General features: G+C 48.5%; 5 protein-coding genes and 1 long non-coding RNA gene across 17 annotated transcripts; 3 read left to right on the top strand and 3 right to left on the bottom strand.

Moving 5' to 3' along the window:
* Positions 1-176,300: 176,300 nt before the first annotated feature.
* EMILIN1 (elastin microfibril interfacer 1) lies at positions 176,301-315,699 on the top strand. 2 transcript variants are annotated; one of them, XM_077292009.1, is made up of 8 exons: positions 176,301-176,442; positions 251,973-252,098; positions 267,340-267,548; positions 276,379-278,544; positions 300,602-300,727; positions 301,629-301,646; positions 310,059-310,193; positions 313,331-315,699. In XM_077292009.1, exons 1-8 carry the CDS (start codon positions 176,408-176,410, stop codon positions 313,663-313,665), a joined length of 3,150 nt encoding a protein of 1,049 aa, XP_077148124.1. In that variant the 5' UTR covers positions 176,301-176,407; the 3' UTR covers positions 313,666-315,699. The 2 variants fall into 2 exon arrangements, with proteins under 2 accessions (XP_077148124.1, XP_077148122.1); XM_077292007.1 differs by lacking the exon at positions 176,301-176,442 and adding an exon at positions 206,007-207,080.
* On the bottom strand, positions 314,710-332,077 carry LOC143808870 (uncharacterized). The gene is made up of 2 exons (XR_013222016.1): positions 330,509-332,077; positions 314,710-316,315 (listed from the first exon to the last, which is right to left on the bottom strand). It is a non-coding gene; the product is annotated as an uncharacterized LOC143808870 (long non-coding RNA).
* Positions 332,078-342,222: 10,145 nt separating this feature from the next.
* KHK (ketohexokinase) lies at positions 342,223-415,852 on the top strand. 4 transcript variants are annotated; one of them, XM_077292003.1, is made up of 10 exons: positions 342,223-342,285; positions 372,228-372,397; positions 379,043-379,159; positions 405,336-405,470; positions 407,483-407,617; positions 411,880-411,952; positions 413,032-413,178; positions 414,637-414,725; positions 415,143-415,300; positions 415,623-415,852. In XM_077292003.1, exons 2-10 carry the CDS (start codon positions 372,306-372,308, stop codon positions 415,709-415,711), a joined length of 1,035 nt encoding a protein of 344 aa, XP_077148118.1. In that variant the 5' UTR covers positions 342,223-342,285; positions 372,228-372,305; the 3' UTR covers positions 415,712-415,852. The 4 variants fall into 4 exon arrangements, with proteins under 4 accessions (XP_077148118.1, XP_077148120.1, XP_077148119.1 ...); XM_077292005.1 differs by lacking the exon at positions 405,336-405,470; XM_077292004.1 differs by lacking the exon at positions 407,483-407,617.
* A 55,971-nt stretch (positions 415,853-471,823) lies between these two features.
* CGREF1 (cell growth regulator with EF-hand domain 1) lies at positions 471,824-496,372 on the bottom strand. Of its 4 annotated transcripts, none has more exons than XM_077291999.1 (6): positions 496,258-496,372; positions 489,848-489,934; positions 480,861-480,923; positions 479,141-479,211; positions 478,141-478,265; positions 471,824-472,689 (listed from the first exon to the last, which is right to left on the bottom strand). In XM_077291999.1, the coding sequence occupies exons 2-6, from the start codon at positions 489,922-489,924 to the stop codon at positions 472,267-472,269; spliced, it is 759 nt and encodes a 252-aa protein (XP_077148114.1). In that variant the 5' UTR covers positions 489,925-489,934; positions 496,258-496,372; the 3' UTR covers positions 471,824-472,266. The 4 variants fall into 4 exon arrangements, with proteins under 4 accessions (XP_077148114.1, XP_077148115.1, XP_077148116.1 ...); XM_077292000.1 differs by lacking the exon at positions 496,258-496,372 and adding an exon at positions 495,581-495,721; XM_077292001.1 differs by lacking the exon at positions 480,861-480,923.
* A 20,351-nt stretch (positions 496,373-516,723) lies between these two features.
* ABHD1 (abhydrolase domain containing 1) lies at positions 516,724-530,052 on the top strand. 3 transcript variants are annotated; one of them, XM_077291996.1, is made up of 10 exons: positions 516,724-516,847; positions 518,025-518,133; positions 519,892-520,052; positions 520,146-520,328; positions 520,412-520,457; positions 520,527-520,639; positions 521,667-521,840; positions 522,928-522,976; positions 523,868-524,051; positions 528,831-530,052. In XM_077291996.1, the coding sequence occupies exons 1-10, from the start codon at positions 516,762-516,764 to the stop codon at positions 529,028-529,030; spliced, it is 1,305 nt and encodes a 434-aa protein (XP_077148111.1). In that variant the 5' UTR covers positions 516,724-516,761; the 3' UTR covers positions 529,031-530,052. The 3 variants fall into 3 exon arrangements, with proteins under 3 accessions (XP_077148111.1, XP_077148112.1, XP_077148113.1); XM_077291997.1 differs by having other exon boundaries at positions 523,886-524,051; positions 528,831-530,048; XM_077291998.1 differs by lacking the exons at positions 518,025-518,133; positions 519,892-520,052 and having other exon boundaries at positions 516,750-516,847; positions 528,831-529,172.
* A 1,187-nt stretch (positions 530,053-531,239) lies between these two features.
* Positions 531,240-542,457, bottom strand: PREB (prolactin regulatory element binding). Of its 3 annotated transcripts, none has more exons than XM_077291995.1 (10): positions 542,321-542,457; positions 540,326-540,478; positions 540,050-540,236; positions 538,417-538,637; positions 536,183-536,263; positions 535,968-536,092; positions 534,264-534,437; positions 532,842-532,914; positions 532,210-532,369; positions 531,240-531,862 (listed from the first exon to the last, which is right to left on the bottom strand). In XM_077291995.1, exons 2-10 carry the CDS (start codon positions 540,458-540,460, stop codon positions 531,768-531,770), a joined length of 1,251 nt encoding a protein of 416 aa, XP_077148110.1. In that variant the 5' UTR covers positions 540,461-540,478; positions 542,321-542,457; the 3' UTR covers positions 531,240-531,767. The 3 variants fall into 3 exon arrangements, with proteins under 3 accessions (XP_077148110.1, XP_077148108.1, XP_077148107.1); XM_077291993.1 differs by lacking the exon at positions 542,321-542,457 and adding an exon at positions 542,122-542,237; XM_077291992.1 differs by lacking the exon at positions 542,321-542,457 and adding an exon at positions 542,110-542,230.
* Between the last annotated feature and the right edge of the window lie 34,259 nt (positions 542,458-576,716).

Below are 576,716 nucleotides of genomic sequence, written 5' to 3'. Positions count from 1 at the left end.
CTCTGCACACCAGCCATCTCCGTCCTCTGCACACCAGCCATCTCCGTCCTCTGCACACCGGCCATCTCCATCCTCTGCACACCGGCCATCTCCGTCCTCTGCACACCGGCCATCTCCATCCTCTGCACACCGGCCATCTCCGTCCTCTGCACACCGGCCATCTCCGTCCTCTGCACACCAGCCATCTCCATCCTCTGCACACCGGCCATCTCCGTCCTCTGCACACCAGCCATCTCCATCCTCTGCACACCGGCCATCTCCGTCCTCTGCACACCAGCATCTCCGTCCTCTGCACACCGGCCATCTCCGTCCTCTGCACACCAGCCATCTCCGTCCTCTGCACACCAGCCATCTCCATCCTCTGCACACCGGCCATCTCCGTCCTCTGCACACCAGCCATCTCCATCCTCTGCACACCGGCCATCTCCGTCCTCTGCACACCAGCATCTCCGTCCTCTGCACACCGGCCATCTCCGTCCTCTGCACACCAGCCATCTCCGTCCTCTGCACACCAGCCATCTCCGTCCTCTGCACACCAGCTATCTCCATCCTCTGCACACCAGCCATCTCCATCCTCTGCACACCAGCCATCTCCATCCTCTGCACACCGGCCATCTCCATCCTCTGCACACCGGCCATCTCCGTCCTCTGCACACCAGCCATCTCCGTCCTCTGCACACCAGCCATCTCCATCCTCTGCACACCGGCCATCTCCATCCTCTGCACACCGGCCATCTCCATCCTCTGCACACCAGCATCTCCGTCCTCTGCACACCAGCCATCTCCATCCTCTGCACACCAGCCATCTCCGTCCTCTGCACACCAGCCATCTCCGTCCTCTGCACACCAGCCATCTCCGTCCTCTGCACACCAGCATCTCCATCCTCTGCACACCAGCCATCTCCATCCTCTGCACACCGGCCATCTCCGTCCTCTGCACACCAGCATCTCCGTCCTCTGCACACCAGCCATCTCCGTCCTCTGCACACCAGCCATCTCCATCCTCTGCACACCAGCATCTCCGTCCTCTGCACACCGGCCATCTCCGTCCTCTGCACACCAGCCATCTCCGTCCTCTGCACACCAGCCATCTCCATCCTCTGCACACCGGCCATCTCCGTCCTCTGCACACCAGCCATCTCCATCCTCTGCACACCAGCCATCTCCATCCTCTGCACACCAGCCATCTCCATCCTCTGCACACCGGCATCTCCGTCCTCTGCACACCGGCCATCTCCGTCCTCTGCACACCAGCCATCTCCGTCCTCTGCACACCAGCATCTCCGTCCTCTGAACACCAGCCATCTCCATCCTCTGCACACCGGCCATCTCCGTCCTCTGCACATCGGCCATCTCCATCCTCTACACACCGGCCATCTCCGTCCTCTGCACACCAGCCATCTCCATCCTCTGCACACCGGCCATCTCCGTCCTCTGCACACCAGCATCTCTGTCCTCTGCACACCGGCCATCTCCGTCCTCTGCACATCGGCCATCTCCATCCTCTGCACACTGGCCATCTCCATCCTCTGCACACCGGCCATCTCCGTCCTCTGCACACCGGCCATCTCCATCCTCTGCACACCGGCCATCTCCGTCCTCTGCACACCAGCATCTCTGTCCTCTGCACACCGGCCATCTCCGTCCTCTGCACACCAGCATCTCCGTCCTCTGCACACCGGCCATCTCCGTCCTCTGCACACCAGCATCTCCATCCTCTGCACACCGGCCATCTCTGTCCTCTGCACACAGTCCATCTCCGTCCTCTGCACACCGGCCATCTCCGTCCTCTGCACACCAGCATCTCCGTCCTCTGCACACCGGCCATCTCCGTCCTCTGCACACCAGCCATCTCCATCCTCTGCACACCGGCCATCTCTGTCCTCTGCACACAGTCCATCTCCGTCCTCTGCACACCGGCCATCTCCATCCTCTGCACACCAGCCATCTCCGTCCTCTGCACACCGGCCATCTCCATCCTCTGCACACCGGCCATCTCCATCCTCTGCACACCGGCCATCTCCATCCTCTGCACACCAGCATCTCCGTCCTCTGCACACCAGCCATCTCCATCCTCTGCACACCGGCCATCTCCATCCTCTGCACACCGGCCATCTCCGTCCTCTGCACACCGGCCATCTCCATCCTCTGCACACCAGCCATCTCCGTCCTCTGCACACCAGCCATCTCCATCCTCTGCACACCGGCCATCTCCATGCTCTGCACACCGGCCATCTCCGTCCTCTGCACACCAGCCATCTCCATCCTCTGCACACCGGCCATCTCCATCCTCTGCACACCAGCCATCTCCGTCCTCTGCACACCGGCCATCTCCGTCCTCTGCACACCAGCCATCTCCATCCTCTGCACACCAGCCATCTCCGTCCTCTGCACACCGGCCATCTCCGTCCTCTGCACACCGGCCATCTCCGTCCTCTGCACACCAGCATCTCCGTCCTCTGCACACCAGCCATCTCCATCCTCTGCACACCGGCCATCTCCATCCTCTGCACACCGGCCATCTCCGTCCTCTGCACACCGGCCATCTCCATCCTCTGCACACCAGCCATCTCCGTCCTCTGCACACCAGCCATCTCCATCCTCTGCACACCGGCCATCTCCATGCTCTGCACACCGGCCATCTCCGTCCTCTGCACACCAGCCATCTCCATCCTCTGCACACCGGCCATCTCCATCCTCTGCACACCAGCATCTCCGTCCTCTGCACACCAGCATCTCCATCCTCTGCACACCAGCCATCTCCGTCCTCTGCACACCGGCCATCTCCGTCCTCTGCACACCAGCCATCTCCATCCTCTGCACACCGGCCATCTCCGTCCTCTGCACACCGGCCATCTCCGTCCTCTGCACACCAGCATCTCCGTCCTCTGCACACCAGCCATCTCCATCCTCTGCACACCGGCCATCTCCGTCCTCTGCACACCAGCCATCTCCATCCTCTGCACACCGGCCATCTCCATCCTCTGCACACCAGCCATCTCCGTCCTCTGCACACCAGCCATCTCCATCCTCTGCACACCAACCATCTCCGTCCTCTGCACACCAGCCATCTCCATCCTCTGCACACCGGCCATCTCCGTCCTCTGCACACCAGCCATCTCCGTCCTCTGCTTACCGGCATCTCCGTCCTCTGCACACCGGCCATCTCCGTCCTCTGCACACCAACCATCTCCGTTCTCTGCACACCGGCCATCTCCGTCCTCTGCACACCGGCCATCTCCATCCTCTGCACACCGGCCATCTCCATCCTCTGCACACCAGCCATCTCCGTCCTCTGCACACCAGCCATCTCCATCCTCTGCACACCAACCATCTCCGTCCTCTGCACACCAGCCATCTCCATCCTCTGCACACCGGCCATCTCCGTCCTCTGCACACCAGCCATCTCCGTCCTCTGCTTACCGGCATCTCCGTCCTCTGCACACCGGCCATCTCCGTTCTCTGCACACCGGCCATCTCCGTCCTCTGCACACCAACCATCTCCGTTCTCTGCACACCGGCCATCTCCATCCTCTGCACAACAGCATCTCCGTCCTCTGCACACCAACCATCTCCGTTCTCTGCACACCGGCCATCTCCATCCTCTGCACAACAGCATCTCCGTCCTCTGCACACCGGCCATCTCCGTCCTCTGCACACCGGCCTTCTCCATCCTCTGCACAACAGCATCTCCGTCCTCTGCACACCGGCCATCTCCATCCTCTGCACACCAGCCATCTCCATCCTCTGCACACCGGCCATCTCCGTCCTCTGCACACCGGCATCTCTGTCCACTGCACACCAGCCATCTCCGTCCTCTGTACACCAGTATGTCCGTCCTCTGCACACCAGCCATCTCCATCCTCTGCACACCGGCCATCTCCGTCCTCTGCACACCAGCCATCTCCATCCTCTGCACACCGGCCATCTCCATCCTCTGCACACCGGCCATCTCCATCCTCTGCACACCAGCCATCTCCGTCCTCTGTACACCGGCCATCTCCATCCTCTGCACACCTGCATCTCCGTCCTCTGCACACCGGCATCTCTGTCCGCTGCACACCAGCCATCTCCATCCTCTGCACACCGGCCATCTCCATCCTCTGCACACCGGCCATCTCCGTCCTCTGTACACCGGCCATCTCCGTCCTCTACACACCAGCATCTCCATCCTCTACACACCAGCCATCTCCGTCCTCTGTACACCGGCCATCTCCATCCTCTGCACACCAGCCATCTCCGTCCTCTGCACACCGGCCATCTCCATCCTCTGCACACCAGCCATCTCCATCCTCTGCACACCAGCCATCTCCATCCTCTGCACACCGGCCATCTCCGTCCTCTGCACACCAGCCATCTCCATCCTCTGCACACCGGCCATCTCCGTCCTCTGCACACCGGCCATCTCCATCCTCTGCACACCAGCCATCTGCATCCTCTGCACACCGGCCATCTCCATCCTCTGCACACCGGCCATCTCCATCCTCTGCACACCGGCCATCTCCGTCCTCTGCACACTAGCCATCTCCGTCCTCTGCACACCGGCCATCTCCGTCCTCTGCACACCGGCCATCTCCATCCTCTGCACACCAGCCATCTCCATCCTCTGCACACCGGCCATCTCCGTCCTCTGCACACCAGCCATCTCCATCCTCTGCACACCAGCCATCTCCGTCCTCTGCACACCGGCCATCTCCGTCCTCTGCACACCAGCCATCTCCATCCTCTGCACACCAGCCATCTCCATCCTCTGCACACCGGCCATCTCCATCCTCTGCACACCAGCCATCTCCGTCCTCTGCACACCGGCCATCTCCATCCTCTGCACACCAGCCATCTCCATCCTCTGCACACCGGCCATCTCCATCCTCTGCACACCGGCCATCTCCATCCTCTGCACACCGGCCATCTCCATCCTCTGCACACCAGCCATCTCCGTCATCTGCACGCCAGCATCTCCGTCCTCTGCACACCAGCCATCTCCGTCCTCTGCACACCAGCCATCTCCGTCCTCTGCACACCGGCCATCTCCGTCCTCTGCACACCAGCCATCTCCGTCCTCTGCACACCAGCCATCTCCGTCCTCTGCACACCAGCCATCTCCGTCCTCTGCACACCAGCCATCTCCGTCCTCTGCACACCGGCCATCTCCGTCCTCTGCACACCGGCCATCTCCATCCTCTGCACACCAGCCATCTCCATCCTCTGCACACCGGCCATCTCCGTCCTCTGTACACCGGCCATCTCCATCCTCTGCACACCAGCCATCTCCGTCCTCTGCTTACCGGCATCTCCGTCCTCTGCACACCAACCATCTCCGTTCTCTGCACACCGGCCATCTCCGTCCTCTGTACACCAGTATGTCCGTCCTCTGCACACCAGCCATCTCCGTCCTCTGCACACCAGCATCTCCGTCCTCTGCACACCGGCCATCTCCATCCTCTGCACACAAGCCATCTCCGTCCTCTGTACACCAGTATGTCCGTCCTCTGCACACCAGCCATCTCCGTCCTCTGCACACCAGCATCTCCGTCCTCTGCACACCAGCATCTCCATCCTCTGCACACCGGCCATCTCCATCCTCTGCACACCGGCCATCTCCGTCCTCTGTACACCAGCCATCTCCGTCCTCTGCACACCAGCCATCTCCGTCCTCTGCACACAAGCATCTCCGTCCTCTGCACACCAGCCATCTCCATCCTCTGTACACCGGCCATCTCCTTCATCTGCACACCGGCCATCTCCAACCTCTGCACACCAGCCATCTCATCCTCTGCACACCGGCCATCTCTGTCCTCTGCACACCAGCCATCTCCATCCTCTGCACACCAGCCATCTCCATCCTCTGCACACCAGCCATCTCCGTCCTCTGCACACCAGTCATCTCCGTCCTCTGCACACCGGCCATCTCCATCCTCTGCACACCAGCATGTCCGTCCTCTGCACACCAGCCATCTCCATCCTCTGCACACCAGCCATCTCCGTCCTCTGCACACCAGTCATCTCCGTCCTCTGCACACCGGCCATCTCCATCCTCTGCACACCAGCATGTCCGTCCTCTGCACACCAGCATCTCCGTCCTCTGCACACCGGCCATCTCCATCCTCTGCACACCAGCATGTCCGTCCTCTGCACACCAGCATCTCCGTCCTCTGCACACCTGCCATCTCCATCCTCTGCACACCGGCCATCTCCATCCTCTGCACACCAGCATCTCCGTTCTCTGCACACCGGCCATCTCCATCCTCTGCACACCAGCCATCTCCGTCCTCTGCACACCAGCATCTCCGTCCTCTGCACACCAGCCATCTCCATCCTCTGCACACCAGCATGTCCATCCTCTGCACACCAGCCATCTCCATCCTCTGCACACCGGCCATCTCCGTCCTCTGCACACCAGCATCTCCGTCCTCTGCACACCAGCCATCTCCGTCCTCTGCACACCAGCCATCTCCGTCCTCTGCACACCAGCCATCTCCGTCCTCTGCACACCAGCCATCTCCATCCTCTGCACACCGGCCATCTCCGTCCTCTGCACACCAGCCATCTCCGTCCTCTGCACACCAGCCATCTCCATCCTCTGCACACCGGCCATCTCCGTCCTCTGCACACCAGCCATCTCCGTCCTCTGCACACCAGCCATCTCCATCCTCTGCACACCAGCCATCTCCATCCTCTGCACACCAGCCATCTCCATCCTCTGCACACCGGCCATCTCCGTCCTCTGCACACCAGCCATCTCCGTCCTCTGCACACCAGCCATCTCCATCCTCTGCACACCAGCCATCTCCGTCCTCTGCACACCAGCCATCTCCATCCTCTGCACACCAGCCATCTCCGTCCTCTGCACACCAGCATCTCCGTCCTCTGCACACCAGCCATCTCCATCCTCTGCACACCAGCCATCTCCATCCTCTACACACCAGCCATCTCCGTCCTCTGCACACCAGCCATCTCCATCCTCTGCACACCAGCCATCTCCATCCTCTGCACACCAGCCATCTCCGTCCTCTACACACCAGCCATCTCCGTCCTCTGCACACCAGCCATCTCCGTCCTCTGCACACCAGCCATCTCCGTCCTCTGCACACCGGCCATCTCCATCCTCTGCACACCGGCCATCTCCGTCCTCTGCACACCGGCCATCTCCATCCTCTGCACACCGGCCATCTCCGTCCTCTGTACACCAGTATGTCCGTCCTCTGCACACCAGCCATCTCCATCCTCTGCACACCGGCCATCTCCGTCCTCTGCACACCAGCCATCTCCATCCTCTGCACACCGGCCATCTCCGTCCTCTGCACACCAGCATCTCCGTCCTCTGCACACCGGCCATCTCCGTCCTCTGCACACCAGCCATCTCCGTCCTCTGCACACCAGCCATCTCCATCCTCTGCACACCGGCCATCTCCGTCCTCTGCACACCAGCCATCTCCATCCTCTGCACACCGGCCATCTCCGTCCTCTGCACACCAGCATCTCCGTCCTCTGCACACCGGCCATCTCCGTCCTCTGCACACCAGCCATCTCCGTCCTCTGCACACCAGCCATCTCCGTCCTCTGCACACCAGCTATCTCCATCCTCTGCACACCAGCCATCTCCATCCTCTGCACACCAGCCATCTCCATCCTCTGCACACCGGCCATCTCCATCCTCTGCACACCGGCCATCTCCGTCCTCTGCACACCAGCCATCTCCGTCCTCTGCACACCAGCCATCTCCATCCTCTGCACACCGGCCATCTCCATCCTCTGCACACCGGCCATCTCCATCCTCTGCACACCAGCATCTCCGTCCTCTGCACACCAGCCATCTCCATCCTCTGCACACCAGCCATCTCCGTCCTCTGCACACCAGCCATCTCCGTCCTCTGCACACCAGCCATCTCCGTCCTCTGCACACCAGCATCTCCATCCTCTGCACACCAGCCATCTCCATCCTCTGCACACCGGCCATCTCCGTCCTCTGCACACCAGCATCTCCGTCCTCTGCACACCAGCCATCTCCGTCCTCTGCACACCAGCCATCTCCATCCTCTGCACACCAGCATCTCCATCCTCTGCACACCAGCATCTCCGTCCTCTGCACACCGGCCATCTCCGTCCTCTGCACACCAGCCATCTCCGTCCTCTGCACACCAGCCATCTCCATCCTCTGCACACCGGCCATCTCCGTCCTCTGCACACCAGCCATCTCCATCCTCTGCACACCAGCCATCTCCATCCTCTGCACACCAGCCATCTCCATCCTCTGCACACCAGCCATCTCCATCCTCTGCACACCGGCCATCTCCGTCCTCTGCACACCAGCCATCTCCGTCCTCTGCACACCAGCCATCTCCGTCCTCTGCACACCAGCATCTCCGTCCTCTGCACACCGGCCATCTCCGTCCTCTGCACACCAGCCATCTCCGTCCTCTGCACACCAGCATCTCCGTCCTCTGAACACCAGCCATCTCCATCCTCTGCACACCGGCCATCTCCGTCCTCTGCACATCGGCCATCTCCATCCTCTACACACCGGCCATCTCCGTCCTCTGCACACCAGCCATCTCCATCCTCTGCACACCGGCCATCTCCGTCCTCTGCACACCAGCATCTCTGTCCTCTGCACACCGGCCATCTCCGTCCTCTGCACATCGGCCATCTCCATCCTCTGCACACTGGCCATCTCCATCCTCTGCACACCGGCCATCTCCGTCCTCTGCACACCGGCCATCTCCATCCTCTGCACACCGGCCATCTCCATCCTCTGCACACCGGCCATCTCCATCCTCTGCACACCGGCCATCTCCATCCTCTGCACAACAGCATCTCCATCCTCTGCACACCGGCCATCTCCATCCTCTGCACACCGGCCATCTCCATCCTCTGCACACCGGCCATCTCCGTCCTCTGCACACCAGCCATCTCCATCCTCTGCACACCGGCCATCTCCGTCCTCTGCACACCAGCATCTCTGTCCTCTGCACACCGGCCATCTCCGTCCTCTGCACACCAGCATCTCCGTCCTCTGCACACCGGCCATCTCCGTCCTCTGCACACCAGCATCTCCATCCTCTGCACACCGGCCATCTCTGTCCTCTGCACACAGTCCATCTCCGTCCTCTGCACACCGGCCATCTCCGTCCTCTGCACACCAGCATCTCCGTCCTCTGCACACCGGCCATCTCCGTCCTCTGCACACCAGCCATCTCCATCCTCTGCACACCGGCCATCTCTGTCCTCTGCACACAGTCCATCTCCGTCCTCTGCACACCGGCCATCTCCGTCCTCTGCACACCAGCATCTCCGTCCTCTGCACACCAGCCATCTCCGTCCTCTGCACACCAGCCATCTCCATCCTCTGCACACCAGCATCTCCGTCCTCTGCACACCAGCCATCTCCGTCCTCTGCACACCAGCCATCTCCGTCCTCTGCACACCGGCCATCTCCGTCCTCTGCACACCAGCATCTCCGTCCTCTGCACACCAGCCATCTCCGTCCTCTGCACACAGTCCATCTCCGTCCTCTGCACACCAGCCATCTCCGTCCTCTGCACACCAGCATCTCCGTCCTCTGCACACCAGCCATCTCCGTCCTCTGCACACCAGCCATCTCCGTCCTCTGCACACCAGCATCTCCGTCCTCTGCACACCGGCCATCTCCATCCTCTGCACACCGGCCATCTCCGTCCTCTGCACACCAGCCATCTCCATCCTCTGCACACCGGCCATCGCCGTCCTCTGCACACCAGCATCTCCGTCCTCTGCACACCAGCATCTCCGTCCTCTGCACACCAGCATCTCCGTCCTCTGCACACCAGCCATCTCCATCCTCTGCACACCGGCCATCTCCGTCCTCTGCACACCGGCCATCTCCGTCCTCTGCACACCAGCCATCTCCATCCTCTGCACACCGGCCATCTCCGTCCTCTGCACACCAGCATCTCCGTCCTCTGCACACCGGCCATCTCCGTCCTCTGCACACCAGCATCTCCGTCCTCTGCACACCGGCCATCTCCGTCCTCTGCACACCAGCCATCTCCGTCCTCTGCACACCAGCCATCTCCATCCTCTGCACACCGGCCATCTCCGTCCTCTGCACACCAGCCATCTCCGTCCTCTGCACACCAGCCATCTCCATCCTCTGCACACCGGCCATCTCCATCCTCTGCACACCGGCCATCTCCATCCTCTGCACACCAGCCATCTCCGTCATCTGCACGCCAGCATCTCCGTCCTCTGCACACCAGCTATCTCCATCCTCTGCACACCAGCCATCTCCATCCTCTGCACACCGGCCATCTCCATCCTCTGCACACCGGCCATCTCCGTCCTCTGCACACCAGCATCTCCGTCCTCTGCACACCAGCCATCTCCGTCCTCTGCACACCAACCATCTCCGTCCTCTGCACACCAGCCATCTCCATCCTCTGCACACCGGCCATCTCCGTCCTCTGCACACCAGCATCTCCGTCCTCTGCACACCAACCATCTCCGTCCTCTGCACACCAGCCATCTCCATCCTCTGCACACCAGCATCTCCGTCCTCTGCACACCGGCCATCTCCGTCCTCTGCACACCAGCCATCTCCATCCTCTACACACCAGCATCTCCGTCCTCTGCACACCAGCCATCTCCATCCTCTGCACACCGGCCATCTCCGTCCTCTGCACACCAGCCATCTCCGTCCTCTGCACACCAGCATCTCCGTCCTCTGCACACCGGCCATCTCCATCCTCTGCACACCGGCCATCTCCGTCCTCTGCACATCGGCCATCTCCATCCTCTGCACACCGGCCATCTCCGTCCTCTGCACACCAGCCATCTCCATCCTCTGCACACCGGCCATCTCCGTCCTCTGCACACCAGCATCTCTGTCCTCTGCACACTGGCCATCTCCATCCTCTGCACACCAGCATCTCCGTCCTCTGCACACCGGCCATCTCCATCCTCTGCACACTGGCCATCTCCATCCTCTGCACACCGGCCATCGCCGTCCTCTGTACACCAGCATCTCCGTCCTCTGCACACTGGCCATCTCCATCCTCTGCACACCGGCCATCTCCATCCTCTGCACACCAGCATCTCCGTCCTCTGCACACCAGCCATCTCCATCCTCTGCACACCGGCCATCTCCGTCCTCTGCACACCAGCCATCTCCGTCCTCTGCACACCAGCATCTCCGTCCTCTGCACACCGGCCATCTCCATCCTCTGCACACCGGCCATCTCCGTCCTCTGCACATCGGCCATCTCCATCCTCTGCACACCGGCCATCTCCGTCCTCTGCACACCAGCCATCTCCATCCTCTGCACACCGGCCATCTCCGTCCTCTGCACACCAGCATCTCTGTCCTCTGCACACTGGCCATCTCCATCCTCTGCACACCAGCATCTCCGTCCTCTGCACACCGGCCATCTCCATCCTCTGCACACTGGCCATCTCCATCCTCTGCACACCGGCCATCGCCGTCCTCTGTACACCAGCATCTCCGTCCTCTGCACACTGGCCATCTCCATCCTCTGCACACCGGCCATCTCCATCCTCTGCACACCAGCATCTCCGTCCTCTGCACACCAGCCATCTCCATCCTCTGCACACCGGCCATCGCCGTCCTCTGCACACCGGCCATCTCCATCCTCTGCACACCAGCCATCTCCATCCTCTGCACACCGGCCATCGCCGTCCTCTGCACACCAGCATCTCCGTCCTCTGCACACCAGCCATCTCCGTCCTCTGCACACCGGCCATCTCCGTCCTCTGCACACCAGCCATCTCCATCCTCTGCACACCAGCCATCTCCGTCCTCTGCACACCGGCCATCTCCGTCCTCTGCACACCAGCCATCTCCGTCCTCTGCACACCGGCCATCGCCGTCCTCTGCACACCAGCATCTCCGTCCTCTGCACACCAGCCATCTCCGTCCTCTGCACACCAGCCATCTCCATCCTCTGCACACCGGCCATCTCCGTCCTCTGCACACCAGCCATCTCCGTCCTCTGCACACCAGCCATCTCCATCCTCTGCACACCGGCCATCGCCGTCCTCTGCACACCAGCATCTCCGTCCTCTGCACACCAGCCATCTCCATCCTCTGCACACCGGCCATCGCCGTCCTCTGCACACCGGCCATCTCCATCCTCTGCACACTGGCCATCTCCATCCTCTGCACACCGGCCATCGCCGTCCTCTGTACACCAGCATCTCCGTCCTCTGCACACTGGCCATCTCCATCCTCTGCACACCAGCATCTCCGTCCTCTGCACACCAGCCATCTCCGTCCTCTGCACACCGGCCATCGCCGTCCTCTGCACACCAGCATCTCCGTCCTCTGCACACCAGCCATCTCCGTCCTCTGCACACCAGCCATCTCCGTCCTCTGCACACCAGCATCTCCGTCCTCTGCACACCAGCCATCTCCGTCCTCTGCACACCAGCCATCTCCATCCTCTGCACACCGGCCATCTCCGTCCTCTGCACACCAGCATCTCCGTCCTCTGCACACCAGCATCTCCGTCCTCTGCACACCAGCCATCTCCGTCCTCTGCACACCAGCCATCTCCGTCCTCTGCACACCAGCATCTCCGTCCTCTGCACACCAGTATCTCTTCCCCCTGTATGTCCAGCATCTCTGTGGTAAGTCCGTTTAGCTTTCCACCTTTTTGAGAATCTCACTTCAGGGCTGGTGCCAGAGAACGAGTATGGCTAATCTAATTCCTCCCTAATTCCTCCTTATTCATCTCTGTTTTTCCCACCAGGTTCATCAGTTAACGGCCGCATTGCAGCAGAGTCGGCTGTAGTTAAATCTAGGTGTTTTTGCAGAGCGATTTTTCAGAGGCGCTTTATTGGCTAAATCAGACATAGACGCGGCTTTTCGATTGTTGCCGATTCACCATGAACATGTCCGTTTGTTGGGATCTTATCTTGAGGGCGAGTATTTTGTGTTTGCCGATGGGATCCTCCATCTTGTGCTATTATTTCACACTTTATTGTTTCTTTTTTGGAATGGATTCATAGATTCGAGACCGACATCCCCTCAACAATACGTTAGCTGCTGATAGGTCCAGGGGACACAGCAGCTTGTCACCATTTGTTGCTTACTTTTGGTAGGTTCATGTATGAATTTGGCGTTCTACTGTCAGAAGACACAACATAGGGCCCCGTAACACGCTTGGCCTGTTTGGAGCATAAACATTCACTTGGAACATATGGTTTTTAGGTTGACAGAGGACTAAGTTGAAAAACTGCAGAATGGGGTCATGCAAGTATCGCCAAGGAAGTGACGTTGCACCAACTGCAGGTTTTGCTAGGTCTCTTGATATTTACCCATTTATTAATATTATTATTTATATAGCACCATTGATTCCATGGTGCTGTACATAAGAAGGGGTTACATACAAGTTACAGTAAGCAAACTAACAATGACAGACTGGTACAGAGGGGCGAGGACCCTGCCCTTGTGCGCTTACACTCTACAGGATGGTGGGGAAGGAGACAGTAGGTTGAGGGTTGCAGGAGCTCCGGTGTTGGTGAGGCGGTAGCTCCGGTAGTGATGAGGAGGCAGCGGGGTCAGTGCAGGCTGTAATCTTTCCTGAAGAGATGGGTTTTCAGGTTCCGTCTGAAGGATCCGAATGTGGTTGACAGTTGGACATGTTGGGGCAAAGGAATTCCAGATGATGGGGGATATTCGGGAGAAGTCTTGGAGGCGGTTGGGTGAGGAGCGAATAAGTGTGGAGGAGAGAAGGTCTTGGGAGGACCGGAGATTACGTGAGGGAAGATATCAGGAGATTAGTTCAGAGATATATGGAGGAGACAGGTTATGGATGGCTTTGTAGGTCAGTGTTAGTAATGTGAACTGGATACGTTGAGGGAATAGGAGCCAGTGAAGAGATTTGCAGAGAGGGGAAGCTGAGGAGTAGTGAGGAGAGAGATGAATTAGTCGGGCAGCAGAGATAAGGATGGACTGGAGAGGAGCGAGAGTGTTAGCAGGGAGGCCACAGAGGAGGATGTTGTAGTAGTTGAGGCGGGAGATGATGAGGGCATGCACAAGTATTTCAGTAGATTGAGAGTTGAGGAAAGGACGGATTCTGCAGATATTTTTGAGCTGGAGGCGAAAGGAGTGGAAAGAGCTTGGATGTCTGGTTTGAAGGATAGGACAGAGTCAAGGGCCCATGGGTATTTTTTTTCATGGAGACTGTCTCAGGCAACTGGAAATATTGTCAACCACAACATTTCATGACATGTAAAAAAGGTGAAAAGAGGTTTGAAAGAGGTTTGGTTTGTATGGAATTAATTTCTTCAGTCTTTTATTGGGAGAACATTGTTTCAGGATGAAGCAGTATCACGTGGGGACCTCAGCCTGTTTACAGATGCAGGAGGTTGCAACAGTTGCAGCAATTTTTAGGAGGCATTGGTACAGGGAGCGGTGGCCATCTCTCCAGACCAACATGGCCTGCATTTTTCCCAGCACTTGATGGTTGATTTAATCAGCTATCAAGTGCCTTTAACAGCCGCGGGTTATTGTGAGTCTCATGTGAACGTCGGCTCGTGGCCGGCAGTCATAGGATGTGGTGATTTCTGCTACACATGTCAGTGCTGAAGCCCTGCTGTATATAGCACAGTCATTCGGACGATCATAGCCTCAAATCTATTAAGGGAAATATTAAACAGTAAAAAGTAAAAAAGATTAAAAAAAGAAAAAAGAAAAAAAAACACAAAAGTTCAAATCTCCCCCCCCCCACATATTTGGTATTGCCGCGTTCATAAGCACCCGATGTATCAAAATATAAAAACAATCTGATCAGTAAACGGCGCAACAAAAAGAAAAACTCCAGAATTACCGTATGTTTTTTTTGGCCGAGATAACATTTAAGTAAAATGCAATAATGGAGATTAAAACATCATGTCTACCCCCAAATGGTATCAATAAAAATATCAGCTCAGGGTGCCAAAAATAAGCCCTCACTCGACCACAGATCACGAAAAATGAAAACGCTAAGGATCCTTGAAAATGGCGACATAACCAAAAAAAAAGAAAACATTACAAATTTTGGAATTTTTCTTTTACCACTTTGTCACAATAATGAAAAATACCATAGCTGAGGTATTTTTGCACAGGTGACCATGGTCCTGAAAAACACTGCAGCTTTGGCCCCCCTCTCTCTCTCTCCCCCCTGAATACAACAAACAAGCCGTATGGCCGAGACACTGGGTAACTTGAAACTAGTGTGTGAGCAGGGTGTGGCTTTAAACTGCAGGTGACCAATCCTGCAAAGCTACTAGTGGTCCCTTCCCTCTCACTCAGGAATTCCTTTGTCTCCAGAGTCTAAAAACGTAAATATCTCTGAGATCAGTGCATGTCATTAACCAGCCCTTTAGTGATGTCACAAGCTGAGAAGTATAAGACACGATACTCTTAGCCCAGCCTGCAATCTTGGCCCGGGAAGCAGCTAACAACAGCTCTTTAAGCTGTTTCCATGCATCTGGATGTATTTATCCTCTTAAGCCACAGGCCAGCCAAGATGATACCATGACATAACCTGTAAGTGTATTTCTCTTCCATTAATCCTATTTTATTTTGTAATCTGCAATGTATATACGATTCGTCTCCTTTCTAATATCTTTTTATACTTTGTAAACACTGCCTACTTTTAATGGAGTAAAATATTTAATTACTAGCTCGTCTCCTCTGCTCTATATGAACTGTGTCTTCTGAAGTGAATTGCGCTACTGATTTGGGTTGGCTTCGGACCTGTTTAATCGGAGCTGGTGGCAGCATACTTGTTCTGTGCAATTGGGAATCTTTGCAGCGACGGCGGCGCTGATAATTATTGTTCCTGCCTGAGCAGGAGTTGTTATATTGCTCTCGCTGCAGTGTGTCCAATAGCCAGTACATAGCAGGCAGCCTTTCTGGCGACTAGATATCCTAGGTGCAGTACCTAATCTAACCTGAGGGTAAGGGGGGCGCCAGAGAGCTGCAAGTTCCAAACCGGAACTGGGAAGTGGGATATAGATAAATCCCCTTCAGAAGGAACCAGGGGCAACCAAGCAACCCTGGTCATGACAAATTGATGTGAGTAGTGGGGACGATAAAGATATCCTCCCCAGGATCCCTGACACATTGGTGGGATCCGTGACCTAGTGTTGGCACGACGGTGTGAATCGTGACACACTTAAATAAAAAAAAAAATCTTAAACATGTTTGGTATCTGCAAACTCGTAATGACCTGGAGAATCATAGTGGCCGGTCAGTTTTTGATCTTAGTGAACATGGTAAATAAATATAACAAAAAACGTTTGTGGAATTTAACTTTTTTTGCAATTTCACTGCACTTGGAATTTTTTTTCCTGTGTACCAGTACACTATATGGTAAAATCAACGGTGTCCCGCAAAAAAAGAGCCCTCACACGGCCATACTGACCGAAAAACAAAAAAAGGTATAACTCTTGGAAATATGGGGGGGATGGGACAAAAGTGAAAAATCGCCCAGGGCGGAAGGGGTTAAGGATGTTGTAGTTCAGAGAATATGTTCAGGATTCGCATCAGGAGATCAGAGACAGAGTTTGGGCGGTGGGTACATGGCTGTCAGCTAAGGCCTTACAGTCCGGAAAAGGAACATATGAGCTGAAGAGGTTCTAGTGAAGTTTTTCTCTTGCACATGAAGAATTTACCAATAACTCATTATCAGTTGTCTAAGGTCTGCTACGCAGGGATTAGAGGTTGTGCCTAGTTCCTTCTGAATTTTGAGATGAAACACAGCACGAATTAGAGAATTGTGCCTAGTTCTTTCTGAATTTGGGATTATGAAAAACACGAGTTAGGCTACTTTCATACTGGCGTTAACTGCATTACGTCGCAATGCGTCGTTTTGCAGAAAAACGCATCCTGCAAAAGTGCTTGCAGGATGCGTTTTTTCTGCATTGACTAACATTAGCGACGCATTTGCGACGCAATGACACACGTCGCAACCGTCGTGCGACGGTTGCGCCGTGCTGTGGCGGACCGTCGGGAGCAAAAAACGTTACATGTAACGTTTTTTGCTCCCGACGGTCCGCTTTTTCCGACCGTGCATGCGCGGCCGGAACTCCGCCCCCACCTCCCCGCACTTCCCGGCACCTCACAATGGGGCAGCGGATGCGCTGGAAAAATGCATCCGCTGCCCCCGTTGTGCGGCGGAAACAACGCTAGCGTCGGGAACCTCGGCCCGACGCTAGTGTGAAAGTAGCCTAAGAGACTTGTGCCTAGTTCCTTCTAAATTTGGATTCTTCAAATCAGGGATCAGAGAGTTGTGCCTAGTTCCTTCTGAATTTAGGATTCTTCAAAGCAGGGATCAGAGTTGTGCCTAGTTCCTTCTGAATTTAGGATTCTTCAAAGCAGGGATCAGATTTGTGCCTAGTTCCTTTTGAATTTAGGATTCTTCAAAGCAGGGATTAGAGAGTTGTGCCTAGTTCCTTCTGAATTTAGGATTCTTCAAAGCAGAGATTAGAGAGTTGTGCCTAGTTCCTTCTGAATTTGGGATTCTTCAAAGCAGAGATTAGAGAGTTGTGCCTAGTTCCTTCTGAATTTGGGATTCTTCAAAGCAGAGATTAGAGAGTTGTGCCTAGTTCCTTCTGAATTTGGGATTCTTCAAAGCAGGGATCAGATTTGTGCCTAGTTCCTTTTGAATTTAGGATTCTTCAAAGCAGGGATCAGATTTGTGCCTAGTTCCTTTTGAATTTAGGATTCTTCAAAGCAGAGATTAGAGAGTTGTGCCTAGTTCCTTCTGAATTTGGGATTCTTCAAACCATGGATTAGAGGTTTGTGCCTAGTTCCTTCTGAATTTGAAATGGACTATTTCAGAATAGGTTCAGCCACTGCCAATGATGCTTACGGTTTTTTATCAAGGGAGGTTATAGCATTGGGTAGATGTGAACCAGAATGTTTTAGGGGTATATGGGTCCAGATCTGGTTGTAAGAGGCTGCACGCCTCTGGTCTTTAACGTTTTTTGGTTGTTATGTTTTAATTATTGCTGCCTTTCATGTTACAGAACACTCATGGTTTTTCTTTCAGGCTGAGACAGACAAGAGTGGTTTTTGTGATAGGACACACATACACTTTCTTGGCAGGGAGAAGAGCCAGTATTCATCCTGGGAAAGCCTCAGTATTGGGTTGTTTGGAAAAGCATAAGGGGTCTACGTTGATCATCACACGTTCTCCCATCCATGGTGCAATGCAGCAAACAATACATAGGCAATAGAGTACTGATGCAGTAAGCAATGACCTGTGCAGAATAAAGGTTGGAAGTTTGTTGACTTTAATGAAGCAGGAAATTTGATGAATTTTTTGCCAAGGTCACTATAGTTCGGTCAGAAATAGTTCCCAGAAGAAATTGGCGGGGCATCAGGAGTCCTTTAGGAGTAGAGAGAGACAGAAGATTGTACGGAGATTGTACGCTGAGTGTACGAGTTTCCAAACATGGTCAAGCCATTTTATTTGATTTGACTATATGAGAGGCTTAAGACTTGGATCTAAGGAGCAACATTTCTCCTTGTGGAGAGTGACAGCAAACTCAGATATCATACATTGCACTGATGAGGGACAACACCCCAAAACACAGTGTCTACAAACTGAGATTCTGGTTTGACTTCTATCCTAAGTCATGTGATAAAAAGACATCAGATGTGACTCGGGAAGCTTAGTGACTTTGTCCATGGGTTCCTTGTTGCCGGGGACAACCCCAAAGGATGGAAAGTGGAGGTGATGGGTATACATCGGAAACTCCGGGAGTACCCGACTGTGGAGGTTACTTTTTACACACTGTGTGGAGACATTAAACATGTGTTGGGAGTGGTGAAGACCCTTCCATATGGGACTGTGTTGGGAAGAGACTTGCCCCTGTTCTGGTCTCTGTGGGAGACCAGGGTTAACCCTCTCAATGTAAATGTTCCGGGGGCAGAACCCGAAGATCCCGAGTCAGGGATAAATGCCATAGGAGTCGCCAACCTAGGGACAGAGTGTAATCCCTATAGGTTCCCCCTCGAGGAAATGGCAGGAGTGGTCAAGGAGACCCCACTGATCCCCGAGCTGGAAATGCCCCCTGGTAAGTTTGGGACAGCTTAGCTCCAGAAAGAAAGTCTGGAGGAACCGTAAATGTGTGGTCACGGAGGCGTCTCTGGACATACCCATGTGGAACCCTCTGACACCGGCCAAGGACATAGGCGGGGGTAGGTTAAAATGAATAGAGCTCTTGCTAATGATCAGCGATGGGAGGCTTGGGTTTGGGTGTGACAGAATACATAGGTATTCGCGGAGCTGCCGGGGCAGACTTTGGGGATTCAGCATGACATAGTCACTGAGCCCCGGGTGATGGTATGGAGTCAAAATAGTGGGCGTATCTTCTGCAATGGAGAACAGGGAGGTGGTTTGTCATGTAACAAAGTGGGGATGAGAAATGCAAAGGGGAGGAGTGCCCGAGTTACCCAATGGTTGTGGTCCTTACAAAACTTTGATTTCTCAGTGGAGCATCGAGCGGAGAAGTCACAGGGACATGCAGATACCCAGTCACGGACCCCTGTATGGTGGCAAGTGTTCAACCCCGCAAGTTTGAACAGAGGAGGGGGTTATGTGAGGCAGTGACTGGTGTCACATGCGAGGGTCACTATGTATCCCACCCCAGGATGCGCAGTGAGGCGTACTAAGTCCACAGGAGAGCATTGCAGTCACAGGCATAGCTGTGATTGCAATGCAAAATAAAAGTAAGTGTTGGTCTTGGGCAAGCTATTTGTCCAAGTCAGATTTAAGAAAACCTGCTCTGGGCTTTTATTTTTGAATCGGACTACAGGATGGTAGTAGGGCGGTCTGTTTCCTTCCCGGCCGGGTTTTCCATGTGGCCTAAGGCCACATGTTCCTTGTAAAAACCCCTGAAGCAGAGGGTTGGGTGTGTCAGTCTTGTTTTGCAAACCTGCAGAGCAGAAGGCTCTGCCATAGCTTCAGCCTGTGTGAAACAATACAGAGCCAGGCAGCCCTCAGTGTACACGGCTGTGCAGTCGCCCATAGTAACCGGTCTCAGTTACAGACTATCTTGTTTCCCTGCTGTGATCCGGAGGATCTTATTTACTTTCTGTTTTGTGAGTACGCTGACTATTAAAAGAGAATTTGCTTTGAACTTTCCTGGGTCACTGCCTGTATGTCACACTGCACCAACCCCGCTGCACTACAACATGTATGAGCCAGTCATCAGCCAGTATCTATGTACAGTGGGTACAGAAAGCATTCAGACCCCTTTAAATTTTTCACTCTTTGTTTCATTGCAGCCAATTGGTAAATTCAAAAAAGTTCATTTTTTCTCATTACTGTACACTCTGCATCCCATCTTCACTGAAAAAATAACAGAAGTGTAGTAATTTTTGCAAATTTATTAAAAAACTAAAACTGAAATATCACATGGTCATAAGTATTCAGACCCTTTGCTCAGTATTGAGGAGAAGCCCCTTTTGAGCTAGTACAGCCATGAGTCTTCTTGGGAATGATGCAACAAGTTTTTCACACCTGGATTTGGGGATCCTCGGCCATTCTTCCTTGCAGATCCTCTTCAGTTCCGTCAGGTTGGATGGTGAACGTTGGTGGACGCCATTTTCAGGTCTCTCCAGAGATGCTCCATTGGGTTTAGGTCAGGGCTCTGGCTGGGCCGGTCAAGAATGGTCACAGAGTTGTTCTGAAGTCACTCCTTTGTTATTTTAGCTGTGTGCTTAGGGTCATTGTCTTGTTGGAAGGTGAACCTTCGGCCACGTCTGAGGTCCAGAGCACTCTGGAAGAGGTTTTCATCCAGGATATCTCTGTACTTGGCCGCATTCATGTTTCCTTCAATGGCAGCCAGTCGTCCTGTCCCTGCAGCTGAAAAACACCCCTATAGCATGATGTTGTCACCACCATGTTTCACTGTTGGGATTGTATTGGGCAGGTGATGAGCAGTGACTGGTTTTCTCCACACAAACTGCTTAGAATTACCACGAAAAAGGTCGTTCTTCGTTTCATCAGACCAGAGAATCTTATTTCTCATAGTCTGTGAGCCCTTCATGTGTTTTTTTTAGCAACCTCTATGCCGGCTTTCATATGTCTTGCACTGAGGAAAGGCTTCCATCGGGTCACTCTGCCATAAAGGCCTGACTGGTGGTTGGCTGCAGTGATAGTTGATTTTGTGGAACTTTCTCCTACCTCCCTACTGCATCTCTGGAGCTCAGCCTCAGTGATCTTGGATCTTTGGGTTCTTCTATACCTCTCTCACCAAGGCTCACTGTGGTGAAATATGTGTATATATATCTATATGTGGTAGTGACATATGTCTAGGGTAATATGTGTGACTAGTGATAATGTAACATTTGTCCTGAAGGCAAGTCGCACCTAGGTGTTAATAGGTACTTCCCTGGGACTAGTAGAAATTGTGTCTCCATATCCCACCAGGAGGTCTAGCTAGGGCCAAGAAGAAAGGTAACATTTGGCACCCCCTAGGTCTTGGAGGGGAGATGTTAATTGCGGCCTGAGGGTATCTATTCCTGAGAACCTTTTCACAAGTGTCTCAAGAGAAAAATAATATATTGATTAGTAGCACGGCCGTGGCCAATCAAAAAGCCAGCAATTATGATATTAACCTGAGGGGCTGGTCTAGAAACCTGACCTCCAGACCAAAGTTATAAATTTAGGCTGCAGACAGAGAATTGTGTTCACATGATGGGGGCAGCCTGAGAAGCTGGTGTGATCCAATCTACATTCATCCTACCCTCAGGGAGCAGAAAGCAACTACCAGTTAGATAATTTCTGTAAGTTTCTCCTCTTTATTTTATACTGTTTTGCATAAGTTGTATGTCTTTTTATTATCATATTTTTATACCTTTTTCTTATTGTAAGCATTGAACCTTTGTTATTAAAGTATAAAACTTTAACAAGTTGAACCTTGAATGTTCTAAAGGAATCCATAGCCTAAGTTGTGTGAAGCTTATGAGTGGTAGACATTATTAGTATTATTAGTTCCGGGACTCATCGTCCGTGTATTCGATGAGTGGTGGCAGCGTGTATGAGCGGGTGTGTGTTTGAGACCCTGTTGAAAAAGCTAAGAACGCAAAACGCGCGTCCGGGAGTGCTGAGACAGGTTAAATCTCTTAGACAGCTTTTTGTATCCTTCCCCTGAACAACTATGTTGAATAATCTTTGTTTTCAGATCATTTGACAGTTGTTTTGAGGAGCCCATGATGCCACTCTTCAGAGGAGATTCAAACAGGAGAACAACTTGCAAGTGGCCACTTTAAGTAGCTTTTCTCATGATTGCATACACCTGGCTATGAAGTTCAAAGCTCAATGAGGTTACAAAACCAAACAAAGTGCTTTAGTAAGTCAGTAAAAAGTAGGTAGGAGTATTTAATACAAGAAAATGATAAGGGTGCCCATACTTATGCACCTGTCACATTTTGTTTGAATGCAGATTGCACATTTTCTGTTAGTACAATAAACCTCATTTCAAGGCAGAAACATTACTGTGTCCAACAGTTATTAGATATATGAAACTGAAATAGCTGTTGCAAAAAAAACATTTTTTATAAAACATTAAGGTTAAGATTAATAGGGGTGCCCAAACTTTTTCATATAACTGTATCTAACCCCAGGGTTGAGAGGCAAAGCCCAGGAAGTTTTTGCTGGCCTCCCACCAGAACTAGATGCGAACTATGAGGCCATAAAAGAGGCCCTGATCAGGAAATACAACCTGACACCAGAAGTGTATCGGAGAAAGTTAAGGAACCTACAACGTGGATCAACTGACAGCTATGCGGATGTTGTGAGCACCTTGAGGACCACGTTCTACCAATTGATTAGGGGACTTTCTGTTAACAGTTTTGAGAACTTAACGGATCTCATGGTCAAGGATCAATTTCTTCACATGTGCCCCACGGATGTACGACAATTTGTGTGTGATCGGGAGCCACAAACTGCGGATCAGGCTGCAAGGGTAGCGGACTGCTATGTGGCTAACAGGATGCCTGAGGTGCGGAAGCCATCGGGATTCAGCTGGAGGGGAGGTAAGCCAAACGGGGACCCTTCTCCCTCTGCCGGCCGATCACCAGTGCTGTCCAAGCCCACCTCCTATGGGGCCCCGGGGAATAGACATTCTCTAGGCGATGCACGCCGGTGCTTCTCCTGCAACAAAGTGGGACATGTTAGCACTGTTTGCCCTGATAGGGAGAAATGCCCAACTACCACCACAAAGCCGTCTGTGTCCTCACTGTCCTCTTTGTAGCCGGCTCTGATGCGAGGGCTAATGAGAACTGTCAATCTGTCACTGTTGGCAATAAAGTCACCATTGATCTCAGAGACACTGGGGCAGAGGTGACCCTGGTGCGTCCAGCCATGATAACCCCTGCCGATATCATACCAGGAAAGATTATGTCTATAACCCGGATTGGAGGGGTCAGCCCTGCCGGGCCCATGGCCCGTGTGTACCTGGACTCGGGAGCAGGGAAGGGACTGAGGGAAGTGGGAGTATCAGAGGCTATTCCCACCAATGTGTTGCTAGGCACGGACCTGGGGAGGATGGTGTCCCACTATGTTCCTCCCTTGCCAGTAAATGATGCAGAGAAGGTGGAAGAAAGAGACCCACCTGAGATCCCGTGCGAGGAGGGAAAATGTCCCAATGCACAGGACTGTAAATATGTGGCAGCTGTGACCCGGAGTAAGGCTGTGGCTCAGACTCAGGCCCAGAGATTAGAGGATGAGTCTCAGCCAGGACAGGAGGCCCATACTGTGGTCCCGGAGCCTCCATACATGGCAGACCCACCAAGGTCCCTGATAACTGGAGCGCCCCCACACCGCCGCAGGGCCGGGGGGTACCCGGAGCCGGGCCTCTGAGTCTCAGTTCTGGGGTTGTCACGGTGGCTAGACCCGGTCCGTGGCCCTGTCTGTCAGTGGGGGACGTCCGGTGCAATAAGGGGTGTTGTAACGGTGCAGTTGTGGGGTGCAGGTCGCGGTAAATAATGAGGACACCAGGTTGCAGTCTCTTTACCTCTTTACTGAAGATCTCTGGGTCCTCAATCCAGAATACGGCTCACCAGGCTGCGCAAGTCCGGCCGGTCCAATGACACTTCCAGAGTTCTCTTCACAGGAGGAAATTTGTGCCTTCCCCCTAGCGCTATGTGTTGTAGTCCTTCCCTGCTGTTCTTACGGAAAGTACCCCACAACTGTTGTGTCTGTTTCTGATGTTCCCTCACAACTCGACTAGATGATGTTCTGCTAATCTCCGTCCCTCCCTGAGGTTCGGGTAGGAACGGCACCCGTTTGACGGGTAGGCCTGGAGTTCTTCCGGGACCCTAGAGACGCCCCTCTCCCACAATTGCCTCCCAAGACTTCATAGGTGATTTGAGTTAGACAGCCCGCCTGAGACTGACTGCCCTGCCGCTGTTTGGAGTATTGCTTGAAGCTGAATGTTATTCTACTCCCTTGGCGTTCCGGCCACCGGTAGTGCGCCTCAGTAGGATGTTGCTTCGGTCTTACAGCACGACTCCTACTGGTATTTCTCCTTTGCGTGATCCCGTTTCTCACTCAGCACAATCTATCTCGCTTCTAATCCTTCCTTGGGCACCGCCGCTATGCTGAGCAGGCACGGTCCCATTACGTTCGTTCTCGTTGCCAAGCCTCTGTCAGGATCCCACCCCTGACAGAGACCCTACTGTATCTTCCCCTACAACACCCTCTGCCACAAGGTGTTGCCTGGTTCCAACCCAGTCAGCTTTCTGATCTAACTTCCTGCCTGACCCCCAGTTTACCCACTATGGTGGGGAGTGGCCTAATGAATAGCACCCTTAGCTCCCCCCGGAGGCCCGGCTGTGAAATGTATTGGTGTCTGTGATACCTGATCAGATGAACTCCTTCAGTGCCATCGGACGCACCATAGCTCCCCATAGTGGCGGAGCCACAGTACTGCAACGACCAGGACTCTGGGGCGCTGCACTCCCCCCTGGTTAAACACAGTACTCCGGGACTGAGAAGAAAACAACAATACAAGTTTAGCAAAAAGACATACAATTTTTGTTGAGTGCAAATAACAATACGTATACTTGAACAAGCTTCCCTTTATGGGAGGTGAGAATACTTGAACGTTACAAAACATGGTTAAACATTAAACATTATAGATTACAGGCTATAAATAACTCCTGTTACCCAACCGGGTATTCTACTAAGTGCAAAAATTGCTGAACAATACTTTAACATTGCCTTTAAGGACATACACTCTGTATCCACCAAAGACCTTCCTATAATCACATTATAAGGTAAATTAACTTTTTTCATTCTCCTTCTTTGAATCTGCAGGACCGCCTGTCCTATCGGCACCAGACCTACTGCCTCTCCTTTCTGTTACAGGACCGCCCCGTTCAGCCAGGGCCTACTGCCTTTTCAACTTCTATACACAGTATAGATCATAACATTACTTTCTGTTTTAGAAGCACTGAGCCATCTACGTATGGCTCCTAGGAGGACTCACTACCCAACCCCTACGGGTTCACTTTCTGTCTTCTGTAACACATTATTAACTCTTTCTTTACAATAACTAACTTACTATGGAGGACTCAGGGTTTACCTTCTATCCCTAGTTTCTTATCAACATTCTCAACTATCCCCTTATAACATCAATCTTCATTACTATTTTCTTTCTGGAAACATCATCTGCATTTCTCTACATTTAACCAATCAAATACATATAACTTTTACATGTAAGAATTATCATCACTTTCGCTCATCAAGACATTATTGCTATCCATCAATCTTAAAGCAATACGATTCTTCAAATATACACGTGGATGTCCCCTTTAAGAAGGGACCAAATCTTCAGGAGGTAGCATTTGTTCTCTAGCTACCAGTCCATACTCAGCAAAGGCTCCGGTGCGGTATCTTCGCAAAGAGTCTCTTTCTAAGTAAAACCAGTAGGAAACACCCTTAAGAAGGTGTGAACTATGTACAAGAAGTTTGTATCATGCACTGTTCATGATTGCGGCAGTTTTTTAAGACTTGTGCAAAAACTTAGAAAAAATAAACAAAACAACAAGGATCCCAGGTCAACAAAGGGATCCATAAGGAATTAACCCTGAACGGGTTTAGCAGCAACAGTAAACAAACAGTTAAAAGAAGAACTATTTACACTTTCTTAAAGCATTCATGCTTACTCTTTTTCAGAATCCCCCACGAGGCGCCACCTGGCGGGTGAACCCCTGCAGCCCAGGTTCCAGGTCCACTCCCGCTGCCAGGTACACCCCATGGGTTCGGGTCTGTTGCACAACCAGGTCGTGTGCGGTAATAAAGGTCTGTGTCCCCACTTCTCTCTGTGCTGGCACAGCAGGAACACCGGTCACTCGAGGAGGCGCCTCCTTGGCCACCACAGTGGTGGTGGTGGTGGCCAGACTGCAGGTCACAGTTTCCGTTAATGTACAGGTGGGGGTGACCAAGGTGGCCACCGACCGGTCACACGGGGACACTTTGGCTACAGGGGCCGGTTTTTCCGGCACCTTGGGCGGGGGTTCCATTAACCTCTTCTTGCGCACATTCAGAGCGAACCACCCCTTCTCCCCAAAATGTCTGGTGTAGATGACACTGTCTCCTGGGTAGAGGTCTCGATCGGGGTGGCCCTCCCTGAGATGCGACTCAACGTCCCGGCGGTTAACAAAGACCTCCGCGTATAACCCCGGTTCCTTAATAAAGCCCCAGCCTCCTCGGAGCTTAAAGGTGGTGATGATGCCCTGCCTGCGCGGGGCCTGGTGAGTGGTGGGGTCCTTGCGGGCCCGATCCTTTACTGCCAGGTCCTTCTGATGATAAGCCTCCATCCCAGCCCGGTACGCCTCGTCCTCTTCCTTCCATTGCTGTTCCAGCTGGGCCTGGTATGTGTCCCAGCTCAGGGCCTGCACCATCTCCCCTTCCCGCGTCTCCACCCCGGGGAATCCCATGAGGTTGGGTCCGGGGTTCACCCAGCGGTATACCGTGCGCTCCACACGGGTCTCGCAGGACAGGGTGATTGGTGTGATCGGGGCCTTCATACGATGTTCCATGCCCGTAGCTTCCTCCCAGGGCAACAGACGTTGGAGCTTATGAGTCCCAGGGGAAGGGGGCGCTGCAACGGGGCCCACTAACACACCCTCTGCTAGCGGGGCAGGATCGGCGGACTCACCAACCGGTGCGAGTTCATTTTCCGCGACAGGTCCCGCTGGTTCCTCCAGTGAGGTCTCCGATGTCCGGGAACTCTCTGCCGGCACCACTAAGCGCGGAGCCTGGACCCCCACATTCAGTTGGAGAAGTTGGTTGAATAAGTCCTCCATCTCGGCCCTCAGGAATCTGGTGTTGTCCACGGAAGAGAGGCTGCGGTGCTCATCCGGGTAGTCGGGGGAGGTTTCCACTTCAACCCCACTGTCGGGTTCAGAGCTGCTGGCCATGGCGTCCTCCACGTGGGTCGCTTCCGGGTCTCTTTCCCGCTCTCTCCTTCGTGGGCGGTGTCGTTTTCTCGGTCTTCGCCCTCCATTGAGGATTAGGAGGCGGATCTCTGCCGCTGACGGACACGTCCTCACCGTGCAGAAATATTTAGACTGGGCGGCCATTGTTTTTCGCGCTCTCCAGCTTGCCTACGCCCACTCCACGCCCCTCTTCTCTTCCGGCGCTCTCCTCAGCGCTGCAATGGCGGCGGATTTTGGCGGCAAGTGGCGCAGCACACAGTCTTTGCAATAAAGTACAGTCCAAGCACAGTAAATCACAGTTCCAAGGCACACATGACCTGATTCTTCAGGCTTAAGTAGATCCTGTTCGTGACGCCAAGTTGGAGCGCCCCCACACCGCCGCAGGGCCGGGGGGTACCCGGAGCCGGGCCTCTGAGTCTCAGTTCTGGGGTTGTCACGGTGGCTAGACCCGGTCCGTGGCCCTGTCTGTCAGTGGGGGACGTCCGGTGCAATAAGGGGTGTTGTAACGGTGCAGTTGTGGGGTGCAGGTCGCGGTAAATAATGAGGACACCAGGTTGCAGTCTCTTTACCTCTTTACTGAAGATCTCTGGGTCCTCAATCCAGAATACGGCTCACCAGGCTGCGCAAGTCCGGCCGGTCCAATGACACTTCCAGAGTTCTCTTCACAGGAGGAAATCTGTGCCTTCCCCCTAGCGCTATGTGTTGTAGTCCTTCCCTGCTGTGCTTACGGAAAGTACCCCACAACTGTTGTGTCTGTTTCTGATGTTCCCTCACAACTCGACTAGATGATGTTCTGCTAATCCTCCGTCCCTCCCTGAGGTTCGGGTAGGAACGGCACCCGTTTGACGGGTAGGCCTGGAGTTCTTCCGGGACCCTAGAGACGCCCCTCTCCCACAATTGCCTCCCAAGACTTCATAGGTGATTTGAGTTAGACAGCCCGCCTGAGACTGACTGCCCTGCCGCTGTTTGGAGTATTGCTTGAAGCTGAATGTTATTCTACTCCCTCGGCGTTCCGGCCACCGGTAGTGCGCCTCAGTAGGATGTTGCTTCGGTCTTACAGCACGACTCCTACTGGTATTTCTCCTTTGCGTGATCCCGTTTCTCACTCAGCACAATCTATCTCTCTTCTAATCCTTTCTTGGGCACCGCCGCTACCCGGAGCAGGCACGGTCCCGTTACGTTCGTTCTCGTTGCCAAGCCTCTGTCAGGATCCCACCCCTGACAGAGACCCTACTGTATCTTCCCCTACAACACCCTCTGCCACAAGGTGTTGCCTGGTTCCAACCCAGTCAGCTTTCTGATCTAACTTCCTGCCTGACCCCCAGTTTACCCACTATGGTGGGGAGTGGCCTAATGAATAGCACCCTTAGCTCCCCCCGGAGGCCCGGCTGTGAAATGTATTGGTGTCTGTGATACCTGATCAGATGAACTCCTTCAGTGCCATCGGACGCACCATAGCTCCCCATAGTGGCGGAGCCACAGTACTGCAACGACCAGGACTCTGGGGCGCTGCACTCCCCCCTGGTTAAACACAGTACTCCGGGACTGAGAAGAAAACAACAATACAAGTTTAGCAAAAAGACATACAATTTTTGTTGAGTGCAAATAACAATACGTATACTTGAACAAGCTTCCCTTTATGGGAGGTGAGAATACTTGAACGTTACAAAACATGGTTAAACATTAAACATTATAGATTACAGGCTATAAATAACTCCTGTTACCCAACCGGGTATTCTACTAAGTGCAAAAATTGCTGAACAATACTTTAACATTGCCTTTAAGGACATACACTCTGTATCCACCAAAGACCTTCCTATAATCACATTATAAGGTAAATTAACTTTTTTCATTCTCCTTCTTTGAATCTGCAGGACCGCCTGTCCTATCGGCACCAGACCTACTGCCTCTCCTTTCTGTTACAGGACCGCCCCGTTCAGCCAGGGCCTACTGCCTTTTCAACTTCTATACACAGTATAGATCATAACATTACTTTCAGTTTTAGAAGCACTGAGCCATCTACGTATGGCTCCTAGGAGGACTCACTACCCAACCCCTACGGGTTCACTTTCTGTCTTCTGTAACACATTATTAACTCTTTCTTTACAATAACTAACTTACTATGGAGGACTCAGGGTTTACCTTCTATCCCTAGTTTCTTATCAACATTCTCAACTATCCCCTTATAACATCAATCTTCATTACTATTTTCTTTCTGGAAACATCATCTGCATTTCTCTACATTTAACCAATCAAATACATATAACTTTTACATGTAAGAATTATCATCACTTTCGCTCATCAAGACATTATTGCTATCCATCAATCTTAAAGCAATACGATTCTTCAAATATACACGTGGATGTCCCCTTTAAGAAGGGACCAAATCTTCAGGAGGTAGCATTTGTTCTCTAGCTACCAGTCCATACTCAGCAAAGGCTCCGGTGCGGTATCTTCGCAAAGAGTCTCTTTCTAAGTAAAACCAGTAGGAAACACCCTTAAGAAGGTGTGAACTATGTACAAGAAGTTTGTATCATGCACTGTTCATGATTGCGGCAGTTTTTTAAGACTTGTGCAAAAACTTAGAAAAAATAAACAAAACAACAAGGATCCCGGGTCAACAAAGGGATCCATAAGGAATTAACCCTGAACGGGTTTAGCAGCAACAGTAAACAAACAGTTAAAAGAAGAACTATTTACACTTTCTTAAAGCATTCATGCTTACTCTTTTTCAGAATCCCCCACGAGGCGCCACCTGGCGGGTGAACCCCTGCAGCCCAGGTTCCAGGTCCACTCCCGCTGCCAGGTACACCCCATGGGTTCGGGTCTGTTGCACAACCAGGTCGTGTGCGGTAATAAAGGTCTGTGTCCCCACTTCTCTCTGTGCTGGCACAGCAGGAACACCGGTCACTCGAGGAGGCGCCTCCTTGGCCACCACAGTGGTGGTGGTGGTGGCCAGACTGCAGGTCACAGTTTCCGTTAATGTACAGGTGGGGGTGACCAAGGTGGCCACCGACCGGTCACACGGGGACACTTTGGCTACAGGGGCCGGTTTTTCCGGCACCTTGGGCGGGGGTTCCATTAACCTCTTCTTGCGCACATTCAGAGCGAACCACCCCTTCTCCCCAAAATGTCTGGTGTAGATGACACTGTCTCCTGGGTAGAGGTCTCGATCGGGGTGGCCCTCCCTGAGATGCGACTCAACGTCCCGGCGGTTAACAAAGACCTCCGCGTATAACCCCGGTTCCTTAATAAAGCCCCAGCCTCCTCGGAGCTTAAAGGTGGTGATGATGCCCTGCCTGCGCGGGGCCTGGTGAGCGGTGGGGTCCTTGCGGGCCCGATCCTTTACTGCCAGGTCCTTCTGATGATAAGCCTCCATCCCAGCCCGGTACGCCTCGTCCTCTTCCTTCCATTGCTGTTCCAGCTGGGCCTGGTATGTGTCCCAGCTCAGGGCCTGCACCATCTCCCCTTCCCGCGTCTCCACCCCGGGGAATCCCATGAGGTTGGGTCCGGGGTTCACCCAGCGGTATACCGTGCGCTCCACACGGGTCTCGCAGGACAGGGTGATTGGTGTGATCGGGGCCTTCATACGATGTTCCATGCCCGTAGCTTCCTCCCAGGGCAACAGACGTTGGAGCTTATGAGTCCCAGGGGAAGGGGGCGCTGCAACGGGGCCCACTAACACACCCTCTGCTAGCGGGGCAGGATCGGCGGACTCACCAACCGGTGCGAGTTCACTTTCCGCGACAGGTCCCGCTGGTTCCTCCGGTGAGGTCTCCGATGTCCGGGAACTCTCTGCCGGCACCACTAAGCGCGGAGCCTGGACCCCCACATTCAGTTGGAGAAGTTGGTTGAATAAGTCCTCCATCTCGGCCCTCAGGAATCTGGTGTTGTCCACGGAAGACGGGCTGCGGTGCTCATCCGGGTAGTCGGGGGAGGTTTCCACTTCAACCCCACTGTCGGGTTCAGAGCTGCTGGCCATGGCGTCCTCCACGTGGGTCGCTTCCGGGTCTCTTTCCCGCTCTCTCCTTCGTGGGCGGTGTCGTTTTCTCTGTCTTCGCCCTCCATTGAGCATTAGGAGGCGGATCTCTGCCGCTGACGGACACGTCCTCACCGTGCAGAAATATTTAGACTGGGCGGCCATTGTTTTTCGCGCTCTCCAGCTTGCCTACGCCCACTCCACGCCCCTCTTCTCTTCCGGCGCTCTCCTCAGCGCTGCAATGGCGGCGGATTTTGGCGGCAAGTGGCGCAGCACACAGTCTTTGCAATAAAGTACAGTCCAAGCACAGTAAATCACAGTTCCAAGGCACACATGACCTGATTCTTCAGGCTTAAGTAGATCCTGTTCGTGACGCCAAGTTGGAGCGCCCCCACACCGCCGCAGGGCCGGGGGGTACCCGGAGCCGGGCCTCTGAGTCTCAGTTCTGGGGTTGTCACGGTGGCTAGACCCGGTCCGTGGCCCTGTCTGTCAGTGGGGGACGTCCGGTGCAATAAGGGGTGTTGTAACGGTGCAGTTGTGGGGTGCAGGTCGCGGTAAATAATGAGGACACCAGGTTGCAGTCTCTTTACCTCTTTACTGAAGATCTCTGGGTCCTCAATCCAGAATACGGCTCACCAGGCTGCGCAAGTCCGGCCGGTCCAATGACACTTCCAGAGTTCTCTTCACAGGAGGAAATCTGTGCCTTCCCCCTAGCGCTATGTGTTGTAGTCCTTCCCTGCTGTGCTTACGGAAAGTACCCCACAACTGTTGTGTCTGTTTCTGATGTTCCCTCACAACTCGACTAGATGATGTTCTGCTAATCCTCCGTCCCTCCCTGAGGTTCGGGTAGGAACGGCACCCGTTTGACGGGTAGGCCTGGAGTTCTTCCGGGACCCTAGAGACGCCCCTCTCCCACAATTGCCTCCCAAGACTTCATAGGTGATTTGAGTTAGACAGCCCGCCTGAGACTGACTGCCCTGCCGCTGTTTGGAGTATTGCTTGAAGCTGAATGTTATTCTACTCCCTCGGCGTTCCGGCCACCGGTAGTGCGCCTCAGTAGGATGTTGCTTCGGTCTTACAGCACGACTCCTACTGGTATTTCTCCTTTGCGTGATCCCGTTTCTCACTCAGCACAATCTATCTCTCTTCTAATCCTTTCTTGGGCACCGCCGCTACCCGGAGCAGGCACGGTCCCGTTACGTTCGTTCTCGTTGCCAAGCCTCTGTCAGGATCCCACCCCTGACAGAGACCCTACTGTATCTTCCCCTACAACACCCTCTGCCACAAGGTGTTGCCTGGTTCCAACCCAGTCAGCTTTCTGATCTAACTTCCTGCCTGACCCCCAGTTTACCCACTATGGTGGGGAGTGGCCTAATGAATAGCACCCTTAGCTCCCCCCGGAGGCCCGGCTGTGAAATGTATTGGTGTCTGTGATACCTGATCAGATGAACTCCTTCAGTGCCATCGGACGCACCATAGCTCCCCATAGTGGCGGAGCCACAGTACTGCAACGACCAGGACTCTGGGGCGCTGCATAACCGACACTGAAGACTCAGTTTCAGACCAGGGCCTGGCAGTCACACTAGGCCAGGGCCTGCAGGCTGACAGAGCTTCCAGGAGGCCCTGCGGACAGATGTCAGTCTGGAGGAGCTCAGATGTCTTGCAGACCGACCCCCTGCTGCTTCTGACAAAGAGAGATTATACTGGGACCAGGGCAGACTGTATACAGAGACTGTCCCCACGGATACTACAGAATCTTGGGACTATGAACGGCGGCTGATCATCCCTTATCCATTTAGGGAACAATTATTGAGGATTGCCCATTAAATTCCTTTGGCCGGACATCTTGGAATACAAGTGCAGCATGTTGTGGCCAGCGCCGATCATCCCCACACCAACGGACTCTGCAAGCGTTTTAATGGAACATTAAAGCAAATCCTGAAAATGTTGGTGAGACGGAAGGGAGAGACTGGGAGCGGTACGTCCCCCATCTGTTGTTTGCCTACAGAGAGGTACCCCAGGCGTCTACTGGATTCTCCCCCTTTGAACTGGTTTATGGGAGGAGGGTCAGGGGGACACTTGATTTGATTAAGGACTGTTGGGAGGACGACCCCAGAACTACTGGAGTCTCAGTGGTCGAATATGTACTGCGGCTCAGAGAGAGAATGCCAAAACTGAGCAACCAGGCCCATGAGAACGTGTCCCAGGCCCAAATCAGTCAGAAGGTCTGGTACGACCGTAATGCCAGACTGAGGGCCTACGAGGAAGGGTAGAAGGTTTGGGTGTTGGTCCCTATGTTACAGAATAACTTGCAGGCCACATGGGAGGGACCATATACTGTACATAAGCGGCTGAATGATGTTAATTATGTGGTGACACTAGATGAGCATGCAAAGCGACAGAAAGTATTTCATGTGAATGTGCTGAAGGCTCATCATGACAGGGAGACCTGTGTCTTACCTGTCTGTAGCCTGCCTGAAGAGGGGGAGGCTGATCTGTTACTGGATGTGGGAGCCGGGACTCAGTACATGGAGTCCCTGGAGTCAGTAGAGTTTAACCCTGAGCTATCCCACAGTCAGAGGTCTGAGCTGATGGGGGCGCTCAGCGAGTTCACCGAAGTCTTCACAGGGGAGCCTGGGAGGACACACTTAGCAGTTCACCATGTGGACAATGGTACTAATCCCCCAGTACGGCAGTCTGCATACCGTGTGTCAGCAGAGGTAAAGGCACACATGAGGAAACAGGTAGAGGAGATGCTGAAACTCAAGGTGATACAAAAATCCAAGAGTCCCTGGGCCTCGCCTGTGGTTCTTGTTCCAAAAAAGGACCGTACGAAATTAAATGTACTTTCTCGCCAAGATGGGGCAGAACCAGATACGTGCTCGGGAGTTGACCTGTAAGTCAACCCCCATGCACGTTCATAAGGAGGGAGGTGTGGTGAAATATGTGTATATATATCTATATGTGTGTAGTGACATATGTCTAGGGTTATATGTGTGACTAGTGATAATGTAACATCGGTCCTGAAAGCAAGTCGCACCTAGGTGTTAATAGGTACTTCCCTGGGACTAGTAGAAATTGTGTCTCCATATCCCACCAGGAGGTCTAGCTAGGGCCAAGAAGAAAGGTAACATTTGGAATCTCCTAGGTCTTGGAGGGGAGATGTTAATTGCGGCCTGAGGGTATCTATTCCTGAGAACCTTTTCACAAGTGTCTCAAGAGAAAAATAATATATTCATTAGTAGCACAACCGTGGCCAATCAAAAAGCCAGCAATTATGATATTAACCTGAGGGGCCGGTCTAGAAACCTGACCTCCAGACCAAAGTTATAAATTTAGGCTGCAGACAGAAAACTGTGTTCACATGATGGGGGCAGCCTGAGAAGCTGGTGTGATCCAATCTACATTCGTCCTACCCTCAGGGAGCAGAAAGCAACTACCAGTTAGATAATTTCTGTAAGTTTCTCCCCTTTATTTTATACTGTTTTGCATAAGTTGTATGTCTTTTTATTATCATATTTTTATACCTTTTTCTTATTCTAAGCATTGAACCTTTGTTATTAAAGTATAAAACTTAAACAAGTTGAACCTTGAATGTTCTAAAAGAATCCATAGCCTAAGGTGTGTGAGCCTTATGAGTGATAGACATTATTAGTATTATTAGTTCCGGGACTCATCGCCCGTGTATTCGATGAGTGGTGGCAGCGTGTATGAGCGGGTGTGTGGCCTGGGTCGGTGTGTGTTTTATGCTCCCATTACAGCATAGGACAGAGGTTGAATGCTGGACTGAGAGTGGGGAGATAGATTAACCCTTGCAGGCACAACCCCAAGCCACGTGTGAGAGCAGGCACGTGACGAATAAGTGACACCACGGAGAAGGGATCCTTGACACTCACCAAGGCTCTTCTTCCACGATTGATCAGTTTGGCTGGACTGCCAGGTCTAGGAAGACTTCTGGTGATCCCAAGCTTCTTCCATTTAAGGATTATGGAGGTCACTGTGCTCTTAGGAACCTTGAGTACTGTAGAAATTCTGTTGTAGCCTTGGCCAGATCTGTGCCTTGCCACATTTCTGTCTCTGAGCTCCTTGGCCAGTTCCTTTGACCTCATGATTCTCATTTGGTCTGACATGCACTGTGAGCTGTGAGGTCTTATATAGACAGGTGTGCACCTTTCCAAATCAAGTCCTATCAGTGTAATTACACACAGCTGGACTCCAATGAAGGAGTAGAACCATCTCAAGGAGGATCACAAAGAAATGGACGGCATGTGACTTAAATATGAGTGTCTGAGCAAAGGGTCAGAATACTTATGACCATGTGATATTTCAGTTTTTATTTTTTAATAAATAAGCAAAAATTTCTACATTTATGTTTTTTTAGTCAACATGGGGTGCAGAGTGTACAATAATGAGAAAAAAATGAACTTTTTTTAATTTACCAAATGGCGGCAATGAAACAAAGAGTGAAAAATGTAAAGGGGTCTGAATACTTTCCGTACCCACTGCATGTACATGTATGACAAAGTCATTAGCCAGTATGTGTACATGTATGAACCGGTCATCAGTCGTTTTGCCCTCTTTTGAAAAAAACAAGGCGAAATGGCATTTGTCATGAATCCCAATGGCTAGGGATAGCACAGGACAAGCAAAGTACAAATATATTACGGACGAGCTCTAGGGTGATGGAACCTGGGCTGACCGCTGCCCTACGCCTGACAAACGCAACTAGAGATAGCCAGGGAGCGTGCCTACGTTGGTTCTAGACGCCACGCACCAGCCTAAGAGCTAACTAGCACTGCAGAGAAAATAAAGACCTCACTTGCCTCCAGCGGAATGAACCCCAAAAGATATAGTTGCCCCCCACATGTATTGACGGTGAAATGAGAGGAAGGCACACACATAGAGATGATATATATAGTTTTAGCAAATTGAGGCCCGCTGTAAACTAGAAAGCAGAACGATACAAAAGGGGACTGAGCGGTCAGCAAAAAACCCTAATCAAAAAAACCATCCTGAGATTACAAGAACCCATGTGCCAACTCATGGCACATGGGGAGAACCTCAGTCCACTAGAGCTACCAGCTAGCATAGAGACATAATAAGCAAGCTGGACAAAAAACCAAACAACTGAAAATCAGCACTTAGCTTATCCTGAAAGATCTGGGAGCAGGTAGGCAGGAACCAAACAGAGCACATCTGAATACATTGATAGCCGGCAAGGGAAATGACAGAAAGGCCAGGTAAAATAGGAAACACCCAGCCACTGATGGACAGGTGGAAACCAAAGGCCGCAACCCACCAAAGTCACCCAGTACCAGCAGTAACCACCAGAGGGAGCCCACAAACAGAATCCACAACAGTACCCCCCCCTTGAGGAGGGGTCACCGAACCCTCACGAGAACCCCCAGGGCGATCAGGGTGAGCTCTATGGAAGGCGCGGACCAAATCAGTCGCATGAACATCGGAGGCGACCACCCAGGAATTATCCTCCTGACCATAACCCTTCCACTTAACCAAATACTGGAGTTTGCGTCTGGAAACACGAGAATCCAAGATCTTCTCAACAACATACTCCAATTCTCCCTCCACCAGCACCGGAGCAGGAGGCTCAACCGAAGGAACAACGGGCACCTCATACCTCCGCAACAACGACCGATGGAACACATTATGAATAGCAAACGATGCTGGGAGATCCAAACGAAAAGATACAGGGTTAAGAATCTCCGAGATCCTATAAGGACCGATGAACCGAGGCTTGAACTTAGGAGAAGAGACCTTCATAGGGACAAAACGAGAAGACAACCACACCAAATCCCCAACAAGAAGTCGGGGACCCACGCGGCGACGGCGATTAGCAAACTGCTGAGTCTTCTCCTGAGATAACTTCAAATTGTCCACCACCTGATTCCAAATCTGATGTAGCCTGTCCACCACCACGTCCACTCCAGGACAATCCGAAGGCTCCACCTGACCAGAGGAAAAACGAGGATGAAACCCCGAATTACAAAAAAAAGGAGAGACCAACGTGGCCGAACTAGCCCGATTATTAAGAGCAAATTCGGCCAGTGGCAAAAAAGCAACCCAGTCATCTTGATCAGCAGAAACAAAACACCTCAAATAAGTTTCCAAGGTCTGATTAGTTCGCTCCGTCTGGCCATTCGTCTGAGGATGGAATGCAGACGAGAAAGACAAATCAATGCCCATCTTGGCACAAAACGTCCGCCAAAATCTAGACACAAACTGGGATCCCCTGTCAGAAACGATATTCTCCGGAATCCCATGCAAACGAACCACGTTCTGAAAAAATAAAGGGACCAGCTCAGAGGAGGAAGGCAACTTAGGCAAGGGCACCAAATGAACCATCTTAGAAAAGCGGTCACACACAACCCAGATAACGGACATTTTCTGTGAAACCGGGAGATCAGAAATAAAATCCATGGAAATGTGCGTCCAAGGCCTCTTCGGGATGGGCAAGGATAACAACAACCCACTGGCCCGAGAACAGCAAGGCTTAGCTCGAGCACACACTTCACAAGACTGCACAAAGGTACGCACATCCCTAGACAAGGAAGGCCACCAAAAAGACCTGGCCACCAAGTCTCTAGTACCAAATATTCCAGGATGACCAGCCAACACAGAAGAATGGACCTCGGAGATGACTCTACTGGTCCAATCATCCGGAACAAACAGTCTTTCTGGTGGACAACGATCCGGTTTATCCACCTGAAACTCCTGCAATGCACGTCGCAAGTCTGGGGATACGGCGGACAATATTACCCCATCCCTAAGGATACCAGTAGGCCCAGAGTCTCCAGGAGAGTCAGGCACAAAACTCCTGGAAAGAGCATCTGCCTTCACATTCTTTGAACCTGGCAGGTATGAAACCACGAAATTGAAACGGGAAAAAAACAACGACCAACGAGCCTGTCTAGGATTCAAACGCCTGGCAGACTCAAGGTAAATGAGATTCTTGTGATCAGTCAAGACCACCACACGATGTTTAGCACCCTCAAGCCAATGACGCCACTCCTCAAATGCCCACTTCATGGCCAAAAGCTCCCGATTACCCACATCATAATTGCGCTCGGCGGGCGAGAATTTTCTAGAGAAGAATGCACATGGCTTCATCACCGAGCCATTAGAACTTCTCTGTGACAAAACCGCCCCCGCTCCAATCTCGGAAGCATCAACCTCAACCTGAAAAGGAAGTGAAACATCTGGTTGACACAACACAGGAGCAGAAGAAAACCGGCGCTTAAGTTCCTGAAAGGCCTCCACGGCCGCAGGAGACCAATCAGCAACATCAGCACCCTTTTTAGTCAAATCAGTCAAAGGTTTAACAATACTGGAAAAATTAGCAATGAACCGACGATAAAAATTAGCAAACCCCAAGAACTTCTGAAGGCTCTTAACAGATGTAGGTTGTGTCCAGTCACAAATCGCCTGAACCTTGACGGGATCCATCTCAATAGTAGAAGGAGAAAAAATGTACCCCAAAAAAAAAATCTTCTGGACTCCGAAGAGACACTTTGAGCCCTTCACAAACAGAGAATTGGCCCGCAGAACCTGAAACACCTTCCTGACCTGTAGAACATGAGACTCCCAGTCATCAGAAAACACCAAAATATCATCCAAATACACAATCATAAACTTATCCAGATATTCACGGAAAATATTGTGCATAAAGGACTGAAAGACTGACGGAGCATTGGAGAGTCCAAAAGGCATTACCAAATACTCAAAATGGCCCTCAGGCGTATTAAATGCGGTTTTCCACTCATCACCCTGTTTTATCCGCACCAGATTATACGCACCGCGAAGATCTATCTTAGTGAACCACCTAGCCCCCTTAATGCGAGCAAACAAATCAGTCAATAATGGCAATGGATACTGATACTTGACTGTAATCTTATTCAGAAGGCGATAATCTATACAAGGCCTCAGGGAACCATCTTTTTTGTGCGTTTAGAGCATGCTGATATAACATGAGCTGAATCACCACAATAGAAACACAATCCATTTTTCCGCCTATAATTTTGCCGTTCACTTCTGGACTGAATTCTATCACATTGCATAGACTCAGGTGCCTGTTCAGAAGACACCGCCAACTGGTGCACGGGTTTGCGCTCCCGTAAACGCCGATCAATCTGAATGGCCATAGCCATAGACTCATTCAGACCTGTAGGCGTAGGGAACCCCACCATAATATCCTTAATGGCCTCAGAAAGACCATTTCTGAAGTTTGCAGCCAGGGCGCACTCATTCCACTGAGTAAGCACCGACCATTTCCGAAACTTCTGACAATATATCTCCGCTTCATCATGCCCCTGAGAGAGGGCTAATAAAGCCTTTTCAGCCTGAATCTCCAGGTTAGGTTCCTCATAGAGCAATCCCAATGCCAGAAAAAACGCATCCACACTGAGCAATGCAGGATCCCCTGGTGCCAATGCAAATGCCCAATTCTGAGGGTCGCCCCGCAGGAAAGATATTACAATCTTGACCTGTTGAGCAGGGTCTCCAGAGGAGCGAGATTTTAAAGAAAGAAACAATTTACAATTGTTCCTGAAATTCAGGAAGGTAGATCTATCTCCAGAAAAGAACTCTGGAATAGGAATTCTAGGTTCAGACATGGGGGTGTGAACAACAAAATCCTGTATGTTTTGAACTTTTGCCGCGAGATTACTCAGGCTGGAAGCCAAAGTCTGGACATCCATGTTAAACAGCTAAGATCAGAGCCATTCAAGGGTTAAGAGGAGGTAAGAAGCAGCTAGACAGCAATTAAGGGCTAGGCAGCAAAACTCTGAAGGGAAAAAAAAAAAAAAAAATTTCCCTTAAACACTTCTCTTTCTCCTGCTTCAGCCCAAACAATTAACACTTTGTGGGCCGGCTATACTGTCATGAATCCCAATGGCTAGGGATAGCACAGGACAAGCAAAGTACAAATATATTACGGACGAGCTCTAGGGTGATGGAACCTGGGCTGACCGCTGCCCTACGCCTGACAAACGCAACTAGAGATAGCCAGGGAGCGTGCCTACGTTGGTTCTAGACGCCACGCACCAGCCTAAGAGCTAACTAGTACTGCAGAGAAAATAAGACCTCACTTGCCTCCAGCGGAATGAACCCCAAAAAATATAGTTGCCCCCCACATGTATTGACGGTGAAATGAGAGGAAGGCACACACATAGAGATGATATATATAGTTTTAGCAAATTGAGGCCCGCTGTAAACTAGAAAGCAGAACGATACAAAAGGGGACTGAGCGGTCAGCAAAAAACCCTAATCAAAAAAACCATCCTGAGATTACAAGAACCCATGTGCCAACTCATGGCACATGGGGAGAACCTCAGTCCACTAGAGCTACCAGCTAGCATAGAGACATAATAAGCAAGCTGGACAAAAAAACAAACAACTGAAAATCAGCACTTAGCTTATCCTGAAAGATCTGGGAGCAGGTAGGCAGGAACCAAACAGAGCACATCTGAATACATTGATAGCCGGCAAGGGAAATGACAGAAAGGCCAGGTAAAATAGGAAACACCCAGCCACTGATGGACAGGTGGAAACCAAAGGCCGCAACCCACCAAAGTCACCCAGTACCAGCAGTAACCACCAGAGGGAGCCCACAAACAGAATCCCCAACAGGCGTTGCCGGGTGGCAGCCCGAGTGTATCTGGTTCTTCTATTCAGCATTACAGTAAGTCATACTGGGTATCATCTTGATTACATGATTATTCCTTGTCCTTCATCACTTATTGTTGAACAGGAGTAACAACAGTATGAGAGTTAAATTTTGTTTAGCGCTCTGGCTAAAAAAGGCACTCATACCTATTACAGTGAAACATAGGACCCTACTATTAGCTCCACTTAGTGATTTGCATACAGCACTTTTCACTCTTACATATAACAATACTAATCCCTGTCCAGACTTCACCTCTAGCACTTTGTCATTCCATAGAGCACAAGCTCATTTCACCGTCATATAAGTAATAGGACTTTTACCATAGTACAAGATGTACCTTTTCACCACTAGCACTTTATCATTCCATAGAGCACAAGCTCATTTCACAATAGTATAAGGAACAGGACCTTTACCATGGTACAAGGTGTCTATCTTCACCACTAGTACTTTATCATTCCAATAGAGCACAAGCTCATTTCACCATCATATAAGCAATAGTACCTTTACCATGGTACAAGATGTCCATCTTCAACACTAACCCTTTATCGTTCCATAGAGCACAGGCTCATTTCACCATCATATAAGTAATAGTACCTTTTCCATGGTACAAGATGTCCCTCTTCACCACTAGCACTTTATCATTCCATAGAGCACAGGCTCATTTCACTATCGTATAAGTAATAGGACTTTTACCATGTTACAAGGTGTCCATCGTCACCACTAGCACTTTATCATTCCATAGAGCACAAGCTCATTTCACTATTGTATAAGTAATAGTACCTTTACCATGGTAGAAGATGTCCATCTTCAGCACTAGCAGTTTATCATTCCAATAGAGCACAAGCTCACTTCACCATCATATAAGCAATAGTACCTTTACCATGGTACAAGATGTCCCTCTTCACCACTAGCACTTTATCATTCCATAGAGCACCCACCATTTTATGTGTCTATTAATGACATTTTTTTATATTTATTCTAATAACGGTTATTTATTTTATCTTTTGTGTCAGAACTCATCCTAGCATTTTTCTCTTCTATGGTGTATATGTAAATTGCAATGTTGTATGGGACAATATACAGTATACACAGTACTTACCAGAGGTAAAATTACAGTTCCTTGATGATGTGATACTTTCCTGACTCTGTACATGTCTTGGATGCTTATGGTGATATCTTAGACTTGATTTTTAAACTTCCCCTTTTAAATGTATTCAAATAATTACTTGGTTGGTTGCTTATTTTCTTCAAATGTTAATCGTGTAATATTCAAACTGTATATATTGAACACTAAATGTATTCAAATGATAAACGTTGGATTGCTTTTAATACTTTGACTATCGTACCTTCATGTACAGAGATTGAATATCTCTGGAAGTGTTATTATATTTAGTATTTTGGAGGTGTCTCTCACCTGTATATGACATAGTGCATTCATTTCTTTACAGATAAGTCTCACTTTTGTGTTGGATGCAATGGTAGCTGGAGATTGGTCTGTAGACCATGTGTGGGGGAAGGCATAATATGCAGTAGCTGGACCCATTTAGTCTCCAGGTCACTAACATCTATGAGTTACATTGATTTGTTGGTGGAACCAGTGGTGCAGTAATTTCTCCAATATCCCAGGAGCCGTTTCTCCACAGGACAACACCACATCGCATGTGTACCGCAAGCAGGTGGGTGGCCTAATCCTACCCCCGTGGCTGCAACGTCTCCGGACTTGTATCCATAGAGCATATCGGGGACGTCATTGCTCGGTGATTACACAGAAGCTGCCGGCAGCATCTCCGGACCTGTCTCCATCAAACATATCGGGGATGTCATTGGTCGGTGATTGCACAGGAGCTGCCGACAGCACCTCCAGACTTGTCTCCATCGAACATATCGGGGATGTCATTGATCTGTGATTGCACAGGAGCTGCCGACAGCATCTCCAGACTTGTCTCCATCGAACATATCGGGGATGTCATTGGTCTGTGATTGCACAGGTGCTGCCGACAGCATCTCCAGACTTGTCTCCATCGAACTTATTGGGGATGTCATTGGTCTGTGATTGCACAGGAGCTGCCGAAAGAATGTCCAGACTTATCTCCATCGAACATATCGGGGATGTCATTGGTCTGTGATTGCACAGGTGCTGCCAACAGCATCTCCAGACTTGTCTCCATCGAACATATTGGGTATGTCATTGGTCTGTGATTGCACAGGAGCTGCCGACAGCATCTCCAGACTTGTCTCCATCGAACATATCGGGGATGTCATTGGTCTGTGATTGCACCGGAGCTGCCGACAGCATCTCCAGACTTGTCTCCATCGAACATATTGGGGTTGTCATTGGTCTGTGATTGCACAGGAGCTGCCGACAGCATCTCCAGACTTGTCTCCATCGAACATATTGGGGATGTCATTGATCTGTGATTGCACAGGAGCTGCCGACAGCATCTCCAGACTTGTCTCGATCGAACATATCGGGGATGTCATTGGTCTGTGATTGCACAGGTGCTGCCGACAGCATCTCCAGACTTGTCTCCATCGAACATATCGGGGATGTCATTGGTCTGTGATTGCACAGGAGCTGCCGACAGCATCTCCAGACTTGTCTCCATCGAACATATCGGGGATGTCATTGGTCTGTGATTGCACCGGAGCTGCCGACAGCATCTCCAGACTTGTCTCCATCGAACATATTGGAGGTGTCATTGGTCTGTGATTGCACAGGAGCTGCCGACAGCATCTCCAGACTTGTCTCCATCGAACATATCGGGGATGTCATTGGTCTGTGATTGCACAGGAGCTGCCGACAGCATCTCCAGACTTGTCTCCATCGAACATATTGGGGATGTCATTGCTCTGTGATTGCACAGGAGCTGCCGACAGCATCTCCAGACTTGTCTCCATCAAACATATCGGGGATGTCATTGGTCTGTGATTGCACAGGAGCTGCCGACAGCATCTCCAGACTTGTCTCCATCGAACATATTGGGGATGTCATTGCTCTGTGATTGCACAGGAGCTGCCGACAGCATCTCCAGACTTGTCTCCATCGAACATATTGGGGATGTCATTGCTCTGTGATTGCACAGGAGCTGCCGACAGCATCTCCAGACTTGTCTCCATTGAGCACATCAGGAATGTCATTGCTCTGTGATTGCACAGGAGCTGCCGACAGCATCTCCAGACTTGTCTCCATTGAGCACATCGGGAATGTCATTGGTCAGTGATTACACAGAAGCTAAAAATAACATAAAAACTGACCTGCACATCAAGAACTAGTCTGAACAGGTGCATACCAAAAAGATCAACTTATATATCAAAATACAAAAATGGTTGCACTCAATTGTGTTAAAGCATGGCAATGTGAAATACATGAAGTGTGAATAGCAAAATGGCTTTTGAAATTTAGGAAAAATACACATGAGACGTTTATCACAAAATTTGGCCAAATATTGTGAGCCCATCCACCATCGTCAAGGTAATCTCATGAATATGATGGGTCCCTGACCTAACTGCCCAGTGTGAACACTTACCTATGGCTAATATCTGAATGCATGGGTGAATATAAACACCTCTCTTGGTAAAGCCTACATTTATGGGTTGGTCGGAACCTGATGTGATTAGATGTAATTAAAATCACCACATGGTGAAGGGTAGAGTGCTCAGTCAGAAAGCTTAACAAATAATTAACAGAAAAACTGACTGAAACATCAAGAACTAGTCTGAACAGGTGTATACCAAAAAAAAGCAACTCATATATCAAAATACGAAAATGGTTGCAGTCAGCAGCGTCTCTCGTCTTGTCTCCATCGAGCACATTGGAAAGTCATTGGTCGGTGATTACACAGGAGCTGCCGGCTGCATCTCTGGACTTGTCTCCATTGAGCACATCGGGGAAGTCATTGGTCTGTGATTACACAGGAGCTGCCGGCAGCCTCTCTGGACTTGTCTCCATTAAGGACATTGGGGACGTCATTGTTTGGTGATTACACAGGAGCTGCCGGCAGCATCTCCGGACTTGTCTCCATTGAGCATATCGATGACGGCATTGGTCAGTGATCACAGGAGCTGCCAGCAGCATCTCCGGACTTGTCTCCATTGGGTATATCGATGACGTCATTGGTCAGTGATCACACAGGAGCTGACAGCAGTGGATCCTGATGATTTGTACATTCAGCAGAGTCGACCATTGATAGCAGCCGAAGTTTGATGTGCCGGGAATTCTGCATGAGGCTCCAGACTTGTGAGAATGTTGCATCCATGTTTCCACCATTTGTAGGTCAGTATCACCTCCATCTGGTGATCTCCATCATTTACTCCTTCTTCTTGGTGTAATTTCAAAGTTGAAAAGGGTTTGTGTACTTCCAGCTTTTGAGTCAGGTTCATGTTTGGGCAGTGTTAGGGACGGCCGCAGGACAAGGGGTCCAGCAACAATCAGCAGACACTCACAAGGATTAGATAATATAATATGAATATTTACTAACCAGTCTATAAAACAAAGGAAAGGATGCAAGGTAAACAATGTATAAGTAACAAGTACGATGGCAACAGTTACTCTCCATAGTACCGACTAAGGGTATATGCAGGTACACTTCATCAGAATTAACAGTTAGACCAGTCCAATACAGGGCTCCCATAAGTCCTTAGAGATAGAAATGCCATCTTGAAGCTCTTGGGAATGCTGATCTCTCCAATACAGGGCTCCCATAAGTCCTTAGAGATAGAAACTCTGTCTTGACGCTCTTAGGGAATGACGAGCTCTCCAACTTAGGGCTTCCCTAAGTACTTAGAGATAAGGCCTCACATGCACTAACTGCATGTACTTGGTTGTCCTCATTGAGTCGGCTCATGTCAAGCAAAACAACTAGTGACGAGCAAGTGTACTCGTTACTCGAGATTTCCAAGCATGCTCGGGTGTTTCCTGAGTATCTTGGGCTTGCTCGTAGATTATGTTTGTGTCCCTGCAGCTGCATGAATTGTGGCTGTTAGACAACCTGAACACATGTAGGGATTACCTGTTTGTTAGGGAATCCCCACGTGTATTCAGACTGTCTAGCAGCCACACATCATGCAGCTGCGGGGACACAAACATAATCTACGAGCAAGCCCAAGATACTCGGAGAACACCCGAGCATACTCGGAAATCTCGAGTAAGGAGCACACGCGCTCATCACTAAAAACAACGAGTCCCTGTGTCACCAGGAACAGATCCAGAGCCTCTTCGCCCTATCTAGACTTTTTCCAGGTATCCGCAGCTTCACCTCCACCCAGATTCTCCTTCGACTCCTCCCAACCGCTAAACCCCCCCCATGCTCCAACTCCAACTCTCGCCGCTGCTCTCTACTGGCCAGATCATATATTACATCACAAATCTCCAAACTGTGATTGACCCTTAAAGCAGAACAATTTTTAGGTCACTATTCAGGGTCACTCTCTTAAGAGCAGAGCTATTTTTAGGGATTAATATTTTATAGTCATGTTTATTATTTTAGGGACTTTTTTAAGATAAAAGTAAATCTTTAAGTTTGGGTTTACTCTTTTAGGGTCAGTTTCATTCTTTTACGTTTGGGGCCACCCTGTTAGGGTCAGGGTCACTCTTCTTCTATGGTTAGAATTATTATTTTAGGGCCAAGATCAATCTTTTAAGGTCTGGGTTATTCTTTTAGCGCTAGTTTCACTATTTTAGGTTCAGGTTCTCTCATTGAAATACCGGGGTTACTCTGTCAGTCAGTGTGGCGTCTCTCCTGCTCCTCATCGTCTTCTCGATGGATAAACAGGCCCTTTTCCTCCTCCTTCTCTTGGTAGCAAAGTAAAGCCGCCACATTTCCTGTTTTCCTTCGTCTCCTGGCTGCTACTGGTCCTGCATCGCTCCCCAATTTTCAGAATTAATCTTTTCTTCTCTGTTTCCAGCAATAAGTTAAACAAAACCAAATGTTTCCCCTCCTAGAGGAGTGAAGACAAGTGACGGGAAAATAAACCTCATGTAAAAAGTGTGAGATCTGCTTCGGCCCACGGGTTGCCGAGAAGTTCTGAGAGCTGGAATATTAGGATGTGTGTGGAGGGGGTTACATAGCATGTGCCCCCAGGAGACTTTGAGAAGACCTTGGTGACCAGACTCCTCCATACATGAGAAGTTCTGTTCATGCTCCATAATCAGCTGCCCCTTAGTGTAACAGGGGAGCAGTGAGGAGATCGAGTTGTGCGGAACAGTCTGACTATTGTAAGGTTTCCTGAACAGGGTCTCCAGTAAAACATTTTTCTCTGTTTTACAGGTCACTTCAGGATTTCTTATTTCACAAAATTGTAGCTAATTAAAAGTGCAACTACACACCACAAACCAAACATCCGGCATCTGCCATCTCTTCCTCTATAGGCATTATGGACTCGCTGCTTCTAAGCACCTGAAAGCCAAAACCTGTTCTACAACCAACGTGGAGACAGTGGTCCCTGACCGAAGTCACTGGCAAGTCACTTCCACTGTCATCTCCTGTACCACAACCTGGTGTATAGCATAGCATCTCCTGTACCACAGCCTGGTGTATAGCGTAGCATCTTCTGTAACTACAAAGCACTGAGCTTCCTAGTAATGTAGCCACCAAGTTTTGAACCTTCTAGTAACCACAAAGCTCTGAGCCTCCTGGTTGTGTAACCATAAAGTTGTGAGTCTTCTAGTAGTTTAACCATAAAGTTGTGAGCCTTCTAGCAGTGTAACCATAAAGCTGTGAGCCTTGTTGTAGTATAACCGCCAAGTTCTGACACTTCTAGTAGTGTATCCACAAGCTCTCAGCCTTCTAGTAGTGTTACCGTCAAGCTCTGAGCCTTCCAGTAGTGTAACCACCAAGCTCTCAGTCTTCTAATAGTAGCCACAAAGCTCTAAGCTTCCTATTACTGCAACTGCCAAACTCTGAGCTTCCTAGTAGTGTAATCACCAAGTTCTAAGCCCTCTAGTAGTGTACCCACCAAGCGCTCAGTCTTCTAATAGTAGCCACAAAGCTCTGAGCTTCCTATTACTGCAACTGCCAAACTCTGAGCCTTCTACTAGTAACGAGAAAGCTCTGAGCTTCCTAGTAGTGTAATCACCAAGTTCTAAGACTTCTAATAGTGAAACCGCCAAGCTCTGAGCTTCGTAATATTGTAACCACCAAATTCTAGATAGATGAAGGGATTAATGTGGATATGGTCCGCGCTGCAGATATATAGAAAATCCAAAGACTAACTATATTTCTTTGGGTTTCTTCATCAGGAAATACCTGTGTGAGGTTTTTTGTGTGGTATTTCCTGATGAAGAAGTCATTAAGACTTTGAAAAGCGTTCAATAAACCACCATTCTTTATATGAAACATCTTTGGATTTACTATATATCTGCAGCACGGACCGTATCCACAATAACCCCTTAATCTATCTATAGTACAGTCAATATCTGACCCGTGGATCCGCTGCAGCGGATATTTGTACACGCTACAACAATAGCTTCATCTGGTGAGTATAATCCATTTGTTATCTGACTGTACATCGGATAAGACCCTATTTGTGCTGATCTCTCCAAACAGTTTCTTCGGTGAATCACGAAATTCTGAGATGTCTAGTAGTGTAATCGACAAACTCTGAGCCTCCTAATAGTGTAACTGCCAAATTCTGAGCCCTCTAGTAGTGTAATCACAAAGCTCTGAGCCCCCTAGTAGTGTAATCACAAAGCTCTGAGCCCCCTAGTAGTGTATTCAGAAAATCCTGTGTACTGCCGGCGTCTCTGCCTTCTGCCCCTCTCCTCCAGCAGAGATGCCAGCATACTCACCACTGGAGCCCCCATCCTTCTCTGTCTCCTCCTTCCGGGTCTGCAGACATCCGGGATGTGGACACTGCGATCAGGTCCCGGAGCCCTGAGCTTAGGACACGCACGCACACATACGCACCAGCCAGTGCTTTTCTGTTCTTCAGCTGGTCCAGTCCGCACCTGCTAGTGCTCTTCTGTTCTTCAGCTGGTCCTATCTGCACCTGCCAGTGCACATCTTTACAACAGCCGGTCCAGTCTGAATCCGTGGTTCCCGTGTTCCTACAGTGCCTACATCTATTATCCCTTTCTTCTAGCCATCCTGGCTACCCATATATACAGTAGAGGTTAGCTGCCATCTTCCCGAGGTCAGTCTTGGAGCAGCATCTGGTCCCCCCTCCTTAGTCCCTCATGGGATCACGGTATTGTCAGCCGCTGTGTATCCGAGGTCAGATTTCGTGAGGCACTTTGTGGTGAAATATGTGTATATATATCTATATGTGTAGTGGCATATGTCTAGGGTTATATGTGTGTCTAGTGATAATGTAACATCTGTCCTGAAGGCAAGTCGCACCTAGGTGTTAACAGGTACTTCCTTGGGATTAGTAGACATTGTGTCTCCCTATCTCACCAGGAGGTCTAGCTAGAGCCAAGAAGAAAAGTAACATTGTGCACCTCCTAGGACTTGGAGGGGAGATGCTAAATGCGGCCTGAGGTGATCTATTCTTGAGAACCTTTTCACAAGTGTCTCAAAAGAGAAAATAATATATTCATTAGTAGAGCGGCCGTGGCCAATCAAGCAGCCCGCAATTATGATATTAACCTGAGGGGCCGATCTAGAAACCTGACCTCAGACCAAAGTTATAAATTTAGGCTGCAGACAGAGAATTGTGTTCACATGTGAGGGCAGCCTGAGAAGCTGATGTGTTCCACCAACTCCATTCACCCCCCCTCAGAGAGCAGAAAGCAACTACCAGTTAGATGATTTCTGTAAGTTTTTCTCCTGTTTATTTTGATACTGTTTTGCATAAGTTGTATGTCTTTTTATTATCATATTTTTATACCTTTTTCTTTTTGTAAGCATTGAACCTTTTGTTATTAAAGTATAAAACTTTAACAAGTTGAACCTTGAATGTTCTAAAAGACTCCATAGCCTAAGGTGTGTGAGCCTTATGAGTGATAGACATATTTTTATTAATATTATTATTATTTCTGGGACTCATCGCCCGTGTGTTCGATGAGTGGTGGCAGTGTGTATGAGCGGGTGTGTGGCCTGGGTCAGTGTGTGATTTATGCTCCCATTACAGCATAGGACAGAGGCTGAATGCTGGACTGAGAGTGGGGAGATAGATTAACCCTTGCAGGCACAACCCCAAGTCACGTGTGAGAGCAGGCACGTGACGAATAAGTGACACCACGGAGTAGGGATCTGTGACACACCTTGTTACACCCCTCCGGGCTTTCTTTGGTTCATGGCACAGTAGTTCCACCACCCTGCCTGTTACATATGGTACAGGCCATAGAATCTACTGGCTCCCAGGCCTCCCCTTTCTCAGACCTGTACTGTCATGCACAGTGTAGGAGAGACTAAGTGCAACATAAAGGAATAAGGGGTAAGGGGGCCTAACATTAGGGAAGCGGGGAGTGGAGACCACTAGGCAGATCTAATGTCACCCTGTCTGCCCTAAGAGACCCTAAATAGGTTCAGCACCTATCACCAAGCAGGATACCTAATCCCAGTCAGACCCTAGCGGTAAGCCCTGCTTAGGGAAGAAAGACGTGATGAAAGGTTGAACCCCACTAACACTAAAGACAACAAGGATACACAAAACAAGGGAACACCTAGCTTGAGTAAACTCAGAGAGAAACACCAACATCTTCCAAACTCCAAAGAAGACGCTAGCCATCTGCTGCAGCTCCAAGCCCCAACAGGGAAGTGCAAATAGAAAATATCACCCGCAATTCCCAATAGCAAGTTGGGAGTTATAAATAACCGGATCCAGGTGTGACCATTAGAGCTGAGGAAGGTGGCCACTGGGTCCTAGCATCAAAAGGACAAGGCAGAAGTCGGCAAAGCAAACTGCTGAGACCTTCTGCAGCTTGATGCAGTGCAATGGTCTGCAGCCTCTGACACATCCGTGACATCTACCTAGAGATCTCCCACCAGAAAGATCAGCAGGATAAAATGCTCTCCTGCCTACGGACTGTAACCACTCTTCTGGATGCACTGACAACTCCGGCGACACTCCCACCTATTAAAGCTATTGGAGCGCCCCCAGACGCAGGGCCGCGGGGTACTCGGTACCGGGCTTCTCTGTCTGGGGTTGTCACGGTGGCTAGACCCGGTCCGTGACCCTGCTAAGGGGCGTCCAATGAAAGGTGTAGGTGCGTGGGGCGATGAAATAACGAGGACACAGGGTTGCAGTCTCTTTACCTCTTTACTGAAGGCTTCGAGGTCCCCAATCCAGAGCACTGTTAACAGGGCTGGTTGAGACCGGCCGGTCCGAAGGCACATCCGGAGTTCCCTTTTGCAGGTGGGAATCAGTATCTACCTTCTAGCGCCTGTGTGTTGTAGTCCCTCCCTGCTGAGCACCACGGGATAGTCCTCACAACTGCTGTGTCTGTTTCTGATGTTCTTCTCTCCGTCCCCCAGGTGATATGGCTAGGACGCACCCATATGACGGGGTAGGCCTGGAGTTCTTCCGGGACCCTAGAGTCGCCCCTCTCCCACAACTGCCTCCGTTGTCTGCTTAGGTGTTTTAGGTGAGACAGCCAACCTATAATTAGCTGTCCTGCCGTTGGTTTGAAGTAATGCTTAAAGTCTCTTACTTTCTCGGCGTTCCAGCCGCCGGCTTCGCGCCTCAGAAGGATGTTGCTGATCTGTTGGCACTACTCCTTCTGGTTCTATCGCCTCTTTGCTGTATTCCCGTTTCTCACTCTTCACAATAAACTCTGCTTCTTGTCCTTTCTTAGGAGTCTGCCGCTGTAAGGCTCAGGCACGGCTCCTGTTCTAGGGCTGTTCTAGGGCTCTGCCAGGATCCCACCCCTGGCAGATCCTCTCTCGAGCTCTTCCCAGCTACTTTCTCCCTAACTTCCTGTCCAACCCCCAGTTTTACCAAAGCATGAGGCGTGGCCTAGTAGATAGAACCACCCCCCCTGGTGGCCGTAGTGTGAAGTGTAGTGTGTGTGTGATACCTGGTCAGGTGAACTCCTTTAGTGCCATCAGACGTACCATCACTCCCCTTAGTGGCAGAGCAACAGTACTGCAACGACCAGGATTCTGGGGCGCTGCACTATGATCACCTCTAACATGACCCAACAGCCTGCCACCTATGTGCCCGGTTCCAGACCCCATTTGTCTAAGCCTCCACGCCATGAGGGAGACCTTGCCCTATGTTGGGGTTTATTAATCAGTGCACCTCGAACTCATGGCTCATCAGTTCATATCTGACTGGGTCAAAGTAGCTTTCACCATGTTCCATTTCTCTGGTGAGGTTTTGGCTTGGCTCAATCCCCTATTGGAGAGAGGGCATCTCCTTGTATCGAATCTCCAATCCTTCCTAGAAGCCTTCAGGAAGGTTATCTTTGAGCCCGGACATGCGGCCTCAGCGACCTCTACTCCATCTGTGTCAGGGAAACCACACAGTGGGCCAGTGCACTGTACATTTACGCACACTTGTCTGAACTCGCCTGGAATAGCAAAGCTCTGGTGCCCTCCTTCTGGGAGGGTCTGTCTTGGCCGATTACAACATACTTCCTCACTGGATTACTCTGGCTACACGCATTGACATCAGGTTCCAGGAGCACTCCAGGGAGGTGACCTGTGAGGTAAGACTCTTAGGCCTGGCACCTACCTTCCACGGGCCGGTCTTATAGCAAGCCTCAGTCTAGGCATCCTCTCCAGAGCCTACGCAAGTGGACCTGGTGACGATGGCCAAGCTTCACCAGGAGGCCCGTTGTACCGAGTGTAAGTGCTTCTATTGTGGAAGTTACTCCTCTCCATCACTGTCTCTGATGGCGACATTTGTTTTGTTGAATAACCCTATGTGGACTCGGGTTCCTCAGATAATTTCATCCAACAGGCCCTCGAGGAGCGACATATGATCACGGTCCAATGCCTACCGAATCAGTTAGTGGTTTCATCGGTGGATGGAAGACCCCACTTCAAGGCCATCATTTCCAGTACCGAATCAGTGGAACTTCAGGTAGGAATGCTGCACTTATAAAATATTCCTCTTTATGTGCTGTTCGGTCTATCTCACCCTCTGCTTCTAAGACTGCCATGGCTGCAAAACCATGAGTCAGTCTTGGACTGGAAGTTGGGAGAAGTACTCTGCTGGGGTCACGAGAGTTGCCTTGCTCCCATTCGTCCTACCCAATCTCTGACTTCCCCCGCTAATTTGCCTGCAGCATATTGGACGCATCTTGACATCTTTGACAAAAAAGGGGCTGAGACTTTGCAACCTCATAGGCCGTATGACTGTCCGATTGAACTTCTGTCTGGCGCCTTCCCTCCACGAGGCCAAATCTAACCCCTATCACAGGCTGAGTCTTGTGCCATGACCGAATATTTAGAAGAGAACCTTGCCAGAAGATTTATCCAGTGGGAGCAGGGCTCTTCTTTGTGAAGGACTGTTCTCTGCAACCCTGCATTGACAATAGGGGTCTCAACCAAATCACGGTTAAGAATACGTATCCTTTGCCTTTCATCTCCAAGGTTCCAGAGTCTTCGCGAAACTCTACCTATGAGGGGAATTATTCGAATTCGCCAGGGAGACAAATGGAAGATGGCCTTTAACGCCCATGATGGCTATTGCGAGTTTCACATTATGCCATTTGGGCTCTGTAATGCTGCAGCCCTCTTCCAAGAACTGGTTAACGACATCTTCCGGTACCTCTTCTACACGTGTGGGAGTGTACCTAGATTACATCTTGGTTTTCTCTGTTGGTGATCTGCCAACACTGAGCAGAACTGTTTGCCAGGTTCTGCTGAAGTTAAGAACGAATCCTCTGTACACCAAGTATTAAAAATGCATTGAGCAGACCTTCCTTCCTTTCTTGGGTACATAATTTCCAAGGCTGGCCTGAAGATGGATCCCAACAAGGTATCCGCCGTCCTGAAGTAGCCCTGTCCTGACGGTCTTAAGACCATTCAGTGGTTTCTCGGGTTTGCGAATCAGCATCGCCAATTCATTCTACATTTCTTCACTTGGACTTCTCTTATTTCTGTCTAGACCCGCAAGGGGGCCAATCCTAGGAAATGGGCTCCAGAAGCAGAAAATGTCTTGCCTATCTGCAATCCGTACAGCGACTTAACTCTCAACAAGCCAGGTGGTCTTTGTTCTTCACTCTAGGGGAGTCAGCTGCCATCTTCCCGAGGTCAGTCCTCGAGTAGCACCTGGTGCCTACTTGATGCTGTGCAGCCATGTAACCTTTGTCCTGACTTCAGGACTGTAACTGGTACACTTTGCTTGTCAGCCTTACCTTGTGTAAGAACACTGCCTTTCTCTCCTTGGTAGGTATATTTGAGGTCAATGGCTGCACACAAGTCCTGACCAGCTCATACGTTTATACATCCATTTCCTGGTGACCATATTGAATGACTTAACTTTCTGGTATTGGTCTCCTGCTGTTAGACCACACCATAAATTTCTTCATGAGTGATAAGTAGCATGCAGCACATTCTACTGGAATACCAGCTATGTTCAAAAGTAACTACACCCTCACACTTATTGACTGAATTCAATCTGTGCTCCTCTGACACCCCCAGATCATTGCCCTTTATAATTCCCCATGAGGATTGAGGAATGAACGGTGGCTTATAACCCGGTGACTTCTCCACATTACTGTACTGTATATGGGGGACACGATGAACATAGAGCAGGAAGCCGTCACTCACATGAGACCATAGTGATTGTTATAGCCGCTCCTCAGACCGCAAACATTCCCAGAGGGATCACACACGCTTCACAGAAGTCGGCCTGGGACTCCCATGATGAACTCCAGATGATTCAAGTCTGATGATCAGAGACATGCCTGCAAAAAAACCACAGAGCTCCACCATAAAATAATCCTAACACCACTCACCCTCATAATGAAGCCTCACCATAAAGTAAGCCTACATTAATAACCATTATACTCATCTTCAGGACCAAATCATAAGTTCACTAACACCATAGCCATAATATAAGAACTGACTATGACACTGATAACAATCATGGCAGCAGGAGGACTCCATATACATTAGGTGGTTTTGGTCCCTTTTAAATCAGGTTTTCTAATGTACGAGGGGCGATCCAAAAGTAATGATAATCGGTTATTTCTATTGCACACAGAAATTAAAATAAAATGTTTTCTTCTCTCTTAGGTACCCACTAGTCCAGGAAAAAAAATCACTTAAATAGACCACGATTCCCGGGAGCTACATTCATTTGAATATGAACTGCCGAGGAGTGAACATCAAAATGGAAAAAAACGAGCTCAGAGCTGTCATCAAATACCTCTGCTTGAAAAAAATGACTACCAAAGACATACACAGCAACTTGGTGGAAACATTGGGGGACTCTTCCCCTCCATATTCCACAGTTGCACGCTGGGCCAAGGAATTTAAGCTGGGAAGAACATCGACGGAAGATGAACATTGTGAAGGACGCCCATCCACGTCCCTCAATGAAGAAAACGTGAAAAAAGTTGAAGAAGTTGTATTGGCAGATCGAAGAGTGACTATCAGGCATGTAGCAGAGGTCACAGGGATCTCATATGGCAGTATTCAAAGAATCCTTGCAAAAGAATTGCATATGAGAAAGGTCTCCACGCGTTGGGTGCCAAAAATGTTAACCGACGAGCAAAAGAAGAAACGAGTTGACATTTCAATAGCAAATCTCGAAAAGTTCCAAGCAGACAAGGAAAATTTTTTGTCACGTTTTTTGACCATGGACAAGACCTGGATCCACTACTTTGATCCCGAAACTAAACAACAATCGATGACATGGAAACGAGCCGACGAACCAACGCCGAAGAAATTCAAAGTGTCAAGCTCAGCAGGGAAGGTTATGGCGTCTATTTTTTGGGACGCTGAAGGAATTATTATGGTGCACTATTTGGAGAAGGGAGCCACTATTACGGGCTCCTACTATGCAGAACAAATAAGAAGATTGCGGGAGGCTATCAAGGAGAAAAGGCGCGGCAAACTGTGGGCTGGAGTGCTGTTTCACCAAGATAACGCGCCGGCTGACAAAGCTGCAGTTGCCATGGCTACCATTCAAGAAGCGGGCTTTGAACTGGTGGAAATCCACCCCTATTTATTAATAATACTTATCTTTATTAAATCTCAATAAAAACCTTAATATATAAATAGATTAACATAACACCTTTTTTTTTTCTTTTTTTTTTTTTCTTTCTGTGGTGCTGGTGTTATGTTAATCTATTTATATATTAAGGTTTTTATTGAGATTTAATAAAGATAAGTATTTTTAATAAATAGGGGTGGATTTCTGTGAGAAAAATACGAATAATCCCTCTGATTCAATTACGTGTAAGCTACACTCAAGTGCTTTGAACTGGTGGAACACCCCCCTATTCACCAGATCTAGCCCCCAGTGACTTCTTTCTCTTTCCTCGGCTCAAGGAACACCTCCGGGGCAAGAAATTTGACGACAATAGCGACGTGATAACCGCTGTTGGGGATTTTTTTGAGGGTCAAGATCAAGAATTTTTTTTCGAAGGGAATTCTAAGTTTAGAAAAGAGATGGACTAAATGTATAGACTTGTTAGGAGACTATGTAGAAAAATAATTTATTTTTTTTTACTATATTCATTGTGTTTAGTATTGATCATCATTACTTTTGGATCACCCCTCGTATATTGGGGCTTTATCATCAATGTTGAGGCCTAAACATAATAAATACAGTCCTCAGCGCTTCGGCCTAACAATAGTGGCAACTCCACAAACCTTCATCATAACACTAGGACATGCTTACCAACTCTCCATGCTTGTCCAGGAGACTCCCTCATATAAGGTAGACCCTCTCAAATTGCCATGGTTAGAAAGCAGGTTGAAAAAACTATTCTGGAGTAGGGAGCAATCATCTCTCTGCTCCACCACTTACGATGGTCCAAAGGTTTTACATGTCCCTTAAGGAAGTTCTTAAAAGGTGGCAAGTATGCACTAAGTCTGCTAATCCAAACTCAACTATGATCTCACTCTTAATGCTGAAGTAAAACCGTGACCCTCCCAACTGTGATCCACCCAACCGTGATCCACCTAACCGTGACCCTCCCAACCGTGATCTACCCAACCATGGCCCTCCCAACCGTGATCCACCTAACCGTGACCCTCCCAACCATGATCCACCCAACCATGGCCTTCCCAACCGTAATCCACCCAACCATGATCCACCTAACCGTGTCCCTCACAACCGTGATCCACCCAACTGTGGACTTCCCACCATAGTCCACCCAACCGTGACCCTCACAACCGTAGAAGTTGTACTTGTAACCATGGTTGTCCTAACTGTGGCACTCTTAATGGTGGTGCCCATAACCATGACCCTATCAGACGTGACTTTTATCTCTATTGCTTTACTAAACATGAATTCACATTCAGAGCTTTCTTTTCTCTTTGCTCCTCACTACTTTATGGCTTGCTTTCACATACTTTTCGGTAGCTTGTATCTCCTCATTTTGTGGTATCGGCATTTCTGCATCCAATGTATTTTTATAATTTTTTACCCTGTTTATTTTAATATGGTTGCGTCCTGATTTTATTGCAATGGATTTTACATTTCTTCCTTTTTGTTGGTGTCAGAGTTGAATTGGGTGCTAGCATGGTTCGTTTGGGGTCGCTCGCATCTATTTTCTTACATATTGTACGGCAGCAGCGTTTCCGCCAGTGAATTAGTGAGACAGTGACCCAGGCTAGTTAAATAAAACGTCCTTTACTGTCCAAATACTGCACACAGGACATCGCTCACCTCCAGATCAAAGCCAGGAATACAGAAATAAAGTCCAATGTCGCTGACGTAAGGCTCTCGGGTGCAATCATGGTTGCCCACATCACTGGCTCTTTTCTGTGTTATCCTCACACAGCCAGGTATACGTCCACAGCGTCTTCAGCTCTGCTACAGGTGAAAGCCAAATACAACACTGACACAACCAAACCATTACTGCAGGTTTAAATGAAAAAAATGAAGACTCGGACTGGCGGGAGAGATCCATCCCACTACCATCCTACAGATCTCTCCAAAAATAAAAGCCCAAGACAGGTTTTCCAAAAATGACTTGGTCAAATAACTTGTCCCAGTCCACACTTACTTTTATTTTGCATAGTAACCATAGACATGGCTTTAATAACAATGTGCTCCAGCAGTTCAGTATGCTTCTTATTTATTTATTATGCTTTGCTTATATGGCGCCATCATATTCCGCAGCGCTTTACATACAGCATCATCACTGTCCCTATTGGGGATCATAATCTAAATTCCCTATCAGTATGTCTTTGGAGAGTGGGAGGAAACCCACGCAAACAAATGGAGAACACACAAACGCCTTGCAGATGTTGTCCTTGGTGGGATTTGAACCCAGGACCCCAGCGCTGCAGTGCTAACCACTGAGCCACTGTACTGCCTAAAGCTCCTGAGAACATGCTAGCAGATACATAACGGCCCTCGCGTATGGTTTTCCTCACTCTCACATAAACTGCTCTGCGTAATTTGAAATCCATTGTGCATAGAAGGCGAAAGGAATCCTCATCATGACGACGTTACAGCACCTGGATCTCCCATGCCCATGGCCATCATTACCAACTGATCATTACCTGTGGTCTCCAGAGTTGAGGGTGACAGGAGCCATGAGGACTTCACATGGACTGTGAACAGAAGGCATCAGCTGGGAATGGGTGTGGGCTGCTGGTACAAGCCTATTGTACCAAGATGACTGACATGACGCCTTGGCCATGTGGACCATGAGCTCTTCACCATTATCTTAGGAGTCATAATGAGCATAAAAGCATTGTACAAGGTCAGTATTCTCTGAATTTGTGCCTCAGCTGCTGCCAATAATGGAATAGGATGTACTAACTCCTTACAAGGCGGCAAAGCCTTGATAAAACAGAAGGCTTGTAGTCCCCGTGGACGTCACGTTTCCTGTACTAACACATGGGACATCAGGTCTATTTTATGCACTGTAGAGAGTCACCCCATATTACATCCCTGTCAGGTCCTCACAATGAACCCTCAGCCCCGATGCACCTTACTGGAATCTGAGGTTGATTTCTGGGGTCTTCTCTACATAGAGTACATCGATCTTGGGAACAGGTGATTGTGGGTAATATCTAGGTGTGGAGACCACTCAGATCAGGAGGGGTCATGTGAGGCTTTGACTGGGCTGTGGCCTTGTTTTCGACCACGATCTATAATCTACATGAGGTTCGAATTATCCAGTAGATTAGATCCATAATGTGGATGGCGCTGAGCCAAGACAGCAGATGAGGCCACACATGTCCTGAATCAAATTCTTAATTCTACTGTTTGTAGCTGTTCCAAAAAATGTGCCGACTCAGAAGAGCAAAAAGTGTCTGATAGCAAGAACCAGGAGACAAGAGGACGGGGCGACTGGTGCCCTAGGATCATCCAGTAATTAGCTGCAGAACTGGAAAACGAATTCGCAAAACATTCTCTGAACGTTCTCTAAAAGGCTGCTGAATGACCACTGTGGCAGAGCGTGACAAGGCTGGCTTTCACAGAAGATGACGAGATTGGCTGTGGCACAGGGTGATAATGCTACCTGTTGCAGGATGGAGAGGCTGGTTGTGGCACAGAGGGGTGATGCTGGCTGTGACAAAGGATCAGGGGCTGCCTGTGGCAATGGATGATGAAGCTGGCTGTGGCAGAAGATGAAGAGGCTGGCTGTGGCAGAAGATGAAGAGGCCGGCTGTGGCAGAGGATAAGGCTGGCGGTGACAGAGGATGATGAGACTGGCTATGGCAGAAGGTGATGAGGCTAGCTGTGGCAGTGGATGTCGTGGCTAGCTGTGACAGAGGGTGATGAGGCTGGCGGTGGCAATGGATGTCGTGGCTGGCTGTGGCAGAAGGTGATGAGGCTGGCTGTGGCAGAGGATAAGGCTGGCGGTGACAGAGGATGATGAGACTGGCTATGGCAGAAGGTGATGAGGCTAGCTGTGGCAGTGGATGTCGTGGCTAGCTGTGACAGAGGGTGATGAGGCTGGCGGTGGCAATGGATGTCGTGGCTGGCTGTGGCAGAAGGCGATGAGGCTGGCTGTGGCAGTGGATGTCAAGGCTGGCTGTGATGGGATGATGAGGCTGGCTGTGGCAAAGGGTGATGAGGCTGACGGTGCAGAAGATGACGAGACTGGCTGTGGCAGAGAATGATGAGGCTGACTGACAGAAGATGAAGAGGCTGGCTGTGGCAAAAGGTGACGAGGCTGGTTGTGGCTGAAGACAAAGAGACTGGCTGTGGCAGAGGATGATGAGACTGGCTGTAGCAGAATAATCAGATCTGTTCTCTCCCCTTGGAGTCTCAGGTGATTGTATGTGGCTCATGTCAGGATTGGACTGACTGCTCTCCATACATGAGAAGGTCCAGTGACGACCTAACAGGCCTCGCTCTGGACTTGTCTTCAGCCTAGGGAACAGACTGGACCTCGAGCTCTTCCAGGTCATCTCCATTGTGTGGACAGAAGTTTCATGCTATATGAATGGTGTAAATGGCGCAGATTGTGTGAAATGAAGGTAACTTTCTGCTGTCCAATGGCCACCAGGTCCCTTTGTGCGGATTTCCCAGCACATACGGCTTCTATCGGAGGACTGTGACACCTCCATACATGACCCTGGTGGGTCCTCTGCTGTGAAGGATACGGAGCTGAGGAGAAGGAATGTGTCTGATTATTTATGATCTGCAGCTCCTGGCTCTGGAGACTCCTCAGTAAATAGCCCGGGGCCTGCACTGACCTGAGCCATTCCAGCCTGAGCGCCATAACTCCGGCCTTTCATCTGTTGGAACAGATGTTACTGTGATTTATCCCTGACCCCTGTAATGGTGCTGGGTGCAGAGTCTGGGGGATGGGAACCAAGCTGAGATATTCCCCCATTATACACAAGCTGCGTCTGCTCCATGTCCAGAGCAGGGAGTCCATCAGGCCTCAGTGTCCATGTGGGGGAAACACGACCTGTACTGTAGTGGGATCTGGTGGGATCACACCGCTAATAATGATCATTTTATGTCTACAACACCAATATATACCTGGCAATTTACAAATAAGCAGGGACAAGTACAAAGAATGAAGACATAACCGAGTAACACATAGTTCACCAGTTACAGGAGACGTGAGGGTCCTGCTCGTAGGTACACTTCACCTGGGAGAGACAGAATCTAAAGATAAACAGAAAATCACATTGTAGGATTGTTACATAATTAGCATTTTATTGCATGAAATAAGTATTTGATCACCGACCAACTAGTAAGAATTCTGACTCCCACAAACCTGCAAGTTTTTTTTATGTAAGAAGCCTCCTACTCTGCACTCATTACCTGTATTAACTGTACCTGTTTGGCCTTGTTACCTGTATAAAAGACACCTGTGCACACACTCAATCACACTCCAACCTCTCCACCATGGCCAAGACCAAAGAGCTGTCTAAGGACTCCAGGGACAAAATTGTAGACCTGCACAAGGCTGGGATGAGCTACAGGACAATAGGCAAGCAGCTGGGTGAGAAAGCAACAACTATTGGCACAATTACTAAAAATGGAGGAAACTTAAGATAACTGTCAAGCTTCCTCGGTCTGAGGATATATGCGAGATCTCGCCTCGCGGGGGAAAGATGATTCTGAGAAAGGTCAGGAATCAGTCCAGAACTACATGGGAGGACCTGGTCAATGACCTGAAGAGATCTGGGACACAGTCTCAAACATTACCGTTAGTAAGACACTACGCCGTCATGGATTACAATCCTGCAGGGAACACAAGGTGCTCACCCAGCACATGTCCAGGTCCGTTTGAAGATCTGTGTATTGGGAGCTGGGGAGAGCGCCTCCCTTAATATTGGTCACGTTCAGGTACGGACTGGGGCTGAAATTCGGCCCTGGCATTTGAAATCACACAGGCCCATGTTGTCCTTGTCCCTGAGCCCCAGATGGGATATATTGCTACTAATATTACCCCCTGGATGGAGGAAAACAAGATTTATTACAAGACCAATATTTCTAATGATACCCGTGGCCTGCTGGGGTAAGTTACGGAGTCAGCGACTTAGTGCTTCGCCACAAATCTTAACAGTATCGGGGTCTTGAGAGCACTGATTCTGCTAACAGCGTAGCAGACAAGGTAGCCCATGACCAGACCGGCCCTTCTGGCATTTGCCAGAATCGCTAGATGGCCAGTCCGGCCCTGGTCACGTTACTTCTGTGTATTGGGATCTGGTGAGAGCGTGTAAGGCAGCCAGGGTGGTAGTCTTGGCAAGGAGCTGTAGTGTTCCCACACCCTGGTGCCTCACAGATGAAACACAATGTCCCTTCTGTGATGTGTGCAACGTATGCAGCAGAACACTCACATTAATTGCCCGAGTCCCTTCTGCTCCTGTCATCCCATCTTCAGCTCCATGGGCCTCACAAACAGCTCTGAAGACAATGCCCATTCTTAACAAGTTAACTTTACTTAGCAGTAGGGTTTTCAGTACAAATGCGGCACAGTGTATACAAGAGTGACATTTCTAAGGCTTTCCCTGCCTTCCCTGTAACCTCTGTTCTTCCTGGCAATCTCTGCCTAGCTTCTGGCAATCCTTGCCTCTTTCCAGCAATCGCTGCTCTTTCCAGACAATCTCTGTCCAGTCCGTGCCTGTCATGCTCGTGCCCAGACTGGTTGGCGCGGGCGTGCGGGGGTGTGGCCCCACTGGACCACAGACCAGACTACCCTGGAAGGGGCATAGCTAAGTAGCTTCCTTGGTGTTCACTGGAACCCCTGATGGTGAGGTCAGACTTGTGCAATAGGAAGCTTCCAGGTACCACTCCAGGGTGGTGTCTGGCTGTGGCTGCTGATCCCACCGGGGAACGGAACATAGACAGGCAAGCGGGCACGGCTGGCACTCTGGCAGACAGGTGGGCACAGCTGGGACACAGGCAGGCAGACGGTACAACAGAGACACAGGCAGGCGGGCACGGCTGGCTCTCTGGCAGGCAGGTACGGGTGGCTCTCTGGCAGGACAGGCGGACAAGGCTGGTACACTGGAAGAACCGGTAGGGACCGGTCTGCAGGCAGGTATGTAAAACAGGTAAGAACCTGTCCAGACAGGAGGACTTAAGAATAGGTAGAGAAAGACCACAAGAGCGGATGCAGAGCGAAATCACAGGAGCTAAAGCCAAGAACAGAGATGCAGGAGGCGGAGCCAGGAGGAGGAGGCGGAGCCAAACACAGAAATGCAGGAGGCGGAGCCAATATCAGGAGGCAGGTCCAAGTGCGGAAACGCAGGAGACGGAGCCAAGAGCAGGAGGTGGAGCCAAGTGCGGAAACGCAGGAGGTGGAGCCAAGAGCAGGAGGCGGAGCCAAGTGCGGACATGCAGGAGGCGGAGCCAAGATACGGAGGCAGAGCCAAGTGCAGAGATGCAGGAGGCGGAGCAGGGAAGAACCGCAAGAAGTGGAGCAAGGTAGAACCACAAGGAGCGGAGCCACAGAGCAAAGCCACAGAGTGCAGAGCTGAGAGCAGAGTAAAGTCAGAGTGTAGAGCTGAGTGCAAAACCACAGAGTGCAGAGCAAGGTCACAGAAAGCAGAGCAAGGAGCAAAGCAAGGTCACAGAGAGTAGAGCCGAAAGCAGAGCAAAGCAAGACACAGAGTGCAGAGCAGAGCAAAGCAAGACACAGAGTACGCACAGCAGAGAAAACAAACCAAGACAGGGATATAAACGAACACAGGATCAGGACAAGACCAAGACAGAGGCAGGAACGAGACAAGGCACAGAGACACGGATACAAGCCAGGGTACGATGCCCCACTGGGTGGCGGACATAGGACAGGGTACGAGGCCCCGCTGGGTGGCTACACAAGGACACAGGCCAGGGTACTACGCCCTACTGGGTGGCTACACAAGGACACAGGCCAGGGTACTATGCCCCATTGGGTGGCTACACAAGGACACAGGCCAGGGTACTATGCTCCCCTGGGTGGCGGACACAAGAGTCACAGAGACAGGGCCTGGCACCTCAGCAGCAAGAACTGACTGAGGGAGTAAGTTGCACAGGCCCCCACCAATGGGTGGGGATCTCTTAAATACAGGAAGCCTCATGGCGATTGGCCGGGGACATCTTAGCAAGGTGCACACAGTCTCAATAAGACACAGGAGTTGCCGGCGCCGTCCCCCTATGCACACAGATAGAGCATGCACAGAGCAAGAAGCAGACATGAGGCCCACAGCATGGAGCTGGCAGCAGAGAGAAGTCACAACATGGCCCAGAGAAGTAAGAGAGTTTGAATGTAATGCAGGTGGGGGATGGGAGGCCATGCAATAATGCCAGCAGGGTTGTTACAGTGCCATTAGGCCCACCACCGGCTTCGAATTAAAGGGTAACAGGCTATCTGTCTCAGCTTCACCTAATCCCTGCTGTAAGCTTCAGATGCTCCTTGGAACAGCTTCCGTTTAAGCTTTTGACTGCCTGCACGACACCCAGCCTGGGGCCCCTTCTTGCCGAAGCAACCTTATCCCCACGACTGTCAGACTGTCCCATTTCACTGCTGCATCACAACTTGCCCTGGGCATGGCTGCTCGGGCTCTGCTCTCTAACCAGGAAGTATCTTCTCTATATCCCCACTGTTCTGCACTACACTACAGGGTGGGCCTTTTAATGGATACACCTAAATAAAATGGAAATGGTGGGTGATATCAACTTCCTGTTTGTGGCATATTAGTATATGGGAGGGGGAAAACTTTTCAAGATGAGTGGTGACCATTGCGGCCATTTTGAAGTCGGCCATTTTGGATACAACTTTATTTTTTCCAATGGGAAGAGGGTCATGTGACACAAACTTATTGAGAATTTCACAAGAAAAGCAATGGTGTGCTTGGTTTTAACGTAACTTTATTCTTTCATAAATTATTTACAAGTTTATGACCACTTATAAAATGTGTTCAAAGTGCTGCCCATTGTGTTGGATTGTCAATGCAACCGCTTCTCCTACTCTTGGCACACTGATAGCAACACCGCAGAAGAAATGCTAGCACAGGCTTCCAGTATCTGTTGTTTCAGATGCTGCACATCTCGTATCTTCACAGCATAGACAATTGCCTACAGATGACCCCAAAGATAAAAGTCTAAGGGGGTCAGATCGGGAGACCTTGGTGGCCATTCAAAGGTGCCATTTGTGAGTAGCTAATATCTGCCGAGGGGATGTTCGACCGATGCCACTCTCCAGTGACATGCGGCCAGTGCTACCCTGTGGGATCTTGCTGGATGAAGCCAGGACAGCCACTGATGTCTCTTCATTAGTGACAGTTTTATTGCATCCACATTTTGGCAAATCCAACACTGAACCTGTTTCACAAAATTCGGCAAGCAGATTGCTAACTGTAACATGGGAGATGGGTGGTCTCGTAGGGTCACCAGACATCAACACAATTTCTATCCGCTCCTCACGTGTTAACCTCTGTGACATGTCAGTGGCTGTAAACAAAGAGAAACTTGTAAATAACTGATGAAAGAATAAAGTTACGTTAAAACCAAGCACACCATTGTTTTTCTTGTGAAATTCTCAATAAGTTTGTGTCACATGACCCTCTTCCCATTGGAAAAAATAAAGTTGGATCCAAAATGTCCGACTTCAAAATGGTTGTCATGGTCACCACCCATCTTGAATAGTTTCCCCCTCCCATATACTAATGTGCCACAAACAGGAAGTTGATATCACCAACCATTTCCATTTTATTTAGGTGTATCCATATAAATGGCCCACCCTGTACACTGAAATTCCTCCCCGTCTGGAAAACCCCTTCGCTGCCTATACCCAAGCTACTACTCTTATTCCCTATCTCTAGTATGCCCCCTCTATGCTAATCCCACTATTGTCCTATACTATCTTCTATCCCTAATTCTGTACACGACACATATCAATTACCTTCACATTACAGTATATAGACACATTAACCCTTATAAACGCTCTGGAACTGAAGGCATCACATGTGAACAATGTCCAAAGGGAGGGAAGCATATGACGGCCTCCGTCACCTCCTTATAAAATTCTGTGTATTGGGATCTGGTGAGAGCGCTCCACTTACTATTGGTTACGTTACTTCTGTGTATTGGGATCTGGTGAGAGCGCTCCACTTAATATTGGGTATGTTACTTCTGTGTATTGGGATCTGGTGAGAGCGCTCCACTTAATATTGGGTATGTTACTTCTGTGTATTGGGATCTGGTGAGAGCGCTCCACTTACTATTGGGTACGTTACTTCTTTGTATTGGGATCTGGTGAGAACGCTCCACTTACTATTGGTTACATTACTTCTGTGTATTGGGATCTGATGAGAGCGCTCCACTTAATATTGGGTATGTTACTTCTGTGTATTGGGATCTGGTGAGAGCGCTCCACTTACTATTGGGTACGTTACTTCTTTGTATTGGGATCTGGTGAGAGCGCTCCACTTACTATTGGTTACATTACTTCTGTGTATTGGGATCTGGTGAGAGCGCTCCACTTACTATTGGTTACGTTACTTCTGTGTATTGGGATCTGGTGAGAGCGCTCCACTTACTATTGGTTACGTTACTTCTGTGTATTGGGATCTGGTGAGAGCGCTCCACTTAATATTGGGTACGTTACTTCTGTGTATTGGGATCTGGTGAGAGCACTCCACTTAATATTGGGTACGTTACTTCTGTGTATTGGGATCTGGTGAGAGCGCTCCACTTACTATTGGTTACGTTACTTCTGTGTATTGGGATCTGGTGAGAGCGCTCCACTTACTATTGGTTACGTTACTTCTGTGTATTGGGATCTGGTGAGAGCACTCCACTTACTATTGGGTACGTTACTTCTTTGTAATGGGATCTGGTGAGAGCGCTCCACTTAATATTGGTTACGTTACTTCTGTGTATTGGGATCTGGTGAGAGCGCTCCACTTAATATTGGGTACGTTACTTCTGTGTATTGGGATCTGGTGAGAGCGCTCCACTTACTATTGGTTACGTTACTTCTGTGTATTGGGATCTGGTGAGAGCGCTCCACTTACTATTGGGTACGTTACTTCTGTGTATTGGGATCTGGTGAGAGCGCTCCACTTAATATTGGTTACGTTACTTCTGTGTATTGGGATCTGGTGAGAGCGCTCCACTTAATATTGGTTACGTTACTTCTGTGTATTGGGATCTGGTGAGAGCGCTCCACTTAATATTGGGTACGTTACTTCTGTGTATTGGGATCTGGTGAGAGCGCTCCACTTAATATTGGGTACGTTACTTCTTTGTATTGGGATCTGGTGAGAGCGCTCCACTTAATTTTGGATACGTTACTTTCGTGTATTGGGATCTGGTGAGAGCACTCCACTTAATATTGGTTACGTTACTTCTGTGTATTCTGATCTGGTGAGAGCGCCCCAGTTAATATTGGTTATGCTACTTCTGTGTAATGGGATCTGTTGAGAGCGTTCCACTTAATATTGGGTACGTTACTTCTTTGTATTGGGATCTGGTGAGAGTGTTCCATTTAATATTGTTTACGTTACCTCTGTGTATTGGGATCTGATGAGAGCGTTCCACTTAATATTGGGTACGTTACTTCTGTGTATTGGGATCTGGTGAGAGCGCTCCACTTAATATTGGTTACGTTACTTCTGTGTATTGGGATCTGGTGAGAGTGCCCCAGTTAATATTGGTTACATTACTCCTGTGTACTGGGATCCGGTGAGGGCACGCCACTTAATATTGGGTACGTTACTTTTGTGTATTGGGATCAGTTGAGAGCGCTCCACTTAATATTATTTACTAGTGATGAGCGAGCATGCTCGCCACTACTCAGTACTCGCCCAAGCATCTCACTGCTCGAAATGCTCGGAGCTCACTGAGTATTTCTGGGGTTGCTCGGCAGGAGCTCAGGTCGCCGCCTTGCATGTTTGGCGCTCTTTAGAGAGCCAATGAACATACAGGAAAGAAGTCTGAGGGCACCACAAAATACTAGGGATCACTAGCCCCACACTTAAAACATGACTATCTTAATACTTAATAAGAAAAAAAGAAGTGTGTACAAAATATGTCCAGGATCACCATGAATGAATTTCAAATATTAGAAACAATACATTTTATTAAAGCATGATTACACAGGAACACACAAACAAGGCACAAACCACATGTTAAAAACAATTAAAAACCATTGAAGTTATAAACCATAACACTTGAAGGACTAGTTAGGTACCTTACAGCTATCTGCCAGGCATGGTCATGTGTGACAATGGCCAGAGCCTGGTGGTGGCTCTAAGGCGATGTAAGCTCACACACGTACCATGCCTGGCCCATGTGGTTGACCTCGTGGTTCAGCTGTTTCTCAAGACCTACCTGGAGCTGCTGGATCTGCCCGTCAAAGTACTCCGCCTGTGTGCGCATTTTAGAAAGTCAGCTACAGCTTCTGCCGCCCTTACTGTGCTTTAGCAGCGTTTGCAGCTTCCGGCTCACCGACTGATGTGTGGTGTCCCCACGAATTGGAACTCTACACTACAGATGTTGGGAAGGATTTCTGAGCAGAAGAGGGCTTTTGTTGACTACCAGCATCAACAAGGCCGTTGGTATTCAGTTCAGACTCTACACATAAGACCTCAGGAGTGGGCATAGATGTCAGACATATATACCATCCTCCAAAATTTTGAGGACTCCACCAAGATGGTGAGCGGCGATGACGCCATAATTGGTGTCACCATCCCACTTCTCTGTGTTCTGAAACACTCTCTGCTCACAATCAAAGAGGATGCATTGCAGGTGGAGCACGAGGACATGGAGCAAGGAACCATACAGGGTGATTACACACAGTCCAGCCTCATTTTATCCTAATGTGGATTGGGTGACAATGAGAAAGAGGAGGAGGAAGAAGAACAGGAGCTAGTTTCATGCGCTATAGACAGTACTACCTGCACAACTGTCATACCGTCTGTTCAGCGTGGATGGCCTGAGGACAGGGAGGAGGAGAGCATGGTCAGTTGTCCTCTTCCTGAGGACACAGAAGTCTTGCCTGTTAGCAGTCTTGCACACATGGCTGAGTCTATGTTACTCTGCCTTTCCCATGACCCTCGAGGTCTCAAAATTTTGGGTGACAGTCATTACTGGTTGGTGACACTTATAGACCCACACTACAAGGAGAACTTTCTATCTCTTATTCCCGAGGTGGACAGGTTTGCTAAAATGGTGCAGTACTAGAAGGCCCTTGTTGCGGAATTATTAAAAAATTCCCATCTGAAAACGCTGGCGGCAGAGGTCACAGTTTGTTGGACAACCAAGGAGTACAATCGAGAGAGACACAACTTCAATCCAGCAGAGGCAGGGGAACACTGGCAAAATTCTGGGAGAGTTTTCTCAGACCCTCCCATCGCACAGGCTCTGAGGTGCGGGGTACTCTCACAAGGAGTGCAATGTTTGAGAAGATGCTGAGGGAGTACCTTACTGACTGTACCAACGTCCTCCATGATTCCTCTGTGCCTTATAATTATTGGGTATCCAAGTGTCACGGTTCACACCGTGCTACCAACAATATGTCACTTATCCCAACAATTTATCAGGGATCCCAGGGAGGTACCTGTATCGTCCCCACTACTCACACCAATTTGTCACGAACTGGGGTTGTTTGATTGCCCCTGGTTCCTTCTGAAGGGGATTTATCTATATCCCACTTCCCAGATCCGGTTTGGAACTTGCAGCTCTCTGGCTCCCCCTTTACCCTCAGGTCAGACTAGGTACTGCACTTAGGGTAATTAGTCACCAGAAAGGCTGCCTGCTATGTACTGGCTATTGGGCACGCTGCAGCAAGGGCGTTATAACTACTCCCACACAGGCGAGAACAATAATTATCAACGCCGCAGTCGCTACAAAGATTCCCAATCGCACAGAACAAAGTATGTTGCCACCAGCTCCAATTCCACAAGGGTTAATGGGTGCGGAGCCAACCCAAATCAGTAGCGTAATTCACTTCAGAGGAAGCGACAGTTCGTTTATAGAGCAGAGAGACAAGCTAGTAAATGATATATTTTACTCCATAAAAAAGTAGGCAGTGTTTACTGAGGGGAAGGGTGAGCATATATCCAGATGCATAACACCCCTCTCTATAGCAGCTAGACCCCAGGACAAAAGACACCACAAACTGCTGTCCCACTAAGTTATCTCACAGCCCAATACCCAGGCTCTCCCACTGTGGTGACATCACTTAGGGGCTCATGCCTACTCCTTTACTTAGAATATGAAAACTATTTTTATGCATATCTCTCTGTATGAAACTCTTATAATAAATACACCAGGATCACGAGGTGCACCACGTCGGGGCGATTCTTTTAAGTGTAAATACGGATTAATTACATGACTTGCTTATGAAGAAATCCACTCTTTGCACTCGCTTATTTTCTAGCGGTTTCAGTGAGTGATAGATCTATCATCGATCCGGGACATCCGGAATATGTAATTCATATATTTCTAGTCCGGGTTGTGGCCCATATATATCACGCTAATAGAACAAAGGAAGTCAGGGCTTCTACACCAGTTTTGGCTGGTCTTCGATGGGAGGGGGAATGAGTAGTTTTAGGGAGATGTCTGCTATTTGCAGCTAAAAACAATAAAAATTCATGTGGGAGGGGGAAATGAGGGGTTTTGGATTCACACACACAAGCAGGCAGAGTGAGAAAGGGGGGGTCGGGATGGCCTGCAGCGTGTGTCGGCTCAGCTTTAAGGGACTTAGCAGAGCTCAGTGTGCGTGACAATGCACAATCAAATACCTCATGTTCCTGACACCAAGCTGGACACGTGGCATGAACTGGCTCTCTACGCCTTGGAGGTCCTGGCCTGCCCTGCAGCTAGCGTTTTGTCACAGCAGGTTTTTAGTGCCGCTGGTGGAGTTATAACAGATAAGCACATCTGCCTGTCAACTGAAAATGCTTACAGGCTGACTCTTATAAAAATGAACAAGGGCTGGATGGAGCCAGACTTCTCAACACCACCAAATGATAGCAGCGTAACATAAACTCAAATCCAGTGTGTTTTTTTGGGACGTCTCTTCTCATGCACCTCTTCAGAACCACACACGGGTATACGCTTCCTGATTTTGGCTATTTGCTGTTGGCCTCCTCCTTCTCCTCATCCTCCACCACCTTATCATCAGGGTGACCATGGTTTGTGATGCAACACCCACATAATTTGTAAAAAAATTGTTATACAGTATGTTCAAGTATACCCCCAGGGGTAAATGTCAGCCCATACACTTAGTGCATGGACATTACACATATAGGAGACCCGCTCCTTTCTAATGGGAACATTTTTTATGAGGCCTTCCTCCACTTCTCTTCCAAAGGGGCATTGGAGTGCCTCCGAATTTTTGGCAGGCCTTGCATTTACTGCATAGGAAAACACTATGGGAGAACCACTTCCTAATAATGGGAACATTATTTTCAGGTGGCCCTCCTCTACGTCTCCTCCAAGGGGTATTGGGGTGTATCCAAATTTTGGGCGGCCCTGTCACTCACTGCATACTCAATAACAGTATAGGAGACCCACTGTTTAATAATGAGAACAACACAGTATAGCCGGCTGATGGATCTCTAAGAATAGTGAGGGCCGAGTACTGGCCCTATTAAAATAGGCTTTGTGACTTTCAGGGTTCCTCCTTCATAAATGACACAAGATGGGTCTGCGTATGTGTCACACACCACATGGCCAGCTAGGGGGGTTACATGTTACACTGACATTTCCCAGTGAATGCATTTGTAGTGGTTGAAAGCAATGTTACAGTTGAACAACGAATCAAAAACACTACGTGTGAACAGAGCCCAAGTGGTGGAGGAACATATTTGTTTTTGGTTATTTATTTTGCCTTATATACAAGTCATTACCCTGGAAAGGATGTTCCTTAACATATTTCCCAGCAAAATCCATTTTGGTTTCTTTTTTTATGTCTTATTGTGAGTCTGGAAAAGTGGCGGATGACTCTGACAACATTGTTCACAGCAGTGACCTGGGAGTCAGAAATGCTTCCAGGGGTCTCCCCCATGCTGCTCCCATGTTATTTGAGTACTGTTCCCATTGATTTCTGCAATTTCTAGCCCCTCTGCAGGGGGGATGTCGGAAAAATACTCGGGTCTCCCATAGACTTACATTGGGCTCGTTGCTCGGGTCGAGTTCCCGAGTATTCCAATCTGCTCAACCCGAGTAATGAGCACCCGAGCATTTTAGTGCTCGCACATCACTAGTCTCCACCCTGAGTTCCTGTTGGTCTCCACCCTGAGTTCCTGTTGGTCTCCACCCTGAGTTCCTGATTGGCTTATCCTGATTTCACACCCTATTTACACCTGGCATTTCTCCCTTCCTTGCGTGATTGGTGGGAGCGCACCACTCCATACTGGTTATATTACTTCTATGTAGTGAGATCTGGTGGGAGCGCACCACTCCATACTGGTTATATTACTTCTGTACAGTGAGATCTGGTGGGAGCGCACCACTCCATACTGGTTATATTACTTCTGTACAGTGAGATCTGGTGGGAGCGCACCACTCCATACTGGTTATATTACTTCTGTATAGTGGGATCTGCTGGGAGCACACCACTCCATACTGGTTATATTACTTCTATGTAGTGAGATCTGCTGGGAGCACACCACTCCATACTGGTTACATTACTTCTGTATAGTGGGATCTGGTGGGAGCACTCCACTCCATACTGGTTATATTACTTCTATGTAGTGGGATCTGGTGGGAGCGCACCACTCCATACTGGTTATATTACTTCTATGTAGTGAGATCTGGTGGGAGCACACCACTCCATACTGGTTACATTACTTCTGTATAGTGGGATCTGGTGGGAGCACTCCACTCCATACTGGTTATATTACTTCTATGTAGTGGGATCTGGTGGGAGCGCACCACTCCATACTGGTTATATTACTTCTATGTAGTGAGATCTGGTGGGAGCACACCACTCCATACTGGTTATATTACTTCTGTATAGTGGGATCTGGTGGGAGCACTCCACTTCATACTGGTTATATTACTTCTGTATAGTGGGATCTGGTGGGAGCACTCCACTCCATACTGGTTATATTACTTCTGTATAGTGGGATCTGGTGGGAGCGCACCACTCCATACTGGTTATATTACTTCTATGTAGTGAGATCTGGTGGGAGCGTACCAGTCCATACTAGTTATATTACTTCTGTACAGTGGGATGTGGTGGGAGCGCACCATTCCATACTGGTTATATTACTTCTATGTAGTGAGATCTGGTGGGAGCGCACCATTCCATACTGGTTATATTACTTCTATGTAGTGAGATCTGGTGGGAGCGCACCACTCCATACTAGTTATATTACTTCTGTATAGTGGGATCTGGTGGGAGCGCACCATTCCATACTGGTTATATTACTTCTGTATAGTGGGATCTGGTGGCAGCGCACCACTACATACTGGTTATATTACTTCTGTACAGTGGGATCTGGTGGGAGCGCACCACTACATACTGGTTATATTACGTCTGTATAGTGGGATCTGGTGGGAGCGCACCACTACATACTGATTATATTACTTCTGTAAAGTGGGATCTGGTGGGAGCGCACCACTACATACTGGTTATATTACTTCTGTACAGTGGGATGTGGTGGGAGCGCACCACTTCATACTGATTATATTACTTCTGTATAGTGGGATTTGGTGGCAGCGCACCACTACATACTGGTTATATTACGTCTGTATAGTGGGATCTGGTGGGAGCGCACCACTCCATACTGGTTATATTACTTCTGTAAAGTGGGATCTGCTTGGAGCGCACCACTCCATACTGGTTATATCACTTCCATGCAGTGAGATCTGCTGGGAGAGCACCACTCCATACTGGTTATATTACATCTGTATAGTGGGATCTGGTGGGAGCGCACCACTCCATACTGGTTGCATTACTTCTATGTAGTGAGATCTGCTGGGAGCGCACCACTCCATACTGGTTATATTACATCTGTATAGTGGGATCTGGTGGGATGCACCACTCCATACTGGTTGCATTACTTCTATGTAGTGAGATCTGTTGTGAGCGAATCACTCCATACTGGTTATATTACTTCTGTATAGTGGGATCTGGTGGGAGCACACCACTACATACTGGTTATATTACGTCTGTATAGTGGGATCTGGTGGGAGCGCACCACTCCATACTGGTTATATTTCTTCGGTGTAGTGGGATCTGGTGGGAGCACACCTCTACATACTGGTTATATTATGTCTGTATAGTGGGATCTGGTGGTAGCGCACCACTCCATATTAGTTATATTACTTCTATATAGTTGGATCTGGTGGGAGCGCACCACTCCATACTGGTTATATTACTTCTGTATAGTGGGATCTGGTGGGAGCGCACCACTCCATACTGGTTATATTACTTCGGTATAGTGGGATCTGGTGGGAGCGCACCACTCCATACTGGTTATATTACTTCTGTACAGTGGGATGTGGTGGGAGCGCACCATTCCATACTGGTTATATTACTTCTATGTAGTGAGATCTGCTGGGAGCACACCACTCCATACTGGTTATATTACTTCTGTATTGTGGGATCTGGTGGGAGCGCACCACTCCATACTGGTTATATTACTTCTATGTAGTGAGATCTGCTGGGAGCGTACCACTCCATACTGGTTATATTACTTCTGTATAGTGAGATCTGGTGGAAGCACACCACTCCATACTGGTTATATTACTTCTGTATAGTGAGATCTGGTGGAAGCACACCACTACATACTGGTTATATTACTTCTGTACAGTGGGATCTGGTGGGAGCGCACCACTCCATACTGGTTATATTACTTCTGTATAGTGAGATCTGGTGGAAGCGCACCACTCCATACTGGTTATATTACTTCTGTATAGTGGGATCTGGTGGGAGCACTCCACTCCATTCTGGTTATATTACTTCTGTATAGTGGGATGTGGTGGGAGCGCACCACTCCATACTGGTTATATTACTTCTGTATAGTGGGATCTGGTGGGAGCGCACCATTCCATACTGGTTATGTTACTTCTATGTAGTGAGATCTGGTGGGAGCGCACCACTCCATACTAGTTATATTACTTCTGTATAGTGGGATCTGGTGGGAGCGCACCATTCCATACTGGTTATATTACTTCTGTATAGTGGGATCTGGTGGGAGCGCACCACTCCATACTGGTTATGTTACTTCTATGTAGTGAGATCTGGTGGAAGCGTACCACTTCATACTGGTTATATTACTTCTGTATAGTGGGATCTGGTGGCAGCGCACCACTACATACTGGTTATATTACTTCTGTATAGTGGGATCTGGTGGGAGCGCACCACTACATACTGGTTATATTACTTCTGTACAGTGGGATCTGGTGGGAGCGCACCACTCCATACTGGTTATATTACTTCTATGTAGTAAGATCTGGTGGGAGCGCACCACTACATACTGGTTATATTACTTCTATATAGTGGGATCTGCTGGGAGCGCACCACTCCATACTGGTTATATTACTTCTATGTAGTGAGATCTGGTGGGAGCGCACCACTCCATACTGGTTATATTACTTCTGTATAGTGGGATTTAGTGGCAGCGCACCACTACATACTGTGTTATGGACCTGGTGGTTAGGAGCACCTGGAATGACCTGATGGTTAAACTAGATGACAGGACAAGCTCTGGGAAGTGGGATCTCTGCTGACCGCAAACCCTAATCCTATCTCACAAACTAGAAATAGCCGTGGAGCGTACCTAACTCTCCCTAGACGCCTCTTCACAGCCTAAGAGCTAACTACACCTAAAGATAGAAATAGAATCCTTACCTTGCCTCAGAGAAATTCCCCAAAGGTAAAGGCAGCCCCCCACATATATTGACTGTGAGTTAAGAGGAAAGTCACAAACACAGGAATTAAACAGGTTTCAGCAAAGGAGGCCAGACTTCACTAAATAGACAGAGGATAGGAAAGGGATCTATGCGGTCAGCACAAAAAACTACAAAAAGCCACGCAGAGTGTGCAAAAAGACCCCCACACCGACTCACGGTACGGAGGTGCAACACTGCACCCCCAGAGCTTCCAGCTAGCAAGGCAATATCATGATAGCAAGCTGGATTAGAACTTAGCAAGTACTAAGAAATAAATTCAGTACACAATGAACAACAAATGAACTAGCAGGGACTTAGCTTCTGCTGGAGTAGACAGGTCATCAGAAAGATCCGAGAGAGATCTGAACCAGTACTGATACATTGACAGCTGGCATCAAGTAACGATCTGAGTGGAGTTAAATAGAGAAGCCAACCTAGCCGCAAACGAGGGCAGCTGAGGAAGCAACCTCAAGAACCAGCAGTTCCACTCACAGCCACCAGAGGGAGTCCACAGACAGAACTCTCCGAAGTACCATTCATGACCACAGGAGGGAGTTCGAGAACGGAATTCACAACAATACTGGTTATAATACGTCTGTATAGTGGGATCTGCTGGGAGCGCACCACTCCATACTGGTTATATCACTTCCATGCAGTGAGATCTGCTGGGAGAGCACCACTCCATACTGGTTATATTACATCTGTATAGTGGGATCTGGTGGGACGCACCACTCCATACTGGTTGCATTACTTCTATGTAGTGAGATCTGTTGGGAGCGAATCACTCCATACTGGTTATATTACTTCTGTATAGTGGGATCTGGTGGGAGCACACCACTACATACTGGTTATATTACGTCTGTATAGTGGGATCTGGTGGGAGCACACCACTCCATACTGGTTATATTTCTTCGGTGTAGTGGGATCTGGTGGGAGCACACCTCTACATACTGGTTATATTATGTCTGTATAGTGGGATCTGGTGGCAGCGCACCAGTCCATACTAGTTATATTACATCTATATAGTTGGATCTGGTGGGAGCGCACCACTCCATACTGGTTATATTACTTCTGTATAGTGGGATCTGGTGGGAGCGCACCATTCCATACTGGTTATATTACTTCGGTGTGGTGGGATCTGGTGGGAGCACACCACTCTATACTAGTTATATTACTTCTGTATAGTGGGATCTGGTGGGAGTGCACCACTCCATACTAGTTATATTACTTCTGTATAGTGGGATCTGGTGGCAGCGCACCACTCCATACTGGTTATAATACTTCTGTATACTGGGATCTGGTGGGAGCACACCACTCCATACTGGGTATATTAATTCGGTGTGGTGGGATCTGGTTGGAGTGCACCACTCCATACTAGTTATATTACTTCTGTATAGTGGGATCTGGTGGCAGCGCACCACTCCATACTGGTTATATTACTTCTGTATAGTGGGATCTGGTGGGAGCGTACCACTCCATACTAGTTATATTACTTTTGTATAGTGGGATCTGGTGGGAACGCACCATTCCATACTGGTTATATTACTTCTGTATAGTGGGATCTGGTGGGAGCGCACCACTCCATACTGGTTATATTACTTCTGTATAGTGGGATCGCACCACTCCATACTGGGTATAACATTTTCTTTATTGGGATCTGGTGGGAGCGCACCACTCCATACTGGTTATATTACTTCTGTATAGTGGGATCTGGTGGCAGCGCACCACTCCATACTGGTTATATTACTTCTGTATAGTGGGATCTGGTGGGAGCGCACCACTCCATACTAGTTATATTACTTTTGTATAGTGGGATCTGGTGGGAACGCACCATTCCATACTGGTTATATTACTTCTGTATAGTGGGATCTGGTGGGAGCGCACCACTCCATACTGGTTATATTACTTCGGTGTGGTGGGATCTGGTGGAAGCGCACCATTCCATACTGGGTATATTACTTCTGTGTGGTGGGATCTGGTTGAAGTGCACCACTCCATACTAGTTATATTACTTCTGTATAGTGGGATCTTGTGTCAGCGCACCACTCCATACTGGTTATATTACATCTGTATAGTGGGATCTGGTGGCAGCGCACCACTCCATACTGGTTATATTACATCTGTATAGTGGGATCTGGTGGGAGCACTCCACTCCATACTGGTTATATTAATTCTATGTAGTGAGATCTGGTGGCAGCGCACCACTCCATACTGGTTATAATACTTCTGTATAGTGGGATCTGGTGGGAGCGCACCATTCCATACTGGTTATATTACTTCTGTGTGGTGGGATCTGGTGGGAGCGCACCACTACATACTGGTTATATTACTTTTGTATAGTGGGATCTGGTGGGAGCGCACCACTCCATACTGGTTATATTACTTCTGTATAGTGGGATCTGGTGGCAGCGCACCACTCCGTACTGGTTATATTACTTCTGTATAGTGGGATCTGGTGGCAGCGCACCACTACATACTGGTTATATTACTTCTGTATAGTGGGATCTGGTGGGAGCGTACCACTCCATACTAGTTATATTACTTCTGTATAGTGGGATGTGGTGGGAGCACACCACTCCATACTAGTTATATTACTTCTGTATAGTGGGATCTGGTGGCAGCGCACCGCTCCATACTGGTTATATTACTTTGGTGTGGTGGGATCTGGTGGGAGCGCACCACTCCATACTGGTTATATTACTTCGGTGTGGTGGGATCTGGTTGGAGTGCACCACTCCATACTAGTTATATTACTTCTGTATAGTGGGATCTTGTGTCAGCGCACCACTCCATACTGGTTATATTACATCTGTATAGTGGGATCTGGTGGCAGCGCACCACTCCATACTGGTTATATTACATCTGTATAGTGGGATCTGGTGGGAGCACTCCACTCCATACTGGTTATATTAATTCTATGTAGTGAGATCTGGTGGCAGCGCACCACTCCATACTGGTTATAATACTTCTGTATAGTGGGATCTGGTGGGAGCGCACCATTCCATACTGGTTATATTACTTCTGTGTGGTGGGATCTGGTGGGAGCACACCACTCCATACTGGTTATATTACTTCTGTATAGTGGGATCTGGTGGCAGCGCACCACTCCGTACTGGTTATATTACTTCTGTATAGTGGGATCTGGTGGGAGCATACCACTCCATACTAGTTATATTACTTCTGTATAGTGGGATGTGGTGGGAGCGCACCACTCCATACTAGTTATATTACTTCTGTGTGGTGGGATCTGGTGGGAGCACACCACTCCATACTGGTTATATTACTTCTGTATAGTGGGATGTGGTGGGAGCACACCACTCCATACTAGTTATATTACTTCTGTATAGTGGGATCTGGTGGCAGCGCACCGCTCCATACTGGTTATATTACTTTGGTGTGGTGGGATCTGGTGGGAGCGCACCACTCCATACTGGTTATATTACTTCGGTGTGGTGGGATCTGGTTGGAGTGCACCACTCCATACTAGTTATATTACTTCTGTATAGTGGGATCTTGTGTCAGCGCACCACTCCATACTGGTTATATTACTTCTGTATAGTGGGATCTGGTGGCAGCGCACCACTCCATACTAGTTATATTACTTCTGTATAGTGGGATCTGGTGGCAGCGCACCGCTCCATACTGGTTATATTACTTTGGTGTGGTGGGATCTGGTGGGAGCGCACCACTCCATACTGGTTATATTACTTCGGTGTGGTGGGATCTGGTTGGAGCGCACCATTCCATACTGGTTATATTACTTCTGTGTGGTGGGATCTGGTGGGAGCACACCACTCCATACTGGTTATATTACTTCTGTATAGTGGGATCTGGTGGCAGCGCACCACTCCGTACTGGTTATATTACTTCTGTATAGTGGGATCTGGTGGCAGCGCACCACTCCGTACTGGTTATATTACTTCTGTATAGTGGGATCTGGTGGCAGCGCACCACTACATACTGGTTATATTACTTCTGTATAGTGGGATCTGGTGGGAGCGTACCACTCCATACTAGTTATATTACTTCTGTATAGTGGGATGTGGTGGGAGCACACCACTCCATACTAGTTATATTACTTCTGTATAGTGGGATCTGGTGGCAGCGCACCGCTCCATACTGGTTATATTACTTTGGTGTGGTGGGATCTGGTGGGAGCGCACCACTCCATACTGGTTATATTACTTCGGTGTGGTGGGATCTGGTTGGAGTGCACCACTCCATACTAGTTATATTACTTCTGTATAGTGGGATCTTGTGTCAGCGCACCACTCCATACTGGTTATATTACATCTGTATAGTGGGATCTGGTGGCAGCGCACCACTCCATACTGGTTATATTACATCTGTATAGTGGGATCTGGTGGGAGCACTCCACTCCATACTGGTTATATTAATTCTATGTAGTGAGATCTGGTGGCAGCGCACCACTCCATACTGGTTATAATACTTCTGTATAGTGGGATCTGGTGGGAGCGCACCATTCCATACTGGTTATATTACTTCTGTGTGGTGGGATCTGGTGGGAGCACACCACTCCATACTGGTTATATTACTTCTGTATAGTGGGATCTGGTGGCAGCGCACCACTCCGTACTGGTTATATTACTTCTGTATAGTGGGATCTGGTGGGAGCGTACCACTCCATACTAGTTATATTACTTCTGTATAGTGGGATGTGGTGGGAGCGCACCACTCCATACTAGTTATATTACTTCTGTGTGGTGGGATCTGGTGGGAGCACACCACTCCATACTGGTTATATTACTTCTGTATAGTGGGATCTGGTGGCAGCGCACCACTCCGTACTGGTTATATTACTTCTGTATAGTGGGATCTGGTGGGAGCGCACCATTCCATACTAGTTATATTACTTCTGTATAGTGGGATGTGGTGGGAGCACACCACTCCATACTAGTTATATTACTTCTGTATAGTGGGATCTGGTGGGAGCACACCACTCCATACTGGTTATATTACTTCTGTATAGTGGGATCTGGTTGGAGCGCACCACTCCACACTGGGTATAACATTTTCTTTGTTGGGATCTGGTGGGAGCGCACCACTCCATACTGGTTATATTACTTCTGTATAGTGGGATCTGGTGGGAGCACACCACGCCATACTGGTTATATTACTTCTGTATAGTGGGATCTGGTGGGAGCGCACCACTCCATACTGGTTATATTACTTCTGTATAGTGGGATCGCACCACTCCATACTGGGTATAACATTTTCTTTATTGGTATCTGGTGAGAGCGCACCACTCCATACTGGTTATATTACTTCTGTATAGTGGGATCTGGTGGGAACGCACCATTCCATACTGGTTATATTACTTCTGTATAGTGGGATCTGGTGGGAGCGCACCACTCCATACTGGTTATATTACTTCTGTATAGTGGGATCTGGTGGGAGCGCACCACTCCATACTCAGTATATATGCAGTCTAGGCTTTGGTTTGTGTCGCACAGTCCTCATTTTCTGGTCAGGTTATGTAGGTTTTCTCCCCAGGGTTCCTGGATACTGTATAGGTTCTTCTTCTCTTGTGTCCACCTGGCTGATTCACACTCCCTACATCATGCCTAGGATCTGTTTGGGCATCCCTAGCTCTCCTCTGTGAGCCCTGATCTTCTGTCTAACCCTTGTATTTGAGGTCTCACTCTTAGCAGTGATATGTATCTGCTTATATACAAGGTACTGTATTATATAAGGTCTATTTTGGGGCCGGGTAGGGGGCTGCTGCCTCTGGGCTAGGAAGAATCTCTCCCAAAGAACCATTTTTTTTCTTCGATATCCTAAAAAACTTTTCTCCACCCGGAGAGAAAAAGTAATCCTTCCTTGTATATGATGTCTTCTGGTCGTTTCTCAGACCTCATGTCTTGGGTGTAGCAGACTGTAAGCTCTGTGGTCAGGCATGGTTATACGGCTGCAGTCCCCGGCTCTGTACATGGCGGAGGCCTTCAGTAACAGTCCTTTCATAACTGGAGCTCGGGGAAAGGCCTGTGGCCTCAGCCGGGAGGATGATGTACTGAAGATTCACCACCCTTGTGTCCATAGATGGGAAGAGGAATCGTAAATGTTCTGCTCGTTCACATCCCCTAATAATAATATTTAGTCTGTGACCGATCACTCATTGTAAGACAGGAATCAGAAGCCGGGCGACTCCGGCGGAGCTCCAGGACGTCACTGCTCTTCCTGGCAGGAATCTTCACACCATTAATGTTGACAGCTCCCACTGTCATCGCTGCCAGAAGCTACTCCAATGCCTGCAGGAGACGACACTGATGGGACCTCCGTTACTTGTACAGGCCGGATCAGCTGCCAGTGCTAGCATGGCCCCCAACATGGGACCAACGAGTCTACACAATCTAGAGACATCGAATGCTATCGACACAGCAGAGAGCAGCTCACTCTCAGAAGAATAATCATTAGTGTTGAGCATTCCGATACCGCAAGTATCGGGTATCGGCCGATACTTGCGGTATCGGAATTCCGATACCGGGATTCCGATACTTGCCGCGTATCGGATACCGGAATCGGAAGTTCTAAGATTCAAAAAGCAGAAATTCAGCCAATGAGATTGATTCCAAGTGTGGGCACATCCTGTTTAGCATGGAGGGCATGAAACTACTGGCAAGGCTGTGATTGGCTGCTGAAATGATGTCATGCTGCAGTTTAAAAGTCGCTGGCGCCATTTTGCGATCACTCTGCTGTGAATTCAGTTAGTGACAGGACGCTGTTTGCTGACTGAGGGACAGTTTAGAGATAGCGATTTGCTTCTTTGTGCTTTCCAAAGGCTAATTTAGCAACCGCTGTGTTCTCCTACTATTCACCTTGCTTTTGCCTTGTAGCGCTGTTTTCACAGCGATCTGCAGGGTCTGTGTGTGTGTGTGTGTGAGTGCAGCCCAGTCTCCAGTCTGAGTGCAGCCACATAGGCCATCCATAGTTGGTTGTATTCAGTTCAGGGAGGGTGGTTCATTGCCTCATACTGTTCCTTTTTTTTTTTTTTTTCCCAAGTAGTGTAGTCTGCTGCTAATTTATTCAAAAAAATCCTATTAGTGTCTTTCCACCCGTCTCCAGCTAATTTGTGGAAAAACACTACATAGGATAAAGTAGAGGAGGGTTTTTGGGCCTTGCAGCGCCGTTTACGGCTGTCTGCACGGTCTCCGTGTGACTGCAGCTCGCCCTGTAATCTGTGAGCAGCTGTAGCCTGGTTGTCTCCAGCTCAGGGTTTTTCACTGCGTCATACCGCCAAATCAATTTTCTTTTTTTTCAAAGTAGTGTAGTCTGCTGCTAATTAATTTAAAAAAATCCTATTAGTGTCTTTCCACCCGTCTCCAGCTAATTTGTGGAAAAACACTACATAGGATAAAGTAGAGGAGGGTTTTTGGGCCTTGCAGCGCCGTTTACGGCTGTCTGCACGGTCTCCGTGTGACTGCAGCTCGCCCTGTAATCTGTGAGCAGCTATAGCCTGGTTGTCTCCAGCTCAGGGTTTTTCACTGCGTCATACCGCCAAATCAATTTTCTTTTTTTTCCAAATAGTGTAGTCTGCTGCTAATTTATTCAAAAAAATCCTATTAGTGTCTTTCCACCCGTCTCCAGCTAATTTGTGGAAAAACACTACATAGGATAAAGTAGAGGAGGGTTTTTGGGCCTTGTAGCGCCGTTTACGTCTGTCTGCACGGTCTCCGTGTGACTGCAGCTCTATCTGTTGTCAGTTCAGCCCCCAAAAAATAAATAAATAATAAAGTTCACCAAACACACCAGTTACACCACTTTACATTTCTGTAGGCCACATTAGCTCATATTAAAGTCTAGTCCACACTTTAGAAAATTAGTACTTCTTATACCTGTTAGGAGGAGTTGCTCAGGAATAAGCACACAAATCCGTTAGTACTTTTCTGCTTATCTTTATCAGTCAACCAAGATGAAGAAGGCAGTGAGTAAGGCACGTGGGCGTGGGAGCCGTCGCGGAGCAGGGAGGGGACGTGGGGATTCTGTGCCTGCTGCGGGCACCGGTGACTCATCAGCACCCACTTTCACCAGGCAACAGTCGTTCATGCGAAGCTTTGTGTCCGAGCGCCGTACACCGCTGCTGCGTGAAGAACAAATTGAAGCTGTTGTCGGATGGATGGCAGCTAATGCATCAACTTCCATTAGTGCCACATCCTCTCAGACACAGAGCACTGGAGAGCAGCCATCTGTCTCTTCACCACCTGCCAAATTGCCCAGGCAGACAGAGAGCCCAGGACAGGAGCCGTCTCTACTTCTGTTCTCTGAATCTCTTGGCTTGGAAACAGGGGGCCAGCCAAGCAGCATTGGAGAAATGGAAGAAGAGGCAGGGTGCAGTGATGCCCAACAGCTTTTTCTGTCTTCCTCTGAAGAGGCGGGTGGGCCAGTGGCTCCGGTCACCACATCGCAGGCCGCATCAGCTGATGATGACACTCAGGTGCCACTTACTGGTGCGTGCTCTGCTGCTGAGACTACCCAGGAGGAGCAGTTGGGGGCAGAGGGTAGTGTAGATGATGAGGTCCTCGACCCATCTTGGCGTGAGGGACAGGAAGGTGGTGGGAGCAGCTCTGAGGAAGAGATTCCCCGTACGGCCCAAAGAGGGAGAGGGAGGGGGAAGACTGCGGATCCTGCAGCCTCCGCTTTGGCACCCGTTAGGAGCATGTCTCTTCCAAAAGCCAAAAAGGGCGCTCCCAAGACTTGCAGTGCCTGGTCCTTTTTTGACACAGTTGCAGATGACATTTGCTATGTCAGATGCAACGTGTGTCATCAAAAAGTCAAAAGAGGGAAAAATGTCAGCAACCTCAATACCTCCAACATGTGGAAACATGTGCGCAACAGGCACCCGGCGGAGTTAGAAAAACACACTGAAGAGGTAGGCCAACCAACAGCGGCAGCTACCACCTCTTCAGCTCGTGTTGCCTCTTCCTCTACCTCACACGCAGCTGGTTCGGCTTCCTCCCAGGATCGCCGTGGAAGAACCTCTGCCCCTGTTGTCCAGAGACCCGCTGTAATTCCACCCGCAGCGCCACTTTCCCAGTCATCCACACACTCCCAGCCCAGTCTACAGCCATCGGTAGTACAGGCATGGGAGAAAAGGCGGCCTTTCTCGTCAAACCACCCACGAGCACAGGCTCTGACTGCAGGCATTGCCAAACTTCTGTCACTGGAAATGCTGTCATTCAGGCTGGTGGAGACTGACAGCTTCCGTGACTTGATGTCATTGGCAGTCCCACAGTACAATGTGCCCAGCCGCTTTTACTTCAGCAGGCAAGCCGTCCCTGCCCTGCAGAAGCATGTGGAGGGACACATAAAACACGCGCTACTGAACGCCGTCAGTAGCAAGGTCCACCTCACCACCGATGCGTGGACCAGTCAACATGGACAGGGGCGATACCTTTCCCTCACTGCCCATTGGGTTAATGTCGTTGAGCCGGGTACAGACCGTGCGAGTGGCGCAGGACGTGTCCTGCCCACTCCAAGGATTGCAGGAATCCATTCTGTACGCATTGACTCCTCCTCTTACACCAGTTCCTCAGAATCATCGCTGCAGGAGCCGTCACAGTCCACCTCCACATGGACCCGTGATGAACGTGTACCTGTTACGACCGACATGAGCACAGCCGTGGCCAAACGTCAACAGGCCGTCTTGAAATTAATTTTCTTGGGGAATCGTAGCCACACAGCGCAGGAGCTCTGGAATGCCATCAAGCAGGAGAGCGATGTGTGGTTTGTGCCAGCGAATCTCCAGCCAGGCATGGTAGTGTGTGATAATGGCCGAAATCTGGTGGCAGCTCTGGGCCTCGGCAACCTCACTCACATCCCATGTCTGGCACATGTGCTCAATTTGGTCGTGCAGAGCTTTTTGAGGGACTATCCGGATCTTGATGCACTGCTGCACAAGGTCCGCCTAGAGTGTGCTCACTTGCGGCGTTCCAGCATGGCAAAAGCGCGCATTGCGGCTCTGCAGCGCCGACACCGCCTGCCGGAACATCGCATCATATGTGACCTACCTACCAGGTGGAATTCCACGTTACATATGTTGGAGCGGTTGTGTGAGCAGCAGCAAGCTGTAATGGAGTACCAGCTGCTTCAGGCGCAAAAAAGTCGCAGTCAGCGCCGTACAGACTTCACAACCACAGAGTGGGCCACTATGAAGGATGTCTGCCAGGTTTTGCGTCCCTTTGATTATTCCACGCGGATGGCGAGTGCAGATGATGCACTAGTCAGCATGACTGTCCCCCTTATCTGCCTGCTTGAAAAATCACTGCAAGCGCTAAGGGATGATGTTGTGGAAGAGGTGGAGGATGAGGATTCACCATTTCCATCATCTTCTGGACAGTCAGCGCCACGTGGTTCCTCACAAACGCGTAGGCAGGGGACCGTTTGTGAGGAGGATGAGGAGGAGTCAATGGAGGAGGAAGACATCCGTCCAGAGGAGGGAGTTACACAATTGTCCAGTACTCAGTGTGTACAGCGAGGGTGGGGTGATGACGAGCGGGCAGAGATCACGCCTCCAGCAGGGGACAGCGTTTCTTGGGCAGTTGGCAGTCTGCAGCACATGGTGGATTACATGCTGCAGTGCCTGAGAAACGACCGCCGCATCGCCCACATTCTCAACATGTCTGATTATTGGGTGTTCACCCTCCTCGATCCTCGCTACCGGGACAACGTAGAAAGCCTCATCACACCGTTGAACCGGGAGCGAAAAATGCGGGAGTACCAAGACACACTGGTCAATTCCATCATCTTCTCCATTCCAACTGAGAGAAGTGCTGCTAGTGCATTCCAAAGCAGCTCAGTGCGTCCAGGCCGTGGTGGAGGCTCTGCACAAAGAGGGAGCAGAAGCAGTGCCTCTGCCCAAGGCAAGACCAGTATGGCCGAACTGTGGCACAGTTTTCTGTGCCCGCCACAAAAGTCTACACCATCACAGACGGCTCCAGTCAGCAGGAGGCAACGGTTCCGTCAGATGGTGACAGACTACATGTCTTGCCCTCTTGCTGTACTCCCAGACGGCTCTTCCCCTTTCAAGTTTTGGGTCTCAAAGCTGGATACATGGCCAGAGCTAAGCCAGTATGCATTGGAGGTGCTGTCTTGCCCTGCGGCCAGTGTATTATCGGAACGTGTCTTTAGTGCTGCAGGTGGTGTACTAACTGACCGTCGCATGCGACTATCCTCCGATAACGTTGACCGGCTTACTTTCCTGAAAATGAACAAGGCCTGGATCTCGCCGGAATTTGCCACTCCTCCTCCTGATTGAATAATTAGGTCACTGTATACGTTATCCAGGTCTCCTGTTGTGTTCATCTTTCTACCACCTGAACTTAAATTCCTGGGCTCCAACACCGCCAGTTGAGGCTCAGACGTGCCGTCTGCACAGTCAAAACATACGACCCAGTGTTATTGGGTTTCAGTAACGTCAGCTGATCCCCAGCTGTGTAGCCGGCAATGTGTCATGCGACCGCCACGCTGACACAACAACTGAAATGTAAGGGAATCTGTCCCCCCCCCCCCAAGGCGTTTGTTACTGAAAGAGCCACCTTGTGCAGCAGTAATGCTGCCCAAGGAAAAGGTAGCTATTTTTGTTTAGCTCCTTGCACACGCAGAACTTAACACTTATAAAATGTGTCCACTGATACCGTAAAACCGTCCCGGAGGTGGGACTTTCCTTCGTAATGTGACGCAGCCCAGCCGTCATTCCTACCCCCCCGGCGCCGCGCACCGGCTCCTCAGCGTTGTTTTATTCCGTCCAGGAGCCTGCGCTGTTATGTTATCCCGTGGCCAGGCACACTTAGCGCTGCCCGTCTTCTGGCATCATTTGGTGTCTGGATGGCTGCGCCTGTGCGGCCGCGCTGGCAGAGAGCCCGCCTCGCAGTGTCTTCTGATTTAATCCCACTGGGGGCCTGGGATCCATGGACATGCGCAGTGCATATCTGAACCTCCACCTCTCACTCATTTCCCTATGGCTTCTTCAGACTGTTCGGTGTCAGCTGGTCCCTAACAGCATGCCACGGCCGTGACACCGCACAGTCTGAAGAAGCCATAGGGAGATGAGTGAGAGGTGGAGGTTCAGATATGCACTGCGCATGTCCATGGATCCCAGGCCCCCAGTGGGATTAAATCAGAAGACACTGCGAGGCGGGCTCTCTGCCAGCGCGGCCGCACAGGCGCAGCCATCCAGACACCAAATGATGCCAGAAGACGGGCAGCGCTAAGTGTGCCTGGCCACAGGATAACATAACAGCGCAGGCTCCTGGACGGAATAAAACAACGCTGAGGAGCCGGTGCGCGGCGCCGGGGGGGTAGGAATGACGGCTGGGCTGCGTCACATTACGAAGGAAAGTCCCACCTCCGGGACGGTTTTACGGTTGCAGGGGACACATTTTATAAGTGTTTAGTTCTGTGTTTGCAAGGAGCATGATGAAAAGAGCCACCTTTTCCTTTCGCATCTTTTGTGCTGCACAAGCTGGCTCTTTCAGCTACAAACGCCTTGGGGGGGCGTTAAAGGTTCCCTTTCGACTTTCTCAGGCTTCGGCCTACATTGTGTTCCTCTGCTTTTCCACCTGTCCCTGGGCTCCAACACCGCTAGTTGTTGCCTGGTAGTGCTGTACGCACAGTCAACAGTCGCTCCTCTGTTATTGGGGTTCAGTAACGTCAGCTGTTCCCCTGCTGTGTGTGTGGCAATCCCTCCTACCTCCTCCAACCTCCTCCTCCTCCACCTGTCCCTGGGCTCCAACACCGCCAGTTGCCATCCAGAAGTGCTGTACGCACAGTCAACAGTCGCTCCTCTGTTATTGGGGTTCAGTAACGTCAGCTGTTCCCCTGCTGTGTGTGTGGCAATCCCTCCTACCTCCTCCAACCTCCTCCTCCTCCACCTGTCCCTGGGCTCCAACACCGCCAGTTGCCGTCCAGAAGTGCTGTACGCACAGTCAACAGTCGCTCCTCTGTTATTGGGGTTCAGTAACGTCAGCTGTTCCCCTGCTGTGTGTGTGGCAATCCCTCCTACCTCCTCCAACCTCCTCCTCCTCCACCTGTCCCTGGGCTCCAACACCGCCAGTTGCCGTCCAGAAGTGCTGTACGCACAGTCAACAGTCCCTCCTCTGTTATTGGGGTTCAGTAACGTCAGCTGTTCCCCTGCTGTGTGTGTGGCAATCCCTCCTACCTCCTCCTACCTCCTCCTCCTCCACCTGTCCCTGGGCTCCAACACCGCCAGTTGCCGTCCAGAAGTGCTGTACGCACAGTCAACAGTCCCTCCTCTGTTATTGGGGTTCAGTAACGTCAGCTGTTCCCCTGCTGTGTGTGTGGCAATCCCTCCTACCTCCTCCTACCTCCTCCAACCTCCTCCTCCTCCACCTGTCCCTGGGCTCCAACACCGCCAGTTGCCGTCCAGAAGTGCTGTACGCACAGTCAACAGTCGCTCCTCTGTTATTGGGGTTCAGTAACGTCAGCTGTTCCCCTGCTGTGTGTGTGGCAATCCCTCCTACCTCCTCCAACCTCCTCCTCCTCCACCTGTCCCTGGGCTCCAACACCGCCAGTTGCCGTCCAGAAGTGCTGTACGCACAGTCAACAGTCCCTCCTCTGTTATTGGGGTTCAGTAACGTCAGCTGTTCCCCTGCTGTGTGTGTGGCAATCCCTCCTACCTCCTCCTACCTCCTCCTCCTCCACCTGTCCCTGGGCTCCAACACCGCCAGTTGCCGTCCAGAAGTGCTGTACGCACAGTCAACAGTCCCTCCTCTGTTATTGGGGTTCAGTAACGTCAGCTGTTCCCCTGCTGTGTGTGTGGCAATCCCTCCTACCTCCTCCAACCTCCTCCTCCTCCACCTGTCCCTGGGCTCCAACACCGCCAGTTGCCGTCCAGAAGTGCTGTACGCACAGTCAACAGTCCCTCCTCTGTTATTGGGGTTCAGTAACGTCAGCTGTTCCCCTGCTGTGTGTGTGGCAATCCCTCCTACCTCCTCCAACCTCCTCCTCCTCCACCTGTCCCTGGGCTCCAACACCGCCAGTTGCCGTCCAGAAGTGCTGTACGCACAGTCAACAGTCGCTCCTCTGTTATTGGGGTTCAGTAACGTCAGCTGTTCCCCTGCTGTGTGTGTGGCAATCCCTCCTACCTCCTCCAACCTCCTCCTCCTCCACCTGTCCCTGGGCTCCAACACCGCCAGTTGCCGTCCAGAAGTGCTGTACGCACAGTCAACAGTCCCTCCTCTGTTATTGGGGTTCAGTAACGTCAGCTGTTCCCCTGCTGTGTGTGTGGCAATCCCTCCTACCTCCTCCTACCTCCTCCAACCTCCTCCTCCTCCACCTGTCCCTGGGCTCCAACACCGCCAGTTGCCGTCCAGAAGTGCTGTACGCACAGTCAACAGTCCCTCCTCTGTTATTGGGGTTCAGTAACGTCAGCTGTTCCCCTGCTGTGTGTGTGGCAATCCCTCCTACCTCCTCCAACCTCCTCCTCCTCCACCTGTCCCTGGGCTCCAACACCGCCAGTTGCCGTCCAGAAGTGCTGTACGCACAGTCAACAGTCGCTCCTCTGTTATTGGGGTTCAGTAACGTCAGCTGTTCCCCTGCTGTGTGTGTGGCAATCCCTCCTACCTCCTCCAACCTCCTCCTCCTCCACCTGTCCCTGGGCTCCAACACCGCCAGTTGCCGTCCAGAAGTGCTGTACGCACAGTCAACAGTCCCTCCTCTGTTATTGGGGTTCAGTAACGTCAGCTGTTCCCCTGCTGTGTGTGTGGCAATCCCTCCTACCTCCTCCTACCTCCTCCAACCTCCTCCTCCTCCACCTGTCCCTGGGCTCCAACACCGCCAGTTGCCGTCCAGAAGTGCTGTACGCACAGTCAACAGTCCCTCCTCTGTTATTGGGGTTCAGTAACGTCAGCTGTTCCCCTGCTGTGTGTGTGGCAATCCCTCCTACCTCCTCCAACCTCCTCCTCCTCCACCTGTCCCTGGGCTCCAACACCGCCAGTTGCCGTCCAGAAGTGCTGTACGCACAGTCAACAGTCGCTCCTCTGTTATTGGGGTTCAGTAACGTCAGCTGTTCCCCTGCTGTGTGTGTGGCAATCCCTCCTACCTCCTCCAACCTCCTCCTCCTCCACCTGTCCCTGGGCTCCAACACCGCCAGTTGCCGTCCAGAAGTGCTGTACGCACAGTCAACAGTCGCTCCTCTGTTATTGGGGTTCAGTAACGTCAGCTGTTCCCCTGCTGTGTGTGTGGCAATCCCTCCTACCTCCTCCAACCTCCTCCAACCTCCTCCTCCTCCACCTGTCCCTGGGCTCCAACACCGCTAGTTGCCGTCCAGAAGTGCTGTACGCACAGAGCCAAACACCTCGCCAATGTGTTAGTGGGGTTCAGCACCGCCAGCTGTTCCCCTGCTGTGTATACGGCAACGTGTACTGCGACCGCCACGCAGACACAACAAGTTAAATGTAAGGGAACCTGACCCCCCCCCCCCCCAGGCGTTTGTTACTGAAGGAGCCACCTTGTGCAGCAGTAATAATGCAAAGGGAAAAAGTGCCTCTTTTCGTGATGCTCCTTGCACATGCTGAACCTAACACTTATGAAATGTGTCCCCACACAGCGTTAAACCGTCCGGTAGGTGGAACTTTCCTTTGTCGTGTGACGCAGCACAGCCATCATTTTTACCCCCTTGGCGCCGTGCGCCCCCTCCTCAGCGTTGTTTGAATCTGTCCCGGAGCCTGCGCTGTTAGGTTAGCCCTTGGCCATGCACACATGTTGCGCTGCCCGTCTTCTGACCTCATTTGGTGTCAGGCTGGCTGCGCCTGTGCGGGTGCGCTGGCCGAGATTCCGCCTCGCAGTGTCGTCTAATGTAATCCCACCGCGGGCCTGTGATCCGTGCCCGTGCGCAGTGCATATCCTCTCCTCTCACTCCCCTCCCTACGGCTTCTTCAGACTGTGCGATGTCAGCTGGTCCCTAATAGCATGCCACGGCCGTGACACCGCACAGTCTGAAAAAGCCGTAGGGAGGGGAGTGAGAGGAGAGGATATGCACTGCGCACGGGCACGGATCACAGGCCCGCGGTGGGATTACATTAGACGACACTGCGAGGCGGGATCTCGGCCAGCGCACCCGCACAGGCGCAGCCAGCCTGACACCAAATGATGTCAGAAGACGGGCAGCGCAAAATGTGTGCATGGCCAAGGGCTAACCTAACAGCGCAGGCTCCGGGACAGATTCAAACAACGCTGAGGAGGGGGCGAACGGCGACAAGGGGGTAAAAATGATGGCTGTGCTGCGTCACACGACAAAGGAAAGTTCCACCTACCGGACGGTTTAACGCTGTGAGGAGACACATTTCATAAATGTTTGGTTCCGCATGTACAAGGACCATAATTAAAAGAGCTAAGTTTACCTTTTCCAGCATTAGTGCTGTACACAATGGCTCTTTCAGCTACAAACGCCTGGGGGGGGGGGGTTAAAGGTTTCCTTTCAACTTGCTCGAGTGCAGGCTTCGGCCTACACTCCGCTCCCCCTGCTCCTCCTGCTGACCCTGGGCTCTAACACCGCCAGTTTTTGCCCAGATGTGCTAGCTGCACAGAGAAAAACACCAGCCAATGTGTCAGTGGGGTTCAGCACCGCCAGCTGTTCCCCTGCTGTGTAGCCGGCAACGTGTCCTGCGACCGCCACGCAGACACAAGAACTGAAATTGAAGGGAACCTGTCCCCCCTCCCCCAGGTGTTTCTATTTTTTACAGCCACCTTGTACAGCGGTAATGCTGCATGTGTGCAAGGTGGCTCAGAAACTTATTCTCCTTGCCCATGTTGAAGTGAACACGTCTAAAATGTGTCCTCTGTGACCATTAAAACGTCCCTCAGGTGTGATTTGACTTTGTATTGACACACGCAACAAGCTCCTTGGTAACGCTGCCCGTCTTCTGGCATCATTGTTTGGCTGGCTGCGCCTCTGCGGCCGCCCTGACCCACACAACGCCCCTCGGTGTCTTATTTATTGGGACTGCGAGGGTGTGATTGATGGGCAGGATCAGTGCATCAGTTCGCCTGTCCCTCCTCTCCTTCCGCCTTCTTCGGACTGTGCGGCTTCATGGCCGTGGCATGCGATAAGGGATCAGATGACGCCGCACAGTCTGAAGCGGGTGTAAGGACCCGAGTGTGAGAGGCGAACATATGTGCTGCGCCAGGCCCTGAATCCCAGCCCCGCAGTGTTTTAACAATGTTAAGACACTGCGGGGCTGGGATTCATGGTCATCGCGAACCGCACCGGCCGACATTACATGATGCCAGAAGATGGGCAGCGCTAACGGCGCTAGGCCAGGGGATAACACGACAGCGCAGACTCCTGTACAGCAAATAACAACGCTCGGGAGGCTGCACCCAGCACCAAGGTGGGATTCTTGACACCTGTGCTGCGTCTCATTACAAAGGGAACTCTCGCCTCCATTACACAGTTTGACTGTATAAAGGGCTAAATGTTATACGTGTTCCATTCAGCGTGTGCAAGGAGAAAAATTACAAGAGCAACCTTTGACTTGCGCAGCACTGCTGCTGCATAAGCTGTGGCTCTTCTACTTTGTAACCCCTGAGGGGGGGTTAAAGGTGACTTTTGAAATCGGTTCAATTAGGCTTCGGCCTACACTCTGCTCCACCTGCAGAGCCCGGGCTCCAACAACGCTAGTTGCTGTCCGGAAGTGCTGGCTGCACAGAGCCAAACACCTCGCCAATGTGTCAGTGGGGTCCAGCACCGCCAGCTGTTCCCCTGCTGTGTAGCCGGCAACGTGTCCTGCAAAAGCCACGCAGACACAACACACCCAAAGCTGCCGCCTGTGCAGGCTTCGGCCTACACTCCCCTCCCCCTGCTCCTCCTCCTCCTGCTCCTCCTCCTGCTGTCCCTGGGCTCTAACACACCGCCAGTTTTTGCCCAGATGTGCTAGCTGCACAGAGAAAAACACCAGCCAATGTGTCAGTGGGGTCCAGCACCGCCAGCTGTTCCCCTGCTGTGCAGCCGGCAACGTGTCCTGCAAAAGCCACGCAGACACAAGAACTGAAATTGAAGGGAACCTGTCCCCCCTCCCCCAGGCGTTTTTACGTTATCCAGCCACCTTGTACAGCGGTAATGCTGCATGTGTGCAAGGTGGCTCAGAAACGTATTCTCCTCGCACATGTGGAACTGAAAACACGTCTGCAATGTGTCCTCTGTGTGACCATTTAACCGTCCCGGTGGTGTGACTTTCCTTTGTAATGACACGCTGCAACCCCCTTGGTAGCGCTGCCCGTCTTCTGGCATCATTGTTTGGCTGCCTGCGCCTCTGCGGCCGCCCTGACCCACACAACGCCCCTCGGTGTCTTATTTATTGGGACTGCGAGGGTGTGATTGATGGGCAGGATCAGTGCATCAGTTCGCCTGTCCCTCCTCTCCTTCCGCCTTCTTCGGACTGTGCGGCTTCATGGCCGTGGCATGCGATAAGGGATCAGATGACGCCGCACAGTCTGAAGCGGGTGTAAGGACCCGAGTGTGAGAGGCGAACATATGTGCTGCGCCAGGCCCTGAATCCCAGCCCCGCAGTGTTTAAACTATGTCAATACACTGCGGGGCTGTGATTCATGGGCATCGCGAACCGCACCGGCCGACATTACATGATGCCAGAAGATGGGCAGCGCTAACAGCGCTAGGCCAGGGGATAACACGACAGCGCAGACTCCTGTACAGCAAATAACAACGCTCAGGAGGCTGCACCCAGCACCAAGGTGGGATTCTTGACATCTGTGCTGCGTCTCATTACAAAGGGAACTCGCGCCTCCAACACAGTTTGACTGTATAAAGGGCTAAATGTTATACGTGTTTCATTCAGCGTGTGCAAGGAGCGAAATTAAAAGAGCAACCTTTGACTTGTGCAGCACTACTGCTGCATAAGCTGTGGCTCTTCTACTTTCTAACCCCTGAGGGGGGGTTAAAGGTTACCTTTGAAATTGGTTCAAGTAGGCTTCGGCCTACACTCTGCTCCCCCTGCAGAGCCCGGGCTACAACACCGCTCGTTGCTGTCCGGAAGTGCTGGCTGCACAGAGCCAAACACCTCGCCAATGTGTCAGTGGGGTCCAGCACCGCCAGCTGTTCCCCTGCTGTGTATACGGCAACGTGTACTGCGACCGCCACGCAGACACAACAAGTTAAATGTAAGGGAACCTGACCCCCCCCCCCCCAGGCGTTTGTTACTGAAGGAGCCACCTTGTGCAGCAGTAATGATGATGCAAAGGGAAAAAGTGCCTCTTTTCGTGATGCTCCTTGCACATGCTGAACCTAACACTTATGAAATGTGTCCCCACACAGCGTTAAACCGTCCGGTAGGTGGAACTTTCCTTTGTCGTGTGACGCAGCACAGCCATCATTTTTACCCCCTTGGCGCCGTGCGCCCCCTCCTCAGCGTTGTTTGAATCTGTCCCGGAGCCTGCGCTGTTAGGTTAGCCCTTGGCCATGCACACATGTTGCGCTGCCCGTCTTCTGACCTCATTTGGTGTCAGGCTGGCTGCGCCTGTGCGGGTGCGCTGGCCGAGATTCCGCCTCGCAGTGTCGTCTAATGTAATCCCACCGCGGGCCTGTGATCCGTGCCCGTGCGCAGTGCATATCCTCTCCTCTCACTCCCCTCCCTACGGCTTCTTCAGACTGTGCGATGTCAGCTGGTCCCTAATAGCATGCCACGGCCGTGACACCGCACAGTCTGAAAAAGCCGTAGGGAGGGGAGTGAGAGGAGAGGATATGCACTGCGCACGGGCACGGATCACAGGCCCGCGGTGGGATTACATTAGACGACACTGCGAGGCGGGATCTCGGCCAGCGCACCCGCACAGGCGCAGCCAGCCTGACACCAAATGAGGTCAGAAGACGGGCAGCGCAACATGTGTGCATGGCCAAGGGCTAACCTAACAGCGCAGGCTCCGGGACAGATTCAAACAACGCTGAGGAGGGGGCGCACGGCGCCAAGGGGGTAAAAATGATGGCTGTGCTGCGTCACACGACAAAGGAAAGTTCCACCTACCGGACGGTTTAACGCTGTGAGGAGACACATTTCATAAATGTTTGGTTCCGCATGTACAAGGACCATAATTAAAAGAGCTAAGTTTACCTTTTCCAGCATTAGTGCTGTACACAATGGCTCTTTCAGCTACAAACGCCTGGGGGGGGGGGGGGTTAAAGGTTTCCTTTCAACTTGCTCGAGTGCAGGCTTCGGCCTACACTCCGCTCCCCCTGCTCCTCCTGCTGACCCTGGGCTCTAACACCGCCAGTTTTTGCCCAGATGTGCTAGCTGCACAGAGAAAAACACCAGCCAATGTGTCAGTGGGGTTCAGCACCGCCAGCTGTTCCCCTGCTGTGTAGCCGGCAACGTGTCCTGCGACCGCCACGCAGACACAAGAACTGAAATTGAAGGGAACCTGTCCCCCCTCCCCCAGGTGTTTCTATGTTTTACAGCCACCTTGTACAGCGGTAATGCTGCATGTGTGCAAGGTGGCTCAGAAACTTATTCTCCTTGCCCATGTTGAAGTGAACACGTCTAAAATGTGTCCTCTGTGACCATTAAAACGTCCCTCAGGTGTGATTTGACTTTGTATTGACACACGCAACAAGCTCCTTGGTAACGCTGCCCGTCTTCTGGCATCATTGTTTGGCTGGCTGCGCCTCTGCGGCCGCCCTGACCCACACAACGCCCCTCGGTGTCTTATTTATTGGGACTGCGAGGGTGTGATTGATGGGCAGGATCAGTGCATCAGTTCGCCTGTCCCTCCTCTCCTTCCGCCTTCTTCGGACTGTGCGGCTTCATGGCCGTGGCATGCGATAAGGGATCAGATGACGCCGCACAGTCTGAAGCGGGTGTAAGGACCCGAGTGTGAGAGGCGAACATATGTGCTGCGCCAGGCCCTGAATCCCAGCCCCGCAGTGTTTTAACAATGTTAAGACACTGCGGGGCTGGGATTCATGGTCATCGCGAACCGCACCGGCCGACATTACATGATGCCAGAAGATGGGCAGCGCTAACGGCGCTAGGCCAGGGGATAACACGACAGCGCAGACTCCTGTACAGCAAATAACAACGCTCGGGAGGCTGCACCCAGCACCAAGGTGGGATTCTTGACACCTGTGCTGCGTCTCATTACAAAGGGAACTCTCGCCTCCATTACACAGTTTGACTGTATAAAGGGCTAAATGTTATACGTGTTCCATTCAGCGTGTGCAAGGAGAAAAATTACAAGAGCAACCTTTGACTTGCGCAGCACTGCTGCTGCATAAGCTGTGGCTCTTCTACTTTGTAACCCCTGAGGGGGGGTTAAAGGTGACTTTTGAAATCGGTTCAATTAGGCTTCGGCCTACACTCTGCTCCACCTGCAGAGCCCGGGCTCCAACAACGCTAGTTGCTGTCCGGAAGTGCTGGCTGCACAGAGCCAAACACCTCGCCAATGTGTCAGTGGGGTCCAGCACCGCCAGCTGTTCCCCTGCTGTGTAGCCGGCAACGTGTCCTGCAAAAGCCACGCAGACACAACACACCCAAAGCTGCCGCCTGTGCAGGCTTCGGCCTACACTCCCCTCCCCCTGCTCCTCCTCCTCCTGCTCCTCCTCCTGCTGTCCCTGGGCTCTAACACACCGCCAGTTTTTGCCCAGATGTGCTAGCTGCACAGAGAAAAACACCAGCCAATGTGTCAGTGGGGTCCAGCACCGCCAGCTGTTCCCCTGCTGTGCAGCCGGCAACGTGTCCTGCAAAAGCCACGCAGACACAAGAACTGAAATTGAAGGGAACCTGTCCCCCCTCCCCCAGGCGTTTTTACGTTATCCAGCCACCTTGTACAGCGGTAATGCTGCATGTGTGCAAGGTGGCTCAGAAACGTATTCTCCTCGCACATGTGGAACTGAAAACACGTCTGCAATGTGTCCTCTGTGTGACCATTTAACCGTCCCGGTGGTGTGACTTTCCTTTGTAATGACACGCTGCAACCCCCTTGGTAGCGCTGCCCGTCTTCTGGCATCATTGTTTGGCTGCCTGCGCCTCTGCGGCCGCCCTGACCCACACAACGCCCCTCGGTGTCTTATTTATTGGGACTGCGAGGGTGTGATTGATGGGCAGGATCAGTGCATCAGTTCGCCTGTCCCTCCTCTCCTTCCGCCTTCTTCGGACTGTGCGGCTTCATGGCCGTGGCATGCGATAAGGGATCAGATGACGCCGCACAGTCTGAAGCGGGTGTAAGGACCCGAGTGTGAGAGGCGAACATATGTGCTGCGCCAGGCCCTGAATCCCAGCCCCGCAGTGTTTAAACTATGTCAATACACTGCGGGGCTGTGATTCATGGGCATCGCGAACCGCACCGGCCGACATTACATGATGCCAGAAGATGGGCAGCGCTAACAGCGCTAGGCCAGGGGATAACACGACAGCGCAGACTCCTGTACAGCAAATAACAACGCTCAGGAGGCTGCACCCAGCACCAAGGTGGGATTCTTGACATCTGTGCTGCGTCTCATTACAAAGGGAACTCGCGCCTCCAACACAGTTTGACTGTATAAAGGGCTAAATGTTATACGTGTTTCATTCAGCGTGTGCAAGGAGCGAAATTAAAAGAGCAACCTTTGACTTGTGCAGCACTACTGCTGCATAAGCTGTGGCTCTTCTACTTTCTAACCCCTGAGGGGGGGTTAAAGGTTACCTTTGAAATTGGTTCAAGTAGGCTTCGGCCTACACTCTGCTCCCCCTGCAGAGCCCGGGCTACAACACCGCTCGTTGCTGTCCGGAAGTGCTGGCTGCACAGAGCCAAACACCTCGCCAATGTGTCAGTGGGGTCCAGCACCGCCAGCTGTTCCCCTGCTGTGTAGCCGGCAACGTGTCCTGCAAAAGCCACGCAGACACAACACACCCAAAGCTGCCGCCTGTGCAGGCTTCGGCCTACACTCCCCTCCCCCTGCTCCTCCTCCTCCTGCTCCTCCTCCTGCTGTCCCTGGGCTCTAACACACCGCCAGTTTTTGCCCAGATGTGCTAGCTGCACAGAGAAAAACACCAGCCAATGTGTCAGTGGGGTCCAGCACCGCCAGCTGTTCCCCTGCTGTGCAGCCGGCAACGTGTCCTGCAAAAGCCACGCAGACACAAGAACTGAAATTGAAGGGAACCTGTCCCCCCTCCCCCAGGCGTTTTTACGTTATCCAGCCACCTTGTACAGCGGTAATGCTGCATGTGTGCAAGGTGGCTCAGAAACGTATTCTCCTCGCACATGTGGAACTGAAAACACGTCTGCAATGTGTCCTCTGTGTGACCATTTAACCGTCCCGGTGGTGTGACTTTCCTTTGTAATGACACGCTGCAACCCCCTTGGTAGCGCTGCCCGTCTTCTGGCATCATTGTTTGGCTGCCTGCGCCTCTGCGGCCGCCCTGACCCACACAACGCCCCTCGGTGTCTTATTTATTGGGACTGCGAGGGTGTGATTGATGGGCAGGATCAGTGCATCAGTTCGCCTGTCCCTCCTCTCCTTCCGCCTTCTTCGGACTGTGCGGCTTCATGGCCGTGGCATGCGATAAGGGATCAGATGACGCCGCACAGTCTGAAGCGGGTGTAAGGACCCGAGTGTGAGAGGCGAACATATGTGCTGCGCCAGGCCCTGAATCCCAGCCCCGCAGTGTTTAAACTATGTCAATACACTGCGGGGCTGTGATTCATGGGCATCGCGAACCGCACCGGCCAACATTAAATAAGGTCAGAAGATGGGCAGCGCTAACAGCGCTAGGCCAGGGGATAACACGACAGCGCAGACTCCTGTACAGCAAATAACAACGCTCAGGAGGCTGCACCCAGCACCAAGGTGGGATTCTTGACATCTGTGCTGCGTCTCATTACAAAGGGAACTCGCGCCTCCAACACAGTTTGACTGTATAAAGGGCTAAATGTTATACGTGTTTCATTCAGCGTGTGCAAGGAGCGAAATTAAAAGAGCAACCTTTGACTTGTGCAGCACTACTGCTGCATAAGCTGTGGCTCTTCTACTTTCTAACCCCTGAGGGGGGGTTAAAGGTTACCTTTGAAATTGGTTCAAGTAGGCTTCGGCCTACACTCTGCTCCCCCTGCAGAGCCCGGGCTACAACACCGCTCGTTGCTGTCCGGAAGTGCTGGCTGCACAGAGCCAAACACCTCGCCAATGTGTCAGTGGGGTCCAGCACCGCCAGCTGTTCCCCTGCTGTGCAGCCGGCAACGTGTCCTGCAAAAGCCACGCAGACACTTGCTCTTGTACCTTCTGCTCCACATCCTGGTTCCAGTACCGTCAGCTGGTTCCGGGCAGAGCCTTTGGCTTAGGTGCCTCCCTCTGGGTATCCGAGTTCCACCAACGTCAGGTGGTCCTTGGTAGTGCTTTCAGGCACGGGTACCTCCTGCTTAGTAACCGGGTTCCAGTAACGTCAGCTGGTCCTCGGTAGTTCCATTGGCTCTTGGACCTTCGGCTACCCATCCGGGTTCCAGCACCGTCAGCTGGTTCTCGGCAGTGTCTTTTGCTCTTGTACCTTCTGCTCCCCATCCTGGTTCCAGTACCGTCAGCTGGTTCCGGGCAGAGCCTTTGGCTTAGGTGCCTCCCTCTGGGTATCCGAGTTCCACCAACGTCAGGTGGTCCTTGGTAGTGCTTTCAGGCACGGGTACCTCCTGCTTAGTAACCGGGTTCCAGTAACGTCAGCTGGTCCTCGGTAGTTCCATTGGCTCTTGGACCTTCGGGTAGCCATCCGAGTTCCAGTTCCATCAGCTGGTTCTCGGCATTTTCTCAGCCTTCTTGTACCTTCTGCTACATTTCCAAGTTCAAGAGACTAAACACGATGACCCGGAAGAACACCCCTAAGATGACGACGACACCAGAGACGACAACCACCGTGATGACGACGACCCTGGAGACGATGACCCTGAAGACCACCCCGATGACGACGACCCCGGAGACCACCCCGATGACGACGACCCCGGAGACGACGACCCTGGAGACGACGACGACCTGGAAGACCGAGAAGCAGAAGAACAAGAGGCTGCAGAACAAAGAGCAGAAGGACATTAAGCATAACACAAAATATCAGAGCAAAAAAATATTATGTAAATTATAAGCAGAAGAAGACTAAGCAGTGTATGGGGGTGAGTCCGTTCCTCCTCGTGGTGCCCCTGGATAAAGCCTGATGCTGCAGGCCAAACTGAACGCGGACAAATGTAACTGGTTTGTGACAGGCAGAACGGAAGGTGTAATCTTCAAACTTTTATAGATAACAACTACGGGAATGCCTGTCACAAATAAGAATATGATGAAGAAGTTGAATATGATGAAGATAATAGTAAAATAAAAAGAATATGAACAATGTAACCCAAAAAATAATAGGTAGAAGATGAAGAAGAAGATGAATAAGGTGAAGAAGTTGATGTCAAAGAAGCTGATGATGAGGATAATTAAGAAGAAAGCGTGGGAGAAGTAAAAAAGAAGGTGAAGGGCGTGGAAGTAGTGAAACATCAATATCTGACATAAAAAAAAAAAAAAATAACATAGTCAAATTCTTTCTAACGCCGAACTTCATAAAAAAAAATTAAAAATCCTGCTATTCTATTACATTGGGCTAAACCTCTGTCCCTTTAATATCTCCGCCACGTCCCCCAATACATCCTACATTATTCTTAGTTGTTTTCCTTCATGTAGAATGAACCTACAAGTTTATAAAGGGTTTATTTTAATTCCGATATTTTCGTCCCATTGACTTGCATTGGGATCGGGTATCGGTATCGGATTGGATCCGATATTTTGACGGTATCGGCCGATACTTTCCGATACCGATACTTTCCGATATCGGAAAGTATCGCTCAACACTAATAATCATTTCTATAGCGCCATTATGTTCGGCAGCACTTTACACTAGAGGGGTCTTATACAGGCAATAAACACATTACAGAATAACACATAATTCATCTTATACCAAGAGGAGTGATGGTCCTGTGCTCACAAGCTACAGTCTATGAGGAAATAGGGGGACACAAAGGTGGGTGGCACAGAGAGCTTGTATTGTACGGACATCCATCAGTGTAAGGCTACAGTCACACTATCAGTATGTGGTCAGTATTTCACATCAGTATTTGTAGCCAAAACCAGGAATGGAACAAACAGAGGGGAAAGCTATAATAGAAACACGTCACCAAGTCTGTATCTTTGACCCACGCCTGGTTTTGGCTACAAATACTGATGTGAAATACTGACCACATACTGATAGTGTGACCGTAGCCTAATAATGGGGTCTGCACATAACATGTGTGATCCAGTCACCCCCAGTGTGTGCCCAGTACAGACACACAGGGCTACTGAGGCATGGGAGAAAGAACGGGATAATTAGTTAAATTAGTGTGGTTAGGTGACAGGCCAGACTACAGAAATATGTTTTTAGAGCATGCTTGAGACCCTGGGTACTGCATTCTAGAAAACTTGTGCAGCACGAGAGAAGTCCTGTAGATGGGAGAGGGAGGTTCTAATCAAATAGAATGTTAGTCTTAGGTCATTAGCGGAACAGAGAGGTCAGGTAGGCTGGTAGACAGAGATGAGGAGGAGATATAGGACGGTGCAGCACTGTGGAGAGGACGGGTAGGGTGGTAGACAGATGATGGAGGAGTGAACAGACAACCCCTGGTATTTTGTAGTAATTTTAAAGAGAAGGAATATAAACCAGCTCACCCGTGATGCATAAGCTGAGTTTTAGGAGCACGAACCCGCTGTGTCCAGACGTGTAGAATCCAAAAGAAAAAAATGTCCAGCTTCACCGAATCCGTGAAAAAAAAGTTTTCTTTATTCACATACTTAAACATGGAGGATACAAACGAATCTCAACGCGTTTCTGGAGACTAAGCTCCCTTAATCATGTCATGGAGCTCATGGAGCTTAGTCTCCAGAAATGCGTTGAGATTCATACCCATATGGTTTGTGCTGAAGCTTGTATCCTCCATTTTTTAAGATTGTGAATAAAGAAAACTTTTTTTCACGGATTCGGTGAAGCTGGACATTCTCTTCTTTTTTTTTGTAGTAATGCAGAGGTGCTGTCAGAGAAGTGTATATCATAGAATCCTAGAATGTCTGAGTTGGGACCTCCTGGGTCATCGTGTCCAACCCCCTGCTCAATGCAGGATTCACTAACCCATCTCAGACAGTTGTCTGTTCAGCCTCTGCTTGAAGACTTCCATTGAAGCAGAACTCACTGCCTCTCATGGCTGCCTGTTCCACTCATTGCTCACCCTCACTGTCAAAATGTTTTTTCCATTATCTAATCTGTTTCTCCCCCCTTTTTTATTATCATACATTTTTTTATAGCGAAATTTATTTCATGGGGCTTTACATGTGACAAGGGGGCAAGTGTACACAAATACAGTCAACATGAGCAAAAACAAGGCACACGGGTACATAAGGAGGGAAGACCCTGCCCGCGAGGGCTCACAGTCTACAGGGGATGGGTGAGGATACACTACGAGAGGGTAGAGCTGGTCATGCGGCGGTTCAGTAGGTTGAGGATCACTGCAGGTTGTAGGCTTGTCGGAAGAGGTGGGTCTTCATGTTCTTTTTGAAGGTTTCTGTGGTAGGTGAGAGTCTTATGTGTTGGGGTAGAGAGTTCCAGAGTATGAGGGAAGCACAGGAGAAGTCCTGGATGCGGTTGTGGGAAGAGGGGAATAGAGAAGGAGATCTTGTGAGGATCGGAGGTTGCGTGTAGGTAAGTACCAGGAGACCATGTTACAGATGTATGGAGGAGATAGGGTGTGGATGGCTTTGTATGTAATAGTAAGGGTTTTGAACTGGAGTCTCTGGAGGAACCCAAACATCCAGTGTTTGCCATGCTGTAATGTGCATGACAGTGCGGCAAACACTGCCTCTGATCGGCGGTAAAATCATTACCGCGGGTCAGAGAGCTTGGGTTCCCACACTGTCAAATAACAGCTTGAACCACAGCTATGGTCAGTTGTAAAAAGTTTACCTCCAGTCACTGGCATTGGCAGATGGGACCACTACTCCCTTCAGCCTATGCCTGCTGCCGCTAATAACAGCGAGAGCAGGCGGTGGCTGATGGGAGTATTCATCAGCCTGTGCATGCACTCTAAATAAATAGTTAAAACAAAAAAAATGGCATGAGTTCATCTGTATTTTTGATAACCAGCCAGGCAAAACTTAGAGTTGGGGGCTGCAACCCTCAGCTGTCAGCGTTAGCAAGGCTGGCTATCAAGAATAGAGGGGTTCCCATGCCGTTTATTTTAAATTAGTTAAATAAACAATGTAAAAAAAATGTTGTAGTTTTCCCCACATTTTTGACACCAGACAAGCTAAAGAAGACAGCTGGGGGCAGGTATTTTCAGGTTTGTAGGGGCCATGAAAATAGCCCCTCTAGCCTAAAAATAGCAGCCTGCAGCCACCCCAGAAAACTGCATCTATTTCATGTGCCAATTCTGGCAGAGGCAAGTGGGGTTCATATCTGAGGGGTTGATGTCACCTTTGTATTGTCCGGTGACATCAAGCCTACTGTTACTAATGAAGAGGAGTCTATAAGACATCTATTATTATTATTCATTATTATAGGGCCATTTATTCCATGGCGCTTTACATGTGAGGAGGGGTATACATAATAAAAATAGGTACAATAATCTTGAACACTACAAGTCGCAACTGGTACAGGAGGAGAGAGGACCCTGCCCGCGAGGGCTCACAATCTACAAGGGATGGGTGAGGATACAGTAGGTGAGGATAGAGCTGGTCGTGCAGTGGTTTGGTCGATCGGTGGTTACTGCAGGTTGTAGGCTTGTCGGAAGAGGTGGGTCTTCAGGTTCTTTTTAAAGGTTTCGATGGTAGGTGAGAGTCTGAAATGTTGTGGTAGAGCATTCCAGAGTAGGGGTGATGTGCGAGAGAAATCTTGTAGGCCATTGTGGGAAGAGGAGATAAGATGGGAGTAGAGAAGGAGATCTTGTGAGGATCGGAGGTTGCGTGTAGGTAAGTACCGGGAGACGAGGTCACAGATGTATGGAGGAGACAGGTTGTGGATTGCTTTGTATGTCATGATTAGGCTTTTTTACTGGAGTCTATGGGTAATGGGGAGCCAGTGAAAGGATTGACAGAGGGGAGAGGCCGGGGAATAGCGGGGGGACAGGTGGATTAGTCGGGCAGCTGAGTTTAGAATTGATTGGAGGGGTGCGAGAGTGTTAGAGGGGAGGCCACAGAGCAGGAGGTTACAGTAGTCGAGGCGGGAGATGATGAGGGCATGGACAAGGGTTTTTGCAAATTCTTGGTTTAGGAATGTACGGATCCGTGAAATATTTTTGAGTTGAAGGCGGCAGGAAGGGGAAAGGACAGACAGCGAGCTTGTGGGACTGGGGAGAGTGGGCAGCCATTTACTGTAATGGATAGGTTTGTTGGGGGGGTGAGATGGGCGAAAGACAATGAATTCTGTTTTGTCCATGTTAAGTTTTAGAAATCTAGCGGAGAAGGATGAAATAGCGGCTAGACATTGAGGGATTCTGGTTAGTAGGGTGGTGATATCTGTTCCAGAGATGTAGATCTGTGTGTCATCAGCATAGATATGATACTGAAAAACGTGAGATTCTATGAGCTGTCCCAGGCCAAAAGTGTAAATGGAGAAGAGCGGAGGCCCTAGAACTGAACCTTGCGGGACTCCGACAGATAGGGGGCGAGGTGAGGAGGTGGTGTGTGAATGGGAGACGCTGAATGTTCGGTCAGTTAGGTATGACGAGATCCAGGATAGGGCCAAGTCTGTGATGCCAAGGGATGAGAGGGTCTGTAGTAATAGGGAATGGTCCACTGTGTCAAAGGCAGAGGACAGGTCCAGGAGGAGGAGGATAGAGTAGTGTTGCTTGCTCTTGGCGGTTAATAGGTCATTGGTGACCTTAGTTCGGGCAGTTTCAGTGGAGTGGTGTGACTGAAAGCCTGATTGTAAGCGGTCGAAAAGGGAGCAGGAAGATAGATGGGAGGACAGTTCAAGATGGACGTGTTGTTCCAGTAGTTTTGAGGCATAGGGGAGAAGTGATATAGGGCAATAGCTAGATACAGAGGATGGGTCAAGAGAGGGCTTTTTGAGGATAGGTGTGATTGAGGCATGTTTAAACCTTGAGGGGAAAACACCAGTTGTTAGTGATAGGTTGAAGAAAGAGATGGGTTAGAGTTGGAATGAAGACTGTGGAGAGGTTTGGGATGAAGTGGGAAGGGATCGGGTCAAGTGCACAGGTGGTGAGATGCGATCTTGAGAGTAGAGTGGAGAGTCGATCTTCTGTAATGGTGGGTAGTTGGGAGGAAGGGCTCTGGGGGTTGTCGACTAAAACTGTCTCTGATGTTCTCAATCTTCTGCTTGAAAAATGAGGCAAAGTCTTCAGCTGAGATGAGTAGGGAGGGAGGAGGTGCTGGGGGATGGAGGAGAGAGTTGAAGGTGTTGAATAACTGTTTAGGGTTGTGAGACGGGGAAGATATGAGAGACAAGAAGTAGGTTTGTTTAGCTGTGGCGAGTGTGGTCTTGAAAGTATTGAGGTACTGTTTGAATGCGATGAAGTGCTCTCTGGAGTTGGATCTTTTCCATCTCCGCTCAACAGCCCTGGAAGCTCGCCTCAGTTCCTTGGTCAGGCTGGTGTGCCAGGGCTGTCTGTTAATTTTGCGAGCTTTGGTATGTGTGACGGGGCAAGAGATTCCAAAGCCGCAGCTATTGTGGTGTTATATAGAGTGGCAGCGTCATCCGCATTGTGTAGGGAACTTATGTCTGTGAGAGGGAGGAGAGATTCAGAGAGTGAATGCAGATAAAGGTGTTTAAGATTTCTGCGAGGGTGTGCAAGTTTTTGGGGTGGGGATTGTAGACAAGGAGTGGAGAGGGAAGAGAATGTGAGTAGATTGTGGTCAGAAAGAGGAAGAGGTGAGTTAGAGAGGTTAGATAGGGAGCAGAGGCGGGTGAAGATGAGGTCCAATGTGTGACCATCTTTGTGAGTGGCTGCAGAAGACCATTGAGTGAGGCCAAAAGAGGAAGTGAGAGATTTATTCATTATGCACAGTGCGGGGCTGGGGTTCCTGGGCATGCGCACTGCGCTGTTCAGACGCTCCCCCAGCTCAGACGCTCCCCCAGCTCCCCCGCCTTCCAGCGTTGTTATTTGCGGCTGCTTCATTCCAAACGCTGGCAAGGAAACCTGTATATTACAGCAACGCTGGAAGGCGGGGGACCGGGGGAGCGTCTGAACAGCGCAGTGCGCATGCCCAGGAACCCCAGCCCCGCACTGTGCATAATGAATAACACAGTGCGGGGCAGGGATTCAGCAACAGGGTGGCCGCACTGCCCGCACAGGCGCAGTCAGGCACCCTGCATCTGACCTATGACGGACAATGAAGACTGCGCCTGTCCCAGGCAGGCACGCACAGCGCAGGCGCGGGATTTAAGAAGAAACAGCGCGAAGGGGGCGGCGACCACATCCCCAGAAGAGAAGAGTGACGGCTGTTGGGAGATTCACAGAGGAGGCTTCGGACCGCCTCCAGGTCTACAGACAGGTAGTTAGGGCAAATTTTAAAACGCTTTATTGAGGGAATAACGGAATCAAAAACTAAAAGAGCCACCTTGTTAGACTGCAGCATTACTGCTGCACAAGGTGGCTCTTTTAGTTTATAATGGCTGGAGGGGGTGACAGTGGCCCTTTAAGTCTGTCTAGGAAGATGTGGGGCAAGGGGTATGAGACTTTAACGGTACATGCATTCAATCACCACAAGTCCTTGCAAAAATGAATGGTTCTGTCCTTCTTGACAAGCACCACTGGGGCTGCCCATGAACCTTAACTACTGTACTTTGCACCACTCCCGAATCCAACATCTGTTTCAGCAAGGTCTTCCTCCTGATACAGCTTGGGAGGTATCTGTCAATCTTTCTCGGATTGGAGAAGTGTTCCCCATCAGTATCTCATGGGTGATGGTGTCTGTGCAAGTGAAGTCATTAGCGTGGCGGGCAAATGCGGCCTGATTCTCCCATAGCATTGCTTCAACTGCTTGTATACAATCTGGATTAAGTGCCTTCATTCACTCCTATTTGGGTCGAGATGAGTTCCCCATTCCATCCCAGGGTCGGGTCCTCTTCCATTTTGGCCATGACTACCAGAGTCTAGACAGCATCATTTACCGGGGCCAGGGTCACTTATTTCTAACTCGGCACTTCACTTCAATGTAGCCACACATGAGCCAGCTCCACTCCTGGAGTTAAGCAGACTTCTCTCTGTCCCACATTCATGGCTCTGATGGGCACTCCTTCATTATGGATCATTTCTAATGTACAGGCCTCTAGGGCATTCTGGCCTACCTCTCCTAGGCCCACCAGTTCGATGACCACCTCCATAACTTCAAGGTTGCAGAAGGTTCCCACAGGCAGTGACAGTATGGTCTCCTGACAACGAGGGAGGGTGAGGTTTCACAGAAGCGGATCAGCTGTTGGAATGATTTCTGGGTTGGTTTGTGCGGAATGTCCTGTTTACAGTAGCCACCAGGGTTCTGTTTAGTGCACATGATCTAGTCCAACTCTCGCAGTATATTCATGCCTATTATCAGCAGTGCATCTTCTTTAAATGGATTGGGAACCAGTACGATGCCTTTTCTTCCCACATAGTCGCACATCCACATGACCCGCATGACAGGGATTGATTGCTGATTAGCTGTGGTTAGCCGGATCTGTGTCTCCCGATCCTGCTTGGCTATCCCTTGAAAGTAACGTTTGAAGTAAGACTCTGGCATGGTCGTTACCTGCGACACAGTATCCACTAAGCAGTCCACTGGGATGCCTGAAAGCTCAACACGCAGGATGGGACACCCTGCCACCAGATGTTCGGAGTTGTGCTTGGTGGTTTGTCTCTCTTCCTTCCCCGCAATATGTCCCACTACTGCGGGGGCCGGACGTTTAATGGCGGTCTGGGTGTCCTTGTAAATCACTCTGACACCCTCTAGCAAAGTGTCCTCTACTTCCACACCGCCAACACTGTGCGCCCTGATGATCCTCCTTTTGTCTGCATGCGGAAGTCACCCTTAGAACCTGACTAGCTGGCCTTGCTGGAGGATGCTGGGATCCCGGATTGATCGGCCCAGGTCGTGGTCCCGCTGGTGGATGATATTGAGGAACTTGGTGGAACGGTACACATACAAGCGTAGTAGGTGGAGTATCATAGGGGTTCAGCAGCCTTGTGTAGGGAGCTTCAGGTTTGGAAGCCTAAGGAAAGGCCCAATAGGGATATTGCAGTGCTGGGTAGGTGGCGCCAGAGGTGGAGCCGTTCCACATCCACTTTCCCATTTGAATTAACTTCTCTTGCATAATCTTCAGGGAACTCTGCAGATGTTGTACTACTCTGATCAGAGCCTCTTCATTTTTTCGCCCCTGAGGGTTGTGACGGTCTGAGTCCATACCACTCCAGAAGCATAGCTTTCTTCTCTGCTTCGGGCCACCGTCTCTGCCAATATTTGTGCAGCGCCCCCACTGTCACAGGGCCGAGGGGTACCCGGTACCGGGCCTCTGAGTCTCTGTTCTGGGGTTGTCACGGTGGCTAGACCCGGTCCGTGACCCTGCTGAGGGGCGTACAATGAAGGTGGAGGTATGGGATGTCGTTATGGTGCGGTGAAGTGCCGGTCGCGGTAAATAACGAGGACACCAGGTTGCAGTCTCTTTACTGAAGGCTTCAGGATCCTCAATCCGGAATACGGTTAACCGGGCCGCGCAAGCCTGGCCGGTCCGATGGCACATCCAGAGCTCCCTTTGCAGGTGGAAATCTGTGCCTACCTTTTAGCGCTTGTGTGTTGTGGTCCTCCCCTGCTGTGCTTACGGGATAGTCCCCACAACTGTTGTGTCTGTTTCTCGTGTTCCCTCACAACTCGATTCTGATGTTCTTCCACGTCCCCCAGATCTTATGGTTAGGACGCACCCGTATGACGGGGAGGCTCGGAGTTCTTCCGGGACTCTAGCGTCGCCCCACTCCTGTTGTTACCCCCCTGTGTCTTCCTAGGTCAATTGGGTGAGACAGCCCGCCTATAACTGCCTGTCCTGCCGTAGGTTTGAAGTTTGGCCTGGAGCTCTATACTTCCTCGGCGTTCCGGCCACCGGTTACGCGCCTCAGTAGGATGTTGCCTCGATCTTACAGCACGACTCCTACTGGTATTCTCCTTGTTGCGTTGATCTCGTTTCTCACTCAGCACAATAAACCTCGCTTCTTGTCCTTTCTTGGGGTACCGCCGCTATATCGTGCAGGCGCGGTCCCGTAGCATTCTCTCTGGTTGCTAGGCCTCTGTCAGGATCCCACCCCTGACAGGGACCCCTCTGAATCTTCCCCTACAACACCCTCTGCCACAAGGTGTTGCCTGGTTCCAACCCAGTCAGCTTTGTGATCTAACTTCCTATCCAACCCCCAGTTTTACCAGACTGTGAGGAGTGGCCTAATGCATAGTGCCCTTAGCTCCCCCTGGAGGCCAGACTGTGAAATGTATTGGTGTCTGTGATACCTGGTCAGATGAACTCCTTCAGTGCCATCAGACGTACCATAGCCCCCTTAGTGGCGGAGCCACAGTACTGCAACGACCAGGACTCTGGGGCGCTGCATTTGTTGAAAGCTTAAGGCAGGGTCCACTCTAATTCGCTCACGCAGGACCTGCCTCAGGGGAGTACTGTAGAGTCCCAGTTCTTGTACTATCCGGTAAACAGATCCCATGCTGCTCACTCCGTCTGCCTCTTTCTTTTGCACTTCTGTTAGTATTTCCTATAATGCAGTGGCATATTGGGAGACCTGTCTCCTTCTCGCTTCACCCGGGAGAAGAACTTTGCCCAGAAATGTCCGGCAGTAGCTGTATCATTGTGTTGAGGAGAGCCATAAGATCAAATACTTTATTAACCTCAAGATGTAAGAGATTGAGAGAAGTGACCCATAACGTGTATTGTTTAACCTTACATAAGTTTTCTCAGATCAAAGTGAGACACTAAAGATGGCTGCCATTTCCTGTATCAGCATGCCATGTGCTGGTATCCAAGATGACGCCCACCCTGATGACCTCATGGATCCACCCACAGTGACGCCCACCCTGATGACCTCATGGATCCGCCCATGGACTTGCTCATTGCCCAACCCACTAACCAATGGAATACATCCGATCACTCCCATTTTAGAGCTAACCGAGCCCCCCTTACAGGAAATATATAAACTTGTGTTCTGACTGAATAAAGCCCTTTGGAGCTGAGCCATAGATTGATCAAGGAGAGTTTACATCTGACTGTGTGTTGTCATATGTTTATTTCTTTTGTGCGCACCTGATCAATATCCATTAGGCCAGGAGTAGGCAACTCGAGTGAACATTTTATTAATTGTTCAACCTAACAATTGTATATCTCCCCCAGAAATGTCACCATCTCTATCAAGGTTTAATGCATACTTTACGGTTGCAGGGGGACATTTCTGTGAGCCTCACCCCCCAGAGTGATCTTTACTTGTAGATCTAGGCTGACCATATAAATCTTGGCAGCGCTCTGCAATCTCGTTACCCACTTGGAGAGTGGCATATTCTGGCCATCAAATTTGAGCAGCACGCTAAACTCTAAACGACGTGCTCATAGGGAGGGCCCTTACAGGGGTTCCATCATTGCTTGCGGAACTCACCTTAAGAACACCATTGCTGTCAGCCGAATCCATCGCTGTGACTGTACCCTGCTTGCAGCGTCGCTGTGACTGAATATGGCTGGACTCAAATATGGTACAGAAAACGAGGAGGCAGAAACAAAACACCGGCTTTACTGAAAGACAGAGAATTATGTGACGTGAAAAAAGACTAGTGGCTCTTGTAATGATGATCGCGATAACAGATACAAGGAGACATAACTGTAGCATGTCACATAAGCTGCACTACAGCTATAGCAATGCGAGTTCAATAAAAACATTTTCTGCAAACTACTCTCTTCTAACTTCCTAACTGACTTCTGATCATCGGGCTGCCCTGCTACAGTGTCCTAGCTAAAGAAGCCTGCTCTACACCCTAAGGCAGGTTTCAGACTTGCGATCCGCAGCATACTTCCTCCTTGCTTCCTCCGCGAAGCTTCGCCCAGGCTCCGCCCACTGCCAGCTGCGTCCAGCGTTTCCCTACGTACCTATCTTTAACATTGGGTATGCAGGGACATGCGTTATATTCGGCTTTGCTGTGATTGTAATTGTCAGGCAGTGACCGATGTCACAGGTAGGGGTTGCTGTGTGTGTTCTCCCCAGGATGTGCACGGAGGCTTATGGAGGCCATAAGAGTGCATTGCAGTCACAGGCATAGCTGTGATTGCAATGCAGACTAAAAATAAGTGTTAGTCTTGGGCATGTTAGTATCCAAGGCAGAGTTGGGAAAACCTACTCTGGGGTTTTTGTATTTTGAAATAGACTGCAGGGTGGTAGTCGTGCAGTCCGTTTCATTCCAGGCCCAGGTTTTCCATGTGGCTGAAGGCCACAGATCCCATATAAAATCCCTGCAGTAAAGGGGTTTGGGTGTGTCAGGGTCAGTCACTGGTGTGTGCTACAGGGCAAAGCAGTCAGGTCTGCAGAGCTCCTGTGTGAGGCAACACAAACAAGCAGAGCCAAGCAGCCAGGGGAGCTGAGACGCCTGGCGCCCACAGTGTGCACTGCGGTGCATTCGCCCACGGTAACTGTCAGATGAGGACTGGCATGTTTAGTGACTGTAAACTGAAGGATATCGTGTACTGTGTAAAGCTATGAGTATAGAGACATTAACACACTGGTGCAGTCACCCACGGTAACATGTCAGAGGAGGACTGGCATGTTTAGTGACTGTAAACTGAAGGATATCGTGTACTGTATAAAGCTATGAGTATAGAGACATTAACACACTGGTGCAGTCACCCACGGCAACAGGTCAGAGGTGGACTGGCGTGTTTAGTGACTGTAATCCAGAGAATATGATTCCCAGCAGCGACCCGGAGAATACCAGGTACTTAGTGCTGGGAATTGGACTTTAATGGTACATACTTGTATAGATTGGATATTAATGCTGTGAAATAACCGCATTAAAGAGACTTTGTGTTTAAACTTTGCTTGGTCACTGCCTCATCTTTGCATAAGTGTGTGTCATGGTTCCCAATGGCAAGGGAACGTCAGAGAACTTAAACAACAGACTAGCTCTTGGGTGATGGAATCTCGAGCTGACCGTGAGCTAAACCTACCACACAACTAACAGTGGCCGGGTGGCGTACCTACGTTTTATCCCTAGACGCCTAGCGCCAGCCGGAGGACTAACTAACCCTAATAGAGGAAAAGACAGACCTGGCTTACCTCTAGGGAAATTCCCCCAAAAAGGAGACAGAAGCCCCCCACATATATTGACGGTGAGTTCAGAGGAAAAGACATACGCAGTATGAAGGTAGGTTCAGCAAAGCGAGGTCCGCTTACTAGATAGCAAGAAGATACAATAGGGAACTTCACGGTCAGCTGAAAACCCTATTAAAATACCATCCCGAAATTACTTTAAGACTCATGTGTCAACTCATGACACCGGAGTGGCAATTTCGGCCCACAAGAGCTTCCAGCTACAGAAAAATAACATACCTGTGAACTGGAACAAAAATGCAAAACAAACTTAGGACTAAGAGTCCAACTTAGCTGATAGTAGTCTAGAAGCAGGAACATGCAACAGAAAGGCTCTGGTTACATTGATGGCCGGCACTAGAATAACAGAGCAGCAAGGCTAAATAGGATACTCCCATATCCTGATGGAAACAGGTGAACAGAGAAAGTAAAGCACACAAGTCCAGTACCACCAGTGACCACCGGGGGAGCCCAAAAACCAAATTCACAACAGTACCCCCCCCTCAAGGAGGGGGCACTGAACCCTCACAAGAACCACCAGGGCGATCAGGATGAGCCCCATGAAAGGCACGGACCAAATCAGAGGCATGAACATCAGAGGCTGTCACCCAAGAATTATCCTCTTGACCGTAGCCCTTCCACTTGACCAAATACTGAAGTTTCCGTCTGGAAACACGGGAGTCCAAGATCTTCTCCACAACATACTCCAATTCACCCTCAACCAACACCGGAGCGGGAGGCTCAACGGAAGGCACAACCGGTACCTCATACCTGCGCAATAATGACCGATGGAAGACATTATGGATAGAAAAAGATGCTGGGAGGTCCAATCGAAAGGACACGGGGTTAAGAATCTCCAAAATCTTATACGGGCCGATGAACCGAGGCTTAAACTTAGGAGAAGAAACCCTCATAGGGACAAAACGAGAAGACAACCATACCAAGTCCCCAACACGAAGACGAGGACCAACACGACGACGGCGGTTAGCAAAATGCCGAGTCTTCTCCTGGGACAACTCCAAATTGTCCACCACCTGTCCCCAAATCCGATGCAACCTATCCACCACAGTATCCACTCCAGGACAATCCGAAGACTCCACCTGACCGGAAGAAAAACGAGGATGAAACCCCGAATTGCAAAAGAAAGGAGAAACCAAAGTGGCAGAACTAGCCCGATTATTGAGGGCAAACTCCGCCAACGGCAAAAAGGCAACCCAGTCATCCTGATCCGCAGACACAAAACACCTCAAATAAGTCTCCAAGGTCTGATTAGTTCGCTCAGTCTGGCCATTAGTCTGAGGATGGAACGCAGACGAAAAAGACAAATCAATGCCCATCCTAGCACAGAACGCCCGCCAAAATCTAGACACGAACTGGGTCCCCCTGTCAGAAACGATATTCTCCGGAATACCATGCAAGCGAACCACATTTTGAAAAAACAGAGGAACCAACTCGGATGAGGAAGGCAACTTAGGCAAGGGCACCAAATGGACCATCTTTGAAAAACGGTCACACACCACCCAGATGACAGACATTTTCTGAGAAACAGGGAGATCAGAAATAAAATCCATAGAGATGTGAGTCCAAGGCCTCTTCGGAATAGGCAAAGATAACAACAATCCGCTGGCCCGAGAACAACAAGGTTTGGCCCGAGCACAAACATCACAAGACTGCACAAAAACTCGTACATCTCGAGACAGGGAAGGCCACCAGAAGGACCTAGCCACCAAATCCCTGGTACCAAAGATCCCGGGATGACCTGCCAACACAGAAGAATGAACCTCCGAGATGACTCTACTGGTCCAATCATCAGGAACAAACAGTCTACCAGGCGGGCAACGATCAGGTCTATCCGCCTGAAACTCCTGCAAAGCCCGTCGCAGGTCTGGGGAAACAGCAGATAATATCACCCCATCCTTAAGGATACCTGTAGGTTCAGAATCACCAGGGGAATCAGGCTCAAAACTCCTAGAAAGGGCATCCGCCTTCACATTTTTAGAACCTGGTAAGTATGAGACCACAAAATTAAACCGAGAGAAAAACAACGACCAGCGCGCCTGTCTAGGATTCAGGCGCCTGGCAGACTCAAGATAAATCAAATTTTTGTGATCGGTCAATACCACCACCTGATGTCTAGCCCCCTCAAGCCAATGACGCCACTCCTCAAAAGCCCACTTCATAGCCAAAAGCTCCCGATTACCAATATCATAATTTCGCTCGGCGGGCGAAAATTTTCGAGAAAAGAACGCACAAGGTCTCATCACGGAGCAGTCGGAACTTTTCTGCGACAAGACCGCCCCAGCTCCGATCTCGGAAGCATCGACCTCAACCTGAAAAGGAAGAGTAACATCAGGCTGACGCAACACAGGGGCGGAAGAAAAGCGGCGCTTAAGCTCCCGAAAGGCCTCCACAGCAGCAGGGGACCAATCAGCAACATCAGCACCCTTTTTGGTCAAATCAGTCAAAGGTTTAGCAACATCAGAAAAACCAGTTATAAATCGACGATAAAAATTAGCAAAGCCCAAAAATTTCTGAAGGCTCTTAAGAGAAGAAGGTTGCGTCCAATCACAAATAGCCCGAACCTTGACAGGATCCATCTCAATGGAAGAGGGGGAAAAAATGTACCCCAAAAAATAAATCTTTTGAACCCCAAAAATACACTTAGAACCCTTCACACACAAGGAATTAGCCCGCAAAACCTGAAAAACCCTCCTGACCTGTTGGACATGAGAATCCCAGTCATCCGAAAAAATCAAAATATCATCCAGATACACGATCATAAATTTATCCAAATATTCACGGAAAATGTCATGCATAAAGGACTGAAAGACTGAAGGGGCATTTGAAAGACCAAAAGGCATTACTAAATACTCAAAATGGCCCTCGGGCGTATTAAATGCGGTTTTCCACTCATCCCCCTGCTTAATTCGCACCAAATTATACGCCCCACGGAGATCAATCTTAGAGAACCACTTAGCCCCCTTTATTCGAGCAAACAAATCAGTCAGCAGTGGCAGAGGATACTGATATTTGACTGTAATTTTATTCAAGAGTCGATAATCAATACACGGCCTCAAAGAGCCATCTTTTTTAGATACAAAGAAAAAACCGGCTCCTAAGGGAGATGAAGAAGGACGAATATGTCCCTTTTCCAGGGACTCCTTAATATATTCTCGCATAGCAGCATGTTCAGGTACAGATAGATTAAATAAACGACCCTTTGGAAATTTACTGCCCGGAATCAGATCTATGGTACAATCGCAATCTCTGTGAGGAGGTAGTGAACCAAGCTTAGGCTCCTCAAAAACATCACGATAATCAGACAAAAATTCCGGAATCTCAGAGGGAATAGATGACGAAATGGAAACCAAAGGTACGTCCCCATGAGCCCCCTGACATCCCCAGCTTAACACAGACATTGCTTTCCAGTCAAGGACTGGGTTATGAGATTGTAACCATGGTAATCCGAGCACCAAAACGTCATGTAGATTATACAACACAAGGAAGCGAATCATCTCCTGATGGTCTGGATTCATACGCATAGTCACTTGTGTCCAGTATTGTGGTTTATTACTAGCCAATGGTGTAGAGTCAATACCCTTCAGAGGTATAGGAACTTCCAGAGGCTCTAGATCAAACCCACAGCGCCTGGCAAAGGACCAATCCATTAGACTCAAAGCGGCGCCAGAGTCGACATAGGCATCCGCGGTAATTGACGATAATGAACAAATCAAGGTCACAGACAGAATAAACTTAGACTGTAAAGTGCCAATTGAAATAGACTTATCAACCTTTTTTGTACGTTTAGAGCATGCTGATATAACATGAGTTGAATCACCACAATAGAAGCACAACCCATTTTTTCGCCTAAAATTCTGCCGTTCGCTTCTGGACAGAATTCTATCACATTGCATATTTTCTGGAGCCTTCTCAGAAGACACCGCCAAATGGTGCACAGGTTTGCGCTCCCGCAAACGCCGATCAATCTGAATAGCCATTGTCATGGACTCATTCAGACCTGTAGGTGCAGGGAACCCCACCATAACATCTTTAATGGCATCAGAGAGACCCTCTCTGAAATTCGCCGCCAGGGCACACTCATTCCACTGAGTAAGCACAGACCATTTACGAAATTTTTGGCAGTATATTTCAGCTTCATCTTGCCCTTGAGATAGGGCCATCAAGGCTTTTTCAGCCTGAATCTCTAAGTTAGGTTCCTCATAAAGCAACCCCAAAGCCAGAAAAAACGCATCCACATTGAGCAACGCAGGATCCCCGGGCGCCAATGCAAATGCCCAGTTTTGAGGGTCACCCCGCAGCAAGGAAATTACTATCCTAACCTGCTGTGCGGGATCTCCAGCGGAGCGAGATCTCAGGGAAAGAAATAATTTACAATTATTTTTGAAATTCAGGAAACGAGATCTATCCCCGGAGAAAAATTCTGGTATAGGAATTCTAGGTTCAGATATAGGAGCATGAATAACAAAATCCTGTAAATTTTGAACCTTCGTAGCAAGATTATTCAAACCTGTAACCAAACTCTGAGGATCCATTTTAATCAGGTGAGATCAGAGCCATTCAAGGATTAGAAGGAGAGAGAGAGACAAAGGCTGCAATTAGAGCAGAAATGCAACTGAGTCAACTAAAAAGCAAACTCAGAAGGGAAAAAAAAAAAAAAAAAATCTGCAGACTTCTTTTTCTCTCCTTTCTTCTGCCAACGGTTTTAACCCTTGGCCGGCCATACTGTCATGGTTCCCAATGGCAAGGGAACGTCAGAGAACTTAAATAACAGACTAGCTCTTGGGTGATGGAATCTCGAGCTGACCGTGAGCTAAACCTACCACACAACAAACAGTGGCCGGGTGGCGTACCTACGTTTTATCCCTAGACGCCTAGCGCCAGCCGGAGGACTAACTAACCCTAATAGAGGAAAATACAGACCTGGCTTACCTCTAGGGAAATTCCCCCAAAAAGGAGACAGAAGCCCCCCACATATATTGACGGTGAGTTCAGAGGAAAAGACATACGCAGTATGAAGGTAGGTTCAGCAAAGCGAGGTCCGCTTACTAGATAGCAAGAAGATACAATAGGGAACTTCACGGTCAGCTGAAAACCCTATTAAAATACCATCCCGAAATTACTTTAAGACTCATGTGTCAACTCATGACACCGGAGTGGTAATTTCGGCCCACAAGAGCTTCCAGCTACAGAAAAATAACATAACTGTGAACTGGAACAAAAATGCAAAACAAACTTAGGACTAAGAGTCCAACTTAGCTGATAGTAGTCTAGAAGCAGGAACATGCAACAGAAAGGCTCTGGTTACATTGATGGCCGGCACTAGAATAACAGAGCAGCAAGGCTAAATAGGATACACCCATATCCTGATGGAAACAGGTGAACAGAGAAAGTAAAGCACACAAGTCCAGTACCACCAGTGACCACCGGGGGAGCCCAAAAACCAAATTCACAACAAGTGTGCTACTGCTGCACTACAATATATATATATATATATATAGATAGATAGATAGATAGATAGATAGATAGATAGATAGATAGATACATATATTCCCATCTCCCCCTGTATATACCCTAAATATATTTCCCATCTTCCCCTGTATATACCCTATATATATGTCCCATCTTCCCCTGTATATACCCTATATATTTGTCCCATCTCCCCCTGTATACACCCTATATTTATATGTCCCATCTGCCCCCATCTGCCTCCTGTCCGTGCCCCTTCCTGTGGATGTTGGACACATGTTTTGTGCATTCTCTGCTGGTGTCTCACAATGACACGAGTCTCCAGCTCTATAAGGCCTCCTTTGTTCTGATTGCTGCTCGTCATCTCAGACGTAGAGGAACGTTCACTTTTTCCATCTGCATATCCTTTACTAATCGGCAGTTATCCTGAGAATTGGGGAAGGAAATCATATGGGACCTGGGAAAAGAATGTGCAACTTACGCAGAGAAAGTGCAAGCTCTTTGGTCCTTGTTCTGCAGGTGGCCATGAATAGTATCGAAGAGGTAAAGGTGAAGGGACTGACTCTAAAACTGATCAGCGGAGAATAATCAGCAGCATCTTGTGGTCCTGAATGTCCTTAATGTCCTGGGTGATTCCATCGTTTGTTTCTAGTGCAGATCTCAAACAATCCAATAATGTCTGCAGACAAGGAGCAATCAGACCATGCAATACCAGCACCTTCCATGATTCAGTACAGTGTGGTGAGGCATAGTGTGGTGCGCTGCAGGACAGTGTGGTGAGGCATAGTGTGGTGCGCTGCAGGACAGTGTGGTGAGGCATAGTGCGGTGTGGTGCAGTGAGGCATAGTGAGGTGCGATGCAGTACAGTGTGGTGAGGCATAGTGCGGTGTGGTACAGGACAGTGTGGTGAGGCATAGTGCGGTGTGGTGCAGTGAGGCATAGTGAGGTGCGATGCAGTACAGTGTGGTGAGGCATAGTGCGGTGTGGTGCAGGACAGTGTGGTGAGGCATAGTGCAGTGTGGTGCAGTGAGGCATAGTGAGGTGCGATGCAGTACAGTGTGGTGAGGCATAGTGCGGTGTGGTACAGGACAGTGTGGTGAGGCATAGTGCGGTGTGGTGCAGTGAGGCATAGTGAGGTGCGATGCAGTACAGTGTGGTGAGGCATAGTGCGGTGTGGTGCAGGACAGTGTGGTGAGGCATAGTGCAGTGTGGTGCAGTGAGGCATAGTGAGGTGTGATGCAGGACAGTGTGGTGAGGCATAGTGCGGGGTGGTGCAGGACAGTGGTGAGGCATAGTGCGGTGTGGTGCAGGACAGTGTGGTGAGGCATAGTGCGGTGTGGTGCAGGACAGTGTGGTGAGGCATAGTGCAGTGTGGTGCAGTGAGGCATAGTGAGGTGTGATGCAGGACAGTGTGGTGAGGCATAGTGCGGGGTGGTGCAGGACAGTGGTGAGGCATAGTGCGGTGTGGTGCAGGACAGTGTGGTGAGGCATAGTGCGGTGTGGTACAGGACAGTGTGGTGAGGCATAGTGCGGTGTGGTGCAGAGAGGCATAGTGAGGTGCGATGCAGTACAGTGAGGTGGGGCATAGTGAGGTGCAGTACAGTGTGGTGAGGCATAGTGGGGTGCAGTACAGTGCGGTGAGGCATAGTGGAGTACAGTGCAGTACAGTGCGGTGAGGCACAGTGGGGTGCAGTACAGTGTGGTGAGGCATAGTGGGGTGCGGTGCGAAAATTAAATTAGTTTGGCATGGCCTGATACAGCACGGTGCAGTACGGTTTGGTGAGATATACAGTTGTGCATAAAAGTTTACATACACCAGCAGAATTTTTGCTTTCTTGGCCTTTTTTCAGAGAATATAAATGATAACACCAAAAAATTTCCTCCACTCATGGTTAGTGGTTGGGTGAAGCCATTTATTGTTAAACTTCTGTTTTCTCTTTATAAATCATAATGACAACCCAAAACATCCAAATGACCCTGATCAGAAGTTCACATCCCCTGGTGATTTTTGCCTGATAACATGCACAGATGTTGACACAAATGGGTTTGACTGGCTACTATTGGTAACATCCTCACCTGTGACCTGTTTGCTTGTAATCAGTGTGTGCATAAAAGCCGAGTGAGTTTCTGGGATCCAGACAGACTCTTGCATCTTTCATCCAGCCACTGACGTTTCTGGATTGTGAGTCATGGGGAAAGCAAAAGAATTGTCAACGGATCTACGGGAAAAGGTAGTTGAACTGTATAAAACAGGAAAGGGATAAAAAAAAAAGATATCCAAGGAATTGATAATGCCAGTCAGCAGCTTTCACACTGTGATTAACGCATGGAAAATCAGGGGCTCTGTATAAACAAAACCACGGTCAGGTAGACCAACAAAATTGTCATCCACAACTGCCTGGAAAATTGTTCGGGATGCAAAGAAAAACCCACAAATAACATCAGCTGAAATACAGGACTCTCTGAAAACTAGCGATGTGGCTGTTTCAAGATGCACAATAAGGAGGCACTTGAAGAAAAATGGGCTGCATGGTCGAGTCGCCAGAAAAAAGCCATTACTGCGCAAATGCCACAAAGTATCTCACCTACAATACGCAAAACAGCACAGAGACAAGCCTCAAAACTTCTGGAACAAGGTGATTTGGATTGATAAGACCAAAATTGAACTTTTTGTCCACAACCATAAACGTTACATTTGGAGAGAGGTCAACAAGGCCTATGATGAAAGGAACACCATTCCTACTGAAAGCATGGAGGTGGATCGCTGACGTTTTGGGGATGTGTGAGCTAGTGAGCTACAAAGACACAGGAAACTTAGTCAAAGTTGAAGGAAAGATGAATGCAGCACGTTATCAGCAAATACTGGAGGCAACTTTGCAATTATCAGCCCGGAAGCTACGCATGGGACGTACTTAGACGTTCTAACATAACAACGATCCAAAACACAAGGACAAGTCAACCTGTCATTGGCTACAGCAGAACAAAGTGAAGGTTCTGGAGTGGCCATCTCAGTCTCCTGACCTCAATATCATTGAGCCACTCTGGGGAGATCTCAAGCGCGCAGTTCATGCTAGACAGCGCAGGAATTTACAGGAACTGGAAGCTTTATGCCAAGAAGAGTGGGCAGCTTTACCACCATCTGAGAAAATAAAGAACCTCATCCACAACTACCACAAAAGACTTCAAGCTGTCACTGATGTTAGAGGGGGCAATACACGGTATTAAGTAATGGGGTGTGTGAACTTTTCATCAGGGTCATTTGGATGTTTTGGGTTGTCATTATGATTTATAAAGAGAAAACACAGAAGTTTGACAATAAATGGCTTCACCCAACCACTGACCATGAGTGGAGGAAAAGTTTTGGTGTCATCATTCATATTCTCTGAAAAAAAGCCAAGAAAACAAAAATTCTGCTGGGGTGTGTAAACTTTTGAGCACAACTGTATAGTGGGGTGTGGTGCAGGACAGTATGGTATCGAGTGGTGCAGTAAAGTGAGGTGTAGTCCAGTACGTTCAGGGGCAACACGGTGTGTTCCAATGCAGCATGATTGAGAGTGGTCTGATGCAGTATGGTGCAGTACAGTGTGGTGAGGTATAGTGGGGTGTTGGGCAGGATAGTATGGTATCGAGTGGTGCAGTATAGTGAGGTGTAGTACGGTGAGGGGCAGTACATTATGGTCTGATGCTGTATGGTGCAGTACAGTGTGGTGAGGTATAGTGGGGTGTGGGGCAGGACAGTATGGTATCGAGTGGTGCAGTATAGTGAGGTGTAGTACAGTGAGGGGCAGTACATTATGGTCTGATGCAGTATGGTGCAGTAACTATAGAGTCGCACAGTATAATATGTGGGGGCAGTAGAGTACGGTATGGTGCAATCGTCTGGTGACGGGTAAAATGAGCCTGGTCGCAGAGGGTGCAACAACGACTGGGCAAATGTGAGAGGGCGGCCCGGCAACGCCGGCACCTATTTCTGCTATACGTGTTTCATCCGGAACTCGGCAGTTACCTGCACTACAATGCATACTGCAGTCCAATCAGGGGCCAGTAGCAGTTGTTTGGTGTCCCCATCACATGCGATGCGTGGCAATGATGTCATGCACCACCCATGGCGGGCACACCGAAGTTAGTGGTCGGCACTGAGGATGCCGCACGTCATGGGAGCGGAAGAATCATTTATTTTAGGACAGAGGACATTATGTCAGGATGGGACCGAGGATGGGGGACATTGTTGCAGGCTTGGGCCCAGGATGGGGGACATTTTTATAGGAAGGGACCCAGAATGGGGGACATTATACCAGGTACCAGGAAGGGGTCAGGAGGGAGGAAAATATTACAGGCTTCGGCCCAGGATGGGGGACATTATTAGAGGAAAGGGCACAGGACGGTGACATTATTACAGAATGGGGGAAAGAGGGAGGACATTAGAGGAAGGGTCCATGATGATGGACATTGTTGCAGGAAGAGGCCAATATAGGGTACATTATTGAAGTGAAGGGCCAGGATGTAGGAATTATTACAGGAAGGGGCCATGTTGTGTGAATTTATTGCAGGAAGGGTCTGTACAGTGAACATTATTACTGGAAGGGAAATATAATATAATGGAAATATAAAAGGGAAATATAAAATATAATGAAGGAAATTATACTAGGAAGGGGTCCAGGATGGGGAACATTGTTACAGAAAGGGGCAATGATAGGGGTTATTATTTCAGGAAAGAATCCAGGATGGGGGACATTGCACAAGGAATTTGCCTTGGATGGGAGACATTATTTCTGGAACAAATCTAGGATTTATTACTGGAAGTGGCCCATGATGGGGGACATCACTACTGGAAAGGCCCCAAAATGGGGGAATACTAGAAGGGGCTCAGGATGGGAGAAAATATAGCAGGAACTTGCCCGGGATGAGGGACCTAACTATTGGAAGGGGTATAGGACGGGGGACATTATCTCAGAACGTGGGACGTTATTATAGGAATGGGCCCAGAATAGAGGACATTATTACTGGAAGGGCCAAGGATGACCCTGGACATAAACGAACCACATGAGCGCTGTCAGCCCTGTGACTAGTATTTTATCAATGAGTCTCTTCTCAGTATGGCGTCAGAGCAGACGTCTGCGGTGAGGGTCATTCAGCAGAGTCTCGGCCTATGTCCTGGGCCTCCGAAGCTGCCCTGCCTACACCATCCCATGCTGGTACTACAGGAGTGGATGCAGCAGCCTCTCCAGCACTGGAACAGTCAATCCCGCCTCGTGGAAAATATGATGCGTTCATGGAGTGTCAAGCCTTTTCCCTCATTTCTGTTTACCCAGTATCCTAATATTAGCCTGGTCCCTGGGGAGCCGGGGTGTAAAAGACTCCTTATTGGGGCTGACGGGTGAGGTCATGTCTGTGGACTGCAGCCCATTAACCACATCCCTACCAGGAGTCACCACTGCCTGACACAATACACACAAGAGCTTATATCAGACAGGACCTCATATGGTCTAGACATGGAAGCAGGACTGGGGGAAGGGCACAAAATAAAGGAGCATGGGTACAATGTGTGTAACACGCTATATTATACAACAGGACGTCAAATGCAGGAGATCAGGTGCCATTGAGGCTAGACAGTATTTCTGATCAGGGAGGACAAAATCAATCCAGGACTGAAGATTTGAAGACCATGCAGCCTCTGTGGACCTTCACCGCTGGAGTAAACCGGCAGCTGGAGACAAAACTGTGAAGAACTGAATGGTCAGAAGATATGGGAGCCACAAGAGTGGGGATGTAATGAATGATGTGGTGAGAATGGTGAACTCCAAAAACCTCAGCACCAGGACAGGGCCGGAGACATAGCTGTGGCCGATCTCCATAACGTGACAGCCAAGTGACCTGATACGTATCATCACATACACCAAACTGCAGAGCCAGGCTCTGGCAACCATACCGGGCAGCAGCATGTGTCCATCAGAACTTTACCTGTCCATATATACAGAGTCAGCCAGACATGATGTTGTCCCCTCTCGTTGGTGGTTTCTCAGTTGGGTCACTGTTGCTGGACACATAGCTGGCTACACCCATGACACTGGTACACCAGAGATCCCTTCGTTATTGATTAGACTAATCTCTATAGTCCCACTCCCGTACTTCTCTCATGTTGCTCCAGTTCTCTAGAATGTAGTACTCCAGGCAATCCAACAAAGTCCCAATACCCACAGTTTTAGACATCTGTTTAGACAAGCATCACAGCACGTTTTGGGGTTGTGTTGCTGCCTCTGGCACTGGTGCCTTGATCGTGTGCAAGGCATCATGAAATCTGAGGATCACCAAGGATTGAGGTGGCAATGTAGTGCCCAGTGTCAGAGAGCTAGGTTTGCGTCCTAGGTCATGGGTCTTCCAGCTTGACAATGACCCCAAACATACTTCAAGAAGTCCCCAGAAATGGATGAAAGCAAAGCACTGGATAGTTCTGACGTGGCAGCAATGAGTCCAGATCTAAATCCCATTGATCACCTGTGGGGAGATCTTGCAATCGCTTTTGGGAGAAGGTGAAATATGAGCCTGGGAGCAGATTGTAAGAAGAGTCGTCCAAGATCCCGGCTGAGAGGAGGAAGAAGCTTGTGGATGGTTATAAGAAGCGACTGATTGCAGTTATTTATTCCAAAGGGGGCGACCGAATATTAAGAATAGGGTGCCAACAATTTTGTCCTGGCCATTTTTGGAGTTTTTAGTGAAATTATGTCCAATTTGCCTTTTTTTGTCTTTTTTTGTGTTGTTCCAATACGCATGGAAGAGATAAACCTGAGTATAACAAAACATGCGGAATTGCAGTAATTTTCTGGGAGAAATACTTCATTTTCTGTTACAATATCAAGGGTGCCAACACTTTCAGCCACGACTGTAAATAAGGATAAGATGCATTAGTCATATGACCACTTCGAGTCCTGGAAGAGATAGAGGAGGAAACCCCCAGAAACACAATGTGACGATCAACGAGCTGACCATGTGTTGGTCATGAGATGGGAATGGCGTCATGTCTGAGTACTCAGGAGCCTCCATAGCCACGCAGGTCACAACACAAGATTCACATTCCCCGCAGCCACACAGATAAGGAATAGGTTACAGCAGTGTTCACCAAATCCATGTAATATAAGGTTGGGGGTTTAAAAAGTGGAGATTTAGGATCAGATATCAACCAAGATGACAGGCATCTTCACAGAGAATAGTCCCCTATGGTGAATCCAACTTTATGTATTAGGCGCCTATCACTCTGCCATATCTTTCAGTAATCAAAGAAACAGGCAGCTTCTAGACTCCTTGGTCTTCACCAAGACTTCTCTTTTTTTCTCCAGATCATTTACTAACTTTTGACCCCTTTGTCTGCTGTCTCCTTACACTTTTATCCGTTCTTGACTGCTCTCTCCTCTACAGAGTCATGTATCTTCTCTAGACTCATCAGCCCCTCCATACTCCGGTTCTCTGCAGACTTTTCTCTCTTCTAGAGTTTTCAGTCCCCTCCAGACTCCTCTGTTCTTCCATACTCCTGTCCTGTCCTAAGAAGACTTCTTTATCTTCTACAGTGTCCTCCATACTCTCTAGACTCATCTTCCCTTCCATTGATTGGTTTTCTGCAGACTTCTCTCTCCTCGAGAGTCCTCAGTCCCCTCTAGATTCCTCTGCCCTGCCATACTCATGTCTCCAGCAGAGTCCTCTCTCCTCTACAGAGTCCTCCATCCTCTCTAGATTCCTACACCCTTCCATACTCCTGTTCTCTGCAGACTCCTTTCTCCTCTACGGTCTTCCATCCTCCCTAGACTCCTCTGCCTTTACATACTTCAGTTCTCTGCAGACTGCTCTCACTTCTAACATTTTCAGTCCCTTCTAGACTCCTCTGTCCTTCCATACTCCTGTCCCAAGAACTCCTCTATCTTCTACAGTGTCCTCCATCTTCTCTAGACTCATCCTCCCTTCCATTGGTTGGTTTTCTGCAGACTTCTCTCTCCTCTAGAGTCCTCAGTCCCCTATAGATTCCTCTGTCTTGCCATACTCCTGTCTCCAGCAGAGTCCTCTCTTCTTTATAGAGTCCTCCATCCTATCTAGACTCCTACGCCCTTCCACACTCCTGTTCTCTGCAGACTTTTTTCTCCTCTACGGTCTTCCATCCTCCATAGACTCCTACGCCCTTCCATACGCCTGTTCTCTGCAGACTCCTTCCTCCTTTACAGTCTTCCATCCTCTCTAGACTACTCTGCCCTTCCATACTTCTGTACTTTGCAGATTCCTCTTTCCTAAGCTCCCCTTCCAGATCTCTCGTTGACATTTATGTGTCTTTCTCCAGACTCCTCTGTCATCCCAATACATATTTGATCCCATTAGACTTCTCTCCCCCTCCAGAAACCTCTGTCCTCAATTAATGTCTGAAATAAATGTTTTTCTTGATTGAAATATAATCATACTTGCAAAACCTCTGATCGAATGTGTGTTGTAAACTGGCAGTGGCCGTGACCATTTCTTTCTAATCTCATTGCATGGAATGCCCCTTTGTTTTATTTGGCGTCACTTCCAGGAGCACATTGGACAAAGCTCGCCAGGCCCCATGCACTGCTCCAGCATTAGTCATTTGTTACATACTTTTCATCTGATATGATGGTTGTCTGTAGAGCAGAGTCTCCTGAGAGCTATGACTGCAGAGAGACTGGTGGAAAGGATCCAACTTGGCTTGTGTGATCTGAGTCTCAAGGGTCTATGGTGAGGGAGACAACGGCCATGAGCACAGCATAAGTTGTGTGTGAGACTTGGCGTGGGTGGTACTGGGACCAGTTACGAGCATTTGGAGCGCCCCCACACCGCCGCAGGGCCGAGGGGTACCCGGAGCCGGGCCTCTAGGTCTCAGTCCTGGGGTTGTCACGGTGGCTAGACCCGGTCCGTGGCCCTGTCTGTCAGTGGGGGACGTCCGGTGCAATAAGTGATGTTGTAGCGGTGCAGTTGTGGGGTGCAGGTCGCGGTAAATAACGAGGACACCAGGTTGCAGTCTCTTTACCTCTTTACTGAAGCTCTCTGGGTCCTCAGTCCGGAATACGGCTCACCAGGCTGCGCAAGTCCGGCCGGTCCAATGGCACTTCCAGAGCTCTCCTTGCAGGTGGAAATCGGTGCCTTCCTTCTAGCGCTATGTGTTGCAGTCCTTCCCTGCTGTGCTTACGGAAAGTCCCCACAACTGTTGTGTCTGTTTCTCGTGTTCCCTCACAACAACTTAATTCGCAATGATCTTTCTCGTCCCTCCAGATACTATGGTAGGAACGCACCCGTATGACGGGGAGGCTCGGAGATCTTCCGGGACTCTATCTGCGCCCCTCTCCTGTTGGTACCCCCCTTTGCCTTCCTGGGTGATGCGTGAGACAGTCCGCCTCAAGCTAACTGCCCTGCCGTAGGTCTGAGGTATGGCTTGAAACTCTTTACCTCCTCGGCGTTCCGGCCACCGGTAGTGCGCCTCAGTAAGGTGCTGCCTCTTTCAGCACAACCCTCACTGGTATCTCCTTTCGCTTGATTTCGTTTCTCACTCAGCACAATCTATCTCGCTTCTTAGTCCTTCCTTGGGCACCGCCGCTATGCTGAGCAGGCACGGTCCCTTTACGTTCTTTCCATGCCAAGCCTCTGCCAGGATCCCACCCCTGGCAGAGACCCTACAGTCTCTCCCTTCACAACACCCTCTGCCACCAGGTGTTGCTCCGTTCAATCCCGTCAGCGTTCTCTCTAACTTCCTGCCTGACCCCCAGTTTACCCACTATGGTGGGGAGTGGCCTAATGAATAGCACCCTTAGCTCCCCCCGGAGGCCCAGCTGTGAAATGTCTTGGTGACTGTGATACCTGCTCAGAGAACTCCTTCCGTGCCATCGAACGCAGCATGGCCCCCCTTAGTGGCTGAACCATGCTACTGCAACGACCAGGACTCTGGGGCGCTGCACATTCATTTTATGAGCGCCATTTTCACATGTAGAGTTTGGTGACACCTGGAAGGTATGTGCTGCTACCTTAGATGAGAAGAAGGCTGGAAGTCTGATTTTTATTTTTCCTCTTATTGATCTAGTGCTGGTGTAGTGATTATATGAATACTATTATGATTATCAGGCAGAGAAGATCCTTCTATGGACGACAGGGCAGCCTGTGGCTCACTCTTAGCCTTTCTCCCTACATAGCACGTCCAGGGTTTGAGTCCTGCAGAGATGAGGTAGACACAGATGTTGAACATGTATGACATACATCCAGATATTAAGGCATGGACCCTTGTTCTATACCCTGTGTCGAGGTGGGGTAACAGTGGTTCGTTGTTGGACATGGACTCTGGTTTTCTCTAGAAATATTCCATCTCAATCATCTCTTTGAGGTTTCTCTATTCTCAACCTTCAGGATGGGAGGGCGGATTGTGCTGCTCTCTGTAGGCTGTCACCAGTGCAGATGGAGCTGTTCACGCCTGTGGGGGGCGTTATTGTGGATTTTGTTTTCTCTCTGTCTCTGACTCATTAGATTTATAATCTTGGCCATCGTCCACCACATCACTGCTACCCAGCAATGTCACTGACATTCTCATGTTCTGGATCAGATACTGCGGGGTTCCCACCTCACCTGTCTGTGATACCCTGAGATACCATCAATACCATGTCCATCATATGAATGTCGCTGATACTCCGTCACGAACAACAGTTCTGCTGGTGAGAATTCTTACAAAAGATCACTATGGTGGGGGATGAGGACATCTCTGGGGGAGGGTAAAAGCCTTGAGGGCCCCAAATCCAGCTGTTTCTGTCAAAATCTAAAATTCTGAGTATGCAAAATATGTGGTTCTGTCGCCTCAAGTCTCCACCTTACTGATACGCTAAAAACTGAAAAGATGAAAGTTTCCACACTGAAGAGATGTCATCAAACTTTTACCGTGGCAATCTCCGGTCATGTATGTCACCTTGGTCTGGGTATGGGTCCTGATGATGGCGGAGAGTAGGTTGCAGGGGAAAAGCTAAGAGTAGTTATTCAAACATGGCTCCAGAGGCGGCAGAGTTGGGCGCTGAGAACGGTGGCTCATGTCAGAGCTGAGATTTTTGAGCAGATGTTATTATGATGTTTTGATTTCCATGCAGGTCCAGAGATGCCACCAGTCATTCATCCAGGTGATCCAAGAGGACGGCTGTCTCCTCACCTGTCATCTCCTCCCATCTATCCATCACTTTGTTGTGGTCATGGTTGCTATTTCTGATGTGTTGAATAAGTCAGTCCCGGAGGTACCATAAAGATCGCAGGACGTTGATGTAGTGAGAAGAGTAAGGAAGGAAGTTCACAACATGCAAAGGGGGGAAACATCCGCCTTGTTGGCCTCGCTGATCCCTCATGTCATTATCATAGGGTCTTTTCCATTCAGTGCTGCTGACTAAACCTCTTCACGTCCCTCATCAGTGAGAACGTCCTGGATCTGACATCTCATCATACTCATGTCACCAGGCATTTTAAACTTCTTGACCCCTTGCCTGGTAATCCTCCCTAATTGTTTGAGAAACTCATGCAAACGTCCAGATGAGATGCAGTGGCCTCAGCTTCAGAGAGTCCTGGATGAGATCCATTACATGCCGCTTACAACCCACTCTTTACTCTGCTAAATATAGAAACAGAAGTATGCTCTCCACCGTGCCAAGGCCTCGTCATAACAGCCGGCAGACGTTCGTAGCCCAGAGTCTGCTGCACCATACACCAGAGCTAAAGACTGTAGCTCCACTACATGTATTGTGTCCAGGAAGAAGGCCAGCAGGCCAGGACAAAAGGTGCTGCCATCAGGGTCCTGCCACTGATATCAAAAGGGTCCTGCCACTGATACTAAGAGTCCTGTCACTTACACTAAGAGTCCTGCCAATAATGCTAAAGGGGTCCGGCCACGAATACTAAAAGGGTCCGGCCACGGATACTAAGAGTCCTGTCACTTACACTAAGAGTCCTGCCAATAATGCTAAAGGGGTCCGGCCACGAATACTAAGAGGGTCCGGCCACGGATACTAAGAGTCCTGTCACTTACACTAAGAGTCCTGCCAATAATGCTAAAAGGGTCCAGCCACTGATACTAAGAGTCCTGTCACTTACACTAAGAGTCCTGCCAATAATGCTAAAAGGGTCCTGCCACTGATACTAAGAGTCCTGTCACTTACACTAAGAGTCCTGCCAATAATGCTAAAAGGGTCCTGCCACTGATACTAAGAGTCCTGTCACTTACACTAAGAGTCCTGCCAATAATGCTAAAAGGGTCCTGCCACTGATACTAAGAGTCCTGTCACTTACACTAAGAGTCCTGCCAATAATGCTAAAAGGGTCCTGCCACTGATACTAAGAGTCCTGTCACTTACACTAAGAGTCCTGCCAATAATGCTAAAGGGGTCCGGCCACGAATACTAAAAGGGTCCGGCCACGGATACTAAGAGTTCTGTCACTTACACTAAGAGTCCTGCCAATAATGCTAAAAGGGTCCAGCCACTGATACTAAGAGTCCTGTCACTTACACTAAGAGTCCTGCCAATAATGCTAAAGGGGTCCGGCCACAAATACTAAAAGGGTCCTGCCACGGATACTAAGAGTCCTGTCACTTACACTAAGAGTCCTGCCAATAATGCTAAAGGGGTCCGGCCACGAATACTAAAAGGGTCCGGCCACTGATACTAAGAGTCCTGTCACTTACACTAAGAGTCCTGCCAATAATGCTAAAAGGGTCCGGCCACGGATACTAACAGGGTCCAGCCACAGATACTAAGAGTCCTGCCAATAATAATAAAAGGTTCCAGCCACTATGCTAAAACAGTATGGCAACTAATACTAAGAGTCTTGCTACAAATACTATAAAAAAATAAAGCCAATAATACTAAACGAGTCACTTAAAATAACACTAAATGAGTCCTGCAACTAATACTAAAAGAGTCTATCAAGGAGAATACCGGATAGATCATGCACATGCCATGGCTGCCACCAATTTGTCAGTGGACAATAGGGGAGAGATCATGCAGATCCCACCACTGCCACCAAATTGTCAAAGTACCAACAGGATGTATCATGCAGAACCCCCGGCAGCTAACAACACTGTGCCACCACTAATCATCCTCCGGACAATTACGCAATTGACTGACAAGTGACAGACGAGGCCGCACCTATTTTCACTACTAGGCAGTTTATAGGTGAACTACCAGGCAGTGTGTGGTATATACACCTCCAATTCCAACGCATGGAATATATATACATACCCCGGTACAGACACTGCCAGCTCCTCAATAACAAAAGCGATTACTAGCTGCCACCACCAGTCATTTATACAGGATGATTGGACACCCGTTACAGGTAGCGTATGGCTGCAGAGGTGCAGTTTACAGAGCAAGTGGAACAGAGCTATTACATTTTATATATTTAATCCAGACAGTAAGCCCCTGACACTATTAATAAAATAATTATCTGTCTCTCCAACCTAATCTCTCCTGTGCCAATAGATCTTACACCTGCCTCTTTGCAACTCTTGCCACTACTGGGTCTTTCACCTGATTCCCTGTCTCCTCTTCTGCTCCGAGGTCTTACACCTGATACTCTGTCTCCTAAGCCTCTCCTCTTCCACTCCTGGGTCTTACATCTGATTCTCTGTCTCCTCTGCCCTCCTTTTCCACTCCTGGGTCTTTCTCCTGATTCCATGTCTCCTCTTCTGCTCCGAGGTCTTACACCTGATACTCTGTCTCCTAAGCCTCTCCTCTTCCACTCCTGGGTCTTACATCTGATTCTCTGTCTCCTCTGCCCTCCTTTTCCACTCCTGGGTCTTTCTCCTGATTCCATGTCTCCTCTTCTGCTCCGAGGTCTTACACCTGATACTCTGTCTCCTAAGCCTCTCCTCTTCCACTCCTGGGTCTTACATCTGATTCTCTGTCTCCTCTGCCCTCCTTTTCCACTCCTGGGTCTTTCTCCTGATTCCCTGTCTCCTCTTCTGCTCCGAGGTCTTACACCTTATACTCTGTCTCCTAAGCCTCTCCTCTTCCACTCCTGGGTCTTACATCTGATTCTCTGTCTCCTCTGCCCTCCTTTTCCACTCCTGGGTCTTTCTCCTGATTCCCTGTCTCCTCTTCTGCTCCGAGGTCTTACACCTTATACTCTGTCTCCTAAGCCTCTCCTCTTCCACTCCTGGGTCTTACATCTGATTCTCTGTCTCCTCTGCCCTCCTTTTCCACTCCTGGGTCTTTCTCCTGATTCCCTGTCTCCTCTTCTGCTCCGAGGTCTTACACCTTATACTCTGTCTCCTAAGCCTCTCCTCTTCCACTCCTGGGTCTTACATCTGATTCTCTGTCTCCTCTGCCCTCCTTTTCCACTCCTGGGTCTTTCTCCTGATTCCCTGTCTCCTCTTCTGCTCCGAGGTCTTACACCTGATACTCTGTCTCCTAAGCCTCTCCTCTTCCACTCCTGGGTCTTACATCTGATTCTCTGTCTCCTCTGCCCTCCTTTTCCACTCCTGGGTCTTTCTCCTGATTCCCTGTCTCCTCTTCTGCTCCGAGGTCTTACACCTGATACTCTGTCTCCTAAGCCTCTCCTCTTCCACTCCTGGGTCTTACATCTGATTCTCTGTCTTCTCTTCCATTCCTGGTTCTTGTGAGTCGCCCGCTAGGGCCTAGGGGTACTCGGTACCGGGTCCGGTACTTAAAGGGGATGTCACGGTGGCAGCGACCCGGTCTGTGGCCCTGGGCGCCCAAGTAAAAGGGAATATCCTTAAAGGGGTTTTGAATAAAGTTTGTGTTCGTGAGGTGACCAACGCTGCTTAAAGGGGTCCACTGGAGTGATGTTATGGCAGCTAAGATGGTATGGCTTCCCACAGGTGAAGCAGGGTCCCCAGGGCTCTCGGTGTATAGATGAAGATGGTGGGTAGTGTAGCAAGAAACAGAGGACACAGGTTTGCAGTCTCTTTACCTGGTTTACTGATGAATTCAGGCAGCCACAGTCCAGGGCACCAGATCACAGGTACAGGCAGGGTCCGGCCGGCTTAGAAGCGAGTTGGGAGTCCTCTTTACCATGTGGAGTTAGAAGCCTTCCCTCTAGCACTGTGGTGTAGTTCCTTGCTGCCCTAGGTCTCTCACAAGGTCCTCACGTGTTCTCTCTGTCCTCCTTGTAGGTAGGACACTAACACATATGACAGGTGGCTCAAGCCTTTTTACAGGGTCTCTATCACGACCCGGGCTCTATGCGCCACTGTGTATCCAGGTGTCAGAGCGGACAGGTGACTTGGAATCCAGCTGTCCTGCCGGTTTCTGTTGTGAGTCCCTCACAACCTCGGTCTTCCGGCTACCGGTGTCTGCGCTCTGTCGGGAGGTAGCCCAGTCACAGCTATTCTCCCCTGTTGTCACTCTCCTGAGCTTCACTTCTCCTACACACTCTCTACAATCCGTTCGGCTTTCTCTTTCTCTCTTTCTAGGAGCTGCAGCACTTCTCGCGGCTGCACGGCCCCTTTGCTCCATTCTCCTCTGTTTCTCTGACAGGAACTCTCTCTACTTTCCCTCCAGACCAGAATATATATAGGGGAGCCACCCACAAGCTGGATCAGAGCTCCCACTTCTGGCCTGGAGTGGGAACATGTATGCTTGTGTTTATCTGATAAAGAAGATCCGTCCTCTCTTCCAAGTGTGAAATCACTCTCACGGTGAGGAAAGCAATATCACTGTGACAACCAGGAACCTGGGGTGTCACACTTACACCTGATGCTCTGTCTCCTCGACCTATCCTCTTCCACTCCTGGGTCTTACATCTGATTCTCTGTCTTCTCGGCCTCTCCTCTCCTGCTCCTGGGTCTTACACCTGATACTCTGTCTCCTCGACCTATCCTCTTCCACTCCTGGGTCTTACATCTGATTCTCTGTCTTCTCGGCCTCTCCCCTCCTGCTCCTGGGTCTTACACCTGATACTCTGTCTCCTCGACCTATCCTCTTCCCCTCCTGGGTCTTACATCTGATTCTCTGTCTTCTCTTCCATTCCTGGTTCTTACACCTGATGCTCTATCTCCTCGACCTATCCTCTTCCACTCCTGGGTCTTGCATCTGATTCTCTGTCTTCTCGGCCTCTCCTCTCCTGCTCCTGGGTCTTACTGGGTCTTACACCTGATACTCTGTCTCCTCGACCTATCCTCTTCCCCTCCTGGGTCTTACATCTGATTCTCTGTCTACTCAGACTCCTCTTCTGCTTCTGGTTCTTACACCTGATGCTCTATCTCCTCGACCTATCCTCTTCCACTCCTGGGTCTTACATCTGATTCTCTGTCTTCTCGGCCTCTCCTCTCCTGCTCCTGGGTCTTACTGGGTCTTACACCTGATACTCTGTCTCCTCGACCTATCCTCTTCCCCTCCTGGGTCTTACATCTGATTCTCTGTCTACTCAGACTCCTCTTCTGCTTCTGGTTCTTACACCTGATGCTCTATCTCCTCGACCTATCCTCTTCCCCTCCTGGGTCTTACATCTGATTCTCTGTCTTCTCTTCCATTCCTGGTTCTTACACCTGATGCTCTATCTCCTCGACCTATCCTCTTCCACTTCTGGGTCTTATATCTGATTCTCTGTCTACTCAGACTCCTCTTCTGCTTCTGGGTCTTACACCTGATACTCTCTCTTTTCGGGTCCCCCCTTTTTAACCCCTGGGTCTTACATCTGATTCTCTGTCTCCTCAACATCTCCTCTTCCATCCCTTTCTGTTACATCTGATTCTCTGTCTTCTCGACCTTTCACCTTCCAATTCTGGATCTTACACCTAATTCTCTGTCTCTTCTTCCACTACTGAGTCTTACACATGATTTTCTGTCTCCTTGACCTCTCCTCTTCCACCCCTGAATCTTCCACCTGATTCTCTGTCTCTTCTTCCACTCCGTTTTAGGTCAATTAGGATTACCATAATTATTAATATTTGCCAAATGCCAGAATAATAAGAGACAGAGAATGTGTTAAGTCATTTTTATTATTTACTGCAAAGTCAAACGTTTACATACACTAATATTGCTATGCCGTTAAACAATTCTGGACTGTCCATATGGTGAAGTAATGTGTTTGGAGGCTTCTGATAGTTTTTTTTGCAACATCTGAGTTAATTAGAGACACACCTGTGGTTGTATTTTAATGCACACCTGAAACACACTGCTTCTTTGTGTAGCATCAGGGGAAAGTCTCAAGAAATCAGCCAACATATCAGGAAGAGAATTGTGGACTTGTACAAGTCTGGCTCATCCTTGGGTACAATTTAAATATACCTGAAGGTACCTTGTTCACCTGTACAAACAAATATACGCAAGTACAAACAAGATGGAAATGTCCAGCCATCATACCGCTCAGGAAGGAGACGGGTTCTGTGTCCCAGACATGAACATGCTTTGGTCCGACATGTGCATATCAACCCAAGGACAAAAAGCAAAAGACCTTGTGAATGTGATAGCGGAAGCTGGTAAGATTGTGTCACTATCCACAGTGAAATGAGTACTGTATCAACATGGGCTGAAAGGCCGCTGTGTCGGGAAGAAGCCATTACTCCAAAAGAAACATAAAAAGCCAGATTAATGTTTGCAAATGCACACAGAAATAAAGACCTTCATTTTTTAAGACTTGTCCTGTGGTCTGAGGAAACTAAAATTTAACTTTTCGGGCATAATGACCATCATTACGTTTGGAGGAAAAAGAGAGAAGCTTGGAAACCTAGGAACACCATCCCAACTGTGAAATACGGGGGTGGCAGCATCATGTTGTGGGGTTGTTTTTCTGCAGGAGGGACTGGTGCACTTCACAAAATAGATGACATCATGAGAATAAAAGATTATTTGGCAATACTGAATCAACATCTCAAGTCATCAGCCAGGAAGTGAAAGCTTGGGCAGAGATGGGTCTTCTAAATGGACAATGACCTGAACCATACTGCCAAAATGGTAACAGAGTGGCTTAAGGAAAACAAAGTCAATGTTTGGAGCGGCCATCACAAAGCACTAATCTCAATCCTATTGAAAATTTATGGGCAAAGATGAAAAGGCCGATGCGGGCAAGGCGACCTATAAACCTGGATCAGTTACACCAGTGTTGTCGGGAGGAAGGAGATCCCAAACGTCTGACCCAAGTCATTCAGTGTAAGGGCAATGGGACCAAATACTAATGACATGGATGGAAACTTCTGACTTTGCAGTAAGTAATAAAAATGCCTTAAAACATTCTCTGTCTCTTATTATTCTGGCATGTTGCAAATATTAATAATTATGGTAATCCTAATTGTCCTAAAACGGGAAGAGTTTATTATATTTTCATGTCAGATATTGAGAAAAAGATGCAGATTAATGTCTTTATATAAAGTGGATGGAAACTTCTGGTTTCAACTGTACCTGCCATCCAGAACTTTACCTCCTAGTTCCCTACAACTGTTACAGTAAAGAATATCTTATCCACACTGACTTTATACCTTTTGTGGTAGAGCGGCTCACTCGGCTGGACACAGAGGTACAACTGGAACACTGTCTCTTTAAGAAAAGGCTTGGTTTATTGTAGCAGCATAAACCAAGCTGGGAAAATAAAGACAGCCCTCTGGGCAAAACAGCAAAACGAAGAAACAAAAAAACACAGTCCTTTCCTAGCAGGATCAGCCCGCTCACCGGCAGTAATGTCCACGGTTCAGATTGAGCACACACCTTCCTGGAGTCCTATCTCTCCAGGAACCACTGAAGGCTTTGGCGGTCAGCCATTTAGCCCAGACCTTGTGACTCCTCCATCATGTGACTGCTCACATGATCCTGACATCACACAGGTCCTGTAAGGATGCTGCAGGGGAGATACAGTACATGGACCTCCTCCCACCCGCTCTATGGAGGTCCACTAAAACCAGCCCATCATATAACTTTATATGAACCATCCCAACACGCAGTGTGCTGGAGGAATCTATTCTGGTTTTACATCTCTGAGGCCATCATGTGCAGTGACACATATCTCCCCTCCATCACTTCACAAGTGACTCTAAACACTTTACAGTAAACAATCTCTAACTCACACTGCCTGTATACCCTTACAGTAAAGAATCTCTCATTCACACTGCCCGTATACCCTTACAGTAAAGAATCTCTCATTCACACTGCCCGTATACCCTTACAGTAAAGAATCTCTCATTCACACTGCCCGTATACCCTTACAGTAAAGAATCTCTCATTCACACTGCCCGTACACTCTTACAGTAAAGAATCTCTCATTCACACTGCCTGTATACCCTTACAGTAAAGAATCTCTCATTCACACTGCCCGTATACCCTTACAGTAAAGAATCTCTCATTCACACTACCTGTATACCCTTACAGTAAAGAATCTCTCATTCACACTGCCCGTATACCCTTACAGTAAAGAATCTCTCATTCACACTGCCCGTATACCCTTACAGTAAAGAATCTCTCATTCACACTGCCCGTATACCCTTACAGTAAAGAATCTCTCATTCACACTGCCCGTATACCCTTACAGTAAAGAATCTCTCATTCACACTGCCTGTATACCCTTACAGTAAAGAATCTCTCATTCACACTGCCCGTATACCCTTACAGTAAAGAATCTCTCATTCACACTGCCCGTATACCCTTACAGTAAAGAATCTCTCATTCACACTACCCGTATACCCTTACAGTAAAGAATCTCTCATTCACACTGCCCGTACACTCTTACAGTAAAGAATCTCTCATTCACACTGCCTGTATACCCTTACAGTAAAGAATCTCTCATTCACACTACCTGTATACCCTTACAGTAAAGAATCTCTCATTCACACTGCCTGTATACGCTTACAGTAAAGAATCTCTCATTCACACTACCCGTATACCCTTACAGTAAAGAATCTCTCATTCACACTGCCCGTATACCCTTACAGTAAAGAATCTCTCATTCACACTGCCCGTATACCCTTACAGTAAAGAATCTCTCATTCACACTGCCCGTATACCCTTACAGTAAAGAATCTCTCATTCACACTGCCCGTATACCCTTACAGTAAAGAATCTCTCATTCACACTGCCCGTACACTCTTACAGTAAAGAATCTCTCATTCACACTGCCTGTATACCCTTACAGTAAAGAATCTCTCATTCACACTACCTGTATACCCTTACAGTAAAGAATCTCTCATTCACACTACCTGTATACTCTTACAGTAAAGAATCTCTCATTCACACTGCCTGTATACCCTTACAGTAAAGAATCTCTCATTCACACTACCTGTATACCCTTACAGTAAAGAATCTCTCATTCACACTGCCCGTATACCCTTACAGTAAAGAATCTCTCATTCACACTGCCCGTATACCCTTACAGTAAAGAATCTCTCATTCACACTGCCCGTATACCCTTACAGTAAAGAATCTCATTCACACTGCCCGTACACTCTTACAGTAAAGAATCTCTCATTCACACTGCCTGTATACCCTTACAGTAAAGAATCTCTCATTCACACTACCTGTATACCCTTACAGTAAAGAATCTCTCATTCACACTGCCCGTATACCCTTACAGTAAAGAATCTCTCATTCACACTGCCCGTATACTCTTACAGTAAAGAATCTCTCATTCACACTGCCTGTATACCCTTACAGTAAAGAATCTCTCATTCACACTGCCCGTATACCCTTACAGTAAAGAATCTCTCATTCACACTGCCCGTATACCCTTACAGTAAAGAATCTCTCATTCACACTGCCTGTATACTCTTACAGTAAAGAATCTCTCATTCACACTGCCTGTATATGCAGCGCCCCAGAGTCCTGGTCGTTGCAGTACTGTGGCTCCGCCACTAAGGGGAGCCATGGTGCGTCTGATGGCACTGAAGGAGTTAATCTGATCAGGTATCACAGACACCAATACATTTCACAGCCGGGCCTCCGGGGGGAGCTAAGGGTTCTATTCACTAGGCCACTCCCCACCATAGTGGGTAAACTGGGGGTCAGGCAGGAAGTTAGGGCAGAAAGCTGACTGGGTTGGAACCAGGAAACACCTTGTGGCAGAGGGTGTTGTAGGGGAAGATACAGTAGGGTCTCTGTCAGGGGTGGGATCCTGACAGAGGCTTGGCAACTTGAACGAATGTATCGGGACCGTGCCTGCTCAGCATAGCGGCGGTGCCCAAGGAAGGATTAGAAGCGAGATAGATTGTGCTGAGTGAGAAACGAGATCACGCAAAAGGAGAAATACCAGTAGGAGTCGTGCTGTAAGACCGAAGCAACATCCTACTGAGGCGCACTACCGGTGGCCGGAACGCCGAGGGAGTATCATAACATTCAGCTTCAAGCAATACTCCAAACAGCGGCAGGACAGTCAGTTTAAGGCGGGCTGTCTAACTTAAATCACCTATGCAGTCTTGGGGGGCAACTTGTGGAGAGGGGCGTGTCAGGATCACACTCAGTCGGAGCAGCCTTTGAAAGTGGGGAATCACCAGAAATAATACACAAGACACGTCTTGTATAGTGTATCACTGGGAAGTCTCTGAAGCACGCCTGCCTTCAAGGTGCTATCCCTTCTTTATATAGTTGTATCGGTAGGTTCAGTGGTTATACAAGTTTTGCATGTTTAAACAAAGAGACAAAACAGGAAAGAAAGAAAAAACAGTTTCGTGGGCGGCAGTTTCACAACAAACAGTACAAAGGCAATTCCACAGACAAGAAAAACAGGATTTCATACTATAGCTAAAATGTCCTTGAATGGACAGGTCAATATTTATCACAAATTCTTTTTTTGTGGTTCATTGAGATAACCATTTTTGTTCTGCTCTTCACAATCCCCCCTTTGACATATTCCATTCAAAACCTTGTCATATAGACGATCATTTTAGTCATTCTTTTTGTGATATTACAACAAAAACAAAAAAAAAACAAAAACTTTATATTCTCGCATCCATTACACAAAATTTATTTGTGCATACCGAGATACCCTTGAGTACAACCTTGAATAATACATATATAATTACAATAACCATAACTGTATGTATTAGGCTTTGCATAATCCCGGTAACCCACCCACCGATCCCCCTGAACCAATTGGCCGGGTTAAGAAAAGAAAAGGTATCTGACCACCAGCTATCCTTATTTTGGTCATTGTCTCTGTCATACTGATCCCTGAGTCGTTGTACATCTTCTAATTTAAATCTCATACTCATAGTACTATTTGGGTCTATATAATGACAGCAGGTGGGTCCGATGATTTGACACATACCCCCTTGTGAGGCAGTTAGGTAATCCAATACCAGGGTATGTTGGTTAGTGACTATTATAAGCTGATTCTGTACAGCTATACTAGTGTTTAATATGTCCAATATATCCCAAATCTGGTCATCTAGATAATCCGTGGCTCTAACTAATTTATCCCACATCTGTGTTAACATAGGATAAATAAAAATGGTGCTAGCAATTTTGTTGGGAATTCCCATTTGTACTATATGTGGCCTCCCCGAGGGACGTGGTGAGTTATCTGCAGCTCTTTTATACAGTGTGTGCTTGGGCACGGCTTGCATATTCACTTGTTTATTCGAAATTATGAAAGTCGCCAGGGTTAGGCGTCCTAATGTACAAGTACCCTTTATATCTACGGGAAGCCATTTATATGCTCCTTCTCCGCATATCCAAAATGTACCTTCAGGCAGATCCCACAAAGCTGAGTGCTGCAATACCAATCTGTGAGCCAAATCCACAAAACTAGATACATTCTGAAGCATACACCAAGAGGGTTTTTGTCCCAAGGGGCTACAGTACCCGGCTGCGGGATTCCCACATACATGCATTCCGTTGACATACTCATCGGATTCATTACAAACCAGGTTCCCCGGCTTACTTGTACAACTGTTTGCATCACCTTGGGGGAACAACTCGGAATGTTCCCATTTTCTATTATGTATGTACCTTTCCAATACTGTAGGTTTGAAAGCATCAGAGGAAGGGGTTGTTGTACTGAAACTGAGCTGTAGATTTTCAGTGGGGACCTGTCCTAAATCAGTTAATCCAGTCTTATTCCTAGGTACCCATTTTCCTCCCTTAAATGCTAAATATTGTAAGTTGCCTATTTTTCCTGTAAGATTGCCCTGCCACCAAGGAAATTCTACCCATCCTACAACTGGTATGGCGATTGTAGTATTCCATAGTCTAGTATTGCCAGGTTGGTTGTTGGCCAGGTTGTCTGAACAATTAGGCCAAGCGAATATTTCTTCAGCTGACACGGGAACTGCTAGAAAAGGTATACTTGTGGCTGATACTGGTGAATGGGTACAGATCCAACAATCTGCCAGGGGTTGCGTATTATTTAACAAATCATGCACTAATTTTCTATGATGTTGTACGAATCTATTGTTCAAAGGGGCTAGAGAATTCAATCTTTCCCATGCCTCCGTTGAGGTTAACATTATTAACATCAATATCATGAGTCTTATACTGCTTTTTTGCAATGGCTTGCATGTATCCATGATGCCTTTCCTTCAAGCTTGACTGCTGTCGGAGTTGTTAACAGGACTTGGAAAGGTCCGTCAAATCTCGGTTCCAGAGTCTTTCTGGTGTGTCTTTTCACGTAGATTTGATCACCAGGTTCCAACTTGTGGCCTCCTTCGAGATTTTCTGGATCTGGAAGGGAAGCAAAAACTTGCGAATGCACTTTAGTTAAACGTTTTTGTAATTCTTGTACATAAGCAGTTAAAGTCTCAGTATTCAACATCAGTTGTTGTGGAAAATAACAACCCAAATTTGCTGCTCTACCAAAAAGAATCTCATGTGGTGACAGCTTAGCCTTCCCCCTTGGGGCGTTTCGGGTGGAATACAGGGCAAGTGGTAGACACTCGGTCCAAGGCTTTCCTGTTTCTGCCATGGCCTTCTGGATTTTTAATTTTATTGTTCCATTTAATCTTTCCACTTTACCTGAACTCTGTGGGTGATACGGAGTGTGAAACTGGTTTTCTACTCCCAACATTTTCATAACATTCTGGAATATTTCCCCAGTAAAATGGGTACCCCTATCTGACTCGATCACCTCAGGCATGCCGTAACGGGGTATCAGTTCATGTGCTATTTTAATGGCAGTAGTTTTTGCTGAGGCTTTACGAACTGGATAAGCCTCTGGCCACCCTGAGAACATGTCCACACACACAAGCACATATTCGTATCCATTGTACCTAGGAAGCTGGATGTAGTCGATCTGGAGTCTTTGAAAGGGATACAGTGGTCTTAAGGTACCTTCACACGAAACGACATTATAACGATATCGCTAGCAATCCGTGACGTTGCAGCGTCCTCGCTAGCGATATCGTTTCGTTTGACACGCAGCAGCGATCAGGATCCTGCTGTGATGTCGCTGGTCGCTGAATAAAGTCCAGAACTTTATTTGGTCGTCCGATCGCTGTGTATCGTTGTGTTTGAAAGCAAAAGCAACGATACCAGCGATATTTTACACTGGTAACCAGGGTAAACATCGGGTTACTAAGCGCAGGGCCGCGCTTAGTTACCCGATGTTTACCCTGGTTACTAGCGTAAAATGTAAAAAAAACAAACAGCACATACTCACATTGCGTCCCCTGCAGTCTGCTTCCTCCTCTGACTCAGCGCCGCAAAGTGAAAGTGAAAGCAGCACAGCGGTGACGTCACCGCTCTGCTCTCACTGTACGGCGCTCAGTCAGTCAGGAAGTGGACGCAGGGGGACGTGAATGTAAGTATGTGCTGTTTGTTTTTTTTAGATTTTACGCTGGTAACCAGGGTAAACATCGGGTTACTAAGCGCGGCCCTGCGCTTAGTTACCCGATGTTTACCCTGGTTACCAGGGGACCTCGGCATAGTTGATCGCTGGAGAGCGGTCTGTGTGACAGCTCTCCAGCGACCAAACAGCGACGCTGCAGCGATCGACATCGTTGTCGCTATCGCTGCAGCGTCGCTTCGTGTGAAGGTACCTTTACATGATGCTTGGTTGGGGTTTTAATGGTCTGACCTGGATTGTGTGCCAGGCATATAGCGCATGCAGCACACATGTTCCGAGCGAAATTACCAAAGCCTGGAGCCAACCACCTTTCTTTTACCTTGAGCGTCATACCGTTTGCCGACACATGCGTGGGTAGGTGGAGGTCACTTGCCACTGCGGGGTACCAGGCTCTGGGTAAACACAACAAAGTTCCTTTTTTCCATAATCCTTGCTGATCTTCTGCCCCTTTTTTCTGCCACTGCCCTCGTTCTTCGTCGTCTACCTGTTTCTGAGCTTCCTTCAATCTCTCCTCATCATCTTCAGAGCTATCTAGTGTGTGGGCATGATGTAAGGGTTTACGTGCTGCCTGTTGTGCTGCCTGTTTTGCTGCCTTGTCGGCTTTATCGTTACCCCTGGCTTCCTCGGTGTCGAGTCTCACATGTGCAGCTACCTTTATCACCGCTATTTCTTTAGTTTCTTGTGCTGCCTCCAGAATTTGTCTAATGAGGGAGGCATGTTTAACAGGTTGGCCTGAAGCAGTCATATAACCTCTGGCTCTCCATATTACGCCAAAATCGAAAATAATGCCATGTGCATATCTAGAATCAGTGTATATGTTTGCTGTCTGATCTTTGGCTATTTTTAGAGCTTCAACTAATGCCGTAAGTTCTGCTTCTTGTGCAGACTGATTAGCAGGGAGAGGTTCTGCTTTCAGCACTTCATGCTGAGTTACTACCGCATAACCTGTATGAAATTGTCCATTCATATCTGCATATCTACTGCCATCTATGAAAAGTTCAAATGTAGCATTACAGAGTGGCTTGTCACGTACATTACATAAGCCCTGAGTCTCTTGTTCCATTAATTGTACACAATCATGCATTGACTTTGATGGGTCAAAGGAGTTGGAGAGTGCAGTTTCCTCAGGTATGGTACCCCCCTCAGACTCTAAAGGGAGCAAAGACGCGAGATTAAGAGTCTGAACCCTGGCAAAGGAAATGTTGGGCGGCAGTAGTAGGGAACATTGGAGACGGAGGTGTCTGGCCATTGAAATATGTTTAGGTTGGACCTGGTTAAGAATGCCATGTACATCATGAGTGGTCTGAACTAGAAGTGGGTGATCAAGAACAATCTCAGAAGCTTTATCTAATAACAGTGAAATTGCGGCTACTGATTGTCCAGATTTCTGAGCCACCACTCCCGTTGTTCCTCTCTGCCTCTGTCTCTCCCTCATGAAAACCATTAAGTGATCTACAAATTGCGTACCTGATTCTATCGTTTGTAAGGCACCATCTCCTGCCTGGGGCCTATGTACCTGTAGATTTGCTAATAGCTCCTGGAAGAGTCCAGGAGTCATTTTCATTCTACATAATTCTTCTCCATCTGCCCAAACTCCTGCGTGAGTCTGCATAATTTGCTGTATATATTGTGCAAATCTAACTGGACACTGGGTGGGATCTGGTGCGTTATGCAAGAGAGACATGCCTTCAGCGGGGGACCAAGGGAAATATTGTCGAGTTTGGTGGTATCTAGTTCCCATTACTCCGTCAGCACCAGGTTCCCTAAAGGGTCTTGGTACTACCCTAACAGGGGCAAGTACAGCGCCATGTCTAGGTGTACCACAGGCTAGGCAATCATTTCTCCAGTCTGGATTTTGTTGTCCACAGTGCGGACATACCCATCCTCCTGGTCCGGCTAAACTTTGAGGTGGTGTTTGGAGAAAAGATGGGGCATGTGGGTTAAGGTATGGGGGTGGGGTGTTCTTATATTCCACATTTTGTTTTTCTCCATAGCCTGCGGGTCTAATACACCACTTTTTATTCTGTTGATTATATGTCCATCCCTCTTTTTCTGCTACCCTAGAGACATCAATCAACGCTTGGATCTGATCTATCCATTTCTTGTCTCTGATTATGCCTTTTTTTCTTTCCTGAATTCCTTCCCATAGTTTTCTACTAAAAGCTTCTGCCTTAGTAACTCCAAACTTACTAAAAATCTTTCTCAGCCCCTTAGTGGCATCTTCACCACTTCTCTCCTTTATGATAGTATAGATATCTAATTCTTCTGGTTCCGACTTTGTTTGCTTATTCCCCATTTTCTTATCCTGAGCTTTCTTGCCCTAGGTGGCGTTTGGGTATGAGAATACCTCGTTACCTTCTTCCTAAGGAGCTGGGATGTTTAAACTGTGTTGATGTAAGAAAATCCTGATTCCTACACCTATAGCAAACAACACAAATGCAACCAGACAGAAAAAGAAAAAGAACATACAACGTATCTTGTCCCAGGCTAATTTATCTGTCCTGGGCTCATACTATCATACACAACGTATTCTTGTCCCAGGCTAATTTATCTGTCCTGGGCTCATACTATCATACACTTATCCGTCACCAGGTTTTTGTCAAAGACAGGGTCAGAGATTGAACCATAGGCGCGGAGGTCTCCCCGAAAGGACGCAACCACGTTGCCCAGTGGGACAGTCACTTTTTCTGTTTCAACACCCTGGGCGGCTTATAGGGCTATTCCCAACTTCCACACACCTTTTATTCACATTCACTCTCATTCAATGCCGTACTCCGTGAGGTGGTCAATTCCTAAATAGTTCAAGAACCCGAGCTATAGGTATCCTCCTCTACTAGAACTACCCGCTAAAGAACACGACACAGAAAATCTTACGGACAGTGCAGGGCAGATATAAGAGATCTAACAGTGTCTCTTACCTGGCCAGGTTTTTGTTCATCTGCCGTCCATTATCCCAGATTCTCTTTTTGTTCGTATTCTGCCGGTGTTCTTGAAGGAATACACAGACCTCGGGTCCCTGTTCAGGCGCCAGGAAATGTCAGGATCACACTCAGTCGGAGCAGCCTTTGGAAGTGGGGAATCACCAGAAATAATACACAAGACACGTCTTGTATAGTGTATCACTGGGAAGTCTCTGAAGCACGCCTGCCTTCAAGGTGCTATCCCTTCTTTATATAGTTGTATCGGTAGGTTCAGTGGTTATACAAGTTTTGCATGTTTAAACAAAGAGACAAAACAGGAAAGAAAGAAAAAACAGTTTAGTGGGCGGCAGTTTCACAACAAACAGTACAAAGGCAATTCCACAGACAAGAAAAACAGGATTTCATACTATAGCTAAAATGTCCTTGAATGGACAGGTCAATATTTATCACAAATTCTTTTTAAAATGGTTCATTGAGGTAACCATTTTTGTTCTGCTCTTCACAGGCGACTCTAGGGTCCCGGAAGAGCTCCGAGCCTACCCGTCAAACGGGTGCCGTTCCAACCAGAACATCAGGGAGGGACGGAGGATTAGCAGAACATCATCTAATCGAGTTGTGAGGGAACTTAAGAAACAGACACAACAGTTGTGGGGACTTTCTGTAAGCACAGCAGGGAAGGACCACAACACATAGCGCTAGAAGGAAGGCACCGATTTCCACCTGTGAAGAGAACTCTGGAGGTGCCATTGGACCGGCCGGACTTGCGCAGCCTGGTGAACCGTGTTCTGGACTGAGGACCCAGAGACCTTCAGTAAAGAGGTAAAGAGACTGCAACCTGGTGTCCTCGTTATTTACTGCACCGCACTACTACAGCATCACCGCCGTCACCCGTCACATCTTTCACTGTGCGCCCCTCGGCAGGGTCACGGACTGGGCCTAGCCACCGTGACAACCTCAGAGCAGAGACTCAGAGGCCCGGTACCGGGTACCCCTCGGCCCTGCGGCAGTGTGGGGGCGCTTCAACTTGGCGTCACGAACAGGATCTACTTAAGCCTGAAGAATCGGGTCATGTGTGCCTTGGAACTGTGATTTATTGTGCTTGGACTGTGACTTATTGCAAAGACTGTGTATTGCCACTTGCCACCAGAAGTTCGCGCCAAAACCGCCGCCATTACAGTGCTAAGGAGAGCGCAGGAGAAGAAGAAGGGCGTGGAAGTGGGCGTGAACAAGCTGAAGAGCGCGAAAGACAATGGCCGCCCAGTCTAAATATCTCGGCCCCTTGAGGACGTGTCCGTCAGCAGCCGAGATCCGCCTACTGATCCTCAATGGGGGGCGGAGACAACAAAAGCGAAACCGCCCACGAAGGAGAGCGCGGGAAAAGGACCTGGAAGAAGAAGTCAGCGACATGGAGGACGCCATGGCCAGCCGCCCGGAGCCGGAGCGTGGGGTCGGAGCCGAGGACTCCCCCAGCTACCCAGAGAGGCACCGTAGCCAGACCTCCACAGTTGGCGCTGACCTCCTGCAGACCGGAGCGGACGAGCTGATCCACCAACTCCTGCGGACGCCGCTGAGCACTGAGGCCGGGTGGAAGAAGACCATCATCGGGAGCCTCACCAGACATCTGTCGGCAGCCTCGTCTGGTCCGGAGCAGGAAAGAAGTTCCAGCGCTCCGAAGCCAGCAAGCAAGGCTCTACCGGAAAGCGAGATGCTGCAAACGGAGATGACAACGCCGCAGCGCAAGGCCCCGCAACCAGCGTTCCAGACCCCAGCGGAGGCAGAGCAGACCGGCACCGGAGGAACCGCATCTGAAGCAGGTATGAAAGACGACCCTGCCCTGACAACTGACACCCCTCCAGTGACTGCTAGTGCCACAGCTGCTGACCTCTTTCCAGTGACTGATCTTGCAGCAGCCGCTACCTCTGCTGCAGCAAATGCCCATACTCAAGCTGCACGGACCTCCATCGTTGCGCATGATTTAACCGTACATGCAAGACGGATTAACGGCGTTTGTCCGGCACTGGGTGCAACCATGGACCTCACTTTTCCCAGGCCAGGAAGGGTTAAGTGCCAGGTGCAGCCCTGGAAGCCGTCCAACTAAACCTCGGAAACCTGAAACTGTACATAGTTAACTGTTTGTTTCCCTGCTTTTTGCTACTTTAAACCCGACCTGGGTTATTCTTAAAGGGATCCCTTTGTTTACCCGGGATCCCTTCTTCTGCTTTTTGTTTTGCTTCCTGTTTATTCATCACTGAAAGAACTGCTGGAATTATGAACAGTGCATGATACAAACTGCTTGTGAATAGTTTGCACCTTCTTAAAGGTGCTTCTTACTGGTTTTACTTAAAGAAGGACTCTTTGCGAAGATACCGCACCGGAGCCTTTGCTGAGTACGGACTGGTAGCTTGAGAATATGTGCTACCTCATAAGGACTTGGTCCTCTCTTAAAGGGGATGTTCACTTGTTGCATTTAAAGAATGGTATTGCTTTAAGACAGATAGATAGCAATAATGTCTTGACAGAAGAAAGTGATGATGATGCTTACATGTAAAAGTTATATGTAGAAAATTAGTTTATTGTAAAGAGATGTTGATAATGTTGCTAGAAGACTGAGGACGGAATAGTGAACCCGTGCGGGGTTAGTCAGCGAGTCCTCTTAGGAGCCATGAAGGGATGGCTCAGTGATTTCAAACTGAAAGTAAATGTTATGTTCTATACTGTGTATAGTAGTTGAAAAGGCAGTAGGCCCGGGCTGAACGGGGCGGTCCTGCATAGAAAGGAGAGGCAGTAGGTCTGGTGCCGTTAGGACAGGCGGTCCTGCAGATTTAAAGAGGGAGAATGTAAAAGTTCAATTGCCTTATAATGTGATTATAAGAAGGTCTTTAGCGGATTCAGAGTGTATGTCCTTAAAGGCAATGTTAATTTATTGTTCCACAATTTTGCACTTAGTAGAATACCCGGTTGGGTAAGAAAAGTTAATTGTAGCATGTTACTATGATATCTAACCATGTTTGTAACGTTCAAGTGTCCTCACCTCCCATAAAGGGAAGCTCTGTTTAAATATGCTTATTGTTATTGCACTCAACAAAACTGTATGTCTTTTTGCTAACTTGTATTGTTGTTTTCTTCCCAGTCCCGGAGTACTGTGTTTAACCAGGGGGAGTGCAGCGCCCCAGAGTCCTGGTCGTTGCAGTACTGTGGCTCCGCCACTAAGGGGAGCTATGGTACGTCTGATGGCACTGAAGGAGCTCATCTGATCAGGTATCACAGACACCAATACATTTCACAGCAGGGCCTCCGGGGGGAGCTAAGGGTTCTATTCACTAGGCCACTCCCCACCATAGTGGGTAAACTGGGGGTCAGGCAGGAAGTTAGATCAGAAAGCTGACTGGGTTGGAACCAGGCAATACCTTGTGGCAGAGGGTGTTGCAGGAGAAGATTTGGTAGGGTCTCTGTCAGGGGTGGGATCCTGACAGAGGCTTGGCAACTTGAACGAACGTAACGGGACCGTGCCTGCTCAGCATAGCGGCGGTGCCCAAGGAAGGATTAGAAGCGAGATAGATTGTGCTGAGTGAGAAACGAGATCACGCAAAAGGAGAAATACCAGTAGGGGTCGTGCTGTAAGACCGAAGCAACATCCTACTGAGGCGCACTACCGGTGGCCGGAACGCCGAGGGAGTAGAATAACATTCAGCTTCAAGCAATACTCCAAACAGCGGCAGGACAGTCAGTTTAAGGCGGGCTGTCTAACTTATATCACCTATGCAGTCTTGGGGGGCAACTTGTGGAGAGGGGCGACTCTAGGGTCCCGGAAGAGCTCCGAGCCTACCCGTCAAACGGGTGCCGTTCCAACCAGAACATCAGGGAGGGACGGAGGATTAGAAGAACATCATTTAATCGAGTTGTGAGGGAACTTAAGAAACAGACACAACAGTTGTGGGGGACTTTCCGTAAGCACAGCAGGGAAGGACCGCAACACATAGCGCTAGTAGGAAGGCACCGATTTCCACCTGTGAAGAGAACTCTGGAGGTGCCATTGGACCGGCCGGACTTGCGCAGCCTGGTGAACCGTGTTCTGGACTGAGGACCCAGAGACCTTCAGTAAAGAGGTAAAGAGACTGCAACCTGGTGTCCTCGTTATTAACTGCACCGCACTACTACAGCATCACCGCCGTCACCCGTCACATCTTTCACTGTGCGCCCCTCGGCAGGGTCACGGACTGGGCCTAGCCACCGTGACAACCTCAGAGCAGAGACTCACAGGCCCGGTACCGGGTACCCCTCGGCCCTGCGGCAGTGTGGGGGCGCTTCATATACTCTTACAGTAAAGAATCTCTCATTCACACTACCCGTATACCCTTACAGTAAAGAATCTCTCATTCACACTGACCTTATACCCTTACAGTAAAGAATCTCTCATTCACACCACCCGTATACTCTTACAGTAAAGAATCTCTCATTCACACTACCCGTATACCCTTACAGTAAAGAATCTCTCATTCACACTACCCGTATACTCTTACAGTAAAGAATCTCTCATTCACACTGCCCGTATACCCTTACAGTAAAGAATCTCTCATTCACACTGACCTTATACCCTTACAGTAAAGAATCTCTCATTCACACTACCTGTATACTCTTACAGTAAAGAATCTCTCATTCACACTACCCGTATACCCTTACAGTAAAGAATCTCTCATTTGCACTACCCGTATACTCTTACAGTAAAGAATCTCTCATTCACACTGCCTGTATACCCTTACAATAAAGAATCTCTCATTCACACTACCCGTATACTCTTACAGTAAAGAATCTCTCATTCACACTACCCGTATACCCTTACAGTAAAGAATCTCTCATTCACACTACCTGTATACCCTTACAGTAAAGAATCTCTCATTCACACTACCAATATACCCTTACAGTAAAGAATCTCTCATTCACACTACCCGTATACCCTTACAGTAAAGAATCTCTCATTCACACTACCCGTATACCCTTACAGTAAAGAATCTCTCATTCACACTGCCCGTATACCCTTACAGTAAAGAATCTCTCATTCACACTGCCCGTATACCCTTACAGTAAAGAATCTCTCATTCACACTGCCCGTATACCCTTACAGTAAAGAATCTCTCATTCACACTACCTGTATACTCTTACAGTAAAGAATCTCTCATTCACACTACCCGTATACCCTTACAGTAAAGAATCTCTCATTTGCACTACACGTATACTCTTACAGTAAAGAATATCTCATTCACACTGCCTGTATACCCTTACAATAAAGAATCTCTCATTCACACTACCCGTATACTCTTACAGTAAAGAATCTCTCATTCACACTACCCGTATACCCTTACAGTAAAGAATCTCTCATTCACACTACCTGTATACCCTTACAGTAAAGAATCTCTCATTCACACTACCAATATACCCTTACAGTAAAGAATCTCTCATTCACACTACCCGTATACCCTTACAGTAAAGAATCTCTCATTCACACTACCCGTATACCCTTACAGTAAAGAATCTCTCATTCACACTGCCCGTATACCCTTACAGTAAAGAATCTCTCATTCACACTGCCCGTATACCCTTACAGTAAAGAATCTCTCATTCACACTACCTGTATACTCTTACAGTAAAGAATCTCTCATTCACACTACCCGTATACCCTTACAGTAAAGAATCTCTCATTTGCACTACCCGTATACTCTTACAGTAAAGAATCTCTCATTCACACTGCCTGTATACCCTTACAATAAAGAATCTCTCATTCACACTACCCGTATACTCTTACAGTAAAGAATCTCTCATTCACACTACCCGTATACCCTTACAGTAAAGAATCTCTCATTCACACTACCTGTATACCCTTACAGTAAAGAATCTCTCATTCACACTACCAATATACCCTTACAGTAAAGAATCTCTCATTCACACTACCCGTATACCCTTACAGTAAAGAATCTCTCATTCACACTACCCGTATACCCTTACAGTAAAGAATCTCTCATTCACACTGCCCGTATACCCTTACAGTAAAGAATCTCTCATTCACACTGCCCGTATACCCTTACAGTAAAGAATCTCTCATTCACACTGCCCGTATACCCTTACAGTAAAGAATCTCTCATTCACACTACCAATATACCCTCACAATACTGGGGAATGAATGGAAGCTGTATTCCATTCATTCCCCAGTTTTTACAGCTAGGAGTGGCTGCATCAGCAGAGCTCCTGGTTGTAAATGTATTTAACCCCTTCAGATGGATTTACATCGTGGGACATGACTACGGCGGACAAGTATGGGATATTGTTGCTTTTTTATTTTCCTTTTTTTCAGAAGACCGAGGGTCATCAGTTGTATTGAGCGTACAATAAAGATATTAAAACCCCATGTGTTTATTTATTTCATTAAAATACTTTATTCATAATGTGTGTGTGTTTATTTAACCCAAACATACAATTGGATTAATAATGGATAGGTGACATAATTGACGCCTCTCCATTATTAATCTGGTTTAATGTCACCTTACAATAGCAAGGTGGCATTAACCCTTCATTACCCCATATCCCACCGCTACACGGGAGTGGGAAGAGAGTGGCCAAGTGCCAGAATAGGCGCATCTTCCAGATGTGCCTTTTCTGGGGTGGCTGGGGGCAGATGTTTTTAGTCACGGGGGGCCAATAACCATGGACCCTCTCCTGGCTATTAATATCTGCCCTCAGTCACTGGCTTTACCACTCTGGCGGAGAAAATTGTGCGGGAGCCCACGCCATTTTTTCCGTGATTTAACCCTTTATTTTAACACCCAGAGCTCCCAAATTTTGCACACAGACACTTCTAACATTAGTAGTGTGGAATATGCAAAAAAAAGAGGGGGATATGAGATGGTTTACTGTATGTAATCATGTCTCATATCCTGTCGGGTTTGTGAAGGAGAAATGAGAAGCCGGCAATTGAATTACCGGCTTTTCTGCTATCTAGCGCTGTATGAAATATAAATATATACAGGGGTTGGGCAAAATAATGGAAACACCTGGAAACATCAACAAAAGTTAGTGTAATATGGTGTAGGTCCACCTTCTGCGGCGATTACAGCCTCAATTCCGAGGTTTGGATTCATACAAGGTGTGAATTGTTTCCAAAGGAATTTTAGCCCATTCTGCAGTTAAAACACCCTCCAGTTCTTTGAGTGACGATGGCAGCGGAAATCAACGTCTAAATTGAATCTCTAAAATCGACCATAAATGCTCAATAATGTTGAGGTCTGGGGATCGTGGGGGCCAGAGGAGATGCTCAACTTCATTAGAATGTTCCTCGTGGCATGCTTTATTGATTCTAGCTGTATAAATTGGTGCATTATCATCCTGAAAGATGGTGTTCCCCCCCGGGAACAGTGCATGAACCATTGGATGCACTTGGTCGCCCAAAATGCCTAAATAATCTCGGCTGTTAATTCTTCCATGAAGGGATATCATTGGCCCGGCGGACCTCCACGAAATAGCACCCCAGATCATCACAGAACCTCCACCATGTTTTGTGGTTGGGAGAAGGCAGTCTGGATGGAGTGCTTCTATCGGCTGTCTCCAAACGTTCACTCGGCCGGAGGTCGGAAATAGGGTAAACGATGATTCGTCTGAGAATATCACATGTTTCCACTGCTCGTGGGACCAATACTGGAGGTTTCTACACCACTCTAAACGCTTGGAAACATTGTCATATCGAGCAGCGGTTTTCTAATTGCAGCTCTTCCGTGGAATCCAGATTTGTGCTGCTCCCGACGAACAGTTTTTGTGGAAACTAGGCTCGGTAGGTGTTCATTGAGCTCAGCAGTGATTTTCGGAGCCGTGGTCTTGTGATCCTCTCTCACAATTCGCTGTAGAGTCCGACGATCTCTCTCAGTCAACTATGACTTTCGGCTGGACCTGTGCTTTGCTGCGGACGTTTTTCCTTCTCTTTCAAGCGCAGTTATTACTTTGGAGGCAGTACCTCTTGACACGCCAAGCATTCGGGCATTTTCTGTTACACTAGCGCCTGCCATTCGAGCACCAACAATTTGGCCTCTTTGAAAATCCGAGAGGTCTGCCATTGGTATCGGGTTCTCATCAATGTTCTTACAATTATGCAAAACAAACAGCTAATTTACATACACATATCACAAATAATCAACTACAAAACATTACCATATGTCACGGTTTGCATGTCTATCACATGTTCGAAGATTATTATGCCAAAATGTTAGGTGTTTCCATTATTTGGTCCAACCCCTGTATATATATATGAGTCTCACTGACATTATATATATATATATATATATATATATATATATATATATATATATAGACTGTATATATGTTTTTACGAATATTTGAGCCCATGGATCCCTTCTATGTCCATTTTGCAAGCCTGCGAGAAAATCTCGCCCTCTCGGATGTCATACGGATAATTTTTGGATAAAAAATCGCATCCTCGCATTGAATACGGATCACTGTTCAGGAACTTTTCTGCGTATCTCCGCCGTATTTTTATATGTTAGGTCTGACCCCGGCCTTACAGTAAGGAATCTCTCATTCACACTGCCTGTATACTATGTAGTGCAGCGGTATCCACGCTGTGTATCATAATGCCACCGAACAAAATCTGCAATAAAGCACGATCAAAAAGACAAATGTAAATATAGATGGTACCGTCGAAAACTTCTTTTTGTCCCACAAAAAACAAGTCCCCAAACAGCTCCATCCAATGAAAAATAAATAAAGTGATAGCTCTCAGAATAAAGCGATGTAAAAATATATTTTTTTTCTACAAAATAATTTTTATTGTGTAAAAGCATCAAAACATAAAAAACGATATAAATGAGGTATCGCTGTAATCGTCCTCACCCGAAGAGTAAAGCTGCCTTACCAATTTTACTATACACAAAGCAGTATAAAAAACAATTCCTGAATTGCTGGTTTTGGTTCATTCTAACTCCCAAAAATCATTAATAGAAAGCGATCAAAAACTATCATGTCCCCAAATATTGTACCAATGAAAACGTCAACTCGTCCCTCAAAAAACAAGCCCTCATATGACTCTGTCGGCCGAAATATGGAAAAGTTATAGCTCCCAAAATATGGTGATGCAAATTTTACAATAAAAAGTGTCTTTTAGGCCGGTTTCACACGTCAGTGGCTCCGGTACGTGAGGTGACAGTTTCCTCACGTACCGGAGACACTGACACACGTAGACCCATAAAAATCAATGCATCTGTTCAGATGTCATTGATTTTTTGCAGACCGTGTCTCCGTGTTCCAAACACGGAGACATGTCAGTGTTCGTGGGAGCGCACGTATTACACGGACCCAATAGAGTCAATGGGTCCGTGTAAAACACGGACCTCACACGGACGTTCTCCGTCTGGGGTCCGTGTGCGTGCAGGAGACAGCGCTACAGTAAGCGCTGTCCCCCCCACATGGTGCTGAAGCCGCAATTCATATGTTCCCTGCAGCAGCGTTTGCTGCAGAGAAAATATGAATAATAGTGTTTAAAATAAAGATCTATGTGTCCGCCGCCCTCCCACCCCCTGTGCGCCCCTCCGCTGTTCTGAAAATACTCACCCACTCCCACGTTGGCTGTCACTCCTTCCTCTCTGCCCCGCGCCTTCTACTGTATGCGGTCACGTGGGGCCACTCATTTACAATCATGAATAGTCGGCTCCGCCCCTATGGGAGGTGGAGCCACATATTCATGACTGTAAATGATCGGCCCCACGTGACCGCATACAGGAGAAGATGGGGCCAGACCAGGAAGGAGCGACAGCCAACGTGGGAGCGGGTGAGTATTTTCTGAACAGCGGGGGGGGCGCACAGGGGGTGGGGGGGCGGCGGACAGATAGATCTTTATTTTAAACACTATTATTCATATTTTCTCTGCAGCAAACGCTGCTGCAGGGAACATATGAATCGCGGCTTCAGCACGATGCAGGGTACCACACGCGTGGGTACCACACGCTCCGTGTAGTACCCACTCGCCATACGGGCGGCACACGTGTGCCGCACGTATGGCCTACGTGAGTTCACAGGCACTCGGACACGGATAACTCCGGTACCAATTTATTCCGGTACCGGAATTATCTGGACGTGTGGGACAGCCCTTAGTGTGTGACAGCAGGAAAACATGAAAACCCAATATAAATCTGGTATCGCTGTAATTGGTATCGCTGTAATTGCACCGGCCCGAAGCATAAAGTCACCTAATCGCATATACTGCATGAGGGAAGGCATAAAAATAAATAAAACCAATTATTCACATGCTGTTGATTTGTTCATTCACCTCCCAAAGATCGCAGTAAGGCTCGGCGCACATTTATCCTGTGCTCTGCGCTGAGCGCTTACACCAGAGTTTGTGTAAATCTCTGAAATATGTGATTCAGACAGAACCCCCGGCAGAAGATTCTCTATAATGAGGCATATGGAGGCACTGTGGCCATCATAGGACCTGTGATTCGGCTGTGTCCGTCTTTTTAGGATTGCAAAAAGGCAGTCTGCCACAGTTTTGTGCACTTCTGAAAAGGACAACGCTGAACAGAGGCCAGATGGAGTCCAGAGAAACTCTGCTGCCTCATTATAGTGAGTGGCTCTCTCAGGGGTTTCTGTTGTGAACTCTATTTCTGGGCTCCCTCTAGTGGTCACAAGCGGTACTGTGTAGTGTTGTCTTTCTGCAGGTTGGCTTCATCAGCTGGTTCGTTATCCTTGGCTGGTTTCCTATTTAGCTCACCTGGATACTCAGTTCCTTGCCTGCTATCAATGTATTCAGTGCTCTTCAGATTCCGTGTGTCTACCTTGCTCCCAGTCTCTCCAAGACAAGCTAAGTTTTTGTTTGATCATTTTTTGATTATCAGTGTTCATTATGTTTTTAGTCCAGCTCGCTAAAATGTGATTTCTTCGCTTGCTGGTTGCTCTAGGGGACTGAGTTTCTCCCCCCACACCGTTAGTTGGTGCGGGGGTTCTTGAAATCTCAGAGTGGATATTTTGTAAGGGTTTTTTACTGACCGCATAGACCCCTTTGCTATTTTCTGCTATCTAGAATTAGTGGGCCTCATTTGCTGAATCTGCTTTCACCCCTGTGTATGTGCCTTCCTCTTACCTCACCGTTATTATTTGTTGGGGGCTTCTATATCTTTGGGGATTATTTCTCTGGAGGCAAGACAGGTCTTTCTTTCTCTCTAGGGGTAGTTAGTTCCTTAGGCTGGCTCGAGACGTCTAGGAATTCAGGCACGTTCACCGGCTACTTCTAGTGTGTTTGGATAGGTTCAGATTTGCGGTCAGTCCAGCTTGCCACCTCCCTAGAGCTTGTCCTATGTTTGTTACTTAGCTGGAGTAATTTGTGATCCTCAATCACTAAGGATCATAACAGTATAGCAGGCCAAAAAGTGTTTAATGCATCGCAGAAGTGGGATAAAAAGAAGACCTGAGTACATTTTTTTTTTTCCTTCCTCCCGCTTTTCCTTTGCTGCAGTCTGTTTAGCTTTTTTCATCCCCTTGAACTCTGGGTGGTTTTGAGCTCAGCTGCAGACATGGATGTTCAGACTCTGACTTCTAGTGTGGATCATCTTGCTGCACGGGTGCAAAGTATTCAGGATTTTGTTATTCATAGCCCTATGTCAGAACCAAAGATACCCATTCCTGAGTTGTTTTCTGGAGATAGATCTAGGTTTCAGAATTTTAAGAATAATTGTAAGTTATTTCTATCTCTGAGACCTCGTTCCTCTGGTGATTCCGCTCGGCAAGTAAAGATTGTTATCTCCTTGTTACGTGGCGACCCTCAGGATTGGGCCTTCTCTCTGGTGCCAGGAGACCCTGCATTGCTTAATGTGGATGCGTTTTTTCTGGCTCTTGGACTGCTTTATGAGGAGCCTAATCTTGAGAATCAGGCAGAAAAAGCGTTGCTGGCCCTTTCTCAAGAGGTGTATTGTCAAAAATTTCAGAGAAGGTCTTTCTGAAGCCATTAAGAATGTTATGGTGGGGTTTCCCACCCCTACAAGTTTGAGTGATTCTATGGCTTTAGCCATTCAGGTTGATCGGCGTTTGCGGGAGCGCAGATCTGCTCATCCTTTGGCGGTATTTTCTGAACAGACACCTGAGTCTATGCAATGTGATCGAACTCTGACCAGAATTGAGCGACAAAGTCATAGACGTCAAAATGGGTTGTGCTTTTACTGTGGTGATTCTGCTCATGTTATCTCAGCATGCTCTAAACGCTTAAAAAAGGTCGCTAAACCTGTCACCATTGGTACTATACAGCCTAAATTTATTTTGTCTGTTACTTTGATTTGTTCTTTGTCGTCCTACCCGGTTATGGCTTTTGTGGATTCGGGTGCTGCCCTGAATCTGATGGATTTGTCTTTTGCCAGGCGCTGTGGTTTTGTCCTGGAGCCTTTGGAATTTCCTATTCCTCTGAGGGGAATTGATGCTACGCCATTGGCTGAGAATAAACCTCAGTATTGGACGCAAATGACCATGTGCATGACTCCCGTTCATCAGGAGGTGATTCGTTTTCTTGTTCTGCATAATTTACATGATGTTGTCGTTTTGGGTCTGCCATGGTTGCAGGCTCATAATCCAGTTTTAGATTGGAAAGCTATGTCTGTGTCTTGTTGGGGTTGTCAGGGAATTCATGGCGATACTCCATTGGTGTCTATTGCCTCTTCCACTCCTTCTGAGGTCCCTGAGTTTTTGTCTGACTACCAGGATGTATTTGATGAGCCCAGGTCCAGTGCCCTGCCCCCTCATAGGGATTGTGACTGTGCTATAAATTTAATTCCTGGTAGTAAATTCCCTAAGGGACGACTTTTTAATTTGTCTATACCAGAGCATGCCGCGATGCGGAGTTATATAAAGGAGTCTTTGGAGAAGGGACATATTCGCCCATCCTCTTCCTCTCTTGGTGCAGGATTCTTTTTTGTGGCCAAGAAGGACGGTTCTTTGAGACCGTGTATAGATTATCGCCTTCTGAATAAAATCACAGTCAAATTTCAGTATCCTTTGCCACTATTATCTGATTTGTTTGCTCGGATTAAGGGTGCCAGTTGGTTCACCAAGATAGATCTCCGTGGTGCGTATAACCTTGTGCGCATTAAGCAGGGAGATGAATGGAAAACAGCATTTAATACGCCCGAAGGCCATTTTGAGTACTTGGTGATGCCTTTTGGACTCTCTAATGCTCCTTCTGTGTTTCAGTCCTTCATGCATGACATTTTCCGTGAATATCTGGATAAATTTATGATTGTTTATCTGGATGACATTTTGGTCTTTTCTGATGATTGGGAGTCCCATGTGAAGCAGGTCAGGATGGTGTTTGCGTGCCAATGCTTTATTTGTGAAGGGTTCAAAATGCCTCTTCGGAGTACAGAAGGTCTCCTTTTTGGGTTTTATTTTTTCTCCTTCTGCTGTGGAGATGGACCCAGTCAAGGTCCAGGCTATTCATGACTGGACTCAGCCCACGTCTGTTAAGAGTCTTCAGAAGTTCTTGGGTTTTGCTAATTTTTACCTTCGTTTCATCGCTAATTTTTCTAGCGTGGTTAAACCTTTGACGGATTTGACCAGGAAGGGCTCTGATGTGACTAATTGGTCTCCTGCGGCCGTGGAGGCCTTTCGGGAACTGAAGCACCGGTTTTCTTCAGCTCCAGTCTTATGTCAGCCAGATGTCTCTCTTTCCTTTCAGGTCAAGGTTGATGCTTCCGAGATTGGAGCAGGGGCTGTTTTTGTCACAGAGAAGTTCTGAGGGCTCTGTGATGAAGCCGTGTGCTTTCTTTTCAAGAAAGTTTTCGCCTGCCGAGCGAAATTATGATGTTGGTAATCGGGAGTTGTTGGCTATGAAGTGGGCATTTGAGGAGTGGCGTCATTGGCTCGAGGGAGCTAGACATCGTGTGGTGGTCCTGACTGATCACAAAAATCTGATTTACCTCAAGTCGGCCAAGCGTCTTAATCCTAGACAGGCTCGTTGGTCGTTGTTTTTCTCCCGTTTCAACTTCGTGGTCTCATACCTGCCTGGTTCGAAGAACGTGAAAGCTGATGCACTTTCTAGGAGCTTTGTGCCTGACTCTCCGGGAGTTTCTGAGCCGGCTGGTATTCTTAGAGAGGGAGTGATTTTGTCTGCCATTTCTCCAGATTTGCGACGAGTGCTGCAGAAATTTCAGGCGGATAGACCTGACCTTTTGTCCACCAGAGAGACTGTTTGTCCCGGATAGATGGACCAGCAGAGTTATTTCCGAGGTTCATTCTTCGGTGTTGGCGGGTCATCCTGGGATTTTTGGTACCAGAGATTTGGTGGCTAGGTCCTTCTGGTGGCCTTCCTTGTCGCGGGATGTGCGTTCCTTTGTGCAGTCTTGTGGGATTTGTGCTTGGGCTAAGCCTTGCTGTTCTCGTGCCAGCGGGTTGCTTTTGCCTTTGCCTGTCCCGAAAAGGCCTTGGACGCACATCTCCATGGATTTTATTTCGGATCTGCCAGTATCTCAGAGAATGTCTGTCATCTGGGTGGTGTGTGATCGTTTTTCCAAGATGGTCCATTTGGTGCCCTTGCCTAAGCTGTCTTCCTCCTCCGATTTGGTTTCTCTATTTTTTCAGAATGTGGTTCGCTTGCACGGCATTCCTGAAAATATTGTGTCTGATAGAGGATCCCAGTTTGTGTCCAGGTTTTGGCGAACTTTTTGTGCTAAGATGGGCATTGATTTGTCTTTTTCGTCGGCCTTCCATCCTCAGACTAATGGCCAAACCGAGCGAACTAATCAGACGTTGGAGACTTATTTGAGATGTTTTGTTTCTGCTGATCAGGATGATTGGGTGACTTTTTTGCCATTGGCCGAGTTTGCCCTTAATAATCGGGCTAGTTCTGCTACCTTGGTTTCGCCTTTTTTCTGCAATTCTGGTTTCCATCCTCGTTTTTCCTCGGGTCAGGTTGAGTCTTCTGACTGTCCTGGGGTGGATTCTGTGGTGGATAGGTTGCAGCAGATTTGGAGCCATGTGGTGGACAATCTGAAATTGTCACAGGAGAGGGCTCAGCGCTTTGCCAACCGCCGCCGCGGTGTGGGTCCCCGACTTCGTGTTGGGGATTTGGTGTGGCTGTCTTCTCGGTATGTTCCTATGAAGGTCTCGTCTCCTAAGTTTAAGCCTCGCTTCATCGGTCCTTATAAGATCTTGGAAATCCTTAACCCGGTGTCTTTTCGTTTGGATCTCCCGGCATCGTTTGTCATCCATAATGTGTTCCATAGGTCTTTGTTGCGGAGGTATGTGGTACCTGTGGTTCCTTCTGTTGAGCCTCCTGCTCCGGTGCTGGTTGAGGGCGAATTGGAGTACGTGGTGGAGAAGATTTTGGATTCTCGTATCTCTAGACGGAGACTTCAGTATCTGGTTAAGTGGAAGGGCTATGGTCAGGAGGATAATTCCTGGGTTGTCGCCTCTGATGTTCATGCGGCCGATTTGGTTCGCGCCTTCCACACAGCTCGTCCTGATCGCCCTGGGGGTCTTGATGAGGGTTCGGTGACCCCTCCTCAAGGGGGGGTACTGTTGTGAACTCTATTTCTGGGCTCCCTCTAGTGGTCACAAGCGGTACTGTGTAGTGTTGTCTTTCTGCAGGTTGGCTTCATCAGCTGGTTCGTTATCCTTGGTTCGTTTTCTATTTAGCCCACCTGGATACTCAGTTCCTTGCCTGCTATCAATGTATTCAGTGCTCTTCAGATTCCGTGTGTCTACCTTGCTCCCAGTCTCTCCAAGACAAGCTAAGTTTTTGTTTGATCATTTTTTGATTATCAGTGTTCATTATGTTTTTAGTCCAGCTTGCTGGTTGCTCTAGGGGTCTGAGTTTCTCCCCCCCACACCGTTAGTTGGTGTGGGGGTTCTTGAAATCTCAGAGTGGATATTTTGTAAGGGTTTTTTACTGACCGCATAGATTCCCTTTTCTATTTTCTGCTATCTAGTATTAGTGGGCCTCATTTGCTGAATCTGCTTTCACCCCTGTGTATGTGCCTTCCTCTTACCTCACCGTTATTATTTGTTGGGGGCTTCTATATCTTTGGGGATTATTTCTCTGGAGGCAAGAGAGGTCTTTCTTTCTCTTTAGGGGTAGTTAGTTCCTTAGGCTGGCTCGAGACGTCTAGGAATTCAGGCACGTTCACCGGCTACTTCTAGTGTGTTTGGTTAGGTTCAGATTTGCGGTCAGTCCAGCTTGCCACCTCCCTAGAGCTTGTCCTATATTTGTTACTTAGCTGGAGTAATTTGTGATCCTCAACCACTAAGGATCATAACAGGTTTCATTTGAATCACGTCACTCAGAGGTTTAGATTGAAACCCCAAAGTAAGTGCTCAGTGGATATGATCATAAATGTTATGTAAAATGTTCCCAATAAAAGCTCCAACTCAATCCCCCAAAAAAGCAAGCCCCCACTCAGGTCCATCATCTGTTAATGGAAATATAGGGGGCTTCCACCTTACTGGCAGTACAAAGGCTCTGAAAAAGCTAAATGGCTTCATGCTCCCCAAAAGAAATTCAGCAAATTCTGCACTCCCAAATCCAAATGCCCCCTCCCGTCCACATGTTTGGCATTTCTGTAGTGATGAGAGCCCGCCTAACTGACGGGAGCATTCCTCCATAAGCATGGGCTGGGCATAATGTACTGGTCACTACAACGTACTGGTCACTACAACGGCAGTTTGCAATTTTCACTCAGCAACATCCACCGTTGCTTGATTCTGGAAAACACCCATGGAGTCAAAATTGTCACATCTGTAGATAAACTCTCAAATGGTTATAATTTTCCAAAAGGGGTCACTTGAGGGGGGATTTTGTGCTTCTAGCAATTAGGGGCTCTGTATATGGAGTCCGCAAACTATTCTAGGAAAATGTGCATTCCAGGAGGAATGGTGATCCGACCCTCCCGAGTCTTGCCATATGACTAAGTAGCACTGTACAGCCACATATGGGGTATTTCTACATTCAGCAGAAATTGTGGGACACATTTTGGTGCCATTTTTAAATTTGGAGCTAACACACATTCTTGAAGGTAAAAATGTAAATTATTTTTTCTTCACTGCCCAATGGTATAACATTTTGTGACACACCTGTGCTGTTAGTATGATCACTGCACCCCTAGATGAATTTATTGAGAGGTGTACTTTGTCAAATGAGTTCACATATGGGGGTTCTGCTGTTCTGGAACCTCAGGGGCTCTGCCAGTATAACATGGCCCCCTCAAACCAGTCCAGCAAAATCTGAGCCTAAATATGGCGTTTCTTCCCTTCTGAGGAAGTAGTATTCCCCCACATATGGGGTATCAGCGTACTCAGGAGAAATTGTGCAACAAATTGAAAAAAAAATGGGGCAAAATAACTTTTTTGTTGGCAAAATATGATATTTTTTTTATTTTCACAGCTCTACGTTATAAACGTCTGTGAAGCACCTGGGATTTCAAGGTGCTCACTACACATGTAGAAAAGTTCCCTGAGGGGTCTAGTTTCCAAAATGGGGTCACTTGTCGGGTGTTTCTACTGTTTTGGCACATCGGGGCCTCTCCAAACATGCCATAGTGTCAACTAATTATTCCAGCAAATTTTGCAGTAAAAAGAAAAGTCAAATTGCCCTCTTTCCCTTTCAAGCCCTGCTGTGCACCCAAACAGAACAGTAGTTTTCCTCCACATATTGGTAATAGGCGTACTCAGGAGAAAATGCACAACGAATTGTGTGATGCAATTTCTCCTGTAAAACCGTAGTCACACTAGCGGGGCCGCTACACATGCTCATTGACCACCGCTGACGTCTCTGAGCATGTGCAGATTCACAGCCTGACCTGAGGTGAGCTTGACAGCGTGGGAAAATGTTCAGAAACTTTTCCACGCTAATGAGTTCATGTCCGGTCACCCGGGGAGGCTGCGCAGGCAGCTTTTCATTCATTCCTCTGTGGTTTACAGCCAGGCCGTTAGCATTAGCACCGCTCCCAGTTGTAAACTATTTAACCCCTTGAGATGGATTGCAGCGTGGGACATGATTGTACAGCGGACAGGTATGGGATATTGTTGCTTTTTTGGGGGATTTTTTTAAAAAAAGAACGAGGGCTTGGATTGAGAGTGCAATAAAGATGGTAAACCTGTGTGTTTAATTATTTCATTAAAATACTTTATTCTTAATGTGTGTGTGTGTGTGTGTGTATTTTTAACCCTTTTATACTATTGGATTAATAATGGAGAGGCGTCTTATTGACACCTCTCCATTATTAACCAGGCTTAATGTCACCTTACAATAGCAAGGTGACATTAACCCCTTATTACCCCATATCCCACCTCTACAGGGGAGTGGGAAGAGAGAGGCTAAGTGCCAGAATAGGCGCATCTTACAGATCGCACTGTAGACAGTATATTTCGACTTCAGCAAAGTATTTGATAAAGTATCTCATATTGTCCTTATTAAAAAAAATGACCAAGTATGGGACTGACAAGGCTACAGTTAGGTGGAGTCATAACTGGCTCAGTAATCATACTCAAAGAGTGGTAATAAATGGCTCCACATCCAAATAGCCATCCCTTCTCTCACTGGGTTACGCCCCCGGAAGAAGCTTACGGGCGAAACGCGTCGGGGCGCACGTGGAAGGATCGGTGGGCTCATTATCTTCATTCGCTGACTCCTGAGGGTATCTCTATCTTGTAAGTAATCTGTGGTAGTATAACCGCATATTGCCTAGCAGTATCTGATAATGTCATTAGATATTTGACTCTGTATTAACAAGGTGGATATACTGGTAATTTGATATGCGGTATTCTAGTACACTACAAGATATATATAGTCCTCTATTATATGTGATTCAATACAATTGGAGATTTTCTAAAGGACAATTTCTTATTATACCACAGTGGTCAGTGATGTTTATGTGAGTCAATTTATGACAAAATATCAGTAACATACATAATTTTGAGTCTATCCTATCTATTCCATGGACACTGAGTTTGTTTATGTCGGGTCTTGTTAACTATGTTTTATTTTGATGTTAAATAAAGAATTTACTTTTAACAAATACATGTATATGGGTCTCTTCATGCGGCAAAGAGAATACAGGTCCTTCTCAAAAAATTAGCATATAGTGTTACATTTCATTATTTACCATAATGTAATGATTACAATTAAACTTTCATATATTATAGATTCATTATCCACCAACTGAAATTTGTCAGGTCTTTTATTGTTTTAATACTGATGATTTTGGCCTACAACTCCTGATAACCCAAAAAACCTGTCTCAATAAATTAGCATATCAAGAAAAGGTTCTCTAAACGACCTATTACCCTAATCTTCTGAATCAACTAATTAACTCTAAACACATGCAAAAGATACCTGAGGCTTTTAAAAACTCCCTGCCTGGTTCATTACTCAAAACCCCCATCATGGGTAAGACTAGCGACCTGACAGATGTCAAGAAGGCCATCATTGACACCCTCAAGCAAGAGGGTAAGACCCAGAAAGAAATTTCTCAACAAATAGGCTGTTCCCAGAGTGCTGTATCAAGGCACCTCAATGGTAAGTCTGTTGGAAGGAAACAATGTGGCAGAAAACGCTGTACAACGAGAAGAGGTGACCGGACCCTGAGGAAGATTGTGGAGAAGGACCGATTCCAGACCTTGGGGAACCTGAGGAAGCAGTGGACTGAGTCTGGTGTGGAAACATCCAGAGCCACCGTGCACAGGCGTGTGCAGGAAATGGGCTACAGGTGCCGCATTCCCCAGGTAAACAGCGGCAGAAGCGCCTGACCTGGGCTACAGAGAAGCAGCACTGGACTGTTGCTAAGTGGTCCCAAGTCCTTTTTTCTGATGAAAGCAAATTTTGCATGTCATTCGGAAATCAAGGTGCCAGAGTCTGGAGGAAGACTGGGGAGAAGGAAATGCCAAAATGCCTGAAGTCCAGTGTCAAGTACCCACAGTCAGTGATGGTGTGGGGTGCCATGTCAGCTGCTGGTGTTGGTCCACTGTGTTTCATCAAGGGCAGGGTCAATGCAGCTAGCTATCAGGAGATTTTGGAGCACTTCATGCTTCCTGGCACCTGCTCACAGTGCCAAAACCACTGGTAAATGGTTTACTGACCATGGTATTACTGTGCTCAATTGGCCTGCCAACTCTCCTGACCTGAACCCCATAGAGAATCTGTGGGATATTGTGAAGAGAAAGTTGAGAGACGCAAGACCCAACACTCTGGATGAGCTTAAGGCCGCTATTGAAGCATCCTGGGCCTCCATAACATCTCAGCAGTGTCACAGGCTGATTGCCTCCATGCCACGCCGCATTGAAGCAGTCATTTCTGCCAAAGGATTCCCGACCAAGTATTGAGTGCATAACTGAACATTATTATTTGATGGTTTTTTTGTTTGTTATTAAAAAACACTTTTATTTGATTGGACGGGTGAAATATGCTAATTTATTGAGACAGGTTTTTTGGGTTATCAGGAGTTGTAGGCCAAAATCATCAGTATTAAAACAATAAAAGACCTGACAAATTTCAGTTGGTGGATAATGAATCTATAATATATGAAAGTTTAATTGTAATCATTACATTATGGTAAATAATGAAATTTTACACTATATGCTAATTTTTTGAGAAGGACCTGTATAAGTCCGCAATAAGTAGGATATCGATTGGAAGTGCCATTATTGGTAATTTGAGAGGACTATTTAATAATGAGTATATTTCGACTTCAGCAAAGTATTTGATAAAGTATCTCATATTGTCCTTATTAAAAAAAAATGACCAAGTATGGGACTGACAAGGCAACAGTTAGGTGGAGTCATAACTGGCTCAGTAATCATACTCAAAGAGTGGTAATAAACGGCTGCACATCCAAATGGAAGAATGTTTCAAGTGGGGTATCACAAGGCTCTGCCCTGGCCCCAGTGTTGTTTAACATTTTTATAAATGATCTAGATAAGGGAACTGAAGGTAAAATAATCAATTTTGCACACGATGCAAAACTAGGAGGGATAGCTAACACTAGAGAAGACAGCGAAAGAATTCAGAAAGATCTAGATCAGCTAGAACAATGGGCAGCGACTAAAAGAATGGTATTTAACTGGGAGAAATACAAAATTCTATAAGAAAATGAAAATGATATCTATAGAATGGGAGGAATAGAACTAAGCAACAGCATGTGTGAAAAAGACTTGGGTATACTAATAGATCACAGACTGCACATGAGTCAACAGCGTCATACTGCAGCAAAAAAGGTAAACACAGTTCTAGGATATATTAAGAGAAGCATAGAGTCTAGATCACGTGAAGTAATTCTCCCCCTCTACTCCTTCTTGGTCAGACCTCATCTGGAATACTGGGTCCAGTTCTGGGCACCACATTTTAAAAAAAGACATTGCAAAACTGGAACAAGTTTCGAGAAGAGCGACCAGGATGGTGAGCGGACTGCAAAGTATGTCCTACGAGGAACAGGTAAAGGATCTGGGAATGTTTAGATTACAAAAAAGAAGGCTGAGAGGAGACTTAATAGCTGTCTACAAATATCTGAAGGGCTGTCACAGTGTAGAGGGATCATCTTTATTCTCATTTGCACATGGAAACACCAGATGCAATGGAATGAAACTGAAATGGAGAAGATACAGGTTAGATATTAGAAAAAACTTTTTGACAGTGAGAATGAGCAATGAGTGGAACAGGCTGTCACGAGAGGTGGTGAGTTCTCCTTCAATGGAAGTCTTCACACAGAGATGGCTTAGTGAATCCTGCATTGAGCAGGGGGTTGGACACAAGGTCCCCGGAGGTCACTTCCAACTCTGACATTCTAGGATTCTATGATTCTATGTTGAAAGGTTTTCTTTATTCTGCAGTGATGATCAATGAGCAGCAAAAGTCAAAATCTTAGAGAAATCAAGGTGAGAGGTGAAACTTCTGAGTCACTGGAGATGAAGAGGATGTCATTAGGTCCCCAGGACTAGATGACCGGCTAACAGACTCTACTCCCCAGGGTAACCTGGACTGGAGAATATACCCTGCAGTTTCCTTATTTCTGTGGTGGAGACATGCAGGAAGGGAACCATAGGGGAGTCACCGAAATCCCCCACATGGAAAGGGTTTGTGAAGAACAGCAAATAGGGAAATACTTTTGATGGAAATTAAGAAAGGGAAGGAATTGACCACATACCATGGTCACAGGGTGGGGGAGATAAGAGCGTCCTCCTGAAGATGTACATGTTAAACTGAAGAGCTGTAGGTGAGGCCGGATCTCAATATGCCTCATCTGATGGTTAATGAGCCACCCCTCAATGAACAATATCACCAAGGAACAATTAAGCAAATCCCACCATGGACTGAGGGCTCTGGTAGGAGAGGTGCCGCCGGTGGCTTCTAGGCGCCATCCTCGTACATCAAGGACAAACACCGGAGTCAAAAGAGACTGATAAGGGCTTTGATCATTGAGTGGATGCCTACAAGTCAGTCCTATGTGAAAGGAACAATGTGAGCATTATGGCTTCATGGAGATGAAAGGGGATAAGCTTCTGCTGCACCTCACACCCATCACGTGGCCTAATGGTGGAAAGAACGTAAAGACTAAGATCAATACAAAGCAGAATGTCTGTACTGATGGACTAAAAGTGAAGGAAACTCCCTACAATGATGAAGTCTAGACCCTCAAGATTGTACAGATCCACAAAGTATGAGATACAGCCCCCATACTGTTTCTTTCTCCCCTGGGAGGAGGAGTTATCAGAGGAGAGGTGGTGAGAACAATTTAGTAGACGGTCAAGACTGTTGGGGGTAGACCAAAATGCGGAACTGTCTGCTGTATGGGGGACAGTTGGGAATAGAGATGAGCGGATGGATTCCTGGGTCTCTGGTCCAGTGTCCAGATCAGTGGTACTTAGCGGCTTAACGAGAGGCAGCAAATCTCTAACCTTCCAGCGTCCCTGGCGGCTTTTGGTCATCCAGGGCCGGGGCAACGATCTGTGTGTCTTCTTCATCTCTCGTTGGGACCTGTGGGTTATTTTTTGTTCCTTCATTCACAGTCAGAGTCGCCAGAATTTTCGCATCTTTATGCAGCTTCACTGTACAACATCTGGCTTTTTTTGTGTCTCTAAGGCCATGTGCACACGCTGGGGATTCCATTGCGGAAATTTCCGCAGCGGATTTGAGAAATCCGCAGTGAAAAACCGCTGACGTTTTTACTGCGGATTTATCGCGGTTTCTTTTGCGGTTTCCTCTGCGGGTTTTCACCTGCAGATTTCTATTGGAGCATGTGGAAACCCGCAGCAGAATCCGCACAAAGAATTGACAACCGCTGCGTTTCCGCGCGTTTTTTTCCGCAGCATGTGCACAGCGCATTTCGTTTCCCATAGGTTTACATTATACTGTAAACTCATGGGAAACTGCTGCGGATCCGCAGCTGCGGAAACGCTGCGGATCCGCAGCAAATTCCGCAGCGTGTGCACATAGCCTAAGGCCGTTTTTACACCGTGCAGAAATACTGTGTTTTTTATAGAACAGAAAAACTTTGATTCTGCACTTAATAAAGTATCTAGTTTTTTACATTTGTTTTTTTTATGTTCCACATAGCCCCTTACATACAATATGAGCCCCCATATAGCCCCTATATATTTTGATAATGATCATAATTCTGATCTCAGCACATTAACCCCTTCACCCCGAAGCCTGTTTTCACCTTCCTGACCAGGCCATTTTTCAATTCTGACCACTGTCAATTTATGTGGTTATTACTCTGGAATACTTTACTGGATCCCGATGATTCTGACATTGTTTTCTCGTGACATATTGTACTTCATGTTAGTGGTAAAATTTCTACAATATTACTTGTGTTTATTTGTGGAAAAAATCTGAAATTAGGTGAAAATTTTGAAAATGTGATGGCACACAAATCACAGTTCCTACATGTCTAATTTACATAATTTTTTCTTGTTAGGAAGTTATAAGGGTTAAAAGTTGGCTAGACTCATTTTTACAACACTATTTTTTTAGGGACCACATCATTTGAAGACACTTTGAGAGGTCTATATGATAGAAAATACCAAAAAGTGACACCATTCTAAAAACTGCACCCCTCAAGGTGCGCAAACCGACATTCAAGAAGTTTATTAACCCTTCAGGTGCTTCACAGGAATTAATGGAATGTGGAAAACAAAATGAACATTTAACTTTTTTCACTAAAAATTTATTTCAGACTTATTTTTTTTAACTTTCTCTAGGGTAAGGCAGGCATCACACATAACGTATAAAAAATCAGTCCATTTTCCACACCCGAGATTCGCAGAAATGTTCCTCAACAGTCATCCGTGTACAGTGCGATCAAGCAAGTAAAAGGTAGTAAAGGTACCGCATTTCCTTGATCCACCCAGTCAGTGATTCCATCATAGAAGGAAATTATATTAGCCAGGCATGACTTGTTTGCTAGAAACCCATGCTGTCTCTGGTTAATTACTGTATTCTTATCTAAGTACTTACTTACATGTAGTTTAAGAATTTTTACACAGAGCTTTCCTAGTGTACAAATAAGGCTCTCTGGCCTGTAATTTCCTGTCTCTGTCTTCATTCCTTTTTTGAAGATAGGGACAACATTTGCCCTTCTACAATCTTCTGGGAGTTCTCCTGTTCACCAGGATTTTTCAAAGATTCTGGCTAGTGGTTCTGCAATTTCCTCTGCTAACTCTTCCAGTCCTCTAGGATCCAAGAAGTATTGTTTCTCCTTGTGGAGATCGACATGCTAAGCATGCCGAGATGAGGAGACTTAAAGCCACAATGCTCCTCTGGGTAATATGCTAATTATGCAAATTGTCTCTTCAGAGAGGAAGAGAGCTAGAACTCTAGTGCCACCTATTGGAAGGTAGCAATCCTACAAGTCAATGTTGACCCTTTAACGAGCCTTGTCACATTACTTAGGATAATTGCCAAACCAGAATCTCAATTTGCAGACACTGTGTTTCAGGGTACTGCCCCTCGTCAGTGCAGAGCGGACAGTACCCCGAAACACAGTGTCTGCAAATTGAGATTCTGGTTTGGCTATGTGACTAAGCTCGTTAAAGGGTCAACATAGACTTGTAAGATTGCTACCTTCCAATAGGTGGCACTAGAGTTCTAGCTCTCTTCCTCTCTGAAGAGACAATTTGCATAATTAGCATAGTCCCCTAGGATGTAATTCATCTGGACCTGGAGATGTAAATTCATGTAAATTAGCTGTGTTCCCTCACCATCTCTCTGTTTATGAATAGAGTGGATTATTTTATTTGTTCGATGGCACCGTGAAGATCAGTTGATGTTACGTTTGCTTATTTGCTTTCTTAGAGAATACAGATGCAAAATAGGAATCTAAAATTTTGGCCTTCTCAACATCATTTTTGACCACTTCACCCTTTTCATGCAGTAAAAATCCTATAGCGTCTTAGACTTTTCTATTGCTTTTGACATACCCCCCAAATCCTTTTTTTCTGCTTTTTGTCTCCCTTGCAAGCTTCACTTCCTTACTGGCTTTAGATCTTCAAACTTCTTGCCCTGCAGTCCCTGCAGACAGCAAGTAAAAGGTAAGTAAAGGTGTCCTTAAATATTAGATTTTATTTGACAAGAATGAAAGCTTTGAACTAAAATGATCGTCCTCATGAAGATAGAGACCTTGTTTCTGGGCTGTGTGGTAGAAGTAATAGGCAGCTGATCATATCTATTGGTAAAAGATTGGTAAAAGATCTGATCTGGTGGCACATGCATGGACATGCTCTTATTGGGAGATCTTCAGATGTTGAAATGGAAGATACTCAAGTCCAGCTTCTCGAGTGACAGCAGATGTCTTTGGTTTGCTGGTGTATATTCTGATATTGCAATTACAATTACCGTATATACTCGAGTATAAGCCGACCCGAGTATAAGCCGACCCCCTAATTTTGCAACAAAAAAACTGGGAAAAATTATTGACTCGAGTATAAGCCTAGGGTGGAAAATGCAGCAGCTACCGATAAATGTCAAAAATAAAAATAGATAGCAATAAAAGTAAAATTAATTGAGACATCAGTAGGTTAAGTGTTTTTGAATATCCATATTGAATCAGGAGCCCCATATAATGCTCCATACAGTTCATTATGGCCCCATAGATGCTCCATATAATGCTCCATGCAGTTCATTATGGCCCCATAGATGCTCCATATAATGCTCCATGCAGTTATGGCCCCATAGATGCCCCATATAATGCTCCATGCAGTTCATTATGGCCCCATATAATGCCCCATATAATGCTCCATGCAGTTGTGGCTCCATAGATGCCCCATATAATGCTCCATGCAGTTATGCCCCCATAGATGCCCCATATAATGCTCCATGCAGTTATGACCCCATAGATGCCCCATATAATGCTCCATGCAGTTATGGCCCCATAGATGCCCCATATAATGCTCCATGCAGTTCATTATGGCCCCATAGATGCTCCATATAATGCTCCATGCAGTTATGACCCCATAGATGCCCCATATAATGCTCCATGCAGGTATGGCCCCATAGATGCCCCATATAATGCTCCATGCAGTTCATTATGGCCCCATATAATGCCCCATATAATGCTCCATGCAGTTGTGGCTCCATAGATGCCCCATATAATGCTCCATGCAGTTATGCCCCCATAGATGCCCCATATAATGCTCCATGCAGTTATGACCCCATAGATGCCCCATATAATGCTCCATGCAGTTATGGCCCCATAGATGCCCCATATAATGCCCCATATAATGCTCCATGCAGTTATGCCTCCATAGATGCTCCATATAATGCTCCATGCAGTTATGGCCCCATAGATGCCCCATATAATGCTCCATGCAGTTCATTATGGCCCCATAGACGCTCCATATAACATTGTGCCACATTATGCTGCTGCTGCTGCACTAAAAAAAAAAATCACATACTCACCTCTCGTTGCTGCTCCTCAGCGTCCCGTCTCTCCGCACTCACTGTTCAGGCAGAGGGCGGCGCGCACACTAGTACGTCATCGCGCCCTCTGACCTGAACAGTCACAGCAAGAGGACGGGAACACGGGGTATCAGTGGAACGAGGGAAGGTAAATATGAAATACTCACCTGCTCCCGGCGATACTGACGCGGTCCCTGCATGTCCCACGGTGTTCGGCGCGGCAGCTTCTTCCTGTAGTGAGCGGTCACATGGTACCGCTCATTACAGTAATGAATATGTGGCTTCACCCCTGTGGGAGTGGATTCCATATTCATTACTTTAATGAGTGGTACCACGTGACCGCTGAAGAGGGGAAGAAGCTGCCGCGCCGAACACCGTGGGACATGCAGGGACCGCGTCAGGAGCGCCAGAGCAGGTGAGTATTCACTCCCCTTCACCCGCCGATCCCCCCGCCTTCCATGACTCGAGTATAAGCCGAGAGGGGCACTTTTAGCCCATTTTTTTGGGCTGAAAATCTCGGCTTATACTCGAGTGTATATGGTACTTACAAACAGCCACATGTGTAAAAGAAAATAAAGGTTGCAAGTAGGGTCAGGATCTACAGTGCAATATAGTCTCACTGTGCCAAAAAGCCTCTGGGAGTACTGTGCCAAAAAGCCCCTGGGAGTACTGTGCAGAAAAGCTTCTGGGAGTACTGTGCCAAAAAGCCTCTGGGAGTACTGTACCAAAAAGCCTCTGGGAGTCCTTGGCCAAAAATCCTATGGGAACACAGGGCAAAAAGCCTTTGAAAGTGCTGTACCAACAACCCTATGTGTGTACTGAGCCAAAAATTCTCCGTGTGTACTCTGCCAAAAAGCCTCTGGGAGTACTGTACCAAAAATCCTCTGGACGTACTGTGTTAAAAAGCCTCTGAGAGTACTGTGCTAAGAAACCTCTGGCAGTGTTGTGCCAAAAAGCTTCTGGAAGTAATGACATCAACAAACTGGAGCAAGTTCAGAGAAGAGGGACCAGAACGGTGACTGGTCTGCAAACCATGTCCTATGAGGAACGTTAACAGGATTTGGGAATGTTTAGCTTGCAAAAAAGAAGGCTGAGAGGAGACTTAATAGCTGTCTACATATATCTCAAGGGCTGTCACATTGTATAAGGATCATCTTTATTCTCATTTGCACAAGGAAAGACTAGAAGCAATGGGATGAAACTTAAAGGGAGGAAACAGATTAGATATTAGAAAAAACTTTTTGACAATTAGGGTGATCAATGAGTGGAACAGGCTGCCACAAGAGGTGGTGAGTTCTCCTTCAATGGAAGTCTTCAAACAGAGGCTGGACAGACACCTGTCTGGGATGATTTAGTGAATCCTGCTTTGAGCAGGGGGTTGGACCAGATGACCCAGGAGGTCCCTTCCAACTCTAACATTCTATGATTCTATAATGTGCCAAAAAACCTCTGGTAGTACTGTGCCGAAAGGCCTATGTGTGTACTGTGCTGAAAAGTCTCTGAATGTACTATACTAATAAGCTTCTTTGAGTATTGTGCCAGAAAGCCTCTAGAAGTACTGTACCAAAAAACTCTGGTATTACTGTGCCAAAAAGCCTCTGGACGTACTGTGCCGAAAAGCCTCTGAGAGTACTGTGCCAAAAAGTCTCTGTATGTACTATGCTAATAAGCTTCTTGGAGTATTATGCCAGAAAGCCTATGAGAGTACTGTGCCAAAAAAACTCTGGTAGTACTGTGCCAAAAAGCTTCTGGAAGTAATGTGCCAAAAAAGCCTCTGGACGTACTGTGCCGAAAAGCCTCTGAGAGTACTGTGCCAAAAAGCCTCTGTATGTACTATGCTAATAAGCTTCTTGGAGTATTATGCCAGAAAGCCTATGAGAGTACTGTGCCAAAAAAACTCTGGTAGTACTGTGCCAAAAAGCCTCTGATAGCACTGTGCTGAAAAGTCTATGTGTCTACGTTTGTACTGTGCCAAAAAGCCTCTATATGTTCTATGCTAATAAGCTTCTTGGAGTATTTTGCCAGAAAGCCTCTCGGAGTACTGTGCCAAAAAAACTCTGGGAGTACTGTGCCAAAAATCCTCTGGACATATTGTGTTAAAGAGCCTCTGAGAGTACTGTGCCAAGAAACCTCTGGCAGTACTGTGCCAAAAAGCTTCTGGAAGTAATGACATCAACAAACTGGAGCAAGTTCAGAGAAGAGGGACCAGAATGGTGACTGGTCTGCAAACCATCTATTGTATCTTGATCAATCAACCATGTATCTTGATCAATCTTTAGATGGTTCGTGCGGCGCACATTCGTAGGGATATGTTTTTAATTGGTGATTGGGTATGTCTACTGTTGTCCCCTGTTATGACTTATGGTAATTGTGAATTGGTATACAATTGATTGATTCATATTGTATGATTTGCCCTCTCTTTTCCTTTTCCTATTAATTGAAGAGCACTCCCACTAGTGTTAGTGGCTCTATAGCCATGGATATGACAGTACAAGAATTGGAATTGGTTTTATATATAGGGGCTCACCCTAATGTGTGGGATTGAGGGATCATTATTCATATATTTATTTGATCTTTTTATATATAATATCTTGTACATACCATGCCATAAGCTTTTGTCATATGATATGCATATTTTGAATGTGAGAGGTATATTGGTGTTAAATATGGGCTATGGTAGCCTATTTGCGGGGAGGATCTGCTGGCCGGTGGGCGTGCCCTTCGGCTGCCGTGATAGCGCTATATGATGCGTTTGTGCGCTGCTGGGGAGCTGGAGAGCATGCGCACTGGGCTGGTGATTCTCTCTCTGATGTCACAGAGGGCCGATCATGTGATCAATATGAGGGGCGTCTCCAATGGATGTAGAGATGGAGCCTGGATTGGCTCTCTTACATGGGGCGAGTAGCGGTGTAGGTGGGCGTGTCCTTCGGCTGTTTGCAGCGGCGCTGCATGTCTCACATGTAGTGCGTCGCTGTGGAGCCGACGGGCATGCGCAATAGGCTTGGGATCTTGCCTCCGATGCGATGGATGTTCAGCTTGGGAGGCGGTTCGTTGGAAACAGGTATGGAGCCTCGATTGGTTTCATTGCAAGTTGGTGGCCATGCATCGTTGTTCCGGATTGGATTACCGCTACAGGTACTGATTGGTAGATGTGGTACGAGCCCAGGCATAGGTAGCTCGTGTGTATAATGACCCCCCAGAATGTTTTGATAGGCTGAGATGTGACGGATAGTGTTGTTTGTTTATGTTTCAACCTTTTACATGTGCTTGCTACTATGATCGTGTGCAGTATTGTCCATAACCGGGACTTCTAGGGACATTATGATGAAGTTTTATATGTATATGTTTCACTGTTTATATATTATTTATTGTTATTATGATCACCAGATATCGTGTATGTAAATTATATGGGCGGACCTAATAGGTGGTGATTACCCACTTCCTATTTAAGGCCGTCATGTGGATTGTTATGTATGCTTGATAAAGACCCTGTGAGGTTGAAACGTCGCACTTATGGCACAATAAAGTGTTTTTTGTCTTCACCTGGATTGGATGCTGTCCTTCACTTCGAATCTTTGGTATGTACTTCTCCACTTGGGTCCTGTGGAACTAGGACGAGCACCACTTTATGCAGCAGTGCTGTCAGCCGCCTTTGTATTACTTGGTCTGCAAACCATGTCCTATGAGGAACGTTTACAGGATTTGGGAATGTTTAGCTGCAAAAAAGAAGACTGAGAGGAGACTTAATAGCTGTCTACAAATATCTCAAGGGCTGTCACAGTGTAGAGGGATCATCATTATTCTCATTTGCACAAGGAAAGACCAGAAGCAATGGGATGAAACTGAATGGGAGGAGACACAGATTAGATATTAGAAAAAACTTTTTGACAATTAGGGTGATCAATGAGTGGAACAGGCGGCCATGAGAGGTGGTGAGTTCTCCTTCAATGGAAGTCTTCAGACAGAGGCTGGACAGACACCTGTCTGGGATGATTTAGTGAATCCTGCTTTAAGCAGGGGGTTGGACCAGATCACCCAGGAGGTCCCTTCCATCTCTAACATTCTATGATTCTATAATGTGCCAAAAAGCCGCTGGTAGTACTGTGCCAAAAAGCCTATGTGTGTACTGTGCCAAAAAGTCTCTGTATATACTATGCTAATAAGCTTCTTGGAGTATTATGCCAGAAAGCCTATGAGAGTACTGTGCCAAAAAACCTCTGCTAGTATTGTGCCAAAAAGCTTCTGGAAGTAATGTGCCAAAAAGCCTCTGGTAGTACTGTGCCGAAAAGCCTATGTGTGTACTGTGCCAAAAAGTATCTGTATATACTATGCTAATAAGCTTCTTGGAGTATTATGCCAGAAAGCCTATGAGAGTACTGTGCCAAAAAACCTCTGCTAGTATTGTGCCAAAAAGCTTCTGGAAGTAATGTGCCAAAAAGCCTCTGGTAGTACTGTGCCGAAAAGCCTATGTGTGTACTGTGCCAAAAAGTATCTGTATGTACTATGCTAATAAGCTTCTTGGAGTATTGTGCCAGAAAGCCTCTGGAAGTACTGTGCCAAAAATCTCTGGTAGTACTGTGCCAAAAAGCCTCTGCACGTACTGTGCCGAAAAGCCTCTGAGAGTACTGTGTTAAAAAGTCTCTGTATGTACTATGCTCATAAGCTTCTTGGAGTATTGTGCCAGAAAGCCTCTGAGAGTACTGTGCCAAGAAACCTCTGCTAGTACTGTGCCAAAAAGCTTTTGGAAGTAATGTGCGAAAAAGCCTCTGGTAGTACTGTGCCAAAAAGTCTATGTGTGTACTGTGCCAAAAAAGTCTCTATGTACTATGCTAATAAGCTTCTTGGAGTATTGTGCCAGAAAGCCTCTGGGAGTATTGTGCCAAGATGCCTCTGGGAGTACTGTGCCAAAAAGCCTATGTGTGTGTATTGTGTCAAAAAGCCTCACTGTATACTCTGCAGCTGTGTGTGTGTGAGTAGTGTGTCTAAAAAATACTTATACTCTACCGCTATGCCTGTACGAGTTGTGGGCCTAAAAAATAGTTGTACTCTGCACCCATGTGCAGGAAAAGTAGTGGCAGCTGGGAAACACGTACTGTGGTTCCCTTGATCCCAATGTATTATTACTAGCTCTTAAAAATCACTGGTCAGGCCACATTTAGAATATGTAATCCAGTGTCTGGGGCATGTACAGGTGAACATTTCAGTGGAATGGGGTGGAGATCCTTGGTGACATTGCTTGTGGTGGTGCTGTCACATCATTTCTTTGTGGGGAGCCAGGAGGGGAGAAAGAGTCTGAGATCGCAGCAGAAGAGGGAGCAGGAGGAGGCTTACGGTAGATCTTTCCTGGTTATTTAGGTGTGTACTTCACTGCAGCCCGTGCTTTGTATTCAGATGCCTCATCATGTAGGTGGTGCACAGGTTAAGAACATTTATGGCTCACTTCAGTCTCTAATGGCACAGCGTGGATGCCACCTCAATATTGTCAGGGAGCTTCTTTAAGCTGGCTTTGGTGTGCTCAATTTATTGGTACGGTGGCCAGTTACAGCCGAAGTACTGGCTAGGGACCAGATGTGATGTTTTTACACCCTGCTCCCTCCTTTGCTGTGCAGCTGGGGATGTGTGACCACCACGTCGTCATCCGAACTGCCCACATCACTCAGATGGCCTTGACTTCAAGTGGGGTCTAGGAACTCATAATCCTCTATCGCATAATCACAAGTCTCCGTAACTCTTCTGCCCGACTAATCCACTTCTGTCCTCGCTACTCCTCCACTTCTCCCCTCTGCAAATCTCTTCATTGACTTCCAATTCCATAACATATCCACTTCAAGCTACTAACGCTGACCTACGTAGCGCTCCATAATCTGTCTCCCCCATATACAGTATCTCTGAACTAACCTCCCTATATCTGCCACCACGTAATCTCTGGTCTTCCCAAAACCGACTTCTCTCCCCCACAGTCGTACATTCCTAATCCAATCATCTGCAAGACTTCTCCTGAGTGTCCCCCATCCTGTAGAATTCCTTGGACAAATACATCCAATTATCCCCTACATTCTGAACTTTCAAGTAGAACTTGGAAACCCATGTCTTCTGAACAGTTTACAGCCCCCTGAACCTACTTTCCCCTTTCCCATTATCCTGTAAAATGTTAGCCCCAACTGCAGAGTCCTCTCCCCTCTGTACCTGTCTGTCACTATTAGTCTGGTCATTGAAATTTCTACAGTGGGGAAAAAAAGTATTTAGTCAGCCACCAATTGTGCAAGTTCTCCCACTTATAAAGATGAGAGCGGCCTGTAATTGACATCATAGGTAGACCACAACTATGAGAGTCACAATGAGAAAACAAATCCAGAAAATCACCTTGTCTGATTTGGCAAGATTTATTGGGCAAAATATGGCGGAAAATAAGTATTTGGTCATTAACAAAAGTTCATCTCAATATTTTATTATATATCCTTTGTTGGCAATGACAGAGGTCAAATGTTTTCTGTTAGTCTTCACAAGGTTGGCACACCCTGTTGGTGGTATGTTAGCCCATTCCTCCATGCATATCTCATCTAGAACAGTGATGTTTGGGGCCTGTCTCTGGGAAACACGGATTTTCAACTCCCTCCAAAGGTTTTCTTTGGGGTTGAGATCTGGAGACTGGCTAGGCCACTCCAGGACTTTCATATGCTTCTTACAAAGCCACTCCTTCGTTGCCCTGGCGGTGTGCTTGGGATCATTATCATGCTGAAAGACCCATCCATGTTTCATCTTCAATGCCCTTGCTAACAGAAGAAGGCTTGTGCAGCACCCCAGGTTACCGGTTGCTGCAGTGATGTTGCTTTTCCTTTGGAGAAGGTGATGTCATGCTCAGAGGCAATGGAGTTCTCTTCTCCAGATAAGGCACACACATGCAACACATTTGGAATCCAAGCCAGGAGGGGCGCTCAGTACCCAGATTCAGGGGAGCTTCCCTAGGCTTTATGTATCCTGACCTGGAGGAGGAGCTAGGGAGTTTGTCCTGGGAGACCAAGCAGAGCAGATGTCTAGGAGAGACGCAGTGCAGACAGAGAGGCCTGGCAGCCACGAGGGAGCTGCAGCCTCTGGAAGGACAGATAACCTGGAAGGGTTGTTGTATGTGGAGTAGCCGGAAGGGAAGGAGCTGGCCAAGGAACCTCAGCTAGGCAGAGCTGGTAAGAGAGAGGTGCAGTTGAGCGGATGTGGAAGTCTGCAGCTCCTGGCAGAAAGTGGAAGAAAAGCAGTGAGAACAGACAGTGGGCCGTGCTGCAGAAGTGTGAGCTGCAGCTTCAGGATGGAAGATAACCTGAAGGGTTGAATGTAGTGAGCATCAGCAGGGACCTCACAAAACAGCAAGGAGGAAAGGCTCACGGACTTCTACTGGGACAAGGGAACTCTCCATTGCCTCTGAGCCGGCCGGACCACCATCACCCGTGCCTGGTATCCTGGACTGTGGCCAGCAAACCTGCAGTAAACCAGGTAAAGACTTACAACTTGTCTCCTCCACTTATTTACCGGCTATACCATCCACGCCACACACCACAGGACCCCTGGGACCCCGCTTCACCTGTGGGAAGTGTAACATCTGTGCTGCCACAACATCCCCCAGGGGACCCCTTTAATGCAGCATCAGTACAACTACTGACCGAACTCCACAGGTGGCATCACGACAAACTTTGAACATTTTTCCCTTTAACGTTAAGGCCCAGGGCCAAGGACCGAGTCGCAGCCACTGTGACTTCCCCCTTGCGACCGGACCCGGTACCGAGTACCCCACTGCCCTGTGGGCGTGTCAACTTTGGAGTCACGAACAGGATTTCGTGCCCTGGCGTCGCCAGGTACTGTGCATCATGGATTACAATGGACTGTGTTATATTGTGTGAGATTGAAATATGGCCGCCACTGCTGTACCATGAGGCAGAGAGAGAACAGGAAAAGATGTGTTGCAATGGATGGAGTTGAAGCACCGGCGCGAAAGCTGGATCCACCCCCCACAGGGACTGTAATGCTAAGCAAAGATGTCCGTCACCAGGACGTGTCTGCCCCCAGAGGGAGCTGGCGGGAAAGTGCGTGAGGCACAGAAAGAGGAAACAGGTGGAACAGCACGGCAGCAGGATGGATGCATGTAACCTGGTCAAGACCCTGGTGGACAGCGAAGAAGCACTGCCAGAACAAGAAGATACCATGAAAGATGTCCCTGGTCTGCAGCGGCAAGAAACCTCAGACCTGCAATCTATCCTGGACCCGGAGCTCCTTGCTGCAGAGATGGAGGAGCTGACCTAGCAACTGATGAAGACCCAGATGACTGCGGTGGCTGCATGGAAAGATTCCCTGGTCCGGAGAATGAAGACCGCCCAGCCGCCACTCCAACACTTACCAGCCGCGTCCCCAGCCCCGGCAGAACCTGCACCGTCAACCTCGGTGGAGCCGGAGAGCAACGTGCTGCTGGAGAAGGAGACGCCGCCGACAGAAGATCCGGAGCCAGCTCCTACAGCACCGACAGAGCCAGAAAGTAACACCCTGCCGGAACATGAGGCAACATCACCGACGGAAAACGTGGACCTCGCAACTGCCGCCCTGACGGAGCCAGAAAGTGAGGCCCAGCCGATAAGCGAGACGCCAAACACGGAGATGACGACACCGCAGCACCAGGCATCCAGACCCCAGCAGAGGAGACAAAACAAGACACTGGCATCAGTGAGACAGTTATGTTCACTGCCCCGGTAGCTGAAGACACCTTAGTGGGACCACTAGCACCCCCACCAACTTTAGCGCTTAGACAAATAACTACAGCCATAACCTGGGGCCGCATAACTGATGCATGTGACACATTGACTGGGCCAATGACCCCAGTAGCATCGCCCCTAAAGGCATGTAAGCCCAAAAAGACAGTACACTGGAAACACCCTCAGACAGATCTTATGGGGTTTCCTATAGAAGCCCAATCTGCAGCTAATAGCGTGACAGTTACCGAAACAGAGGACTACTGCAAACAGCAGATTCTAAAACTGGCAACAGAAGGACAACAACGTAGAGCTAAATGGGAGGCTATGGAGCAACAGAACTTGTTAGACAAAGCTCAATCCCACACCATTAAACCTGCCAGTAGAGGGCCCATTAGAACTGGAACTGTAGTTTCCTATAACGGACAGAGGTTGGGGATTTATAAGAAAGCAAATTGGCCAAAGAGAACTGTTTGTAAACCACAGAGATGTGGAGTCACACCTGTTAAGAGGACACCCTGACCGTGATTTGTACCCTGATGACAAAGTCACTTATACACGGCACCACGGGGAAAGGGGATACTACGCCCTTCATGTAAAAGGGTGCCATGGACATCCTGATAATACCCTTGTAGCCACGCCACACACCATAGGACCCCTGGGACTCCGCTTCACCAGTTGGAAGTGTAACATCTGTGCTGCCACAACATCCCCCAGGGGACCCCTTTAATGCAGCGTCGGTCCAACTACTGACCGAACTCCACAGGTGGCATCACAAAGACTCGGATGAGTCTCGCATGGCAATACCCCGGCACTGCACCTGGTACAGACGAGCAGAGTGTGTGGCTGCATGTATTGCTATGCGGCCGCATGCTCCGATCTGAGTGCCAGGTGCAAAGCCGGGTTTTAAACATGCGAGACTCATCCGAGTTGCTCACAAGTGAGAAGGAGCCCTTAAAGAAGAAGTTACAGGTCTGTGAGAGACAGAAATCTTGCATTTTTTAGATGACCAAATACTTACTGTATTTTCCACCATAATTTGCAAAATAAATCTTGCCAAATCAGACTAGGTGATTTTCTGGATTTGTTTTCTCATTTTGACTTGTAGTTGCGGTCTACCTATGATGTCAATTACAGACCTCTCTCATCTCTCTAAGTGGGAGAACTTGGACAATTGGTGGCTGACGAAGTATTTTTTTTCCCCACTGTATGTAACCTCCTCATATACAGCACTATGGACCTCCTCATGTACAGCATCATGTACCTCCTCATGTACAGCACCATGGACCTCCTCATGTACAGCACCATGGACCTCCTCATGTACAAAACCATGGACCTCCTCATGTACAGCATCATGTACCTCCTCATGTACAAAACCATGGACCTCTTCATGTACAGCATCATGTACCTCCTCATGTATAAAACCATGTACCTCCTCATGTACAGCACCATGGACCTCCTCATGTACAGCACCATGGACCTCCTCATGTACAGCATCATGTACCTCCTCATGTATAGCACCATGGACCTCCTCATGAACAGCACCATGGACCACCTCATGTACAGCATCATGTACCTCCTCATGTACAGCATCATGGACCTCCTCATGTACAAAACCATGTACCTCCTCATGTACAGCACCATGGACCTCCTCATGTACAGCACCATGGACCACCTCATGTACAGCATCATGTACCTCCTCATGTATAGCACCATGGACCTCCTCATGTACAGCACCATGCACCTCCTCATGTACAGCATCATGTACCTCCTCATGTACAGCACCATGGACCTCCTCATGTACAGCACCATGGACCTCCTCATGTACAGCACCATGGACCACCTCATGTACAGCATCATGTACCTCCTCATGTACAGCACCATGGACCTCCTCATGTATAGCATCATGTACCTCCTCATGTACAGCACCATGGACCTCCTCATGTACAGCACCATGCACCTCCTCATGTACAGCACCATGGACCTCCTCATGTACAGCATCATGTACCTCCTCATGTATAGCATCATGTACCTCCTCATGTACAGCACCATGCACCTCCTCATGTACAAAACCATGTACCTCCTCATGTACAGCACCATGGACCTCCTCATGTACAGCACCATGTACCTCCTCATGTACAGCATCATGTACCTCCTCATGTACAGCACCATGGACCTCCTCATGTACAAAACCATGTACCTCCTCATGTACAGCACCATGGACCTCCTCATGTACAGCACCATGGACCTCCTCATGTACAAAACCATGTACCTCCTCATGTACAGCACCATGGACCTCCTCATGTACAGCACCATGGACCTCCTCATGTACAGCACCATGGACCTCCTCATGTACAGCACCATGGACCTCCTCATGTACAGCATCATGTACCTCCTCATGTACAGCACCATGCACCTCCTCATGTACAGCATCATGTACCTCCTCATGTACAGCACCATGGACCACCTCATGTACAGCATCATGTACCTCCTCATGTATAGCATCATGTACCTCCTCATGTACAGCACCATGCACCTCCTCATGTACAGCATCATGTACCTCCTCATGTACAGCACCATGGACCTCCTCGTGTACAAAACCATGTACCTCCTCATGTACAGCACCATGGACCTCCTCATGTACAGCACCATGGACCTCCTCATGTACAAAACCATGTACCTCCTCATGTACAGCACCATGGACCTCCTCATGTACAGCATCATGGACCTCCTCATGAACAGCATCATGGACCTCCTCATGAACAGCACCATGGACCACCTCATGTACAGCACCATGGACCACCTCATGTACAGCACCATGGACCTCCTTATGTACAGCACCATGGACCTCCTCATGCACAGCATCATGGACCTCCTCATGTACAGCACCATGGACCTCCTCATGTACAGCACCATGAACCTCCTTATGTACAGCACCATGGACCTCCTCATGCACAGCATCATGGACCTCCTCATGTACAGCACCATGGACCTCCTCATGTACAGCACCAGGAATCAATGGTGCTCTAATAATAATCCTCCATATGACTTTCCACCCAGTCCTCACCAATCACACAGCGGTACTCGGGCCTACAAATTACACAGAACGTTCTGTCCTAACACCTGAGTGCACCAGAGGAAGGTGTTTCATTTGGGTGCGTATCAGGCACAGAGTGACTACGTTCTCTCTCTAACTGCAGCAGCTACAAATCCATCAGTAGCAACATGGACATGTCCCTATTTGATGCTCTCCTCATTGTTCTCAACCCAAAATATTATTACATGGTCTATACAGAGAGACAGTGGCCAGCAGGTTAGTATATGGCCTGTTTCCTGAGTAACCCCCCCCCCCCAAAAAAAAACAACAAAAAACACAAAAACAGTGTTGGCTACCTCCTCCTTCTAAGCCTCTTACACTTACGCCTCAGCCTCCACCTCCTGGTTCTATTTTTTTTAATTCTATGTTCTTTTAAGTCAGTTCACTAACAAAAAAAACACAAAAACAGCGTTGTATACTTCCTCCCCTGCCTCTTCCACCTATGGCGCCAATTTTTGGACTGGAACCAAACTTTTTACTGTGTGTTCATAGAACCGGAACATCCACTGGTCCACTCATGCCTAATTATAATTGATCACTGTACTAAGCTTGGTGATGTATTAAGTTTCTGACTCTGTATTCATGTACTGAGAGTTGTTCTGGTTTTGTATTTCTGCACTCAATGTTTTTCCAGCTTTGATGATGGTTCTGGTTATGTATTCACATACTTTTAGTGATGTATTCCCATACTAATGGTAATTCTGGTGATGTATTGTTATACTTATATTGTGTCTAGTTATGTAGTCTTGTACTGACAGTGGTTCTAGTTATGTTACATAGTTACATAGTTACATAGTTATTAAGGTTGAAGGAAGACTTTAAGTCCATCTAGTTCAACCCATAGCCTAGCATGCCCTAACATGTTCATCCAGAGGAAGGCAAAAAAAACCCATGTGGTAAGAGTAAGCTCCATCATGGGGAAAAAAATTCCTTCCCGACTCCACATACGGCAATCAGACTAGTTCCCTGGATCAACGCCCTATCAAGGAATCTAATATATATACCCTGTAACATTATACTTTTCCAGAAAGGCATCCAGTCCCCTCTTACATTTAAGTAATGAATCCCTCATTACAACATCATACGGCAGAGAGTTCCATAGTCTCACTGCTCTTACAGTAAAGAATCCGCATCTGTTATTATGCTTAAACCTTCTTTCCTCCAGGCGTAGAGGATGCCCCCTTGTCCCTGTCACCGGTCTATGATTAAAAAGATCATCAGAAAGGTCTTTGTACTGTCCCCTCATGTATTTATACATTAACATAAGATCACCCCTTAGTCTTCGTTTTTCCAAACTAAATAGCCCCAAGTGTAATAACCTATCTTGTTATTGCAGACCCCCCGTCCTCTAATAACCTTGGTCGCTCTTCTCTGCACCCGCTCCAGTTCAGCTATGTCTATAATAATAATAATAATATATATGTATTCCTGTACTGATGGTGGTTCTGGTGCTGTCTTAAAGCACTGATGGTTACAGTGCTGTATTAATGTTATGACTGTGGTTATGATGATGCATTAATGTACTGATGGTAGTTCTGTTTCTGCATTAATGTAGTGATATTGCTTCTGGTGATATAGTCATGTGGTATTGGTGGTTCTTAGGATGTATTTATGTACTGTTTGTAGTTCTGGTGATGTATTAATCTACTTATGATGGTTCTCGTGTGTCATTCAGGTGTTGATGGTAGCTTTGGTGCATGATTAATATGTTGATTGTCATGGCTCGGTTTTGGAACTCAATCCGGTGACCTTTTGTTGTGTGATCTGTTTCCCTTTCTGTTGAGCCACACTCCAATTTGTCTCTGTCCAAATGATTATGGTTTTCTTGTTCTTACTCTCATTTTCTTAGTTTGCTTCACTTCAGGTGTTTTCCCTTTTCTCTTTTGGTTCTGTCCTATCACATTTTGGGATGGGCTTTATATAATCACCTCTCACTGACTTTCTTTGGTGGCGAATGTAGATGGTGTTAGGGTACCGTTACACAAAACGATTTACCAACGATCACGACCAGCGATACGACCTACATAAATTTGACTTGCAAATATTTAGCATATTAGTTATGCAGATTCTTGTCATGTCACTGAATTCTGTTACTGATTTGCTGCTTAAAAATTAAAATTTTAATTGTTATTATTTTGTTATTATTTTGTAAATCCAGCTTTGGCTATGAGCAGTCTGAATCCTTCTGGTCAGGCTCTCGATCAGATTCAAACATGTCTCGACCAAAATCTAATCTCAGGTCTTTTCTACACATTCACCATATTGGTGCACACTGGTCGCCTCACTTGGGTAGGTATTCAGCTGTTTCTTCACCTCTCCCCACAAGCGTTGGATTGGGTTGAGATCTGGGAACTGTAGGGGACAATCCAGCACCTCTAATTCATTGTTATTGAACCATTTCTTCGCCAATCTCGCTGTATGCTTCGGGTCGTTTTCCTGTTGGAACACTGTGTCGTCCTTTTCATACCCATAGTACTCAAGTGTATGAAGTAACTCATCTTGTAGGACACTCACAGATAGCTCAGCATTGAGACCACCATCCATCCTGGTCAAGTATCCAACGCCTTTGCCTGTGAAACATGTCCATATCATTAGGCTTCCTCCACCGAACTTGACAGTTCTTTCAATTTCTTGATCCATCAGCCCCTTTTTCCTTGTTTCTTCCATATCAGAGCCTGGTCTATTGAATTTTGTCTCATTGCATTGTCCACTTTTCGTTCCTTTTTGCAAACTCCAGCTGATGCTTCTTATGACAATATTGAAGTCAAGGCTTCTTCACTTATTTCGATACACAATTCCAGACTTGTGTAATGTGCGTCGCACGGTGCTTGCATGGACGTCTGTGATCTCACTATTACGAAGAATACGAGCCACCTCCACCACCGCGTTTGTTGTGCCAGAACTGATAGACCTTGGGATGAGCCAACGTGCTGACTCCGATATTTTGCCTGGATGTTCACCTCTTGGTTTTTGAATGGATGGACTTAATTTCGTATTCTTCCAGCTGTCATGGCACTCACAAGATGCAGTTTGGCAATTTTCTTGGCTGAGAGACCGCTATCGATGAGCTGAATGATGTTTCTCTTTTCATTGGAAATCTTATTCATGGCTGCTCCTCGATTCGAACCAGTGAATTTCTCTGGGGAATCAAATTAATAACACACTGAGCTATTAGGAAAAGTGAGAACAGGTTGTAATTTGTAGTATACAGGAAGAGAAAGATTATTCACCACCCTCGGATCCTTCAGACGGAACCTGAAAACCCATCTCTTCAGGAAAGCCTACAGCCTGCAATAACCATTCTGCCGCCTCACAAACCACACGAGCTGCCACCACGTCACCAACCACACGAGCTGCCCCCACGTCACCAACCACCCGAGCTGCCGCCACATCACCAACCACCCGAGCTGCCGCCACGCCACCAATTACCCGAGCTGCTGCCCCATCACCAACCACCCGAGCTGCCGCCTCACCAACCACCCGAGCTACCGCCACGTCACCAACCACCCGAGCTGCCGCCTCACCAACCACCCGAGCTGCCGCCACATCACCAACCACCCGAGCTGCCACCACGCCACCAATTACCCGAGCTGCCGCCACATCACCAACCACCCGAGCTGCCGCCACATCACCAACCACCTGAGCTGCCGCCACGCCACCAACCACCTGAGCTGCCGCATCGCCACCAACCACCCAAGCTGCTGCATCGCCACCGCCAGAGCTGCCGCCCCACCAACCACCCGAGCTGCTGCCTCACCAAGCACCCGAGCTGCCGCCTCACCACCACCAGTGCTGCAGCACACTGACCTCATGTCTCTTCCCCATTATTCCGAAGAATGTAAGTCCGCAAGGACAGGGTCCTCTCCCCTCTGTACCAGTCTGTCGCTGTAAATTTGTTTACTGTTAACGATATCTATAACCCTGTGTGTAAACCCTTCTCATGTACAGCACCATGGAATTAATGGCGCTATATAAATAAATAATAATAATAATTATTATTATTCCACCACCAGGAGCAAAACAGTAACAATGCAGAGACAAGACGAGAATCTGCATAACTAATTACGTGCTAATTATATAAACTGGAAGTTGTAAAGGACTTCAACCTACTCGGATCAATGATCACTCAAGATGCAGAGAAACCAATGCAAGCAAATCAATTTTGGAATAAATCACCAAGCTAAGACTTGCCTACTTACTGGACACATCATATGAAGAGAGCAATCACTGGAGAATGACATCATGGTTGGAAGAATAGAAGGAACATTGCGAAGAAGGACAGCAACCCAATGGCTTGATACAATCAAGATTACAGGGGAAAAGACCCTGGTGGTCCTATTGTAAGAAGGTGTTGAGGACCCTCATTTGCCTCCCCTCTCTCCTTTACCTCGTGTGGTACCCGGGTGGTTTGCCTGTAATGTTTTATGCCATCGGTCAGTATTGAATTCATGTGCTGTGTTTGTATTGTCATAACATGTTCTCCTAATGTGTAGGTGTAAGGAGGTGGCAGATACCCTTGGTGCTCCCTCGCTCCTTCATGCTGGTTCCGTGCACTTTATGCGGTAACCGGATGGTGTACCTGGATGTTAACATGTTAATGTTTCGCTGTTGTTCAATAATGTGTAATGCTATGTACCACTTATGCCTTAATGTTATACTCTGTCAAATGTGCTGTGTCTGCTATGTATGATTGTTGTGCTGTGTTTGCTATGCACATGCTAGAGGCAGGGACAGAAGGGGTTACTTTAGGGGGCTGGACTTGCAGCCTCAAGGGAGCGGGAAGCTTCTGCTTCCTGGTCAGAGCGCAGGCGGGACTGCCTGAGGCAGGGTGTGTGTCACCGCTTGGGAAAGAAGAGTCCTCCATCTGAGGCATAAGTGCCTTCCTGTCTGGAACAGTGAGGACCCCCGTTTGGGGTATATGTGGATCCCCATCTGGGACAGAAGGAATCCACGGCTGGGGACTTCAAGCTACCAAGGACTGCCAGGCAGTGGAACAGTGCTCAAGGACTTTGTGGGTGCCCCACCAGAGACTTTGGCTCCGGAGAGCTTGCTGAGAGTCATGGACTTTGCTGCTGCAGCCGTTGCTGTGTCTAGGGACAGAATAGGAATCATTCATTTCTTGTTCATTTTTACACATTTATTATTAAAATACAAGTTGCCACTGTTGGGCCCTATATAGTGTGAAGCGTGGTTCTTCTGTAGGATGTCATCTCATTGTGGAGAAAAGCTGCAGGACTGAGGTAACTGACTGTGACCCGGGGCAGGGACTTGAACTGTCATTTCATTTGAAAGAACACGGGGTCTTAGTGGACTCGACTATGACAACCACCCCGTGCCACCTTGTTACATAACCTGTATTGTACACTCACTGGCCACTTTATTAGGTACACCTGTCCAACTTCTTGTTAACACTTAATTTCTAATCAGCCAATCACATGGCGGCAACTCAGTGCATTTAGGCATGTAGACATGGTCAAGACAATCTCCTGCAGTTCAAACCGAGCATCAGTATGGGGAAGAAAGGTGATTTGAGTGCCTTTGAACGTGGCATGGTTGTTGGTTCCAGAAGGGCTGGTCTGAGTATTTCAGAAACTGCTGATCTACTGGGATTTTCACGCACAACCATCTCTAGGGTTTACAGAGAATGGTCCGAAAAAGAAACAAAATTCAGTGAGCGGCAGTTCTGTGGGCGGAAATGCCTTGTTGATGCCAGATGTCAGAGGAGAATGGGCAGACTGGTTCGAGCTGATAGAAAGGCAACAGTGACTCAAATCGCCACCCGTTACAACCAAGGTAGGCCTAAGAGCATCTCTGAACGCACAGTGCGTCGAACTTTGAGGCAGATGGGCTACAGCAGCAGAAGACCACACCGGGTACCACTCCTTTCAGCTAAGAACAGGAAACTGAGGCTACAATTTGTACAAGCTCATCGAAATTGGACAGTAGAAGATTGGAAAAACGTTGCTTGGTCTGATGAGTCTCGATTTCTGCTGCGACATTCGGATGGTAGGGTCAGAATTTGGCGTAAACAACATGAAAGCATGGATCCATCCTGCCTTGTATGGAGCATCTTTGGGATGTGCAGCCGACAAATCTGCGGCAACTGTGTGATGCCATCATGTCAATATGGACCAAAATCTCTGAGGAATGCTTCCAGCACCTTGTTGAATCTATGCCACGAAGAATTGAGGCAGTTCTGAAGGCAAAAGGGGGTCCAACCCGTTACTAGCATGGTGTACCTAATAAAGTGGCCGGTGAGTGTATATTCCCTCTGTATTGTTAGGGTAAGGATAGAAAGAGTTAATAAAAGGGGCCAGTGTGTAAAGAGCAGGAAGTTCCTGCTTCTGAGCAGAGCTCGGGCAGGTCTGCCAGAGGCAGGATGTGTGTCCCCATCTGGGACAGAAAGGACCCCTTGCTGGGGAAAGGATTGCCACAGGACTGTCAGGCACTAAGAACGGGCACTAGGATGTTATGACCCCAATGGCGAGGGTCTCAGAGGAACGTGGAAGTCTGCAGAATACAAAAATCCAGCTCATAGGGCAGTGGTAACTGGGTTGACCATATATCTACTCCTAACGCCAACACTAGAAGTAGCCGGGGATCATTCCTACGTTGATTCTAGATGACACGCGCCAGCCGGAGAATCTAGCTACCCCTAGTAGAGGAAAACAAAGACCTTTCTTGCCTCCAGAGAAGGGGACCCCAAAGCTGGATAGAAGCCCCCCACAAATAATGACGGTGAGGTAAGAGGAAATGACAAACACAGAAATGAACCAGGTTTAGCACAGAGAGGCCCGCTTACTGATAGCAGAATAAAGAAAGGTAACTTATATGGTCAACAAAAACCCTATCAAAATCCACACTGGAAATTCAAGAACCCCTGAACCGTCTAACGGTCCGGGGGGAGAACACCAGCCCCCTAGAGCTTCCAGCAAAGGTCAGGATATAGATTTGGAACAAGCTGGACAAAAATACAAAACCAAAACAAATAGCAAAAAGCAAAAGGCAGACTTAGCTGATATAACTGGAACCAGGATCAGTAGACAAGAGCACAGCAGACTAGCTCTGATAACTACGTTGCCAGGCATTGAACTGAAGGTCCAGGGAGCTTATATAGCAACACCCCTAACTAACGACCCAGGTGCGGATAAAAGGAATGACAGAAAAACCAGAGTCAAAAAACTAGTAACCACTAGAGGGAGCAAAAAGCAAATTCACAACAGTACCCCCCCCTTAGTGAGGGGTCACCGAACCCTCACCACGACCACCAGGGCGATCAGGATGAGCGGCATGAAAGGCACGAACTAAATCGGCCGCATGAACATCAGAGGCGACCACCCAGGAATTATCCTCCTGACCATAGCCCTTCCACTTGACCAGGTACTGAAGCCTCCGCCTGGAGAGGCGAGAATCCAAGATCTTCTCCACCACGTACTCCAACTCGCCCTCAACCAACACCGGAGCAGGAGGCTCAGCAGAAGGAACTACAGGCACAATGTACCGCCGCAACAAGGACCTATGAAATACATTGTGAATAGCAAACGACACAGGAAGATCCAGACGAAAAGATACAGGATTAAGGATTTCCAATATCTTGTAAGGCCCAATAAAACGAGGTTTAAATTTGGGAGAGGAGACCTTCATAGGAACAAAGCGGGAAGAAAGCCACACCAAATCCCCAACGCGTAGTCGGGGACCCACACCGCGGCGGCGGTTGGCAAAGCGCTGAGCCTTCTCCTGTGACAACTTCAAGTTGTCCACCACACGATGCTTAGCACCCTCGAGCCAATGACGCCACTCCTCAAATGCCCATTTCATGGCCAACAACTCCCGATTGCCCACATCATAATTTCGCTCGGCAGGCGAAAACTTCCTAGAGAAAAAGGCACAAGGTTTCATAACAGAGCAACCAGGGCCTCTCTGCGACAAAACAGCCCCTGCCCCAATCTCCGAAGCATCCACCTCAACCTGAAAGGGAAGTGAGACGTCAGGCTGGCACAAAACAGGCGCCGAAGTAAACCGGCGTTTCAACTCCTGGAAAGCCTCCACGGCAGCAGGAGCCCAGTTAGCTACATCGGAGCCCTTCTTGGTCATATCCGTCAAAGGTTTCACAATGCTAGAAAAATTAGCGATAAAACGACGGTAGAAGTTAGCGAAGCCCAAGAACTTCTGAAGACTCTTAACTGACGAGGGCTGAGTCCAATCAAGAATAGCTCGGACCTTGACTGGGTCCATCTCCACAGCAGAAGGGGAAAAAATGAACCCCAAAAAGGGAACCTTCTGTACACCAAAGAGACACTTTGAGCCCTTGACAAACAAAGAATTTTCACGCAAAATTTTAAAGACCAACCTGACCTGCTCCACATGCGAATCCCAATTATCAGAAAAAACCAAAATATCATCCAGATAAACAATCAAAAATTTATCCAGATACTTCCGGAAAATGTCATGCATAAAGGACTGAAAAACTGAAGGCGCATTGGAGAGCCCAAAAGGCATCACCAAGTACTCAAAATGACCTTCGGGCGTATTGAATGCGGTTTTCCATTCATCACCTTGCTTAATGCGCACAAGGTTGTACGCACCACGAAGGTCTATCTTGGTGAACCACTTGGCACCCTTAATCCGGGCAAACAAGTCAGACAACAGCGGCAAAGGATACTGAAATTTGACAGTGATCTTATTTAAAAGCCGATAATCAATACAAGGTCTCAAAGATCCGTCCTTTTTTGCCACAAAAAAGAATCCCGCACCAAGAGGGGAAGAAGACGGACGAATATGTCCTTTTTCCAGAGACTCCTTGATATATGAACGCATAGCGGTATGTTCTGGTACCGACAGATTAAACAGTCTTCCCTTAGGAAATTTACTGCCTGGGATCAAATCTATAGCACAGTCACAGTCCCTATGAGGAGGCAGTGCACTGGACTCAGACTCACTGAAGACATCCTGATAATCAGACAAATACTCCGGAACTTCCGAAGGCGTAGAAGAAGCAATAGACACAGGCAGGGAATCCCCATGAATACCACGACAGCCCCAACTTGAGACTGACATAGCCTTCCAGTCCAGGACTGGATTATGGGTCTGTAACCATGGCAGCCCTAAAACAACCAAATCATGCATTTTATGTAAAACCAGGAAACGTATCACCTCGCGGTGTTCAGGAGTCATGCACATGGTAACCTGTGTCCAATACTGCGGTTTATTTGCTGCCAATGGCGTAGCATCAATACCCCTAAGAGGGATAGGATTTTCTAATGGTTCAAGAGTAAATCCACAGCGCTTAGCAAATGAGAGATCCATGAGACTCAGGGCAGCACCTGAATCTACAAACGCCATGACAGGATAAGATGACAGTGAGCAAATCAAAGTTACAGACAGAATAAATTTAGGTTGCAAATTACCAACGGTGACAGGACTAACAACCTTAGCTATACGTTTAGAGCATGCTGAGATAACATGTGTAGAATCACCACAGTAGTAGCACAAGCCATTCCGGCGTCTATGAATTTTCCGCTCATTTCTAGTCAGGATTCTATCACATTGCATTAAATCAGGTGTCTGTTCAGACAACACCATGAGGGAATTTGCGGTTTTTCTATCACATTGCACCGAATTAGGTGTCTGTTCAGACAACACCATGAGGGAATTTGCGGTTTTGCGCTCCCGCAACCGCCGGTCAATTTGAATAGCCAGTGCCATAGTATCATTCAGACCTGTGGGAATGGGAAAACCCACCATAACATTCTTAATGGCTTCAGAAAGGCCATTTCTAAAATTAGCGGCCAGTGCACACTCGTTCCAATGTGTCAGCACGGACCATTTCCGAAATTTTTGGCAATACACTTCAGCCTCGTCCTGCCCCTGAGACATAGACAGCAAGGCCTTTTCTGCCTGAATCTCAAGATTGGGTTCCTCATAAAGTAAACCGAGCGCCAGAAAAAACGCATCAAGATCAGCCAATGCCGGATCTCCTGGCGCCAGCGAAAAAGCCCAATCCTGAGGGTCGCCCCGTAAGAACGAAATAACAATTTTTACTTGCTGAGCAGAATCTCCTGATGAACAGGGTCTCAGGGACAAAAACAATTTACAATTATTCACGAAATTCCTAAACTTAAACCTGTCTCCGGAAAACAGTTCAGGAATCGGTATTTTAGGTTCTGACCTAGGATTTCTGATAACATAGTCTTGTATGCCCTGCACACGAGTAGCCAGCTGGTCCACACTTGTAATCAAGGTCTGGACATTCATGTCTGCAGCAAGCATAGCCACTCTGAGGTAAAGGGGAAGGAGAAAAAAAAACCTCAGAATCTTCTTTCTTATAATCCCTCTTCTGCAATGCATTAAACATTTAATACTGGCCTGGCAAACTGTTATGACCCCAATGGCGAGGGTCTCAGAGGAACGTGGAAGTCTGCAGAATACAAAAATCCAGCTCATAGGGCAGTGGTAACTGGGTTGACCATATATCTACTCCTAACGCCAACACTAGAAGTAGCCGGGGATCATTCCTACGTTGATTCTAGATGACACGCGCCAGCCGGAGAATCTAGCTACCCCTAGTAGAGGAAAACAAAGACCTTTCTTGCCTCCAGAGAAGGGGACCCCAAAGCTGGATAGAAGCCCCCCACAAATAATGACGGTGAGGTAAGAGGAAATGACAAACACAGAAATGAACCAGGTTTAGCACAGAGAGGCCCGCTTACTGATAGCAGAATAAAGAAAGGTAACTTATATGGTCAACAAAAACCCTATCAAAATCCACACTGGAAATTCAAGAACCCCCGAACCGTCTAACGGTCCGGGGGGAGAACACCAGCCCCCTAGAGCTTCCAGCAAAGGTCAGGATATAGATTTGGAACAAGCTGGACAAAAATACAAAACCAAAACAAATAGCAAAAAGCAAAAGGCAGACTTAGCTGATATAACTGGAACCAGGATCAGTAGACAAGAGCACAGCAGACTAGCTCTGATAACTACGTTGCCAGGCATTGAACTGAAGGTCCAGGGAGCTTATATAGCAACACCCCTAACTAACGACCCAGGTGCGGATAAAAGGAATGACAGAAAAACCAGAGTCAAAAAACTAGTAACCACTAGAGGGAGCAAAAAGCAAATTCACAACACTAGGATTAAGGAGGTGCCCTCCAAGAGACTCCTAGCTCACAGGAGCCGACTGGGAGCTGATGCTTTTGCAGCTGCTGTTGCCGATGGAGCAGCATCTTTGAATAGGGACAGCACAGGAATTGTTATCTTCTTCACCACTTCATCTTCATTAAACAAGCTGCCACTATTGGGCTCTAAAAGTGTGACGTGTGATGCATCCAGAGGACGCCGTTCCAACATGGAGAGCAGCCGTGTGGCAGAAGTAACCAACTGTGCCATAGAGCTGGGACTTTTACTGTCTTTTCATGTGCAAGGGGCCGGGGTGCTTACTAACTGTGATCTAGTGGACTCACCCATGACTACCACCCCATGCCACCTTGTTACACTATCTAGGCTTGCAAAAGATCCAATCTTTCTACAGAGCACTCATCCATCCTTCTAACAGTGTGCAAAATACTTGCTGTCAGATTTCGGCGCTATGTGTCAGTTCCAGAGATCATTATATGACCACTCAAATGCAAATTCCATACTTAAATTCATGTGCGGCAACCTTCTTTTCCTTCCTGCATCCTAGTATAGGGGAATTTTCCAATAACGTTTCGTGAGGTCAAGGTTGTTAATGTATCGAGCTGGCCCTAGCCTTTCCATACATTCATCCACAAGAGACATTGGGTGTATGTCAAGCACTCTAAAGTGTATCTCTAAAGACCTCATTCAGCTTCTGGTATTCATTACAAAACTGAAACTCCCCATCTGGTTTTGATATCAGCGCTATGGGACTGGACCAGCCACTCTTGGACTCTTCTATAACCCCCAGATTTAGCATCTGCTTCACAATCTTTCGAGATCACCTCTCTGTGTGCTTCAGGAATCCAATAGGGTTTCAAGTTGACGCGAGCATAAGGCTCTGTGAGTACCTCATGCTCTATTACCTGAGTTAGAACTTGGTAACTCTAAGAAACTTCTGTTTCTGGCAGCGCAATAAGGTTTAACCACCTTAATGTCTTCCATGCTGACTTCAGACTTAGCCACCAGGCAAGGAGCTTCCAGGCATTCCCTGTTCTGCCAAGGTTTGACCAGGTTGACATGGTATACCTGGTAGGGCTTCCTTTTCCCTAGTTGGTGAATTTTAAAATCGACCTCACCAACTTTTTCCACCAAGTCATAGTGACCTTGCCCCTTAGTTAGGAATTTGCTCTCTACTGTGGGCACCAACATAAGTACCCAATCCCCAGGGTTGAAGTGTCTCGTTCTGGCTGACCGATTATACACCCCTGACTGTGCCTCTTGAGCCTCAAAGAGGTGTTCCTTTACAATGGGCGTCAATTTGGCAATCCTCTCTTGCCTCTGGGCCACATGTTCTATCAAATTTTTGTAGAGTGTGGTCTCAGCTTCCCAGGACTTTTATGCAATATCTAGGAATCCACGATGGTGTCGACCATATAGCAGTGCAAATGGAGAGAAGCCTGTGGAGGCCCGGGGAACGCCCCTGATTGAGAACAGAATTAGCACAGTAGACTGTCCCAGTCCCCATCGTCCTTTTATATTGCCTTCTTCAGGATACCCTTTAAGGTTTTATTGAACCTTTCCACTAGACCAACAGTATCTGGATGGTATATTGAGGTCCTTAGCTGTGAGGTCTGTAGTACTTTGCATATGTTATGTCACAAAAGTGAGAACACCCCTCACATTTTTGTAAATATTCTATTCTATCTTTTCATGGGACAACCCTGAAGATCCGACACTTTGATACAGTGTATGGCTTGCATAACTGTAAATTTGGAGTTCCCTCTAAATAACTCAACACACAGCCATTAATGTCTAAATTGCTGACAACAAAAGTAAGTACACCCCAAATTGTGCCAAATTAGCCATCTTCCCTCCCTGGTGTCATGTGACTCATTAGTGTTACAAGTTCTCAGCTGTGAATAGGGAGCAGGCGTGATAAATTTGTTATCGCTCTCACTCTCTCACACTGGTCACTGGACGTTCTTTATGGCACCTCATGGCAAAGAACTCTCTGGGGATCTGAAAAATAGAAATGTTGCTCTACAAGAAGATGGCTGAGGCTTTATGAATATTGCCAACAACCTGACACTTAGCTGCAGCCCGGGGAACAAGACCATACAGTGGTGTAACAAGACAGCGTGCACTCAGAACGGGCCTCGCGTCATATCGACGTGCACAGCGTCATATCCAGAGACTGTTCATAATAGATGTATGAGTGCTGCCAGCATTGCTGTAGAGGTTACAGGGGTGGTCAACCTGTCAGTGCCCATACTCCGCACACTGCATCAAATTGGTCTGCATGGCTGTCATGCCAGAAGGAAGCCTCTTCTAAAAATGATGCAAAGAAAGCCTGCAAACAGTTTGCTGAAGACAAGCTAAGAACATAAAATACTGGAACCAAGTCCTGTGGTCTGATGAGCCCAAGATAAACTTATTTGGCTCAGATGGTGTCGAGTGTGATGACAACCAGGTGAGGAGCTCAAAGACAAGTGTGCCCTGCAGGGGCGCCGCTATCATGGGGCAAGTTGAGCCCTTTGCTTCAGGTGGCAGGCGTCACTGAAAGACAGGGGGCGGCAGAGCGGCGGTCAGAACACCTGGTGCCGACTCTCCATAATCCCTGACATTTGCTGTCACTAGCGCACCCCTGCGGTGTGCAATATCAGCCGGTCATCCCTGCACCTTGGCTGCTCTGTGCAAACAGGACCCGTGATGAGGTCACAGGAGGGGAGGAGTCAGGGACCTCCATGGATTGCAGGACTCTGCTGTGCTGGTTGCCATGGTAAGTGTGTGTATGAGGTGTATGGAGTGGAGCCGTGTGTGTATAATAATCTAATAATCTTTATATAGCGCTAACATATTCCGCAGCGCTTTACAGTTTGCACACATTATCATCACTGTCCCCGTTGGGGCTCACAATCTAAATTCCCTATCAGTATGTCTTTGGAATGTGGGAGGAAACCAGAGTACCCGGAGGAAACCCACGCAAACTCTTTGCAGATGTTGTCCAAGGTGGGATTAGAACCCAGGACTCCAGTGCTGCAAGGCTGCTGTGCTAACCACTGCGCCACCATGTGTATGAGGTGTATGGAGCGGAGTCCTGTGTGTATGAGGTGTATGGAGCGGAGTCGTGTGTGTATGAGGTGCATGGAGCGGAGTCCTGTGTGTATGAGGTGTATGGAGCGGAGCCGTGTGTGTATGAGGTGTATGGAGCGGAGTCCTGTGTGTATGAGGTGTATGGAGCGGAGCCGTGTGTGTACGAGGTGCATGGAGTGGAGCTGAATGTGTACGAGGTGTACGGAGCGGAGCCATGTGTGTATGAGGTGTATGGAGCGGAGTCCTGTGTGTATGAGGTGTACGGAGCGGAGTCGAGTGTGTATGAGGTGTATGGAGCGGAGCCGTGTGTGTACGAGGTGTATGGAGCGGAGCCGTGTGTGTATGAGGTGTATGGAGCGGAGTCGTGTGTGTATGAGGTGTATGGAGCAGAGCCGGATGTGTATGAGGTGTATGGAGCGGAGCCAGGTGTGTATGAGGTGTATGGAGCAGAGCCGGGTGTGTGCGAGGTGTATGGAGCAGAGCCACGTGAGTACGGAGTGGAGCCGTGAGTGCAAGGTGTACGGAGCGCAGCCGCGTGTGTAGGAGTAACTATGTGTGGCCATTATACAGTATGGAGCATCATGTGGGACCATTATACAGTATGGAGCATCATGTGTGACCATTATACAGCATGGAGCATTATGAGTGCCCATTATGCAGTATGGAGCATCATGTGTGACCATTATACAGTATGGAGCATCATGTGTGGCCATTATACAGTATGGAGCATTATGTGTGGCCATTATACAGTATGGAGCACCGTGTGGCCATTATATAGTATGGAACACTGTGTATCCATTATACAGTATTGAGCATCATGTGTGGCTATTATACAGTATGGAGCATCATGTGTGACCATTATACAGTATGGAGCATCATGTGTGACCATTATACAGTATGGAGCATTATGTGTGACTATTATACAATATTGAGCATCATGTGTGGCTATTATACAGTATGGAGCATCATGTGTGACCATTATACAGTATGGAGCATTATGTGTGCCCATTATACAGTATGGAGCACTGTGTGGCCATTATACAGTATTGAGCATAATGTGTGGCTATTATACAGTATGGAGCATCATGTGTGACCATTATACAGTATGGAGCACTGTGTGGCCATTATACAGTATGGAGCATCATGTGTGACCATTATACAGCATGGAGCATCATGTGTGGCCATTATACAGTATGGAGCACTGTGTGGCCATTATACAGTATGGAGCACTGTGTGGCCATTATACAGTATGGAGCATCATGTGTGACAATTATACAGTATGGAGCATTATGTGTGTCCATTATGCAGTATGGAGCATAATGTGTGGCTATTATACAGTATGGAACATCATATGTGGCCATTATACAGTATGGAACATCATATGTGGCCATTATACAGTATGGAGCATCATGTGTGGCCATTATACAGTATGGAGCACTGTGTGGCCATTATACAGTATGGAGCATTATGTGTGACCATTATACGATATTGAGCATCATGTGTGGCTATTATACAGTATGGAGCATCATGTGTGACCATTATACAGTATGGAGCATTATGTGTGCCCATTATACAGTATGGAGCACTGTGTGGCCATTATACAGTATTGAGCATAATGTGTGGCTATTATACAGTATGGAACATCATATGTGGCCATTATACAGTATGGAACATCATATGTGGCCATTATACAGTATGGAGCATCATGTGTGGCCATTATACAGTATGGAGCACTGTGTGGCCATTATACAGTATGGAGCATTATGTGTGACCATTATACGATATTGAGCATCATGTGTGGCTATTATACAGTATGGAGCATCATGTGTGACCATTATACAGTATGGAGCATTATGTGTGCCCGTTATACAGTATGGAGCACTGTGTGGCCATTATACAGTATTGAGCATAATGTGTGGCTATTATACAGTATGGAGCATCATGTGTAACCATTATACAGTATGGAGCACTGTGTGGCCATTATACAGTATGGAGCATTATGTGTGACCATTATACGATATTGAGCATCATGTGTGGCTATTATACAGTATGGAGCATCATGTGTGACCATTATACAGTATGGAGCATTATGTGTGCCCGTTATACAGTATGGAGCACTGTGTGGCCATTATACAGTATTGAGCATAATGTGTGGCTATTATACAGTATGGAGCATCATGTGTAACCATTATACAGTATGGAGCACTGTGTGGCCATTATACAGTATGGGGCATCATGTGTGACCATTATACAGCATGGAGCATCATGTGTGGCAATTATACAGTATGGAGCACTGTGTGGCCATTATACAGTATGGAGCACTGTGTGGCCATTATACAGTATGGAGCATCATGTGTGACAATTATACAGTATGGAGCATTATGTGTGTCCATTATGCAGTATGGAGCATCATGTGTGGCCATTATACAGTATGGAGCATCATGTGTGGCCATTATACAGTATGGAGCACTGTGTGGCCATTATACAGTATGGAGCACTGTGTGGCCATTATACAGTATGGAGCATTATGTGTGCCCATTATACAGTATTGAGCATCATGTGTGGCTATTATACAGTATGAAGCATCATGTGTGACCATTATACAGTGTGGAGCATTATGTGTGCCCATTATACAGTATGGAGCACTGTGTGGCCATTATACAGTATTGAGCATAATGTGTGGCTATTATACAGTATGGAGCATCATGTGTGACCATTATACAGTATGGAGCACTGTGTGGCCATTATACAGTATAGAGCATCATATGTGTCCATTATACAGTATGGAGCATCATGTGTGACCATTATACAGTATGGAGCATCATGTGTGGCCATTATACAGTATGGAGCACTGTGTGGCCATTATACAGTATGGAGCATCATGTGTGACCATTATACAATATGGAGCATTATGTGTGCCAATTATGCAGTATGGAGCATTATGTGTGGCCATTATACAGTATGGAGCATCATGTGTGGCCATTATACAGTATGGAGCATCATGTGTGGCCATTATACAGTATGGAGCATCATGTGTGGCCATTATACAGTATGGAGCATCATGTGTGGCCATTATACAGTATGGAGCATCATGTGTGGCCATTATACAGTATGGAGCATCATGTGTGGCCATTATACAGTATGGAGCACTGTGTGGCTGTTATACAGTATGGAGCACTGTGTGGCCATTATACAGTATTGAGCATCATGTGTGGCTATTATACAGTATGGAGCATCATGTGTGACCATTATAAAGTATGGAGCATTATGTGTGACCATTATAAAGTATGGAGCACTGTGTGGCCATTATACAGTATGGAGCATCATGTGTGGCCATTATACAGTATGGAGCATCATGTGTGACCTTTATACAGTATGGAGCATCATGTGTGGCCATTATACAGTATGGAGTACTGTGTGGCCATTATACAGTATGGAGCATCATGTGTGACCATTATACAGTATGGAGCATCATGTGTGGCCATTATACAGTATGGAGTACTGTGTGGCCATTATACAGTATGGAGCATGTGTGGCCATTATACAGTATGGAGCACTTTGTGGTCATTATACAGTATGGAGCATCATGTGTGGCCATTATACAGTATGGAGCACTGTGTGGCCATTATACAGGATGGAGCATCATGTGTGGCCATTATACAGTATGGAGCACTGTGTGGCCATTATACAGTATGGAGCACTGTGTGGCCATTATACAGTATTGAGCATAATGTGTGGCTATTATACAGTATGGAGCATCATGTGTGACCATTATACAGTATGGAGCACTGTGTGGCCATTATACAGTATAGAGCATCATATGTGTCCATTATACAGTATGGAGCATCATGTGTGACCATTATACAGTATGGAGCATCATGTGTGGCCATTATACAGTATGGAGCACTGTGTGGCCATTATACAGTATGGAGCATCATGTGTGACCATTATACAATATGGAGCATTATGTGTGCCAATTATGCAGTATGGAGCATTATGTGTGGCCATTATACAGTATGGAGCATCATGTGTGGCCATTATACAGTATGGAGCATCATGTGTGGCCATTATACAGTATGGAGCATCATGTGTGGCCATTATACAGTATGGAGCATCATGTGTGGCCATTATACAGTATGGAGCATCATGTGTGGCCATTATACAGTATGGAGCATCATGTGTGGCCATTATACAGTATGGAGCACTGTGTGGCCATTATACAGTATGGAGCATCATGTGTGACCATTATACAATATGGAGCATTATGTGTGCCAATTATGCAGTATGGAGCATTATGTGTGGCCATTATACAGTATGGAGCATCATGTGTGGCCATTATACAGCATGGAGCATCATGTGTGGCTATTATACAGTATGAAGCATCATGTGTGACCATTATACAGTGTGGAGCATTATGTGTGCCCATTATACAGTATGGAGCACTGTGTGGCCATTATACAGTATTGAGCATAATGTGTGGCTATTATACAGTATGGAGCATCATGTGTGACCATTATACAGTATGGAGCACTGTGTGGCCATTATACAGTATAGAGCATCATATGTGTCCATTATACAGTATGGAGCATCATGTGTGACCATTATACAGTATGGAGCATCATGTGTGGCCATTATACAGTATGGAGCACTGTGTGGCCATTATACAGTATGGAGCATCATGTGTGACCATTATACAATATGGAGCATTATGTGTGCCAATTATGCAGTATGGAGCATTATGTGTGGCCATTATACAGTATGGAGCATCATGTGTGGCCATTATACAGTATGGAGCATCATGTGTGGCCATTATACAGTATGGAGCATCATGTGTGGCCATTATACAGTATGGAGCATCATGTGTGGCCATTATACAGTATGGAGCATCATGTGTGGCCATTATACAGTATGGAGCATCATGTGTGGCCATTATACAGTATGGAGCACTGTGTGGCTGTTATACAGTATGGAGCACTGTGTGGCCATTATACAGTATTGAGCATCATGTGTGGCTATTATACAGTATGGAGCATCATGTGTGACCATTATAAAGTATGGAGCATTATGTGTGACCATTATAAAGTATGGAGCACTGTGTGGCCATTATACAGTATGGAGCATCATGTGTGGCCATTATACAGTATGGAGCATCATGTGTGACCTTTATACAGTATGGAGCATCATGTGTGGCCATTATACAGTATGGAGTACTGTGTGGCCATTATACAGTATGGAGCATCATGTGTGACCATTATACAGTATGGAGCATCATGTGTGGCCATTATACAGTATGGAGTACTGTGTGGCCATTATACAGTATGGAGCATGTGTGGCCATTATACAGTATGGAGCACTTTGTGGTCATTATACAGTATGGAGCATCATGTGTGGCCATTATACAGTATGGAGCACTGTGTGGCCATTATACAGGATGGAGCATCATGTGTGGCCATTATACAGTATGGAGCACTGTGTGGCCATTATACAGTATGGAGCATCATGTGGGGCTCATTATACTGTATGGAGCAATATATGGGGCTCATTATTCTGTAAGGTGCACTGTGGTGCCCAGAATACTGTATGGAGGACTATACTGTCTGATTTATGACCTATTGTAGCCTATTGTAGAATGTACAATAGTTATCACTCATGTAATGTATGGGGGGACTGTATATGAGATGGGAGCCCTATAGGGGGGCTGTACTGTATATGTGTTTGGGGGGGGGCGCCGTTTTGAAGTTCGCCTCAGGCAGCAGTGTGGCTAGGTTCACCCCTGGTGCCCTGCCTACAGTAAACCATGGTGTAGAGAGTGTCATGGCTTGAGACTGCAGAAGTGCTGTCATCACAGGGCAATGTTCCAACATAACGACCCCAAACACACCTCCAAGACCACCACTGCCTTGCTAAAGAAACTAAGGGTAAAGGTGGTGGACTGGCCAAGCATGTCTCCAGACCTAAACCCTAATGAGCATCTGTGGAGCATCCTCAAACGGAAGGTGGAGGAGCACAAGGTCTCTAACATCTACCATCTTTGAGATATTGGTCATGGAGGAGGGAAGAGAATTCCAGTGTAACCTGTGAAGCTCTAGTGACCTCCATGCCCAAGAGAGTTAAGGCAGAAAATAATGGTGGCCACACAAAATATTCACACGTTGGGCTCAGTTGGCCATTATCATTTATGGGTGTACTCACTTTTGTTGCCAGCGGTTTAGATATTAATGGCTGTATGTTGAGTTACTTAGAGGCAGCACATTTACCGATATAAAAACTGTACACCGACTACTGTACATTGTATCGCAGTCAGATCTTCAGTGTTGTCCCATGAAAAGATAGAATAAAATATTTTAAAAAATGTGAGGGGGTGTACTCAGTTTTGTGATATACTATGTATATGAGAGACACCATTACTTAGAGCTGCATATATAGCGGAGCTGCAAGGCTTCTCTGCATGTGTAAGACCTTTCTGGGAACATCTGTAGCTGAGGATAAGCTGTAATCATCATTCCTTCCCCACTAGAATTATCCTGCACCCCCAGAGCCTGCACTCTTTACTGCCTGGAAGAAAGGTGATCTGCAGGGTTAACCAGAGTAAGGGGGGCAGGAAGTTTTGGGAGGGGGTTGGGAGTGAAGGTTTTCTTTCAGTTATGTCTCTCCTCCCCCCTTGGTCTCCTGCTCCAGGCTTTCTTCTCCCTCTCTTGGAGGATGCTGGCAGTGCTTCCCTGTCAAAGAAGATTTCAGGAGGTTTGTGACTTTGCGGGGGCAGTGTCCCAGAAGAGGCAGTGACCACCACACCAGCCTTGTTCCAGAAAAGCAGAATTGATCTTTATCCAGAAGACTAAGGTTGATCTAAAGCTAGGATCTAAGTGTGATCTATATCCAGAAGACCAAGGGTGATCTGGACCAAAGAGACGAAAGGTGATCTGGACCCAGGAGACCAAAGGTGATCTGGACCCAGGAGACCAAAGGTGATCTGGACCTAGGAGACCAATTGTTATCTGGTCCCAGGAGACCAAGTTTCATCTGGACCCAGGAAAGTATTTCCGCAGCTGTGGGAGAGGTTTGTTGGAAGAGATGTGGAGTATTTTGTGGTGATGTGGTTAGATCACTTGAAGCGTCATCTTCGATGTACAGGACTTATGATGTACACACTTAGTAACGTAAGGGAACATGTTCTTGGTAATGTTGAGGAACACCACAACTTGCTTAACTTCTGAAGGTACTACCACCACTTTCTTTATGTATCGCCAAACATCTGCCTGACACATGATAACAGCCCCATCAGGCAGATAAACATCCCTGTGGATTTTAGCTTTGTTTTTTCAGACACTTTGGATACTTCAGAGTCTCATGAAAATCTTGGTTTTTAGCCCTGGACTGACAAAACTGGTGGTTTCTGTGTTGATGTGGTGGTCTCATCCCATTCAGTGTGAGACAGTCGATACCGGTGTTGGTTTCTTCCACCGATGACTTATGGGCTGTGATGTCCTTGGATGTTTTCGGTCTTGCTTACTGGATTTAATATCTCTACAATTGCTCACATTCACAATGATGAGTATGAAAAGGCAGAAAGTGTTGTGCTTTCTCACCTATCTACTGTACATTAGTGGAGCCTATGCCACTAACTATCCTCCTCGATATAACCTGTACTCAGGGGGCAATGCCCCTCAGGGACAAGTGATGACTGCTCAGGGGGTGACACAGGCCCAGAATGGACTTCGAGCTGCTAGTCGACACAGGTAGGTGAAATTATTTGCCATTGTGGAATACGGGTTACTGCCTTAATGAATGCCCTCTCTACAGTCCAGAGAGAATATGGACCTGCATGCAGCTGCAAACATGGCGTAACTTATCTCCCCACATTGGCCAGAAGTGCAGCACGCATTGGGGTAACTGATCTGCAGATATTGGCTGGTAGATGATAAGGGCCCACATTCTGGACAGAGAAGGGCAGCACACGATGGTGTAATATCTCCAGATAATGGTCAATAATTGATGAGAACCCACATTGTGGACAGGGAGTGGCTGTACACATTGGAGTAACTGATCTCCAGATATTGGCTTGTAGATGAGGAACGCCCATATTGTGGACAGAGAAGAACTGCACACATTCTAGTAACTGATCTCCAGTTATTGGTCGGTAGAGGATAAGGGCCTACATTGTGGACATAGAAGGGCTACACCCAGTGGGGTAACTGAGAAGGAATACACACACGGGGGTAACTGATCTCCAGGTATTAGTCGTAGGGCATGAGGGCCTACATTGTGGACAGAGAAGGGCTGCACACATTGGGGTAACGGATTTCCAGATATTGGTCGGTAGGGGATGAGGACCCACACTGTAGACAGAGGAGGGCTACACACACCGGGGTAACTGATCTACAGGTATTAGTCAGTAGGACATGAGGGCCCACATTGTGGACAGAGAAGGGCTGCACACATTGGGGTAACGGATTTCCAGATATTGGTCGGTAGGGGATGAGGACCCACACTGTAGACAGAGGAGGGCTACACACACCGGGGTAACTGATCCACAGGTATTAGTCAGTAGGACATGAGGGCCCACATTGTGGACAGAGAAGGGCTGCACACATTGGAGTAACTGATCATCAGATATTGGCTAGTAAGTGATAATTGCCCACATGGTATACAGAATTATTATTATTATTATTAGGTGATGAGGGCCCACATTGTGATCATTCATTGTTGCACATTGAGGTAACTGATCTACAGATTGGTTGATCAGGTTGGTAGGTAATGAGGGCCCACATTGTGGACATTAAGGGCTGTACACATTGGGTAACTGATCTTCAGATATTGGTTGGTAGGGGATGAGGGTTCACATTGTGGACAGAGAAGGGCTGCACACATTGGGGTAACTGATCTCATAATGTTGACCAGTAAGTGATGAAGACCCACATTCTGAAAATTAAGGTTTGCACACATTGAGGTAACTGATCTCCAGATATTGATTGGTAGGGGATGAGGGCTCATATTGTGGACAGAGAAGGGCTGCACACATTGGGGTAACTCATCTACAGATATTGGCCAGTAAGTGATGAGGGTCCACAATGTGGACAGAGGAGGGCTGAATACATTGGGGTAACTGACCTATAGATATTGGATGGTAAGTGATAGGCACCCACATTGTGGACAGACAAGGGCTGTACACATTGGTGTAACTGATGTCCAGATGTTGACAGGTAGATGAGGAGAACCCACATTGTGGACATTAAGGGCTGCACACATTGAGGTAACTAATCTCCAGATATTGGTCTGTAGGTTATAAGGGCCTACATTGTGTGCAGAGAAGGTCTGAACACATTGGAGTAACTGATCAGCAGATGTTGGACGGTAGGTGATGAGGGCCCACATTGTGATCATTCAATGTTGCACATTGAGGTAACTGATCTACAGATATTGGTTGGTAGGTAATGAGGGCCCACATTGTGGACATTAAGAGCTGTACACATTGGGTAACTGATCTTCAGATATTGGTTGGTAGGGGATGAGGGTTCACATTGTGGACAGAGAAGGGCTGCACACATTGGGGTAACTGATCTCATAATGTTGACCAGTAAGTGATGAAGACCCACATTCTGAAAATTAAGGTTTGCACACATTGAGGTAACTGATCTCCAGATATTGATTGGTAGGGGATGAGGGCTCATATTGTGAACAGAGAAGGGCTGCACACATTGGGGTAACTGATCTCCAGATATTGGTCAGTAGGTGATGAGGGCCAACATTGTGCACAGAGAAGGTCTGCACACATTGGGGTGACTGATCTCCATACATTTGCCGGTAAGTGATGAAGGCCAACATTAAGGATATTGAGGGCTAGACATTCTGGTAATTGATCTCCAGATATTGGCAGTCAGGTGGTGAGGGCCCATGTTTCTGTACAGTCTTCATCAGAATGACACTTAGATATCATGGTCACCTTTAATCCCTGACTGATGTACCTCTGCGCCATGTCACCTGTGTCGCTATGAGTTGCTGACCTTCGTACAGGTCATACATACTTCACGTCCCCTACCCTGCATGCTTTGGAGTAAAGGTGTCCTTAAATATTGAATGTTATTTGACAAAAATGAAATATTTGAACTAAAATGATTGTCCGTTGGATACAAACTAAGAATAAAGGATGGTTTTAGCTGACCGATCACTGACGATTGGAAATTCAGTCAGCCATGTTTATTTATTTTTAATCCCATAGTTGGACGAAAGCTTTCTGAAGAAGAATATTGTCAGAACGATTGTTCTTCCTTAATGAGGAGGCCTACATTACATATCATACTTCTGCCAATAATGGGGGTAGACTATGCTTGCTAGTACTGTGTATAAAGTGTCTGCAGATGTTCGTTCGTCAAATGAGTGTTGCCTTTTCTGTCAGATGTGGCCCAGAAACAAGGTAGGAAGACAACTAGTATGAAGATCACTAGAAATAAGGTCTCTGACACTGCCTCTTGAAGATAGAGACTTTGTTTCTGGGCTTATATCTATTGGTAAAAGACCACCCATGTGCTTCTACTGATCTGGTGGCACATGCATGGAGATGTTCTTATGACTCTCTTATCGGGAGATCTTCAGATGTTGCATTGGAAGATACCCAAGTCCAGCTTCTCGAGTGATTTCCTGATATCACCTCTCATACACTGATATAATCTCCTGATATCACCTCTCATACACTGATATAATCTCCTGATATCACCACTCATACACTGATATAATCTCCTGATATCACTTCTCATACACTGATATAATCTCCTGATATCACCACTCATACACTGATATAATCTCCTGATATCACTTCTCATACACTGATATAATCTCCTGATATCACTTCTCATACATTGATATAATCTCCTGATATCACCTCTCATACACTGATATAATCTCCTGATATCACCTCTCATACATCTGATATAATTTCCTGATATCACCTCTCATACACTGATATAATCTCCTGATATCACATCTCATACACTGATATAATCTCCTGATATCACTTCTCATACACTGATATAATTTCCTGATATCACTTCTCATACACTGATATAATCTCCTGATATCACTTCTCATACACTGATATAATCTCCTGATATCACCTCTCATACACTGATATAATCTCCTGATATCACCTCTCATACATCTGATATAATTTCCTGATATCACCTCTCATACACTGATATAATCTCCTGATATCACATCTCATACACTGATATAATCTCCTGATATCACTTCTCATACACTGATATAATTTCCTGATATCACTTCTCATACACTGATATAATCTCCTGATATCACCTCTCATACACTGATATAATCTCCTGATATCACTTCTCATACACTGATATAATCTCCTGATATCACCTCTCATACACTGATATAATCTCCTGATATCACTTCTCATACACTGATATAATCTCCTGATATCACTTCTCATACACTGATATAATCTCCTGATATCACCTCTCATACACTGATATAATCTCCTGATATCATCTCTCATACACTGATATAATCTCCTGATATCACTTCTCATACACTGATATAATCTCCTGATATCACCTCTCATACACTGATATAATCTCCTGATATCACTTCTCATAACCTGATATAATCTCCTGATATCACTTCTCATACACTGATATAATCTCCTGATATCACCTCTCATACACTGATATATTCTCCTGATATCACCTCTCATACACAGATATAATCTCCTGATATCACATATCATACACTGATATAATCTCCTGATATCACTTCTCATACACTGATATAATTTCCTGATATCACTTCTCATACACTGATATAATTTCCTGATATCACTTCTCATACACTGATATAATCTCCTGATATCACCTCTCATACACTGATATAATCTCCTGATATCACCTCTCATACACTGATATAATCTCCTGATATCACCTCTTATACACTGATATATTCTCCTGATATCACCTCTCATACACTGATATAATCTCCTGATGTCACATATCATACACAGATATAATCTCATGATATCACCCCCCAAAGACTGATATAATCTCCTGATATCACCTCTCATACACTGATATAATCTCCTGTTATCACCTATCATACACTGATATAATCTCCTGATATCACCTCTCATGCACTGATATAATCTCCTGATATCACATATCATACACTGATATAATCTCCTGATATCACATATCATACACTGATATAATCTCCTGATATCAACTCTCATACACTGATATAATCTTCTGATATCACCCCTCATACACTGATATAGTCTCCTGATATCACATATCATATATGTGATATAATCTCCTGATATCACCTCTCATACACAGATATAATCTCCTGATATCACCTCTCATACACTGATATAATCTCCTGATATCACCTCTACTACACTGATATAATTTCCTGATATCACCTCTCATACACTGATATAATTTCCTGATATCACCTCTCATGCACTGATATAATCTCCTTATATCACCTCTCATAGACTGATATAATCTCCTGATGTCACCTCTCATGCACTGATATAATCTCCTGATATCACATATCATACATGTGATATAATCTCCTGATGTCACATATCATACACTGATATAATCTCCTGATATCACCTCCCATACACTGATATAATCTCCTGATATCACTTCTCATACACTGATATAATCTCCTGATATCACTTCTCATACACTGATATAATCTCCTGATATCACCTCTCATACACTGATATAATCTCCTGATATCACTTCTCATACACTGATATAATCTCCTGATATCACTTCTCATACACCGATATAAACTCCTGATATCACCTCTCATACACTGATATAATCTCCTGATATCACATATCATACACGGATATAATCTCCTGATATCACCTCTCATACACTGATATAATCTCCTGATATCACATATCATACACGGATATAATCTCCTGATATCACCTCTCATACACTGATATAATCTCCTGATATCACATATCATACACGGATATAATCTCCTGATATCACCTCTCATACACTGATATAATCTCCTGATATCACATATCATACACGGATATAATCTCCTGATATCACCTCTCATACACTGATATAATCTCCTGATATCACATATCATACACGGATATAATCTCCTGATATCACCTCTCATACACTGATATAATCTCCTGATATCACATCTCATACACTGATATAATCTTCTAATATCACCTCTCATACACGGATATAATCTCCTGATATCACCTCTCATACACTGATATAATCTCCTGATATCACCTCTCATACACGGATATAATCTCCTGATATCACCTCTCATACACTGATATAATCTCCTGATATCACATATCATACACGGATATAATCTCCTGATATCACCTCTCATACACTGATATAATCTCCTGATATCACATCTCATACACTGATATAATCTTCTAATATCACCTCTCATACACTGATATAATCTCCTGATATCACATATCATACACGGATATAATCTCCTGATATCACCTCTCATACACGGCTATAATCTCCTGATATCACCTCTCATACACTGATATAATCTCCTGATATCACCTCTCATACACGGATATAATCTCCTGATATCACCTCTCATACACTGATATAATCTCCTGATATCACCTCTCATACACGGATATAATCTCCTGATATCACCTCTCATACACTGATATAATCTCCTGATATCACATCTCATACACTGATATAATCTCCTGATATCACCTCTCATACACTGATATAATCTCCTGATATCACCTCTCATACACTGATATAATTTCCTGATATCACCTCTCATACACTGATATAATTTCCTGATATCACCTCTTATACACGGATATAATCTCCTGATATCACATATCATACACGGATATAATCTCCTGATATCACCTCTCATACACTGATATAATCTCCTGATATCACATATCATACACTCACATAATCTCCTGATATCACATATCATACACTGATATAATCTCCTGATATCACCTCTCATACATTGATATAATCTCCTGATATCACCTCTCATACACTGATATAATCTCCTGATATCACATATCATACACGGATATAATCTCCTGATATCACCTCTCATACACTGATATAATCTCCTGATATCACATATCATACACTCATATAATCTCCTGATATCACATATCATACACTGATATAATCTCCTGATATCACCTCTCATACACTGATATAATCTCCTGATATCACTTCTCATACACTGATATAATCTCCTGATATCACCTCTCATACACTGATATAATCTTCTAATATCACCTCTCATACACTGATATAATCTCCTGATATCACCTCTCATACACTGATATAATCTCCTGATATCACCTCTCATACGCTGACATAATCTCCTGATATCACTTCTCATACACTGATATAATCTCCTGATATCACCTCTCATACACTGATATAATCTCATGATATCACCTCTCATACACTGATATAATCTTCTAATATCACCTCTCATACACGGATATAATCTCCTGATATCTCCTCTTATACACTGATATAATCTCCTGATATCACATATCATACACTGATATAATCTCCTGAAATCACCTCTCATACACTGATATAATCTCCTGATATCACCTCTTATACACGATATAATCTTCTAATATCACCTCTCATACACGGATATAATCTCCTGATATCACCTCTCATACACTGATATAATCTCCTGATATCACATCTCATACACTGATATAATCTCCTGATATCACCTCTCATACACTGATATAATCTCCTGATATCACTTCTCATACACTGATATAATCTCCTGATATCACATATCATACACTGATATAATCTCCTGATATCACCTCTCATACACTGATATAATCTCCTGATATCACCTCTCATACACTGATATAATCTCCTGATATCACCTCTCATACACTGATATAATCTCCTGATATCACCTCTCATACACTGATATATTCTCCTGATATCACCTCTCATACACAGATATAATCTCCTGATATTATTATTATTATTATTATTATTGTTTATTTATATAGCACCATTAATTCCATGGTGCTGTACATGAGAAGGGGTTACATCAAAATACAAATATCACTTACAGTAAACAAAACTAACAATGACAGACTGGTACAGCGGGAAGAGGACCCTGCCCTTGCGGGCTTACAATCTACAGGATTATGTGGAAGGAGACAGTAGGTCGAGGGTTGCAGTAGCTCCATTGGTGTTGAGGTGGCCGTGTAGTCTTTACAGGCTGTAAGCTTCTTTGAAGAGATGGGTTTTCAGGTTTCTTTTGAAGGATCCAAAAGTGGTGGATAACCGGATGTGTTGGGGCACTGAATTCCAGAGGATGGGTGATATTCGGGAGAAGTCTTGGATGCGATTGGGTGAGGAGCGAATAAGCGTGGAGGAGAGGAGGAGGTCTTGGGAGGACCGGAGATTACGTGAGGGAAGATATTGAGAGATTAGTGTGGAAATATACGGAGGAGAAAGATTATGGATGGCTTTGTAGGTCAGTGTTAGTAATTTAAACTGGATACGCTGAGAAATTGGGAGCCAGTGAAGGGATTTGCAAAGAGGGGAAGCAGGAATGTAGCGAGGAGAGAGATTAATTAGTCGGGCAGCAGAGTTAAGGATGGACTGGAGGGGTGCGAGAGTGTTAGAAGGTAGGCCACAGAGGAGTATGTTGCAGTAGTCGAGGCGGGAGATGATTAGGGCATGCACGAGCATTTTGGTAGAGTGTGGGTTGAGGAAAGGACGGATTCTGGAAATATATGATCTCACATATCATACACTGATATAATCTCCTGATATCACCTCTCATACACGATATAATCTTCTAATATCACCTCTCATACGCTGATATAATCTCCTGATATCACTTCTCATACACTGATATAATCTCCTGATATCACCTCTCATACACTGATATAATCTCCTGATATCACCTCTCATACACTGATATAATCTCCTGATATCACCTCTCATACACTGATATAATCTCCTGATATCACCTCTCATACACGATATAATCTTCTAATATCACATATCATACACGGATATAATCTCCTGATATCACCTCTCATACACTGATATAATCTCCTGATATCACATCTCATACACTGATATAATCTCCTGATATCACCTCTCATACACTGATATAATCTCCTGATATCACTTCTCATACACTGATATAATCTCCTGATATCACATATCATACACTGATATAATCTCCTGATATCACCTCTCATACACTGATATAATCTCCTGATATCACCTCTCATACACTGATATAATCTCCTGATATCACCTCTCATACACTGATATAATCTCCTGATATCACTTCTCATACACTGATATAATCTCCTGATATCACATATCATACACTGATATAATCTCCTGATATCACCTCTCATACACTGATATAATCTCCTGATATCACCTCTCATACACTGATATAATCTCCTGATATCACCTCTCATACACGATATAATCTTCTAATATCACCTCTCATACACTGATATAATCTCCTGATATCACCTCTCATACACTGATATAATCTCCTGATATCACCTCTCATACACTGATCTAATCTCCTGATATCACCTCTCATACACTGATATAATCTCCTGATATCTCCTCTCATACACTGATATAATCTCCTGATATCACTTCTCATACGCTGATATAATTTCCTGATATCACCTCTCATACACTGATATATTCTCCTGATATCACCTCTCATACACAGATATATTCTCCTGATATCACCTCTCATACGCTGATATAATCTCCTGATATCACCTCTCATACACTGATATAATCTCCTGATATCACTTCTCATACACTGATATAATCTCCTGATATCTCCTCTCATACACTGATATAATCTCCTGATATCACCTCTCATACACTGATATATTCTCCTGATATCACCTCTCATACACAGATATAATCTCCTGATATCACCTCTCATACGCTGATATAATCTCCTGATATCACCTCTCATACACTGATATAATCTCCTGATATCACTTCTCATACACTGATATAATCTCCTGATATCACCTCTCATACACTGATATAATCTCCTGATATCACCTCTCTTACACTGATATAATCTCCTGATATCACCTCTCATACACTGATATAATCTCCTGATATCACTTCTCATACACTGATATAATCTCCTGATATCACCTCTCATACACTGATATAATCTCCTGATATCACTTCTCATACACGGATATAATCTCCTGATATCACCTCTCATACACGGATATAATCTCCTGATATCACCTCTCATACACTGATATAATCTCCTGATATCATCTCTCATACACTGATATAATCTCCTGATATCACCTCTCATACACTGATATAATCTCCTGATGTCACCTCTCATACACTGATATAATCTCCTGATATCACCTCTCATACTCTGATATAATCTCTTTCTGTCCTCCTCCAGGGCATCTCTATTCTGGAAATTCTATCCTTCTCATGGATATTTCATCTTTTTATCTAACCTTTCATCCTCCTCCAGGATGTGTTATCCCTATATCGGACCTTCTGTCCTCCTCTAGGATGTTATCTGTACACTGAACCTTCTATCCTCTTCCAGGACATCTTATCTCTATACTGGACATGGCATTTCTATGCGGACCTTCTATGTGTTTTGCAATGATTTTCTGTGTGTCAGCAAGCACCCTGAATGGTAATTTCATGTCATTGAACCCCTTTGGTAGAATTCATCATCATTACATGGTTCTCAGCACTCACTGTTGTAGCTCCAGGGGGGGGGTCTCTGTAGATGCTTATCACAGAAGAGGTGTTAGTATAGAGATGTAATCCGGATGGCATCTTTGATCATCTATCCACACCAGGATGTGTTGAGCAGTTTTCCCTAATTTATAACTAACCAGCTCCAATAATCCTGCTGTCCTCTCCCTGCACTGGGGACCTATACATTTAGATTCATTCTTAGGGGTGCACGCATGTGTGGGGTCGCACGCATTCAGCAAAGCATCGCATTAGACAAGCATCAAGCTAAAGGGCAGTTATTCCGGGCAGGAGTCAGGTAACCCACACTCTGCTCTCCCTTCTCACCATGTGCTTCATTACTATCCTCCTATGTTCCCTTGCCATCCACATTTACCGCCCAATCCCCCCTCCATCACGACTCATATACATCAGCTCCTCTCTCCTTCCCTCTCCCATGTACAGCTCGCGCAAACACACTGCGCAAAAAAACTTCATACAATTCAAAAAACTACTTGCTTTTTATCTTCATACTCCTACTGATTTCGGGAGGCATCTCCCCCAACCCTGATCCCCCATCCCCCAACCTCAACCGCTACCCTACCTCACATCAAAACCATTCTAACCTTATTAATATTGCTTGCACTCCCTCATCTCCTTCTTTTAATTGTGCCCTTTGGAATCCACGGTCTGTATGTAACAAGCTTCCCTTCCTGCACAACTACTTTCTGAACAACTCTCTAAATCTATTGGCCCTCACTGAAACCTGGATCCAGGATTCTGACACTGTCTCCCCTGCTGCCATTTCCCATGGTGAATAATTCCTAGAAACGAGGGGGAGGCTATAAATATATAAGGGCAAAACTTCAAAATAATCAAAAAGACCTACAGGACAAAACAGAAGTGGTGAGCCCAAAGTAAAAATTAATAATGTTTATTGATAATGAACAAAGATAAAAACACTAAGTAGACATGGTAGAGATGAAAAACATGAGTATTCCCCCCATTGAAGAAGCTATACGCGAAACGCGCGTCGGGGTTTTGGACTGCCGTGTGTGCTTATCCATCCAGGTGTGTGTGTGCACTTGCACCTTATATTATTTATTATGCCTATCTTTTTGTGTTAGGTCTTACAGTTTGACCCCTTAAACACCGCACTTGCACCTTATTTATCCATCAGTGTATTTGTATGTTGGTTTAACATCTAATGGCTAATTGGCGTAACACTAGTATCCTGTACTAATTTCAATCAATTCATTTGTTTTTTTCTATAAGACTAATATTATTTACTAGATGGTGGCCCGATTCTAACGCATCGGGTATTCTAGAATATGCTATTGCCCAGCCACGTAGTATATTGCCCAGCCACGTAGTATATTGCCCAGCCACGTAGTATATTGCCCAGCCACATAGTATACTGCCCAGCCACATAGTATACTGCCCAGCCACATAGTATACTGCCCAGCCACATAGTATACTGCCCAGCCACGTAGTATACTGCCCAGTCACGTAGTATATTGGCCAGCCACGTAGTATACTGCCCAGTCACGTAGTTTATTGGCCAGCCACATAGTATATTGCCCAGCCACGTAGTATATTGCCCAGTCACATAGTATATTGCCCAGTCACGTAGTATACTGCCCAATCACGTAGTATACTGCCCAGGCACATAGTATATTGGCCAGCCACGTAGTATACTGCCCAGTCACGTAGTTTATTGGCCAGCCACATAGTATATTGCCCAGCCACGTAGTATATTGCCCAGTCACATAGTATATTGCCCAGTCACGTAGTATACTGCCCAATCACGTAGTATACTGCCCAGTCACGTAGTATATTGGCCAGCCACATAGTATACTGCCCAGTCACGTAGTTTATTGGCCAGCCACATAGTATATTGCCCAGCCACGTAGTATATTGCCCAGTCACATAGTATATTGGCCAGCCACGTAGTATATTGCCCAGTCACGTAGTATACTGCCCAATCACGTAGTATACTTAGTATACTGCCCAGGCACATAGTATATTGGCCAGCCACGTAGTATATTGCCCAGTCACGTAGTTTATTGGCCAGCCACATAGTATATTGCCCAGCCACGTAGTATATTGCCCAGTCACGTAGTTTATTGGCCAGCCACATAGTATATTGCCCAGCCACGTAGTATATTGCCCAGCCACGTAGTATATTGCCCAGTCACATAGTATATTGCCCAGTCACGTAGTATATTGCCAGTATAGTGCCCAGCCACATAGTATACTGCCCAGTCACGTTGTTCTGTCCTCACTAAATGAGGCAGGCTCATTGTAGCTATCCAGTCAGCTAAACCGCTATACCGGGTCCAATAAGGAGACTGTGGTTGAGTCTGTGCTTTATTAAACGTAGTGGTATATTGATGCGGTGAAACTGTGAACAATGATATACATGGAATCAGTACATGGTATAGAACAAATACATACTACACATGATAAACGTTATGCATTACATTTAGAAGGCTAGTAACTGAACTAGGAGAGCAACTGGTTAAGCTAGGCTAATATAGAGCAGAAATATCTACAGAGAGCATAAAGACATACCGGCAATGCAATCGCAAGGGGGATGAAGTGCAAGCGTCTTTCCTGGAGAGCAAACTGGAAGTGAAAGGATAATGGAGGGAAATGTAGGCTGAGCTACCATAATGCATTGCAAGGGAGAATCAGACATAAAAAATACATAACAGAAAAATAGAACAGTCAACATATCTCTGACCGCTAGAGGGAGCCAAAGCACTACAAATAAAGGTATGAATATATCAAGTCCTGTATACTGGCTGAGAAACTGCAAATTATGCAAACAGATAATCGGAGGTAACAAATTAGATGGCGGAGACAGAACACTCCCCGTCTGACATCAACGGATGTCACTACTCCTTTCTTCCGAAGGCAACAATAGGACCAGTTCAGATACCGGTCTGGAAAATGTCTTAGGTTCATTCCCTTTGGTCATCCTTAGTTCAACTTTGCGGACGTTGCCGTCCTTGCTCGGGAACGTTGCGGTAACTAGACCAAGTGGCCACTGGTTCCGGTGAATTTGACAGTCTTTAACAAGAACAAGGTCACCTACGTTCAGATTAGGTTTAGTAGATTGCCACTTCGTACGTGGCTGCAGGGTAGACAAATATTGTTTGCGCCACCTGTCCCAGAAAGTATTTGCAAGACTTTGTACCTGTCTCCATTGGCGCTTGTAGAGGTCCTTAGCGTCAAATCCTCCTGGAGGGGCACTGGACAGTCCCGTTTTCTGGGTAAGTAGAGTAGCTGGAGTCAATAACAAGGGCTCCTCAGGGTCGTTAGGAACTGGAACCAAGGGTCTTGCGTTGATTATAGCTGCAGCTTCTGCCATGAAGGTGATTAGGCTTTCGTGGGTAAGCCTCGCTGCTCCTTTTTGAAGAAGAGTGGAGTCAAGAATTCTCCGTACTAGACCAATCATTCGCTCCCAAGATCCTCCCATATGTGAAGAATGAGGTGGGTTGAATGACCATGTGCAACTTTGGTCACTGAGGAACCGCTCAAGAGTCTTATAGTCTAGATTTGAAGGTATTCCCATTTCCTTTGCTGCACCGACGAAGTTGGTACCTCTGTCTGAGCGTATGTGCTTGATAGGACCACGGATGGCAATAAAGCGTCTTAAGGCATTGATGAAGCTTGACGTGTCGAGGGACTCGATGACCTCTATGTGGACGGCTCTGATTGACATGCAAGTGAACATGACTGCCCAACGTTTACTATTGGCTTGGCCGCCTCTCCTACGACGTGTAACAACTGACCAAGGCCCAAACACATCGAGACCAACGCTGGTAAAGGGAGGGTCTGAGCTGAGTCTATCTGCTGGTAGGTCGGCCATCTTTTGGGTTTGAGTCGAACCACAAAGCTTACGGCAGGTAATACATTTGTAGATGACACTACTGATGAGTCTTTTTGCACCAATGATCCACACGCCAGCAGATCTGATGGCTCCTTCTGTAAATAGTCTTCCTTGGTGCTTGACCAGATTGTGGTAATGTTGTACGATTAGGTAGGCAACATGACATTTTCCAGGAAGTATAAGAGGGAATTTCTCCACAAACTCCATCTCAGCTTCTTTGAGTCGGCCTCCTACTCTCAGTAGGCCACTGTTGTCGATGAATGGGTTGAGTTTTCTCAATACGCTTCTCACTGGTATTGGAGCTTTGTTAATGAAACATTGGATTTCTGCAAAGTAGGTTTCTCTTTGAACAGTGAGGATGATGTGATTTCTAGAGAACTCTAAGTCAGAGGTAACATATGTATCTTTACAAAGATGCCAACCTTTACATTTTTCTGTGCCACAAGTTCTGGTGGTCCTGAATGAGCGAGCTATATGAGTCAGGCAGGTAATGGCTCGAGTAAGTGACTTCCAACTTGAGAATCTGTCGAACCTGCAAGATCCAAGCTGGATAACAGAGGTCATTGTATGAAGTGTAGACACCTGAGGGCGGATTTCAGCATCTGAGTCCTCTCCTACTAGTTCAAAGGTGTCTGGAAAACATTCCTCAACGTACAATAGTTTTGGTCCTGAGAGCCACGTTGTGCTTCCTAGTCGACTTGCGTCAACTGCTCTAGTTGCATGATCTGCGGGATTCTGGTCCGTGGGTATGTAATGCCACTGCTTTGGATGAACTGCTCTCCTGATTCGTAGCACTCTGTTATTGACATAAACGTAGAATCGCCTGGTTTCGTTGTGGATATATCCCAAGACTACTTTGCTGTCTGAGTAGAACTTGGCCTGTGTCAGGTCGATATCCATTTCGGATGTGATGAACTCTGCTAAGTCAACGGCTAGGACTGCGGCACAAAGCTCTAACCTGGGTATAGTGTGCTCTGGTTGTGGTGCGAGTTTGGCCTTTCCCATAATGAAACCAATGTGGCACTGACATTTGGAGTCTACAGTTTTGAGGTAGGCAACAGCGGCAATTGCTTTGACGGAAGCATCTGCAAATACGTACAGTCTTTGGCTCTGTATCTCCGTAGATTGCACAGGGGTGTATGGTCTTGGCACATTCAGGTTGGAGAGTGCCGCTAACGAGTTCTTCCACTCTTCCCACTGGATCCTCTTTTCAGGTGGCAGAGGTGCATCCCAGTCAGATGTTTCCCTAGTTAAGTCTCTTAGTAGGGCCTTGCCTTGTATAGCAACAGGAGCTGCGAAACCCAAGGGATCGTACAGACTGTTGATGGTAGACAGGACGCCTCTACGTGTGAAAGGCCTTTCTTCCTGGTTGACCTGAAAGGTGAAAGTGTCTGACTGTAGATTCCAGAGAAGCCCAAGGCTGCGTTGCATTGGTGCGGGGTCTGACCCCAGGTCCAGGTCTCTGAGACCATTACATAGGTCCTGAGAAGGGAATGCTTCCATGAGTTCTTGGCTGTTTGAGGCTATTTTATGAAGCCTAAGGTTCGAGCAGGCAAGCATGTCCTGGGCTCTCCTGAGAAGACTGATGGCAGTCTCATTTGAAGGCATGGCTTTTAGACAGTCGTCGACATAAAAGTCCTTTTCTATGAATTGTCTGACATCTGCTCCGTATTCTGCTCCTCCTTCCTGAGCTGACCTTTTGAGTCCATAAATGGCGACTGCAAGGGAAGGACTGTTGCCAAAGATGTGCACTCTCATGCGATACTCTGTGACTTCTTTATAGGGATCATTGTCTCTGTACCAGAAGAATCTTAGGAAGTTCCTGTCTCTCTCTCTCACAAGGAAACAATGGAACATTTGCTGGATGTCAGCGATGAAGGCAATGGAATCCTTACGGAAGCGCATAAGTACTCCCAGCAGTTTGTTATTGAGGTCTGGTCCTGTCAGTAGAATGTCATTCAGGGAGACATCATTGAATTTGGCACTGGAATCGAACACGACTCTGATCTGGCCTGGTTTTTTAGGGTGGTATACTCCGAACATGGGTAGAAACCAGCATTCTTCAGAGTCTTTGAGAGTGGGAGCTAGTTCTGCATGACAGTTTTTTGAAAATCTTTGACATGAAGGAGAAAAAGTGATCTTTCATCTCTGGTTTCTTTTGTAGATTACGTCTGAGAGAGGAGAAACGTTGTAATGCCTGATTTCTGTTGTTCGGTAGACGTGGTCTGTGGGTTTTGAAGGGAAGAGGTGCGACCCAGCTGTTGGTCTCATCTTTAACGAGTCCCTTGTCCATTACCTCTAAGAACAACTTGTCCTCTACTGACATTGCCACTTGGTTGTCCTGCTTAGTTCTCTGGAAGACTGTGCATCCTAACTGATCCTCATAGCTTCCCGACACTATGCTGCTGTCGTGAGTAAAGTCTATTAAATGATTGGGCAGTTGGATGCTGTGTGGCAGTTCCCTGACATGGAACTCATTGTTACAAGGTTGAAACAGAGATGGTCGTCCTTTCTCCAATGTATTTGTCAGCATGCTTGTCACAGAAGATGGGGCGTGCATGCGTCCCAAGCATACGTTGCCAATTATGACCCATCCTAGGTCTAGCTTTTGGGCATAGGGAGCATTGTGGAGTCCATTGATATGACGTCTCACTTTATGAACCTGCAGGATATCTCTCCCCAACAGCAGAATTATCTGGGCCTGATGGTCGAGTTCTGGTATAAGGTGTGCTATTTGCTTTAAGTGAGCGTGATGGATTGCTACATCTGGCGTAGGGATTTCAGATCTGTTGTCTGGGATCTGGTTACATTCGATGATCGTAGGTAGCGGTAGGCAGAATTGTCCGTCTAATGACTCGATTTGGTAGTCAGTAGCTTTCCTGCCTGCTGTTGTCACAGTACCTGCACACGTCTTTAATGAGTAGGGAGTGCTTGGCCCTTTGATGTTGAATAGGTCAAAGAATGTTGATCTTGCCAAGGATCGATTACTTTGATCATCCAAGATAGCATACAGTCTTACAGCCTGGTCTCTATGGCCTTTTGGGTATACTCTGACAAGGCATATTTTTGAACAGGACCTACTGTCTATTGTCCCTTTGCAGACCTCGGTACATTGTGAAGTGATCTCTGGCGTAGCTGTATCAGTGTTCCTTTCCTCCCCGCCATGCTCACTGTCAGCTGGCGTGTTTTGTGCACTCCATGGAGCTGGGCCTGGGTGTAGAGCAGTGTTATGGTCTGTGGTGCCACATTCTGTGCATTTTACACTGACCTTGCAGTCCTTGGCGAGATGAGTTGTGGACGAGCAGCACTTGTAGCAGATACCGTTCTCTTTCAGGAAGCTTCTGCGGTCTGGCATAGATTTTCCTCTGAAGGCTCTGCAATTCAGGAGAGGATGAGGCTTCTGATGAAGTGGGCACTGCTTGTCAGGGTCCTGCACCTTTGTCTCTGATTGGGAGCAGCCAGCAGACCTGTAATTAGAACCTGGAGAAGAAACATAAGTCTTGTGTACTGCCACAGATGTTCTGCGTGGATTTGCAGGTGGTGACGGTGTGGCATATGGCATCGCAAAGTCAAAGCTGGGATCGTTTCTAATTCTCGCTTGTTGGTGTATAAAGTCTACAAAAACGGAGAAGGGAGGAAATGGAACACTGTGTTTGTATTTGTACGTGGAACCATGTGTGAGCCACCTCTCCTGTAGATTGTAGGGCAACTTCTGGACTATAGGGTTAACACCTCTGGCTGTGTCGAGAAATGCAAGTCCCTGTAGGTCGTCCTCGTGTTTGGCAACTTGGACTTCCTTTAGTAGGTCGCTTAGCTCTCTAAGTTTCTGGAGACCTTTGTTAGAAATTTTAGGGAAGTCATCGATTCTTTTGAACAAGGCCTTTTCTATTACTTCTGCTGAGCCGTAACACTCATCCAGCCTCTTGCAGATCTCTTTGAGGCCAGTCTCAGGGCGGCTTATATTAATGTCTCTGATCCTTACTGCGTGTTTGACTGACTCTTCTCCCAGGTATTTCACTAACAGGCCTATCTCTTCCCTGTGTTGTAGCCCCAAGTCTCTAATGACATTTTGGAAGGAAGCTTTCCAAGCTCTGTAACCTTCAGCTTGGTCAGTGAATTTCATGAGTCCCTTGGCAACCAGTTCACGTCGTGTGAAGAACTTGGCAAATTCTGTTGTGAACCGGTTGTCAGTGGAGTACACTGGTGAAGGATCGTCCTGATAGTGATGTGAGGTGCGTTCATACCTGTTAGTGTCCTCAGGGTGGCGCCAGCCGGTGTCGTATTGCTTCGGTCTGACGTATGGTGTGTCAGCAGGGTGATCCACATTGGTTACCTGGTGAGGGGCAAGGTAGTCATTAGCAGAGTCGTTTTGTCTCACGTTTTCGAGTTTGTTTCTGTCCTGGAGCTGAGCCTCGTGATGACTCTCGCTCACTTCGCTGGAGACGTCGTATTCTTGTTTTGGTACTGATTCAGGGTTATAGTTTGGATCAGGAAGTTCATTAACATACTGAGATGTGCGTTGTGGTGAGTCTTGTAGTGGAAACTCCAGACTCGACGTACTGCTTTGGCTATGCAGCTTGGGACTTTGCGCGGCTTCTAGCGATTCCGCATCAGCGAGGGCTGCGGCAGCTTCCCTTTTTGCTGCTAGGCTTCCTAAGGCGGCATCCACGCGTGCCTTTTCTAACTGCATCCTTCTCTCTTGGTCGGCTCTCTCATGATCTATGCGTGCCTTTTCTAACTGCATCCTTCTCTTTTGGTCGGCTCTCTCATGATCTATGCATGCCTTTTCTAACTGCATCCTTCTCTCTTGGTCGGCTCTCTCTAAGCGTGACCTTCTCTCTTCGTCATCTAGGCGTGCCTTTTCTAATTTAAGTTGCATCTCTTGGTCAGCAAAGCTCGCTCGTATTTTGGCGGCTTCAGCATTTGCGCGGGCAATGGCGACCGCGCTGCTGATGGATGTTGTCTTTGAGGAGATGGAAGTAACAGATCTTGTTCTATGCGATTTGTGAGACATGGTGTCTTGGGAAAGTGCTTGGCTGTGCAGAGATTGCTGTAGCTGTATTTAGTCTCTCTGTAGCCGGTGACTTGAATCCCACTAGATGGATGGCTGCTGTTTCACTGTTCTGTCCTCACTAAATGAGGCAGGCTCATTGTAGCTATCCAGTCAGCTAAACCGCTATACCGGGTCCAATAAGGAGACTGTGGTTGAGTCTGTGCTTTATTAAACGTAGTGGTATATTGATGCGGTGAAACTGTGAACAATGATATACATGGAATCAGTACATGGTATAGAACAAATACATACTACACATGATAAACGTTATGCATTACATTTAGAAGGCTAGTAACTGAACTAGGAGAGCAACTGGTTAAGCTAGGCTAATATAGAGCAGAAATATCTACAGAGAGCATAAAGACATACCGGCAATGCAATCGCAAGGGGGATGAAGTGCAAGCGTCTTTCCTGGAGAGCAAACTGGAAGTGAAAGGATAATGGAGGGAAATGTAGGCTGAGCTACCATAATGCATTGCAAGGGAGAATCAGACATAAAAAATACATAACAGAAAAATAGAACAGTCAACATATCTCTGACCGCTAGAGGGAGCCAAAGCACTACAAATAAAGGTATGAATATATCAAGTCCTATATACTGGCTGAGAAACTGCAAATTATGCAAACAGATAATCGGAGGTAACAAATTAGATGGCGGAGACAGAACACACGTAGTATATTGCCGAGCCACGTAGTATATTGCCAGTATAGTGCCCAGCCACATAGTATACTGCCCAGTCACGTAGTATATTGCCCAGTCACGTAGTATAGTGCCAGTATAGTGCCCAGCCACATAGTATACTGCCCAGTCACGTAGTATATTGCCCAGTCACGTAGTATAGTGCCAGTATAGTGCCCAGCCACATAGTATACTGCCCAGTCACTTAGTATATTGCCAGTATAGTGCCCAGCCACATAGTATACTGCCCAGTCACGTAGTATATTGCCCAGTCACGTAGTATAGTGCCAGTATAGTGCCCAGCCACATAGTATACTGCCCAGTCACTTAGTATATTGCCAGTATAGTGCCCAGCCACATAGTATACTGCCCAGTCACGTAGTATATTGCCGAGCCACGTAGTATGCATCATATCCCTGTTAAAAAAAAGAAATAAAATAAAAAATCGTTATATACTCACCTTCCGGAGCCTCAGGATCGAAGCAGCCGGTTACCGCTCCTCGCGCGCTCCGGTCTGAAGATTGCATTGCAGTCTCGCGAGATGATGACGTAGCGGTCTCGCGAGACCGCTACGTCATCATCTCGCGAGATCGCAGCATGGACCAGTTACCGGAGCGTCGTGAGCAGGGAAGGCCTGTTGCGGATCCGAGGGGACGACGGACGGTGAGTATATAACGATTTTTTTTATTATTATTATTTTTAACATTAGATATGTTTACTATTGACGCCGCATAGGCAGCATCAATAGTAAAACGTTGGTCACACAGGGTTAATAGCAGCGTTAAGTGACCGCAGCATAGCGCGGTCGGTTAACGCTGCCATTAACCCTGTGTGAGCGCTGACTGGAGGGGAGTACGGAGCGGGCACTGACTGTGGGGAGGAAGGAGCGGCCATTTTCTTCCGGACTGTGCCCGTCGCTGATTGGTCGTGGCAGCCATGACAGGCAGCTGGCGCGACCAATCAGCGAACGAATAACCGCGAGAGACAGAAGGACAGACAGACGGAAGTGACCCTTGGACAATTATATAGTAGATGGTGGATAAATGTATAAAAATATATATATTTAAATTCTTTGGCATAGTTTTCTGGACCATTTTTTTTATATGTGTATATATTTTTTGATATAAAATATTTTTTTTCCACAGCACTTTATCATTTAGTCATGCTTATGTCCATATTATAATAATAATAATTTTTATCACTTGATTATACTTATCTATTTATATATTTGGACACTACATGTTGTTTTTTGATTAATTGTTGTTGCATAGTCTGTATTTATCCACCTGTTTGGTTTCACACCGGCGGCTACTCATGTCTTTCATCTCTACCATGTCTACTTAGTGTTTTAATCTTTGTTCATTATCAATAAACATTATTAATTTTTACTTTGGGCTCAGCACTTCTGTTTTGTTCTGTAGGTCTTTTTTTTTTTTTTTTTTTTTTTTCATTTCCCATGGTGGCCTACAATTCTCCCATTCCCCAAGACCCACAAACAGACCTGGTGGTGGAGTCGGCATACTCCTCTCCCCACAATGCACCTTCCAGGTCATCCCCCCAGCTCCATCACTCTCATTCCCTTCTTTTGAGGGCCACACCATCAGGCTCTTCCGTCCCCTCTCCCTCAGAGTAGCGGTCATATACCGGCCCCCGGGCTCACCCACCCACTTCCTGGACCATTTCTCTGCCTGGCTGCCGCACTTCATGTCCTCAGAACTACCAACCCTTATCCTGGGAGACTTCAACATTCCCATTAACAGCCCCACTTCCACATCTGCATCCCAGCTTCTATCACTAACCACTTCTCTCGGCCTCTCACAGCTCTCAACCTCTGAGACACACAAGGACGGTAACACCCTGGACCTGGTCTTTGTCCGGCTCTGTTCAATCTCCTACCTAAATAACTCACCGCTTCCCCTCTCTAACCACAACATTCTCTCCTTCACGCTCACAAATCCTCACCCACCCCAACTCCTACCTACAATTCAGTCAGAAATCTACTTGCCATTAACCCTCATACACTTTCAGACTCCTTACACTCATCACTGTCCCCAATCTCCTCTTTTTCCTGCCCTGATCTGGCTGTACATCACTACAATGACACTCTTAGAAGCACCCTAGACCAAGTAGCTCCCCTCACCATCAGAACCTCCAAACACAGAGTGAAACAGCCCTGGCTCACATCGCAAACTCGGCTTCTCCAGCGATGCTCTAGGTGTGCTGAACGCTTATGGAGGAAAACTCGCACACCAGGAGACTTCATACACTTCAAATTTATGTTAAGGACCTATAACTGTTCCCTTCACCTCGCCAAACAGACCTACTTCCCCACCCTGATCTCATCACTATCCAACAACCCCAAGAAACTTTTTGACACCTTTCACTCCCTCCTCAGGCCAAAAGCACCACCCCCCATCACAGACATTTGTGCTGATGACCTGGCCTCCCACTTTATAGCGAAAATAGACAATATCCATCAGAAAATCCGCTCCCAATCGCCAAGTTCAGTGACTCCCATCTGTCCCTGCATTTTACCTGGCTCACTCTCCACATTTGATCCCATCACAGAAGAAGTCTCCAGGCTCCTCTCTTCTTCTCGTCCGACTACATGCACCATTCCCTCTCATCTCCTCCAGTCTCTCTCTCCAGTCATCACTACTCACTTATCTACAATCTTTAATCTCTCACTCTCCTCTGGCATTTTGCTCTCCTCCTTCAAACACTCTATCATTACTATGTTACTAAAGAAACCCGCCCTCGGCCCATCATGCACAAACAACTACAGACCGGTCTCCAACCTCCCGTCCCACCCTCTCCTACTCTCTAGGCTCCAGTCACTAGGCATTAAGGACACTGCTCTCTCCTGGTCCTCCTCCTATCTTTCTGACCGCTCCTTCAGTGTTCTGTTCTCCGGCTCCACTTCATCTCCTCTTCCTCTCACTGTCGGGGTACCTCAGGGCTCAGTCCTTGGCCCCTTCTCTTCTCCCTCTACACGGCCCCAATTGGACAGACCATCAGCAGATTTGGCTTTCAGTACCATCTTTACGCTGATGACACACAACTATACACGTCATCCCCCGACCTTACCCCCACTGTACTACAGAACACCACTGACTGTCTGTCCGCAGTCTCCAACATCATGTCCGCTCTCTATCTGAAACTCAACCTCTCCAAAACTGAACTTCTTCTGCTCCCACCATCTACTAACCTCCCTAAACCTGACGTTTCCCTCTCCGTGGGTGGCACCATAATAACACTCCGGCAGCAGGCGCGCTGTCTGGGTGTTTTGTTTGACTCCTTCACATCCCATATACAATCTCTTGCCCGCTCGTGCCGCTTACACCTAAAGAACATCTCCAGAATCCGCCCTTTTCTCACCATGGAAACAACAAAAACTCTCACTGTCGCCCTGATCCACTCCAGCCTGGACTACTGCAAGGCTCTATTAATTGGCCTCCCCCTCACTCGACTTTCCCCTCTCCCGTCTATCCTTAATGCAGCAGCCAGGGTTGTCCATCTGGCTAATCGTTACTCGGACATGTCCGCTCTTCGCCAGTCATTGCACTGGCTGCCCATTCATTACAGGATACAATTCAAAGTTCTTGTTCTCACCCACAAAGCTCTCCGCAGTGCGGCACCCCCTTACATCTCCTCCCTCATTTCTGTCTATCGGCCTAGCCGACCGCTGCGCTCTGCAAATAACTTTCGACTAACCTCTGCACTAGTCCGTACCTCCCACTCCCGACTCCAAGACTTCTCCCGTGCTGCATCAATCCTCTGGAATGCTCTACCCCAAGATATTAGGACCATCCACAATTTGCATAGTTTTAGGCGCTCCCTCAAAACACCTTTGTTCAGTCATTTTATGTTTGTGTGTGTGTAGCCCATTCACTATCTCCATCTACCCCCCACCCCCTGAAGATGGCTGGACCATCATTGTAAATACATCACTGTAAATACACACCTGTGCTTTGTATCTCCCCACCTCATTGTAGACTGTAAGCTCTCACGAGCAGGGGCGGCTTATTGTGCTTTAATTATTGTATTGTTAACGTTGTTACTTATGACTGTTGTGTTTGAAACTGTTAAGCTGTAAAACGCTGTGGAATATGTTGGCTCCATATAAATAAAGATTATTATTATTATTGTCCTCCTGAAGGGTGTGTTATCTCTATACCGTACCTTCTATGCTCCTCCAGGACATATTATCTCTATACCGGACCTTCTGTCCTCCACCAGGACATGTTATCTATATCCCGGACCTCCTACGTTCCATGTTATCCCTATATCGGATCTTCTATCCTCCTCCAGGGAAATCTCTATAATTGACATTCTATCTTCCTTCACGACATGATATTTATGTAGCGCCCCCACTGCCGCAGGGCCGAGGGGTACTCGGTACCGGGCCTCTGAGTCTCTGCTCTGGGGTTGTCACGGTGGCTAGGCCCGGTCCGTGACCCTGCTGTGGGGCGTACAGTAAATAATAGATGTAGATGGTGGTAGTGGTGCGGTGTAGTGCCGGTCGCAGTAAATAACGAGGACACCAAGTTGCAGTCTCTTTACCTCTTTACTGAAGGTCTCTGGGTCCTCAGTCCGGAATACGGTTCACCAGGCTGCGCAAGTCCGGCCGGTCCGATGGCACCTCCAGAGTTCTCTTTGCAGGTGGAAATCAGTGCCTTCCTGCTAGCGCTATGTGTTGTGGTCCTCCCCTGCTGTGCTTACGGGATAGTACCCCACAACTGTTGTGTCTGTTTCTGATGTTCCCTCACAACTCGTTCGGATGTTCTTCTCCTCCGTCCCTCCCTGATGTTCTGGTTAGGACGGCACCCGTATGACGAGTAGGCTCGGAGCTCTTCCGGGACCCTAGAGTCGCCCCTCTCCTAGTGCGCCCCCCATGTCTTCATAGGTGATTTGTTATGGTTCTCAATGGCAAGAGAACATAGCCCAGCAAACATAGGTACTAGCTCTTGGAAGGATGGAAACTAAACTGACCATGAACTAAACCTGCCGCACAACTAACAGTAGCCGGGTAGCGTTGCCTACGTTTTTATCCCTAGACGCCCAGCGCCGGCCGGAGGACTAACTAATCCTGGCAGAGGAAAATATAGTCCTGGCTCACCTCTAGAGAAATTTCCCCGATAGGCAGACAGAGGCCCCCACATATATTGGCGGTGATTTTAGATGAAATGACAAACGTAGTATGAAAATAGGTTTAGCAAAATTGAGGTCCGCTTACTAGATAGCAGGAAGACAGAAAGGGCACTTTCATGGTCAGCTGAAAACCCTATCAAAATACCATCCTGAAATTACTTTAAGACTCTAGTATTAACTCATAACATCAGAGTGGCAATTTCAGATCACAAGAGCTTTCCAGACACAGAAACGAAACTACAGCTGTGAACTGGAACAAAATGCAAAAACAAACGAGGACTAAAGTCCAACTTAGCTGGGAGTTGTCTAGCAGCAGGAACATGCACAGAAAGGCTTCTGATTACAATGTTGACCGGCATGGAAGTGACAGAGGAGCAAGGTTAAATAGCGACTCCCACATCCTGATGGAAACAGGTGAACAGAGGGGATGATGCACACCAGTTCAATTCCACCAGTGGCCACCGGGGGAGCCCAAAATCCAATTTCACAACAGTACCCCCCCCTCAAGGAGGGGGCACCGAACCCTCACCAGAACCACCAGGGCGATCAGGATGAGCCCTATGAAAGGCACGGACCAGATCGGAGGCATAAACATCAGAGGCAGTAACCCAAGAATTATCCTCCTGACCGTATCCCTTCCATTTGACCAGATACTGGAGTTTCCGTCTGGAAACACGGGAGTCCAAGATTTTTTCCACAACGTACTCCAACTCGCCCTCAACCAACACCGGAGCAGGAGGCTCAACGGAAGGCACAACCGGTACCTCATACCTGCGCAACAATGACCGATGAAAAACATTATGAATAGAAAAAGATGCAGGGAGGTCCAAACGGAAGGACACAGGGTTAAGAATCTCCAATATCTTGTACGGGCCGATGAACCGAGGCTTAAACTTAGGAGAAGAAACCCTCATAGGGACAAAACGAGAAGACAACCACACCAAGTCCCCAACACAAAGCCGAGGACCAACCCGACGCCGGCAGTTGGCAAAAAGCTGAGTCTTCTCCTGGGACAACTTCAAATTGTCCACTACCTGCCCCCAAATCTGATGCAACCTCTCCACCACAGCATCCACTCCAGGACAATCCGAAGATTCCACCTGACCAGAAGAAAATCGAGGATGAAACCCCGAATTACAGAAAAAAGGAGACACCAAGGTGGCAGAGCTGGCCCGATTATTGAGGGCAAACTCCGCTAAAGGCAAAAAAGCAACCCAATCATCCTGATCTGCAGACACAAAACACCTCAAATATGTCTCCAAGGTCTGATTCGTCCGCTCGGTCTGGCCATTTGTCTGAGGATGGAAAGCAGACGAGAAAGACAAATCTATGCCCATCCTAGCACAGAATGCTCGCCAAAATCTAGACACGAATTGGGTTCCTCTGTCAGAAACGATATTCTCCGGAATACCATGCAAACGGACCACATTTTGAAAAAACAGAGGAACCAACTCGGAAGAAGAAGGCAACTTAGGCAGGGGAACCAAATGGACCATCTTAGAGAAACGGTCACACACCACCCAGATGACAGACATCTTCTGAGAAACAGGAAGATCCGAAATAAAATCCATCGAGATGTGCGTCCAGGGCCTCTTCGGGATAGGCAAGGGCAACAACAATCCACTAGCCCGAGAACAACAAGGCTTGGCCCGAGCACAAACGTCACAAGACTGCACGAAGCCTCGCACATCTCGAGACAGGGAAGGCCACCAGAAGGACCTTGCCACCAAATCCCTGGTACCAAAGATTCCAGGATGACCTGTCAACGCAGAAGAATGAACCTCAGAAATGACTTTACTGGTCCAATCATCAGGAACAAACAGTCTACCAGGTGGGCAACGATCAGGTCTATCCGCCTGAAACTCCTGCAAGGCCCGCCGCAGGTCTGGAGAAACGGCAGACAATATCACTCCATCCTTAAGGATACCTGTAGGTTCAGAGTTACCAGGGGAGTCAGGCTCAAAACTCCTAGAAAGGGCATCCGCCTTAACATTCTTAGAACCCGGCAGGTAGGACACCACAAAATTAAACTGAGAGAAAAACAACGACCAGCGCGCCTGTCTAGGATTCAGGCGTCTGGCGGACTCAAGATAAATTAGATTTTTGTGGTCAGTCAATACCACCACCTGATGTCTAGCCCCCTCAAGCCAATGACGCCACTCCTCAAAAGCCCACTTCATGGCCAAAAGCTCCCGATTCCCAACATCATAATTCCGCTCGGCGGGCGAAAATTTACGCGAGAAAAAGGCACAAGGTCTCATCACGGAACAATCGGAACTTCTCTGCGACAAAACTGCCCCAGCTCCGATTTCAGAAGCGTCGACCTCAACCTGAAAAGGAAGAGCAACATCAGGCTGACGCAACACAGGGGCGGAAGAAAAGCGGCGCTTAAGCTCCCGAAAGGCCTCCACAGCAGCAGGGGACCAATCAGCAACATCAGCACCCTTCTTAGTCAAATCAGTCAATGGTTTAACAACATCAGAAAAACCAGCAATAAATCGACGATAAAAGTTAGCAAAGCCCAAAAATTTCTGAAGACTCTTAAGAGAAGAGGGTTGCGTCCAATCACAAATAGCCTGAACCTTGACAGGATCCATCTCGATGGAAGAGGGGGAAAAAATATATCCCAAAAAGGAAATCTTTTGAACCCCAAAAACGCACTTAGAACCCTTCACACACAAGGAATTAGACCGCAAAACCTGAAAAACTCTCCTGACCTGCTGGACATGAGAGTCCCAGTCATCCGAAAAAATCAAAATATCATCCAGATACACAATCATAAATTTATCCAAATAATCACGGAAAATGTCATGCATAAAGGACTGAAAGACTGAAGGGGCATTTGAAAGACCAAAAGGCATCACCAAATACTCAAAGTGGCCCTCGGGCGTATTAAATGCGGTTTTCCACTCATCCCCCTGCTTAATTCGCACCAAATTATACGCCCCACGGAGATCTATCTTAGAGAACCACTTGGCCCCCTTTATGCGAGCAAACAAATCAGTCAGCAGTGGCAACGGATATTGATATTTAACCGTGATTTTATTCAAAAGCCGATAATCAATACACGGTCTCAAAGAGCCATCTTTCTTAGCCACAAAGAAAAAACCGGCTCCTAAGGGAGATGACGAAGGACGAATATGTCCCTTTTCCAAGGACTCCTTTATATATTCTCGCATAGCAGCATGTTCAGGCACAGACAGATTAAATAAACGACCCTTAGGGTATTTACTACCCGGAATTAAATCTATGGCACAATCGCACTCCCGGTGCGGAGGTAATGAACCAAGCTTAGGTTCTTCAAAAACGTCACGATATTCAGTCAAGAATTCAGGAATCTCAGAGGGAATAGATGATGAAATGGAAACCACAGGTACGTCCCCATGCGTCCCCTTACATCCCCAGCTTAACACAGACATAGCTTTCCAGTCAAGGACTGGGTTATGAGATTGCAGCCATGGCAATCCAAGCACCAACACATCATGTAGGTTATACAGCACAAGAAAGCGAATAATCTCCTGATGATCCGGATTAATCCGCATAGTTACTTGTGTCCAGTATTGTGGTTTATTACTAGCCAATGGGGTGGAGTCAATCCCCTTCAGGGGTATAGGAGTTTCAAGAGGCTCCAAATCATACCCACAGCGTTTGGCAAAGGACCAATCCATAAGACTCAAAGCGGCGCCAGAGTCGACATAGGCATCCGCGGTAATAGATGATAAAGAACAAATCAGGGTCACAGATAGAATAAACTTAGACTGTAAAGTGCCAATTGAAACAGACTTATCAAGCTTCTTAGTACGCTTAGAGCATGCTGATATAACATGAGTTGAATCACCGCAATAGAAGCACAACCCATTTTTTCGTCTTAAATTCTGCCGTTCACTTCTGGACAGAATTCTATCACATTGCATATTCTCTGGCGTCTTCTCAGTAGACACCGCCAAATGGTGCACAGGTTTGCGCTCCCGCAGACGCCTATCGATCTGGATAGCCATTGTCATGGACTCATTCAGACCCGCAGGCACAGGGAACCCCACCATAACATCCTTAATGGCATCAGAGAGACCCTCTCTGAAATTCGCCGCCAGGGCGCACTCATTCCACTGAGTAAGCACAGCCCATTTACGGAATTTCTGGCAGTATATTTCAGCTTCGTCTTGCCCCTGAGATAGGGACATCAAGGCCTTTTCCGCCTGAAGCTCTAACTGAGGTTCCTCATAAAGCAACCCCAAGGCCAGAAAAAACGCATCCACATTGAGCAACGCAGGATCCCCTGGAGCCAATGCAAAAGCCCAATCCTGAGGGTCGCCCCGGAGCAAGGAAATCACAATCCTGACCTGCTGAGCAGGATCTCCAGCAGAGCGAGATTTCAGGGACAAAAACAACTTGCAATTATTTTTGAAATTTTGAAAGCAAGATCTATTCCCCGAGAAAAATTCAGGCAAAGGAATTCTAGGTTCAGATATAGGAACATGAACAACAAAATCTTGTAAATTTTGAACTTTCGTGGTGAGATTATTCAAACCTGCAGCTAAACTCTGAATATCCATTTTAAACAGGTGAACACAGAGCCATTCCAGGATTAGAAGGAGAGAGAGAGAGAGAAAGGCTGCAATATAGGCAGACTTGCAAGAGATTCAATTACAAGCACACTCAGAACTGAAGGGCAAGGGGAAAAAAAAAAAAAAATCTTCAGCAGACTTCTCTTTTCTCTCCTTTCTCTGTCAATTAATTTAACCCTTTGAGGCCGGTCAAACTGTTATGGTTCTCAATGGCAAGAGAACATAGCCCAGCAAACATAGGTACTAGCTCTTGGAAGGATGGAAACTAAACTGACCATGAACTAAACCTGCCGCACAACTAACAGTAGCCGGGTAGCGTTGCCTACGTTTTTATCCCTAGACGCCCAGCGCCGGCCGGAGGACTAACTAATCCTGGCAGAGGAAAATATAGTCCTGGCTCACCTCTAGAGAAATTTCCCCGATAGGCAGACAGAGGCCCCCACATATATTGGCAGTGATTTTAGATGAAATGACAAACGTAGTATGAAAATAGGTTTAGCAAAATTGAGGTCCGCTTACTAGATAGCAGGAAGACAGAAAGGGCACTTTCATGGTCAGCTGAAAACCCTATCAAAATACCATCCTGAAATTACTTTAAGACTCTAGTATTAACTCATAACATCAGAGTGGCAATTTCAGATCACAAGAGCTTTCCAGACACAGAAACGAAACTACAGCTGTGAACTGGAACAAAATGCAAAAACAAACGAGGACTAAAGTCCAACTTAGCTGGGAGTTGTCTAGCAGCAGGAACATGCACAGAAAGGCTTCTGATTACAATGTTGACCGGCATGGAACTGACAGAGGAGCAAGGTTAAATAGCGACTCCCACATCCTGATGGAAACAGGTGAACAGAGGGGATGATGCACACCAGTTCAATTCCACCAGTGGCCACCGGGGGAGCCCAAAATCCAATTTCACAACAGTGATTTAGGTGAGACAGCCCGCCTGAGACTGACTGTCCTGCCGTTGGTTTGAAGTATTGCTTGGAGCTAGATATATGAATACTTCCTCGGCGTTCCGGCCGCCGGTTGTGCGCCTCAGTAGGATGTTGCCTCGGTCTTACAGCACGACTCCTACTGGTATTCTCCTCTTGCTTTGATCTCGTTTCTCACTCAGCACAATATATCTCGTTTCTGATCCTTTCTTAGGGCACCGCCGCTATGCTGAGCAGGCACGGTCCCGTGACGTTCTTCCTTGTTGCCAGGCCTCTGTCAGGGTCCCAAACCTGACAGGGACCCTACCGAATCTTCCCCCACAACACCCCCTGCCACAAGGTGTTGCCTGGTTCCAACCCAGTCAGCTTTCTGACTAACTTCCTGCCTGACCCCCAGTTTACCCACTATGGTGGGGAGTGGCCTAATAAATAGCACCCTTAGCTCCCCCTGGAGGCCCGACGGTGAAATGTATTGGTGTATGTGATACCTGGTCAGATGAACTCCTTCAGTGCCATCGGACGTACCATAGCTCCCCTTAGCGGCGGAGCCACAGTACTGCAACGACCAGAACTCTGGGGCGCTGCACTTATATACCAGACCTTATATCATTCCCCGGAGATGATATCTCTATACTGGACCTTATATCCTCCTCCAGGATGTGTCGTCTCTATACCAAACTTTCTATTCTCCTCCAGGATATCCTATCTCTATACTGGACCTTTTATTCTCCTCCAGGACGTGTTACCTTTATACTGGAATCTCTCCTCTCCTCCTGGATATCCTATCTCTATAGCAGACCTTCCATGCTACTCCAGGATGTGTTACCTTTATGCTGGAATCTCTATTCTCCTCTAGGACATGTAATACCTATATTGGACCTTCTATCCTTCTCCAAGATGGGATATCTCTATATCGGACCTTCTATTCTCCTCCAGGATGTGTTATCTCTATATTGGACATTCTGTTCTCCTCTAGTATGTGATATCTCTATATTGGACCTTCTGTCCTCCTCCAGGACATATTATCTCTATACCGGACCGTCTATGCTTCTCCAGGACATGTTATCCCTATATCAGAACTTCTGTCCTCCTCTAGTATGTGATATCTCTATATTGGACCTTCTGTTCTCCTCCAGGACATGTTATCTCTATACCGGACCTTCAATTCTCCTCCAGGATGTGTTATCCCTAAATGGGACCTTTCATCCTTGCTCTGAACATGGATATCTTATCTCTATATCGGACCTTTGATCATCCTCCTGGATATGTTTACCTCTATACTATACTTTTTATCCTCCTACAAGACTTGTTATTCCTATACCGGACCTTCTATTCTCCCCCCAGTATGTGTTACCTCTATACCATACCTTTTAGCCTCAAGAACATCTTATCCATATATTGGACCTTCTATTCTCCCCCAGGGCATGTCTCCTCTATACCAGACCTTCGATCTTCCTGATGGACTTCTTATCCCTATGCTGGACATTCGATCCTCCTCCATAACTTGTTATCTCTATACCGGACCTTCTAACCTCCTCCAAGACTTGTCCCTATACCGGAAAAACCTTTATTCCAATTTTTTTTAAAAAAGACCAAAGGATAGCGTAAAATACAAAATCAATGGCAAATGAAGATGGATTGGCAGGTGCAGAAATAACTAAGAAGAAACCGGACACGTTTCGACCACTGTGAAGTGTTCTTAAACTCGGTACCGACTCCCGAGTGTATGAAACGCGACCGGTTTCTTCTTAGTTTTTTCTGCACCCGCCAATCCATCTTCATTTGCCATTGATTTTATATTCTATGTGTTCCCTTGTTTTTTAAAATTTTTTTGGGAATACAGGTTTTTCAATTTTAACAACAAAGCTGGATTATCTTTCCTTCCTCATGGTCTATGGAGTCTGGCAGGGACTCAATCCTTTGCTTCAGTGAAGGAATTCATCCAGGTCCCTACACCAAGGTGAGTTGAAATTATCTTTTCTTTTTTATTCATAATCCCTATACCAGACCGTCTATCCTCCTCCAGGATATGTTTTCTCTATACCGGACCTTCTATCCTCCTCCAGGACATGTTATCTCTATACCAGACCGTCTATCCTCCTCCAGGATATGTTTTCTCTATACCGGACCTTCTATCCTCCTCCAGGACATGTTATCTCTATACCTGACCTTCTATCCTCCTCCAGGACGTGTTATCTCTATACCTGACCTTCTATCCTCCTCCAGGACGTGTTATCGCTATACTGGACCTATTATCCTCCCTCAGGACATGTCTCCTCTATACCGGACCTTCTATCCTCCTCCAGGACGTGTTATTACTATACTGGACCTTCTATCCTCCTCCAGGACGTGTTATCTCTATACCAGACCGTCTATCCTCCTCCAGGACGTGTTATTACTATACTGGACCTTCTATCCTCCTCCAGGACATGTTATCTCTATACCAGACCGTCTATCCTCCTCCAGGACGTGTTATTACTATACTGGACCTTTTATCCTCCTCCAGGACGTGTTATTACTATACCGGACCTTCTATCCTCCTCCAGGACATGTTATCCCTATACCGGACCTTCTATCCTCCTCCAGGACGTGTTATCTCTATACCAGACCTTCTATCCTCCTCCAGGACATGTTATCTCTATACCGGACCTTCTATCCTCCTCCAGGACATGTTATCTCTATACCGGACCTTCTATCCTCCTCCAGGACGTGTTATCTCTATACCAGACCGTCTATCCTCCTCCAGGACGTGTTATTACTATACCGGACCTTCTATCCTCCTCCAGGACATGTTATCCCTATACCGGACCTTCTATCCTCCTCCAGGACGTGTTATCTCTATACCAGACCTTCTATCCTCCTCCAGGACATGTTATCTCTATACCGGACCTTCTATCCTCCTCCAGGACATGTTATCTCTATACCGGACCTTCTATCCTCCTCCAGGACGTGTTATCTCTATACCAGACCGTCTATCCTCCTCCAGGACGTGTTATTACTATACCGGACCTTCTATCCTCCTCCAGGACATGTTATCTCTATACCGGACCTTCTATCCTCCTCCAGGACGTGTTATCTCTATACCAGACCTTCTATCCTCCTCCAGGACATGTTATCTCTATACCGGACCTTCTATCCTCCTCCAGGACATGTTATCTCTATACCGGACCTTCTATCCTCCTCCAGGACATGTTATCTCTATACCAGACCTTCTATCCTCCTCCAGGACATGTTATCTCTATACCGGACCTTCTATCCTCCTCCAGGACATGTTATCTCTATACCGGACCTTCTATCCTCCTCCAGGACGTGTTATCTCTATACCAGACCGTCTATCCTCCTCCAGGACGTGTTATTACTATACTGGACCTTCTATCCTCCTCCAGGACGTGTTATCTCTATACCAGACCGTCTATCCTCCTCCAGGACGTGTTATTACTATACTGGACCGTCTATCCTCCTCCAGGACATGTTATCTCTATACCGGACCTTCTATCCTCCTCCAGGACATGTTATCTCTATACCGGACCTTCTATCCTCCTCCAGGACATGTTATCTCTATACCGGACCTTCTATCCTCCTCCAGGACATGTTATCTCTATACCAGACCGTCTATCCTCCTCCAGGACGTGTTATTACTATACTGGACCTTCTATCCTCCTCCAGGACGTGTTATCTCTATACCAGACCGTCTATCCTCCTCCAGGACGTGTTATTACTATACTGGACCTTCTATCCTCCTCCAGGACGTGTTATCTCTATACCAGACCTTCTATCCTCCTCCGGGATGTGTTATCTCTATACCAGACCGTCTATCCTCCTCCAGGACGTGTTATCTCTATACCAGACCTTCTATCCTCCTCCAGGACATGTTATCTCTATACCGGACCTTCTATCCTCCTCCAGGACATGTTATCTCTATACCGGACCTTCTATCCTCCTCCAGGACGTGTTATCTCTATACCAGACCGTCTATCCTCCTCCAGGACATGTTATCTCTATACCAGACCTTTTATCCTCCTCCAGGACATGTTATTACTATACCGGACCTTTTATCCTCCTCCAGGACATGTTATCTCTATACCGGACCTTCTATTCTCCTCCAGGACGTGTTATCTCTATACCAGACCGTCTATCCTCCTCCAGGACATGTTATTACTATACCGGACCTTTTATCCTCCTCCAGGACATGTTATCTCTATACCGGACCTTCTATCCTCCTCCAGGACATGTTATCTCTATACCGGACCTTCTATCCTCCTCCAGGACGTGTTATCTCTATACCAGACCATCTATCCTCCTCCAGGACGTGTTATCTCTATACCAGACCTTCTATCCTCCTCCAGGACATGTTATCTCTATACCGGACCTTCTATCCTCCTCCAGGACGTGTTATCTCTATACCAGACCATCTATCCTCCTCCAGGACGTGTTATTACTATACTGAACCTTCTATCCTCCTCCAGGACGTGTTATCTCTATACCGGACCTTCTATCCTCCTCCAGGACGTGTTATCTCTATACCGGACCTTCTATCCTCCTCCAGGACATGTTATCCCTATACCGGACCTTCTATCCTCCTCCAGGACGTGTTATCTCTATACCGGACCTTCTATCCTCCTCCAGGACGTGTTATCTCTATACCTGACCTTCTATCCTCCTCCAGGACATGTTATCTCTATACCGGACCTTCTATCCTCCTCCAGGACGTGTTATCTCTATTGTTGTGAATTTGCTTTTTGCTCCCTCTAGTGGTTACTAGTTTTTTGACTCTGGTTTTTCTGTCATTCCTTTTATCCGCACCTGGGTCGTTAGTTAGGGGTGTTGCTATATAAGCTCCCTGGACCTTCAGTTCAATGCCTGGCAACGTAGTTATCAGAGCTAGTCTGCTGTGCTCTTGTCTACTGATCCTGGTTCCAGTTATATCAGCTAAGTCTGCCTTTTGCTTTTTGCTATTTGTTTTGGTTTTTGTATTTTTGTCTAGCTTGTTCCAGATCTATATCCTGACCTTTGCTGAAAGCTCTAGGGGGCTGGTGTTCTCCCCCCGGACCGTTAGACGGTTCGGGGGTTCTTGAATTTCCAGTGTGGATTTTGATAGGGTTTTTGTTGACCATATAAGTTACCTTTCTTTATTCTGCTATCAGTAAGCGGGCCTCTCTGTGCTAAACCTGGTTCATTTCTGTGTTTGTCATTTCCTCTTACCTCACCGTCATTATTTGTGGGGGGCTTCTATCCAGCTTTGGGGTCCCCTTCTCTGGAGGCAAGAAAGGTCTTTGTTTTCCTCTACTAGGGGTAGCTAGATTCTCCGGCTGGCGCGTGTCATCTAGAATCAACGTAGGAATGATCCCCGGCTACTTCTAGTGTTGGCGTTAGGAGTAGATATATGGTCAACCCAGTTACCACTGCCCTAGGAGCTGGATTTTTGTATTCTGCAGATTTCCACGTTCCTCTGAGACCCTCGCCATTGGGGTCATAACAGTTTGCCAGGCCAGTATTAAATGTTTAATGCATTGCAGAAGAGGGATTATAAGAAAGAAGATTCTGAGTTTTTTTTTTTTTCTCCTTCCCCTTTACCTCAGAGTGGCTATGCTTGCTGCAGACATGAATGTCCAGACCTTGATTACAAGTGTGGACCAGCTGGCTACTCGTGTGCAGGGCATACAAGACTATATTATCAGAAATCCTAGGTCAGAACCTAAAATACCGATTCCTGAACTGTTTTCCGGAGACAGGTTTAAGTTTAGGAATTTCGTGAATAATTGTAAATTGTTTTTGTCCCTGAGACCCTGTTCATCTGGAGATTCTGCTCAGCAAGTAAAAATTGTTATTTCGTTCTTACGGGGCGACCCTCAGGATTGGGCTTTTTCGCTGGCGCCAGGAGATCCGGCATTGGCTGATCTTGATGCGTTTTTTCTGGCGCTCGGTTTACTTTATGAGGAACCCAATCTTGAGATTCAGGCAGAAAAGGCCTTGCTGGCTATGTCTCAGGGGCAGGACGAGGCTGAAGTGTATTGCCAAAAATTTCGGAAATGGTCCGTGCTGACACATTGGAACGAGTGTGCACTGGCCGCTAATTTTAGAAATGGCCTTTCTGAAGCCATTAAGAATGTTATGGTGGGTTTTCCCATTCCCACAGGTCTGAATGATACTATGGCACTGGCTATTCAAATTGACCGGCGGTTGCGGGAGCGCAAAACCGCAAATTCCCTCATGGTGTTGTCTGAACAGACACCTAATTCGGTGCAATGTGATAGAAAAACCGCAAATTCCCTCATGGTGTTGTCTGAACAGACACCTGATTTAATGCAATGTGATAGAATCCTGACTAGAAATGAGCGGAAAATTCATAGACGCCGGAATGGCTTGTGCTACTACTGTGGTGATTCTACACATGTTATCTCAGCATGCTCTAAACGTATAGCTAAGGTTGTTAGTCCTGTCACCGTTGGTAATTTGCATCCTAAGTTTATTCTGTCTGTAACTTTGATTTGCTCACTGTCATCTTATCCTGTCATGGCGTTTGTAGATTCAGGTGCTGCCCTGAGTCTTATGGATCTCTCATTTGCTAAGCGCTGTGGTTTTACTCTTGAACCATTAGAAAATCCTATTCCTCTTAGGGGTATTGATGCTACACCATTGGCAGCAAATAAACCGCAGTATTGGACTCAGGTTACCATGTGCATGACTCCTGAACACCGCGAGGTGATACGTTTCCTGGTTTTACATAAAATGCATGATTTGGTCGTTTTAGGGCTGCCATGGTTACAGACCCATAATCCAGTCCTGGACTGGAAGGCTATGTCAGTCTCAAGTTGGGGCTGTCGTGGTATTCATGGGGATTCCCTGCCTGTGTCTATTGCTTCTTCTACGCCTTCGGAAGTTCCGGAGTATTTGTCTGATTATCAGGATGTCTTCAGTGAGTCTGAGTCCAGTGCACTGCCTCCTCATAGGGACTGTGACTGTGCTATAGATTTGATCCCAGGCAGTAAATTTCCTAAGGGAAGACTGTTTAATCTGTCGGTACCTGAACATACCGCTATGCGTTCATATATCAAAGAGTCTCTGGAAAAAGGACATATTCGTCCGTCTTCTTCCCCTCTTGGTGCGGGATTCTTTTTTGTGGCTAAAAAGGACGGATCTTTGAGACCTTGTATTGATTATCGGCTTTTAAATAAGATCACTGTCAAATTTCAGTATCCTTTACCGCTGTTGTCTGACTTGTTTGCCCGGATTAAGGGTGCCAAGTGGTTCACCAAGATAGACCTTCGTGGTGCGTACAACCTTGTGCGCATTAAGCAAGGTGATGAATGGAAAACCGCATTCAATACGCCCGAAGGTCATTTTGAGTACTTGGTGATGCCTTTTGGGCTCTCCAATGCGCCTTCAGTTTTTCAGTCCTTTATGCATGACATTTTCCGGAAGTATCTGGATAAATTTTTGATCGTTTATCTGGATGATATTTTGTTTTTTTCTGATAATTGGGACTCGCATGTGGAGCAGGTCAGGTTGGTGTTTAAAATTTTGCGTGAAAATTCTTTGTTTGTCAAGGGCTCAAAGTGTCTCTTTGGTGTACAGAAGGTTCCCTTTTTGGGGTTCATTTTTTCCCCTTCTGCTGTGGAGATGGACCCAGTCAAGGTCCGAGCTATTCTTGATTGGACTCAGCCCTCGTCAGTTAAGAGTCTTCAGAAGTTCTTGGGCTTCGCTAACTTCTACCGTCGTTTTATCGCTAATTTTTCTAGCATTGTGAAACCTTTGACGGATATGACCAAGAAGGGCTCCGATGTAGCTAACTGGGCTCCTGCTGCCGTGGAGGCTTTCCAGGAGTTGAAACGCCGTTTTACTTCGGCGCCTGTTTTGTGCCAGCCTGACGTCTCACTTCCCTTTCAGGTTGAGGTGGATGCTTCGGAAATTGGGGCAGGGGCCGTTTTGTCGCAGAGAGGCCCTGGTTGCTCTGTTATGAAACCTTGTGCCTTTTTCTCTAGGAAGTTTTCGCCTGCCGAGCGAAATTATGATGTGGGCAATCGGGAGTTGTTGGCCATGAAATGGGCATTTGAGGAGTGGCGTCATTGGCTCGAGGGTGCTAAGCATCGTGTGGTGGTCTTGACTGATCACAAAAATCTGATGTATCTCGAGTCTGCTAAACGCCTTAATCCGAGACAGGCCCGCTGGTCATTGTTTTTCTCCCGCTTTGATTTTGTTGTCTCGTATTTACCAGGTTCAAAGAATGTGAAGGCCGATGCTCTTTCTAGGAGCTTTGTGCCTGATGCTCCTGGAGTCGCTGATCCTGTTGGTATTCTTAAAGATGGAGTTATCTTGTCAGCTATTTCTCCGGATCTGCGACGTGTGTTGCAGAGATTTCAGGCTGATAGGCCTGAGTCTTGTCCACCTGACAGACTGTTTGTCCCGGATAAGTGGACCAGCAGAGTCATTTCCGAGGTTCATTCCTCGGTGTTGGCAGGTCACCCGGGAATTTTTGGCACCAGAGATCTGGTGGCCAGGTCCTTTTGGTGGCCTTCCTTGTCTAGGGATGTGCGGTCATTTGTGCAGTCCTGTGGGACTTGTGCTCGAGCTAAGCCTTGCTGTTCTCGTGCCAGCGGTTTGCTCTTGCCCTTGCCTGTCCCGAAGAGACCTTGGACACATATCTCCATGGATTTCATTTCTGATCTTCCGCTATCTCAGGGCATGTCCGTTATCTGGGTGATATGTGATCGCTTCTCCAAGATGGTCCATTTGGTTCCTTTGCCTAAGCTGCCTTCCTCTTCCGATCTGGTTCCTGTGTTTTTCCAGAACGTGGTTCGTTTGCACGGCATCCCTGAGAATATTGTGTCAGACAGAGGATCCCAGTTCGTTTCCAGGTTCTGGCGATCCTTTTGTAGTAGGATGGGCATTGATTTGTCGTTTTCGTCTGCTTTCCATCCTCAGACTAATGGACAGACGGAGCGAACCAATCAGACTTTGGAGGCTTATTTGAGGTGTTTTGTCTCTGCTGATCAGGACGATTGGGTGACATTCTTGCCGTTGGCTGAGTTTGCCCTTAATAATCGGGCTAGTTCCGCCACCTTGGTTTCGCCTTTTTTCTGCAACTCTGGTTTCCATCCTCGCTTTTCTTCGGGTCATGTGGAGCCTTCTGACTGTCCTGGGGTGGATTCTGTGGTGGATAGGTTGCAGCAGATCTGGAATCATGTGGTGGACAACTTGAAGTTGTCACAGGAGAAGGCTCAGCGCTTTGCCAACCGCCGCCGCGGTGTGGGTCCCCGACTACGCGTTGGGGATTTGGTGTGGCTTTCTTCCCGCTTTGTTCCTATGAAGGTCTCCTCTCCCAAATTTAAACCTCGTTTTATTGGGCCTTACAAGATATTGGAAATCCTTAATCCTGTATCTTTTCGTCTGGATCTTCCTGTGTCGTTTGCTATTCACAATGTATTTCATAGGTCCTTGTTGCGGCGGTACATTGTGCCTGTAGTTCCTTCTGCTGAGCCTCCTGCTCCGGTGTTGGTTGAGGGCGAGTTGGAGTACGTGGTGGAGAAGATCTTGGATTCTCGCCTCTCCAGGCGGAGGCTTCAGTACCTGGTCAAGTGGAAGGGCTATGGTCAGGAGGATAATTCCTGGGTGGTCGCCTCTGATGTTCATGCGGCCGATTTAGTTCGTGCCTTTCATGCCGCTCATCCTGATCGCCCTGGTGGTCGTGGTGAGGGTTCGGTGACCCCTCACTATGGGGGGGGTACTGTTGTGAATTTGCTTTTTGCTCCCTCTAGTGGTTACTAGTTTTTTGACTCTGGTTTTTCTGTCATTCCTTTTATCCGCACCTGGGTCGTTAGTTAGGGGTGTTGCTATATAAGCTCCCTGGACCTTCAGTTCAATGCCTGGCAACGTAGTTATCAGAGCTAGTCTGCTGTGCTCTTGTCTACTGATCCTGGTTCCAGTTATATCAGCTAAGTCTGCCTTTTGCTTTTTGCTATTTGTTTTGGTTTTTGTATTTTTGTCTAGCTTGTTCCAGATCTATATCCTGACCTTTGCTGAAAGCTCTAGGGGGCTGGTGTTCTCCCCCCGGACCGTTAGACGGTTCGGGGGTTCTTGAATTTCCAGTGTGGATTTTGATAGGGTTTTTGTTGACCATATAAGTTACCTTTCTTTATTCTGCTATCAGTAAGCGGGCCTCTCTGTGCTAAACCTGGTTCATTTCTGTGTTTGTCATTTCCTCTTACCTCACCGTCATTATTTGTGGGGGGCTTCTATCCAGCTTTGGGGTCCCCTTCTCTGGAGGCAAGAAAGGTCTTTGTTTTCCTCTACTAGGGGTAGCTAGATTCTCCGGCTGGCGCGTGTCATCTAGAATCAACGTAGGAATGATCCCCGGCTACTTCTAGTGTTGGCGTTAGGAGTAGATATATGGTCAACCCAGTTACCACTGCCCTATGAGCTGGATTTTTGTATTCTGCAGACTTCCACGTTCCTCTGAGACCCTCGCCATTGGGGTCATAACACTCTATACCTGACCTTCTATCCTCCTCCAGGACATGTTATCTCTATACCGGACCTTCTATCCTCCTCCAGGACGTGTTATCTCTATACCAGACCTTCTATCCTCCTCCAGGACGTGTTATCTCTATACCTGACCTTCTATCCTCCTCCAGGACATGTTATCCCTTTACTGGACCTTCTTTCCTCCTCCAGGACATGTTATCTCTATACCGGACCTTCTATCCTCCTCCAGGACGTGTTATCTCTATACCGGACCTTCTATCCTCCTCCAGGACATGTTATCTCTATACCGGACCTTCTATCCTCCTCCAGGACATGTTATCCCTATACCGGACCTTCTATCCTCCTCCAGGACATGTTATTCCTATACCGGACCTTTTATCCTCCTCCAGGACGTGTTATCTCTATATCGGACCTGCTATCCTCCTCCAGGACATGTTATCCCTATACCGGACCTTCTATCCTCCTCCAGGACGTGTTATCTCTATACCTGACCTTCTATCCTCCTCCAGGACATGTTATCTCTATACCAGACCTTCTATCCTCCTCCAGGACGTGTTATCTCTATACCGGACCTTCTATCCTCCTCCAGGACATGTTATCTCTATACCGGACCTTCTATCCTCCTCCAGGACATGTTATCCCTATACCGGACCTTCTATCCTCCTCCAGGACGTGTTATCTCTATACCTGACCTTCTATCCTCCTCCAGGACATGTTATCCCTTTACTGGACCTTCTTTCCTCCTCCAGGACGTGTTATCTCTATACCGGACCTTCTATCCTCCTCCAGGACGTGTTATCTCTATACCGGACCTTCTATCCTCCTCCAGGACGTGTTATCTCTATACCGGACCTTCTATCCTCCTCCAGGACATGTTATCTCTATACCGGACCTTCTATCCTCCTCCAGGACATGTTATCCCTATACCGGACCTTCTATCCTCCTCCAGGACGTGTTATCTCTATACCGGACCTTCTATCCTCCTCCAGGACGTGTTATCTCTATACCGGACCTTCTATCCTCCTCCAGGACGTGTTATCTCTATACCGGACCTTCTATCCTCCTCCAGGACATGTTATCTCTATACCGGACCTTCTATCCTCCTCCAGGACATGTTATCCCTATACCGGACCTTCTATCCTCCTCCAGGACGTGTTATCTCTATATCAGACCTTCTATCCTCTTCCAGGACATGTTATTCCTATACCGGACCTTCTATCCTCCTCCAGGACATGTTATTCCTATACCGGACCTTCTATCCTCCTCCAGGACGTGTTATCTCTATACCGGACCTTCTATCCTCCTCCAGGACGTGTTATCTCTATACCGGACCTTCTATCCTCCTCCAGGACATGTTATCTCTATACCGGACCTTCTATCCTCCTCCAGGACATGTTATCCCTATACCGGACCTTCTATCCTCCTCCAGGACGTGTTATCTCTATATCAGACCTTCTATCCTCTTCCAGGACATGTTATTCCTATACCGGACCTTCTATCCTCCTCCAGGACATGTTATTCCTATACCGGACCTTCTATCCTCCTCCAGGACGTGTTATCTCTATATCGGACCTGCTATCCTCCTCCAGGACATGTTATCCCTATACCGGACCTTCTATCCTCTTCCAGGACATGTTATTCCTATACCGGACCTTCTATCCTCCTCCAGGACGTGTTATCTCTATATCGGACCTGCTATCCTCCTCCAGGACATGTTATCCCTATACCGGACCTTCTATCCTCCTCCAGGACGTGTTATCTCTATACCAGACCGTCTATCCTCCTCCAGGACGTGTTATCTCTATACCGGACCTTCTATCCTCCTCCAGGATGTGTTATCTCTATACCGGACCTTCTATCCTCCTCCAGGACATGTTATCCCTTTACTGGACCTTCTTTCCTCCTCCAGGACGTGTTATCGCTATACTGGACCTTCTATCCTCCCTCAGGACATGTCTCCTCTATACCGGACCTTCTATCCTCCCTCAGGACATGTTATCTCTATACCGGACCTTCTATCCTCTTCCTCTTCTACTGCAACATCCTTTTCTGTGGCCTCCCTGCTAACACCCTTGCACCCCTCCAGTCCAACTCTAAACTCTGCTGCCCGACTAATCCATCTCTCTCCTCGCTACTCCTCCACTTCCCCTCTGGAAATCTTTTCACTGGCTCCCATTCCCTCAGCATATCCAGTTCAAATTACTAATCCTGACCTACAAAGCCATCCATAACCTGTCTCCTCCATATGTATCTGAACTAATCTCCCGATATCTTCCCTCACGTAATCTCCGGTCCTCCCAAGACCTCCTTCTCTCCACACTTATTCGCTCCTCACCGAACCGCCTCCAAGACTTCTCCCGAATATCCCCCATCCTCTGGAACTCTCTGCCCCAACACGTCCGACTATCAACCACATTCGGATCCTTCAGACGGAACCTGAAAACCCATCTCTTCAGGAAAGCCTACAGCCTGCACTGACCCTGCTGCCTCCTCACCACTACTGAAGCTACCGCCTCACCAACACCGGAGCTCCTGCAACCCCCAACCTACTGTCTCCTTCCCCACCATCCTGTAGAATGTAAGCCCCAAGGGCAGGGTCCTCGCCCCTCTGTATCAGTCTGTCATTGTTAGTTTACTGTAAGTGATATCTATAACCCTGTATGTAGCCTTTCTCATGTACAGCACCATGGAATCAATGCTGCTATATTAATAAATAATAATAATAATAATAATAATTATGCATTATCTCTATAGAGGATCTTCATTCCTCCTCCAGAACGTGTTCTCTCTATACTGGAGCTACTGTCCTCCCTCAGGAGATGTTACCTTCTATCCTCCTCGCATATATAAATCAGTGCTCAGAATAAATGAGTACATCCCAACAAATTTGTCAGAAAACCTTTACTTTCCTTTAAAAATCAACATTTCCTATGGGATACCATACTACAAAATGCTACAAATGTCTGCCATTGATTGCAAGCAAGATTTATAATTTTACAAACCCAAAATAGTAATATTCTTAACAAATTTATTCAAGACCATGTTGCAAAAATGAGTACACCCCAATGAAAGTCTTAGGAGGAAAAGATAAAGTTCAGACTACAAAATTACATTGAACAAGAACTCCACCAGAGGTCAGGTTCAGAATTCAGTTGTCCAGTACATGGGGAACTTTAAAAAGGCGATACCTTACAGAGTAACTGGCTGCAATGGCACCATAGGGAAGAGAAATGTCACAAGACCCGAGAAAGAAAATAATTTCTGTATACAAGAAAGATGACGGCTACAAGAAGACAAGCAAATGTTTACTAATTAGGCCGGCATCACACTTACCGTATGAACAATCGGTCCGATTCTCTCGGCCGAGAGCCGCACAAGTGTTCTCCGTATAGCCATCCATGTGTAATCCGTTTGCAATGCGGTGATGCTATTCGTTACGCTTCCCCATAGATTACCAGTGGTCCGAGTGCTGCGATGTTTTCTCACATAGCACTCGTCCATATTCTACGGTAGTGTGACCCCGGCCTAACACATTCTCTCATTATTCTGGCATTTGGCAAATAATCATGATGGTAATCCTAATTGTCCTAAAACGGGAAAGGTTTATTCTGATTTCATGTCAGAGATTGAGAAGAACCTGCAGATGTCTCTTTATATATATAGTGGACGGAAACTTCTGGTTCAGCTGTACACGCAGGCGCTCTTGGATTTTGCGATTTTATTTTTCGCCGGCGTCTTCATGTCCAGGAATCTGCAGTTTATGGGATATCTGTGCAGGCGGCTTCATATCGCCACCTGCGGGATGGATAGCGAACTGCATACTCATCTGGTGGAAGCTGATGGTGTAGGAACAGACTGTGATCCAGCAGACAAATGCTGAATAATGTATAATACCTAGAGCTGCCCTCACAGAGGAACTTTCCTCCATAGTCACACATATCGGCGTCCCCACATCTCCCCTGGTGTCGCTCACCCCTGCATTTATTACACTTTCTGGTCACGCTTCCAATATTATTATGTGGGGTTCACTATAGGTCATGGTGTGATTTCATCCCACCTTTCTTTTCCAGGAACTGGTGCGCTTATGTGGTGACCCGGACCGTCACCTGTATGGTGGAAGACGGGGTGGAAGCCTATGTGAAGCCTGAGTACCAGCCATGTGTTTGGGGCCAGATCCAATGTCCTCGCACCGTCTTGTGAGTACAACGACGACTGGTGGTGGCCATTTATGAAGCCGGGAATGCTGGTTTAGTTTGGGCTCCTGTTCTTCAGGTCTTCCCTGTAAACTCAGAAAGCAGGGTGATCTGCCACTGAGAAATTAACCTCTTCTTTGCTGCAAATGTTTTGCTCCTCTACTATCTTTCTGCTCTGTTCCTGTTGTCCTCCTAATCTTCTAGTTCCAGTTCCCCTCCTCTTCCTCCAATTTCTGTTCTTCTGTTCTGGTCGCTGTCCTTATCCTCCATTGTTTTCCTCTTTGTGTTCTGTTCGCTATCCTTATCCTCCATTGTTTTCTGTTCTTGTCATGCTCTGGGCCCAGGTCTTCTTTCTCCATTCTAGGTCATGTTCTTCTCCCTCTGCTCTGGGTCATGTTCTTCTCTCCATGCTCTATATCCTGTTTTTCTTCTCCTGATTTGGTTCATGTTCTTTTCCCCCTATTTTGGGACATGTTCTTCTCCTTCTACTTTGAGTTCTATTCTTCTCCTTTTGCTCTGATTTCTGTTCTTGTCGTGCTCTGGGCCCAGGTCTTCTTTCTCCATTCTAGGTCATGTTCTTCTTCTCCTGCTCTGGTTATTGTTATTTGTCTCTTATTCTGGGTCCTGTTCTTCTCCTTCTATTTTGGGTCCTGTTCTTCTCTTTCTGTTTTGGTCCATTTTCTTCTCGCTCTGCTGTGGTTGTGTTTTTCTCTTCCTGCTTTGGGTCCTGTTTTTCTTTCCTACTCCAGTTCCTGTTCTTCTCCTCCTGCTCCTGTTCATATTCTTCTTCTTCTCCTGCTCTGGTTCCTATCCTTCCAACCTACTTCTTTCCCTGCTGTGATTGCTGTTCTTTCCCCCCTACTCTGGGACGTATACTTCTCCACTGATTTGGTTCCTCTTCTCCTCCTGCTTTGGTTCCCCTACTTCTCCTTCTTCTCTGCATCTTGTTTTTCTCTTCCTGCTCTTATTCCTGTACTTTTCTCCCTGCTCTGGGTCCAGTTCTTCTCCCGCTGCTTTGCTGCTGCTATTTTCCCCCTATTTCTGGCTCTGTTGGTCTCCCTCTGCTCTGGACCCTGTTCTTCTCCTCTTGTCCTGAGCCCTTTTCTTCTCCTTTTGCTCTTGGCCATGCTTTTCAACCCTGCTCGGGTTCTTGTTCTTTCCTTCCTGTTCTGCTCCCCGTTCTTCTCTTCCTGCTCTGGGTCCTGTCATTCTCCCTCTGCTCTGGGTCCTGTATTTCTCTTTGTACTTTGGGTCCTGTTCTTCTCCTGGTCTGTGTACTGTTCCCATCCTTTTTCTGCTCTGGGTCCTGTTCTTCTCTTCCTACTCTGGATTCTGTTTTTCTCTTCCTGGTTTGGGCCCTGTTTTTCTCCTGTTCTTTTCCTTCTTCTCTGGTTCATCTTCTTCTCCTGTTATGCACCCTATTCAAGTCTCTTTTCTCCTGCTCCGGTTCCTGTTCTTTTTCCCCTGCTCCAGTTCATATTCATCTCCACCTGCTTTGGCTCCTGTTCTTGTCTTCTGGGTCCTGTTCTTTTCTACCTACTCTTAACCCTTTTCCTCTCCTTCTGCTGTGTCTCCTGTTCTCCTTACTCTGCTCGTGGTCCTGTTCTTCTCTTCCTGCTTTGGGTGTTATTTTTCTCCACCTGCTCCAGTTCCTGTTCTTCTCTCCATAATCCAGTTCGTGTTCTTCTTCCCCTACTCCGGTTCCTTTTTTCTCCTGTCCTGGTTCCCGTCCTTCTCCCCTGCTCTGGTTCCTGTTCTTCTCTCCCTGAACTGGTTCCTATTCTCCTACTTCTCTGATTCCTGTTCTTCTCCTCCTGTTCTTGGTGCTCTTTTTCTCCTTTTGCTCTAGGTTCTGTTCTTCTCCTCCTGCTCAGCTCTCTATTCTTCTCCCCTACTCTGTGTCCTGTTCTTTCCTTCCTCCTTATGTTCCAGTTCTTCTACCCCTTCTCTTGCTCCAGTTCTACTCCTTTTGCTCCAATTCCTGTTCTTCTCCTCCTAATCCATTTCTTTATCACCTCCTCCTGCTCTGTGTCCTGTTCTTCTCTTCCAGCTCTGTATCATGTTTTTCTCTTCCTGAATTGGGTCCCTTTTTCTATCCCTGTTCGAGCCCATGTTCTTCTCCCCCTGTTCTGTTACCTGTTCTTCTACCCCTGCTCTGGCTCCTGTTGTTCTTCTCCTGCTCTGTTTCTTGTTTCTCTCTCCCGATCCTTGGTCCTGTTCTTTTCCTTCTGATTTGGCTGCTTTTCTTCTTCTGTTCAGGGTTTTATTCTTCTACCCTGTTCTGCTTACTGTTCCTTATCTCCTCTCCTGTTCCCTGTTCTTCTCTCCATTTTCAAGTTCTTTTTCTCCTGCTTCGTTCCTGCTCTTCTTCCCTTGCTCCAGTTCCTGTTTATCTCTTGCTTTGGGTCCTGTTCTTATCCTCTGGATCCTATTCGTTCCTACCTGCTCTGAATCTTGTTTTTCTCCCCTGCTCTGGTTCCTGTTCTTCTCCTCCTTTTATAGTCCCTTTCCTTCCCCTTCTGGTCTTGGTCCATTGCTTCTATACTGTTCTGGTTCCTGTTCTTTTCTGCTTCCTGTTCTTCTCCCCCTGCTCCAGTTCCTGTACTTCTCCTACTCTTGGTCCTTTTCTTCTCCCTCTGCTCTGATTACTGTTCTTTATCTCTGGGTCTGGTTCCTGTTATTTGCCCCTCTTGTAGATTGTGTTCTTCTCCTCCTATTCTGGTCCCTTTTCTTCTTCTTTTGCTCTGGGTTCTGTTATTTTACACTGCTTCATCTCCTTTTCTTTTCCTCCTATTCTGCTCCACCTTCTGTTAGTCTTGTTATTCTTCTTCTGCCCTTCGTCCTGAGTTTCCTCTCCTGCTCTGGGTCCAATTTTTTCCTCTCCTGCTCTGGGTCCTCTTTTTCGTCTGCTGATCTGGGTCCCTTTCCTTCTCCTTCTGGTCTGGGTCCAGTTCTTCTATACTGTTCTGGATCCTGTTTTCTTTCTGTTCCTCTCTCCGTTCTTATCCCCCAGCTACAGTTTCTGTACTTCTCCTGCTCTGCGTCCTTTTCTTCTCCCTCTGCTCTGGTTAATGTTTTTCATCTCCTGCTATGGTTCATGTTATTTCCCCTATTCTGGGTTGTGTTCGCCTCCTATTCTAGTTACTTTTCTTCAATTTTTACTCTGGGTCCTGTTCTACACTGCACTGGCTTCTTTTTTCCCTCCTGTTCAGTTCCCTGTTCTTCTCTACCTGCTCTTGGTCTTGTTATTCTCCCCCTTCTCTGGGTCTTGTTATTTTCTTACTCTCTGATCTGATATTCATCTCCTGCTCTGGGCCCCATTTTTCTTCTCCTGCTCTGGTTCCTATGTTTCCTCTCATGCTCTGAGTCCTGATTTTCCTCTCCTGCTCTGGGTCGTGTTTTCCCTCTGCTGCTCTACGTTCTGTGTTTTCTCTCCTGCTCAGGGTCCTGCTTTTCTCCTCCTGTTCTGAGGCCCATTATTCCTTTCCTGCTCTGGTTCCTGTTTTTCCACTGCTGATCTGGGTCCTGTATATTCTTTCCTCCTCTGGGTACTAATTTTCCTCCTGCTCTGGGTCCTGTTTTTTGTCTCTTGCTGTGGGTCTTGTCTTTTCTCTACTGCTCAGGGTCCTGTTTGTGGGTCCTGTTTTTTCCTCTCCTGCTCTGGGTCTTGTCTTTTCTCTCCTGCTATGGGTCCTGTTTGCCCCTCCTGCTCTGCGTCCTGTTTTTTGCCTCCTGCTCTAGGTCCCGTTTCCCCCTCTTGCTCTGGGCCCTGTTTTCGCCTCTGGCTGTCGGTCCTGCTTTTTCCCTTCTGCTCTGCGTCCTGTTTTTCCTATCCTGCTTTTGTTCATGTCTTTTCTCTCTTGCTCTGGGTTCTGGTTTCCTGTCCTGCTCTGTGTCTTGTTTTTTTCTCTTCTGCTCTGGGTCCTGTTTTTTGCCTCCTGCTCTAGGTCCCGTTTTCCCCTCCTGTTCTGGGCCCTGTTTTCGCCTCCTGCTGTGGGTCCTGTTTTGTTCTCCAGCTGTGGGTCCTGTTATGACCCCAATGGCGAGGGTCTCAGAGGAACGTGGAAGTCTGCAGAATACAAAAATCCAGCTCATAGGGCAGTGGTAACTGGGTTGACCATATATCTACTCCTAACGCCAACACTAGAAGTAGCCGGGGATCATTCCTACGTTGATTCTAGATGACACGCGCCAGCCGGAAAATCTAGCTACCCCTAGTAGAGGAAAACAAAGACCTTTCTTGCCTCCAGAGAAGGGGACCCCAAAGCTGGATAGAAGCCCCCCACAAATAATGACGGTGAGGTAAGAGGAAATGACAAACACAGAAATGAACCAGGTTTAGCACAGAGAGGCCCGCTTACTGATAGCAGAATAAAGAAAGGTAACTTATATGGTCAACAAAAACCCTATCAAAATCCACACTGGAAATTCAAGAACCCCCGAACCGTCTAACGGTCCGGGGGGAGAACACCAGCCCCCTAGAGCTTCCAGAAAAGGTCAGGATACAGATTAGGAACAAGCTGGACAAAAATACAAAACCCAAACAAAAAGCAAAAAGCAAAAGGCAGACTTAGCTGATATAACTGGAACCAGGATCAGTAGACAAGAGCACAGCAGACTAGCTCTGATAACTACGTTGCCAGGCATTGAACTGAAGGTCCAGGGAGCTTATATAGCAACACCCCTAACTAACGACCCAGGTGCGGATAAAAGGAATGACAGAAAAACCAGAGTCAAAAAACTAGTAACCACTAGAGGGAGCAAAAAGCAAATTCACAACAGTACCCCCCCCTTAGTGAGGGGTCACCGAACCCTCACCACGACCACCAGGGCGATCAGGATGAGCGGCATGAAAGGCACGAACCAAATCGGCCGCATGAACATCAGAGGCGACCACCCAGGAGTTATCCTCCTGACCATAGCCCTTCCACTTGACCAGGTACTGAAGCCTCCGCCTGGAGATGCGAGAATCCAAGATCTTCTCCACCACGTACTCCAACTCGCCCTCAACCAACACCGGAGCAGGAGGCTCAGCAGAAGGAACTACAGGCACAATGTACCGCCGCAACAAGGACCTATGAAATACATTGTGAATAGCAAACGACACAGGAAGATCCAGACGGAAAGATACAGGATTAAGGATTTCCAATATCTTGTAAGGCCCAATAAAACGAGGTTTAAATTTGGGAGAGGAGACCTTCATAGGAACAAAGCGGGAAGAAAGCCATACCAAATCCCCAACGCGTAGTCGGGGACCCACACCGCGGCGGCGGTTGGCAAAGCGCTGAGCCTTCTCCTGTGACAACTTCAAGTTGTCCACCACATGATTCCAGATCTGCTGCAACCTATCCACCACAGAATCCACCCCAGGACAGTCAGAAGGCTCCACATGACCCGAAGAAAAGCGAGGATGGAAACCAGAGTTGCAGAAAAAAGGCGAAACCAAGGTGGCGGAACTAGCCCGATTATTAAGGGCAAACTCAGCCAACGGCAAGAATGTCACCCAATCGTCCTGATCAGCAGAGACAAAACACCTCAAATAAGCCTCCAAAGTCTGATTGGTTCGCTCCGTCTGTCCATTAGTCTGAGGATGGAAAGCAGACGAAAACGACAAATCAATGCCCATCCTACTACAAAAGGATCGCCAGAACCTGGAAACGAACTGGGATCCTCTGTCTGACACAATATTCTCAGGGATGCCGTGCAAGCGAACCACGTTCTGGAAAAACACAGGAACCAGATCGGAAGAGGAAGGCAGCTTAGGCAAAGGAACCAAATGGACCATCTTGGAGAAGCGATCACATATCACCCAGATAACGGACATGCCCCGAGATAGCGGAAGATCAGAAATGAAATCCATGGAGATATGTGTCCAAGGTCTCTTCGGGACAGGCAAGGGCAAGAGCAAACCGCTGGCACGAGAACAGCAAGGCTTAGCTCGAGCACAAGTCCCACAGGACTGCACAAATGACCGCACATCCCTAGACAAGGAAGGCCACCAAAAGGACCTGGCCACCAGATCTCTGGTGCCAAAAATTCCCGGGTGACCTGCCAACACCGAGGAATGAACCTCGGAAATGACTCTGCTGGTCCACTTATCCGGGACAAACAGTCTGTCAGGTGGACAAGACTCAGGCCTATCAGCCTGAAATCTCTGCAACACACGTCGCAGATCCGGAGAAATAGCTGACAAGATAACTCCATCTTTAAGAATACCAACAGGATCAGCGACTCCAGGAGCATCAGGCACAAAGCTCCTAGAAAGAGCATCGGCCTTCACATTCTTTGAACCTGGTAAATACGAGACAACAAAATCAAAGCGGGAGAAAAACAATGACCAGCGGGCCTGTCTCGGATTAAGGCGTTTAGCAGACTCGAGATACATCAGATTTTTGTGATCAGTCAAGACCACCACACGATGCTTAGCACCCTCGAGCCAATGACGCCACTCCTCAAATGCCCATTTCATGGCCAACAACTCCCGATTGCCCACATCATAATTTCGCTCGGCAGGCGAAAACTTCCTAGAGAAAAAGGCACAAGGTTTCATAACAGAGCAACCAGGGCCTCTCTGCGACAAAACGGCCCCTGCCCCAATCTCCGAAGCATCCACCTCAACCTGAAAGGGAAGTGAGATGTCAGGCTGGCACAAAACAGGCGCCGAAGTAAACCGGCGTTTCAACTCCTGGAAAGCCTCCACGGCAGCAGGAGCCCAGTTAGCTACATCGGAGCCCTTCTTGGTCATATCCGTCAAAGGTTTCACAATGCTAGAAAAATTAGCGATAAAACGACGGTAGAAGTTAGCGAAGCCCAAGAACTTCTGAAGACTCTTAACTGACGAGGGCTGAGTCCAATCAAGAATAGCTCGGACCTTGACTGGGTCCATCTCCACAGCAGAAGGGGAAAAAATGAACCCCAGAAAGGGAACCTTCTGTACACCAAAGAGACACTTTGAGCCCTTGACAAACAAAGAATTTTCACGCAAAATTTTAAAGACCAACCTGACCTGCTCCACATGCGAATCCCAATTATCAGAAAAAAACAAAATATCATCCAGATAAACAATCAAAAATTTATCCAGATACTTCCGGAAAATGTCATGCATAAAGGACTGAAAAACTGAAGGCGCATTGGAGAGCCCAAAAGGCATCACCAAGTACTCAAAATGACCTTCGGGCGTATTGAATGCGGTTTTCCATTCATCACCTTGCTTAATGCGCACAAGGTTGTACGCACCACGAAGGTCTATCTTGGTGAACCACTTGGCACCCTTAATCCGGGCAAACAAGTCAGACAACAGCGGTAAAGGATACTGAAATTTGACAGTGATCTTATTTAAAAGCCGATAATCAATACAAGGTCTCAAAGATCCGTCCTTTTTTGCCACAAAAAAGAATCCCGCACCAAGAGGGGAAGAAGACGGACGAATATGTCCTTTCTCCAGAGACTCCTTGATATATGAACGCATAGCGGTATGTTCAGGTACCGACAGATTAAACAGTCTTCCCTTAGGAAATTTACTGCCCGGGATCAAATCTATAGCACAGTCACAGTCCCTATGAGGAGGCAGTGCACTGGACTCAGACTCACTGAAGACATCCTGATAATCAGACAAATACTCCGGAACTTCCGAAGGCGTAGAAGAAGCAATAGACACAGGCAGGGAATCCTCATGAATACCACGACAGCCCCAACTTGAGACTGACATAGCCTTCCAGTCCAGGACTGGATTATGGGTCTGTAACCATGGCAGCCCTAAAACAACCAAATCATGCATTTTATGTAAAACCAGGAAACGTATCACCTCGCGGTGTTCAGGAGTCATGCACATGGTAACCTGTGTCCAATACTGCGGTTTATTTGCTGCCAATGGTGTAGCATCAATACCCCTAAGAGGAATAGGATTTTCTAATGGTTCAAGAGTAAATCCACAGCGCTTAGCAAATGAGAGATCCATGAGACTCAGGGCAGCACCTGAATCTACAAACGCCATGACAGGATAAGATGACAGTGAGCAAATCAAAGTTACAGACAGAATAAATTTAGGTTGCAAATTACCAACGGTGACAGGACTAACAACCTTAGCTATACGTTTAGAGCATGCTGAGATAACATGTGTAGAATCACCACAGTAGTAGCACAAGCCATTCCGGCGTCTATGAATTTTCCGCTCATTTCTAGTCAGGATTCTATCACATTGCATTAAATCAGGTGTCTGTTCAGACAACACCATGAGGGAATTTGCGGTTTTTCTATCACATTGCACCGAATTAGGTGTCTGTTCAGACAACACCATGAGGGAATTTGCGGTTTTGCGCTCCCGCAACCGCCGGTCAATTTGAATAGCCAGTGCCATAGTATCATTCAGACCTGTGGGAATGGGAAAACCCACCATAACATTCTTAATGGCTTCAGAAAGGCCATTTCTAAAATTAGCGGCCAGTGCACACTCGTTCCAATGTGTCAGCACGGACCATTTCCGAAATTTTTGGCAATACACTTCAGCCTCGTCCTGCCCCTGAGACATAGCCAGCAAGGCCTTTTCTGCCTGAAACTCAAGATTGGGTTCCTCATAAAGTAAACCGAGCGCCAGAAAAAACGCATCAAGATCAGCCAATGCCGGATCTCCTGGCGCCAGCGAAAAAGCCCAATCCTGAGGGTCGCCCCGTAAGAACGAAATAACAATTTTTACTTGCTGAGCAGAATCTCCTGATGAACAGGGTCTCAGGGACAAAAACAATTTACAATTATTCACGAAATTCCTAAACTTAAACCTGTCTCCGGAAAACAGTTCAGGAATCGGTATTTTAGGTTCTGACCTAGGATTTCTGATAACATAGTCTTGTATGCCCTGCACACGAGTAGCCAGCTGGTCCACACTTGTAATCAAGGTCTGGACATTCATGTCTGCAGCAAGCATAGCCACTCTGAGGTAAAGGGGAAGAAGAAGAAAAAAAAAAACTCAGAATCTTCTTTCTTATAATCCCTCTTCTGCAATGCATTAAACATTTAATATCGGCCTGGCAAACTGTTATGACCCCAATGGCGAGGATCTCAGAGGAACGTGGAAGTCTGCAGAATACAAAAATCCAGCTCATAGGGCAGTGGTAACTGGGTTGACCATATATCTACTCCTAACGCCAACACTAGAAGTAGCCGGGGATCATTCCTACGTTGATTCTAGATGACACGCGCCAGCCGGAGAATCTAGCTACCCCTAGTAGAGGAAAACAAAGACCTTTCTTGCCTCCAGAGAAGGGGACCCCAAAGCTGGATAGAAGCCCCCCACAAATAATGACGGTGAGGTAAGAGGAAATGACAAACACAGAAATGAACCAGGTTTAGCACAGAGAGGCCCGCTTACTGATAGCAGAATAAAGAAAGGTAACTTATATGGTCAACAAAAACCCTATCAAAATCCACACTGGAAATTCAAGAACCCCCGAACCGTCTAACGGTCCGGGGGGAGAACACCAGCCCCTAGAGCTTCCAGCAAAGGTCAGGATATAGATTAGGAACAAGCTGGACAAAAATACAAAACCAAAACAAATAGCAAAAAGCAAAAGGCAGACTTAGCTGATATAACTGGAACCAGGATCAGTAGACAAGAGCACAGCAGACTAGCTCTGATAACTACGTTGCCAGGCATTGAACTGAAGGTCCAGGGAGCTTATATAGCAACACCCCTAACTAACGACCCAGGTGCGGATAAAAGGAATGACAGAAAAACCAGAGTCAAAAAACTAGTAACCACTAGAGGGAGCAAAAAGCAAATTCACAACAGGGTCCTGTTTTCCCCTCCTGCTCTTTGTCCTGTTTTTCTCTTCTGCTCTGGGTCCTGTTTTCCTTTCCTGCTGTGGGTCCTGTTTTCTCTCTCCTGCTCTGGCTCCTGTTTTCCTCTCTTGCTCTGGGTCCTGTTTTCTTCTCCTTCTCTGTGTCCTGTTTTCTATCTCCTGCTCTGGCTCCTGTTTTCCTCTCCTGCTCTGTATTCTGTTTTTCCTCTCCTGCTCTGAGTCCTATTTTTCCTCCTATTTTCATATCCTGCTGTGGGGCCTGTTTTCCTCCCCTGCTGTGGGTCCTATATTCCTCTCCTGCTGTGGTCCTGTTTTTCCTCTCCTGCTGTTTCCTATTTTCCTCTCCTGCTCTTGAGTCCTGTTTTCCTCTCCTGCTCTGGGTCCTGTTTTCCTCTCCTGTATTGGGTCTTGTTTGTCTCTCCTGCTGTGGGTCCTGTTTTCCTCTCCATCTGTGGGCTCTGCTTTTGCTCTCCTGCTGTGGGTCCTGTTTTTCTTCTCATGCTCTGGTTCCTGTTTTCCTCTCCTGCTGTGGGTCCTGTTTTCCTCTCCTGCTGTAGGTGCTGTTTTTCTCTCCTGCTCTTGGTCCTGTTTTTCTCCTCCACTGCTGTGGGGCCTGTTTTTCCTCTCCTGCTCTGGGTCTTATTTCCTCTCCTGCTCTGTGTTATGTTTTTTCTCTCTTGCTCTGTGTCCTGTCTCTTCTCTCCTGCTCTGGGTCCTGTTTTCCTCTCCTGCTCTGGGTCCTGTTTTCCTCTCCTGCTCTGGGTCCTGTTTTCCTCTCCTGCTCTGGGTCCTGTTTTCCTCTCCTGCTCTGGGTCCTGTTTTCCTCTCCTGCTCTGGATCCTGTTTTCCTCTCCTACTCTGGGTCCTGTCTTTTCTCTCCTGCTCTGGATCCTGTTTTCCTCTCCTGCTCTGGGTCCTGTTTTCCTCTCCTGCTGTGGGTCCTGTTTTCCTCTCCTGCTCTGGATCCTGTTTTCCTCTCCTGCTCTGGATCCTGTTTTCCTCTCCTGCTCTGGGTCCTGTTTTCCTCTCCTGCTGTGGGTCCTGTCTTTTCTCTCCTGCTCTGGGTCCTGTTTTCCTCTCCTGCTGTGGGTCCTGTTTTCCTCTCCTGCTGTAGGTGCTGTTTTTCTCTCCAGCTCTTGGTCCTGTTTTTCTCCTCCACTGCTGTGGGGCCTGTTTTTCCTCTCCTGCTCTGGGTCTTATTTCCTCTCCTGCTCTGTGTTATGTTTTTTCTCTCTTGCTCTGTGTCCTGTCTCTTCTCTCCTGCTCTGGGTCCTGTTTTCCTCTCCTGCTCTGGGTCCTGTTTTCCTCTCCTGCTCTGGGTCCTGTTTTCCTCTCCTGCTCTGGGTCCTGTTTTCCTCTCCTGCTCTGGGTCCTGTTTTCCTCTCCTGCTCTGGATCCTGTTTTCCTCTCCTACTCTGGGTCCTGTCTTTTCTCTCCTGCTCTGGATCCTGTTTTCCTCTCCTGCTCTGGGTCCTGTTTTCCTCTCCTGCTGTGGGTCCTGTTTTCCTCTCCTGCTCTGGATCCTGTTTTCCTCTCCTGCTCTGGGTCCTGTTTTCCTCTCCTGCTGTGGGTCCTGTCTTTTCTCTCCTGCTCTGGGTCCTGTTTTCCTCTCCTGCTGTGGGTCCTGTTTTCCTCTCCTGCTGTAGGTGCTGTTTTTCTCTCCTGCTCTTGGTCCTGTTTTTCTCCTCCACTGCTGTGGGGCCTGTTTTTCCTCTCCTGCTCTGGGTCTTATTTCCTCTCCTGCTCTGCGTTATGTTTTTTCTCTCTTGCTCTGTGTCCTGTCTCTTCTCTCCTGCTCTGGGTCCTGTTTTCCTCTCCTGCTCTGGGTCCTGTTTTCCTCTCCTGCTCTGGGTCCTGTTTTCCTCTCCTGCTGTGGGTCCTGTTTTCCTCTCCTGCTCTGGATCCTGTTTTCCTCTCCTGCTCTCGGTCCCGTCTTTTCTCTCCTGCTCTGGATCCTGTTTTCCTCTCCTGCTGTGGGTCCTGTTTTCCTCTCCTGCTGTGGGTCCTGTTTTCCTCTCCTGCTCTGGATCCTGTTTTCCTCTCCTGCTCTGGATCCTGTTTTCCTCTCCTGCTCTGGGTCCTGTTTTCGTCTCCTGCTGTGGGTCCTGTCTTTTCTCTCCTGCTCTGGATCCTGGTTTCCTCTCCTGCTCTGGGTCCTGTCTTTTCTCTCCTGCTCTGGATCCTGTTTTCCTCTCCTGCTCTGGGTCCTGTTTTCCTCTCCTGCTGTGGGTCCTGTTTTCCTCTCCTGCTCCGGATCCTGTTTTCCTCTCCTGCTCTGGATCCTGTTTTCCTCTCCTGCTCTGGGTCCTGGTTTCCTCTCCTGCTCTGGATCCTGTTTTTCTCTTCTGCTCTGGACCCTGTTTTCCTCTTCTGCTGTGGGTCCTGTCTTTTCTCTCCTGCTCTGGGCCCTGTTTTCCTCTCCTGCTCTGGGTCCTGTTTTCGTCTTCTGTGGGCCCTGTTTTCATCTCCGTCTCTGGGTCCTATTTTCCTCTCCTGCTGTGGGTCCTGTCTTTTCTCTCCTGCTCTGGGTCCTGTTTTCCTCTCCTGCTGTGGGTCCTGTTTTCCTCTCCTGCTGTAGGTGCTGTTTTTCTCTCCTGCTCTTGGTCCTGTTTTTCTCCTCCACTGCTGTGGGGCCTGTTTTTCCTCTCCTGCTCTGGGTCTTATTTCCTCTCCTGCTCTGCGTTATGTTTTTTCTCTCTTGCTCTGTGTCCTGTCTCTTCTCTCCTGCTCTGGGTCCTGTTTTCCTCTCCTGCTCTGGGTCCTGTTTTCCTCTCCTGCTCTGGGTCCTGTTTTCCTCTCCTGCTGTGGGTCCTGTTTTCCTCTCCTGCTCTGGATCCTGTTTTCCTCTCCTGCTCTCGGTCCCGTCTTTTCTCTCCTGCTCTGGATCCTGTTTTCCTCTCCTGCTGTGGGTCCTGTTTTCCTCTCCTGCTGTGGGTCCTGTTTTCCTCTCCTGCTCTGGATCCTGTTTTCCTCTCCTGCTCTGGATCCTGTTTTCCTCTCCTGCTCTGGGTCCTGTTTTCGTCTCCTGCTGTGGGTCCTGTCTTTTCTCTCCTGCTCTGGATCCTGGTTTCCTCTCCTGCTCTGGGTCCTGTCTTTTCTCTCCTGCTCTGGATCCTGTTTTCCTCTCCTGCTCTGGGTCCTGTTTTCCTCTCCTGCTGTGGGTCCTGTTTTCCTCTCCTGCTCCGGATCCTGTTTTCCTCTCCTGCTCTGGATCCTGTTTTCCTCTCCTGCTCTGGGTCCTGGTTTCCTCTCCTGCTCTGGATCCTGTTTTTCTCTTCTGCTCTGGACCCTGTTTTCCTCTTCTGCTGTGGGTCCTGTCTTTTCTCTCCTGCTCTGGGCCCTGTTTTCCTCTCCTGCTCTGGGTCCTGTTTTCGTCTTCTGTGGGCCCTGTTTTCATCTCCGTCTCTGGGTCCTATTTTCCTCTCCTGCTGTGGGTCCTGTTTTCCTCCCCTGCTCTGGATCCTGTTTTCCTCTTCTGCGCTGGGTCCTGTTTTCCTCTCCTGCTCTGGGTCCTGTCTTTTCTCTCCTGCTCTAGATCCTGTTTTCCTCTCCTGCTCTAGATCCTGTTTTCCTCTCCTGCCCTGGGTCCTGTTTTCCTCTCCTGCTGTGGGTCCTGTTTTCCTCTCCTGCTGTGGGTCCTGTCTTTTCTCTCCTGCTCTGGGTCCTGTTTTCCTCTCCTGCTCTTGGTCCTGTTTTCCTCTCCTGCTGTAGATCCTGTTTTCCTCTCCTGCTCTGGATCCTGTTTTCCTCTCCTGCTCTGGATCCTGTTTTTCTCTTCTGCTCTGGATCCTGTTTTTCTCTCCTGCTCTGGGTCCTGTTTTCGTCTCCTGCTCTGGGTCCTGTTTTCGTCTCCTGCTGTGGGTCCTGTCTTTTCTCTCCTGCTCTGGGTCCTGTTTTCCTCTCCTGCTCTGGGTCCTGGTTTCCTCTTCTGCTCTGGATCCTGTTTTCCTCTTCTGCTGTGGGTCCCGTCTTTTCTCTCCTGCTCTGGATCCTGTTTTTCTCTCCTGCTGTGGGTCCTGTCTTTTCTCTCCTGCTCTGGGTCCTGTTTTCCTCTCTTGCTCTGGGTCCTGTTTTCCTCTTCTGCTGTGGTCCCTGTTTTCATCTCCGTCTCTGGGTCCTATTTTCCTCTCCTGCTGTGGGTCCTGTTTTCCTCTCCTGCTCTGGATCCTGTTTTCCTCTCCTGCTCTGGGTCCTGTCTTTTCTCTCCTGCTCTGGGTCCTGTTTTCCTCTCCTGCTCTGGGTCCTGTTTTCCTCTCTTGTTCTGGGTCCTGTTTTCCTCTCCTGCTCTGGGTCCTGTTTTCCTCTCCTGCTCTGGGTCCTGTTTTCCTCTCTTGTTCTGGGTCCTGTTTTCCTCTCCTGCTCTGGGTCCTGTTTTCCTCTCTTGTTCTGGGTCCTGTTTTTCTCTTCTGCTCTGGGTCCTGTTTTCCTCTCCTGTTCTGGGTCCTGTTTTTCTCTACTGCTCTGGGTCCTGTTTCCTCTCCTGCTCTGGGTCCTGTTTTCCTCTCTTGTTCTGGGTCCTGTTTTTCTCTTCTGCTCTGGGTCCTGTTTTCCTCTCCTGCTCTGGGTCCTGTCTTTTCTCTCCTGCTCTGGGTCCTGTTTTCCTCTCCTGCTCTGGGTCCTGTTTTCCTCTCCTGCTCTGGATCCTGTTTTCCTCTCTTGTTCTGGGTCCTGTTTTTCTCTTCTGCTCTGGGTCCTGTTTTCCTCTCCTGCTCTGGGTCCTGTTTTCCTCTCTTGTTCTGGGTCCTGTTTTCCTCTCCTGCTCTGGGTCCTGTTTTCCTCTCTTGTTCTGGGTCCTGTTTTTCTCTTCTGCTCTGGGTCCTGTTTTCCTCTCCTGTTCTGGGTCCTGTTTTTCTCTACTGCTCTGGGTCCTGTTTCCTCTCCTGCTCTGGGTCCTGTTTTCCTCTCTTGTTCTGGGTCCTGTTTTCCTCTCCTGCTCTGGGTCCTGTTTTCCTCTCTTGTTCTGGGTCCTGTTTTCCTCTCCTGCTCTGGGTCCTGTTTTCCTCTCTTGTTCTGGGTCCTGTTTTTCTCTTCTGCTCTGGGTCCTGTTTTCCTCTCCTGCTCTGGGTCCTGTTTTCCTCTCTTGTTCTGGGTCCTGTTTTTCTCTCCTGCTCTGGGTCCTGTTTTCCTCTCTTGTTCTGGGTCCTGTTTTTCTCTTCTGCTCTGGGTCCTGTTTTCATCTCCGTCTCTGGGTCCTATTTTCTTCACCTGCTGTGGGTCCTGTTCTCCTCTCTTTCTCTGGGTCCTGTTTTTTTCCCTCCTTTGCGGGTTTTTGTTTCCTACTTCTGTTTTGTTTCTTTTCTTTTTCTCCTTGGTGATTGCGGCTGTACTAAGGTGACGCAGTCTCTGCATAAGACATGTTAGGTTGCACCCTAGTCGAATGGATGATTGAACGCTGCTAATTTCCACATTGCAGTTCGCCATCATTTATGTAATCTTTTTTCCTATCTCAGATATCGCAGCTACATGAGACCCCGTTACAAAATTGCCTACAAGACTGTGTCGGACATGGAATGGAAATGCTGTCATGGATACTCAGGAGACGACTGTAATGAGGGACCAGCAAATGGAGCTCAGGTCACAACCACTAGACCCAGGCCAAGGCCTGTAAGACCCAACATTTCTGGATCCAATGGAGGCGGTCATCTTAGTGGTTCTGGAGGTGAGGGTGAATCTATTGTGCCAACCCAAATGTCGTTGTACTACTAATTACAAGTGTGACAAAGACCAAGTTATGATCAGGAAATAAAAACAGATGGCGCCCACTAACGACCAAAGTAAGAAAACATAATGACACCAAAGCGGTCTGACCTCCAACAATGGAGAAAATGGTCTCCTTCAATGAAAATGTTACATCTTATTCCTATGTATATAATATTCCCATTTTTCATATATGTACACATATAATACTGCTATGTACTGTACACACATAATACTTCTATATACTGTACACACATATAATACTGCTATATACAGTACACACATTTAATACTGCTATACACTGCACACATATAAAACTGTTATATACTGTACACAAATAATACTGCTATACGCTGTACACACATATAATACTGCTATATACTGTACACACATATAATACTGCTATACACTGTGCACACATAATAGTGCTATACACTATACAGACATATAATACAACTATATACTGTACACACATATAATACTGCTATACACTATAAGGACATATAATACATCTATATACTGTACACACATACTGTATAATACTGCTATATACTGTACACATATGTAATACTGCTATATACTGTACACACATGTAATACTGCTATATACTGTACACACATATAATACTGCTATACACTGTGCACACATCTAATACACTGTACACACATATAATACTGCTATACACTATACAGACATATAATACATCTATATACTGTACACACATAAAACTGCTATATACTGTACACACATATAATACTGCTATATACTGTACACACATATAATACTGCTATATACTGTACACACATATAATACTGCTATACACTGTGCACACATATAATACTGCTATATACTGTACACACATATAATACTGCTATATACTGTACACACATATAACACAGCTATACACTATACAGACATATAATACAGCTATATACTGTACACACATATAATACTGCTATATACTGTACACACATATAACACAGCTATACACTATACAGACATATAATACAGCTATATGTTGTACACACATATAATACTGCTATATACTGTACACATGTAACACAGCTATACACTATACAGACATATAATACAGCTATATACTGTACACACATAATACTGCTATATACTGTACACACATATAACACAGCTATACACTATACAGACATATAATACAGCTATATACTGTACACACATAATACTGCTATATACTGTACACACATATAATACTGCTATACACTGTGCACACATATAATACTGCTATACAATGTGCAGACATATAATACACTGTACACACATATAATACTGCTATACACTATACAGACATATAATATATCTATATACTGTACACACATATAATACTGCTATATACTGTACACACATATAATACTGCTAAACACTGTGCACACATAAAACTGCTATATACTGTACACAAATAATACTGCTATACGCTGTACACACATAATACTGCTATATACTGTACACACATATAACACTTCTATATACTGTACACACATATAATACTGCTATATACTGTACACACATGTAATAACGCTAAACACTGTGCACACATAAAACTGCTATATACTGTACACAAATAATACTGCTATACGCTGTACACACATAATACTGCTATATACTGTACACACATATAACACAGCTATATACTGTACACACATATAACACAGCTATACACTGTGCACAAATATAATATTGCTCTACACTGTACACACATATAATATATCTATACTGTACACACATATAATATATCTATATACTGTACGCACATATAATACTGCTATACCCGGTACACACATATAATACTGCTATATACTGTACACACATATAATATATCTATATACTGTACGCACATATAATACTGCTATACCCTGTGCACACATATAAAACTGTTATATACTGTACGCACATATAATACAGCTATACCCTGTACACACATATAATACTGCTATATACTGTACACACATATATCTATATACTGTGCGCACATATAATACTACTATACCCTGTGCACACATATAAAACTGTTATATACTGTACACACATATAATACTGCTATATGCTGTATACAGTTTACACACATTTAATACTTCTATATACTGTACACACATATAATACTGCTATACGCTGTGCACACATATAATACTGCTATATACTGTACATACATACATTATTGATGAACTAATGGCATGCAATTATATGCATCGTTCACAGTCTTCCTGCAGTACTTGCTAGATGTGGATTAAAAGCGAGGTGTGAACGCAGCCTTCCTACAGCTGTGAATAAACCCTCATAATAACACACAGACACGAGAACTACGCATATATGCGCAATATATACATTATATGCACACTAATACACACAGGTGCTTCTCAGAAAATTAGAATATCATCAAAAAAGTGAATTTTATTTCAGTTCAATACAAAAAGTGAACCTTATATATTCTATAGTCATTACACACAGAGTGATCTGTTTCACGTGTTTATTTCTCTTAATGTTGATGATTATGGCTTACAGCCAATGAAAACCCAGAAGCCATTATCTTAGTAAATTAGAATAATTAACAATGAAGACCTGTAAAGGCTCCTAAGCGTTTATAAAGGTCCCTTAGTCTGTTTCAGGAGATCCACAATCATGGGGAAGACTGCTGACCTGACAGATGTCCAGAAGGCGTCACTGACACACTCCACAAGGAAAATACATTTAGCATTTCATTTGGAAATCAAGGTCCCAGAGTCTGGAGGAAGAGTGGAGAGGCCACAATCCAAGCTGCTGGAGGTCTAGTGTGAAGTCTCCACAGTCAGTGATGGTTTGGGGAGCCATGTCATCTGCTGGTGTAGGTCCACTGGGTTTTATCAAGACCAAAGTCAGCGCAACCGTCTACCAGGACATTTTAGAGCCCTTCATGCTTCTGCAGCGCCCCCACTGTCGCAGGGCCGAGGGGTACCCGGTACCGGGCCTCTGAGTCTCTGTTCTGGGGTTGTCACGGTGGCTAGACCCGGCCCGTGACCCTGCTGAGGGGCGCCCAAATAATAGGTTTAGATGGTGGTGGTGGTGCGGTGCAGTAAATAACGAGGACACCAGGTTGCAGTCTCTTTACCTCTTTACTGAAGGCTTCAGGGTCCTCAATCCGGAATACGGTTAACTGGGCTGCGCAAGCCCGGTCGGTCCGATGGCACCTCCAGAGTTCCCTTTGCAGGTGGAAATCTGTGCCTACCTGCTAGCGCTTGTGTGTTGTAGTCCTTCCCTGCTGAGCACCACGGGATAGTCCTCACAACTGTTGTGTCTGTTTCTCGTGTTCCCTCACAACTCGATTCTGATGTTCTTCCACGTCCCCCAGATCTTATGGTTAGGACGCACCCGTATGACGGGGAGGCTCGGAGCTATTCCGGGACTCTAGCGTCGCCCCACTCCTGTTGTTACCCCCCTGTGTCTTCCTAGGTCAATTGGGTGAGACAGCCCGCCTCTAACTGACTGTCCTGCCGTAGGTTTGAAGTTTGGCTTGGAGCTCTATACTTCCTCGGCGTTCCGGCCACCGGTATTGCGCCTCAATAGGATGTTGCCTCGTCTTACAGCACGACTCCTACTGGTATTCTCCGATTTGCGTTGATCTCGTTTCTCACTCAGCACAATATACCTCGCTTCTTATCCTTTCTTGGGGTACCGCCGCTATATCGTGCAGGCGCGGTCCCGTAACGTTCTCTCTGTTCGCTAGGCCTCTGTCAGGATCCCACCCCTGACAGGGACCCCTCTGAATCTTCCCCCTACAACACCCTCTGCCACAAGGTGTTGCCTGGTTCCAACCCAGTCAGCTTTCTCTCCTAACTTCCTGCCTAACCCCCAGTTTTACCAGATTGTGAGGAGTGGCCTAATGAATAGAACCCTTAGCTCCCCCTGGAGGCCAGACTGTGAAATGTATTGGTATCTGTGATACCTGGTCAGGTGAACTCCTTCAGTGCCATCAGACGTACCATAGCCCCCCTTAGCGGCGGAGCCACAGTACTGCAACGACCAGGACTCTGGGGTGCTGCACTTCCCTCTGCCGACAAGCTTTTTGGAGATGGAAATGTCATTCTCCAGCAGCACTTGGCCCCTGTCCACACTGCCAAAAGTACCAATACCTGGTGTAAAAACAACAGTATCACTGGGTTTGATTGGCAGCAAACTCGCCTGACGTTAATCCCATAGAGAATCTATAGAGTATTGTCAAGAGGAAGATGAGACACCAGACCCAACAATGCAGACGAGCTGAAGGCTGCTATCAAAGCAACCTGGGCCTCCATAACCCCTCAGCAGCACCACAGGCTGATCGCCTCCATGCCACGCCGCATTGATGCAGTAACTGATGGAAAAGGAGCCACGACCAGGTATTGAGCGCATTTACTGAACATACATTTCAGTAGGACAACATTTCGGATTTTACAATCATTTTACAAGCTGGTGTTATAAAGTATTCTAATTTACTGAGATAATGACTTTTGGGTTTTCATTGGCTGTAAGCTATAATCATCAACATTAACAGAAATAAACACGTGAAATAGATCACTCTGTGTGTAATGACTATAGAATATAGGAGATTCACTTTTTGTATTGAAAAACTGAAATAACTTCACTTTTTTATGATATTCTAATTTTGCGAGAAGCCCCTGTACATTATCAATCTCTCATACATACAGTATGCTGAAGCAGCTGGGCCATCACATCTCTCTCCCATCCTCAGGTCTAGAAGTCATAAAGAACATGCAGACCATAGCACAGGAGAGGACTGTAACCTGACCCTTGTCTTGTCCTGACTTCTGCAGAACCTGTGATCCGCCCCTCATTTTCTGTATGGTCTGCCTCTGGTGATTAGAGGAGGAGATGACTGTAACCTGACCTTTGTCTTGTCCTGACCTCTGCCGAACCTGTGATCCCCCTTTCATTTCCTATATGGGCTGCCTCTAGTGATTAGAGGAGGACACTTGTCTTGTCCTGACTTTGGCAGAAGCTGTGATCCCCCCCTCTAATTTCCTGTATGGCCTGCCTCTGGTGATTAGAGGAGGAGAGGACTGTAATCTGACCCTTGCCTTGTCCTGACCTCTGCCGAAGCTGTGATCCCCCCCTCTAATTTCCTGTATGGCCTGCCTCTGGTGATTAGAGGAGGAGAGGACTGTAATCTGACCCTTGCCTTGTCCTGACCTCTGCCGAAGCTGTGATCCCCCCCTCTAATTTCCTGTATGGCCTGCCTCTGGTGATTAGAGGAAGAGAGGACTGTAATCTGACCCTTGCCTTGTCCTGACCTCTGCAGAACCTGTGAGCCACCCCTTTCATTTCCTGTATGGTCTGCCTCTGGTGATTAGAGGAGGAGAGGACTGTAATCTGACCCTTGTTTTGTCCTGACTTCTGCAGAACCTGTGATCCGCCCCTCATTTTCTGTATGGTCTGGCTCTGGTGATTAGAGGAGGAGATGACTGTAACCTGACCTTTGTCTTGTCCTGACCTCTGCCGAACCTGTGATCCCCCTTTCATTTCCTATATGGGCTGCCTCTAGTGATTAGAGGAGGACACTTGTCTTGTCCTGACTTTGGCAGAAGCTGTGATCCCCCCCTCTAATTTCCTGTATGGCCTGCCTCTGGTGATTAGAGGAGGAGAGGACTGTAATCTGACCCTTGCCTTGTCCTGACCTCTGCCGAAGCTGTGATCCCCCCCTCTAATTTCCTGTATGGCCTGCCTCTGGTGATTAGAGGAGGAGAGGACTGTAATCTGACCCTTGCCTTGTCCTGACCTCTGCCGAAGCTGTGATCCCCCCCTCTAATTTCCTGTATGGCCTGCCTCTGGTGATTAGAGGAGGAGAGGACTGTAATCTGACCCTTGCCTTGTCCTGACCTCTGCCGAAGCTGTGATCCCCCCCTCTAATTTCCTGTATGGCCTGCCTCTGGTGATTAGAGGAGGAGAGGACTGTAATCTGACCCTTGCCTTGTCCTGACCTCTGCCGAAGCTGTGATCCCCCCCTCTAATTTCCTGTATGGCCTGCCTCTGGTGATTAGAGGAAGAGAGGACTGTAATCTGACCCTTGCCTTGTCCTGACCTCTGCAGAACCTGTGAGCCACCCCTTTCATTTCCTGTATGGTCTGCCTCTGGTGATTAGAGGAAGAGAGGACTGTAATCTGACCCTTGTCTTGTCCTGACCTCTGCAGAAGCTGTGATCCCCCCTCTAATTTCCTGTATGGCCTGCCTCTGGTGATTAGAGGAGGAGAGGACTGATCCCTTTTCCTCCTCCTCGTCCTGACCTCTGCTTGTGCTCTGAACTTGTGTCCTCCGCTCTTCTCCCAGTTGGCTCTAATTATTATTTCTGTAGCGCCCCCTACAGTCGGCAATACTTTACATCAGAGGGGATTTGTATGGACAATACGGACATTACAGAATAATACACAGGTTGCCAGATACAGGAGTGAGGGTCCCGATCACAAGAGCTTACAATCTATGAGGAAATAGGGGAGACACAAATGTGCGTGGTACAGAGGGCTTGTATTGTACGGACGGCCATCAGTGTAATAAATGGGATCTGCACATAACACTGCGTGATCCAGTCACCACCAGTGTGTGCCCAGTACAGACACAGAGGGCTACTGAGTGCATGGAGGGTGAATTCAGATGATTCGGGGGTTCTGGTTTGGAAAAAAATGTTTGAAGGGCAAAACTGGAATAGTTACATAAGTGGTGAGGAGGAGGGTCAGTCTAAAGAAATGCATTTTAGGGCACGCTTAAAACTGAGGGTTTTGGTGTGAAATTGAATTGTCTCAAGTAATGTTTTCCAGAGAATTGGCGCAGCACAAGAGAAGTTTTGGAGGCGAGAGTGGGAGGTTATGGAAGATGTTAGTCTTAGGTCATTAGCAGAACGGAGAGCACGATAAGGGTGGTAGACTGAGACAAGGGCAGAGATGTAGGGCAGTACAGAACAGTGGACAGGAAGGGTAGGGTGGTAGAGTGAGACAAGGGCAGAGATGTAGGGCAGTACAGAACAGTGGACAGGAAGGGTAGGGTGGTAGACTGAGACGAGGGCGGAGATGTAGGGCGGTGCAGAATCGTGGAGAGGACGGGTGGGGTGGTAGACTGAGACAAGGGCGGAGATGTAGGGCGGAATCCATCGATGTCTTCGATAAAAGACCAAAAAATAATAAACCACCATATTCTTCATCTGTCCAACGATAAGATAATCCATTTGCTCCTTGACAAGTCTAACTCTGCTACATCTAGATGCCATGCTGATGGGAGCTTTCGGCCTGCCATCCAGCAGAGACAGTGAGCTGCGCATCAGTGTCTCACAGTGACTTTCATCTCACTGACCTCACCGCTAGTGGAGTGAGAAATCTTTTCTTTACAATGTAACTATGGGGTTAGTAATGGGGCATCTTCTAGATGCTTCTCCATTACTAACCCCTTAGCTTGATGTTAACTGCCAATACAAAGCTGAGATCAACCTCAATACTATTACCCCACTTGTCACCAGAGCAAATGGATGCGCCATTTCTGGGAGGGCTAAAGTTGGTAGCCTGGAAGGGGGGCAATATCCCTGGCCCCTTCTCAGGCTATTAATATCAACCCACAGCTGTCGGTTTAGCCTTTGCTGGTTTGAATTTTTAGGAGGACACTACATCATTTTTTTCTGGGGTCCCCCTCTGAATCAAGTGAATTATGGCAAGTACTGCCCATACAGTGGGGTTGGGGGCCCAGATCTGCACAGAGGCCCCCCGGGATATTCCCCTATTCCCCTATGGGCCAGTCCGAGCCTGTACACAGCTGTTTCTGAATACAACTCCCATCACATCAGATCACCGAGGCCACCTTCTGCTTAATAACAGAAGCAGCTGTGGATCCAGGTGGGCCCCTCCATATGACGGGCGATGACCCCCTCTACCTACCCAGTTGCTACACCACTGAGTTGACTGTTACCTGATCATCTTCCCTCATTTTCTGTACAGACTGGCTCTAGTGATTAGAGGAGGAGAAGACTGTGACCTGTGTCCTCTTGTCCTCATCTCTGCACACTGCCTCTTGTAATGAGGAGACATTGAAACCTGAGCCCTCTTGTCCTGAGCTTTGCAGACTCTGAAGCTGTGAACTTCCCCGGATCCCTTGTCTCCTGGGTCTTCATCTCCTCCATGAATTAGATGTTGGGGTCCTCATGTCAGACCTGAGTCCTCTCTTGTCCTGACCTCTGCAGATTCAGAAGCTGTGATCTTCCCCAGATCCCTTGTCTCCTGGGTCTTCATGTCCTCCATGTATTAGATGTTGGGGTCCTCATGTCATGTCTGAGGCCTTCAGATCTCATTTCCAGTGTAAGTCAGTAATTAGTTGCTGTCTCTGAGACTATTGTGACACTAGATGCCATGGTTGTTTTTGTATTGCGACTTCAGTCCCTCTGGCCATTTGGTGAATGAACACACTACCCCATGACGGTAGAGAGATGGGATCTCTGAGCTGCTCCTTAGCTGTCTCCTGTTGAGCTGTTTCTTCCTCCGCTGTCTCCCTCTGTGTAGACTTTCTCCTCAGGGTTCTCATCATTGCATGTGTTCTTATCTTTGTTTTCCTCTAGGATCTGCAGTTCCTTACAGTTCACTCTTTCTCACTCTTTGTAGTTTCTCTCTGGGTTCTGTCTTCTCTTCAAGCTACCAGTCCTCCTAATATGCATTCATCAGAAATCTCTACCAATATGAGGTAATACCAGAAATAAAAGTGCTTAAGCTGCTGTGCATTTTTGAATACTCACTGATTGTCTGTCCTGTTGTTTCTGTCAGGTCAAGGAGACTCTGAAAAAGTGAAGCAACTGGAAGACAAGGTGCAACGTCTGACCAAGGATCTGCAGAGCTTGCAGTCTACATTGCAGGGGATGAATGAGAAATTCCTGTCTGAGATTCGTTTGACTGTGGAAAATGTGTTGAATGGGAAGCAACCAGCAGATTCTGCCTCCAGCCAGCCTGACATGTCGGAAAAGCTAAATGACATTCAGACCCTCCTGACCAATCTGGACAAGAAAGTGAAAGACCACGATCAAGAGCTCGGAAACTTGAACCCCCACCAGCCTCCTGACAGTTCTGGCATCACTACCGGCCTGAGAGGAGACATCCTAAAAGAGGTGGAACAAATGATGCAGCAGTCATGTTCCAACTGCCTCTCAGGGTTGGAGAGCTTCCGTAATAAACACACTGAGGACCAGGACCGTATACGAGGGCTAGAGAAACTTATTAACTCTGTGGACCTGAGAAACAGAGAAGCCGTGCAGAACATCCAGTCACATGTGGTGGAGATGACAAAACGGCTCCCAAAGGATTGCTGTATGGAAGTTGTTGATCTGCGCAGAAGAGTAGGTGATGCAGAAAGGAGAGCAGACACCTTGTCTGGATCTGTGGTTGCCCTGACCATCCGTCTAGACAACGAACTAGGGGACGGTAATAATGAGATCAGCCAGGGGGGCACTAACCTGAATAGTCGCCTATCCGACATTGAGGGGCGAATGAACATCACGAGAAGGACCTTGGAGGAACATTATTACAACTACAGAGACGAGCTGAAAAATTATTTCCAGGATGAAATCGATAAGTTCAGAGATGATTTCAAGAACCGCATTCAAGGCAATGACTACAAAATCAACATTCTGCTCACTGAGCTGGGCAACAGTTCTGGATTCCGAGATCAGATGGAGCAGAAGATGCTGGATTTCTCCCACGATTTTAACTTCTTGAAAGATCGTGTAGGAAAGAATGAAGATCGCATTAGAGAAGTTGGTGAAGATGTGAAGATTCTGAGCAGCAAGGTGACCAGCTCTGTCCACCAGTGCAGGGACCAGTGCAGCAAGCAGAGTTCAGATGTGACTGAAGCCGTCTCAGACTTGGAGAATCGGGTGAAGCAGAACACAGACCAGATTGAGATTATCCATTCCGATATCATCGATCTGAGAGAATCGGGCATAAAGATGCAAGGGACTCTCAATGACTTGGAAGATGAACTCAGTAATGTTAAGACATTTGTGAATGCTAACGGAGACTCCTCTACAAAGTTATTCAATGACCTCAAAGATGCCCAAGATAGATTCACGACCACCATCCTGGATGATCTGGACAGATTTGATGTAAACATTGCTCAATATCAGAACGACACTAATGGAAAGATGCTTGACATGGAGAATGATATTGCCTCTCTTAAAAAAATGATACAGTTTGACTACAGGAGCTGTGGGCAGGTGTGCTCCAATCTGCAGGAGGAAGTGGGCAAGTTAAAGGAGCAGGTGGCAGAGTGCACCGCCACGTGTCAGGCAATGCACAAGAAAGCCGAGGAGGGCCTCAGCGGCTCCAGTAAACCTCTTGATGGCTTTACTGTCTTTGGAGGAAGCTCTAGTGGAGAACTGAAGCATTTACAGGGAGAACTTTCTAACATCATTGTGACCTTCACATCCTTAAATGACAGTGTTAAAGATCTGCAAGAAAGCGTGGAGAAACATGAGACAGACATCCATGACCTGGGGACAACCAAGCACAAGCTCATTTCAGAGATTAATAAACTTCAGGAGGAGGTGACCGAGCACATCAAAGACAACAATGAAAAGTTCCACCTCTTCCAAAAAGAAATCAATAGTTTTACCAGCATGGTGTTAGAGGAGAGCCAAGAGTGCCGTCGTTCCTCTGGAGGACTGGAGGAGCGTGTCAGTAAGCTGGAGAATGTCTGTCTTAAACTTGATACAGTCTCAAGTAGCTTAAGTAAGATAAAGGAAACCCTAAATATGCACGTGTCCGGCCTGTGGAACTGTGTACATGAGATGAACAGCACCCTGAGGACTCACAGCGCCTGGTTTGATAAACTTCACAATAAGCAGCTCAATGGCATCAATGGCAGATTGAACACTCTGAACAGCTCCATGCTGATCCTCTCCTCTGAGTTCCAGAACTTCACCGTCCAGGACTTTATAGGTAAGACACCGGAGTTACATAGTTAATACGGTTGGAAAAAAACACAAAAAGCAAATGTCCATAACTTAACCGAGGGATGGAAAATGACAAAGAGAAACGATATATATACAACCACAATGCATGATTCGCTCTGCCCCAGAAGTGGTCAGCTTTCCATCCTGATCCCAGTTGTCAGCCCCCTGGACTAAACCTTTAGAAAAAAATAATTATACATTTACTGAATTCTTAAAAAGAATCTTAGCCTTTTTAAAACCATCACTGGTTCTCGCTGTGTCCCTGCTCCTTAGGTCGGCTGTACCACAGATTAATGCTCCTGTTGGTGAAGAAGCCTCGCGTCCTCTAGAGATTTGAACCTTTCTTTCTCCAGATGGAGGGCGTGCCCCCTTGTCTCCTCTGGAGATTGAACTTTTCTTTTTCCAGGCACAGGGAGTGCCTCCTTGTCTTCTCTGGGGATTGAACTGCTTTTTTTTTTCTCTAGGCGGAAGTAGTGCCCCCCTCGTCTGCTCTGGAGACTGAACCTTTCTTTCTCCACGTGGATGGAGTGCCCCTCTGTCTCCTCGAGAGATTGAACCTTTAATTCTCTAGGTGCAGGGTGTGCCCCCTTGTCTTTTCTGCAGATTGAACCTTTTTTTCTGTAGGCGGAGGGAGAAAGTGCCCCATTGTCTCCTCTGGAGACTGAACCTTTCTTTCTCCAGGTGGAGGTAGTGCCCCATTGTCTCCTCTGGAGACTGAACCTTTCTTTCTCCAGGTGGAGGTAGAGCCCCATTGTCTCCTCTGGAGACTGAACCTTTCTTTCTCCAGGTGGAGGTAGTGCCCCATTGTCTCCTCTGGAGACTGAACCTTTCTTTCTCCAGGTGGAGGTAGTGCCCCATTGTCTCCTCTGGAGAATGAACCTTTCTTTCTCCAGGTTGAGGTAGTGCTCCATTGTCTCTAGAGAATGTACCTTTCTTTCTCTAAGTGGAGGTAGTGCCCCATTGTCTCCTCTGGAGACTGGACCTTTCTTTCTCCAGGTGGAGGTAGTGCCCCATTGTCTCCTCTGGAGACTGAACCTTTCTTTGTCCAGGTGGAGGTAGAGCCCCATTGTCTCCTCTGGAGAATGAACCTTTCTTTCTCCAGGTTGAGGTAGTGCTCCATTGTCTCTAGAGAATGTACCTTTCTTTCTCTAAGTGGAGGTAGTGCCCCATTGTCTCCTCTGGAGACTGAACCTTTCTTTCTCCAGGTGGAGGTAGAGCCCCATTGTCTCCTCTGGAGAATGAACCTTTCTTTCTCCAGGTTGAGGTAGTGCCCCATTGTCTCCTCTGGAGACTGAACCTTTCTTTCTCCAGGTGGAGGTAGTGCCCCATTGTCTCCTCTGGAGAATGAACCTTTCTTTCTCCAGGTTGAGGTAGTGCTCCATTGTCTCTAGAGAATGTACCTTTCTTTCTCTAAGTGGAGGTAGTGCCCCATTGTCTCCTCTGGAGACTGAACCTTTCTTTCTCCAGGTGGAGGTAGAGCCCCATTGTCTCCTCTGGAGAATGAACCTTTCTTTCTCCAGGTTGAGGTAGTGCCCCATTGTCTCCTCTGGAGAATGAACCTTTCTTTCTCCAGGTTGAGGTAGTGCCCCATTGTCTCCTCTGGAGAATGAACCTTTCTTTCTCCAGGTGGAGGTAGTGCCCCATTGTCTCCTCTGGAGAATGAACCTTTCTTTCTCCAGGTTGAGGTAGTGCTCCATTGTCTCTAGAGAATGTACCTTTCTTTCTCTAAGTGGAGGTAGTGCCCCATTGTCTCCTCTGGAGACTGGACCTTCCTTTTTTACAGATGCAGGGAGTGCCCCTTTGTCTTCTCTAGTGACTGAACCTTTTTTACCCCAGATAGAGAGACGGCCCTTTGTCTTTTGAGGGGGTTTAGATGAAGCATCTTTAGACCATGTGCTTTGTATGGGCAATTTATGTATATTTATAGTTCAGGCTGTTAAACGAGTGAGATTGGCAATGTTGAAGTCTTTCAGCGCTTGTTTACCGGCCTCTTTACACAGGATGTCAAGGAATCATGGAACCAAATCAATCACTAGTAGGTCACTCTGTCCCCATACATGTCAGGTTATCAGCACTACATCTACAGTTTGCACAGAGCGATATGCTGCTAAGAACAATTATTTTTGTTCTGCAGTAAAGTAATCACCAGATGAAGGAGCAGAATTTTGCTTGTTCGTTGGGCGATTGCAGATGTTTACACCTATGAATTTTCATCTGCTTAGGGGATTTATAAATGGATGCTACATACTTACCGTATATGACACAAACACTGTATGTGATACACATATACACACAATGCACGTCACACACATGTATATATACATATAGCACACACACATGTATACACAGAGCACATTCACACATACAGATACATGCATACACAGAGCACCTACATACAGATACATGCATACATTGGGCACATACAGTACAGACCAAAAGTTTGGACACACCTTCTCATTTAAAGATTTTTCTGTATTTTCATGACTATGAATATTGTACATTCACACTGAAGACATCAAAACTATGAATTAACACATGTGGAATTATATACTTAACAAAAAAGTGTGAAACAGCTGAAATTATGTCTTATATTCTAGGTTCTCCAAAGTAGCCACCTTTTGCTTTGATGACTGCTTTGCACACTTTTGGCATTCTCTTGATGAGCTTCAGGAGGTAGTCACCGGGAATGGTTTTCCCTTCACAGGTGTGCCCTGTCAGGTTTAATAAGTGGGATTTCTTGCCTTATAAATGGGGTTGGGCCATCGGTTGTGTTGTGCAGAAGTCCGGTGGATACACAGCTGATAGTCCTACTGAATAGACTGTTAGAATTTGTATTATGGCAAGAAAAAAGCAGTTAAGTAAAGAAAAACGAGTGGCCATCATTACTTTTAAGAAATGAAGATCAGTCAGTCCGAAAAATTGGGCAAACTTTGAAAGTGTCCCCAAGTGCAGTGGCAAAAACCATCAAGCTCCACAAAGAAACTGGCTCACATGAGGATCGCCCCAGGAAAGGAAGACCAAGAGTCACCTCTGCTTCTGAGGATAAGTTTATCCGAGTCACCAGCCTCAGAAATCGCAGGTTAACAGCAGCTCAGATTAGCGACCAGGTCAATGCCACACAGAGTTCTAGCAGCAGACACATCTCTACAACAACTGTTAAGAGGAGACTTTGTGCAGCAGGCCTTCATGGTAAAATAGCTGCTAGGAAACCACTGCTAAGGACAGGCAACAAGCAGAAGAGACTAAAGAACAGAAGGACTGGACATTAGACCAGTGGAAATCTGTGCTTTGGTCTGATGAGTCCAAATTTGAGATCTTTGGTTCCAACCACCGTGTCTTTGTGCGACGCAGAAAAGGTGAACGGATGGACTCTACATGCCTGGTTCCCACCGTGAAGCATGGAGGAGGAGGTGTGATGGTGTGGGGGTGTTTTGCTGGTGACACTGTTAGGGATTTATTCAAAATTGAAGGCATACTGAACCAGCATGGCTACCACAGCATCTTGCAGCGGCATGCTATCCCATCCGGTGTGCGTTTAGTTGGACCATCATTTATTTTTCAACAGGACAATGACCCCAAACACACCCCCAGGCTGTGTAAGGGCTATTTGACCAAGAAGGAGAGTTATGGGGTGCTACGCCAGATGACCTGGCCTCCACTATGACCTGAACCCAATCGAGATGGTTTGGGGTGAGCTGGACGGCAGAGTGAAGGCAAAAGGGCCAACAAGTGCTAAGCATCTCTGGGAACTCCTTCAAGATTGTTGGAAGACCATTCCCGGTGACTACCTCTAGAAGCTCATCAAGAGAATGCCAAGAGTGTGCAAAGCAGTCATCAAAGCAAAAGGTGCCTACTTTGAAGAACCTAGAATATAAGACATAATTTCAGCTGTTTCACACTTTTTTGTTAAGTATATAATTCCACATGTGCTAATTCATAGTTTTGATGCCTTCAGTGTTAATGTACAATTTTCATAGTCTTTTGGTCTGTACTGTATATACCAACCCACGCATACACAGAGCACATACATACAGATACATGCATTCACAGAGCATCTACATACAGATACATGCATACACAGCAGAGCACATACATACATATACATGCATACACAGAGCACATACATACATATACATGCATACACAGAGCACATACATACATATACACAACTGTCCAACTAGTCAAAGTAGGGGAGTATACCAAGAAACAACTCTCAAAAGAACAAACCTACCCCTAAAAACATTAATCTTTATTAATATTCAATTTTGATACAAAAACAAATCCCTATAAAAACATCCCAGTTTAGGGAACCACAGGTTTCTAGGGTTAGGGACTCCGCTGATCTATCTCCAATATAAGTATCAGAAAAATAACTTAATAGAAAAAATCAGCAAAAATGTGAAAAAAATTCCAAAAAAATCAAAAAACATGAAAAAAACATAAAAAATCAAAATACAGTATGCCTATATTGGCCCTCATGTGCCCTAAGGTCTAATGCCCTTCCTTGCAGCGGAGGTTGGCACCCTAAATAGTCGACATGGCGCCCCCGCTCACCGACGGCTGTCCCTTCTTTCCCTGAATGGCCCCTAATAATCTACAAAACCACAGACAAATAACACATAAATATGGATCAATACAGATCCATATACACACACTAATAGTGATGCACCTGATATCCTGCACCCTCTCAGATAAATCTGTAGTGAGCTTAACAATAAACCACAAAATTTGCTATATAACAGATGTGTGTTTTATATAGACATAGAGCTGTACCTAGATTGTTACAGATGGCTTATGTTCAGTCAAAACCTAGTAATGTGGTGGATATGTAATGTAATCCATATAGACAAAATGCCCGTGATTTGTATGAATACTCAATATGCCTCTATCTTATCAGCACCCCTATACCATACATATTTATTCAAGGTGCAGGCTTAAATTATTCAAAAGCTCATACATTATTTAGAAAAAATGTTTTAGATGAAAAAAATGTCCATCATATATCACATAGGGAATAATCACCCACTATACCAAATATATATTAGTTATTTTGGGCACTTCACCTCCACATACCCCCTCTTTATGTCTCTCATGGGTCATCCATATGTTATATGCATCACTCTCATTTGTCAGATAAAGTGCTCCATATGCCAATAGTTCTATCATCAGACAATACCAATAATATTTATCAACTTAGCTCCTTATTCATCAGATATTCCCTCATGGCTACGGAACTCAGTACCTTGATGCCTCCGTGTTGCTCGATAACCTATTGCGGTGCAGTGATTTAAAGTCCCCTGATGAACCCCTGGATGAACTAAACGGGGGAGAAACGCGTCGGGACAGCGTGTACAGGAGCCGACATATTACAGTGGCGGCCATGAGGGAATATCTGATGAATAAGGAGCTAAGTTGATAAATATTATTGGTATTGTCTGATGATAGAACTATTGGCATATGGAGCACTTTATCTGACAAATGAGAGTGATGCATATAACATATGGATGACCCATGAGAGACATAAAGAGGGGGTATGTGGAGGTGAAGTGCCCAAAATAACTAATATATATTTGGTATAGTGGGTGATTATTCCCTATGTGATATATGATGGACATTTTTTTCATCTAAAACATTTTTTCTAAATAATGTATGAGCTTTTGAATAATTTAAGCCTGCACCTTGAATAAATCTGTATGGTATAGGGGTGCTGATAGGATAGAGGCATATTGAGTATTCATACAAATCACGGGCATTTTGTCTATATGGATTACATTACATATCCACCACATTACTAGGTTTTGACTGAACATAAGCCATCTGTAACAATCTAGGTACAGCTCTATGTCTATATAAAACACACATCTGTTATATAGCAAATTTTGTGGTTTATTGTTAAGCTCACTACAGATTTATCTGAGAGGGTGCAGGATATCAGGTGCATCACTATTAGTGTGTGTATATGGATCTGTATTGATCCATATTTATGTGTTATTTGTCTGTGGTTTTGTAGATTATTAGGGGCCATTCAGGGAAAGAAGGGACAGCCGTCGGTGAGCGGGGGCGCCATGTCGACTATTTAGGGTGCCAACCTCCACTGCAAGGAAGGGCATTAGACCTTAGGGCACATGAGGGCCAATATAGGCATACTGTATTTTGATTTTTTATGTTTTTTTCATGTTTTTTGATTTTTTTGGAATTTTTTTCACATTTTTGCTGATTTTTTCTATTAAGTTATTTTTCTGATACTTATATTGGAGATAGATCAGCGGAGTCCCTAACCCTAGAAACCTGTGGTTCCCTAAACTGGGATGTTTTTATAGGGATTTGTTTTTGTATCAAAATTGAATATTAATAAAGATTAATGTTTTTAGGGGTAGGTTTGTTCTTTTGAGAGTTGTTTCACATACATACATATACATGCATACACAGAGCACATACATACAGATACATGCATACACAGAGCACATACATACATATACATGCATACACAGAGCACATACATACATATACATGCATACACAGAGCACATACATACATATACATGCATACACAGCAGAGCACATACATACATATACATGCATACACAGCAGAGCACATACATACATATACATGCATACACAGAGCACATACATACAGATACATGCATACACAGAGCACATACATACAGATACATGCATACACAGAGCACATACATACATATACATGCATACACAGAGCACATACATACATATACATGCATACACAGAGCACATACATACAGATACATGCATACACAGAGCACATACATACATATACATGCATACACAGAGCACATACATACATATACATGCATACACAGAGCACATACATACATATACATGCATACACAGCAGAGCACATACATACATATACATGCATACACAGCAGAGCACATACATACATATACATGCATACACAGAGCACATACATACAGATACATGCATACACAGAGCACATACATACAGATACATTCATACATGGAGCACATACATACCAACCCACGCATACACAGTACCTACTGTGGCAATACGCTACCTGAGTGTGTTGGGGGACACTCGCTTGGCATGGGATTTAAGCACTCAGGCACGATTTCTCCACTTAAACAGTCTATTCCGGTTTATTAAATGTCATAAACCATAACAAAAACAGTTCATTATACCGCCATATCAGCATATCACATACGGTTTTACATTGCCTTCAGTGGTCACACTGGTATCTCTCTCCATTACAGTTCATTACATGCATCAATGGAACATATTAAACCCCGACAGTCTGTTCCAATGGCAGATACGTCTCTGCCGTATATCACAGGTTTTTCCCATACCAGGGATTACCTCACAGGAACTTCGGCTCCACACACTGACTCCTGCCAGTGTTGGTTCACAGGGAAACTGCCTCACTGGGATCACCATCCTTGTGACCAGGGCACCTCGGATAGTCCAGACCCACAGTAGGAACTGTAGCTTCCCCAACACAGAAACCATCTCAGGCTCTGTACATGCAGCCTTTCCATGCACTTCCAGGAAGACCAATCACAGACTCTTCCAACACACAGGCCATCAGTCCATGATCTACCCAAGTGCTTACAGGACTCCAGTCCATCCGTGGACAATCCAACACTCTGACCATCCCAGGACTCACACTCTTACCAGGTGCTTGCAGGACTCCAGCCCATACCAGGACAATCCAACACCTCAAGCATTCAGTCCATAGCCTCAGCAGTGCTTCCAGGACTCCAGCCCACTTCAGGACAATCCAACACCCAGGCTATTGCAGGACTCACGGTCTCAGTGCATCCAGGACTCCAGCCCATACCAGGACAATCCAACACTGACCGTACATCAGGTCCACGGTCTCAGGTGCTTGCAGGACTTCTCCAATACCAGGAGTCTCCAACACCGACCGTCCAGGACCTTGCACATGGACCAAACGGATCCATACACAGGAACCACACAGGCACATGTGACCCACACCCTGGTCACATTACATACCTGTAACCACTCCCCTGGGTGGGAGTGTGGGTGTGTGTGGCTAGTCTGACCCTCCCATCTCTCATAACTAGCCCTGCCAATCTCCCATTAGCATTACACAACTTCTTGTGGGACTACAGGTCCCAGCACACCAACCAAACTTCAGATTGACAGCACAGAGTGTCTTCCTCTGCAACACACACACCGGCCATTAACACTCCTGCCGGACTTAGTCTCATCACATTTATGCCTCCAAGCGCATCTTGAAGCACACACACAGCGCCCCCTGGCTGTAACGTGGGTCACCGCACCACATACCTCCCCCCTTTGTTCAACCCTATTGGGGTGATCACATGACATAACCCGGGGTTCCGATACCGGGAACCCATGTCATCTTTTATAGGCCCTCCCCGCCCCCAGCGGTCAGTTTGTCGGCCTTGGGCTTCAACCCTTGAGTTACCATCCATCTGTGTCACCAGACCCTTTTTGGTCAACCCACTTTCCACATGTACCCTTTCACGTGAGCTTTCTTTCCATAGTCGACTTCCCCATTTGACACAGTCATAAGTCTCACTTGTAGTCGCGCTGACTGTCTGGTCTGCGTCTGACCCTTCGCTACTACATCTGGTACCGGGTCTCCTACCTCAGTCACTCAGCCTCGAGCTTACAGAGGAGTCACTACTTTGAACTCTTCTATTCTTAAGGGTACCTTTTCTTATCTCCATACCCTGGGTTGGAAGTGGTCGCCATCTTATATTCTGCAGCTGTTTATTAATCTTCAGACGTTCCAGTCTTAGCTGCTCTATCTCCTTTAGATACGTCACCCGGTATTCAAGAAGCATTCGAAAGTTCCTGAGGCTATTTACTGAGCCAATTACTACAAATGGAACCATCCCATCTTCACCACTTACCTGGACTTCGCCAACATCTGGAATCCTCACTCTTGCCACACCGGATCTATTCACCAGGTCCTGCATCACTTTTCCAAATCTTCCAATGATTTTCCCCACCAGACTTCTGGGTACTTGAACAATGTCTTCTACAAAGCCCAGCCGACTTTGAACTTTCCTGGTATGCTTCAAACATCGAGCGGCTTCCTTATTTTTCAACAAGATCATCTGTTTCGTACAGAAACATTGTAGGTGCATATCCTTCATGATAGCCACCCGCTTCACTGTGACTTCCATAGTAGACAGTATCACCAACTGTCTAGTCTTTGGTGCCCAGAGCACACTACATGCTTCCACTGCTTTTCTAAAGGCCTCATGCACACCTTCACCGGTACAGGCTTCTTGCGCCTCTTCAGGTACATCTATCACGCACTTGAAGAGCAGAGTCTCACTCTCTTCATAGACGGACGGCTCCCTTTTTGCCATGGGCCTTTCCATTAAGACATCTGCCACGACCGGGTGACTGTCTTGTTCTGTTTTTACCACCAATTCTTCCTCTGCTTTACACTCTTCCAGATCCCTGGCCAGGATGGGCACTGGCATCTTTACCTCGTTACCATTCTGGTACCGCCGCTGTGAGTCTGTGACCAGCATCTCCTTCTCTTGCAGAAGACCACTTAATGCTTCTCTGAGCACTTCCACATCTTCCCTTAAACCTTTATTCACACTTTGCCACGTTGACAGGTGACCTCGGAGCTCAGAGACTTCCTTCTCCAGGTTATCCACCCTGTGCTCAGCTGCTTGTCTCAGATGCCTTAACTCGGCCTGTAAATCTGTTACCTTTTGCTTCTCACGAGACAACTCATTAGCGAGATCCTGGACCTCCTCTTTATCAACCTTCTCACCGGGTGCAATTTGTTCAGCCCCTTTTCCTCTTTTACATCTCCGGTGACAGGAGGAAGACTTGCCACTTGTACTTGAGTCAGCTATACTGCACTCTTTTCTGCTGGCGTCATCATCTGAATGGGAGTCACCACCACCCAATCGGTCATCCTGTAACCTGCAGTCGCCCCTTACACAGGTCATAATTTCTGTTATGGCTGCCCCTGCCATCCTGACTTTATCTTGTGGAGCACTGTCATTCCCCTGTGTCAGTGTTTCTGTCCGCACAACCTTGTACTCAGCTCTAGTGGTTGCTACTGGTAATGAAACGTCACAGTCACCCCCAGAGTCTGTGTCACGCCCCACAACATGGTGAACGCTCAAGTTGCTTTCTAATCGGGTGTCAGCTACACACGTGCTATTTAACACACCACTGTCAGTCATTTTGGGGTATACGACAGGTGACATCATGTCGGTAAGTTGGGCAGACGAACCCTTCACACTGGTCACCCCGATGTCTGACCCGTCAGTTCTGGGATGTATTACTGACTTAATGTATGCCCCTGAAACAACAGAGAGACTTCCATTCTCCTGCTGCAGAGGAACGCCCTCCTCCCACAAGTCTGAGAATAACTTACAGTCCCAGCCTACTACCGGACAAGGTAGGTTAGGAACTATGGCGGCCTCCAGACTTGTATGGCTCCTGGCCGTCTCGAGTTGCACCAAGGCCACTGAATAAACCTTAGTGTCCCCATGGATGCATGTGACCTCAATCTTTCTTTCAGACATTATTATTATTATTATTTATTATTTATTGTTATAGCGCCATTTATTCCATGGCGCTTTACAAGTGAGGAGGGGTATACATAATAAAAACAAGTACAATAATCTTAAACAATACAAGTCATAACTGGTACAGGAGGAGTGAGGACCCTGCCCGCGAGGGCTCACAATCTACAAGGGATGGGTGAGAATACAGTAGGTGAGGATAGAGCTGATCGTGCAGCGGTTGGTTGATCAGTGGTTACTGCAGGTTGTAGGCTTGTCGGAAGAGGTGGGTCTTCAGACTCTTTTTGAAGGTTTCGATGGTGGGCGAGAGTCTGATGTGTTGTGGTAGAGGGTTCCAGAGTAGGGGTGATACGCGAGAGAAATCTTGTATACGATTGTGGGAAGAGGAGATAAGAGGGGAGTAGAGAAGGAGATCTTGTGAGGATCGGAGGTTGCGTGTAGGAAAGTACCGGGAGATGAGGTCACAGATGTAAGGAGGAGACAGGTTGTGGATGGCTTTGTACGTCATGGTTAGGGTTTTGTACTGGAGTCTCTGGGCAATGGGGAGCCAGTGAAGGGATTGACAGAGGGGAGAGGCCGGAGAATAGCGGGGGGACAGGTGGATTAGTCGGGCAGCAGAGTTTAGAATAGATTGGAGGGGTGCGAGAGTGTTTGAGGGGAGGCCACAGAGCAGGAGGTTGCAGTAGTCAAGACGAGAGATGATGAGGGCATGGACTAGGGTTTTTGCAGATTCTTGGTTGAGGAATGAACGGATTCGTGCAATATTTTTGAGTTGAAGTCGGCAGGAAGTGGAAAGGGCTTGGATATGTGGTTTGAAGGAGAGATCAGCGTCAAGGATAACCCCGAGGCAGCGAGCTTGTGGGACTGGGGAGAGTGGGCAGCCATTTACTGTAATGGATAGGTTCGTTGGGGGGGTCACGTGAGATGGGGGAAAGATGATGAATTCTGTTTTGTCCATGTTAAGTTTCAGAAATTTAGCGGAGAAGAAGGATGAAATAGTGGACAGACATTGAGGGATTCTGGTTAGTAGGGAGGTGATATCTGGTCCAGAGATGTAGATCTGTGTGTCATCAGCATAGAGGTGATACTGAAAGCCATGAGATTCTATGAGCTGTCCCAGGCCAAAGGTGTAAATGGAGAAGAGCAGGGGCCCAAGGACTGAACCTTGTGGGACTCCGACAGAGAGGGGGCGAGGTGAGGAGGTGGTGTGTGAGTGGGAGACGCTGAATGTCCGGTCTGTTAGGTATGATGAGATCCAGGATAGGGCCAAGTCTGTGATGCCAAGGGATGAGAGGGTCTGTAATAATAGGGAATGGTCCACTGTGTCAAAGGCAGCCGACAGGTCGAGGAGGAGGAGAACAGAGTAGTGTCGCTTGCTCTTGGCGGTTAAAAGGTCAGTGGTGACCTTAGTTAGGGCAGTTTCAGTGGAATGGTGTGACCGGAAGCCAGATTGTAAGCGGTCAAAGAGGGAGCAAGAAGAGAGATGGGAGGACAGTTCAAGGTAGACGTGTTGTTCCAGTAGTTTTGAGGCATAGGGGAGAAGTGATATAGGGCGATAGCTAGATACAGAGGATGGGTCAAGAGAGGGCTTTTTGAGGATAGGTGTGATGGAGGCATGTTTAAAGCTTGAGGGGAAAACACCATTTGTTAGTGATAGGTTGAAGAGATGGGTTAGGGTTGGGATGAAGATTGTGGTGAGGTTTGGGATGAAGTGGGTTGGGAGCGGGTCAAGTGCACAGGTGGTGAGATGCGATCTTGAGAGTAGAGTGGCGAGTTGATCTTCTGTAATGGTGGAGTAGTTGGTTTTGGAGGTGGAGGGTAGGGAAGTTGGGAGGAAGGGCTCTGGGGCTTGTTGACCAAAACTGTCTCTGATGTTATCAATCTTCTGCTTGAAGAATGAGGCAAAGTCTCATTTATCTTCTACAGCCCTCACCAGGGTCACCGGGCTCCCCGAATCAACCAGACCAAAAACATCCTCTACATCTGCGTTCAACTCTAGAACACACCCACGCAGCTTCTTACCAGGAGGGTAGTTTACATGGCAAATTGGACACACATAGTACCATTGTGTCTGGCAACAGTCCGTTTGTGCCACCTTTTTAGTTTCAGGAGGCTCCACCCCTTTTTGGACACCAACTCCCTTTTTGGATGCCGCCCCTTTTTGGGACTCCGCCCCCTTTTGGGCAACCATCCCTGGTTGGGTCACCGCTCCTTCCCTGGGGTACATCCCGTGGACTCCCCACAGTACTTTCAGGCCCCAGTTCGCACAGTACACCAACGTGACTCTGGCCTTGCACTGGCCCTTTAAGAATCTGCAAACAAAAAAAAATGTTTTTGTTTTTTTGTTTTTTTTTCTTCAACTCTTCACCAGCTCCTGCCGGCAATCACAAGCCGCTGCTGCTGAACCTCTTGCTGCAACTGCAGCTACACTCCACAAGGCTCTACACAGCTCCACCGCAAACTTCGTGGACCCGCCGATCCACAGCAAGCCGCTTGTCACCTTCGTGGACCCGCCGATCCACAGCAAGATGCTTGTCACCTTCGTGGACTCACTGATCCACAGCAAGATGCTTGTCACCTTCGTAACCGAACCGAGTTACAGGCATTAACTCCGCACGTGCGTCCTGGATCATTGCCCGCATTCTCCACCAAATGTGGCGATACGCTACCTGAGTGTGTTGGGGGACACTCGCTTGGCATGGGATTTAAGCACTCAGGCACGATTTCCCCACTTAAACAGTCTATTCCGGTTTAATAAACATCATAAACCATAACACAAACAGTTCATTATACCGCGATATCAGCATATCACATACGGTTTTACATTGCCTTCAGTGGTCACACTCAGCCTCGAGCTAACAGAGGAGTCACTACTTTGAACTCTTCTATTCTTTAGGGTACTTTTTCTTATCTCCATACTCTGGGTTGGAGGAAGTCTCATCACATTTATGCCTCCAAGCGCATCTTGAAGCACACACACAGCGCCCCCTGGCTGTAACGTGGGTCACCGCACCACACTACATACAGATACATGCACACACAGAGCTCATACATACAGATACATGCATACATGGGGCACATATATACCAACCCACGCATATACAGAGCACCTGCATACAGATGCATGCATACACAGAGCACAAACATACAGACACACGCATACACAGAGCACCTACATACAGATACATGCATACATGGAGCACCTACATACAGATACATGCATACACAGAACACATACATACAGATGCATGCATACACGGAGCACCTTCATACAGATACATGCATACATGGAGAGCATATATACCAACCCACGCATATACAGAGCACCTGCATACAGATGCATGCATACACAGAGCACAAACATACAGACACACGCATACACAGAGCACCTACACACAGATACATGCATACATGGAGCACCTACATACAGATACATGCATACACAGAACACATACATACAGATGCATGCATACACGGAGCACCTTCATACAGATACATGCATACATGGAGAGCATATATACCAACCAATGCATACACAAAGCACCTACATACAGATTCATGCATACACAGAGCACATACATACTGATACATGCATACACAGAGCACATACATACAGACGCATGCATATAGAGAGCACCTACATACACATACATGCATACATGGAGCACATGCATACAGACGCATGCACCCACAGAGCACATACATACAGACGCAGGCATACACGGAGCACCTACATACAGATACATGCATACGTACATTACAAATATACAGGTACATGAATACACATACTTACAGAAACATGTATGCATATGCATATACATACAGATACATGCATGCACATACAAACCATGACATGAATGTACATTTACAAACATGCAGGCACATACATACAAAGACATGCATGCAAAGGCACATACATGCAGAGACATGCATGCACATACCTAAAGATCCATGCACATGCATGCACAGGCACATACATACATATTAAAAAATGCACAGACATACAGAGGCAAGCATGCGCAGGCACATACATACAGAGTCATACATGCACATACCTACAGATCCATGCACATACATAGGCATGCATTCACAGGCACATACATACATATACAAAAATGCACTATCATGCAGAGGCAAGCATGCGCAGGCACATACTTACAGAGACATACATACACATACATACAGATGCATACTGTCACGATAGGACTGGCGAGTAAACTGGGACTAGAGGCACCTTTCCTGGCCCTAGCTCTAGGGGGCGCCCTAGCTTGCCCTGTTCCCCAGGATACCTCAGATGGTGAGGATGCCGAGGCCTCTGCCCTTGCTCTATCTCCTAGCTACAGCCCTGCATCTGTCCCCTTCCCCACCCGGGGAAGAGAGTCGCTACCGTGTACCACAGTACACCAACCCGACAGACAGGGGATCCAAGACAAGGGTAAAAGAAAACTCCACTCACACAAGATATACACTCACAAATAACAGTGCTATTCACCAGGGTGTGAAGGATGGGAGGAAGAAAATAAGGCAGGTAAGGATGAGGAATTGCCAATATACAATCCAAGCAACAGTCGCACAATAAACTCCTCCAGCTCTCCAGACACCAGCTCCTCTCACACCAGGTCTATGTAGCAAGTGCTAACTCAGACAAGGATCTGGCCAGAAGCCCTAGCTTTTATAGGAGAGAGGAGTGGCTAACCGAGCACAGCTGAAAGCAGGGATTACCACATGGCTGATTAACCCCTGTCCTGCTGAAAGAAAACAAACACATTTAATACACCAGAGAACTGCTTTTTCTCAGCGGCGAAGCAGGAGCCATCAGACGCTGCGGTCTTCTGGCACTGCTCTGTCGCGGTAACTCCGTGACACATATATTCACATACTTACACAGATTCATCCATACACACACAGACATGCAGGCACAGGCACATACATAGAGACATGCATGCGCATACATGCAGAGACATGCATGCACATACATACAGAGACATGCATGCGCATACATACAGAGACATGCATGCGCATACATACAGAGACATGCATGCGCATACATACAGAGACATGCATGCGCATACATACAGAGACATGCATGTGGTAACAGCAAGATGTCATGACTCTGAGTTTATCCAAGTCATCTTATAACTTATGAGCATCCTCCATAGATTGCAGTGCACGACATTGCTTGTGTCATCTGCAAAAAGAAAACCAGTAATCTCAGGGTCACAACTTACAACCAGAGACCTTTCAGAGAAGCCGAATTCACCACAACTTTCTGTGTTCGGTCGCTAATTGAGCCAATTCCAAAACTTTCTAATGCTATAGACCTTAATTTAACCCTCAGCCATTTGTGAGGAACACTCACACACCTCTTCAAAGTCCAAAACCAATATGTCCATACCTCACCTCTGTAGTCACTCGCTCTGTACAGTATATACTATATACCCACAGATCCTCTGTAGTCACATACTCCATATATACTATATATCCACAGCTCCTCTATAGTCACACGCTCTGTATATACTATATATCCACAGCTCCTCTATAGTCACACGCTCTGTATATACTATATATCCACAGCTCCTCTCTGTAGTCACAAGCTCTGTATATACTATATATCCACCACTCCTGTGTAGTCACACGCTCTGTATAATATATCCACAGCTCCTCTCTGTAGTCACACGCTCTGTATATACTATATATCCACAGCTCCCCTCTGTAGTCACATGCTCTGTATATACTATATATCCACCACTCCTGTGTAGTCACACGCTCTGTATATACTATATATCCACAGCTCGTCTCTGTAGTCACACACTCTTTATATACTATATATCCACAGCTCCTCTCTGTAATCACACACTCTGTATATACTATATATCTACAGGTCCTCTCTAGTCACACTCTCTGTATATACTATATATCCACAGCTCCCCTCTGTAGTCACACGCTCTGTATATACTATATATCCACAGCTCTCTGTAGTCACATGCTCTGTATATACTATATATCCACAGCTCCTGTGTAGTCACACGCTCTGTATATACTATATATCCACAGCTCCTCTCTGTAGTCACACGCTCTGTATATAATATATATCTACAGGTCCTCTCTGTAGTCACACACTCTGTATATACTATATATCCACAGCTCCTCTCTGTAGTCACACGCTCTGTATACACTATATATCCACAGCTCCTCTCTGTAGTCACACGCTCTGTATATACTATATATTCACAGCTCCTCTCTGTAACCACACGCTCTGTATATACTATATATCCACAACTCCTCTCTGTAGTCACACGCTCTGTATATACTATATATCCACAGCTCCTCTCTGTAGTCACACGCTCTGTATACACTATATATTCACAGCTCCTCTCTGCAGTCACACGCTCTGTATATACTATATATCCACAGCTCCTCTCTGTAGTCACACGCTCTGTATATACTATATATCCACAGCTCCTCTCTGTAGTCACACGCTCTGTATATACTATATATTCACAGCTCCTCTCTGTAGTCACACGCTCTGTATATACTATATATCCACAGCTCTTCTCTGTAGTCACACGCTCTGTATATACTATATATCCACACCTCCTCTCTGTAATGACACGCTCTGTGTATACTATATATCCACAGCTCCTCTCTGTAGTCACACACTCTGTATACACTATATATTCACAGCTCCTCTCTGTAACCACACGCTCTGTATATACTATATATCCACAACTCCTCTCTGTAGTCACACGCTCTGTATATACTATATATCCACAGCTCCTCTCTGTAGTCACACGCTCTGTATACACTATATATTCACAGCTCCTCTCTGCAGTCACACGCTCTATATATACTATATATCCACAGCTCCTCTCTGTAGTCACACGCTCTGTATATACTATATATCCACAGCTCCTCTCTGTAGTCACACGCTCTGTATATACTATATATCCACAGCTCCTCTCTGTAGTCACACGCTCTGTATATACTATATATCCACAGCTCCTCTCTGTAGTCACACGCTCTGTATACACTATATATTCACAGCTCCTCTCTGTAACCACACGCTCTGTATATACTATATATCCACAACTCCTCTCTGTAGTCACACGCTCTGTATATACTATATATCCACAGCTCCTCTCTGCAGTCACACGCTCTGTATATACTATATATCCACAGCTCCTCTCTGTAGTCACACGCTCTGTATATACTGTATATCCACAGCTCCTCTCTGTAGTCACACGCTCTGTATATACTATATATCCACAGCTCCTCTCTGTAGTCACACGCTCTGTATATACTATATATTCACAGCTCCTCTCTGTAGTCACACGCTCTGTATATACTATATATCCACAGCTCCTCTCTGTAGTCACACGCTCTGTATATACTATATATCCACACCTCCTCTCTGTAATCACACGCTCTGTGTATACTATATATCCACAGCTCCTCTCTGTAGTCACACGCTCTGTATACACTATATATTCACAGCTCCTCTCTGCAGTCACACGCTCTGTATATAATATATATCCACAGCTCCTCTCTGTAGTCACACGCTCTGTATATACTATATATCCACAGCTCCTCTCTGTAGTCACACGCTCTGTATATACTATATATCCACAGCTCCTCTCTGTAACCACACGCTCTGTATATACTATATATCCACAGCTCCTCTGTAGTCATACGCTCTGTATATACTATATATCCACAGCTCTTCTCTGTAGTCACACGCTCTGTATATACTATATATCCACAGCTCCTCTCTGTAGTCACACGCTCTGTATACACTATATATTCACAGCTCCTCTCTGTAGTCACACGCTCTGTATAATATATCCACAGCTCCTCTCTGTAGTCACACGCTCTGTATATACTATATATCCACAGCTCCCCTCTGTAGTCACATGCTCTGTATATACTATATATCCACCACTCCTGTGTAGTCACACGCTCTGTATATACTATATATCCACAGCTCGTCTCTGTAGTCACACACTCTTTATATACTATATATCCACAGCTCCTCTCTGTAATCACACACTCTGTATATACTATATATCTACAGGTCCTCTCTAGTCACACTCTCTGTATATACTATATATCCACAGCTCCCCTCTGTAGTCACATGCTCTGTATATACTATATATCCACAGCTCCTGTGTAGTCACACGCTCTGTATATACTATATATCCACAGCTCATCTCTGTAGTCACACACTCTTTATATACTATATATCCACAGCTCCTCTCTGTAGTCACACGCTCTGTATATAATATATATCTACAGGTCCTCTCTGTAGTCACACACTCTGTATATACTATATATCCACAGCTCCTCTCTGTAGTCACACGCTCTGTATACACTATATATCCACAGCTCCTCTCTGTAGTCACACGCTCTGTATATACTATATATTCACAGCTCCTCTCTGTAACCACACGCTCTGTATATACTATATATCCACAACTCCTCTCTGTAGTCACACGCTCTGTATATACTATATATCCACAGCTCCTCTCTGTAGTCACACGCTCTGTATACACTATATATTCACAGCTCCTCTCTGCAGTCACACGCTCTGTATATAATATATATCCACAGCTCCTCTCTGTAGTCACACGCTCTGTATATACTATATATCCACAGCTCCTCTCTGTAGTCACACGCTCTGTATATACTATATATTCACAGCTCCTCTCTGTAGTCACACGCTCTGTATATACTATATATCCACAGCTCTTCTCTGTAGTCACACGCTCTGTATATACTATATATCCACACCTCCTCTCTGTAATGACACGCTCTGTGTATACTATATATCCACAGCTCCTCTCTGTAGTCACACACTCTGTATACACTATATATTCACAGCTCCTCTCTGTAACCACACGCTCTGTATATACTATATATCCACAACTCCTCTCTGTAGTCACACGCTCTGTATATACTATATATCCACAGCTCCTCTCTGTAGTCACACGCTCTGTATACACTATATATTCACAGCTCCTCTCTGCAGTCACACGCTCTATATATAATATATATCCACAGCTCCTCTCTGTAGTCACACGCTCTGTATATACTATATATCCACAGCTCCTCTCTGTAGTCACACGCTCTGTATATACTATATATCCACAGCTCCTCTCTGTAGTCACACGCTCTGTATATACTATATATGCACACCTCCTCTCTGTAATCACACGCTCTGTGTATACTATATATCCACAGCTCCTCTCTGTAGTCACACACTCTGTATACACTATATATTCACAGCTCCTCTCTGTAACCACACGCTCTGTATATACTATATATCCACAACTCCTCTCTGTAGTCACACGCTCTGTATATACTATATATCCACAGCTCCTCTCTGTAGTCACACGCTCTGTATACACTATATATTCACAACTCCTCTCTGCAGTCACACGCTCTGTATATACTATATATCCACAGCTCCTCTCTGCAGTCACACGCTCTGTATATACTATATATCCACAGCTCCTCTCTGTAGTCACACGCTCTGTATATACTGTATATCCACAGCTCCTCTCTGTAGTCACACGCTCTGTATATACTATATATCCACAGCTCCTCTCTGTAGTCACACGCTCTGTATATACTATATATTCACAGCTCCTCTCTGTAGTCACACGCTCTGTATATACTATATATCCACAGCTCCTCTCTGTAGTCACACGCTCTGTATATTCTATATATCCACACCTCCTCTCTGTAATCACACGCTCTGTGTATACTATATATCCACAGCTCCTCTCTGTAGTCACACGCTCTGTATACACTATATATTCACAGCTCCTCTCTGCAGTCACACGCTCTGTATATAATATATATCCACAGCTCCTCTCTGTAGTCACACGCTCTGTATATACTATATATCCACAGCTCCTCTCTGTAGTCACACACTCTGTATATACTATATATTCACAGCTCCTCTCTGTAGTCACACGCTCTGTATATACTATATATCCACAGCTCCTCTCTGTAGTCACACGCTCTGTATATACTATATATCCACACCTCCTCTCTGTAATCACACGCTCTGTGTATACTATATATCCACAGCTCCTCTCTATAGTCACAGGCTCTGTATATACTATATATCCACAGCTCCTCTCTGTCGTCACACGCTCTGTATATACTATATATCCACAGCTCCTCTCTGTAACCACACGCTCTGTATATACTATATATCCACAGCTCCTCTGTAGTCACACACTCTGTATATACTATATATCCACAGCTCTTCTCTGTAGTCACACGCTCTGTATATACTATATATCCACAGCTCCTCTCTGTAACCACACGCTCTGTATATACTATATATCCACAGCTCTTCCCTGTAGTCATTCTCAGTCATACACCCTCCCTTGTGTTACATTACTCAATTTTATACATTTAATCCAGAAATATAGGCACATTATAAAGATATGCAAATATGATACAAAATGAACAAAACAATATGATATATACAATTATAAAAATTAAAAAAATAAAAAATTATTAGACCTGAAGTCTCAGAAATGGCTCAGAGCTTAGCGGAGGGAATCACTTTGATTGAGAAAACAGACAGAAGCCACAGCAAACTATGGCTTCCAAAGACAAAGGATGGAAACCCAGATACTGCTTTTTATTAGCTCTAAAGTTTGTCTTGATGACCTCATGTGGGAATGGTTGTGTGATGTGCTGGGTCTGTTAGAATTTTATGAGATCCCCAGCTTACAGGATACCTTCGCCCCTGGAGATTTCAGGCGAGACATATCGTCATCATATTTTTTATCGTGATTCTACCTTTACATAGAGACCAAATATGACAGTTATAGCATCTTCTGTTGTCCCGTTATTAAGTTGAAGGAGCCCTACAGTGATGTGAGTGAATGTGTCATGTTCGTCATTTTTCTACGATGTCGAAAATCTATATCGCGTAAAAATTGGATTGATACAAACCCCAATATTCATATCTCTACAATGGAGACACAATGTCTGGAACACTCCCTTTGAACCAGGATGTTCCATCCTTGTGCATAAGCAAATGTCTGTCTTGCTGTCCTTTTCCAGCAAAATGTCCTGTTTAATTACCTGGACACTGCAGGGGACTGCTGTTTCAAAGGTTGGTTTAAGTAGTTTTTCTCCCCCTAGCTATAACTAGTTTCCTCTCTTCCCCATATGTTCAATGTGAGGTCCTATTTGCAAAAGGAGTTTGAATTGTCAGCTCTTTTCCCTTCTCTGGAGATGTGTTATGGATTTTAATTTTCGTATGACAGCTTTGTTATAAAATATTGTAGTTGAGGAACAGACCAAATTGTAGTAGATTGAAGAATCAACCTTGATCTGATGTAAGAGCTGAAAGAAAAGTTTAGCATGAATTCCACCTCCACTTGGGGGGATTAAAGTAATCAGGTCACTATTGTAATAGCATTCACTTTCAGGGTTCCAAATGGTCATTAACTAGACTCCTCTATATCAGGACCCCCAGGTCTACCAGGTCCTCCAGGGCCAATAGGAAAAACAGGGCCTCAAGGACCACCAGGGCCACAGGGACCAACTGGGAAAGATGGAGTTCCTGGAAAGCAAGGACCTGTTGGACCACCAGGTGAGAGTTACATTTCAGGGTAAATATTCAAGTAAAATGTATTTGTCGGGTTCTCCATTTGGTTGATGTTTTTTGTACTAGGGACATGAGTTAAGTTCATGATACATGGTCACGTTAGAGCCATGGGCTAAGGTCATAGTCATTAAAGGGGTTATCCAGGACTTTAAAAAAAAAAAAATAATAATAATAATAAAAAAAAGTGCCCAAGCACTAACAGGCATGGAGTTGCTACCTACTTGCCTGTTGTGCCCGAAGCAGAGCGGTCACAGACTTGCACTGACGTCAGGTCAGCAGAGCAGCAGTTTTTTTTTCCTGTCGACAGGACTACTAGTGTCATGCTGATTGACAGCCGGCTCTCCCCCACCTAATTGGTGGAAGCTGGCTGTCAATCAGCATGACGTCAGTAGTCCCGCCCTGTCAACAGGATGAGAAAATGCTGCTCTTTTGACAGGGATCAGCTGAATCTCTGGCAGGAGCGGTCAATGACCGGCGCCGGGTTAAAAATGCAGGCAGTTGCCTCTGTTAGCAACTACAAGCCTGTTAGTGCTTAGCCACATTTTTTTTTAAGTCGCGAATAAACCCTTTAATTAGGAGTCTTAGATTAGGGTCAAGGGCTAGGGTCATGGCTTAAAGTTCTGACCTATGCTCATAGATTTTGTTCATGGGCGAGGGTCATGTTTAAAGTAATTGCTTATGGTCATGGACTTGACCCGTGGGTGACGTTACTAAATATGAATAAATATGCGTCCATCACTCAGATCCTCACTATTACACAGAATAGTCAGTGAATCCTAATATTAGCTGGAAGTTGTCTTCTGTTTATATCACACATATTTCTATGGTCTTATCTGTTCTTGAGAGATATCTTCTGCAGTTAATTCATCTTCTTTTTTTTTTATAGGGCTTCAGGGTGAACAAGGTGAGAATGACATCCTACTTCTCTAGTATAGAGGTTGAAAATGAAGGCGACGACTTATAGATTCTATTACCATTATATTATTACATCCATGGGCAGGAGATCTGCAGATATCAACACTAGATCACTACATCCATGGACAGGAGATCATCTGATGTCACCATTAGATTATTACATCTATGGACAGGAGATCATCAGATGTCACCACTAGATCATTACATCCATGGACAGGAGATCATCAGATGTCACCATTAGATTATTACATCTATGGACAGGAGATCATCAGATGTCACCACTAGGTCATTACTTCCATGGACAGGAGAACATCTGATGTCACCACTAGGTCATTACATCCATGGACAGAGGTCAGCAGATGTCACCACTAGGTCATTACATCCATGGACAGGAGAACATCTGATGTCCCCACTAGGTCATTTGTTATGATCCTTAGTGGTTGAGAATCACAAATTACTCCAGCAAGGTGACTAAACATAGGACAAGCTCTAGGGAGGTGGAAAACTGGACTGACCGCAAAACTGAACCTATCCAACCACACTAGAGGCAGCCGGTGAACGTGTCTAAAATCCTAGACGTCTCGAGCCAGCCTGAGGAACTAACTACCCCTAGAGAGAAAGAAAGACCTCTCTTGCCTCCAGAGAAATAATCCCCAAAAGATATAGAAGCCCCCAACAGATAATAACGGTGAGGTAAGAGGAAGGCACATACACAGGGGTGAAAGCAGATTCAGCAAAAGAGGCCCACTAATTCTAGATAGCAGAAAATAGAAAAGGGGTCTATGCGGTCAGTAAAAAACCCTTACAAAATATCCACACTGAGATTTCAAGAACCCCCACACCAACTAACGGTGTGAGGGGAGAAACTAAGTCCCCTAGAGCAACCAGCAAGTAAGAAATCACATTTTAACAAGCTGGACAAAAAACATGATGAACGCTGATAATCAGAAACTGAACAAACAAAAACTTAGCTTGTCTTGGAGAGACTGGGAGCAAGGTTGTCACCAGGAATCTGAAGAGCACTGAATACATTGATAGCAGGCAAGGAACTGAGTATCCAGGTGAGCTAAATAGGAAACCAACCAAGGATAACGAACCAGGTGATGAAGCCAACCTGCAGAAAGACAACACTACACAGTACCGCTTGTGACCACTAGAGGGAGCCCAAAAATAGAGTTCACAACAGTACCCCCCCTTGAGGAGGGGTCACCGAACCCTCATCAAGACCCCCAGGGCGATCAGGACGAGCTGCGTGGAAGGCACGAACCAAATCGGCCGCATGAACATCAGAGGCGACAACCCAGGAATTATCCTCCTGACCATAGCCCTTCCACTTAACCAGATACTGAAGTCTCCGTCTAGAGATACGAGAATCCAAAATCTTCTCCACCACGTACTCCAATTTGCCCTCGACCAGCACCGGAGCAGGAGGCTCAACAGAAGGAACCACAGGTACCACATACCTCCGCAACAAAGACCTATGGAACACATTATGGATGGCAAACGATGCCGGGAGATCCAAACGAAAAGACACCGGGTTAAGGATTTCCAAGATCTTATAAGGACTGATGAAGCGAGGCTTAAACTTAGGAGATGAAACCTTCATAGGAACATACCGAGAAGACAGCCACACCAAATCCCCAACACGAAGTCGGGGACCCACACCGCGGCGGCGGTTGGCAAAGCGCTGAGCCCTCTCCTGTGACAATTTCAGATTGTCCACCACATGGCTCCAAATCTGCTGCAACCTGTCCACCACAGAATCCACCCCAGGACAGTCAGAAGACTCAACCTGACCCGAGGAAAAACGAGGATGGAAACCAGAATTGCAGAAAAAAGGCGAAACCAAGGTAGCAGAACTAGCCCGATTATTAAGGGCAAACTCGGCCAATGGCAAAAAAGTCACCCAATCATCCTGATCAGCAGAAACAAAACATCTCAAATAAGTCTCCAACGTCTGATTAGTTCGCTCGGTTTGGCCATTAGTCTGAGGATGGAAGGTCGACGAAAAAGACAAATCAATGCCCATCCTAGCACAAAAAGTCCGCCAAAACCTGGACACAAACTGGGATCCTCTATCAGACACAATATTTTCAGGAATGCCGTGCAAGCGAACCACATTCTGAAAAAATAGAGGAACCAAATCGGAGGAGGAAGGCAGCTTAGGCAAGGGCACCAAATGGACCATCTTGGAAAAACGATCACACACCACCCAGATGACAGACATTTTCTGAGATACTGGCAGATCCGAAATAAAATCCATGGAAATGTGCGTCCAAGGCCTTTTCGGGACAGGCAAAGGCAAAAGCAAACCGCTGGCACGAGAACAGCAAGGCTTAGCCCGAGCACAAATCCCACAAGACTGCACAAAGGAACGCACATCCCGCGACAAGGAAGGCCACCAGAAGGACCTAGCCACCAAATCTCTGGTACCAAAAATCCCAGGATGACCCGCCAACACCGAAGAATGAACCTCGGAAATAACTCTGCTGGTCCATCTATCCGGGACAAACAGTCTCTCTGGTGGACAACGGTCAGGTCTATCCGCCTGAAATTTCTGCAGCACTCGTCGCAAATCTGGAGAAATGGCAGACAAAATCACTCCCTCTCTGAGAATACCAGCCGACTCAGAAACTCCCAGAGAGTCAGGCACAAAACTCCTAGAAAGTGCATCAGCTTTCATGTTCTTCGAACCAGGCAGGTATGAGACCACGAAGTTGAAACGGGAGAAAAACAACTAGCCTGTCTAGGATTCAGGCGCTTGGCAGACTCGAGGTAAATCAGATTTTTGTGATCAGTCAGGACCACCACACGATGTTTAGCTCCTTCGAGCCAATGTCGCCACTCCTCAAATGCCCACTTCATAGCCAACAACTCCCGATTACCAACATCATAATTTCGCTCGGCAGGCGAAAACTTTCTTGAAAAGAAAGCACACGGCTTCATCACAGAGCCCTCAGAGCTTCTCTGTGACAAAACAGCCCCTGCTCCAATCTCGGAAGCATCAACCTCGACCTGGAAGGGGAGAGAGACATCTGGCTGACATAAGACTGGAGCTGAAGAAAACCGGTGCTTAAGCTCCCGAAAGGCCTCCACGGCCGCAGGAGACCAATTAGTCACATCAGAGCCCTTCTTGGTCAAATCCGTCAAAGGTTTAATCACACCAGAAAAATTAGCGATGAAACGACGGTAGAAATTAGCAAAACCCAAGAACTTCTGAAGACTCTTAACAGACGTGGGCTGAGTCCAGTCATGAATAGCCTGGACCTTGACTGGGTCCATCTCCACAGTAGAAGGGGAAAAAATAAAACCCAAAAAGGAGACCTTCTGTACTCCGAAGAGGCATTTTGAGCCCTTCACAAATAAAGCATTAGCACGCAGGACCTGAAACACCATCCTGACCTGCTTCACATGGGACTCCCAATCATCAGAAAAGACCAAAATGTCATCCAGATAAACAATCATAAATTTATCCAGATATTCTCGGAAAATGTCATGCATGAAGGACTGAAACACAGAAGGAGCATTAGAGAGTCCAAAAGGCATCACCAAGTACTCAAAATGGCCTTCGGGCGTATTAAATGCTGTTTTCCATTCATCTCCCTGCTTAATGCGCACAAGATTATACGCACCACGGAGATCTATCTTGGTGAACCAACTGGCACCCTTAATCCGAGCAAACAAATCAGACAATAATGGTAAAGGATACTGAAATTTGACTGTGATTTTATTCAGAAGGCGATAATCTATACACGGTCTCAAAGAACCGTCCTTCTTGGCCACAAAAAAGAATCCTGCACCAAGAGGGGAAGAGGATGGGCGAATATGTCCCTTCTCCAAAGACTCCTTTATATAACTCCGCATCGCGGCATGCTCTGGTATAGACAAATTAAAAAGTCGTCCCTTAGAGAATTTACTACCAGGAATTAAATTTATAGCACAGTCACAATCCCTATGAGGAGGCAGGGCACAGGACCTGGGCTCATCAAATACATCCTGGTAGTCAGACAAAAACTCAGGGACCTCAGAAGGAGTGGAAGAAGCAATAGACACCAACGGAGCATCGCCATGAATTCCCTGACAACCCCAACTAGACACAGACATAGCTTTCCAATCTAAAACTGGATTATGGGCCTGCAGCCATGGCAGACCCAAAACGACAACATCATGTAAATTATGCAGAACAAGAAAGCGAATCACCTCCTGATGAACGGGAGTCATGCACATGGTCATTTGCGTCCAATACTGAGGTTTATTCTCAGCCAATGGCGTAGCATCAATTCCCTCAGAGGAATAGGAAATTCCAAAGGCTCCAGGACAAAACCACAGCGCCTGGCAGACGACAAATCCATCAGATTCAGGGCAGCACCCGAATCCACAAAGGCCATAACCGAGTAGGACGACAAAGAACAAATCAAAGTAACAGACAAAATAAATTTAGGCTGTATAGTACCAATGGTGACAGGTTTAGCAACCTTTTTTAAGCGTTTAGAGCATGCTGAGATAACATGAGCAGAATCACCACAGTAAAAGCACAACCCATTTTGACGTCTATGACTTTGTCGCTCAATTCTGGTCAGGGTTCGATCACATTGCATAGACTCAGGTCTCTGTTCAGAAAATACCGCCAAAGGATGAGCAGATTTGCGCTCCCGCAAACGCCGATCAACCTGAATGGCTAAAGCCATAGAATCACTCAGACTTGTAGGGGTGGGGAACCCCACCATAACATCCTTAATGGCTTCAGAAAGACCTTCTCTGAAATTTGCAGCCAGGGCACACTCATTCCACTGAGTAAGCACTGACCATTTCCGAAATTTTTGACAATACACCTCTGCTTCATCCTGCCCTTGAGAGAGGGCCAGCAACGCTTTTTCTGCCTGATTCTCAAGATTAGGCTCCTCATAAAGCAATCCAAGAGCCAGAAAAAACTCATCCACATTAAGCAATGCAGGATCTCCTGGCGCCAGAGAGAAAGCCCAATCCTGCGGGTCGCCACGCAACAAGGAGATAACAATTTTTACTTGCTGAGTGGAATCACCAGAGGAACGAGGTCTCAGAGATAGAAATAACTTACAATTATTCTTAAAATTCTGAAACCTAGATCTATCTCCAGAAAACAACTCAGGAATGGGTATCTTTGGTTCTGACATAGGGCTATGAATAACAAAATCCTGAATACTTTGCACCCGTGCAGCAAGATGATCCACACTAGAAGTCAGAGTCTGAACATCCATGTCTGCAGCTGAGCTCAAAACCACTCAGAGTTCAAGGGGATGAAAGAAGCTAGACAGACTGCAGCAAAGGAAAAGCGGGAGGAAAAAAAAAAATGTACTCAGGTCTTCTTTTAATCCCACTTCTGCGATGCAAAAAACACTTTTTGGCCTGCTATACTGTTATGATCCTTAGTGGTTGAGGATCACAAATTACTCCAGCAAGGTGACTAAACATAGGACAAGCTCTAGGGAGGTGGAAAACTGGACTGACCGCAAAACTGAACCTATCCAACCACACTAGAGGCAGCCGGTGAACGTGTCTAAAATCCTAGACGTCTCGAGCCAGCCTGAGGAACTAACTACCCCTAGAGAGAAAGAAAGACCTCTCTTGCCTCCAGAGAAATAATCCCCAAAAGATATAGAAGCCCCCAACAGATAATAACGGTGAGGTAAGAGGAAGGCACATACACAGGGGTGAAAGCAGATTCAGCAAAAGAGGCCCACTAATTCTAGATAGCAGAAAATAGAAAAGGGGTCTGTGCGGTCAGTAAAAAACCCTTACAAAATATCCACACTGAGATTTCAAGAACCCCCGCACCAACTAACGGTGTGGGGGGAGAAACTCAGTCCCCTAGAGCAACCAGCAAGTAAGAAATCACATTTTAACAAGCTGGACAAAAAACATGATGAACGCTGATAATCAGAAACTGAACAAACAAAAACTTAGCTTGTCTTGGAGAGACTGGGAGCAAGGTAGTCACCAGGAATCTGAAGAGCACTGAATACATTGATAGCAGGCAAGGAACTGAGTATCCAGGTGAGCTAAATAGGAAACCAACCAAGGATAACGAACCAGCTGATGCTGCCAACCTGCAGAAAGACAACACTACACAGTACCGCTTGTGACCACTAGAGGGAGCCCAAAAATAGAGTTCACAACAGTCATTACATCCATGGAGAGGAGAACATCTGATGTCCCCACTAGGTCATTACATCCATGGACTGGAGATCCGTCTGATGTCATCACTAGATCATTACATCCATGGGCAGGAGATCTGCAGATATCAATACTAGATCATTACACCCATGGACAGGAGATTAGCAGATATCACCATTAGATCCTTACATCCATGGACAGGAGATCATCTGATGTCACCACTAAGTCATTATATCCATGGACAGGAGATTAGCAGATATCACCATTAGATTATACAATCTATGGACAGGAGATCATCAGATGTCACCACTAGATAATTACATCCATGGACAGGAGATCAGCAGATGTCACCACTAGGTCATTACATCCATGGACAGAGGTCAGCAGATGTCACCACTAGGTCATTACATCCATGGACAGAGATCATCAGATGTCACCACTAGGTCATTACATCCATGGACAGGAGAACATCTGATGTCACCACTAGGTCATTACATCCATGGACAGGAGAACATCTGATGTCACCACTAGGTCATTACATCAATGGACTGGAGATCCGTCTGATGTCATCACTAGATCATTATATCCATGGACAGGAGATCAGCAGATGTCACCACTAGATCATTACATCCATGGACAGGAGATCAGCAGATGTCATTACTAGATCATTACATACATGGACAGGAGGACATCTGATGTCACCACTAGGTCATTACATCCATGGACAGGAGATCAGCAGATGTCACCACTAGATCATTACATACATGGACAGGAGGACATCTGATGTCACCACTAGGTCATTACATCCATGGACAGGAGATCAGCAGATGTCACCACTAGATCATTACATACATGGACAGGAAAACATCTGATGTCACCACTAGGTCATTACATCCATGGACTGGAGAACATTTGATGTCACCACTAGGTCATTACATACATGGACTGGAGATCCGTCTGATGTCATCACTAGATCATTACATCCATGGACAGGAGATCACCAGATGTCACCACTAGATCATTACATCCATGGACAGGAGATCAGCAGATGTCACCATTAGATCATTACATCCATGGACAGGAGATCAGCAGATGTCGCCACTAGATCATTACATCCATGGACTGGAGATCCGTCTCGTCTGATGTCATCACTAGATTATTACACCCATGGACAGGAGGACAGCATATGTCACCACTAGATCTTTACATACATGGAATGGAGATCAGCAGATGTCACCACTAGATCATTACATCCATGGACAGGAGATCAGCAGATGTTACCACTAGATCATTACATCCATGCACAGATCAGCAGATGTCACCACTAGATCATTACACCCATGGACAGGAGAACAGCATATGTCACCACTAGATCTTTACATACATGGAATGGAGATCAGCAGATGTCACCACTAGATCATTACATCCATGGACAGGAGATCAGCAGATGTTACCACTAGATCATTACATCCATGCACAGATCAGCAGATGTCACCACTAGATCATTACACCCATGGACAGGAGAACAGCATATGTCACCACTAGATCTATGGACAGGAGGTCAGCAGATATCACCACTAGATAATTACATCTATGGACAGGAGATCAGCAAATATCACCACTAGATCATTACATCCATGGACAGAAGATCAGCAGATGCCTCCGCTAGATCATTACATCCATGGACAGGAGATCAGCAGATGTCACCACTAGATCTTTACACCCATGAACAGGAGATCAGCAGATGTCACCACTAGTTCATTACATCCATGGACTGTAGATCAGCAGATGTCGCCACTTAATCATTACATCCATGGACAGAGGTCAGCAGATATCACCATTAGATCCTTACATCCATGAACAGGAGAACATCTGATGTCACCACTAGGTCATTATATCCATGGACTGGAGGACAGCATATGTCACCACTAGATCATTACATCCATGGACTAGAGATCAGCAGATATCTGCATTAGATCCTTACATCCATGGACAGGAGAACATCTGATGTCACCACTAGGTCATTATATCCATGGACTAGAGATCCGTCTGATGTCATCACTAGATCATTACATCCAAGGACAGGAGGACAGATTACTACTTACTTAATATTTTCTGGCAGATATCAGAGCTTATCGACTCATCTATGCTATGATCATCTATATGTTGCGCGTTTTACAATCATGGACGATAGTGACATGATCGTGTTTTTGTGCGTGATCTGTAGAACATCTGTTTGTGATTTTAGGTCCCATCGGCTTACTTCCAGATGTTCCATACATCTCCTTCTCATCTGCTCTCACTTACCCATTATTAGAGCCTGGAACTATAGCTTTTGACAAACTCTTGGTAAATGATGGGAACGCCTATGATGCATCCACAGGTGAGCAATGGCTTCCTCGTGTAAGATCTTAGTGTCCAGACATAACATCAGCATCCAAATACAGTCATGGCCGAAAGTGTTGGCACCCTTGAAATTGTTCCAGAACATGAAGTATTTCTCACAGAAAATTATTACAATTGCACAGATTTTGTTATCTTCTGGTTTATTTCCTTTGTGTGTATTGGAGCAATTTCAATGGTCCCGTGACTGCATTTATCATCCCAGGACAGCATTCACACTACCTGTTCCATCTCCTGCTTCTCGAGACCTTGGGCCACCAGAAATGTCATGTGTAACCTGCAGTTTGTTGGGGTTCTTCAATTCACGTTTTTATGCTCTCCATGTTCCTGAGTAAATTTCTATTTTTGGTGGGATGTCAAAGTTGCTTTGTGCCATCTTAGCCAAATAACTACCCTTACTTATAGTTCCTCTATGAAGTCCCATAGGCAGAGACGAGCTGCAGCTGCATCCCCCTCTCACCCTTCTACTTTTTATTATATTACCCATACCCAGATCTTTAGTCAGTAAAGTGGCTTCAAAGTATATGTAGAGATGTCACTTCAGGCATGGAGAGGGCTACTGGCTTCAGGCAGGGAGGAGGATATGGCTACAGGCATGGAGGGAGCTTCTGGCTTCAGGCAGGGAGGAGGATATGGCTCCAGGCATAGAGGGGGCTGCTGGCTCCAGGCACAGAGGGGCTGCTGGCTTCAGGCCGGGAGGGGGATATGGCTACAGGCAGGAGGAAGATATCGCAACTGGCATGGAGGGCGCTTCTGGCTTCAGGCAGGGAGGAGGATGTGACTACAGGCATGGAGGGGGCTTCTGGCTTCAGGTCGGGAGGAGGATATGGTTACAGGCATGGAGGGGGCTTCTGGCTTCAGGTCGGGAGGAGGATATGGTTACAGGCATCGAGGGGGCTTCTGGCTTCAGGCAGGGAGGATATGGTTACAGGCATGGAGAGGGCTTCTGGCTTCAGGCAGGGAGGAGGATATGGTTACAGGCATGGAGGGGGCTTCTGTCTTCAGGCAGGGAGTAGGATATGGTTACAGGCATGGAGGGGGCTTCTGTCTTCAGGCAGGGAGGAGGATATGACTACAGGCATGGAGGGGGCTTCTGTCTTCAGGTCGGGAGGAGGATATGGTTACAGGCATGGAGGGGGCTTCTGGCTTCAGGTCGGGAGGAGATGGCTACAGGCATGGAGGGAGCTTCTGGCTTCAGGTCGGGAGGAGGATATGGTTACAGGCATGGAGGGGGCTTCTGGCTTCAGGTCGGGAGGAGATGGCTACAGGCATGGAGGGAGCTTCTGGCTTCAGGTCGGGAGGAGGATATGGTTACAGGCATGGAGGAAGCTTCTGGCTTCAGGTCGGGAGGAGGATATGGTTACAGGCATCGAGGGGGCTTCTGGCTTCAGGCAGGGAGGATATGGTTACAGGCATGGAGAGGGCTTCTGGCTTCAGGCAGGGAGGAGGATATGGTTACAGGCATGGAGGGGGCTTCTGTCTTCAGGCAGGGAGTAGGATATGGTTACAGGCATGGAGGGGGCTTCTGTCTTCAGGCAGGGAGGAGGATATGACTACAGGCATGGAGGGGGCTTCTGTCTTCAGGTCGGGAGGAGGATATGGTTACAGGCATGGAGGGGGCTTCTGGCTTCAGGTCGGGAGGAGATGGCTACAGGCATGGAGGGAGCTTCTGGCTTCAGGTCGGGAGGAGGATATGGTTACAGGCATGGAGGAAGCTTCTGGCTTCAGGTCGGGAGGAGGATATGGTTACAGGCATCGAGGGGGCTTCTGGCTTCAGGCAGGGAGGATATGGTTACAGGCATGGAGAGGGCTTCTGGCTTCAGGCAGGGAGGAGGATATGGTTACAGGCATGGAGGGGGCTTCTGTCTTCAGGCAGGGAGTAGGATATGGTTACAGGCATGGAGGGGGCTTCTGTCTTCAGGCAGGGAGGAGGATATGACTACAGGCATGGAGGGGGCTTCTGGCTCCAGGCACAGAGGAGCTGCTGGCTTCAGGCCGGGAGGAGGATATGGCTACAGGCATGGAGGGAGCTTCTGGCTTCAGGTCGGGAGGAGGATATGGTTACAGGCATGGAGGGAGCTTCTGGCTTCAGGTCGGGAGGAGGATATGGTTACAGGCATGGAGGGGGCTTCTGGCTTCAGGCAGGGAGGATATGGTTACAGGCATGGAGGGGGCTTCTGGCTTCAGGCAGGGAGGATATGGTTACAGGCATGGAGAGGGCTTCTGGCTTCAGGCAGGGAGGAGGATATGGTTACAGGCATGGAGGGGGCTTCTGTCTTCAGGCAGGGAGGAGGATATGGTTACAGGCATGGAGGGGGCTTCTGTCTTCAGGTCGGGAGGAGGATATGGTTACAGGCATGGAGGGGGCTTCTGGCTTCAGGTCGGGAGGAGGATATGGTTACAGGCATGGAGGGGGCTTCTGGCTTCAGGCAGGGAGGATATGGTTACAGGCATGGAGGCAGCTTCTGGCTTCAGGTCGGGAGGAGGATATGGTTACAGGCATGGAGGGAGCTTCTGGCTTCAGGTCGGGAGGAGGATATGGTTACAGGCATGGAGGGGGCTTCTGGCTTCAGGCAGGGAGGAGGATATGGTTACAGGCATGGAGGGGGCTTCTGTCTTCAGGCAGGGAGGAGGATATGGTTACAGGCATGGAGGGAGCATCTGGCTGCAGGCACAGAGGGGCTGCTGGCTTCAGGCCGGGAGGAGGATATGGCTTCAGGCTTGGAGGAGGCTACAGATTGCAGTGAGAGAATATTTCAGACTGCAGAGAGGAAAGGCAGCGACTAGCAGGAAATAGGGCTACAAACAGGGCAGAGGGGGCTGTGGGCAGAGAAAATGGGGCAACATCTCTGACTAATTGATAATAGAGTGAAACATTGATCTGTTTTCATAATTTTTCATTCCTTTATTCATTAAGTCAATAGAATGGATTGTGATGGATCCTGTACCGAAACCCCTGATGTTGTCAGGTCCTGGCGGAGACTGGAAATGTTTTGTCATCAGTGACCACCATCACATAGAACTGATTATCTCCGTCATCATCTATTGGCGCTCCTGACTCCTTTCTATTGACCACGTAGAGTCCTTTCGGTGATAACGCCCTCTTTCTCTCGGCAGGTATATTCACAGCACCGGTTGCGGGACGATATTACTTCAGTGCAATTTTGACTGGCTACAAAGATGAGAAAATTGAAGCTGTCCTCTCCAAGTCAAACACAGGCATTGCACGTGTGGACTCGGCCGGCTACCAGCCTGAGGGCCTTGAGAATAAGCCTCTAGTGGAGAACAAGACGCCTCCTGGCTCACTGGCCGTCTTCAACATCATTCTGCAGCTGACTGCTGGGGATACCATCTGTATTGACCTGGTGACCGGGCGTCTGGCCTTTTCTGATGAGCCCCTGACTATATTTAATGGATTTCTCCTGTATGAGGGAGACGTAGAGCTGGACTAGACCACATTGGTTCCTTCTGAGGAGCTTGTTCTCTATGTAAGAGGAAGGACACTGAGATTTCATCTTCAGTTTGAAAACTGTACAGTTGTGACAGCTGTAAGGCTGAAGAAAACCATGGGAGGACCCCGTAAGTTCCGATACTGGGCCCTGGAGAGGACTGCAGCAAGGAGCTGCACCGAGTCTGTGATATCAGTATTAGCACCACATTGTACCTCACTCATCCAGTAACCACCATGATAAAACCACTTACTGATCCCATCACCACCACTCCCACAACTCAAACATCCAGTGACTGGCCGTCTATATAGCCATGTGAACCTCTAGGCATAACTCATATGCAGTGGAGTCAGTCATCACTAGTTTCCTGCCATGGTGACATCTGCTGTCATAACATGATGAAGATCAAAAAGTGTGATGCTGGAGGGGGTCAATGCTCTTGTGTGTGACGATCTGCATGGAACACGCCTCATATTAAAGAGGTTTTCTTATGACTTCTATGTCCCTTCCATCATGAAGGGTCGACAGCTAGCAACCTGCAGAGATAGCCATGTCGGTGAATAAACTGGAAAGTCATCATGCATGTGTGACCACCTGTCTGGTAAAGCGAGAGAGGCCTTCTCAGGTTTGACATCAGTAGGGTACCTAGATATGAGACACATCGCTTGACATCCAAATAGTAGTGAAGAGCAGAGAATACTCACAGTGACCCCATTGTGTCAGTCTGCCCCTCGGTCTGCGGCCCCTACTTGACCTCCGTTGACTTAATGAGCAGGATGTATTGCGAGTTGTATCTCACACAGCCGCCACTGAAGCTTTTCACTATTAGAAGATTCCCTGTACAGCACCCTAAACACAGATCTGAGCACCCGACATCTACACCCTGCAGAATACCCTATTTATGTATTTATACAGAAGCATGAGCCCTCGTTCTCCTCGTCTGTCCCTGAATAAATGGTTACCACCTGCTTACATCTCATTCATTGTTGCCTTCAGTCATCACCCCATTAAAGACCCCATAAAAAAAGGAATGGCGAGACAAGAACACATTTCCTCAAAATGCTACAGATACAACATTGTATGTAAACGGCTGAATAATTATCAGAAGCCACCATACGTGGTGTGTAGGGTGGAGGGGAAGTCGTAGGTGCATCCTGTTCTCAGCTAGAATCTAGGCACCATAACTATGACCCTTGCTGTCACGGTAGAAATTAAAAGTACACTCCCACGGAAAAGACTAAATAGTCACTTAGTTCTGGACATGTGCCGTAAGAGGTAGGGAAATGTTCAGCCCACCATCTCTCATGGGCTGAAGTCTCAGCAACAGTGAGGTTCCTGCTCTCCACATGTACACCGGTGGTAATCTTCTCCAGGACAGAAACAACAAACGGTGAGAACATGCTAATTGCCCCGCATTATATACCCCTACAATATCATCATCGGAACAGTTGTCAGTGATTCTGACAGAATTAGTGGTAGAAACATCTTGCCCAGGAAGTGGAGACCTCCTCCATCATGGTGGGATCTACTTACTGCTGTTACAGGAAGCAGTAGGGCATTCGGACAATTTTTTGTGGTGCTCTACAAGTGAAGGGGGAATGGTTTTCAAGGGAAGAATGTTGCTCAATAAAACAAAGGGAACCCATGTTCTACGAGGGAAGGAGAGCGTGGGCCACAAAGGGAGATGGGGAGTGACACACTTTTTCTATGTTTTGGTACTAGGCTTTGTTTCTCCCTGTATCGTACAATGTAATGTCACCACAGTCCATGACACATAAGGTTCACAGTTCTGCTGACAATAAAACGTCATCTTCTCACATTCACAAGGAAGGGCTGGCCACCATGTAACTGCGTCACTCTGCTGCTCTTGTGTGCTGTCATTTTATGTTAACCCCCAGGATCTGCTGAGCTAGGATCTACTGTGACCTGAGCACAACTTTCTTGAACGCCGGATGTCAAGCCATTCTCTTATTATTGTTATCCTTTATTGTATAGATTTGGATTTTCAATAAAGTTTATTGTAAAAAAAACACAAAATGAATCAACTTGTCTGATGGAAATTGCAGAGACACGTCAGTGGATGCTTGGATGCTCTAATCCACTGGCCTGAGATCGCATGGACCAGGGTTCATCCCACCGAATGTCTGCTCTCCTTTTACCGTGGGCATAATACTACTCAGACAACACAGGGTGAGGGTAACACAGTGTGGCAATACTTTATTGAACCACAAAACAGGCAATAACATATAGAACAGTCCCAACACAGTACCCAAGATGGTGCGAAATTACAGAGTCTCACCCTTCCGCTGACTTGCCTGGATTATAGCAGTAGCGGCTTCAGAGCTTCCAGGGCCGACTACCCCACCTGTGGCAAGCAGAGAGAGGAGATAACGACAAGCTAAGGAAGCTGACAGAGAGCATGGAGATGTGGCAATGGTGACATGATTGTCCGAACCAGGATTTTTCAAGAAATCTCTGAGGGTTCAGCGATGGCCAATAGAGCAGATCTGTAGTCTTTCAGCTGGGGCCTTAGTCCCATAAGCTTGAATCCTGTAGAATGCTCCTGGTTGTCGTTTGGTAAAGTCTCTGGACTCTCCTTCATATAGTTCACAACTGTTGTCCTTCAAACCATCATCCAGAGGTCAATAAGAAGCTGTGATGATATTAACTCGCATTATTTGAGTATTTAATCAATATGTATAGTTCGTTCTTCTCTATTTTACAGGTCAACAAATTACAGGCTCCCACACAATGGTCAATCTACATATTAAGCAAACATCCATTGTGCAATTACCCTGTGTCCCTGCCTTGCAAAGATAGCAGACAATAAGTTACAATAAACATCAACTGAAAAGTCAACATAAAGATAATAGTCTATGTCTCTGTGCTTACTGAATTTACATCGGGTCCCTCTCGCCCTCTCCCTTAGGGTGATAAGGACCCACTAAGAAGTTCGCTGTGACGTGGCAGCGGCTTCATACAGTTTGATCAGAATGTTACACTAAGAACCTCATGGTTAGTTATATATATTTTTGCCTAGCGGCATTAGATCAATGTATGATTTTTGGAGGTGCGGTCTGTAAGGAAAACCATACACACGAGAGGACTGGGGGGATACAGATATCACCCCTACGTCACCAATGAAAAAGCTTACACAGTCGCAGCTCTCTGGCGCCCCCTTACCCTCATGTCAGTCGGGGAACGGCACCTAGGATAAGTAGTCACCGGAGAGGCTGGCCTGTCATGTACTGGTTATCAGGGCACTCTGCAGTGAGGGCAGTATATATATATATATATATATATATATATATATATATATATATATATATCTATCTATCTATCACCAGGCCGAGAATATATATATATATATATATATATATATATATATTTATATATATATATAAACCTCCGATCCGCTACTGCCATGATCCCCCAATAACACCAGAACAGTATGCTGCCACCAGTACTTCGTTAGATATAAGGCCGGTCAGTTAACAAACTTATATCGGGTCAGAAACCAACCCAGGTAGCGTGTAAGTACTAGCTGAACTCACAGACGTGGTAAATCGGATTTCAAGATAAAAGAGCAGCCCAAAATTAGTTGATATTTTAAAGACGCACTAGAAACTACAAATATATACAGATATTACAGCCAGAAGTACAGATAAAAAGTAGGGTACAGGTTGGGAACAGCAGTTAGCTGTAGGTGTTGAGTTATGGTGTGTTATAGCATGTGGGCCCCAGGGAAGCGCAGAGTTCACAGATACTTCCTTAGTTCCTGGTCAGTCTTGACACATAACATGCTTCCAAGGCAGAACGAAGACGGGGCTGGAAGTGTGTAGCCAGCTTTTAACCCTTAGATCGCCCCCTCCCATATTTGCCACTGCCCCTCTGGGTTCTCCCTTGACCTCCTAGTCAAAATTATTCCCAAAATCTAGGATGGGTCATAACTTCCCAGGGGGAGGTCTGTTATGATCCTAGTGGCAAGGATCGCAGGTCGGACTAGCTAAGTAACTGAACAGACTACTAGCTCTGGGGAAGTGGTAACTAGATTGACTGCAACCTGATCCTATCCGCAAACAACTATAGGCAGCCGTGGAACGTTACCTAAAAAATCCTAGATGTCTTGTCACGGCCTGAGAAACTGACTATTCCTGGAGGGAAAGTAAGTCCTCACTTGCCTCAGTGGAAGACCCCAAAGATATAGAATAGCCCCCCACAAATATTAACGGTGAGTTAAGGGGAAAGCACAAATGCAGAGATGAAATCAGATTTAGCAAATGAGGCCCGCTAATACTAGATAGCAGAAAATAGGAAGGAAACTGTGCGGTCAATAAAAAACCCTATTCAAAATATCCACGCAGAGATTGCTCGAGCCCCCGCACCAACTAACGGTGCGGGGGAAGCAACTCCGTACCCCAGAGCTTACCAGCAAAAAGAAATCACATGTTAGCAAGCTGGACTAGACTCATCATACACAGAAATCATATTGCAGGCAGATGAGCAAAAAAAATATTCAAACAGAACTTAGCTTATCCTGAAGAGGCAGAAAACGAGATAATCAGGAGTAATCAGAATAGCACTGAATACATTGACAGCCGGCAACAAGTGGAAGTGAAGCAGAGCTAAATAGGAGCCTCCCTGGTGAATAACGAGGCAGCTGATCCAGCAGACCCACAGGATAATAAACCAAACCACCAGGGGGAGCCAAAAAACCAAAGTCACACAATACCATCTGTGACCACAAGAGGGAGCCTGAAAACGGAGTTCACAACAGTACCCCCCCCCTTGAGGAGGGGTCACCGAACCCTCATCAAAACCCCCAGGGTGATCAGGGTGAGCCACATGGAAGGCAAGAACCAAATCGGCCGCATGAACATCAGAGGCGACAACCCAGGAATTATCCTCCTGACCATAGCCTTTCCACTTAACCAAATACTGAAGCCTCCGTCTAGAAATACGAGAATCCAAGATCTTCTCCACCACGTATTCCAATTCTCCCTCAACCAGCACAGGGGCAGGAGGCTCAACCGAAGGAACCACAGGCACCACATACCTCCGCAACAACGACCGATGGAACACTGTTGTGATTTTGCTTTTTGCTCCCTCTAGTGGTCATTAGTGATTTGACTCTGGAGCGTCTGTCTTTTCCTATATCCTCACCTGGGCCGTTAGTTCAGGGGCGTTGCTATATAAGCTCCCTGGACCTTCAGTTCAATGCCTGGCATCGTTGAAATCAGAGCTAATCTGTTGTGCTCTTGTCCTCTGATCCTGGTTCCTGTTTTTCAAGCTAAGTCTGCTTCTTTGCTTTTTGCTTTTGTTTTGTTTGGTATTTTTGTCCAGCTTGTTCCTATCTGTATCCTGACCTTTGCTGGAAGCTCTAGGGGGCTGGTGTTCTCCCCCCGGACCGTTAGACGGTTCGGGGGTTCTTGAATCTCCAGCGTGGATTTTTATAGGGTTTTTGTTGACCAGATAAGTTATCTTGCTATATTCTGCTATTAGTAAGCTGGCCTCTCTTTGCTGAACCTGGTTCATTTCTGTGTTTGTCATTTCCTCTTACCTCACCGTTATTATTTGTGGGGGGCTTGTATCTTGCTTTGGGGTCCCTTTCTCTGGAGGCAAGAGAGGTCTTTGTTTTCTTCTCCTAGGGTAGTTAGATTCTCTGGCTGGCGCGAGTCATCTAGCGATCACCGTAGGCATGATCCCCGGCTACTTCTAGTGTTGGCGTTAGGAGTAGCTATTTGGTCAACCCAGTTACCACAGCCCTATGAGCTGGATTTTTGTATCTTGCAGACTTACACGTTCCTCTGAGACCCTGTCCACTGGGGTCATAACAGTATGCCAGGCCAGTATTAAATGTTTAATGCATTGCAGAAGTGGGATTATAAGAAAGAAAATTTTGAGTTTTTTTTTTCCCTCTCTCATTTTTTTTTTTTTTTCTTTTCCCCTTTACCTCAGAGTGGCTTAAGCTTGCTGCAGACATGAATGTCCAGACCTTGATTACAAGTGTGGACCAGCTTGCTGCTCGTGTGCAGGGTATACAAGATTATGTTATCAGAAATCCTAGGTCTGAACCCAAGATTCCGATTCCTGAACTGTTTTCAGGAGACCGATTTAAGTTTAGGAATTTCAGGAATAATTGTAAATTATTTTTGTCCCTGAAACCTTGTTCGTCTGGAGACTCTGCTCAACAAGTAAAAATTGTTATTTCATTCTTACGGGGTGACCCTCAGGATTGGGCTTTTTTGTTGGCGCCAGGAGATCCGGCATTGGCTGATATTGATGCGTTTTTTCTGGGGCTCGGTTTACTTTATGAGGAACCCAATCTTGAGAATCAGGCAGAGAAAGCCTTGCTGGCTATGTCTCAGGGCCAGGACGAGGCTGAGGTGTATTGCCAAAAATTTCGGAAATGGTCCGTGCTGACACATTGGAACGAGTGTGCACTGGCCGCTAATTTTAGAAATGGCCTTTCTGAGGCCATTAAGAATGTTATGGTGGGTTTTCCCATTCCCACAGGTCTGAATGATACCATGTCCCTGGCTATTCAAATTGACCGGCGGTTGCGGGAACGCAAAACCGCAAATTCCCTCATGTTGTTGTCTGAACAGACACCTGATGTGATGCAATGTGATAGAAAAACCGCAAATTCCCTCATGGTGTTGTCTGAACGGACACCTGATTTGATGCAATGTGATAGAATCCTGACTAGAAATGAGAGGAAAATTCATAAACGCCGGAATGGCTTGTGCTACTACTGTGGTGATTCTACACATGTTATCTCAGCATGCTCCAAACGTATATCTAAGGTTGTTAGTCCTGTCACCGTTGGTAATTTGCAACCTAAATTTATTCTGTCTGTAACTTTGATTTGCTCACTGTCATCTTATCCTGTCATGGCGTTTGTAGATTCAGGTGCTGCCCTGAGTCTTATGGATCTCTCATTTGCTAAGCGCTGTGGTTTTATTCTTGAACCATTAGAAAATCCTATCCCTCTTAGGGGGATTGATGCTACGCCATTGGCAGAAAATAAGCCGCAGTATTGGACACAGGTTACCATGTGCATGACTCCTGAACACCGCGAGGTGATACGTTTTCTCGTTCTACATAAAATGCATGATTTGGTTGTTTTGGGGCTGCCATGGTTACAGACCCATAATCCAGTCCTTGACTGGAAGGCTATGTCAGTGTCTAGTTGGGGCTGTCGTGGTATTCATGAGGATTCCCTGCCTGTGTCTATTGCTTCTTCTACGCCTTCGGAAGTTCCGGAGTATTTGTCTGATTATCAGGATGTCTTCAGTGAGTCTGAGTCCAGTGCACTGCCTCCTCATAGGGAATGTGACTGTGCAATAGATTTGATTCCAGGCAGTAGATTTCCTAAGGGAAGACTGTTTAATCTGTCGATACCTGAACATACCGCTATGCGTTCATATATCAAGGAGTCTCTGGAGAAAGGACACATCCGTCCGTCTTCTTCCCCTCTTGGTGCGGGATTCTTTTTTGTGGCTAAAAAGGACGGATCTTTGAGGCCTTGTATTGACTATCGGCTTTTAAATAAGATCACTGTCAAATTTCAGTATCCTTTGCCGCTGTTGTCTGACTTGTTTGCCCGGATTAAAGGTGCCAAGTGGTTTACCAAGATAGACCTTCGTGGTGCGTACAACCTTGTGCGCATTAAGCAAGGGAATGAATGGAAAACCGCATTCAATACGCCCGAAGGTCATTTTGAGTACTTGGTGATGCCTTTTGGGCTCTCTAATGCCCCTTCAGTTTTTCAGTCCTTTATGCATGACATTTTCCGGAACTATCTGGATAAATTTCTGATCGTTTATCTGGATGATATTCTGTTTTTTTCTGATAATTGGGACTCGCATGTGGAGCAGGTCAGGATGGTCTTTAAAATTTTGCGTGAAAATTCTTTGTTTGTCAAGGGCTCAAAGTGTCTTTTTGGTGTACAGAAGGTTCCCTTTTTGGGGTTAATTTTTTCCCCTTCTGCTGTGGAGATGGACCCAGTCAAGGTCCGAGCTATTCTTGATTGGACTCAGCCCTCGTCAGTTAAGAGTCTTCAGAAGTTCTTGGGTTTCGCTAACTTCTACCGTCGTTTTATCGCTAACTTTTCTAGCATTGTGAAACCTTTGACGGATATGACCAAGAAGGGCTCCGATGTGGTTAATTGGGCTCCTGCTGCCGTGGAGGCTTTCCAGGAGTTGAAACGTCGGTTTACTTCGGCGCCTGTTTTGTGCCAGCCTGATGTCTCGCTTCCCTTTCAAGTTGAGGTGGATGCTTCAGAGATTGGAGCAGGGGCCGTTTTGTCGCAGAGAGGCCCTGGTTGCTCTGTTATGAGACCTTGCGCCTTTTTCTCTAGGAAGTTTTCGCCTGCGGAGCGAAATTATGATGTGGGCAATCGGGAGTTGTTGGCCATGAAATGGGCATTTGAGGAGTGGCGTCATTGGCTCGAGGGTGCTAAGCATCGTGTGGTGGTCTTGACTGATCACAAAAATCTGATGTATCTCGAGTCTGCTAAACGCCTGAATCCTAGACAGGCCCGCTGGTCATTGTTTTTCTCCCGTTTTGACTTTGTTGTCTCGTATTTACCAGGTTCAAAGAATGTGAAGGCCGATGCTCTTTCCAGGAGCTTTGTGCCTGATGCTCCTGGAGTCGCTGAACCTGTTGGTATTCTTAAGGATGGTATTATCTTGTCAGCTATTTCTCCTGATCTGCGACGTGTGTTGCAAAGATTTCAGGCTGATAGGCCTGATTCTTGTCCACCTGACAGACTGTTTGTGCCTGATAAGTGGACCAGCAGAGTCATTTCCGAGGTTCATTCCTCGGTGTTGGCAGGTCACCCAGGAATTTTTGGCACCAGAGATCTGGTGGCCAGATCCTTTTGGTGGCCTTCCTTGTCTAGGGATGTGCGGTCATTTGTACAGTCCTGTGGGACTTGTGCTCGAGCTAAGCCTTGCTGTTCTCGTGCCAGCGGGTTGCTCTTGCCCTTGCCTGTCCCTAAGAGACCTTGGACACATATCTCCATGGATTTCATTTCTGATCTTCCGGTGTCTCAGGGCATGTCTGTTATCTGGGTGATATGTGATCGCTTCTCCAAGATGGTCCATTTGGTTCCTTTGCCTAAACTGCCTTCCTCTTCCGATCTGGTTCCTGTGTTTTTCCAGAACGTGGTTCGTTTGCACGGCATCCCTGAGAATATTGTGTCAGACAGAGGATCCCAGTTCGTTTCCAGATTCTGGCGATCCTTTTGTAGTAGGATGGGCATTGACTTGTCATTTTCGTCTGCTTTCCATCCTCAGACTAATGGACAGACGGAGCGAACTAATCAGACTTTGGAGGCTTATTTGAGGTGTTTTGTCTCTGCTGATCAGGACGATTGGGTGACCTTCTTGCCGTTAGCTGAGTTTGCCCTTAATAATCGGGCTAGTTCCGCCACCTTGGTTTCGCCGTTTTTCTGCAACTCTGGTTTCCACCCTCGTTTTTCTTCGGGTCATGTGGAACCTTCTGACTGCCCTGGGGTGGATTCTGTGGTGGATAGGTTGCAGCGGATCTGGAATCTTGTGGTGGACAACTTGAAGTTGTCACAGGAGAGGGCTCAGCGCTTTGCCAACCGCCGCCGCGGTGTGGGTCCCCGACTACGTGTTGGGGATTTGGTGTGGCTTTCTTCCCGCTTTGTTCCTATGAAGGTTTCCTCTCCCAAATTTAAACCTCGTTTTATTGGTCCTTACAAGATATTGGAAATTCTTAATCCTGTATCCTTTCGCCTGGATCTTCCTGTGTCGTTTGCTATCCACAACGTGTTTCATAGGTCCTTGTTGCGGCGGTACGTTGTGCCTGTGGTTCCTTCTGCTGAGCCTCCTGCTCCGGTGTTGGTTGAGGGCGAGTTGGAGTACGTGGTGGAGAAGATCTTGGATTCTCGTCTCTCCAGGCGGAGGCTTCAGTACCTGGTCAAGTGGAAGGGCTATGGTCAGGAAGATAATTCCTGGGTGGTCGCCTCTGATGTTCATGCGGCCGATTTAGTTCGTGCCTTTCACGCCGCTCATCCTGATCGCCCTGGTGGTCGTGGTGAGGGTTCGGTGACCCCTCACTAAGGGGGGGGGGTACTGTTGTGATTTTGCTTTTTGCTCCCTCTAGTGGTCATTAGTGATTTGACTCTGGAGCGTCTGTCTTTTCCTATATCCTCACCTGGGCCGTTAGTTCAGGGGCGTTGCTATATAAGCTCCCTGGACCTTCAGTTCAATGCCTGGCATCGTTGAAATCAGAGCTAATCTGTTGTGCTCTTGTCCTCTGATCCTGGTTCCTGTTTTTCAAGCTAAGTCTGCTTCTTTGCTTTTTGCTTTTGTTTTGTTTGGTATTTTTGTCCAGCTTGTTCCTATCTGTATCCTGACCTTTGCTGGAAGCTCTAGGGGGCTGGTGTTCTCCCCCCGGACCGTTAGATGGTTCGGGGGTTCTTGAATCTCCAGCGTGGATTTTTATAGGGTTTTTGTTGACCAGATAAGTTATCTTGCTATATTCTGCTATTAGTAAGCTGGCCTCTCTTTGCTGAACCTGGTTCATTTCTGTGTTTGTCATTTCCTCTTACCTCACCGTTATTATTTGTGGGGGGCTTGTATCTTGCTTTGGGGTCCCTTTCTCTGGAGGCAAGAGAGGTCTTTGTTTTCTTCTCCTAGGGGTAGTTAGATTCTCCGGCTGGCGCGAGTCATCTAGCGATCACCGTAGGCATGATCCCCGGCTACTTCTAGTGTTGGCGTTAGGAGTAGCTATTTGGTCAACCCAGTTACCACAGCCCTATGAGCTGGATTTTTGTATCTTGCAGACTTACACGTTCCTCTGAGACCCTGTCCACTGGGGTCATAACAGAACACATTATGAATAGCAAACGATGCCGGGAGGTCCAAACGAAATGACACAGGGTTAAGGACTTCCAAAATCTTATAAGGACCGATAAACCGAGGCTTAAACTTAGGAGAGGAGACCTTCATAGGAACAAAGCGAGAAGACAACCACACCAAATCCCAAACGCGAAGTCGGGGACCCACACAGCGACGGCGGTTGGCAAAGCGCTGAGCCTTCTCCTGTGACAGCTTCAAATTGTCCACCACATGATTCCAAATCCGATGCAACCTATCCACCACAACATCCACTCCAGGACAGTCAGAAGACTCCACCTGACCCGAGGAAAAACGAGGATGAAACCCTGAATTACAAAAAAAAGGCGAAACCAAAGTAGCAGAACTAGCCCGATTATTAAGGGCAAACTCGGCCAATGGCAAAAAAGTCACCCAGTCGTCCTGATCAGCAGAAACAAAACATCTTAAATAGGTTTCCAAAGTCTGATTAGTGCGCTCGGTTTGGCCATTCGTCTGAGGATGGAAGGCCGACGAAAAAGACAAATTAATGCCCATCTTAGCACAAAAGGTCCGCCAAAATCTAGACACAAACTGGGATCCTCTGTCGGAAACAATATTTTCAGGGATCCCGTGCAAACGAACCACATTTTGAAAAAACAGAGGAACCAACTCGGAGGAGGAAGGCAACTTAGGCAAGGGCACCAAATGGACCATTTTAGAAAAACGATCACACACCACCCAAATGACCGACATTCTCTGAGAGACAGGGAGATCTGAAATAAAATCCATGGAAATGTGCGTCCAAGGCCTCTTCGGGACAGGCAAAGGCAACAAGCCACTGGCACGAGAACAGCAAGGCTTAGCCCGAGCACAAATTCCACAAGACTGCACAAAGGAACGCACATCCCGCGACAAGGAAGGCCACCAGAAGGACCTAGCCACCAAATCTCTGGTACCAAAAATCCCAGGATGGCCTGCCAACACCGAAGAATGAACCTCGGAAATAACTCTGCTGGTCCATCTATCCGGGACAAACAGTCTCTCCGGTGGACAACGGTCAGGTCTATCCGCCTGAAACTCCTGCAGCACTCGTCGCAAATCTGGGGAGATGGCAGACAAAATCACCCCTTCTCTGAGGATACCAGCTGGCTCTGAATCACCAGGAGAGTCAGGCACAAAACTCCTAGAAAGAGCATCAGCCTTCACATTCTTCGAACCAGGCAGGTATGAGACCACGAAATCAAAACGAGAGAAAAACAACGACCAACGAGCCTGTCTAGGATTCAGCCGCTTGGCCGACTCGAGATAAATCAAATTCTTGTAATCAGTCAAGACCACCACACGATGCTTAGCTCCCTCGAGCCAATGTCACCACTCCTCAAATGCCCACTTCATAGCCAACAACTCCCGATTACCAACATCATAATTCCGCTCGGCAGGCGAAAACTTTCTTGAAAAGAAAGCACATGGCTTCATCACAGAGCCATCAGAGCTTCTCTGCGACAAAACAGCCCCCGCTCCAATCTCAGAAGCATCAACCTCAACCTGGAAAGGAAGGGAGACGTCTGGCTGACATAAGACCGGAGCCGAAGAAAACCGGCGCTTCAGCTCCCGAAAGGCCTCCACAGCCGCAGGAGACCAATTAGTAACATCAGAACCCTTCTTGGTCAAATCCGTCAATGGCTTAACAACACCAGAAAAATTAGCGATGAAGCGACGGTAAAAATTAGCAAAACCCAAGAACTTCTGAAGACTCTTAACAGATGTAGGCTGAGTCCAGTCATGAATAGCCTGAACCTTGACTGGGTCCATCTCAATAGCAGAAGGAGAAAAAATGAAACCCAAAAAAGAGACCTTCTGGACTCCAAAAAGACATTTTGAGCCCTTCACAAATAAAGCATTGGCACGCAGGACCTGAAACACCATCCTGACCTGCTTAACATGGGACTCCCAATCATCCGAAAAAAACAGAATATCATCCAGATACACAATCATAAATTTATCCAGATATTCGCGGAAGATGTCGTGCATAAAGGACTGAAAGACAGAAGGAGCGTTAGAAAGTCCAAAAGGCATCACCAAGTACTCAAAATGGCCTTCGGGCATATTAAATGCAGTTTTCCATTCATCACCCTGCTTAATACGCACAAGGTTATACGCACCACGAAGATCTATCTTGGTGAACCAACTAGACCCCTTAATGCGAGCAAACAGATCAGATAACAATGGCAAAGGATACTGAAATTTGACCGTGATTTTGTTTAGAAGGCGATAATCAATACAAGGTCTCAAGGAACCATCCTTCTTAGCCACAAAAAAGAACCCCGCACCAAGAGGGGAGGAGGAGGGGCGAATAAGTCCTTTCTCCAAAGACTCCTTTATATAACTCCGCATAGCAGCATGCTCCGGCACTGACAAATTGAAAAGTCGTCCCTTAGGAAACTTACTACCAGGAATCAAATTTATAGCACAATCACAATCCCTATGAGGAGGTAGAGAACTGAGTTTGGGCTCATCAAATACATCCTGGTAGTCTGACAAAAACGCAGGGACTTCAGAAGGAGTGGATGAAGCAATTGACACCACAGGAGCGTCGCCATGAATTCCCTGACAACCCCAACTTGACACAGACATTGCTTTCCAATCCAGGGCTGGATTATGAGTCTGCAACCATGGCAGGCCCAACACGACAACATCATGCAAATTATGCAATACAAGAAAGCGAATCACCTCCTGATGAACAGGAGTCATGCACATGGTCACTTGTGTCCAGTACTGAGGTTTATTCGTAGCCAATGGTGTAGCATCAATTCCCCTTAGTGGAATAGGGAATTTTAAAGGCTCCAAAACAAAACCACAGCGCCTGGCAAATGACAAATCCATCAGACTCAGGGCAGCACCTGAATCCACAAAAGCCATAACCGGGTAAGATGACAGGGAACAAATCAGGGTAACAGACAAAATAAACTTAGGCTGTAAAGTACCGATGGTGACAGATTTATCAATCTTTTTTGTGCGCTTAGAGCATGCTGAGATAACATGAGCTGAGTCACCATAGTAAAAGCACAACCCATTTTGCCGTCTATAATTTTGCCGTTCACTTCTGGTCAGAATTCTATCACATTGCATAGACTCAGGTGTCTGTTCAGAAGACACCGCCAAATGGTGCGCAGGTTTGCGCTCCCGCAAACGCCGATCAATCTGAATGGCCAGAGTCATTGACTCATTCAGACCTGCAGGCGTAGGGAACCCCACCATGACATTCTTAATGGCTTCAGAAAGACCTTTTCTGAAATTTGCAGCCAGGGCACACTCATTCCATTGAGTAAGCACCGACCATTTCCGAAATTTCTGGCAGTACACCTCTGCATCATCTTGCCCCTGAGAGAGGGCCAACAACGCTTTTTCAGCCTGGTTCTCAAGATTAGGTTCCTCATAGAGCAATCCAAGGGCCAGAAAAAACGCATCCACACTGAGCAACGCAGGATCCCCTGGAGCCAATGCGAAAGCCCAATCTTGAGGCTCGCCACGCAAGAAAGAAATAATAATCTTAACTTGCTGAACAGAATCCCCAGAAGAACGAGGTTTCAAAGAAAGAAACAACTTGCAATTGTTCTTAAAATTCAGGAACCTAGATCTATCTCCAGAAAACAACTCCGGAATAGGTATTCTAGGCTCTGACATAGGACTGTGAACAACAAAATCCTGAATACTTTGTACCCTTGCAGCAAGATGATCTACACTGGAGGCTAAACTCTGGATATCCATATCAGCAGCTGAACTCAGAGCCACACCAAGATTAAGAGGAGGAGAGAAGCCAGACACACAGCAGCTAGACACACGGCAGCAAAAAAAAAAAAAAAAATATCTCCAAGCTTCTTTTCTCCTGCTTCTGCCATGCAATTAACACTTTATAGGCCGGCTGTACTGTTATGATCCTAGTGGCAAGGATCGCAGGTCGGACTAGCTAAGTAACTGAACAGACGACTAGCTCTGGGGAAGTGGTAACTAGATTGACCGCAACCTGATCCTATCCGCAAACAACTATAGGCAGCCGTGGAACGTTACCTAAAAATCCTAGACGTCTCGTCACGGCCTGAGAAACTGACTATTCCTGGAGGGAAAGTAAGTCCTCACTTGCCTCAGTGGAAGACCCCAAAGATATAGAATAGCCCCCCACAAATATTAACGGTGAGTTAAGGGGAAAGCACAAACGCAGAGATGAAATCAGATTTAGCAAATGAGGCCCGCTACTACTAGATAGCAGAAAATAGGAAGGAAACTGTGTGGTCAATAAAAAACCCTATTCAAAATATCCACGCAGAGATTGCTCGAGCCCCCGCACCAACTAACGGTGCGGGGGAAGCAACTCCGTACCCCAGAGCTTACCAGCAAAAAGAAATCACATGTTAGCAAGCTGGACTAGACTCATCATACACAGAAATCATATTGCAGGCAGATGAGCAAAAAATATTCAAACAGAACTTAGCTTATCCTGAAGAGGCAGAAAACGAGATAATCAGGAGTAATCAGAATAGCACTGAATACATTGACAGCCGGCAACAAGTGGAAGTGAAGCAGAGCTAAATAGGAGCCTCCCTGGTGAATAACGAGGCAGCTGATCCAGCAGACCCGCAGGATAATAAACCAAACCACCAGGGGGAGCCAAAAAACCAAAGTCACACAATACCATCTGTGACCACAAGAGGGAGCCTGAAAACGGAGTTCACAACAGAGGTCCAAACGGGACGACTGACGTCTCAACGCGTTCGCTGGGGCTGGACTGACACAGAGAGTCCAAACTTGGGTCAGCTAAGTGGTTCTGGAGAGCCAGTCTTGATAGCTCAATCTGGGATCGCTAGAGTCATCTCTAGATGTCGGTGACTCTGGGTTTAGCTCTCATGGTACTCTCATGATTAATCTCTAGGTGCTGTCGACGTTCGGTCTAGAGTTTACTTTGATGTGGGCTGCCTTGCACAAAAGACAGCAGGGGATCCTAGCTCTGGTCCTCTGTGCCTTCATTAACACATGGCCTCTAATTCACTGGCCATATGGTAAATACTTTGCTCTTTTGGAAAATGTGTACTTTTCCCAAGGGTGGGGCCACATTTCAGGAGTGGAGGGAGATCTTCTGAATCTAGGGGGCCTGAATTTATAAATCCAAAATGAAGTCTCCCTCTTCCCACCACGGTCCATTCTCTTTTTCAGCATATTGCATGACCTGTCCTTTTTCTTTTCGGACGTGCACTCTTCCCATTTGGTATAGGTGATTTTAAATTAACAGGAGACTGCAATGAAAAGGGTCTAGCCTATTTTTGCTCTCACTTGAGGAAGGTGAGTTTCAAGGCTCCTTTCAATTGGTGCAGGTGCTATGTGGCGGCCATTAATGGTGTGGTTTTGTGCTGGTGGGGCGGCGTGATCTGGAGTCATGGGACTTTGTCTTGCAGCACAGGCGCTGTGAGGCACCAGGCCGTCCGCTCTCGCTGCATTGTTGCTGCGGCGGTGGTTGGCACACGGTTCCACTCCGTTAGGGGGATAGGGACCCACTAAGAGGTTTGCCGTAAAGTGGGAGTGGGCTTCATACAGTCTGATCACATTGTTAAACTAAGAACCACATGGTCAGTTATATATATTTTTGCCTAGAGACATTAGATCAATGTATGATTTTTGGAGGTGCGGTCCATTCTCTTTTTCAGAATCATTAAGAAGAAATGTTGTGTCATCACAGAAACCGTAAAATAAGCATATATGAAATTATAAAACGACAGAAATGTGTGTAAGGCCATAGAGGATTGGGAGGCCCCTGTGCTATGTGTGGGGTCTCATCCTGGAACATCTCCAGAGCTTGTCCTTCTACCATGGCTCGTCCTCATCTCTGCTCACCACCACTCTGCTCAGCCTTTGTCACCTCACTTAGTTCTAGTCCTGGGGAAAAATCACAAAAGGGTTCATTCTTCTTGGGGTCTGGACTGAATTTATGAGGAGGAACTCACTGTTGTTAGCTGCTAGTGAAGGCAGCTGCCATTGATCTCCGTTGTCCTCAGCCCACTCCGCTCATCTGACCGTCCAGACTGTGAGATTTCTACTTCGACCACAGCTCACTTTCTGCAGTGTAGCACAGGACAGTACGTCGTATCTGGAAACTATATCTTCATTTAGAAAGTATGGATAGAACTTTACTGAGCTTCTATATGATTTTCTGCAGGATCTCATCCTTCAATCAGCAAGGAAGAGTTCTTCAACCTCAGCTATGTAGACACATCAAAAATCCATCAGCAGCGAAAGTCATCACATCCCCTCTGGTCCACATACAAACATCCATGGTAATGATTACTAATCCATTGTCTCCATCACATCCTACACATATACAGAACCAGGAGGATGACAAGTCCCAGATAATGGAACAGCACCACCATCACATGCTCCTCATATTCAGAACCTGGACAATGCTAGCTCTGTGGGATGGAACATCTTCTCTATCACATCCCCTCTGATCCACATACAAACATCCATGGTAATGATTACTAATCCATTGTCTCCATCACATCCTACACATATACAGAACCAGGAGGATGACAAGTCCCAGATAATGGAACAGCACCACCATCACATGCTCCTCATATTCAGAACCTGGACAATGCTAGCTCTGTGGGATGGAACATCTTCTCTATCACATCCTTGTGATGCTGAGTCACTACTCATGAATATGCCATGAGACAGGGTAGTCAAGATGTTGGGGGTCTGTTACCAAGAGAGCTCATCATAAACAGAAAGGTAAAACAAAGGCATAGTCAGGTCACAGTCCGAGGTCAGAATTCCAGGAAGTCAGCGATCAAGTCAAAGTAGTTAGACAAATGGATAGTTAAAGGCATGGTCCAAGGTCGGGCACTAAAAGATCAGAAACAGAGCACTGTAAAACAAGGCACACAGACAACGAGCTAAAGTTACAACTGGAATACTCACACACTGACAGCCAGCTAAATAGCCAGGTAATCACCCAGAACAGGAGACATCTGGAGAAACCCAGCATGCTGCTGCCCTGATTGGTGGTTGAACTGTCACTCACAATACTGACAGCTCAGCACGACCCTGATATAGCGCGGCTAGGCTGTCATTCACAGTGTCCAGGATATAGTGAGTGTTGGAATCGTCACAGTCCCCCTATTCTAGAGGGTCCATCAGAACCCCAGGTTCCCCAGGAAACCTCAGACGGAATGCCCTGACCCAACGATCGGCAATCACAGCACGAGCCGGAACCCAGGACCTCTCTTCAGGTCTGTATCCCCTCTGATCCTCGCTCTTCATACTCCTGTGAAGAATATTGGAGATATAATTTCATGCCAATCACTTGTATCATATCTGGCCGGGGATTATAAAACCTCCTCTCCTCTGTCCAGCAGGGCTCAGCAGGAAGTCCAAAGTCTTAAGGAGAAAGCTGGCACCTCGCTCAGCAGTGAGTTCAGGCCGCAAAAAGCTTCGAGTGACAGATCTCACACTTTGAGCAGGACAGAGGCTTGTATGCAAAAAAGAGTCACTGATCGGTTAGCGGCTCCTCACTGATCGCTCCCGGCTCCTCACTGATCGGTCCCGGCTCCTCACTGATCGGTCCCGGCTCCTCACTGATCGGTCCCGGCTCCTCACTGATCGCTCCCGGCTCCTCACTGATCGCTCCCGGCTCCTCACTGATCGGTCCCGGCTCCGCACTGATCGCTCCCGGCTCCGCACTGATCGCTCCCGGCTCCTCACTGATCTCTCCCGGCTCCCCACTGATCGCTCCCGGATCCGCACTGATCGGTCCCGGCTCCTCACTGATCGCTCCCGGCTCCTCACTAATCGGTCCCGGCTCCTCACTGATCGGTCCCGGCTCCTCACTGATCGCTCCCGGCTCCCCACTGATCGCTCCCGGCTCCGCACTGATCGGTCCCGGCTCCTCACTGATCGCTCCCGGCTCCCCACTGATCGCTCACGGCTCACCACTGATCGCTCCCGGCTCCGCACTGATCGCTCCCGGCTCCCCACTGATCTCTCCCGGCTCCCCACTGATCTCTCCCGGCTCCCCACTGATCTCTCCCGGCTCCCCACTGATCTCTCCCGGCTCCTCACTGATCGGTCCCGACTCCTCACTGATCGCTCCCGGCTCCTCACTGATCGCTCCCGGCTCCTCACTGATCGCTCCCAGCTCCTCACTGATCGCTCCCGACTCCTCACTGATCGCTCCCGACTCCTCACTGATCGGTCCCGGCTCCTCACTGATCGGTCCCGGCTCCTCACTGATCGGTCCCGGCTCCTCACTGATCGGTCCCGGCTCCTCACTGATCGCTCCCGGCTCCCCACTGATCGCTCCCGGCTCCCCACTGATCGCTCACGGCTCACCACTGATCGCTCACGGCTCCGCACTGATCGCTCCCGACTCCTCACTGATCGCTCCCGACTCCTCACTGATCGGTCTCGGCTCCTCACTGATCGCTCCCGGCTCCTCACTGATCGCTCCCGGCTCCTCACTGATCGCTCCCGGCTCCTCACTGATCTGTCCCGGCTCCTCGCTGATCGCTCCCGTCTCCCCGCTGATCGGTCCCGACTCCTCACTGATCGGTCCCGGCTCCCCACTGATCTGTCCCGGCTCCCCACTGATCGGTCCCGGCTCCTCACTGACCGGTCCCGGCTCCTCACTGATCGGTCCCGGCTCCTTACTGATCGGTCCCGGCTCCTCACTGATCGCTCCCGGCTCCTCACTGATCGCTCCCGGCTCCCCACTGATCGCTCCCGGCTCCGCACTGATCGCTCACGGCTCCGCACTGATCGCTCCCGGCTCCCCACTGATCTCTCCCGGCTCCCCACTGATCTCTCCCGGCTCCCCACTGATCTCTCCCGGCTCCCCACTGATCGCTCCCGGCTCCCCACTGATCGCTCCCGGCTCCCCACTGATCGCTCCCGGCTCCCCACTGATCGCTCCCGGCTCCTCACTGATCGCTCCCGGCTCCTCACTGATCTGACCCGGCTCCTCACTGATCTGACCCGGCTCCCCGCTGATCGCTCCCGTCTCCCCGCTGATCGCTCCCGGCTCCTCGCTGATCGGTTCCGGCTCCCCGCTGATCTGTCCCGACTCCCCGCTGATCTGTCCCGCCTCCTCACTGACCGGTCCCAGGCTCCTCACTGATCGCTCCTGGCTCCGCACTGATCGCTCCCGGCTCCTCACTGATCGCTCCCGGCTCCGCACTGATCGCTCCCGGATCCTCACTGATCCCTCCCGGCTCCCCACTGATCTCTCCCGGCTCCCCACTGATCTCTCCCGGCTCCTCACTGATCGCTCCCGGGTCCTCACTGATCGCTCCCAGCTCCCCAATGATCGGTCCCGACTCTGCACTGATCGCTCCCGGCTCCTCACTGATCGCTCCCGGCTCCTCACTGATCGCTCCCGGCTCCGCACTGATCGCTCCCGGCTCTGCACTGATCGCTCCCGGATCCTCACTGATCCCTCCCGGCTCCTCACTGATCGGTCCCGGCTCCCCACTGATCTCTCCCGGCTCCCCAATGATCGGTCCCGGCTCCGCACTGATCGCTCCCGGCTCCTCACTGATCGCTCCCGGCTCCGCACTGATCCCTCCCGGCTCCTCACTAATCGGTCCCGGCTCCTCACTGATCGCTCCCGGCTCCCCAATGATCGGTCCCGGCTCCTCACTGATCGCTCCCGGCTCCCCACTGATCGCTCCCGGCTCCTCACTGATCGCTCCCGGCTCCTCACTGATCGCTCCCGGCTCCTCACTGATCGCTCCCGGCTCCTCACTGATCGCTCCCGGATCCTCACTGATCGGTCCCGGCTCCTCACTGATCGCTCCCGGCTCCCCACTGATCGCTCCCGGCTCCTCACTGATCGCTCCCGGCTCCTCACTGATCGCTCCCGGCTCCTCACTGATAGGTCCCTGTTGTGAATTCGGTTTGTGGGCTCCCCCGGTGGTCTGTTATGGTAGTGTCTCTTATGTGCCTTCCTCCATCTCTGATTACCTGTCGCCACCCTCTAGGGGAGTTTCCTATTTAAGGCTGCTTGGCTGTTAGTCACATGCCGGCCAACAATGTGCTAGTAGCATTCTGTTGCATTCACCTGCCTCAAGTTCCAGTTCAGCTAAGTTGAATTTAGTTTCTTGTTTTGCTATTTTTGTCCAGCTATCTGCAATGTGACTCTTCAGTGCTGGAAGCTCTTGTGGACAGAAAATTACTACTCCAGTGGCATGAGTTGTCACTGGAGTTTAAAGTAATTTCTGGATGGTGTTTTTGAATAGTGATTTTTAGGTCGACCGTGAAGTAACTCTTTCCTGTCCTTCTGCTATCTAGTAAGCGGACCTCACTGTGCTAAATCTGCTGTTCATCCTACGTATGTCATTTCCTCTGAACTCACCGTCAATATCTGTGGGGGCCTACTATCATCTTTTGGGGTTCCTCACTGGAGGTAAGGCAGGCCTGTATATTCCTCTTATAGGGGTAGTTAGATCTCCGGCTGGCGCGTGGTGTCTAGGGCATCGTAGGTACATTCCCCGGCTACTGTAAGTGTTGGGTCAGGTTCAGGTCACGGTCGACCTTAGTTTCCATCACCCGAGAGCTAGTCCGTTTTGTATTTTTGTTTCCCATGGTCATTGGGGTAACCATAACAGTTTGGCCGGCCCGTAAAAAATCTATGTGTTAAAATATGCACTAAAGTAGGAAGGAGAAGAAAAGGTTTTTTTTTTCTGTGTTTGAAAGTGCACCTTAGTTTGATCATTTGTATTTCTTGCTTAAACTGCAGTCTTCAGCCTTTTTTTTTTTTTTCTCCTCTCCTCTTAACATCTGAATGCTTGGGTTACACCCATTTGAAACATGGATCCACAGAGTTTAGTTGCAGGTTTGAATAACCTTGCGACAAAAGTACAGAACCTACAAGATTTTGTTATACGTGCTCCAATGTCTGAACCTAAGATTCCTCTGCCTGAATACTTTACCGGAGACAGATCCCGGTTTTTGAGTTTCAGAGAAAATTGCAAATTGTTTTTGTCTCTGAGATCTCACTCTGCTGGTGATCAGACTCAACAAGTTAAAATTGTTATCTCTCTACTGCGCGGCGACCCACAAAGTTGGGCATTTGCATTATCGCCAGGAGATCCTGTGTTGTTAAATGTAGATGCGTTTTTTCAGGCTTTGGGGTTGCTTTATGAAGAACCTAATTTGGAGATTTTGGCTGAGAAAGCCTTGATAGCTCTTTCCCAAGGGCAAGATGAAGCTGAGATATACTGCCAGAAATTCCGTAAATGGTCGGTGCTTACTAAATGGAATGAGTGCGCTTTAGCAGCTAATTTCAGAGAAGGTCTCTCTGATGCCGTGAAGGATGTCATGGTGGGGTTCCCTGTGCCTACAGGTCTGAATTATGCCATGAAATTGGCTATCCAGATTGATCGGCGTTTGCGGGAGCGCAAATCTGTGCACCATATGGCGGGGTCTTCTGAGGAAAAATCTGTGCACCATATGGCGGTATCTTCTGAGCAAAAACCTGTGCACCATATGGCGGTGTCTTCTGAGCAAAGACCTGTGCACCATTTGGCGGTGACCTCTGAAAAGGCATTAGAGCATATGCAATGCGATCGTGTTTTGTCTAGAGGCGAACGTCAAAATTACAGGCGCAAAAATGGATTGTGCTTCTACTGTGGAGATCCAGCTCATGTTATATCAGCATGCTCTAAACGTATAAATAAGGTTGATAAAAAGGTTGATAAATCTTTTTCTACAGGTACCTTGCAGTCAAAATTTCTTTTGTCCGTGACATTGATTTGTACCTTATCATCTGTGACTGTGAATGCTTATGTGGATTCTGGCGCCGCTCTGAGTCTCATGGATTGGTCCTTTGCCAAGCGTTGTGGGTTTGATTTGGAGCCGTTGGAAGTTTCTATTCCCCTGAAGGGTATTGATTCTACACCTTTGGCTAGCAATAAACCACAATATTGGACACAAGTGACTATGCGTCTTACCCCAGACCATCAGGAGATTATTCGTTTCCTTGTATTATATAACCTACATGATGTCTTAGTGCTTGGATTACCATGGTTACAGATTCATAATCCCGTCTTGGACTGGAAATCTATGTCTGTGTTGAGCTGGGGATGTCGGGGTATTCATGGGGATGCACCTTTGGTTCCTATTTCTTCATCTACTCCCTCTGAGATCCCAGCATTTCTGTCAGATTTTTATGATGTCTTTCAAGAGCCTAAAGTTGATTCTCTCCCTCCCCACAGAGAGTGTGACTGCGCTATTGAATTGATCCCCAGTAGTAAGTTTCCTAAGGGTCGCTTGTTTAATTTGTCTGTACCTGAACATACTGCTATGCGGGAGTATATCAGAGAATCCTTGGAAAAGGGTCATATTCGCCCCTCGTTGTCTCCACTAGGGGCAGGATTTTTCTTTGTAGGTAAAAAGGATGGTTCATTGAGACCTTGTATCGACTATCGACTTTTGAATAAGATTACAGTTAAATACCAGTACCCGTTACCTTTACTGACTGATCTGTTTGCTCGTATAAAGGGGGCTAAGTGGTTCACTAAGATCGATCTACGTGGTGCGTATAATTTGGTGCGGATTAAGCAGGGGGATGAGTGGAAGACCGCATTTAATACGCCTGAAGGCCATTTTGAGTATTTGGTAATGCCTTTCGGTCTTGCAAATGCCCCTTCCGTTTTTCAATCCTTTATGCACGATATTTTCCGTGAATATCTGGATAAGTTTATGATTGTGTATTTGGATGATATTCTTGTTTTTTCGGAGGACTGGGAATCTCACGTTCAACAGGTCAGGAGAGTTTTTCAGGTTTTGCGAGCTAATTCTCTTTTTGTAAAGGGCTCAAAGTGTAGTTTTGGAGTTCAGAGAATTTCCTTTTTGGGATATATTTTTTCCCCTTCATCTATGGAGATGGACCCTGTCAAGGTCCAGGCTATTTGTGATTGGATGCAACCTACTTCTTTGAAGAGTCTGCAAAAGTTCTTGGGTTTTGCTAATTTCTATCGCCGATTTATAGCGGGTTTTTCTGCCATTGCTAAACCTTTGACTGATTTGACCAAAAAGGGTGCTGATGTTGCTAATTGGTCCTCTGCGGCTGTGGAGGCCTTTCAAGAGCTTAAGCGCCGCTTTTCTTCCGCTCCTGTGTTGCGCCAACCTGATGTGTTACTTCCGTTCCAGGTTGAGGTGGATGCTTCGGAGATCGGAGCAGGTGCAGTTTTGTCGCAGAAAGATCCTGACTGCTCAGTAATGAGACCATGTGCGTTTTTCTCCCGAAAGTTTTCGCCCGCTGAGCGAAATTATGATGTGGGAAATCGGGAACTTCTGGCCATGAAGTGGGCGTTTGAGGAGTGGCGTCATTGGCTTGAGGGTGCTAGACACCAGGTGGTGGTCCTCACTGACCACAAGAATCTAATTTATCTTGAGTCGGCCAGGCGTCTGAATCCTAGACAGGCGCGCTGGTCGTTGTTTTTCTCCCGATTTAACTTTGTGGTGTCATATCTGCCTGGGTCCAAGAATGTGAAGGCGGATGCCCTCTCTAGGAGTTTTGAGCCTGACTCGCCTGGTGATTCCGAACCTACCGGCATCCTGAAGGATGGGGTGATATTGTCAGCTGTCTCCCCAGACCTGCGGCGTTCTTTGCAGGAGTTTCAGGTGGATAGGCCTGATCGCTGTCCGCCTGGTAGACTGTTTGTCCCTGATGATTGGACCAGTAGAGTTATCTCGGAGGTTCATTCTTCCGCGTTGACAGGTCATCCTGGAATTTTTGGCACCAGGGATTTGGTGTCTAGGTCCTTCTGGTGGCCTTCTTTGTCTCGAGATGTGCGCATGTTTGTGCAGTCTTGTGATGTTTGTGCTCGGGCCAAGCCCTGCTGTTCTAGGGCCAGTGGGTTGTTGTTGCCCTTGCCTATTCCTAAGAGGCCTTGGACGCACATCTCTATGGACTTTATTTCTGACCTTCCGGTTTCTCGTAGGATGTCTGTCATCTGGGTGATTTGTGACCGTTTTTCCAAGATGGTTCATTTGGTACCTTTACCCAAATTGCCCTCCTCCTCTGAGTTGGTTCCTCTATTTTTTCAGAATGTGGTGCGTTTGCATGGTATTCCTGAGAATATAGTGTCTGACAGGGGTACTCAGTTTGTGTCTAGATTTTGGCGGACGTTCTGTGCCAGGATGGGTATCGATTTGTCTTTTTCGTCTGCATTCCATCCTCAGACTAATGGCCAGACTGAGCGTACTAATCAGACCTTGGAGACTTACTTGAGGTGTTTTGTGTCCGCTGATCAGGATGATTGGCTTGACTTTTTGCCATTGGCAGAGTTTGCCCTTAACAATCGGGCTAGTTCTGCCACTTTGGTTTCTCCATTTTTTTGTAATTCAGGGTTTCACCCTCGGTTTTCGTCCGGTCAATTGGAGTCTTCGGATTGTCCTGGAGTGGATGCTGTGGTTGATAGGATGCATCAGATTTGGGGACAGGTTGTGGACAATCTGAAGTTGTCCCAGGAGAAGACTCAACAGTTCACTAATCGTCATCGGCGTATTGGTCCTCGTCTTTGTGTTGGGGACCTGGTGTGGCTGTCTTCTCGATTTGTTCCTATGAAGGTCTCGTCTCCTAAGTTTAAGCCTCGGTTTATCGGCCCTTATAGGATTCTGGAGGTTCTTAATCCTGTGTCCTTTCGTTTGGACCTCCCAGCATCTTTTAATATCCATAATGTTTTCCATCGGTCATTATTGCGGAGGTATGAGGTACCGGTTGTTCCTTCTGCTGATCCACCTGCTCCTGTGTTGGTTGAGGGTGAATTGGAGTATGTGGTGGAAAAGATCTTGGACTCCCGTGTTTCCAGACGGAAACTTCAGTATCTGGTTAAGTGGAAAGGTTATGGCCAGGAGGATAATTCTTGGGTGACAGCATCCGATGTTCATGCTCCCGATTTGGTTCGTGCATTTCATAGTGCTCATCCAGGTCGCCCTGGTGGTTCTGGTGAGGGTTCGGTGCCCCCTCCTTAAGGGGGGGGTACTGTTGTGAATTCGGTTTGTGGGCTCCCCCGGTGGTCTGTTATGGTAGTGTCTCTTATGTGCCTTCCTCCATCTCTGATTACCTGTCGCCACCCTCTAGGGGAGTTTCCTATTTAAGGCTGCTTGGCTGTTAGTCACATGCCGGCCAACAATGTGCTAGTAGCATTCTGTTGCATTCACCTGCCTCAAGTTCCAGTTCAGCTAAGTTGAATTTAGTTTCTTGTTTTGCTATTTTTGTCCAGCTATCTGCAATGTGACTCTTCAGTGCTGGAAGCTCTTGTGGACAGAAAATTACTACTCCAGTGGCATGAGTTGTCACTGGAGTTTAAAGTAATTTCTGGATGGTGTTTTTGAATAGTGATTTTTAGGTCGACCGTGAAGTAACTCTTTCCTGTCCTTCTGCTATCTAGTAAGCGGACCTCACTGTGCTAAATCTGCTGTTCATCCTACGTATGTCATTTCCTCTGAACTCACCGTCAATATCTGTGGGGGCCTACTATCATCTTTTGGGGTTCCTCACTGGAGGTAAGGCAGGCCTGTATATTCCTCTTATAGGGGTAGTTAGATCTCCGGCTGGCGCGTGGTGTCTAGGGCATCGTAGGTACATCCCCCGGCTACTGTAAGTGTTGGGTCAGGTTCAGGTCACGGTCGACCTTAGTTTCCATCACCCGAGAGCTAGTCCGTTTTGTATTTTTGTTTCCCATGGTCATTGGGGTAACCATAACAGGTCCCGGCTCCTTACTGATCGGTCCCGGCTCCCCGCTGATCTCTCCCGGCTCCTCGCTGATCGCTCCCGGCTCCCCACTGATCGCTCCCGGCTCCTCACTGATCGCTCCCGGCTCCTCACTGATCGCTCCCGGCTCCTCACTGATCGCTCCCGGCTCCCCACTGATCGCTCCCGGATCCTCACTGATCTCCCCCGGATCCTCACTGATCTCCCCCGGATCCTCACTGATCGCTCTCGGCTCCTCACTGATCGCTCCCGGATCCTCACTGATCTCCCCCGGATCCTCACTGATCTCCCCCGGCTCCTCACTGATCGCTCCCGGCTCCTCACTGATAGGTCCCGGCTCCTTACTGATCGGTCCCGGCTCCCCGCTGATCGCTCCCGGCTCCTCGCTGATCTCTCCCGGCTCCTCGCTGATCGCTCCCGGCTCCCCACTGATCGCTCCCGGCTCCTCACTGATAGCTCCCGGCTCCGCACTGATCGCTCCCGGCTCCTCACTGATCGCTCCCGGCTCCTCACTGATCGCTCCCGGCTCCTCACTGATCGCTCCCGGCTCCCCACTGATCGCTCCCGGATCCTCACTGATCTCCCCCGGATCCTCACTGATCGCTCTCGGCTCCTCACTGATCGCTCCCGGATCCTCACTGATCTCCCCCGGATCCTCACTGATCTCCCCCGGCTCCTCACTGATCGCTCCCGGCTCCTCACTGATCGCTCCCGGCTCCTCACTGATCGCTCCCGGCTCCTCACTGATCTCTCCCGGCTCCTCACTGATCTCCCCCGGCTCCGCACTGATCGGTCCCGGCTCCTCACTGATCGCTCCCGGCTCCCCACTGATCGGTCCCGGCTCCTCACTGATCGGTCCCGGCTCCTCACTGATCGCTCCCGGCTCCCCACTGATCGCTCCCGGCTCCTCACTGATCGCTCCCGGCTCCTCACTGATCGCTCCCGGCTCCTCACTGATCGCTCCCGGCTCCTCACTGATCGCTCCCGGCTCCTCACTGATCGCTCCCGACTCCTCACTGATCGCTCCCGACTCCTCACTGATCTCCCCCGGCTCCTCACTGATCGCTCCCGGCTCCCCACTGATCGCTCCCGGCTCCTCACTGATCGCTCCCGGCTCCTCACTGATCGCTCCCGGCTCCTCACTGATCGCTCCCGGATCCTCACTGATCTCCCCCGGCTCCTCACTGATCGCTCCCGACTCCTCACTGATCGCTCCCGACTCCTCACTGATCGCTCCCGGCTCCTCACTGATCGCTCCCGACTCCTCACTGATCGCTCCCGGCTCCTCACTGATCGCTCCCGACTCCCCACTGATCGCTCCCGACTCCTCACTGATCGCTCCCGGCTCCTCACTGATCTCTCCCGGCTCCTCACTGATCGCTCCCGACTCCTCACTGATCGCTCCCGGCTCCTCACTGATCTGTCCCGGCTCCTCACTGATCGCTCCCGGCTCCTCACTGATCGGTCCCGGCTCCTCACTGATCGCTCCCGGCTCCGCACTGATCGCTCCCGGCTCCTCACTGATCGCTCCCGGCTCCTCACTGATCGCTCCCGGCTCCTCACTGATCGCTCCCGGCTCCCCAATGATCGGTCCCGGCTCCTCACTGATCGCTCCCGGCTCCTCACTGATCGCTCCCGGCTCCGCACTGATCGCTCCCGGCTCCTCACTGATCGCTCCCGGCTCCTCACTGATCGCTCCCGGCTCCTCACTGATCGCTCCCGGCTCCTCACTGATCGCTCCCGGCTCCTCACTGATCGCTCCCGGCTCCTCACTGATCGCTCCCGGCTCCGCACTGATCGCTCCCGGCTCCTCACTAATCGCTCCCGACTCCTCACTGATCGCTCCCGGCTCCTCACTGATCGCTCCCGGCTCCTCACTGATCGCTCCCGGCTCCTCACTGATCGGTCCCGGAGACTCTACAGGAGGACAGGTCAGAGGGAGGGGGCGGGGCGGTTGTCATAGTGATAATCACGTGACAGAAGCAGGAAGTGAAGAGACAAAAGCTAAAGGTGAGAGACAGAAAGCGGGAGACAGAGGCCGAGAGTGCAGGAGAGAGAGAGACAGAGGCCGAGAGTGCAGGAGAGAGGGAGACAGAGGCCGAGAGTGCAGGAGAGAGAGACAGAGGCCGAGAGTGCAGGAGAGAGAGAGACAGAGGCCGAGAGTGCGGGAGAGAGGGAGACAGAGGCCGAGAGTGCGGGAGAGAGAGAGACAGAGGCCGAGAGTGCGGGAGAGAGGGAGACAGAGGCCGAGAGTGCGGGAGAGAGGGAGACAGAGGCCGAGAGTGCGGGAGAGAGAGAGACAGAGGCCGAGAGTGCAGGAGAGAGAGGCCGAGAGTGCAGGAGAGAGGGAGACAGAGGCCGAGAGTGCAGGAGAGAGAGAGAGGCCGAGAGTGCAGGAGAGAGGGAGACAGAGGCCGAGAGTGCGGGAGAGAGAGACAGAGGCCGAGAGTGCAGGAGAGAGAGAGAGAGAGGCCGAGAGTGCAGGAGAGAGAGAGACAGAGGCCGAGAGTGCAGGAGAGAGGGAGACAGAGGCCGAGAGTGCAGGAGAGAGGGAGACAGAGGCCGAGAGTGCAGGAGAGAGGGAGACAGAGGCCGAGAGTGCGGGAGAGAGAGAGAGGCCGAGAGTGCAGGAGAGAGGGAGACAGAGGCCGAGAGTGCGGGAGAGAGAGACAGAGGCCGAGAGTGCAGGAGAGAGAGACAGAGGCCGAGAGTGCAGGAGAGAGAGGGAGACAGAGGCCGAGAGTGCAGGAGAGAGGGAGACAGAGGCCGAGAGTGCAGGAGAGAGAGACAGAGGCCGAGAGTGCAGGAGAGAGGGAGACAGAGGCCGAGAGTGCAGGAGAGAGAGGGAGACAGAGGCCGAGAGTGCAGGAGAGAGAGAGACAGAGGCCGAGAGTGCAGGAGAGAGGGAGACAGAGGCCGAGAGTGCAGGAGAGAGGGAGACAGAGGCCGAGAGTGCAGGAGAGAGAGAGACAGAGGCCGAGAGTGCGGGAGAGAGGGAGACAGAGGCCGAGAGTGCGGGAGAGAGGGAGACAGAGGCCGAGAGTGCGGGAGAGAGGGAGACAGAGGCCGAGAGTGCGGGAGAGAGAGAGACAGAGGCCGAGAGTGCAGGAGAGAGAGGCCGAGAGTGCAGGAGAGAGGGAGACAGAGGCCGAGAGTGCAGGAGAGAGAGAGAGGCCGAGAGTGCAGGAGAGAGAGAGAGGCCGAGAGTGCAGGAGAGAGGGAGACAGAGGCCGAGAGTGCGGGAGAGAGAGACAGAGGCCGAGAGTGCAGGAGAGAGAGACAGAGGCCGAGAGTGCAGGAGAGAGAGGGAGACAGAGGCCGAGAGTGCAGGAGAGAGGGAGACAGAGGCCGAGAGTGCAGGAGAGAGAGACAGAGGCCGAGAGTGCAGGAGAGAGGGAGACAGAGGCCGAGAGTGCAGGAGAGAGAGGGAGACAGAGGCCGAGAGTGCAGGAGAGAGAGAGACAGAGGCCGAGAGTGCAGGAGAGAGGGAGACAGAGGCCGAGAGTGCAGGAGAGAGGGAGACAGAGGCCGAGAGTGCAGGAGAGAGAGAGACAGAGGCCGAGAGTGCGGGAGAGAGGGAGACAGAGGCCGAGAGTGCAGGAGAGAGGGAGACAGAGGCCGAGAGTGCAGGAGAGAGAGACAGAGGCCGAGAGTGCAGGAGAGAGAGAGGCCGAGAGTGCAGGAGAGAGAGAGACAGAGGCCGAGAGTGCAGGAGAGAGAGAGACAGAGGCCGAGAGTGCAGTAGAGAGGGAGACAGAGGCCGAGAGTGCAGGAGAGAGAGAGACAGGCCGAGAGTGCAGGAGAGAGAGAGACAGAGGCCGAGAGTGCAGGAGAGAGGGAGACAGAGGCCGAGAGTGCAGGAGAGAGAGGGAGACAGAGGCCGAGAGTGCAGGAGAGAGAGAGACAGAGGCCGAGAGTGCAGGAGAGAGGGAGACAGAGGCCGAGAGTGCAGGAGAGAGAGGGAGACAGAGGCCGAGAGTGCAGGAGAGAGAGAGAGACAGAGACCGAGAGTGCAGGAGAGAGGGAGACAGAGGCCGAGAGTGCGGGAGAGAGAGACAGAGGCCGAGAGTGCAGGAGAGGGAGACAGAGGCCGAGAGTGCAGGAGAGAGAGACAGAGGCCGAGAGTGCAGGAGAGAGAGGGAGACAGAGGCCGAGAGTGCAGGAGAGAGGGAGACAGAGGCCGAGAGTGCAGGAGAGAGAGACAGAGGCCGAGAGTGCAGGAGAGAGGGAGACAGAGGCCGAGAGTGCAGGAGAGAGAGGGAGACAGAGGCCGAGAGTGCAGGAGAGAGAGAGACAGAGGCCGAGAGTGCAGGAGAGAGGGAGACAGAGGCCGAGAGTGCAGGAGAGAGGGAGACAGAGGCCGAGAGTGCAGGAGAGAGAGAGACAGAGGCCGAGAGTGCGGGAGAGAGGGAGACAGAGGCCGAGAGTGCAGGAGAGAGGGAGACAGAGGCCGAGAGTGCAGGAGAGAGAGACAGAGGCCGAGAGTGCAGGAGAGAGAGAGGCCGAGAGTGCAGGAGAGAGAGAGACAGAGGCCGAGAGTGCAGGAGAGAGAGAGACAGAGGCCGAGAGTGCAGTAGAGAGGGAGACAGAGGCCGAGAGTGCAGGAGAGAGAGAGACAGGCCGAGAGTGCAGGAGAGAGAGAGACAGAGGCCGAGAGTGCAGGAGAGAGGGAGACAGAGGCCGAGAGTGCAGGAGAGAGAGGGAGACAGAGGCCGAGAGTGCAGGAGAGAGAGAGACAGAGGCCGAGAGTGCAGGAGAGAGGGAGACAGAGGCCGAGAGTGCAGGAGAGAGAGGGAGACAGAGGCCGAGAGTGCAGGAGAGAGAGAGACAGAGACCGAGAGTGCAGGAGAGAGGGAGACAGAGGCCGAGAGTGCAGGAGAGAGAGAGACAGAGGCCGAGAGTGCAGGAGAGAGAGACAGAGGCCGAGAGTGCAGGAGAGAGAGACAGAGGCCGAGCGTGCAGGAGAGAGAGACAGAGGCCGAGAGTGCAGGAGAGAGGGAGACAGAGGCCGAGAGTGCAGGAGAGAGAGGGAGACAGAGGCCGAGAGTGCAGGAGAGAGAGAGACAGAGGCCGAGAGTGCAGGAGAGAGGGAGACAGAGGCCGAGAGTGCAGGAGAGAGAGGGAGACAGAGGCCGAGAGTGCAGGAGAGAGGGAGACAGAGGCCGAGAGTGCAGGAGAGAGAGGGAGACAGAGGCCGAGAGTGCAGGAGAGAGAGAGACAGAGGCCGAGAGTGCAGGAGAGAGAGAGACAGAGGCCGAGAGTGCAGGAGAGAGAGAGACAGAGGCCGAGAGTGCAGGAGAGAGAGACAGAGGCCGAGAGTGCAGGAGAGAGAGAGACAGAGGCCGAGAGTGCAGGAGAGAGGGAGACAGAGGCCGAGAGTGCAGGAGAGAGAGGGAGACAGAGGCCGAGAGTGCAGGAGAGAGGGAGACAGAGGCCGAGAGTGCAGGAGAGAGGGAGACAGAGGCCGAGAGTGCGGGAGAGAGGGAGACAGAGGCCGAGAGTGCGGGAGAGAGGGAGACAGAGGCCGAGAGTGCAGGAGAGAGGGAGACAGAGGCCGAGAGTGCAGGAGAGAGAGGGAGACAGGCCGAGAGTGCAGGAGAGAGGGAGACAGAGGCCGAGAGTGCAGGAGAGAGGGAGACAGAGGCCGAGAGTGCGGGAGAGAGGGAGACAGAGGCCGAGAGTGCGGGAGAGAGGGAGACAGAGGCCGAGAGTGCAGGAGAGAGAGAGACAGAGGCCGAGAGTGCAGGAGAGAGGGAGACAGAGGCTGAGAGTGCAGGAGAGAGGGAGACAGGCCGAGAGTGCAGGAGAGAGGGAGACAGGCCGAGAGTGCAGGAGAGAGAGAGACAGAGGCCGAGAGTGCAGGAGAGAGGGAGACAGAGGCCGAGAGTGCAGGAGAGAGAGAGACAGAGGCCGAGAGTGCGGCAGAGAGGGAGACAGAGGCCGAGAGTGCGGCAGAGAGGGAGACAGAGGCCGAGAGTGCAGGAGAGAGGGAGACAGAGGCCGAGAGTGCAGGAGAGAGGGAGACAGAGGCCGAGAGTGCAGGAGAGAGGGAGACAGAGGCCGAGAGTGCAGGAGAGAGAGAGACAGAGGCCGAGAGTGCAGGAGAGAGACAGAGGCCGAGAGTGCAGGAGAGAGAGAGACAGAGGCCGAGAGTGCGGGAGAGAGACAGAGGCCGAGAGTGCAGGAGAGAGGGAGACAGAGGCCGAGAGTGCAGGAGAGAGACAGAGGCCGAGAGTGCAGTAGAGAGGGAGACAGAGGCCGAGAGTGCAGGAGAGAGACAGAGGCCGAGAGTGCAGTAGAGAGGGAGACAGAGGCCGAGAGTGCAGGAGAGAGAGAGAGGCCGAGAGTGCAGGAGAGAGAGAGGCCGAGAGTGCAGGAGAGAGAGAGACAGAGGCCGAGAGTGCAGGAGAGAGGGAGACAGAGGCCGAGAGTGCAGGAGAGAGAGACAGAGGCCGAGAGTGCAGGAGAGAGAGAGACAGAGGCCGAGAGTGCAGGAGAGAGGGAGACAGAGGCCGAGAGTGCAGGAGAGAGAGGGAGACAGAGGCCGAGAGTGCAGGAGAGAGGGAGACAGAGGCCGAGAGTGCAGGAGAGAGGGAGACAGAGGCCGAGAGTGCAGGAGAGAGAGGGAGACAGAGGCCGAGAGTGCAGGAGAGAGAGAGACAGAGGCCGAGAGTGCAGGAGAGAGAGAGACAGAGGCCGAGAGTGCAGGAGAGAGAGAGACAGAGGCCGAGAGTGCAGGAGAGAGAGACAGAGGCCGAGAGTGCGGGAGAGAGAGAGACAGAGGCCGAGAGTGCAGGAGAGAGACAGAGGCCGAGAGTGCAGGAGAGAGGGAGACAGAGGCCGAGAGTGCAGGAGAGAGGGAGACAGAGGCCGAGAGTGCAGGAGAAAGGGAGACAGAGGCCGAGAGTGCAGGAGAGAGAGAGACAGGCCGAGAGTGCAGGAGAGAGAGACAGAGGCCGAGAGTGCAGGAGAGAGAGAGACCCAGGCTGAGAGTGCAGGAGAGCGGGAAACCGAGGCCGAGAGTGCAGGAGAGAGACTGAGACCGAGAGTGCAGGAGAGAGAGAGACCCAGGCTGAGAGTGCAGGAGAGAGGGAGACAGAGGCCGAGAGTGCAGGAGAGAGAGACAGAGGCCGAGAGTGCAGGAGAGAGAGAGACAGAGGCCGAGAGTGCAGGAGAGAGAGAGACAGAGGCCGAGAGTGCAGGAGAGAGAGAGACAGAGGCCGAGAGTGCAGGAGAGAGAGAGACAGAGGCCGAGAGTGCAGGAGAGAGGGAGACAGAGACCGAGAGTGCAGGAGAGAGAGACAGAGGCCGAGAGTGCAGGAGAGAGAGAGACAGAGGCCGAGAGTGCAGGAGAGGGAGACAGCGGCCGAGAGTGCGGGAGAGAGACAGAGGCCGAGAGTGCAGGAGAGAGACAGAGGCCGAGAGTGCAGGAGAGCGACAGAGGCCGAGAGTGCGGGAGAGAGAGAGACAGAGGCCGAGAGTGCAGGAGAGAGACAGAGGCCGAGAGTGCAGGAGAGAGACAGAGGCCGAGAGTGCAGGAGAGAGGGAGACAGAGGCCGAGAGTGCAGGAGAGAGGGAGACAGAGGGCGAGAGTGCAGGAGAGAGGGAGACAGAGGGCGAGAGTGCAGGAGGGAGGGAGACAGAGGCCGAGAGTGCAGGAGAGAGACAGAGGCCGAGAGTGCTGGAGAGAGAGAGACAGAGGCCGAGAGTGCAGGAGAGAGAGAGACCCAGGCTGAGAGTGCAGGAGAGCGGGAAACCGAGGCCGAGAGTGCAGTCGAGAGGCCGAGAGTGCAGGAGAGAGGGAGAAAGAGACCGAGAGTGCAGGAGAGAGAGAGACAGAGGCCGAGAGTGCGGGAGAGAGAGACAGAGGCCGAGAGTGCGGGAGAGAGGGAGACAGAGGCCGAGAGTGCAGGAGAGAGGGAGACAGAGGCCGAGAGTGCAGGAGAGAGGGAGACAGAGGCCGAGAGTGCAGGAGAGAGAGAGACCCAGGCTGAGAGTGCAGGAGAGCGGGAAACCGAGGCCGAGAGTACAGGAGAGAGGCCGAGCGTGCAGGAGAGAGAGAGACCCAGGCTGAGAGTGCAGGAGAGCGGGAAACCGAGGCCGAGAGTGCAGGAGAGAGGCCGAGATTGCAGGAGAGAGACCGAGGCCGAGAGTGCAGGAGAGAGGGAGACAGAGCCCGAGAGTGCAGGAGAGAGGGAGACAGAGCCCGAGAGTGCAGGAGAGAGGGAGACAGAGGCCGAGAGTGCAGGAGAGAGAGGGAGACAGAGGACGAGAGTGCAGGAGAGAGACAGGCCGAGAGTGCAGGAGAGAGACAGAGGCCGAGAGTGCGGGAGAGAGAGACAGAGGCTGAGTGCGGGAGAGAGAGACAGAGGCCGAGAGTGCAGGAGAGAGAGACAGAGGCCGAGAGTGCAGGAGAGAGGGAGACAGCCTGAGAGTGCAGGAGAGAGGGAGACAGGCCGAGAGTGCAGGAGCGAGGGAGACAGAGGCCGAGAGTGCAGGAGAGAGAGAGACAGAGGCCGAGAGTGCAGGAGAGAGAGAGAGAGACAGAGGCCGAGAGTGCAGGAGAGAGAGAGACAGAGGCCGAGAGTGCAGGAGAGAGAGAGACAGAGGCCGAGAGTGCAGGAGAGAGAGAGACAGAGGCCGAGAGTGCAGGAGAGAGAGAGACAGAGGCCGAGAGTGCAGGAGAGGGAGACAGAGGCCAAGAGTGCAGGAGAGGGAGACAGAGGCCGAGAGTGCAGGAGAGGGGGAGACAGAGGCAGAGAGTGCAGGAGAGGGGGAGACAGAGGCAGAGAGTGCAGGAGAGGGGGAGACAGAGTCCGAGAGTGCAGGAGAGAGGGAGACAGAGTCCGAGAGTGCAGGAGAGAGGGAGACAGAGTCCGAGAGTGCAGGAGAGAGGGAGACAGAGTCCGAGAGTGCAGGAGAGAGGGAGACAGAGTCCGAGAGTGCAGGAGAGAGGGAGACAGAGTCCGAGAGTGCAGGAGAGAGGGAGACAGAGTCCGAGAGTGCAGGAGAGAGGGAGACAGAGGCCGAGAGTGCAGGAGAGAGGGAGACAGAGGCCAAGAGTGCAGGAGAGAGGGAGACAGGCCGAGAGTGCAGGAGAGAGAGACAGAGGTCGAGAGTGCAGGAGAGAGGGAGACAGAGCCCGAGTGTGCAGGAGAGAGAGAGAGACAGCCCGAGAGTGCAGGAGAGAGGGAGATACAGAGGCCAAGAGTGCTGGAGGAAGGGAGACAGAGCCCGAGAGTGCAGAATAATAATCTTTATTTATATAGCGCCAACATATTCCGCAGCGCTTTACAGCTTAACAGTTTCAAACACAACAGTCATAAGTAACAACTTTATCAATATAATAATTAAAGCACAATAAGGCTATGTGCACAGGTAGCAGATTTTTCTCGTTTTTTTGCTATAAAAACGCTATAAAACCGCGAAAAAAACGCTCACATTAAGCATCCTATTTAATAGAATGCATTCCGCATTTTTTGTGCACATGTGTTGTTTTCCTGAGCGGAATCGCATTCCAGAAAAAATGCAGCATGTTCATTAAATTTGCGGAATTGCGGGGATTCCGCACACCTAGGAATGCATTGATCTGCTTACTTCCCGCATGGGGCTATGCCCATCATGCGGGAAGTAAGCAGATCATGTGCGGTTGGTACCCAGGGTGGAGGAGAGGAGACTAATATATAATATAATTATAATATAATTGTTAAAAAAAAAAAAAGAAAAAAAAAAATCGTGATATACTCACCTTCTGATGGCCCCGGAGCTTTCCCGCCTCTCAGCGGTGCACGTGGCCGCTTCCGTTCCTATAGATGGTGGGTGTGAAGGACTTGCGATGACGTCGCGGTCACGTGACCGCGACATCATCGAAGGTCCTGCACACACACCATCTATAGGAATGGAAGTCGCTGAGGAGATCGGCTGTTTGTGGAAGGTGAGTATAACCATTTTTTAAATTATTTTTAACATTCTATCTTTTACTATTGATGATGCATAGGCAGCATCAATAGTAAAAACTTGGTCACACTTGTCAAACATAGTGTTTGACAAGTGTGACCAACCTGTCAATCAGTTTTCTAAGCGATGCTACAGATCGCTTGGAAAACGCTAGCATTCTGCAAGCTAATTATGCTTGCAAAACGCTAGTTTTCTGCGGGAATATGCATGCCAATTCCGCATGCGATATATCCGCTGCAGGAGCTGCAGAATTGCCGCGGAAATTTCCGCGGCAATTCTGCAACGTGTGCACTTAGCCTCCCCTGCTCATGAGAGCTTCCAATCTACAATGAGGTGGGGGAGACACAAAGTTCAGGTGTGTATTCGCAATGATGTATTTACAATGATGGTCCAGCCATCTTCAGGGGGTGGGGGATTGATACTAGAGGCTGCATGAGGTCGTCACCAGCCAGTATTTGTGGTGTTGAGTGCAGTGGAGTTTGATGGCAGGTGATAGAAATGAGGGAGGAGATGTAGGGGGTGTGCACTGTGGATAGGACGGGTAAGTGATAGAAATGAGGGAGGAGATGTAGGGGGTGTGCACTGTGGATAGGACGGGTAAGTGATAGAAATGAGGGAGGAGATGTAAGGGGGGCGCACTGTGGAGAGGACAGGTAGGTGATAGAAATGAGGGAGGAGATGTAAGAGGGGCGCACTGTGGAGAGGACAGGTAGGTGATAGAAATGAGGGAGGAGATGTAAGGGGGGCGCACTGTGGAGAGGACAGGTAGGTGATAGAAATGAGGGAGGAGATGTAGGGGGGCCGCACTGTGGAAAGGACGGGTAGGTGATAGAAATGATGGAGGAGATATAGGGGGGCCGCACTGTGGAGAGCTTTGTGGGTGAGAACAGGCAGTATAAATTGCATCCTGTAATGTATAGGCAGCCAGTGTAACGAGTGGCACAGAGCGAAGACGTCCGAGTAACGATTAGCTAGATGGACAACCCTGGATGCTGCATTAAGGATAGACTGGAGAGTGGAAAGTCGAGTAAGGGGGAGGCCAATTAATAGAGCATTGCAGTAGTCCAGGCGGGAGTGGATCAGGGTTACAGTGAGGGCTTATGTTGTTTCCATGGTGAGAAAAGGGCGGATTCTAGAGATGTTCTTTAGGTGTAAGCGGCAGGAGAGAGCAAGAGATTGTATATGGGATGTGAAGGAGATATCGGAGTCAAACATAACACCCAGACAGCGCGCCTGCTGCCGCGGTGTTATTATGGTGCCACCCACGGAGAGGGAAACATCAGGTTTAAGGAGGTTAGTAGACGGCAGGAACAGAAGAAATTCAGTTTTGGAGAGGTTGAGTTTCAGATAGAGAGCGGACATGATGTTGGAGACTGCAGACAGACAGTGGCGCTCTGTAGTACACCGGGGGTAAGGTCAGGGGATGACGTGTATAGTTGTGTCTCATCAGCATAAAGATGGTACTGAAAGCCAAATCTGCTGATGGTCTGTCCAATTGTGGCCGTGTAGAGGGAGAAGAGAAGGGGTCCAAGGACTGAGGTACCCCAAGTGAGAGGAAGAGATGAAGTGTAGCCAGAGAACAGAACACTGAAGGAGCGTTCAGAAAGATAGGAGGAGAACCAGGAGAGGGCATTGTCCTTAATGCCTAGTGACTGAAGCCTTGAGAGTAGGAGATGGTGGTCAACAGTGTCGAAAGCTGCAGAAAGGTCGAGAAGAATGAGCAGAGAATGGTCACCGCTACATTTTGCTGTCAGAAGGTCATTGGTCACTTTGGTGAGTGACGTTTCTGTCGAATGTTGGGGGCGGAAGCTGGACTGTGAAGGGTCTAGGAGGGAGTGAGTGAAGAGGTTATGGGTAAGGCGGGAGTAGACTAGGCGCAGACAAGTCTGTAATCTCCCCTTCATCTCTAAACTCTTGGAGACTGGTCTGTAGCTATTTGTGCAGGATGGGTCGAGGGTGGTTTCTTTAGTAACGTAATGATAGAGTGTTTGAAGGAGGAGGGGAAAATGCCTGAGGAGAGTGAAGCCCCCGTCTCACTAAGCGAGATCGCTAGCGAGATCGCTGCTGAGTCACAAGTTTTGTGACGCAACAGCGACCTCAGTAGCGATCTCGCTATGTGTGACACGTAGCAGCGACCCGGCCCCTGCTGTGAGATCGCTGGTCGTGTCGGAATGGCCTGGACCTTTTTTTGATCGTTGAGGTCCCGCTGGGTAGCACACATCGCTGTGTTTGACACCTTACCAACGACCTCGTTGACGACTCACACTGAATCGTCATAATAGCTCCCATGTGACATCGTTGTACAGGTCGCTACAGGTCGCTGGTGAGATGTCAAACAGTGAGATCGCAGCAGCGATCGTTGGGAAGATCTCACTGTTTGACATCTCACCAGCGACCACATAGCGACGCAGCAACGATCCCTGACAGGTCGTATCGTTGTCGGGATCGCTTTAGCGTCGCTAAGTGAGACGGGGCCTTGAGAGATTAAAGATTGTACAGCACCATGGAATCAGTGGTGCTATATAAATAAATATGGCGGCTGGAGAGAGAGACTGGAGGAGATGAGAGGGAATGGGTTCAGTAGTGCATGTAGTCAGACGAGAAGAAGAGAGGAGCCTGGAGACTTCTTCTGTGATGGGATCGAATGTGAAGAGTGAGCCAGGAGAAATGCAGGGAGGGATGGGAGTCACAGCACTTGGTGGCTGGGAGCGGATTTCCTGACAGATATTATCTGTTTTCTCTATAAAGGGGGAGGCCAGTTCATCAGCTCAAATGTTGGTCATAGGGGCTTGTGCTTTCGGCCTGAGGAGGGCGTGAAAGGTGTCAAAATAGAATTAGTTCTTACCGGTAATTCGGTTTCTAGGAACCTTCCACGACAGCCACTTCGGAGGTTGTCTTCCCCGCCCTAATAGGGGACAGGAACACAAAGAGGTTAAATACCCCTCCCCTTCCTGCACCGCCAGTGTTTTCCTGGACACAGTAGCATGTATAATTACTAGTGTTGAGCGATACCGTCCGATACTTGGAAGTATCGGTATCGGAAAGTATCGGCCGATACCGGCAAAGTATCGGATCCAATCCGATACCGATACCCGATACCAATACAAGTCAATGGGACTCAAGTATCGGACGGTATTCCTGATGGTTCCCAGGGTCTGAAGGAGAGGAAACTCTCCTTCAGGCCCTGGGATCCATATAAATGTGTAAAAGAAAGAATTAAAATAAAAAATATCGCTATACTCACCTGTCCGACGCAGCCTGGACCTCAGCGAGGGAACCGGCAGCGTTGTTTGTTTAAAATTTGCGCTTTTACTTGGTTACGTGAAGTCCCGGCTTGTGATTGGTCAGGGCGGCCATGTTGCCGGGACGCGGACCAATCACAGCAAGCCGTGACGAAATTACGTCACGGCTTGCTGTGATTGGTCCGCGTCCCGGCAACATGGCCGCCATTAACCAATCACAAGCCGTGACGTCACGGGAGGCTGGACACGCGCGCTTTTTAAAATGGGCGCGTGTCCAGCCTCCCGTGACGTCCCGGCTTGTGATTGGTTGCGCCGCGGTCAACCAATCACAAGCCGGGAGGCTGGACACGCGCGCATTTTAAAATTTTAAAATGCGCGCGTGTCCAGCCTCCCGGCTTGTGATTGGTTGATCGCGGCGCAACCAATCACAAGCCGGGACGTCACGGGAGGCTGGACCTCACCGAGGGAACCGGCAGCGTTGTTTGCTTAAAATGCGCGCGTTTCCTGCTTCCCGCGACGTCACGGCTTCTGATTGGTTGCGTGCAGCCCATGTGGCCGCGACGCGACCGATCACAGCAAGCCGTGACGTAATTTTAAGGTCCTGAATGCCTATTTCTGCATTCAGGACCTGAAATTACGTCACGGCTTGCTGTGATTGGTCGCGTCGCGGCCACATGGGCGGCACGCAACCAATCACAAGCCGTGACGTAATTTTAAAAATGCGCGCGTGTCCAGCCTCCCGTGACGTCACGGCTTGTGATTGGTTGCGTCTCCCATGTGACTGCGACGCAACCAATCACAAAGCCGGGACGTAATTTTAAAATCCTTAAGGACCTGAAATTACGTCACGGCTTGCTGTGATTGGTTGCGTCGCCCATGTGACTGCGACGCAACCAATCACAACGCCGGAACGTAATTTTAAAATCCTGAAGGACCTGAAATTACGTCACGGCTTGCTGTGATTGGTTGCGTCCCGGTCACATGGGCGGCACGCAACCAATCACAAGCCGGGACTCACGTAAAGGAAAGAAAAGCGCGAATTTTAAACAAAGAACGCTGCCGCTTCCCTCGGTAAGGTGCAGGCTGCGTCGGAGAGGTGAGTATAGCAATATTTTTTATTTTAATTCTCTCTTTTACACATTTTTACATTAATGTTGTTTCGATACCGATACCCGATATCACAAAAATATCGGATCTCGGTATCGGAATTCCGATACAGCAAGTATCGGCCGATACCCGATACTTGCAGTATCGGAATGCTCAACACTAATAATTACCACAAAAGTGCAGGAATCATCCAATAAGAATATCAGATAGGGAGGGAAATTAGTGCTGTCGTGGAAGGTTCCTAGAAACCAAATTACCGGTAAGAACTAATTCTATTTTCTCTTGTCACCTTCCACGACAGCCACTTCGGAGTAGTACCAACAGCTAATTTCTCTAGAGAGGGACCACGGCCTGCAGAACACATCTGCCAAATGTTAAATCCCTATTGAAATTTAGCCGGTAATGTCTGGTGAACGTATGGATGGACGACCAGGTGGCGGCTCTGCATATCTGCTCTGATGAGGCATTCCCCCTCTCTGCCCATGATGTTGCCATCGCTCGGGTAGAGTGTGCATTCAGAGAGGCAGGTGGATCCAGTCCTTGTGATAAATATGCCAGACAAATAGACTGTTTGATCCAGTTTGCAATAGTGTTTTTTGCCGCCTTCTTTCCCTTGTTTCGTCCCGAGAACTGGATGAATAAATTTTGATCAATTCGCCAGGCTTCAGTCTGTTGTAAGTAAGATAGGACCACCCTGCGAACATCCAAGGTGTGGAAGGTCTGTTCTTTAGGGTTGGAGGGGTTCGGGCAAAATGAAGGTAGTAGAATGTCCTGATCTCTGTGGAAATTCGAGACCACTTTAGGTAAAAAGGACCGGTCTAGTTTTAGTATAATGCTATCCGTAGTGAACGTTAGATAAGGTTCCTGTATTGACAGGGCCTGTAACTCACCAATACGTCTAGCCGTAGTGATTGCGACTAAAAAGACTGTTTTCAAAGTTAAGTTCTTTATGGTTATAGCATCCAGGGGTTCAAATGGATCCTGGGTTAGTGCATTAAGTACTGTATTGAGGTCCCAGGAAGGCACCTTACTACGGAGCGTAGGACGAATTCTGGATGCTGCTGTCATAAATCGCTTGATCTAGCAGTGATTGGCTAAGCTTAAATCAAAAAAGCTACTACGGGCCGATACTTGCACTTTGAGTGTGCTAGGGGTAAGGCCTATTTCCAAGCCCTTCTGTAAAAATTGTAAGATTTTCGCTATATCAGGATTGAAGGGGTCTGGAACTTCTGGGAAGCACCAGGACGTAATTTTTTTCCAGACCTTAGTATAGATGCCATTGGTGACCGCTTTTCTGCTTTTTTGAAGGGTCTGAATTACGTCATCCGAGAGTCCCTTAGCTTTTAAGATTGTGGCTTCAGTAGCCATGCTGCCAAGTTCAACCTGTTTAGGTCCAGATGTAGTAGGGGACCCTGGTGTAGGAGATTGAGCTTTTGAGGTAGAAGGCAGGGACCTTCCAGGGCCATATCTAACAGGGCGCCGTACCAGCTCCTCCCGGGCCACAATGGGGCAGTCAAGATTGTGGTCACTGCGCACGCTCTGATCTTTTGCAGAGTTTTCGCCAGCATGGGAATGGGAGGAAAGGCATATGCAAGGTTGAACTTCCACTGCTGTGAGAAGGCATCTATTCCCTGTGCCTTGTCTTTGTGATGAAGGGAGAAAAATGTTTCTACCTTCGCATTTTGCCTGTTGGCGAATAGATCCACCTCTGGAGTACCCCATTTTGAGGTTAGGGATTGAAACACTGTTTGGTCTAGGGACCACTCTCCTGGATGAACGTCTTTCCTGCTGAGGAAATCCGCCTGAGTGTTGTCCAACCCCCTCAGATGTACCGCTGTGACCGATAGAAGGTTTTTCTCTGCCCAGAAAAATATTCTTGCAGCTACTTCCTTTAGAGAGGCATACTTTGTTCCCCCCTGGTGTCGTAGATAGGCTACCGTGGTCATATTGTCCGAGTAAATACGAACGTGATGATTTTTGATCAGCGTAGATAACGCCTTTAGGGCTTCCTCTACAGGTTTCAGTTCTCTTAGATTCGAGGAGCTGCTGCTGATATTCGATGCCCATTGTCCCTGAAAGTGGAAACCCTCTACCACTGCACCCCAGCCTCTTTTGCTGGCATCTGAGCGGAGTGTTTTTAGGGGAAGGTGATCCCAGCTGACTCCTCTCTGGAGATTTTGGTAATCTAGCCACCATTTTAGAGCTGATTTCACATGGCCAGGGAGAAGAATCTTTTGACTCAATGGAGTCTGTCGTCTCCTGGAATGTAGGAGCACCTACGTCTGGAGAGCTCGTGTGTGAGCCTGGGCCCAGGAAACTGATTGTATACATGCGGTCAGGGACCCTAGTACAGACATCGATTGTCTGAGGGTCGGTGCACGCTGGCCCCTGAATTTGGCTACTTTGCGGACAAGGTTGATTTGATGATCTTTGGGCAGAAAAGATGTTCTTACTTTCGAGTCCAGTAGCACCCCCAGAAATTTCCTTCTTGTGGAGGGATGGATCTCTGACTTCTCCAGATTTGGGATCCAACCCAGGGTTTGTAATATCTCTAGGGTCTTTGATACGTCTGTTTCCAGACGGGGGGCAGATGGAGCCATAATAAGGAAGTCGTCTAAATACGGCACAATGCATATTCCTTGTTGACGGATGAAGATTATTGCTTCCGCCATAATTTTCGTGAAAACCCGTGGGGCCGATGAGATGCCGAAGGGGAGGACATTGAACTGGAAATGTTCGATCTGGTGACCCTTGGAGACTGCGAATCTGAGGAATTTCCTGTGCTCTGGGTGGATTGGCACATGGTAATACGCATCCCTCAGATCCACAGTCGCCATCATCCAATTTTGACCGATGAGGGGGATTACTGATTTGACTGTCTCCATTTTGAATCTCCTGTGCCAGACTGATTCGTTCAAGGGTTTCAAATTTATGATAATTCTGTTCTTCCCCGATGGCTTGGTTATCAGAAAAAGGCGTGAATAATGACCACGTCCTTCCTCCAATTTCGGTACCTGCGAGATCACATTTGATTGCAGTAGTTTTTGTAGATCTTGTAACAAGGAGTTTTGGAGGTCTGGGTTTTGAAGGGAGGTTATCCTTAAGCATTGTGGGGGTGGTCTCACGAATTCTATTTTTAGTCCCTCTTGAACGGTACGAAGGACCCACTGATTTGTGGAGATGGTCTGCCACTTGGTGAAAAAGCGTGAGAGTCGACCCCCGACCGGAGCACAGTCATTGCTTATCTGGGGTCTGCTGGGCCTGAGGGGCCAGGATATTTTTTCCCCTGCCTCCCTTGGGATAGCTCCACCTTCCTGTTTTGCCTTTTCCTCTCTGCGAAGATTGGTCACGGGAGGGACGAAAAAAGCGTTTTTTTAGGAATCTTCTGCTCAGGGAGAGATTTCTTTTTATCTGCCGCCTTATCCAAAATATCATCCAGAACGGGTCCAAATACATTATGACCCTGAAAGGGTATGCTACATAATTTGGACTTGGAGACAAAATCGCCTCCCCAGGATTTTATCCAAAGTGCTCTCCTGGATGAGTTAGGGAGGACGGCAGCTTTCGCGGCTACTCGGACCGATTCAGCAGAAGCATCGGCTAGGAACCCCGTTGCCTTCTGTAGCAAGGGTAGGGAGTCTAAAATCTCCTCTCTTGGGGTGCCCTGTGTCAAGTGATCCTCAAGCTTGCGTAACCAGACAAATAGAGATCTGGCCACGCAAGTGGAGGCTATATTACTTTAGTAAATTTGTGGAGGTGTCCCAGGACTTTAATAAACTCTATTTTACGATCCATCAGATCCTTGAGTTGAGAAGAGTCCTCAAAGGGAAGGGCTGTTTTCTTAGTTACCCTGGACACCTGTACATCCACTTTCGGGGTCTCCCACAGGGAGTTATCCCCGTCCAATGGACACCGGTTTTTTAGCTCTGATGGCACAGTCAGACCCTTTTCAGGGAGGTCCCATTCATGCAGAATTAGATCTCGTAAATTCTTATGTACTGGAAACCCTTTTTGATCTTTGGGTTTCAGACCCTCAAACATCTCATCCTGTACTGTGAGTGTAACTTCTTCATCCTCTACCCCCATGGTGCCTCTTAGGCTAGGTTCACATTGCGTTAGGGCAATCCGTTTAGCGCTAGCGGATTGCGCTAACGCAATGTTTATTTAGGGGCCGTGTTAGGGGTCGCGTTAACGATCTGCGAGAGCGGGGAACAGACCTCGGGTGCGCCGCGGACGCTGCAAGCAGCGTCCGAGGCGTGCCACAGAAGAACGGCACATCGCTAGCGCGAGCCGAAAAAGGCACGCGCTTGCGATGCGCTAGAGGGAAACTTCACATTGCTGTCAATGGGTGCGCTAACGGACCTGTTGCACGGCGTTAATTGCGACATTTTCGCCGTGCAACGCTGTCCGTTAGCGTGCACACATTAACGCAATGTGAACCTAGCCTTACTAAACTGATTAGGTCACTCATGTCCTCAGAATTAAAATAGTATTTTTTGTTTTCTGATTTAAGGGTGGGGGTAGAAGTGGAGCCTTCATTTTCTCTGCAGATGCAGAGCAAGGGGGTCTGTCACCGTCCATGTCCATCACGTAGTGTAACAGTCAGACAGCTTACCTTGCTACCCGGATCTCTTTATGTAGGATCGAAGGCCCAGCGTCATGATGCTCCTCCCCCCCCCCTATTGCCTGATTGGGGTAGGGTCCTGGAACGCCCCCGAAAACGCTGTCTGTATGGCGTGTCTGCTGCTCGGATGCCATTGCCGGCCGGCGTGTGCTCCATCCTGGAACGCACCTGAGTGAACCGGAAGTGACGCGCGCTAACCCGGAAGTGACCCAGCCATCGGCCGGCCACAGACTCCGGGACGCGCGCCACCTCCAGCGCTGCAGCTAGGGAGGAGGGAACCGGGGGGCTGCAAGAGGCCCCCGGTACGCACGTCACCGCCCCGCATTACCCCCGAAGGGAGCGCCGGAGGGGTGGGAAGGTCCCGAGTCCCTCCGAAGAGAGGAGATGGGAGCAGCATTTTTGAGGAGGGAACGCCCGACCTTCATGCTGCCCGGCTTATCTGGTAAGTGGAGCTCCGGTCGCCGGCCTAGGCAGCCCCTTCAGAATCTCCTCATGCCCCATAGGGGACAGGAAAACACTGGCGGTGCAGGAAGGGGTATTTAACCTCTTTGTGTTCCTGTCCCCTATTAGGGCGGGGAAGACAACCTCCGAAGTGGCTGTCGTGGAAGGTGACTAGAGAAAAAGTCACTTAGGGTGGTTGGATAGTGAGGAGATCAGGGTGGTGTAGTTAGTAGGTCTGGTTGTCGAGGTGAAGGGCAGAGTTGTACAGTGGGTATGGAAAGTATTCAGACCTCTTTAATTTTTTCACTCTTTGTTTCATTGCAGCCGTTTGGTAAATTCATAAAAGTTCATTTTTTTTCTCTTTAATGTACACTCTGCACCCCATCTTGAATGAAAAAAACAGAAATGCAGTAATTTTTGCAAATTTATTAAAAAAAGAAAAACTGAAATATCACATGGTCATAAGTCTTCAGCCCCTTTGCTCAGTATTGAGGAGAAGCCCCTTTTGAGCTAGTACAGCCATGAGTCTTCTTGGGAATGATGCAATAAGTTTTTCATACCTGGATTTGGGGATCCTCTGTCATTCTTCTTTGCAGATCCTCTCCAGTTCCGTCAGGTTGGATGGTGAACGTTGGTGGACGCCATTTTCAGGTCTCTCCAGAGATGCTCCATTGGGTTTAGGTCAGGGCTCTGGCTGGGCTGGTCAGGAATGGTCACAGAGTTGTTCTGAAGCCGCTCCTTTGTTATTTTAGCTGTGTGCTTAGTGTCATTGTCTTGTTGGAAGATGAACCATCTAACAGATGGCTGCATTAAAGCAAACCGTGAAAAATGTAAAGGGGCCTGAATACTTTCTGTACCCACTGTAGGTCCTTAAGATAAATTTGTAGTGGATGAAGTCTTCTGGTGTGCAAGTTTTCCTCCATCCTCCTCCACTCCTAGAGCATCGCTGGAGAAGCCGAGTTTGCGATGTTAGCCAGGGCTGTTTTACTCTGTGCTTGGAGGTTCTGAGGGTGAGGGTCGCTACTTGGTCCATGGCGCTTCTGAGAGTGTCATTGAAGTGGTGTACAGCCAGATCAGGACAGGAAAAAGAGGAGATTGGGGACAATGATGAGTGTAGGACGTCTGTGAATGCATGAAGGTTAATGGTCTGTAGATTTCTGAATGTGTGGTAGGTAGGAGTGTGCTGGAGTGGGCGAGGAATTGTGAGTGTGAAGGAGAGAATGTTGTGGTCAGAGAGGGGAAGCGGTGAGTTATTTAGGTAGGAGATTGAGCAGAGCCGGACAAAGACCAGGTCCAGGGTGTTACTGTCTTTGTGTGTCTCAGAGGTTGAGAGCTGATGAAGCCTGGATGCAGATGGGGAAATGGGATTCTTAATGGGGATGTTATTATTATTATTATTTATTTCTTTAGCACCATTAATTCCATGGTGCTGTACATGAGAAGGGGTTACATACAAATTACAGATATCATTTACAGCAAACTAACAATGACAGACTGATACAGAGGGGCGAGGAGCCTGCCCTTGCGGGCTTACATTCTACAGGTTGGTTGCCATGGAGGCAGTAGGTTGGGGGGTTGCGGCAGCTCCAGTGTTCGTGAGGCGGTAGCTCTGATGGTGGTGAGGAGGGAGCGGGGTCAGTGCCGGCTGTAGGCTTTCCTGAAGAGGTGGGTTTTCAGGTTCCGTCTGAAGGATCCGAATGTGGTTGATAGTCGGATATGTTGGGGCAAAGAATTTCAGAGGATCGGGGATATTCGGGAGAAGTCTTGGAGGCGATTATGTGAGGAGTGAATAAGCGTGGAGGAGAGGAGGAGGTCAGGAAAGGGATCAGAGTGAAAGGGGTCAGGAAATCTGGGTGATGATTGTGCAGCCAGGAAACCTACCTGGGGATGAAGCTTATGGGTTGTCAGATTGATAGTAATAATTAAGCATCTATAGCAGGGGGTTATGCTTCTGGCATATTTCTGCATACTTATGAAGCCAGACCACCAGGATGTTGAAGTCTCCCAGGATTAGGGTTGGTAGTTCTGAGGACTTGGAGTGCAGCAGCCAGGCAGAGAAATGGTCCAGGAAGCTGGTGGGTGAGCCTGGGGGCCGATATATGACCCCTACTCTGAGGGAAAGGCGACTGAAGAGCCTGTTAGTGTGGACCTCAAAAGAAGGGAATGAGAGTGATGGAGCTGGGCGGATTACCTGGAAGGTGCATTGTGGGGACAGGAGTATGCCGACTCCACCACCATGTCTGTTTGTGGGTCTGTTTGCGGGAAGAGAGCGAGACAGCTCCAGAGACTGCAGGAGAGAGCGTGACAGCTCCATCAGAGACTGCAGGAGAGCGTGACAGCTCCATCGGAGACTGCAGGAGAGAGCGTGACAGCTCCATCAGAGTGCAGGAGAGAGCGTGACAGCTCCAGCGGAGACTGCAGGAGAGAGCGACATAGACCTGGAGACTGCAGGAGAGAGCGTGACAGCTCCATCGGAGACTGCAGGAGAGAGCGTGACAGCTCCATCGGAGACTGCAGGAGAGAGTGTGATGGCTCCATCGGAGACTGCAGGAGAGAGCGTGACAGCTCCATCGGAGACTGCAGGAGAGAGCATGACAGCTCCGTCTGAGTCTGCAGGAGAGAGCGTGACAGCTCCGTCGGAGTCTGCAGGAGAGAGCGTGACAGCTCCGTCGGAGTCTGCAGGAGAGAGCGTGACAGCTCCAGCGGAGACTGCAGGAAAGAGCGACACAGACCTGGAGACTGCAGGAGAGAGCGTGACAGCTCCATCAGAGACTGCAGGAGAGAGCGTGACAGCTCCATCGGAGACTGCAGGAGAGAGCGTGACAGCTCCAGCGGAAACTGCAGGAGAGAGCGTGACAGATCCAGTGGAGACTGCAGGAGAGAGCGACACAGACCTGGAGACTGCAGGAGAGAGCGTGACAGCTCCATCAGAGACTGCAGGAGAGAGCGTGACAGCTCCATCAGAGACTGCAGGAGAGCGTGACAGCTCCATCGGAGACTGCAGGAGAGAGCATGACAGCTCCATCGGAGTCTGCAGGAGAGAGGGTGACAGCTCCATCGGAGACTGCAGGAGAGAGCGTGACAGCTCCATCGGAGACTGCAGGAGAGAGCGTGACAGCTCCATCGGAGACTGCAGGAGAGAGCGTGACAGCTCCATCGGAGACTGCAAGAGAGAGCATGACAGCTCCATCGGAGTCTGCAGGAGAGAGGGTGACAGCTGCATCGGAGACTGCAGGAGAGAGCGTGACAGCTGCATCGGAGACTGCAGGAGAGAGCGTGACAGCTCCATCGGAGACTGCAGGAGAGAGCGTGACAGCTCCATCGGAGACTGCAGGAGAGAGTGTGATGGCTCCATCGGAGACTGCAGGAGAGAGCGTGACAGCTCCATCGGAGACTGCAGGAGAGAGCATGACAGCTCCGTCTGAGTCTGCAGGAGAGAGCGTGACAGCTCCGTCGGAGTCTGCAGGAGAGAGCGTGACAGCTCCGTCGGAGTCTGCAGGAGAGAGCGTGACAGCTCCAGCGGAGACTGCAGGAAAGAGCGACACAGACCTGGAGACTGCAGGAGAGAGCGTGACAGCTCCATCAGAGACTGCAGGAGAGAGCGTGACAGCTCCATCGGAGACTGCAGGAGAGAGCGTGACAGCTCCAGCGGAAACTGCAGGAGAGAGCGTGACAGATCCAGTGGAGACTGCAGGAGAGAGCGACACAGACCTGGAGACTGCAGGAGAGAGCGTGACAGCTCCATCAGAGACTGCAGGAGAGAGCGTGACAGCTCCATCAGAGACTGCAGGAGAGCGTGACAGCTCCATCGGAGACTGCAGGAGAGAGCATGACAGCTCCATCGGAGTCTGCAGGAGAGAGGGTGACAGCTCCATCGGAGACTGCAGGAGAGAGCGTGACAGCTCCATCGGAGACTGCAGGAGAGAGCGTGACAGCTCCATCGGAGACTGCAGGAGAGAGCGTGACAGCTCCATCGGAGACTGCAAGAGAGAGCGTGACAGCTCCATCGGAGACTGCAGGAGAGAGCGTGACAGCTCCATCGGAGACTGCAAGAGAGAGCGTGACAGCTCCATCGGAGTCTGCAGGAGAGAGGGTGACAGCTGCATCGGAGACTGCAGGAGAGAGCGTGACAGCTGCATCGGAGACTGCAGGAGAGAGCGTGACAGCTCCATCGGAGACTGCAGGAGAGAGCATGACAGCTCTATCGGAGACTGCAGGAGAGAGCGTGACAGCTCCATCGGAGACTGCAGGAGAGAGCGTAACAGCTACATCGGAATCTGCAGGAGAGAGCGTGACAGCTTCAGCGGAGACTGCAGGAGAGAGCGACACAGACCTGGAGACTGCAGGAGAGAGCGTGACAGCTCCATCAGAGACTGCAGGAGAGAGCGTGACAGCTCCATCAGAGACTGCAGGAGAGCGTGACAGCTCCATCGGAGACTGCAGGAGAGAGCATGACAGCTCCATCGGAGACTGCAGGAGAGAGCATGACAGCTCCATCGGAGTCTGCAGGAGAGAGGGTGACAGCTGCATCGGAGACTGCAGGAGAGAGCGTGACAGCTCCATCGGAGACTGCAGGAGAGAGCATGACAGCTCCATCGGAGTCTGCAGGAGAGAGGGTGACAGCTGCATCGGAGACTGCAGGAGAGAGCGTGACAGCTCCATCGGAGACTGCAGGAGAGAGCGTGACAGCTCCATCGGAGACTGCAGGAGAGAGCATGACAGCTCTATCGGAGACTGCAGGAGAGAGCGTGACAGCTCCATCGGAGACTGCAGGAGAGAGCATGACAGCTCCATCGGAGACTGCAGGAGAGAGCATGACAGCTCCATCGGAGTCTGCAGGAGAGAGGGTGACAGCTGCATCGGAGACTGCAGGAGAGAGCGTGACAGCTCCATCGGAGACTGCAGGAGAGAGCGTGACAGCTCCATCGGAGACTGCAGGAGAGAGCATGACAACTCTATCGGAGACTGCAGGAGAGAGCGTGACAGCTCCATCGGAGACTGCAGGAGAGAGCGTAACAGCTACATCGGAATCTGCAGGAGAGAGCGTGACAGCTTCAGCGGAGACTGCAGGAGAGAGCGACACAGACCTGGAGACTGCAGGAGAGAGCATGACAGCTCCATCGGAGACTGCAGTAGAGAGCGTGACAGCTCCATCAGAGACTGCAGGAGAGAGCGTGACAGCTCCATTGGAGACTGCAGGAGAGAGCGTGACAGCTCCATTGGAGACTGCAGGAGAGAGCATGACAGCTCCATCGGAGACTGCAGGAGAGAGCGTGACAGATCCAGGGGAAACTGCAGGAGAGAGCGTGACAGATCCAGCGGAGACTGCAGGAGAGAGCGTGACAGATCCAGCAGAGACTGCAGGAGAGAGCGTGACAGATCCAGCAGAGACTGCAGGAGAGAGCGTGACAGATCCAGCGGAGACTGCAGGAGAGAGCGTGACAGATCCAGCGGAGACTGCAGGAGAGAGTGACACAGACCCCAAGATTGCAGGAGAGAGCGTGACAGCTCCAGTGGAGATTGCAGGAGAGAGCGACACAGACCCCGAGATTGCAGGAGAGAGCGTGACAGCTCCACAGACTGCAGGAGAGAGTAACAGCTCCAGAGACTGCAGGAGAGAGCGACACACCCCGAAACTGCAGGAGAAAGCGTGACAGACAAGACGGAGAAGCAAGAAATTCCATCTTGCTACGAACCCTTAGAGAACGGGACACCTTTGACAAAGTATTACAGATTCTTGATGAGATGCATGGGTACCCCACGGACGTGGGAGAATTGCGCACGTGTCTTTTACGCCGTGTCCAAAGGGAGGGGGAGACTGAGACCCAGTACATGAACGTGTTACAGGAGATTCATGCTGCCATTATTAGAAAAGATGGCGTAGGCGTAGGACCCCCCGACATAGTGCTGCGAGACCAGTTAGTGATTGGCCTTAGGGATGCGCTGCTCGGACAGGCTTTGCGCGAGCGCCTGCAAGCTAACCCGCGCATGACTTTTGCAGACATTGGGACAGAGGTGTGCGTAGGCGAGCAGGGGATCCCAGCCTTGACAGGGATGGTCCAGAGCCGTGAGGTACCTACTCCGAACGAGGAAAAGCCGGAGTGGTCCCGTGACTTACGGCAGGGAATGGGAGGAATATGGGAAGAAGTCGAAAAGCCTGAAAGAAACCCTTGCTGCTCTCTTTGAGTCCAGCGTCCTACCCCGAGGTAACTCATGTCAACGGGTGAAAGAGGTTAGAGGAGAGGTGCGGCGCATGAAGACAACTTCAGCAGCAGCTTCAGAATTCAACCTCATATAGTGGGGAGAAGAGCGAAGGCGGAGGGGGTATGCTTCCCGTAGAGGACGATGATCCCGACCAAAGCATCCACCAGACAGGCGCAGAAGTGGGTGTTAGACGTGTGGAAAACTGGGACACCTGTCCAGAAGTTGCCCTACCCAAGACAGCCGACCGCAAAGATCCGCTCACCCCTCCGAAGGTCCAGCTAATTGGAGAGAACGCCGCCCCTGGGAGAAATGGTATGGCGAGAAGAGAGGAGCTGCACCCAGGAGAGAAGAGAGGAGCTGCACCCAGGACCAGACAGAGCCACGATGTCAGATGCCAAGGAGTGAGTGAGAAGACGTCGACTGTCTACAGTGAGATGTCTGTGCTGGTCAGGAGCATGGAGGCGAGTCTGGTGAAACTCCAAATTGGATCGAAGGCCCCGTCTACGAGGTACAACCCAAAGGTGAAGAAGGGACGCTTACCCGAGTAGTCCATCAAAATATAGCTCTATCTTGCCTGCTACAAGATCCCGAAGAAGGGGAGAAAGTAACATAGTAACATAGTTATTAAGGTTGAAGGAAGACTTTAAGTCCATCTAGTCCAACCCATAGCCTAACCTAACATGCCCTAACATGTTGATCTAGAGGAAGACGAAAAAAAAAAACCCATGTGGCAAAGAGTAAGCTCCACATTGGGGAAAAAAATTCCTTCCCGACTCCACATACGGCAATCAGACTAATTCCCTGGATCAACGCCCTATCAAGGAATCTAGTATATATAACCTGTAACATTATACTTTTCCAGAAAGGCATCCAGTCCCCTCTTAAATTTAAGTAATGAATCACTCATGACAACATCATACGGCAGAGAGTTCCATAGTCTCACTGCTCTTACAGTAAAGAATCCGCGTATGTTATGCTTAGACCTTCTTTCCTCCAGACGTAGAGGATGCCCCCTTGTCCCTGTCTCAGGTCTATGATTAAAGAGATCATCAGAAAGGTCTTTGTACTGTCCCCTCATATATTTATACATTAAAATAAGATCACCCCTTAGTCTTCGTTTTTCCAAACTAAATAGCCCCAAGTGTAATAACCTATCAGGTGTCTCTGAAATGCTCACTCCCACAGTTCCCGATGGTGATGATGAAGAACCACTTGCCTCATTCCCAGAGATGGAGAGTTCGCTGCCCACTAGCCCAAGGGATCCTGACCAAATAGAAGCCTTACAAAGTGTACCTAAGATATCTCCTCCTGCAGCTTTGGATTATAAAGAGGAAGAATTTCTCGACCCACCTCTGAAGAACAAAAAGGAGCATGAAGAGGTCTCGCCCGTGGAATGGTGAGCTAAAGGAGAGGGGGAGTGTAAGGAGGAGGAGAACCAGGCGGCAAGTACCTGTATTAGGCCGGGTCTGGAACTGTTGAGGCTGCATCCTCTATTCCCGGGGGGAAGCTTTAGTGAGGTGGACCTTCCTCTGTCGCCTGGGAGAAGCTGGAGTGAGGCAGAACTTCCTCCTGACCAAAGGGGCTGGAGATATAAAAGGGGAAAGTGCGGAGCAGAACTTGGCGCCAACCCAGGGCAGTGCGCACACAGGTGAGCGGCGTGCTCCGCTTCCCCACCACAGAGTACTGGTGCTGCGTCAGGGTCCTACCATCTGAAGAGGACCGCCGCGCTGAGGAGAGCAGTGTGCCCAGCATCAATCAAGAGAGCGATCACTGCAGAGAGTGCAGAGCCAGGTGTGCCCAGCAGCAGCCAGGGAGAGACGTGCTCCGCCCTGGGAGCAACAGCATTGTGCAGGCCAGCATCTCCCGCCGCCAACAGCAGGGACCAGGGAGTACTGCGGTCCCAGAGTATTCGTACAACGCAGGCCCGCGCCCAAGCACCGCCACCGCTTATAGACAATAAGAAGAGATGTGCAGGGTGCCTGTTGATCACCACGGCGCGAGGTGTGGAGCATTCCAGGCTAGTGAGTACTGTGTGTGTGCTACCAGAGAGAGATCGGGTGCGGTACCCCTCCGTGGAAGCAGTGCGCCAGTGGTTATCGGCGCTTCAGTCTTGGCGGGAGCAGGCAGTGCGCAACATAGGAGAATACACCACAGAAAAAACAGGCAAAGATGCTTACCTGTCCAGGCCTCAAATCAAATGCACTATCATGGTGCAGCGGGCCCAAGTAAAGATGGCGACTGCACAGGTGTGGTAATACCAAATGAGACAGCCAGCCTACAATCAGGGATTGGCCGCTTGGCACCCCAGTGCAAATAAATAATCTGCAGCAGTGTTCACACCGAGTATGCACAGCAACTGCATCATAGCCGATTAGTAATGCCCTGTGGCGGGCTGACCAGTGCTCACTGTAATGCGTCCCGTGTGAACAGAGGCCACAACATACAAAGCCATCTGGGCCCAACTGCACCTCAAAAAGTAAAAGTAAAAAAAGTGCAGAAGAACATATCAAAATATGTAAGGTATTAGTTAATATTATGGCCACAATACGTAAGCTGGCAGCCCACGTCACGGGTCCTCACACTTGCCAGTCCTACTCTAACAGCAAAAACCACAACAGGAGGAAAAAAGGAGGAAAAAAACTCCACTATACAGGACAAAACACCACAGAAAAACAGGCAAAGGTGTTTACCTGTCCAGGCCTCAAATCAAATGCCTCAAATCAAATGCACTAACATGGTGCAGTGGGTCCAAGTAAAGATGGCGACTACACAGGTGTTGTAATACCAAATGAGACAGCCAGCCTACAATCAGGGATTGGCCGCTTGGCACACTAGTGCAAATAAATAATCTGCAGCACAGAGTATGTACAGCATCTGGATCATAGCCTATTAGTAACGCCCTGTGGCGGGCTGCCCAGTGCTCACTGTAATGCGTCCGTGTGAACAGAGGCCACAACATACAAAGCCTTCTGGGCCCAACTGCACCTCAAAAAGTAAAAGTAAAAAAAGTGCACAAGAACATATCAAAATATGTAAGGTATTAGTTAATATTATGGCCACAATACGTAAGCTGGCAACCCACATCACGGGTCCTCGCACTTGCCAGTCCTACTCTAACAGCAAAAACCACAACAGGAGGAAAAAAGGAGGAAAAAACCTCCACTATAAAAGAAAAAACACCACAGAAAAACAGGCAAAGGTGTTTATCTGTCCAGGCCTCAAATCAAATGCACTAACATGGTGCAGAGGGCCCAAGTAAAGATGTTCTTGTGCACTTTTTTATTTTTACTCTTTGAGGTGCAGTTGGGCCCAGATGGCTTTGTATGTTGTGGCCTCTGTTCACACGGGACGCATTACAGTTAGCACTGGGCAGCCCGCCACATGGCGTTACTAATAGGCTATGATCCAGATGCTGTACATACTCTGTGCTGCAGATTATTTATTTGCACTGGTGTGCCAAGCGGCCAATCCCTGATTGTAGGCTGGCTGTCTCATTGTTATTACCGCACCTGTGCAGTCGCCATCTTTACTTGGGCCCGCTGCACCATGAGAGTGCATTTGATTTGAGACCTAAACCGGTAAGCACTTTTGCCTGTTTTTTCTGTGGTGTTTTCTCTAGAATAGTGAAGTTTTTTTTCCTCCTTTTTTTCCTCCTGTTGTGGTTTTTGCTGATAGAGAGGTGAATGCAGCATGCCTGGTAGCTGACAGAGATCGAGGTGCCGTGTGCTTCATGACCGTTAGTACAGCACGCGTGCCGCAAAGAGAGGACCGAGTACTGGATAGGCTCGTAACCCACCTTACCAGCATATACTTTCCCGCTCACGGGAGACCCTGATTTTGCCAGTTTATATTTTCTGAGCCACGTTGGGCTCGTACAGTACTGTGGCTTGCACCCTTATCAGCCACTAGTGTTGAGCATTCCGATACCGCAAGTATCGGGTATCGGCCGATACTTGCGGGTATCGGAATTCCGATACCGAGATCCGATACTTTTGTGGTATCGGTATCGAAACAACATTAATGTGTAAAATACAACATTAATGTGTAAAATAAAGAATTAAAATAAAAAATATTGCTATACTCACCTCTCCGATGCAGCCTGGACCTCACCGAGGGAACCGGCAGCGTTGTTTGCTTAAAATGCGCGCGTTTCCTGCTTCCCGCGACGTCACGGCTTCTGATTGGTCGCGTGCCGCCCATGTGGCCGCGACGCGACCAATCACAGCAAGCCGTGACGTAATTTTAAGGTCCTGGATGCCTAATTCTAGGCATACAGGATTTTAAAATTGCGTTCCGGCTTGTGATTGGTCGCGTCGCGGTCACATGGGCGACGCGACCAATCACAAGCCGTGACGTCACGGGAGGCAGGACACGCGCGCATTTTTAAAATTACGTCACGGCTTGTGATTGGTTGCGTGCCGCCCATGTGGCCACGACGCGACCAATCACAGCAAGCCGTGACGTAATTTCAGGTCCTGAATGCAGAAATAGGCATTCAGGACCTTAAAATTACGTCACGGCTTGCTGTGATCGGTCGCGTCGCGGCCACATGGGCTGCACGCAACCAATCAGAAGCCGTGACGTCGCGGGAAGCAGGAAACGCGCGCATTTTAAGCAAACAACGCTGCCGGTTCCCTCGGTGAGGTCCAGGCTGCGTCGGAGAGGTGAGTATAGCAATATTTTTTATTTTAATTCTTTATTTTACACATTAATATGGATCCCAGGGCCTGAAGGAGAGTTTCCTCTCCTTCAGACCCTGGGAACCATCAGGAATACCGTCCGATACTTGAGTCCCATTGACTTGTATTGGTATCGGGTATCGGTATCGGATTAGATCCGATACTTTGCCGGTATCGGCCGATACTTTCCGATCCCGATACTTTCAAGTATCGGACGGTATCGCTCAACACTATCAGCCACTGTAGTATATGGACTAGGCTCAGCGGAAGGTACCGCTGCCCCCAGAAGACGAGGGACTGTTGCCCATAGGACCTAATAAGAAAAGATACTGTGTCAGCCGTTACCGGCGCAATTGACTTCCCAGCAGGAGTCACAGTTTGAGAAACTTCTCACAAGAACTGCCGTTAATTGATCCTTTATTACTAAACTCTGCATATCCTTTGCAAACTGAACCGTTTATTCCCCTGTTAACCCATTGCCTCCCTGGGTGGAGTATTCCCCTGTTATTAAACTTGTTAACCCTTGCTCTGCCTCCAGTCCGTTACTGCATCCCGCAACCTGCTTACATTATGATCATCAGAGGATTCAGAGTAAGACCAAGGGATCTAGAAGTATTACAGGATGTAAAGCGATGGACACCAGAAGAGACAGAGACCACAGGGACATTAGAGATAGTGGGACCCCAGAAAACCGAGAACGAGAGAGACACTACAGCATCCAGAAGCAGAGATCACAAGACCTAGAGAGAAAAGAGACAGCCACAAGATTTATAGAGAGATTAGTGGATCCAGTTGCAGAGGCCACATGATGTAGAAATATTCCACCAGAGATTGAAAGACCTATAAAGTAGGGAGACCTCAGGATTTAGAAAGCGAGAGAAATCAGAGAATCCTACAAAAAAAAGGGCACTACAAAATCCAGGTCGAGATAGAGAGAAATCACAGATTGTAGAAAGAGACATTACAGAATCGAGAGGGAGAGACCTCAAAATCTAGAGAGAGAGAGATGCCTGAGGATCCAGAGGCAGAGACAAGGACAAACGCACATTATCGGATCTAGGGGGAGAAGTCGCCGGATCTAGAGAGAGAGAGAGAGAGTCATACCACAGGATTGTAGAGAGAATAGGATCATCAGACATAGAGAGACTCCAGACTTACAGAGGGAGACCTCACCGGATCTAGGGGGAGACTTCGCCGGATTCTAGAGAGAGAGAGTCATACCACAGGATCCAGAAACAGAGAGCACAGGATTGAGGAGAGAATAGGATCATCAGATCTAGAGAGACTACAGACTTATAGAGGGAGACCTCACCGGATCTAGGGGGAGACCTCGCCAGATCTAGAGAGAGAGAGTCATACCACAGGATTGTAGAGAGAATAGGATCATCAGATCTAGAGAGACTACAGTACTTAGAGGGAGAGACACCAACGTATGAAGAAAGAAGAGGAGATGGAAACTGTTCTAGAGAGGGTGGTCGTAGGATTTAGAGAGAGACACCACAGGTGCTAGAGTGAGAGACCTCCGGATTCAGAGAGTTAAAAAGACCTGAAGACCCTGAGAGAAGGACCGAGAGACATCCTGCCCGATCCTGAGATCTACAGAATCACCACGGTCATGACTCTGCTGCAAAACATTCTGCTGACAAAGCGACCGACTGCACGGATCAAAGGTCACATTTTTGTTTTTTTTTCTTGCAGAGGCAGTGTAGATTGTTACACATAATAGTGTCGCCTACGTCCAGGTGTCTCCTACGTCCAGGTGTCCTGTGGAGCAGAATGGGGGAGAAGAGGATCCTGTGTGTTGGACTCGTCTGCCTGGATATAATCAATGTAGTGGATCAATATCCAGAAGAGGATACAGACACCAGGTAAGGGACCCCCCACCCCAGTGACAGGGATGAGATGTACGTAGAGGTGAGGTACAGGGGATGACATGTATGTACAGAGGCATGTAAAAGTTTGTGCACCCCCGGTCATAATTACTGTTATTGTGAGCAGTTCAGCAAGTTGAAGATTAAATGATCTAAAAGGCCTAAAGTTACAGATGACACATTTCCTTTGTATTTTAGGCAAAAAAACAAACAATATATATATTTTCTTCTTTTACATTTTAAAAATTACAAAACGGAAAATGTGTTTATGCAAACGTTTGTGCACCCTGCATGGTTAGTACCTAGTAGCACCCTCTTTTGTAAGTATCACCGCTTGTAAACACTTTTTGTAGCCAGACAAAAGTCTTTCACTTCTTGTTTGAGGGATTTCCCTCCATTACTCCTTGGAGAATTCCTCCAGTTCGTTTTGCTTCTTCTGCTGTTTTGAGGTCTCTCCACAGATTTTCAATAATGCTCAGATCAGGGGACTGTGAGGGCCATTGTAAAACCTTCATCTTGCGCCTTTTGAGGTCGTCTATTGTGGATTGTGACGTGTGTTTAGGATCATTATCCATTTGTAGCAGCCATCCTCATCATCGTCCGCTTTTCACCTTCAGCTTTTTTACAGATGTTTTATGTTTGTATCAAGAATTTGCTGAAATTTCATTGAATCCATTCTTCCCTCTACCCGTGAAACGTTCCCTGTGCCATTGGCTGCAACCCAACCTCAAAGCATCATTGATCCTCCCCCATGCTTAATGGTTGGCGACATGTTCTTTTCCTGAATTCTCTGCCCTTTTTTCTCCACACATACCTTTGATCATTGTGACCAAGAGTTCTATTTTATCCTCATCGGTTCACAGGATTTGTTTCCAAAATGAATCTGGCTTATTTACATGTTGTTTTGCATACTGCTGAAACTGAATTTATGGAGAGGACACAGGAGAGGTTTTTTTCTCATGACTCTTCCATGAAGGCCATATTTGTGCAGGTATCTCTGAACAGTAGAACAATGTACCACAACTCCAGCCTTCTAAATCTTTCTAAAAGTCTTTTGCAGTTAAGCGGGGGGTTCTGATTTGCCTCTCTAGCAATCCTATGAAGCTCTCACTGAGATGTTGCTTGGTCTTCCAGACCTTCTCTTTACCTCCACTGTTCCTGGTCACTAACTTTTAATTACATTTTGAACTGAGGATAGGGTAACTTTGAAAATGCTTTGCTATCTTTTTATAGCCTTCTCCTGCTTTGTGAGACTCCACCATTTTCAGAATGCTCAGCAGCTGCTTAGAAGAACCCATAGCTGCTGTTTTTTTGGCACAAGGTTAGAGGAGGCTGGGTTTTTATAAAGCTGTGAATTTGCATCACCCGACCTTTCCTTACGATGAAAGTGAACAAGTCATAACCCTAACAGGATACTTAAGGTCTGAAAACGTTTACAAAGTTATGTGAGCACACAAACCTCAAAGAGCGCCAAAACTTTTTCATTGGCCCATATTCCCTTTTGTAATTTTTAAAATATAAAAGATAAAAATATTTTTTCTCTTGCCTAAAATTCAAAGGAAATGTGTCATCTGTAACTTTAGGCCTTTTAGAGATCATTTCATCTTCAACTTGCTTAACTGTTCATAATAACCGTCATTTTGACCAGGGGTGCCCAGACTTTTGCATACCACTGTACAGGTGAGATATGGGGATGAACTGTATGTACAGGTGAGATACGGGGGATGAGATGTACAGTGAGTCACGAAAGTATTCACCCCTTTTGCTTTCTACCTATTTTGTTACATTACAGCCTGTGTAAATATTTTAGTAATCTGATTTGTGTGTGCTGCATCAGCACTGAACAATCTAAGTTGGTGAAGCGAAGTGTGAAAAATATCGAAATTTAGTAAATTTATGCAATCCATTAACTAAAAATTGGCACGTGCATATATATTCACCCCTTTTACTATGAAGACCGTAAAAATATCTGGAGCATATCTTCATAATTCCCATGCTTAGTGACAGAACGTCACTCTGTGTGCAATCTAAGTGTCACATGTCTGTCAGTATATACACGTTACCTTCTCTGAAAGGTCACAGAGGCTGCAACACCATTAACAAGAGGCACGAATAACCAAACACCACCATGAAGACCAAGGAGGTCTCCAAACACCAACATGAAGACCAAGGAGGTCTCCAAACACCAGCATGAAGACCAAGGAGGTCTCCAAACGCCAGCATGAAGACCAAGGAGGTCTCCAAACGCCAGCATGAAGACCAAGGAGGTCTCCAAACGCCAGCATGAAGACCAAGGAGGTCTCCAAACGCCAGCATGAAGACCAAGGAGGTCTCCAAACGCCAGCATGAAGACCAAGGAGGTCTCCAAACGCCAGCATGAAGACCAAGGAGGTCTCCAAACGCCAGCATGAAGATCAAGGAGGTCTCCAAACGCCAGCATGAAGACCAGTGAGGTTTCCAAACAAGTCCGGAACAAAGTTGTTGAGAAGTACAAGTCAAGGTTGGGTTTAAATAATCTCCCAATATCTGATGCTCCCCCGAAGCAACATCAAATCCATCATCATCAAATGAAAAGACCATGGTACCACAATAAACCTGCCAAGAGAGGGCACCCACCAAAACTCTCAGCCCGAGCAAAGAGGGCATTAATCAGAGAGGCAGCACAGAGACCCAGGTTAACCCTGAAGGAGTGGCAGAGACAGGAGTATCTGTCCATACAACTGTGATATGCCGTACACTACATATACGTGACCTTTATTGCAGAGTGGGCAGACAAAAGCCTTTACTTACAATTTTTGTGTGTAAGGCTCTTTTTGAGTTTGTTAAAAGACATGAGGGAGACTCCCCAAATATATGGAGGAAAGTCCTGTGGCCCGATGAGACCAAAATTGAACTTTTTGGCCACCAAGGTAAATGCTACGTCTGGTGCCAACCAACACAACTCATAACCCCAAGAGCACCATCCCCACAGTAAAACACGGTGGTGGCAGCACCATGCGGGAGGGATGTTTATTGGCAGCAGGCACAGGGAAAATGGTCCGAGTTGAAGGGAAGATGGATGATGCGAAATGCAGGGATATTCTTGAGCAAAACCTGTTTCATTCTGACAGTGAGACTGGGACCAAGGTTCACCTTCCAAATAGACAATAACCCAAAGCATGCTGCTAAAGCAGCACTCAACTGGTGTAAAGGGAAACGGGTAAATGTTCTGGAGTGTCCTAGTCGCAGCCCAGAACTTCATCCAATGGAGAATCTGTAGTCAGATGTGAAGATCGCTGTTCACAAGAGGAAACATCTAACCTGAAGGAGCTGGAGCAGATTTGCCTTGAGGAATGGGCAAAAATCCCAGTGGCCAGATGTGGAAAGCTCAGAGACTTGCAGTTGTAATTGCTGCAAAAGGATGCTCCACAAAATACTGACTTTAGGGGGGGAATAGTTATACAGACTGAGGTTTTCAGTTATTTTGTCCTCAAAAAATAAATACAAATGAAATTCCAGGTTGTGAGGTAGCAAAACATGAAAAATGGGGTGAATACTGTTTCAAGTCTCTGTGTGTACAGGTGAACTATGGGGTATGAGATGTACAGTTGTGCTCAAGTTTACATACCTCGGCAGAATTTTTGCTTTCTTGGCCTTTTGTCAGAGAATATGAATGATGACACCAAAACTTTTCCTCCACTCATGGTTAGTGGTTGGGTGAAGCCATTTATTGCCAAACTACTGTGTTTTCTCTCTTCAAATCATAGTGACAACCCAAAACATCCAAATGACCCTGATGAAAAGTTCACATACCCTGGTGATTTTGGCCTGATAACATGCACAGAAGTTAACACAAGTGGGTTTGAATGGCTACTATAGGTAACATCCTCACCTGTGACCTGTTTGCTTGTAATCAGTGCGTGTGCATAAAAGCTGAGTGAGTTTCTGGGATCCAGACAGACTTTTGCATCTTTCATCCAGCCACTGACATTTGTGAGTTATGGGGAAAGCAAAAGCATTGTCAACGGATCTACAGGAAAAGGTAGTTGAACTGTATGAAACAGGAAAGGGATACAAAAAGATATCCAAGGAATTGATAATGCCAGTCAGCAGCATTCAAACTGTGATTAACAAATAGAAAATCAGGGGCTCTGTAAAAACAAAACCACCGTCAGGTAAACCAACAGAAATGTCGTCCAAAACTATCAGGAAATTTGTTCGGGATGCAAAGAGAAACCCACAATACCATCAGAAATACATGACTCTCTGAAAACTAGCGGTGTGGCTGTTTCAAGATGCACAATAAGGAGGCACGTGAAGAAAAATGGGCTGCATGGTGGAGTCGCCAGAAGAAAGCCATTACTGCACAAATGCCACAAAGTATCTCACCTACAATACGTAAAACAGTACAGCGACAAGCCTCAAAACTTCTGGAACAAGGTGATTTGGAGCGATGAGACCAAAATTTAACTTTTTAGCCACAACCATAAACGTTCCATTTGGAGAGAGGTCAACAAGGCCTATGATGAAAGGAACACCATTCCTACTGTAAAGCACGGAGGTGGATCGCTGATGTTTTGGGGATGTGTGAGCTACAAAGACACAGGAAAATTGGTCACAGTTGAAGGAAAGATGAATGCAGCACGTTATCAGCAAATACTGGAGGCAAATTTGCACTCATCAGCCCGGAAGCTGCGCATGGGACGTACTTTGACATTCTAACATAACAATGATCCAAAACACAAGGCCAAGTCGACCTGTCATTGGCTACAGCAGAACAAAGTGAAGGTTCTGGAGTGGCCATCTCAGTCTCCTGACCTCAGTATCATTGAGCCACTCTGGGGAGATCTCAAGAGCCCAGTTCATGCTAGACAGCCCGGGAATTTACAGGAACTGGAGGCTTTTTGCCAAGAAGAGTGGGCAGCTTTACCACCATCTGAGAAAATAAAGAACCTCATCCACAACTACCACAAAAGACTTCAAGCTGTCATTGATGTTAGAGGGGGCAATACACGGTATTAAGAAATGGGGTATGTGAACTTTTGATCAGGATCATTCGGATGTTTTGGGTTGTCATTATGATTTAAAAAGAGAAAACATAGTAGATGACAATAAATGGCTTCACCCAACCACTAACCATGAGTGGAGGAAAAGTTTTGGTGTTATCATGCATAATCTCTGAAAAAAGGCCAAGAAAGCAAAAATTCTGCCGGGGTGTGTAAACTTTTGAGCACAACTGTATGTACAGGTGAGATACGGGGAAGAGATGTATGTACAGGTGAGATACGGGGATGAGATGTATGTACAGGTGAGATACGGGGAAGAGATGTATGTACAGGTGAGATACGGGGATGAGATGTATGTACAGGTGAGATACGGGGACGAGATGTATGTACAGGTGAGATACGGGGACGAGATGTATGTACAGGTGAGATACGGGGATGAGATGTATGTACAGGTGAGATACGGGGATGAGATGTATGTACAGGTGAGATATGGGGAAGAGATGCATGTACAGGTGAGATACGGGGATGAGATGTATGTACAGGTGAGATACGGGGACGAGATGTATGTACAGGTGAGATACGGGGATGAGATGCATGTACAGGTGAAATACGGGGATGAGATGCATGTACAGGTGAGATACGGGGAAGAGATGTATGTACAGGTGAGATACGTGGACGAGATGTATGTACAGGTGAGATACGGGGATGAGATGCATGTACAGGTGAAATACGGGGATGAGATGCATGTACAGGTGAGATACGGGGAAGAGATGTATGTACAGGTGAGATATGGGGAAGAGATGCATGTACAGGTGAGATACGGGGACGAGATGTATGTACAGGTGAGATACGGGGATGAGATGCATGTACAGGTGAAATACGGGGAAGAGATGTATGTACAGGTGAGATACGGGGAAGAGATGTATGTACAGGTGAGATACGTGGACGAGATGTATGTACAGGTGAGATATGGGGAAGAGATGCATGTACAGGTGAGATACGGGGATGAGATGTATGTACAGGTGAGATACGGGGACGAGATGTATGTACAGGTGAGATACGGGGACGAGATGTATGTACAGGTGAAATACGGGGATGAGATGTATGTACAGGTGAGATATGGGGAAGAGATGTATGTACAGGTGAGATACGTGGATGAGATGTATGTACAGGTGAGATATGGGGATGAGATGTATGTACAGGTGAAATACGGGGAAGAGATGTATGTACAGGTGAGATACGGGGATGAGATGTATGTACAGGTGAGATACGGGGATGAGATGTATGTACAGGTGAGATACGGGGAAGAGATGCATGTACAGGTGAGATACGGGGATGAGATGCATGTACAGGTGAGATACGGGGAAGAGATGTATGTACAGGTGAGATATGGGGAAGAGATGCATGTACAGGTGAGATACGGGGAAGAGATGCATGTACAGGTGAGATACGGGGAAGAGATGCATGTACAGGTGAGATACGGGGAAGAGATGTATGTACAGGTGAGATACGGGGATGAGATGTATGTACAGGTGAGATATGGGAATGAGATGTATGTACCGGTGAGGGACTCGGCCTTTCTCGTGCCTCCCGTGTTGGTGGGGATTTGCTCTTTGTGCCCCGTGTCCCCTCCGCTCATCCCGTCTCTCTCTGGCAGGTGCCTGTCTCAGCGCTGGCAGCGAGGCGGTAATGCCTCCAACTCATGCACCGTGTTGTCCCTGTTGGGGGCCCCCTGCGCCTTCATGGGTTCTCTGGCCCCCGGCTACATCGCAGAGTAAGTACCAGACATCTGCGGGGCGGTGGGTGCAGATGAGAGTTGGCAGGGCCTCCGTAGCCAGCCGTATCCCAGAGGTGAATGAGGCACAGATCTGGTGGGGGGTAGGGGCTTGTGCCACCATGCTGGGTTAGGAACAGGAGGGAGTATTCTGCAGATATGGACACGGCCGCTCAGTCTGCCCCCAGGTGCCCCCAGCTCCCCCCAGCTCAGTCGTCACAGCAAGACACAGGACTGCAGACACCGAAAACACCTTTCTTCAATTTTCTGTGCATCAGGAAATTTGTATTCAGAGGTGGACTTGCACCTAAGTCACTCCGTGTCCTCCTGGGCATCGGTCTCTATCTCCCAGTCTCCTGGTCAACGGCCTCTTTCTCCCCAGTCTCCTGGGAATTGCCCTCTATCCTCCTGAGCACCGACCTCTGTCCCTCCGTCTTCCTTGGCACCGGCCTCTGTCCCTCCGTCTTCCTTGGCACCGGGTTCTGTTCCCCCGTCGTCCTGGGCATCGGCCTCTGTTCCTGGGCATCGTTTTCTATCCCCTGTTGTCCTGATCATCGTCATCTATCCTCCCATCCTCCTGGGCATCGTCCTCTATCCACTCAGATTCTTGGGCATCAGCCTCTATCTCCCCAATTTCCTGGGCATCAGCCTCTATCCCCCCAGCCTCTTGGGCATCGGCCTCTATCCCCCCAGCCTCTTGTGCATTGGCCTCTATCCCCCCAGCCTCTTGGGCATTGGCCTCTATCCCCCCAGCCTAATGGGCATCGGCCTCTATCCCCCCAGCCTCCTGGGCTTTGGCCTCTATCCCCCCCAGCCTCCTGGGCATCGGCTTCTATCCCCCCAGCCTCCTCGGCATCGGCATCTATCCCCCCAGCCTCCTGGGCATCGGCCTCTATCCCCCCAGCCTCTTGGGCATCGGCCTCTATCCCTCAGCCTCCTGGGCATCAGTCTGCCCTCTTGTCTCCGCTGCCTTGGAGCAGAAATACACATGGAAATGAGTCTGATTATTTTGGAAGTTGAAAGAGAATCCTCTATTTTTGTCTTTAATGTTGAGAGCACAAAATAGAGTTGCCCAATAGACCCCTGAATCTGGAGGCTTAGAAGCCGAATCAATGGAGGAGCCTCACCTTTATTCCTCCATACATTCCCCCACTCCATCTCCACTGCCCCTGAGCCTTACACTTGTCATCTTCGGATTCCTGTTGACGCTCTCCCATGTGATGACAGTGCTGGGCATTGTGGGACATTTAGTCCTCGGCTTCCTGTGCTCTCCCCACGGCTCATGGCTCTCCCCACGGCTCGCAGCTCTCTCCTCGGCTCTCCCCATGGCGCGCGGCTCTCCCTACAGCTCGCGAGTCTCCCCTCGGCTCGCTGCTCTCCCCTTGGCCCTCCCCTCGGCTCACGACTCTCTCCCCACGGCTCACGGCTCTCCCCTCGACTCGCGACTCTCCTCGGCTCTCCCCATGGCTCTCACCTCGGCTCGCGACTCTCTCCCTTCGGCTCGTGACTCTCTCCTCGGCTCTCCCCATGGCTCTCCCCTCGGCTCGCGACTCTCTTCCCACAGCTCGCGGCTCTCCCCTCGGCTCGCGACTCTCTTCTCGGCTCTCCCCATGGCTCTCCCCTCAGCTCGCGGCTCTCCCCACGGCTCGCGGCTCTCCCCTCGGCTCGCGGCTCGCTCATCGGCTCTCCCCTCGGCTCGCGACTCTCCTCGGCTCTCCCCACGGCGTGTGGCTTTCCCCTCGGCTCGTTACTCTCTCCTCGGCTCTCCCCATGGCTCTCCCCTTGGCTCGCGGCTCTCCCCTCGGCTCGTGACTCTCTCCCCTCGGCGCGCGGCTCTCCCTATGGCTCGCGAGTCTCCCCTCGGCTCGCTGCCCTCCCCTCGGCTCACGACTCTCTCCCCATGGCTCGCGGCTCTCCCCTCGGCTCACGACTCTCCTCGGCTCTCCCCATGGCTCTCCCCTCGGCTCGCGACTCCCCACGGCTCGTGACTCTCTCCTCGGCTCTCCCCATGGCTCTCTCCTCGGCTCGCGACTCTCTCCCCACGGCTCGCGGCTCTACCCTCGGCTCGCGACTCTCTTCTCGGCTCTCCCCATGGCTCTCCCCTCGGCTCGCGGCTCTCCCCACGGTTCGCGGCTCTCCCCACGGCGTGTGGCTTTCCCCTCGGCTCGTTACTTTCTCCTCGGCTCTCCCCATGGCTCTCTGTTGTGAATTCTGCTTTTGGGTTCCCTCCGGTGGTAGTAGGTGGTAATGCAGTTGTCCCTGGGTTGCAGTCCTGGTCAGGTGTGTCTGCTGATTGCAGTTCTGACCGGGGTATTTAGGTGTGCAGGATTCATTAGTCCTTGCCAGTTGTCAATTGTTGTTGGGAGGTGTGGACCTCTGCCTGGTTCCTCCTGTCTTTCTGCCAAATCAGCAAAGATAAGTGTCTGGTTTTTTTTCCTGTGGCACACATGCTGTGTGCTTCACAATTCAGTGCTATTCTTTGTGTTTTCTTGTCCAGCTTAGATTGTGTCAGTATTTTCTCAGTCTTGCTGGATTCTCTGGAATGGCAGATATACATTCCATGTCTTTAGTTAGATTGTGGAACTTTTTGTATTATCTGTTGTGGATATTTTTGGAAGGGTTTTAATACTAACCGCCTAGTAATCTGTCCTATCCTTTCCTATTTAGCTAGAGTGGCCTCTTTTGCTAAATCCTGTTTTCTACCTGCGTGTGTCTATTCTTCTCCTACTCACAGTCATTATTGGTGGGGGGCTGCCTATCCTTTGGGGGTCTGCTCTGAGGCAAGATAGCATTCCTATTTCCATCTATAGGGGTATTTAGTCCTCCGGCTGTGTCGAGGTGTCTAGGGTTTGTTAGGCACACCCCACGGCTACTTCTAGTTGCGGTGTTAGTTCAGGATTTGCGGTCAGTACAGGTTCCACCGACTCCAGAGAAGGTTTTCAGGCGGCTCCAAGGTCACCGGATCAAAACAGTACAACTGGCCAATAATGAGTTAAATGCATCTCAGAAGAAGGGAAGAAAGGTGTTGAGCCATTTTTTTTTCTGCAGTTTGTTTTGTCTTCTCTTCCCTCTTTATTTATGGGTGGCTGAGGAGTCTTGTGCCAGCATGGATGTTCAGGAATTAGCTTCTCGTGTAGACCAGCTTGCTGCTAGGGTACAGGATATTTCTGATTATATTGTTCAGACTCTTGCTTTAGAGCCGAAGATTCCTACTCCTGATTTGTTTTTTGGTGATAGGTCCAAATTTTGGGGTTTTAAAAACAATTGTAAACTGTTTTTTGCTCTGAGACCGCGATCCTCCGGTGATTCCATTCAGCAGATTAAAATTGTCATCTCCCTGCTGCGTGGCGATCCACAGGATTGGGCATTTTCCCTGGAATCTGGGAATCCGGCCTTGCTTAATGTAGATTCCTTTTTTCAGGCTTTAGGATTATTATATGATGAACCGAATTCTGTGGATCAAGCGGAGAAAACCTTGTTGGCCCTGTCTCAGGGTCAAGAGGCGGCAGAATTGTATTGTCAGAAATTTAGAAAATGGTCTGTGTTGACTAAATGGAATGATGATGCTTTGGCGGCAATTTTCAGAAAGGGTCTTTCTGAATCCATTAAATATGTAATCTGGGTTGTTTGTGACCGGTTTTCTAAGATGGTTCATTTGGTGCCTTTGCCTAAATTGCCTTCCTCTTCAGAGTTGGTTCCGTTGTTTTTTCAGCATGTGGTTCATTTGCATGGTATTCCGGAGAATATTGTGTCCGACAGAGGTTCCCAGTTTGTTTCTAGGTTTTGGCAGGCCTTTTGTGCTAGGCTGGGCATTGATTTGTCTTTTTCTTCTGCATTTCATCCTCAGACAAATGGCCAGACCGAGCAAACTAATCAGACTTTGGAGACTTATTTGAGATGCTTTGTGTCTGCCGATCAGGATGATTGGGTGGCCTTTTTGCCATTGGCCGAGTTTGCCCTTAATAATCGGGCTTGTTCGGCTACTTTGGTTTCGCCTTTTTTTTTGTAATTTTGGTTTTCATCCTCGTTTTTCTTCTGGGCAGGTTGAGCCTTCTGACTGTCCTGGTGTGGATTCTGTGGTTGACAGGTTGCAGCAGATTTGGGCTCATGTGGTGGACAATTTGGTGTTGTCTCAGGAGGAGGTTCAACGTTTTGCTAACCGTCGTCGGTGTGTTGGTTCCCGGCTTCGGGTTGGGGATTTGGTTTGGTTGTCTTCCCGTCATGTTCCTATGAAGGTCTCTTCCCCTAAGTTTAAGCCTCGGTTTATTGGTCCTTATAGGATTTCTGAGATTATTAATCCGGTGTCTTTTCGATTGGCGCTTCCGGCCTCTTTTGCTATCCATAATGTCTTCCATAGATCTTTATTGCGGAAATATGTGGTGCCCGTTGTTCCCTCTGTTGATCCTCCGGCCCCTGTTTTGGTTGATGGGGAGTTGGAGTATGTGGTTGAGAAGATTTAGGATTCTCGTTTTTCGAGGGGGAGGCTTCAGTACCTTGTCAAATGGAAGGGTTATGGCCAGGAGGATAATTCTTGGGTTTTTGCTTCTGATGTCCATGCTGCTGATCTGGTCTCTGCCTTTCATCTGGCTCGTCCTGATCGGCCTGGGGGCGCTGGTGAGGGTTCGGTGACCCCTCCTCAAGGGGAGGGTACTGTTGTGAATTCTGCTTTTGGGTTCCCTCCGGTGGTAGTAGGTGGTGTTATGAACTGGTGGTTTAGGAGCGACATGGGAAGTGCTCTGGAGGAGGTGGTATCTGTACTGACCGCAGTTCCTGAGCTTAACACAACACTAGAAGTAGCCGTGGGATGTTCCTGTCACTCCCTAGACACCTCGTCACAGCCGGAGGACTAACTACCCCTAAAGATAGAAACAGGAAAGCTATCTTGCCTCAGAGAAAATCCCCAAAGGATAGAACAGCCCCCCACAAATATTGACTGTGAGTGGAGAGGGAAATGATATACGCAGAATGAAACCAAGATGTAGCAAAGGAGGCCAGTCTAGCTAGATAGATAGAACAGAATACTGTGCGGTCAGTATTAAAAACTAGAAAAATCCACCACAGAGTTTACAAAAATCTCCAAACCTGACTAAAGGTTTGGAGGGTAAATCTGCTTGCCAGAGCTTCCAGCTTAACTGAATAAATCCATACTGACAAGCTGGACTAGAAAAAACATAGAAAATGCAGAACGATTAAGTCTACAACAAGTGGACTGCAAAAGAACAAAGCAAGGACTTATCTTTGCTGAACGGGTCAGAATATCAGGGAAATCCAAGCAGAGATGTGAATCCAAGCAGGAACCATTGACAACTGGCACTGGCTGAAGGATAAAACCAGGCTAAATAGCCGAGCCAGAAAGACAATCAGTGGAAGCAGCTGCTGACTACTAGATCCAAGGAGCAGCCGTACCACTTAAAACCACCGGAGGGAGCCCAAGAGCAGAACTCACAAAAGTGCCACTTACAACCACCGGAGGGAGCCCAAGAGCGGAATTCACAACAGTACCCCCCCTTGAGGAGGGGTCACCGAACCCTCACCAGAGCCCCCAGGCTGATCAGGACGAGCCAAGTGAAAAGCACGAACCAAATCGGCGGCATGGACATCGGAGGCAACAACCCAAGAATTATCCTCCTGGCCATAACCCTTCCACTTGACAAGATACTGAAGCCTCCGCCTCGAAAAACGAGAATCCAAAATTTTCTCCACCACATATTCCAACTCCCCATCAACCAACACCGGGGCAGGAGGATCAACGGAGGGAACAACGGGCACCACATATCTCCGCAACACAGATCTATGGAAAACATTATGGATGGCAAAAGAGGCCGGAAGGGCCAAACGAAAAGATACCGGATTGATAATCTCAGAAATCTTATAAGGACCAATAAACCGAGGCTTGAACTTAGGGGAAGAAACCTTCATAGGAACATGACGAGAAGATAACCAGACTAAATCCCCCACCCAAAGCCGGGGACCAACACACCGACGGCTGTTAGCAAAATGTTGAGCCTTTTCCTGAGACAACGTCAAATTGTCTACCACATGAGTCCAAATCTGCTGTAACCTGTCCATCACAGAATCCACACCAGGACAATCAGAAGGCTCAACCTGCCCCGAAGAAAAACGAGGATGAAAACCAAAATTACAAAAGAAAGGCGAAACCAAAGTAGCCGAACTAGCCCGATTATTAAGGGCAAACTCGGCCAAAGGCAAGAAAGCCACCCAATCATCCTGGTCAGCAGACACAAAGCATCTCAAATAGGTTTCCAAGGTCTGATTAGTTCGCTCAGTTTGGCCATTTGTCTGAGGATGAAACGCCGAAGAAAAAGACAAATCAATGCCCATCCTAGCACAAAAGGACCACCAAAACCTAGAAACAAACTGGGAACCTCTGTCAGACACAATATTCTCGGGAATGCCATGCAAACGAACCACATGCTGAAAAAACAATGGAACCAAATCAGAGGAGGAAGGCAATTTAGGCAAAGGTACCAAATGGACCATTTTAGAGAACCGGTCACAAACCACCCCGATAACAGACATCTTCTGGGAAACAGGAAGATCCAAAATAAAATCAATGGAAATATGCGTCCAGGGCCTCTCCGGGACCGGCAAAAGCAACCCACTAGCGCGGGAACAGCAAGGCTTGGCCCCGGGCACAAGTCCCACAGGACTGCACAAAAGAACGCACATCCCGCGACAAGGAAGGCCACCAAAAGGATCTAGCAACCAAATCTCTGGTACCAAAAATCCCAGGATGACCAGCCAACACCGAACAATGAACCTCAGAAATTACCTTGCTTGTCCATCTATCAGGAACAAACAGCTTCCCCACTGGACAGCGGTCAGGTTTATCAGCCTGAAATTCCTGAAGCACCCGCCGTAAATCAGGGGAGATGGCAGAAAGAATCACCCCTTCCTTAAGAATGCCAACCGGCTCAAGGACTCCTGGAGAATCAGGCAAAAAAACTCCTAGAGAGGGCATCAGCCTTAACATTCTTAGATCCCGGAAGATACGAGACCACAAAATCAAAACGGGAGAAAAACAGGGACCATCGAGCCTGTCTAGGGTTCAGCCGCTTGGCCGACTCGAGGTAAATCAGATTCTTATGATCGGTCAAGACCACAACGCGGTGCTTGGCTCCCTCAAGCCAATGTCGCCACTCCTCAAATGCCCACTTCATAGCCAACAACTCCCGATTGCCGACATCATAATTACGCTCCGCAGGCGAAAACTTTCTGGAAAAAAAGGCACACGGTTTCATCAAAGAACCATCAGAACTCCTCTGAGACAAAACGGCCCCTGCCCCAATCTCAGAAGCGTCAACCTCAACCTGAAAAGGAAGAGAAACATCCGGCTGACGCAACACAGGGGCAGAAGTAAATCGGCGTTTAAGCTCCTGAAAGGCCTCAACAGCCGCAGAGGACCAATTCGCCACATCAGCGCCTTTCTTCGTCAAATCGGTCAGAGGCTTAACCACACTGGAAAAGTTGGCAATGAAACGGCGATAAAAATTAGCAAAGCCCAAAAATTTCTGTAGGCTCTTCACAGATGTGGGTTGAATCCAGTCATGAATGGCTTGGACCTTAACAGGATCCATTTCTATAGACGAGGGAGAAAAAATAAAACCCAAAAAAGAGACCTTCTGAACTCCAAATAGGCACTTAGACCCCTTCACAAATAAAGCATTATCACGAAGGATCTGGAATACCATCCTGACCTGCTTCACATGAGACTCCCAATCATCAGAAAAAATCAAAATATCATCCAAATACACACTCATGAATTTATCAAGATAATTGCGGAAAATATCATGCATGAAGGACTGAAATACAGAAGGAGCATTAGAGAGCCCGAAAGGCATCACAAGGTATTCAAAATGGCCTTCGGGCGTATTAAATGCAGTTTTCCATTCGTCACCCTGTTTAATACGAACAAGATTATATGCCCCTCGAAGGTCAATCTTAGTAAACCAACTAGCCCCCTTAATCCGAGCAAACAAATCAGAAAGCAAAGGTAAAGGGTATTGGAATTTGACCGTGATCTTATTAAGAAGGCGATAATCAATACAGGGTCTCAAGGAGCCATCCTTCTTGGCAACAAAAAAGAATCCCGCTCCCAATGGTGACGAAGACGGCCGAATATGCCCCTTCTCCAAAGACTCCTTAACATAACTCCGCATGGCGGCATGCTCTGGCACAGACAGATTGAAAAGTCGGCCCTTAGGGAACTTACAGCCAGGAATCAAGTTAATAGCACAATCACAGTCCCTATGTGGAGGAAGGGAACTGGACTTGGGCTCATCAAATACATCCTGGAAATCCGACAAAAACTCAGGAACTTCAGAAGAGGGGGAAGAGGAAATTGACATCAAAGGAACGTCACTATGTACCCCTTGACAACCCCAACTAGTCACAGACATAGATTTCCAATCCAGCACCGGATTATGTACCTGTAACCATGGAAAACTCAGTACAACAACATCATGCAAATTATGCAACACCAGAAAACGGCAATCTTCCTGATGTGCTGGAGCCATGTATATGGTCAGCTGAGTCCAATACTGAGGTTTATCCTTGGCCAACGGCGTAGCATCAATGCCCCTCAAAGGAATAGGGCTCTGCAAAGGCTGCAAGGAAAAACCACAGCACCTGGCGATTTCCAAGTCCATTAAGTTCAGGGCCGTGCCTGAATCCACAAATGCCATGACAGAAAAGGACGATAATGAGCAAATCAAGGTCACAGATAAGAGAAATTTAGGCTGTACAGTACTGATGGTAACAGACCTAGCGACCCTCTTAGTACGCTTAGGGCAATCAGAAATAACATGAGCAGAATCACCACAGTAAAAACACAGCCTATTCTGGCGTCTGAATCCCTGCCGTTCTGCTCTAGTCAAAATCCTATCACATTGCATAGGCTCAGGACTCTGCTCAGAGGATACTGCCATATGGTGCACAACTTTGCGCTACAACTTTGCGCTCGCGCAGGCGCCGATCAATCTGAATGGCTAGAGACATAGATTCGCTCAAACCCTGCTGGTTTGAGCGAATCTATGTCTCTAGCCATTCAGATTGATCGGCGCCTGCGCGAGCGCAAAGTTGTGCACCATATGGCAGTATCTTCTGAGCAGAGTCCTGAGCCTATGCAATGTGATAGGATTTTGACTAGAGCAGAGCGTGGGGAACCCCACCATAACATCTTTAAGGGCTTCAGAAAGACCCTTTCTGAAAATTGCTGCCAGAGCCTCCTCATTCCATTTAGTGAGCACAGACCATTTTCTAAATTTCTGGCAGTATAATTCTGCCGCTTCCTGACCCTGACACAGGGCCAACAAGGTCTTTTCTGCATGATCCACAGAATTAGGTTCGTCATACAATAATCCGAGCGCTTGAAAAAATGCGTCTACATTAAGCAAGGCCGGATCCCCTGATTCAAGGGAGAATGCCCAGTCCTGAGGGTCACCACGCAGCAGAGAGATGACAATTTTAACCTGCTGAATGGAATCACCAGAGGAACGGGGTTTCAAGGCAAAAAAACAATTTGCAGTTATTTTTAAAGTTCAAAAACTTGGATCTGTCCCCAAAAAACAAATCAGGAGTTGGAATTCTAGGCTCTAAAGCCGGAGTCTGGACAACATAATCTTGAATACTCTGTACTCTTGCAGCAAGTTGATCCACACGAGAAAACAAACCCTGAACATCCATGCCAGTGCCAAAATCCTGAACCACCCAGAGATTAAGAGGAAAATAAAGATAAAACAGACTGCAGAAAAAAAAATGGCTCGAACTTTTTTTTCCTTCTTTTGAGATGTATCTAATTCATTTGTGGCCAGTTGTACTGTTATGAACTGGTGGTTTAGGAGCGACATGGGAAGTGCTCTGGAAGAGGTGGTATCTGTACTGACCGCAGTTCCTGAGCTTAACACAACACTAGAAGTAGCCGTGGGATGTTCCTGTCACTCCCTAGACACCTCGTCACAGCCGGAGGACTAACTACCCCTAGAGATAGAAACAGGAAAGCTATCTTGCCTCAGAGAAAATCCCCAAAGGATAGAACAGCCCCCCACAAATATTGACTGTGAGTGGAGAGGGAAATGACATACGCAGAATGAAACCAAGATGTAGCAAAGGAGGCCAGTCTAGCTAGATAGATAGAACAGAACAGAATACTGTGCGGTCAGTATTAAAAACTAGAAAAATCCACCACAGAGTTTACAAAAATCTCCACACCTGACTAAAGGTGTGGAGGGTAAATCTGCTTCCCAGTGCTTCCAGCTTAACTGAATAAATCCATACTGACAAGCTGGACTAGAAAAAACATAGAAAGTGCAGAACGATTAAGTCCACAACAAGTGGACTGCAAAAGAACAAAGCAAGGACTTATCTTTGCTGAACGGGTCAGAATATCAGGGAAATCCAAGCAGAGATGTGAATCCAAGCAGGAACCATTGACAACTGGCACTGGCTGAAGGATAAAACCAGGCTAAATAGCCGAGCCAGAAAGACAATCAGTGGAAGCAGCTGCTGACTACTAGATCCAAGGAGCAGCCGTACCACTTAAAACCACCGGAGGGAGCCCAAGAGCAGAACTCACAAAAGTGCCACTTACAACCACCGGAGGGAGCCCAAGAGCGGAATTCACAACAAGGTGGTAATGCAGTTGTCCCTGGGTTGCAGTCCTGGTCAGGTGTGTCTGCTGATTGCAGTTCTGACCGGGGTATTTAGGTGTGCAGGATTCATTAGTCCTTGCCAGTTGTCAATTGTTGTTGGGAGGTGTGGACCTCTGCCTGGTTCCTCCTGTCTTTCTGCCAAATCAGCAAAGATAAGTGTCTGTTTTTTTTTCCTGTGGCACACATGCTGTGTGCTTCACAATTCAGTGCTATTCTTTGTGTTTTCTTGTCCAGCTTAGATTGTGTCAGTATTTTCTCAGTCTTGCTGGATTCTCTGGAGTGGCAGATAAACATTCCATGTCTTTAGTTAGATTGTGGAACTTTTTGTATTATCTGTTGTGGATATTTTTGGAAGGGTTTTAATACTGACCGCCTAGTAATCTGTCCTATCCTTTCCTATTTAGCTAGAGTGGCCTCTTTTGCTAAATCCTGTTTTCTACCTGCGTGTGTCTATTCTTCTCCTACTCACAGTCATTATTGGTGGGGGGCTGCCTATCCTTTGGGGGTCTGCTCTGAGGCAAGATAGCATTCCTATTTCCATCTATTTAGTCCTCCGGCTGTGTCGAGGTGTTTAGGGTTTGTTAGGCACACCCCACGGCTACTTCTAGTTGCGGTGTTAGTTCAGGATTTGCGGTCAGTACAGGTTCCACCGACTCCAGAGAAAGTTTTCATGCGGCTCCAAGGTCACCGGATCATAACAGCTCTCCCCTCGGCTTGCGACTCTCTCCTCGGCTCTCCCCATGGCTCTCCCCACTTCTCGCGGCTCTCCCCTCGTCTCAGGGCTCTCCCTACAGTGCACGGCTCTCCGCTCGGCTTGCGACTTCCTCCTTGGCTCTCCTCATGGCTCTCCCCTTGGCTCGCGGCTCTCACCTCGGCTCTCCCCTCGTCTCGTGGCTCTCCTCGCGGCTCTCCCCATGGCTCTCCCCTCGGCTCGTGGCTCTCCCCTCAGTTCTCGACTCTCCCCATGGCTCTCCCCTCGGCTCGCGGCTCTCCCCTCGGTTCGCGACTCTCTCCTCGGCTCTCCCCATGGCTCTCTCCTCGGCTCGCGACTCTCTCCTCGGCTCCCCCCATGGCTCTCACCACGGCTCGCGCCTCTTCCAACGTCTCATGGCTCTCCCCACGGCTCGCGGCTCTCCCCTCGGCTCGGGGCTCTCCCCACGGCGCACGGCTCTCCACTCGGCTCTCAACTCTCTCCTCGGCTCTCCCCTTGGCTCGCGACTCTCTCCTCGGCTCTCCCCACGTCTCGCGGCTCTCCCCACGTCTCGTGGCTCTCCCCTCGGCTCGCGGCTCTCCCCATGGCTCTCCCCTCGGCTCGCGGCTCTCCCCTCGGCTCGTGACTCTCTCCTTGGCTCTCCCCATGGCTCCTCGGCTCTCCCCATGGCTCTCCCCATGGCTCGCGGCTCTTCCCACGGCTCGCGGCTCTCCCCACGGCGCACGGCTCTCCGCTCGGCTCTCCTTTTGGCTCGCGACTCTCTCCTCGGCTCTCCCCACGTCTCGCGGCTCTCCCCACATCTCGTGGCTCTCCCCTCAGCTCGCGGCTCTCCCCTCGGCTCGCGGCTCTCTCCTCGGCTCTCCCCATGGCTCTCCCCTCGGCTTGCGACTCTCTCCTCGGCTCTCCCCATGGCTCTCCCCACGGCTCGCGGCTCTCCCCACGTCTCGCAGCTCTCCCCTCGGCTCTTCCCATCGCTCTCCCCTTGGCTCACAACTCTCTCCTCGTCTCTCCCCATGGCTCACCCCACGGCGTGCGGCTCTCCCCTCGGCTCACGACTCTCTCCTCGGCTCTCCCCATGGCTCGCGGCTCTCCCCTCGGCTTGCGGCTCTCCCCTGGCTCTCCCCACGGCTCGCGACTCTCTCCTCGGCTCTCCCCATGGCTCTCCCCTCGGCTCGCGGCTCTACCCACGTCTCGTGGCTCTCCCCTCGGCTCACCTGCAGACAGCAGCAGGATTTCTTCAGTTTTCCGCTTGTTTTTACAAGTCTTCAGGGCCTATAACGGCCTCCACCAGACTTTATCAAAGCAGTAGCTTTTTTCTGACTGCACTAAAGCCTTTCTTCCCTGTTTTTCTTGAACGCTCCATTTTGCCTCCTGGTGTTATTTCCAATGGAAGCATAATACTACATTTTCATTTTCATGCTGACTGTTTCCCTTGGGTACCTGTTATGGACTGGTAATTTAGGAGCGACATGCGACTAGCTCTGAGCAGGTGGTAACTATACAGACCGCAGTTCCTAATCTTAACACAACACTAGAAGTAGCCGTGGGATGTTCCTGTCACTCCCTGGACACCTCGTCACAGCCAGAGAACTAGCTACCCCTAAAGGTAGAAACAGGAAAGCTATCTTGCCTCAGAGAAAATCCCCAAAGGATAGGATAGCCCCCCACAAATATTGACTGTGAGAGGAGAAGGAAATGTCATACGTAGTATGAAACAAGATTTAGCAAAGGAGGCCACTTCTAGCTATATACATAGTAAGGAAAGAACACTGTGCGGTCAGTAATAAAAGCTAGAAAAAGTCCACCGCAGAGATATGCAAAAATCTCCACACCTGACTAAAGGTGTGGAGGGCAAAATCTGCAGCCCAGAGCTTCCAGCTTAGCTAAATAGATCCATACTGATAAGCTGGACAAATGAGGAAAACATAGAATGTGCTGAACAATAAAGTCCACAACAAATGGACTGCAAAAGGACAAGCAAGGACTTATCTTTGCTGAACTGGACAGAGTGTCAGGGAAATCCAAAAGAGCAGTGGCTCCAAGCAGGAACAATTGACAACTGGCATTGATTGAGGGCTAAGGCCAGACTAAAATAGCCGAGCCAGAAAGACGATCAGTGGAAGCAGCTGCTAATGCTAAATCCAAGAAGCAGCTATACCACTCAAAACCACAGGAGGGAGCCCAAGAGCAGAACTCACAAAAGTGCTACTCACAACCACCGGAGGGAGCCCAAGAGCGGAATTCACAACAGGTACCTATTCTTTATTTTCTGGGGGTACTTCCTCACTGCTGCCCACCATGTCCCATGTCTGCAGCCGCAGTCTACGGTCCATGTCTTGTGTCTGGCCCCTACTGCTGCAGCACATCTTCCTGTGGCCTCCTGAGTGTGGCGGACGTGCACCTGGCCAATCTGAGCCATTCTGGCAGAATCCTCACCACTGGATTTTCGTGTGGACTCCATCTGCTCCTTGTGATGTGGGTGACCGGCTGTGTCCTCCTGGGCAGGAACATCAGCGTGGAGGATGGGCAGGAGGAAAGGATGAATCTGGAGGTGGAGCCAAAGTTTATGGTGGGTGGAGTCAGTATACAGGCGGGGCTAATATAAGAGCTGTGGTCAGAGACCGGGTGCTGGAGGGCTTCCTAAACTTTGACCCTTTACTGTCCTGTAAGATCCGCAATGAGCTTGTCATTCCCCCACCTAAAAGGAAGTCCGCTCACCAGTCACACACAGAATCCCTGTCATGGGCGCCATCACAGCTGCCTGGATATGTTGACTTTTTGGCCACAGAAACCATATATGTTAATTATGATTCATATTTAGATTTTTTTGTTTATGGGATAAAGGGGGAATTTTTGTTATGCAAGAAAATGAGAGAGGTGAAGCTCCCTGTGTCTCACCAACTAGAGGCCGCTGTTACGAGCCGTGGCATCTAAGGGGTAACACGACAGTGACAGGCGGTGTCAGGTGTACAGCACAGCCAGCACCATACGGTAAGGAGAAGGATCGTCCTGAGCAGCTCCCTATACCAGCATTCGAAAGTAGGTCAGATCCCCTGAGCTCCCTAGTGTCAGGCTCCACACAGGACGGTATCCGGGTATCCACTATACCAGATCATGCTCCCCTAGTGTCAGGCTCCGCACAGGATGCCATCCGGATATCCGCTATACCATATCATGCTCCCTAGTGTCAGGCTCCGCACAGGACGGCATCCAGGTGTCCGCTATACCAGATCATTCTCCCTAGTGTCAGGCTCCGCACAGGACGGCATCCGGGTATCCACTATACCAGATCATGTCCCCTAGTGTCAGGCTCCACACAAGACGGCACCGGGTATTCACTATACCAGATCATGCTCCCTAGTGTCAGGCTCCGTACAGGATGGCATCCGGGTATCCGCTATACCAGATCATGCTCCCTAGTGTCAGGCTCCGCACAGGACGGCATCCGGGTATCCGCTATACCAGATCATGCTCCCCTAGTGTCAGGCTCCGCACAGGACGCCATCCGGATATACGCTATACCAGATCATGCCCCCTAGTGTCAGGCTCCGCACAGGACGCCATCCGGATATCCGCTATACCAGATCATTCTCCCTAGTGTCAGGCTCCGCACAGGATGGCATCAGGATAGCCGCTATACCAGATCATGCTCCCTAGTGTCAGGCTCCACACAGGACGGCATCCAGGTATCCACTATACCAGATCATGCCCCCTAGTGTCAGGCTCCGCACAAGACGGCACCGGGTATTCACTATACCAGATCATGCTCCCTAGTGTCAGGCTCCGTACAGGATGGCATCCGGGTGTCCGCTATACCAGATCATGCTCCCTAGTGTCAGGCTCCACACAGGACGGCATCCGGGTATCCACTATACCAGTTCATGCTCCCTAGCGTCAGGCTCCGCACAGGACGGCATTCAGGTATCCGCTATACCAGATCATACTCCCTAGTGTCAGGCTCCACACAGGACGGCATCCAGGTGTCCGCTATACCAGATCGTGCTCTGTAGTGTCAGGCTCCTCACAGGACGACATCGGGTATCCGCTATACCAGATCATGCTCCCTAGTTTCAGGCTCCACACAGGACAGTACCGGGTATCCGCTATACCAGATCATGCTCCCTAGTGTCAGGCTCCGCATAGCACGGCATCTGGTATCTGCTAGGCCAGCTGGTCAGTGGTGGGGTACAGGGTGTAATACAGTACAGCTACACAGCCGGCAGTCTCCTCTGTCCTCCTCCCGTTCAGTGATGGGGTACAGGGTGTAGTACACTATAGTTAGTGTGGTGGGTCGGTTCACTCAGTGGCATAAACCAACATGTAAGGAAAAGTAAAGCACAGCCCTTCAGGCAAAACGGGAAAACAACAAAAAAACAAAATGCTGTAACACAGTCCATACATTTCCTGGAAGCTGCCTGTTCTGGAGCAAGACAGGTTAAGTCTTTCCTCCTCAGGGCACAAACCACTGGAGATCCTCTCTCCAGCACTGCTGAAAACAAGACTGCCCCAGGAGTCCAGCTATTTAAGCCCCAGACCACTCCCTGGGGTGGAGATAAGGTGGACATCCTCCCTCCTGCTCTATGGATATTCACATAGAAGCCAGCCATTATAATAAATTAGCTTAACCCCTCCAGCACTTTGTGTGCTGGAGGAAAAACTCTGGGTTTTATATCACTGACACCTATATCGTTTTCGCACCTTCACTCGCTAAGCAGGGGAGTCTGGACAGGGCATCTGCTTTCCGGTGCAACTTCCTTGGCCTATGCTCGACGTGAAAATTAAAATCTTGAAGGCCTAAGAATCACCTAGTTGCCTGAGCATTCTTGCCCTTATTTTTTCTCAACCATCTCCGTCAGATACCAGCTTAAACCTATGGACTAGCAGGTAATACCTCAGGATATCTGGCCCATTTTATGGCTAAGCACTCCTTCTCAAGGATGGCATAGCTTCTCTCACATGAAGAGAGCTTCCGGCTCAGATACAGGATGGGATGCTCCTCCCCATTTACCTCCTAAAAAACAGCGTGGCTCCCAAGCTGACTTCTGACGCATCTGTCTGGAGCACAAATTATTTGCTGCAGTCTGGTGTGACCAGAACCAGGTGTTTACACAAAGCCCGCTTCAGCTCCTGGAAAGCCATCTCATTCTCAGCAGACTATTTAATCATCGATCTTGTGCCTTGAAGGAGGTCCATCAACGGCGCGGTAATCATGGCGAACCTTGGGATAAACTGCCTGGAGTAACCCACAATTTCAAGAAACACCCTCACTTGCGTCTTGGAAAGGGTTGTGACCACTTCTATTTTGCCTCAATCTTGTTTACTTGTGGCTTGATTTCACCCCTCAACGCAGCCTAAGTACTTGGCCTCTTCCTTCCCTTTGGCACTTTTTGGGGGGTTTACAGTGAACCCCGCATTTTTCAACGCATCCAGGATTGCCTGTACCTTTGGTAGATGACTACCCTAGTCAGGGCTGAAAATCACAATGCCATCTAGGTAGGCTGCGGTATGCTTCTTATGGGGAGCCAGGATCCAATCCATAGCCCTCTGGAAGGTTGCCGGGGCCCCCTGCAGTCCGAAGGGCATTCTGGTGTATTGGAAACACTCATCAAGCGTCGAGAAGGCCATCTTCTCCTTTGCACTCTGGGACATGGGGATCTGCCAGTAGCCCTTCGTCAGGTCTAGGGTTGTAATGTACCTTTCAGTTCCGAGTCTTTCAGTGAGTTCGTCCACGTGGGGCCTCAGATGCGCATCACATTTGGAGACCTCATTCAGCCTGCGGTAGTCATTACAAAACCTCCACTCACCATCTGGCTTTGGCACAAGGATGATGGTGCTCAAACATCCACTTTTGAACCCCTCTATCACCCCGAGGGCTAACATTTTCTTCTCATTTGATATCCTCTCCCGGTGGGCTTTGGGAAATCTATAGGGCTTGAGGTTCACCCTTACATGGGGTTCTGTCAACACATCATCCTACACAACCTGTGCATGCCCTGGCAACTCCGAGAACAGGTCACGGTTCCACTGCAACATCTCCCGACACTGTTGCCTCTGGGCTGGCATTAGAGTCTCTGCAATGGTGACATCGTCCACCGTGACTTTGGGACTGGCTCCCAGGCAATGGGTTTTCAGCTATTCCCGATCTCGCCATGGCTTGAGCAATTTCACATGGTATATTTGGTGTGGCTTTCTTTGAACTGGCTGGTGTACTTTGTAATTAACTTCATCCAGTTTTTCCACCATCTCGTATGGGCCTTGCCACTTGGCTAGGAACTTGCTCTCCACCGTGGGGATAAGCACTAGCACATGGTCCTGGGTTGGAACAGCCTCAGCCTCGCTGATTGGTTATACACCCTTGCCTGTACCTTTAGAAGATGCTCCTTCACGATATGCATTACTTTCGCCATCCTCTCCTGTAACTGGGTGACATGCTGTATGACACTCTGTGTGGCATGACCTCAGCTGCCCAGCTTTCCTTGGCATTGTCCAAGAACCCTCGTGGATGTCGATCATACAGCAGCTCGAACGGCGATAAGTCAGTTGAGGATTGAGGAACTTCTCTGACTGTGAAGAGCAGAAACAGAAGCAGATAGTCCCAGTCTCGACAGTCCTTCTCAATTACTTTCTTTATCATCTCTTTCGAGGTCTTATTAAAGCTCTCTACTAGGCTGACGATCTGCGGATGGTATACTGTGGTTTGCAGCTGGGCAATCTGAAGGACCTTGCACATCTCCCTCATTACTTTGCTCATGAAAGGGGTTCCCTGGTGTGTCAAAATTTCCCTCGGCAGGCCTGTCCTAGCAAAAATATGGACAGGTTACCTGGAGATACTCTTGGTCGAAGAGTTTCTTAGTGTTACCACTTCAGGGTATCGGGTCGTATAGTCCATAACCACTAGGATATATTGATGCCCTCGTGGAGACTTAACTAGAGAACCCACTAGGTCCATGGCAATTCTCTCAATTGGGACCTCTATTATAGGTAACGGGACTAGGGGACTTCGGAAGTGAGTAGAAGGAGCGGTTACCTGGCAAGTGGGGCAGGACCTACAATAACTTAAGATCTTCCGGTAACATCCCGGCCAATAGAACTTTCGCATTACTCTCTCCAGCGTTTTCTCTACCCCAAGATGTGCCCCCAAAACATGTGAACGGGCCATGTCTAAAATTCTCCACCGATAGGGTCCTGGAACCAACAGCTGCTCCACTATCTCCCCTCAGGGTGGTGACACGATACAGTAACTCTCTACTGACTGCAATGTGTGGGAACATGGTGTCAGCCCCCAGCTTTTGAGCAACCCCATGTATCACAGACACATTTTCGAATGCCCCTTTTAGGGTAAGATCCCGCATTTGAGCAGTCCTATAATTTTTCCCAGAAACCCTCAGTTAAGGAACCTTGGAGGCTTCCAGTGAGGCACTGGCCACAGTCTCTTCTTATTGCCTTCCGGACGTATTTGTCATCATCTGGACTTGTGAAATGGTCTTCGGGTCTCCCACAAACTGCTTCGGCAAGCAGCTCAATCTGCTGTTATTTCATCCGCAGGACAAGCAGCTTACACGTCTCCTGATGTGCCAACTGCTGCTGCTGCTGTGTGTTCACCAGATGCTTTAGCAGGTCCTCCATTTTGCCTGATGTTGTACGCTGGCTTATGGTTGTCGTGTGTTAGCTGGGAACGCTGCCCGCACTTCTAACACCACCTGTGGTAGATCGGTTCACTCAGCGGTACAAGGAGGTAGAAAACAGGAACAAGATCTCTTTAAACCTTCTGTTGGTTTATTATATAGTGGCATAAGCCAACATGAAGGGAAAAGTAAAGTACATCCCTTCAGGCAAAACAGGAAAAAAAATTCTGTAACACAGTCCATACAGTTGCGGAGAGCTGCCTGCTCATTAGCAACACAGGTTCAGTCTATACTCCCCAGGACACAAACCACTGGAGATCCTCTCTCCAGCCCTGCTGAACCAAGACTACCTCTGGAGTCCAGCTATTTAAGCCCCAGACCACACCCTGGAGTGGAGATAAGATGGACAACCTCCTACATAAAAGCAAGTCTATTAAAACAAATTAGCTTAACCCCTCTGGGTTTTATATCACTGATGCCATCAAGCTTAGTGAAACATATCTCCCCTTCAGCACTTTCCCAGTGATTTTGTCACACTAGACATGTAGCAGTCTCTGCTGTCCTCCTCTTGGTCAGTGATTATTTCTCCAGGAAATGTTCAATTTCTGAGATACAGCACATCTAGCTGTGTGGGTCTGATGACTGGACTCCTATTATTCTCCATCTTGATCAAGAACTTTAGTATTTATCGACCTCCTCCCGTCCTGTCTTCAGCTGTTTCTCCAACCCCTCTTTTGCTTTACACCTATGACATTCACTCCAATTCTTTGTCATGTTCAATTTTGCATTTAGTCAGAAATTATTCTAGAATCCTACAATACTCCGCTGTCTAGTTCACAACCTCTGTCCCAGAACCTTTTCTTCTTGTATCCAGTTCATAACTTCTCCTGTCTAGTTCTTCCCAGTACTTTTGAGTTTTTCATTCCTGTCCATTCCACCTCTCCACTCTTGTCCAATTCAATTCCTCTTCATGTTTATTGATTCCAGATTCTCTCCAATCCTGTCCACTCCAAGATCTCTTAAATATGGTTCAGCCCAGAACTTCTCCACTCTTGTACATTCCAGGACCACTAGATTCCTGTTTAGTGCACATCCTCTCTACTAATTTACACTCGATAACTATTCCATTTCCATTCAGTTCAGAACTTCTCTGTTCCTGTCCAAATCATTTACCCTTCTGTGCAGCTAGATCTTACCTACTCCAGTCAAGTCTAGATTCTCTCCAATCCTGACCACTCCACTTTGCTACTCTTCAGTTCAGAACCTACCCACTTTCTAGAATATTAATTAATTCTTCATTCCTGTCTAGTACAGAACATCTCAGTTCCGTACAAATCTTCTCCACTTCTGTCTGGTCAAGGACCTCTTTGCTCTTATCCAGTGCCCGAATTCTGTATTCCATTCCATTCTATTTCAGAACCTGTCCATTCCTAACTAATCAAGACATTCTCCATTCCTTTTTTAATCCAGAAATTCCCCATTCCTGTCCCATCCAGAAATTCCCCATTCCTGTACCATCCAGAAATTCCCCATTCTGGTCCCATCCAGAAATTCCCCATTCTGGTCCCATCCAGAAATTCCCCATTCCTGTCCCATCCAGAAATTCACCATTCCAGTCCCATCCAGAAATTCACCATTCCTGTCCCATCCAGAAATTCACCATTCCTGTCCCATCCAGAAATTCACCATTCCTGTCCCATCCAGAAATTCACCATTCCTGTCCCATCCAGAAATTCCCCATTCCTGTCCCATCCAGAAAGTCACCATTCCTGTCCCATCCAGAAATTCCCCACTCATGTCCAATCCAGAAATTCCCCACTCGTGTCCAATCCAGAAAGTCACCATTCCTGTCCCATCCAGAAATGCCCCACTCCTGTCCAGTTCAGTATGTCTCCGTTCTTGTTCTGTTCTAAACCCCACTACAGTACGTCATAACCTCTCCACTGACATTCAGTCCAGAATCTCTGCATTCCAGAACCTCTCCAGTCTTCTCCTGTTCTCAACTTCACTACTGATCGTCCCAGATACTCTACACATCTATTCAGCCCAGAAGGTCTCCATTCCTGTACAGACCAAAAATTCTAAATTCCAGCTATGTCCATAATCTCTCCACTTCCTTCCAGTGCAGATAGTCTCCATTCCTGTCTAGTTCACAACCTCGCCACTCCAATCTAGTGCAGAACTTCTTCATTCCTGATGTTTTCTGATCCTCTCCTGTCCAGTCTTGAACTTGTATCCTCTCTTTTCATGATCCGGTAATCGCACTTTCCACTCTTTGATTGTGACCTTGTTAACACTCTGGCTATATATTCATTTTCAATTGCTTTTTTTCCACTAAGAACTTCTGTTTGTCATTTCACCATGAAATCTAGAACATCGACTATACTCCCAGTGTGGTCATACAATCTGTAACAAGCACTTTTATTCTACCCGTATAGTATTATATAATCCAGAACATCTACGCTTTTATTCTGCTTGTATAGTATTATATAATCCAAAATGTCTACACTTTTATTCTACCCGTATAGTATAAAAGGTTGAAAAGTTCCAGGGGGCGAATACTTTCGCAAGACACTGTATATAATCCAGAACCTCTACCCTTTTATTACTCCCGTATATTTTATAATCCAGAACGTCTACCCTTTTATTACGCCCGTATGTTATATAATCCAGAACATCTACGCTTTTATTACACCCGTATGTTATAGAATCCAGAACATCTACACTTTTATTACACCCGTATATTATATAATCCAGAACGTCTACACTTTTATTACACCCGTATATTATATAATCCAGAACGTCTGCACTTTTATTACACCCGTATGTTATATAATCCAGAACGTCTACACTTTTATTACACCCGTATGTTATATAATCCAGAACGTCTACACTTTTATTCTACTTGTATAGTATTATATAATCCAAAATGTCTACACTTTTATTCTACCCGTATAGTATAAAAGGTTGAAAAGTTCCAGGGGGCGAATACTTTCGCAAGACACTGTATATAATCCAGAACCTCTACCCTTTTATTACTCCCGTATATTTTATAATCCAGAACGTCTACCCTTTTATTACACCCGTATGTTATAGAATCCAGAACGTCTACACTTTTATTACACCCGTATATTATATAATCCAGAACGTCTACACTTTTATTACACCCGTATATTATATAATCCAGAACGTCTGCACTTTTATTACACCCGTATGTTATATAATCCAGAACGTCTACACTTTTATTACACCCGTATATTATATAATCCAGAACGTCTACACTTTTATTACACCCGTATGTTATATAATCCAGAACGTCTACACTTTTATTACACCCGTATATTATATAATCCAGAACGTCTGCACTTTTATTACACCCGTATATTATATAATCCAGAACGTCTACACTTTTATTACACCCGTATGTTATATAATCCAGAACGTCTACACTTTTATTACACCCGTATATTATATAATCCAGAACGTCTACACTTTTATTACACCCGTATGTTATATAATCCAGAACGTCTACACTTTTATTACACCCGTATATTATATAATCCAGAACGTCTACACTTTTATTACACCCGTATATTATATAATCCAGAACGTCTACACTTTTATTACACCCGTATATTATATAATCCAGAACGTCTACACTTTTATTACACCCGTATATAATATAATCCAGAACGTCTACACTTTTATTACACCCGTATATTATATAATCCAGAACGTCTACACTTTTATTACACCCGTATGTTATATAATCCAGAACGTCTACACTTTTATTACACCCGTATATTATATAATCCAGAACGTCTACACTTTTATTACACCCGTATATTATATAATCCAGAACGTCTGCACTTTTATTACACCCGTATATTATATAATCCAGAACGTCTGCACTTTTATTACACCCGTATGTTATATAATCCAGAACGTCTACACTTTTATTACACCCGTATATTATATAATCCAGAACGTCTACACTTTTATTACACCCGTATATTATATAATCCAGAACGTCTACACTTTTATTACACCCGTATATTAGATAATCCAGAATGTCTACCCTTTTATTACACCCGTATGTTATAGAATCCAGAACTTTTACACTTTTATTACACCCGTATATTATATAATCCAGAACGTCTGCACTTTTATTACACCCGTATGTTATATAATCCAGAACGTCTGCACTTTTATTACACCCGTATGTTATATAATCCAGAACGTCTACACTTTTATTCTACCCATATAGTATATTATCCAGAATGTCTACGCTTTTATTACACCCGTATAGTATTATATAATCCAGAACATCTACGCTTTTATTACACCCGTATATTATATAATCCAGAACATCTACGCTTTTATTACACCCGTATAGTATTATATAATCCAGAACGTCTACACTTTTATTCTACCCATATAGTATATTATCCAGAATGTCTACGCTTTTATTACACCCGTATAGTATTATATAATCCAGAACATCTACGCTTTTATTACACCCGTATATTATATAATCCAGAACATCTACGCTTTTATTCTATCCATATAGTATTATATAATCCAGAACGTCTACACTTTTATTACACCCGTATATTAGATAATACAGAACGTCTACACTTTTATTCTACCCATATAGTATATTATCCAGAATGTCTACGCTTTTATTACACCCGTATAGTATTATATAATCCAGAACATCTACGCTTTTATTACACCCGTATAGTATTATATAATCCAGAACATCTACGCTTTTATTACACACCCATATAGTATTACAGTTGTGTGAAAGTGTTAGCCCCCTCCCTGATTTCCTATTCTTTTGCATGTTTGTCACACTTAAATGTTTCAGATTGCCAAATATTAGGCAAAGATAACACAAGAAATCACAAATTGCAGTTTGTGAATGAAGGTCTTTATTATTAAGGGAAAAAGAATTCCAAACCTGCAGAGCCCTGTGTGAAAAAGTGACTACCCCCCCTCTTAAAACCTAAATTAACTGTGGTTTATCACATCTTTGGGAAGCTGAGTTCACATTCCCTAGCCATACCCAGGCCTTATTACTGGCACACCTGTTCTCAGTCAAGAAATCACTTAAAGGGAACCTGTCACTTGAATTTGGCGGGCTCTGTTTACGGTCCGATGGGCGGTGTTTTCTGTGCTTTCATTCACCCCTTCCTTTCCCGCTGGCCGCAATATTGTCTTGAATTGGATTAGGTTGCCTTCGTAGTACACGCATGCGCAATGCAATCTTGCCTTGCGCACGTGCAGTATGCTTTGCCCAACTGCGGGCAAAGCCTAAAAGCATTAGTGCGCATGCGCCGGTGCACTATGTCCCGAAACACAGCAAAATACTTCCGGGACGTAGTGCGGCGGCGCATGCACACTAATGCTTTTCTGCTTTGCCCGCAGTTGGGCAAAGCATACTGCACGTGCGCAAGGCAAGATTGCATTGCGCATGTGTGTACTACGGAGGCAACCTAATCCAATTCAAGACAATATTGTGGCCAGCGGGAAAGGAAGGGGTGAATGAAAGCACAGAAAACACCGCCCATCGGACCATAAACAGAGCCCGCCAAATTCAGGTGACAGAGTCCCTTTAAATAGAACTGTCCTGACAAAGTGAAGTAGACCAAAAGATCTTCAATAGCTAGACATCAGGCTGCAATTCAAACAGATTCTGGAACAAATGAGAAACAAATTAATTGAGATGTATCAGTCTGGAAAAGGTTATAAAACCATTTCTAAAGCTTTGGGGCTCCAGCAAACCACAGTGAGAGCCAATATCCACAAATGGCAAAAACATGGAACAGTGGTGAACCTTCCCAGGAGTGGCCGGCTTACTAAAATACCCCAAGAGCGCAGCAATTGCTCATAAAAGAGGTCGCAAAAGACACCACAGCAACATCCATAGAACTGCAGGCCTCACTTGCCTCAGGTGAGGTCAGTGTTCATGACTTCACCATAAGAAAGAGACTGGGCAAAAATGTCCGGCATGGTAGAGTAACAAGATGAAGACCACTGCTGAGCAATAAGAACATAAAGGGTTTTCTCAGTTTTGCCAGAAAACATCTTGATAAACATCTTTAGGAGAATACTCTGTGGACTGACGAGACAAAAGTTGAACTTTTTGGAAGGTGTAAGTCTCATTACATCTGGCATAGAAGTAACACAGCATTTCAGAAAAGGAACATCATACCAACAATAAAATATAGTGGTGGTAATGTGATGGTCTTGGGCTGTTTGGCTGCTTCAGGACCTGGAAGACTTGCTGTGGTAAATGGAACCATGAATTCTGCTGTCTACCAAAAAGTCCTGAAGGAGAATGTCGGGCCGTCTGTTTGTGACCTCAAACTGAAGCGCACTTGGGTTATGCAGCAGGACAATGATGCAAAACATACCAGCAAGTCCACGTCTGAATGGCTGAAGAAAAACAAAATTAAGACTTTGGAGTGGCCTAGTCAAAGTCCTGACATTAATCCGATTGAGATGCTGTGGAATGACCTTAAAAAGGCAGTTCATGCTCGGAAGCCTCCAATGTGGCTGAATTACAACAATTCTGCAAAGATGAGTGTCCAAAATTTCTCCAGAGCGTTGGAAAAGACTTGCTGCCAGTTATCGCAAAAGCTTGATTGCAGTTGTTGCTGCTAGTGGCGGCCCAACCAGTTATTAAGTTTAGGGGGCAATCACTTTCTCACACAGGACCCTGTAGGTTTGGATTTCTTTTTCCCTTATTAATAAAGACCTTCGTTTATAAACTGCATCTTGTGATTAATTGTTATCTTTCTCTAACATTTACATTTGTTTGGTGATCTGAAACATATAAGTGTGAGAAATATGCAAAAGAATATGAAATCGGGGAGAGGGTGAACACTTTTTCACACCACTGTATATAATCCAGAAAGTCTACACTGTTCCTCCACCCGCACAGTATTATATAACCTCTACCACACACGGCACATTTTCTTTTGCTTTCCATATGGGACAGTGAAGAGTTTTTGGCGCATTCTGGTGATAAATAATAAATCCACCAGACTAATCCCCGAGACACATGATGGCAATGATACATCTGCCCCATGTTCTGTGTGATCCTGATGTCTCTTCTCTGTCAATAATTGCCCCCGCTCTGTGCCTCTGCCCCTCCCGCACAGTTTTACAGTGGACAGTCTGACAAGTTACGGCATAGATGTCGGACATGTCGTCTCTCATCCTGGTTCATCCTTCCCGGCTTCCATAGTCATCAGCAACATTACCAATGGGAGTCGCACCATCCTTCACATGAACAGGTTTGTGTCGCAATGGTTGGTTTGAGCATGTGAGTGTGGGGCGCAGAGCAGTGAGGGGCGCAGAGCAGCATGGGGTGCTATGTGTGTTAATGATCAGCTTGGGATGGGGCTCTAATCTGGTGTGTGGTGGCCCAATGAATACAGAACTGTGATTGTCCGGGGGCCGGTCAGTGTCCTCTGCACATCAAAAATGGTGTGTTATAGAACTGCAGAACATGTCAGACACACCTCTATTCCTGCATCTCAGGAAACCAGTGCTCTCTGCACAGCACCACATCTCTGTCCTTGGCACAGCTCCACATCTCTGTCCTCGGCAAAGCACCATCTCTGTCCTCAGAACAGCACCACATCTCTGTCCTTGGCACAGCACCACATCTCTGTCCTCGGCAAAGCACCATCTCTGTCCTCAGAACAGCACCACGTCTCTGTCCTCGGCACAGCACCATCTCTGTCCTCAGAACAGCACCACATCTCTGTCCTCGGCACAGCAGCACATGTCTGTCCTTGGCACAGCAGCACATCTCTGTCCGCGTCACAGCAACAATTCTTTGTCTTCGGCAGAGCACCACATCTCTGTCCTCGGCACAGCAGCACATCTCTGTCCTCGTCACAGCAACAATTCTTTGTCCTCGGCACAGCACCACATCTGTCCTCGGCACAGCACCACATCTGTCCTCGGCACAGCAGCACATCTCTGTCCTCGGCACAGCACCACATCTCTGTCCTCGGCACAGCACCACATCTCTCTTCTCGGCACAGTACCTGATCTCTGTCCTCGGCACAGCAGCACATCTCTTTCCTCAACACAGTAGCACATCTCTGTCCTCATCAAAGCAACACATCTTTGTCCTCGGCAGAGACCACATCTCTGTTCTCGGCACAGCACCACATCTCTGTCCTCGGCACAGCACCACATCTCTGTCCTTGGCACAGCACCACATCTCTGTCCTCGGCAAAGCACCATCTCTGTCCTCAGAACAGCACCACATCTCTGTCCTCAGAACAGCACCACGTCTCTGTCCTCGGCACAGCACCATCTCTGTCCTCGGCACAGCACCACATCTCTGTCCTCAGAACAGCACCACATCTCTGTCCTCGGCACAGCAGCACATGTCTGTCCTTGGCACAGCAGCACATCTCTGTCCGCGTCACAGCAACAATTCTTTGTCTTCGGCAGAGCACCACATCTCTGTCCTCGGCACAGCAGCACATCTCTGTCCTCGTCACAGCAACAATTCTTTGTCCTCGGCACAGCACCACATCTGTCCTCGGCACAGCACCACATCTATGTCCTCGGAACAGCACCACATCTCTGTCCTCGGCACAGCACCACATCTGTCTTCGGCACAGCAGCACATGTCTGTCCTCGTCACAGCAGCAATTCTTTGTCCTCGGCACAGCTCCACATCTCTGTCCTCGGCACAGCAGCACATGTCTGTCCTTGGCACAGCAGCACATCTCTGTCCGCGTCACAGCAACAATTCTTTGTCTTCGGCAGAGCACCACATCTCTGTCCTCGGCACAGTACCTGATCTCTGTCCTTGGCACAGCAGCACATCTCTGTCCTTGGCACAGCACCACATCTCTGTCCTCGGCACAGCACCACATCTCTGTCCTCGGCACAGCACCACATCTATGTCCTCGGCACAGCACCACATCTGTCCTCGGCACAGCAGCACATCTCTGTCCTCGGCACAGCACCACATCTCTGGTCTCGGCACAGTACCTGATCTCTGTCCTCGGCACAGCAGCACATCTCTTTCCTCAACACAGTAGCACATCTCTGTCCTCATCAAAGCAACACATCTTTGTCCTCGGCAGAGACCACATCTCTGTTCTTGGCACAGCACCACATCTCTGTTCTCGGCACAGCACCACATCTGTCCTTGGCACAGCACCACATCTCTGTCCTCGGCACAGCAGCACATCTCTGTCCTTGGCACAGCAGCACATCTCTGTCCTCGGCACAGCAGCACTCCTCTGTCTAATCTTCTTCCCCTGCTGCTCCGTAGCTTCATCATGTCAGATTTCTCCAGGAGGAGCATTGAGGCCTCGCGTGTGAGCTGGCAGACCCGTGGCGACACTCCTTGCGCTTGTTGCCTGGTAAACATCAACAATGGCACTCGGACCGTCACACTGTATGACACGTAAGGAACAGAGGTGCTATACTGATCCCTGAAATCTCTGCTGCACAATCCCTGTGTGTTATTGGTTAATCTACGAGAGTAATTGTCACTGACAATAGTCGGAGCTGGGGGAGATTTATAGTCCGCAATGAGCAGATCGTTCCTGAACTTAATAAGTTAGCTGGATTGACAAAGGGCAAATTGTGATCTTATGGGGTGTGCCCAGTATACGGCGGGTCTTGTGGGTTGGTATCCAGTATATGGCAGGTCTTGTGGGGTATTCCCAGTATATTTCGGGTCCTGTGGGGTGTTCCTGGTATACTAAAGGTCTTGTGGAGTGTTCCTGGTATACTAAAGGTCTTGTGGAGTGTTCCTGGTATACTAAAGGTCTTGTGGAGTGTTCCTGGTATACTAAAGGTCTTGTGGGGTGTTCTCTATTATATGGTGGGTCTTGTGGGATGTTCCCTCTATACAGCAGATCTTGTTGGGTGTTCTCTGTATACTTCGGGTCTTGTACTCCACAGTACACAGGGTCTTGTTCCCGGTATACGGCGGGTCCTGTGGGGTGTTCCCTTTATATTAAAGGACCTGTGGGATGTTCCCGGTATGCTAAAGGTATTCTGCGGTGTTCTCTATAATACGGCAGGTCTTGTGGCGTGTTCCCTGTGTACAGCGGGTCATGTGGGGTGTTCCCACTATACAGCCAGTCTTGTGGAGTGTTCCCAATATATTTCAGGTCTTGTGGGGTGTTCCTGGTATATGGTGGGTCCTGTGGGGTGTTCCCGGTATACTAAAGGACCTGTGGGTTGTTCCCAGTATGCTAAAGGTCTTGTGGGCTGTTCCCGGTATATTAAAGGACTTGTGGGGTGTTCTCTATTATACGGCTGGTCTTGTGTTGTGTTCCCTGTATACAGCGGGTCATGTGGGGTGTTCCCGGTATATTTTGGGTCATGTGGGGTGTTCCCAGTATACTAAAGGACCTGTGGGGTGTTCCCAGTATGCTAAAGGTTTTGTGGGGTGTTCCCAGTATACAGAGGGTCTTGTGGGGTGTTCCCGGTATATTTCGGGTCATGTGGGGTGTTCCCAGTATCCTAAAGGACCTGTGGGGTGTTCCCGGTATGCTAAAGGTTTTGTGGGATGTTCCCTGTATACGGTGGGTCTTGTGGGGTGTTCCCTGTATACAGTGGGTCTTGTGTGATGTCCCCAGTATACAGCAGGTCTTGAGGGGTGTTTCCTGTATGCGGCGGGTCTTGTGGGGGTGTTTCCAGTTATATGGCAGGTCTTTTGGGGTGTTCCCGGTATGTTAAATGTCTTTTGGGGTGTTCCCTGTATACAGTGGGTCTTGTGTGATGTACCCAGTATACACCAGGTCTTGTGGGGTGTTCCCAGTATACAGCAGGTCTTGTAGGGTGTTCCCAGTATACGGCGGGTCTTGTGGGGTGTTCCAGGTATACGGCGGGTCTTGTGGGGTGTTCCCGGTATACGGCAGGTCTTCTGGGATGTCCCCGGTATATGGCGGGTTTAGTAATGTGTTCCAGGTATACGGTGGGTCTTGTGTGGTGTTCCCGGTATTCGGCAGGTCTTGTGGGATGTCCCCGTTATACGGCAGGTCTTGTGGGGTGTTCCATGTATATAGTGGATCTTGTGTGGAGCTCCCGGTATGAATTGGGTCAAGTGTGGAGCTCCCAGTATATAATGGGTCATGTGTGGAGCTCCCAGTATATAATGGGTCATGTGTGGTGCTCCCAGTATATAATGGGTCATGTGTGGTGCTCCAGGTATTTGACAGGTCTAGTTGGGTATTTCCGGATTACAGGAGGACTTATGTTGGGTTCCCAGTATATGGTGGGTTTTGCTGTGTGTTTCCATTATATGCCAGGTCTAGTAGGGTGGTCCTGGTATTCGGGAGTCTTGTGAGGGCTTCCTGGTATACGATGGTACGATGGATCTCTTTGAGGCTGTTTCCTGTATGCAGAATTTAGTAACTATGAAAAATGGTTCAAGAAAGTAAAATCGGTGACCTGTCGAGGGTCATGTGTGAGGGGAGATGACGGCTGAACTGAACCATGGAGCAATGGAAGAAGATGGCCTGGTCTGATCACTGACATTTTCCATCATGTGGACATTCATGAGAAGACATGGCACCAGGATGCTCTATGGAAAGGCGCAATATTGCAGAAGCCACACGAGTTTACAGATAGGTACCAAGTACAAATAGCGATGCTCTGGGGAGCCACATAGATTGTGAGACGTAGGATACATGGAGGACAGAGAGTGACTCTGGATACATGAAGGACAGATAGCGACTCTGGATACATGGAGGACAGATAGCGACTCTGGATACATGAAGGACAGATAGCGACTCTGGATACATGAAGGACAGATAGCGACTCTGGATACACAGGACATAGCGACTGGATACATGGAGGACAGATAGCGACTCTGGATACATGAAGGACAGATAGCGACTCTGGATACATGAAGGACAGATAGCGACTCTGGATACACAGGACATAGCGACTGGATACATGGAGGACAGATAGCGACTCTGGATACATGAAGGACAGATAGCGACTCTGGATACATGAAGAACAGATAGCGACTCTGGATACACGGAGGACAGATAGCTACTCTGGATACATGAAGGACAGCGACTCTGGATACACAGAGGACAGATAGCGACTCTGGATACACAGGACAGATAGAGACTTCGGATACACGGAGGACAGATAGCGATGCTCTGGATACATGGAGGACAGATAGCGATGCTCTGGATACATGGAGGACATATAGCGATGCTCTGGATTCACGAAGGACAGATAGCGACTCTGGATACACGGAGGACAGATAGCGATGCTCTGGATTCACGGAGGACAGATAGTGCTCTGGATTCACGAAGGACAGATAGCGACTCTGGATACACGGAGGACAGATAGCGATGCTCTGGATACACGGAGGACAGATAGTGCTCTGGATTCACGAAGGACAGATAGCGACTCTGGATACACGGAGGACAGATAGCGATGCTCTGGATTCACGGAGGACAGATAGCGATGCTCTGGATACACAGAGGACAGATAGCGATGCTCTGGATACACGAAGGACAGATAGTGCTCTGGATTCACGAAGGACAGATAGCGACTCTGGATACACGGAGGACAGATAGCGATGCTCTGGATACACGGAGGACAGATGACGATGCTCTGGATTCACGAAGGACAAATAGTGACTCTGGATACACGGAGGACAGATAGCAATGCTCTGGATTCACGGAGGACAGATAGCGATGCTCTGGATACACAGAGGACAGATAGCGATGCTCTGGATACACGAAGGACAGATAGCAATGCTCTGGATTCACGAAGGACATAGCGACTCTGGATACACGGAGGACAGATAGCGACTGTGGATACACGGAGGACAGATAGTGACTCTGGATACACAGAGGACAGATGGCGATGCTCTGGATTCACGAAGGACAGATAGCCACTCTGGATACACGGAGGACAGATAGCGATGCTCTGGATTCACGAAGAACAGATAGCGACTCTGGATACACGGAGGACAGATAGCGATGCTCTGGATTCACGAAGGACAGATAGCGATGCTCTGGATACACAGAGGACAGATAGCGATGCTCTGGAAGCACAGAGGACAGATAGCGACTCTGGATACACGGAGGACAGGTGGCAACGCTCTGGATTCACGAAGGACAGGTGGTTACACTCCGGATAACCGGATTACAGGTAGCAACTCTCCAGATACACGGCGGACAGGTGGCGACACTCTGGATACACGGAGGACAGGTGGTGATGCTCCAGATACATGGAGGACAGGTGGTGACGCTCTGGATACACGGAGAACAGGTGGCGACGCTACAGCTACACGGAGGACAGGTAGCAACTCTGGATGCACGGAGCACAGGTGACGATGCTCTGGACGCACGAAGGACAGGTGGTGACACTCCGGATACACGGAGTATAGGTAGCAACTCTGGATACACGGAGTACAGGTGGCGATGCTCTGGATGCATGGAGACTTCCTGCCACCTGAGCCAGCCTATCAGGCAGATGGGCAGCCTGATATCCTAGGAGCAGCGAGTGTTGTCAGCTGGAAGATGCTGCCGTGGTTCGGGGTTTACGAGCGGTAATAAGGACATGCCCTTCTGTCATCAAATGCCCTTGTGTAATGACACGCCATCGTATTACTGCATGCGCTTCTATGATTACCTCTCCTTGTATTAGTAGACTGTGGACTTACAGTCTGTGCTATCTCCAATGCAGGAATCTTCCTGACGTGACCGCTGAGGACTTCCAGAAAGTAGAGCTGACTCAATTTAAGTGGATTCACTGGGAGGTAAGAGATGAGATTAAGAAAAATGTCACCTTCATACATAAAAGATCCAGAGAATGAAGGCTGAAGGGGCCTGGTCATCATGGAGGACAGGCTGGAGGATGCTGATCATCATGGAGGACAGGCAGGAGGGGGCAGATCATCGTGGAGGACAGGCAGGAGTGAGCTGATCACCATGGAGGACAGGCAGGAGTGGGCTGATCATCATGGAGGAGGCTGGTCATCATGGAGGACAGGTTGGATGGGGCTGGTCATCATGGAGGAAAGGATGGAGGGGTTGTTCATCAAGGAGGGAAAGGCTGGAGGTGTTGGTCATCATGGAGGGAAAGGCTTGTGGGGCTTGGTCATCATGGAGTAAGGGTTGGTCATCATGGAGAACAGGCTAGATGGGGTTGGTCATGGAGGAAAGGATGGAGGGCTTGGGCATCGTGGAGGAAAGGCTGGAGGGGTTGGCCATCATTGAGGGAAAGGCTGGTGGGAGCTGGTCATCATAGAGAACAGGCTGGAGGGGGCTGATCATCATGGAGGGAAAGGCTAGAGGTGTTGGTCATCATGGAGGACAGGCTGGAGGGAGCTGGTCTTCGGGGACGGAAAGGCTGGAGGGGTTGGTCTTCATGGAGGTAAAGGATGGAGGGGACTGGTCACGGAGGACAGGCTGGAAGGGGCTGATCATCAGGAAGGAATAGCTGGAGGGGACTGGTCATCGGGGAGGAAAGGTTGGTGGGGATGGTCATCATGGAGGGAAAGTCTGGGGTGTCTGTTCGTGGATGACAGGCTGGAGGGGTTTGGTCATCATAGAGGACAGGCTGGAGTGGGCTGGTCATCAGGGAGGAAAGGCTGCGGTGGGCTGGTCATCAGGGAGGAGGGGCTGGTCATCATGGAGATAACGCTAGAGTGGCTGGTCATGATGGAGGACATGCTGGATAGGGCTGGTCATCAAGGAGGACAGGCTAGAGGGGGCTGGTCATGAGGGAGGAAAGGCTGGAGGGTGTTCGTCATCATGGAGGGGGCTGGTCATCAGGAAGTGATGTGAAGTGACTCTGGCAGCCAAACTTTGTGACCTTTGATCCATCATTTACCAGGGGCGAAATGCCGATGAGCAGATAAAGATGATCCATAGAGTAACCGCCTACAACCAGAACCGCCCTGCAGACCAGCGGATCACTGTCTCCGTAGAGATTGAAAAGGAGCGCGAAGAGTTGTACCAATTATTCCAATATGGCGACGTGGTAAGAAGGAGAGTGGTGACAACCCCGGCAGTAAGAGCTCGGCCCCCATTAATTCCAGACGTGCTCATAGCTGATTGGCCTGTGTGCAGGGATGTGATCACCTTCATTAATCCGGCAGGTTTAGACATTCTCCTATGTATAAATTGGCAGCATTGTCACCTCTCGCTCTTGGGTCCATCCAATACCTTCACATGCTTTCACTCCTACCTATAAACCATTTTACATATTTGGGGATGACTATCCAAAAGAATATGGAAATGCCCCTTCCACCTCTAATATTCTTCCGTTTCCACTGTCGGTGTCGGGTCTAATAAATCGAATTAATATAATACTAAAATGTAGTTCTGCCTCACATCCTCCAATCACTGACATCGTACATAATCACTGACCTCCCACCCATCACTGACATCTCAGCCGTCCTCTCATCATTGACATCCCATCCACCACTGACCTCTCCCAATCCTCCCATCACTGACATCCCTCCGATCATTGACATCTCCCAATCCTTCCATTACTGACATCCCTCCCATCACTGACATCCCACCCTTCACTGACATCTCACCTATCCTCCCATGACTGACATCCCCCAATCCTTCCATCACCGACATCCCCAATCCTCCTATCACTGACTTGCCACTCATCCTCCCATCACTGACATCCTCCCATCACTGACATCCCCCAATCCTTCTATAACTGACATCCCCAATCCTTCCCTCACTGACATCCCTCCCATCACTAACTTCCTATCCATCACTGACATCCCCCAGTTCTCCCATCACTGACATCCCACGCATCTTCCCATCATTTACTTCCTATCCATCACTGACATCTCACCCATTCTCCCATCACTGACATCCCAGCCATCACTAACACCGAAGCCTCTCTTTACTCACTGAGATCTCTTCATCCTCCCGTCACCAACAACCCATCCATCCTCCCTTCACTGACATTTCATCCATCCTCCCTTTTCTAACATCGGGTGGTCTTTACCCTGTTGTGTTGTCTCCATACCGTTGTCTGGTATTCATACCGTTGTCTGATCTCCATACCATTGTCTGGTGTTCATACGGTTGTCTGGTCTCCATACCTTTGTAGGGTCTTCACACCGTTGTCTGGTCTTGACAATGTTGTCTGGTCTTCACAATGTCGTCTGGTTTTCACAATGTCATCTGGTCTCGCTACTATTGTGTCGTCTTCAAACTGTTATCTGGTTTCCATACTACTGTGGGGTCTTCTCACTGGTGTGGGGTCTTCACAATGTTGTCTGGGCTTGACACTGTTGTCTGGTCTCCATACCATTGTGGCGTCTTCACACCATTGTCTGGTCCCCATACCATTGTGAGGTCTTCACACCGTGGTCTGGTCTCCATATTATTGTGGGGTCTTCATACCATTCTCTGGTTTTCATATCGTTGTGTGGTCTTTTTATGTGATGATTTCTGTTTTCTTCCTCTGCAGGTGTTTGTAAGTAAAGATGTTGCCAGACATTTTGGGTTTACCTCATCATCTGAGGCTGTGGTAGGATTCTATCCACGGGTGAAGAATGGGTGAGCCGCCATTTGTAACCTCTATGACTTCATGCAATTTAGAAACTCTTGTGTCCATTAAGCATATTACAGACCCGTGACCTGCCCTAATGGTCATGTTGGTGTATCCAAGTGTAAACGGGCATTTAGATTATAGACGCCTCATGGTCCGATCTTCCGGTGTCCTCCTTTTTATAGGTTGTTATAGATATAAGTACTTTGTCATGTAATGTGACAGATAACATCATCTGGTGTTATCTCATTCCTCTAATGCTGGCCATATGGTGTGGGTCAAACACCTGATATAGACATGCATGACCAGATATTTCATAACTTTTCTTCCTTGGAACCAGAATTGACTGTGAGGAAGCATTGACATTTAAGGTGTATGGACCCTCGCATGAACCCCACTCATCTTCTGGATCTTGATTTCTGCAGGGCATATCTGGTCTGTGCTTGGGCTGAACAAGGAGCTGATGCTTTGGGACCAGATGGACGTGTCCTCCATTCTCCTTCCTTTCCCCCTGAGACCATTGTAGACACCCTCGGTGCTGGAGACACCTTCAATGCTTCCGTAATCTATGCCCTATCTAACGGTATGTCTCCTTTACTATTTACGGGTCACTATGTTGTACATGTTGTTCGTATGTTACACAGTTATCGTGTCCCTATGTATTGAGAATCAGAAACCAGAAAATCAGAGTAAAAGCCAAATTTAGCGCTGAGATGGTGCTGGATACAGTTTCATTGCGTGGTCAGTACTTTGTGTGATATAGCGGTTCGTTGTGCACTCCATGTGATGATGTCACGGTCTCCACCGTGTCAGAGTTCAGCAATGTCCATGTTTCTATGATCTGTACTGGATGAATGACAAGTTATGTCCACATGTGAATATCACCGAGTTCTCGTTCTTCTCAGGTCAGTCTATGCAAGAGGCCATCACGTTTGGTTGCCGTATAGCAGGAAAGAAGTGTGGGATACAGGGCTATGATGGCATCGTCTCCTGAGACCTTGTTTCTTCATTTCAACAAGGACATGAGGTCACAGACCTGGAGCACAAGGAGGTTCCCGCCACTGAACGTCTCCCCAATGAACATGTACATAACTGCTCTGTTTTTAATAAATGCTCTTTCCTGATGATACGGAGTCTTCTATGGCAATTGACTATGTTGTAGCAACATCGGGAACTTCTAGCAAACACTTTGCTACCTCCTACTTCGCCGGCTGCACCGGGTGGTCCCATCATGCCGTCATAATGAAACTTATTCACCATGACTACTCCTACAATTCATAAAACTTGAGAAGTCAAAGGGTTCAACAGCAAACATGGAAGCTGCTGGCCAATCAAGTCCACTGACGCAAATGAGAGCTCTGTGTGATTGTTAGCTTTGGTATCTAGTTCACTGTCTCTGCAGATCGCAGAAGCCAATAATAAACTTATCTCGACTGATGTGCTCTACATAGATGTCAAGCAATTTAGTCCAATTGCTTGACATTTATAAATAGTTTTTCTTGGATTATATTGTGCTCTACATAGACAGTAACTGAGAAGACAAAGGTTGCACTGCAGCTCCGACTTCTCCCAGCCCCTAAGGCCCACAATATTCGGCTTAATTTCGTCCCACCTTGGATGTTGGATAAGGGACAATGCAAAAACAGTTATTTACTTTTTACTGTCCAGATATGATGCACTGATCTGTCCCTCAAAGACTCCCATGGACTGCCACAGAATACTGGAGGTGGCAAGGCCAACATTATTGCAGTGCATAGAAGAAGTCCAAAATGTAGAAACGGATGTGGATTACATAGGAGTCATTCTCTACCTCCAGGCCCTGGTTATTAAACACCTCTAGAGGCCAAGTGTTGTGCGTAACATGGCTGGAAGTACTGATGCCCTGCATTGTCATCTGCCATTGCAGCACCACCTCCCTGATCTCCCACCCTTGTACATCACAGGTTGCAGAGTGTAATGAGAAGATGCATCATTTGTACAGCAGCAATCACCTGGCTCTTGCTAGTGTGAAGATGCACAAGTGGGCAACTAGTCAAGTGATATTATTAGTGCTCTCAAAGGAAGAAATATTAAGGTTTCTCCAAGCCAGGGCCCCCAGGCAATACTCCCACCACATGTGGATGAAACCCAGCTCCTTATGCAAACCCTATCTTAGAGGTGCCCTCTGACTCAAGGATATTGACTGGGGTTTTTTTCTTTTCCAGTGGTTTGAAATCTACACAGACTGTGTCAGGCCCATTCTCACCTCTGGCCACGAGACCATCAAAACCTGTGGAGACACAGGGGGTCGGAGAGTGCCCTGGTCCACTAGCCTCAGAGCAGCTGGTACTTCAGAGCTTCCAGGGCCGACTACCCTAACTGTGACATGCACAGAGAGGAGGTATCTACAAGCTTAGGAAGATGACAGTCAATTCAGGTACAAGGCCAGTTGACCGGAGGGTCCGAACGAGGCTTCTCTAAACATCTCCATGGAGCCAGGTGACCGGTGGGTCTCAATCCTGGCTTTCACAAATCTTTCCATGGTTCAGCAATGGTCAATGGAGCAGATCTGCTTTCTTGCAGCCGGGGCAGTGGTCCCCTAAGCTGGCATCCTATAGAACGACAAATCTGTTTCCCTCGTGATGAAGCCATGATGTCTTGGCTGCTGTCCTGTAGAGAGTTTCAGGACGTTTGGATGTCTGGATATGTTGGCTGAATCTCTGGCTGTCTGGAGGTAACTGACTCCTCATACATAGGCATATAAACTCTTTTTATAGTTTACAAGTGTCCTTCAATCCTGCATTCTCAGCTAAAGTGGAAGAATGGTGATCCATTTGCATAGTTTTTCCTCCTCTACTTTAAGAGTCAACAAACTGGCTGGCATGGACAATGGGTAATCAGCATATTAGCAAACATCATTGTTCCATGACCCTGCATGAAAGAAGAGTCAACATTTCAGACTCTTAGGGTACTGTCACACAGTGCAATTACGATCGCTACGACAGTACGATTCGTGACGTTCTAGCGATATCGTTACGATATCGCAGTGTCTGACACGCAGCAGCGATCAGGGACCCTGCTGAGAATCGTACGTCGTAGCAGATCGTTTGAAACTTTCTTTCGTCGCTGGATCTCCCGCTGTCATCGCTGGATCGTTGTGTGTGACAGCGATCCAGCGATGCGTTCGCTGGTAACCAGGGTAAACATCGGGTTACTAAGCGCAGGGCCGCGCTTAGTAACCCGATGTTTACCGTGGTTACCAGCGTAAAAGTAAAAAAAAAAAAACCGTACATACTCACCATCTGATGTCCGTCAGGTCCCTTGCAGTCTGCTTCCTGCTCTGACTGTGAGCGCCGGCCGGAAAGTGAGAGCAGATCACAGCAGTGACGTCACCGCTGCGCTCTGCTCTCACTGTACGGCTGCACTCAGTCAGAGCGGGAAGCAGACTGCAAGGGACCTGACGGACATCAGATGGTGAGTATGTACTGTTTGTTTTTTTTTACTTTTACGCTGGTAACCACGGTAAACATCGGGTTACTAAGCGCGGCCCTGCGCTTAGTAACCCGATGTTTACCCTGGTTACAAGCGAACGCATCGTTGGATCGGTGTCACACACACCGATCCAACGATGACAGCGGGAGATCCAGCGACGAAAGAAAGTTCCAAACGATCTGCTACGACGTACGATTCTCAGCAGGGTCCCTGATCGCTGCTGCGTGTCAGACACAGCGATATCGTATGGATATCGCTGGAACGTCACGAATCGTACCGTCGTAGCGACAAAAGTGCCACTGTGAGACGGTACCCTTAACCAACTCAAGAAAACATGCATAAATTCAAAAGTCAACATATAGATAACAGTTTATTCTTCCTGACTTGCTGAAAATAGATGTCTGGTTAATTAAGATAAAATGCTGTGACCCCACACCTTTGTGACATTCACTGGCAAAGCCATAAGAAACCCATCTGTTGGCCTCAGGCGTTCCCGCTTAGAGGGAGCTTGGTGAGAAGCTTATTTAATCACACTGCCAAATGCAGCAACAGGTGCTGACCGTGTTCTATTTTCCACCACAGATATGGCCTGCCAAACATCACTAGCCATCTCTCAAGACGGGTGTGCAAGACATGAGGAATTCAGGGGAGGCTGATGGAGCCAACAGTAAGTCAACGGTTTTTGCTCCAACCAGTCAATCAGAGAATCAGTGGGGGTACCACAGGGAAATATTCAATGAGGTATCACAGTGTATTGACTTACTTACCCCCATCAGGAGAACCATTGACAGACCACTGTTAAATTGTCTGTAAGATATTCGGCCAACCATTCATGAAAATAAACATTCAGATTTAGCATGGTGGCTCAGTGGTTAGCACTGTAGCTTTCCAACTCTGGTTTTATGGGTTCAAATCCAACCATGAACAACATCTGCATGGACTTTGTATGTTCTTCCCGTGTTTGTGTGGGTTTCCTCCCACAGTACAGACAAAATAATATGGAATGTAGATGGTGAGCCCTAATGGGGTCAGTGATGATGATGATGTCTGTAAAGCGCTGCAGAATAGGATGGTGCTTTAGAAGTATAATAAATAACGTTTTCACATTTTTCCAGGCCTATGGGTCAGCTGCTGAAGGGATGACTTTCAATAGATCGAAAGAACCATAGCTGATTTAATGAGCCATTTGCAGTTTCACTGTACTGTCTGAGGTCTACTTACATGTGTACGGCTTAATCTTTGAGATATGCATATGCTACTGACATTATGATCCAGGTAGTCCTCATCACAGTGGAATGCATTGAGTTTGAGAGAGGCGAGACACATGGTGGCACCCAGAGGAGGAGGGCCACAGCATGTAAGGGAGCTCAGGGCAGCTAACTCGCTTGGCATCAAGCTCAGGAAAGCTATAGGTGATTGGTCTCCGAAGGCCTCCACAGTAGCCCGCCCTGAGAGAAGTGGGAGGGGAAGGTCTTGCTGTGTCATCATTTGACTTAAGCCTACCTCCAACGCCGTGGTTCTCGACCCACCATCAGAAAATGAGGGGAGAGGAAGTTGGCCATCAAGCACACACAGGCAACGCATAGGTCCCTTAGGTCATTGGCCTGGCTGTAACAGCATTGGATTAGTCCTCTCCCATTCATTCCTGCCTACAGCCAGCACTCAGCAGACATGCAGACCTGAAACTGAAGGGGACTCACCACGATAATTGGGCCCAGGGTCCTGGAAGCGTGGGTCAGTCGCCAGAACAAACGAGCGTTACATGGTTGTTTCCCATGGTGTAGAGAATGCCAATAAAGTCCACAGAAGAGCAAGACCCGTCTTGCCCTAATAAAGTCAGAGAAGCGTCCGCCCTCCTGGAACCACCAGTCAGCCACAGCCAACAAATTTGCCATCATTGCAGTCATCTGGGGACCGACCAAACTTGGTTCATCAGAAGTGAGGACATCTTACTCTAGAGACTTGCCAACCAAAAGCGCCCAGAGCTGTGGAAGCCAAGGCTCAGGAGAAGTGTTGACCTCTAACTAAAGGGGAATTGCCAACAGCATTTTGTCCAGTGTCCTTGAAGCATGTGTTGGTCGCCAGCATATGCCGAGTAGTGAGTTTCATAGTTCTTTCCAGCAGTGTGAACAATTTTGTTGAAGCCCACAGAGGAACCGGCCCTGTCTTGCCACAACAAAATCAGAGAAGCATTCATCCTCCTGGAATTGCCGGTCGGCCACAGGCACCAAACTTGCCCTCATTGCGGTTCTCTGGAGGAGGATTATGAAAATTTATATATAGGTGGGATTAGTAGAAAAAAGGCTCATCAAGAAGCCAATGCCCTAAAAAATTACTTTTATTAAACATATTAAAATCCAATATGAACTAAAGGTGCAGTAAATTACCCAGCCGGCCTAAACAACACTCTGGCTAAAGGACGAGGGGCACCAAGGTTCCCAAAGATCCTGAATGCAAAAACCTGTCAACAAGAACAGATGAAATATAGAATATATGTACAGTAACAGGGCAGAGCGATCACTCACCCTGACCTTTCCTTATGTGCGACCCTGCCTTGTGTGGAGGTTGGCATCCTAGCTTGAAACGCAAATAGGCTCCCTTCTCAATGAAGGTTCGTCCTGTGTGGCCTTGTAAACCCCCAGCTTAACATAAAAAATTGATAACTGATAAGGGGGGAAAAACATCAGGAAGAGTAAAAACTCACAACACTGACTCCATCCTGAGGATCCACCGAGTTTCTTTTTGTAAGATCAGTTTGTCCCAGTCCCCCTGTCTCCCATTTTGTCTATTGACTTCACACAGATTGATAGGACGTCCAACTTCCCCTGATGTTGATCCCAAACATAGGGGGCTATGGGGGTGTCTCTTTTGTGTCTCGCGTCTCCCAGGTGTTCACTGATTCTTTTTCTTAGTTTTTCCTATATGGTTTAGGGGCAGTGGCATGTGGCCATATACACCACTCCAGTGGTTCTGCAATTTGTAACTGTTTTTAGGAAAAATCTCTTTCCATTTGATGCACTGATGTTTTTGCAGGGTGTAAACCACTTACAGAAAGAGCAACCACCATATCCAAAGGTCCCGCAGATCCTATCAAGCGATGTACCGCCGTACCGGTGCATTTCTGTATGCCAAGTTCAGTGTCTCATTGGGGTAACCCCATTCTCAAAACCTTTCCTTGAGGTCATATGCTTGGGCTCTGAAGGTCTCCACCTCCGAGCAGTTCCTTCTGACTCTTAAATATTGGCCCTTAGGAATGCCCCTCTTCAGTGGGATTGGATGGTGGCTATCCCACCGAAAAAGGGCATTCGTGGCCGTGGGCTTTCGGAAAACTCTGATACTAAGGAGGCCTTGGGTGTTCTTGATTTTTACATCAATTAAGACAAGTTTGTGTCGGTTACTCTCCGAGGAGAATCTCAAACCTATGTTGTTGATATTAAGTTCTTGTATGAACTTGGCAAACTGGTCTTCCAACCCGGTCCATATAACAAAGACCTCATATATATATATACCGGTACCATGCCGAAACTTTCCTGACCACCATCTGTCTTCTCAGAGAAAGACTACAGTTTCCTCCCACCAGCCCAGGAGGAGGTTAGAATACGATGGTGCACAGGAACAACCCATGACTGCGCTGGTGGAAGTACTTGCTGTTAAACAAGAAGTAATCGTGAGTCAGGCAATATTTTATGTTAAGCTAGGGATTTACAAGGGCCACACAGGAGGAGCCAACAGGGTGCCAACCTCCGCAGCAAGGCAGGGCTGTGCATAGGGAAAGGTCAGTGTGAGTGATCGCTCTGCCCTGTTATTGCATATATTCTATATTTCATCTGTCCTTGTTGACAGGTTTTTGTTTTCAGGATCTTTGGGCCCCTTGATGCCCCTTGTCCTTTAGCTAGAGTGTTGCTTATGCTGGCTGGGTAATTTATTGCACCTTTAGTTCATATTGGATTTTATATGTTTAAAAAAACACAAACCGGCAGATAACACATAGAACAGTCCCAGCAAAATTCCCCAAGATGGTGCACATTAGAGTCTCACCCTTCCACTTACCCGCTGGGATAATGTCAGATGTTACGTCAGAGCTCCCAGGGTCGGCTACCCCATCTGTGTCATGCACACAGAGAGGCGGTAATGACAAGCTTAGGAAGATGACAGTCCATTGAGTCCATACGAGGTCCAAGGCCAGTTGACACGAGAGTCACAACCTGTCTTATCCGAACATCTCCATGGAGCCAGGTGACAAGTGGGTCCCAATCCTGGCTTTCTCCAAACGTATCCATGGTTCATCAATTATCAATGGAGCAGATCTAGGTCCTTCCAACCAGAGCCGAAAACCCCCAGGTTGTTTTCTGTAGAATGATGGATCCGTGTCCCTCGTGATGGAGCGATGATGAATTGGCTGCAGTCCTGTCTCTGGTCCTTTGGGTGTTTTGGCAAAATCTCTGGCTGACTCAATCTCTCTCTTTCTGTCTGAGTCTCTTTATACAGAGGCATGTCACCAATCTCTAGATTTACCTCAGTCCACCCCCACAGATAAGGGGAAGAATGGCGATGACCAAGTTGCCTTGTTTGACTATGTAATCCGTAGTGGAATATGTATAGGTTTATATGTGTGTAGTGAAATATGTATAGGTTTATAAGTGTAACCAGCAGTTTAACATCTGTCCTGAGACTTGCAGGTCTCACAAAGGTCACAACATATGTATCTTGGGAAGGCAGTCTACTGTCTCCAATCTTGACGTGGGGTCTGGCTGGGAACCAGGAAGAAGGGGAAAAATTTCACACCTTCTAGCTCTTTTGAAGAGAGATGTCAATTACAGCCTGACTCTATCTGTGAGAACCTTTAGGCAAAGAGTGTTCAGAGGAAAATAATATATTCATTGGGGGAGCAGACGTGGCCCAATCAAAAACAAGCAATTATCATATTAACCTGAGAGGCTGGTCTAGAAATTTGACCTCCAAAGTAACTCTATAAATTAGGCCTGTATACATTGTTGTGAATTTACTTTTTGGCTCCCTCTAGTGGCTACTAGTGATTTGACTCTGGGTTTGTCAGTCATTCCTTTTATGCTCACCTGGGTCGTTAGGTCAGGGGTGTTGCTATATAAGCTCCCTGGACCTTCAGTTCAATGCCTGGCAACGTTGATATCAGAGCTAATCTGTAGTGCTCTTGTCTACTGATCCTGGTTCCTGCTTGATTAAGCTAAGTCTGCTTTTTTGCTTTTTGCAATTCGTTATTGTTTGCATTTTTTGTCCAGCTTGTATATTATCTGTATCCTGACCTTGCTGGAAGCTCTAGGGCGGCTGGTGTTCTCCCCCCGGGCCGTTAGACGGTTCGGGGGTTCTTGAATCTCCAGCGTGGATTTTTGATAGGGTTTTTTGTTGACCATATAAGTTATCTTACTATATTCTGCTATTAGTAAGTGGGCCTCTCTGTGCTAAACCTAGTTCATCTCTGTGTTTGTCATTTCCTCTTACCTCACCGTTATTATTTGTGGGGGGCTTGTATCCTACTTTTGGGGTCCTTTCTCTGGAGGCAAGAGAGGTCTTTGTTTTCCTCTTCTAGGGGTAGTTAGCTCTCCGGCTGGCGCGAGACATCTAGCGACCAACGTAGGCATGTTCCCCGGCTACTTCTAGGGTTGGCGTTAGGAGTAGATATATGGTCAACCCAGTTACCACTGCCCTATGAGCTGGATTTTTGTACTTTGCAGACTTGCTGATATCTCTGAGACCCTCGCCATTGGGGTCATAACAATACATATAAAGTTGTTCACATATTGGGGGCAGCCGAGCTGATGTGCTCCAATCCATAGTCATCCCACCCTCAGGGAGCAGAAAGCAGGCTACAAAGTTAGATATTTCTGTAAGTTTTCTCCTGTTTATTTTATAACTGTTTTGCATATTTGTATGTCTTTTTATTACCATATTTTTATACCTTTTTTATTATAAGCACTGTATTTGTATTAAAGCATAAAACTTTAACAAGTTGAACCTTGTATGTTCTATAGAATCCATAGCCTTAAAGTGTTGATCTTTATGATTGGCAAACAGTAGTAGTAATATTTCCGGGACTCACAGCCCGTGTGTTCGGTGAGTGGTGGCAGCGTGTATGAGTGGGTGTGTGGCCTGCGTCGGTGTGTGATTTATCCTCCCATTACAGCATAGGACAGAGGTTGAATGCTGGACTGAGAGAGGGGAGATAGATTAACCCTTGCAGGCGCTACCCCAAGTCACGTGCTGAGAGCGGGTACGTGACAAATTGGTGGTAGCACGGTGGGATCTGTGAGAAATTGGTGGCAGCACGGTGGGATCCGTGACATAATCTATTTGTACAGATCTTCCTCCTCCGTCCCAAAATCAACAAACTATCTGGGCTAGACAATGCACAAATAGCATATCAGCAGACCTCACTATTCATCAAGGATAAGAGCACACTATGTTAGATGAAATATTAGCTTACAAGTCAACGTTTCAGGCTAACACAAATAAAAGTCTGTGTTCTTGACCTACCAGAAATTAACACTTAAATCCAAAAACCAACATACAGATAAAAAGTCAATTTTTCTTGGTTTGCTAAGCATAGTTGTCTGGGTAATTAAGATATAATCTGGTTTCTCCACAGGCACCAAACAGACATGGTTCATGAATTTGGAGAGTCGACATCCAAAAGTTAGCAGAGCTATCGAAGCCAGAGTTCAGGAAAGGTTTGAACTTCTATATGAACCACCAAAATCACATCATGTGAAAAGTAACATATACATACACGATGCGTCAGCACACCGTGACTAACGAATACATGAACTCCAATATTGCTGCAAAACATTAAAAATGTATTAAGCCCCCCACCAGCTTTCTAAGGAGGGAGACTATTAGTACTCACACTGGCCTCCATAGGCTGGCCGACAATTACGCACCACCCAGAGACTATTAAGCCCCCTTGGTCACTTGCTATGGGGCGGTGTTTTTGGGGGGGGATACAGCCTAGCTGGAAAGTGTCCTGTACTGCTCAGAGCTACAGCCATGAAACAAGTACCTTCAGAATTTTTTTTCCGCATTTGTCAGCACGCCCGAGAGACAGTTTTCCCATAAGGCCTCTATGACTCCTGCTTTCAGTCCCTCACCTTGGGTTACTTTCCTGCTGTGCAGTTGTAAGGAGCGCAGGGCGTTAGTCATGGGCGAGGGGCTGCCATGTTCCTACACCCTGGCACCCCACAAGTAAATTGTGTCCCGTTTCCCTTCTGCTCTTCCTGTGCTCAGCGGTCACATGATACCGCTCATAAAAGTGATGAATATGGACGCGTCTCCACTCCCATAGGCATGGAGCACATATTCATCACCTTAATAAGCAGTTCCACGTGACCCTGAGCACAGGAAGATCTGCAAGCAGACGTCAGCGGCTGGAATGAGATGCAGTGCCAGCACTGAGGGCGCGCAGGTAGGTGAGTATGATGTTTTGGGTTTTTTTCAATAGGAAACATGCACACAGGGATAGGGGATAAGGAGACATGCATACAGGGATGGAACAGGAGAGGCATGCATACAGGGACGGAACGGGGGAGGCATTCATACCAGGACAGGGAAGGGGGAGGCATGCAGACAGGGATGGGGAGGCATGCATACAGGGACGGGGAGGCATTCATACCAGGACAGGGAAGGGGGAAGCATGCAGTCAGGGACAGGGATTAGGAGCCATGCATACCAGGACAGGGAAGGGAGAGCCATGAATACCAGGACAGGGATGAGGGGACAATGCAGACCCGGCTTATACTCGAGTCAATAAGCTTACCCAGTTTTCCGTGGCAAAATTAGGTGCCTCGGCTTATACTCTGGTCGGCTTATACTCGAGTATATACGGTAGATTAACTTTACTCCAAGTTCAGTTGTTGTCACAGCAGAATACAATGTCATGGTTGCGGTTCCTTCCTCAGCTTTCCCTTTCCTCCCTGGCATCTCTTGCCCCTGCGATACTCTGCCCGGCTTTGCTGCATCTCACACAAGTGCCGTCCCATAAGCGATTGGCCATCAGGCTTTCCTTTGTAGAAAGAAATTAAGGCAGTCTTCTCTGTGTTTAATTGGGGTCGTAGGTCTCGAACTTCCCGGGAAGATCTGCTGATGTTTGCCGAGGCCGTTCTCATGCAGCCTGACAGTAACCGCTAGTGCCCTCTAGCCTGGAACTTCTGCTATCACAACTAATCTCCAACTTTATCTGATTTTATAAAGGACAAGCTCCCCTTTTTATAACCCTGCCCCCTCCCATTGCTGGGCTGCTCCCAACCCCTTATCAGTACCTATTCCTGTGCATCTGTACCTCCTGAGTCTATTGTGCCCACAACTGTACTTTTCCTGATTTATATCTGATACTAACACTATATCCTATACCCTATGCTGTATCGTATCCGTCCTAAGCCTATTCCTAAACTTTCCCTAATTGTTTCACGTAAAATACATTATACATTCACAATACATTTACTGCGCTTATTAGTACCTATAAGAGTCAATGGAGTTTCCCGTTTTACATTACTCATACAATGCGATTGTGGAGTAACGGGGTCAGTGGGTGATCTCGTCCACTGGCCCGGCTGTCTTTAGCAAGACCGCATGGACCAGGGCTCATACCACTGAACGCCCGCTCTATCTCCCGGTGGGCAATACACTACACAGACAACGCAGGGTTAAGATAAAACAGTGTGGCAATACTTTATTGAACCACAACCCACAATAGCAAACAGAACAATCCCAGCAATTAACCCAACATAGTGCACATGACAGGGTCTTACTCTTCCGTTGTCTCGCCGGGATAATGGTAGATGTTATATTGATATGGAAATTTGGTTTGGATAAATTTATCCCTGTGTGTGCTGTGGCCGCTCCCAATAAGACTGAGTACTTTGAGCGCTCATCAAGAATGGACTGTACACCATTGTGACAGAACAACATTCCATCAATACTGATACTTTATTGTACATACATAGTTTTATAATTGCATATAGAAAGGAGTGGTTAGGGGTGGTTAGTTAATTACCATATTGTCTAGCTCCTCTGTCATTGGTTATCTAAACATATATGGAATATTATGATTAATGCACATATGACTGCTGATTAAGCAACTAAAATGTAGCTCTGCATCTAGGACAAAGTTGAGACATCTGATCAGCACTTAATACATCTGGTGGTGTTCCGTTTTTGGATGGAAAACCCCCATACGATCTGTCTGGCTTATATCAGTTTATGGCAGCCATTTTAAACCATTGATTATAATGTATATATTAGCTGTGAGTATATGAGTATATATAATTATAGAGGAGTATATGTTGTGAATTGAACTTTTTGGCTCCCTCTTGTGGTCACTCGCGACATGACACTTTGATTTTCTTTCCCCAGCTTGGTACCCACCTGGTTCGTTAGTCCAGGGGTGTTGCTATTTAAACTCCCTGGATTCTCAGTCTGGTGCCTGGCATCGTTGTAATCAGTTCATTTCTGTTTGCTCCTGTCTGCTGGTCCTGGTTCTTTGCAAAATAAGCTAAGTCCTGCTTCCTTATTTTTTGGTTATTTGCATTGCTCTTATTTTTGTCCAGCTTGTACTAAATGTGATTCCTGATATTGCTGGAAGCTCTAGGGGGCTGATATTCTCCCCCCGTGCCGTTAGACGGTTCGGGGGTTCTTGAATATTCAGCGTGGAAATTTTGATAGGGTTTTTGCTGACCGTATAAGTCATCTTCCTATATTCTGCTGTTAGTCAGTGGGCCTCTCTTTGCTAAAACCTAGTTCATTCTTACGTTTGTCTTTTCTTCTTACCACACCGTTATTATTTGTTGGGGGCTTGTATCCAACTTTTGGGGTATTTTCTCTGGAGGCAAGAAAGGTCTATTGTTTCCCTTCTAGGGTTAGTTAGTTCTCCGGCTGGCGCGAGACGTCTAGAACCAACGTAGGTACGTTCCCCGGCTACTGCTATTTGTTGTGCTAGGATCAGTTATACGGTCAGCCTAGTTACCACTGCCCTATGAGCTGTTTTTTTGTGTGTGCAGACTTGGTAATAACCTCTGAGACCCTCTGCCATTGGGGTCATAACAGTATGCCAGGCCAAAAGTAATACTTAATGCATTGCAGAAGTGGGATTATAAGAAAGGAAATTCTGAGGTTTTTTGTTTTTTTTCTTTCTTCCTCCCCTTTATCTCTGAGTGGCTTGAGCTTGCTGCAGACAAGAATGTCCAGACTTTGATTACTAGTGTGGATCAGCTTGCTGCTCGTGTGCAGGGCATTCAAGATTTTGTTACTTGTAGTCCTATGTCAGAACCTAAAATACCTATTCCTGAACTGTTCTCTGGAGACCGATTTAAGTTTAGGAATTTCAGGAATAATTGTAAATTGTTTCTATCTCTGAGACCTCGTTCGTCTGGAGACTCAGCTTAGCAAGTAAAAATTGTTATCTCTTTCTTGCGGGGCGACCCTCAGGATTGGGCCTTCTCGTTAGCGCCAGGAGAGCCGGCATTGGCAAATATTGATGCGTTTTTTCTGGCGCTCGGGTTGATTTACGAGGAGCCCAATCTTGAAATTCAGGCAGAAAAAGCTTTGCTGGCTATTTCTCAGGGCCAGGATGAAGCTGAAGTGTATTGCCAAAAATTTCGGAAATGGTCCGTGCTTACTCAGTGGAATGAGTGTGCTCTGGCCGCAAATTTCAGAAATAGCCTTTCTGAAGCCATTAAGAATGTGATGGTGGGTTTCTCCATTCCTACAAGTCTGAATGATTCCATGGCACTGGCTATTCAAATTGACCGGCGTTTGCGGGAGCGCAAAGCCGCTAATCCTCTGGTGGTGTTGTCTGAACAAACACCTGATTTAATGCAATGTGGTAGAATTCAGACTAGAAATGAACGGAAAAATCATAGACGTCAGAATGGGTTGTGTTTTTACTGTGGTGATCCTACACATGTTATATCAGCATGCTCTAAACGCTTAACAAAGGTGGTTAGTCCTGTCGCCATTGGTAATTTGCAACCTAAATTTATTTTGTCTGTGACTTTAATTTGCTCATTGTCTTCCTACCCTGTTATGGCGTTTGTGGATTCAGGTGCTGCCCTGAGTCTTATGGATTTTTCATTTGCCAAACGCTGTGGTTTTGTTCTTGAGCCGTTGGTAAATCCTATCCCTCTTAGAGGTATTGATGCTACGCCATTGGCGGAAAATAAGCCACAGTTTTGGACACAGGTAACCATGTGTATGACTCCTGAACATCGGGAGGTGATTCGTTTTCTGGTTCTGCATAAAATGCATGATTTGGTCGTTTTGGGTCTACCATGGTTACAGACCCATAATCCAGTTTTGGATTGGAAGGCAATGTCTGTGTCAAGTTGGGGCTGTCAGGGAATTCATGGTGACTCCCCGCCGGTGTCTATTGCTTCCTCTACTCCTTCGGAAGTTCCTGAGTATTTGTCTGATTATCAGGATGTATTCAGCGAGTCCAGGTCCAGTACTCTTCCTCCTCATAGGGACTGTGACTGCGCTATAGATTTCATTCCGGGTAGTAAATTTCCTAAGGGAAGATTATTTAATCTGTCTGTACCTGAGCATACCGCAATGCGTTCGTATATCAAGGAGTCTCTGGAGAAGGGGCATATTCGTCCATCCTCTTCCCCTCTTGGTGCGGGATTCTTTTTTGTGGCCAAGAAGGACGGATCTTTGAGACCTTGTATAGACTATCGGCTTCTGAATAAAATCACTGTTAAATTTCAGTATCCTTTGCCTCTGTTGTCGGACTTGTTTGCCCGGTCTAAGGGTGCCAAGTGGTTCACCAAGATAGATCTTCGTGGTGCGTACAACCTTGTGCGCATTAAGCAGGGAGATGAATGGAAAACTGCATTTAATACGCCCGAAGGTCATTTTGAGTACTTGGTGATGCCTTTTGGGCTCTCTAATGCCCCTTCAGTGTTTCAGTCCTTTATGCATGATATTTTCCGGAAGTACCTGGATAAATTTATGATCGTTTATCTGGATGATATTCTGTTTTTTTCTGATGATTGGGACTCCCATGTAAAGCAGGTCAGGATGGTGTTTCAGGTTTTGCGTGAGAATGCTTTGTTTGTCAAGGGCTCAAAGTGTCTCTTTGGAGTGCAGAAGGTTCCCTTTTTGGGTTTTATTTTCTCCCCTTCTGCGGTGGAGATGGACCCAGTCAAGGTCCGAGCTATTCATGATTGGACTCAACCCACGTCAGTTAAGAGTCTTCAGAAGTTCTTGGGTTTTGCTAACTTCTACCGTCGTTTTATCGCTAACTTTTCTAGCGTTGTTAAACCTTTGACGGATATGACCAAGAAAGGTTCTGATGTTGCTAACTGGGCTCCTGCAGCCGTGGAAGCTTTCCAAGAGCTGAAGCGCCGGTTTACTTCGGCGCCTGTTTTGTGTCAGCCTGATGTCTCACTTCCCTTTCAGGTTGAAGTGGATGCTTCTGAGATCGGTGCAGGGGCCGTTTTGTCGCAGAGAGACCCTGGTTGCTCTATAATGAGACCAAGTGCTTTTTTTTCTAGGAAGTTTTCGCCTGCTGAGCGGAACTATGATGTTGGCAATCGGGAGTTGTTGGCCATGAAGTGGGCATTTGAGGAGTGGCGTCATTGGCTCGAGGGTGCTAAGCATCGTGTGGTGGTCTTGACTGATCACAAAAATCTGATGTATCTCGAGTCTGCTAAACGCCTGAATCCTAGACAGGCCCGTTGGTCATTGTTTTTCTCCCGTTTTGACTTTGTGGTCTCGTACCTACCGGGTTCAAAGAATGTGAAGGCTGATGCTCTTTCTAGGAGCTTTGTGCCTGACTCTCCTGGAGTCTCAGAGCCAGCTGGTATTCTTAAAGAGGGAGTTATCTTGTCGGCCATTTCTCCGGATTTGCGACGTGTGTTGCAGAGATTTCAGGCTGGTAGACCTGACTCTTGTCCACCTGACAGACTGTTTGTTCCTGATAAATGGACCAGCAGAGTCATTTCCGAGGTTCATTCCTCGGTGTTGGCAGGGCATCCGGGGATTTTTGGCACCAGAGATTTGGTGGCTAGGTCCTTTTGGTGGCCTTCCTTGTCACGGGATGTGCGGTCGTTTGTGCAGTCCTGTGGGACTTGTGCTCGAGCTAAGCCTTGCTGTTCTCGTGCCAGCGGGTTGCTCTTGCCCTTGCCTGTCCCGAAGAGGCCTTGGACACACATTTCTATGGATTTCATTTCAGATCTTCCGGTGTCTCAGGGCATGTCTGTCATCTGGGTGGTATGTGATCGTTTTTCCAAGATGGTCCATTTGGTGTCCTTGCCTAAGCTGCCTTCCTCTTCCGATCTGGTTCCTCTATTCTTTCAGAATGTGGTTCGTTTGCACGGCATTCCTGAGAATATTGTGTCTGACAGAGGATCCCAGTTTGTTTCCAGGTTCTGGCGATCCTTTTGTGCTAAGATGGGCATTGATTTGTCGTTTTCATCTGCCTTTCATCCTCAGACTAATGGCCAAACTGAGCGAACAAATCAGACTCTAGAGGCTTATTTGAGGTGTTTTGTTTCTGCAGATCAGGAAGATTGGGTGACCTTCTTGCCATTGGCTGAGTTTGCCCTTAATAATCGGGCTAGTTCCGCTACTTTGGTTTCGCCATTTTTCTGCAACTCTGGTTTTCATCCTCGTTTTTCCTCGGGACATGTTGAGCCCTCTGACTGTCCTGGGGTAGATTCTGTGGTGGATAGGTTGCAGCGGATTTGGAATCATGTGGTGGACAACTTAAAGTTGTCACAGGAGAAGGCTCAGCGTTTTGCCAACTGCCGCCGCGGTGTGGGTCCCCGACTTTGCGTTGGGGATTTGGTGTGGCTGTCTTCTCGGTTTGTTCCTATGAAGGTCTCCTCTCCTAAATTTAAGCCTCGCTTCATCGGTCCTTATAAGATTTTGGAAATCCTTAATCCAGTGTCCTTTCGCTTGGATCTTCCGGTGTCGTTTGCCATTCACAACGTGTTCCATAGGTCTTTGTTGCGGCGGTACGTTGTGCCGGTGGTTCCTTCTGTTGAGCCTCCTGCTCCGGTGTTGGTTGAGGGCGAGTTGGAGTACGTGGTGGAGAAGATCTTGGATTCACGTCTCTCCAGACGGAGGCTTCAGTATCTGGTCAAGTGGAAGGGCTATGGTCAGGAGGATAATTCCTGGGTGGTCGCCTCTGATGTTCATGCGGCCGATTTGGTTCGTGCCTTTCACGCTGCTCATCCTGATCGCCCTGGTGGTCTTGGTGAGGGTTCGGTTATTAGGGTTGAACAATTAATATAATGTTCAATTCTCTAGTTGCCTACTCCTGGCCTAATGGATATTGATCATGTGCACTAAAGAAATACACCAGACACAGTCAGCTGTAACTCTCCTTGATCAATGTGTGGCTCAGCTCCAAGAAGGGGTTTTATTAGTGAAAACACAATGTTATATATCTCCTGTAAGGGGGCTCGGTTAGCTCTAAAATGGGAGTGATCGGATGTATTCCATTGGTTAGTGGGTTGGGCATGAGCAAGTCCATGGGCGAATCCATGAGGTCATCAGGGTGGGTTGGTCCGTGAGGTCATCAGAGTGGGCGTCGCTGTGGGTGGATCCATGAGGTCATCAGAGTGGGCGTCATCTTGGATACCAGACCACACGGTCTGCTGAAACAGGAAATGGCGGCCATCTTCAGTGTCTTCATTGTTCATCTTGGATACCAGACCACACGGCTCTGGTATAGGAGATGGCAGCCATCTTAAGTGTCTTACTTTGTCTGAGGAAAACTTATGTAAGGTTAAACAATACATGTTATAGGTTGCCTCTCTCAATTACCTTATGTGTTGAGGTTAATTAAGTATTTGATCTTATGGCTCTCCTCAACAGTCCCCCCTAAATACTTTATTAACCTTTTCTTTTATCTTGATCCCACCGTGGTTCCCTAACCCACCGGTGTTAAGTGTTATTATGACATCAGAAGCTTCATGACAATATGGATGCTACTGACACCAGATAATGTGTGACCAATTACGGGTATACTGCGGAGGTATATTGGTGCGCGTTACCCATGTCCTCGGGACTTCCCTACCTGTTGGGTCTATTACTCTCCAATCTCCCATCTCCATGGTTACTTACAGTAAAATACACATGTGACTAACCCTGATATACACATCCTAGATCTGACCGTCTTGCCCGGGAGGGGAAATTGGAGTTTTCACCAGTTTGAGACAAGTTTTCCCTTGTGGAAAACCTCCCTTTGTAGCTGGACTTTGACAAGCAGGTCAGATCCTACTCTGTCCCTAACTGTCTAACAAGTTTATAATGTGAGAGATGGATCCAGGAGGCGCTCAGCAACCCTGACTGAAGTAGGAGTAGTCAGGAGCACTTGGTAGGGACCCTCAAATCTCGACTCCAGGGATGTCTTTCTGATGAACGTCTTTACCAGCATGTAGTCACCAGGTTGGAAAGCATAGGTACCGTCACTGGAATCTGGACCTGGAATGGATGATAAAACTTGTACATGTGTTATTGACAGTTCTTTAGTAACAACAATTGCATAATTTACAAGAGTATCACTTCCTAAGGCTAGCTGTTGTGGAAAATATTGACCCAATCTTGGAGGCCCCCCAAAAAGAATCTCGTATGGTGTGAGTTTAGTGGGACCCCTTGGAGTGTTTCTGACTGAGTATAAGGCAACGTACAAAATGTCTGTCCAAGTCTGACCTCCTAACTGGCTTTCAGTATTTTATTTTTGAAGGTGCCATTCAGTCTTCCTACTTTCCCACTGCTCTGGGGTTGATATGGAGTATGTAAACCCAAATAACCAATGTTCATAGTTCCTTAGACAGTGCTGCAATGAATGCGGGTACTTGGTCACTCTCAATTACCTCTGGGACCCCATATCTGCAGACTACTTCAGTCATCAGTCTCTTAACAGTCACTCTGGCAGTCATGTTGGGTACTGGATAGGCTTCGGGTCATCCTGAAAACATGTCAGTCACTACCAGTACATACTCGCACTTCCCTACTTTTGGCATTCGAATGTGCTCAATCTGAATTCTCTGAAAGGGATAAAGTGGTTTAGCCAAATGTTTCTGAGTAACTTTCTGAGGCGGTGCTGGATTGCATGCTGCACACACAAGGCAGGACTTGCAATATTTTTGGGTAACAGTAGAGATTCCAGGTGCCATATAAATCTTCCAATCAGGTCATTCATCCGATTCTTGCCTCTGTGGGTGATACCGTGTGCCCATTCTGTCACTGAGGGATACAGATTACGGGGTAGACAGACCTTTTTGTTCATCCTCCAGACTCCATCTTCATCCTTTTTTAGCTCCTCCTTTCTGCCATGAGTTCTTTTCATCATCTGATGTCTTGTCTTGATGTAGATGGATGATCCTCATAAGAGAGGCTTTAGTCCCTTCTTCAGTGTCTTGTGTCACGTACACCGCTGCTTTTTCTTTCCCAAATGGATCCACAGCATAGGTCTTTGCTGTTTTGTCAGCAAAGAAGTTCCCCCTTCCTTCTGGAGAATCCAGTCTCCCGTGAGCTTTGATCTCGATCACTGCAACCTCTGAAGGTAGATTCAGAGCGACCACAAGTTCTTGCATGGTAGCAGCATGTTTTACAGGAGTTCCACTGGACGTTAGGTATCCTCTGGCTGCCCAGATAATGCCGAAGTCATGAGCCACTCCAAAAGGGTATCTTGAATCCGTGTAGATGTTGACCACCTTCTCCGTCGCTTCCTGACAAGCCAGCGTCAAAGCTTTAAGTTCCGCTTCTTGTGCAGACATGTGCGGTGGTAGCGATCCAGCTGAGATGATCAGGTCATGTGTAACCACGGCATATCCCGTATGGAACCTTCCTGTTTTATCTGCAAATCTGGAACCATCAGTGAAGAACGTCAGGTCAGCATGTGGGAGTGGGTCTTCAGACACGTTTTTCTGGGAGGCTCCTTCTTCATGCATTTGTTCAAGACAGTCATAATCCTCTGAGTGTGTAGAGGCATCTTCTCCGAGAGCATCAGTATCATCCACATCCCCCCTGGAAAGAGGAAGCAGCGTGGACAGTTTGAAGATGCTGCAGCGGACAAGAGTGACATTATCCGGAACCAAGAGCCAACATTGGAGTCTCATATAATGCTGCACCAACAGATGTTTAGGTTCCAACAATAGCAATTATGTCATGTGGAGCCATTAAGAGAACTGGATGTCCTCAGATGATATCAGGATTTGGGATTCAAAGAGCTGGTGCAGACTGTATGGCCTGTTTAAGAGCGTAGAAAGCTTCCACGGATTTAGTACATAGTGGAAACGCTGACGTCTTGTGGTCATCGTACAATGGCTGCATCAGCTTTGAGGCATCTGGAAACCTTTTGCAACAATAATAATTGATAGGTCAGCCAACTCATCCGAGGCCCTTGTCTTAGGTTCTTGGCAGAACAAAATACCAGAGTCCCATGTCTCGTCATGCTCCTGTAGAAAGGCATCGGCTGTTTTTCTGGATCTAGAACTTGGTTCAACAGAGTAGCAGCTTGCTGGGGTGTAAACTTGACATAGATGGTGGGCTCCTCAGACATGAGCATTGGCACTGTTGGCGGTGGCACCTGAGGCGGGAGTAGAGACGGCACCGCGAGTGCAGATGTAGTCACTTGTGTATGAGCAGCCGGAGGAGGTAACAGTCCTGGAATGAGGGGCTCTATTTGGGCAGCTCCAGTATCATGGTGTGGGCTCCAGGTGATGCAGGCAGTCTTAAAAGCTTTAACAGTCCTGTCCTCATTAATGCGAGTTATTGCTGCATGAAGTTGTTGAGCACTAACATCTGGATGAATAGGGTCATAAGTAGGGGTCACAGTGTGTATGATCATTCTACACAGGAGATTGCCAGCTTTAGTCACCGCTATATCCCCAACAGCTATCTGACCACGTAACTCAACAATGATTTGACTGTCAGCTTGAATAGTCGCCCCTCCTGCTTCCACTATAGCTCTAGCTACACCTCCATTGTGCTCTAACCGAGAATTGGCAGCATTAACAATAGCGTCTGTCTCCATTGTTGTTATGTCACCCTTTCCCACCAACTAACAAGGGTCCCTCAGGAAGTTCTTTTTCAAAAATAGGTTGCCAACATTCCCTCCCCTTTGTGCTTCCTGTGCTATTGGTATCCCCCTCCCAGATTGAGCCCCCCCTTGATACAGTCGCCACCGTCCCATACAGGTGTGCGCTTGGCTGCGAGACAGCCTGTGAGGTACTGGGCATAGGGTTATGTAGGCTGCGTGAGAGTGCTGTTGTGGAAGCATTGGGAGGAGAGGCCGCTGCTTGGAGCATCTCATGTGGGTGTGCGGCTAAATTGGCAGTGGAAGTGACAGTAGAAAAGGTAGGTGCTGGGGACGATCCAGGTGGGAGGACTGCTGGATTCACAACAGGAGTGATAGGGGAAAGGGTTGGTGCCCCATTGGAAACAACTGAGACAGGAAACATGGGTAAAGCCTGTTCACTTCCCGAAGGAATATAGTATTGGCCGTTAGTGGTCATTACTGGGTAACAAGGATTTGGTGATGTGGTGTGTAGCCTTAATCTGAGATGTTCACCACCAGAACCAGCACATTCGCCATCCACAACATGGCCGCCGTCAGAATTATATTTACCACCAACAAGATGGCTGCCGTCAGAATTGTATTTACCACCAACAAGATGGCTGCCGTCAGAATTGTATTTACCACCAACAAGATGGCCGCCATCAGAATTATATTTACCACCAACAAGATGGCCGCCATCAGAATTATATTTACCACCAACAAGATGGCCGCCATCAGAATTATATTTACCACCAACAAGATGGCCGCCATCAGAATTATATTTACCACCAACAAGATGGCCGCCATCAGAATTATATTTACCACCAACAAGATGGCCGCCATCAGAATTATATTTACCACCAACAAGATGGCCGCCATCAGAATTATATTTACCACCAACAAGATGGCCGCCATCAGAATTATATTTACCACATGGCTCTGGGCCACCATTTTGGCTGCTATCACATTTAACACATTCGCCATTAACAAAATGGCCGCCATTACATTTACCACATGGCTCTGGGCCACCATTATACGGTGGTGGCCGCTCACAGGATATTTTTTTGTAATACACAACTCAAAACTCTATTCTTTCTATTCCTTTTCTCTTCTACCCAATTTCCAATTTTTTATTTATTTTTTTTAAATACAGACTTTCAGAGACTCTTTCTCCTGCCCTAGCAATAGACAACAATCCATTATCTTCTAGGATACCTTTTTCTTTCTTTCCTTTTTTTTTTTTTTTTTTCTAAGACAATCTTCCACTCCAGGGGCTGTAACCATCCCCCCTTCTGGCATTCCACACAATTTCCACTAATTTGCATGAGTCTAACTTGCCATCTGAATTTGGCTTAGTGCCCATACGGCAGAACTGCATTAATTTCTCCATCTTTCTATAGATATACAGTATATATATCTATCTATCAAGATAACAAACACCAAACAAACAATAAGACGGGGGAGATGACTCAAACCTGAGATTCTAAAGGGAACTGAGTCTGCAGTACTCAGTTCCTATTGCTTCTTGTCACGTGGTCCCTGTCTGACTTCCGTGCTCCGTACTTTACAAACCAATTATTCCCTACTTTGTCAAATTGCTCCCTAACTTACCGGTCCCCGTGCAGAGTCAATTACTCGATGTCACAGGGCAAAAAAAAAGAAAAACTATAAATTTAATTGGCCCAAACTGAGCCAATTGCTCCAAGTTTCAATGAGCCGCTACACAATTTATTATGCCCGAACTGAGCCAATTGCTCCAAGATTTTACCGGGCCCCCCTAGGCCGAGTCAATTACTCCAGGTCCTAGTCTCTCTTGTACAGAACTGAAAATCTTATCACAGGCGACAACCGTATACCACAGACAAAAATTATTTTATTTTTTCTACACTTGCTTGCTTTCCTTCTCTATAAAAAAACCCTGCTTAATCCCGTTCTCCACATGCTTTTCCTTCTCATCCTGTTCCAAACACAATGCTTTTCCTTCTGTAAATACTTGCTTATTCTTTCTTTCCTAGAAACCTGTTTTTCCTGCTCCAAACACAATGCTTTTCCTAACTACCAGCCATCTCCTTCTGTAAAAACCTGTTTTATCACTTGCCTATAGCCCTCTGTAGAGAAAAAAAACTTGCATCTTTTTAACTTTTAAGTCATCTCCCCTCTCCACAACATGTAACAGGCAGTAGGCAACTAAAACATGTGACGGTTCTTGCAATTAAATGACCAGCAGCGGAGATACCCTTCTGCCGTCTTACAGATACCAAGAAAACCGGACACGGTCAGGCAATCTGCACAGGATACCCCGAAGGACACAGGTAAAGACTACAGATTATAAAAAATCAGCAGACTTACCGTGTTCTGTTAAAGAGGTGATCAGTCTCCAGATTCGGGGTACTCAGTGCATCCAGCCGTTCCAGTCGCCGGTTTTCAGGGTTCAGGGCTCTTCCTCTGCTGGCCCCAGGTTGGGCGGCCAAATATTAGGGTTGAACAATTAATATAATGTTCAATTCTCTAGTTGCCTACTCCTGGCCTAATGGATATTGATCATGTGCACTAAAGAAATACACCAGACACAGTCAGCTGTAACTCTCCTTGATCAATGTGTGGCTCAGCTCCAAGAAGGGGTTTTATTAGTGAAAACACAATGTTATATATCTCCTGTAAGGGGGCTCGGTTAGCTCTAAAATGGGAGTGATCGGATGTATTCCATTGGTTAGTGGGTTGGGCATGAGCAAGTCCATGGGCGAATCCATGAGGTCATCAGGGTGGGTTGGTCCGTGAGGTCATCAGAGTGGGCGTCGCTGTGGGTGGATCCATGAGGTCATCAGAGTGGGCGTCATCTTGGATACCAGACCACACGGTCTGCTGAAACAGGAAATGGCGGCCATCTTCAGTGTCTTCATTGTTCATCTTGGATACCAGACCACACGGCTCTGGTATAGGAGATGGCAGCCATCTTAAGTGTCTTACTTTGTCTGAGGAAAACTTATGTAAGGTTAAACAATACATGTTATAGGTTGCCTCTCTCAATTACCTTATGTGTTGAGGTTAATTAAGTATTTGATCTTATGGCTCTCCTCAACACGGTGACCCCTCCTTAAGGGGGGGGTACTGTTGTGAATTGAACTTTTTGGCTCCCTCTTGTGGTCACTCGCGACATGACACTTTGATTTTCTTTCCCCACCTGGTACCCACCTGGTTCGTTAGTCCAGGGGTGTTGCTATTTAAACTCCCTGGATTCTCAGTCTGGTGCCTGGCATCGTTGTAATCAGTTCCTTTCTGTTTGCTCCTGTCTGCTGGTCCTGGTTCTTTGCAAAATAAGCTAAGTCCTGCTTCCTTATTTTTTGGTTATTTGCATTGCTCTTATTTTTGTCCAGCTTGTACTAAATGTGATTCCTGATATTGCTGGAAGCTCTAGGGGGCTGATATTCTCCCCCCGTGCTCTTAGACGGTTCGGGGGTTCTTGAATATTCAGCGTGGAAATTTTGATAGGGTTTTTGCTGACCGTATAAGTCATCTTCCTATATTCTGCTATTAGTCAGTGGGCCTCTCTTTGCTAAAACCTAGTTCATTCTTACGTTTGTCTTTTCTTCTTACCTCACCGTTATTATTTGTTGGGGGCTTGTATCCAACTTTTGGGGTCTTTTCTCTGGAGGCAAGTAAGGTCTATTGTTTCCCTTTAGGGTTAGTTAGTTCTCCGGCTGGCGCGAGACGTCTAGAACCAACGTAGGTACGTTCCCCGGCTACTGCTATTTGTTGTGCTAGGATCAGTTATACGGTCAGCCTAGTTACCACTGCCCTATGAGCTGGTTTTTTGTGTGTGCAGACTTGGTAATAACCTCTGAGACCCTCTGCCATTGGGGTCATAACAAGTATACATGCAAGTGAGATCTACATGATATATATATTTCTATCACAAGGGTCGCTATTCCACCTGTGATACACACACACAGAAGAGGTAATGACAAGCGTAGGAAGATGACCAAGAACTGTCCATACAAGGTCCAAAGCCAGTTAACATGAGAGTCACCACTTGGCTTATCTGACCATCTCCATGGAACCAGGCGACCAGCGGGTCCCAAACCTGGCTTTCTCCAAACATATCCATGGTTCAGAGATGGTCACTGGATCAGATCTGTGTCCTTCCATCCGGAGCCGAAAACCCCTAGGTTGTTTCCTATAGAATCATAGATCAGTGTCCCTCGTGATGGTGCCATGATGAATTGGCTGCAGTCCTTTCTCTTGTCTGTTGGGTGGTTTGCAGAATGGTAGGCTGCTAGCTCTGTATTACTTCAGTCTCCCAGGATGTGATCTCTGAGTCTTTTTATACCCAAGGCATGTAAGCTATTTTTAGAATTTTCCCAGGGTCCTTCAGTCCAACATCAATATAAGGTAAACAATGGTTATGGGATCAAGTAGCACTATTAGCATATAAGCACACATCAATAAACAAAGCCCAACACACCCTATGTACAGTCACTATTAGACTTATACAGTATGTTAGATAGTATATCAGTTGGCAAGTCTGTCTTCTTGACCCACCAGACATAAACACTTCAATTCACAAGCCAATATACAGATAAAAAGCCAGTTCTTTTGGTTCTGCAAAAACATGGTTGTCTGGGAAATTAAGATACAATCTGGTTTCTTCACATTGTTCCCCCATCTTAATTAACCAGACATGATAGGATTCCAATCATCCAGTTTCCTTAGAGCATATTCAATATGCTCTTTACGAAAATAAACTCCATACATAGAGGGGTTCAGTCATAATCCCACAGATGGTAGCTTCACCTCATTGGCTCCTCAGCCAAGCACACACACCAAATGTCTAAACCTTGTGGCTGGAGGTCGTGCATATGAAGCAGAGGGTGGTGACTAATTCAGCGGCGGGGCATGCCCAGCCCCACTTTTCAACCTAGCCCTGCCCTTAGAGCAAATCCTTATCTCAACATTACCAATCTGACTTGCCAACTTCCCCTACCTACATTATTCCATCATTCCAGAGGTTGTTCACCTTGGAGACCAGCTGCGGATATGGGTATGGCTTGGGGTGAGATTTACACAGACTCTCCCGGCTTTTCACTGACCAGTGAGAGCTCATTGGATGCTGTCGGTAATTGCAACAATTTCCAAGGTTTTGGTCCCTCTCTCAGGGCAAACCCGTTCCATGGCGTCCTATTCTTCACAAAGAAAGAACTCTCCAAGTGGCTCTTGCCGACTTCTCTGGAATTCTGTTGCTTTGTTAGGCATGTTAGGGGGGAAGGTAGCGGGCGCTCATCTTCGGCACTCCAGGTTCAGGGATCTGAACCCGACTTCCATTCGATCGGTCAAGGGCAATAGAGTACATCACCAGTCCCTTCGGAACAGCACTGGACAATCACTTAGGACTGACTGACTCATGTTCAACTGATGTTCACATGGAACCATTGACTTCAAAGTTCTCATTTGAATATTTGATGATACCACCAAGATCAGCACCCGCGGTAGCTCCGCTGGGTCCTTGCTCGGGACGTCTGCACTCATCGCGGTGACCCATCTACTCGTCGCAGCATAACCCCCACGAGCATCAACTGCTACAACTTAGAAGTAGATGTAGCACCGTGAGGATGTGAACCCCATAGCCAACAGACGGGTGTAACTGCCCGGCCACCTTCCACCCAGGAGTCCTGCACAGCTAGCACGGAGCTGGTCACAGCGCAAAACTGAGGAGGAAATGCACCTGCGGCACACCTGGGTGGGAAGTAGCACGGGACTCCGGCCTGCTGACTCCAACCAACCTGGCTGAATTCTCCAGGCGGACCGCACAGACCCACCCACTCACTCACTTTCCCTCACGATACTTGTCCGCTATTGGTAACGCGCCGATATTTAGCCTTAGTTAGAGTTCACTGCCCGCTTTCGGCTGCATTCACAGAAAAAATGACACAGGGGAGAATTAGTGCTGCAACACCAGGGGCTGCTGCTGGCCAACCACTGTCAACAGGCTGAGGCCACTATTAGAACATCAGTGTGGTCCGGCCACATTTTCCAACGCCCGCCGAGTGGACGGGGATTCGGCTCAGGAATCTCCCTTCTTCACTCTCTGTTACTGATGGAATCTGTGTCTCCACAGGTAGCCTCACAGCCCTCTCCTGGGTGACAGGTTACCCCATGAAAGTGGGTGGATCTGGCCCAGAAACCTAGGCTCTGAGAGCCGTTCTGTGCTGTTTCACTGCCCCCTTGTGGCAGCAGTGTTTCCCTATCCTCCAGCTCCAGATCAAAATAACTAATTCCACAAAGTTTCTTGCTCTCCGGCTCCCTCTAGGTGGCTGCATACGGTACTGTGCAGTCAATTCAATTTAAAAGCCTGTAATGGCTCCATGGAGCAGCAGGTACTGCTGGAAAATCATGTCGGCATTCTGGTGGCCTCAGGCCCACTCATTTTTGTCCAGCTCACAACCCTAACCCCTTGAAGACAGAGTTAGTGACCTTTAATGAGTTTTATGCCAAACCTCTGGCACCAGTAGCGTAGCTACCGAGGGGGCAGAGGGTGCAGGCACCTCGGGCCCGGTGCTCAGAGGGGGCCCACCCGGAGCTACTCTACGGTAACTGTAGAGTAACCGATACAGTTACTTTCTGCGGCAGAGCAGGGAGAATTGATCTCCCTGCTCTGCCGCCGGCCGCTGTGGGGCCCCTGAGCAGTTGGGGGGGCCCGGTGCCAGCAGTGCCTGTCATCGCAGGGTCAGCTGTACTGGCATTTAGCCGATACAGCTGACCGCATTGATGAGGGAAGGAGCGCTGTGCTCCTTCCCCCATCATCCCCCTGTCAGCGTTTGATGTCGGCGACGCTGACAGGGGGCGCGATGACGTCACTGCCCGGCGCCCGCTGTCAGGAGACAAGCGGGAGCTCAGAGCAGCGCAGGAACCAGGAAGAAGAGAGGTGAGTATTTATTTTTTTAAGGGGTGCTGCCTTATAATACAGGATCTGCCTATGGGGGGGTCTGGCTTATACTACATGGTCTGCCTATGGGGGGTCTGCCTAATACTTCCTGGTCTGCCTATGGGGAGTCAGCCTAATACTACCTGGTCTGCCTAATACTACCTGGTCTGCCTATGGGGCGTCTGCCTAATACTACAGGGTCTACCTCATACTACAGGCTCTGCCTATGGGGGTCTGCCTATGGGGGGGTCTGCCTAATACTACCTGGTCTGCCTATGGGGGGCCTAATACTACCTGGTCTGCCTATGGGGGGTCTGCCTAATACTACAGGATCTGCCTAATACTACAGGCTCTGCCTATGGGGGGTCTGCCTATGGGGGGGTCTGCCTAATACTACAGGGTCTGCCTATGGGGGTCTGCCTAATACTACAGGGTCTGCCTATGGGGGGAGGTCTGCCTAACACTACAGGGTCTGCCTATGAGGGGTCTGCCTAATACTATGGGGTCTGCCTGTGGGGGGGGTCTGCCTTATACTACAGGGTCTGACTATGGGGGGTCTGCCTAATACTACAGGGTCTGCCTATGGGGGGGTCTGCCTTATACTACAGGGTTAGCCTATGGGGGGTCTGCCTAATACTACAAGTTCTGCCTATGGGGGGTCTGCCTAATGCTACAGGGTCTGCCTATGGAGGGGTTTGCCTAATACTGCAGGGTCTGCCTATGGGGGTCTGCCTAATACTACAGGGTCTGCCTGTGGGGGGGTCTGCCTTATACTACAGGGTCTGCCTATGGGGGTCTGCCTAAGGCTACTTTCACACTTCCATCTTCAGGCCTCCGTCGCAATCCGTTGTTATGGCAAAAAACGGATCCTGCAAATGTGCTCGCAGGATCCGTTTTTTTGCCATACACTTTAATGGACGACGGATGGCCACACGTTGCATCCGTCGTGCGACGGATGCGTCTTGTTTTAGCGGTCCGTCATGACGAAAAAACGTTCAATGTAAAGTTTTTTCGTCTGTCGATTCTGCCATTTCCGACCACGCATGCGCGTCCGGAACTCCGCCCCCTCCTCCCCGCTCTTCACAATAGGCAGCGGATGCATTGTAAGACTGCATCCACTGCCCACGTTGTGCACAATTGTGCACAACGTCCGTCAGTACGTCGGGCCGACGGTTTGCAATGGCCCCGTACCGACGGATGTGTGAAAGTAGCCTAATACTACAGGGTCTGCCTATGGGGGGGTCTGCCTTATTCTACAGGGTCTGCCTATGGGGGGTCTGCCTAATACTACAGGGTCTGCCTATGGGGGTCTGCCTTATACTACAGGGCCTGCCTATGGGGGGTCTGCCTTATACTACAGGGTCTGCCTATGGGGGGTGCTGTCTTATACTACAGGGTCTGCCTATGGGGGTGCTGCCTTATAGTACAGGGTCTGCCTATAGGGGTGCTACCTTATACTACAGGGTCTGCCTATAGGGGTGCTGTCTTATACTACAGGGTCTGCCTATAGGGTTGCTGCTTTATAATACAGGGTCTGCCTGCGGGGTGCTACCTTATACTTAAGGGTCTACCTATGGGGTGCTGCCTTATACTACAGAGTCTGCCTATGGGGAGTGCATTATACTATATTGAGAACTATTTGATGCATTATACTATATGGAGGCTATCTGGAGGGGCATCATACAGTGTGGGGATTACAGTGTTGGAGCCATCAAACAGTTTGGAGGCTACTAAGGAGTCAGTATACTGTGTATAAGAGAGCATCTTGCTGTGTATAGGGGAGCTGTACAGGGGGAGACTCGGGACATTATTAAATGTAAAGTGGGCACTTATTGTTATAGGGGAACTCAGGTTACTGTGACTGTCAAAGGAGCACACATGGCAATATTACTTTCCAGGGGACAAAATATGGGCACTGTTTTCTAGGGCACTTGTGCCAAGCATTGCTATATTATAGAGGGGTGTTTTAGAATTTAGAGGGCACACAGAACCACACAGCAGGTGCAGTAATAGGGACACATACGGCAGCAGAGGCTCAGTATTGGGGTATCAGGTGCAGTAATAGGGACACATACGGCAGCAGCAGCTCAGTATTGGGGTATCAGGTGCAGTAATAGGGACACATACGGCAGCAGCGGCTCAGTATTGGGGTATCAGGTGCAGTAATAATAATAATTTTTCCATAAAGGCCAGATTTGTGCAGTGTACGACTGATTGTTGTCCTATGGACAGACTGTCCCACCTCAGCTGTAGATCTCTGCAGTTCATCCAGAGTGATCATGGGCCTCTTGGCTGCATCTCTGATCAGTCTTCTCCTTGTTTGAGATGAAAGTTTAGAGGGACGGCCGGGTCTTGGTAGATTTGCAGTGGTATGATACTCCTTCCATTACAATATGATCGCTTGCACAGTGCTCCTTGGGATGTTTAGTTTTGGAAATCATTTTGTATCCAAATCCGGCTTTAACCTTCTCCACAACAGTATCACGGACCTGCCTGTTGTGTTCCTTGGTCTTCATGATGCTCTCTGTGCTTCAAACAGAACCGTGAGACTATCACAGAGCAGGTGCATTTATACGGAGACTTGATCACACACAGGTGGATTATATTTATCATCATTAGGCATTTAGGACAACATTGGATCATTCAGAGATCCACAATGAACTTCTGCACTGAAAGTAAAGGGGCCGAATAATATTGCACGCCCCACTTTTCAGGTTTTGATTTTTCACAAAAATGTAAAATAAGCAATAAATTTCGTTCAACTTCACAATTGTGTCCGACTTGTTGATTCTTCACCAAAAATTTATATTTGGTATCTTTATGTTTGAAGCATGATACAGTTATATGAAATAGTTTGGGCACCCCTATTAATCTTAAGCTTAATGTTTTATAAAAATTGTTTTTTTTGGAACAGCTATTTCAGTTTCATATATCTAATAACTGTTGGACACAGTAATGTTTCTGCCTTGAAATGAGGTTTATTGTACTAACAGAAAATGTGCAATCTGCATTCAAACAAAATTTGACCGGTGCATAAGTATGGGCACCCTTATCATTTTCTTGTTTTAAATTCTCCTACCTACTTTTTACTGACTTACTAAAGCACTTTTTTTTGTTTTGTAACCTCATTGAGCTTTGAACTTCATAGCCAGGTGTATGCAATCATGAGAAAAGCTACTTAAAGTGGCCACTTGCAAGTTGTTCTCCTGTTTGAATCTCCTCGGAAGAGTGGCATCATGTGCTCCTCAAAACAACTGTCAAATGATCTGAAAACAAAGATTATTCAACATAGTTGTTCAGGGGAAGGATACAAAAAGCTGTGTCAGAGATTTAACCTGTCAATTTCCACTGTGAGGAACATAGTAAGGAAATGGAAGAATACAGGTACAGTTCTTGTTAAGGCCAGAAGTGGCAGGCCAAGAAAAACATCAGAAAGGCAGAGAAGAAGAATGGTGAGATCAGTCAAGGACAATCCTCAGACCACCTCCAGAGAGCTGCAGCATCAACTTGCTGCAGATGGTGTCGCTGTGAATCGGTCAACTATACAACGCACTTTGCACAAGGAGAAGCTGTATGGGAGAGTGATGCGAAAGAAGCAGTTTCTGCAAGCACGCCACAAACAGAGTCGGCTGAGGTATGCAAAAGCACATTTGGAGAAGCCAATTTCTTTTTGGAAGAAGGTCCTGTGGACTGATGAAACCAAGATTGAGTTGTTTGGTCATACAAAAAGGCGTTATGCATGGCGGCAAAAAAACACAGCATTCCAAGAAAAACACTTGCTACCCACAGTAAAATTTGGTGGAGGTTCCATCATGCTTTGGGGCTATGTGGCCAATGCCGGCACCGGGAATCTTGTTAAAGTTGAGGGATGCATGGATTCCTCTCAGTATCAGCAGATTCTTGACAATAATGTTCATGAATCAGTGACAAAGTTGAAGTTACGCAGGGGATGGATCTTTCAGCAAGACAATGATCCAAAACACCGCTCCAAATCTACTCAGGCATTCATGCAGAGGAACAATTACACTGTTCTGGAATGGCCATCCCAGTCCCCAGACCTGAATATCATTGAACATCTGTGGGATCATTTGAAGAGGGCTGTCCATACTCGGCGACCATCAAACTTAACTGAACTGGAATTGTTTTGTAAAGAGGAATGGTCAAAAATACCTTCATCCAGGATCCAGGAACTCATTAAAAGCTACAGGGAGCGAGTAGAGGCTGTTATTTTTGCAAAAGGAGGATCTACTAAATATTAATGTCACTTTTCTGGTGAGGTGCCCATACTTATGCACCTGTCAAATTTTGTTTGAATGCAGATTGCACATTTTCTGTTACTACAATAAACCTCATTTCAAGGCAGAAACATTACTGTGTCCAACAGTTATTAGATATATGAAACTGAAATAGCTGTTGCCAAACAAACAATTTTTATAAAACATTAAGCTTAAGATTAATAGGGGTGCCCAAACTTTTTCATATAACTGTATGTGGGAAAAGATTGAAAAGTTCCTGGGAGCCGAATACTTTTGCAAGGCACTGTAAATCATTGTACAGAGACGGTCTGATGTTAGCTGTGTCTGTCTCATGTTGGCGTCTATGTGAGAGTGTTGTGGGCATGCTCTGTGATATGTCACTGTACAGGGACGGTCCGATGTTAGCTGTGCCCGTCTCATGTTGGCGTCTATGTGAGAGTGTTGTGGGCATGCTCTGTGATATGTCACTGTACAGGGACGGTCTGATGTTAGCTGTGTCTGTCTCATGTCGGCGTCTATGTGAGAGTGTTGTGGGCATGCTCTGGGATATGTCACTGTACAGGGACGGTCTGATGTTAGCTGTGTCTGTCTCATGTTGGCGTCTATGTGAGAGTGTTGTGGGCATGCTCTGGGATATGTCACTGTACAGGGACGGTCTGATGTTAGCTGTGTCTGTCTCATGTCGGCGTCTATGTGAGAGTGTTGTGGGCATGCTCTGTGATATGTCACTGTACAGGGACGGTCTGATGTTAGCTGTGTCTGTCTCATGTCGGCGTCTATGTGAGAGTGTTGTGGGCATGCTCTGGGATATGTCACTGTACAGGGACGGTCTGATGTTAGCTGTGTCTGTCTCATGTTGGCGTCTATGTGAGAGTGTTGTGGGCATGCTCTGTGATATGTCACTGTACAGGGACGGTCCGATGTTAGCTGTGCCCGTCTCATGCCAATGTAACATTAAATAGCAGCAGTCTGGTTGTCGCTGGTGCCAGAGGAGGATGGCTGTGAACGTGGAGCTTTCCTTTCTCCTCTGATATCTCTGACTCCAGAGTAAATGATAGATCCACCCTATGATATTATTTGCCCTGGCAGCGGCTGCCTGGCACCGGACGCCGCACTAAACAGATGACTCATATGGCCAGAATGGGAATAGTGGTCTGTAATGAAGAGCTTATAGAGAAATGCGGACACTAAGGCCGGGGTCACACTTGCGAGAACAATGCGAGAAACTTGTGCAAGTCTGTCGCCTCAATACCCGGCACTGCCGGAGCGGAGTTTGCGGCTGCATGTATTTCTATGCAGCTGAACACTCCGGTCCCAAGTGCCGGCAGCAGTGCTGGGTATTCAGGCAAGTTTCTCGCATTGTACTCGCAAGTGTGACCCCGGCGTAAAGGAGTGAAAATGGGATCCACGATAATGGTGCAAATGCAGAACCCTAATGGAAACCGAGAAAGGGCTGAGCTTACATGGAGAAGATGAACGCAGGCGATGTGTCCCATGTGTGATGTGTGGTGCTGATATTTTGCAGCAATGGGGCATAAATGTACCAGGGCCGAAATGCCACTGAGGCGGCTGCACCATGGTCCAGAGGCGGACGGGGGCCTTGCAGGGCGACATATAATGAGAGCAATCTGTTCTGTTACTCAGAGCCCAGACAGTAATATACGTAATAAGAGAGGATATTCTGTAATAAGGGGCGATAACCTACATAATAAGAGGAGACTATGTAATAAGGCACGATGATATTCATAATAAGAGAGGGCCCTATGTAATAAAGGATGGTAATATACATAATAAGAGAGGAGACTATAGAATAAGAGATGGTAATATACATAATGAGAGAGGACATTCTGTAAAAAAGGGACGGTAATATACAGTTGTGCTCAAAAGTTTACATACCCCGGCATAGACTAATACAAAATCTGAAGAAACACATATTTATACACAACACAGCGGAAAGATAATGCAATAGATAAGACAAGTGACTTGAAGTAGAGCTATCATTATGGGAGAGGGGGATAAACAGTTGTGTCCATAAATATTGGAACAGTTCACAGATAAGGAGTGTGAATGTTTTATTGTCCTCTGATTGGGGTCTGGTTCTGTGTTGTGATGCTCCCACATGGTCTGAGGAGAAAATTCCTTATTTGATGTAAAATTACATAAATCCATGCAACGCATTCATTCCTGCACTGAGTGTGTCACAGGTTGTCATGAGTTTATACTCTCAGACTCTTCTGTCCCTCTGAGATTTGAAGTTACCATTAATACAAAAATAATTAGAATTGAGAGTCCCTCAGTGGTTGATACCTTTTAATGGCTAACTGAAAAAAAGACCTTTTTGAATCAGGGCGACCATCCAAGAACAATTCAAAACCAAATTACAAGAGCCACCGGAATATCAAGGAATCACCTGCTACATTACAAAACTACAGAAGAAAATAATCCGGTGCCTCTAGTAGTCACCTACAATACAAATCTAGAGGTGCTAAGGGGAGCTGCACGGAAATTACTTGAGTTTCTCTCTGCACCTGTTTGAATCACCGTGTGATAATATAGACTTTACCACTTATAAAACTGTGTCCTGTAGTTGTCTTGTTCCACGCAAAGAGTCTCCTGAGTTATCCCCTGTAATAATTATAGGGGATAACTCAGGAGACGCTTTGCGTGGAACAAGACAACTACAGGACACAGTTTTATAAGTGGTAAAGTCTATATTATCACACAGTGATTCAAACAGGTGCAGAGAGAAACTCAAGTCCACAACACTTCAACACTTGGTGCAAATAATAAACGCAGCTCAGCAGTCTATAGGAAACTTCAGAGAAAAATGCAATGAAGCAGAAAGTCTATGAAGCACAGTTATTCTTGAGGATACTTGACATGAATAAATCCTTGTCTTAGTCCAGACACAGATAGATAAGCTTATAAGGCAGTTTAAATAATATCGTAGCTCAACCAGGGAGGCCTGGTTAATAGTCTCAGGTTCTTGCAGAGCAGAAACAGCTTACATGTCCAGCAAATGCAGATGGAAGTAAACACGAGCAGCAGATGAAGGAGGATTACTGGAAACTTGTGTATGCAGCAGGAACTCAGAGCCGAGTAGCAGGATCACCACACGGTTCACAGGAGCAGGTGTATAGCCATGGAGTAATCAGAGGTCAGGAGATGGATGCAAGGCAGAACACTCTAGCACAGACTGAAGGCTGGGGTGGAGTTTTATAGCAGGAAGACACAGTGCACATGAGATCAAAGACGCCATCTTGGAAAAGGGCAGTAATGCACAAAAGGTAAAAAATGTTCAGAGTCCTGACAAGTGCACTTTCTTGCTAAATATAGTGTCGTCCTTTAGTATACAGTTTACGAACTAGTGCCCCTCATTACTGACCCTGTATGGACCTCGCCCCTCCCCCCGAAAATTATGAGCCACTGTTTCCTGATTTTGTCAAACTTGATTCCTGATTTTGCCACACCACTGGCCTCACAGAACTGGACTTTTTCAAAGTCTTTATCTCTGAGGATTTTGTTAACTTCATGGTGGGCCAAACTAATTTGTATGCTCATCAATTTTTGGCACAAAACCCCAATTCATCATTTTCTAACTGGTCTCCTGTAGACGCAGTTGAAATTATGCAGTTTTGGGATCTGGTCCTTCTCATGGGGATCCTGAAGAAGCCAGAACTTCGTCAATATTGGAGTGTTGATGTTTTATACAACACTCCAGTGTTCCGAATGGTCATGGCCCGGACACGTTTTGAGGCCATCCACAAATTCCTGCATTATACTGATAATGCACGGTGTCCTCCCCGAGATGACCCCAACTTTGACCATCTGTTCAATGTTCAAATCCCTCTCTGCGTGAGTACCACATCCTGTGGTACTGTCCACAAAAATCAGAGAGGCCTCCTGAAAACGCTACTTGGGCAGATGCTCAGAAAAGGTGACAGCAGAGCCCAATGTAGCGACCACCTACTGGTGGTCAAGTACAAGGACAAGAGGAATGTCCTTCTCTTGACCAACATACACGGTGATAGCAGCACCCTTGGTCAGCAAACCGGACTGTGTACTGGGGTACAACAAAAACATGGGGCGTTAATCTCTCTGATCAACTCCTCCAACCGTACAGTGCTTTGAGAAAGGCCAAACTGGCCGTGCACATTGTACAAATGGAAATGCTCAACGCTTTCCTGCTGACACAATGGACAGGCCAGACCGCAACGTCGTACCTTCAGTTCCAGGAGGTGGTGATCAAGGTCTTAATTTTCAGAGATCAGGAAGGGATGGGCCCCAGTACTTCCGGAACTGAATGTGCTTGTATCGTACAAGGCCAATATTTCCATGGAGAGGTCCCTCAAAGTGGAAAAAAGGTAAGTCACAAAAGAAGTGCTGAGTGTGTAACAAAAGGGGAATATGCAAGGACAGCATTTACCAACGCGACACCTGCCCCAAGAAACCTGGCCTGTGTATGAAAGAATGCTTCAGACTGTACCACACCTCCATGGACTACTAAATTCATTTCTGAGTTGCACATCTGACGTATGACAACCTGACAAACACTACACAATTGACGTATGCTAATACATTATAAAATTCACACACCAGAAAACAGTAGATTAGTTCCAAAAAAGGGGCATTTGTTGGGCATCGCCACTGTTTAGGCACATGTAGTTTCCAAAATGGGGTCACTTGTGGGGGGTCTCTACTATTTAGGTACATCAGGAGCTCTCCAAACCCGACATGACGCCTGGAGACCATTCCATCAAAGTCTGCATTCCAAAACATCACTACTTCCCTTCCGATCCCCCATACAGTACTTTTCTCCCACATATGGGGTATCAGCGTACTCAAGACAAATTGGACAACAACTTTTGGGGTCCAATTACTCCTATTACCCTTGTGAAAATAAAAAATTGGGGGTAAAAGATCATTTTTGTGGGAAAAGAATGTGATTTTTTATTTTCACGGCAATACATTAAAAACTTTAGTGAAACATTTGGGGGTTACTTTTCTTACCACACATCTAGTTCCTTGGGTGGTCTAGTTTTCAAAATGCTGTCACTTGTGGGGGGGTTTCCACTGTTTAGGCACATCAGGGGCTCTGCAAACGTGACATGGTGTCCGATCTCAATTCCAGTCACTTTTGGTTTAAAAAGTCAAACGGCGCTCCTTACCTTCCGAGCTCTGCAGTACGGCCAAACAGTGGTTTACTACCACATATGGGGTATCAGCGTACTCAGGACAAATTGTACAATAACTTTTGGGGTCCAAATTCTCTGGTTACCTTTGGGAAAATAAAAAATTGGAGGCTAAAAGATCATTTTTGTGGAAAAAATATGATTTTTTATTTTCACTGCTCTACGTTATAAACTTCTGTGAAGCACCTGGGGGTTCAAAGTTCTCACCACACATCTAGATAAGTTCCTTGGGGGTCTAGTTTCCAAAATGGGGTCATTTGTTGTGGGTTTCCACTGTTTAGGGGGCTCTGCAAATGCGACATGGTGTCAATTCCAGCTAATTTTGCGTTGAAAAAGTCAAACGGCGCTCCTTCCCTTCCGAGCCCTGCTGTGTGCCTAAACAAAGGTTTTTCCCCATATATTGGGTATCGGCATGCTAAGGGAAATTGCACCATAATTGTTTTGGTCCATTTTTTCCAGTTACCCTTGTGAAAATACAAAAAGTTAGTCTAAAGTTACATTTTAGTGAAAAAAAGTTAAATGTTCATTTTTTCCTTTCACATTCCATTAATTCCTGTGAAGCACCTGAAGGGTTAATAAACTTCTTGAATGTGGCTTTGAGCACCTTGAGGGGTGCAGTTTTTAGAATGGTGTCACTTTTGGGTATTTTCTGTCATTTAGGCCCCCCAAACTCATTTCAAATGTGATGTGGTCCCTAAAATTTTGGTGTAAAAATGAGAAAATGCTGGTCAACTTTTAACCCTTATAACTTCCTAACAAAAAATAGTTTCCAAAATTGTGCTGATGTAAATTAGACATGTGGGAAATGTTACTTATTAAGTATTTTGTGTGACATATCTGTGTGATTTAAGGGCATAAAACTTCAAAGTATGAAAATTGCAAAATTTTCCAAATTTTTGCCAAATTTCTGTTTTTTACACAAACGCAAACTATATCAAAGATATTTTACCACTAACATTAAGTACTATACGTCACGAAAAAAACTGTCAGAATCACCGAGATCCGTAGAAGCGTTCCAGACTTAATATCTCATAAAGGGACAGTGGTCAGAATTTTAAAAATTGACCCGGTCATTAACGTGCAAACCACCATCAGGTGTAAAGGGGTTACATATAGCGTTGCCGCTTAGTATATAGTGTACTCACTTATTATGTTTAGCACTATATGGTGTATGTTGCTGTTATATATAGCGCCATCCCTTATTATATAGTGTACATTCTTGTTATATATAGCATCATCCCTTAGTATGTAGTGTACTCACTTATTATGTTTAGAACTATATGGTGTATGTTGCTGTTATATATAGCGCCATCCCTTATTATATAGTGTACATTCTTGTTATATATAGCATCATCCCTTAGTATATAGTGTACTCACTTATGTTTAGCACTATATGGTGTATGTTGCTGTTATATATAGCGCCATCCTTTCGTATATAGTGTATGTTCTTGTTATATATAGCGCCATCCCTTATTATATAGTGTACATTCTTGTTATACAGTGGGGCAAAAAAGTATTTAGTCAGTCAGCAATAGTGCAAGTTCCACCACTTAAAAAGATGAGAGGCGTCTGTAATTTACATCATAGGTAGACCTCAACTATGGGAGACAAACTGAGAAAAAAAAATCCAGAAAATCACATTGTCTGTTTTTTTATCATTTTATTTGCATTTTATGGTGGAAAATAAGTATTTGGTCAGAAACAAACAATCAAGATTTCTGTCTCTCACAGACCTGTAACTTCTTCTTTAAGAGTCTTCTCTTTCCTCCACTCATTACCTGTAGTAATGGCACCTGTTTAAACTTGTTATCAGTATAAAAAGACACCTGTGCACACCCTCAAACAGTCTGACTCCAAACTCCACTATGGTGAAGACCAAAGAGCTGTCAAAGGACACCAGAAACAAAATTGTAGCCCTGCACCAGGCTGGGAAGACTGAATCTGCAATAGCCAACCAGCTTGGAGTGAAGAAATCAACAGTGGGAGCAATAATTAGAAAATGGAAGACATTCAAGACCACTGATAATCTCCCTCGATCTGGGGCTCCAAGCAAAATCCCACCCTGTGGGGTCAGAATGATCACAAGAACGGTGAGCAAAAATCCCAGAACCACGCGGGGGGACCTAGTGAATGAACTGCAGAGAGCTGGGACCAATGTAACAAGGCCTACCATAAGTAACACACTACGCCACCATGGACTCAGATCCTGCAGTGCCAGACGTGTCCCACTGCTTAAGCCAGTACATGTCCGGGCCCGTCTGAAGTTTGCTAGAGAGCATTTGGATGATCCAGAGGAGTTTTGGGAGAATGTCCTATGGTCTGATGAAACCAAACTGGAACTGTTTGGTAGAAACACAACTTGTCGTGTTTGGAGGAAAAAGAATACTGAGTTGCATCCATCAAACACCATACCTACTGTAAAGCATGGTGGTGGAAACATCATGCTTTGGGGCTGTTTCTCTGCAAAGGGGCCAGGACGACTGATCCGGGTACATGAAAGAATGAATGGGGCCACGTATCGTGAGATTTTGAGTGCAAACCTCCTTCCATCAGCAAGGGCATTGAAGATGAAACGTGGCTGGGTCTTTCAACATGACAATGATCCAAAGCACACCGCCAGGGCAACAAAGGAGTGGCTTCGTAAGAAGCATTTCAAGGTCCTGGAGTGGCCTAGCCAGTCTCCAGATCTCAACCCTATAGAAAACCTTTGGAAGGAGTTGAAAGTCCGTGTTGCCAAGCGAAAAGCCAAAAACATCACTGCTCTAGAGGAGATCTGCATGGAGGAATGGGCCAACATACCAACAACAGTGTGTGGCAACCTTGTGAAGACTTACAGAAAACGTTTGACCTCTGTCACTGCCAACAAAGGATATATTACAAAGTATTGAGATGAAATTTTGTTTCTGACCAAATACTTATTTTCCACCATAATATGCAAATAAAATGATAAAAAAACAGACAATGTGATTTTCTGGATTTTTTTCTCTCAGTTTGTCTCCCATAGTTGAGGTCTACCTATGATGTAAATTACAGACGCCTCTCATCTTTTTAAGTGGTGGAACTTGCACTATTGCTGACTGACTAAATACTTTTTTGCCACACTGTATATAGCATCATCCCTTAGTATGTAGTGTACTCACTTATTATGTTTTGTACCATCACAGCGTTTTACAGTACAAGCAAAGTAGATGAGATTCCTGAAGTCTCCTTATTTTTTCATTGCAGATTTGCAGCCGAGGAAAATCTGCAGACTCAATTCTTGCAGCATTTTTGAATCGTATTTCAACTATTACAATGAATGCGGATAAATATGTGGCACCCCAGGAGTTCGGGTGCCACAGTGATGCTGCCTTCCTTCCGAGGAGGGTAGTGCCATGCCTGGAGACAAGTGGGATCCCTTTGGCAGGTAAATCTTACACACAACACATTCTAACTTCATGCCAGAAGGGGGAGCTCAAAACCCTGTTTTAGGGGAACTTCCCTGATATCCATCCTGGTCTGGAGGAGGAGTCAGTTCAGTCTAGAGCAGACAGTGAAGGGAGTGATTAGGAGCTCAGGGAGGCCGCGATTGGGCGTTCTGTGAGCCAGAGCAGAGAAACTGGGCACCGGGAGCCCAAGATTGTGGATAACTGCAAGGACCACAGTAGAACCGGAGGGCATAGGACTGTATGTTAATTGCCTATACCATACCTGAGGTACAGCAGCAGATAGAGCCTGGAGTCACCCTGTCACAGATCCCCAAGAGAACAGCTCAAGCTGCCTGCCGTGCAGGTACTGTCCCAGGATAGGAGAGAGAGAGGGGTGCCTTGCCAGCGAACTACAGGTAGCAAGGGACCAGAAAACCAGCGCACAGAGGAAGGCTCCTAACCTGACCTGCCAAGGGAGATTACTGCTTGTTTACAGGCTGCCTGGACTCCTTCTGCACCTGTTGCCGGTACCCTGGACTGAGGCCTGTTACCATAAGTAAACCAGGTAAAGACTGCAACTCTGTGTCCTCTGTTATTTACCGGCAACCCACCATCCTTGCCATGCATCTTGGGAGCCCTGGGGACCCAGCTTCACCTGTGGGAAGCCTCACCATCTTGCTGCAACATCACCTCAGAGGACCCCTTTAAGCATCGTTGGTCCCCTCTGACCGAGAACCATAGGTGGCGTCACGAATAGACTTTATTACCAAATTCCCTTTAAAGTCTTTTCCCCTTTTATTGAGTGCTCAGGGCCACGGACCGGGTCGCAGCCACGGTGACATCCCCTTTAAGAGTGATCAGACCCGGTACCGAGTATCCCCATTGCCCTGGCAGGCGACTCAAATACACAATAAAAAACAGCGTTCACATTTGCGGTCAGCGCCGCAGCGTCGGGCGCCGCAGCGGCGCCGCATGCGTCATGCGCCCCTATATTTAACATGGGGGCGCATGGACATGCGTTGTGCTGCGTTTTGCGCCGCATGGCCGCAAGCGTTGGACGCAAGAAACGCTTCAAGTTGCATTTTTTTTGCGTCCAACTTTCGGCCAAAAAGGACGCATGCGGCGCAAAACGCAGCGTTTTAGCGTGCGTTTTGCCGCGTTTTTGTTTGCGTTGTGCGCTGCGGCGCCGACGCTGCGGCGCACAACGCAAATGTGAACGTAGCCTTACCCAGCAAGTTTCCTGCCAACACATCAGGAACTGCAGCAGACATTTGATCAGAACGTGTGAACAGAGCCTTAGTCCCTGTCCTGCGCCCCCTCCGTTCACTATAAGTCCCTGATAGCTTTATAATGAACTGTGACTCTACCTCCTTTGCTCCCATCCCCCATCCCGCTCTCCCCAGTGTATCGGAAGAAAAATCCCTCACGTCTCCGGATGTTCCCTGCGTTATTGCTTCTTTCCTTTCCTGGGTGGTTTCTGAATGTCGCAGGCGGCATGCTGACATCATCGTGGTGTGCGCCTGCCTCACTGAGAAAGCACAGGGCAGGATACTGAGAATACAGACTCTTACTTTCTCCTCTTCCAGACTGACAGCTCTGTCCTCTCAGCCCCAGAATCCTCTCTCCTTGTCTCCTCCAGGCTCATCTCCCAGAATCCTTTGTTTTCTTCTCCTCCAGGCTCTTCTGACCTCTCAACTCCCCCAGAATCTTATGTCCTCCTTTAGACTACTGTGTGCTCGTCTTCCAGACTTCTCTTTATTTTCTTTCCAGACTCCTCTGTCCACCTCCTGACTCCTTGAAATTGGGGGAAAAATCATCCCACACTCCTTTGTCATTGACTTCCCCAGCTACTTCTCACATCCGCACGAATCCTCTACCCTTCTCCTCCAGACTGCTCTGTCCTCCATTCTCCTCTGTCTTCATCCTCCAGACTTATCTGTTCTCCACAAGACTATGCTGTCTTCCTCTTCCAAACTACTCTGTCCTGTCATCTCCCCAGAATCCTTGGTCTTCACCCGGATTCCTCTGTTTTCTTCAAGACTCCTCTGTCCTCTCCTTTTCCAGACTCCTCTGTCTTCATCTCCCACAGAAACCTCAGTCTTCCTCCAAACTTCTCTCTCCGTCTCCTCCAGATCCTTCTGTCCTCCTCCATTGGACACCACTATCCTCCTTCAAACTCTGGTGTCCTCACCCTTGTCCAGACCCCTCTGTACTGTCATACCTCAGAATGCTCTATCCTGTCCATCTTTAGAGATATCTGTCCTCCTCCTCCATACTCCTGTGTCCTCTCGCTCTTCCATACTCCTCTGTCCTTGCCCTCCTTCAGACCCCTCCTTCCTCACCTCCTCTGAAATCATCTGTCTTTCTCCAGATTCTTCTGTCCTCATCATCCAGACCCCTCATCCTGATTTCTCTACCCACCTCCACTCTACTCTGTTCAAACCCTCCTCAAGACTCCTCTGTCCACGCCCTCCTGCAGACTCCTCTGTCCTCCTCCTCCAGACTCCTCTGTCCACGCCCTCCTGCAGACTCCTCTGTCTTCATCTCGCACAGAAACCTCAGTCTTCCTCCAAACTTCTCTGTCCTCCTCCTCCATACTCGTGTCCTCTCCCTACTCCAGAACCCTCTTTCCTGTCCTCACCCAGAATGTTCTCTCCTGTCCTCACCCAGAATGTTCCCTCCTGTCCTCACCCAGAATGTTCCCTCCTGTCCTCACCCAGAATGTTCCCTCCTGTCCTCACCCAGAATGTTCCCTCCTGTCCTCACTCAGAATGTTCTCTCCTCACTCACAATGTTCCCTCCTGTCCTCACTCAGAATGTTCCCTCCTGTCCTCACCCAGAATGTTCCCTCCTGTCCTCACCCAGAATGTTCCCTCCTGTCCTCACTCAGAATGTTCTCTCCTCACTCACAATGTTCCCTCCTGTCCTCACTCAGAATGTTCCCTCCTGTCCTCACCCAGAATGTTCCCTCCTGTCCTCACTCAGAATGTTCTCTCCTCACTCACAATGTTCCCTCCTGTCCTCACCCAGAATGTTCCCTCCTGTCCTCACCCAGAATGTTCCCTCCTGTCCTCACCCAGAATGTTCCCTCCTGTCCTCACTCAGAATGTTCTCTCCTCACTCACAATGTTCCCTCCTGTCCTCACTCAGAATGTTCTCTCCTCACTCACAATGTTCCCTCCTGTCCTCACTCAGAATGTTCCCTCCTGTCCTCACCCAGAATTTTCCCTTCTGTCCTCACCGAGAATGTTCTATCCTGTCCTCACCCAGAATGTTCCCTCCTGTCCTCACACGGAATGTTCCCTCCTGTCCTCACACGGAATGTTCCCTCCTGTCTTCACATGGAATGTTCCCTCCTGTCCTCACCCGGAATGTTCCCTCCTGTCCTCACCCAGTATGTACCCTCCTGTCCTTACCCAGAATGTTCTATCCTGTCCTCACCCAGAAGGTTCCCTCCTGTCCTCACCGAGAATGTTCCCTCCTGTCCTCACTCAGAATGTTCCCTCCTGTCCTCACCCAAAATGTTCCCTCCTGTCCTCACCCAGAATTTTCCCTCCTGTCCTCACCGAGAATATTCTATCCTGTCCTCACCCAGAATGTTCCCTCCTGTCCTCACACGGAATGTTCCCTCCTGTCCTCACCCAGAATGTTCCCTCCTGTCCTCACACGGAATGTTCCCTCCTGTCTTCACACGGAATGTTCCCTCCTGTCCTCACCCGGAATGTTCCCTCCTGTCCTCACACAGTATGTTCCCTCCTGTCCTTACCCAGAATGTTCTATCCTGTCCTCACCCAGAAGGTTCCCTCCTGTCCTCACCGAGAATGTTCCCTCCTGTCCTCACTCAGAATGTTCCCTCCTGTCCTCACTCAGAATGTTCCCTCCTGTCCTCACCCAAAATGTTTGCTCCTGTCCTCACCCAGAATGTTCTCTTCTGTCCTCACTGAGAATGTTCTATCCTGTCCTCACCCAGAATGTTCCCTCCTGTCCTCACACGGAATGTTCCCTCCTGTCCTCACCCAGAATGTTCCCTCCTGTCCTCACATGGAATGTTCCCTCCTGTCCTCACCCAGTATGTACCCTCCTGTCCTCACCCAGAATGTTCTATCCTGTCCTCACCCAGAAGGTTCCCTCCTGTCCTCACCCAGAATGTTCCCTCCTGTCCTCACCCAGAATGTTCCCTCCTGTCCTCACCCAGAATGTTCTATCCTGTCCTCACTCAGAAGGTTCCCTCCTGTCCTCACTCAGAATGTTCCCTCCTGTCCTCACCCAAAATGTTCCCTCCTGTCCTCACCCAGAATTTTCCCTTCTGTCCTCACCGAGAATGTTCTATCCTGTCCTCACCCAAAATGTTCCCTCCTGTCCTCACCCAAAATGTTCCCTCCTGTCCTCACACGGAATGTTCCCTCCTGTCCTCACCCAGTATGTACCCTCCTGTCCTCACCCAGAATGTTCTATCCTGTCCTCACCCAGAAGGTTCCCTCCTGTCCTCACCCAGAATGTTCCCTCCTGTCCTCACCCAGAATGTTCCCTCCTGTCCTCACCCAGAATGTTCTATCCTGTCCTCACTCAGAAGGTTCCCTCCTGTCCTCAATAAGAATGTTCCCTCCTGTCCTCACTCAGAATGTTACCTCCTGTCCTCACTCAGAATGTTCCCTCCTGTCCTCACCCAAAATGTTCCCTCCTGTCCTCACCCAGAATTTTCCCTTCTGTCCTCACCGAGAATGTTCTATCCTGTCCTCACCCAAAATGTTCCCTCCTGTCCTCACCCAAAATGTTCCCTCCTGTCCTCACCCAAAATGTTCCCTCCTGTCCTCACCCAAAATGTTCCCTCCTGTCCTCACACGGAATGTTCCCTCCTGTCCTCACCCAGTATGTACCCTCCTGTCCTCACCCAGAATGTTCTATCCTGTCCTCACCGAGAATGTTCCCTCCTGTCCTCACTCAGAATGTTCCCTCCTGTCCTCACCCAAAATGTTCCCTCCTGTCCTCACCCAGAATTTTCCCTTCTGTCCTCACCGAGAATATTCTATCCTGTCCTCACCCAGAATGTTCCCTCCTGTCCTCACACGGAATGTTCCCTCCTGTCCTCACCCAGAATGTTCCCTCCTGTCCTCACACGGAATGTTCCCTCCTGTCTTCACACGGAATGTTCCCTCCTGTCCTCACCCGGAATGTTCCCTCCTGTCCTCACCCAGTATGTTCCCTCCTGTCCTTACCCAGAATGTTCTATCCTGTCCTCACCCAGAAGGTTCCCTCCTGTCCTCACTCAGAATGTTCCCTCCTGTCCTCACATGGAATGTTCCCTCCTGTCCTCACCCAGAATGTTCTATCCTGTCCTCACCCAGAAGGTTCCCTCCTGTCCTCACTCAGAAGGTTCCCTCCTGTCCTCACTCAGAATGTTCCCTCCTGTCCTCACCCAAAATGTTCCCTCCTGTCCTCACCCAGAATTTTCCCTTCTGTCCTCACCGAGAATGTTCTATCCTGTCCTCACCCAAAATGTTCCCTCCTGTCCTCACCCAAAATGTTCCCTCCTGTCCTCACACGGAATGTTCCCTCCTGTCCTCACCCAGTATGTACCCTCCTGTCCTCACCCAGAATGTTCTATCCTGTCCTCACCCAGAAGGTTCCCTCCTGTCCTCACCCAGAATGTTCCCTCCTGTCCTCACCCAGAATGTTCCCTCCTGTCCTCACCCAGAATGTTCTATCCTGTCCTCACTCAGAAGGTTCCCTCCTGTCCTCAATAAGAATGTTCCCTCCTGTCCTCACTCAGAATGTTACCTCCTGTCCTCACTCAGAATGTTCCCTCCTGTCCTCACCCAGAATTTTCCCTTCTGTCCTCACCGAGAATGTTCTATCCTGTCCTCACCCAAAATGTTCCCTCCTGTCCTCACCCAAAATGTTCCCTCCTGTCCTCACCCAAAATGTTCCCTCCTGTCCTCACACGGAATGTTCCCTCCTGTCCTCACCCAGTATGTACCCTCCTGTCCTTACCCAGAATGTTCTATCCTGTCCTCACGCAGAATGTTCCCTCCTGTCCTCACCCAGAAGGTTCCCTCCTGTCCTCACACGGAATGTTCCCTCCTGTCCTCACCCAGAATGTTCCCTCCTGTCCTCACATGGAATGTTCCCTCCTGTCCTCACCCAGTATGTACCCTCCTGTCCTCACCCAGAATGTTCTATCCTGTCCTCACCCAGAAGGTTCCCTCCTGTCCTCACCCAGAATGTTCCCTCCTGTCCTCACCCAGAATGTTCCCTCCTGTCCTCACCCAGAATGTTCCCTCCTGTCCTCACCCAGAATGTTCTATCCTGTCCTAACTCAGAAGGTTCCCTCCTGTCCTCACTCAGAATGTTCCCTCCTGTCCTCACCCAAAATGTTCCCTCCTGTCCTCACCCAGAATTTTCCCTTCTGTCCTCACCGAGAATATTCTATCCTGTCCTCACCCAGAATGTTCCCTCCTGTCCTCACACGGAATGTTCCCTCCTGTCCTCACCCAGAATGTTCCCTCCTGTCCTCACACGGAATGTTCCCTCCTGTCTTCACACGGAATGTTCCCTCCTGTCCTCACCCGGAATGTTCCCTCCTGTCCTCACACAGTATGTTCCCTCCTGTCCTTACCCAGAATGTTCTATCCTGTCCTCACCCAGAAGGTTCCCTCCTGTCCTCACCGAGAATGTTCCCTCCTGTCCTCACTCAGAATGTTCCCTCCTGTCCTCACTCAGAATGTTCCCTCCTGTCCTCACCCAAAATGTTTGCTCCTGTCCTCACCCAGAATTTTCTCTTCTGTCCTCACTGAGAATGTTCTATCCTGTCCTCACCCAGAATGTTCCCTCCTGTCCTCACCCAGAATGTTCCCTCCTGTCCTCACACGGAATGTTCCCTCCTGTCCTCACCCAGAATGTTCCCTCCTGTCCTCACATGGAATGTTCCCTCCTGTCCTCACCCAGTATGTACCCTCCTGTCCTCACCCAGAATGTTCTATCCTGTCCTCACCCAGAAGGTTCCCTCCTGTCCTCACCCAGAATGTTCCCTCCTGTCCTCACCCAGAATGTTCCCTCCTGTCCTCACCCAGAATGTTCCCTCCTGTCCTCACCCAGAATGTTCTATCCTGTCCTCACTCAGAAGGTTCCCTCCTGTCCTCACTCAGAATGTTCCCTCCTGTCCTCACTCAGAATGTTCCCTCCTGTCCTCACCCAAAATGTTCCCTCCTGTCCTCACCCAGAATTTTCCCTTCTGTCCTCACCGAGAATGTTCTATCCTGTCCTCACCCAGAATGTTCCCTCCTGTCCTCACACGGAATGTTCCCTCCTGTCCTCACCCAGAATGTTCCCTCCTGTCCTCACACGGAATGTTCCCTCCTGTCTTCACATGGAATGTTCCCTCCTGTCCTCACCCGGAATGTTCCCTCCTGTCCTCACCCAGTATGTACCCTCCTGTCCTTACCCAGAATGTTCTATCCTGTCCTCACCCAGAAGGTTCCCTCCTGTCCTCACCGAGAATGTTCCCTCCTGTCCTCACTCAGAATGTTCCCTCCTGTCCTCACCCAAAATGTTCCCTCCTGTCCTCACCCAGAATTTTCCCTTCTGTCCTCACCGAGAATATTCTATCCTGTCCTCACCCAGAATGTTCCCTCCTGTCCTCACACGGAATGTTCCCTCCTGTCCTCACCCAGAATGTTCCCTCCTGTCCTCACCCAAAATGTTCCCTCCTGTCCTCACCCAGAATTTTCCCTTCTGTCCTCACCGAGAATGTTCTATCCTGTCCTCACCCAAAATGTTCCCTCCTGTCCTCACCCAAAATGTTCCCTCCTGTCCTCACACGGAATGTTCCCTCCTGTCCTCACCCAGTATGTACCCTCCTGTCCTCACCCAGAATGTTCTATCCTGTCCTCACCCAGAAGGTTCCCTCCTGTCCTCACCCAGAATGTTCCCTCCTGTCCTCACCCAGAATGTTCCCTCCTGTCCTCACCCAGAATGTTCTATCCTGTCCTCACTCAGAAGGTTCCCTCCTGTCCTCAATAAGAATGTTCCCTCCTGTCCTCACTCAGAATGTTACATCCTGTCCTCACTCAGAATGTTCCCTCCTGTCCTCACCCAGAATTTTCCCTTCTGTCCTCACCGAGAATGTTCTATCCTGTCCTCACCCAAAATGTTCCCTCCTGTCCTCACCCAAAATGTTCCCTCCTGTCCTCACCCAAAATGTTCCCTCCTGTCCTCACACGGAATGTTCCCTCCTGTCCTCACCCAGTATGTACCCTCCTGTCCTTACCCAGAATGTTCTATCCTGTCCTCACGCAGAATGTTCCCTCCTGTCCTCACCCAGAAGGTTCCCTCCTGTCCTCACACGGAATGTTCCCTCCTGTCCTCACCCAGAATGTTCCCTCCTGTCCTCACATGGAATGTTCCCTCCTGTCCTCACCCAGTATGTACCCTCCTGTCCTCACCCAGAATGTTCTATCCTGTCCTCACCCAGAAGGTTCCCTCCTGTCCTCACCCAGAATGTTCCCTCCTGTCCTCACCCAGAATGTTCCCTCCTGTCCTCACCCAGAATGTTCCCTCCTGTCCTCACCCAGAATGTTCTATCCTGTCCTAACTCAGAAGGTTCCCTCCTGTCCTCACTCAGAATGTTCCCTCCTGTCCTCACCCAAAATGTTCCCTCTTGTCCTCACCCAGAATTTTCCCTTCTGTCCTCACCGAGAATATTCTATCCTGTCCTCACCCAGAATGTTCCCTCCTGTCCTCACACGGAATGTTCCCTCCTGTCCTCACCCAGAATGTTCCCTCCTGTCCTCACACGGAATGTTCCCTCCTGTCTTCACACGGAATGTTCCCTCCTGTCCTCACCCGGAATGTTCCCTCCTGTCCTCACACAGTATGTTCCCTCCTGTCCTTACCCAGAATGTTCTATCCTGTCCTCACCCAGAAGGTTCCCTCCTGTCCTCACCGAGAATGTTCCCTCCTGTCCTCACTCAGAATGTTCCCTCCTGTCCTCACTCAGAATGTTCCCTCCTGTCCTCACCCAAAATGTTTGCTCCTGTCCTCACCCAGAATTTTCTCTTCTGTCCTCACTGAGAATGTTCTATCCTGTCCTCACCCAGAATGTTCCCTCCTGTCCTCACCCAGAATGTTCCCTCCTGTCCTCACACGGAATGTTCCCTCCTGTCCTCACCCAGAATGTTCCCTCCTGTCCTCACATGGAATGTTCCCTCCTGTCCTCACCCAGTATGTACCCTCCTGTCCTCACCCAGAATGTTCTATCCTGTCCTCACCCAGAAGGTTCCCTCCTGTCCTCACCCAGAATGTTCCCTCCTGTCCTCACCCAGAATGTTCCCTCCTGTCCTCACCCAGAATGTTCCCTCCTGTCCTCACCCAGAATGTTCTATCCTGTCCTCACTCAGAAGGTTCCCTCCTGTCCTCACTCAGAATGTTCCCTCCTGTCCTCACCCAAAATGTTCCCTCCTGTCCTCACCCAGAATTTTCCCTTCTGTCCTCACCGAGAATGTTCTATCCTGTCCTCACCCAGAATGTTCCCTCCTGTCCTCACACGGAATGTTCCCTCCTGTCCTCACCCAGAATGTTCCCTCCTGTCCTCACACGGAATGTTCCCTCCTGTCTTCACATGGAATGTTCCCTCCTGTCCTCACCCGGAATGTTCCCTCCTGTCCTCACCCAGTATGTACCCTCCTGTCCTTACCCAGAATGTTCTATCCTGTCCTCACCCAGAAGGTTCCCTCCTGTCCTCACCGAGAATGTTCCCTCCTGTCCTCACTCAGAATGTTCCCTCCTGTCCTCACCCAAAATGTTCCCTCCTGTCCTCACCCAGAATTTTCCCTTCTGTCCTCACCGAGAATATTCTATCCTGTCCTCACCCAGAATGTTCCCTCCTGTCCTCACACGGAATGTTCCCTCCTGTCCTCACCCAGAATGTTCCCTCCTGTCCTCACACGGAATGTTCCCTCCTGTCTTCACACGGAATGTTCCCTCCTGTCCTCACCCGGAATGTTCCCTCCTGTCCTCACCCAGTATGTTCCCTCCTGTCCTTACCCAGAATGTTCTATCCTGTCCTCACCCAGAAGGTTCCCTCCTGTCCTCACCGAGAATGTTCCCTCCTGTCCTCACTCAGAATGTTCCCTCCTGTCCTCACTCAGAATGTTCCCTCCTGTCCTCACCCAAAATGTTTGCTCCTGTCCTCACCCAGAATTTTCTCTTCTGTCCTCACTGAGAATGTAATGTTCTATCCTGTCCTCACCCAGAATGTTCCCTCCTGTCCTCACACGGAATGTTCCCTCCTGTCCTCACCCAGAATGTTCCCTCCTGTCCTCACCCAGAATGTTCCCTCCTGTCCTCACACGGAATGTTCCCTCCTGTCCTCACCCAGAATGTTCCCTCCTGTCCTCACATGGAATGTTCCCTCCTGTCCTCACCCAGTATGTACCCTCCTTTCCTCACCCAGAATGTTCTATCCTGTCCTCACCCAGAAGGTTCCCTCCTGTCCTCACCCAGAATGTTCCCTCCTGTCCTCACCCAGAATGTTCCCTCCTGTCCTCACCCAGAATGTTCTATCCTGTCCTCACTCAGAAGGTTCTCTCCTGTCCTCACTCAGAATGTTCCCTCCTGTCCTCACCCAAAATGTTCCCTCCTGTCCTCACCCAGAATTTTCCCTTCTGTCCTCACCGAGAATGTTCTATCCTGTCCTCACCCAAAATGTTCCCTCCTGTCCTCACCCAAAATGTTCCCTCCTGTCCTCACACGGAATGTTCCCTCCTGTCCTCACCCAGTATGTACCCTCCTGTCCTCACCCAGAATGTTCTATCCTGTCCTCACCCAGAAGGTTCCCTCCTGTCCTCACCCAGAATGTTCCCTCCTGTCCTCACCCAGAATGTTCCCTCCTGTCCTCACCCAGAATGTTCTATCCTGTCCTCACTCAGAAGGTTCCCTCCTGTCCTCAATAAGAATGTTCCCTCCTGTCCTCACTCAGAATGTTACCTCCTGTCCTCACTCAGAATGTTCCCTCCTGTCCTCACCCAAAATGTTCCCTCCTGTCCTCACCCAGAATTTTCCCTTCTGTCCTCACCGAGAATGTTCTATCCTGTCCTCACCCAAAATGTTCCCTCCTGTCCTCACCCAAAATGTTCCCTCCTGTCCTCACCCAAAATGTTCCCTCCTGTCCTCACCCAAAATGTTCCCTCCTGTCCTCACACGGAATGTTCCCTCCTGTCCTCACCCAGTATGTACCCTCCTGTCCTCACCCAGAATGTTCTATCCTGTCCTCACCGAGAATGTTCCCTCCTGTCCTCACTCAGAATGTTCCCTCCTGTCCTCACCCAAAATGTTCCCTCCTGTCCTCACCCAGAATTTTCCCTTCTGTCCTCACCGAGAATATTCTATCCTGTCCTCACCCAGAATGTTCCCTCCTGTCCTCACACGGAATGCTCCCTCCTGTCCTCACCCAGAATGTTCCCTCCTGTCCTCACACGGAATGTTCCCTCCTGTCTTCACACGGAATGTTCCCTCCTGTCCTCACCCGGAATGTTCCCTCCTGTCCTCACCCAGTATGTTCCCTCCTGTCCTTACCCAGAATGTTCCCTCCTGTCCTCACCCAGAATGTTCCCTCCTGTCCTCACCCGGAATGTTCCCTCCTGTCCTTACCCAGTATGTACCCTCCTGTCCTTACCCAGAATGTTCCCTCCTGTCCTCACCCAGAATGTTCCCTCCTGTCCTCACCCGGAATGTTCCCTCCTGTCCTCACCCAGTATGTACCCTCCTGTCCTTACCCAGAATGTTCCCTCCTGTCCTCACCCAGAATGTTCCCTCCTGTCCTCGCCCAGAAGGTTCCCTCCTGTCCTCGCCCAGAAGGTTCCCTCCTGTCCTCGCCCAGAAGGTTCCCTCCTGTCCTCGCCCAGAAGGTTCCCTCCTGTCCTCACCCAGAATGTTCCCTCCTGTCCTCACACGGAATGTTCCCTCCTGTCTTCACACGGAATGTTCCCTCCTGTCCTCACCCGGAATGTTCCCTCCTGTCCTCACCCAGTATGTTCCCTCCTGTCCTTACCCAGAATGTTCTATCCTGTCCTCACCCAGAAGGTTCCCTCCTGTCCTCACCGAGAATGTTCCCTCCTGTCCTCACTCAGAATGTTCCCTCCTGTCCTCACTCAGAATGTTCCCTCCTGTCCTCACCCAAAATGTTTGCTCCTGTCCTCACCCAGAATTTTCTCTTCTGTCCTCACTGAGAATGTTCTATCCTGTCCTCACCCAGAATGTTCCCTCCTGTCCTCACACGGAATGTTCCCTCCTGTCCTCACCCAGAATGTTCCCTCCTGTCCTCACCCAGAATGTTCCCTCCTGTCCTCACACGGAATGTTCCCTCCTGTCCTCACCCAGAATGTTCCCTCCTGTCCTCACATGGAATGTTCCCTCCTGTCCTCACCCAGTATGTACCCTCCTGTCCTCACCCAGAATGTTCTATCCTGTCCTCACCCAGAAGGTTCCCTCCTGTCCTCACCCAGAATGTTCCCTCCTGTCCTCACCCAGAATGTTCCCTCCTGTCCTCACCCAGAATGTTCTATCCTGTCCTCACTCAGAAGGTTCCCTCCTGTCCTCACTCAGAATGTTCCCTCCTGTCCTCACCCAGAATGTTCCCTCCTGTCCTCACCCAGAATGTTCTATCCTGTCCTCACTCAGAAGGTTCCCTCCTGTCCTCACCCAGAATTTTCCCTTCTGTCCTCACCGAGAATGTTCTATCCTGTCCTCACCCAAAATGTTCCCTCCTGTCCTCACCCAAAATGTTCCCTCCTGTCCTCACACGGAATGTTCCCTCCTGTCCTCACCCAGTATGTACCCTCCTGTCCTCACCCAGAATGTTCTATCCTGTCCTCACCCAGAAGGTTCCCTCCTGTCCTCACCCAGAATGTTCCCTCCTGTCCTCACCCAGAATGTTCCCTCCTGTCCTCACCCAGAATGTTCTATCCTGTCCTCACTCAGAAGGTTCCCTCCTGTCCTCAATAAGAATGTTCCCTCCTGTCCTCACTCAGAATGTTACCTCCTGTCCTCACTCAGAATGTTCCCTCCTGTCCTCACCCAAAATGTTCCCTCCTGTCCTCACCCAGAATTTTCCCTTCTGTCCTCACCGAGAATGTTCTATCCTGTCCTCACCCAAAATGTTCCCTCCTGTCCTCACCCAAAATGTTCCCTCCTGTCCTCACCCAAAATGTTCCCTCCTGTCCTCACCCAAAATGTTCCCTCCTGTCCTCACACGGAATGTTCCCTCCTGTCCTCACCCAGTATGTACCCTCCTGTCCTCACCCAGAATGTTCTATCCTGTCCTCACCGAGAATGTTCCCTCCTGTCCTCACTCAGAATGTTCCCTCCTGTCCTCACCCAAAATGTTCCCTCCTGTCCTCACCCAGAATTTTCCCTTCTGTCCTCACCGAGAATATTCTATCCTGTCCTCACCCAGAATGTTCCCTCCTGTCCTCACACGGAATGCTCCCTCCTGTCCTCACCCAGAATGTTCCCTCCTGTCCTCACACGGAATGTTCCCTCCTGTCTTCACACGGAATGTTCCCTCCTGTCCTCACCCGGAATGTTCCCTCCTGTCCTCACCCAGTATGTTCCCTCCTGTCCTTACCCAGAATGTTCCCTCCTGTCCTCACCCAGAATGTTCCCTCCTGTCCTCACCCGGAATGTTCCCTCCTGTCCTCACCCAGTATGTACCCTCCTGTCCTTACCCAGAATGTTCCCTCCTGTCCTCACCCAGAATGTTCCCTCCTGTCCTCGCCCAGAAGGTTCCCTCCTGTCCTCGCCCAGAAGGTTCCCTCCTGTCCTCGCCCAGAAGGTTCCCTCCTGTCCTCGCCCAGAAGGTTCCCTCCTGTCCCCGCCCAGAATGTTCCCTCCTGTCCTCCCCCTGAATCCTTTGTCTTCTTCTGGATTCCTCTCTCGAAAAAGGAAAGTTGCATGGCACAACCAACTGGTAGAGTGAAATATCTTTTAACAAAAAATGGTTAAAAGAAGCGAATAATTACAATATACAACAGCATGACTTAATGAATATAGAAAAGATCATTCTTGCGGTTCATGTCATTTGGCTATTTGGTATTGAGAGTTAAAATCCGAAATGCTTCCCGCATGGTAAGTTGGTTCTGCCGGCTTCCTCCCCTTTTAGGGTATGATCTTTCTCCATACTATAGAACTTTACATATGCGTTGTCCCCCTTATGTGAGGATACAAAATGCCGGACGCCACCTGAATATGGACCCTTCCTGCTGGTGATGATTGAAAGGTGCTCTGCAGTCTATTTTTTCATTTTCTGTTTGTAAACGCATGTTACAAGCACTGCATTAAATACAGCAAAACCACATGCCGCGAGTTGCAGTTGATAAAAGTATCCATGGTGCGATCCGCACCATGTGACACACAGAACACATATTACTTATTGTCAGAGAATATCCATACATTGCAATGGCTGCCTGCACACTTGAGATGGAAGCCAGGTCAGGGTGGCAGAAAGTCCTTGGAAAAGATGGGGGAAGAATATTTCCAAGGAATGACCTCTCCTGGCCACACACCTGCAGCCCCCTCCATAATCTCTCTAAGCTCATCACCTTGACTAACTATTGCCAAGACCACGTGTTTCATCTATTAAACTGTAAGCTGAAAGGTCCCCGGATGTGACCGAGGAGGCTATATTGGGTGTTTTCCTTGTTTAATGTTGTTTTGTAAAGTCGAATCCAGATTGGAATTTTCACCCTGTTAAATACAGATGTAATTAGTAGTTTGTTCTACCCACTACTATAAAGTCTATCCCTGATGACAGCACCCTCGGAAGGAAGGCGCCATCCTCAGAACATGTACAGCTTGACTGCACAAATTTACCATATGGAATGGCTTTTAATGTATGGTGAGGGTGGCAACTAGATGCCTGTAAGCGATGTCCTTCCTAGAGATGCATGGCCCCTGCCAGTATTGGGGTCATCCAATAGATAAATATCCAAAAATGGGATATGTAGATCTGGAGAAGAGTGAGTGAAACTTAAATTACAGTTAGTATTTAGATAGGCGAGGAAGTCCGCAATGACTGCTATGCGGCCCGAACATACAAAAAGAAGATCGTCCACATAGCGGCCGTACCAGACCACGTCATCCATATCGGGATTGACCATAATAAAAATGCACTTCTAACACATGGTCGTGTCAGACCACGTCATTTCTTCTGTGGTTTTGCTGTGTTTCACCAGCAGGATTCGGCACCCACTGGTTCCAGTTCTGTCAGCTTTCTTACTACAAGTACGTGTGACAAGCTCTTACTTTTGCCTTCTATCTAGATTCCTCTGTCCTCCTCCTCCAGACTCCTCTATCCTCCTGCAGACTGCTGTGTCTTCACTCTCCACCAAACTCCTCTGTCTTGCCCTCACTCAGAATAACCCACCCTGTCCTCCTCCTGACTCTTCAGTCCTAAAAGTTCCAGACTCTGGGGTCCTCGCCCTCCTCCAGACCACTCTGTCCTGTCCTTCCCCTGAACGCTCCATGCTATCCTCCTCAGGTTTCTCAACCAGGCCCCTTAGTTTCTCCTCCAGAGAAATACTTACTTCTTCCTACCCAATTCTTTAATCCCCCACCATCAGGCATCAGGCCAGGAGAACAGGGCACTTTCCTGGAACAAGCCTGATTTTGGGGTGTGGATCTTTAAAGAGGTGCCGAATTCTGTGTCCTAAATGAGTTAGGTCTATGTTGATGCCATTAAATACAACTTTCCACCAGGGATGACCTGTGACCTGGAGGACACAATCTGATGCAGTTTAGGATGCGAAGAATGACCCCAGAGATCTCCAGAATTCTGTATAGAAAGTGGTATTTATACTCATTCCCATAATGAAGGGACAAAGGTCGAGGAGCAGAATCTTTACATCTTGTATAAGACAATAAGTTAATGATTTTATCCCGGAAAGTGGACAACACCTGATCAGGGACAGTGACACGTCTCCGGCAGTATAAGGCATCTCCTTGTGGTCATGGTGCGAAGAGTCACTCACAACACAATCAGCGAACACAGGCCTTCTCCCTTAAAATAACGGGATCCCCAGTAAGTATTACCCGAGTTTTACCTCTCTTCCACTATATGGTGACAGAACATCACCTACTTGAACTTTTATTGACCTATGGAAGATGTTTTGTCACTTTCGAGAACAGGCTGGCTCCAGGGTTTACTGGGGGTATCTATATTTTGAGGGGGATGCTCTTTGATTTCAAGTATTTGATTATTTGAGGGACATAGTCTTTAATTTTCCTCATCTGGTTTATCATCCTCTTCTTCTCCTGGCATCTCCACTGCTTCTACCTCAGTGGGGACCTCCTCCACCACATCCTCATCATGGACCACGTCAGTGTCCTCCTGACTGCTTATGACCTCTGCAGATTGAGGGGTCGGGTCATTGGTTGGGTCTGGGTGTATGTTGTGAACCCCTGCTGGTTCCTGGTTCAGTTCTGGTTTCTCAGTGCCCTCCTCATTAGAGAGGTCGCTGTCCTCAGGACCATGCACCTCCTCAGCCGGAACCCCCATAGGAGGTGGAATCACAACATGAGCAGAATCCTGGCTCTCCCCCTGTTTATAGTTGACAGAATTCAACAGTTCTTGGGCACTGAGGAGTCCGTCCAGGTCCACATCTTGTTTCTCCAACACATCATCGACCACAGAAATAACCTAAGGAAGGAACAAGAAATTATTTGACTCAGTCCAAGTAATTACCCCGCCCTTCACTTAGTCATTACTAGAGTCGTTACTTGACAAGACTCTGTTTCCTAAAAAGGGCTAGGAAAGCATCTTCAAATATCGTGTTAGGAAAGCTCTGGACCCGGATTAGCAAGGAAGGAGATGGGCCAAATCAAATATGACATGGATGGACCATTAATCTGATTAAGAACTGTGGGATGTCACGATTCTCCCTGGGTCAGTAGGATCATCATACTTTGTTGGGGATGTGAGAGGGCAATACTGTGTGGGGGTCTGTAAGGTCAATGACATTGTATGAGGCTGTGGGATCATCATACTGTCTTGGGGGGGCTGTGAGAGCATCATATTGTGTGGGGTACTAGAGCGTAATCACATTGTATGAGGCTGTGGGGTACATCATACTGTGTGGGGGGCTGTAACGTCAATCACACTATATGACGCTGTGGGGTACATCATACTGTGTGAGGGCTATGGGGAGATAAAACTTTGTGGGGCTGTGAGAGCATCATACTGTGTGGGGCTGTAGCTTAAGCTCACTGAAGCTGTGGGGTACATCATACTGTGTGGGGTACATCATACAGTGTGGGGGGCTGTAAGGTCAATCACAATATATGCCGCTGTGGGGTACATCATACTGTGTGAGGGCTGTGGGGAGATAAAATTATGTGGGGCTGTGAGAGCATCATACTGTGTGGGGCTGTGGAATCCATCATACTGTTTGGCGGCTGTTAGGTAATCATACAGTGTGCTGAGCCTGTAGGAGCATCATACTGTCTGAGGGCTGTGGGATTCATCATACTGTGTGGGGGCTGACAAGACATACTGTGGAGGGCTGCGTGGTCCATCATACTGTGTTTTGCTGGCAACATCATTCTGTGTGCGGATTGTGTGGGTATCATACTGTGTGGGAAGCTGTAACAGCATACAGTGGGGGCTATGGGGTTCATCATAATGTGTGGTGGCTGTGGGTACATTGTGATAGAAATATATATATCATGTAGATCTCACTTGCATGTATACTCCTCTATAATCATATATACTCATATACTCACAGCTAATATATACATTATAATCAATGGTTTAAAATGGCTGACATGAACTGATATAAGCCAGACAGATTGTATGGGGTTTTCCATCCCAAAAGCGGAACAGTGTCAGATGTATTAACTGCTGATCAAATGTCTCAACTTTGTCCTAGATGCAGAGCTCAAGTTTAGTTGCTTAATCAGCAGTCATATGTGCATTAATCATAATATTCCATATATGTTTAGATAACCAATGACAGAGGAGCTAGACAATATGGTAATTAGCTAACCACCCCTAACAACCCCTAACCACTCCTTTCTATATCAAATTATAAAACTATGTATGTACAATAAAGTATCAGTATTGATGGAATGTTATTGACACAATGATGTTGCAGTCTCATTCCTTGAGCGCTCAAAATACTCAGTCTTATTGGGAGCGGCTGCAGCACACACAGGGATAAATTTATCCAACCCAAATTTCCATATCAAATGGCCCCCAACGGCGAGGCATGGATGAAACGCATGGGATCCTGCTGACCGGAGAGACGGAGGTGTTGGCCACGGCCTTGGTTCACGGGACGGAGACTGCGCAGCTCCATAAGTAAGGTAAGAAAATGTTATCATCTTACCTGAAAGTCCCCTGTGCCCAGTCCAGGTCTATACCTCTTGCCGGTCAGGTGTGGTCACCACCGCATTTCCCAGGTAGTGTAAAAAGTCCAAAGCCTGAATCCAAACCCTGGGAGGTGTCTGCTGTGTGCCGTGTATGTGTTCTGTGTTTGTGTAAAATCCGGGAGAAGGAAGGAACAGTGACTGCTTTGTGGTGGCTGGGTAACAGACTGCAGGAGGTCAAATCGCTCGATAAGTTATTGCAGGATTCCCGTGCATAGGAGGAACAGGTACAGTTCCGGGGCAGGTAGTCCCATGTTCCAGGCACGGGTAGTGATAACTTAGGGCTACTGCAGATTCCCGTAGTGCCGGCGATCCAGTCAGGACGACCGAACCGGGGTGTTAGATTTCCCGCTTGTTGTGCTTCTCACTCAGGCGGCCCGGGCACAGGTGTGTCCAGTGCGATTGGCAGTAGTCTGTTCCCAGCGCAACCTGCACGTGTCACAGAAATTAAAAGGGGCATCTCCCGGATTGTCTATCTGTTTCTGTTTGTCAAGTATTGCTGCTTTAAGCACATACGATTGTAAAAGAAAGTTGTTGTTTTTTTTGGTTTTTTTTTTCTCTTTCTCCTGAACTTCCTCTTTTCCAGCAGCTGCTGTAGCAGCGATATATGCATTGTAAATCACACTGTCACATCTGTTTTTTTTTCTGGCTGTTTCTGCAAATGCTAGCTATGTGTAGCTTTTTGTGAAGAAGTGAAACAAATTGTATCTATCATTTTTGATGCGACATACGTGTTTTCAGATACGTGATTTTAGTGACATTGGATACAATAGCATAAGAAAAGGGGAAGTGTGTGTCTCTGACTGCGTTGAGCGCAGAGAGAGGGGAGAAGAGAAATATATATATATAGTTTTTTTTACTCTTTTGAAGGTCTTTATTCTGTTTTTTTCATATTTTTAAGGTTTTTTTAAGTTTTCCAAAGTTATCCTTTCTGTCTCTTTATGTTTTTTTTTTTAAAAAGTTTTTACTTTTGCATCAAAATTTTGAGTTTTTGATAGTGTACTAAGTTTTTGATGGTTTTATCGTTTTGGTTTTTTTTGGAGTTTTTATATACTCATTTTTAGAAGTTTTTTTTAGTGTTTTCTTTTTCCTTTTTGTGGGTTTTTCATTTCATTTTTTTTTTTTTTTTTGCCATGGGGAATAAAGTGGCCAAGCAACAGGAGAGTCTTTTTATTTCCTGATGAGAAAACGGCCCCCCAGATAGAGATAGTGGCAGAACACGAAGGTATAAAGTATGTGAAATTCATTAGAATGGCAGACTTCAAGCTGCGGAGTGGCATGACGTAGAAAGGAAAATAAGGGAAGTTAGCTGACGTTAAATTGCTGAATACTAATACATGGTATGAAGTGGCAGCAGAGCTTACATCGTTTAGGTGGTACAGAAAGTTATGTGAGCAAACCAGGAAGTGTTTTTTTGTTTTTTTTTGTGTGTATAAGGCTACTTTCACACTAGCGTTAACTGCAATCCGCCACAATGCGTCGTTTTGCCGAAAAAACGCATCCTGCAAAAGTGCTTGCAGGATGCGTTTTTTCCCCATAGACTTACATTAAGCGACGTATTGCGACGGATTGACACACGTCGCAACCGTCGTGCGACGGTTGCGCCATGTTGTGGCGGACCGTCGGGACCAAAAAACGCTACATGTAACGTTTTTTGCTCACGACGGTCCGCTTTTTCCGACCGCGCATGCGCGGCCGGAACTCCGCCCCCACCTCCCCGCACTTCCCCGCACCTCACAATGTACCGGCGTCTATGACGCCGGTATAGTTGAATGCGGGGCCGGGAGTGCGCCGACAGCGGGGAGAGTGTGCCGACAGCGGCACACTCGAGCGGCCCACTACTGCCACCGGCCCTTCTGGCATTTGCCAGAACTGCCCGATGGCCAGTCCGGCCCTGTATTGGTGTATCATGCTGTGTGGGGGAAACTGAACCAGAGGGCATCACACTGTGGGGGCTTGCTGTGGGGTTGTCATGTGTGTGTAGGATGCATTTTGAGGAACATTTTGTGGGAGATTTCACTGTTGAGTATTAGGGTAAGTTCACACTAGACATCTTTTCACCGTTTATTTTCCGCAATAAAACCTGATCTCTTGGCACGAAAGAAGCTGCAGAAAAAAAGTAGGGTTTTTGTTGCGTTTTTTGCTGTGGTTTTGGCATGCTAGATTTGCCTCTTGTGCATGCTAATAAAGTTTAGTGTTGAAGAAAAAAGTTCTATTCTATAGAATCAGGTTTTGGCACAAAAAAAGGCAGCTAAGCCTGATATCTGCATTTTTAGTGCGGTTTTTCAGAGTTTTTTCACCACCAATTTATTTCAGTGGGTGAAAAATGCTGAAAAAACACTAAAAGAAGTGACATGCTCCAATGTGTAAAAAACCAAGCAAAGCACAAAATCCCGATGACAAAACCCAGTATGTGTGCAGGAGATTTCTGAAATCTCAGACTTTGCTGGTCCTGTAAAACGCAGCTAAAAATTTGCATACAAAATGCCTAGTGTGCTAGCCGTATACTGTTTTTGGGGGTCACTTTTGAGGCCATTATTGTATGGAGGCTATAAAAAGGGTATCGTAGAGAACACTAAGAGGTCTCAGTATTTCTGTGTACATGCCAGAATACATCTCTCTTCCTGTGTTGAAAGTTGTGAGAAATGCTGTTATTTTACTGTGCCTGCGGGCCCTGCCACCACTGACTCCACAAATTTTGTTGTTTTTTTTTTTGAGGAGGCTAAATGGGGCTCCATGATTTCTGTGTACACCCCTGACAACTGACAATCTTCCCAGGAGAAGACAACCCAACCAATTCATCTGAAAGTCAGACTGTTCAATGTTCTGAAAATAAAAAAATAAAAGAGCTACAGCTCAGACTCTAAAGGCCTTCGTTCATATGTTAAGTGTTCAAGTTCATGGCAATGCAATTAGAAAAAGACCAAACAAGTCTGGGAGGGTTGTCAGGAGATAGCCTCTGTCCAAAAGAACATGGCAGTGGCCTCAGTTCACACCCTGCATCTGGACAAACCACAAGACTTCTGAAAAATGTCCTTGGTACAGATGAGACCACAGTGGAGATGTTGGGCCTTAATGTCTTGCACCACATCTGCTGAAAATCAAACCCAGCATCTCAGCAAAGACAGTCAGTTTGCTGGGGGAGGAGGGAGATTTGGGCTCGATGTGTGTCCTCAGAACCCAGGTACCTTCTGATCACTGAGTTGCCTATGAACTCCTACTCCTTGAGTCCTCCTAGATGTGAGGCTACCTCTCAAAAAGCCAAACCTGGGCCTAGCAGCAAATCTCCATCAGAAAGCCTGGAAAAGCAAAGTATTGTGGTGCTGTACCGGCCCAAAGTCCAGACCTCAGCCCAACAGAAAGGCCACAGCCAGACCGTAAGAGACTGGAGCGGAAGCGACCGACCGCAACGAGTTGAAGAGCACGAGACTGAGGGTCATCCATAAAATGGCACTGCTGCTAAAAGGCTCCTACAAGCTGCTAATTCATGGGGTGCACTTAATTATCACATTCTGCTCCTGCATTTTGGCTTAGTTATTAGTAGATTATTAATGACGTGGTGTAATCTGTCACGTCTTTTTCTCCACTGAGGGTGTATTGACCTCATTTCAAGATGTAAAGCATAAGATGTTTTATTATTATGTACTGATAGGTGAAACCATGGATTTCAGGGGGTGTACTCAGTTTTTCTCATGCCCAACTTCTATATGGTGGAGACATTTACCGACTCTTCAGTTGCTTTCTTCTGCATACCCTTTGTCAAGACCCCGTATATCATCTGCATGAGCTCTAGACCATCCAGAAGACCACTCTTGTCATAGTCATGGAGCACAAAGAGATGTAAGATGGCTGAAAAAAGAAGAAAAGGACAACGATCAGGGACTACAACCAATCCAAGGACCATACCGACAGACACTTGGACAACATAGGACAACGATCAGGGACTACAACCAATCCAAGGACCATACCGACAGACACTTGGACAACATAGGACAACGATCAGGGACTACAACCAATCCAAGGACCATACCGACAGACACTTTGGCAACATAGGACAACGATCCAGGACTACAACTAAACCAAGGACCGTATCAACAGACACCTGGACAACATAGGACAACGATCAGGGACTATAACCAAACCAAGGACCATACCGATAGACACTTGGACAACATAGGACCACCATCAGGGACTACAACCGAACCAAGGACCATATCGACAGACACCTGGACAACATAGGACAACGATCAGGGACTACAACCAAACCAAGGACCGTATCGATAGACACCTGGACAACATAGGACAACCATCAGGGACTACAACCAAACCAAGGATCATATCGACAGACACCTGGACAACATAGGACAACGATCAGGGACTGCAACCAAACCAAGGACCGTATCGACAGACACCTGGACAACATAGGAAAACCATCAGGGACTACAACCAAACCAAGGACCATATCGACAGACACCTGGACAACATAGGACAACCATGAGGGACTACAACCAAACCAAGGATCATATTGACAGACACCTGGACAACATAGGACAACCATCAGGGACTACAACCAAACCAAGGACCATATCGACAGACACCTGGACAACATAGGAGACCCCGTATATCAGGAGAGCAGATGAGGACAATATCAGGGACTCTGGTAATGGAGGAGACCTCGTATATCATCTCTTGATGGATATGATGGAGAGCTCCCGTAATCTCACCTGTCTCTCGGCTCATGTTTGCGTCATTTTTTCCCACGGGATCTTTCTCCTGTAGATATCCGTGCAAAATGCTGAGAAGAGAAAACATACATACAGTAGTATATGAAAAGTCTGCACACCCCTGTAATGCTGGGATTTTGTCATGTGAAAGATCATATCAAGAAGAATCATTTCAGGATTTTTTTCCCCTTCAATGTGACCCAAAGTCTGAACAAATCCACAGAGAAACAAACAGAAATAATTGTGAGGGGAAGTAAAAATAACAAAACGGAAATAATTTGGTTGCATAAGTGTGCACATCCTCTTATAATTGGGGTTGCGGTTGTTCTCAGAGTCAGACAATCACATTTCCCCTCATGTTACACAATAGTCAGCGCTAATCCGCCGTCATGTACAGCGATTCTGATTAGCCCCAAAGTGTCACTGCTCTAGGAGGATTTTCCAGGCATTTTCTGGTCCATAAACAGCTGACAACACAGCAAAGGATATCATTATGGAAAGTTGTCAGTCAGGACAAAGGACAAGAATATTTCCCAGGCATCAGATCTACCAGGGACACCGTGAAGACATCACCAAGAAGGGGATGAAATCTGGCACCACAGCAACATCACCGAGATCTGGATGTGACTTCGAAAACTGATGAAAATACAAGAAGAAAATGTCCCTGGAGGCTGCAAGAGTCCGGAGCTGCGGGAGTCTCTGATCATTCCTGGTTGTGTCCTGCTTGTGACCACAATCTCCATATTCTCCATATCTCCCGCCTGTGGGGTCTGGGACAAGACGGAGCCTTTTCTTACATATAAAACCTCTGGGCCGGAGATGTTCTGCCAGAACCTCCAGAAGCAGAAACGTGACCTGTCTGATGAGACCAAGGAGGACCTCTGTGGCCGGAATTCCAGAAAACACAAAGCTGACACTGGTCTTCTCCAGAAGACCACCATCCCCACAGTGAGGCATGGTGGAGGCAGTATTGTGCTCTGGGGCTGGTTTTCGGCAGCTGGATCTGGGGCTTTGGCCAAAGGGGAGGGAATTATGGACAGAACAAATATCAGACAATTTTAAATCAGAACTTTCTATCCTCTGTAAAAAGCTGAAGATGAGGAGGAATGTCATCTCTAGGCAACAACGACCCTAAGCGACCTACAACTCACCGAAAGAATGGCGTCACCAGAAGAAGTTGAAAGTTATGGAACGGCAGAGCCCAGACTTGAACCCAAGGGGCAATCTGTGGTGACCTGAAGAGGGCACTGTACACAGGAGATGCCCCCCTGCAATCTGACAGATCTGGAGCTGCTGCTAGGAGGAAAAAGATCATCAATTCTAGATGTGCCGAGAGATAGACCCTGACCCAAAAACACTGAATGCTGCCAGAAACTCACAGGGGACTACAAGAAAGTATCAGTGTACGGGTGTGCAGATTTGTGCAACCACAGGATTTTACTGCTTTATTTTTCAAACAGAAAAGATTTTACTTTGTTTCTCTCAGAATTTGTACAGATTATGGCGACAGTAAAGAGTGGAAAGACCTGGAAGATTTCTTCTTGGAGGATTATTTACAGGATAATATCTGGTATATTACAGGGGCGTGTAGACGTTTCTCTCAGTGTAGAATGATTTCTATGATGTTACGTGATCTCTCCTGACCTCGGGAACTGCAGACACCCATCTGCTGCCTCCATGATACTAAGTCACACAAAAACCGCAGAGAAATGTCCATCACCTGAGCTGTTCTTCTCCCGGGGTGAATGGGCTGGATATGTCGATGTTGTCAGGTGGGCCGGACCTAGGAATAAACAGTGGAGATTAATAAGTGGAGATCGGTGAAGGTACGGAGGAGCCTAGTCATGGTGGAGCTTTAGGAAAGAGGCTGATGTTCTCCTGGATCACTTGTCTGCACTCACCGGCGCCTCCAGCACTACTGAGGAGAAAAACAGTTGTCTGTTATGATCTGGTGGCCTAAGAGCAGCATGAGACGTACTCTGGAGAAGGTGGTACCTGTACTGACTGCAGACCCTGAACTTAACACCGCAACTAGAAGTAGCCGTGGAATGTACCTAGCACTTCCTGGACATCTCGACACAGCCGGAGGACTAATTACCCCTAAAGATAGAAAAGGGAAAACTATCTTGCCTCAGAGAAAATTCCCAAAGGATAGGCAGCCCCCCACAAATATTGACTGTGAGAGGAGAGGGAAAAAAACATACACAGACTGAAATCAGAATTTAGCAAAGGAGGCCACTTCTAGCTAAATAGAAAGGATAGGACAGAGTACTATGCGGCCAGTATTAAAACACTAGAAAATATCCACCAGAGAAAATACAAAAACTCCACAGCTAACTAAAGATATGGAGGGTATATCTGCATCTCCAGAGACACCAGCTTGGCTAAACAAATCCTTATACAGACCAAGCTGGACAAGACAAAAAACATAGAAAAGAACTGAACAATAAGGCCACAGCATGTGGACAGCAAAAAATCAAGGACAGAACTTATCTTTGTTGAAAAGAACTGCAAAGCAGGAGAGACCAGGCAGAGATGTGAGTCCTCCAGGAACAATGGACAACTGGCACTGACTAAAGGGTGAAGCAAGACTAAATAGCCCAGTCAAAATTGCCAAAAGTGAACACACCTGATAAATGCTGCGATTCAGAGACAGCAGCGCTACCACTTACAACCACCGGAGGGAGCCCAAGAGCAGAATTCACAACAGTACCCCCCCCCTTGAGGAGGGGTCACCGAACCCTCACCAGAGCCCCCAGGCCGATCCGGACGAGCCAAATGAAAGGCACGAACCAAATCATCAGCATGAACATCGGAGGCAACAACCCAAGAATTATCCTCCTGGCCATAACCCTTCCATTTGACAAGATACTGAAGCCTCCGCCTCGAAAAACGAGAATCCAAAATCTTCTCAACCACATACTCCAACTCCCCATCAATCAACACCGGGGCAGGAGGATCAACAGAGGGAACAACGGGCACCACATATTTCCGCAACAAAGATCTATGAAAAACATTATGGATGGAAAAAGAGGCTGGAAGGGTCAAACGAAAAGACACTGGATTGATAATCTCAGAAATCCTATAAGGGCCAATAAACCGAGGCTTAAACTTAGGGGAAGAAACCTTCATAGGGACATGACGGGAAGACAACCAGACCAAATCCCCAACCCGAAGCCGGGAACCAACACACCGACGACGGTTAGCAAAACACTGAGCCCCCTCCTGAGACAACACCAAATTGTCAACAACATGAGCCCAAATTTGCTGCAACCTGTCAACCAAAGAGTCCACCCCAGGACAATCAGAAGGCTCAACCTGCCCTGAAGAAAAACGAGGATGAAAACCAGAGTTACAAAAGAAGGGTGAAACCAAGGTAGCAGAACTAGCCCGATTATTAAGGGAAAACTCGGCCAATGGCAAGAAAGCCACCCAATCATCCTGATCAGCAGACACAAAGCATCTCAAATAAGTTTCCAAAGTCTGATTAGTTCGCTCGGTTTGGGCATTTGTCTGAGGGTGAAATGCGGAAGAAAAAGACAAATCAATGCCCAGCCTAGCACAAAAGGCCCGCCAAAACCTAGAAACAAACTGGGAACCTCTATCGGACACAATGTTCTCCGGAATGCCATGCAAACGAACCACATGCTGAAAAAACAACGGAACCAAATCAGAAGAGGAAGGCAACTTAGGCAAAGGTACCAAATGAACCATCTTAGAAAACCGGTCACAAACCACCCAGATAACTGACATCCTCTGGGAAACCGGAAGATCCAAAATAAAATCCATAGAAATATGCGTCCAAGGCCTCTCAGGGACCGGCAAAGGCAAAAGCAACCCACTAGCGCGGGAACAGCAAGGCTTGGCCCGCGCACAAGTCCCACAGGACTGCACAAAAGAACGCACATTCCGTGACAAAGAAGGCCACCAAAAGGACCTACCAACCAAATCTCTGGTACCAAAAATCCCAGGATGACCGGCTAACACAGAACAATGAAACTCCGAAATCACTTTATTAGTCCATCTGTCAGGAACAAACAATTTCCCCACTGGACAGCGGTCAGGTTTATCAGCCTGAAATTTCTGAAGAACCCGTCGTAAATCAGGGGAGATGGCAGAAAGAATCACCCCTTCCTTCAGAATACCGACCGGCTCAAGGACCCCAGGAGAATCAGGCAAAAAGCTCCTAGAGAGGGCATCACCCGTAACATTCTTAGAACCCGGAAGATACGAGACCACAAAATCAAAACGGGAGAAAAACAGGGACCATCGGGCCTGTCTAGGATTCAGACATTTGGCAGACTCGAGATAAATCAGATTCTTATGATCGGTCAAGACCACAATACGGTGCTTGGCCCCCTCAAGCCAATGTCACCACTCCTCAAACGCCCATTTCATAGCCAACAACTCACGATTGCCGACATCATAATTGCGTTCTGCAGGCGAAAACTTTCCAGAAAAGAAGGCACACGGTTTCATCAAGGAACCATCAGAATTCCTCTGAGACAAAACGGCCTCTGCCCCAATATCAGAACCGTCAACCTCAACCTGAAAAGGAAGAGAAACATCCGGCTGACGCAACACAGGGGCAGAAGTAAATCGGCGTTTAAGCTCCTGAAAGGCAGAAACAGCCGCAGAGGACCAATTCGTCACATCAGCGCCTTTCTTCGTCAAATCGGTCAGGGGTTTAACCACACTGGAGAAGTTGGCAATGAAACGGCGATAAAAATTAGCAAAGCCCCAAAGTTTCTGAAGGCTCTTCACAGATGTGGGCTGGATCCAATCATGAATGGCCTGAACCTTAACCGGATCCATTTCTATAGATGAGGGAGAAAAAATGAAGCCCAAAAAAGAAATCTTCTGTACTCCAAAGAGGCACTTAGACCCCTTCACAAACAAGGCATTATCACGAAGGATCTGAAATACCATCCTGACTTGTTTAACATGAGACTCCCAATCATCTGAAAAAATCAAAATATCATCCAAATATACAATCATGAATTTATCAAGATAATTCCGAAATATATCATGCATGAAGGACTGAAACACAGATGGAGCATTAGAGAGTCCGAATGGCATCACAAGGTATTCAAAATGGCCTTCGGGCGTATTAAACGCAGTTTTCCATTCGTCACCCTGCTTAATACGAACAAGATTATATGCCCCTCGAAGGTCAATCTTAGTAAACCAACTAGCCCCCTTAATCCTAGCACACAGATCAGAAAGCAAAGGCAAAGGGTATTGGAATTTGACCGTGATCTTATTCAAGAGGCGATAATCAATACAGGGTCTCAAGGAGCCATCTTTTTTGGCAACAAAAAAAAAACCATGGTGAAGAAGATGGCCGAATTTGCCCCTTCTCCAAGGACTCCTTAACATAGCTCCGCATGGCGGTATGTTCTGGCACAGACAGGTTGAAAAGTCGGCCCTTAGGGAACTTACAGCCTGGAATCAAGTCAATAGCACAATCACAGTCCCTATGCGGTGGAAGGGAACTGGACTTGGGCTCATTGAATACATCCTGGAAATCTGACAAAAACTCAGGAATTTCAGAAGAGGGGGAGGAGGCAATTGACATCACAGGAACGTCACCATGAACCCCCTGACAACCCCAACTAGTCACAGACATAGATTTCCAATCTAATACCGGATTATGCACCTGTAACCATGGGAAACCCAGCACAATAGCATCATGCAAATTATGCAACGCCAGAAAACAACAATCTTCCTGGTGGGCTGGCGCCATGCACATGGTCAGCTGTGTCCAAAACTGAGGTTTATTTTTAGCCAACGGTGTAGCATCAATGCCCCTCAAGGGAATAGGACTCTGCAAAGGCTGCAAGGGGAAACCACAACGTCTGGCAAATTCTAAGTCCATTAAGTTTAGAGCGGCGCCTGTATCCACAAATGCCATGACAGAAAATGACGATAATGAGCAGATCAGGGTCACAGATAACAGAAATTTAGGTTGTACAGTACTGATGGTAACAGAACTAGCGATTCTCTTGGTACGCTTAGGGCAATCAGAAATAACATGAGCAGAATCGCCGCAGTAAAAACACAACCTATTCTGACGTCTGAATCCTTGTCGTTCAGCTCTAGACACAATCCTATCACACTGCATAGGCTCAGGACTCTGCTCGGAAGACAATGCCATAGTGTGCACAACTCTGCGCTCGCGCAAGCGCCGATCAATCTGAATGGCCAGAGACATAGAATCACTCAGACCAGCAGGCGTGGGGAACCCCACCATAACATCTTTAACGAATTCAGAAAGACCCTTTCTGAAGATTGCCGCCAAGGCATCCTCATTCCATTTAGTCAGTACAGACCATTTTCTAAACTTCTGGCAATATGATTCTGACGCTTCTTGACCCTGAGACAGGGCCAACAAGGTCTTCTCAGCATGATCCACTGAATTAGGTTCGTCATACAATAACCCAAGCGCCTGAAAAAAGGGGTCTACATTAAGCAACGCCGAATTCCCAGGTTCCAGGGCAAATGCCCAATCCTGGGGGTCACCACGCAGCAGAGATATAATAATTTTAACCTGCTGGATGGGATCACCAGAGGAACGGGGTTTCAGAGCAAAAAACAGTTTACAGTTATTTTTAAAGCTCAGAAATTTGGACCTATCCCCAAAAAACAAATCAGGAGTTGGAATTCTAGGCTCTAAAACTGGAGTCTGAACGATATAATCGGAAATACGCTGTACTCTAGCAGCAAGTTGATCCACACGAGAAGCCAATCCCTGAACATCCATACCAGCGCCGAACTCCTGAGCCACCCAGAGGTAAAGAGGGAAGAGAAAAAAAAAACACAACAGACTACAGAAAAAAAAATGGCTCAGCACTTTCCTTCCCTTCTTCTGAGATGCGGTTAACTCATTGTGGGCCAGTTGTACTGTTATGATCTGGTGGCCTAAGAGCAGCATGAGACGTACTCTGGAGAAGGTGGTACCTGTACTGACCGCAGACCCTGAACTTAACACCGCAACTAGAAGTAGCCGTGGAATGTACCTAGCACTCCCTGGACATCTCGACACAGCCGGAGGACTAATTACCCCTAAAGATAGAAAAGGGAAAACTATCTTGCCTCAGAGAAAATTCCCAAAGGATAGGCAGCCCCCCACAAATATTGACTGTGAGAGGAGAGGGAAAAAAACATACACAGACTGAAATCAGAATTTAGCAAAGGAGGCCACTTCTAGCTAAATAGAAAGGATAGGACAGAGTACTATGCGGTCAGTATTAAAACACTAGAAAATATCCACCACAGAAAATACTAAAACTCCACAGCTAACTAAAGATATGGAGGGTATATCTGCATCTCCAGAGATACCAGCTTGGCTAAACAAATCCTTATACAGACCAAGCTGGACAAGACAAAAAACATAGAAAAGAACTGAACAATAAGGCCACAGCATGTGGACAGCAAAAAATCAAGGACAGAACTTATCTTTGTTGAAAAGAACTGCAAAGCAGGAGAGACCAGGCAGAGATGTGAATCCTCCAGGAACAATGGACAACTGGCACTGACTAAAGGGTGAAGCAAGACTAAATAGCCCAGTCAAAATTGCCAAAAGTGAACACACCTGATAAATGCTGCGATTCAGAGACAGCAGCGCTACCACTTACAACCACCGGAGGGAGCCCAAGAGCAGAATTCACAACAGTTGTCTACCAGAGAATTCAATGGCTGTGTAGCGTGGGACATAAAGAAGACATGGATAAATCAACACCAACTGAGCATAAACCAAGAGCCTCCATAACAAGACGTGAGAGCTTAACCCTAAGGAGATAAAGCTGGGGCAGACATATGTCGAGTCCATAGAAGAAAACCTGGACCTGATCTCAGAAGACAAACAAATATCCCACCAAGGTAGGACCGGGCAGGGTCCTCATCAGCCGGAGCAAACCTTACTGTGCAGGGCCCTCATCAGCCAGTGCAGACCTTACCGTGCATGGCCCTCATCAGCCGGAGCAGACCTTACCGTTCCAGACCCTCATCAGCCAGAGCAGACCTGACTGGGCAGGGCTCTCATCAGCCAGAGCAGACCTGACCTCAGAAGACAAATATCCCACCAAGGTAGGACCGAGCAGGGCCCTCATCAGCCGGAGCAGACCTTACCAGGCAGGGCCCTCATCAGCCAGACCAGATCTGACCGAGCAGGGCCCTCATCAGCCAAAGCAGACCTGACCAGGCAGGGTCCTCATCAGGCAGAGCAGACCTGACTGGGCAGGGCCCTCATCATCCAGAGCAGACCTAACTGGGCAGGGCCCTCATCAGCCAGAGCAGACCTGACCTCAGAAGACAGACAAATATTCCACCAAGGTAGGACTGAGCAGGGCCCTCATCAGCCGGAGCAGACCTTACCAGGCAGGGCCCTCATCAACTGGAGCAGACCAGACCAGGCAGAGCCCTCATCAGCCAAAGCAGACTGACTGGGCAGGGCCCTCATCAGCTGGAGTAGACCTGACCTCAGAAGACAGACAAACATCCCACCGAGATAGGACCGGGCAGGGCCCTCATCAGCCAGAGCAGACCTTACCAGGCAGGGCCCTCAGCAACTGGAGCAAACCCGACTGGGCAGGGCCCTCACCAGCCGGAGCAGACCTGACAGGGCAGGGCCCTCATCAGCCAGAGCAGCCTCACTGGGCAGGGCCCTCATCAGCTGGAGCAGACCTGACCTCAGAAGACAGACAAATATCCCACCGAGATAGGACCGGGCAGGGCCCCCATCAGCCAGAACAGACCTGACCAGGCAGGGTCATCCTGGAGCAGACCTGACAGGGCAGTGTCATCCTGGAGCAGACCTGACCGGACAAGGTCATCATGAAGCAGACCTGACAGGGCATGGTCATCCTGGAGCAGACCTAACAGGGCAGGATCATCATGGAGCAGACCTAACCGGGCAGGGTCCTCATCAGCTGGAGTAGACCTGGCAGGGCAGGGTCATCTTGGAGCAGGAGGGTACAAGTGTTCAGGGGGAAGAAGGAAAGGCTTTTCTTGGAGGACTTATCACTGAAGAAGAAGCTGTGCTTCCTAACACTTGGCAGCTGATGGCAGGAGGTAGACGTACCCCAGTGGAGTATGATGATGGAGCACCCCGTCAGGGTAAGGGGTTACTCGGTACCGGGTCCTGCAGTTCACAGGGGGATGTCACGGTAGCTGACCCGGTCCATGGCCCTGGGACGTCCATATGAAAGGGAAAGGTCTTTAAAGGGATAAAGTTTATGTTCGTGATGCCACCTGTGGTATTCGGTAAGGGTGACCGACGCTGCTTTAAGGGGTCCGCTGGGGTGACGTTATGGCAGCTAGATGGTATACCTTCCCACAGATGAAGTATATCCCCAGGGCTTCCCAGTATGCAGATGGTAGTATGGTGAGAGGTGCAATGAAGAACGAGGACACAGGTTTGCAGTCTCTTTACCTTGTTTACTGTTGGTTTCAGCAGCCACAGTCCAGGGCACCAGATCACAGGGCAGGTAGAGTCCAGCCGGTTTGGAGGCAATTCCAGAGTCCCCTTGTCCAGGTGGAAATCAATAGCCTTCCCTTGTGCTGTAGTGGTGTAGTCCCTTACTGCATAAGCTTCAAATAAGGTCTTCACATTTGTAATGTCTCTCTCTCTCTCTCTCTCTTTCTGTCCCCCGTAGTCGGATAGGACAAAACCCCTATGACTGGGGGCTTGAGGCTGTTTATAGGGACTCTAGCATGCCCCGGCCTCTGAGGGGTGCCACCGTGCCTCCGAGGGGTGCCACCGTGCCTCCTGGGTGTAAGTGCGGACAGGTAACGTACAATTAGCTGTCCTGCCGGTCTCTGAAATAAGGCATAGAGGTCCTTACTGCCTCGGTGTTCCGGCTACCGGTGTTCTGCGCCTCAGAAGGAGGCAGCCTGCTCCTGGCTGGTGCCCTTCTGGTATCCTCTCCTGTGCTTTGCTATCCTTCACGCTCACTGCAATGTATTCTGCTTTCTAAAATGTCTCCTGGGAGCTGCAGCTCTTAGGGCATGCACAGCTCCGTGGACCCTCTGTTCTCCTCAGACGGATGTCTGGAACTAACTAACTTTCCCTACAGACTACCAGTTATATATATATATGGGGAGTCATCTAGTAAATAGGATCAGAAGCTCCCCCTGGTGGCCTGGAGTGTGAATGTGTTGCATGCTTGTGGTACCTGGATGCAGTTATCCTTCCTTGCCTCCAAACGTAACATCACTCTCCCCGAGAGGTAAGCAATACCACTGTGATGGCCAGGACCCTGGGGCGCCACATATCCACTCAGGATGATGGATGCATGAGTGGAAGGCCTTTGTTGGCACCGGTCTATGTTCGTAGTTTGAGCAAAGAAGTAAAATGCAGAGAGGTCAGTCATCTGCATTCTTCAGATCAGGATTTCATCTCTCTCCTTACAAGAATGTCTCCATCTTGTAAGTTGATGACTTATTTCTTGTGTATACCAGCACTTTAGGATTGGCAGGGCCAGCCCCACCAATCTTCTTCATGAAGAGGACACAGCATAGTCCTGCAGCCCCTCTGAGTTCCCCCACAGCATGGCCCACCACTCACTTCTCTGCTCAGCGGATGGCCGGGGCTTCACTTTGCAGTACAAAGGGCTGCAGACAGTTCAGGACTAAGCCAACTCTGAGGCCCATCCTTTCTCAGGACCAGACTTTGGATGCTCCATATCACACAACGGTCTCTCTTACCTGCTATCTGCTCTCGGAGCTGAGAAACCGTGGCTGAATAACAGGGGCAGCAGCCGAACCAGAACCAAATCCCTCATGATGAAGTGTCTGTAAAGCAAAAAATATATATTTCATGCATAAGTCTGAACCACGGACTAAAGAGACATGTCCACCAGCGACCACTCTGGAGCTCACTGACCAGTCATACAAATCTCCTATCTGACTGTATGATGACACAAATCCCACAATTACCAGTCTAATGTATAGAAAATGTGTAAAAACAAGTCACATAATCACTGCCTGTGCACAACGACAGGTGGACTATAACGTGACCTGCAATCATATCTAGTATTTTTTCCAGAGCAAACAAGCGTGCAACCCTCAAATTTACACATAAGAATGTTCCAGGAAGTGCAGGACATAATCAACAATGGGCACAAAGGACACTGGACTTTGTCTACTAAGTTTCTTCCAGGTAAGAGAAGGGTGAAGTCTCCAACAACTTCAAGGGTTAATGATCAAACCAAAGAGCAGAGAGAAGGCACCAGACCAAAAAAGTGACAGGTCCTCCAGCATCCAACTCCCCTCCATCCCAGTGAGGATCTGCTATAGGCCGTGGTCACATTTAACGTATGAAAAATCGGTTTGAGTCTCCCTGCCGAGAGTCGCACGAGTGTAATGCGAGTACAATATGATTTCTCACACCGAGCATCCATCCGATTTACATCCAACTGCAATGTGATTTTAACATGAGCTTTTACATACGGCAATTCTGTATGTCATTTACATATCGCTAATCGTGAATAAGGAAATATTCTTCAAAACACACACATATATATATACACTGCTCAAAAAAATAAAGGGAACACAAAAATCCCACATCCTAGATATCTCTGAATGAAATATTCTGGTTGTAAATCTTTATTCATTACATAGTGGAATGTGTTCAGAACAATAAAACCTAAAAATGATCAACGTAAATCACAACTAATATCCCATGGAGGTCTGGAGTTAGAATGATGCTCAAAATCAAAGTGGAAAATGAAGTTACAGGCTGGTCCAACTTCAGTGGAAATGCCTCAAGACAAGGAAATGATGCTCAGTGTTGTGTGTGGCCTCCACGTGCCTGTATGATCTCCCTACAACACCTGGGCATGCTCCTGATGAGGCGGCGGATGTCTCCTGAGCAATCTCCTCCCAGACCTGGACTAAAGCATCCGCCAACTCCTGGACAATCTGTGGTGCAACGTGACGTTGGTGGATGGAGCGAGACATGATGTCCCTGATGTGTACAAACGGATTCAGGTCTGGGGAACGGGCGGGCCAGTCCATAGCTTCAATGCCTTCATCTTGCATTAACTGCTGACACACTCCAGCCACATGAGGTCTGGCATTGTCCTGCATTAGGAAGAACCCAGGGCCAACTGCACCAGCATATGGGCTCACAAGGGGTCAGAGGATCTCATCTTGGTACCTAATGGCAGTCAGGCTACCTCTGGCGAGCACATGGAGGGCTGAATTTGCCAATCCTGGTGTTCTGTGGAAAATGCCAAGCGTCCTGCATGGTGTTGGGCTGTGAGCACATCCGCCATCTGTGGATGTCGGGCACTCAGATTATCCTCATGGAGTCGGTTTTCAACCGTTTGTGCAGACACATGCACATTTATGGCCTGCTGGAGGTCATTTTGCAGGGCTCTGGCAGTGCTCCTCCTGTTCCTCCTTGCACAAAGGCAGAGGTAGCGGTCCTTCTGCTGGATTGTCGCCCTCCTACGGCCCCCTTCATGTCTCCTGGTGTACTGGCCGGTCTCCTGGTAGCGCCTCCAGCCTCTGGACACTATACTGACAGACACAGCAAACCTTCTTGCCACAGCTCGCATTGATGTGCCATCCTGGATGAGCTGCACTACCTGAGCCACTTGTGTGGGTTGTAGAGTACGTCTCATGCTACCACGAGTGTGAAAGCACAACCAACATTCAAAAGTGACCAAAATATCAGCCAGAAAGCATTGGTACTGAGATGTGGTCTGTGGTCCCCACCTGCAGAACCGCTCCTTTATAGAGGGAGTCTTGATAATTGAAAATAATTTCTATCTGTTGTCTATTCCATTTACACAACAGCATGTGAAATTGATTGTCAGCAGTGTTGTTCCTAAGTGGACAGTTTGATTTCACAGAAGTTTGATTCACTTGGAGTTATATTCTGTTGTTTAAGTGTTCCCTTTATTTTTTGGAGCAGTGTATATATACAGCTCTGGCAAAAATTAAGAGACCACCACATTAAATCCCTGTCATAGCCGCCCAATCTCCAGACCTGAACCCCATTGAAAACCTCTGGAATGTAATCAGGAGGATGATGGATCATCACAAGCCATCAAACACAGAAGAACGGCTGACATTATTGTACCAGGAGCCGTGTGAGAGACTGGTGGAAAGCTGCCAAGACGCAGGAAAGCTGGGATTAACAATCATGGTTATTCCACAATATATTGATTTCTGAACTCTTCCTGAGGTAAAACATTAGTATTGTTGTTTCTAAATGATTATGAACTTGTTTTCTTTGCATTATTTGAGGTCTGAAAGCACTGGGGTTTTTGATATTTTGACCATTTTTCTTTGTTAGAAAAAAATACAAAATTTATTGCTTGGAACTTCGGAGACTTGTTGTCAGAAGTTTATAGAATAAAAAAACAATTTACATTTTACTCAAAAATATAAAGAGAAAAATCAGACAAACTGAACATTTTGCAGTGGTCTCTTAATTTTTGCCAGAGCTGTATATTAGATAGACAAATAGATTAAAACTTCTATTCCCTGTCTGAGGGCACCGCGAGCTTGAGAAAGTTCTCCTGCTCGCTGTGCCATCTGACAGGTCCTGCGAGTTCACAGCCAATGAACTCACTTCACCTCTCTGGTGTCAGTGCGAGTGAAGTGGGAAAATCTCCCACAGCGCTCGTGCCGACGTCACATAGGTGAAGTGAGTTCATTGACCGTGAACTTCTATTCCCTATCTGACGGCACCGCGAACAGGAGAGCTTTCTTATTGATGCCTCTCCATTGCTAACCTCGGGGCTTGATGTCACCTAATGGTGACATCAACCCCTCCGACCCCTCCCCTTGACACCGCTACAGGGCAAGTGAGAAGAGCAAGGCTAAGTGCCGGAATTGGTGCATCTTAGAGATGTGCCTTTTCTGGGGTGGCTGAGAGCTGATGTTTCTAGCCTGGGGGATCAGTATCCATGGCCCCTTCCTAGGCTATTAATATCAGCCTGCAGCTGTCTGCATAGTCTTTGCTGGTTATTAATTATAGTGTGACCCTATGTTATTTTTTTGGGGGGAATCCCCTATTTTAATAGCCAGTAAAGGCTAATTATACAGCTGTGAGCTGATATTAATAGCATGGGAAGCTCCATGGGTATTAACCCATTCCCAGGCTATAAACATCTGCCCTCAGCCGTTGACTTTCCCTCTGCTGGTTACGAAAATTGCGTGGGAGCCCACACCATTTTTTTCAAAAATTAAGTTATATTAATTAAATACATGTACAGTAACCTGCACACACACTGTACTAATTGTATTTGTCAATAACATCTGAATATCGACCTTTTCTATGTGTATACACTATGTAATCCGTCTCTTCTATCCTGTCGGCTCCTGCAGTGATTTTACAGAACATGGTAGATGAATTACCGGCTTTTCTTCTATCTTTTTATCTATGCTATATAAATACATATATATGTGTGTGTCACTGACAGCTATACAGTATATCTCTGTATTCTATGTGTATATATTTATTCTATCTATCCTATTCTAACCTGTCAGTGGGATTTTACTGTATGCGGCACATGAATTGCCGACTTTTCAAAGGACACCGGTGTGTAAAGATCGGACAGCACTTGCATGGACCGAGTGCTGTGCGATTTTTTTTTCTCACACCCATAGGCTTGCATTGGCGAGTCTCAGCCGAGTCCCAGTGACAATCGCAGCCTGCTGCGATTTTACATGCACGTTGAATATGCCCGAGAAAATAAACGGTGATGTGAGCTGCCCCATAGATTAACACTTGTGTCTGAGTGCTCTGCGATGTTTTCTCACATAGCATTTGTCCGTATTCTACGGTAGTGTGATCCCGGCCATAGCAGAAGTCCCATCCATAATGCCCGACACAACCATGGAAAGGGAGGATTGGACATAAAGAAAACAGACTCCTGGTCCCTGAAAAGTGAAAACCTCACATGCCGTGCTCAGGAATAGAGGGTTATTCCACTACTCAACAACTCCACCAAAGTCTGCAGAGCAGAAAATACATTGGGCCAGCTCCAGCAGCGCACTTCTATCATGGAACGGGGCATGGTGGAGCTTGCATAGTCCCGAATGAATGGAGATGACTGTGTTGTGCATGAACTGCTGCACCACAGACACAAATACATCTCCAAACACAAAACCCGCATAAACCACTGATTGATCTCTGATCACAAAATCTGAACATCAATCATGAGGAAACCACTGATTCATTTCTGAACACAAAGCCTGAAGAAACCACTAATGCATCTCCGAACATCAATCATGAAGAAACCACTAATTCATCTACGGACACAAAGCCTGAAGAAACCACTGATTCATCTCTAAAGAAAAACCTGAAGAAACCACTGATTCATCTCCAAACCAGAATCATTAAGAAATCAGTGACTTATCTCCACACACAAAGCCTGAAGAAACCATGGCTCCAGCGCCAAACAGGAAACCTGAAGGAACCACTGACTGATCTCTGACGACAAAATCTGAACATCAATAACGAGAAAACCACTGATTCGTCTCCAAACACAAAGCCTGAAAAAACACTGGTTTACGTCTGAATGTAAACCCTGAAGAAACACTAATTCATCTCTGAACACAAAGCCTGCTCCATCTCCAAACAGGAAACCTGAAGGAACCACTAATTCACATCTGAATACAAAACATAATGAATCCACTGATTCATCTCCAGATTTAAAACCTGAAGAAATATCAGATTTAACTCCTAAATTAAAATCAGAAGAAACCACTGATTCATCCCTAAACACGAAGCCTGAAGGAACCAGTAATTCATCTCCGAACATCAATCACGATGATACCACTGATTCATCTCAGGACACAAAGCCTGAAGAAACCACTGATTCATCTCTGGACATCAATCATGAAGAAACCACTGATACATCTCCAGACACAAAACCTGAAGAAACCACGGATTCATCTCAGAACATCAATCATGAAGAAACCACTGATGGATGTCCAAACACAAAACCTGAAGAAATCCTTGATTTATCTCTGAGCAGGAAACCTGAAGAAACCACTGATTCAGCAACGAACATCAATCATGAAGAAACCACTGATTCAGCTCCGGACACAAAGCCTGAGGAAATGTTTGATTTATCTCTGAGCAGGAAACCAGAAGAAAAAAATGATCCATCTTCATATTTTATGATCTATTCATGTGAAAAGCCTGAGGCTGCACCACTGATTCCAGGAGCATCATGTTCCACCATCCACATCAATGTCCACATTACATAGGTAGAAATAAGCCCCCGGCCATCAGGTTCTCCCTTCCTCCACCAATTGTACATGTTGTCACTAAATTATCTATAACCCACGATGTTCTGTGTCTGGAGGAAATCACCCGGCCCTAGTATAAGAGCTGTTATAGTGTCGGCCATTATTACCTCTTGTGGTCGGCATTCCACAGTCTGACTGCTCTAACTGTAAAGAACCCTTTCCTACTTATCTGCCGGAATCGCCTTTATTCCACCCGTAATAAGTGTTCCCCTGGTCCTCAGTATGGTCCTCTCGATGGTCCTCAGTAGGGTCTACTCCGGCAGGGCAGGAGATGGCATTGATGTGATCCCTGCAGCTGACAGTAATCTAGAGGGAACGTGTCATTACAATCTGTGGCCCGCGGCTTCTCTGTGTCCTCTACCCAATCGTAACAGACTACAACCCCCAGCAGCCATGCTCCTGGTGAGGAGATCAGACCTATATATCGAAAGCAAAAACTTGTTGGGAATTGTAGTTTTCCAGGTAATAAATAAAATAAATTGTAATCCGGTGATGTCTAGTGGGGCGGGCATGCTGGGGGTTGTAGTGCTCTCTATATAGGGTATAATAGACCTGTTCTGGTGATATCATGTTGGAGGTTGTAGTGCTCTTAGGATGGTGTTATGGCCATGTCCACTGACCAGGTGATAATAGGGGTTGTAGTATAATTCTCTCTAGTGCTCTACACATAGAATATCAGCGTTCTCCTCTAATGATATCAGTGACCAGGTGATAATAGGGGTTGTAGTATTCCGCAGTGGTATTGGGCAGCTCCTGCTGGGGGTTGTAGTCCTGCTGATGACGGCTCACCTGACAGCTCTATATATATAGAAGAATATAATCATTGCATTCGTGGCACCTACCGTGAGTCTGCAGAGCGCAGTCATCTGCTCCGCCGCAGCCGAACTCCTCCCTGCAAGACGGCACTGCATCATCTGTAACCCCTGCACCGCCAGAGCCAGCACTGCATCATCTGTAACCCCTGCACCGCCAGAGCCAGCACTGCATCATCTGTAGCCCCTGCACCGCCAGAGCCAGCACTGCATCATCTATAGCCCCTGCACCGCCAGAGCCAGCACTGCATCATCTGTAACCCCTGCACCGCCAGAGCCAGCACTGCATCACCTGTAACCCCTGCACCGCCAGAGCCAGCACTGCATCATCTATAGCCCCTGCACCACCAGAGCCAGCGCTGCATCATCTGTAACCCCTGCACCGCCAGAGCCAGCACTGCATCATCTGTAACCCCTGCACCGCCAGAGCCAGCACTGCATCATCTGTAACCCCTGCACCACCAGAGCCAGCACTGCATCACCTGTAACCCCTGCACCGCCAGAGCCAGCACTGCATCATCTATAGCCCCTGCACCGCCAGAGCCAGAACTGCATCATCTGTATCCCCTGCACCACCAGAGCCAGCGCTGCATCATCTGTAACCCCTGCACCGCCAGAGCCAGCACTGCATCATCTGTATCCCCTGCACCACCAGAGCCAGAACTGCATCATCTGTATCCCCTGCACCACCAGAGCCAGAACTGCATCATCTGTATCCCCTGCACCGCCAGAGCCAGCACTGCATCATCTATAGCCCCTGCACCGCCAGAGCCAGCACTGCATCATCTGTAGCCCCTGCACCGCCAGAGCCAGCACTGCATCATCTATAGTCCCAGCACCGCCAGAGCCAGAACTGCATCATCTGTAACCCCTGCACCGCCAGAGCCAGCACTGCATCATCTGTAGCCCCTGCACCGCCAGAGCCAGCACTGCATCATCTATAGTCCCAGCACCGCCAGAGCCAGAACTGCATCATCTGTAGCCCCTGCACCGCCAGAGCCAGCACTGCATCATCTATAGCCCCTGCACCGCCAGAGCCAGCACTGCATCATCTGTAACCCCTGCACCGCCAGAGCCAGCGCTGCATCATCTGTAACCCCTGCACCGCCAGAGCCAGCACTGCATCATCTGTAGCCCCTGCACCGCCAGAGCCAGAACTGCATCATCTGTAACCCCTGCACCGCCAGAGCCAGCACTGCATCACACGTAACCCCTGCACCGCCAGAGCCAGCGCTGCATCATCTGTAACCCCTGCACCGCCAGAGCCAGCACTGCATCATCTATAGCCCCTGCACCGCCAGAGCCAGCACTGCATCATCTGTAACCCCTGCACCGCCAAAGCCAGCACTGCATCATCTGTAACCCCTGCACCGCCAGAGCCAGCACTGCATCACCTGTAACCCCTGCACCGCCAGAGCCAGCACTGCATCATCTATAGCCCCTGCACCGCCAGAGCCAGCACTGCATCATCTGTAACCCCTGCACCGCCAAAGCCAGCACTGCATCATCTGTAACCCCTGCACCGCCAGAGCCAGCACTGCATCATCTATAGCCCCTGCACCGCCAGAGCCAGAACTGCATCATCTGTAACCCCTGCACCGCCAGAGCCAGCACTGCATCATCTGTAACCCCTGCACCGCCAGAGCCAGCACTGCATCACACGTAACCCCTGCACCGCCACAGCCAGCACTGCATCATCTGTAACCCCTGCACCGCCAGAGCCAGCACTGCATCATCTGTAACCCCTGCACCGCCAGAGCCAGCACTGCATCATCTGTAACCCCTGCACCGCCAGAGCCAGCACTGCATCATCTGTAACCCCTGCACCGCCAGAGCCAGCACTGCATCACACGTAACCCCTGCACCGCCAGAGCCAGCACTGCATCACACGTAACCCCTGCACCGCCACAGCCAGAACTGCATCATCTGTAACCCCTGCACCGCCAGAGCCAGCACTGCATCATCTGTAACCCCTGCACCGCCAGAGCCAGCACTGCATCATCTGTAACCCCTGCACCGCCAGAGCCAGCACTGCATCACACATAACCCCTGCACCGCCAGAGCCAGCACTGCATCACCTGTAACCCTGCACCGCCAGAGCCAGCACTGCATCATCTGTAACCCCTGCACCGCCAGAGCCAGCACTGCATCATCTATAGCCCCAGCACCGCCAGAGCCAGAACTGCATCATCTGTAACCCCTGCACCGCCAGAGCCAGCACTGCATCATCTGTAACCCCTGCACCGCCAGAGCCAGCACTGCATCATCTGTAACCCCTGCACCGCCAGAGCCAGCACTGCATCATCTATAGCCCCTGCACCGCCAGAGCCAGAACTGCATCATCTGTAACCCCTGCACCGCCAGAGCCAGCACTGCATCATCTGTAACCCCTGCACCGCCAGAGCCAGCACTGCATCACACGTAACCCCTGCACCGCCACAGCCAGCACTGCATCATCTGTAACCCCTGCACCGCCAGAGCCAGCACTGCATCATCTGTAACCCCTGCACCGCCAGAGCCAGCACTGCATCATCTGTAACCCCTGCACCGCCAGAGCCAGCACTGCATCACCTGTAACCCCTGCACCGCCAGAGCCAGCACTGCATCATCTGTAACCCCTGCACCGCCAGAGCCAGCACTGCATCATCTGTAACCCCTGCACCGCCAGAGCCAGCACTGCATCACACGTAACCCCTGCACCGCCACAGCCAGCACTGCATCATCTGTAACCCCTGCACCGCCAGAGCCAGCACTGCATCATCTGTAACCCCTGCACCGCCAGAGCCAGCACTGCATCATCTGTAACCCCTGCACCGCCAGAGCCAGCACTGCATCACACGTAACCCCTGCACCGCCAGAGCCAGCACTGCATCACACGTAACCCCTGCACCGCCACAGCCAGAACTGCATCATCTGTAACCCCTGTACCGCCAGAGCCAGCACTGCATCATCTGTAACCCCTGCACCGCCAGAGCCAGCACTGCATCATCTGTAACCCCTGCACCGCCAGAGCCAGCACTGCATCACACGTAACCCCTGCACCGCCAGAGCCAGCACTGCATCACCTGTAACCCTGCACCGCCAGAGCCAGCACTGCATCATCTGTAACCCCTGCACCGCCAGAGCCAGCACTGCATCATCTGTAACCCCTGCACCGCCAGAGCCAGCACTGCATCATCTGTAACCCCTGCACCGCCAGAGCCAGCACTGCATCACACGTAACCCCTGCACCGCCACAGCCAGCACTGCATCATCTGTAACCCCTGCACCGCCAGAGCCAGCACTGCATCACCTGTAACCCCTGCACCGCCAGAGCCAGCACTGCATCATCTGTAACCCCTGCACCGCCAGAGCCAAAACTGCATCATCTGTAACCCCTGCACCGCCAGAGCCAGCACTGCATCATCTGTAACCCCTGCACCGCCAGAGCCAGCACTGCATCATCTGTAACCCCTGCACCGCCAGAGCCAGCACTGCATCACACGTAACCCCTGCACCGCCACAGCCAGCACTGCATCATCTGTAACCCCTGCACCGCCAGAGCCAGCACTGCATCACCTGTAACCCCTGCACCGCCAGAGCCAGCACTGCATCATCTGTAACCCCTGCACCGCCAGAGCCAAAACTGCATCATCTGTAACCCCTGCACCGCCAGAGCCAGCACTGCATCATCTGTAACCCCTGCACCGCCAGAGCCAGCACTGCATCATCTGTAACCCCTGCACCACCAGAGCCAGCACTGCATCACACGTAACCCCTGCACCGCCACAGCCAGCACTGCATCATCTGTAACCCCTGCACCGCCAGAGCCAGCACTGCATCACCTGTAACCCCTGCACCGCCAGAGCCAGCACTGCATCATCTGTAACCCCTGCACCGCCAGAGCCAAAACTGCATCATCTGTAACCCCTGCACCGCCAGAGCCAGCACTGCATCATCTGTAACCCCTGCACCGCCAGAGCCAGCACTGCATCATCTGTAACCCCTGCACCGCCAGAGCCAGCACTGCATCACACGTAACCCCTGCACCGCCACAGCCAGCACTGCATCATCTGTAACCCCTGCACCGCCAGAGCCAGCACTGCATCACCTGTAACCCCTGCACCGCCAGAGCCAGCACTGCATCATCTGTAACCCCTGCACCGCCAGAGCCAAAACTGCATCATCTGTAACCCCTGCACCGCCAGAGCCAGCACTGCATCATCTGTAACCCCTGCACCGCCAGAGCCAGCACTGCATCATCTGTAACCCCTGCACCACCAGAGCCAGCACTGCATCACACGTAACCCCTGCACCGCCACAGCCAGCACTGCATCATCTGTGTCATGAATCCCCAATGGCTAGGGATAGCACAGGACAAGCAAAGTACAAATAAATAACGGACGAGCTCTAGGGTGATGGAACCTGGGCTGACCGCTGCCCTACGCCTGACAAACGCAACTAGAGATAGCCAGGGAGCGTGCCTACGTTGGTTCTAGACGCCACGCACCAGCCTAAGGGTACTGTCACACAGTACCATTTTGATCGCTACGACGGCACGATCCGTGACGTCGCAGCGATCGTATGATTATCGCTCCAGCGTCGTAGACTGCGGTCACACGTTGCAATCACGGCGCTGGAGCGATGCCGAAGTCCCCGGTAACCAGGGTAAACATCGGGTAACTAAGCGCAGGGCCGCGCTTAGTAACCCGATGTTTACCCTGGTTACCAGCGTAAACGTAAAAAAAACAAACAGTACATACTTACATTCCGGTGTCTGTCCCCGGCGTTCTGCTTCTCTAGTCTCCACTGTGTAAGCGCCATAGCCGGCAAGCACAGCGGTGACGTCAGACGTCACCGCTGTGCTCGCTTTCCGGCCGGCAGACGCTCACACAGTGGAGAGAAGCTGAGACGCTGGAGGACAGACACCGGAATGTAAGTATGTACTGTTTGTTTTTTTACGTTTACGCTGGTAACCACGGTAAACATCGGGTTACTAAGCGCGGCCCTGCGCTTAGTTACCCGATGTTTACCCTGGTTACAAGCGAAGACATCGCTGGATCGCTGTCACACACAACGATCCAGCGATGTCAGCGGGTGATCAAGCGACGAAAGAAAGTTCCACACGATCTGCTACGACGTACGATTCTCAGCAGGATCCCTGATCGCTGCTGCGTGTCAGACACTGCGATATCGTAACGATATCGCTAGAACGTCACGAATCGTACCGTCGTAGCGATCAAAATGGTACTGTGTGACAGTACCCTAAGAGCTAACTAGTACTGCAGAGAAAATAAGACCTCACTTGCCTCCAGAGGAATGAACCCCAAAAGATATAGTTGCCCCCTCACATGTATTGACGGTGAAATGAGAGGAAGGCACACACATAGAGATGATATATATAGCTTTAGCAGAAAGATACAAAAGGGGACTGAGCGGTCAGCAAAAAACCCTAATCAAAAAAACCATCCTGAGATTACAAGAACCCATGTGCCAACTCATGGCACATGGGGAGAACCTCAGTCCACTAGAGCTACCAGCTAGCATAGAGACATAATAAGCAACCTGGACAAAAAACCAAACAACTGAAAATCAGCACTTAGCTTATCCTGAAAGATCTGGGAGCAGGTAGGCAGGAACCAAACAGAGCACATCTGAATACATTGATAGCCGGCAAGGGAATGACAGAAAGGCCAGGTAAAATAGGAAACACCCAGCCTCTGATGGACAGGTGGAAACCAAAGGCCGCAACCCACCAAAGTCACCCAGTACCAGCAGCAACCACCAGAGGGAGCCCACAAACAGAATCCACAACAGTACCCCCCCCTTGAGGAGGGGTCACCGAACCCTCACGAGAACCCCCAGGGCGATCAGGGTGAGCTCTATGGAAGGCGCGGACCAAATCAGTCGCATGAACATCGGAGGCGACCACCCAGGAATTATCCTCCTGACCATAACCCTTCCACTTAACCAAATACTGGAGTTTGCGTCTGGAAACACGAGAATCCAAGATCTTCTCAACAACATACTCCAATTCTCCCTCCACCAGCACCGGAGCAGGAGGCTCAACCGAAGGAACAACGGGCACCTCATACCTCCGCAACAACGACCGATGGAACACATTATGAATAGCAAACGATGCTGGGAGATCCAAACGAAAAGATACAGGGTTAAGAATCTCCGAGATCCTATAAGGACCGATGAACCGAGGCTTGAACTTAGGAGAAGAGACCTTCATAGGGACAAAACGAGAAGACAACCACACCAAATCCCCAACAAGAAGTCGGGGACCCACACGGCGACGGCGATTAGCAAACTGCTGAGTCTTCTCCTGAGATAACTTCAAATTGTCCACCACCTGATTCCAAATCTGATGTAGCCTGTCCACCACCACGTCCACTCCAGGACAATCCGAAGACTCCACCTGACCAGAGGAAAAACGAGGATGAAACCCCGAATTACAAAAAAAAGGAGAGACCAACGTGGCAGAACTAGCCCGATTATTAAGAGCAAATTCGGCCAGTGGCAAAAAAGCAACCCAGTCATCTTGATCAGCAGAAACAAAACACCTCAAATAAGTTTCCAAGGTCTGATTAGTTTGCTCCGTCTGGCCATTCGTCTGAGGATGGAATGGAGACGAAAAAGACAAATCAATGCCCATCTTGGCACAAAACGTCCGCCAAAATCTAGACACAAACTGGGATCCCCTGTCAGAAACGATATTCTCCGGAATCCCATGCAAACGAACCACGTTCTGAAAAAATAAAGGGACCAACTCAGAGGAGGAGGGCAACTTAGGCAAGGGCACCAAATGAACCATCTTAGAAAAGCGGTCACACACAACCCAGATAACGGACATTTTCTGTGAAACCGGGAGATCAGAAATAAAATCCATGGAAATGTGCGTCCAAGGCCTCTTCGGGATGTGCATGGATAACAACAACCCACTGGCCCGAGAACAGCAAGGCTTAGCTCGAGCACACACTTCACAAGACTGCACAAAGGTACGCACATCCCTAGACAAGGAAGGCCACCAAAAAGACCTGGCCACCAAGTCTCTAGTACCAAATATTCCAGGATGACCAGCCAACACAGAAGAATGGACCTCGGAGATGACTCTACTGGTCCAATCATCCGGGACAAACAGTCTTTCTGGTGGACAACGATCCGGTTTATCCACCTGAAACTCCTGCAATGCACGTCGCAAGTCTGGGGATACGGCGGACAATATTACCCCATCCCTAAGGATACCAGTAGGCCCAGAGTCTCCAGGAGAGTCAGGCACAAAACTCCTGGAAAGAGCATCTGCCTTCACATTCTTTGAACCTGGCAGGTATGAAACCACGAAATTGAAACGAGAAAAAAACAACGACCAACGAGCCTGTCTAGGATTCAAACGCCTGGCAGACTCAAGGTAAATTAGATTCTTGTGATCAGTCAAGACCACCACACGATGTTTAGCACCCTCAAGCCAATGACGCCACTCCTCAAATGCCCACTTCATGGCCAAAAGCTCCCGATTACCCACATCATAATTGCGCTCGGCGGGCGAGAATTTTCTAGAGAAGAATGCACATGGCTTCATCACCGAGCCATTAGAACTTCTCTGTGACAAAACCGCCCCCGCTCCAATCTCGGAAGCATCAACCTCAACCTGAAAAGGAAGTGAAACATCTGGTTGACACAACACAGGAGCAGAAGAAAACCGGCGCTTAAGTTCCTGAAAGGCCTCCACAGCCGCAGGAGACCAATCAGCAACATCAGCACCCTTTTTAGTCAAATCAGTCAAAGGTTTAACAATACTGGAAAAATTAGCAATGAACCGACGATAAAAATTAGCAAACCCCAAGAACTTCTGAAGGCTCTTAACAGATGTAGGTTGTGTCCAGTCACAAATAGCCTGAACCTTGACGGGATCCATCTCAATAGTAGAAGGAGAAAAAATGTACCCCAAAAAAGAAATCTTCTGGACTCCGAAGAGACACTTTGAGCCCTTCACAAACAGAATTGGCCCGCAGAACCTGAAACACCTTCCTGACCTGTAGAACATGAGACTCCCAGTCATCAGAAAACACCAAAATATCATCCAAATACACAATCATAAACTTATCCAGATATTCACGGAAAATATTGTGCATAAAGGACTGAAAGACTGACGGAGCATTGGAGAGTCCAAAAGGCATTACCAAATACTCAAAATGGCCCTCAGGCGTATTAAATGCGGTTTTCCACTCATCACCCTGTTTTATCCGCACCAGATTATACGCACCGCGAAGATCTATCTTAGTGAACGACCTAGCCCCCTTAATGCGAGCAAACAAATCAGTTAATAATGGCAATGGATACTGATATTTGACTGTAATCTTATTCAGAAGGCGATAATCTATACAAGGCCTCAGGGAACCATCTTTTTTTGCCACGAAAAAAAAACCTGCACCCAGAGGGGACGAACATGGACGAATATGTCCCTTTTCCAAGGACTCCTTAATATAATTCCGCATAGCAGTATGCTCTGGCAGTGACAGATTAAATAAACGACCCTTAGGGAACTTACTGCCAGGAATCAATTCTATAGCACAGTCACACTCTCTATGAGGAGGGAGCGAATTGAGCTTAGGCTCCTCAAAAACATCCCGATAGTCAGACAAAAACGCAGGGATCTCAGAAGGAGTAGATGAAGCGATTGAAATCGGAGGTGCATCATCATGAACCCCCTGACATCCCCAGCTTAACACAGACATTGTTTTCCAGTCCAGGACTGGATTATGAGTTTGTAACCATGGCAGACCAAGCACTAGTACATCATGTAAATTATACAGTACAAGGAAGCGAATCACCTCCTGATGAACGGGAGTCATGCGCATGGTCACTTGTGTCCAATACTGCGGTTTATTCATAGCCAATGGTGTAGAGTCAATTCCCTTCAGAGGAATAGGAACTTCCAGAGGTTCCAGACTAAAACCGCAGCGTTTAGCAAATGACCAATCCATAAGACTCAGGGCGGCGCCCTAATCCACAAAGGCATCGACGGAAATGGAAGACAGTGAACAAATCAGAGTTACAGACAAAATGAACTTAGACTGCAGAGTACTAATGGCAAAAGATTTATCAACCCTTTTTGTGCGTTTAGAGCATGCTGATATAACATGAGCTGAATCACCACAATAAAAACACAATCCATTTTTCCGCCTATAATTTTGCCGTTCACTTCTGGACTGAATTCTATCACATTGCATAGTCTCAGGTGCCTGTTCAGAAGACACCGCCAACTGGTGCACGGGTTTGCGCTCCCGTAAACGCCGATCAATCTGAATGGCCATAGCCATAGACTCATTCAGACCTGTAGGCGCAGGGAACCCCACCATAATATCCTTAATGGCCTCAGAAAGACCATTTCTGAAGTTTGCAGCCAGGGCGCACTCATTCCACTGAGTAAGCACCGACCATTTCCGAAATTTTTGACAATATATTTCCGCTTCATCATGCCCCTGAGAGAGGGCTAATAAAGCCTTTTCAGCCTGAATCTCCAGGTTAGGTTCCTCATAGAGCAATCCCAATGCCAGAAAAAACGCATCCACACTGAGCAATGCAGGATCCCCTGGTGCCAATGCAAATGCCCAATTCTGAGGGTCGCCCCGCAGGAAAGATATTACAATCTTGACCTGTTGAGCAGGGTCTCCAGAGGAGCGAGATTTTAAAGAAAGAAACAATTTGCAATTGTTCCTGAAATTCAGGAAGGTAGATCTATCTCCAGAAAAGAACTCTGGAATAGGAATTCTAGGTTCAGACATGGGAGTGTGAACAACGAAATCCTGTATGTTTTGAACCTTTGTCGCGAGATTACTCAGGCTGGAAGCCAAAGTCTGGACATCCATGTTAAACAGCTAAGATCAGAGCCATTCAAGGGTTAAGAGGAGGTAAGAAGCAGCTAGACAGCAATTAAGGGCTAGGCAGCAAAACTCTGAAGGGAAAAAAAAAAAAAAATAAATAAAAAATTTCCCTTAAACACTTCTATTACTCCTGCTTCAGCCCAAACAATTAACACTTTGTGGGCCGGCTATACTGTCATGAATCCCCAATGGCTAGGGATAGCACAGGACAAGCAAAGTACAAAGTAATAACGGACGAGCTCTAGGGTGATGGAACCTGGGCTGACCGCTGCCCTACGCCTGACAAACGCAACTAGAGATAGCCAGGGAGCGTGCCTACGTTGGTTCTAGACGCCACGCACCAGCCTAAGAGCTAACTAGTACTGCAGAGAAAATAAGACCTCACTTGCCTCCAGAGGAATGAACCCCAAAAGATATAGTTGCCCCCTCACATGTATTGACGGTGAAATGAGAGGAAGGCACACACATAGAGATGATATATATAGCTTTAGCAAATTGAGGCCCGCTGTAAACTAGAAAGCAGAACGATACAAAAGGGGACTGAGCGGTCAGCAAAAAACCCTAATCAAAAAAACCATCCTGAGATTACAAGAACCCATGTGCCAACTCATGGCACATGGGGAGAACCTCAGTCCACTAGAGCTACCAGCTAGCATAGAGACATAATAAGCAAGCTGGACAAAAAACCAAACAACTGAAAATCAGCACTTAGCTTATCCTGAAAGATCTGGGAGCAGGTAGGCAGGAACCAAACTGAGCACATCTGAATACATTGATAGTCGGCAAGGGAATGACAGAAAGGCCAGGTAAAATAGGAAACACCCAGCCTCTGATGGACAGGTGGAAACCAAAGGCCGCAACCCACCAAAGTCACCCAGTACCAGCAGCAACCACCAGAGGGAGCCCACAAACAGAATCCACAACACATCTGTAACCCCTGCACCGCCAGAGCCAGCACTGCATCACCTGTAACCCCTGCACCGCCAGAGCCAGCACTGCATCATCTGTAACCCCTGCACCTCCAGAGGCAGCACTGCATCATCTGTAACCCCTGCACCACCAGAGCCAGCACTGCATCATCTGTAACCCCTGCACCTCCAGAGGCAACACTGCATCATCTGTAACCCCTGCACCACCAGAGCCAGCACTGCATCATCTGTATCCCCTGCACCGCCATAGCCAACACTGCATCATCTGTATCCCCTGCACCACCAGAGCGAGCACTGCATCATCTGTAACCCCTGCACCACCAGAGCCAACACTGCATCATCTGTAACCCCTGCACCGCCAGAGCCAGCACTGCATCATCTGTAACCCCTGCACCGCCAGAGCCACCACTGCATCATCTGTGACCCCTGCACCGCCAGAGCCAGCACTGCATCATCTGTAACCCCTGCACCGCCAGAGGCAGCACTGCATCATCTGTAACCCCTGCACCGCCAGAGCCAGCACTGCATCATCTGTAACCCCTGCACCACCAGAGCCAACACTGCATCATCTGTATCTCCTGCACCGCCATAGCCAACACTGCATCATCTGTATCCCCTGCACCACCAGAGCGAGCACTGCATCATCTGTAACCCCTGCACCGCCAGAGCCACCACTGCATCATCTGTGACCCCTGCACCGCCAGAGCCAGCACTGCATCATCTGTAACCCCTGCACCGCCAGAGCCAGCACTGCATCATCTATAACCCATGCACCACCAGAGCCAACACTGCATCATCTGTATCTCCTGCACCACCAGAACCAACACTGCATCATCTGTAACCCCTGCACCGCCAGAGCCACCACTGCATCATCTGTGACCCCTGCACCGCCAGAGCCAGCACTGCATCATCTGTAACCCCTGCACCGCCAGAGGCAGCACTGCATCATCTGTAACCCCTGCACCGCCAGAGCCAGCACTGCATCATCTGTAACCCCTGCACCACCAGAGCCAGCACTGCATCATCTGTAACCCCTGCACCTCCAGAGCCAACACTGCATCATCTGTAACCCCTGCACCGCCAGAGCCAGCACTGCATCATCTGTAACCCTTGCATTGCCAGAGCCAGCACTGCATCATCTGTAACCCCTGCACCTCCAGAGGCAAGACTGCATCTTCTGAAACCCTTGAACTGCCAGAGCCAGCACTGCATCATCTGAAACCCTTGCATTGCCAGAGCCAGCACTGCATCATCTGTAACCCCTGCACCTCCAGAGGCAACACTGCATCATCTGTAACCCCTGCACTGCCAGAGCCAGCACTGCATCATCTGTAACCCCTGCACCGCCAGAGCCAGCACTGCATCATCTGTAACCCCTGCACCGCCAGAGCCAGCACTGCATCATCTGTAACCCCTGCACCGCCAGAGCCAGCACTGCATCATCTGTAACCCCTGCACCGCCAGAGCCAGCACTGCATCATCTGTAACCCCTGCACTGCCAGAGCCAACACTGCATCATCTGTATCTCCTGCACCGCCAGAGCCACCACTGCATCATCTGTAACCCCTGCACCGCCAGAGGCAGCACTGCATCATCTGTAACCCCTGCACCGCCAGAGCCAGCACTGCATAATCTGTATCCCCTGCACCACCAGAGCGAGCACTGCATCATCTGTTACCCCTGCACCACCAGAGCCAGCACTGCATCATCTGTAACCCCTGCACCTCCAGAGCCAACACTGCATCATCTGTAACCCCTGCACCGCCAGAGCCAGCACTGCATCATCTGTAACCCTTGCATTGCCAGAGCCAGCACTGCATCATCTGTAACCCCTGCACCTCCAGAGGCAAGACTGCATCTTCTGAAACCCTTGAACTGCCAGAGCCAGCACTGCATCATCTGAAACCCTTGCATTGCCAGAGCCAGCACTGCATCATCTGTAACCCCTGCACCTCCAGAGGCAACACTGCATCATCTGTAACCCCTGCACTGCCAGAGCCAACACTGCATCATCTGTAACCCCTGCACCGCCAGAGCCAGCACTGCATCATCTGTAACCCCTGCACCGCCAGAGCCAGCACTGCATCATCTGTAACCCCTGCACCGCCAGAGCCAGCACTGCATCATCTGTAACCCCTGCACTGCCAGAGCCAACACTGCATCATCTGTATCCCCTGCACCACCAGAGCCAACACTGCATCATCTGTATCTCCTGCACCGCCAGAGCCAGCACTGCATCATCTGTAACCCCTGCACCGCCAGAGGCAGCACTGCATCATCTGTAACCCCTGCAACGCCAGAGCCAGCACTGCATAATCTGTATCCCCTGCACCACCAGAGCGAGCACTGCATCATCTGTAACCCTTCCACCGCCAGAGCCAGCACTACATCTTCTGAAACCCTTGAACTGCCAGAGTCAGCACTGCATCAACTGTAACCCCTGCACCGCCAGATTCAGCACTGCATCATCTGTAACCCCTGCACCGCCAGAGCCAGCACTGCATCATCTGTAACCCCTGCACCACCAGAGCCAGCACTGCATCATCTGTAACCCCTGCACCTCCAGAGCCAACACTGCATCATCTGTAACCCCTGCACCGCCAAAGCCAGCACTGCATCATCTGTAACCCCTGCACCGCCAGAGCCAGCACTGCATCATCTGTAACCCCTGCACTGCCAGAGCCAGCACTGCATCATCTGTAACCCCTGCACCGCCAGAGCCAGCACTGCATCATCTGTAACCCCTGCACCGCCAGAGCCAACACTGCATCATCTGTATCCCCTGAACCACCAGAGCCAACACTGCATCATCTGTAACCCCTGCACCGCCAGAGCCAGCACTGCATCATCTGTAACCCATGCACCGCCAGACCCAGCACTGCATCATCTGTAACCCCTGCACCACCAGAGCTAGCACTGCATCATCTGTAATCCTGCACCGCCAGAGCCAGCACTGCATCATCTGTAACCCTTGCACTGCCAGAGCCAGCACCGCATCATCTGAAACCCTTGCATTGCCAGAGCCAGCACTGCATCATCTGTAACCCCTGCACTGCCAGAGCCAGCACTGCATCATCTGTAACCCCTGCACCGCCAGAGCCAGCACTGCATCATCTGTAACCCCTGCACCGCCAGAGCCAACACTGCATCATCTGTATCCCCTGAACCACCAGAGCCAGCACTGCATCATCTGTAACCCTTGCACCGCCAGAGCCAGCACTACATCATCTGTAACCCCTGCACCACCAATGCTAGGACTGCATCATCTGTAACCCCTGCACCACCAGAGCTAGCACTGCATCATCTGTAATCCCTGCACCGCCAGAGCCAGCACTGCATCATCTGTAACCCCTGCACCGCCAGAGCCAGCACTGCATCATATGTAACCCCTGCACCGCCAGAGCCAGCACTGCATCATCTGTAACCCCTGCACCGCCAGAGCCAGCACTGCATCATCTGTAACCCCTGCACCGCCAGAGCCAGCACTGCATCATCTGTAACCCCTGCACCGCCAGAGTGAGCACTGCATCATCTGTAACCCATGCACCACCAGAGCCAGCACTACATCATCTGTAACCCCTGCACCGCCAGAGCCAGCACTGCATCATCTGTAACCCCTGCACCGCCAGAGCCAACACTGCATCATCTGTATCCCCTGAACCACCAGAGCCAACACTGCATCATCTGTAACCCCTGCACCGCCAGAGCCAGCACTGCATCATCTGTAACCCATGCACCGCCAGACCCAGCACTGCATCATCTGTAACCCCTGCACCACCAGAGCTAGCACTGCATCATCTGTAATCCCTGCACCGCCAGAGCCAGCACTGCATCATCTGTAACCCTTGCACTGCCAGAGCCAGCACCGCATCATCTGAAACCCTTGCATTGCCAGAGCCAGCACTGCATCATCTGTAACCCCTGCACTGCCAGAGCCAACACTGCATCATCTGTAACCCCATGCACCGCCAGAGCCAGCACTGCATCATCTGTAACCCCTGCACCGCCAGAGCCAACACTACATCATCTGTATCCCCTGAACCACCAGAGCCAACACTGCATCATCTGTAACCCCTGCACCGCCAGAGCCAACACTGCATCATCTGTAACCCCTGCACCGCCAGAGCCAGCACTGCATCATCTGTAACCCATGCACCGCCAGAGCCAGCACTACATCATCTGTAACCCCTGCACCACCAATGCTAGGACTGCATCATCTGTAACCCCTGCACCACCAGAGCTAGCACTGCATCATCTGTAATCCCTGCACCGCCAGAGCCAGCACTGCATCATCTGTAACCCCTGCACCGCCAGAGCCAGCACTGCATCATCTGTAACCCCTGCACCGCCAGAGCCAGCACTGCATCATCTGTAACCCCTGCACCGCCAGAGCCAGCACTGCATCATCTGTAACCCCTGCACCGCCAGAGCCAGCACTGCATCATCTGTAACCCCTGCACCGCCAGAGTGAGCACTGCATCATCTGTAACCCATGCACCGCCAGAGCCAGCACTACATAATCTGTAACCCCTGCACCACCAATGCTAGGACTGCATCATCTGTAACCCCTGCACCACCAGAGCCAGCACTGCATCATCTGTAATCCCTGCACCGCCAGAGCCAGCACTGCATCATCTGTAACCCCTGTTCTGAGATGGGGCCAGCACCTTTAGCTCAGCCCCGTGTTCTTCTGATCTGGATTCTACGATGCGCTGCTTGTTTGTTGCAGCAGAGCCGAATCTTCCCCGTTTACCCCATGAGCCGCACTTATGGCGTCCATGTAGAAAAGTGCTGAACGATTGTTGGGGGCCTTTCCACCATTAGCACTGGCCGGAAACTGGCGTCTGCGGATAAGTTGTAACTTGTCACTGTTTCCTCCTCGCTGTCATCCATCTTTACATATTTCTAATGGGAAGGTGAGAATATTTCCGCCTTCTCATCCTGCTCCGTGTGCCCCGAGGGACCCCACAAATGTCACACATGCCCCCCTCACCATGTGAAGACCCCGACACCCCGCTCTGCAATGTCTTCACCGTATACACCAGATGAAGGTTATAGTGGTTAGCACTGCAGCCCTGGGGTCCTGGGTTCCAATCCCACCTTGGAAAACATCTGCAAGGAGTTTGTATGTTCTCCCCGTGTTTGCGTGGGTTTCCTCCGGGTTCTCCGGTTTCCTCCCACATTCCAAAGACATACTGATAGGGAATCTAGATTGTGAGCCCCATTGGGGATAATGTGTGCAAAACTGTAAAGTGCTGCGGAATATATTAGGGCTATATAAAAATAAAGATTATTATTATTATGTGAGGGACGTTATTGGTTCTGAGACCGCGGAGGACGTCGCATCCTGTGTACGATGTGGCAGATACAGGACGGCAGAACACAGAGCAAACATCGCCCAGCGATGGGGCGACAGGGCGAGGAGCGTCCTGGTAGAGGGAGACTCCAGCCTGACCGGAGATCCTACAGGCCCCAATGGTGGGGAAAGTGACGCTGTAATCATCTGCTGTCAAAGCGAAACTGTCGGCAGGACTTCACCCCAAACTGTTTACATGCATCTCTGAAAGATGAGTCCAGCAACATCTGTACTCAGCCGGGAAATCAGCAGTGGAATTGATATGCAAATAAGGCTGAAGTGCTATGGTAGATCTGAAGCCTCCGTCACTCCAGCTCTATTCCCATGCAGCTCCGCCTACTTCTGCCTGACTGACAGCTCCACTGCCTGAAGTCACGTAGCACAGAGGCTGTCAGTCAAGCAGGGCCCAGCGCTGCCTAGTCTTTGTGTGGGGCCTGTTACACATCCGGCGGCCGATAGTGATGCGACCTCTTACGTGCCACTGTCGGGCAGGATTGAACCGTCTTTTTTGATGGCCATCGCCACCCTGCACAATGCAATGGCGAGGTGTCGGTTGTTTGCCGCAGTAGATCTCCCATAAGACGTCCCCTATGGAGCTGTGTCCACTGCGAGGTCAGGTGCTATAATAAAAAAGAGCAAAAAACAAGACAGAAGTCACAATGTGAGCGGCGAGGTCTCGGAATAAGTCCCTGATCATGTGGGAGTCGCACGTGTGTAACTGGTGAAGTCCAGAAATAGTGCTGCCATACAGTGCACGCCGGAGCGGACACAGGACGGACCAGGAAACCCCACCAGTCCTCAAAAATCTGCAATAAAAAGTGAGAAAGCGCCGCAGAAACACAACCCAAACCCTGCAGTGCAGCTGCGCGTTTTCTCCACACTGAAAACTACAACTAGTCCGACAAACAACGAGCCCTCACATGGCAGGAAAATAATAAGATCTGGGAGGAGAAAACCGCCTGGTCTGTAAGGGGTTAATAGAGAAGTGATCCGGAACATTCTGTTTTACTAGGTGGAGTCCAGAAGATCCGGCACCGAGGTGTCATGGCTGCACCACATGGATCAGCGCCGGGCGGCAATCTATAATATACACTGCTCAAAATAATAAAGGGAAAAGGGAACACTAAAATCCCACATCCTAAATATCACTGGATAAAAATGATTGATGTAAATCACAATATCCCACGGAGGTCTGGATTTGGAATGATGCTCAAAATCAAAGTGGAAAATCAAATTCCAGGCTGGTCCAACTTCAGTGGAAATGCCTCAAGACAAGGAAATGATGCTCAGTAGTGTGTGTGGCCTCCACGTGCCTGTATGACCTCCCTACAACGCCTGGGCATGCTCCTGATGAGGCGGTGGATGGTCTCCTGAGGGATCTCCTCCCAGACCTGGACGAAAGCATCCGCCAACTCCTGGACAGTCTGTGGTGCAACGTGACGTTGGTGGATGGAGCGAGACATGATGTTCCAGATGTGTTCACTTGGATTCAGGTCTGGGGAACGGGCGGGCCAGTCCATAGCTTCAATGCCTTCATCATGCAGGAACTGCTGGCACACTTTAGCCACATGAGGCCTAGCATTGTCACATGTCAGAAGGAACCCGGGGTCTACTGAACCTGCTTATGGTCTCAGGACGGGTCTGAGGATCTCATCTCGGTACCTAATGGCAGTCAGGCTACCTCTGGTGAGCACATGGAGGGCTGTGCGGCCCTCCAAAGAAATGCCACCCCACATCATTACTGACCCACTGCCAAACTGGTCATGCTGAAGGATGTTGCAGGCAGATCGCTCTCCATGGTGTCTCCAGACTCTGTCACGTCTGTCACATTTGCTCAGTGTGAACCTGCTCTCATCCGTGAAGAACACAGGGCGCCAATGTTGAATCTGCCGATCTTGGTGTTTTCTGGCAAATGCCAATCGTCTTGCTAGCCACTTGTAGACTTCGGTCCCTCATACCACCCTCATGGAGGCTGTTTCTGACAGTTTGAGCAGACACATGGATGTTAGTGGCCTGCTGGAGGTCATTTTGTAGGGCTCTGGCACTGCTCATCATTGCATAAAGAAAGAGGTAGCGATCCTGCTGCTGAGTTGTTGCCCTCCTACGGCCCCCTCCACATCTCCTGGTGCACTGGCCTGTCTCCTGGTATCTGACCCATGCCCTGGACACTATGTGCTCACAGACACAGCTACACTTCTTGCCATTGCTCACATTTGTGCCATCCTGGAGGAGCTGCACTACCTGAGCAACTGCTGTGGGTTGTAGACACTGCTTCATGCTACTGTACAGTACCTCTAGGGGTGAGAGCAATGACAAAATGCGAAAGTGACCAAAACAACAGACAAAAAGGATGAGCATAGAGAAATGGTCCATGGTCACCCCCTGCAGTCCTTTATTGGGGTTCTCTTGCTAATTGCTGATCATTCCTACCTGTTGTCTGTTCCATTTGCACAACAGCGGCAGAAATTGATTCACAATCGGTGTCGCTTCATAACTGGACAGGATGTTTTCACAAAAATGTGATGACTAAGGCTACTTTCACACTAGCGTTAACTGCATTACGTCTCAAAACGTCTTTTTTCCGAAAAAACGCATCCAGCAAAAGTTTTTGCTGGATGCGTTTTTTCCCCATAGACTTGTATTGGCGACGTATTGCGACGGATTGACATACGTCGTGTACGTTTTACGACGGATGCGTCGAAATTTGGCGATACGTCGTCGGCAAAAAACGTTGCTTGTAGCGTTTTTTGTCTCCGCCTAAAAAACGTGTCGCGACGCATCCTGCGGCATACGTCGTTGGCTACAATGGAAGCCTATGAGCGACGGATGCGTCGGGACACGTCGTACGACGCAATGCAGCGCTGCAATACGTTTTTTTACACTGAGCATGCTCAGAAGCTGGATTTTGTTGCCAAATGGCCAGACACCCCCAAATCTATATAAACCTGGCCTGGGCCTTCAACCCCACATATATGGCCACGTATATACGTGGCACTTATATACGTGGCACTTATATATGTGGCACTTATATACGTGGCACTTAAATACGTGGCACTTAAATACGTGGCACTTAAATACGTGGCACTTATATACGTGGCACTGAAATACGTGGCACTGAAATACGTGGCACTGAAATACGTGGCACTTATATACGTGCCACGTATATAAGTGCCACGTATATAAGTGCCACGTATTTAAGTGCCACGTATATAAGTGCCACATATTTCAGTGCCACGTATTTCAGTGCCACGTATTTCAGTGCCACGTATCACGTATATAAGTGCCACGTATTTAAGTGCCACGTATTTCAGTGCCACGTATTTCAGTGCCACGTATCACGTATTTAAGTGCCACGTATTTAAGTGCCACGTATTTCAGTGCCACGTATTTAAGTGCAATCCTCACAAGAACACCTTCCATCGCTGCCACAAAACTAAAACCCTCAAAGATGGGCTGTAAAAACAGTAATTATATAGTTTTCCATATTTTCCAGTAGCCAATCAAATTTGGGAGCCTCCCATTTTAAAAGCGGATCCGTCGTAAAAACGGATGCAACGGATGGTAAAAACGGATGCAACGTATGCAACGCATCCAGTATTTTCGACGGAAACGTTTAGCGGATTTGCGACGGATCCGTCGAAATGCTGTATGCGTTGCATACGTTTTTCACTTTTTTTGACGCATCCGTTTTTTCGGCAAAAAACGGATTTGCGACGTAATGCAGTTAACGCTAGTGTGAAAGTAGCCTTAGAGTTACATTGTGTTGTTTAAGTGTTCCCTCCATTTTTTTGAGCAATGTATATATGTTATATCAGTTATTACTGGTGCCAGAATCACATCGTTACCCCTGATAATATTCTCATATTATATTACTATATTGGTAGTGTTATGGTATATAGTATTAATATATAGTATTTTTGTGGCTTCCCCTCCTTGTGGAGTGTGTCAATGATGGACATCTGTCAGTCAGCAGTCTTCCCCATGATTGTGCAGCTACTGACACAGACTAACGACCTTTATCAACGCTTAGGAGCCTTTACGGGTGTTTTTTGCTAGTTATTCTAATTTACTGAGATAATGACTTTTGGGTTTTCATTGGCTGTAAGCCATAATCATCAACAATAACAGAAATAAAGACGTGAAATAGATCAGTGTGTAATGACTCTATATATGAGATTCACTTTTTGATGCTATTCTAATTTTGTGAGAAGCCCCTGTATTATTACATAATAGGGTGAGCTATAGTGAACACATGAATGTTTTTTTCTCCTTCTGTCATGATCTCCTCCTCTCTGGACACTGAGGGGTTAACAAGGCTTCCCTTTACAAAGATGGCGTCAGAGTCCTCAGTGGGGGAGGGGCGGGCAGTGCAGGAAGCCAATGTGGCTGTTCTGGTGTCTGCAGGGTCACATTCAGGGGCCACAGGTGAAAGCCACACAGTCCAGGACGTGGAGCCTAAGGCCGGGGTACGGACAAGTGTCTGCCTCCATTGTCCCCTCTGTGTGACATGTGTCTGTCCCTTGTTACATTGTTTCCCCTCTGTGACATGTTTCTGTCCCTTGTTACATTGTTTCCCCTCTGTGACATGTGTCTGTCCCTTGTTACATTGTTTCCCCTCTGTGTGACATGTGTCTGTCCCTTGTTACATTGTTTCCCCTCTGTGACATGATTCTGTCCCTTGTTACATTGTTTCCTCTGTGTGACATGTGTCTGTCCCTTGTTACATTGTTTCCTCTGTGTGACATGTGTCTGTCCCTTGTTACATTGTTTCCTCTGTGTGACATGTGTCTGTCCCTTGTTACATTGCTTCCCCTCTGTGATATGTGTCTGTCCCTTGTTACATTGTTTCCCCTCTGTGACATGTGTCTGTCCCTTGTTACATTGCTTCCCCTCTGTGACATGTGTCTGTCCCTTGTTACATTGTTTCCTCTGTGTGACATGTGTCTGTCCCTTGTTACATTGTTTCCTGTGTGACATGTGTCTGTCCCTTGTTACATTGTTTCCCCTCTGTGACATGTGTCTGTCCCTTGTTACATTGTTTCCCCTCTGTGACATGTGTCTGTCCCTTGTTACATTGTTTCCTCTGTGTGACATGTGTCTGTCCCTTGTTACATTGTTTCCCCTCTGTGACATGTGTCTGTCCCTTGTTACATTGCTTCCCCTCTGTGACATGTGTCTGTCCCTTGTTACATTGTTTCCTCTGTGTGACATGTGTCTGTCCCTTGTTACATTGTTTCCTGTGTGACATGTGTCTGTCCCTTGTTACATTGTTTCCCCTCTGTGACGTGTGTCTGTCCCTTGTTACATTGTTTCCCCTCTGTGACATGTCTGTCCCTTGTTACATTGTTTCCTGTGTGACATGTGTCTGTCCCTTGTTACATTGTTTCCTGTGTGACATGTGTCTGTCCCTTGTTACATTGTTTCCCCTCTGTGACATGTGTCTGTCCCTTGTTACATTGTTTCCCCTCTGTGACATGTCTGTCCCTTGTTACATTGTTTCCTCTGTGTGACATGTGTCTGTCCCTTGTTACATTGTTTCCTCTGTGTGACATGTGTCTGTCCCTTGTTACATTGTTTCCTCTGTGACATGTGTCTGTCCCTTGTTACATTGTTTCTCTGAGCGGTGCGGTTCCATCCTCACAGGTGCGGCAGCGCCATGCACGCGGTGTCTCGCCGTTTTGGGTGGACTCCCCTGTCCTTACTGACTGTTGGGGTTACCTGGCTGCTCTATTACTGGACACAGATATGTCGGGTCAGTGTCACCTTTTTCTTGGCTGTGAACGATTCAATCTTCTGTCACTGAGGACAAAGTCTCTGTCCCCCTCCCGACCTCGCCTCTATTTCTCACTTTCTATCATCACCTTTCACTCAGTGTTTAGAGGTGAAGAACCACAAAACCTCCAACAGCCTAAATCACCCACAAAACTGCAGCAGAACCCCCCGTCCACATGTGGCCTGTACCCCAGAGTCACATACAACAGGGACAAGGCACCTCTCTGTCCTCCTCCCCCAGACCTTTCTGTCCTCCTTCCCCAGACCTTTTTGTCCTTCTCCCCCTCAGACCTTTCTGTCCTCCTTCTTCCACCATCAGTCACATACAACAGGGACAAGGCACGCTTCTGTCCTCCCGCAGAACTTTCTGTCCTCCTCCTTCCCCCAGACTCCTCTGACTTTCTCCTCTCCTCAGACTCTGTTATCATCTTTCCTGCAGACTCCTTTGTCCTCTTCCTCCAGATGCCTAAGTGTCCTGCCCCTCCCTCCCAAACTCCTTAGTCCTTCTCACTTCTGACTCCTCTGTCCTCCTTTACCCAAATTTCTCTGTACTTCCTCCAGAAGCCTTTATCCTCCGTCTCCCCCAGACTCCTCTGTTCTCCTGCAGACTTGTCTTTGTCCTCATCATCCTCCCAGACTCCTCTAGCCTCTTCCTCCCTAGATTTCCCCATTACTCTCCTCTCACCAGATGCCTCGGTCCTCCTCCTCCTTGCAGACTCTTCTGTCCTACTCCATCCATACTCATCTAGACTATTTTTTCCTATTCTCCAAATGCCTCTATCCTCCAGAATTGTCCTCTGACCTCCGCCATACTCTTCACATTGTTTAGATCCCTTCTTCCCTTCTCCCAGACGTGTCCCTCTAGACCACCTTGAACATCCCCAGATCTCTGTCTTCTTTATACTCCGGTCTTCCCTGCAGACTCTTCTATTCTCCTCCAGACTCATGTCACACTCCTCCAAGCTTTTTTGTCCTACCCTCCAGATGCTTCTGTCCTCCCCATCCTTCAGACTCCTGTTTTCCCACTTGAGACTTCTCCATCTTCAGATCCTTCACGCCCAGAGTCTCCCTGTAGATCCCTTTGAACAGTTCCAGATAGCCGGTCTTCTTTAGACTCCTGTGTCCCATCTGGAGATACCCATGTATAAAACTTTCCATGTTTGATCCATGATGTTTATGTTCCTTCTCTTGTTCTTCCCTGTACCTCGGCTGCATCAGTAGGTTTATTTAAAGGGAATCTGTCACCCAGGGGCGGTCCCGGCTTGGTTCGGGTCCGATGGGCATTGTGGTCCGGGTCCTCCTATCTTCACACGATGACGTCCTCTTCTTGTCTTCCTGCCGCGGCTCCGGCGTACTTTGTCTGTCCTGTTGAGGGCAGAGCAAAGTACTACAGTGCACAGGTGCCGGGAAAGGTCAGAAAGGCCCAGCACCTACGCACTGCAGAACTTTGCTCTGCCCTCAGCAGGGTAGATAAGTACACCTGCACCGGAGCCGCGGCAGGAAGACAAGAAGAGGACATCATCGCATGAAGATGGGAGGCGCTGGGCCCACAGCGGGACCACCCCTGGGTGAGTATAATCTAATAACCTGTTTTTCTTACCTTTCAGTTTATATCGGGGGCTTATCTACAGCACTACAGAATGCATTACAGAATGCTGGAGATAAGCCCCTGATGCCGGTGGCCTTAGCTCATATACGATTTTTGGGGTGACAGATTCCCTTTATCCTCTCCATGTAGAGACCTCGCCTTGTGTCCTCAGTGCCCCTGCGCCAGTTCCTGGAGTCGCACTGCCCGATAGTGATGGAAAAGTTTTGCCCGACTTTTTGGTGTCATGGAGGGCGACTACAGACTATTGTCAGGGTCATGTTGGCCTCCAAACCTCATGTCCCGTACAGGAAGTATGCAATCCCTCAAGTATTCATTGTTCATGTGATTTCACCCTCCATGTTGTGTCCTCATCAATGCTGTCACCCTGTGGTTTTTCCATGCAGTGAGGTCATCAGCACTGATGATGGCGGTCAGATATCCTTGGACTGGATAGACAATGATGAGAGTTTCCAATTTCCAGATTCCGCCTCTCGCCCAACTATTATCTTACTGCCGGGCCTTACTGGAAACAGTCAACAGTCCTACATATTGCACCTGGTGAGCCAGGCCTGCAGCGATGGCTACAGGTGAGTAGTCACAGGATGATCTGGTGGTCGGGGAGGTGAACAGTCCACACATAGTAACATGGCATCTCTCTGCCCTCCCGCAGGTGTGTTGTATTTAATAACCGCGGCTTTGGAGGGGAGAAGTTGCTGGTAAGTAACCATCTTGTAGGACCCGTGTAGAGACCATGAATGGTAGTGACGTCCTCCATCTCTCCATAGACACATCGCACTTTCTGTGCAGCAAACACAGAAGACCTTTCCAGGGTGGTCAGCCACGTCCACAACTGTCTCCCTGCAGCTCCTCTAGAGGCTGTGGGGGTGTCAATTGGAGGGTAAGTGGCACATGAAGTTTTCAGGCTGTGGAGACACAAGGGACTGTGCTTTATCACAAGGACTCAACTGGTTCCAGGGTCCTCCAGTCACAACTAGATTTGCAGCAAATCTGAGATATGGGTGTGACAGACAACACTCGAGTGGTGATAGATGCTGCACTGTGTCACCCAAAATAAATGACTAGGTCCTTGCACTGCCATCCCGGAAGATACAGCTGGACTGTCACGATACGTATAGTGACCCCACAGGGGGTCAGTAATGGACATTAAAAACAGAGTGGAACCAGAATCCAAAAATGGATTGTGACATGGACCTTATTTACCACAATAACTGTGGGTGATAATAACTACCCGTCCTAATCTGTACTGAATGCGCTCCTAGCCATCACAAACTGTACTGGCCTTGCTACTTACCATCATAACCTGACCAGTATCACCACTACTGAGCTCATTCCTAACCATCATGACCTACACTGACCCTGCTTTTGACCATTAGAACCTGTCCTGATGGCGCTCCTGATTGTAATAACTTGTACTGGCCTTGCTCCTGACCATATCCTGTATTGAAGCCACTCCTGAGCATCATAATTATACTGACCCCATTGCTGACTGTAATATCCCTTACTGACCATGTTCCTGACCATTTTCGTCAGTACTCATCCCGCTTCTGACCATCATAACCAATACTGATCTTGCTCCAAACCATCATACCTTGTATTAACCAAGCTCCTGACCATCATAACCTATACTGATCTCGCTCCAGACCAATATAACCTGTACTGACCCCGCTCCTAACCCTCATTACCTGTACTGACCCCGCTCCTGACCCTTATCACCAGTACTGACCTCACTTTTGACTGTCATGTGTACTGACCCTGCTCCTGACTGCTCATAACCTATACTGAGCTCGCTCCTGACTGTGATGGCCGACACGAACTCCACTCCTGACCGACATCACAGATACTAGCCCCACTTCCTGTCATTCCTACTCATTTCACGAACATCAATCTCTTTTCTTACTTTTTAGTATGCTGCTATTAAATTATTTGGCTGCCACTGGTCAAAGATCTCAGCTCTGTGCAGCTCTTGTCTTCTCATCCCCGTGGAATGTCTTTGTGTCCACCGCCTCCTTGGAGCAGCCACTAAACTACCGGTTATTCAATCGCTCGCTGGTTATTACTCTCCGGGATACAGTGAATAAGTAAGATATATCTGAGCAGCAGCGCCTCCATCTTGTCCTCCTTACTTCCCTTTCCCCCCACTCAGAGTCTCCACCTTGGCCTCTCTTCTTCCCTTTCCCCACACCTCAGCGTCTCTATTGTGTTCTTGGGCTTTCTTCTTCCCTTTTTCCAACTCTCAGTCTCTCCTCTGTGTCCTCAGCCCCTGGACTCTTTTCTTCCATTTAACCATCTCTCAGTATCTTCATTGTGTCCTCAGCCCCCGGCCTCTCTTCTTCCCTTTTCCCACCTCTCAGCATCTCTCCATCGTGTCCTCAGCCCCTGGACTCTTTTCTTCCATTTAACCATCTCTCAGTATCTTCATTGTGTCCTCAGCCCCCGGCCTCTCTTCTTCCCTTTTCCCACCTCTCCGCATCTCTCCATCGTGTCCTCAGCCACTGGCCTCTTTTCTTCCCTTTCCCCATTTCTTAGCGTCTTTATCGTGTCCTCTGCCTATGGCCTATCTTCTTCCCTTTCCCCATTTCTCAGCATTTCCATGATGAATTTGGCCCCTGTCTTTTCGTTTTGCCTTTACTCACCTCTCAGTGTCTCCATTGTGTTCTTGGCCAGGCCTCTTTTCTTCTTTTTCCACATCTCTCAGTGTTTCCATCATGTCCTCGGCCATTGGACTCTCTTCTTCCCATTCCCCATTGTGTCCTCGGGCCCCTGGCATCTCTTCTTCCCTTTCCCTACCTCTCAGTCTTTTTCTTCATCGTGTCTTTGGCCTTTTTACATTTCTCTACCTCTCAGCGTCCAGAAACCCTGGTCTCTTTCCTTTACCCATCAGGTCATCAGCACCTGCCCTCTCTTTTTTTTTAGTTCTCCACCTCTCTGTCTTTCTTTGTGTCTTTGGCCTTTTTACATTTCCCCACTTCTCAGCGTCCAGAACCCCTGGTCTCTTTCCTTTTCCCATCAGCACCTGGTCTCTCTTTTCCACTTTCCCCACCTCTCAAATATGTCCTCGGCCACTGTCCTCTCTTCTTCACTTTCCCCACCTCTCATCACCATCATCTCCTCAGCCACTGGCCTTTCTTCTTCCCTTCCCCTCTCTCAGCGTCTCTTCTTTTCTAGGTTCCGTGACATTATTGGAAAAGTCCTGAATGTGGACCATATCTTACAGGTGAGAGCCTCACATATCAGAATGTTCTGGGTATCCTACCACTATCTGGTCAATAATACACCAGACGCCTCCACACCTGTTGTCAAGGTATCATTTCCTTAGATTTCAGCTCAGCTCCCACGGTGTGGATTTGCAGTGCGGCTCTCCAGCTCCTTTTTCACAATGATATCCACAGTGGTAAATGCCACTCTTCAAAGTCCACAGTGGAGATGTGAGAACGGGGCCTTAAAGGGACTCTGTCACCTGAATTTGGCGGGCTATGTAAATGCCCTGTGTCCGGTCCGATGGGCGGTGTTTCCTCTGCTTTCAGTCACCCCTTCCTTTCCCGCTGGCCGCAATATTGTCTGGAATTTCCGTAGGTTTCCTCTGTAGTTCACGTGTGCGCAATGCAATCTTGCCTTGCGCACGCGCAGTATGCTTTGCCCAACTGCGGGCAAAGCCGAAAAGCATTAGTGCGCATGCGCCGGCGCACTATGTCCCGGAATACAGCGAAATACTTCCGGGACATAGTGCACCGGCGCATGCGGCCAGCGGGAAAGGAAGGGGTGAATGAAAGCAGAGGAATCACCACCCATCGGACCGGACACAGGGCATTTACATAGCCCGCCAAATTCAGGTGACAGAGTCCCTTTAAGCGATCCTTATATCCTTCACTAATGGATGGTACCTGCACATATTCAGCCTGACTCACCTCACAACAGTTTATACATATATTTTTGTAAAAAATGCAAAATAATTGTAAATATAAGAAAAACTGTAGAGTCATGTATGTAATCTGGTCTCTCAGAGCAGGTTGTGTCCATAGACAGTATTGTGAATGCATGAAATATGGAGGCTAAGGAGTCACAACTAGGAGCAGAGTCCTACAATGATCTTCACTCCATCATGGAGCTCCTGGTTTTGTTTCAGTCTCGCTCCATCCGGGAGTTTGATGAGCGTTACACATCTGTTGTGTTTGGTTATGGCTCATGTGATGAATATTACCGCGATGCCAGCCCCCACGACAAGCTACAGAAGATCAAGACGCCCGTGCTGTGCCTCAACGCTGCTGATGACCCCTTCTCTCCTAGTGAAGGTGAGTCCTGTAGTGGACCAAGATGAGACAGAATCATCACTCACATCATTGAGCCCATGATCTAATAGCCCATCAACACTCATATTTCAGACCTGTTATGAGTCAGTATTTGGGGTGTGACAGACCTGGTCAATCCCATAAGACACCGTGCCGCACACCGACCGATCCACACATCCTAGGACCACGGAGGGTTACCTACAGTTGTGGCCAAAAGTATTGACACCCCTGCATTTCTGTCAGATAATACTCCGTTTCTTCCTGAAAATGATTGCAATCACAAATTCTTTGGTATTATTATCTTCATTTACTTTGTCTTAAGTGAAAAAACACAAGAGAATGAAGCAAAATGCAAAACATTGATCATTTCACACAAAACTCCAAAAATGGGCCCGACAAAAGTATTGGCACCCTCAGCCTAATACTTGGTTGCACAACCTTTAGCCAAAATAACTGCGACCAACCGCTTTCGGTAACCATCAATGAGTTTCTTACAATGCTCTGCTGGAATTTTACACCATTCTTCCTTGGCAAACTGCTCCAGGTCCCTGATATTTGAAGGGTGCCTTCTCCAAACTGCCATTTTTAGATCTCTCCACAGGTGTTCTATGGGATTCAGGTCTGGACTCATTGCTGGCCACCTTAGAAGTCTCCAGTGCTTTCTCTCAAACCATTTTCTAGTGCTTTTTGAAGTGTGTTTTGGGTCATTGTCCTGCTGGAAGACCCATGACCTCTGAGGGAGACCCAGCTTTCTCACACTGGGCCCTACATTATGCTGCAAAATTTGTTGGTAGTCTTCAGACTTCATAATGCCATGCACATGGTCAAGCAGTCCAGTGCCAGAGGCAGCAAAGCATCCCAAAAACATCAGGGAACCTCCGCCATGTTTGACTGTAGGGACCGTGTTCTTTTCTTTGAATGCCTCTTTTTTTCTCCTGTAAACTCTGTTATGCCTTTGCCCAAAAAGCTCTACTTTTGTCTCATCTGACCAGAGAACATTCTTCCAAAACGTTTTAGGCTTTTTCAGGTAAGTTTTGGCAAACTCCAGCCTGGCTTTTTTATGTCTCGGGGTAAGAAGTGGGGTCTTCCTGGGTCTCCTACCATACAGTCCCTTTTCATTCAGACGCCGACGGATAGTACGGGATGACACTGTTGTACCCTCGGACTGCAGGGCAGCTTGAACTTGTTTGGATGTTAGTCGAGGTTCTTTATCCAACATCCGCACAATCTTGCGTTGAAATCTCTTGTCAATTTTTCTTTTCCGTCCACATCTCGGGAGGTTAGCCACAGTGCCATGGGCTTTAAACTTCTTGATGACACTGCGCACGGTAGACACAGGAACATTCAGGTCTTTGGAGATGGACTTGTAGCCTTGAGATTGCTCATGCTTCCTCACAATTTGGTTTCTCAAGTCCTCAGACAGTTCTTTGGTCTTCTTTCTTTTCTCCATGCTCAATGTGGTACACACAAGGACACAGGACAGAGGTTGAGTCAACTTTAATCCATGTCAACTGGCTGCAAGTGTGATTTACTTATTGCCAACACCTGTTAGGCTACGTTCATATTTGCGTTGCGTCGGGCGCAGGTTCGGTGATGCATAGCGACGCATGCGTCCATATATTTAACATGGGGGCGCATGGACATGCGTTGTCTTGCGTTTTGTGACGCATGCGTCATTTTTGGCGCAAGCGTCAGGGCGCAGAGGACGCTGCATGATGCAGTTTTTTTCCGCTAAAAATCATGCCAAAAATGGACGCATGCGTCACAACACAATGCGTTTTGCATGCGTTGTGCGTTGCGTCGTCAACGCAAATGTGAACGTAGCCTTAGGTGCCACAGGTAAGGTACAGGTGCTGTTAATTACACTAATTAGAGAAGCATCACATGATTTTTCGAACAGTGCCAATACTTTTGTCCACCCCCTTTTTTATGTTTGGTGTGGAATTATATCCAATTTGGCTTTAGGACAATTCTTTTTGTGTTTTTTCATTTAAGACAAATTAAATGAATATAATAATACCAAAGAATTTGTGTTTGCAATCATTTTCAGGAAGAAACTGAGTATTATCTGACAGAATTGCAGGGGTGTCAATACTTTTGGCCACAACTGTATATACAAGTTATTGCAGAAAAGTCAGCCTTAACAATCTAGTCTCCAAATCGTTAATGATAATAGATTTATCTAAAATGTGATGGACAATTGGCTTTCCTTCTAGATGCAGCCAAGACTCTAACCTAGCTTTTCTTAATCTCATCCCAAAAAATGTGCTTGTACAGCAGAGACAGAGACCCCAGAACACACGGGAAGAGTCCTTCAAATTATCTTTAATATCGTGCTGCAGATTGTAATGTGGGGGTCTCTTTAGATCTGGCTCCTGGAGCAGAGTGTATAATCAGGGCCTCTTTAGGTCTGAGTCAACAGTTTGGTGAAGATTGTATAAAGGATGGCCTCTTTAGGGTACCGTCTCACAGTGGCACTTTGGTCGCTACGACGGCACAATCCGTGACGATCCAGCATCGCTCCAATATCGCTCCAGCGTCGTAGACAGCGGTCACACGTTGCAATGCACGACGCTGGAGCGATAATTTCATGACGTATTTGCGATGTAGAAGCCGTTGGTTACTGTGCGCACATCGTATACAACCTTTGTCACACGATACGATCATGCCGCCACAGCGGGACACTTGACGACGAAAGAAAGTTTCAAACGATCTGCTACGACGTACGATTCTCAGCGGGGTCCCTGATCGCAGTAGCGTGTCAGACACAGCGATATCGTATGGATATCGCTGGAACGTCACGGATCGTGCCGTCGTAGCGACCAAAGTGCCACTGTGAGACAGTACCCTTAGATCTTGGTCTGGCTCCTGGAGCAGAGTGTACAATCAGGGCCTCTTTACCCTGGGTCTATAGTATGAAGAAGATTGTATACGGAGGGCCTCTTTAGATCTTGGTCTGGCTCCTGGAGTAGAGCGGATAATCAGGGCCTCTTTAGATCTGTGTCCAGAGTATGGTGAAGATTGTATAGGGAGGGCCTCTTTAGATCTTGGTCTGGCTCCTGGAGTAGAGTGTATAATCAGGGCCTCTTTAGGTCTGGGTCCAGAGTATGGAGAAGATTGTATACGGAGGGCCTCTTTAGATCTTGGTCTGGCTCCTGGAGTAGAGCGGATAATCAGGGCCTCTTTAGATCTGTGTCCAGAGTATGAAGAAGATTGTATACGGAGGGCCTCTTTAGATCTTGGTCTGGCTCCTGGAGTAGAGCGGATAATCAGGGCCTCTTTAGATCTGTGTCCAGAGTATGGTGAAGATTGTATAGGGAGGGCCTCTTTAGATCTTGGTCTGGCTCCTGGAGTAGAGTGTATAATCAGGGCCTCTTTAGGTCTGGGTCCAGAGTATGGAGAAGATTGTATACGGAGGGCCTCTTTAGATCTTGGTCTGGCTCCTGGAGTAGAGCGGATAATCAGGGCCTCTTTAGATCTGTGTCCAGAGTATGGAGAAGATTGTATACGGAGGGCCTCTTTAGATCTTGGTCTGGCTCCTGGAGTAGAGCGGATAATCAGGGCCTCTTTAGATCTGTGGCCAGAGCATGGGGAAGATTGTATATGGAGGGTCTCTTTAGATCTTGGTCTGGCTCCTGGAGTAGAGCGGATAATCAGGGCCTCTTTAGATCTGTGTCCAGAGTATGGAGAAGATTGTATAGGGAGGGCCTCTTTAGATCTTGGTCTGGCTCCTGGAGTAGAGTGTATAATCAGGGCCTCTTTAGATCTGTGGCCAGAGCATGGGGAAGATTGTATATGGAGGGTCTCTTTAGATCTTGGTCTGGCTCCGGGAACTGAGTGTATAATCAGGGCCTCTTTAGGTCTGGGTCCAGAGTATGGAGAAGATTGTATAGGGAGGGCCTCTTTAGATCTTGGTCTGGCTCCTGGAGTAGAGCGTATAATCAGGGCCTCTTTAGATCTGTGTCCAGAGTATGGTGAAGATTGTATAGGGAGGGCCTCTTTAGATCTTGGTCTGGCTCCTGGAGCAGAGTGTATAATCAGGGCCTCTTTACGTCTGGGTATATAGTATGAAGAGGATTGTATACGGAGGGCCTCTTTAGATCTTGGTCTGGCTCCTGGAGTAGAGCGTATAATCAGGGACTCTTTAGGTCTGGGTCCAGAGTATGGAGAAGATTGTATAGGGAGGGCCTCTTTAGATCTTGGTCTGGCTCCTGGAGTAGAGTGTATAATCAGGGCCTCTTTAGGTCTGGATCCAGAGTTTGGAGAAGATTGTATACGGAGGGCCTCTTTAGATCTTGGTCTGGCTCCTGGAGTAGAGCGGATAATCAGGGCCTCTTTAGGTCTGGGTCCAGAGTATGGAGAAGATTGTATACGGAGGGCCTCTTTAGATCTTGGTCTGGCTCCTGGAGTAGAGCGGATAATCAGGGCCTCTTTAGGTCTGGGTCCAGAGTATGGAGAAGATTGTATACGGAGGGCCTCTTTAGATCTTGGTCTGGCTCCTGGAGTAGAGTGTATAATCAGGGCCTCTTTAGATCTGTGGCCAGAGCATGGGGAAGATTGTATATGGAGGGTCTCTTTAGATCTTGGTCTGGCTCCGGGAACTGAGCGTATAATCAGGGCCTCTTTAGGTCTGGATCCAGAGTTTGGAGAAGATTGTATACGGAGGGCTTCTTTAGATCTTGTTCTGGATCCTAGATCAATGTATAAATCAGGTCCTCTTGAGATCGGGGTGCGGCTTGATATACTGTACTCATTTCTCCAATCTCTTTTCCCTTGTGATAGCGTTCCCCCTGGATGAAGCTTCCTCCCATCCTTACGTGGCTCTGCTGGTTCCGAATCACGGTGGTCACATTGGCTTCCTAGAAGGTCCCTTTCCTCATCACCAGCGATACATGAATCGTGCTTTTTCACAGTTTGTGGGCGCCACACTACTGCAACAGGAAGAGCTCAGGAACATTACCGAGAATGGATTCAAAAACTAATCACAGACATGAACTCTTCTAATAAATACCTCAGTAAATATAAAGGTATCATTCAGCACCATCCACTAAGCCTCAGACCCAGACTTGTAGTTACAGACCCCCAGCGGCTGCAGGAACAGGAAGAGCCTTGAATTGTCGGGGAAGGGAAACGTTCAGATTGACTATAGTCTACCTTCTCCATGTAGTAGGATCCACTCATGGACTGAATATACAGGTGTTAGCCTAATGAATCTACCCAGGTCACCAGCGCTACCTCATTAGTCAGCAGAGCATATCAACGCAACAGCTCACCGCGTGGCTACACCCCATCATACATAGTCCTCACACATGGTAATGGCTCCACCATCTGACCACGATACATAGCTACCGTCGTAGAGGGACAGTAATAGTTAGATTTTTTGCCTCTTTATACCACACAGAATCTGTAACAGCCGTCGGATGGGAACGTGGTGCAGACACTGTGCTAATATAAGGGGACAGCAGAACTCTTACATTACTATGTAGGAATTTCCACCACCTCATACTCTATGGCAGAGGTGTCAAACTGCATTCCTCGAGGGCCGCAAACAGGTCATGTTTTCAGGATTTCCTTGTATTGCACAGGCGATAATTTAATCACCTGCACAGAATGATTCCAGCACCTTGTGGAATGCTAAGGAAATCTTGAAAACACTCATGGTTTGAGGCCCTCGAGGAATGCAGTTTGACACCCCTGCTCTATGGCATACAGAAATATTCTGTTTGGATGCATAGTTTCCTTCCGTGAGAGGCTTTGGCTTCCCTCCAGCTGCCGTAACTTGCTCCTTGATTGTGGCTTTCTGTCTTCTCGATCGGTTGAAGTTATTGAAGGATAGTTCATGTCTTTGCATTCACTTGACCATTGTCTGCACTGAAGTGGTTGTCCCATTAGTTCATGTGCCTGAAACGGAGCAGAAAATCCTCCTCTACAAATTCAGGATGTATCTTGCTCCCTCCATCCAAGGTCTGTTGTATAATAAACATCAACGACTCCATTGACAATCCAGTGGCCTCCATGCACCAGCTGATGTTCCACCGCCGTTATATAAGCCCTCAGGATTTACATTTATGAAGGCAGACTTGGCTGTCACATGAATATGTTAAGAGATGTAATTTAGGTTTATGAACAATCACGAGACAGGTCCATAAAGTCACACACAACCTAAATGATGGTCTATGGTGGCAAAGTCACGCGAGACTCAATCTGCAACCTAAAACATCCAGGTTTTGGTTTGTTGTCAGTCACAGTGCCTGGATGTGAAGTCACAATGCGAAATTGTGACCTTCGTGAAGCGTAACTACTGCTGGGTGCCTCGATTGTGCTGGATTGAAAACCGCTGTCACCATGCAGATGCTCTGGAGCTGAAAGTCATTAGTTTATGGGCATTGATGGTAGAAAACCGGTTACATCCCTGGGAATACTGGGTCTCAGCTCCGACACAGAAGACGAGACTCCCCTGCATGAGCCAACAGCAAACCCTCAGGTCAGGGATCTTCGCTTCTCTCAGTCCAGGTTATTTACAAATTAACAACATGAAAGTAATTTAAAGGGAACCTCATCTGAATTTGGCGGGACCAGTTTTGGGTCATATGGGCGGGGTTTTGGGGTGTTTGATTCACCCTTTCCTTACCCTCTGGCTGCATGCTGGCCACAATATTGGATTGAAGTTCATTCTCTGTCCTCCGTAGTTCATGCCTGCACAATGCAATATTGCCTTGCACTGGCGTGTACTCCGGAGGACAGAGAATGAACTTCAAACCAATATTGCGGCCAGCATGCAGCCAGCGGTTAAGGAAAGGGTGAATCAAACACCCCAAAACCCCGCCCATATGACCCAAAACTGGTCCCGCCAAATTCAGGTGACAGGTTCCCTTTAAGGAAATGTAGACGTCCGATCCCGGCCTGGATCTGAGATCATGGCTAGAAAGTTCAGTCTTTCGGTTTCGAGACTGAGAACGTAGATTGTGAATATTAAACTTAATAAAATGAGAATAAGTCTGCAATTTAGTCCTGGTCTCTGCACCAGCTTCTTCTACAGAAACCTATACGTACAAAGCCAGTGCTGTGCTCCTCATCACGTCCATGTAGTAGCCTTTACTCCAGTAATAAACCTTCATACATATGTTCTCTGTGAATATCAAGGCACGACCGGAAAGCTAAAGACCCCAAGAACATGCAAGACTGAACAACGAGTGTAAAATGCCCCTTTATTAGTGATGCTTGGGCTCAGCTTCCAGCAGCAGTCTCTGCACATGCAGGGTGGTCTCCAACATGGAAACACTGTATGGATGGCAGCGAAGTGGGGTCTGTGCAGCTTATATGAGTCATGGTGGGGAATTTCACCCTTTACAGAAGGGAGTTCAACCACCAAGGACCAGAGCTCATCAGTCAACAGGAAGATGCATCACAGAGGTGACATTATTACACAATGGTCTATAACTAACCAGATAAAAGGTCGACCCTTCATAATCAACCGTCATGTTTCATCATTAGTTCAATGACTAGAAATCAGTCGTGGAATGTGGAGAAGACGGCGAGAACTTCAGTCCTTCTGACTGCAGCCGCTCATCGTCAGGGAGGCGAGTCATGTGCGGATACATGAGCGACCAGCGAGAAGTCTCCACACCATATCCACCATGGGAACCTCCCATTCCTCTATGCACCCCGGCTCCAGGTCATGTCCTGGACTGTCATAGGATCTCCAATCAGATAACACTTCTAGAAGAAGTCTGGAAATGTGTATTGGAGCAGAATGATGGCGCCGACGACAAGCAATGCACAAAGGAGGAACAGCAGCCACACAGGGAAGGTTCCTGAAAGGGAAACCACAGATGTCAGGAAAGGCACCACTAACTAAACACACTTCAAGGGCTCATGCCTCCCTTCCATCCCTTGCCTTTAGATAAGTAGGCTCTGTGATCATAGACCACTATTCTCCAAGACCACCGTTCTCCACTGACCATCCTCCATATATGGTGGTCGCAGGGTTGTAACTACAGGTAATGACCCAGGGGTTGTCACCACCAAAACAAGGGTGCAGGAGTATCACCACGTGTTGGCAGTATTGACTCACATAGACATAATCACTATTATTACAGCATGCTGACTACCTACAACCTCCCATACAACCTGAAAAAAACTCTGAAATGAGGACACCTACGTCTGTTGGGTACCACGTGTAGTTTACAGCGACTGTCCACCGCCACGCTCAGCATGGCCACCTCATTGTCACCACGTAGAACCTGTCCTTGCATCGTGTCGGGGAAGAAGGCCACGTCGGTGACCACAATGCCGTGCGCTTCCTGGACGTAGTACAGCTTCTGTACAGAGAGACCACTCAGAATGAGTAAGATGACAAAAAGGGAGAAGAGGGGTAAAGGCGGAAGGAAGGGGGCAAAGGCGGAAAAGAAGGGAGTGTAAGAAGCGGAGGAGAAAATGGAAATAGAAGAGAAAATGAGGAAGAGGAGGAGAAAAGAGGAAGAAAAAGGAGCAGAGAGCGAAGAAAAAGATAGAGGGGTTTGAAGAGGATGATAAAAAAAGAGGATAAAAGGAATAAAATAAAACCGATGCTTAAACAGAGTGCAGATGATACAACACATTATCAGTTCCCTACTAGAGTTGAGCTCATACTCGATCTGCTCCTGATCCCCTCCCAATAGGCTCTTCCATAATTTATAGCCCAATGTGAGGTATGGGCTCACATGCACTACTGCCCCCTGTGCTAGTGCTTCACATGATGCTCCATAAACTACTACAAGAGCCATCAACATATTTTCACTGCAACATACACACCTGAAGAGAAAAAGAAATGTAGATGGCGACAGAGCCGGTGACGGAGCCCAGTCCCAGGAACGTTCCGCAATCACTGTAATAACCAAGTAACATGGAATTATCAAAACATGGAGCAGAAGACGATCCGTGAGGGACAAGTGTCACAATAATGTAAAAATGTCATAATGTGAGATTAGTTCTAGAAAGTACCATGTCATAGACACACGCACACTGCAGTTTCGACCCCCCTTTCTCCCCCTCTGCATTCGCTCATACAACAAACAAAGCCCTATGGCAGAGACTCTGTGCAACTTGATAACAATGTGTGAGCAGTTAATAGCTTTTAAACTGCAGGCGACCAATCCCGTAAAGCCACTCGTTCCCCCTCCCCTTTCCCAAGGAATGCCTTTGTCTGGGAACTCAAAAAACGTAAATAGTAGGAAAAAGAGAGCATGTCATTACTCAGCCCACTTAGTGATGTCACGACAAGAGGGCAAATCTTTACTCCTGCTGAGTTTTGAGGGAGAGATTTGGTCCAGGAAGCGAGCTAACAACAGCTAGGCAAAGCTGTGCTCATGCATCTGGATATATGGAAGCCCTTTCTCCTCCATAGCACACGGCCAGTCAAAAGCTGAAATGATCTGAACGCTATGTAAGTGTTTTATTCAATGTAAATCCCATTTTATTTGTAATTTGTAATGTACAAATGATTTTGTCTTCTTTATAATATCTTTTATACTTTGTAAACACTGCCTACCTTTTTATGGAGTAAAATATATAAATTACTAGCTTGTCGCTTCATGCTCTATAAACAAAATGTTGCTTCCTCTGAAGTGAATTATGCTACTGATTTGGGTTGGCCCCGGACCCGTTAACCTTTGGTGGAATCAGAGCTGGTGGCAGCATACTTTGTTATGTGCGTTTGCGAATCTTTGTAGCTACGGCGGCGTTGATAATTATTGTTCCCGCCTGTGTGGGAGTAGTAATATCGCCCTCGCTGCAGCGTGCCCAATAGCCAGTGCATAGCAGGCAGCCTTTCTGGCGACTAATAACCATAGGTGCAGTACCTAATCTGACCTGAGGGTAAGTGGGGCGAAGGAAGGCTGCAAGTTCCAAACCGGAACTGGGAAGTGGGATATTGATAAATCCCCTTCAGAAGGAACCAAGGACAACCAAACAACCCCGCTTCATGACAAATTGGTGTGAGTAGTGGGGACGATAAAGGTATCCTCCCCGGGGCCCCTGACATATTGTGGGGATCCATAACATTGTTGGCAGCACGGTGGGAACTGTGACAAAAAGTCATCAGTGGGAAGACAGAAGACGTGGTGGGGATAGGCAAAAACACAAAACAATCCCACCCATAAGACCCACAATGTGAGTGGAAGGGGTTGTCAATAACAGGAAGACAAGATGCGGACCCTGAGTAGACAGCGTTCTTACCTTACTGCGAGGCAGGAGATGACCTCATTACCGCATGGCTCGGTAAGAAGTGGCAGGAAACTCTGTCCATCCCACTTGGTGATGTAACATGGTGGGGGGCGGCGTTCTCTTTTATGAGGGATCTGCACTGTGTAGAGACGGAGACTTTTCTTCTGGTCCAGGACCTTCCCAAACCTGGTGATGTATTACCACTCCTCAGTATACTTTCTCCACCCCCAAACACAACCCACCTCCTCATATACTGACTCCACAATGAAGATCATCCCAAACCAAAATCCACCCTCTCATACTGACTCCACCCTGAGGAGGAACATTCCAACCTACCCCCTTATATCCTGATTCCACCCTGAAGACCACCCCCAACAACAACACACCAACTTATATGGACTCAATCCTGAAGAAGACCATCCCAACTACAACCCACCTCCTCATATCCAGATTCCACCTTGAAGAAGACCATCCCAACCAAAACCCTCATACATAGGAATTAACGGACCCATGGAATTTCGGGTATCAGAACTGTAATTGAGTCCCGAACTTTTGGCTGGAAAATTCTCTCTTCAGACTTCCCCAGAACTCCAAACATTGCAACAGACTTCTGGGACAAGTCTGTATTTAGGGTTTAGCACCGGACACTTACTGTCCAGTACAAATGCCTAAGTTTTAAGTTTGGGTTCGCTCATCTCCACACATATACTGACTCCACTCTCATGATGACCATGTCAACCATAACCCACTGCCTCATATCATGACTTCACCCTGAAGATGACCATGTCAGCCATAACCCACCGCCTCATATACTGACTCTACCCTGAAGACGGCCATGCCAACCATAACCCACCGCCTCATATACTGACTCCACCCTGAAGACGACCATGCCAACCATAACCCACCGCCTCATATACTGACTCCACCATGAAGATGACCATGCCAACCATAACCCGCCGCCTCATATGCTGACCATACACTGACTTCTCCCTGAAGATGACCATGCCAACCATAACCCACCGCCTCATATGCTGACTCCACCCTGAAGACCATGCCAACCATAACCCACCACCTCATATACTGACTCCACCATGAAGATGACCATGCCAACCATAACCCACCGCCTCATATGCTGACTCCACCATGAAGATGACCTTGCCAACCATAATCAACCACCTCATATACTGACTCCAACCTGAAGACCGTGCCAAACATAACGTACCGCCTCATATACTGACTCCACCCTGAAGACCATGCCAACCATAACCCACCGCCTCATACTGACTACACCCTGAAGATGACCATGCCAACCATAACCCACCACCTCATATACTGACTCCACCATGAAGATGACCATGTCAAACAACCCACCGCCTCATATACTGACTCCACCCTGAAGATGACCATGCCAACCATAACCCACCACCTCATATACTGACTCCACCCTGAAGATGACCATGCCAACCATAACTCACCGCCTCATATACTGACTCCACCCTAAAGATGACCATGCCAACCATAACCCACCGCCTCATATACTGACTCCACCCTGAAGATGACCATGCCAACCATAACCCACCACCCTCATATACTGACTCCACCCTAAAGATGACCATGCCAACCATAACCCACCGATGCCAACCATAACCCACCGCCTCATATACTGACTCCACTCTGATCCCTGCCCTTCCCCCATATCCCGCTGCCTCTTCTCACCTGCAGGCACGATATTTATACATTTTATCAGGGATATTGGGCAGATTTTCATTCCAGCTGAGCTCAGACAGAAGTTGGTCGGACTCCCAGACACAGCAGCGGAAATCCTGGCCGACAGTCACCACCTGTAGAGTCGACGGTTATGTGTCCATCAGTCTTAAAGTTATGCCCAACCCAAATTCACACAGTGACCCCTTCACCTCCTCCCAGGTCACCTTATTATCAGGGCTGACAGTGATATCCTCGATTTCTCCTTCATGAGCTTTGAAATCATAAAGTTTTTTCATTCCTGGAAACTAAAAGAAAATATAAGAGCGAGGAACCATTTGCGATAAGAGCCCCACCCCCTGCCGGGTGACATCACTGCCAGGAACCTCCCATAAACGTCAGAAGAGCCCCACCCCCTGCTGGGTGACATCACTGCCAGGAACCTCCCATAAACGTCAGAAGAGCCCCACCCCCTGCCGGGTGACATCACTGCCAGGAACCTCCCATAAACGTCAGAAGAGCCCCACCCCCTGCTGGGTGACATCACTGCCAGGAACCTCCCATAAACGTCAGAAGAGCTCCACCCCCTGCCGGGTGACATCACTGCCAGGAACCTCCCATAAACAGCAGAAGAGCCCCACCCCCTGCCGGGTGACATCACTGCCAGGAACCTCCCATAAACAGCAGAAGAGCCCCACCCCCTGCCGGGTGACATCACTGCCAGGAACCTCCCATAAACAGCAGAAGAGCCCCACCCCCTACCCGGTGACATCACTGCCAGGAACCTCCCATAAACAGCAGAAGAGCCCCACCCCCTACCCGGTGACATCACTGCCAGCAACAGCCGGAGAAAAGAGGCCCGCCTGGTGACAGCACTGCCAGGGTGGAGGAGCAGTGTATAAGTCCACTCTGAAGGCCCATGACTCAGGGGTGGATTAGCAGTGTATGAGCCCACTATGCAGGTCCATGCCCCTGGGGTGGAGAGACAGCATGTGACCCATGTGGTAGAGCACAACGGCTTGTGGGACTGTACAGATGGAGGGCATAGTCAGCAGGCCCATGCCCCGGCGCTGCAGGAGCACTGCATGAGCCCACTCTGCAGGCCCATGACTCAGGGGTGGAGGAGCAGTGCATGAGCCCACTCTGCAGGCCCATGACTCAGGGGTGGAGGAGCAGTGCATGAGCCCACTCTGCAGGCCCATGTCTCAGGGGTGGAGGAGCAGTGTATGAGCCCACTCTGCAGGCCCATGACTCAGGGGTGGAGGAGCAGTGCATGAGCCCACTCTGCAGGCCCATGACTCAGGGGTGGAGGAGCAGTGCATGAGCCCACTCTGCAGGCCCATGTCTCAGGGGTGGAGGAGCAGTGAATGAGCCCACTCTGCAGGCCCATGTCTCAGGGGTGGAGGAGCAGTGTATGAGCCCACTCTGCAGGCCCATGACCCGGGTGGAGGAGCAGTGTATGAGCCCACTCTGCAGGCCCATGGCTCAGGGGTGGAGGAGCAGTGTATAACCTCACTCTGCAGGCCCATGGCTCAGGGGTGGAGGAGCAGTGTATAACCTCACTCTGCAGGCCCATACCTCAGGGGTGGAGGAGCAGTGTATGACCTCACTCTGCAGGCCCATGACTCAGGTGGAGGAGAAGTGCATGAGCCCACTCTGCAGGCCCATGGATCAGGGGTGGAGGAGCAGTGTATGACCTCACTCTGCAGGCCCATGACTCAGGGGTGGAGGAGCAGTGCATGAGCCCACTCTGCAGGCCCATGACTCAGGGGTGGAGGAGCAGTGCATGAGCCCACTCTGCAGGCCCATGACTCAGGGGTGGAGGAGCAGTGTATGACCTCACTCTGCAGGCCCATGACTCAGGGGTGGAGGAGCAGTGCATGAGCCCACTCTGCAGGCCCATGACTCAGGGGTGGAGGAGCAGTGCATGAGCCCGCTCTGCAGGCCCATGACTCAGGGGTGGAGGAGCAGTGCATGAGCCCGCTCTGCAGGCCCATGACTCAGGGGTGGAGGAGCAGTGCATGAGCCCGCTCTGCAGGCCCATGACTCAGGGGTGGAGGAGCAGTGCATGAGCCCGCTCTGCAGGCCCATGACTCAGGGGTGGAGGAGCAGTGCATGAGCCTACTCTGCAGGCCCATGACTCAGGGGTGGAGGAGCAGTGTATAACCTCACTCTGCAGGCCCATGGCTCAGGGGTGGAGGAGCCGTGTATGACCCATGTGGTGGTGCTCAGTGGCTTGCGGGACTGTAGAGATGTAGCGCTGATCTTTCAGCCCCATGACCCGGAGGTGGAGGCATTTTCCCATGTGTTGCGGTCACACATCTTCTAGGCTTCGAGGACTCTCTGGCTGTGCTCAGTTAAGTTCAGCCTGCAGATTACTCACCGAGTACCACTCCCCCTACATTATCTATTACTGATCTCCACTATTCATGTCTCCTCCATTCCAGGATAGAGTACCTACCTCCCACACACGAACAAACCCGTCGGCTCCACCCGTCAGCAGCTTGGTAGAGTCCACATTAAAGCACACCGCCTTCTGTAGAGTGTCAGGACTGAAGTCGGTCTGTACCACTGTCACAGGATGCAGGGAGATCTCAGGGGTCTCATTCTTTGTACCGCCCCCCGAGGCCTCCGAGTGACTCTTAGAAGTTTTCCTCTTCCTTGATCCGCGATCATTGATCCCTGAGACCAGAGAACACATTAGTCCAAACTATACCGGCACCATCAGCACCGCAGTGAATGGCTACTGGATGCAAGTGTCTGTAGGTCGAAGATAGTTTGAAGAGCGTGTGTGAAACAGTTCTCAGGCCTAGTCCAGGGGAGGAGGCACCGCTCGCTCTCCAGGGGAGTCAGTCCCAAGGGGTGGATGCTCACTCATCAGGGTCAGTCCCAAGGGTAACGATCGCAGTCCCGGGGTCAGTCCCAAGGGTAACGATAGCTCTCCAGGTGATCAGTCCCGGTGGTAACGCTCGCTCTCCCCGGGGTCAGTCCCGGTGGTAACGCTCGCTCTCCCGGGGGTCAGTCCCAGTGGTAACGCTCGCTCTCCCCGGGGTCAGTCCCGGTGGTAACGCTCGCTCTCCCGGGGGTCAGTCCCAGTGGTAACGCTCGCTCTCCCCGGGGTCAGTCCCGGTGGTAACGCTCGCTCTCCCCGGGGTCAGTCCCGGTGGTAACGCTCGCTCTCCCCGGGGTCAGTCCCGGTGGTAATGCTCGCCCTCCCGGGGGGGTCAGTCCCAGTGGTAACGCTCGCCCTCCCGGGGGGTCAGTCCCGGTGGCAACGCTCGCTCTCCCGGGGGGTCAGTCCCGGTGGCAACGCTCGCTCTCCCGGGGGGTCAGTCCCGATGGCAACGCTCGCTCTCCCCGGGGTCAGTCCCGGTGGCAACGCTCGCTCTCCCCGGGGTCAGTCCCGGTGGTAACGCTCACTCTCCCGGGGGTCAGTCCCGATGGTAACGCTCGCTCTCCCGGGGGTCAGTCCCGATGGTAACGCTCGCTCTCCAAGGACACACAGAGAGTGCTGTCAGCCTTTTCTTTATGTGACCCGGGTGTAATGCTCGCTCTCCAGGGGGTCAGTCCCGGTGGTAACGCTCGCTCTTCCAGGTGTAAGTCCCGGTGGAAACGTTCGCTATCCCGGGGATCAGTCCTGGCGGTAACGCTTGCTCTCCAGGGGGTCAGTCCCGGGGGGGTAACGCTCAGGGTATGTGCACACAATCAGGAATTTTCGCATTTTTTTCGCGATAAAAACGCTATAAAAACGCATAAAAAACGCTTGGATGTGCATCCTATCATTTAGAATGCATTCCGCAATTTTTGTGCACATGGTGTTTTTTTTTCCACAAAAAAAACGCATTGCGGGAAAAGAAGCATCATGTTCATTCTTTTTGCGGATTTTTTGCAGATTTCCCATTGTTTCAGAGTGCAGGGAAAAAATGCAAAAAATCTGCATAAAATCCGCAAAAAAGAGTCAAATCCGCGCAAAAAACAAAAAAAAAGTGTGAAAAAATGCAGAATTCCTGCGGAAAACCTCAGGTTTATGTCAGGAAAATTCTGCATGCATTCCGGACGTGTGCACATACCCTCACTCTTACGGGCTCAGTCACCTGTCTCGTCGTTGCGCCCATCCTTCTCCCGCTGCTGGTATTGGATGATGTGGCAGGATGCGTCCTGTCCTGCTGCCAGCATGTCTCCAGTGACCGCCAGGTTCATGGTGGCCCTGGTGTCGGTGTCGTGGGCGTGGAGCAGCGAGGCGCAGAGGCGGCCGGAAATTCGCTCCAAGCGCAGGAAGTGCTGGGGGGAGAACAGTGAAGTCAGTACAGAGGGGTGGAGCTTCCCCGTAATAGGGGCGGAGCATCACTGGGCTATTGGCGGGCACATACCAGAGCATTTTTGATGCCAGTCTTAGAGGCTCCACCCCCACCACCAGTCACTATCGTCCCCGTGTCTCGGTGGAAGCGCACAGTATAGAGGGGGAAGGGCGCACAGTACAGATCGGGATGCCGACGTCTCCCCATCTTCAAAGAGATCTCAGCCTGCAAAACAGAAGACCATGAGGTGAGTGGCGCAAAAATGGCAGACAGCGATGACGACATACTGGGAATAGTAAATGAAACATCACAAGATGGCGTACGGCGCTACCGAGAAGCGAAGACCCGGCGTACGGCGCTACCGAGATGCAAAGAGCTGGCAGAAGGCGCTACCGAGATGCAAAGAGCCGGCGGACGGCGCTACTGAGATGCAAAGACCCGGCGGACGGCGCTACAGAGATGCAAAGAGCCGGCGGACGGCCCTGCCGAGATGCAAAGAGCCGGCGGACGGAGCTAACGAGATGCAAAGAGCCGGCGGACGGCGCTACCGAGATGCAAAGAGCCGGCGGACGGCGCTACCGAGATGCAAAGAGCCGGCGCTAACAAGATGAGCCAGCTGACGGCGCTAACAAGATGCGAAGAGCCGGTGGACGGCGCTAACGAGACGCGAAGAGCTGGTGGACGGACGGCGCTAACGAGATGCAGAGAGCTGCCGGACGGCACTAACGAGATGCAGAGAGCCGGCGGACGGCGCTAACGAGACGCGAAGAGCCAGCGGACGGCGCTAACGAGACGCGAAGAGCCGGAGGACGGCGCTAACGAGACGCGAAGAGCCGGAGGACGGCGCTAACGAGACGCGAAGAGCCGTCGGACGGCGCTAACGAAACGCGAAGAGCTGGCGGACGACGCTAACGAGATGCGAAGAGCCAGCGGACGGCGCTAATGAAACGCGAAGAGCCGACGGACGACGCTAACGAAATGCGAAGAGCCGGCGGACAACGCTAACGAGATGCGAAGAGCCGGCGGATGGCGCTAATGAAACGCGAAGAGCCGACGGACGACGCTAACGAAATGCGAAGAGCCGGCGGACAACGCTAACGAGATGCGAAGAGCCGGCGGATGGCGCTAATGAAACGCGAAGAGCCGACGGACGACGCTAACGAAATGCGAAGAGCCGGCGGACGACGCTAACGAGATGCGAAGAGCCGGTGGACGGCGCTAATGAAACGCGAAGAGCCGACGGACGACGCTAAAGAGACGCGAAGAGCCGTCGGACGGCGCTAACGAGATGAGAAGAGCAATCGGACGGCGCTAACAAGGCGCGAAGAGCTGGTTGGACGGCGCTAACGAGATGCGAAGAGCCGGCGGACGGTGCTAACAAAACGCGAAGAGCTGGCGGACGGCGCTAACGAGACGCGAAGAGCAATCAGACGGCGCTAACGAGATGCGAAGAGCCGGCGGACGGCGCTAACGAAACGCGAAGAGCCGTCGGACGGCGCTAACGAGACGCGAAGAGCAATCGGACGGCAATAACGAGTTGCGAAGAGCAATCGGACGGCGCTAACGAGACGCGAAGAGCTGGCGGATGGTCCTAACGAAACGCGAAGAGCTGGCGGACGGCGCTAACAAGATGCGAAGAGCCAGCGGACGGCACTAATGAGCCGATGCTAACAAGATGTGCAGAGCCCGAGGATGGCGCTAATGAAAAGCGAAGAGCCGGCTGGGACACTATGGTGGTTTCCTACACCCTCCTATAAGCACCAGCTCGACCCCTTCTCCCCGGTATAAGCACCGGCCCGCTCAACCAGCCCCCGGTATCATCGCCGGACCTCCCCTTAACGTTCCGCTCCTCTCACCGCTCCGGTTACATTTTACGCTTCTCAGTCCACAGAGCAGAAGACTCGGACAACTGACACAACCTCTGCGCATGCGCACAAAACATGAAAGATGCGCATGCGTATAAGACGTCCATTCCCCAGTCAGATAGCGGTAATAACAAGCGACGCCCACAAAAAATTCCACTGACACGTCAGCGATACTAGAGTCGGCTCTGCGGCGCCATCTTACCGGAGCCGGCCACAGCAGACAGAGAGTGTGATCTACGGAAACATGGCGACCTCAGCCTGTCTGACACGGAGGAGCTGATGACGTCACGGCAGAGTTGTGGTTGCTTCATCCTACTGAGCACAACGTCACACAGCCGCTGTTCTCTAGTGGTGGAGGAGCGGGTCCTTCCTCTCACAGCCGCTATTCCCTAGTGGTGGAGGAGCGGGTCCTTCCTCTCACAGCCGCTATTCCCTAGTGGTGGAGGAGCGGGTCCTTTCTCTCACAGCCGCTATTCCCTAGTGGTGGAGGAGCGGGTCCTTTCTCTCACAGCCGCTATTCCCTAGTGGTGGAGGAGCGGGTCCTTCCTCTCACAGTCGCTATTCCCTAGTGGTGGAGGAGCGGGTCCTTTCTCTCACAGCCGCTATTCCCTAGTGGTGGAGGAGCGGGTCCTTTCTCTCACAGCCGCTATTCCCTAGTGGTGGAGGAGCGGGTCCTTCCTCTCACAGCCGCTATTCCCTAGTGGTGGAGGAGTGGGTCCTTTCTCTCACAGTCGCTATTCCCTAGTGGTGGAGGAGCGGGTCCTTCCTCTCACAGCCGCTATTCCCTAGTGGTGGAGGAGTGGGTCCTTCCTCTCACAGTCGCTATTCCCTAGTGGTGGAGGAGCGGGTCCTTCCTCTCACAGCCGCTATTCCCTAGTGGTGGAGGAGCGGGTCATTTCTCTCACAGGCGCTATTCCCTAGTGGTGGAGGAGCGGGTCCTTCCTCTCACAGCCGCTATTCCCTAGTGGTGGAGGAGCGGGTCCTTCCTCTCACAGCCGCTATTCCCTAGTGGTGGAGGAGCGGGTCCTTTCTCTCACAGTCGCTATTCCCTAGTGGTGGAGGAGCGGGTCCTTCCTCTCACAGTCGCTATTCCCTAGTGGTGGAGGAGCGGGTCCTTTCTCTCACAGCCGCTATTCCCTAGTGGTGGAGGAGCGGGTCCTTCCTCTCACAGCCGCTATTCCCTAGTGGTGGAGGAGCGGGTCCTTCCTCTCACAGCCGCTATTCCCTAGTGGTGGAGGAGCGGGTCCTTTCTCTCACAGCCGCTATTCCCTAGTGGTGGAGGAGCGGGTCCTTCCTCTCACAGCCGCTATTCCCTAGTGGTGGAGGAGTGGGTCCTTCCTCTCACAGCCGCTATTCCCTAGTGGTGGAGGAGCGGGTCCTTCCTCTCACAGCCGCTATTCCCTAGTGGTGGAGGAGCGGGTCCTTCCTCTCACAGCCGCTATTCCCTAGTGGTGGAGGAGCGGGTCCTTTCTCTCACAGCCGCTATTCCCTAGTGGTGGAGGAGCGGGTCCTTCCTCTCACAGTCGCTATTCCCTAGTGGTGGAGGAGCGGGTCCTTCCTCTCACAGTCGCTATTCCCTAGTGGTGGAGGAGCGGGTCCTTTCTCTCACAGCCGCTATTCCCTAGTGGTGGAGGAGCGGGTCCTTCCTCTCACAGCCTCTATTCCCTAGTGGTGGAGGAGCGGGTCCTTTCTCTCACAGCCGCTATTCCCTAGTGGTGGAGGAGCGGGTCCTTCCTCTCACAGCCGCTATTCCCTAGTGGTGGAGGAGTGGGTCCTTTCTCTCACAGCCGCTATTCCCTAGTGGTGGAGGAGCGGGTCCTTCCTCTCACAGTCGCTATTCCCTAGTGGTGGAGGAGCGGGTCCTTCCTCTCACAGCCGCTATTCCCTAGTGGTGGAGGAGCGGGTCCTTCCTCTCACAGTCGCTATTCCCTAGTGGTGGAGGAGCGGGTCCTTCCTCTCACAGTCGCTATTCCCTAGTGGTGGAGGAGCGGGTCCTTTCTCTCACAGCCGCTATTCCCTAGTGGTGGAGGAGCGGGTCCTTTCTCTCACAGCCGCTATTCCCTAGTGGTGGAGGAGCGGGTCCTTCCTCTCACAGCCGCTATTCCCTAGTGGTGGAGGAGCGGGTCCTTTCTCTCACAGTCGCTATTCCCTAGTGGTGGAGGAGCGGGTCCTTTCTCTCACAGCCGCTATTCCCTAGTGGTGGAGGAGCGGGTCCTTCCTCTCACAGCCTCTATTCCCTAGTGGTGGAGGAGCGGGTCCTTTCTCTCACAGCCGCTATTCCCTAGTGGTGGAGGAGTGGGTCCTTCCTCTCACAGCCGCTATTCCCTAGTGGTGGAGGAGCGGGTCCTTCCTCTCACAGTCGCTATTCCCTAGTGGTGGAGGAGCGGGTCCTTTCTCTCACAGCCGCTATTCCCTAGTGGTGGAGGAGCGGGTCCTTTCTCTCACAGCCGCTATTCCCTAGTGGTGGAGGAGCGGGTCCTTCCTCTCACAGCCGCTATTCCCTAGTGGTGGAGGAGCGGGTCCTTTCTCTCACAGTCGCTATTCCCTAGTGGTGGAGGAGCGGGTCCTTTCTCTCACAGCCGCTATTCCCTAGTGGTGGAGGAGCGGGTCCTTTCTCTCACAGCCGCTATTCCCTAGTGGTGGAGGAGTGGGTCCTTCCTCTCACAGTTGCTATTCCCTAGTGGTGGAGGAGTGGGTCCTTTCTCTCACAGCCGCTATTCCCTAGTGGTGGAGGAGCGGGTCCTTCCTCTCACAGCCGCTATTCCCTAGTGGTGGAGGAGCGGGTCCTTCCTCTCACAGTTGCTATTCCCTAGTGGTGGAGGAGCGGGTCCTTCCTCTCACAGCCGCTATTCCCTAGTGGTGGAGGAGCGGGTCCTTTCTCTCACAGCCGCTATTCCCTAGTGGTGGAGGAGTGGGTCCTTCCTCTCACAGTTGCTATTCCCTAGTGGTGGAGGAGCGGGTCCTTTCTCTCACAGCCGCTATTCCCTAGTGGTGGAGGAGCGGGTCCTTTCTCTCACAGTCGCTATTCCCTAGTGGTGGAGGAGCGGGTCCTTCCTCTCACAGCCGCTATTCCCTAGTGGTGGAGGAGCGGGTCCTTTCTCTCACAGCCGCTATTCCCTAGTGGTGGAGGAGTGGGTCCTTCCTCTCACAGTCGTTATTCCCTAGTGGTGGAGGAGCGGGTCCTTTCTCTCACAGCCGCTATTCCCTAGTGGTGGAGGAGCGGGTCCTTTCTCTCACAGCCGCTATTCCCTAGTGGTGGAGGAGTGGGTCCTTCCTCTCACAGTTGCTATTCCCTAGTGGTGGAGGAGCGGGTCCTTTCTCTCACAGCCGCTATTCCCTAGTGGTGGAGGAGCGGGTCCTTCCTCTCACAGCCGCTATTCCCTAGTGGTGGAGGAGCGGGTCCTTTCTCTCACAGTCGCTATTCCCTAGTGGTGGAGGAGCGGGTCCTTTCTCTCACAGCCGCTATTCCCTAGTGGTGGAGGAGCGGGTCCTTTCTCTCACAGCCGCTATTCCCTAGTGGTGGAGGAGCGGGTCCTTCCTCTCACAGCCGCTATTCCCTAGTGGTGGAGGAGCGGGTCCTTTCTCTCACGGCCGCTATTCCCTAGTGGTGGAGGAGCGGGTCCTTCCTCTCAGCTATTCCCTAGTGGTGGAGGAGCGGGTCCTTTCTCTCACAGCCGCTATTCCCTAGTGGTGGAGGAGCGGGTCCTTCCTCTCACAGCCGCTATTCCCTAGTGGTGGAGGAGCGGGTCCTTCCTCTCACAGCCGCTATTCCCTAGTGGTGGAGGAGCGGGTCCTTTCTCTCAGCTATTCCCTAGTGGTGGAGGAGCGGGTCCTTCCTCTCACAGCCGCTATTCCCTAGTGGTGGAGGAGCGGGTCCTTTCTCTCACGGCCGCTATTCCCTAGTGGTGGAGGAGCGGGTCCTTCCTCTCAGCTATTCCCTAGTGGTGGAGGAGCGGGTCCTTCCTCTCACAGCCGCTATTCCCTAGTGGTGGAGGAGCGGGTCCTTTCTCTCACAGCCGCTATTCCCTAGTGGTGGAGGAGCGGGTCCTTTCTCTCACGGCCGCTATTCCCTAGTGGTGGAGGAGTGGGTCCTTTCTCTCACAGCCGCTATTCCCTAGTGGTGGAGGAGCGGGTCCTTCCTCTCACAGCCGCTATTCCCTAGTGGTGGAGGAGCGGGTCCTTTCTCTCACAGCCGCTATTCCCTAGTGGTGGAGGAGCGGGTCCTTCCTCTCACAGCCGCTATTCCCTAGTGGTGGAGGAGCGGGTCCTTCCTCTCACAGCCGCTATTCCCTAGTGGTGGAGGAGCGGGTCCTTCCTCTCACAGCCGCTATTCCCTAGTGGTAGAGGAGCGGGTCCTTTCTCTCACAGCCGCTATTCCCTAGTGGTGGAGGAGCGGGTCCTTCCTCTCACAGTCGCTATTCCCTAGTGGTGGAGGAGCGGGTCCTTTCTCTCACAGCCGCTATTTCCTAGTGGTGGAGGAGCGGGTCCTTTCTCTCACAGCCGCTATTCCCTAGTGGTGGAGGAGCGGGTCCTTCCTCTCACAGCCGTTATTCCCTAGTGGTGGAGGAGCGGGTCCTTCCTCTCACAGCCGCTATTCCCTAGTGGTGGAGGAGCGGGTCCTTCCTCTCAGCTATTCCCTAGTGGTGGAGGAGCGGGTCCTCTCACAGTCTATTCCCTAGTGGTGGAGGAGCGGGTCCTTTCTCTCTCACAGTCGCTATTCCCTAGTGGTGGAGGAGCGGGTCCTTCCTCTCAGCTATTCCCTAGTGGTGGAGGAGCGGGTCCTCTCACAGTCTATTCCCTAGTGGTGGAGGAGCGGGTCCTTTCTCTCTCACAGTCGCTATTCCCTAGTGGTGGAGGAGTGGGTCCTTCCTCTCACAGTCGCTATTCCCTAGTGGTGGAGGAGCGGGTCCTTCCTCTCACAGCCGCTATTCCCTAGTGGTGGAGGAGCGGGTCCTTCCTCTCACAACCGCTATTCCCTAGTGGTGGAGGAGCGGGTCCTTCCTCTCACAGTCGCTATTCCCTAGTGGTGGAGGAGCGGGTTCTTTCTCTCACAGTCGCTATTCCCTAGTGGTGGAGGAGCGGGTCCTTCCTCTCAAAGCCGCTATTCCCTAATGGTGGAGGAGCGGGTCCTTCCTCTCACAGCCGCTATTCCCTAGTGGTGGAGGAGCGGGTCCTTCCTCTCACAGCCGCTATTCCCTAGTGGTGGAGGAGCGGGTCCTTCCTCTCACAGCCGCTATTCCCTAGTGGTGGAGCAGCGGGTCCTTCCTCTCACAGTCGCTATTCCCTAGTGGTGGAGGAGCGGGTCCTTCCTCTCACAGCCGCTATTCCCTAGTGGTGGAGGAGCGGGTCCTTCCTCTCACAGCCGCTATTCCCTAGTGGTGGAGGAGCGGGTCCTTCCTCTCACAGCCGCTATTCCCTAGTGGTGGAGGAGCGGGTCCTTCCTCTCAGCTATTCCCTAGTGGTGGAGGAGCGGGTCCTTCCTCTCACAGCCGCTATTCCCTAGTGGTGGAGGAGCGGGTCCTTCCTCTCACAGCCGCTATTCCCTAGTGGTGGAGGAGCGGGTCCTTCCTCTCACAGCCGCTATTCCCTAGTGGTGGAGGAGCGGGTCCTTCCTCTCACAGTCGCTATTCCCTAGTGGTGGAGGAGCGGGTCCTTTCTCTCACAGTCGCTATTCCCTAGTGGTGGAGGAGCGGGTCCTTCCTCTCAAAGCCGCTATTCCCTAGTGGTGGAGGAGCGGGTCCTTTCTCTCACGGCCGCTATTCCCTAGTGGTGGAGGAGCGGGTCCTTCCTCTCAGCTATTCCCTAGTGGTGGAGGAGCGGGTCCTTTCTCTCACAGCCGCTATTTCCTAGTGGTGGAGGAGCGGGTCCTTTCTCTCACAGTCGTTATTCCCTAGTGGTGGAGGAGCGGGTCCTTCCTCTCACAGCCGCTATTCCCTAGTGGTGGAGGAGCGGGTCCTTCCTCTCAGCTATTCCCTAGTGGTGGAGGAGCGGGTCCTTTCTCTCTCACAGTCGCTATTCCCTAGTGGTGGAGGAGCGGGTCCTTCCTCTCACAGCCGCTATTCCCTAGTGGTGGAGGAGCGGGTCCTTCCTCTCACAGTCGCTATTCCCTAGTGGTGGAGGAGCGGGTTCTTTCTCTCACAGTCGCTATTCCCTAGTGGTGGAGGAGCGGGTCCTTCCTCTCAAAGCCGCTATTCCCTAATGGTGGAGGAGCGGGTCCTTCCTCTCACAGCCGCTATTCCCTAGTGGTGGAGGAGCGGGTCCTTCCTCTCACAGCCGCTATTCCCTAGTGGTGGAGGAGCGGGTCCTTCCTCTCACAGCCGCTATTCCCTAGTGGTGGAGCAGCGGGTCCTTCCTCTCACAGTCGCTATTCCCTAGTGGTGGAGGAGCGGGTCCTTCCTCTCACAGCCGCTATTCCCTAGTGGTGGAGGAGCGGGTCCTTCCTCTCACAGCCGCTATTCCCTAGTGGTGGAGGAGCGGGTCCTTCCTCTCACAGCCGCTATTCCCTAGTGGTGGAGGAGCGGGTCCTTCCTCTCACAGCCTCTATTCCCTAGTGGTGGAGGAGCGGGTCCTTCCTCTCACAGCCGCTATTCCCTAGTGGTGGAGGAGCGGGTCCTTCCTCTCACAGCCGCTATTCCCTAGTGGTGGAGGAGCGGGTCCTTCCTCTCACAGCCGCTATTCCCTAGTGGTGGAGGAGAGGGTCCCTTCTCTCACAGCCGCTATTCCCTAGTTGTGGAGGAGAGGGTCCCTTCTCTCACAGCCGCTATTCCCTAGTGGTGGAGGAGAGGGTCCCTTCTCTCACAGCCGCTATTCCCTAGTGGTGGAGGAGCGGGTCCTTCCTCTCACAGCCGCTATTCCCTAGTGGTGGAGGAGCGGGTCCTTTCTCTCACAGCCGCTATTCCCTAGTGGTGGAGGAGCGGGTCCTTCCTCTCACAGCCGCTATTTCCTAGTGGTGGAGGAGCGGGTCCTTCCTCTCACAGTCGCTATTCCCTAGTGGTGGAGGAGCGGGTCCTTCCTCTCACAGTCGCTATTCCCTAGTGGTGGAGGAGCGGGTCCTTTCTCTCAGTCGCTATTCCCTAGTGGTGGAGGAGCGGGTCCTTTCTCTCACAGCCGCTATTCCCTAGTGGTGGAGGAGCGGGTCCTTCCTCTCACAGCCGCTATTCCCTAGTGGTGGAGGAGCCGGTCCTTCCTCCTCACAGCCGCTATTCCCTAGTGGTGGAGGAGCGGGTCCTTCCTCTCACAGCCGCTATTCCCTAGTGGTGGAGGAGCGGGTCCTTCCTCTCACAGCCGCTATTCCCTAGTGGTGGAGGAGCGGGTCTTTTCTCTCACAGCCGCTATTCTCTAGTGGTGGAGGAGCGGGTCCTTCCTCTCACAGTCGCTATTCCCTAGTGGTGGAGGAGCGGGTCCTTCCTCTCACAGCCGCTATTCCCTAGTGGTGGAGGAGCGGGTCCTTCCTCTCACAGTCGCTATTCCCTAGTGGTGGAGGAGCGGGTCCTTTCTCTCACAGTCGCTATTCCCTAGTGGTGGAGGAGCGGGTCCTTCCTCTCACAGCCGCTATTCCCTAGTGGTGGAGGAGCGGGTCCTTCCTCTCACAGTCGCTATTCCCTAGTGGTGGAGGAGAGGGTCCCTTCTCTCACAGCCGCTATTCCCTAGTGGTGGAGGAGAGGGTCCCTTCTCTCACAGTCGCTATTCCCTAGTGGTGGAGGAGCGGGTCCTTCCTCTCACAGCCGCTATTCCCTAGTGGTGGAGGAGCGGGTCCTTCCTCTCACAGTCGCTATTCCCTAGTGGTGGAGGAGAGGGTCCCTTCTCTCACAGCCGCTATTCCCTAGTGGTGGAGGAGCGGGTCCTTTCTCTCACAGCCGCCATTCCCTAGTGGTGGAGGAGCGGGTCCTTCCTCTCACAGCCGCTATTCCCTAGTGGTGGAGGAGCGGGTCCTTCCTCTCACAGCCGCTATTCCCTAGTGGTGGAGGAGCGGGTCCTTTCTCTCACAGCCGCTATTCCCTAGTGGTGGAGGAGCGGGTCCTTCCTCTCACAGTCTCTATTCCCTAGTGGTGGAGGAGCGGGTCCTTCCTCACAGCCGCTATTCCCTAGTGGTGGAGGAGCGGGTCCTTCCTCTCACAGTCGCTATTCCCTAGTGGTGGAGGAGCGGGTCCTTTCTCTCACAGCCGCTATTCCCTAGTGGTGGAGGAGCGGGTCCTACCTCTCACAGTCGCTATTCCCTAGTGGTGGAGGAGCGGGTCCTTTCTCTCACAGCCGCTATTCCCTAGTGGTGGAGGAGCGGGTCCTTCCTCTCACAGTCGCTATTCCCTAGTAGTGGAGGAGCGGGTCCTTTCTCTCACAGCCGCTATTCCCTAGTGGTGGAGGAGCGGGTCCTTCCTCTCACAGCCGCTATTCCCTAGTGGTGGAGGAGCGGGTCCTTCCTCTCACAGCCGCTATTCCCTAGTGGTGGAGGAGCGGGTCCTTTCTCTCACAGCCGCTATTCCCTAGTGGTGGAGGAGCGGGTCCTTTCTCTCACAGTCGCTATTCCCTAGTGGTGGAGGAGAGGGTCCTTCCTCTCACAGCCGCTATTCCCTAGTGGTGGAGGAGCGGGTCCTTCCTCTCACAGCCGCTATTCCCTAGTGGTGGAGGAGCGGGTCCTTCCTCTCACAGCCGCTATTCCCTAGTGGTGGAGGAGCGGGTCCTTTCTCTCACAGCCGCTATTCCCTAGTGGTGGAGGAGCGGGTCCTTTCTCTCACAGCCGCTATTCCCTAGTGGTGGAGGAGCGGGTCCTTTCTCTCACAGTCGCTATTCCCTAGTGGTGGAGGAGCGGGTCCTTCCTCTCACAGCCGCTATTCCCTAGTGGTGGAGGAGCGGGTCCTTCCTCTCACAGCCGCTATTCCCTAGTGGTGGAGGAGCGGGTCCTTCCTCTCACAGCCGCTATTCCCTAGTGGTGGAGGAGCGGGTCCTTCCTCTCACAGCCGCTATTCCCTAGTGGTGGAGGAGCGGGTCCTTCCTCTCACAGCCGCTATTCCCTAGTGGTGGAGGAGAGGGTCCCTTCTCTCACAGCCGCTATTCCCTAGTTGTGGAGGAGAGGGTCCCTTCTCTCACAGCCGCTATTCCCTAGTGGTGGAGGAGAGGGTCCCTTCTCTCACAGCCGCTATTCCCTAGTGGTGGAGGAGCGGGTCCTTCCTCTCACAGCCGCTATTCCCTAGTGGTGGAGGAGCGGGTCCTTTCTCTCACAGCCGCTATTCCCTAGTGGTGGAGGAGCGGGTCCTTCCTCTCACAGCCGCTATTTCCTAGTGGTGGAGGAGCGGGTCCTTCCTCTCACAGTCGCTATTCCCTAGTGGTGGAGGAGCGGGTCCTTCCTCTCACAGTCGCTATTCCCTAGTGGTGGAGGAGCGGGTCCTTTCTCTCAGTCGCTATTCCCTAGTGGTGGAGGAGCGGGTCCTTTCTCTCACAGCCGCTATTCCCTAGTGGTGGAGGAGCGGGTCCTTCCTCTCACAGCCGCTATTCCCTAGTGGTGGAGGAGCCGGTCCTTCCTCCTCACAGCCGCTATTCCCTAGTGGTGGAGGAGCGGGTCCTTCCTCTCACAGCCGCTATTCCCTAGTGGTGGAGGAGCGGGTCCTTTCTCTCACAGCCGCTATTTCCTAGTGGTGGAGGAGCGGGTCCTTTCTCTCACAGTCGTTATTCCCTAGTGGTGGAGGAGCGGGTCCTTCCTCTCACAGCCGCTATTCCCTAGTGGTGGAGGAGCGGGTCCTTCCTCTCAGCTATTCCCTAGTGGTGGAGGAGCGGGTCCTTTCTCTCTCACAGTCGCTATTCCCTAGTGGTGGAGGAGCGGGTCCTTCCTCTCACAGCCGCTATTCCCTAGTGGTGGAGGAGCGGGTCCTTCCTCTCACAGTCGCTATTCCCTAGTGGTGGAGGAGCGGGTCCTTCCTCTCAAAGCCGCTATTCCCTAATGGTGGAGGAGCGGGTCCTTCCTCTCACAGCCGCTATTCCCTAGTGGTGGAGGAGCGGGTCCTTCCTCTCACAGCCGCTATTCCCTAGTGGTGGAGGAGCGGGTCCTTCCTCTCACAGCCGCTATTCCCTAGTGGTGGAGCAGCGGGTCCTTCCTCTCACAGTCGCTATTCCCTAGTGGTGGAGGAGCGGGTCCTTCCTCTCACAGCCGCTATTCCCTAGTGGTGGAGGAGCGGGTCCTTCCTCTCACAGCCGCTATTCCCTAGTGGTGGAGGAGCGGGTCCTTCCTCTCACAGCCGCTATTCCCTAGTGGTGGAGGAGCGGGTCCTTCCTCTCACAGCCTCTATTCCCTAGTGGTGGAGGAGCGGGTCCTTCCTCTCACAGCCGCTATTCCCTAGTGGTGGAGGAGCGGGTCCTTCCTCTCACAGCCGCTATTCCCTAGTGGTGGAGGAGCGGGTCCTTCCTCTCACAGCCGCTATTCCCTAGTGGTGGAGGAGAGGGTCCCTTCTCTCACAGCCGCTATTCCCTAGTTGTGGAGGAGAGGGTCCCTTCTCTCACAGCCGCTATTCCCTAGTGGTGGAGGAGAGGGTCCCTTCTCTCACAGCCGCTATTCCCTAGTGGTGGAGGAGCGGGTCCTTCCTCTCACAGCCGCTATTCCCTAGTGGTGGAGGAGCGGGTCCTTTCTCTCACAGCCGCTATTCCCTAGTGGTGGAGGAGCGGGTCCTTCCTCTCACAGCCGCTATTTCCTAGTGGTGGAGGAGCGGGTCCTTCCTCTCACAGTCGCTATTCCCTAGTGGTGGAGGAGCGGGTCCTTCCTCTCACAGTCGCTATTCCCTAGTGGTGGAGGAGCGGGTCCTTTCTCTCAGTCGCTATTCCCTAGTGGTGGAGGAGCGGGTCCTTTCTCTCACAGCCGCTATTCCCTAGTGGTGGAGGAGCGGGTCCTTCCTCTCACAGCCGCTATTCCCTAGTGGTGGAGGAGCCGGTCCTTCCTCCTCACAGCCGCTATTCCCTAGTGGTGGAGGAGCGGGTCCTTCCTCTCAAAGCCGCTATTCCCTAATGGTGGAGGAGCGGGTCCTTCCTCTCACAGCCGCTATTCCCTAGTGGTGGAGGAGCGGGTCCTTCCTCTCACAGCCGCTATTCCCTAGTGGTGGAGGAGCGGGTCCTTCCTCTCACAGCCGCTATTCCCTAGTGGTGGAGCAGCGGGTCCTTCCTCTCACAGTCGCTATTCCCTAGTGGTGGAGGAGCGGGTCCTTCCTCTCACAGCCGCTATTCCCTAGTGGTGGAGGAGCGGGTCCTTCCTCTCACAGCCGCTATTCCCTAGTGGTGGAGGAGCGGGTCCTTCCTCTCACAGCCGCTATTCCCTAGTGGTGGAGGAGCGGGTCCTTCCTCTCACAGCCTCTATTCCCTAGTGGTGGAGGAGCGGGTCCTTCCTCTCACAGCCGCTATTCCCTAGTGGTGGAGGAGCGGGTCCTTCCTCTCACAGCCGCTATTCCCTAGTGGTGGAGGAGCGGGTCCTTCCTCTCACAGCCGCTATTCCCTAGTGGTGGAGGAGAGGGTCCCTTCTCTCACAGCCGCTATTCCCTAGTTGTGGAGGAGAGGGTCCCTTCTCTCACAGCCGCTATTCCCTAGTGGTGGAGGAGAGGGTCCCTTCTCTCACAGCCGCTATTCCCTAGTGGTGGAGGAGCGGGTCCTTCCTCTCACAGCCGCTATTCCCTAGTGGTGGAGGAGCGGGTCCTTTCTCTCACAGCCGCTATTCCCTAGTGGTGGAGGAGCGGGTCCTTCCTCTCACAGCCGCTATTTCCTAGTGGTGGAGGAGCGGGTCCTTCCTCTCACAGTCGCTATTCCCTAGTGGTGGAGGAGCGGGTCCTTCCTCTCACAGTCGCTATTCCCTAGTGGTGGAGGAGCGGGTCCTTTCTCTCAGTCGCTATTCCCTAGTGGTGGAGGAGCGGGTCCTTTCTCTCACAGCCGCTATTCCCTAGTGGTGGAGGAGCGGGTCCTTCCTCTCACAGCCGCTATTCCCTAGTGGTGGAGGAGCCGGTCCTTCCTCCTCACAGCCGCTATTCCCTAGTGGTGGAGGAGCGGGTCCTTCCTCTCACAGCCGCTATTCCCTAGTGGTGGAGGAGCGGGTCCTTCCTCTCACAGCCGCTATTCCCTAGTGGTGGAGGAGCGGGTCTTTTCTCTCACAGCCGCTATTCTCTAGTGGTGGAGGAGCGGGTCCTTCCTCTCACAGTCGCTATTCCCTAGTGGTGGAGGAGCGGGTCCTTCCTCTCACAGCCGCTATTCCCTAGTGGTGGAGGAGCGGGTCCTTCCTCTCACAGTCGCTATTCCCTAGTGGTGGAGGAGCGGGTCCTTTCTCTCACAGTCGCTATTCCCTAGTGGTGGAGGAGCGGGTCCTTCCTCTCACAGCCGCTATTCCCTAGTGGTGGAGGAGCGGGTCCTTCCTCTCACAGTCGCTATTCCCTAGTGGTGGAGGAGAGGGTCCCTTCTCTCACAGCCGCTATTCCCTAGTGGTGGAGGAGAGGGTCCCTTCTCTCACAGTCGCTATTCCCTAGTGGTGGAGGAGCGGGTCCTTCCTCTCACAGCCGCTATTCCCTAGTGGTGGAGGAGCGGGTCCTTTCTCTCACAGTCGCTATTCCCTAGTGGTGGAGGAGAGGGTCCCTTCTCTCACAGCCGCTATTCCCTAGTGGTGGAGGAGCGGGTCCTTTCTCTCACAGCCGCCATTCCCTAGTGGTGGAGGAGCGGGTCCTTCCTCTCACAGCCGCTATTCCCTAGTGGTGGAGGAGCGGGTCCTTCCTCTCACAGCCGCTATTCCCTAGTGGTGGAGGAGCGGGTCCTTTCTCTCACAGCCGCTATTCCCTAGTGGTGGAGGAGCGGGTCCTTCCTCTCACAGTCTCTATTCCCTAGTGGTGGAGGAGCGGGTCCTTCCTCACAGCCGCTATTCCCTAGTGGTGGAGGAGCGGGTCCTTCCTCTCACAGTCGCTATTCCCTAGTGGTGGAGGAGCGGGTCCTTTCTCTCACAGCCGCTATTCCCTAGTGGTGGAGGAGCGGGTCCTACCTCTCACAGTCGCTATTCCCTAGTGGTGGAGGAGCGGGTCCTTTCTCTCACAGCCGCTATTCCCTAGTGGTGGAGGAGCGGGTCCTTCCTCTCACAGTCGCTATTCCCTAGTAGTGGAGGAGCGGGTCCTTTCTCTCACAGCCGCTATTCCCTAGTGGTGGAGGAGCGGGTCCTTCCTCTCACAGCCGCTATTCCCTAGTGGTGGAGGAGCGGGTCCTTCCTCTCACAGCCGCTATTCCCTAGTGGTGGAGGAGCGGGTCCTTTCTCTCACAGCCGCTATTCCCTAGTGGTGGAGGAGCGGGTCCTTTCTCTCACAGTCGCTATTCCCTAGTGGTGGAGGAGAGGGTCCTTCCTCTCACAGCCGCTATTCCCTAGTGGTGGAGGAGCGGGTCCTTCCTCTCACAGCCGCTATTCCCTAGTGGTGGAGGAGCGGGTCCTTCCTCTCACAGCCGCTATTCCCTAGTGGTGGAGGAGCGGGTCCTTTCTCTCACAGCCGCTATTCCCTAGTGGTGGAGGAGCGGGTCCTTTCTCTCACAGCCGCTATTCCCTAGTGGTGGAGGAGCGGGTCCTTTCTCTCACAGTCGCTATTCCCTAGTGGTGGAGGAGCGGGTCCTTCCTCTCACAGCCGCTATTCCCTAGTGGTGGAGGAGCGGGTCCTTCCTCTCACAGCCGCTATTCCCTAGTGGTGGAGGAGCGGGTCCTTCCTCTCACAGCCGCTATTCCCTAGTGGTGGAGGAGCGGGTCCTTCCTCTCACAGCCGCTATTCCCTAGTGGTGGAGGAGCGGGTCCTTCCTCTCACAGCCGCTATTCCCTAGTGGTGGAGGAGAGGGTCCCTTCTCTCACAGCCGCTATTCCCTAGTTGTGGAGGAGAGGGTCCCTTCTCTCACAGCCGCTATTCCCTAGTGGTGGAGGAGAGGGTCCCTTCTCTCACAGCCGCTATTCCCTAGTGGTGGAGGAGCGGGTCCTTCCTCTCACAGCCGCTATTCCCTAGTGGTGGAGGAGCGGGTCCTTTCTCTCACAGCCGCTATTCCCTAGTGGTGGAGGAGCGGGTCCTTCCTCTCACAGCCGCTATTTCCTAGTGGTGGAGGAGCGGGTCCTTCCTCTCACAGTCGCTATTCCCTAGTGGTGGAGGAGCGGGTCCTTCCTCTCACAGTCGCTATTCCCTAGTGGTGGAGGAGCGGGTCCTTTCTCTCAGTCGCTATTCCCTAGTGGTGGAGGAGCGGGTCCTTTCTCTCACAGCCGCTATTCCCTAGTGGTGGAGGAGCGGGTCCTTCCTCTCACAGCCGCTATTCCCTAGTGGTGGAGGAGCCGGTCCTTCCTCCTCACAGCCGCTATTCCCTAGTGGTGGAGGAGCGGGTCCTTCCTCTCACAGCCGCTATTCCCTAGTGGTGGAGGAGCGGGTCCTTCCTCTCACAGCCGCTATTCCCTAGTGGTGGAGGAGCGGGTCTTTTCTCTCACAGCCGCTATTCTCTAGTGGTGGAGGAGCGGGTCCTTCCTCTCACAGTCGCTATTCCCTAGTGGTGGAGGAGCGGGTCCTTCCTCTCACAGCCGCTATTCCCTAGTGGTGGAGGAGCGGGTCCTTCCTCTCACAGTCGCTATTCCCTAGTGGTGGAGGAGCGGGTCCTTTCTCTCACAGTCGCTATTCCCTAGTGGTGGAGGAGCGGGTCCTTCCTCTCACAGCCGCTATTCCCTAGTGGTGGAGGAGCGGGTCCTTCCTCTCACAGTCGCTATTCCCTAGTGGTGGAGGAGAGGGTCCCTTCTCTCACAGCCGCTATTCCCTAGTGGTGGAGGAGAGGGTCCCTTCTCTCACAGTCGCTATTCCCTAGTGGTGGAGGAGCGGGTCCTTCCTCTCACAGCCGCTATTCCCTAGTGGTGGAGGAGCGGGTCCTTTCTCTCACAGTCGCTATTCCCTAGTGGTGGAGGAGAGGGTCCCTTCTCTCACAGCCGCTATTCCCTAGTGGTGGAGGAGCGGGTCCTTTCTCTCACAGCCGCCATTCCCTAGTGGTGGAGGAGCGGGTCCTTCCTCTCACAGCCGCTATTCCCTAGTGGTGGAGGAGCGGGTCCTTCCTCTCACAGCCGCTATTCCCTAGTGGTGGAGGAGCGGGTCCTTTCTCTCACAGCCGCTATTCCCTAGTGGTGGAGGAGCGGGTCCTTCCTCTCACAGTCTCTATTCCCTAGTGGTGGAGGAGCGGGTCCTTCCTCACAGCCGCTATTCCCTAGTGGTGGAGGAGCGGGTCCTTCCTCTCACAGTCGCTATTCCCTAGTGGTGGAGGAGCGGGTCCTTTCTCTCACAGCCGCTATACCCTAGTGGTGGAGGAGCGGGTCCTACCTCTCACAGTCGCTATTCCCTAGTGGTGGAGGAGCGGGTCCTTTCTCTCACAGCCGCTATTCCCTAGTGGTGGAGGAGCGGGTCCTTCCTCTCACAGTCGCTATTCCCTAGTAGTGGAGGAGCGGGTCCTTTCTCTCACAGCCGCTATTCCCTAGTGGTGGAGGAGCGGGTCCTTCCTCTCACAGCCGCTATTCCCTAGTGGTGGAGGAGCGGGTCCTTCCTCTCACAGCCGCTATTCCCTAGTGGTGGAGGAGCGGGTCCTTTCTCTCACAGCCGCTATTCCCTAGTGGTGGAGGAGCGGGTCCTTTCTCTCACAGTCGCTATTCCCTAGTGGTGGAGGAGAGGGTCCTTCCTCTCACAGCCGCTATTCCCTAGTGGTGGAGGAGCGGGTCCTTCCTCTCACAGCCGCTATTCCCTAGTGGTGGAGGAGCGGGTCCTTCCTCTCACAGCCGCTATTCCCTAGTGGTGGAGGAGCGGGTCCTTTCTCTCACAGCCGCTATTCCCTAGTGGTGGAGGAGCGGGTCCTTTCTCTCACAGCCGCTATTCCCTAGTGGTGGAGGAGCGGGTCCTTTCTCTCACAGTCGCTATTCCCTAGTGGTGGAGGAGCGGGTCCTTCCTCTCACAGCCGCTATTCCCTAGTGGTGGAGGAGCGGGTCCTTCCTCTCACAGCCGCTATTCCCTAGTGGTGGAGGAGCGGGTCCTTCCTCTCACAGCCGCTATTCCCTAGTGGTGGAGGAGCGGGTCCTTTCTCTCACAGTCGCTATTCCCTAGTGGTGGAGGAGAGGGTCCTTCCTCTCACAGCCGCTATTCCCTAGTGGTGGAGGAGCGGGTCCTTTCTCTCACAGCCGCTATTCCCTAGTGGTGGAGGAGCGGGTCCTTTCTCTCACAGTCGCTATTCCCTAGTGGTGGAGGAGCGGGTCCTTTCTCTCACAGCCGCTATTCCCTAGTGGTGGAGGAGCGGGTCCTTTCTCTCACAGCTGCTATTCCCTAGTGGTGGAAGAGCGGGTCCTTCCTCTCACAGCCGCTTTTCCCTAGTGGTGGAGGAGCGGGTCCTTCTCTCACAGCCGCTATTCCCTAGTGGTGGAGGAGCGGGTCCTTCCTCTCACAGCCGCTATTCCCTAGTGGTGGAGGAGCGGGTCCTTTCTCTCACAGCCGCTATTCCCTAGTGGTGGAGGAGCGGGTCCTTTCTCTCACAGCCGCTATTCCCTAGTGGTGGAGGAGTGGGTCCTTCCTCTCACAGCCGCTATTCCCTAGTGGTGGAGGAGCGGGTCCTTCCTCTCACAGTCGCTATTCCCTAGTGGTGGAGGAGCGGGTCCTTCCTCTCACAGCCGCTATTCCCTAGTGATGGAGGAGCGGGTCCTTTCTCTCACAGCCGCTATTCCCTAGTGGTGGAGGAGCGGGTCCTTTCTCTCACAGCCGCTATTCCCTAGTGGTGGAGGAGCGGGTCCTTTCTCTCACAGTCGCTATTCCCTAGTGGTGGAGGAGCGGGTCCTTCCTCTCACAGCCGCTATTCCCTAGTGGTGGAGGAGCGGGTCCTTTCTCTCACAGCCGCTATTCCCTAGTGGTAGAGGAGCGGGTCCTTCCTCTCACAGCCGCTATTCCCTAGTGATAGAGGAGTGGGTCCTTTCTCTCACAGTCGCTATTCCCTAGTGGTGGAGGAGCGGGTCCTTTCTCTCACAGCCGCTATTCCCTAGTGGTGGAGGAGCGGGTCCTTTCTCTCACAGCCGCTATTCCCTAGTGGTGGAGGAGTGGGTCCTTCCTCTCACAGCCGCTATTCCCTAGTGGTGGAGGAGCGGGTCCTTCCTCTCACAGTCGCTATTCCCTAGTGGTGGAGGAGCGGGTCCTTTCTCTCACAGCCGCTATTCCCTAGTGGTGGAGGAGCGGGTCCTTTCTCTCACAGCCGCTATTCACTAGTGGTGGAGGAGCGGGTCCTTTCTCTCACAGCCGCTATTCCCTAGTGGTGGAGGAGCGGGTCCTTTCTCTCACAGTCGCTATTCCCTAGTGGTGGAGGAGCGGGTCCTTTCTCTCACAGCCGCTATTCCCTAGTGGTAGAGGAGCGGGTCCTTCCTCTCACAGCCGCTATTCCCTAGTGGTAGAGGAGCGGGTCCTGTTGTGAATTTGCTTTTTGCTCCCTCTAGTGGTTACTAGTTTTTTGACTCTGGTTTTTCTGTCATTCCTTTTATCCGCACCTGGGTCGTTAGTTAGGGGTGTTGCTATATAAGCTCCCTGGACCTTCAGTTCAATGCCTGGCAACGTAGTTATCAGAGCTAGTCTGCTGTGCTCTTGTCTACTGATCCTGGTTCCAGTTATATCAGCTAAGTCTGCCTTTTGCTTTTTGCTATTTGTTTTGGTTTTGTAATTTTGTCCAGCTTGTTCCAAATCTATATCCTGACCTTTGCTGGAAGCTCTAGGGGGGCTGGTGTTCTCCCCCCGGACCGTTAGACGGTTCGGGGGTTCTTGAATTTCCAGTGTGGATTTTGATAGGGTTTTTGTTGACCATATAAGTTACCTTTCTTTATTCTGCTATCAGTAAGCGGGCCTCTCTGTGCTAAACCTGGTTCATTTCTGTGTTTGTCATTTCCTCTTACCTCACCGTCATTATTTGTGGGGGGCTTCTATCCAGCTTTGGGGTCCCCTTCTCTGGAGGCAAGAAAGGTCTTTGTTTTCCTCTACTAGGGGTAGCTAGATTCTCCGGCTGGCGCGTGTCATCTAGAATCAACGTAGGAATGATCCCCGGCTACTTCTAGTGTTGGCGTTAGGAGTAGATATATGGTCAACCCAGTTACCACTGCCCTATGAGCTGGATTTTTGTATTCTGCAGACTTCCACGTTCCTCTGAGACCCTCGCCATTGGGGTCATAACAGTTTGCCAGGCCAGTATTAAATGTTTAATGCATTGCAGAAGAGGGATTATAAGAAAGAAGATTCTGAGTTTTTTTTTTTTTTCTTCTTCCCCTTTACCTCAGAGTGGCTATGCTTGCTGCAGACATGAATGTCCAGACCTTGATTACAAGTGTGGACCAGCTGGCTACTCGTGTGCAGGGCATACAAGACTATGTTATCAGAAATCCTAGGTCAGAACCTAAAATACCGATTCCTGAACTGTTTTCTGGAGACAGGTTTAAGTTTAGGAATTTCGTGAATAATTGTAAATTGTTTTTGTCCCTGAGACCCTGTTCATCTGGAGATTCTGCTCAGCAAGTAAAAATTGTTATTTCGTTCTTACGGGGCGACCCTCAGGATTGGGCTTTTTCGCTGGCGCCAGGAGATCCGGCATTGGCTGATCTTGATGCGTTTTTTCTGGCGCTCGGTTTACTTTATGAGGAACCCAATCTTGAGATTCAGGCAGAAAAGGCCTTGCTGGCTATGTCTCAGGGGCAGGACGAGGCTGAAGTGTATTGCCAAAAATTTCGGAAATGGTCCGTGCTGACACATTGGAACGAGTGTGCACTGGCCGCTAATTTTAGAAATGGCCTTTCTGAAGCCATTAAGAATGTTATGGTGGGTTTTCCCATTCCCACAGGTCTGAATGATACTATGGCACTGGCTATTCAAATTGACCGGCGGTTGCGGGAGCGCAAAACCGCAAATTCCCTCATGGTGTTGTCTGAACAGACACCTGATTTAATGCAATGTGATAGAATCCTGACTAGAAATGAGCGGAAAATTCATAGACGCCGGAATGGCTTGTGCTACTACTGTGGTGATTCTACACATGTTATCTCAGCATGCTCTAAACGTATAGCTAAGGTTGTTAGTCCTGTCACCGTTGGTAATTTGCAACCTAAATTTATTCTGTCTGTAACTTTGATTTGCTCACTGTCATCTTATCCTGTCATGGCGTTTGTAGATTCAGGTGCTGCCCTGAGTCTCATGGATCTCTCATTTGCTAAGCGCTGTGGTTTTACTCTTGAACCATTAGAAAATCCTATTCCTCTTAGGGGTATTGATGCTACACCATTGGCAGCAAATAAACCGCAGTATTGGACACAGGTTACCATGTGCATGACTCCTGAACACCGCGAGGTGATACGTTTCCTGGTTTTACATAAAATGCATGATTTGGTTGTTTTAGGGCTGCCATGGTTACAGACCCATAATCCAGTCCTGGACTGGAAGGCTATGTCAGTCTCAAGTTGGGGCTGTCGTGGTATTCATGGGGATTCCCTGCCTGTGTCTATTGCTTCTTCTACGCCTTCGGAAGTTCCGGAGTATTTGTCTGATTATCAGGATGTCTTCAGTGAGTCTGAGTCCAGTGCACTGCCTCCTCATAGGGACTGTGACTGTGCTATAGATTTGATCCCAGGCAGTAAATTTCCTAAGGGAAGACTGTTTAATCTGTCGGTACCTGAACATACCGCTATGCGTTCATATATCAAGGAGTCTCTGGAGAAAGGACATATTCGTCCGTCTTCTTCCCCTCTTGGTGCGGGATTCTTTTTTGTGGCAAAAAAGGACGGATCTTTGAGACCTTGTATTGATTATCGGCTTTTAAATAAGATCACTGTCAAATTTCAGTATCCTTTACCGCTGTTGTCTGACTTGTTTGCCCGGATTAAGGGTGCCAAGTGGTTCACCAAGATAGACCTTCGTGGTGCGTACAACCTTGTGCGCATTAAGCAAGGTGATGAATGGAAAACCGCATTCAATACGCCCGAAGGTCATTTTGAGTACTTGGTGATGCCTTTTGGGCTCTCCAATGCGCCTTCAGTTTTTCAGTCCTTTATGCATGACATTTTCCGGAAGTATCTGGATAAATTTTTGATTGTTTATCTGGATGATATTTTGGTTTTTTCTGATAATTGGGATTCGCATGTGGAGCAGGTCAGGTTGGTCTTTAAAATTTTGCGTGAAAATTCTTTGTTTGTCAAGGGCTCAAAGTGTCTCTTTGGTGTACAGAAGGTTCCCTTTTTGGGGTTCATTTTTTCCCCTTCTGCTGTGGAGATGGACCCAGTCAAGGTCCGAGCTATTCTTGATTGGACTCAGCCCTCGTCAGTTAAGAGTCTTCAGAAGTTCTTGGGCTTCGCTAACTTCTACCGTCGTTTTATCGCTAATTTTTCTAGCATTGTGAAACCTTTGACGGATATGACCAAGAAGGGCTCTGATGTAGCTAACTGGGCTCCTGCTGCCGTGGAGGCTTTCCAGGAGTTGAAACGCCGGTTTACTTCGGCGCCTGTTTTGTGCCAGCCTGACGTCTCACTTCCCTTTCAGGTTGAGGTGGATGCTTCGGAGATTGGGGCAGGGGCCGTTTTGTCGCAGAGAGGCCCTGGTTGCTCTGTTATGAAACCTTGTGCCTTTTTCTCTAGGAAGTTTTCGCCTGCCGAGCGAAATTATGATGTGGGCAATCGGGAGTTGTTGGCCATGAAATGGGCATTTGAGGAGTGGCGTCATTGGCTCGAGGGTGCTAAGCATCGTGTGGTGGTCTTGACTGATCACAAAAATCTGATGTATCTCGAGTCTGCTAAACGCCTTAATCCGAGACAGGCCCACTGGTCATTGTTTTTCTCCCGCTTTGATTTTGTGGTCTCGTATTTACCAGGTTCAAAGAATGTGAAGGCCGATGCTCTTTCTAGGAGCTTTGTGCCTGATGCTCCTGGAGTCGCTGATCCTGTTGGTATTCTTAAAGATGGAGTTATCTTGTCAGCTATTTCTCCGGATCTGCGACGTGTGTTGCAGAGATTTCAGGCTGATAGGCCTGAGTCTTGTCCACCTGACAGACTGTTTGTCCCGGATAAGTGGACCAGCAGAGTCATTTCCGAGGTTCATTCCTCGGTGTTGGCAGGTCACCCGGGAATTTTTGGCACCAGAGATCTGGTGGCCAGGTCCTTTTGGTGGCCTTCCTTGTCTAGGGATGTGCGGTCATTTGTGCAGTCCTGTGGGACTTGTGCTCGAGCTAAGCCTTGCTGTTCTCGTGCCAGCGGTTTGCTCTTGCCCTTGCCTGTCCCGAAGAGACCTTGGACACATATCTCCATGGATTTCATTTCTGATCTTCCGCTATCTCAGGGCATGTCCGTTATCTGGGTGATATGTGATCGCTTCTCCAAGATGGTCCATTTGGTTCCTTTGCCTAAGCTGCCTTCCTCTTCCGATCTGGTTCCTGTGTTTTTCCAGAACGTGGTTCGTTTGCACGGCATCCCTGAGAATATTGTGTCAGACAGAGGATCCCAGTTCGTTTCCAGGTTCTGGCGATCCTTTTGTAGTAGGATGGGCATTGATTTGTCGTTTTCGTCTGCTTTCCATCCTCAGACTAATGGTCAGACGGAGCGAACCAATCAGACCTTGGAGGCTTATTTGAGGTGTTTTGTCTCTGCTGATCAGGACGATTGGGTGACATTCTTGCCGTTGGCTGAGTTTGCCCTTAATAATCGGGCTAGTTCCGCCACCTTGGTTTCGCCTTTTTTCTGCAACTCTGGTTTCCATCCTCGCTTTTCTTCGGGTCATGTGGAGCCTTCTGACTGTCCTGGGGTGGATTCTGTGGTGGATAGGTTGCAGCAGATCTGGAATCATGTGGTGGACAACTTGAAGTTGTCACAGGAGAAGGCTCAGCGCTTTGCCAACCGCCGCCGCGGTGTGGGTCCCCGACTACGCGTTGGGGATTTGGTATGGCTTTCTTCCCGCTTTGTTCCTATGAAGGTCTCCTCTCCCAAATTTAAACCTCGTTTTATTGGGCCTTACAAGATATTGGAAATCCTTAATCCTGTATCTTTTCGTCTGGATCTTCCTGTGTCGTTTGCTATTCACAATGTATTTCATAGGTCCTTGTTGCGGCGGTACATTGTGCCTGTAGTTCCTTCTGCTGAGCCTCCTGCTCCGGTGTTGGTTGAGGGCGAGTTGGAGTACGTGGTGGAGAAGATCTTGGATTCTCGCCTCTCCAGGCGGAGGCTTCAGTACCTGGTCAAGTGGAAGGGCTATGGTCAGGAGGATAATTCCTGGGTGGTCGCCTCTGATGTTCATGCGGCCGATTTAGTTCGTGCCTTTCATGCCGCTCATCCTGATCGCCCTGGTGGTCGTGGTGAGGGTTCGGTGACCCCTCACTAAGGGGGGGGTACTGTTGTGAATTTGCTTTTTGCTCCCTCTAGTGGTTACTAGTTTTTTGACTCTGGTTTTTCTGTCATTCCTTTTATCCGCACCTGGGTCGTTAGTTAGGGGTGTTGCTATATAAGCTCCCTGGACCTTCAGTTCAATGCCTGGCAACGTAGTTATCAGAGCTAGTCTGCTGTGCTCTTGTCTACTGATCCTGGTTCCAGTTATATCAGCTAAGTCTGCCTTTTGCTTTTTGCTATTTGTTTTGGTTTTGTATTTTTGACCAGCTTGTTCCAAATCTATATCCTGACCTTTGCTGGAAGCTCTAGGGGGGCTGGTGTTCTCCCCCCGGACCGTTAGACGGTTCGGGGGTTCTTGAATTTCCAGTGTGGATTTTGATAGGGTTTTTGTTGACCATATAAGTTACCTTTCTTTATTCTGCTATCAGTAAGCGGGCCTCTCTGTGCTAAACCTGGTTCATTTCTGTGTTTGTCATTTCCTCTTACCTCACCGTCATTATTTGTGGGGGGCTTCTATCCAGCTTTGGGGTCCCCTTCTCTGGAGGCAAGAAAGGTCTTTGTTTTCCTCTACTAGGGGTAGCTAGATTCTCCGGCTGGCGCGTGTCATCTAGAATCAACGTAGGAATGATCCCCGGCTACTTCTAGTGTTGGCGTTAGGAGTAGATATATGGTCAACCCAGTTACCACTGCCCTATGAGCTGGATTTTTGTATTCTGCAGACTTCCACGTTCCTCTGAGACCCTGGCCATTGGGGTCATAACAGGGTCCTTTCTCTCACAGCCGCTATTCCCTAGTGGTGGAGGAGCGGGTCCTTTCTCTCACAGCCGCTATTCCCTAGTGGTGGAGGAGCGGGTCCTTTCTCTCACAGCCGCTATTCCCTAGTGGTGGAGGAGCGGGTCCTTTCTCTCACAGCCGCTATTCCCTAGTGGTGGAGGAGCGGGTCCTTTCTCTCACAGCCGCTATTCCCTAGTGGTGGAGGAGCGGATCCTTCCTCTCACAGCCGCTATTCCCTAGTGGTGGAGGAGCGGGCCCTTCCTCTCACAGCCGCTATTCCCTAGTGGGGGAGGAGCGGGTCCTTCCTCTCACAGCCGCTATTCCCTAGTGGTGGAGGAGCGGGTCCTTCCTCTCACAGCCGCTATTCCCTAGTGGTGGAGGAGCAGGTCCTTTCTCTCACAGCCGCTATTCCCTAGTGGTGGAGGAGCGGGTCCTTTCTCTCACAGCCGCTATTCCCTAGTGGTGGAGGAGCGGGTCCTTTCTCTCACAGTCGCTATTCCCTAGTGGTGGAGGAGCGGGTCCTACCTCTCACAGCCGCTATTCCCTAGTGGTGGAGGAGCGGGTCCTTTCTCTCACAGCCGCTATTCCCTAGTGGTGGAGGAGCGGGTCCTTTCTCTCACAGCCGCTATTCCCTAGTGGTGGAGGAGCGGGTCCTTCCTCTCACAGCCGCTATTCCCTAGTGGTGGAGGAGCGGGTCCTTTCTCTCACAGTCGCTATTCCCTAGCGGTGGAGGAGTGGGTCCTTCCTCTCACAGCCGCTATTCCCTAGTGGTAGAGGAGCGGGTCCTTCCTCTCACAGCCGCTATTCCCTAGTGGTGGAGGAGCGGGTCCTTCCTCTCACAGCCGCTATTCCCTAGTGGTGGAGGAGCGGGTCCTTTCTCTCACAGCCGCTATTCCCTAGTGGTGGAGGAGCGGGTCCTTCCTCTCACAGCCACTATTCCCTAGTGGTGGAGGAGCGGGTCCTTCCTCTCACAGCCGCTATTCCCTAGTGGTGGAGGAGCGGGTCCTTCCTCTCACAGTCGCTATTCCCTAGTGGTGGAGGAGCGGGTCCTTTCTCTCACAGCCGCTATTCCCTAGTGGTGGAGGAGCGGGTCCTTTCTCTCACAGTCGCTATTCCCTAGTGGTGGAGGAGCGGGTCCTTCCTCTCACAGCCTCTATTCCCTAGTGGTGGAGGAGCGGGTGCTTTCTCTCACAGCCTCTATTCCCTAGTGGTGGAGGAGCGGGTCCTTCCTCTCAGTCGCTATTCCCTAGTGGTGGAGGAGCGGGTCCTTTCTCTCACAGTCGCTATTCCCTAGTGGTGGAGGAGTGGGTCCTTTCTCTCACAGCCTCTATTCCCTAGTGGTGGAGGAGTGGGTCCTTCCTCTCACAGCCGCTATTCCCTAGTGGTGGAGGAGCGGGTCCTTTCTCTCACAGCCGCTATTCCCTAGTGGTGGAGGAGCGGGTCCTCTCACAGCCGCTATTCCCTAGTGGTGGAGGAGCGGGTCCTTCCTCTCACAGCCGCTATTCCCTAGTGGTGGAGGAGCGGGTCCTTTCTCTCACAGCCGCTATTCCCTAGTGGTGGAGGAGCGGGTCCTTCCTCTCACAGCCGCTATTCCCTAGTGGTGGAGGAGCGGGTCCTTCCTCTCACAGCCGTTATTCCCTAGTGGTGGAGGAGCGGGTCCTTTCTCTCACAGCCGCTATTCCCTAGTGGTGGAGGAGCGGGTCCTTCCTCTCACAGCCGCTATTCCCTAGTGGTGGAGGAGCGGGTCCTTCCTCTCACAGCCGCTATTCCCTAGTGGTGGAGGAGCGGGTCCTTCCTCTCACAGTCGCTATTCCCTAGTGGTGGAGGAGCGGGTCCTTCCTCTCACAGCCTCTATTCCCTAGTGGTGGAGGAGCGGGTCCTTTCTCTCACAGCCGCTATTCCCTAGTGGTGGAGGAGCGGGTCCTTTCTCTCACAGCCTCTATTCCCTAGTGGTGGAGGAGCGGGTCCTTCCTCTCAGTCGCTATTCCCTAGTGGTGGAGGAGCGGGTCCTTTCTCTCACAGTCGCTATTCCCTAGTGGTGGAGGAGTGGGTCCTTTCTCTCACAGCCTCTATTCCCTAGTGGTGGAGGAGTGGGTCCTTCCTCTCACAGCCGCTATTCCCTAGTGGTGGAGGAGCGGGTCCTTCCTCTCACAGCCGCTATTCCCTAGTGGTGGAGGAGTGGGTCCTTTCTCTCACAGCCTCTATTCCCTAGTGGTGGAGGAGCGGGTCCTTCCTCTCACAGCCGCTATTCCCTAGTGGTGGAGGAGCGGGTCCTTCCTCTCACAGCCGCTATTCCCTAGTGGTGGAGGAGCGGGTCCTTCCTCTCACAGTCGCTATTCCCTAGTGGTGGAGGAGCGGGTCCTTTCTCTCACAGTCGCTATTCCCTAGTGGTGGAGGAGCGGGTCCTTTCTCTCACAGCCTCTATTCCCTAGTGGTGGAGGAGCGGGTCCTTCCTCTCAGTCGCTATTCCCTAGTGGTGGAGGAGCGGGTCCTTCCTCTCACAGCCGCTATTCCCTAGTGGTGGAAGAGCGGGTCCTTTCTCTCACAGTCGCTATTCCCTAGTGGTGGAGGAGCGGGTCCTTCCTCTCACAGTCGCTATTCCCTAGTGGTGGAGGAGCGGGTCCTTTCTCTCACAGTCGCTATTCCCTAGTGGTGGAGGAGTGGGTCCTTTCTCTCACAGCCTCTATTCCCTAGTGGTGGAGGAGCGGGTCCTTCCTCTCACAGCCGCTATTCCCTAGTGGTGGAGGAGCGGGTCCTTCCTCTCACAGCCGCTATTCCCTAGTGGTGGAGGAGTGGGTCCTTCCTCTCACAGCCGCTATTCCCTAGTGGTGGAGGAGCGGGTCCTTTCTCTCACAGTCGCTATTCCCTAGTGGTGGAGGAGTGGGTCCTTTCTCTCACAGCCTCTATTCCCTAGTGGTGGAGGAGCGGGTCCTTCCTCTCACAGCTCTATTCCCTAGTGGTGGAGGAGCGGGTCCTTCCTCTCACAGCCGCTATTCCCTAGTGGTGGAGGAGCGGGTCCTTTCTCTCACAGTCGCTATTCCCTAGTGGTGGAGGAGCGGGTCCTTTCTCTCACAGTCGCTATTCCCTAGTGGTGGAGGAGTGGGTCCTTCCTCTCACAGCCGCTATTCCCTAGTGGTGGAGGAGCGGGTCCTTTCTCTCACAGCCGCTATTCCCTAGTGGTGGAGGAGTGGGTCCTTCCTCTCACAGCCGCTATTCCCTAGTGGTGGAGGAGCGGGTCCTTTCTCTCACAGTCGCTATTCCCTAGTGGTGGAGGAGCGGGTCCTTCCTCTCACAGCCGCTATTCCCTAGTGGTGGAGGAGCGGGTCCTTCCTCTCACAGCCGCTATTTCCTAGTGGTGGAGGAGCGGGTCCTTTCTCTCACAGTCGCTATTCCCTAGTGGTGGAGAAGTGGGTCCTTTCTCTCACAGCCTCTATTCCCTAGTGGTGGAGGAGCGGGTCCTTCCTCTCACAGCCGCTATTCCCTAGTGGTGGAGGAGTGGGTCCTTTCTCTCACAGCCTCTATTCCCTAGTGGTGGAGGAGCGGGTCCTTCCTCTCACAGCCGCTATTCCCTAGTGGTGGAGGAGCGGGTCCTTCCTCTCACAGCCGCTATTCCCTAGTGGTGGAGGAGCGGGTCCTTTCTCTCACAGTCGCTATTCCCTAGTTTTGGAGGAGTGGGTCCTGTTGTGAATTTGGATTCTGGGCTCCCCCGGTGGCTACTGGTGGAATTGAACTTGTGACATCATCTTCCCTGTTCACCTGTTCTGATTAGATCTGGGTGTCGCTATATAACCTGGCTTCTCTGTTAGATGCTTGCCGGTCAACAATGTTATCAGAAGCCTCTCTGTGCTTGTTCCTGCTCCCAGACATCTACTAGATAAGTTGGACATTCGTCCATGTTTTGTTTTTGTATTTTGGTTCCAGTTCACAGCTGCAGTTTCGTTACTGTGTCTGGAAAGCTCTTGTTGATCAGGAATTGCCACTCTGGTATTATGAGTTAATGCCAGAGTCCTAAAGTAATTTCTGGATGTGTTTTGTTAGGGTTTTCTACTGACCATGAAAGTATGCTTTCTGTCTTCTGCTATCTAGAAAGCGGACCTCAAATTTGCTAAAACTATTTTCCTGCTGCGTTTGTTGTTTCATCTCATATCACCGCCAATATATGTGGCGGGCTTCTGTCTCCTTTTGGGCATTTCTCTAGAGGTGAGTCAGGTCTTATATTTCCCTCTGCTAGCATTATTTAGTTCTCCGGCCGGCGCTGGGCATATAGGGATAAAAAGTAGGACATGCTACCTGGCTACTTCTAGATGATGCGGTAGGTTTAGTTCATGGTCAGTACAGTTACATCTTCCAAGAGCTTGTTCCTATAGAGGCTTATGCTAGTTCTCTGGCCATGGAGATCATGACAGTTTGACCGGCCCACTAAAGGGTTAAAATCCTTGGCTGAGAAAGGAGAGAAATAAGAAGTCTGCTGAGAGTTTTTTTTTTTTTTTTTTTTTCCTCTGTGCTCTTAATTGGATCACTTGCCAGTCTGTCTATTCTGCAGTCTTTCTTTTTTTTCTCTCTCCTTATAATCTTTGAATGGCTTTGTGTTCACCTGTTAATAATGGATCTTCAGAGTGTAACTGCAGGTTTGAATAATCTCACCACGAAAGTACAAAATTTGCAAGATTTTATTATTCATGCTCCGGTATCTGAGCCGAGAATTCCTTTGCCGGAATTCTTCTCAGGGAATAGATCTAGCTTTCAGAATTTTAGAAATAATTGTAAGCTATTTTTGTCCCTGAAATCTCGTTCTGCTGGAGACTCTGCACAGCAGGTTGGGATTGTGATTTCCTTGCTCCGCGGCGACCCTCAAGACTGGGCTTTTGCATTGGCACCAGGGGATCCTGCGTTGCGCAATGTGGATGCGTTTTTTTTGGCCTTGGGCTTGCTGTATGAGGAACCTCATTTGGAACTTCAGGCAGAAAAAACTTTGATGTCCCTATCGCAGGGGCAAGATGAAGCTGAAATTTACTGCCAAAGATTCCGTAAATGGTCTGTGCTTACTCAGTGGAATGAGTGTGCCTTGGCGGCTACTTTCAGAGAGGGTCTCTCTGATGCCATTAAGGATGTTATGGTGGGGTTCCCTGTGCCTGCGGGTCTGAATGAGTCCATGACAATGGCCATTCAGATCGATAGGCGTCTGCGGGAGCGCAAACCTGTGCACCATCTGGCGGTGTCCACTGAGAAGACGCCAGAAAGCATGCAGTGTGATAGAATTCTGTCCAGAAGCGAGCGGCAGAATTTTAGACGGAAAAATGGGTTGTGTTTCTATTGTGGGGATTCTACTCATGTTATATCAGCGTGCTCTAAGCGTACTAAAAAGCTTGATAAATCCGTTTCCATTGGCACTTTACAGTCTAAATTTATTTTGTCTGTGACCCTGATTTGCTCTTTGTCATCTATTACTACTGACGCCTATATCGACTCTGGCGCCGCTTTGAGTCTTATGGATTGGTCCTTTGCCAATCGTTGTGGGTATGATTTAGAGCCTTTGGAAACTCTTATTCCTCTGAAGGGGATTGACTCCACCCCATTGGCTAATAATAAACCACAATACTGGACACAAGTGACTATGTGTATTAATCCGGATCACCAGGAGACTATTCGTTTTCTAGTGCTGTATAATCTACATGAGGATTTGGTGCTGGGATTGCCATGGCTGCAGTCTCACAACCCAGTCCTTGACTGGAGAGCTATGTCTGTGTTGAGCTGGGGATGTAAGGGGACTCATGGGGACGTACCTTTGGTGTCCATTTCATCATCTATTCCCTCTGAAATCCCTGAGTTCCTGTCTGATTATCGTGACGTCTTTGAAGAACCCAAGCTGGGTTCACTACCTCCGCACCGTGAGTGCGATTGTGCTATAGATTTAATTCCGGGTAGTAAATACCCAAAGGGTCGTTTATTTAATCTGTCTGTGCCTGAACATACTGCCATGCGAGAATATATAAAGGAGTCCTTGGAAAAGGGACATATTCGTCCATCGTCATCTCCCTTAGGAGCCGGTTTTTTCTTTGTGTCAAAAAAAGACGGCTCTTTGAGACCATGTATTGATTATCGGCTTTTGAATAAAATCACGGTTAAATATCAATACCCATTGCCGTTGCTGACTGATTTGTTTGCTCGCATAAAGGGGGCCAAGTGGTTCTCTAAGATTGATCTCCGTGGGGCGTATAATTTGGTGCGGATTAGGCAGGGGGATGAGTGGAAAACCGCATTTAATACGCCCGAGGGCCACTTTGAGTATTTGGTGATGCCTTTTGGTCTTTCTAATGCCCCTTCAGTCTTCCAGTCCTTTATGCATGATATTTTCCGCGATTTTTTGGATAAATTTATGATAGTGTATCTGGATGATATTCTGATTTTTTCGGATGACTGGGACTCTCATGTCCGGCAAGTTAAGAGGGTTTTTCAGGTTTTGCGGTCTAATTCTCTGTGTGTCAAGGGTTCTAAGTGCGTTTTTGGGGTTCAGAGAATTTCCTTTTTGGGATATATTTTTTCTCCCTCTTCCATTGAGATGGATCCTGTCAAGGTTCAAGCTATTTGTGATTGGACGCAGCCCTCTTCTCTTAAAAGTCTTCAGAAATTTTTGGGCTTTGCCAACTTTTATCGTCGATTTATTTCTGGTTTTTCGGATGTCGTTAAGCCATTGACCGATTTGACTAGACAGGGTGCTGATGTTGCTAACTGGTCCCCTGATGCTGTGGAGGCCTTTCAGGAGCTTAAGCGCCGTTTTTCTTCTGCCCCTGTGTTGCGTCAGCCTGATGTGACTCTTCCTTTTCAGGTTGAGGTCGACGCTTCTGAGATCGGAGCTGGGGCAGTGTTGTCGCAGAAAGGTTCTGACTGCGCCGTGATGAGGCCTTGTGCCTTCTTTTCCCGTAAATTTTCGCCCGCTGAGCGGAATTATGATGTTGGGAATCGGGAGCTTTTGGCCATGAAGTGGGCGTTTGAGGAGTGGCGCCATTGGCTCGAGGGGGCCAGACATGAGGTGGTGGTATTGACTGACCACAAAAATTTGATTTATCTTGAGACCGCCAGGCGCCTGAATCCTAGACAGGCGCGCTGGTCATTATTTTTTTCTCGGTTTAATTTTGTGGTATCGTACCTACCAGGTTCTAAGAATGTTAAGGCGGATGCCCTTTCTAGGAGTTTTGAGCCTGATTTTCCTGGCAACTCTGACCCCACAGGTATTCTTAAGGAGGGAGTTATCTTGTCAGCTGTTTCTCCAGACCTGCGGCGGGCCTTGCAGGAGTTTCAGGCGGATAGACCGGATCGTTGTCCGCCTGATAGGCTGTTTGTTCCTGATGATTGGACCAGTAAAGTCATCTCTGAGGTGCATTCTTCTGCGTTGGCAGGTCATCCTGGAATTTTTGGTACCAGGGATTTGGTGGCAAGATCCTTCTGGTGGCCTTCCCTGTCACGAGATGTGCGAGGCTTTGTGCAGTCTTGTGACGTTTGTGCTCGGGCCAAGCCTTGTTGTTCTCGGGCTAGTGGATTATTGTTGCCCTTGCCTATTCCTAAGAGGCCTTGGACACACATCTCGATGGATTTTATTTCAGATCTGCCTGTTTCTCAGAAGATGTCTGTCATCTGGGTGGTGTGTGACCGTTTTTCTAAGATGGTTCATTTGGTTCCCCTGCCCAAATTGCCTTCTTCTTCCGAGTTGGTGCCCCTGTTTTTTCAAAATGTTGTTCGTTTGCATGGTATTCCTGAGAATATCGTTTCTGACAGAGGAACCCAATTTGTGTCTAGATTTTGGCGGGCATTTTGTGCTAGGATGGGCATAGATTTGTCTTTTTCGTCTGCTTTTCACCCTCAGACTAATGGCCAGACCGAGCGGACTAATCAGACCCTGGAGACATATCTGAGGTGTTTTGTGTCTGCTGACCAGGATGATTGGGTTGCTTTTTTGCCATTGGCGGAGTTCGCCCTCAATAATCGGGCCAGCTCTGCCACCTTGGTTTCCCCGTTTTTCTGTAATTCGGGGTTCCATCCTCGATTTTCCTCCGGTCAGATGGAATCCTCGGATTGTCCTGGAGTGGATGCGGTGGTGGAGAGATTGCATCATATCTGGGGGCAGGTGATGGACAATTTAAAGTTGTCCCAGGAGAAGACTCAGCTTTTTGCCAACCGTCACCGTCGTGTTGGTCCTCGGCTTTGTGTTGGAGATTTGGTGTGGTTGTCTTCTCGTTTTGTCCCTATGAGGGTCTCATCTCCTAAGTTTAAGCCTCGGTTCATCGGTCCGTATAAAATTTTGGAGATTCTTAACCCTGTTTCCTTCCGTTTGGACCTCCCTGCATCCTTTTCTATTCATAACGTTTTTCATCGGTCGTTATTGCGCAGGTATGAGGCACCGGTTGTGCCTTCCGTTGAGCCTCCTGCTCCGGTGTTGGTTGAGGGTGAGTTGGAGTACGTTGTGGAAAAAATCCTAGACTCCCGTGTTTCCAGACGGAGACTCCAGTATCTGGTCAAGTGGAAGGGATACGGCCAGGAGGATAATTCTTGGGTCACTGCATCTGATGTTCATGCCTCTGATCTGGTTCGTGCCTTTCATAGGGCCCATCCTGATCGCCCTGGTGGTTCTGGTGAGGGTTCGGTGCCCCCTCCTTGAGGGGGGGGTACTGTTGTGAATTTGGATTCTGGGCTCCCCCGGTGGCTACTGGTGGAATTGAACTTGTGACATCATCTTCCCTGTTCACCTGTTCTGATTAGATCTGGGTGTCGCTATATAACCTGGCTTCTCTGTTAGATGCTTGCCGGTCAACAATGTTATCAGAAGCCTCTCTGTGCTTGTTCCTGCTCCCAGACATCTACTAGATAAGTTGGACATTCGTCCATGTTTTGTTTTTGTATTTTGGTTCCAGTTCACAGCTGCAGTTTCGTTACTGTGTCTGGAAAGCTCTTGTTGATCAGGAATTGCCACTCTGGTATTATGAGTTAATGCCAGAGTCCTAAAGTAATTTCTGGATGTGTTTTGTTAGGGTTTTCTACTGACCATGAAAGTATGCTTTCTGTCTTCTGCTATCTAGAAAGCGGACCTCAAATTTGCTAAAACTATTTTCCTGCTGCGTTTGTTGTTTCATCTCATATCACCGCCAATATATGTGGGGGGCTTCTGTCTCCTTTTGGGCATTTCTCTAGAGGTGAGTCAGGTCTTATATTTCCCTCTGCTAGCATTATTTAGTTCTCCGGCCGGCGCTGGGCATATAGGGATAAAAAGTAGGACATGCTACCTGGCTACTTCTAGATGATGCGGTAGGTTTAGTTCATGGTCAGTACAGTTACATCTTCCAAGAGCTTGTTCCTATAGAGGCTTATGCTAGTTCTCTGGCCATGGAGATCATGACAGGGTCCTTTCTCTCACAGCCTCTATTCCCTAGTGGTGGAGGAGCGGGTCCTTCCTCTCACAGCCGCTATTCCCTAGTGGTGGAGGAGCGGGTCCTTCCTCTCACAGCCGCTATTGCCTAGTGGTGGAGGAGCGGGTCCTTCCTCTCACAGTCGCTATTCCCTAGTGGTGGAGGAGCGGGTCCTTTCTCTCACAGTCGCTATTCCCTAGTGGTGGAGGAGTGGGTCCTTTCTCTCACAGCCTCTATTCCCTAGTGGTGGAGGAGCGGGTCCTTCCTCTCACAGCCGCTATTCCCTAGTGGTGGAGGAGCGGGTCCTTCCTCTCACAGTCGCTATTCCCTAGTGGTGGAGGAGCGGGTCCTTTCTCTCACAGTCGCTATTCCCTAGTGGTGGAGGAGTGGGTCCTTTCTCTCACAGCCTCTATTCCCTAGTGGTGGAGGAGCGGGTCCTTCCTCTCACAGCCGCTATTCCCTAGTGGTGGAGGAGCGGGTCCTTCCTCTCACAGCCTCTATTCCCTAGTGGTGGAGGAGCGGGTCCTTCCTCTCACAGCCGCTATTCCCTAGTGGTGGAGGAGCGGGTCCTTTCTCTCACAGCCGCTATTCCGTAGTGGTGGAGGAGCGGGTCCTTCCTCTCACAGCCGCTATTCCCTAGTGGTGGAGGAGCGGGTCCTTCCTCTCACAGCCGCTATTCCTTAGTGGTGGAGGAGCGGGTCCTTCCTCTCACAGCCGCTATTCCCTAGTGGTGGAGGAGCGGGTCCTTTCTCTCACAGCCGCTATTCCCTAGTGGTGGAGGAGCGGGTCCTTTCTCTCACAGCCGCTATTCCCTAGTGGTGGAGGAGCGGGTCCTTCCTCTCAGCCGCTATTCCCTAGTGGTGGAGGAGCGGGTCCTTTCTCCTCACAGCCGCTATTCCCTAGTGGTGGAGGAGTGGGTCCTTTCTCTCACAGTCTATTCCCTAGTGGTGGAGGAGCGGGTCCTTCCTCTCACAGCCGCTATTCCCTAGTGGTGGAGGAGCGGGTCCTTTCTCTCACAGCCGCTATTCCCTAGTGGTGGAGGAGCGGGTCCTTTCTCTCACAGTCGCTATTCCCTAGTGGTGGAGGAGCGGGTCCTTCCTCTCACAGCCGCTATTCCCTAGTGGTGGAGGAGCGGGTCCTTCCTCTCACAGCCGCTATTCCCTAGTGGTGGAGGAGCGGGTCCTTCCTCTCACAGCCACTATTCCCTAGTGGTGGAGGAGCGGGTCCTTCCTCTCACAGTCGCTATTCCCTAGTGGTGGAGGAGAGGGTCCTTTCTCTCACAGTCGCTATTCCCTAGTGGTGGAGGAGCGGGTCCTTCCTCTCTCACAGCCGCTATTCCCTAGTGGTGGAGGAGCGGGTCCTTCCTCTCACAGTCGCTATTCCCTAGTGGTAGAGGAGCGGGTCCTTTCTCTCACAGTCGCTATTCCCTAGTGGTGGAGGAGCGGGTCCTTCCTCTCACAGTCGCTATTCCCTAGTGGTGGAGGAGCGGGTCCTTTCTCTCACAGTCGCTATTCCCTAGTGGTGGAGGAGTGGGTCCTTTCTCTCACAGCCTCTATTCCCTAGTGGTGGAGGAGCGGGTCCTTCCTCTCACAGCCGCTATTCCCTAGTGGTGGAGGAGCGGGTCCTTCCTCTCACAGCCGCTATTCCCTAGTGGTGGAGGAGTGGGTCCTTCCTCTCACAGCCGCTATTCCCTAGTGGTGGAGGAGCGGGTCCTTTCTCTCACAGTCGCTATTCCCTAGTGGTGGAGGAGTGGGTCCTTTCTCTCACAGCCTCTATTCCCTAGTGGTGGAGGAGCGGGTCCTTCCTCTCACAGCTCTATTCCCTAGTGGTGGAGGAGCGGGTCCTTCCTCTCACAGCCGCTATTCCCTAGTGGTGGAGGAGCGGGTCCTTTCTCTCACAGTCGCTATTCCCTAGTGGTGGAGGAGCGGGTCCTTTCTCTCACAGTCGCTATTCCCTAGTGGTGGAGGGGCGGGTCCTTCCTCTCACAGCCGCTATTCCCTAGTGGTGGAGGAGCGGGTCCTTTCTCTCACAGTCGCTATTCCCTAGTGGTGGAGGAGCGGGTCCTTCCT

This window comes from Ranitomeya variabilis, chromosome 2, assembly GCF_051348905.1.
Source record: "Ranitomeya variabilis isolate aRanVar5 chromosome 2, aRanVar5.hap1, whole genome shotgun sequence".
NCBI lineage: Eukaryota > Metazoa > Chordata > Amphibia > Anura > Dendrobatidae > Ranitomeya > Ranitomeya variabilis.
The sequence above is the reverse complement of the archived record's forward strand: the minus strand, read 5'-3'. Positions and strand labels throughout refer to the sequence as shown.

Coding starts and splice junctions, on each gene's coding strand:
- EMILIN1 (XM_077292007.1), top strand. CDS start 206,815: ATGGGCTGTGATGTCCTTGGATGTTTTCGGTCTTGCTTACTGGATTTA. Junction 252,099..267,339: donor CAATGTCCTCGCACCGTCTT/GTGAGTACAACG, acceptor TTCCTATCTCAG/ATATCGCAGCTACATGAGAC. Junction 310,194..313,330: donor CGCCTATGATGCATCCACAG/GTGAGCAATGGC, acceptor TTCTCTCGGCAG/GTATATTCACAGCACCGGTT.
- KHK (XM_077292003.1), top strand. CDS start 372,306: ATGGGGGAGAAGAGGATCCTGTGTGTTGGACTCGTCTGCCTGGATATA. Junction 372,398..379,042: donor GAAGAGGATACAGACACCAG/GTAAGGGACCCC, acceptor TCTCTCTGGCAG/GTGCCTGTCTCAGCGCTGGC. Junction 405,471..407,482: donor ACCATCCTTCACATGAACAG/GTTTGTGTCGCA, acceptor GCTGCTCCGTAG/CTTCATCATGTCAGATTTCT.
- CGREF1 (XM_077291999.1), bottom strand. CDS start 489,924: ATGAGGGATTTGGTTCTGGTTCGGCTGCTGCCCCTGTTATTCAGCCAC. Junction 479,212..480,860: donor CCGGGAGAAGAACAGCTCAG/GTGATGGACATT, acceptor TTCTCTTCTCAG/CATTTTGCACGGATATCTAC. Junction 472,690..478,140: donor AGAAAGCAACTGAAGAGTCG/GTAAATGTCTCC, acceptor TTCCTTCCTTAG/GTTATTTCTGTGGTCGATGA.
- ABHD1 (XM_077291996.1), top strand. CDS start 516,762: ATGTGGCTGTTCTGGTGTCTGCAGGGTCACATTCAGGGGCCACAGGTG. Junction 521,841..522,927: donor CTCCGGGATACAGTGAATAA/GTAAGATATATC, acceptor CTTCTTTTCTAG/GTTCCGTGACATTATTGGAA. Junction 524,052..528,830: donor CCCCTTCTCTCCTAGTGAAG/GTGAGTCCTGTA, acceptor CCCTTGTGATAG/CGTTCCCCCTGGATGAAGCT.
- PREB (XM_077291995.1), bottom strand. CDS start 540,460: ATGGGGAGACGTCGGCATCCCGATCTGTACTGTGCGCCCTTCCCCCTC. Junction 540,237..540,325: donor CTGGCATCAAAAATGCTCTG/GTATGTGCCCGC, acceptor TTCTCCCCCCAG/CACTTCCTGCGCTTGGAGCG. Junction 534,438..535,967: donor TATAAATATCGTGCCTGCAG/GTGAGAAGAGGC, acceptor ATACATCACCAG/GTTTGGGAAGGTCCTGGACC.